The 511,316-nt window shown below is 39.8% G+C and overlaps 19 protein-coding genes across 30 annotated transcripts; 7 read left to right on the top strand and 12 right to left on the bottom strand.

Annotated features, from left to right (window-relative positions):
- Positions 1–1,685: 1,685 nt before the first annotated feature.
- LOC135462023 (NGFI-A-binding protein 1-like) lies at positions 1,686–29,181 on the bottom strand. Of its 5 annotated transcripts, none has more exons than XM_064739356.1 (11): positions 28,987–29,181; positions 14,910–15,026; positions 12,825–12,962; positions 12,389–12,606; positions 11,681–11,893; positions 10,425–10,544; positions 10,004–10,149; positions 8,884–8,998; positions 8,085–8,296; positions 5,771–5,826; positions 1,686–5,464 (listed from the first exon to the last, which is right to left on the bottom strand). In XM_064739356.1, exons 2-11 carry the CDS (start codon positions 15,007–15,009, stop codon positions 4,641–4,643), a joined length of 2,142 nt encoding a protein of 713 aa, XP_064595426.1. In that variant the 5' UTR covers positions 15,010–15,026; positions 28,987–29,181; the 3' UTR covers positions 1,686–4,640. The 5 variants fall into 5 exon arrangements, with proteins under 5 accessions (XP_064595426.1, XP_064595425.1, XP_064595423.1 ...); XM_064739355.1 differs by lacking the exon at positions 28,987–29,181 and adding an exon at positions 28,040–28,935; XM_064739353.1 differs by lacking the exon at positions 28,987–29,181 and adding an exon at positions 20,471–20,738.
- An 18,256-nt stretch (positions 29,182–47,437) lies between these two features.
- On the bottom strand, positions 47,438–79,848 carry LOC135480244 (26S proteasome non-ATPase regulatory subunit 3-like). Its single transcript, XM_064760028.1, is given in 15 exon segments — positions 47,438–47,889; positions 60,778–60,828; positions 62,671–62,826; positions 71,942–72,001; positions 72,003–72,023; positions 72,025–72,126; positions 72,128–72,168; positions 72,813–72,926; positions 73,945–73,975; positions 73,978–74,044; positions 75,379–75,588; positions 76,407–76,543; positions 76,918–77,058; positions 77,818–78,014; positions 79,615–79,848. Coding segments are annotated over 15 exon segments (1,530 nt in total). The 5' UTR covers positions 79,739–79,848; the 3' UTR covers positions 47,438–47,811.
- A 6,164-nt stretch (positions 79,849–86,012) lies between these two features.
- On the bottom strand, positions 86,013–135,084 carry LOC135462019 (extended synaptotagmin-2-like). 2 transcript variants are annotated; one of them, XM_064739349.1, is made up of 21 exons: positions 134,664–135,084; positions 128,850–128,891; positions 119,236–119,373; positions 115,911–115,987; positions 115,477–115,543; positions 114,951–115,040; positions 114,600–114,655; positions 114,151–114,271; positions 113,527–113,629; positions 111,475–111,545; positions 111,170–111,255; positions 110,760–110,808; positions 110,228–110,317; positions 99,973–100,062; positions 94,617–94,778; positions 92,880–93,029; positions 91,665–91,939; positions 91,036–91,131; positions 90,188–90,322; positions 89,399–89,554; positions 86,013–88,694 (listed from the first exon to the last, which is right to left on the bottom strand). In XM_064739349.1, the coding sequence occupies exons 1-21, from the start codon at positions 134,946–134,948 to the stop codon at positions 88,643–88,645; spliced, it is 2,391 nt and encodes a 796-aa protein (XP_064595419.1). In that variant the 5' UTR covers positions 134,949–135,084; the 3' UTR covers positions 86,013–88,642. The 2 variants fall into 2 exon arrangements, with proteins under 2 accessions (XP_064595419.1, XP_064595420.1); XM_064739350.1 differs by having other exon boundaries at positions 99,973–100,053.
- A 283-nt stretch (positions 135,085–135,367) lies between these two features.
- LOC135462018 (cytoplasmic dynein 2 intermediate chain 1-like) lies at positions 135,368–159,105 on the top strand. Its single transcript, XM_064739348.1, has 27 exons — positions 135,368–135,508; positions 136,615–136,750; positions 137,539–137,630; positions 138,259–138,348; positions 139,007–139,834; positions 141,210–141,305; positions 141,572–141,628; positions 142,619–142,711; positions 143,367–143,606; positions 144,633–144,744; positions 147,049–147,152; positions 147,458–147,575; positions 147,799–147,875; positions 148,196–148,272; positions 149,632–149,707; positions 150,477–150,585; positions 151,520–151,592; positions 152,264–152,292; positions 152,712–152,776; positions 153,153–153,271; positions 153,623–153,710; positions 154,137–154,203; positions 154,460–154,518; positions 154,845–154,890; positions 156,478–156,655; positions 157,158–157,230; positions 157,498–159,105. The coding sequence occupies exons 1-27, from the start codon at positions 135,494–135,496 to the stop codon at positions 157,606–157,608; spliced, it is 3,228 nt and encodes a 1,075-aa protein (XP_064595418.1). The 5' UTR covers positions 135,368–135,493; the 3' UTR covers positions 157,609–159,105.
- A 28,473-nt stretch (positions 159,106–187,578) lies between these two features.
- LOC135461449 (2-(R)-hydroxypropyl-CoM dehydrogenase-like) lies at positions 187,579–199,037 on the bottom strand. Its single transcript, XM_064738557.1, has 9 exons — positions 198,958–199,037; positions 196,586–196,725; positions 196,209–196,301; positions 195,532–195,673; positions 194,881–194,921; positions 191,252–191,321; positions 190,810–190,846; positions 190,032–190,101; positions 187,579–188,133 (listed from the first exon to the last, which is right to left on the bottom strand). The coding sequence occupies exons 1-9, from the start codon at positions 198,995–198,997 to the stop codon at positions 187,975–187,977; spliced, it is 792 nt and encodes a 263-aa protein (XP_064594627.1). The 5' UTR covers positions 198,998–199,037; the 3' UTR covers positions 187,579–187,974.
- An 8,839-nt stretch (positions 199,038–207,876) lies between these two features.
- On the top strand, positions 207,877–214,142 carry LOC135465326 (uncharacterized). The gene is made up of 7 exons (XM_064742598.1): positions 207,877–208,053; positions 208,547–208,741; positions 209,267–209,534; positions 209,862–210,086; positions 210,449–210,571; positions 213,410–213,592; positions 214,087–214,142. Exons 1-7 carry the CDS (start codon positions 207,877–207,879, stop codon positions 214,140–214,142), a joined length of 1,227 nt encoding a protein of 408 aa, XP_064598668.1.
- Positions 214,143–216,293: 2,151 nt separating this feature from the next.
- LOC135465310 (uncharacterized) lies at positions 216,294–227,301 on the bottom strand. The gene is made up of 6 exons (XM_064742597.1): positions 227,235–227,301; positions 219,952–220,198; positions 218,826–219,055; positions 218,272–218,496; positions 217,732–217,854; positions 216,294–216,343 (listed from the first exon to the last, which is right to left on the bottom strand). Exons 1-6 carry the CDS (start codon positions 227,299–227,301, stop codon positions 216,294–216,296), a joined length of 942 nt encoding a protein of 313 aa, XP_064598667.1.
- A 3,808-nt stretch (positions 227,302–231,109) lies between these two features.
- LOC135480138 (2-(R)-hydroxypropyl-CoM dehydrogenase-like) lies at positions 231,110–241,345 on the top strand. The gene is made up of 9 exons (XM_064759901.1): positions 231,110–231,248; positions 233,447–233,586; positions 233,872–233,964; positions 234,507–234,648; positions 235,263–235,303; positions 237,630–237,699; positions 238,050–238,086; positions 238,807–238,876; positions 240,789–241,345. Exons 1-9 carry the CDS (start codon positions 231,116–231,118, stop codon positions 240,945–240,947), a joined length of 885 nt encoding a protein of 294 aa, XP_064615971.1. The 5' UTR covers positions 231,110–231,115; the 3' UTR covers positions 240,948–241,345.
- A 9,918-nt stretch (positions 241,346–251,263) lies between these two features.
- LOC135462012 (heat shock cognate 71 kDa protein) lies at positions 251,264–259,723 on the top strand. The gene is made up of 7 exons (XM_064739342.1): positions 251,264–251,405; positions 253,522–253,761; positions 254,626–254,831; positions 255,436–255,588; positions 255,784–256,339; positions 256,681–257,082; positions 258,187–259,723. The coding sequence occupies exons 2-7, from the start codon at positions 253,554–253,556 to the stop codon at positions 258,615–258,617; spliced, it is 1,956 nt and encodes a 651-aa protein (XP_064595412.1). The 5' UTR covers positions 251,264–251,405; positions 253,522–253,553; the 3' UTR covers positions 258,618–259,723.
- A 3,155-nt stretch (positions 259,724–262,878) lies between these two features.
- On the top strand, positions 262,879–269,111 carry LOC135462013 (heat shock cognate 71 kDa protein-like). Its single transcript, XM_064739343.1, has 7 exons — positions 262,879–263,036; positions 264,908–265,114; positions 265,404–265,609; positions 265,864–266,016; positions 266,327–266,882; positions 267,291–267,692; positions 268,215–269,111. Exons 2-7 carry the CDS (start codon positions 264,913–264,915, stop codon positions 268,649–268,651), a joined length of 1,956 nt encoding a protein of 651 aa, XP_064595413.1. The 5' UTR covers positions 262,879–263,036; positions 264,908–264,912; the 3' UTR covers positions 268,652–269,111.
- Positions 269,112–275,348: 6,237 nt separating this feature from the next.
- Positions 275,349–283,504, top strand: LOC135461662 (uncharacterized). 2 transcript variants are annotated; one of them, XM_064738855.1, is made up of 2 exons: positions 275,349–275,447; positions 281,770–283,504. In XM_064738855.1, exon 2 carries the CDS (start codon positions 281,866–281,868, stop codon positions 283,096–283,098), a length of 1,233 nt encoding a protein of 410 aa, XP_064594925.1. In that variant the 5' UTR covers positions 275,349–275,447; positions 281,770–281,865; the 3' UTR covers positions 283,099–283,504. The 2 variants fall into 2 exon arrangements, with proteins under 2 accessions (XP_064594925.1, XP_064594924.1); XM_064738854.1 differs by lacking the exon at positions 275,349–275,447 and adding an exon at positions 279,412–279,520.
- A 7,449-nt stretch (positions 283,505–290,953) lies between these two features.
- On the bottom strand, positions 290,954–358,063 carry LOC135462009 (unconventional myosin-Ia-like). Of its 5 annotated transcripts, none has more exons than XM_064739336.1 (32): positions 357,966–358,063; positions 343,598–343,779; positions 341,152–341,267; positions 325,436–325,530; positions 324,982–325,086; positions 324,483–324,529; positions 324,112–324,175; positions 323,323–323,336; positions 321,989–322,073; positions 320,888–320,994; positions 320,031–320,178; positions 319,000–319,118; positions 318,289–318,375; positions 317,823–317,888; positions 317,372–317,476; positions 316,730–316,792; positions 316,050–316,244; positions 312,887–313,001; positions 312,372–312,443; positions 309,794–309,849; positions 309,242–309,307; positions 308,930–308,997; positions 302,387–302,603; positions 301,280–301,429; positions 300,833–300,901; positions 300,384–300,545; positions 299,635–299,766; positions 298,132–298,238; positions 297,475–297,610; positions 296,496–296,648; positions 295,820–295,956; positions 290,954–295,246 (listed from the first exon to the last, which is right to left on the bottom strand). In XM_064739336.1, the coding sequence occupies exons 2-32, from the start codon at positions 343,730–343,732 to the stop codon at positions 295,039–295,041; spliced, it is 3,399 nt and encodes a 1,132-aa protein (XP_064595406.1). In that variant the 5' UTR covers positions 343,733–343,779; positions 357,966–358,063; the 3' UTR covers positions 290,954–295,038. The 5 variants fall into 5 exon arrangements, with proteins under 5 accessions (XP_064595406.1, XP_064595407.1, XP_064595408.1 ...); XM_064739337.1 differs by lacking the exon at positions 357,966–358,063 and adding an exon at positions 347,647–347,699; XM_064739338.1 differs by lacking the exons at positions 341,152–341,267; positions 343,598–343,779; positions 357,966–358,063 and adding an exon at positions 331,361–332,127.
- Positions 358,064–364,930: 6,867 nt separating this feature from the next.
- LOC135465293 (atrial natriuretic peptide receptor 2-like) lies at positions 364,931–382,286 on the bottom strand. The gene is made up of 16 exons (XM_064742596.1): positions 382,198–382,286; positions 381,571–381,689; positions 381,039–381,120; positions 378,692–378,800; positions 377,330–377,509; positions 375,397–375,573; positions 374,607–374,772; positions 373,199–373,348; positions 372,738–372,912; positions 372,297–372,437; positions 370,280–370,403; positions 368,754–368,822; positions 367,936–368,110; positions 366,749–366,847; positions 365,886–365,977; positions 364,931–365,038 (listed from the first exon to the last, which is right to left on the bottom strand). Exons 1-16 carry the CDS (start codon positions 382,284–382,286, stop codon positions 364,931–364,933), a joined length of 2,055 nt encoding a protein of 684 aa, XP_064598666.1.
- A 737-nt stretch (positions 382,287–383,023) lies between these two features.
- LOC135465277 (atrial natriuretic peptide receptor 3-like) lies at positions 383,024–406,381 on the bottom strand. Its single transcript, XM_064742595.1, has 6 exons — positions 406,180–406,381; positions 392,744–392,985; positions 385,857–385,965; positions 384,084–384,257; positions 383,320–383,420; positions 383,024–383,167 (listed from the first exon to the last, which is right to left on the bottom strand). The coding sequence occupies exons 1-6, from the start codon at positions 406,379–406,381 to the stop codon at positions 383,024–383,026; spliced, it is 972 nt and encodes a 323-aa protein (XP_064598665.1).
- A 4,893-nt stretch (positions 406,382–411,274) lies between these two features.
- LOC135466937 (uncharacterized) lies at positions 411,275–415,007 on the bottom strand. Its single transcript, XM_064744695.1, has 3 exons — positions 414,858–415,007; positions 413,347–413,499; positions 411,275–411,510 (listed from the first exon to the last, which is right to left on the bottom strand). The coding sequence occupies exons 1-3, from the start codon at positions 414,934–414,936 to the stop codon at positions 411,329–411,331; spliced, it is 414 nt and encodes a 137-aa protein (XP_064600765.1). The 5' UTR covers positions 414,937–415,007; the 3' UTR covers positions 411,275–411,328.
- A 7,415-nt stretch (positions 415,008–422,422) lies between these two features.
- On the bottom strand, positions 422,423–448,385 carry LOC135462006 (von Willebrand factor D and EGF domain-containing protein-like). The gene is made up of 17 exons (XM_064739334.1): positions 448,309–448,385; positions 447,887–448,096; positions 446,858–447,025; positions 445,226–445,479; positions 444,522–444,608; positions 441,358–441,699; positions 439,052–439,137; positions 438,476–438,539; positions 437,829–438,023; positions 434,810–435,036; positions 431,110–431,404; positions 430,469–430,618; positions 429,751–429,928; positions 428,640–428,818; positions 427,803–428,051; positions 424,256–424,311; positions 422,423–422,770 (listed from the first exon to the last, which is right to left on the bottom strand). Exons 1-17 carry the CDS (start codon positions 448,370–448,372, stop codon positions 422,608–422,610), a joined length of 2,967 nt encoding a protein of 988 aa, XP_064595404.1. The 5' UTR covers positions 448,373–448,385; the 3' UTR covers positions 422,423–422,607.
- A 10,836-nt stretch (positions 448,386–459,221) lies between these two features.
- LOC135481788 (uncharacterized) lies at positions 459,222–465,672 on the bottom strand. 2 transcript variants are annotated; one of them, XM_064761493.1, is made up of 7 exons: positions 464,791–465,672; positions 464,061–464,210; positions 463,407–463,587; positions 462,914–463,104; positions 461,609–461,863; positions 459,918–460,030; positions 459,222–459,489 (listed from the first exon to the last, which is right to left on the bottom strand). In XM_064761493.1, the coding sequence occupies exons 2-7, from the start codon at positions 464,133–464,135 to the stop codon at positions 459,384–459,386; spliced, it is 921 nt and encodes a 306-aa protein (XP_064617563.1). In that variant the 5' UTR covers positions 464,136–464,210; positions 464,791–465,672; the 3' UTR covers positions 459,222–459,383. The 2 variants fall into 2 exon arrangements, with proteins under 2 accessions (XP_064617563.1, XP_064617562.1); XM_064761492.1 differs by having other exon boundaries at positions 459,918–460,045; positions 464,791–465,669.
- Positions 464,457–477,664, bottom strand: LOC135465261 (von Willebrand factor D and EGF domain-containing protein-like). The gene is given in 14 exon segments (XM_064742594.1): positions 464,457–464,588; positions 464,791–465,088; positions 466,838–466,929; positions 466,931–467,062; positions 468,038–468,238; positions 469,048–469,111; positions 469,819–469,904; positions 470,570–470,845; positions 472,283–472,369; positions 474,050–474,303; positions 474,610–474,672; positions 475,792–475,959; positions 477,245–477,454; positions 477,575–477,664. Coding segments are annotated over 14 exon segments (2,127 nt in total). The 5' UTR covers positions 477,639–477,664.
- A 17,722-nt stretch (positions 477,665–495,386) lies between these two features.
- LOC135482132 (uncharacterized) lies at positions 495,387–502,784 on the top strand. Its single transcript, XM_064761978.1, has 4 exons — positions 495,387–495,440; positions 496,417–496,593; positions 498,217–498,337; positions 502,196–502,784. The coding sequence occupies exons 1-4, from the start codon at positions 495,438–495,440 to the stop codon at positions 502,468–502,470; spliced, it is 576 nt and encodes a 191-aa protein (XP_064618048.1). The 5' UTR covers positions 495,387–495,437; the 3' UTR covers positions 502,471–502,784.
- The last annotated feature ends 8,532 nt before the right edge of the window (positions 502,785–511,316 follow it).

The raw sequence follows: 511,316 nt of genomic DNA, 5'->3' as shown, positions 1-511,316 counted from the left end.
TAAAGTGTAAATATGCACCAGAAGTTCCCATCCCTGACGTCAGCCTTACTGGAATATGGCAAAAAAGGATAGGGACATACTCATAACCAGGGGAAGGAGGGATAAGTGCATACACTCTGGCAGTCTTTGATTGTTTTGACATCTTGTAGTACCACTGATAATCTTTATGTAATACGCCATCAGTGTAACACAGGAAGTGAAGACATTCTTGTGACTCAATATTTCAGCATTTTTATTACTGTCAAGAGGCTGTACAAAAATTTTTGGAAAACAAATCAGCACAAATCCAATAAAATTTTGCTATTATTTGGAATGGCCTAAAATAATTAGCTGTCAGAAAATATCAGGTTAGTCTGTGCTACATGTAGTTTTACGGATCAAAATTGGTGATAAAATTCTTATAATCTATAAAGCTGATCCCATTAGAACTTAATTTTTCAAATTTTAGAATCATTTCAACACTATAAATAGCACAGGTATGAGGCTGTTGTTTACTGAGATTCAATAATTTGGGCTGTTCTTGTTCAAGACAATTTGATTTGATTAGTGAGTACAGATTTTTTGCCAAAACTTTCTGATAAAGCTTCTTCAAATAAAATTGAGAAAATATTGAGTCATGGTGCCCTTGTTTTCCCAAGTTCCCTTACACTACTTTATGATAGCTTCAAGCTGTAGGGTTTTCTGCTCTATTATATTCAGTCAAATATATCCTTATTTATATAGATCATGTAGATATTGGAAATCTAGTTACCATGGTAACCACAAATAGGCCCTGTACATTTTATGTATTCACTAAAAGCGAATACACCATATATAAAAGAAAGGTGCTCTTCACTTTTTGAATGACATGATGCCAGCAATATGCATCTTTAATGTATGTAAATAATGTGTATGCCTATGGTCTGAACGTTTTGCGCTTAAATGTCAGCAGAAAATTGGAAATATGACCACTAGCATAAATAAAATGACCAATACTCATCCTGTGTGCAAACAAACCGTTTTGTTTGAAACAATGTCTTCACCTATGAATAGACAAATGAAGTAGTAGGTCATGAAATTTAAAGAACAGGGTTATTTAAAGATGCCTCTGCCCCTAGATGTATGCAATTGGCAGTCCAGTTACCATGGCAACTGACCACTTCAGTGACCTCATGGTTAGAGCGTCCACGTCGGGAGGCTTTGAGACCAACCCCAGGTCAGGTTATACCAGACTTAAAGACTTATTTGGTGCTCAACATTAAGAGGTTAGATCAAGCAAACATGACTGGTTTTCCCTGTCAGTATAATGTGACCGAGTGGGTTGTCATTCTGGTGTCTTCGGCACGATACTTCAGTGAAAGCAGCACTTTGGTGGTATTGAAGTACCCTGCCACAAGAAGACACAATATACGTACACACACGTAATGACTCCTCTTTGTCATAGGACTGAAAAATCGTTACGTACAACGTTAAACCATACATCTAAGCATACACATATGCCATGTCAACCATGGAACTGGACAAATGGCAGGCATAACTAAATACTGCTTAAGAATGTAATACACTATTTTCTTGGAAATAGTGCTTTCACCTTTGAATAGACCAATGAAATTGAAGGTTTTGCAGGAGTGGAATGCAAAAGAATTAAGTCTTTCATGTTAGAGACGTGCTGCGAAAAACAAACACAAAAGAACAAGGTAAATTGGTGACATTTTACTTTTTTCTTGTATTAAATAATGACAATGCACATTAAGTGAAATATGCAACATCCTTAACAAAGATCCCTTCATCAACGACAACATACGTATATATACTTAATACATATATATATTTATATATCCGAACTCTGCAGCCAGTGAATATAAATGCACAAGTACACAGTGAATGACCCCGCGCTGACTGGAAACTCTCTAGATTATCATCAAGTTAAAGCATGACACAGGCCTCCTGAACAGAAATGTACGACTAAGAGGTGTGCACCACCTGGTTATATAAAAATGACCTGACCTTTAATTAATACTTAACAATCTCCATGGACTTTTCATCTCTATATACATTGCACACTTGTACGCCCATATATACATGTACACATATATATCATATATTCCTGTGTTTCAATGTACAGGTATCTGGCAATGTTTACCCATGGAAGTGACCTGTTTAACGTTTCACCTGTAACACAAAACATAGGTCTGTAATTAACACAGCACACACTTGTGACAATTCACTTAACACACACCTGAACAGACAAACACCACAGGTATAAAGCTTAACTACTCTTTCCTGGCTTACATACAATGTACATCGGAATACAGTGACCCTGATTACATAGCCAGCAATATGAACTTACTGAATATAAGACATGAGACAACAGCCTGGGCAAGATAGCACATAGGCAAAAAACAAAATTAAAGAAACCAACAAGATGATTCAGAGTGTTCTTTACAACAGGTTATGCACGGGTGATCACAGAGGTAACAATTCGAGGTGCTAGAAGGCAAATAAGAAACCAGGATCTGGACAGCAAATGCTATTATAGCAACTCTAGCAACTTTGAGCTTCGTGGAATACACCTGCAGGCAATGCATGACTGATATTATGACAAGCCCTAACACTAACAGCTATGCTTCCAGACCTACTCTCCAGGTTTCCATGGCACTTCCATGGCAGTTACCTGCAAACCTTGTGACACAGTCTTAAGGGGGTTTCAACAACAAAACAGGTTGGATTTGGGTACCACTTTGATAATGCTTCTCAGATATGAGGCCTTCTCAGGCAGCATAGGTCAGATTCAGCTAACATTATTATAGTGCTACCCACAAAACTGACACTTCATGGCAACACATGTCAGGTTCTGGCAAGGTTATTATAGAACTGCCGTGTACAGTATCCCTTCAGGAACCATCCTGCTGATGTCTGACAAAATGTAACCCTGGCAGTGCCACTACAAAGACAAGATCTGGCATGATATCTTGCTAACACGAAAGAGTAGATGGCTTAGAAAAACGACACTGAAACTTTGAAGGCAAAAATATCACAAGTGATCTGGATCCAGCAAACATGACACATGGAATCTCAGGTAACTACATCATGAGCATGGACCAAATAAATAGAGCTGACAGACACTTTAAGTGCCTTCAGATGAGAGAGATCAAAGTCATGGCCATGCCTTTTTACACCCAATGTACAGAAATCAGTTTCCACAATACAGTGGCAATTGTGCGAAAAATCAGTGAGAAATAATAAGTGCCAAAAAAGTACAAAGAAAAATGAGACTTTAGATACATACATGTAGTCACATCTGAACAGCTGATCATATAATTACTTGAACACAACCTGCACTGCACCAAATATTCGTACATGGCGCAAAACTCACTTGTAAAACTGTATCGTCTTAACAAGGTATACATAACTATCAACCGATCAAGAACATGTCAAATGTGTTATCCTCGGACAGCTTTTGGTAGAATGACCATGTATTCTGATTACTTGTCCCATCTGTTTATCACACTACACAATTTGATGTTACAAAGTCTGACATGACCGAATATCCACCACAATGTACAAATTTGTTCCAAGTGCTCGAACTGTACACAAAAACATACAGACTTCCAGGACAGGATCGTACAGGTTGATTGTTGACAGATTACCCACCACAGCTGAACCACATTAACTCTTTAGGGTATGTGTACACATCAGGACTCTACCCACACACGACCTGATATTGATGCGGAGGTTTAACACTAATCACATAGTGGAAAACAGGCTCATGTCAAGTAAAGATATAAACATACTAGATCAGAATTTTGGTAATGTGCACAAAATAGCTACCCATTACATGGTTTAAATTGGAAGCTGAAGATGCAGACGCCTTCAAAGTATCAATAGAAAATAAGTTAAGTTTTTAATCATAAAATTGTACTTATAGCACACACAGTAACATGTAAAAGGAATGTATCAGGCTCTGTACTTCAACATCAACAGTGTAATCAGTCTTTATAACACAGATGAACAAAAATAAACTCTCATGAAATGACAGTTCTCAAAACCAATGATGAAGTTCACAGTTTGCCAGGATAAAAGTTCTGGAAAATTTGACATGCACACAATGAGAAATCATGAAACACAAACACACCTTTACAAATTTTGGTGATTGTGAGGAATGCTAGACATGGTTCTTTTAATTACCGTGCTAATAGGCACATGATTAAAGATGAGCATCTTGATGAAGTTGCAGATGATCCATGGTCTGTGATAAGCTATGATTTGTCTCTTTGATCTTTCACAAGAGTCCCATACCGAATAAAACATGACCCGATTAATAATTATGACTGATAAATGTTTCCTTTTGTTCAAATGGCGAGTAGCTTCGGATGGAGAGTTGAGAGGCTGGGGGGACTGTTTGACAATCACACCACCAAGCCATGATACCGGAAGCTCAGTTTGGGCAATCATGGGGGAAGAATCAATTCGTTACACGATTCTCAGTCCAAATTTGACAGGAGATTTGATCAACCCGCTGATCACTACACCAACCACACAAATGGCACTCTGGACACTCAAGCACTTATGTTGTTATTATCATCAATATTGTGAATGTGAGGAAAGTTTCCACAGCAGCACTACCGGTGCCTATGAAAGGCAAACACATTGACAGAAAATCACTGGGAGTATGTGACTTGAGTCTGTTTGAAGTCCTGCGGCCCACATGGGGATAGTCCATCAATGTTTCTGTATGTCAATGAGCTGTCACTGGAAATGAAGGACGACTGTCCTCGCGCAACATTTGAACAGGCTTTACTTGTACTGCCACTGGGCAGTGTGCTTGTCTCTCTATGGGCCAGGCCATTTGAGCCTGGCGGTAGTTTGTTTTCAGAGTGTCTGTCTGTCTGCTTGTTTGTCTGTTCATCACTCACAACCATTTCCAACACCTCAGCTTCTTCTTCCTCCTCCTCCTCAGATGCCTCCTCTTGAGGTGGAGGATCATCAGCACCATCATGGCTACTTGAAGAACTTACAGAGCTGGTCCCTTCCTTCTCCCCATTGACACTGCCGTTGCCTTGGCTCTCTAGTTTAGACACATCAGCCTTGGATGTCTCCTCAACCTCTGCATCTCTGTCCTTACTTCCACTACTCCCATTGGGCCAGGGTTTGTTAGCTGCCTCGACCCGTATGCCCAGCTGACTGTTTTCCATGCGCGCCCCCCGACTAGCATGTGCCCTGCTGGCTGGACTAACCTCCTCATCCTCATCCCCCACAGTGTGCTGCTTCAGACCGATGATTTCCTCTGCGAAGTCAGCCATACCATATTGCTGTGCGATACGCAATCCTTCATCAAACAGTGTCTCCTTCACCAGCTGTTTAGTTTTCTGAGCATTTCGCCTTGGCGTCAGAGTGTAAACCTCTGCTTTGGCACCATCAAAGTCGTCCCCATCATGTAAGCTGTTTTGAGGAGAGGATGCACCACTTGGGAGATTGGAGGAATCTGAAATACAAGACACCACCTTAAAACTACTCATGAACAGGTAAGAGTAAGCAGAATTTATTTACATATTTATTTGATAAGTGTTGAACACTTGTACGCCAGCAGGCTGGATTATGGATGGCACAGCTCATGGGCAATCACATATCATCATGTATCTAACACACCTTACTTAAAGCTATTCATAAAGTAGTTTTGATGTACTCATAAGAAATTAACAATCTCAATATGCATGTATATGAAGCCTCAATGAACCCACGGCTGACAAAACCACAGAGCCTCTGTGCCAAAGACTTTGATTGCACTTACCAGCATAATCATCATCGCCATAAATATTTCCTACAGCACCTTTTGAAATCATTTGTCTGAAATGGAAATGGAAAAACAACAAAATCAGAGATTTCAAAATTAAGCAAACAATTGTGTCAATTAACCTTATTCCATAAAATTCCTGGCACTTGCCAGGGTTACATTTTGTCAGACATCAGCAGGATGGTTCCTGAAGGGATACTGTACACGGCAGTTCTATAATAACCTTGCCAGAACCTGACATGTGTTGCCATGAAGTGTCAGTTTTGTGGGTAGCACTATAATAATGTTAGCTGAATTCCTCATGAATTTATGTATCAAAGGCAGACAAGTCTGCATGTCACTGCAAAGATAGAGCTTTGGAGAAAGTGACAGTCTGGTCACTTGTCACATCATTGTATTGGAACGACAAATTAATAAGACATAAATTAAGTAAAAATACAGTACTGAAGTTTTGTCACAAAAGGCTAGACATTCATCAAAAAATGCAACTGAAATATTGTTCTGTTCAGTTTTAATTTGACAACTTAAGGTTGATCAGTCCGCTCATCTACCATTTTATTTCAATACAGTACAAATCCAGAGTCATCAAGTACAACACACAGTGCAACTGAAGACTTGTCAAGTATACAACATAGCATACATGCATCAAGAGTTGTCAGCTGCAGCACATATCAAAAGTTGTCAACTACAGCACACATCAAGTGTTGTCAGCTACATCACACATTAAGAGTTGTCAGCTACAGCACACATCACCCATCAAGAGTTATCAGCTACAGCACACATCATACATCAAAAGCTGTCAACCACACAACATAGCACTTACATGTACATGTATCAAGAGTTCTTAGCTACAGCCCATATCACAAACCAAGAGCTGTTCAGCACAGCACACAGCACAAGCTCTCAACCACACAACAGAGCACTTACATGTACATGTATCAGGAATTCTTAGCTACAGCCCAGCACAGCACATATCACCAGCTGTCAACCATACAACATAGCACTTACATGTACATGTATCAAGAATTCTTAGCTACAGCCCATATCACAGACCAAGAGCTGCCCAGCACAGCACACATCACCAGCTGTCAACCACACAACATAGCACTTACATGTACATGTATCAAGAATTCTTAGCTACAGCCCATATCACAGGCCAAGAGCTGTCCACCACAGCACACATCATGAGCTGTCAACCACACAACACAGCACTTAAATGTACATGTATCAAGAATTCTTAGCTACAGCCCATAACACAGACCTACAGCTGTCCAGCACAGCACACATCACCAGCTGTCAACCACACAACATAGCACTTACATGTACATGTATCAGGAATTCTTAGCTACAGCCCATATCACACACCAAGAGCTGTCCCGCACAGCACACATCAAGAGCTGTCAACCACACAACATAGCACTTACATGTACATGTATCAAGAATTCTTAGCTACAGCCCACATCACAGACCAAGAGCTGTCCAGCACAGCACACATCAAGAGCTGTCAACCACACAACATAGCACTTACATGTACATGTATCAAGAATTCTTAGCTACAGCCCATATCACAGACCAAGAGCTGCCCAGCACAGCACACATCAAGAGCTGTCAACCACACAACATAGCACTTACATGTACATGCATCAAAAATTCTTAGCTACAGCCCATATCACACACCAAGAGCTTCCAGCATAGCACACACCACCAGTTCTTAGCTAAAGCACAAATCACACATCAGGAGTTGTCCAGTACAGAACACATTACATTGGAAGAAGACAATTACACACTGCACATATCAAGAGATATCTTGTGTATCATACAACATATATCAAAGACAAACAATACACTAAAATAAAATCAAATACATGTATATATCAGATAAAAGACCATTAAACACTGTCCAGGAAAATAGATCAATTTGTTTTTTTTTAGAATTTTTCCAACCGTGTAAAATGGTTTTTAAAACATCAGATTCTACAGTTGTCTGTAGTGACCAAAAGGGTTACAGTGATGTCACCGCCACATTTTTGTCTTGGACTAGTTCATTTCAAAATCCTTATTATGCATTCATAGATCTATACTTAACTGCATTTTGAAATCTAGCATTATCCATGAATGTGTGTTAATTGGCAAAAATCTGATGTGAGGTCTACGGTCCCAACATGGTTAGATATAAGAAACCAATTTTACTCGCTTGAAAAATTCTAAATAAATAAACTGAACTGTATTTATGGACTTTCATCTGATATATACTTCATGTCAGAGTTTTCTTTCTCTTTAATTGTCGTTAATGTGTGGGCGTGATACTTACATATATTTTTCATACTTCTGCTGTTTAACCACCAGATCATTCTGCTCACTTAACAACTGAACCTGTCTAGACATCAAAGTTTCTAACTGGGCCTGTACATTGTGCACTAAAGTATAATCCTGGGAATCTTTGGCTAACTGTATCCGTGACTTGAGATCTTCCTGTGCTGTGCTAATCTGGGCCAATTCCGAGTGTATCACAGTCATTCTTTCCTGAAAGCACACACAAAACAGCTATCAGTTCACAATCTATGACATCAAGTCATCATCAAACTGTCCATGAGTTGTAAAATGGAGCAAAGGTACTTCTCTTATCCTGGACACTATTATGATGCTTGATGCCTTAAGAAATTTAGAAAATACAAAGGGGGGAATAAAGTTTTTTCTCTGAATAATTACACCTTGCTAACATATACCCTTAATGGTGATTTTGAGATAATCACGTTTTTGGCATGATGTGAATTTAATAGCTGTGAAGTAGAAATCAACAAACTATGAGGTACTTCAAATCAGAGTGACAAGGAATAATTTTCAGTGTTTTTATGTGTATGCATAACAACAATAGCCAATGAATGAGAAGGCTGAGAAGAGGGAGAGGCTGGCTTGGAAATCTTAGTAAAAACAACTTATCCCCCCTCCAGACTTGAGATTGGACTACTCCAGCTCCAAATCCTAGCCTAGAGGGAAGTAGGTCCATCTGAATGCTGAATGTTAAATGAAATGTGATATTCTCATTTTCATTAAATTTTTGCCATACAAAAAAAAATGATAAATTTTGATAGTTAGATTGGCCAGCTCACCTCTCTGTGTATTTTGTCCAGTTCAGCTTTCACAGTTTTTTGGCTATTGTCATATAAGCGCAGGAATACTGGGTCCATTTTCATCTTCTTGATAGAAGGTGGCTCATTCGACCCCCTGGAAAAAATCGCACACTAGTTACTTGCGTTGACAAATTTACTATACTTTTTTTGTCCTTTTCCTTCCTGCTTGGAGAAACTGGCATTTCATGTCACTCTGATATCACAGATAGAAAAATACTCCCTTTCAATTAGTTTTTTACTGTCTCTTTTTTCAGTCCACAGCTATGATTCAAATCTATCATTTCCGAAGAATGCAATTTTTTTTCTTTAAACTCTTTTAGAACAATATTTCTGCTTTCTGCATAAAACTGAATTTCAAATTACAAGAGAAGAGAAAGAAACAACAGAATTCCATATTCTAGCCAAAATTGCCTTTCCTTTTAAAAACTCCACTATTAGATGTTGTTGAATAAAACCTCCTCCTCAGAAAACTTAATTTTCCATTCTGACAACTTGAGAGAAAAACCACAGCCTAAGATTGAGAATACACTTATGATTTTTGCCAAGTGTCTCACATGCGTGGTGCTACTTAATGATTCATGTAGTCCAGTTAAAATCCTGCATGAAAGTTCTTTCAGGCTTTATAAACACAAACACGCCATATTAATCTCTCCGATGTCAACCAAATTTAAGTGTACCAAACCATGCAATGTACATTGTACATTAGTAATTATCCTAATATTTTGAATAACATTAGACATCAAAACGAAATCAAATGAACCTTAAAAGAAAAAATAAACATGTCTTCTGAAAAATCAGAAGGCCAGAGAAGAGAGGCCAGAGTCATATGATTAACTGACCAACCTTTACCAGATATTAAACAAACTTCTTGGCCTAAAGAAGGAGCCAAAACAGTAGGAGCTGGATTCAAACATGTGACATGATTGTCACAGCGAGCCAGTGCATTATACAATCTAAGGCAGCAAGTCCCACTCCACTCATTTGAAATACACTGTATAATCGCTAAATCTCTAAATTTGTTATCTTTAATCTTTGAATTCATGGATTAACACACTTCATTAAACATTAACTATATGAGTGTTGTAGAAAACCAACTTACATATAAACTAACCTCGAATGGCCCTTGGAATACTGATAGCCACTATCTCGGACCACTTGACGAGCTAAGGGGAATAAATCTTCTCTTCTTGTTAATAAAGCTGGAATATGTTTGCAGAGTTGAGCAGAGGCTTCATTGACAGAAATCTGAGAAAAATCAGAAAAGGAAATTGCTTTAAAGTAAAGCTGCCAGCAAAACTCTCATCATCTAAAATGCTGTATACATCAACAATGCACAAATCTACTTGGGCTTGGTAGAAATCATCAGAAATTATTGTCATTAAAACCTAAATAGCAGTCTGAAAAACATGCAGAAACACTGTTTATCATTAATGGTAAAAAGTTAGCGCTGAATCCGAGGTTTGTTTTTTAACAGTTTATTCCGAACATGCAATGCCAACAGTGGGTAAAAAAGCTCTCACCTCATGTAATGACATTGGCTTGTCGTTTTTACGTTTGGAGTCGAAGCGCCCGTATATTGCAGCATATTTTCTTAGTTCATCCATTCTACACGGATCATCTTCAGTCATGTTCACCACTGCCTGTTGGTTGCCATGGCAACATAAAAAGAAATACGGGTAATTTAGTCATCCAACCTCTTTAATCATTTTTTCCCAATGGAATCAATATTTTTAGGAAAATCTTTCAACTGCTCATTTCATTTTTTCATTCCATATCATAACAACCAGCATTATGCAACTATGCTAGTTTATTACAAATGTAAAAATAACAAATCTTGAAGATCACCAACACACACCAGAGCCCCAGTAGAGTCATAGCTTTCCCACAGAAATTTACTTAACTCACTTGAGCAGAAAAGTAAAAAAATATTTAAAAAATAAAAACACTGCCAATCCCATTTTTTCTTTTTTGCAAGGCTTGAATCCGGACTAGTTTTTCTGCTGCCCAAAATTCCTACTTCTAACAAACAAATGCCTCCAGTTCGAATAAACTATAATTTTTTTTTCATAAAAATGTGATGTGAGTTACAAAAAAAATTTGACCTTAATTCTGACAAGCTACACATAACATTGGTCAATGCAAATAAAAATATTTGTGCCTGGGAACTGTGGGAGTGGGTTTGGTCACACCTGACTTGTCAGCTGACAAGCTTCAGACTGTATACATCAGTGCCTGAGATCCCCACACCCTGACCTATCCTTAGCTTCCACACACAGTCCCTTAATGCACTCCGCCGCCCCAGGCAGACTACAACAATGACCCAAATAGCCTTGCTCTATCCTACCCAGTTTTTTTTCATCCCTACCCTAACACTAGTACAATTAACACTAAGCCAAGGGAAAACTGTAGACACAAGGCATGATTCATACACACATAAACCCCAGCTGGCTTATCCAGTTAACAGGTACAGTAATGTCTCTGGTATAAACAAATGTTATATCTGTACATCATGGCATTTGCAATTCTTTCTTCTGGGGCAGTTAACAATTACCATATTAAGAAATCAATAACACAATGATTCAAAACAAAAACCCATTTTTATTCAATTACATGGACTTCTGTCTAATTTGGAGAACAGATGAAGACACAAAGTTAACATTATTGACAAGCCATTCACAGCGCAAATACATAAAATCCATGTAGATGTATGTTTTTAGCTATTTTTCAATGTACCTGTAAATGAAAAGCTGCTGAGAAGCTCCTAAGTTGAATTTACCTGAATTTCCCTGTTAATTGATTTTTTAAGATTGAGTCCTTTAGGTTCAAATGATGGCAGGTCTTTGGCAAGTCTTTCTGCAGCATCGGCAATGGCCTGTATCTGGCTCTCTACTAAGACAGGGGTGGGAACAGGCGAGGTGGACTGTTTAGGGGTGATGGGCATTCCATCCTGACTGGCCGACTGGTACAGCATTCCTATCATCGCCGTGTCCTGCAACACCAGACATTTACACGCAGCTATACAGGGGTGTGCTCACATGGCCTGCTGTACCAACATCAAACAAACACAGCACAACTCAAAACACTGCACATATCAAATAGTCAAACATTACCATAAACTACAATCACACATTATTCCTCAACAAGACATTTGATGAAAATTGAATAATTGTCTGAACATGTGATTTTGATTTCAGTGCATAAAGTTGTGACTTCTTCCAACAAAAGGTTACTGTGAACTTGCAGTGGAGATATACAAACTAAAACTGATAAAAAAAGTTCCATGTACTAGTATCTTCATAACATCACTATAAGTGTATACAAGACATAGGCAACTTTACACATGTATATTTGAAAAATGTACTCTCAGATCCATTATATACAACAGCAGTTTTAGTCTCATCCCACTAAACTGAAGTAACACAATACAAACACACATTTTTCACTCAAAGCAATCTCAAAAGCACAATACCTAACAGTTTCTTACGTCTTTTAGATCTGATTTTGGAGAGGCCCCAGAGGAGCCGTTGGAGTTGGTTGGGCTGACAGAAGCTGGGGGCATCTGTGGGGTCCAAGTGGGTGCGGTGACTACGGATGAGGAATGTACAGGGTAAGTTAAGGCTTGATCCCGAACTGTGGCACTAATACTTCCAGGGGCTGGGCTGCTGGATCCACCCATGGGGACCATAGGACCCTGAAACCCCGCTGAAACAAGCAATAAGGTAGATTAGTCCTTGATGTATCACTAATGAGGTTCTACAGTTCTACCGATTATGAAAGCAGTATTATGTATGTGTAAATAACTTTAGGGCATCATTTTAAGTGAAATTCAAACACTACATCTATAAAAGAAAACAGGAGATTTTCAGGTGAAAAATAAAATTAGTTGTTGGTGGGATTGTTTCCCTGATGAGAGGATTTACCTGGATTTGTCACCCATTCCTGGAGACTCTTCTGTAGGCGTCTGACATGTAAAGGTTTACTGGCCATCCCAACCAGTGCCATAATCTCCAGAAACTCCTCTTCCCCCGCCTCACACAGCTGCTGCACATCATCACCACCTGTACAGGTAGACATTACCCATTTCATATTATACCATCAGCATTGGATAAAACTTTATAACTGGTTTATCTATCTGGAGACCACATCTACTTAATTCCCAAATACAAAGGGTGCCAGCACATTTGTAGGATCTGAATCACACTTAACATGCTACACCATATGATACACAGTTACATGTACACATTCATCACCTGGGAACATTTTTAGACCAGCTGTGATTGAATTGTAAAAACTTATACACTTATAACTTATAAAACTTAAAAGCTTAAAATAAGAGAATAAAGTGAAGTGCTGTATGAAATTGAGAAGAAATTGTTTTTCATCTGTACTGCCCAAAATCTCAATTCTTGGTACCCACATACAAAAGCTGAATTACTTGGTCCTTACAGATTAACTCATGATTGATTATCAGTTGGTATATGTCAGAGGGGAATAACAGCTCTTAGCTAGACTCACAATGATGGATGTCAGTCTATTTAAAGGCATGAGTCACCCTAATCCCTGTCAACCCAGGTCACATGTATCTGCATGATGTAACAGACATATACCAAAATCTGTGGTACCCTGTCTGCCTACTCTGACACACCTACTTTATACATTTAGGCACAAATCACATTAAATACACATCTAGTGTCTAGTGACAATACCCACCCATAACATTACTACATGTAGTTCAGTGTTTTATCTTAAATAACACTAACTTTTGCCCCACCCACTAAGTACACATACCACCACAATTACACTAGGGTACACCCATTCTACAGTAATCGTGATCTGGACATTTTTTGCTAAATCTCTTCATTGCATGTACAATTACATGTAGTCAAACAAGATTAAAAATGCTTGATTTTCCTTCAGCCGAAGTCACGTTTTTACTTACTACACAGTACATAGTATATATAATTACTTATATATTGGATCAGAAATTACACATACATGTAGGCTGTTGTCACAATTACAATGCCTTATGCCTAATTGTTCACATAAATTACCCAGGCAACAATTGCTCATTAGCCACTGTTCACATTACAAGTACATACACAAGTATGAGGAATACATCAACATATATATATATATATATATATATATATCAATGGCATTGAAGATTTGTATTCATGCCACACCTGTATGTATAGATATATCAGTACCCGTTACATATGGATGTTCAATATGAGGCATGCAACATTACACATTTGTCATTGATGTATCTGCTGCCCAACCAGAAATAAGCTGTACACTTAGTAGGTCAAGCCCATCCCTCTATGTAACCACTCCTATGGGACTGGATCAGGGAAGCTGTGCCAAGCCGAGTGGCAGAGTGGTTAGTCCAGGGAATTTCAGGCGTCTGAAGGCTGACACCTGAAAGGTGGGAGGCTGACGACAATGGCCAGGTGAGTGGCTCTACCTGTGATCGCCCCTCTCCCAGGTAACACTTCCTTGTTACTGAGTCAATCCGTCACACAGGGATGTGGGTTCCATCCTCAGGATCCCGCTCGGTACCCCTGTCAGGCCAGAGCTCTGAGTGCCTGACCCCAGTTAACCCTCATTAACTTAGCCATAAATACATGTACATCAAACATGTAGTTATAAACCCTGAATCAACTGAACAATACTCCTTTTTTCATCAGCACATGAAAAAATGTAGTCACAGCTAAATGAAGTTACTAACTATATCAGAACTATAAGAAGACTAAATGCATGTATACTACCCTTCATAATATGATGTAGAGGGACTCAATAAGGAAGCACTTCTCCTTCATAGTTGATATCACAAATACTTGCAGGTATTTACAGATTGCTGATAATAACTGGAAGTGGAAACTTCTTAACTTTAATACACAGACGCAGTTCTGCAGCATATCTTGGTTGTAAAAGCATAACAGACTGAAACTTCTATTAAGGTAACTACATGAACATGAAAAATACAAGACAATAAGTTGTAATACCTTGTGCTATAAAGACATCGTAATACTGTAACAAATTAGCCCTCTGGAGAACTCGGTATAGCTGCCACTCTGATGTGTTTGACGGGTTGGTGGTCGTCATGGTAACTGGAGACGATTCTACAAAACATAAACGAAGAGAAGACTTTCAATATTTTCTCATTTAGGCTTTTTCTGGTATGAGAGAAAAAGTTAGAGGATAGAGTAAAGCAGTAGGAGGAGGATAGTTGTACGAGTAGATGGAGGGAGGCCTCACCTTGCCCCCTGGCCCCAGGCTTCATGTCGGCATGCTGGGGCTTGTTTGAGCAGACTGTGGCTGGGGGATCCTGACTATGGAAAACCTGCCAAATAATTTGTTCCTCCCATGAAGGCATGCCAATAAGAGAAAACTCACACTGGGGACACAGATCGGTCTTTACACTGGCTAAAGACAGGGCTCAAGTGTGCCGGGCAGTCTAGCCTAACAAACACAGCCCAGTGAGGGCTGGGGCAAACCAGGAATGTTGGGTACACAGTACACAATGTGACTGGATCTCAGTCCCTACCCCACAGGCCTGGCACTAACCCTCACCACCAAGCAACCAGCTATAGGCCAACAATCTACATGCAGTTTCCCTGCCTCCCCAGCTGTACAGTTCACTCACTCAGCCCTCAGTCACGACCCTGTTCCACACTATTAGCCCCCACCAATGAAACATCCAAAACATAAGTCCTCAAAACTGACACAAAAAAGTACTCAGAAGACTACTGTTTATATAGTTATTTTCATAAATTTTGAAGATCTTGAAAATTTTTTTCAAAAAACCATTCTGATGTTCGGTACAGATGCAATACCTAGGATATAAGTCAATCAAAGGCTCACGCCTTTCCTCTCCTACATGTAGGTATAAACTGTCTCAAAGCACAGGTCCAGAGATTGTGACCCAAATTTTTCTGAAAACTGCTGGGCATGATGCAACATTTTGCGATTGTGAAAGACTGCAAGCCTGTAATCAACTTTCAATCTTTTGATTTTTCATTTTAATAAATCTTTCTTTAAACAGCAAGGCTTATATAATGCGTATGTAATTATATGAACCATCAACATAAAAGAATGTCAGACAATTATGTCTGTGCTGACAGATAAGTATCTGATTTGCTTGAAAGACAGACATACATAATATAGTGATGATATGTTTTAATTTCTTCTCACCTACAGATATTTGGTGTCCCTACAAAACCGTCTGACAAGCAAGCATCTATAGAGTGTGTTTCTTTCATACAAGGAAACATCTGGATCAGCTACATATTTGTATTTCAACGAATACAATATGGAAACAATGAAGTATGTATCAAGTTTTACAGTTAACACAACACAAACTTAACATGAATCACACATGTAATTTAAAAAAGCAAGATGATCTTAAATGAAAAATTTTCCCACTGCCTTTCTAGTTCATAACATGTAAAAACTTCAAGCAAATTTTAAACTTGGTCAAAAAGAGTTCTCTGAAAAAAACACCACATACATCCTGCTCTAATGTGACACATGGCAAAAACTGAGAGGCTGACATTTGATTTAGATTTAGACATTTTGGGGGGATTATAAGGGGACTAAGCCTTGGCCAGGCCAGCTGGATGGGGCCTGGTCTTACAATGCCTGAAGAAAATATATTCCTGCCCTGTAGTACACCTCTAACCCTCAGATCATTGGGTGCATCTATTTGTTGTCACGACAACTAAATTAAACCAGAAAGAAAAAAAAAATGAACATCACTCGGTGTTAGCACAAATAATAAAGAGCTTGTTATCTAGGGTCCAACATGTTTTTCGGAGAAGGAAAAAAAAAACTAGCAAAGTATGTTAATTCTAACATCAACACAGAACAATAGATTATTGTTGGAGAATATCAAAAACAACTGATACAAACGTTCTATTCCCTGCAAAAACCTAGCGTTCTTTTTCATCATCTTGCTCACTGGCGAACTCAAAATTACAGTTCAGATATGCCCTCTGGTGGCTGGTAGAGTTTCATAGAATTAAAAATGTTACCATGCATATCAGTGATAGGATATTCCCAAAAAAGGAGGAATAAGAACTTGGTGACAAAGATGAGCTTTATATGAGCATAGGCCTATGTAATGTCATGATGATGTCACAGTCAGAAAAGATGGAGGCGCAAGAAAAGTGCCACAGGAGACATGGCATGCACCTATTGGAGGCTTCGAAAAGAAATGAGCAACAGTACAAACAGAGAATATCGAAAAGAAAAATAAAACAAGGCTGATTGTGGCAGAGAGAGAACGGGCGACTGGCATCATGATAATCCAGAGATGGGCAAACCCTCGCCCAGCTCTACTACCTGACCCAACAGACTGCACTTTACAACAATGACAAAAATGTCTGTGTGTACACAGGTTATGTGCTCTGGTATAAAGATGGGCCGACAACTTTACCTGTGGAACCCAAAACTATTTCATCTTTAAGAACGTCAACAATTTTCCATATATTCAAGTCCACATGAAGGGCAGGGGTCTAGTTGGCACAGAATGCAATGTATGTTATTCCATTTTCACCAAATTCTATTGCGTAATGTGTCAGAGATAGGTCTTCCTTACTCCCAATACTGACATCAATACATGTTACTACACAAAACACTGATGAGATATATCCTCTCAGTCTGGCTGAGGCATTAGATATGACTACAAATTGTGTCGCTTGTTCCAAGGCATTATTAAAAAACATCCAGGAAATCATATCACACAGTACACGGAAAGCTTGTTTCCACTGACAATGTGTATAAGTTTCTAACTAAACGCCAACTTAATTGTTTGCTATTTTTTTAAAGATTTTTTTCTCTATCGAGTCAATTAGAAGTGCATCTCATTAGATGCAGCAATCAGATTTAGCATCTCATGCTTTTTTTCAAGTCCCATGCGGCCATTTCCTTTCCACCAGTCCTGCTGAATGGAAACACTTGATATAGCATGACTTTTTAAAACAAATAACCATATGATGATCAATATATCTGCCAATAGTAGATATTCCCACATAACCTACATTTATTACATCCTGGATAGCTGGCTGGGCATGAAGAGCAGCTATCATTGGACGATCTAATCTCCTCTCATCTTACATAAATAAGTCTCTCAGGAGAAAAAAATAACACCTCTTCCAGAAATCTTCACATCCAACCATTGGAGAGTTTGTGGTGTTATACAATTACAACACAGACTATCATGTGAAAACATACATTCAACATCCCTGTCCTCCTAACAACACATTTGAGGGAGCTATAAAAAGAAAATTTGTTTTCATTCAAGAACAAAATATTGAAAAATTAACAATTCAGAAGCTATATTAAATATTCAACCAGGCATTACGAAAAAGCATGTCTTTTCCTTTCCCAGTCACTGTGTAGTTTTTATCAAAGGCAGTGATGCGGAGGGTGACGGGAGAGTTAATGAGGCTATACATGGAACCTCTGTCAAGGACACCTGCTGACTGCAACAACTGCAGTAAATCTCAGCAATAATAAAATAAGGAGTCTCCAAACAGATTGATAAGAAATGTCAGTTTAACACCTGAGACATATTAGCTGGTGTTTGGGAGAGTCAATATTATCTATAGGTATTGGCAACTCTTCAACAGGAGCACAATGTAAACAGGAGACCAGAAACTGCACAGCTAAGACCCTTGCCATCACATCATACAGCGTAAGCCGGCCAGTATCACTGAGAAGTCGACAACGGGCACCTCCATCAGACTTACACACTTCATACTTCAGGCACAGAGGAAGGGGACACAAAAGTGGCAACAGATAACAGTTTTGCACTCCAAAAATACTTGAACTCTAAACAACAATGTGAATGATGTCAGTGAATAGAAGAAAGATAAGCTTTTGAAGTGTTTATCATATTTCATCTTTACAACATTTGACGAGTCAAACATACAATTTTCATGATATTATATTTATTTGATTGTTTCTTACTGCCATCATGATATTATAGTATTTTCCCACAAAAGCTGATTGTCCTAATTATTAAAATCATAATGCTCTTCCCCTAACATTTCCAACTATGATAAAACTTAACTTATTATGTACATCATTATGTTTCTCCATAATGACTCCACTGTTAGTCTTACATTAAGCTCCTTTGCACTTTTTTTCCACTGAGACATATTATGGAGGTGGTTGCTCTGGCCACTCCCTTAAATTCTTACAACATGAAAGTCACTTTTTTTGGCGAGATATTGTTCAGTATCCCACTGAAATAAACAAACAATACACTCCTAATCAGTGTTCTGACATCTGACTCTCTATCATTACACTCTGGCACAGACAGTGCAGACACTTTCTCTTCCATCACTATGCTCAAACTCCCTGTACACCCGTACCATTGTGTTGTACAAATGATGTGTTTAATTTTATTCACTCTCAATCAAGCTCTGACAAGAACAAAGTTAACATTCTCAATCATGATCACTTTCCTTACCAAGTACATGTATATGGACTACAAATACATCTCTCTGGGAAGGTATGCACTCCCAACATACTCTATTATAAAGTAAGAGACAAATCAGGTGAGAACATTTATGAATGAATCTGCAATAAACAAAATGCAGCTACTACATGTATATGTCATGCTGACCAGAACTATCATGTGTATGCATACACCTGTTATCACAAACTCCTTACATGTAATTCCTTAAATACTCAAATACAGTTCGAATGTCCACGTAGATCATGGATATGCCCTATAACTGGGTGTTTTCTCACCTTGAGAACTTTAACAATACAGATAGTCATTCAGGAGTACACACTATTACGACGAGAACAAACAAAAATGCATGACATACCTGAATGAATGGACACTATGGCCCTATCCACGTCATTGCAATATGCATAACAGAATTGCCCCATTTAAGCACAAATGCCCATCTTAAAAATTGGTAAATGCAACTCCAAACTCATTGCCAGATGTAAATATTTCAGAAAGAATGAACGTACATGTATAATCACATGAAATTTACTGCATGTATTATTTATTTCTAAATGTATACTTCACCTTTTCTTTGTTTTTATTGTTTGTGATAAATTTATGTCTTTTTGACACACAAAATGCCTGTGTACACAATTTAAATAAAATATTAAATAAATAAATAAATGTAAATGTATATTTATTAACATATATTTTATAATGAACAGAACAAATATAATATGGTAGATCACTGTGAATCACGACTGAAGAAGATAAATGGGTTGCATGTATCTGAAACGTTCAAATTTGAACCAGTAAGCCTACTTTGCTGGCAGTACATAAAGTAACCATAGCACATCAGGTTTCAGAATTTGTTGTACTCTGACCCTCAATTTTATTGATATTTTTACATAGTAGATCCAAATGTACAGTGTCAATCCACCAACAGAAAAACTTTAACATGTACTATGTTTGCTCACAAGTGGGACGTTACAATGTAACAGTGACAAGCTTACTGTCCCTCAGGACATCAAAGTTTAGCTGGCTATCCTGGCCATAAGTGGAGGGGAATAGAGAGTGTGAGGGGGATGCTGTACCCCTTACCTGGGTCCGGGTATTTAAAGCATGTCCTGTTTTTCATACTGTCCCCAGCTGAGCGTCCCACCGTTGCCTCATCCCAAACCCATGGGGGCAGATAGAGCATGTAGGGGAGGATCTCCTGGCCAGCCTGTAGCATGGTGGAGCGCGGAGAGCCGCCTGCACGTCTTCCCAATCGATCCACTGTGCCTTCTATGTACTCCACAGAACGTGTGCCGGGTTTTAATGCCTAAACTACAGCTTTTCTCAACCAGAGGTTTTTTTTTTTTTTTGTTTTTTTTTTTTTTCTTACCAGCAGCGTTTCACCGAACAAGTCCCAGATTTATTAAAGCGGGGAGGCAAAAAAAGTAGCAATTTCTCTACATCAATATCAGGCAGCTTCTGTGGTAGCAAAGGCTACATCAGCATGTGGAGATGCTGCGCTAATACATGCATCTGGTGCTGCAGTCAACTGCACAGTTTTTCTAACTTCAACATTTTTTGTTTTCAGCTGAATTTCTCCCTTTTTTTCTCTGGTTGAGGAAATGTTAGTAGAGAGCTGATTGCCTGGAGTTATACAGTACTGGGTTCTTCCACCTCCACTGAATCAGCCAGGCAGAAATCTCTGTCAGCCTCCACCTCTCTCTCCCTACTCCTTGGACCTCGCCTCTTTACAGTTCCTTAGTCAGAGCTATCACAGTCACTTTTCACACTGACACAGGCACAGTAAACTCTGGTGCCCCTCCAATAAATTTACCTCTTAATAAATGAAAAACAAAACCGTTTTTGTTTGAGTCCATTGGTAGTATGCCTGGCAGCAGTATGACCTCTCTCCACTCAGCGTAAAGCTTTCTAGCCTAATAATGTGACTACTTTCAGCATTATCATAAAGTCAAATTTTTATCTGGTGATGGGAAAGTAAACTATTTCAGTTACCACAACAATGTGTGTCACTGATACCTGGGTTCAGATTTGATGTCTAAGGCAGTACTTAAAAAACACATTGGCCATTTACATCGTATATATGCATACATAAAGCCAAACTGTCTGTGGCAGTGTATGAATACCACAAATATAGACATCTCCTGACTAGCCTGGGGGCACAGGAGCACACAGCTGAAGTCTTCATCAAGCCACTTTGCTGGGTCCTATGACTTATTGCACAGGTGGGTGTGTGGAGGTGCTCGGAAACAAGCCGGCACTCTGATCACAACTCCACGGTACACACTCACTGTCTCTCCAGGCTATTTCCACATACTTACAACTTTTTTTGTATCCTCAGTTTTTTAACAAGTAAGACAATTCAAGCCACTTCAAATTAACCACACGCATTATCATTACAGCTCCACTGTAAAACAATGGCCACTATTATAATTCGTAGGTAATATATTGCCAGGTTACCAAATAAAAGATGGGATCACACTCAGTGAGAATAAAATGTGGCTTGCTGAAGTTGTTCACTTAGTGGAAGGTTCTAGGTAGTGTCAATCAGAAAAAAATGTATAATGAACAGTGGGCTTAAAAATCTGAAAAATGTTGCATGCAATTTTTAACAAAGACATCAAAATTTACTTCCCTAAAATTAAATGAAATAGCTTTATCATTTGTGGCAGTCTGAAAAGAATAACTAGCAAACTGTCTAATTGTTCTTCATGTACAAACAGACCTGAAGCAATTCAATTTGAAAAAACAAAGTGAAAATGTCAGGCAAGATATCTCTCTCCTCATATAGCAGTCAAAAACCTTTATATAATGCCTAAAGAAAGACTGTAAAGATTTCACAACCTAAAGTGACACTTTAACACAAAATCTTATTCGTGTCAACATTGTTACTAATAAAGTGTTGAGTATCAAGATGAATTTATGTACACAAGTGGATTAGTGTGGAATCACTTCAATGGGAACAAATTAATAATAAGTAAAAGAATGAAGGACCTAACCTGGACAGAAAGGGTGCCTGGCAACAAGCATGAAGTTGCCTCCCTTTATATTGGTAATTGTGAACTTACATTATTGTAGGCTTACATGTCTTGGTCTAACAGACTCAAGTACATAGAAATGTTTATTAACTACATCCACCATTCCCCTACACCCACCAGATCATGGGGACTAAAAATTCAAGCCAACCTTGTGAAATGAATAATCAATCGTTCCCTTAACTAAGACAAACTTCAGCATTAAATCCTTCAATAAACGACTTCTCAACTCATACATTAATAAGAAATGCTGATCCTATTCAACTGATAACCACTTACACAGAGCTGTTGTTACACATAAAAGCAACTGGTCAATGATGCAAGATAAATAGGAGGCTGGACTACAACTGAAACACAGTCCTCCCTTGCTTGGAAACCATAGCAACCCGTCCCTGGTGACCCAGGGGTAGGGAGAGTCCAGGAGCGGACACTGAAGCCCACAGCTGACCTCTGGGGGAGAAAGGCTTTGTCCGCCCTACACATTCCCTTCCCTATTAATAGACCAGTCCCCAGGAGCACAGCTAACAGAGCTTCCTTGATTCCCCCACCCCATGAAGATTATATAGCTGTAGGGCAAGCCTCACCCTCCCATTATCTGAGCTGGGGAGAACAATGATGTAGATAGGCTGCAACAGTTGTGCTTAGTACACCAGGGTACTTATACCAACAGTGAGTCCATAGATGTACCCACAGCCAGCACAAACCCGGAGGTGGGAGAGACCTGGGCTTGAAAACTGACAGTGTCTACCCTGGACAGAGCCCATCCCCTGGGAAATTGCCATTCTGCAGCCCCCACTCTCATGGGGTCTAATCAGTCTGCTTGACACTGAGCTAACCCCATCATTTCCTGAGCCTGTGCCAGGAAAACAGGTTCAAATTGGCTTTTCACAAGCACAGACCAGCCCTACCCACAGCTGTACTGAAGTGGCCCTAGTCTCTACATTGGCAAGGGACACTCACTGCACTGGCCAACTCCAGAGCAGTCAGTGGTGGTGGTGGTGGTGGCAGCACAAAAACATATTCAGTCCCATACATTTACCTTACCTAATGCTACATCAATGTAGTTGCTGAACTACATACATATATGCATGTAATCTGATTTAGAAGGACATGTGAAACACAAATCTGCCAGTCCTTTACTTATGATTAAAAAGAAAAAAGAAAGAAATAATAAAAACACAATATCATAACTCAACAAATCAATCTTATGTCATATACTTTGGCTAAAAACCTTAATCACTTTTACACAGTTTGCCTAGAAAGCCTGGTTTCGCATGTACTGGACTAGCTACATTTTTGGAACTTTCAGGTGGAAAAAAATCCTTACCTATCCACATGTGTTCTACAGCACATGACTAGTAGGAAGATAAAAATTGACAGAGCTTGTGGTGGTTGTAGACTTCAGGAGAGATAAAAGTTGACAGAGTTGGCAGTGGTTATACAGATAATCCTATTATCAAGCCTAATGTCAGGGTCTGCTGACAGAACCATGGCGTAGTCTGGAGGCTTTCTCCTAAACTATCATACAGCTCCACATTCAGATGCTCAACAATACTTCGAGGTTTTCTTCTTTTTTTTTGAAATGAAATTTTTTGTCAGCATGACAAATGGATAGATACATCAGTCATTGCAGCAAGTGTTCGTCACTGGTGTGACTCTCATCACATCCACCACATTGTAGCGGGATAATACGGGTCTCTTTGACAACCTGGATTTCCTGAACTAATGCTGTTAACAAGGTTGACCTGTCCCTGTATTACCCACCCATAGGGGGGCAGTTAGATCCCACACCACAAACCTGACTGACAACTAGGGATAAACACCACATCATGTAACACATGTTCTACATCCATGTGCAGCCATTTTCACGAAAAAGTACAGAATTCAAGATTCATGTTCAACAGGAATGAACCTAAATGTACACTTAGTGGGTTTATTTGAAAATGTCTTCAACAATGACATCAATAATTTTAAATATATTAATAACTGTATAATATGAATTAATTATCCATATAACAGCTAGCTACATGTAGGAATGAAATCCCTCCTGCCTTGGAACTATTGACCCAAAATTCTAGTTTGATGCATTCCAATTAACAGCATTTTATATAAAGGGGCCAGCGTGCAATTAAACTGGATGTCAAAGCCTGCCACTCAGTAATAGGGGACAGGGATGAGGCAAAAGGCGATGGCAGGTTAAGGGGTTAATAAAGAAGTGGGGAGTAACAAAGGAAAAGCGCTATGGGCAGAAGCCACACATGGGCACCTACATCATAGGACACAGGATGGAGAGGGTGGTGGCTAGCAAAATTATCAAATATGCTAGATAGATCAAGATCAACATGGGGAGTGAGGGAGAAAAAAGGTGAAAGCCAAGAGTGATATGGTTATAGGAAATTGCTGGTTAAGACAACAGTGGCCAATCTGAGGAGATGACTAGTAAGAGAGTGGGATAAACTCATCCAACAGTGATTAATTGTGTATTTGTTTTCTTGAACTCATCAATACATTGGCAGTGTTAACTGTTCAAGACAGGCGAGACCCTTAAGCACAGTTATTAACACTGATGGTGGTCAGGTATGAACAATTCAGAGGGTGCAGAGACCCAGTTTGAGGTGGGTGAGTGGACAGTGTGTTCCATTCCCCAGTGTCACAGAAAGACAAACATGTGATCTCTGTCCCTGGATGCTATGACAGCTCCCCTCGCCTCCTCACTCTCCCTGCACATTATCCCACGCTGCAGCCTGAAAAACCTGACAGGATGTGACAGCATCAACGGCTGGGAAAACAAACAGCAAAGCCTTGCAGAGAAATTATGTTTATGTATCTAACCACTGTCCCCACTCTATGTTTGCCCAAATGATAGCCATTTTAATTCCAAGCAAAATATGGTCTCAAAATTTCGAAGCATACATGTACATGTACCTGCACATCTCTTTTTAACCACACGTACAAGCTTTTTAAGTTGGCATTTAGTGAAAACTACTATTTAGTAAGATACTACCTGACATGAGCATTTATATGACGTATAAAATACAAATACAAAAGGACATATGTGCTATGTACACCACAGTATCTTTTGCCAATCTGACCGGCCCACAGTGTTCAGCTCAACAGCCAATCAAAATACTTTTGAGCTCCAAGAAAGAACAATATGGATGAAGACTGAAATATTACCAGCTCAAGCTGTGCTTAGTTTTACAAAAAAAAATGTAATCTAAATCTGCCAGGAATAAAACAACCACACAAACAATACTATAAATAATGACATATGATTTGGAAATGATCGAACATTACTAGTCTATAATACAGAATGCCACAAAGGTGACCAGCTGTAGAAAGCCAAATATGTGTTAAAGGAGAAGCAATGACACTATAGGCTGAAAACAATGACACTTTAGGCTGAAAAGAGCACATTTTTTTCTATCTTGTAGTGCCTGTTGCATAAGTTTGTGATTTTTCCTCGCCACACACATAAAGGCAAAGCTGGCATAAATCGCTGAGTCCATTGCGTCCTTCATCTTTAACACCCCGTAATTTATGCTGGGGGTGTGTTGCTTCTCAGCCAATGAGAGTGGTTAGAACTGCCGGCTTGTTTGTGTAAACTCGGAACCTATGTTCAACATTCCAGTATCCCGATTGTCAAGCGGAAAACGAACTGTACTGTTTTGTACTGTTCGCTACCTTCTGGGAAGAAGAGTTCTACCAGAAATGTAAGAACTGCACTTCAGCAGTTTCTGACGGCAATTCTCCTCCTAGCACAGAAGACTTCAGGACTAGTTCTTAGGGAAAATGCTGCCACCAACAGCCGATTTTGGCGCTGACTTTTCTTTACAATATATCAACTTGAGGTACATATCAGAATTGTTTCTATGGCATGCACCTGCAAGGAAATGCATACTCTTTTCAATGGTATTTGTTTGATATTGAAATTTTCTTCTCCTTTAAGAAAATTTTAGCCAAGAAGTCTACAGTTTATATGGAAATCAAAGCATTCTGATGGGACATCTGACATTTTAGTCTTGACAATAAATGTACTATTTTCCTAACAAAGCCATAAATTCATGAAGGCCCATATCGGCCCCTGAACACAAACTGATCACATGAACCTATAAATCCCTTCAAAAGATAAAGTAGCTCTGGGATATCAAAAGCTACCAACACTGCTGTATCTTTGGACTACTTAGTTGTAAGACTGCCACACTCGTTCTTTATATCTTAGAATCTCGGGCCTCCGTGACTCAGTTGGTAAGCGGCTCAGTGGTTAGCACGCTAGAGCAGCGTAATGACCCAGGAGCCTCTCACCAATGTGGTTCAAGCCCACCTCATGCTGGCTTCCTCTCCGTCCATACATGGGAAGGTCTGTCGGCAACCTGCGGATGGTCATGGGTTTCCCCCGGGCTCTGTCCGGTTTCCTCCCACCATAATGCTAGCCGCCGTCAAACAAGTGAAATATTTCTGAGTAAGGAGTAAAACACCAATCAAGTAAATAAACTAATATATTTTAGAGTCAGCAATTCACACCTGCGTAATGCTATTCGTAACGTTCCAGGTGATACATCACATATAACATTTCATTACATTTTGAATAATGAGTTTTGCACAGTTTGATTGATGTTCAACGTTATACTCAAGAACTTTTCATTTGCATGACTGCGACCAGTTATAGGTTTTTTTTTTTTTTTTTTTTTTTGATTGGTGTTTTACGCCGTACTCAAGAATATTTCACTTATACGACGGCAGCCAGCATTATGGTGGGTGGAAACCGGGCAGAGCCCGGCGGAAACCCACGACCATCCGCAGGTTGCTGGCAGACCTTCCCACGTACGGCCGTAGAGGAAGCCAGCATGAGCTGGTCTTGAACTCACAGCGACCGCATTGGTGAGAGGCTTCTGGGTCACTATGCTGCGCTAGCGCGCTAACCGACTGAGCCACGGAGGCCCCCCAGTTATAGGAGTGAAGGAGAAAAAAAAAAGGACCCTCAGTATACCAGTGTCCTTCAACAGGTCCATGTCAATCATCCTGGACTAAATATTATGGTTTGTAAATTTGGCCCCTGATGCATTAGTTTCTAAATGGGCTTTCACCTCACACAAGCTTGTATTCCATGGTACATATTGTTTATCTGTGAAAGATGTTTTTCAAATCTGAACTCTGTTAAGCCTTATGGGCGTAGTAAATGACTTTTCCATATTGTCATTTAAAATTCTATAAACAATCAACAGTACTGCCTTTCCTCCCAATCCTTGATATAGTGCTGGAGTTCTTCAACTGATAAACTGATAGATAGAGAGCTACAGAGTAAGAGCGAGGGAAATGGGGCGGGTCCCAGGACAGTCCCCTATAAATCAAAAACAAGGCAATATGGCAAAAGATGGGTTGAGTATGGGGTACCGGTAACATGTTGCTTAACAATTGCCCGAATTTCGTCTCTTTAGCTAAGGTGTGTGCGTAGCTTTCACTGCGTAGCTCGCCCTCCAACAGATATATTTACCACTGTATCTAATAACCCCTCCATAACAATCGAATATATCCAGATTCCATGTTCAATATTACAAAAAAAAAACATATATTCGGTGATACGTTGCAAAATCATAGACTAATGTTGTGAATACTCAACATTTGCAGTGCAGAATGCGTGCCTAGCTGTCATCAGTGGCGGAGGGCGGAACGATTGTAATTCCCACTTCAACAACGGCGGCAGCATCGTCAAAACTGACGTTCCCGCACATGCCATGCATTTTGAGTAAGTTGTCATCGTGGAAACAAAACATACGTTACATTTAAAAGCTAAATCAAAATTATATATCTCAAACTCATCATAAACCACAACATAAGCGCTCGGTGTCTCTTTCTGTGGATTGTCGTCTGCTAGCCTGGAAAGTGTTTGGGCAGCGCCACCTGGTGGAGAGACTCAGAACTACTGACAAATCTGACAATGTGTCCATCGCGAGGCGCCGTAATGTCCGCGTTCGAAGATCACAAATTACTCAACTTTCGCGTAGAAAATCAATTTGTGAAGACACAACATGTGCGACAAACATTAGCCATTGTCTGTGTATTGACAAATGTTTCTGACAGTATCCAGAAATCGCCAAACATCTTCTGAAGGGAGTCGGTGCTCGCCAGGATCGCCCGTTGACAGTGACAGTACGGTACCGTTATTGCTAGACATGAACAGTTATACTGCACACAGCTTGGCCACATGTAATACAGTTGGGTGGCTGTCACACCCCAAGCCTGGGGCAGGGACAGGCCGAGTCCAACAACCTTGGGGAAATGAAACATGTGCGGCTAATATCGCTAGAGATGACCGTTTAGATTTGGTGTATGTTCATGTCAGCTGCGGTCGAGCCAGCGCAGGGTTGCAGGCTAAAGCCAGGCAGCCCCGACATTGTGTTAACCCTGGCTGGTCGCCGCGATAGGGACGTGTTGAATTCACGGCGACCTGCTCATCGCTCTGACCCACGGGCCCAAACCCTCACCCTATCTCCCCAACTAACTCGGCATACTGACCCCATACATAAGTCACAATAGAACAAATACGGTGAGAATATGTCCACTTACCGGTGTTTCCCGACCGATCTGCCTCTAGATTCGGCTCTCTGGGCCAGCGTCTTGTGAGCGTGGGAGAGGCAGAAAATCCCGTCCCTGCTCGGATCTGCGCGATGGGTGGGGGTTGAGGCGAATAGCCATATAAGGTTTGCTGATTACGGACGTCACAGCTGCCTGCCCCAGACCTGATTGGTGAGCGGCCCCACGTGAATGCTGTTTGTCGTGGGTAGGCACCGTATGGTAGATGACGTACTTCCCCTGGAGGGCGTGGGGATGTGTTCGTGCCTCCACTACATAAATACGGGACGGTGTGGGCACGTAGTTGAGGGGTGGGAGCCTGCTCATACCAGTCCGTCTATACCACTAGCTCAGTTTACCACATCCTTACTGGTACTTCCCCACCCCCCGTCAACCTCACTCCGCGACACTTCATCCTGCTCAGGTGTATACTATTGAGAGCGGCTAATACATGTATCGGTACGTCTGTACATGGATATATATACGTATATAGCCACTTAACAGGTGTGACATTGATCCCATCCCCGGCGCACTTTCCCCTTATTAAACTCTCTTACATACTTTCAAGACCTTATTTTGTTCTTCCCGTCCCTCATAGCAGAATGTCAACGAGGACGTACATATACATTAGTACTCTTATCTGTAAAGTGTCGTACGCGTTTGTCGGTGGTTATAGCCTACGAATATCCGTGTGGAATTTTCTGTTTGATATATAATTTCTTCACATCATCACTTATGCAACAAGTAGTTGTTTTATCGTATCGCCGTTTGCTCATCTGTATAACGCTGTGTGTATTTTGCCATTAGAGGCTGGTGCAGGAGTCCACGGACTCGGGATGCTGGCATTGGACGTGGTCCAGAAGGGGGCAGGGGTGGGGGCACTTGAATCGGGCAGCGCTCACTGCAGGATTTCCCCCCTTGCTCAGGAAACTTCACACTGGTGATTCGCTAGCTATTGATTTTTTAGTCAAGCCTCTTTGACGTTTAAATGAGAAGTGTTTATGTTATAGGTCCGCGGCGGCCTACTTGATACATTCCGTAATTTGAAGACATATAGGCCTACATCTATTTCAGTCTGTGGGTGAGGTTATGCGGACGAGCGGATGACTGGAGACGGCTATCATGGGGATCTAGCAGAAACTGAGGAAGCCACCGGAAAGCGCGAAAAAAATTAAGACTTCATAAGTGTATATATAGGAAGCGGAAAAAATCATATTGGAGACAGGTTTTTTAAAGGGCAAAAAGGCGAAAAGGAAAGCTAGCGAAGCTTGGGCCTTTTTAAGTATTGCCCATTAACCTTGTGTAACACATATAGGTTATTAAGGGTGGGGTATGTGAATAAAAGAGGAAGAAAAAAGATCACCTCCCCGCATGTAGGCTAACACACACATAGGTACTTACATCTACTGACATATGCATGGGCTGAATTATTCATGCTTTATTTTTGCTCACCCCAAATACATTTCTCCAGTGTGGGTGAGAGCGCGGGGGTTAGGGAATGGCGTGTGTATGTTGGAGAGAAGAGGCCCTCATATCGCGCAGGTGCAGTTGTGGGTAGGGGTTGTGAAGGAAGAAGGGTCTTTGGGATATATAGGATGGTTGTAATCATGAGTGAGGGTAGGGGAAAACGAGGGAGAAGAAATAGATGTATATGTGTGAATAGGGGTGCACAAAATATACATACACCATTTGCATCGTACAGCTGCTCTTATGTGCAACGAGATGCACAAAGTGCCATTACATGAATTACGTCGATCACCACCTATTCCATACATATATATGTATGTTTATGAACATGTATACTAATGAGTCACGTACAGGTTAACTGTAGGCATGCCTGCATATCCCACATTGTCATTCAAGACAACGGACACTATGAGTATATGTGTCGATCAATGAAGAATACTCTGTTTAGTCACTGATACACGGACAATAAATGAACGCGGTTTTCTAACGGCTAAAAAATCAGTTCTAAGCGAGTTTGTGGAATGCGCTATATAGTTGTAAAGGGTAAGCAATAACTGCATAGCAAGAATCGACGGCCTATACTGCGCTGTGTTGAGAGGCTATCTTTAAACAGAGTCCGAGTGAAGAAGTCACAATAGCAGCATTTCTACTTGTTTTTTTCCTTCCCTCTTTCAACTCCATTAGTTAGACGGGATGTGATTCACTTTCCGCCATTCGGTGAATTATTAAAGGAGGTTGCGTAAGAATTAGGTAGAAAAAGAACCTTTAACATAAATACGAATTAAGATAACCGGATACATTTGCCAACTTTTTACAACCTTTCATAAAATATGCAAAACGACACGGAAAGGAAGACAAAAAATGAATAAATTTAAGCCATCATATTTGCCCCATAATTGCATTGTTGAAGCTGGACTTTTTAGCCGAGATGCACTTCGGCAATTGCTGATGTAATGGATGCCGCTCGGGTGAAAGAAATTTGATATGGTGCAAACGTTGCACAGCGGTCACTTAAAAAATGCTGCAGGTCAGAAAATAACTCTAAATGTGAGCAAAACAGGCTCGCTTTATTGCCTCGCACTTTCTTCGTATGAGCTAAGAGCTGCTAGAGGCTCTGCATGCAATGTGCGAGCGAAATTTTAGATTTGGCCAACGTTAGCGTGGCAAGAAAAGGCTGCAATAACAGGATGTGTCAATGGGGAATTGATATGAGAGATCGTTCAACTTGTCCCACTATCAGCCGCTATGACCCGCCACTTACACAAGTCAGTTTATAATAATAACTTGTTAATAGTTCTCTTGTCTTTCATTATTAATAAACGATTGACGAATTGATCGATTGTTAACTTCCCTTGTTGGAGAGAAACCCTCTTTTTTTTTGTATTCTCCTGCAGATTACAGCCGCGTGTTTACTGATGAAGAATCGACTGCCTCCATCTTGTGTACCGCATTCGCTCGGTGTTCAGCATATTACTATTTCGTGTTTACCAATGGCGGGTGGTCTCCAAGCAAATCTTGCAGAACTTTTTGCACATTACCGCTTTCCCATCCTGCATGGCTAGGTTGATCGCACCCGCGTGTTTGCTGATGACTGTTGGCCTATACATGTAAATTCTGCAGAGTACCGCGCTCCCCATTCTCTATTTGTTGATTACACCCGCGTGTTTTCTGATGATTTATGACCTACATGTAAATTCTGCAGAGTATACCGTGTTCCCCATCATCTGTTATTTGCACTTACTTGTTCACTGGTGATTGTTGGCCTCCGTGCCAATTCTGCAGAGTACCGCGTTCCCTATTATCAAGCCGTTATTTGCACCCGCGTGTTTACTGATAAAGCTTAACTTTCGTGCGAATTGTGCCAGTACACTGCGTTTCCACTTCATTTGAACGGCATTTCACAGACTGTAACATGTGAATCCTATTAAGTTCCGGGTTCGAACAGCGTTTTGCAGATTTAAACTCGCGTCTTAACTGATGATGGGTGTCCCATCCAGATTCTTCTGATGTGTGTCAAGTTTTCACCAGCTTGTTTCTGCAAATTGTAACCCAAATTGTTTACCAATGATAGGTGGTCTCCATGCAAACTCTCCTGCTAATCGGAATCACAGATAATTCTTGAACACCACATTCCTATCATCTGTTTGCATGCACGCTTATACATATGACTGTCACATAGTGCTACGAATAAGTGTCCCCATCGGATGCCGACACCGAATAACTCGTCTCCTACAGTTGCTTGATGATCGCCGCGTATATATTGTAATGATGATTGTGATGACACCAACCTACCGCGCCATTCTTCAGTGAGACAAGATCGGCTATAAAAATTCCAGAATTGGAATGGTACTCCTACAAAATACATCAAAGCTGACCTGAATAATGTTGACATCTTGGCGTCAAAACTGTAATATATGTTCCTGGTCAGTAATCACAAGGCCAATTTCTAAAACAACGTTCTAAGAAGGTCATCAAAGAGAAGCAGTCAACAGTTTCCATTAATGGCAAAGAAACGTAAATTGTGTTCTTTTGGCGGATAAATTTAATCAGTATTTACTTATTTATTTGATTGATGTTTGTATACGCCGTGCCGTACTAAAGAATATTTCACTTATACGACGGCGGCCAGCATTATGTTGGGAGGAAACCGGGCAGAGCCGGGGGAAACCCACGACCATCCGCAGGTTGCTGGGAGACCTCCCACACACGGCTGGAGAGGAAGCCAGAATGAGGTGGACTTCACAACGATCGCAATTGGTAAGAGGATGTTGGGTCTTTGCGCCGCGCCGATCGGCCACGGAAGGCCCCTAAATTTAATCAGTATTCAGATCGCATATTAGGTTAGTATATACGCTGATGTTATTCAGATTACGGATCTCTCCTGGGCTTTGATTGCAACTATTCATTTGCCAACTGCTCCAATATATATACTACTCGACCCTTTCCGAAGGATGAGCCAAATTAGACCTATTTAGGAATCAGAGAAAACAAATGCTACTTACAATGTGGTTTGAGTTCGTCAGTCGTAAACCAATGATACATATAGCTATGTCCAGTTCATCATATAAACTATATAAATATAGTTGAACAATGTATGAAGGCTTCACTGAACTATAGGAACATAAACGGGTTAAGTTTTGTCGGTATTAGCAGTTCTCGTTTATTAGATGCCGCCATTAGCACAGGAATTGAAATGACACAATTGTGACACACAATTCCACAATCTTTCAACATTTGTTTAACATGCATTTGAAGTATCCCGTTACATACTATATAGACATACATCTAGACTCTGTACGCTGAATGACGTGACATTCCACCCTTGCAGCTGAATTACGTGTATATATTTTAAATACCTAGCAGGCGTGACAAACCTGTACAATTTGTATATGTGATTACATTGCCGAGGCCGATCTGACCACGTGCTATAAATGTTTCAAGACAGACAATGTTATATCTGTACTAACGTTCTCGTGCAAGCACCTGTATTGTACAGCCTTGAAAATGTCGCATTTGAATGCCACATAGCCTGCATAGGCCGAATTGTCTTCAGTGAAACAGTGGGGTCCAAGTCCTCGAGCAGAAAGAATCGCCCGAAGGCAAGCCTGGTTTCCCCCATCAGTAAACCATAGTGATGGAGTCCATAGGTCACTGAACTGATAGCTAGTCTATGATATGACCTAATCACCCGCATGTGTCTAAAATAAATGCTAAATTACACACATCCCTCACACAGGTAACAAAAATTAGCCACTCAACCTCCTGACCAAGCCTCCAAACTTCCTCACCCTCCACACCGCCTCCCCAACCACCTTCCCACACCATCTTCCCACGAACCCTTCCCACGAACCACCACACCACCTCCCCAACCACCTTCCACACCATCTCCCGAAGAACCCTCCACACCACTTCCACAACCACCACACCCATTCCTAACCAACCCTCCACACCACTTCCACAACCACCACACCCATTCCCAACCAACCCTCCACACCACTTCCACAACCACCACACCCATTCCTAACCAACCCTCCACACCACTTCCACAACCACCACACCCATTCCTAACCAACCCTCCACACCACTTCCACAACCACCACACCCATTCCCAACCAACCCTCCACACCACTTCCACAGCCACCACATCCCCCACTAGCTTGTGTGTCGTACTTAGCGAATGTTGTATTAGATTTACGTGCGCCGTGCTCATTCAAGTGTAAACAGCCAATTTATATCTCGAGTATGGAAAATTAAACACATATAAATGGTCCGATCATCTGAATATGCATAAGGTCATGTTGCATACAAAGTCGTGCGGTAAATGGTACAGATGGCTGCATGTAGTCCTGTTATCTTCCTCATACATGTTAAAGTAATAGCGAAGTTCATGTAGCTGTATGCCCGATGCAAACTACAAGTATTCAGTTCCCGCGAAGCGATGAATGAAAACCTTCAGGGTCCATAATCAAATATACTTGTCAAATAGCACAGTATTGTAATCATATGTTTTTGTGTGAGGCTTTACTATTTTAGGCATATTATGTTTATGTCGTATGTCATACTACAGGGACAACCTGACAAGCAGACAAACGAACATAACCCGTAGACGTAATTAACATATCTCCCTCTGCATGAAATGAAGTGGAAAATCCCGCATATCAGTCGCTGAAACACTTGCTTCCACTGACTGTGACAATAGCGGAGGCATGAACTGTACAAGAAGGTGGCTATGAGCATTCTTTTGTCATGGAGATGAACATGTTGCCCACTTTCTTAAGATATTTAAAAAGTTAAAAAGTATCAGCTTGATTATCAAGACAGAAATACATGTATTACATGTATTTAACCCGGAGAAGCCGATACAGGATATTTTGGCGTTTGTCACGCGGGTGGAAATTTATCACACTTTTATCATGGGTAGCTAACGTGCCAATTTGCTTCAGAAAAAAATGTCCACTCTACACTTTTGTCATGTGGAAAAATGTTCACTTTTTTGCCATATAGAAAACTGGTAATTCTTGAAATATTGAAAAAATGCTCAATCTTGTTCACTCTTTGACAGAGAAATATGTTCTTTTTTCTATAGGCCTACAGGTATATAGAGAAACTTCTCTGCTGTTTTTTCCATGAGGAAATGTTCGCTCTTTTGCCATATTGAAAAATGCTTACTCTTGCATAGAGAAAACTGTTCAGTCTATTGTCACTTGCGGAGAACAACATCTTGCAGTATCTTGCAATGCATAGAGACAAACGTCCCCACTTTTACAATATACATGTTTCTTCTTTTGCCATATAGACAGGGAAACGTTCATACTGTTGCCACGGGAACGAAAAGGTTCATAGGTTGCAGTGAAGATGAAAATATTCATTACCTTTACAACACAAAAAATATGTTCACCCTTTAGAAAAATTCAGAAAATATCCATTCATTTCACAGGCAGAAGGAAATTTTCACCCTATTGCAGCTAAGTTTACAACGGAGGAGTAAATTATAACTCGATTCGCGGAAAAAATATGCCCAGCTGATAAGTGTATAATTGTGATGACAACATGCAGACACTAAACTAGCGAAGTTTTAGAGAGTTCTTCATATGATTACTATTTATTTCTTTTTACCTTTTTTAATGGAGAAATGCATGTTATCCACATGCACATATTTATTCAGGAGTATATTTACGCTTCCCCGCAATTAAGATGAGAACTGCGGCGTTAAAGCATCACCTTTTCCATATGACGGGAGTTAGTAATCTATCGGTGTGCGTTATTTGTTGACAAGGCCCCACTCTTAACAATACAAGCCAGTGCACGTGCGCTGAATCGCCCCATGCCAGGCATGTCCGCGTACACATGACAGACGCGTTATGTCGTGTAACGTAACGTACATATGCTACGTATATAAATGTATACGTACATGTTTACATTGGGTGTATATGAGATATTGTCCGCCACTGGTGCTAAAAACTGTACTTTATTTCAAACCAGTGCTGTCACACAAACGTATATATCATCATAAATGTAGACTCTTTCAGAATACCCTGTGTGTAATCTCAGTATCAGATTAAATTGGACACGAAAAATATTCAGGTATAGTTATGTAATGCTGTAAATCAGACGTTACATCAACAGGATCGGGCGAGGAGTAAATCTTATGCATGAGGCTGAACGGGAGGAACGTACAGCGTCCAACAAGTACCTGTCGAAAGTTTCCCACGGGCTTCACTTATACGTCTACCCCTTTATTACATACCTTCACCTATAGGACAGAGGGGTCACGCTCATTTATGCTGTGGCTTTGACAGTCTCTCACGAAATTGAACAGTTTGGGATTTATACTATTAGACATACATGCATAAATTATTCATCAAGATTGGTTATAATTGCACACGTTTTTTGCCAGAACATCTGAAACTAGCCTTGTGTTAAGGCAGGATTAGTTCACCCGGCTTTGATCTACACTTAAGACCTGTTTTCGAAAAATCGTTTTTATATCTTGGTCTAAAATATCTCCCCACGAGTGGACCTAAAAAGGCTCTTAAATTCCCTGTGGGGAAATGTACCGCGTCGTCGTATCTCCTCACTCCTTTTGTCTCTTTTGTTTAAAATCTTTAAATTACCTTGTCTCTCTGCTAGAAATTGATATTTTTTGTTGGCGTTTAACTCATGTCAGACGGTAATTGATATATCAACCGGTACAGTACAACTGCGCCAGCGGACTTTTTTGCCTCGCCTCGGCACGACTCCACAGTTAACTGGACTGCCGTGATTCAACCTGTCCCTTCATATACAGGCCTGCTATAAAGACGGAAAAAACAAAGCATTTTTAAAATTCTTTTTCTTGTGATAAATTCAAACAATTTAAGAGATGAGGGAAACTAGTTTCTGTGCGCCTTATTCCAAACTTTGAAAAATAGCCGTGTCTTATTATTATAGTAAAACTACATGATAAAAAACCCCATGAAACCACCACATCTAACAATCAGGTCGGGCAAAATAAATTATATCGCTGTACATCCACTATCAGACGGAGAGTAATCTTAAGCTGAACAAAGCTGTGTATGAAACCAGCAACTGAATATGACCGGGGTGTAAATAATATTTTTGACACAGGCCTGTATCCCACCACAAAACGTTAGAATCTTCGGTGTGTGTCTGAGCTCACCATACTGGGTCTAATACCATGGCACGAGAGAACCACTGTTGTGCCCGGGCTCACCATGATGGGCCTAGTATAATTACACAGGAAACCTTTTGACTGAGTTTAGCATGATTGGTCTACTATATCATGGCAGATGAGAACCTTTGTTTTTGTTGGAGTTTACCCTGACAGGCCTAACATCATGACACGGGAGAGCTTTTGTTTTGTCGGAGTTTACTCTGATAGGCCTAACATCATGACACGGGAGAACTTTTGTTTTGTCGGAGTTTACTCTGATAGGCCTAACATCATGACACGGGAGAACCTTTGTTTTGTCGGACTTTACTCTGATAGGCCTAGCATCATGACACGGGAGAACCTTTGTTTGTCGGAGTTTACCCTGATAGGCCTAGCATCATGACACGGGAGAACCTTTGTTTGTCGGAGTTTACCCTGATAGGCCTAACATCATAACACGGGAGAACCTTTGTTTTTCGGAGTTTACCCTGATAGGCCTAACATCATAACACGGGAGAACCTTTGTTTTGTCGGAGTTTACTCTGATAGGCCTAACATCATGACACGGGAGAACCTTTGTTTTGTCGGAGTTTACCCTGATTGACTTAACAACATGACAAGGGAGAACCTGTTGTTGCGTCTGAGCTCACCATGGTACATGTACCATTATGAAGAACATTCGTTTGCCTGAGTTGGGATATCATGGGGCGATTAAGAGTAACCTTATGCTTGAGCTTGTAATGATGGGGCTGTTACCATGACACAGCTAGGAGAACCTTTGTTGTACCCACGCTTGCCATGAATTGGCCTAATATCATGCCACAGGAGAAGATTCTATAATCTGACCATGCCACATTTGAGGCCACGTTGATACCGCATAACACATTACAGCAGCATTCTTGTGACATTCATTGTGTCAAACCAAACCTGAAACAAACCAATCCAATACCTTATGCCGAAAACCCCAAACAAACCTCCTCCAAATACCTTCCACATATACCCAAAACAAGAATTCTTCAAATACCTCTCACTTAAAAACCCAAACTTCCTCCAAATACCTCCCACATAACCTCCCAACTTAAATATTAGATCATTCAATTTCAAAGCCTGTTGCCCATACAACCGCATAACTGTTTCTCAATCAAATCTCCACCCAAATCCACAGCTACTTGTAAGTCTTCACCCACAACTCTATCGACAAGTCATTGCAGAAATCCATAGCCACACACAGTATAAATGTATCATGTATCACGGCGTAATTATGATACCATTTGACGATCAATAGTCACAGTCTATTTGTAGGTGTACATAATCATCTCACAAAATCACCCAACAAGTGAACTTTTGTCTTTGAGTGAACCTATCAATTAATCGATTTTCCATTGTATTTATTTATTTACTTACTTACATTCAGTTTAATTTTTTATTTTATTTGTATGTTTTGTTTATTTGATGGGTGCATGTATTACAAGTATCGTAGGGCAATGTGTATGTGGACTCTCTAATTGATGGGTGGAGCAAACCAGATGACAACCAGTAAGATCTCAGGGGAAACCGTAATATACCTCGAAGTATTGACAAACTTGAGGAAATAAAGGCGTGCATGTAGTGCACAACGAGATAGCCGGCGTTGGTTTAGTCAGCTTACTGTCAGTCGTTTGTGGCTTGTCCAGACAGTAAAGTACTTTGGATAAATAAAGACATCAAGTTTCAATTTACGACAAATAGTTAGCAAAGCACCTCTGAGACGAATTCCTGTGAGCCGCATAAATTTTGATAGTACCAGTGAAGTTCCGCTACGGACATACATAAAAAGCCAGCGTTGTCCATGAAAACAGTGTCGTAGCACTAATTGATGAGCTTATGGAATTGAGCCTAGTATAATAGACTGATTTCCTAGAATCTCCTATGTCACGATATTAAACCCTGGGCTTTTAATACGTCAATCCTACTACATACCATCGTAGTTTAATCAGTTGACAAATAAGTAACTTCTAGCCGTCTTTTTCACGCCCACATGCCAAGATCCTAGTGGGTGTCTAAGTTTCTACTTTGAGCATTTTTCGAGAATAAAACCCTGACTGAGGCACATTCACAAGATGTCGGGTTTCACTGATTGCGTGTGACCATCACACTTTCGTCGCTGTCCGGGCTTTGCTCAGTGTCTTTTATATCGCTTACTCACAAGAATCTGTCTACAACAAAAAAAACAAGGATTAGAATCTTTCATGGGTAACATCTGATATATCCTACCGGTACATGGGACCTTTATTAGTAACGTTCTGGATAGGCCTACTTGATGAACGACTTCGACACTCACGCATGGTTCCATCGAGAAAACTGTCCCCTTACTTTCCCCAGGCACACACACCCCTCCTCGAAATAATTATACATAATATCAGTAGTGGTTATAATTTTTTCAACAATACACTAAATTCCAATAAAAATGCTACAGACTTTTATGTTTGACTGTGAACAGCTGTGTATGGTGCTCTGTCTAAATCTAGGTGTCGTTTCAGACATTCGTATACCAGTCGTCAACAATAATGGCAGTTCCGCGTCAGTAATCACAAGACCAACTTACACAACATTCAACACAAACCACCAAAGAACCAAGAAATCATATGAACAAAACAATCAACAGTTTATAGTGAAAAGACGCAAGAGATATTCTAAGGGCGTAAGTTTAATCACTATCCAGGTCTCGTACCATGATATGTGTCTAACCTAAGTTTTGATATAGCTCATACATGTATATAAAACGTGGCGATTTAGACTAAAGTTGCCTAAGTTGCCTGGTTATAACTGCAAATGTTAAGGCACACTGACAGTCTGGAAGGTGTCTGTGATATCCAGCCCCTTAAACCTCGCACAAAGCCCTATTGTGTATGAGTGCAGTTACCTACCTTTTTTCCCTTTGTTTCATCAGAATTACGATATAGTCAGGGCTTCAACGTCACGTGATCATATATGTGCTGCTGTGAATAATATTCAAAAATCGGCATAGATCGAGACACGAAGCTTAAAAAAGTATGATATACTTTTCCTGGATTGTACGCAATCACATTCACGTACTACTACTTAACCAGAATTTTTTCTGCAGACAGAAGATAAAGCGTTCACACAACTACAGGTATATTAAACCTGTCATTCTGCTTTACAGGTTGGAGTGCCTACCGTTATTTCATTAAACAATGCGGATGTTTGCACGTAGAATGTACATGGTAACAACCCATTTTTCAAAGACATATAGAAACCTGTATTGCATAGTTAATCATAAAATGGTATACTAGTGCAAAACCTCCGTCATCAATACCCTTATGCACCTGAATTGACCCCTTTTAATCCGGACGAAAAAGGATAAGTTATAATTAAGGAATTGTGCCACAATTTAGAATTGCTTGCTATTTCGTCTGGATTCGCATGTTGAAGTCTGAACGCTGCTAATACTGTCTGATAGTCTGGCCTCCACTATTCCCACAAAGATTTCCTTCCACAAAGACAGAAACTTTGTTTCTGCGGTCGCCTGACAACCTCTTATATAGCTTCTGATTCCCACAACTCATCTGCCCTTAATATTCTTAACAAAATGTACTGGAGTTTGCTATGTTAAATTCCCATGGTATAGACGGGCTGGACACTAAGCGTATATATACTACAGGCGGGTTTTATATATTTAGTCTTTTTATGAATGTCCAGTTCTGGAAAAGTTTCTATTGTAGGTCTTGACATGACTGATTTGTTTTACACAGACCTTCTAATGATTATATTTAAGCATATTTATAATTGTCTGAACAGCAATAATGCTTTGTACAAATTTTTTCCTGCTCAACCTGTGATGCATTAAGATTCTTCGAGCCTGGGAGTCACTTTTGGCAAAATCCAAAACTTGAATCGTCTATATAAAACTAAATATTTCAAACTCAGTGCTCAAACTTGGATAAAATGTACTACTATAGTGTAGAATCAGCTGTCGAAATTATATATATTTGATGCTTATATTTAAGAGTTTAATTTTGGTTACAGTTTTAGACTGAAGCCCGAAATCGCTTTGTGATCCGGACCCAGATGTTTCCTTGATTTTCTTATACAATATACATGGGTTACTGTTGAATGTATTTGTTCTAACTGTGTGACAGAGTACGATGTAAACATTTCTTATCGTGATGTGTTGCACTTATTCAAAAGTCTACATGTTGAAACCACGTTCCATTGGGGTATGCTCTCGTTAAAAGAAAAGACCTCTAAAAATCGAAGTGGGCATCACTGAGGAGACCACTTAAAATTATGCATAAATATACTTGCACTTATTTATTTGTTTTTCGATATTTGTGAGAAGATTTTAAGGCGCTCAAACATTTGACTACTAATGTGAAGTTTACAATCAGAAGTTAAGAACACTGACGTCACAGCAAGTTTATTCAACTCTTTATTGAGTTTATTGAGTGATTACTGAAATAATGTTCCCAAAAATTATTTCCTTCCGGTGAATATCATGAAAAAAGGTGATGTGACGTCAGAATTCCTAGATGTCGTCAGTATGGCTCATAAAGTCCACCATAGTTTTCAAATATTTGAATGTCTTTCAACACTCAAAACAATCTGAAAAAATAAATGAAAGTATTTTTACGCATAGTTTTTAGTTGTCTTTATGGTGAACTTTACTTCATATGTTAGCCTTCTTTTACTTTAAGAAATTGTAAAATCTGATGTACAGGAATCCCTGCCTGGACTTTCATTTCTTAACAATCTGTAAATAAATTCCATAATTTAGAGCCCCATTACATGTGAACGACTTCTGTCTGTAGGTCTCATCGTACACCACATACTAAAACAAAACAACCGTCAGTAAATCTGGATCAACACCAACATATAAAATGGTGCATGAAAAAGTGGCTGTTTAAATTGAATGTTCACAAAACCCTATACCTGCTAAGTTTACAAATAGAATGGTACAAAGCTAACATCAAGATTGATCAAAATAAACTATTAAACTATTTGGACAACTTAGAAAATAAATAAACACCGTAAACTATACACAATGGAAAGGAAAAAACACTATGATGGAATGGGTGTCCATCTATTTCTGATCCCTCTTTGATACTTTCGTTGAAGAAACGCAGTACGTTTTGTGATATCACAGTGAACTGGCCAAAAACATTTGGTGAGTCTTTCATCATCTCCTTATAATAGATGAGGGAACGATCTTGATAAAACATCCACAACATAGAGTCAATATCTACTGTATGTGTTATGAGTATAATATGTTTAATTATTTATTTATTTGATTGGTGTTTTACGTCGTTCTCAAGAATATATCACTTAAACGACAGCGGCCAGCATTATGGTGGAAGGAAACCTTCCAGAGCCCTGGGGAAACCAACTGCTGATGGCAGACCCAGAATGAGCTGGATTTGAACTCACAGCGACCGCATATTGGGAAGCTTCTGGGTCATCGCGCTGGCACGCTAAGCCCACGGAGGCACAAAGAAACCTTACAAAAACAGCGCGTAGAGATGAATTCGTCGAACACAGGACTGTGTATCGTATGCATGTATCGAGTGTTCTTATGGGATTGCGGCGTAATGAGACTCCTTGCATAACAAATATGTATCCTATACTTTATCCCAAACACTGTGAGATAATGGGATATGTGCCTTTTGCACTTGCACCAATAATACCAGAATCAGATCTATCTCTATAAAGGTAGAGGCTAAGTCTTATAGTCTGTGCTTTTGAAAAGAAAAACCTCGGAATACGTCGGAAGATTTGTAGGCCTGCAACAAACCTGTTGTAATTGTGGATCAGAAATAGTTGTCAAACTTTAAAGTACATGTACGTTAAATGAAAACAGAATCGTCGTGAAATAAATAATATTTTTTCATTAGGATCAGGCTTAATGGGAACTGATTTTATTAAAAAGGAAATATAATGTTTTTGGTTATTATTTGTATTTTTCTAATCACATGGTTAAGTGTCAAAAGACTGGTCCACAGTCGATTAAACATGCCTTACCTATAACGCATCAATAGCTTGATGTTCGTCTTTCACAGTTATATGCACCATATGCATTTCTTAAAAGTTATTTTGAAAGTAGACATGAGCAAATAAATGACTGACTTGCACCGAGGCCGCATGCACCAAGGCACATGCACCAAGGCACATGCACCAACTACATTTCCAACGTGGACGGACCAATGAATGGCCTGCCGTTTTCAATCACGACTCGTGCACGGCCTAGTTGAAACATTAATTATTTTCTCTTAAACAAAAACATATGATCTGCATGTACTTATTGACCATCAATAAATCATTAACTAATGAGCTTTATAAACTTACGATTATGGTAATAAAATTCCAAACATTCTCCGGAATATCATCGGTTAAATGTAGCCAAGTGCAAGCGATCTTTCTTCTGTTTAGTGTGTCGAAGCGAAAAGGTCTGAAGGTCGATGTCGCCGAGGACTGATGTCGTGAAGAAGTCTTTGCCACATAAACATGTATAGATAAAGACAAATGACCATTCCTTGTTTAATATATTTTTATCTGTCTATATTATGTATAGTTATACTCTGTATATTGTAAATTATACCACAACCTGTTCTCATTTGTCTGTGCATGTTTTATTTGTTTGTTTGGCATTTAAAGCCGCGTTAAAACTTTCCGCAGGGTTACGCTACTGGACAATTTTCTAGACATTAAACTGACCACGAGCCGGCAAGAACTTGATTCGAACACTGCCAAGTATACACCTTTCAAATTATATAATGTCGTGCCGTACAGGGCGAGTTATAGCCTAACTGATTCATTTATTTATTTATTTTATTTGATTCCTGTTTTACGCCGTTCTCAAGAATATTTCACTCCTAACTGATTCAAACTTGAATGTCATTTTGACACTATATTAAATATACATGTAGTAGTACAAGTAAGATTCTAATATTTAATTAAAGGCAATAATTTCATCTACTCTTGGTAAAGACAGAAAAACAACCAATGTGGCTTTTCCCCCGAAATCACAGGTATATAAAGCTTTTTAAATTTTGTAAGCAGGATAATTTACAGGCGGAATTTTCGACTCTGGTGCTCGATTTCATACCTATGTGCAGTGCCACTTAACTGAGAACTATAGAGGGCTGTATACGCGTCGCTTTGAATACATGGCTAACCGTTGGGTAGATTAACTGTTGCAATCAAAGCGCAACCGTGATAAATAATTTTGGTTAACATCCAGGCATATAAACTATGATGATAAACGATTTAGAAACTGATTAATCTTATGTACCTAGAAAATTCCTTTCGTCTTTCCAACATACGCCATTTATTCAAAACTGTTAACTGTTTCTGTATTACTCTTTCTTGAAGGCTTTTATAAATTCTTGTTGACAATTGATTTGAAATTGGTGTTACGATAATGACCTTAAACACCCATTATAATTGCCGATTGGTATACACGTTATGTGCGTGTACGTCTTTACGTGAGTGTTGATCACTGGAGAATTTTTCACTTCAGTATTCGATGGAGTCTGTCAGATTCATTGGTGGAAGAAGCTGCAGTTGCAGTGCCGAGGGTAAATCAGCTGCCTGTGGCAAGATAAGCGGTATATACTAATATCTATTATGGCGCCTAGATTGATGCTGTTTTCATTCGGAAAAGTGTACACTTAGGGTTCTTCTTAAAAATTTGAACAGATTTCATCGTTTCTACCATTGATCGAGATGTTACCAGTAGAGTCGGACTTTCGCGCTGTCCTTGCAAATTCCAAAAGGTCCATATCTAACCCCGTTTCACCACGGTTCAGTGGTAACACTGTCATCAGCATTCATTAAGTCTACACGCTTGCAAGCCAGATTGATAAGAGAGATACAACCGATGTGTGAATGTCGGAACCGAAGCTAAGACATGGATAAACTACGACTGATTTGTGAATGTCTGGATCGAAGCTAAGGCATGGGCAGGCTACACCTGCTGCGTGAATGTCTGAACCACAGCTACGACATGAGTAGACTAAAACTGATGACAGAGAATGTTTGGACGAAAACAAAGGCTGGTGTGAGACCGTGAGGACTCCAGTAGATGTATGACTGCCAAGACTCTACTAGATCACGAAACGACATCAAAATATCAGCACACATGCTTAGATTACGAACGTGGATGTGTGAATGTCCGAACCGAAGCTAAGACATGGGCAGACTACGACTGATTTGTGAATGTCTGAGCCGAATCTAAGACATGGGCAGACTGTGATTGGTGCGTGAATGTCTGAACCGAGGCAACGATCACGACCGATGTGCCAGTGCGGAAGACAAGATTTAGGTTGATGGTGATTGGCGTACGAATGTCTGTGCAGGTTAGCAGATAACTACCAGTGAGGTAGGAATGTCCGCATGGAGGACGAGATGTCTGCCATCCAAGAGAAGTTCCCCTCACAATCCAGGTCGACATGCTTGGAAATTGTATACGTAAACAAAATAAAATTCAAGTTCATAACAAGTTCAGTTTTTTAAAAATGTTTTAATGGAATGCCTGCCCACTGGCTCCAGTCAAATCGCTGAAACTGGGCAGGTACTCTGTGTGTAAAAACATGCCATCTGGGGGGGATTCCCACATAAAATCAGCGTTTATTCACCGAAAACCAGTATGGCCATCTAAGGAAAGCTTGTGGCAATGTTGACTCCTGGAAATCTGTATAACATCTGTAACTGCACATTACTGTTGTTAACATGAAAACTGTGAATGTGTGTCATTTGTGACAGTTTAATCCATGATCAAACTAGACTACCTACAGATTCTTACCTAGTGAAGTACCACAGCTTAAGCCACACAATTTGCCAATGACAAGAAACTTCAAAACAAAAAGGAAAGAGGTGGATGTCAAACTTTTCAGTACAGCACCTACATCCCTGCCGACTGTATTTCGGTACACATTAAATTGCATTCACAGGGAGCATTAGATACTGGGATGAACACCGGAATCAAAATATGGAAGAATTCTGTTTGATTTTTACAAACTGTTTATTTTCAGTTAGCAGAATACAATAACCCATCTTTTTTTTTTCTTCAAATGTTGTCAATATTGTACATAAGAAATATGAAATTTTCAGAAACTTCAAGATTTCACTTACAGGCAGCCTCAATGATAACGATAGTGCATCAGCAGGTAATTATACAGAAATACCTCTGGGAGAATACAATTTCCTCTCATCTAAGTACAACACTGAAGAAGTGCCTTAACATGCAGTAAACCCTTTTTTATTGTGATTCACGTCAATACAAATATTTACATGTTGCCTGAAACATCACTTTGAATGCAGTTAATGCTGCAAAAGAACCAATGCCCACGGATACTGATACTCATTCACACCTCATTTTTCCACACAGGGTTTACTGACATGAGGCATCTGAAGCTCCTGTACTGTATTTAACCAAGTCCACAAAGTGAATAGTGACCCATGTACTTTGTAGGCTGAGCTGGGAACATCCAGAGAGCTTTCAAAAATGCATTGTATTGCAGCCTTTTTGAAAATATTGTTAAGCAGGTTACAGGTTATAAGACTCAACATGGACTCTACATGTCCATCTTTTACAAGATATTGTTTTATTCTAACAAGTTTTTTAACAAAAAATTAGACTTACACAAGCACTTACGAAAATAAATATAAAACAAAACATACTGAAAATAACCAACTGCTTTATTTCTGTCAACTTTGAACTGAAGATGGATAATTTTTTAATATATATATATGTACACAAAACAAAGCAATGACAAAATCTCTGACCATTTTATGTGCATATAACATATATATATATATATATATATATATATATATATATATGTACATGAAGTCAAAGAAGGGAAAGTCAACAATGAAAAACACAGCATGGACATCAACGAACTATAATACCTGCAGTTGATGATGCTCTCTGAGGCTAGCGGTAGGCCAGGTCAAGACTGGTTAAAATGCGGCCAATACAGAAGATACGCTTGTAAAACTGGCGTGGGCAGAGTCCCAGTCCTGACAGACTGGGGCTGAAGGAAGGCGCAGACTGGATCGATAGACCAGTGGTGTGTCCATGGTCAACCGATCAATATTTGAGTGTGGTGGTCACTGGTGCAGAGGGAGGTCAGCTGGTGGGCACCTCACACAACACCCCCCACCCCCGGGGAGTCCAGCCCGCCTGTGTCCCTGCTACAGCTTTACGGGAAGCCGTCAAAGTCCTCATCAGCAATTTCTTTGGCACTCTCAAGCTCCTGCTGCTCGCGCTCTCGTCTATCCTGTAAAATACAAAAGACAACAAGACCTTTATTGATGAGTTGGCAATGTAAGCAGGCTAATGCCTCCTGTCAAACACACTGTTTACCGGGCCTGTGACTGGAGAAGCAGAGAGTACACAGACCCTGTGTTTTTAACACCAAGCCTGGTTACCTATCATTTCACACATGTTTGCAGATACAATGGAGGAGATCCACATAGGGCTGGCTGCTCACTCGCCCCATACTGTCTGCTTCCCCAGCAAATCCAAGCCAACTTTGATGTCCGCTTGCCTTCAGCCCCCTGGCTACCTCCTGGGGATTCTCTGGGCAAAATCAGAGACAGGATTACTCAGTGCAAATAGCTCCAATAGTTCTGCTTTTGTTCTACAGCCTAAGTCTCTCAGGAAAGATTGTCTAAATCCCAGCAGGTCTTATACCAGAGACAATGCCCATCAACAACCACAAACCCTTTATCACTGGACAAGTAACTGAAGACAAACCAATGAAGCCAAATTTCAACCTCAAGAGACTGACTGCAACTGATGCATAATTGAACGTGAATCAGACGGCGCAATGGTTGCAGGTTTTTCAGTAATACATACAAACTACCTCTGTCCTTTAAAGCACTGTAAAATACCACACCCACAGACAAAGAAGTACTTTCAACAATTTGACACCATGATTTCCACAATCAACAACTCCAAAAAAGACATTAAAGTCATCCTGTTGCAGTAGGCTCTCAAATGGCTTTACAAAGTTAGCGTAAAAAAGTGTACAATATGATCATCGTTGACCTAAACATTTATGTAAGTGCTTTAGATATTTCATTATCAAGTCTGGTGGACAGACACAAGCACAGACAAACGCAACAGGCACAGACAAACGCAACAACAATCACTCTGTTTAAAGAGTAACTAGTTCTGTAATCTGTATCCATTTACATAGATATGTGTGACCTAAATGTTCATCACATATACACATCATACGGCTCTTACAACAATACATTTAACATGAATTTACCCAATATACAAAACATGGAAACACATCTTGGCACTCATTAACTTCAGGATAAATAGATTAACTACAAATTATTATTCAAAAATTTTCTAATTTAATATAAGATACATGCCTTTGTACATTCAAAGTTGTTGATTTTGCTTCAATTTGATTTAAAGGTATGACAAACACTAAGAGACAAAAGTACATACATGTATTATGACTGACAATGCCAGTCAACCCTTCAGTTTTTGTGGGTAAAAAAAAGTACCCTTTAGTTTAAACAGTAATGGAAAACAAGTACATCACTAACTGCAAAATACTGTTCTAGCAGAGCCTAGATGCGGAATATAGCATCAAAATTACAGGGTCATAAAATCTTATACATAAGCCGATGCATTGTCATAAGTGGGGTGTAGTGTGGGAGTAGGCTCCTTCACCGGTGGACTGAGGTACTACCCATACAATCCTGTAAGCTCATTATAATGGGTGGGGCAGACTAACAGGAAAGGCTGTCTGTGAAGGCAGACACAGGCTCAGTGTGACTGGCTAGGCCAGGGTGGGGCTCAGCTGCCTTGTGGCGTCCCCAGTCCCAATCTTTGTCACATGGCTGAGTCAGTGACACGCCCACTCTCACCGTTGTTGTCAGGTCATGGATATATGCATTCAGACTGGTATACAGTTAGTTCCCAGCATTTGCGAGTCCACACCTACATGTACTATACCACTAACCTTGTTTGTCAATATAGATTTTTTAGCGAGCACAACCTGAAATACAGAAGCCTACCTAGCAGAGTGCAACAATGTCAGCCAATTATCAGTTGTCAATGATGACAACACAGAAATAAAAACACTACAGCAAAAAACGAAAGTCTATACAGTGTTGTGATATTCACACAAGCTAGCAGCCTCAGTGAAATTCTAAAAGGGTGGGTTGGATGGAGTGTGGGGGGTGGGGGTGGTGGTGTGAATTTATGTGAAGAGTAACTAAATCTGATCATCTGGGGTGGCCTTGGAGTTTCCACATAAATTTCCAATATGTTGTTTCAGTGACCACTGCTTCAGCAAGTTTCTGATCCAGTGCCCACTTTCACTGACCTTTCCTCATCAATCATGCCGTCTTAAAAGTTATGGTGCTTTAACTTACAAAGTCATTTATAAAAATGTTGTGAGAAATCAAAGTCACCTGTACAAAGTTTTATGAATGTATCCCCAGGTCCTGAAGCTTGCTTTCCCTATATATCTGATACACCGAGTCAAAACTGTAGACAATCCCTTTATTCAATAAATGCTTTTCAATCTTTGTTCAGGGATGCCTTCCCTAACCGTCCCTCAACTTCATTCTGCTATCTGATAATCCAAGCCTTTTGAGCACAAACAAAACTCTTCATAATCCAGACAGAAAAAAGTAGATCACGATATCCAACAAATAATCTTACCAAGCCTGGTTTTCCACACTATCACTAATAAATAGACATCATGGCTACATGCATACTGCTCTTTAGACAGGCCATCACTGAAAAATCAACTGCTTTCAGCTTGTGTCCTATTCAGTCATCAAAAGAGTTTCAAATACATCAAGAATCAACTTAACTTCGCACAAGAAACTATGGGGTTGTATCATTTCAGAATGATGGAGCATTTTGTCACTGGAGATCATCATGGTATATTTATATATACCTGTACATGTAGCTCAGGTTTACAGTTCTTCCCACATTACCATCTTAATTACATCATTATCATGTTGAGAAACAGAAAAACAAAAAAAAAAACCTAAATATTTTCAGCCACCTGACTAGGTACAAACGTACTAAAACTGGGAAGCCATGAAAGAATGCCATACATACACTCAGTAAAGGGCATTTGAGTGAGTGAGTGAGTGCTTGGGGTTTAACGTCGTACTCAACAATTTTTCAGTCATATGACGACGAAGGAATCATTAGGGTGCATGCACGTGTAATGTGCCTCCTTGTTGCAGGACGGATTTCCACCGCTCTTTTATTTAGTGCTGCATCACTGAGACGACTTACCGAAGGCAAGTAAGCCGCCCCGCCCGAGCCATTATACTGATACGGGTCAACCAGTCATTGCACTATCCCCTTCATGCTGAACGCCAAGCGAGGAAGTTACAACTTCCTCTTTTAAAGTCTTAGGTGTGACTCGACCAAGGATTGATCCTGGATCTACCGGTCCCGAAGCGGACGCTCTACCAACTGTGCTATCCGGGCCGGTATAAAGGGCATTTGAGTACGGCTTGTCATCACCTTGTCAACTGAGTTACTGTGATAAGTTCTTAATATGTTTATCAGTTTTGATCATCACACATGCGCTAGACTTTCTTCAGCAAGTTCGAGCAAAGAAACATTTAGAGTGACAACCAGTATATTCAGGCATCAGCATATAAAGTGTACATATACGTCTTGATATAAATGTAGTTACCCAGATATTAAGAAGTTGCAAAATAAAATGTGTAACCTGCTTGACTACTCAAATTTTGCATCTATTGAACAATTTCATTTTCGACCCTGGATTTGCATGTGTGCAAAAGCAACGTGCCATCATACACAGTGATCAGTACAAATCCGAAGTTATCTGCAGTCACCAGGTTAGATATGTACATGATGCCTATCGCCCACCCACCATCCCTCCCCCACTCACTCATAACTATTCTCAGCATAACTATTCTCAGCATATCACGACAGGTAAGATGTACTATCTCAAGTAAACTTCAAATGCTCAGACTAATCAAGGCATGAGTTTCCTGCCTCAGTGTTCTGGAACAACGCTCCATCTGATGCCCACATGCCTTCACAGCAGCCTTATACAAAAATAAAACAAAAACAGAACAATTTTATATTCAAAACACATACTCTTACAAAGTTGATGTCCACCTTAAGAATTTGTGAAAACTAACAATAGGCAGTTGACAAACAAACAACAAAATACCCTGCAACCAATCAATGGCCTGAGGCTGTCTGCTGCAGAAGTTTGATATCATCCTGCACCAGAGTGCTGTACATGTAATTTCACTGTAATCCCCAGTACAGACCATACCTCGTATTATGTAACATACAGGAAACATGAAGATTACACTCTTCCTTCAATGATACAGACTTACCATGGACATATCACATATATATACAAGGACTGACAGACAGGTGGGTGGACAACTCATAACACAATGTCATCAACAAAATCACTTGGGAGAGGTGACAAAGACCTATTTGATCCACATAAACCGAATAAACCCTCTAAGAAAGTTGATAGGGAGTAGTTTTCGCGGATTTACACACCAAGCTCTAAGGAGGAGAAGGATATCATATAATTAGTTATCAGTAATCTTAGAAAAAACAACCCTCGACTTAATGTGGTGGACTGGCCAAGCCAAAATAAAGGTATGCGACACTCAATCTTTCTGACATGACCACTCACTATTATTAAAACAGTACCTCAGTTAGTACATCAAATTAAAATGAACAGCTACAATTTCAGCTTTCATTTTCTCAAAATGTGTATTAAAGGAGAACATTTTAAAGACATAGAAATAGCAAATAAATGGCATTTTCACTAGCCTATTCAAAGGCAGCCAGTTTTGAAGTGAGATGGGCTTAGCTGTCACTATTTCATGTCGCATGAGGGTGGGGGATGTGGTCAAGGTCTGTCTGAAGCTGGCTCTCAGCTGGGTCCGTGTGCAGTAGGGAGGTGTGGGTTGGCCACCGCTGCCTGCTGATTGGCTGGGGCCAGTGGCCAGCTGAGGATTGCTTGTTGCCAGGCAGTGACAAGAGGACTAGTCTCCAGTGTAGTGCCCCACATCTCAGCATTACTAACAGCCTGCCCGGGGAGGGGTTTTTCTACCATAAAATCTCCGGGCTGCGGCACAAGTATTGATCCAAACACAGCCAGATTCCGTACCCAAACCCTATTATACAACCCAGTGCATGCCAACACAACCATGGGCTGTACAAAGTGTAGCCACAGGAAATCACAGGGATACCATACACAGGCTGAGCAGGGTGAAAAAAAACAAATAGGACAGTCAAGCTGCTGCAGGAATTAAACATGGCGTCAACAACTGTAATAATATCATCATACACAAACAAACAAAATAGAAACTTTCAGCCCGCATTAAAGACAGAAATAGAATGAAAATGAACAAAAACTGAAACCATTTATGGATTCGCCACATGAACAAAAGCTTTGGTTGTATCAGAAAACACTAAGGTTTATAAATAATGTATGGGCAAAATGTTATTGATGACAAAATGTACAATTATAACATGCTCCAGTCAAACCTAGTGCAATCCTGTTGGTCCTTCATGAAGACAGTAGGAGATGTGAACAGAACTTGCATCTCATTAACAATTAACCCCACTTCTCCCATCCCATAAAAAAACTGATTATCAATATTTACATTTCAAAACAGTAAGCCCTCCTTATATAATGTATAATGGGCAGTATAAAAACAAGGCTTGACCACTCCTCCTCACATGTGAGCTAGGTCAGTGACTAAGTGAGTCATTTTGTTGTATACACGTAACATTACAGTGGAGCCAAAGGTATCTGTACCTGTACCAATCCACGATGGATGTCACCACCTGGGGATTCAGACCTCACATAAGATATACCAGACCAGAGAGCATGGTGCTGCTCTACTGGCACTACTCATGTCACAGTGAATAACAAAAATGGACCACTCAACTTTCTACCAACTTCACAGTTGTCCGGAAAAACATTCACATCACAATGAGGATACCTTTTACATGCTAGGAAACATGCAGAATTAACACTTTACTTGTTCTGACTATCTCAATTACTTGAAAGTTCAGATTCTAATAAGCCACGTCAAATGAATCATTCACTTGGACTAAAATAACACCCATTGTAATACTGGTAATGCTATTCATTTTCCTTATCAATTTTTTTTTTTTTTTTTTTCATATTAAGTGAATAATGCAGGTCTTGTATTGATTAATTTTCATCATCAATAATAAGATGTACAATAACAGATTAATATACAGTGTGACTTATGTGCGACATTTCCTTCCCACAGCTGTGTGAATGACATCTTTGATGGGCTCTGATTAAATCTGGGGGGTTAAGCCAGTTCCCCTCGGTTACCTCTGAACTGCCATGCTAGGGTCACGACTGACTGCCTGTACATGTACCGGTGATAATGAGATGCATCATTAATAAGAAGGGTCTCCCCACTGCCCTTTCTGTCACACTTCCTCTTCAATGACCAACACAAGACCTGACAACACTAACAACTGTCCAGTGTCATACCCAATAACACAACCAATATACCAAATAACACCTTAAGGTTTGGTACATGCAAGGAACTAAATCTGAGTCTCTTCGCAAGCTATTCAGAAACGAAGAATTTAGGACTAATAACATGTACGTCTATATGGATTGAAATACATCACAATTACTTAACTAAAACAATGGCCTAGTGTCCCTCCTTGTATGCAACATCCCAATGTAAGTATGGAGACTGACAGCCATCCCCCCATCTATTAAACTCCCTGTATGACATGTTGAACATGTATATGCAAACTCATTCACTTATCACACACAGGTAACAATAGAAACAGCGTCTAAAAAGGGGTTTACTAATTATGTTGGGCAGCAGGGAAAATAGATGCAGTGAGCTTGAGAGCTACACCTGTTTAATGATAATATCTAGATTTCCTAAGACTAAGGTAACAACATGTGTAAGTTCGACCATTTTCTGATGAATTTTCCTTTTATGCAGAAATGGTTGAACTGAAGTGTTCTAGCAGGTTAGCTATAATATAGGCCTACATCTCCATGTATATTTACATTTCACTTTCACCTGGGCACAATTTCACAAGATTTACCATTTTTTTGTAACTCAACTTCACTTAAAGAGCTTACATACCAATGACATTGAAACTTCTGTAACACAATGGACTTGCTAATATGTGACTAAAGACTGAAGGGCGGCCATTCAACGTTTACATCAGGATTTGTGAGTGATGAAAGTTAAGAACGACATCCTCCCTAATCTTGGCCAAGCCCTTAACAACAGTTTCTCGCCTAAGAAGGAAACTGGGGGGGAAGAGATATGGTTGTTGACATAGTAACAACAATATAGAGACAGTTCCCCGGAAGAGACCTAGTTATTTAGTTCCACTTTCAGGTCATAAGGCAGGCTAAACTATATTACTCTGTGTTAAATGAGATGTAGTATTTTATTATTCTATGCTTCCAAAAGGAACAATTCAAATGAGACTCCTACATCACAGGAGCACCCCTCTCCATACACCATACTGGAGCACTCCTTCCATACATCGCAGGAGCACCTTGCTCAATACACTGCATGAGCAACCTCCATACATCACAGGAGCACCCTTCTCCATACATCGCAGCAGCACCCTTCTCCATACATCGCAGGAGCACCCCTCCCCATACATCACAGGAGCACCCTTCTCCATACATCGCAGGAGCACCCCTCTCCATACATCGCAGGAGCACCCTTCTCCATACATCGCAGGAGCACCCCTCCTCATACATCACAGGAGCACCCTTCTCCATACATCGCAAGAGCACCCCTCTCCATACATTGCAGGAGCACCCCTCTCCATACATCACAGGAGCACCCCTCTCCATACATCGCAGCAGCACCCTCTCCATTCACTACAGGAGCAAACATCTCCATACATCAGAGCATCCTTCTCCATACATCACAGGAGCATCCTTCTCCATACATCACAGGAGCAAACATCTCCACACATCGCAGGAGCAAACATCTCCATACATCGCAGGAGCACCCTCTCTACACATCGCAGGAGCATCCCTCTCCATACATCACAGGTGCACCCTTCTCCATACATTGCATGAGCACTCCTCTCCATACATTGCAGGAGCACCCTTCTCCATACATCGCAGGAGCACCCTTCTCCATACATCGCAGGAGCACCCTTCTCCATACATCGCAGGAACATCCCTCTCCACACATCGCAAGAGCACCCCTCTCCATACATCAGAGGAACACCCCTCTCAGAACATCGCAGGGACACCCCTCCCCATACATCAGAGGAACATCCTTCTCCATACATCCCAGGAACACCTCTCACCATTCATCACAGAAGCACCCCGTCATACATCGCAGCAGCACCCCTCTCCACACATCACAGGAGCACCTCTCACTATGCATAGCAGCATACCTATCCAATCGCATGTGAACGCATGTGATAGCAGTCCAAAAGATATGAAATTAGAATTGCATTAGTCCTTGAACAGTAAAAACTCTGTTCCTCAAAGATCCTCAAAAATTAACAAATTTAACTAATTCAGTAAACAGTCTAATAACTATGTCTAGACAGATGGTAGAGTTGGCATAAGCCACAAATCCTACAACCATGAGAAAAAATATTACACAAAAGTAATGGACAACTTTACAAATATTTCGCCAGATATGTGTTCATTAAACAAAAAATAAAAATAAAAAACAAAAAACATTTACATCAGAGCAGAAAATTCATCAAGAGCTACAACAAATAAGACAATATTAAAACTGAAATTACAATTACATATTTGATAATTCATGATTTTCACAAACCCTTAGGCCATGGAGTACAATTTGAAGGACTGTTTATCAACTTAATAATTATATGGCCTCTGGTCAAGTCTAAAGGCTCTACTGTCCATTGAAGAGATTACTTCGTGGTACTACTGCCGAAAACCTTATAAAACCAAATCCATGAAAACCATTATATTAAAGCTTTGGGAAAAATCCTTTGTCCAGTGTTACTGCCTGTCACTTAATAAACTGCAGAAAAACAAAACGTTCTATAGATGGACCGACTAAAGTGTTGAGATAAATTTCATAAAATTCATGATGTGGATTGCTTTATAACTGTTTCAAATTTTTGGATCATTTTATCACCATAAATAGTACAGGTGCTACGACTCTGATAGTTTCTGAAAGGCATGAATTTCAGCTATTCTTATTACAATTGATCTGATTAGCAAAATATATCTTTCAGCAAAAAAAGTCTGGTATAGAACCTTTAGCATTCTTAATAGCCATTTTGACCTTTTATGACATCCCATATATGCATAGGATCTTGAAAAGACGACCTATTTAGGGCTGCATCCTTATATATACTTTACCAAAGCTTTGAAAATCATGTGTTAAACCATTAACCGCGTAACATAAATCTCTCAGTCCAATCTCTTTGTAAACATGTGTTTGTGTTACACGAAATTTTGAAAAGGAGCTACTCAAAGAGTTCAATAAATAACACCAGAAGAACGATACTATACACTAATAGCTAACTTTAATTAGTTTCTCATATTCAACTATAGAAGTTTGGCAGTTTCCTGAAACAAAGTCCTTTGATGGATGTTTGTGGCAGTGGGTGCATAGAGTGAAGAATGAAGGCCTGTTCACTGTCACCTATTACTATAGTAATAATATGCTTTGCTAGAACAAGATTCAGTAAGTTGAGTCACCATGGAGGATCCAAGACAATGGTACGTATAGGCTGTCACAGAATTTTCTTAACAACAGCAGTAACAGTATTGCATATCGGTTTCAGGATGTAGAAAACAGCACTGGTAACAACTTACAGTAATACTAAGACTGCGTTTACATTTTCACAGAAACATTTGAGTATGGTTATAGTGGCCAGGGCGATCCTGCACTGATTGAGATCATTTAATAAGGTCTGTGTGAGGGAGAGTCCTGTGCAGAGCAACACAGCTGGAGGTGAACTGGTACACCGCCAGGCCACGTAATCAATGCATGCTGTGTCAGGCTAAGGACAAAAATACATCAGCAGTCAGCTCCACTCACTTTTTACCCCTCACTTGTTGATTCCAACAGTGGTACTTTAATAGTTCGGATAAAACTATGACTAATGGATAAAGCCAACCCAGCCATTTTTTGTCAGTCCTGACAAAGGAGGTTTGTTTAAGAGAAATACCTGGTAAATAGTTTAGTCAAATGCCCTCAATTTCCATCTAAAAAAATTCCAGACAACACACAAAGATGACTCTATTGTGATGCTGGAAAATAAACATTTAAAACGCACATACGCAGAATACGTGATGCTGCGTGACTTTAATTAATGTTCACTGGAGAGTTCCCGATAAAAAACTCAGACAAAAAACCTGTGTGGATTACTCGGCTCTTGTCTTCTGGAGTGGCGTGACAGGTTTTTTTCACAGTGAATGATCACAGTTTTACACTGTTCTTCATCCTTTAATTCAACATGGAGATGAAAAAAAGAGCACAGAACAGTGGGACAGCGGCCCTCTTACAGCACTTTCTTCAACTTTGATCCATTTGACTAAGACACTGGGATCATAATAAACTTCAGACTCACCAGGAAGCAACTTCCCTGGAATGCACAGGCTTTTCTTCTAAAACATTGGGGGCTGCATCTTTGTATTTGTTAAAGATTTTATGATTATTTCACTACGTAAGCCTGGTTATTGCATATAAGACAGCACGAGGGACAGGTGTCAGAATTCCATACACACTGTACATATATAGGGTGGGAGCACTAAAAAGTACACCCTGGAGTCATGATCATGCCTCCATATACACTGTATATGTACATGTATAGTGTGACAGGACTGAAGAGTACACAGAGACAGGTGTTAGGACTCCATACACACTGCACATATACTGTAGGACAGTCCTGAAGGGTACACACTAGATTTAGGTGCCATGCCTCCATACACATCGTGCATGTATAGTGTGACAGTCCTGAAGGGTACACAGTAGATTTAGGTGCCATGCCTCCATACACACTGTACATGTATAGTGTGACAGAACTGAAGAGTACACACTAGAGACAGGTGTCAGGGCTCCATACACACTGCACATATACTGCAGGACAGTCCTGAAGGGTACACACTAGATTTAGGTGCCATGCCTCCATACACATCGTGCATGTATAGTGTGACAGTCCTGAAGGGTACACAATAGATTTAGGTGCCATGCCTCCATACACACTGTACATGTATAGTGTGACAGGACTGAAGAGTACACACTAGACCCAGGTGTCAGGGCTCCATACACACTGCACATATACTGTAGGACAGTCCTGAAGGGTACACACTAGATTTAGGTGCCATGCCTCCATACACATCGTGCATGTATAGTGTGACAGTCCTGAAGGGTACATAGTAGATTTAGGTGCCATGCCTCCATACACACTGTACATGTATAGTGTGACAGAACTGAAGAGTACACACTAGAGACAGGTGTCAGGGCTCCATACACACTGCACATATACTGCAGGACAGTCCTGAAGGGTACACACTAGATTTAGGTGCCATGCCTCCATACACATCGTGCATGTATAGTGTGACAGTCCTGAAGGGTACATAGTAGATTTAGGTGCCATGCCTCCATACACACTGTACATGTATAGTGTGACAGGACTGAAGAGTACACACTAGACCCAGGTGTCAGGGCTCCATACACACTGTACATGTAAAGGTTCGGAGCACTAAAGAGTACACCCAGAAGTCACATATACACTGTGACAGGACTGAAGAGTACACACCAGACAGGTGTCAGGATTCCACACACACACTGCACATATATTGCATAACACCCTAAAGTGTCACCCCAAGTGTCACCCCTTCATACACACTGTACATGTATAGTGTGACAGGACTGAAGAGTACCCACTAGAGACAGATGTCAGGACTCCAAACACACTGTAATGTAAAGGTTCAGAGCACTAAAGAGTACATCCAGAAGTCACATTCACACCTTCATATATACTGTATGTGTACATGTATAGTGTGACAGGACTGAAAAGTACCCACTAGAGACAGATGTCAGGACTCCAAACACACTGTAATGTAAAGGTTCAGAGCACTAAAGAGTACATCCAGAAGTCACATTCACACCTTCATATATACTGTATGTGTACATGTATAGTGTGACAGGACTGAAGAGTACACACTAGAGACAGATGTCAGGACTCCATACACACTGTACATGTAAAGGTTCGGAGCACTAAAGAGTACATCCAGAAGTCACATTCACACCTTCATATATACTGTATGTGTACATGTATAGTGTGACAGGACTGAAGAGTACACACTAGAGACAGATGTCAGGACTCCATACACACTGTACATGTAAAGGTTCGGAGCACTAAAGAGTACATCCAGAAGTCACATTCACACCTTCATATATACTGTATGTGTACATGTATAGTGTGACAGGACTGAAAAGTACACACTAGAGACAGGTGTCATAGACTACTTATATTTAATGTGACCTATGATTGGCTCAGCCAAAATTGCGTGACCAATGAAATGTTTAGCTTCATAATCCCAAATAAATGTTCACACCTCTGAGGAGTTTGTGGATGCACATGGTTTGAAAAATGACTTGGAAACAGAATGTCCACTGTAATTTAATGATTAATATTTTAATTAACACTATTACCACCTTAAAATCAATCAAAGAATATTATTAAAACCAATACACATATATGACAATTCTTTCCAGAGGGTGACGTCCTCCAAATTTCAGAAAAGTTGGCAAAACGAATGCACAACATAAGATTAGACAAACTATGTAAGCTTAAGGTGATCAATCGTGGGGATTGATTAATCCCCTTGACCTCTGTAGGGGTGATCAGAATTTCGATCTCCTGCTGAAGTGTACACACAAGAGACAGGTGCCGTGCCTCCATATACACTGTACATGTATGGTGTGACAGGACTGAAGAGTACACACTAGAGACAGGTGTCAGGACTCCACACACACTCCACATATATTGTATGACACCATCAAGTCAAGTGTCACACCTCCATATACAGCCACACATACTGGAACATGTACAATTTGACATTTCTTGAAGAAGCCATTAAACAATGTACGTTAGACCACTGAAATGGTTATGTATTTACCTCTGCTGATTCCAGATCCTTGTTGTACGACTTTGGTGGGAACCTCATGGCCTGCAGAGACAAAAACAAACCATGTACATTCATAATTTATGACAATCGAGATAAGCCGTCTTATTGATCGAATAACAATTTTAAAGACACTGCCACCCATTATTTGTCTTGATGTCAGATATTGAAGAGGAGCTAAGGGACACTTTTGCACAATTTCGTAGAAGGAGATTTTTTTTTCAAATACACTTCTGTCTTTCACATGTTCATTCTTAGATCCAACTACGGATGGTTGCCAAATCTCTCTTCTTTGAGCCAGAGCTTCCTTATCTTGGTCCAACTTGACTTACTATTACTTAATATGTCAGCAGGGCCATATCTAGAAGATAAATTGAAGGTTCTTATCTCAGACTTTAAAAGTGACCACGCATAAAAAAAAATGTTATAAAATGCAAATCAAAATGATGCTTTCTGAGAGATACATTGTACATGACAGAAATTTGTATGAAGACTGAACTTTCTTTATTGGCAAACTGTCTCGTTTTTGTTCAATTTACTAGCAAAAACTACATCTTTAGGTGTACAGAAATTCTAGTAAGTGTGAATCTGTGAGGTCGCTACAGTAGAGCAACAATAAGAGGGTAAATTTCTAACTGAACAAGGGAACAATTTTCTATGCTCATTTACTATACTCTATACTCATATATACAGTTACTTTATCATATGGACAGGGAAAAACAGGTAAAAAAAAAATAAAATAAATAACACGCACACATACACATGGCAGAGGAAATGTGTTTTTCACCTTTTTAATCATACATTTATCCAAGAGTTTTTATATCTGCCTTACTGAATTATTCTTTCTGAATTACATGAAGTTGCCTAACGGCTTCCTATGTAAAGAGGACAAAATAAGATCAGTCAAGCGGCACTGGGGGTAAGAGGTGTCGTCCCAATCCATTAATGACACCTAACTGAATGCTCTTGCTGCAAGTTTTCACCAGATTCACTAACGGTACAGTAGATGTATATCACCACAGCTTCTTTTACTTATTTGACTGGTATCGCCCAATGTGTATATGATTTTTTCACCTTTACCGCAGCAACAAGTTCTTAGGGTTAAGGAAACCACCAAGTCTTTGCGAAATAACTGATACACTTTTCTAAACATGGATACATGTCATTCATTCAATATTACCTGAATGTCCTTACAATGTCTAATGATAAGGATCATATCCACTTCGTCACACTGATGAACATGTTGAAAATTAGGGTTTTTTTGTGAATATGAAAAAGGCTAATTGCTCTTGAAAGTTCAAATTCTGGTACCCAAAGTAGACATTCTTCCAGTCTTCAGAAAAACAACTTGAGATCAGTGCTACTCTTCATGCGTCACTTTATCTCCAAGGACCTAAAATCACTAAGTTGCACATTTTGTCTGATTTTTAGAGTTGTTTAATTTTTTAAAAAGTATTTAAAGATTAGATAGGAAGATATCCTACTGGAAAATATGAGTTTATAAACTAGTATTTGATATTAGCCAGTAAAAACGCTTTCTTTCGGGTTAAATATAGGCCATTTACTGTACACGCAAACAGGAAAATAGTAACGTACAGGAAACAAGCACACAGAATACATGTAAATGATCTTCCCTAGAGAAAGACGCAGATCCAATCTTGGGGTACAATGTTTACATGTACTTTGTACACTAGGAAGGGAGACAACCATGGGTCATAATCCCATATCAGAGGGTGAAGGAGAATTGACACGCAGTTAGTCCAATGAGGAATGGGGAGAGGTGATAATAACTTGGAAGAGCAAAAGGTATAAGTCACTGTTATTTGGATGTGCAAGGGGAGATGCTATTGTTAGTTTGATGAACTAAAGGAAGATGTGCAGACTTACCTTGACAGAGTGATTGTGGATATCCAGACAGAAGCTAATTCTCTGATGGAATGCAGCCATTGGTTCCTTTGTGCAGTATATGTCTATGGTTTCTTTTGATTTGACATAGCCCTTCTCATGGTCAATAACTGCCTCTATCACCCCATCTCTGATAGCCTAAAAATGCAAGTGATAGGGTTCAATGGACTAGCAACTAGGTAAATAATGATCACTTGGGATATACAGGTTATTCAAAAAAATATTTTGTCTTCATAAGCACTTGAACAGTTGATTAGTATGACACTGACATCACTGCTTTACTAAAACTCCATAATGTGAATTTAATAACAGTATTAACATTAACAAGGCATTCAGAGAACACCGCCAGTGTGCCTGATCAAGCTATTTGTAAAACTGCACAATGTTCAAGTCAGGTGATGTGTTCAATTACTGACATCTAAACCATAATTAAAGCTCTTATCCAACAGCATTGCCGGGGTCCACGCTACTAGTTTTTTTTACCACTTTTGGTAGCCTGGTGTCTATACAGTTCATGACACTGGAAAAAAAAAAACACAAAAAAAAAAAAAAATGGAAAGGAATGTACTGGATTTGAACCCTAGACTGCCAGGCATCATTTATAATTGGAGAAGTACTGAAGTACTAGCATAGAGATTAGGCAGCTTTGAGCTTCAGTTGCTGGACCATGACAAAAGACAGAAAGAATACATTGTTGCAGAGCTGACCCCATTCCGCAGTAAACTGCAGTCAATTGTTCCATACAGTCTAGCATAAAGCACCCATGTTATTTACATAGGACGGTTTTGTCAAATTTTTAGCTTAAAGCTCCCATGTTATCTACAAATGACCGTTTTGTCAAATTTTTAGTTGTCATAACATAAAAAACACAAAGTACAAAAATAATTCTTGCAGAATTGTAATCATGATGTCAAGGAGCACCAGATAGTGTGTTTGTTTCATGATTTTAGGCAGTTTTAAAAATTGACCTACTTTTAAGCCAATTTCATTGGTCAGTTTTGGCCTTATCTGGATAGCAAACTAAAAGTTTTTTACAATATGAGTTGGGCGATCCACTTAAAAACTGTGAGCAAAACGTTCATCTCAATAAGTTTAGCCGTTATGGAGAAGAAGATTTTTTAGTTTATCAATAAAACTCAAAATGACCCCTAAATCACGTGACTGCTAAAACAGCACGATCATCAAAAGTTGCTTCATATGTTCCTTATGAAGACTTCAAAGTTTGGTTTTTCTACCTTTTATAGTATTCGAGATATTGCAATTTTACGTGTTGAATAAGAATAATAATAATAATCCGAACGATTTAAAGGTGCCCCGCTAGGAACTAGCATGGACCCCTAATTAAATAGAATGACATTGTCATAAACTGATATTATTCTCCAATTAGATAGTGCTAAGATTTTACCATTAACTTATTATACTGTCACAAATATGCCAGTTTATCACAAAGATTGCAGAGCAATGACTTCATATGAATTATAAACGGTTGCCGTGGTAAAAGACATTAAAGGAGTTCGTGCACAAACTTGCCACAGTGGTTTTTGATGCGCAAATTGCGAACTGCGTTTTGCAATCCATGTACTATGGGTGGCAATTTCAACCCTGAGAATGGCTGAGCTAATGTTGAAATATAAAATGCCCTGGGTGGAGTTTGAGCACCATCTTGTTGGAGTTGTCTTTGATATGCAAATCGTTACACACAATTGGCTATCCACATACTATGAGTGCCCAATGCACTCATATGATTGGCTGAACAAATACTCAACTCACTATGCTCACTAACAGTTACTATGTGGATGGTTCGTGTTCTGTGACGGTCAAGGAAGGCACATACATCAGCCAGTATTGTAAGCTATTAATACTAATGCAGATGTGGAATACTTTCTACAGACAATGTGTATGCCAGAGAAAGTCCAAGAATTAGGTAAACTTTGACATCCATAAATCTGGTAATGTAACTAAACAGACAAGCTTCTCTAGCATGTCTAGACAGACATCTGGTCTAGGGAGACATCTCCCTTCTTGACTGCCTACAAGTTGATAAGCCTGTGCATAGAAAGGGAAGCCCTATATGAAAGTCTTCTTTATGACAAGAAATAGGTAAATTTGGCAATGTCCATAAATGTCCAAAAAAACAAAACAAAACAGAAAAGTCACAGGAACCCTGTGTACAAGAAGTTGTAGCCCTGCATCTAAGAAATATTGTACAGTATAGTAATTTATCAAATACCTGTCTATAGCATCAGGTACAAACCATATGACACAAGGTTTTGTATCAGATGATGACAGCAGAACTCTTTCTGGGACTACTTTGAACTTCCTCACCTTGCTCATGAATGAAAACGTGGTAACATTGTTTAAAACTATGGTTTTTCATCAGGCATCAGAGAATAGAAAATTTCAGACTATTCTCGAATAAGTTTTAATCTGTCCCCATATCTACATTCACTTTCTGTTGCATAATTTAACATTCACTGTTAACTATGCTTGTTTGCAGGTTTAAAAGTGAAGTGATCAAGCACTTTGGCACCATTGTTGAACTTGTAAGTTTGTCATTTCATCCTGGTTCATTTCGTTGAATAAGCAGGTATATGATGAATTGATCATCACAACTGTATGTGTCCGCGAAGTTGTATCAACATTTCCTTGTGTGAGGTCGCCATTTGGGCTTGGCTGATATGCCAGCCTGACCTCAGACAACTCCATGTCGATACATCATCGCAGATAATGCAGTCATGATAATTTCTATGTATCATTCAAGATATACATTTACTCATATCATCTATTAAGACCAATAACTGCAGAATTTGTTCTTGATTAACTGTTCATTACAGGATCAACTATAAATCATTATTAAGAACAGTGAGTACAGTTTAACCCATCTGTGAAAGGAAAGATGAGGAAATAACATGATCCTACTCATCACACAGAGTGACAAAATAAAGCTAGGGTGGAAAGGGAACAAATTCCTAAAAGTACACATTACCCTGGAAGGTTACAGCAATAAAACTTAATCAGAAGTGCCAACTGCCACCTTGTTCAGTTGATGTTCACCCACAGCTGACGCATCACATTAATAAAAAAAACCCCACAAAAACCACTACACCAGGGCAAGACTTCCCGTTCACGTAAGGGACAAAACATTGAAATTGGCAAAAAATTACAAGCAATCTCAGAGAAGGAAAAAAAAAGATATAAGTCCTTGTGTGTAGTCATACTTGGGTAAACAAAAATAACACTCTTTCCCTGCACTGAAAGAAAAGTTAATGAGCCCGGCATAAACATGCTTTTTTTAGACACAAAATTATGTGTGAAAGCACTTTTCTCTCTTAAATTACATTTTGAAATTTCTATAGAATAAAGTTTAATGGGTGTGATAAAGACATTTAGACTCAATGTTCATATAAATAAAAAACATTCACCAGCAGATTTACTGGGACTGATATCTCATTTGTTTCTCTTCCTCCAGCCTTCTCTTTGTGTGGCAATGGCAAATTTGACACTGTGCCAAATAACTACACCTTTACTGTTAATAGCATTTGGCATGGCTAGATGCCTAGCTTGGTGTGGTGATGACCTGGGTCCATCCCACCCCTCCCTCTTGCCCTGCCTGTTGACAGTCAGGAGTAACACCAGATACACCACATGTCCTCTGTAATTCACTTACTCATACAAAGGCTTCATGAAATGTTCAACTCTGAAGTAATGAATATCATCATCCATCATGCACCTTACAGCAAGCTGGCGTATATAGCTTTGAAAATTATATCTCTCTCTGGATGTGCTAAACAAATTGACAATTTTGCACATATGGAGCTGAAAGTTTAATTAAACATGTAACTTCATTTTAGTAAACCGGAAGTTAGCAGGCAACGTTTTGTGTGATCAATTTTGTTGATGATTAAGGTTAATAGCGGAAATGTGTAATGCACAGTTAAAAGCATGAATACAAGGCCGATGCTACAAGCTTTTAATATTTGTGCTGACATCCAAGGTTACTATATTTCAAGAGTGCCACTGGGGGGGGGGGGGGGGGGGGGGGGCACTTTCTTCATACAAAGGTCATCTTTCAACAGGTTAACAACAAAACACAGGAGGTGCTCTGGCTTATTAGCGTTAAGACCACGAATCATTTCACCTTTAAATTTTACAGGTCCAGCAGTCTTTCATATGACTAAATAAATACACATGTGACTTATATTAAGTCTTTAGCCTTGCACTGTGATGGTCAAGTGGTTTGTCTCAACCAAGTGGTTAACTTCATAATAACCTCATTTTTACCATACATAAATTACCCTATTTGAACAGTGGGTCATGTTAACTACATATTATCTAACGGGCATTGTGCCAGCCTGGGCAGTAAAAGCACTGTGACATACCCATATTTGCAAACAAGATGTCACACCAAAGCTTCTGCACCATATGTATGTGTCTGGAAATTCCAGCAATCTGCCATATATATTGTAGTACCTAACTAATAGTAATATACATGTAACTATAAAAATCAAGAGGAGACATGTCTGTAAAAAAACAAGTGATTCTGGGACCAAATGTCTGGTATAAGAAAATCATTATCACTGAAATTTATTTAAGTTTGAGCTCAATATCATAAACAAAAAAAAACAAAACGTACCAGCGTTTGTTCACATATCGCTTTTTCTTGTGTTTATTACATCACAAACTTCATGTTTACATGGTGTGAACTCAGACGAACGTTCATCATTAATTACACCTCTGCCTATGTGTGTAACCATCTATGAAGGAAGCATTCACACCAGGCAATGTTAGCTTAGGTATTAGGGTTCCAGTTTTACAGAACAAAGTTAAGGGTGGCCACAAATAACAGGACCATATCCGACAAGTGTTCATGACTTACTCCATGCAAAATAATATAACCTGTAAGACCACTACTGCACCATTAACTGTACATAGCGTAAATGTACATGTAACATATGATGAATATCCATTTTATTTATTTGATTGGTGTTTTATGCCGTGCTCAAGAATATTTCACTTAAACGGCGGCTGCAACATATGATGAATGGGTCATAATACTAACAGTATAACAGGCATGATGCCTAGATATCCTATATGGCAACACATTATCTTGTATGACTAAGATATATTTCCAGACTAAGAACCCTCCTCCTAAACCAGCTACACCGAGTTTAAATCGATTAACTCCATTTTTTCAACTGTCTCGATGATATGCCTGAAATCTACTATGCGTGTGTCCCCCTTTCTGCCGCAGAATTTTTTTTAAAATCATAGCTGAATTTGGTGCTCAGAGAGGAAAGGAAGATATGATTTTACTGAACCTCACTTGATTACTCAAGTAATAATAATAAAATTGCCAAAAGTTTTTAACCAATTATATGAAAAGTAAATAAATGTTACGTAGATATATACAGGTAACTGAAATTTTTCAGTCTTTCTTACTCAAGAAGCCTAGAATGTGAGAAAAACTAAAGCAATCTGATAGGACACGAAATAAGCTGTTTGTGAGTGTAATGAAATTTCACACTGGCTTAAAATTACAACAAAACAACGTAAAAAATGGCACCATATTGATCACTCATCATCACATGTATGATGCTGTTGTCCAGTCCTTTAAATCAATACAGTTAACCCACTAAAGGGGAACAACTTTGCAATACTTATCCAGCAAGTGAACATTGTCTGGCGTAGAGAAACGATACTTTTCATGTTGTATGACCTCACTGATGTGACAAAATCAAAAAACGTCTGCCACTGTTCAGCGCAGAATTAATTATTACCTGAAACACGTAACTACCAAAGCCAGTCATTCATTCTCTTATCTGTCCGCACGATATGGCTGAAATCCATGTACTACCAAGTGGTACTCAGCCAGTCATTCATTCTCTTATCTGTCCGCACGATATGGCTGAAATCCATGTACTACCAAGTGGTACTCAGCAAGTCATTCATTCTCTTAGCTGTCCGGACGATATGGCTGAAATCCATGTACTACCAAGTGGTACTCAGTGAGTCGTTCTCCTAGCTGTCATCATGATATGTCTGAAATCCATGTACTCATGTACTACCAAGTGGTACTTAGCCAGTCGTTCTCTTAGCTGTCACCATGATATGGATGAAATCCATGTACTCATGTACTACCAAGTGGCACTCGGCCAGTCCTTCTCTTAGCTGTCACCATGATATGTCTGAAATCCATGTACTCATGTACTACCAAGTGGCACTCGGCCAGTCCTTCTCTTAGCAGTCACCATAATATGTCTGAAATCGATGTACTCATGTACTACCAAGTGGCACTCGGCCAGTCCTTCTCTTAGCTGTAACCATGATATGGCTGAAATCCATGTACTCGTACTACCAAGTGGTACTTAGCCAGTCGTTCTCTTAGCTGTAACCATGATATGGCTGAAATCCATGTACTCATGTACTACCAAGTGGTACTCGGCCAGTCCTTCTCTTAGCTGTCACCATGATATGGCTGAAATCCATGTACTCATTTACTACCAAGTGGCACTCGGCCAGTCGTTCTCTTAGCTGTCACCATGATATGGATGAAATCCATGTACTCATGTACTACCAAGTGGCACTCGGCCAGTCCTTCTCTTAGCTGTAACCATGATATGGCTGAAATCCATGTACTCATGTACTACCAAGTGGTACTCGGCCAGTCGTTCTCTTAGCTGTCACCATGATATGGCTGAAATCCATGTACTCATGTACTACCAAGTGGCACTCGGCCAGTCGTTCTCTTAGCTGTCACCATGATATGGATGAAATCCATGTACTCATGTACTACCAAGTGGCACTCGGCCAGTCCTTCTCTTAGCTGTAACCATGATATGGCTGAAATCCATGTACTCATGTACTACCAAGTGGCACTCGGCCAGTCCTTCTCTTAGCTGTCCCCATGGTATGGCTGAAATCCATGTACTCATGTACTACCGTGTAGCACTCGGCCAGTCCTTCTCTTAGCTGTAACCATGATATGGCTGAAATCCATGTACTCATGTACTACCAAGTGGCACTCGGCCAGTCGTTCTCTTAGCTGTCACCATGATATGGATGAAATCCATGTACTCATGTACTACCAAGTGGCACTCGGCCAGTCCTTCTCTTAGCTGTAACCATGATATGGATGAAATCCATGTACTCATGTACTACCAAGTGGTACTTAGCCAGTCGTTCTCTTAGCTGTCACCATGATATGGCTGAAATCCATGTACTCATGTACTACCAAGTGGTACTCAGCCAGTCATTTTTTTCAACTGTCACAGTGTAACTGAAATCCTATATACTGCCAAGTGGTATCCAACCACAGTCATTCATTCTCTTAACTGCAGTTGAAATATGTTGAGAGGATGGGGCAGCCAAAGGAATTTTATACATTACCACAGCATGAGCCACTAACAAATACAAGGGGAGATAACTTTAGCAGCAAATGTCTAAAATATTCATAAAAAAAGTATTTCAAGTACATGTTACCATAAAACAAAAAATCTTGCTGCACATGTTGAACCAAGGACTTAGAAACCTTTCTGAACTCTATCATACAAAAGAAATCTTACCCCAAAATTCATCCAACTAAACAAGATGTACAATTTAAGCAGCTGTTTTGGCTAAAATTTGTGACAGTCTACATTATATTCTATATATTTCTATACTCTATTTATTGAAGATATCCAAATGATTGGTGTGCCATTACCATTGCAACACTTAAATTTCTTGTGTGTATATATGTAAATGGTAGTGGGGAACGCCTCAGGTACGAAGACAAATTGTATAGGTTTAGAATTGATTACTTGATTATGGACACTGTTACTGGTTACAGGGCAAAATTTCTCCACACTGAACTGTTGGTCAATATATGATTAATTGCACTGTGTACTTAGTTTTGACATGTATCTGTTTTAATGGCTGACCAGGGGGGTTATTTGTGGTCACCATAATTTTCACACCTGGTTCAATATATCGCCTCCAATCTTCCTTAAAATATCGTCGCGTAGCTGATGTTGTTGTTGGATTAGCTTCTTTGATCCACAAGTTAATTGCTTGGTAAACCCATATTTAAGTAGGCCGGTCGTTTTGAGCAATTAACATTTTCTGTGTCACTGCGAACGACTACCATATTCCTATAGGCGCACTACTGTCCCAGTGAACTTCACGTCATGATATGCGCCTTGTGTCTCTTTGCTCAATGAAAAGCCACGGGAACAGGTGAATTTATTTTCGTAACAAGGAAAGTCCCGTACAGGAAGTCTGGTATGTTTTATGGAAATGCGATTTTTCCACGAAGCAACATTTTGAAGTAATTTGATGTTTTCTTACAAATAAAACGCAATGTTATGAATCCACCCGGATGCAAGTTCGGGAAACTGATCAAGGTAGGAAAATTTCAAGTATGTGCAAATTTTCATCGCCAAATATTCAACCGAATACTTTGTCATTATCTGCCTATGTAACAAATAACTTCTGTAGATTATTGGCAATCTGCTCTTGACATTTCATAGCTTTTTTTAAATGAGAAGTTTGTTACACACAGAAAAGACAACACCGTACAAATAATATATATGCATTGATAAAGTTTTGTACAAGAAGTTTAAAATGACCTTAATTTTTTGGGATGTTCCAAGGAAAAATATCCCAGTTCAAAATGAGCTAAAAAATGCACATCAGGAAAACTGTAATCGCTCAGGCACAAGTTATTCTACAGAATGTTTTAAAATAATGCAGAGGTGGTTGATAATATTGAACAATTAGGTACGCCCAGTCTTCAGTAAAAATTTAACAGAGTTATGGGACTCCCATTATTTATTATATGTTCAAGAAATATGCAGGATCTTTACAGACTTTTTTTTCTCTGACATTACTATCATACCGAAGTTGTTTAGTACGAAGAACAACTCCTAACACACCATTATACTTCAAACCTGCCAATTCCTCATAGTATTATGACCATATACATTGCTTGAATCATACTGTTAAATATAAAATGTTAATTTACTAATTTGATTGGTTTTTACATTACGCTTAAGAATATTTTGTTCAAATAATCTAACAATTAAACTAAAAAAAAGTGACAGTATTTAGGACTTTTAAGTGAATAATGAAGTCCAGTGGGTTTACATGTTATTTACATTCCAACCCAGTGAAATTCCAAAGCATTCCAAATGCTATTATTATTTGGGTAATAGCGAGCCTAGATACAGATCCACAGTTGTTAGTGACAGTGTGTAATGAGATGAGGAAATTTTCTTACCTTGGCTACAATGTACTCTGCATCTTCAGGGCTATCCAGCATAAGTTTCTGGGCAATGTCCTGAGAGGGATATCCGTGAGTATTGACAGGCTGATCATTCTCACGCCAGTCTTGATCACATTATGTCGCAAACGGATAATCAGCGTGTATGTGTTTTCTGATTGGAATTTACTTCCAAACTTCCTCTAATACCTCGTTGAATTTTGCTAGATTGCCTGTCCTCACAGCTGAAAACAAGAAATATTTATTTATTCATTTATTTGATTTGTGCTTTACGCTGTACTCAAAAATATTTCACTTATATGATATCGGCCAGTATTAGGGTGGATGGAAACCAGGCAGAGCCCGAGAGAAACCCACGACCATCTGCAGGTGGCTGGCAGATCTTCCCACGAACAATCTGAGGAAACCAGCATGACCTGTGCTCACAGTGGCAATATTGGTGAGGGGCTCCTCACGTACTGCACCAAACTGGCATGCTAACCACAATGTTTAGTTTCTGTGGAAAAAACAGTTTAAAGGAAATAAATATTATGGCCGTTTCATAACCCGAACATGCAACTTAATTTCAAAGGCCAATCAGCTGAGGTAAGATCCCTGCTTTTCACTGCTAATTCCAGCCAGGAACCTCTTTCTCATTCACATCAAGCCTGTAGTCAAAATAATATGCACTATGCTCTTCAAGCTCTACATGTAAGTGTTAAAACCCACTGGTTCTGAAATCTGCAAGATGAACAACCGAACACTTCCTCCAGGAATTCATCAACTCCCCACAGCCCTGGACGTTAACAGCCAACTAATAACTGGTGAAAATCAAAAACTTTTGCTCCACATTTCACTAATCGTTAAGGAACAAATCAAACAAACTCACCTTGCGTTAGTAAAAAGTATGGAGCTAATGTCTTCTTCAGCGATGGCTCTCTGAACACAGCCCGATCTGGTATATCCCCCAGTAACAACTCCACTGTTATTGCCAGCTTCTGACCTTGAAAAAAGGGCATAATCTTGGTCCAGAAAACGTGTCATTAACTGAACAAATCTGTACACAGCTTACCTCATGATAATGTCATCAGAGAGATAATGCCTCTTTCAGATAAAACATTTTGTTTTTCCTTACTAAAATATTATCCAACCAGGTTACATCAGGTTTAGCTCGTGATGCATATGGTTCAACCCCCCACATAGGCAGTACTTCAGCAATATTATGTCAAGAACATGATGAACAACTTTCAACATCAGAATGAATATTTGAAAAATCAGAATAGATAGTGAACAGACGCTATTAAAACCAACTGCAATTAACAAAAATCAGTTAAAATCCGAAACCACATCAAATATGACCTAAAATTTCATCCACATTTAAATTTTGTGCATTTAAATTCATAAAATATTATTTTTTGGTGCTGAAACAATTTTTCAGTATTCATTTATTTATTTCGTTGGTTTTTTACGCTGTACTCAAGAATATTTCACTTATACGACGGAGGCCAGCATTATGGTGGGAGGAAACTGGGCAGAGCTAGGGGAAATCCACGACCAGTTGCTGGCAGACCTTCCCACTTACAGCCAGAGAGGAAGCTAGCATGAGCTGGACTGACAAGTGACCGCATTGGTGAGAGGCTTCTGGGGTCATTACGTTGTCCTAACGTGCTAAGCAACTGAGCCAGGGAGGCACCTAAATTTTCCGTATATCACACCCATGCTCCAAGCAAAACACCCATCTAAAATAAATATATCTCTCAGAATAAGGAAAAATGGCCAATTTAGGGTCATTTTGGGTAGTTCTTATGCAATAACTATAAAGCTTTGAGATATCTTTTAAATATTTAACTACGACATCACCTGCAACGCTGTCAAATAATTGGTGTAGCAATGTCAAATGTCACACAGAACACACCAGGACTAAATAGGTTGCCTTGTTAATAAATAATTGTAAAAACCAACCGCCTGTGCACTAAAGGGAGACAACTTTTGCCTGGTGCTCACCAAATGTGCTGGACTACTTACTGTTTGTTTAAATCCGACTGCAGGCATGTTTGTGGAGCTTTTCGAATGGCCTGTACCAAATGTTTATGAGCCTCTGAGTACTCCAGCTGAGCTGCCCTTTATCCTGCCTAAAATGAACATCAGAGCACATCTTTACTCAATGCACAATGAACCAGAACTTGAAAGCTGCCACCCAAAAAATGAACTCCATATATCATTATGCAGGGCTTCCTCTGGGTCAGTATTTTTTTTAATCAGTCACTTTAGCCACTCATCAGATTTTGTAGTAAATACTATTTTTCTTTAGCCATACTTCCTTAGCGGCCATGACTCTTGTATATCTCCTTCTGTAATTCGTTTTTATCTGCCTTGGTGTAGCTGCTAGAATCAGTTTGGTCTCTTCGAGCTATATCTGGAGTTTATCAAACGTTACCTTTAGAACAATTTGCCCTCAAAATAATGGGCAAATGCTTGGCAGCATGTTTTTGTTTTTTGATTAAAAAAAATCAATCCTTTTTTCAACCTATCTGTAGGATCTAGTAAAATGTAATTTCCTCCATCAGAAAAAATTTGTTATGAAATTAATTTGTACATTCAGTTTATTTAAATGCAACATTTATGATCAGTACATTGGAGTAACACGGTCTTACAAGAGAAAACCAGAGGGCGTACACATTTATGTAACGGCACATATTCTGAAAGATTTAATTTACTCCGGATCCAAAAAAAAAAAAAAAAAGGTTATTAAGTGGTAAAGCTTAAATTTTTCATGGGAGATAACTTCATTTACAGGTGTAACTCTACCTTGATTTAATTCCCTTGATAATTTATTTTTTTAATTTACAATTGGCAATGAAAGGCATCCCCCAAAATGCCATGATTCTCATTCCTTATTTAACAAAAATGATTTCAGGCGTTATTTAATGTAAGTCAACTTGCAACAATGCTGAACCCCCTTTGTAGATTTCTGTCAAGTAATCGCCATACAACTGCGTCGTTGCTGTTTTGCAGTGATGAGGCTGTTTGAAATGAAAGTGGACTATTTTCATAAGAAAAATTGCGAAAATTTGCTAAAAAACCCAGAAAACTCTCAAGGCAGATTTTGTAAAATGTTTGTATTTTTTTTTAAGTAAATAAATTTGTCGCCAAAAACACTCACATTTTTTTCAAATTTTATCGCCACTTTTTATGCGACAATGGCGAGTGCCAGCGGAAGCCCTGATTATGGGAGAATTATCCGTGAGCTCCCAATATACGGACTTGGTGGTCAGCAGGCAATATTTAAGATCAGGACAAACTAAGATTTTCAAGGAGTTTTCAGGAGCATTTGTGTTTTTTAAGGGCTTTCAATTACTTGAAAATGAAATTGTATTTTTCAAAGCAGTTTCAAAGAGTTTCAAGGACTGTGTGCACCCTGTGTTTATACAAGTGTAAATGAATAAGGTACAAACTGAATAACTTCACACTTGCCTAGATAATATAAAAATCTTGCCCACTCATTATTAGTGGCTGTTTCTGGAAACGTTGACTTTGACACCAGCTTGTCTGCCTGTTCAAACAGGTTAAAACTGAGATAGTTCCTCAACAGGAGGTTCAACAGAACAGCCTGGCCTTCGTAGTCTGACCTCAGGGAGGCAGTGCGTAGACGTGCATGGAAGAAACTGTAAAGCAAAAACAAGACATTCAGGAACCTGCTAAAACCAGAAAGAAGAAATCCAAGTAATCTAGAAGAAGCACACTCACGGTTGATATGTATGAAAATGCAAATTGTTTGGAAAAAGACACATATTTGAAAGACTTGAGAATCATAATCCTTTCAACCACAGAAAGGCACCTCAGAGACAGCCCGTTATAATGATAAAAATGTCATTGTTTTTCTTGTTTCAAGCACAGCTACTTTGTATGAGTATGTTTAACGGGACATATTGCTGAACAAATGTGCAGAATTTTTGAGTTGGTTCAGCTAAATACAAAAATGAGTTGTATCTGACTCCTAAGTAAATGTATTTCCCCAAAACATTGAAATGAAAGTGAATTAGAAGCCTAGTATAACAAATATGATCTTCTTTTCTATAGATGTATGTAATGTAATGCAAAAATATTTGTAATTCCCAATAATCTGTACGGCATAACTGAATTTACAATGTAGGCTGCATAATGCCATGCAATACAACACATGTAAGATAAAAATGTACGAATATGGATTGAAACAGGTGTTGTTTTAAATTCAATACAATTTTAATATCAACGTTTGCAATAAACTGTAAAACATATGGTCGCATCATGGTATGGCAAGTGAAAATAAGTGTGGGCCAGCTGTTTTCATTGTCAGCTTGCCCTGAGAGCAAGGACCCTAAAAAGTTAAGTCAGATAACTGCTTACATCACCATGTATAAATTTCTACAGAAGGCTACTGGGATGTATAGGTCATAAAATCCAATGAAAAATTAAAGTCACATAACAGAATTTAAGTACTTACGTGCGCACTTTGTCAAGTTGATTTGTCAACTCATACACCCGTGAATGATAAAAATAGCATCTGGCTGCCAGCATATCTAGAGTTCTCCTGTTCTGGGGCACTACTTTGGACATTAATGAATCTGAACATTTCAATGCCTGTAAAGAAATAGAATAGAAATAAAGTAAACCCACACTGCATATACACTTGTTACAACCCCAGCTAGAAATCTAAGGGGCAGGGGTGCAAAAGAACACTCCCTAAAAAGGAACATGGCGACAATTTCCATGGTTTATCTTTTAACATTCTGTCAGACATCAGAAAGGACAGGTTTCATATTTTAATGGTAGGGTTCAGCATCCTTCTGAAAATCTAGCTTAGGGGCATACTTCTCAACAGAAACTAACAGAAAAGCATAACAAGAAAAAACACATAATTTCTCCGAAGGAGAGAAAAAAACATACCTATCCAAATTGGGACAATCATACAGAAGGATTACTTTCAAAGAAGATTACCTTATAGTTGACCTTACCTCTTTATATCGTTTAGTGTCAATCAGGTGTATAAGTATCAGGAGATGCAGGTAAATCTCCAGCTCAGGTAACAAGGAATCTTTAGCGGTCTTCCCTGATCGTGGTCTGAAGGCACTACCAATACCATTTGTTTCCATTGGCTGAAATTCAGATCAAGACAATCTTTGTAGGCATACTGTATATTTGATACATCTATGACAAAACAGACTTGACTTTAGCTTGGCATTCAACAAATCAAGGTTGGTCAAGGTAAGATGACATTCTTTCTCTTCTGTGGCTGAGATATTCTAATCACACATAGGTACATTTTTTTAGGGATCAGGTCTTCAGTGTTCATGTCATCTTTAATGACACTGCAACTATTATTTTCAACAAGTAGTGATTGCTTTTGCTTAAAAAACAGCCAATTCTTGCCCTTATTACCATTATGGCTGGCTAAAACACGTGTCTAACTCTTTATGCATGTATGTATGCATGCTTTGGGTTTAACATTGTACTTAACAATTTTTCAGTCCTTTGAGGAGGAGTAATCATTAGGTGTATGTACATATACTGTGTCTTCTAGTAGCAGGGCAAGTACATGACGCCTAAGTGCTACTGCGACTGAAGCATCATGCTGTAGACACCAGGCATGACACCCACCCAGTCACATCATACCGACACTTTCCTTGCTTAGTGCTAAGTGCCAAGCGAGGGAGAAACAAGTACCATTTTTTAAGTCTTTGGTATGACTCGACCTGGGTTTGATACCAGGTCTCCTAACTTCAAGGCAACAATTAGAGCACCAAGGCGGTTTAACTGTTTAACCTAATATAAACAGAAAAATGGATACATTACTCCCACTAGCAAGTAACCGTGTATGTCATAAGACTCATTACTGATGGCAACACAAGTGGTACCTCTGGTAAGAATGCTGAGAGCTCCTCCCTCTGAGGGGTTTGAACCTGCGAACTCATGTAACCATAGAGAAGTTTTCGTAGCACTGTATGATTAAGACGCCGTCTGACAGGAACCAAACCCCGTACTACACGGGACATGAAACGTGGCTCTTTTGTGGACACAGACTTTTCTAAATGCTTAACCTGCTCCTTGATATCTGAAAGCAGAATAAAACATTTTTCCATTAAATCTGCGATATAAGTACTTGTTTAATCAGTACAAATATATACAGCTTCGATGTTAGAATGTAAACACAGCTATCTGGTGACCTTTTACCATTTAGTAGACACATGTTTCATAAACTTGAACGCTCTTTTTTAAGCACCAACAGAGTCAATTAATGCACCTTATGGCATGCTAGCTGGCTCAACAGTGGAGACCTGTTTTATCATATCAAGTGACACTGTGGACTTGCATATAAAACTTAACCTGTTCCTTTTACATCATGGACAAAGATTTGGAAAACTGTTTGACATCAGAATAACACTTCACCATGAGAGATCAGTATCTGCTAAGTATACAAAATATAAATTGATGTCCATAAAACCAACAACTGACACATGAATCCATCCCATAACTTTAGAGGTTGTGCTACTAGACACATTCAATGTAATATTTTATATTTCATATTTGACAGAAGTTGTACAGCAGAGGTTGCTGCCTATTGTTTGTTGCTGACCTACTGCTCAACGATCATTAAGAAATTATTACGCCGAGGCTAGCTGAAAGTGCTTCAACGATGACTGAATGAATGTATCTACCATCATCGAAAATGTCACCTGCTAAAATTCAGCTCTGACATCGCACTGCTGCCATGACTCATTAAGAACGAAACATGTGCCACTCACCGACCTAATCAGGTCACTGGCCTGAAATAGATGTGTACAATAATGCTTTTGCCATTGATGCATTGAACCATGAAACATGACAGAATTTGATTTGTGCAAGTGACAAGGTGGTAGTGAGTGGTCTATTAAGGTTAGTGAGTGAAAGATATTTTCTTCCTTTTGAGTTGCAACAGTGATCTGTGAAAAATATTATCACTTCCCGAGTGATTCCCCTTGACAACAGAGCACAGTTGTTGTGAAGGCTGCGCTAAACTGAAAAGTGCTGCAGTCAACTTCCAGCACTGGGTGACATTTGCAACAATGGTACACATTAGCTCAGTAACCACTGAAGCAGTGGCTGCTACACATACCATAATGGGTTGATCAACTCAACATTTAAACGTGAGAACTGGAGTTCCGCGTGAGGTGGGGGGGGGGGTGTCAAGCATATGCCGGAAGTTGGATTAGAACCCTGGCGCTACACGGTCTTCGCGCAGGAGCGTTGGGCGAACGAAGCATTCTCTAACCCAAACTTCCCGAATGTGTGTGAGCACCCCTATGTTGAACTGCCATGAACTCATGTCTCTGACAGGCCCTACAGTTTGCTGAATCAATCAAACGCTAGTGTACCTTTGTCCAAGCTACTACGAAACACCAGCGTTTGGGACTTCTGTTTAATTCACTGAAACAATATTCATTGTAATTACTATAAATTAGAGCAATGACAACCAATATATTTAGGTTGGACAGGACACGTATGCAGCCTCCAACAGTGGGCACATCACTTCGGCTGCGTTTCTCTCTACTAACTTGTGTAATGAAGATTTCCTTGAAAAACCTTTATCAAAATTGTATACCGTTGTCTTAATCTTGTCTAACGCACCTCAATGAAGCATAATTCAACCAAGTTACAACAACATTTTAACACACCTTCTATTGTTAACAAATCGGGATCTTTTTTCACTTCTTCGTTATTTGTTGACGCTTCGCCTGGACTTGACGCATCCTTCATCTCAACATCAGTACTTTCTTCTTTCACCATCTTCGCAACCATTCACAGAAATTCTCATGAAATATCTGAAATCAACGATTTCTCGTTTCTAAATAAGCATAACAACGGTATTATTTAACAAAAGTACGCGGCATGACCAGCAAAATGTGTACCAGTATGGACGCCGGAAGTGCAATACTGCGGGGAAAATATTTTGTGAAAATATCGTTTGAAAATGTACTTGGTAAAATATTTTATTTCATATAAATTAAATGACGCTATTACGAGCTGAAATTTGTTAGATGGAATTTCGCAAATACAACAGAATTTGATATTTAGCTCTTTTGTCGCACTGGCGGGACGAATCAAAGCCTTATTCAAGGGAGGCAACTCTGTGATACCTTGTGACAATCAGCTTGGCCCATGATGAAGGGTAAGACGAGTGTATCATTGTAACATGAGACAAACCCCAACGACGCGAGTCTTTACCCCTTACTAATTGTGAACATTAGTTATGTATTTCATGTGTATAAAAGCATTTCTTATATTTAAATCCTTTTTCTTTTTGATAAATGTAATAACAGATAAACGCATTTCTACCGGTTCCGTTTTTAATGATCGACTTATAATAGGCCTAAGCAGAACTGACAAAAGAACATTTTAAACCAGAAATATTTCTTTTCTGGAAGGAAGTTTGTTTTAAGTTTAAAAAGGAAACATTTACAAGTTAAGATTTTCACCTTTTAAACACATCGTAATTATGCAGTGTGTGTGGACTGAACAAATCGAATGCCGTGTCAAGTGGCATGTACAGTCTGGCGTTGAAAGCTAACAATAGAGATTAATACGTTAGAGGTGACAATATTTACGCTATACTTTCTGAAAACACAGCCTGATTCAGCACAGCTCAATAGATGAACAGTAGTCATCTGAAGCACAGAGCGTTAATGATAGTGTGGAGTGTCATATTTTTTTGTATTAACGCTTGTCCAGAACTAAGAATCAAAATTTAAATATTTTCATTGTTAAAAATTTAGCCCCCCCCCCAAATGTTCTTGGTTTAATATTTATACAAATCTTGTATAATATTAATTGTTGTAATTGTATAATTATTGAACCGTATTGATGTTTTATCTCATTTTTTGAATATAAAATATTTTTGTCCAAATAGGCTATTCCAATTACCATCACAGGCATTTTCAGATTTTTATCCTAATTTTGTCCGAAATTTTATATACGCCTCTTAACTTGGGATCACAATAGTATAGTTTTAAATCATTTTTATCCCACGATTTATTTTTGTGGATTGAAGGATTGAAGGATTTGGATAGCCTATAATAAGAAAATTTTCACATGTAAAATACACATAGTTGTGGGCTCATGTCCTCAACTGAAATAAGTTACTTAACCTCATTAGTACCACGTGTGCGCGCTCCTTGTGACATAACTATACTGAAAAGCGGTGCAGACATTTAAAATTCAGATAAAACCATTTGTGAGAACCGTATTAAATAATGGTAGCCGTTGCTAGCTTATACTGGTAACGTTAGTCTGTGTAACTTACATCTGACATTTTAGAAAAATAGGTTTTATCTACTGTATAAGCAGCCATCTATATCTCCACTCTATAGATGATCACTTGCAAATGTACCTGTATAGTATCTATATTCCAGTAAGCCTGTCAGTGTTACTGACTGAAATTAATAGGCCTAAACCTAAGTGAAATAATTATAAAATTAGGCTAATGCCCCAAATACATGTATAGCGAATTTTGCTGTTAATCCTGTCTTTAGAGAAAATAAAAACTGAAATATATATTGCCATGTAAAAAAAATTCTTGTGCGACATATGTACACATCGATTTGAAATAACAATCATTGTACGAACGTTTATAGCCCTATAAAATAACACAGGCCTATAGCGTATCACCGGCACTGCATGCCTATTTATATGCCAGCATGCAGTGTGTCAAAGGATTTGAAGTATACAGGCTTACATACGGAAGGTTCAAATATAGGAGACAAATATGACTCATATATGATCAATAACTCACTGATGAGAATGGCAACGTGCAGTCACAGTACATATACATGTATATATTGTCCCCAAAATATCGTAAGACGTTTATACGCGACCGTCTTGTTTTGATACATCCCCATCGAAAACGAACATCGTCTCTAAATATGAACGCGAAATATTCAAAGTATAATTTAATTTACCACCAAAAGAGACTTACATGTACACTCATGACCAAATGCAACAGGTGTACGATGCATGCCATTATTGTATTGTCTGTGATTTAAGATGATGGGTCGATATGGGGTTGGGAGATCAATAGACGTGTGTGAGAATTAGCTTCCTGTGCAACTTTTGTGTGTGGACAGAATTTATGAAGGTTCGGTTGTTCATATAGAACTTTAAATGATTCTCCCCCATTATCTTTGGAAATGCAGAACAGAAGACATATATACCCTGCAATTTTGGCAACAAAACTGACCAGTGCAAACCCAACAGATTTTTTTCAGTCATGATACAATGGCCCATATCCCTTTCACAAATATATTAGCATCGTACATATACGGAACCGCGGAAAGGTCATGTCTTTCATCTTTCTAGCCGTCGAAAAAAAAATGTATGAATGAACGAGAAACGAAGTAGCATATTTCGATTACTTGTAAGGCTTCCTTCGGGTTTTGCCTTTTTTTTCTCTCTCAAAAATCAGGCCGCCGCCCTGACAATGAAATAAAAAAAATCTAGCTGGTTGTCATCTGAAGATATCTTTCCTAAGGCCGTATATATACGCAATTACCAGGTCGGCCTGCCAATATACACAGGGTAAAGCGCGCTTAATTTAACTGGTGCAGCATTTATTATAGCTGATAGAATTTGTATCTATGGTGCTAGGCCCTTACCTGCAGAGTGTTCACCTAAACACATGTATATCTGCACTTAGCTCTCATATAAATCGGCGCAAGACTTCTGTTTGTTCAGCATGACGATCGGCGTTGGTTGCAGAGTGATCCACGTATAAGTATATATAGGAGATTGATGTGGACAATGTAACACTTAATTGTTCCAGTTTCCAAAGATGGATGCACCCAAACCGCGACAAAGAGTTTAACATGAGTTTTAATTTTAACGTGTCAGGGTTTGGATTCGTAGAATTTTCAGAATTGAGTGAATTTATTTTGTTTTGTTTTTTTTTAAGCACGCATAAATCGTTTGAAAATCAATCTATTCTCTTTTTCACCAAAAGAAAGTTAGCTATGGTATCTTTACTGGCTTTGAGACAAGTTATGTGATTATGGCCCATGGGACTCCAGCGGTTTGCCACTGGTGCCGTTTATATAAGCATACAGGCTGCATATACAAGCAATCAACTTCACAAGCCTTTTCGTAACATCAAAGTTTCAATTCCAACACCAGTGCCAAACCTTTAATATTATACAATGTTATATTAAAATATATGTATACCGGCGCATTGGTCAAGTTCAGGTTGTCCTCTCAGAGAATTTTTTATAAACACCATTCTTATTGGTATTTAACTGGCCTTCAAAATTCTCTGTCCCGTCAGCAGAGTTAGCTATCTGGCAGCGACGGTCTATTCTCTTCTGTATTTTTAGCTATCTGGCAGCGACGGTCCATTCTCTTCTGTATTGTTAGCTATCTGGCAGTGACGGTCCATTCTCTTCTGTAGTGTTAGCTATCTGGTAGCGACGGTCCATTCTCTTCTGATAGGACACTCAGGTTGGAGTCAGCCAGTAACACATGGTGATACAAAGATGTCGGCTGATTTAAAAAAAGCCTTGTTGTCTCAGGGGTCAGTTGATCAAAGGTGAACCTGGACCCAGTTGTTCGAAAGTGTATTAGCTAACAGTGGTATTAAGTCACTTTTTATATTTAAATTTTAGCCAAGTTGAACAACCAATGCAGTTGTCTAAAGTCAAAATATAACAGCATGTATATGGCCTACAGGTCATGTAGGTCATATTTAGTATATACCGCTAAGCAATTATTTTTGGGCTAAGTGCTAAACTGATGACTCGACTTAAAGTTACATTTTGTATTAAGAAGAATTTTGAACGACCGGGCCCAGGACTTAAGTTCACTCTAATATAATTTAAGTCCTGACTAAAGTGATACAGGCTTGTTTTATATTAGAGTGAGACTGGTATCAAGATTTTAGGCTGGGAGCCGAGTTTTTCAAAAGTGTACATTAAAAGTTAAGCCAGGCTTAATTCTTAGTACCAGTCCTGGCCTAATACAAACCTAAATGGACTTCAGCCCAAACTATAGTTAGTACTGGACTTCACTGCTAATACACTTTTGAACAACTGGGTTTAAGCTTCATGTTTAAATACACAAATGAATTTACTGGTCTCGTCGGACAAATCTTTTCAGACAACATCGCCTTGAATACCCGCTCTGCCATTAGTAAGTGGTACTGGTACATCACAGCTGTCAGTGACATCAATTTTTTTCTGACTGCACAGATTAGTTGACTTTCAATCATCTAAAATATTTGGTTTAACTTTTATTATTTATTTCTTTCCTTGGTTGGTGTTTAATACCAATTATAATTTGGTTTAAGTCTTACTGTAACAATATTGCACTGGGTTTACAACTATTGCTACAGATATCTGACAGGCATCTGGTTCCTTGGCCAGGGTAGAGGAAATGGGGAACTCTAAAATCTCATTTCAGCCTGTAACAAAGCAGTCCAAAACTATGAACTTTTGTTCTTTCCTTTATTACCTCACAATTATTTGTGTACGTGTGCTCATACTGTGTGCTACCAATAGGTAGCACACAAACACTGCAGCGTCATACAAGAAAATGATGTGTTCTACTGCGACTGGACTCAGTTGTGTCGCCTGTCCTGGAGAGAACTCAGTATGTATGCTGTATTGGTTTAACGGTAATTTCCTATGACCTTCAAGTAAGATCACGTAAATGGTTAAACAAGCGCTGTGGACCATCAAGACCCCCATAACTCAGGAAACACAGAAATTTCTGGTCCAATGCTGGGAATTAAGGCTGATACACAGAAGTCTACACCAATTTCTGGTTATTTGGGGTAGTTTTTGGCCCTCTTTTCACTTGCTATGGGAGTCTGGAGCGCTACCAAGTACATATGTGCACTTAAAATCTATGTTACATAAATATTCCAAACCAAACGTTCTTTCTAGCATAACAGGATGAGTTTTTATTAATATCTTGAGAAGACAGATCATAAATGGCTGAGAATATCGAGTGAACATATTTAGCACCCTAAATAAACAGAGGCAGGCAATACATTATATGAAAGACTTCAGAGTATTTTAATCTTCACAACTAACATGGTCTGACTGTACGATTCTACATGGTATATCCTCTTAACTACCTTCTAACAACAAGTATATCCTCAGTGTGGTTGCTTGTGCCAGCTGACCTGACATACAAGACAACAATACAAGCCTGGTTGCTTCTACCAGTTGACCACACATTCCGCAAGACCATGCATGGCCTTAGTGTGGTTGCATGTACTAGCTGACCAAGACTTCAACAAAACCATACATGTTCTTTGTGAGGTTGAAGATCTGTGAAGTACGAGTAACAGTCTAGGAAAATGTGAGCATTAAATAGTTCACAGTGAAAGAAAAAAATACATTAACAAAGATAAGTAACTGCTGTTAAAGAACGTAATAGGTTCATAGAAACAAAGGCTCAAAATGAAAACAAAACAACAAAGAATGATAACCGCAGTTCACAGAACAACGACGTACAAGGAGTGTGCCCCAGTGATCTTGGCGTGATGATTCATAAGGAGTGTGCCCCAATGGCAATCACATCTGGGCATGACCACTCACAAGGAGTGTGCCCCAGTGACAGTCACACCTGGGCTAGACGACTTACGAGGAGTGAGCCCCAGTGACAGTCACACGTGGGCCTGACGACTCACAAGGAGTGAGCCCCAGTGACAGTCACACCTGGGCCTGACGACTCACAAGGAGTGAGCCCCAGTGACAGTCACACATGGGCCTGACGACTCACAAGGAGTGAGCCCCAGTGACAGTCACACGTGGGCCTGACGACTCACAAGGAGCGAGCCCCAGTGACAGTCACACCTGGGCCTGACGACTCACAAGGAATAAGCCCCAATGACAGTCACATCTGGGCATGACGATTCACAAGGAGTGTGCCCCAGTGACAGTCACACCTGGGCCTGACGACTCACAAGGAGTGAGCCCAAGTGACAGTCACCCCTGGGCTTGACGATTAGTAAGCCCCAGTGACAGTCACACCTGGGCCTGACGACTCACAAGGAATAAGCCCCAATGACAGTCACATCTGGGCATGACGATTCACAAGGAGTGTGCCCCAGTGACAGTCACACCTGGGCCTGACGACTCACAAGGAGTGAGCCCCAGTGACAGTCACACCTGGGCCTGACGACACACAAGGAATAAGCCCCAGTGACAGTCACACCTGGGCCTGACGACTCACAAGGAGTGAGCCCCAGTGACAGTCACCCCTGGGCTTGACGATTAGTAAGCCCCAGTGACAGTCACACCTGGGCCTGACGACTCACAAGGAATAAGCCCCAGTGACAGTCACACCTGGGCTTGACAATTCACAAGGAGTGTGCCCCATTGACAGTCACACCTGGGCCAGTCACACCTAAGCCTGACGACACACAAGGAGTGTGCGCCAGTGAAAGCCACACCTGGGCCTGACGACTCACAAGGAGTAAGCCCCAGTGACAGTCACACCTGGGCTTGACGATTCACAAGGAGTGAGCCCCAGTGACAGTCACACCTGGGCTTGATAACTCACAAGGAGTGTGCCCCAGTGACAGTCACACCTGGGCTTGACTTGTAATATCTATCTATCTTTGCTGTGTAATAATGCATATGCAAAAAAAACTCATTTACTCTACAATGATCACTACGCTCAACAAACCAAACCTTTGTTTCTTTTTTTTTTGTTTTTTGTAAGTAATGCACAAAGGAACACTGATATATCTGAAGTTAGAAAATTGTCCCCAGCAACACACAACCAACAGCTAATCACATTGCAGATTGCCAATGGGCAAAGTAAAAATAAAAAACTTAGCTGTGTATATATTTATAAAAAAGAAGATATGCTTAATGAGGATTATGCATCAGTAATATGTACAGGAGTTGTTTTTTATCACAAGTATCATGATAACACCTTGAATAACATCTAAATAGTTTAAAAAATAGCTCGAAAGTTCTCCAAAGACGCTTTATGCCGAAAAATAAAGCTAACTCACACAGCATGTGCACATAAAATCTGCCTTGAAACCACAGTGTATATGATTCCTAAATACAAATGTATTCATTCCTAAATACAAATGTATTCATTCCTAAATACAAATGTATTCAGACCTAAATACAAATGTATTCATTCCTAAATACAACAAACATTTTGCATCTAAAATATTAAGTATCTCACATTTACAGGTTAACGTAAAACATTAGCAATGTTAAAACCAGCACCTTTGATTTCAGTGATATGCATAAGAAATACAAATGAATTGTGTTCAACATGAATAGCAACATGCTGAATGTCATCACGAAATGAAGGCAGAAAGGAGAGGATGAAATGGCAGTTACTGACGCAACGTCCATGTACCAGTCAAGCTCCTAGAAAGCTTAGAACATCTTGTAGCTGTGTAAAGTTAACTAAGCAAAAGGGCGAGTTGACGAGTAATAATAAATACATATTATAACAGAAACGTGGGGAAACGGCTAAAATACACGAATGCGTATACTTGTTACTGAAATCATGCTTACACAGCTTTGTGTAAATGAATCCTGAATAGCTCATAACGAAAGCTTGTGCGACCACAGCACAAGAATTCATAACACAGGCAATGAGAAAATGAAACTGTTTGCACATACTGAAATTCAGCTACATTTGCAATGGAAGTACATGGAAAGAGGTTGAGTTAAACTGACTTTCACATATACATTGAGAAAGCCTTGTTCATGGTGAAGACTTTGATCATGTTCATGGTGCATAACCACGGTGTATACCAGTTGTGTACATGAGACAGAGAGTATAGCCTGCTGATGTCATGAGCACTAGTCACTAATACCCTCCTTATTAAATCAACAGGTCATCACAAACTGCAATTGTGTGCTACTGAGTCAGATCACCTGGTCGCAAAAATCTGCACTATTGCTATAGTCTGAGTACACTGACCAGGGAGTTGAGAGATATTTGGATATGCCACAATCACCGCTGCTCGACCTTAAGTCGGAAAACTGCCATTTTTTAAAGTGTTGGTAAACACATTATAGCATGAATGAACACTCCACCGACTGCAATGGTAATCCGATCAAGTATCATTTCTCAGGAGAAAGCATCCAGGCTATGTTTTAACGCTGTTGCCAAGACAGTTGCCCTACGATTAAATGGGTGAACACATTCTGGGGACATGGCCATGAACAGACTTTTGTACTTATTTGCCATGAATGTGACATATCTCAAACACTTTTCAACCTACTCATCACGCACTACTACACTCCAGAGAAAGATTAATTGGACACCGCCTTTAATATTAAATGAATTGGCTGCCAAAAGTGGCACTCTCATCACTTCCATGAAGACACAGAGAAAACTGTGTCTCTTCTGGTAACACATAAAGGACCAACCTAATCTCAAAACTTCTTTTGCATTCCACTGAAAAGCAGTCTATCAACTATAAAACAAAACTACTAACAATAACATATACTTTTGTAAAAACATCTCCAGAAATAAACAATCCGATTTATCTACAATGTCACATCTAATATGGTACATTTTCTATGCATTAGAGAACTACATATTTCTGTTAGCAAACATCAACAAGCTTAGATATGTTAACTAATCTCATAATATTCACAAGTAGCTGCTTGACATGGTGACGACATTGGTCAGCAGACACATGTTCCAAACTCTTTAACTTAGTGAACACAACTACACCTCACTCTCTCCAGTCTTGTCACCATCTTCGGGCAGCAAATCAAACCTGAAACAATCAAGGCAATAAAAGTCCAATGAAATATCACCTACCACACTTATTTTTAGATGATTGTCAAGCCAGAAAACCAATCAAGTCCTTAGGGTCCCCAAATTTACATACACCAAATTAAAAATTCTTTATCTACAATGTCATATCTCATATGGTACATTTTCTACGTACTAGAGAATTCTATACTTCTGTTAGCGAACACTGACAGGCCTAAAATATGTTAATCAATCTCATAATTTTAACAAGTAGCTACATGTTCTTCAAACGTATCTCATTTTTATCTTAAACGTAATAACATGAGTGTAAATGTAATAACATAATTTGGTACTGACTATTGAAATTTGTCATGTGTTAGGCCAATTATCATGTCAGAATAAGACACTGGAAACTGGGGTGCTGGACGGTAAACCACCAAACTAAGGCAAGTATACATACAGACAAACTATTCCACGTGTGACACATGTGATAGTAAGAACTCTAAATAACCTAAACTTTCGCTCACAAAAGTGCATTTTTAGAGGCAAATAAATGTTACAAAATATTATTTATGGTGCTTAAACTTACAATTTTCCAGTAAAATATCATCCTGTTTTTCAAGCAAACCTCAAAACACATTTCTAAAATGAGTTCTCAGAATCAGGAAAAATGGACAAGTTACAAAAATCCACTTCCTGTACAGAAATTAAGAGAATTACACAAACCATTCTGTTGATGCTTTGGAGGTGTCGAACTCAGCCAAGTTCACGTACACCTGGCCCATCATAGTGCGGCTCGTGGAAAACAACGATTTGTGGTTCTTCACAGCGATGTCCATGGAGCGGTTAGGTAAGTCCCCAGGGTTCACGTCAAACTCAAATCTGCAGGTGATAAATGACACGCATGATGTACACATTGGAAGTCAATATCTAGAATAATGTATTTATGCATTTGCTTGATTGGTGTTTCATACCACACTTCTAGAAAAATGTATTTATGCATTTGCTTGATTGGTGTTTCATACCACACTTCTAGAATAATGTATTTATGCATTTGCTTGATTGGTGTTTCATACCACACTTCTAGAATAATGTATTTATGCATTTGCTTGATTGGTGTTTCATACCACACTTCTAGAATAATGCAGTGCGCTTTCACAGCAAAGGCCATGTTATTCTGCTGCATCACTTTAGATGGTATCACACTGCTGCATATATTCTCTTTATATGGCCATTATATTTTGGCCAAATATCTCTTTGAATGGCAATGATATTGAAAGAGTCAGACAAGATGGCTATATTACAGTATGGAATCTCTCTCGTAACCAATAGATTTAGATGGTTACACTTTGGCACAGAATGGTTTTATCTTAAACACAAAAAAATGGGGTTTAAAACAATGTCTTTCTAACAGGATCTCTGAAGATGTTCCTAGTGGTAGTCTGTGGGCCCAGTCTTGCTGACTTGGACGGTAATTAGAGACGTCTGAATACACTGTACAACATTTTGACTTACGTCTCATCAAAGACTGGATTAAGGTTGTTCTTAATCACTTGGGTCTTCCTTTTGTTGTGGCTGGATTTCTCGGGTAACAGGTAGATACGGACATAAGGGTCTGACAGGTGGTCACTGTCACAAGCTATGAGGCTCCTGAAACATTGAGGTGAGGAGGGTGTCAGTGTTGGGATACACAGATGGAAACACAAAGCTGGCCTTGAAAAGTATTTATCTAAAATAATGTGAAAATAAAAAGATGAAATGTTTTCAATCCAAAAGGACTTTCTCTCTTTCACATAAACTGAAACCAAACAAAACCCATATGACAAGCTAACCCTAAGAATATCTTGTCTTTTAACACATGAATGTATAAACTGTGGCTAACAACAGATCATAGCCAAGATTATTCATACTAAGTCTTGTGTATTTTTTTTAGGAAGCACATCTTGGTCCTCAATGCAAATATTCACTCTAACCACCACAGCGAGCTGAATGTCAATGTCTAGATGTAACCCAAATCCTGTCCACCAGTCTAGAAATGAACCACATATAGGTGTTAATGGCTTACCTCATGAAGAGAAAATTTCATTTAAGTATGACTTAAAACCTTTTAAATGTTAGGTCATTAATGGGCCATTTTGCGAGCTGCTGTTCTAGCACAGCTCACTAAACCAGCTGCTGTTCTAGTACAGCCCGCCAAACGAGCTGCTGTTCCAGCACAGCCCGCCAAACGAGCTGCTGTTCCAGCACAGCCCCCCAAACGAGCTGCTGTTCCAGCACAGCCCGCCAAACGAACTGCTGTTCCAGCACATCCACCAAACTTTAATTCCTGAGCCTGATACACGTAGATGTATTCATGTACTTACAGACACTTGTGAATGACCACAATGAGCTTCTGTCGGGGAGAGCTGTAGCGAATGGTAATCTGGATCTTTCCTAGTCCATACTCGCCTTCTGTTAACCTAGGGACAGGAAGCAACAACAACCAAATTACAATGTCCTCAGTGAGTACAGTGCAACAGACAGACATGATTTGCATGTATCTTTATATCTGACAGATGTTTAATGCTAACCTCAGGAATTTTTTTGTTCCATACAATGGTGCTCAGTTTTATAGGTGGAGTAAACCACCGATCTTTGGCAAGTTTTCTTTTTTTGGCAAGAAAATGAATTTTCGTTTCTGTTACCTACAGATATGTACACATTACTATCTGAAAACAAGTGTTAAACAAGACCACACAAAAAAGAATCAACAAAAACTCTGTTCAAGGCCATGTTTGAAAACGCAGGGTTTAAAGGCAGGCTTGTTACATGATTTTCCTAAATTATGTCTCCTAATGTTATCCTGAAGACAGACCTACAATGAGCAATTAGGAGTCCTACATGCGTTGCAGGGAAATACTGTTTAAATGAGAAAGTTTAAATTACGGTTTGAAAAAAAAAATTGGTCCCATGTAAAGTGAATGGTCACCAGTAAATGTCAAGTATGACATACCCTGAAGCTGCTGGTGACCTCTTCCTGAGGTCAGAGTCTGGGCTGCTCATCGCTCCTTGGGATGCTGCTGCTGGGATAGTCTCCTCAACCACAGCGGGTACATCTGCAGGCACAAGCCCGTCTTTTGGAGCATCCACGCTGGTGCCAGGGGTTTTGGACGAGGATCCCGCCCCTGCTGCCGCTCTCTCAGCTTGTGTCTGTGCGGTTGCTTCAGGCAAGGTCATCAGGTCCTCAGTCTCATCTAGCATCTCGGAGCTGACCTCAGAGCTCAGCACCTGGTAACCAATAGACAGACCTCAACTTAGCTAAATCTCTCTCAGAACATTTTCACTTCACTCTGATGAAATGTACATTGTCTGTCACGAAGGTAGACAAGTGTCAGTACTGATTGGGTATTAAAATGGCCTGAAATATCACCCCTAAAAGTGCATTTTTAAATATTACTTTTGGTACTGAAACTTACACAAGCTAGCTAATCGACTGGTTTATACACAAACCAGTTAATTGACTAGTTCATACACAAGCTAGTTATCTGGCTGGTTTTATACACAAGTTAGTTAATTGATTAGTTTATACACAGGGTAGATATTTGACTGGTTTATGCACAGGGTAGTTATCTGACTGGTTTATACACAGGGTAGTTATTTGACTGGTTCATTCACAAGTTATCTAATTGACTGGTTTATACACAAGCTAGTTAAGTGACTGGTTTATACACACAAGCCAGTTATCTGACTGGTTTATACACAAGCTAGTTAATTGACTGGTTTATACACAAGCTAGTTATCTGACTGGTTTATACACAAGCTAGTTATTTGACTGGTTTATACACAGGCTAGTTATTTGACTGGTTTATACACAGGCTAGTTAATTGACTGGTTTATACACAAGCTAGTTACCTGACTGGTTTATACACAGGCTAGTTATCTGACTGGTTTATACACAGGATACTTAATTGACTAGTTTATACATAAGTAATTGATTGACTGGTTTATGCACAAGCTAATTGATTGACTGGTTTATGCACAAGCTAATTGATTGACTGCTTTATGCACAAGCTAGCTAATTAACTGGTTTATACACAAGCTAGCTACATGTATTTGACTGGTTTATACACAAGTGAGTTAACTGACTGGTTCAAACACAAGACAGTTAATCGACTGGTTTATACACAAGCTAGTTAATAGACTGGTTTATCTGACAGACAGCACTCACCCGTAGACAAAGACGAAGTGCAATCTGACTGGTGGAGCCTGACTCTCGCAGATTAAACCTCTGATCCAAGGTCATGTCTGTGGCTGTCAGCAAGGATTTGATAGGGACGCTTAGTTTACCCAGGTTACAGTTTGACTTCTTATCCATCACCTGTCAATATAGCAAATGGTACATCTGATATGAGAACTGGAACTGTCAATGGACATGGATGTGGGGCTAGGGCAGGAACAAAATGATACATCTGATATCAGAACTGAAACTGTTAATGGAAATAATGGTGGGGCTAGAGTAGGAACAAAATGGTACATCTGATATGAGAACTGGAACTGTCAATGGAAATAATTGTGGGGCTAGGGTAGGAACAAAATGGTACATCTGATATGAGAACTGGAACTGTCAATGGACATGGATGTGGTGCTAGGGCAGGAACAAAATGGTACATCTGATATGAGAACTGAAACTGTTAATGAAAATAATTGTGGGGCTAGAGTAGGAACAAAATGGTACATCTGATATCAGAACTGGAACTGTCAATGGAAATGAATGTGGGGCTAGAGTAGGAACAAAATGGTACATCTGATATGAAAACTAGAACTGTCAATGGAAATGGATGTGGGGCTAGAGTAGGAACAAAATGGTACATCTGATATGAGAAATAAAACTGTCAATGGAAATGAATGTGGGGCTAGAGTAGGAACAAAATGGTAAATCTGATATGAAAACTAGAACTGTCAATGGAAATAATTGTGGGGCTAGAGTAGGAACAAAATGGTACATCTGATATGAGAACTGGAACTGTCAATGGACATGGATGTGCGGCTAGGGTAGGAACAAAATGGTACATCTGATATGAGAACTGGAACTGTCAATGGAAATAATTGTGGGGCTAGGGTAGGAACAAAATGGTACATCTGATATGAGAACTGGAACTGTCAATGGAAATGAATGTGGGGCTAGAGTAGGAACAAAATGGTAAATCTGATATGAAAACTAGAACTGTCAATGGGAATGGATGTGGGGCTAGGGTAGGAACAAAATGGTACATCTGATATGGGAACTAGAACTCTCATTGGAAATGGATGTGGGGCTAGGGCAGTAACAAAATGGTACATCTGATATGAAAACTAGAACTGCTAATGGAAATGGATGTGAGGCTAGGGTAGGAACAAAACGGTACATCTGATATGGGAACTAGAACTGTCATTGGAAATGGATGTGGGGCTAGGGTAGGAACAAAAATGGTACATCTGATATGAGAACAGGAACTGTCAACGGAAATGGATGTAAGAGACAGTTAACTAAGACAGTTGACTAAGACACTTAACTAAGACAGTGCACCATGAAAATGTTTAAAATATCTATTATACAAGTTTTATGTCAATTAAATACACAAAGTCGTCTTGTGGATACAGCTTGGAACAGAGCAAAGGGGTATGAGAAACAAAAAAATATACAGACAGATTTTGTGAAACATCAGGAAAAGAGCATTTACTGTCAACAACAAAAGTGGTGAGGGACTGGTTTCCACATAGAATTTAAAGAAGTCAGTTGTACGTTGGCTCTGTCGGACGGCACCAATTTTGTGAAACACGAAAATCCATGAGTGTCTCAGCTTTCTGATCATGTTAGTATGTTTCATATGTTTTTATTTTTAAATCTTCTTCCTCCATTGAAAAAAGATTTATTCTGCCCGTAAAACAACCATTAAAGCTGGTGTGGCCTAAAAGTACCACTCACAGTGATGTCCAGATCCTGGAAGTTAGGGTTGTGGACAAAGAATCTGAAGTTCTCCTCCCAGCGAGGTTCGTTTGTGTTCTGCTTGACGGTGCTCTCCTGTTTGATCTGTCCCAGGTTTATCTGGACAAATGGACACGGCTCAGCCAGAGACTTCTTCAGGCGCTACAACGAGGACAATACGAGAATAAGAACAGACCAAACATGACATCATAGAGGACAGAGGTCACAGAGGCAAAGTCTGGATAATCAGTATCACTAGCCAATATGCCAACAATAGGCTGGCCTCAATATACATTATATTATATGTAGCTTATATTATTCATGGGTCGTAAATGGCAAGGTCTGCCAGCAGCCTGCAGGTGGTCGTGGGTTTCCCCCAGGTTCTGTCCAGTTTTGTCAAACCATAAAGCTTGCTGCTGTTGTTTATGTGAAATATTCCACAGTGCGGTGTAAAACACCAATCCAAAAATAACTAAATGTATTATACACAATGCACTGCTAATATGGTGTAAAATGTAAAATCATTCACTCAAATCAGGGATTATGTGTTCCTTTTTGAAGTTTTCAGGACTTTTTGAATTTATTTTTCGCTGGATGCGCTGAGGCATCTATATTGTCACTGTTTAGGGTTATTTAGTAATACTCTATTAAATGCCCTGAAGTTCAGCTCATGCTGGCTTCCTCTCAGGCTGTACGTGGGAAGGTCTGTCAGCAACCTGTGGATGGTCCTGGGTTTACCCTTGGCTCTGCCCAGTTTCCTCCCACCATAATGCTGGCCACCTTCATATAAGTGAAATATTCTTGAGTAATGAGTAAAATACCAATCAAATAAATAAATAAATAAATAAATTAAAAGCCCTGAACAATATTGGGTTGTTGGTCCTAATGGTTCAGATTGGAGAATGACAGTATTCAGCTCTAATTACAACAAAAACATTTCACACAGAAAAGATAAAATCCGAACAGCCTTTAACACACGTCACCAAGTTGGGATGGGCCGCATTCATCTCAGAATATCAAATTAGCACACAATTTTATCAGTTAACAACCAACGGCCTTAGAAACATTCCACATGTTTAAATGCTTGAGAATAGCTTTACAAAAGAATTCATACATTTTTACACAAAACACTGATATCGTATACTATTAATGGCACAGGCTGTACGATGTTATAAAACAATACTTCTGTATCTTACAACATATAAATATCATATATAAAACTCGGATTTTAAATAACATTAGAGGGATACATTGTATTAGGAAGAGAAATATCAGGAGATGCTTAGATATGAAGCAAGTCACCATTTGTTAGTGTGAATATAACACATTTCAATTCTTTGTGTGTCACACTTCAAGCCTTTGTTTGAATACAACAAGTGAATGCAACATTTTTGTTGAATACAACCTGTCATTTGAATGCACCATTTTGCTTGAATACAGTGCTTATCAACCCTCAACAGCACACTTTACAGTGCAAATGAATCAGGCGATGTCAGTGCACAGTATTTCACCTAATTTATTTCACTGAATGTGTTTTCATTAATAACAATGAAAACTGATCTGAACACAAACATTCTGCTAAAAATAATAAAGAGAATTCTGAAATGCCATGAGAACTAGTGGCTAATTAACTATGCTCGTAAATTATGCATACTTCTACATATATAAAATCATATTTACTCCAGAATACATCCTAAGCTAAGCTACTGGTACATAGTAATTGTACATGTATAATATTTTATACAAGTATGGGAAGGAATTAAACTCCGGCAAAGTTTGCAATAGGGCTACAATTTTAATAAACCTGAAGCAAGAAAACCTTCCGTCAAGAAAAATAATGTCTCTGGACGAGAAGGAATCCTTACCCAAGACGTACATATCAATACATCAGAATTACCCTACCGGCACCTACTGAGAATGTTCTTACATGTATATGCACCTTGTTAAGTTTTCATCATCATAATCATCCACAGAGAAACTGAACCAGCTTCTTAAGTCCCTAAAAGCGGCAACACAACAGCCACAAACATTTATATCAGAAAAGTACAAAACACACTTCAGCACACCAAAAAGGAGAATTTTCATTAACACCTACATGTACATATAGGCAGGTGTAAACGGTAAGAAAAATCAATGACTTTCTTGGAGAGATTATTTGAAGATGTTACCATATAAGATTATCAAGAGAATCACAACACTGTGAACAGTACAGATATTAATTACCATAAAGATGTACACAGTTGTTCAAAAAATTTCATCATCTGAGACTACAAACTATAATAGATGGTTAGTCAGTCAGTCAGTCGACAGAGGTGTAAATGCTATAAACCCACTACAACAACACACATCAACTGACACACCACATACCAACATGCCCTTTGTACCACCTGTAAACTGTCCACAGCAACTTCATAAATATTCACGAACATGTAAACACCATGGTGTTAAAAACATGCAAACTCCATTCCTTCCAACACAAATGTTAATAAAACAATACATTTCTAATCACTGAATTGGAAGCATTACACTCATTCCATTATATATACAAATATGTACATGCAATATAACTAGTTTGTTGATTATTTACTTCATTGTGACATAAATATGCTTTCTGCATTTTTTTAATACCAAAATCAACAAATTCTGTATCCCTAGGTACTTTTAATGCTGTTGTTGAGGAATGAAGTATGAGATATATCTATGGTGTTGTCTCTAAGATGTATGTGGGCCTGACTGATGTTACTGAGGAGTGAAGTATGAGATATCTATGGTGTTACTCTGGTGTTTTCTCTACAATAAATGTGGGCCTGACTGATGTTACTGAGGAGTGAAGTATGAGATATCTATGGTGTTACTCTGGTGTTTTCTCTACAATAAATGTGAAGCTGACTGATGTTACTGGGGAGTGAAGTATGAGATATCTATGGTGTTACTCTGGTGTTTTCTCTATAATAAATGTGAACCTGACTGATGTTACTGAGGAGTGAAGTATGAGATATCTATGGTGTTACTCTGGTGTTTTCTCTACAATAAATGTGGACCTGACTGATGTCACTGAGGAGTGAAGTATGAGATATCTATGGTGTTACTCTGGTGTTGTCTCTTAGATAAATGTGGACCTGACTGATGTTACTGAGGAGCGAAGTATGAGATATCTATGGTGTTACTCTGGTGTTTTCTCTATAATAAATGTGAACCTGACTGATGTTACTGAGGAGTGAAGTATGAGATATCTATGGTGTTACTCTGGTGTTTTCTCTACAATAAATGTGGACCTGACTGATGTCACTGAGGAGTGAAGTATGAGATATCTATGGTGTTACTCTGGTGTTGTCTCTTAGATAAATGTGGACCTGACTGATGTTACTGAGGAGTGAAGTATGAGATATCTATGGTGTTACTCTGGTGTTGTCTCTTAGATAAATGTGGACCTGACTGATGTCCCTGAGGAGTGAAGTATGAGATATCTATGGTGTTACTCTGGTGTTGTCTCTTAGATAAATGTGGACCTGACTGATGTTACTGAGGAGTGAAGTATGAGACATCTATGGTGTTACTCTGGTGTTGTCTCTTAGATAAATGTGGACCTGACTGATGTTACTGAGGAGTGAAGTACGAGATATCTATGGTGTTACTCTGGTGTTGTTTCTTAGATAAATGTGAACCTGACTGATGTTACTGAGGAGTGAAGTATGAGATATCTATGGTGTTACTCTGGTGTTGTCTCTATGAAAAATGTGGACCTGACTGATGTTACTGAGGAGTGAAGTATGAGATATCTATGGTGTTACTCTGGTGTTGTCTCTATGATAAATGTGGACCTGACTGATGTTACTGAGGAGTGAAGTATGAGATATCTATGGTGTTGTCTCTATGAAAAATGTGGACCTGACTGATGTTACTGAGGAGTGAAGTATGAGATATCTATGGTGTTGTGGTAAACTCATACTGAACAATCATCCTGTGACCTCCACATGGGCTGCTTGTTACTTATTTTATGTACATGTAGCATTATAAGGTACCCCTGATAAATAGTGTTATAGCGGATCCTGCACCAAGTATGGGCATAGATGGACAGAAATTATTGTGGACGGCGTTTCATGGCAACAAAGCTAATAGATAGTTACAGTTTGAGAACCCTCACCATGGCAGTTAAAGACAGATGAAAAGTTATAAATGACCTAAAGACAATGACTATTATAGAAAGACCAATGCTGCATTGTATCAGCAACACTGATAGGTGGTGTCAAAATGAGCCTTTAGCCTGGGTAGAGTCATACTGGGGCCCCTTAACAATGCAATAACACTCTAATGGAGAAATTACAATGGACACTTCACTAAATTACCAGTAACACTGATTAGCAGTGTTATAACAGACCCCTCAAATAAAGACCCCTACAACGATTACATATGACCCTTCTGCAGGACAGTAACACTGATGTGTATAATTATAACAGACCCCTCAAAAAGGATACCATGATTACATGTGACCCTTGTCCAAGACAGTAACACTGATGTGTATAATTATAACAGACCCCTCAAAAAGGCAACAACGATTACATGTGACCCTTGTTCAAGACAGTAACACTGATGTGTATGGTTATAACAGACCCCTCAAAAAGGCAACAACGATTACATGTTACCCTTGTCAAAGACAGTAACACTGATGTGTAGAGTTTAAACAGACCCCTCAAAAAGGCAACAATGATTACATTTGACGCTTCTCCAAGACAGTAACACTGATGTGTGGAGTTATAATAGACCCCTCAAAAGGGCAACAATGATTACATTCGACGCTTTTCCAAGACAGTAACACTGATGTGTATAGTTATAACAGACCCCTCAAAAAGGCAACAATGATTACATTCGACGCTTCTCCAAGACAGTAACACTGATGTGTAGAGTTATAACAGACCCCTCAAAAGGGCAACAACGATTACATGTGACCCTTCTCCAAGACAGTAACACTGATGTGTGGAGTTATAATAGACCCCCGTAAATCATGTTAATGCCTAATAGGGACTCTTCCACAAGGCAGTAGCTCTGATGGGTAATGGACAAAATATGCAAATATTATAATGAACCTTCACCGACAGAGTGTAAAATTTATGGTTAGAGCCGTAATGAAACTATACATAAGGCAACATTGCTTACAACAGAAAACAAAATGAATGACTATAGTTTAATATCACTTTGAAACCTTTACCATGGCAATAACACTGATGGACTGAAGTTACAACGGACCCCTCATCAAGACAGTAACACCGTGAACAGAGTAGAGATATAATGAGCTTGCGTTATATCAGTAACACACAAAATAAATGACAATGACAAAATAAAAGTGAAAGTAACTCACTGGGAGATCCCTGGCCGAGTCCAGGTTGACAAACAGCATGCAGGAAGACAATGTCTCATCATCTCTCTCTTCTTCCAGTTGCTGAATTATCTATAACAAAGTCAACAAAAACAAGCTACAGCTCATTGTCATCTTCACGAAGGGTCAAAATAACATATTTTCTCCACTTTAACTGTTGTGGTAAACACTGACTTTAAAGTAACACAGTCCCCTGTGGAGTTTGGGAATAGATGAAAAAAAGGAGAGTCAACATTTAATATACAAACTTATATTTTTGGAGTTATTCACACTTAATGCACTCAAGCCCCCTCCTTCAAAATACCACACACTAACTTATATATACTATACTGAGTAGTCAAGTTTCTGAACAGAACCTCTGGAACTTTTTTGAATACAGTAGTATGCACAACCACAAACTGATTGCATTCTATCCACAGTGTGAGTTAAAATACTGGCACGTCAGTTACCAAGCACGACTACAAAATATCTATTAGTCAGTGGTATAAATCAAAAAACGCTGAGTTAGGCTGCATATAAATCAGAAAACACTGAGTTAGGCTGCATATAAGCAAAGTCAAAGCAGTTGCTCTCACTGAATAATATCCTCATAAAGTCATACTATTTGATACATGTTTGTTATGAACATGGGGAGGCATTTGTACATGTAATATTTGGGGAAAATTTGGGGAAAAAACCTGGGTGATCACAATTGGAGAAACTTTAATGAAAACCCCCATGACAGAAGGAGAAGGGTACTAGGGAGCTCTGATTTGCAAGTGCTGTTTACCTCACCTTACCTTTCAAACAGTAAAAGAGATTTATTTGATTTGATTGGCATTTTACGCCGTACTCAAGAATATTTCACTTATATGACGGCGGCCAGCATTATGGTGGGTGGAAACCGGGCACAGCCCCGGGGAAACCCACAGCCATCTGCAGGTTGTTGGCAGACCTTCCTACGTACGACCGGAGAGGAAGCCAGCATGAGCTGGACATGAACTCTCAGCGACCGCATTGGTGAGAGACTCCTGGGTCATTACGCTGCGCTAGCGCGCTAACCAACTGAGCCACGGAGGCCCCCAGTAAAAGAGAGGTTACATATTCATAATGTGCATATCTTGGGTAATCAATCCCCAAACGGGGCGTTCAGTTTGTGGCCACAAACTAGGAATAAGACCCTTGGGAGTGGGGACCTAATATCAACCCCCTGGAGCAGGGACCTTATATCAACCCCTGGAGCTGGGACCTAATATCAACCCCTGGAGCAGGGACCTAATATCAACCCCTGGAGCAGGGACTTAACATCAACCCCTAGAGCAGGGACCTAACATCAACCCCTGGAGCATGGTTAGATTATGCCTTGTACGACATCAATGTAATCTCTGTCAACACAGATCACTAGAATATCAATGTGAAATGACACAATTATAGATACACATGTAGCTTGCTGCCAAGATGCTCCTACACCAGTGATGCTGTGTGGGAGGTAAACCTTTGCTGACAAACAAAATACGATCAAACTTTCCTGCTCTCGTTCAACAGAAGTACTGGGGAGCCTGAAGTGTTCATTGACTCAAAACTGCTCTATCCCAAATGTGTATGAATAAAAAATATAAATGTGTTTGAGAATTTTACTTGTTTACACCTTTAATATCATCTGGGATTAAGAGACTTATACCAAACCAATATAAATCAACCAACTGATGGTCAACTTTAAAAAATATACACCAAACCAATATAAATCAACCGTCAGAAGATCATTTGACCATAAGAAGGACTTCTCAAAACCCAAAGCCAAGTAAAGCAAAATGAAATGAAAATGTAATTCTTCAGACTTCTCTCTGCACATTACATCATTTTGTGACAATCATCTATGCCATTGTTCCCTGCTATAGTTTTTTTGGTGTTGGTACATTGGCTGACAACTCTGAACCAGAATACCCTCACGTAAAGAGGATGTAAAAAACGTATTTCTGAATTACCTCATATTTTATGGGAAATAGGTTACCATGGGATTTGTGTTCATGCAATCACAATGTAAAATAACACCGATGGGAAAGTCAGTAAGAATATGTAGTTGTACACAGACATATGTACAATGTATGTCTCTAATCTACACCAATTAAGTTTATATGGTCATAAATTTATTTCTATAGGGCATGGCATTTTTGATGGGTGTGCATTATATTAATTGTACATTTTGTAACAATTTTATATACATGTGCAAATTAAGATACACTATTTTTATGCACATGTGTATTACAATATACTGTAAAAGCACTCTGTTTTTACACCCAAAAAAAACCCTCAAACATTCCTGAAACTGAACGTACATAAAGTCTTCATGGTCTTACTTACTAACCTCAAAGATATTCCACAAAAGAAAGAAGGTGATGATAAAGTGTGTAATAACACCATTTAATTTGCCCAGAAGTTGCAGAGAAATATAATTCTGTCTTCATTGTATGTTCCTGGACATATGCAAACAGCTATATAAATCAATAAATATAATGGACACTTGTCTGACCCTCTGATTTCACACATATAGTGCTTATTCCATCAAACAGTGTGTGGTCATTTCTTTCCTGGGTACAGGCTTAGGGTAGAGCAGGCAGTAAAGGTCCAGGTTAGAACCAGGGTGGGGTCAATAAGCAAACTATTCAGGAAGAAGAACTCACAAAGACACACAAACTTCACTTACCCAAGGTTTATGTAGTGTACAAACCATAGAGGAAAAACAGAAGACTAATTAACATAATATCAAACATAAAACATGCAACTTTAGCTACTCATTACAACATCTTCTATTAATAATGTCTGAAAAAAAAAACATACAGATATCTTGGTTTTGTCAAAAAAACGGTCAAAAAGATGTTAACAGAAGCATTGTTATCACATGATGAGAGGAAACAGACACATTGTAAGGCTGCAAAGTTTGGTCAGCATTGTCAAAGCTTTAAGAAGGATTTTCAACACTGATATCCCAAGAAATAGTCAATCCAATTTTTCAATTATTTGTTTAATATTTTACATATGAAAAGAAAACAGGGATCAGACTATTCACGTATGCAAAAGCAATGTGGACATTTTGTGGCGGTGTGGGTGGAGGTCGCCAAAGCACGAGCTACACTGCTGAGCTCAGCTAGTGCCTGGGATATGCTGTTACTGCTACTGTCACATCCTGGAGTATTCCATACTCAAAACCTACATGTAATGAATCTAACTGCTGTTCTTCAAATGAAGCACTGGCTATCAGTGGAAGTTCATGGGCCAAATCAAGTACAGGAAGTTATTCTAATGTTGTACGGGGGCAGTTGTTCTCTGATATCAAATACAGGGAGCTGTTCTGATGTTGTACAGAGGAAGTTATTCTGATGTTGTACAGGGGAAGTTGTTCTGATGGCGTACAGGGGAAGTTATTCTGATGTTGTTCAGGAGAACTTGTTCTGATGGTGTACAGGGGAAGTTATTCTGATGGTGTACAGGGGAAGTTATTCTGATGGTGTACAGGGGAAGTTATTCTAATGTTGTTCAGGAGAAGTTGTTCTGATGGTGTACAGGGAAATTATTCTGATGGTGTACAGAAGTTGTTCTGATGTTGTACAGAGGAAGCTGTTCTGATGTTGTACAGGGGAAGTTATTCTGATGTTGTACAGAGGAAGCTGTTCTGATGTTGTACAGGGGAAGTTGTTCTGATGGCGTACAGGGGAAATTATTCTGATGGTGTACAGGAGAAGTTGTTCTGATGTTGTACAGAGGAAGCTGTTCTGGTGTTGTACAGGGGAAGTTGTTCTGATGGTGTACAGGAGAAGTTGTTCTGATGTTGTACAGGGGAAGTTGTTCTGATGTTGTACAGAGGAAGCTGTTCTGATGTTGTACAGGGGAAGTTGTTCTGATGTTGTACAGAGGAAGCTGTTCTGATGTTGTACAGGGGAAGTTGTTCTGATGTTGTACAGGGGAAGTTATTCTGATGTTGTACAGGAGATGCTATTCTGATGTTACACAGGGAAGTTATTTTAATGTTGCTAAGGGAAGATATTCTAATGCTGAAGTTATTTGGATGTTGTACACAGGAAGTCATTCTGGTGTTGTGTAGGTGAAGCTTTTTGGATGTTGTTCTGATGGTGTACAGGCGCTGTTATTCTAACATTTTTCAGAAGTTGTTCTGATGGTGTACAGGGGAAGTTATTCTAATGTTGTTCAGGAGAAATTGTTCTGATGGTGTACAGGGGAAGTTGTTCTAATGGTGTACAGGGGAAGTTGTTCTGATGGTGCACAGGGGAAGTTATTCTGATGGTGTACAGGGGAAGTTATTCTGATGTTGTTCAGGAGAACTTGTTCTGATGGTGTACAGGAGAAGTTATTCTGATGGTGTACAGGGGAAGTTATTCTGATGTTGTTCAGGAGAACTTGTTCTGATGGTGTACAGGAGAAGTTATTCTGATGGTGTACAGGGGAAGTTGTTCTGATGGCGAACAGGGGAAGTTATTCTAATGTTGTTCAGGAGAACTTGTTCTGATGGTGTACAGGGGAAGTTATTCTGATGGTGTACAGGGGAAGTTATTCTGATGGTGTACAGGGGAAGTTATTCTAATGTTGTTCAGGAGAAGTTGTTCTGATGGTGTACAGGGGAAATTATTCTGATGGTGTACAGGAGAAGTTGTTCTGATGGTGTACAGGGGAAATTATTCTGATGTTGTACAGGGGAAGTTGTTCTTATGGTGTACAGGGGAAGTTATTCTAATGTTGTTCAGGAGAAGTTGTTCTGATGGTGTACAGGGGAAATTATTCTGATGTTGTACAGGGGAAGTTGTTCTGATGGTGTACAGGGGAAATTATTCTGATGTTGTACAGGGGAAGTTGTTCTTATGGTGTACAGGGGAAGTTATTCTAATGTTGTTCAGGAGAAGTTGTTCTGATGGTGTACAGGGGAAATTATTCTAATGTTGTACAGGGGAAGTTGTTCTGATGGCGTACAGGAGAAGTTATTCTGATGGCGTACAGGGGAAGTTATTCTGATGGTGTACAGGGGAAGTTATTCTAATGTTGTTCAGGAGAAGTTGTTCTGATGGTGTACAGGGGAAATTATTCTGATGGTGTACAGGAGAAGTTGTTCTGATGTTGTACAGAGGAAGCTGTTCTGACGTTGTACAGAGGAAGTTGTTCTGATGTTGTACAGAGGAAGCTGTTCTGATGTTGTACAGGGGAAGTTGTTCTAATGTTGTACAGGAGATGCTATTCTGATGTTACACAGGGAAGTTATTTTAATGTTGCTAAGGGAAGATATTCTAATGCTGAAGTTATTTGGATGTTGTACACAGGAAGTCATTCTGGTGTTGTGTAGGTGAAGCTTTTTGGATGTTGTTCTGATGGTGTACAGGCGCTGTTATTCTAACATTTTTCAGAAGTTGTTCTGATGGTGTACAGGGGAAGTTATTCTAATGTTGTTCAGGAGAAATTGTTCTGATGGTGTACAGGGGAAGTTGTTCTGATGGTGTACAGGGGAAGTTGTTCTGATGGTGCACAGGAGAAGTTATTCTGATGGTGTACAGGGGAAGTTATTCTGATGTTGTTCAGAAGGAGTTGTTCTGATGGTGTACAGGGGAAGTTATTCTGATGGTGTACAGGGGAAGTTATTCTGATGTTGTTCAGAAGGAGTTGTTCTGATGGTGCACAGGGGAAGTTATTCTAATGTTGTTCAGGAGAAATTGTTCTGATGGTGTACAGGGGAAATTATTCTGATGGTGTACAGGGGAAGTTATTCTGATGTTGTTCAGAAGGAGTTGTTCTGATGGTGTACAGGGGAAATTATTCTGATGGTGTACAGGGGAAGTTATTCTGATGTTGTTCAGAAGGAGTTGTTCTGATGGTGTACAGGGGAAATTATTCTGATGGTGTACAGGGGAAGTTATTCTGATGTTGTTCAGAAGGAGTTGTTCTGATGGTGCACAGGGGAAGTTATTCTAATGTTGTTCAGGAGAAATTGTTCTGATGGTGTACAGGGGAAGTTATTCTGATGGTGTACAGGGGAAATTATTCTGATGGTGTACAGAGGAAGTTATTCTGATGTTGTTCAGGGGAAGTTATTCTGATGTTGTTCAGAAGGAGTTGTTCTGATGGTGTACAGGGGAAGTTATTCTGATGGTGTACAGGGGAAGTTGTTTTGATGGTGCACAGGGGAAGTTATTCTGATGGTGTACAGGGGAAGTTATTCTGATGTTGTTCAGAAGGAGTTGTTCTGATGGTGTACAGGGGAAGATATTCTGATGTTGTTCAGGAGAACTTGTTCTGATGGTGTACAGGAGAAGTTATTCTGATGGTGTACAGGGGAAGTTATTCTGATGGTGTACAGAGGAAGTTATTCTGATGTTGTTCAGGAGGAGTTGTTCTGATGGCGTACAGGGGAAGTTATTCTAATGTTGTTCAGGAGGAGTTGTTCTTATGGTGTACAGGGGAAGTTGTTCTGATGTTGTTCAGGAGAACTTGTTCTGATGGTGTACAGGAGAAGTTATTCTGATGGTGCACAGGGGAAGTTATTCTAATGTTGTTCAGGAGAACTTGTTCTGATGGTGTACAGGGGAAATTATTCTGATGGTGTACACGGGAAGTTATTCTGATGTTGTTCAGAAGGAGTTGTTCTGATGGTGTACAGGGGAAATTATTCTAATGTTGTACAGGGGAAGTTGTTCTGATGTTGTACAGGGGAAGATATTCTGATGTTGTTCAGGAGAAATTGTTCTGATGGTGTACAGGAGAAGTTATTCTGATGGTGTACAGGGGAAGTTATTCTGATGTTGTTCAGGAGGAGTTGTTCTGATGGCGTACAGGGGAAGTTATTCTAATGTTGTTCAGGAGGAGTTGTTCTTATGGTGTACAGGGGAAGTTGTTCTGATGTTGTTCAGGAGAACTTGTTCTGATGGTGTACAGGAGAAGTTATTCTGATGGTGTACAGGGGAAGTTATTCTGATGTTGTTCAGGAGAACTTGTTCTGATGGTGTATAGGAGAAGTTATTCTGATGGTGTACAGGGGAAGTTATTCTGATGTTGTTCAGGAGAAATTGTTCTGATGGTGTATAGGAGAAGTTATTTTGATGGTGTACAGAGGAAGTTATTCTGATGTTGTTCAGGAGGAGTTGTTCTGATGGCGAACAGGGGAAGTTATTCTAATGTTGTTCAGGAGAACTTGTTCTGATGGTGTACAGGGGAAATTATTCTGATGGTGTACAGGGGAAGTTATTCTAATGTTGTACAGGGGAAGTTGTTCTGATGGCGTACAGGAGAAGTTATTCTGATGGCGTACAGGGGAAGTTATTCTGATGGTGTACAGGGGAAGTTATTCTAATGTTGTTCAGGAGAAGTTGTTCTGATGGTGTACAGGGGAAATTATTCTGATGGTGTACAGGAGAAGTTGTTCTGATGTTGTACAGAGGAAGCTGTTCTGACGTTGTACAGAGGAAGTTGTTCTGATGTTGTACAGAGGAAGCTGTTCTGATGTTGTACAGGGGAAGTTGTTCTGATGTTGTACAGGAGATGCTATTCTGATGTTACACAGGGAAGTTATTTTAATGTTGCTAAGGGAAGATATTCTAATGCTGAAGTTATTTGGATGTTGTACACAGGAAGTCATTCTGGTGTTGTGTAGGTGAAACTTTTTGGATGTTGTTCTGATGGTGTACAGGCGCTGTTATTCTAACATTTTTCAGAAGTTGTTCTGATGGTGTACAGGGGAAGTTATTCTAATGTTGTTCAGGAGAAATTGTTCTGATGGTGTACAGGGGAAGTTGTTCTGATGGTGTACAGGGGAAGTTGTTCTGATGGTGCACAGGAGAAGTTATTCTGATGGTGTACAGGGGAAGTTATTCTGATGTTGTTCAGAAGGAGTTGTTCTGATGGTGTACAGGGGAAGTTATTCTGATGGTGTACAGGGGAAGTTATTCTGATGTTGTTCAGAAGGAGTTGTTCTGATGGTGCACAGGGGAAGTTATTCTAATGTTGTTCAGGAGAAATTGTTCTGATGGTGTACAGGGGAAATTATTCTGATGGTGTACAGGGGAAGTTATTCTGATGTTGTTCAGAAGGAGTTGTTCTGATGGTGTACAGGGGAAATTATTCTGATGGTGTACAGGGGAAGTTATTCTGATGTTGTTCAGAAGGAGTTGTTCTGATGGTGTACAGGGGAAATTATTCTGATGGTGTACAGGGGAAGTTATTCTGATGTTGTTCAGAAGGAGTTGTTCTGATGGTGCACAGGGGAAGTTATTCTAATGTTGTTCAGGAGAAATTGTTCTGATGGTGTACAGGGGAAGTTATTCTGATGGTGTACAGGGGAAATTATTCTGATGGTGTACAGAGGAAGTTATTCTGATGTTGTTCAGGGGAAGTTATTCTGATGTTGTTCAGAAGGAGTTGTTCTGATGGTGTACAGGGGAAGTTATTCTGATGGTGTACAGGGGAAGTTGTTTTGATGGTGCACAGGGGAAGTTATTCTGATGGTGTACAGGGGAAGTTATTCTGATGTTGTTCAGAAGGAGTTGTTCTGATGGTGTACAGGGGAAGATATTCTGATGTTGTTCAGGAGAACTTGTTCTGATGGTGTACAGGAGAAGTTATTCTGATGGTGTACAGGGGAAGTTATTCTGATGGTGTACAGAGGAAGTTATTCTGATGTTGTTCAGGAGGAGTTGTTCTGATGGCGTACAGGGGAAGTTATTCTAATGTTGTTCAGGAGGAGTTGTTCTTATGGTGTACAGGGGAAGTTGTTCTGATGTTGTTCAGGAGAACTTGTTCTGATGGTGTACAGGAGAAGTTATTCTGATGGTGCACAGGGGAAGTTATTCTAATGTTGTTCAGGAGAACTTGTTCTGATGGTGTACAGGGGAAATTATTCTGATGGTGTACAGGGGAAGTTATTCTGATGTTGTTCAGAAGGAGTTGTTCTGATGGTGTACAGGGGAAATTATTCTAATGTTGTACAGGGGAAGTTGTTCTGATGTTGTACAGGGGAAGATATTCTGATGTTGTTCAGGAGAAATTGTTCTGATGGTGTACAGGAGAAGTTATTCTGATGGTGTACAGGGGAAGTTATTCTGATGTTGTTCAGGAGGAGTTGTTCTGATGGCGTACAGGGGAAGTTATTCTAATGTTGTTCAGGAGGAGTTGTTCTTATGGTGTACAGGGGAAGTTGTTCTGATGTTGTTCAGGAGAACTTGTTCTGATGGTGTACAGGAGAAGTTATTCTGATGGTGTACAGGGGAAGTTATTCTGATGTTGTTCAGGAGAACTTGTTCTGATGGTGTATAGGAGAAGTTATTCTGATGGTGTACAGGGGAAGTTATTCTGATGTTGTTCAGGAGAAATTGTTCTGATGGTGTATAGGAGAAGTTATTTTGATGGTGTACAGAGGAAGTTATTCTGATGTTGTTCAGGAGGAGTTGTTCTGATGGCGAACAGGGGAAGTTATTCTAATGTTGTTCAGGAGAACTTGTTCTGATGGTGTACAGGGGAAATTATTCTGATGGTGTACAGGGGAAGTTATTCTGATGTTGTTCAGAAGGAGTTGTTCTGATGGTGTACAGGGGAAGATATTCTGATGTTGTTCAGGAGAACTTTTTCTGATGGTGTACAGGGGAAGGTATTCTAATGTACAAGAGAAATTATTCCATTGTTGTATGGGGAAAACCACTTCTAATGCTGTACGGCAGAAGATATTTTAATGTTGTATGAGGTAGGTTATTTTAATGTTGTACGAGGGAAGCCATTCTAATGCTGTATGAAGATATTCCGATGTTGTACAGGGGAAGCCATTCTAATGCTGTATGGAGGAAGATATTCCGATGTTGTACAGGGGAAGCCATTCTAATGCTGTATGGGGTATACTATTCTAATGTTCAGTTGTACACAGCTCACGTCTCCAGACCATGAATCTCTGAGCAACAAGACAACACCAATATACAATCCGGATGAATGATACCATTATAGAGCTAATGATGCTACAGATCTAAGAGAAGAGAGAAAGCTAGGTTTTAAGGTGTAAGGTAAATCACAGGGGCCCTATTGAGTTAAATACATCTAATGAATACTCATTTATAATATACAACTATTATCATTATTATTTTAAATAAATAATTGCATGTAATTTTATTGTAGCATGTTTATACATATATTTTAGATCCTTAAGCTCATAAAGCATGAATACTCAAACCTATTTTATTCTACACATATATATATTTGTACACTATGATGACCAGTTACCCACCCTGTCAAGTGCTAACGGATCCTTCACCAGATGGAGCCACTGTAGCTTCAAATGCACCAGACCTTTCTTCACATCTTCTAAAGGAAGCCACTGAATAAATTACACAAAGGTCAATTATTTCTGCAAGATTAATAAGTGTTTACCAATTTAACTGTTTTACTGTCTGATGACTACTTTTTAATACTACATTCAAAATCATTTCAATGACAAAACAATGGTTAGGCATATATATTGAGAAGAAAGACTGTCTCTGTCCAAAGGAAAACAACTGCATTGTATTTTGCAGTAGGAATACTTCCTGTCAACACCGTTAGATGAGAAATGAGAAAGAGTGAACTGCAAACTCACAATTACAATTGCTACACAAAACCCAAAACATTTATGCCAATGTTAAAATTTCTTCAAAAACATATCAATAAAAACCATTTATATATTTTAAAACTTCCAAACTAAAGCAGGTACACATATCTTTGATGAACTACATGTATGTAGAGAATATTATTCATAGTACTAAACTGTATGTATGACTTACAGAGTCCACAAGCTTCTTCTCTGCCACAGGAGTGATGTCCAGGCTTACACTGAAAACCACAAAACACAGGTGTTATCTACACAGCAGATTACCAAATCTTTTACACACAAGAGTATATAACTTTAAGCGGTCAATGAAAGAACGACAATGTGTGAAACTAATTTATCATTTAAATGTTCAAAACATAGGGATGTCTGTTTTAGAATTTTTTACTATTTATATATTAATGCTTAAAACCATATTTGGATGACTTAGAATAGCGCAATTTCTACATAAACCATTCAGATGGCTGACTCAAAACTCACCTGTCTAGTATCCTCCCACCATAATGCTCACAGAAATGTAATATTCTTGAGTATGGCATAATCAAATCAAATAAATGAATAAATAAATAAATAAATCAAACTCACCCGCCCAGGTAATCATCCTTGTTACCTGGATCTTCATCTCTCAGCTCAACTTCCAGGAACTGACCATTCTTCTCATCAACAATCGCCTGAAAGAACACACACTCCTCAATCAGGTCAATTATTTATCTAAATACAACTGTTTTAATCAGTACACAAATAAACAGAGCCAGAAAAGATTCTGACAATGTCTTTGTTACCTAACACACAATACTTTCCTGAAGATACAGTCTGGAATAGAGCACATAGGTGTGATGAACCTGTGAACAGATGGACATGGAAATGAAGGACGGATACCCACAACATACCTCAAAGACTTGATTCCATTCTGGCTGAACTGTGTTGTTGATAACTTTAGTCTTAAAGCTTTGAGCACCAACTGTATAGCAGCAAGAAAATACAAAAATAAACATTACACAGAGCATCAATATGCGTTTGGGATATATTTATTTATTTGACTAATACGACCATGACTAGTGCTTTACAATTTTTTCACCTTTATGGATGGAGGAAACCATTTGAGCAACTTTGGCATGTAAATAAATCCCCATTGTTACTAAAGCCCCTGGAACTGTTACAGCGGGGGCATTTACAAATTCCCTACCCAATGTTGGAATCGAAACCACAACTGAGCATTTCGGATATCAGATGAAAGACTTACGCGTGAGATAGTAGTAAGGTATCTCATGATTTGTTGTGTGAGACAGTAGTAAGGTATCTCATGATTCTGGGTGTGAGATAGTAGTAAGGTATCTCATGATTTGGTGTGTGAGACAGTAGTAAGTATCTCATGATTTGGTGTGTGAGACAGTAGTAAGGTATCTCATGATTTGGTGTGTGAGACAGTAGTAAGGTATCTCATGATTTGTTGTGTGAGACAGTAGTAAGGTATCTCATGATTTGGTGTGTGAGATAGTAGTGAGGTATCTCATGATTTGGTGTGTGAGACAGTAGTAAGTATCTCATGATTTGTTGTGTGAGACAGTAGTAAGGTATCTCATGATTTGTTGTGTGAGACAGTAGTAAGGTATCTCATGATTCTGGGTGTGAGATAGTAGTGAGGTATCTCATGATTTGGTGTGTGAGACAGTAGTAAGGTATCTCATGATTTGTTGTGTGAGACAGTAGTATGGTATCTCATGATTTGTTGTGTGAGACAGTAGTGAGGTATCTCATGATTTGGTGTGTGAGACAGTAGTAAGGTATCTCATGATTTGGTGTGTGAGACAGTAGTAAGGTATCTCATGATTTGGTGTGTGAGACAGTAGTAAGGTATCTCATGATTTGTTGTGTGAGACAGTAGTAAGGTATCTCATGATTTGGTGTGTGAGACAGTAGTAAGGTATCTCATGATTTGGTGTGTGAGACAGTAGTAAGGTATCTCATGATTTGTTGTGTGAGACAGTAGTAAGGTATCTCATGATTCTGGGTGTGAGACAGTAGTGAGGTATCTCATGATTTGTTGTGTGAGACAGTAGTAAGGTATCTCATGATTTGGTGTGTGAGACAGTAGTAAGGTATCTCATGATTTGGTGTGTGATACAGTAGTAAGGTATCCCATGATTCTGGGTGTGAGATAGTAGTGAGGTATCTCATGATTTGGTGTGTGAGACAGTAGTAAGGTATCTCATGATTTGGTGTGTGAGACAGTAGTAAGGTATCTCATGAGTTGTTGTGTGAGACAGTAGTGAGGTATCTCATGATTTGGTGTGTGAGACAGTAGTGAGGTATCTCATGATTTGGTGTGTGGGACAGTAGTGAGGTATCTCATGATTTGGTGTGTGAGACAGTAGTAAGGTATCTCATGATTCTGGGTGTGAGACAGTAGTAAGGTATCTCATGATTTGGTGTGTGAGACAGTAGTAAGGTATCCCATGATTCTGGGTGTGAGATAGTAGTGAGGTATCTCATGATTTGGTGTGTGAGACAGTAGTAAGGTATCGCATGATTTGTTGTGTGAGACAGTAGTAAGGTATCTCATGAGTTGTTGTGTGAGACAGTAGTGAGGTATCTCATGATTTGGTGTGTGAGACAGTAGTGAGGTATCTCATGATTTGGTGTGTGAGACAGTAGTGAGGTATCTCATGATTTGGTGTGTGAGACAGTAGTAAGGTATCTCATGATTTGTTGTGTGAGACAGTAGTAAGGTATCTCATGATTTGTTGTGTGAGACAGTAGTAAGGTATCTCATGAGTTGTTGTCTGAGACAGTAGTAAGGTATCTCATGATTTGGCCCATGAATTACCCATAGGAGCATTGTGACAGCTGATACAGTGGTACATAACGGACATGGATTCAATGATGTAATTAGTGGTGACATTGGTAAAGATACTTCTGTGTTTGACAGCATGCACAAATACCTCGGATGACAGCATAAGGGTCTGACTTGCCACCTGATCCCATAAGGCCGATGTCTGCTTTCTTCAGGTCCTTGGCACCCAAGGCATAAATTCTCATTACACCCTGTTGAAAAACAACAGATTACATACTGAGATCTTTACCTATAATTTGATCAGAATTTTTTCAGAATATCCAGAGTAATAATCTAAACAGTTGAACACAAATATACGTGTGTACATGTGCGCCTAATACAACCTTGGGTAACTCTAACACCTCCATCTGAAAATGTACATGTTGTCAGAATCTTCATGTTGATAGTGCCTATGAGGGATATAAGTTCTCGGGAGTTCCGCGTGAGGGCGCTCGTGAAATTACCGGAAGTTAGGGCTAGAAAACACTCCATTCGCCCAACGCTCATGCATGAAGGCCAGGGTCCTAATCCCAACTTCCACTATATGCGCAAGCGCCCTCATGTGAATTTCCAAGAACTCGTATCTCTCATAGATCCTATAGCTTTTCAAACAAACCTCTTGTCACACAGAATACTTTGATATGACAGACACATCATGATGACAAGAACAGCATTGGATGGAGAAGATCAAGAGAATGTAAACATTAACGTAGAGCCGGGTGGTTTGTCTTACATGTGGGAGAGGGTAGCGCAGTTTGGAGAGGTCAATGTTCTGTGCCAGGGCCACCGGGATTCGATTGGGCAGCACCATCATGGCTGCCACATTCTCGGACACAATTGTGTGTAATAAGTCACTGAAACAATTGAGATGAGACTTCAGATCACAAACATAGTATTAAAACATAAAAAGAAAATCACGCGCATGCAGAATATCATCTCCAGTAAAATATCATGGAAAGATTCTATATTTACCAGAACATGCTGTCAAAGGCACTGTAAATAAAACTGAATGGAAATGTCTTCTTTATGTCCTACATTTATATCAAGTTTGGATTTTTCTGACAAATGGTCACACTTAGGAGGCTCTTCACAAGGCTAAATTACAGCCTTTACTTGATCTGTCTGCTTACAAAGTAGATCTTCTGCCATCTTCGACAGACATAAAAGCACATTTCTACTCACTTCAAGCCTGGGATGTCAAAAGCATTTGCCAAACTCGTGAGATTGAAGTCAATGACCTGAAAACAGAAGATATAAAGGTGATGACAATGCGATTGGTAATCACCATATAGGGCGGTAGTCACGTTCAGGCGGCACATTGTGTCAATGTATAATGCTGCAGTTAATACAGTAGACCATGAAAATTGTAAATTGATTTCAAAATGTTTAGGCTTATTCAACACTTTCTCCAGGTTGATAAACACTTTTAATAGAATATAATCATAAATGCAGATGATATGAACACGACAGGACAGCTTTATTTTCGAGTTAGGGAGCATTTGATGTTGTGCTCTGAAGGACCAGGTAACTTACAGGGTTATTGAGGAAGAAGACTGTAACTCCACCCATCAGAGGCATCACACCAATCAGAGGCTTCATCACCACACGCATTGTCCCCCGCAACTGTCAACGCAAGGAATTCTATGTCACATAGCTGTATATCATGCTGGCAATCAACTGTTGACTCATACATTGGGTCATCTATAAAACTACATCATCAGCTATTTTCACAACACAAACTACACATACATATATACATACGTGTACCACATACTGCAACAACATGTGCCTGAGGAACTGTAAGTTTTTTTTTTATTGTCAGGCACACTGATATTTATTCATTTGCTGGGCGTTTTACACAGTATTCAACAATATTTCACTTATATGATGGCAGTTAGCATTATTGTGCGAGGAAATTGGGCAAAGTCCGGACGAAACCCATGACCATCTGCAGGTTGCTTTGTATGTAACAACTAGGAATACACCATATAAGTGTAGTCTGAACAAGAGTTTGAAACAGTTTTGCTAAATGTGTATAAAAAGAAATTTTCAGACAAACCGAAAGATCTTTCAATCCGGCACTTATGCCTTTTACATTAACAGAGAAATCGGCATCGCTGCTGTACCTGGAACCAACAAGAAAAAAAAAATACATGTACTGTTATGCAAATTCAAATTGCCAAAGCTGTATAACATATGTTTTGTATATATCTTTGTTCAAACCATAAATTACAGACAGTATTAGGCTTTATGCTAAAATTTCTAAGTATGTCAAATTTAACAGATTAAATCGTTTTCTTTTAATCCTTAATCTCCAAATAAATGTACAAAGCATTCCATTCCTAAAACTTCTCATACTGCATAATTAGCCTTTTCTTTTCTGAAAGTCTTCGTTCAACTACAGGTACCCTTTCTTCCACCATGCATCCTTTATTCCTTACACCTTCCCATAATTCACCTTGTTTTTTCATGACCCTCACTTTAATCACTTACACTATCTCTAAGTCCATAACGATTTCATCTCGACGGACATTTCCTGTGTAAACTTTTACACCTCCAATACGAGGTGGCTGAAAAATAATACAAAAAGTTATTAAAGCATACAGATTTGAAGTCTGGATAAAAATTAGTGTTCATTTATCTATGGTCTACATAAGGAAGCTACCTGTGGACTGAATCAACACATTATTTGTTCTGGTACGGTAATCTGAGATTAAAACCCTCTCAGAAAGCTGGATACATGCCCTCCATGTAATATAATAAGGTGCCTGGCCATGCTACTGTCTATGTTTGCTACTGTCAATGCTTGCTCCGTTCAGATGTTGTACCCTTGACCAAGGAGGTTGTGCATTCTAATACAGCTCTTGGCTGTTGGTTTAGCTGCAGGCTTTCATCAAATGGTTTTTAAGGTACCACAGAAGAATAGATACATGACTATAATGACCTGATAATTAATTGTGACATCAATCAAATGAAAAAAAAAAAAAACATATAAATAAATGGATATGCACAACTATGAAACAATACATTCTGCACATACATGTATCACATGTGCAAAGACATTTCTGAAGGATTTATTGATGCTGCTGTAAATGAGCAAGCCCTCAAAGAAAGATAAATTCACCAGGCTCAACACAAGAATGCTCTCCGCCTGACAATGTACTGACCTCCTCAAGCAATGTTGGAAGATTTACAACCTTGAACTATTGCCTTCAGAGGGAGTGGTTCTGGAGCAAGAGAGCTCAGTGTCTACTTGAGCATAAACATATATTTGTTGTGCTGGGTCACTTTACAGCCTAATATGGCAGAAAAGATTTCCTCCCTTAGGTCAGGACTTTTTAACACCATCCACCCACTCACTTTTTATTTTATTCCAACTCTTGAAGATTTATGGCCTATTATACAAGAACATGTTCTGGGCTGACAAATACAAATGTAATGTGAGTATAAATGTCTGTTTGCTATATCGGGGTCGCTTTACAGCCGAGAAATGTTCCTTAGAATGTACCTTCAGCTGAATATACATGCAAGTACATCTTTGTGACAGTGTTTGATTTGCTTAACATCATAATCATGAACCAGCACATTGTTTATGCCAAAGTTATGTCAAAGCCACATTGTTTATGGAGATACTGGTGCCTCCGTACAATATTTCACCTAAACTTTCATCTCTGGTATTTAAAGATGTGCTTTCAGAAGCGACTAAAGGCGTTAAAATGTTACTTTTGACATCTGACTTCTTTTCATAAGAAATCAATCAAACTTTCCAATTGGCCCTATATGCTGAATAAGTCAATCAGAATACATTTACCTGAAAAACGCTAAAATTTGGGTGAAATACAGTATACAGTTATCAGGATTCAGGGGATTCATTGATTTCAATGCCAGCGAAATACAGTACACAGTTACCAGGATTCAGGGGATTCATTGATTTCAACATCAGTGAAATACAGTATACAGTTACCAGGATTCAGGGGATTCCTTGTTTTCAATGTCAATAAAATACAGTATACAGTTATCAGGATTCAGTGGATTCCTTGTTTTCAACGTCAGCAAAATACAGTATACAGTTGTCAGGATTCAGGGGATTCCTTGTTTTCAACGTCAGCAAAATACAGTATACAGTTATCAGGATTCAAGGGATTCCTTGTTTTCAACATCAGTGAAATACAGTATACAGTTGTCAGGATTCAGGGGATTCCTTGTTTTCAACGTCAGCAAAATACAGTATACAGTTATCAGGATTCAGGGGATTCCTTGTTTTCAACGTCAGCAAAATACAGTATACAGTTATCAGGATTCAGGAGATTCCTTGTTTTCAACGTCAGCAAAATACAGTATACAGTTATCAGGATTCAAGGGATTCCTTGTTTTCAACATCAGTGAAATACAGTATACAGTTACCAGGATTCAGGGGATTCCTTGTTTTCAACATCAGTGAAATACAGTATACAGTTACCAGGATTCAGGGGATTCCTTGTTTTCCATGTCATTGAAATACAGTATACAGTTACCAGGATTCAGGGGATTCCTTGTTTTCCATGTCAGTGAAATACAGTATACAGTTATCAGGATTCAGGGGATTCCTTGTTTTTGATGTCAGGGAAATACACATCTGCTTACAGAGCCTCATAGGTACCAGGCTACCTGGTCCACATGATTATGTACTGTAAGTCATCAGTCTTCTCAACCACTAAAGCACTTCTTCAGTGGAATTTATGAATACAATTATTATAAAATTAACGCTAAAAATGATTTGTTTGTGTCATTAAAGATGCAAGCATCATAAAACTGTGCAATTTATTCCTCTCCACCCTGCAGTTCTCTCAGAATGTTTCAGTACAACAGTTGCAGAGGCGGTTGACAAGGTTGAACAGTTACGCTAACCCTCCTATAAGTTGCTGGACACATAAACTGTAGTAATCTAATCATGCATTCATGAACACTACACCATGAATACTAAAACAGCTGTCAGTTGTTATTTCTTCCGAAAGGCATATATTTATACACCTGTTTTATCATAAAAAAAGTGTTTTCCAGTAATACAGACATGCGTGGATAAAACCATGAATATGGAGCGAGTCACGCATACATAAACTTGTGTTTACAATCTGGTGCAAGCTCACCTGAACTGAATGCCCACACCACGCTCGTTATTAAGCACAGTGGTGAGGATGATGGATAGCAACTTTTGCCCCAGGCTAACACTGCTTGCCACTCACTGATTCAGTGACATTCTTCATGCAACAGTCAGGCAATGACATGATACAGAGATAATCTGCGTTCTTTATACAGACTATGGATTAACTCACGCAACTGTCTAACGAGCATGCTCCTGTATAATTACATGTAACCTCAGACATATCTGTATACTGACTCAGCAGCATTTATAGACAATGCAACCGTAATGCATGTAAAACTAAATGTCTTAAACATGTAAATGTTCTTTGTAAATGTACCATTATATATAAACCATAATCTTTCCCTAAGGCCACTACACAAATATTAAACATATACCACAAATTTAAAGAATACCACTGTATGTGCCAAAAACAGCATAGTGAAAAAACTGAAGTTCAGTCAGTAGTACAGCTATATGTACAAACAGTCCTATGGAAGTTAAGTGATTTGGTAAACAGCCTTATAGTGGGTGAGTGGGAATGCAGACACCTAAGCAATAGCCTGAAAACAAAGATACCAGCAAACCCATGTGTCTGCAGCTTCTGTACCAGGGATGAAGGAGAAAAAGACTTTACTATCAACTAATCACATGAATTCAAAAATTACATGTACATGTAATTCTATCAGTCTGACTTACAATGTCTCCCAAATCCATCTTTACAAATTTGAAGGACTGGAGTGAGCCTGGTAGACTCTTCTTGATGGATGGCTCCAGGCTAGTCTTGATGTAGTCAACCACATAGTCCCCTACATATGGCCACATCTGGTCTATGATCTGTAACACACAACATGATGATCTGTAAAACACAGCACACTGATCTGTAACACATATTACACAATGACCTCGAACAACAGCACACTGATCTGTAACACACAACATCATGATCTTTAAAACACAGCACACTGATCTGTAACACATATTACACAATGACCTCTAACAACAGCACACTGATCTGTAACACACATCACATTGATATGTAACATACAACATGATGATCTGTAACACACATCACACAATGACCTCTAACACACAGCACAAAGATCTGTAGCACACAGCACACTGATATGTACACAGAGCACAGATATGTAACAGAGCACACTGATATGTAACACAGAGCACACTGATGTGTAACACAGACCACAATGTGTAACATGCAGCACACTGACATGTAACATGCGGCACACTGATATGGAACACACAGCACACTGAAATGTAACACACTGATATGTAACTCACAGCACACTGATATGTAACACACAGCACACTGATAGGTAACACAGCACAAAGATCTGTAGCACACAGCACACTGATACGTACACAGAGCACAGATATGTAACAGAGCACATTGATGTGTAACACAGACCACAATGATGTGTAAGATGCAGCACACTGACATGTAACATGCAGCACACTGATATGGAACACATAGCACACTGATATGTAACACACTGATATGTAACACACTGAAATGTAACACACAGCACACTGATAGGTAACACACAGCACACTGATATGTAACACACAGCACACTGATATGTAACACACAGCACACTGATAGGTAACACAAAGCACACCAAACTGATTTAAAATAGCACATCCATTACACACTGCCCTCATCCGTTTACATTTTTTTCGTTCAGTTTGTTGTGCTTTTGTTAAAATATACAATATTTTTTGTCAGCGCAAATGGACACTAGTAACTACAGATGACAAGACAGGTAATGTGGTCCATGTCTGTAGTATTCAGCATATACGGGTATTTACCAGTCAACCACACACTGTGGGAGTTAAACACAGCACACTGAGGTTACATGTCTATGATGTATTGTTACAGAACCATGCACTATGCACAAGGCATTTCCACCACCCACTATTGTCATGGTAGGGTAGGGTAACATGACCTAAATGAAGACCGAGACAGTCTGTCATGATTAATGTAGGTGTTTGACCTAGCTGGGCTGAGGTAACCTGGGCTGTGGGTAGCATATGGATCGTACATGTTGAAGAGTTCATTCTGACAATAAGTCTCTAGTTGTTAGGTACCACAGGTATAAGATTGCACACATGTTATCTGACACTCTTTACAAATATGAAGGTTATCTTATAAATTACATGCCTTTACAAATTACAGCGCTGCATGTTCATGTAGATTGTAATTTGACAATCACTTAAACACATCACCACAGGATCAGCTATGGTGCTGGGGTCGTCCTGACAACAACCCTTCAGATCTCTGACACCACCTAGGTGCTCACATATGGCATTAAGCTATCCTCACAATACAATGGCTAAATTAATCAATGTATCAATAAATACTGCTTTATGTGGCCATAATTTGAACACATTATCCTGCAAACAAGCTCACATGTACCTGCATGTCTATAACGGTACATGTACATCAGGAACGCATTGCCAGTTGACTACTTTGAAATTTGCTGAAATCATCTCACACTAGTGATAGAGGTAGGTATTTCCTGAAATGTGGGAGTTGTCAGAGTGAATGAGCAGCAGAGGGAAGTGATCATGTAGGGTGGGGTCTGGCAGTGTAACATGACACTAGTGGGTAGAGTTGGCCATACTATTAGGGAGATGCTAGCACAAAGCCGGCATCTTGTCATGCCAGTCAGGCACACATGATCACAGGGAGATGTTAGCACAAAGCCGGCATTTTGACATGCCAGTCAGGCACACATGATCATAGGGAGATGTTAGCACAAAGCTGGCATCTTGACATGCCAGTCAGGCACACATGATCATAGGGAGATGTTAGCATAAAGCTGGCATTTTGTCATGCCAGCCAGGCACACATGACACAGGGAGATGTTAGCATAAAGACGGCATATTGACATGCCAGTCAGGCACACATGATCACAGGGAGATGTTAGCACAAAGCTGGCATCTTGACATGCCAGCCAGGCACAAATGATCACAGGGAGATGTTAGCACAAAGCTGGCATCTTGACATGTCAGTCTGGCACACATGATCACAGGGAGATGTTAGCACAAAGCCGGCATCTTGACATGCCAGTCTGGCGCACATGATCACAGGGAGATGTTAGCACAAAGCTGGCATTTTGTCATTCCAGCCAGGCACACATGATCACAGGGAGATGTTAGCATAAAGCCGGCATCTTGTCATGCCAGTCAGGCACACATGATCACAAGGAGATGTTAGCATAAAGCTGGCATTTTGTCATGCCAGTCAGGCACACATGATCATAGGGAGATGTTAGCACAAAGCCGGCATCTTGACATGCCAGTCAGGCACATATGATCACAGGGAGATGTTAGCACAAAGCTGGCATTTTGACATGCCAGTCTGGCACACATGATCACAGGGAGATGTTAGCACAAAGCCGGCATTTTGTCATGCCAGCCAGGCACACATGATCACAGGGAGATGTTAGCATAAAGCCGGCATCTTGTCATGCCAGTCAGGCACACATGATCACAAGGAGATGTTAGCACCAAGCCGGCATCTTGTCATGCCAGTCAGGCACACATGATCATAGGGAGATGTTAGCACAAAGCTGGCATCTTGTCATGCCAGTCAGGCACACATGATCACAAGGAGATGTTAGCACCAAGCCGGCATTTTGACATGCCAGCCAGGCACACATGATCACAGGGAGATGTTAGCACAAAGCCGGCATTTTGACATGCCAGTCTGGCACACATGATCACAGGGAGATGTTAGCACAAAGCTGGCATCTTGACATGCCAGTCTGGCACACATGATCACAGGGAGATGTTAGCACAAAGCTGGCATCTTGACATGCCAGTCAGGCACACGTGATCACAGGGAGATGTTAGCACAAAGCTGGCATCTTGTCATGGAAGTCAGGCACACATGATCACAGGTACTTAATAATGGTCGCAGAGCAGCAAGGGGCTGAAGAAATACACAGATACATTTGCATATATGAAGCACACAGTTGCAGCTGCTACTTGATTGACACTATGGGAAATTGGCGAATATTTTATATGACATTCAATACTTTTCTACAGTCTGGCAAATGTATATGAATATATTTTATCCAGAGCAAAAGTTTGCTTTTGTTAGCAAACATGTCATATTCCTGATCGAAAAGAACAAATTTGTTTTGATGAGCATTTGCCAACCATTCATGTACTTCAAAGTGCCGGAAGTGTAATGCAAGAGAATTTGGCTACAATATTATGGGCTATAATTTTTGGGCTACAGTGTAACTTTGGCTTGGGCTATAAAATACTAGATACGGCTGCAACTAGGGCTGAAAAAAAGCAAAAGTCAGCTGCAAACATGCAAACCTACAAACACAGGTCTGGTTAAGGATTTGTTGCATTGGTGCCTCAGAAAAGTACATGTACATTAAAACACTGTCCTATTTCCATTAAAGTCAAGCAATAACTGAACATGCACATGGTAAAAAATGCTCTGTTTGCCACACGGCTAATGAATCCTACTGTCAAGTATATTATAGTCCCTGGAGATACATGTAGGAGTGTGTCTGTAATTTTACAGGGTCTCTGGATCTGGTTTCAGTGTGGATTGCTGCGGTTCCACCAAGCACCTGGTGCATAACTCCAAATGTAGGGCAAATAGATGGCAGCATCAGTCTCAACTGACAACATCAAACTTGAGTGACAAACAAAACCTTTTCCATGATGATATCTCTGGAATTCTGACAACAATTTGTCAATCAATACTGATATCATCTGATGGAGAAGCATTCAAATGTTTGTTTGTCATTGGAGGTAGTTTGTTGGAGGTTTAACGTCAAATCAAATCAGTGTTTGCAAGTTGTCCATGTAACCGAGGAGACTCAATGCTAGCATTTATAACCGTGTCTCACTGAAATGTCATGCTGCACATGACACATCGATGCCCTACTCAGTCATTTATACATCAAGACTAACGAATGTGGTGTATTCCTCTAATACTGGGCATAGCATGAAATGAGGTGATACCAATGTTACTGATTCTATAATCAGGTGTGTCTCAACTTGAGTCTTTACACCAGATACACCATATTCAAGGCACCAATGTTACCGATTCTATAATCAGGTGTGCCTCAACTTGAGAGTGTACACCAGATACACCATATTCAAGGCACCAATGTTACTGATTCTATGATCAGGTGTGTCTCAACTTGAGAGTGTACACCAGATACACCATATTCAAGGCACCAATGTTACTGATTCTATAATCAGGTGTGTCTCAACTTGAGAGTGTACACCAGATACACCATATTCAAGGCACCAATGTTACCGTATTCTATGATCAGGTGTGTCTCAACTTGAGAGTGTACACCAGATACACCATATTCAAGGCACGAATGTTACCGTATTCTATAATCAGGTGTGTCTCAACTTGAGACTTTACACCAGATACACCATATTCAAGGCACCAATGTTACTGATTCTATAATCAGGTGTGTCTCAACTTGAGAGTGTACACCAGATACACCATATTCAAGGCACAAATGTTACCGTATTCTATAATCAGGTGTGTCTCAACTTGAGACTTTACACCAGATACACCATATTCAAGGCACAAATGTTACCGATTCTATAATCAGGTGTGCCTCAACTTGAGAGTGTACACCAGATACACCATATTCAAGGCACAAATGTTACCGTATTCTATAATCAGGTGTGTCTCAACTTGAGTCTTTACACCCGATACACCATATTCAAGGCACAAATGTTACCGATTCTATAATCAGGTGTGCCTCAACTTGAGAGTGTACACCAGATACACCATATTCAAGGCACCAATGTTACTGATTCTATGATCAGGTGTGTCTCAACTTGAGAGTGTACACCAGATACACCATATTCAAGGCACCAATGTTACCGATTCTATAATCAGGTGTGTCTCAACTTGAGAGTGTACACCAGATACACCATATTCAAGGCACCAATGTTACCGTATTCTATAATCAGGTGCGTCTCAACTTGAGAGTGTACACCAGATACACCATATTCAAGGCACAAATGTTACCGTATTCTATAATCAGGTGTGTCTCAACTTGAGACTTTACACCAGATACACCATATTCAAGGCACAAATGTTACCGTATTCTATAATCAGGTGTGTCTCAACTTGAGAGTGTACACCAGATACACCATATTCAAGGCACCAATGTTACCGTATTCTATAATCAGGTGTGTCTCAACTTGAGTCTTTACACCAGATACACCATATTCAAGGCACAAATGTTACCGTATTCTATAATCAGGTGTGTCTCAACTTGCGACTTTACACCAGATACACCATATTCAAGGCACCAATGTTACTGATTCTATGATCAGGTGTGTCTCAACTTGAGAGTGTACACCAGATACACCACATTCAAGGCACAAATGTTACCGTATTCTATGATCAGGTGTGTCTCAACTTGAGAGTGTACACCAGATACACCATATTCAAGGCACCAATGTTACCGTATTCTATAATCAGGTGTGTCTCAACTTGAGAGTGTACACCAGATACACCATATTCAAGGCACAAATGTTACCGTATTCTATAATCAGGTGTGTCTCAACTTGAGACTTTACACCAGATACACCATATTCAAGGCACAAATGTTACCGTATTCTATGATCAGGTGTGTCTCAACTTGAGACTTTACACCAGATACACCATATTCAAGGCACCAATGTTACTGATTCTATGATCAGGTGTGTCTCAACTTGAGAGTGTACACCAGATACACCACATTCAAGGCACAAATGTTACCGTATTCTATGATCAGGTGTGTCTCAACTTGAGAGTGTACACCAGATACACCATATTCAAGGCACAAATGTTACCGATTCTATAATCAGGTGTGTCTCAACTTGAGAGTGTACACCAGATACACCATATTCAAGGCACAAATGTTACCGTATTCTATAATCAGGTGCATCTCAACTTGAGAGTGTACACCAGATACACCACATTCAAGGCACAAATGTTACCGTATTCTATGATCAGGTGTGTCTCAACTTGAGACTTTACACCAGATACACCATATTCAAGGCACAAATGTTACTGATTCTATGATCAGGTGTGTCTCAACTTGAGAGTGTACACCAGATACACCACATTCAAGGCACCAATGTTACCGTATTCTATGATCAGGTGTGTCTCAACTTGAGACTTTACACCAGATACACCATATTCAAGGCACCAATGTTACTGATTCTATAATCAGGTGCGTCTCAACTTGAGAGTGTACACCAGATACACCATATTCAAGGCACAAATGTTACCGATTCTATAATCAGGTGTGTCTCAACTTGAGAGTGTACACCAGATACACCATATTCAAGGCACAAATGTTACCGTATTCTATAATCAGGTGCGTCTCAACTTGAGAGTGTACACCAGATACACCACATTCAAGGCACCAATGTTACCGTATTCTATAATCAGGTGTGTCTCAACTTGAGACTTTACACCAGATACACTATATTCAAGGCACAAATGTTACCGATTTTAAAATCAGGTGTGTCTCAACTTGAGAGTGTACACCAGATACACCACATTCAAGGCACAAATGTTACTGATTCTATAATCAGGTGTGTCTCAACTTGAGAGTGTACACCAGATACACCACATTCAAGGCACCAATGTTACCGTATTCTATAATCAGGTGCGTCTCAACTTGAGACTTTACACCAGATACACCATATTCAAGGCACAAATGTTACCGATTTTAAAATCAGGTGTGTCTCAACTTGAGAGTGTACACCAGATACACCACATTCAAGGCACAAATGTTACCGTATTCTATGATCAGGTGTGTCTCAACTTGAGAGTGTACACCAGATACACCATATTCAAGGCACAAATGTTACCGTATTCTATAATCAGGTGCGTCTCAACTTGAGAGTGTACACCAGATACACCATATTCAAGGCACAAATGTTACCGTATTCTATGATCAGGTGTGTCTCAACTTGAGACTTTACACCAGATACACCATATTCAAGGCACAAATGTTACCGTATTCTATGATCAGGTGCGTCTCAACTTGAGAGTGTACACCAGATACACCATATTCAAGGCACAAATGTTACCGATTCTATAATCAGGTGTGTCTCAACTTGAGAGTGTACACCAGATACACCACATTCAAGGCACAAATGTTACCGTATTCTATAATCAGGTGTGTCTCAACTTGAGACTTTACACCAGATACACCATATTCAAGGCACCAATGTTACTGATTCTATAATCAGGTGCATCTCAACTTGAGAGTGTACACCAGATACACCATATTCAAGGCACAAATGTTACCGATTCTATAATCAGGTGTGTCTCAACTTGAGAGTGTACACCAGATACACCATATTCAAGGCACAAATGTTACCGTATTCTATAATCAGGTGTGTCTCAACTTGAGAGTGTACACCAGATACACCACATTCAAGGCACCAATGTTACCGTATTCTATAATCAGGTGTGTCTCAACTTGAGACTTTACACCAGATACACTATATTCAAGGCACAAATGTTACCGATTTTAAAATCAGGTGTGTCTCAACTTGAGAGTGTACACCAGATACACCACATTCAAGGCACAAATGTTACTGATTCTATAATCAGGTGTGTCTCAACTTGAGAGTGTACACCAGATACACCACATTCAAGGCACAAATGTTACTGTATTCTATAATCAGGTGCGTCTCAACTTGAGACTTTACACCAGATACACCATATTCAAGGCACAAATGTTACCGATTTTAAAATCAGGTGTGTCTCAACTTGAGACTTTACACCAGATACACCACATTCAAGGGACAAATGTTACCGTATTCTATAATCAGGTGTGTCTCAACTTGAGAGTGTACACCAGATACACCACATTCAAGGCACAAATGTTACCATATTCTATAATCAGGTGTGTCTCAACTTGAGACTTTACACCAGATACACCACATTCAAGGCACAAATGTTACTGATTCTATAATCAGGTGTCTCTCAACTTGAGACTTTACCCCAGATACACCATATTCAAGGCACCAATGTTACTGATTCTATAATCAGGTGCATCTCAACTTGAGAGTGTACACCAGATACACCATATTCAAGGCACAAATGTTACTGATTCTATGATCAGGTGTCTCTCAACTTGAGAGTGTACACCAGATACACCATATTCAAGGCACAAATGTTACCGATTTTAAAACCAGGTGTGTCTCAACTTGAGACTTTACACCAGATACACCATATTCAAGGCACAAATGTTACCGATTTTAAAATCAGGTGTGTCTCAACTTGAGACTTTACCCCAGATACACCACATTCAAGGCACAAATGTTACTGATTCTATAATCAGGTGTCTCTCAACTTGAGACTTTACCCCAGATACACCACATTCAAGGCACAAATGTTACTGATTCTATAATCAGGTGTGTCCCAACATGAGAGTGTACACCAGATACACCACATTCAAGGCACCACGCTCCTTTCACTGTGCCACCCAGACGTTCTTAATCAGCATGGACTTGTACATTATTTATTTATTTTATTTATTTGATTGCCGTTTTATGCCATACTCAAGAATATTTCATATATACGAGGGCGGCCAGCGTTATGGTGGGAGGAAACCTGGCAGAGCCTGGAGGAAACCCACGACCATCTGCAGGTTGTTGGCAAACCTTCCCACATATGACCGGAGAGGAAGCCAGCATGAGCTGGATTTGAGCTCACAGCGACTGCATTGGTTTCAAAACAAGTGGGTGGTTGATAACTAAATGGGTGGTGGGGTGATGACTGAGAGGGTTGAACCCAGGGCCTGACGGGTACAGGTGGGTGGGTGGTTAAATGGATTGATGATTGACAGAGTTGAACCTAGGGCTCCTACGATTGAGCAGTACACTCTAACCAGTCAGCCACCTCAATGTTTTCGGACATGGGTGTACAGGTGAGATGATGAGTGGGTGGCTGGTGACAAGGAAACTGAAGATTCTGATGTCATGCAAGTTGATTCAGTCAGCATTAGTCCATAGCTGTGCGCTCGAGTTACAGGCAGAATTAACATCTGAATAAAACTGATGACATGCTGGTGCTTTTGATTTTCTCAAGTACGAGATTTTACATACTTTGAACTGCATTATTTTGGCTATGCAGCATCACAAATATAAAAAAGCAAACTTTAGGGTTGGATGCTTCATTGATGGATATAAACACTTTTTTTGAACACTTACATGTACATGTACAAAAATATATCCTGCAGCAGGTGAAGCGTGATCACCTTATTTCCCCAGATACTCACCTTGTTCATCCACTCTGCTCTCTCAACATCCGGAAAGATAACCTGGAAAGATAAAAGTTAAATATGGTCAATATTCCCAAGTGCCAGTGACAAAATTTCATCCATGTGAGCCAGAGATGGATTCCAATATGGATCCTCAGCTCAGGGTATACAATAAGAGCACACTTTAGCACTTTACCAGTAAGAACCATCCCACGGATTCAACATGTGTTCTTAAATAACAGTGTCTGTCCTTTTACAAAGGTAGCATTTCTAAAATCCAACTGGGCTGGATGTGTGGTCACAATGTTGTATTAAAATACTAGATTTTTCTTATGGCTATATAAGAATAAAGTTGATTTTTTTGTGCTTTTGGAGCACTGATATCATACTTGTGTTTTGTGTCATATGTTAAATAATAAACATTTATAATAATCCCTCTTGCCCTTGTCATCAACAAGGCATTTATAGAAACACGCAAAGAAATGCCCATAGCTGCATTTATTTACTTATCTGACTATTATTTTACACTATGCACAGGAGTATTACATAAAAAATTGTCAGGTGAAAACTTTGCCAGAATGGAGAACACTGCGATTGAAAATGTTACGTACAATGTATGATCTGGACAGAACTCGCTAAACAGATACTTCATGGCGTGCCATTTACTTGGCTCATCCATTTTGCTCAGATGACCTATTAACCTACTGGTGCAAATACATTTCTACACAACAGAATATACATGTACATGTGTATTTATAGATGGATGGAGGTAACCCTGCAGGATGTAGCAGTAGATTGGTCACAAACAGGTGTAAAAACCATGCACATGCAGTTAACAGCATTCCACAATATGTTTGCCTTCTCCTGCAGTTCACCGGTTCACTCAGTTGAGTAGATTCACCAAGCTTAAAATGGATATAGTTTTGTGTGACTGATGCACTATCAAACATTACAGCCTCATCATCCATCCCAGGGTAGACATTCACATAACTTTAAGATAAATCAATTTTTCGTAACTTTTCTTGTAAATAATGTCACCTTATGGCACTAGAAACTAGTTGTTTTCCATGAAAAAAGTTACAAGAAATACGACCTAACAAATTTGTGAAAGAGGCCCCTCACTGTTCTTTAAACAAAAATAATATTGGACAAAACTTACTGAGGTTTGACTCAAGTCAAAGTTTTAAATTTGTGCGTACTGGAAATCTGACTAAATATGACTAAATATTGTTAAACACCAAAAATGTTTGTCTCTTGAAGTGGATGTATTATTTTGTACCAGCACAAGTAGCCTGTATGTTACACATGGATATCACAGATGGCGGCTCATGTGAAGGCTAATAATGTTTAGCACACGTCTAGAGGAACCCATACGATTCTAAGTATCTTTCTCACACTAAATGTGTGACTGACATTTATTATTCTTTAAAAAGATATTTAGATGTTATTTTTCATACACAAATGCTTTCAGTTGGTAAACACATTGTTATTATTCTATGCATGTATTTCATGTACAGTACATGTGTATTATGTGGATATAATGGGGGTGTTCCTATGCTCTACATTTTGCACAGTGCAAATACAAACACTGTAGGTTTGAGGCATATGTTCACAGACAGTGGATTATATACATGTATATATATACAGATCAGAATAATACAGGTTTCATGTGTCCAGTCAAGTGGCTAAAACTTCTGACGAAACAGGAAAACTCCATTAGAGAATGAAACAGCTTGCACCCCAGTCTGAAAATACTGCACCATCCAATGTGCAGAAGGCCCATAACCTGCTGCAGGCCCATGTCCTGCTGGAGGCCCAACCATCCGATTTCAATCAATGTTTATACAATATACACTTTATATGTCCAGTGCTCGCTCTTCAGTGAAAACATGAATGCATGTGGCATGCAGAGAATATTGATTTCTTGCTTGATTTGTTTACACACGGATAAGTAGGAATGTCTGATATACATATTTTTTTTTGCTCTTTTCCACGACACCAAATCGTTGTGCAAAAAGTACACATATTAGTGAATTCTGACCATTAAAAGCAATATGTGATATTATTAACAACAGCTGGTGACATATTAAATTTGCGACATATGTACATGTATTATTAAAATCTGAAGCAATATTAAAATGTCCCAGGGGTTGAGTTGAAATCTTCCAAAAAGCAGGTCTTCTCACAATTTAAGTTTCAAATGTTATTCTCTTCGTTGCCTGCAGATATTTACTTGTGTTGCCTCTTGTGGTTTTATGCTACTGAGCCCAAAGTTTGAAGAAATTTTTTTTTTATTTATTTATTTATTTTTTTTGGAGAAAGCTGTTTACTCTTAGTAAACTTGACTTCAGGGGCTCTAACTGGCTCATTTGGCTAAAGTGTTAGCTCACTGCAAATGTCAGGCCTTTTACCAATGAGGTTGTGGAATACAATGTCACCCATAACTTCATATTACTTCTGGCATTCTGGTTTCTTCCACACATAAGACTGATCTCCAATGTGAAAAAAGTGAGTACTACCCCAATTCAATTCAAAAAACGAAAATTAACTCATCATAGATAAGGTACATGTGGACAAGTAATTTAATTTCTTTTTTGACTCTTTTAGATTAAAAAAAACACTTGCTGGAGGTTCATGATTGGAGACAATGATGCAGATTTTTGGAGAAAAAATTATCGAAATTTAAACTAATTCCTTAACATACCTTAGCATATATGAGGGAGGTTTTTCAAGTCATAGCTCCAAATTCTAAGTGGTTTTTGAGGTATGGCCCTTTAGAAACGCCATGCACTGTTCATTTTCAACAGGCACAAAACTATTGTTTGTTCGGAAGCATTTATAGATGACTGTAATTTCCTATTCAAGGAAAATCCATCTACTGGGGTTTTCCTACTCAGAAAAGGAATATATTCAATACTATTGAAATAATAGCCCTTAAACATCACACTTTGATTAATGCTTTTTATAAAATTTCGTATTTTCAGTGAGCTGCTATAGGTCAGGTGAAATGTATAGAAGATCTGTATTACCTGGTTAATATTATTTAGTTACATGGTCATTTGCACAAGAAAGCTTGACCACTTCAGAGCTTTATCTTCGATGTGCTTGGTGTCTGAATTACATGTATGCTCCAGGACAAACGACTCTACAATTTAACAGCTCACCACGCTGACAGTTTGACAGCTCTTTGAATTTTTTTCTCACATCAAGATACACCTCTTAGCCACATATGGAATAATATTTAAGAGTTGTTCTCAACTCCTTCTATTGAAATTAGTTTTTTGAAAAGCTAACCACCAGACATATGTTTTATGATCATTTCTGTATATTATAAACTGAAAATGTACCTATACATTTTAAAATTTAACACTTGACAGCAACAATGTTATTACAATATGAGTAAGTTCATTAATTACAGTATTAAAGTGCTCAGTACACATGCTGTACTGATTCATTGCTTGGGTTCCCATAACAGTTTCAGCCGATGGTACCTGTAAGATTAACATGCAGAAAGTTTCATCAAACACTATCTCACATTGTACGCTGTCTTAAGCATACATGTAGCTTGACTTTGTGATGTGAGTGGTGCAGTGACTGTGTTGTTGAATAATTAGGTTAAAACCAGGATGTTTTTGTATATTTCATGAAACTATCACAGAATCAAACACTACCTTGGCCAGACAGTAGATATCACATGTTGGGTTCCAAAGGAATATGTCATTTCTTCAAAAGTACACACATTATACACAGCATTATTACAATTCGCTACATTCGCTAAAATGCAACAGTGAAGTAAACTGTCAAAATTATTCTATTAAACTAGCTGTCTTGCTTTCAGGAAACAAATAAAAAACATTAATGGATCAAAGTACTTTTTACAATCAAAAGTGACAAATACATTTGTGTACATGTGTTTTACAGCTCACATTTCAGTGCTCTTAGAAAGTTATTTATAACACATCAATTCCTGGAGCAAAACAGAACCTTTCAGTCAACCACTTTTCTCAGATTATTTGTAGGATGGCTCACTACTGTATATATTTAGGAAGAAAATCTGGTAATCTAGCATTCTCTCCTACTCATTCTCAGACAGTGGGTACTGCCTTGCATCATTATCTGTTACAGCTGGAACACTAGCTAATTACTCAGATGACAAGTTTCACTGGAGCTCAACATTAATCTTTACTCATTGACACTGAAATGGTTGCATGAGATCAAACAAATTTTGTGTCTCAACAGCACAGTTCTGCACCATTTATAACATCACACATGCATGTACATGCATCTGTCATGCTTGTAATCCGCACAAACTAAGCTGAAGCTGTGTCTGCTGAAACTCTCCGTATTTCAGTCTTACCATCAGTGCAAAATGTAATCAATACTTCTTGGAAACAGTTGTAAAGTATAGTTGGTAGATATGGTTCAATTGGCTCTTGCTGCTCTTAAACTTCTGTGTAAATAATGTTTACCTTGAAGTCTAGCATGGGTTACAGGTAACTATAAAGGGTACTGACATTATAATAACATTGTTGCTGTCTTGTGGTAAAATTTCATATATACATATACATGTTCAATATATACTGTACAGAAATGATCATAAAACATATGTCAGATGGTGGGTTTTTCAAAATTTAATTTCAGTAGGACAATCATTGAATTTTCTTCCATAGTTGGCGAAGAGGTGTATCTTGATGTGAGAAAAATTTTAAAGAGCTGTCTTAACTGTCAACATGCTGAGCTGTTAAGATAAAGAAGGGGTAAACTGTAGAGTCGCTTGTCCTGGAGCATAGTTCAGACACCAAGTACATCAAAGATAAAGCTCTGAAGTGGTCAAGCTTTCTTGTGCAAATGACCATGTACATGCATCTAAATAATGTTAACCATTTAATAAAGATCTTCTATATATTTCACCTGACCTATAGCAGCTCACTGAAAATACGAAATTTAATAGAAGCCTTAATCAAAGTGTGATGTTTAAGGGCTATTATCTCAATAGTACTGAATACATTCCTTTTCTGAGGTCATATTCTGAAAGCCTGGGTAGGTGGATTTCCAGACACCTAGTCCCCTTGAATAGGAAATTACAGTCATCTATAAATGTTTCCAGAGCAAACAAGTGTTTTCAACCTGTTGAAAATGAACAGTGCATGGTGTTTTTGAAGGGCTGTATCTCAAAAACCACTTAGAAATTGGAGCTTTAACTTGGAAAGCCTTCCTCATAGATGCTAAGGTATGTGTAAGAATTGTTTCAAAATAATTTAAGGCAGTCACTGCAAAAAAAAAATTGGGGGGGGGGGGGTAATTTGACACAAAATGACCCAATTTAGAATTTTAGGCCTTTCTCACCCAAAGCAAATTAACCCAAGGTATTTTACTCCATTTGGGTGTACAGTCAGTTTTCAGAAGTCAAAATGCTGAAGGAATGTTTGCACTATTCAAGTTTCAACACTGACATTGGTACTTTGATACATAATTCATATTCAAAGTTTGCAAATAACTGAGGGCAAACTGTTGTTTTGTTTTCATTTACTGAATATACTTTGCACTGATCCAAAAAATGTTAAACACATGGGTTTCCATTCAATGAAAGTAAGTGTGGAACTTCAACTAAAATGATTTATAATGCAGCACCAAAACAACGACAAGCAATTACTGCCTAATAACCAGCACAAAAATGGTTTGTTTCTCTTTTTTATACAAATTACACGTTGTGATAATATTAAAATATATATAATTAAATATTTTAAACTCACATTACGGAACCAATACACGTTTGGAGTGGGTGTGGCACCTTTTTTAGGATAATTACAGCGAGTAATGATAACGCCTTACCCATGATGGTAGATCATCCATCCTTGCTAAAATAGCAGCTCTCTCATCTTTTGCGGTTTCTTGTGCCACTTGCACTCTCATTTCCTTGTGCCTCAGGTATTTCACTTTCCACACATAGACAACAAGGCCGAGTAGCAGCCAGCTTACGCTGAAGTTAAAATATCCGACTAGCCATATCAACAAGACCAGCCCTGCATACTTGAAGTACTGTTGGATCAACTTCACTACCAGGGTTTCGTCTTGAACAGTTTTGCGACGAGGCGAAGACTGCTTTTCGTTCCCCATCTCCAAATCGTATCAGTCTCTAGCACAGAGACAGACAAGCATTGATCAGTGAAATTGACTTTGACGCAGGTGTAGTTTGTAAACAGTTTCTTCTGGAGTTTCAACCCCTGCTACCCTCTCCGTCAGACCGGCTTGATTACTGTGGACCAGGTCGTTGTCACACCCTTTGCGTGAATAGTAGGGGTGTCCTAAATAGCACAGCTTAGCAGAAAGCGATATCATAAGTAAGTGGACCACTTCTGACACAGATTAATATATTTTTGAGTTCAAATTTGGATAGGTTGATCTTGCGCCTCTCTTCAGTATTTTCTGGCTTATTTTCAGGAAAATAAGTTTGTTTATCCCCACTCATTTGGGCGAGTCCATTATGTGAATGTCGTAAAAAGCTAACTGTCCGCTTTACGGACATACCTGACAAGCTTGAAAATGGCGGCGTTGGAGATGTAAATAATCTGAAGAAAATACATGTAACTGGGGACATTGGACTAAGTGGTGACACACTGACAATGCAAGGTTAAGTGTGACAATTCGGGTTACATACAAAGATGCCATCAGAAAAGGTTTGCGGTCATATTTTATCACTTTCTTCCTAACGTTTGGTTTGTGTCCAGGAGAGCGCACATATGCAGGGTGAAGTACATGATGGTGATGTGGTCAGTCCGAGACTTCTCACACGTTAGTTTTGGCAAAATTTTGTTCGGCAAAGGATGGCCCCAAACCAGCGTCAGCGTGCTTCATTTAAAAACCTGATGCAGTTGCTGTTGCAGTGTGTCACGGAGTTTGAGACAGAAACTGGTAATTACCCAGATCTAGTACATCTCCATGGCCCGAAATTTGCAAACACATGTTCCTTATCTTTTCGTCTGTCAGTGTATCACATGCACGCCAATCGGCTATTTCCTAGGCTGCGTGGACCTGAGATTCCGTGATGGTGGTCTGAGTGAAAGGGTGTGCTCGATATATTTGACAAGGGCAGGTAACTGCATTGGGTTTTTAAACGCGCTATGACGTTGGTTTGGGGCCATCCTTGGCCGAACCCAATTTTGCCAAACCAAAGAGTCAGAGCAATCTCAAACTAAAGTACAGGCAGCTGGTTAGCCCCAAAAGACATGATCCCATCTCGTTTTTTTAACATTGGTCAAGCATCATTGGAGTATCAATGCTAACGGTGTTAATTTTGCACTCAACGAAGGCTCATGCCAATGGTGTTTTTTATCGAATAGGTCTTGTTCATACCTACGCACTGCCACCATACCTCCCTATTCGCTTTAGAATAGATTTATTACAGCCATGATGGCTTCCACTGCATACACTTATTAGCCACTGCCACCATCTTGGGCAGCTACGCACATGTCATGCTTCATCATGGAGCATTGTAATGCACTGATCTGGTCCAGTGTGCCATAGCGACAACCTTATTCCACAAAGTGACATCACCATGATGTCATTGTAGCATTGACACTTTTTAGGTTAAAGTTTTGTCAAATGGTAACTGAATTAAATAGTTTGTGCTGCTTGAACATGAAACCTGATGGTCTCTAATTAATACATGTGTAACTGTAAGCTTTATACAATGGTACGTATACATGCATGGCATGCAAGCCTACAAATTGTGTTACATTCAGCTATTTTCAGGTATTTGTGATACATTTTGTTCTGATTATAGACAAGATCGAAGGAGGACACATGGAGACCAGAAGAATTAGAGAAGTCCTTAAAAGAGATCCGGGGTGAACGGGGCGACAAGAGGGATGGCAGAGAACACAAAAAAGACAAGGCTAATGCAGATGATAAAGGGAAAGGTAGACGAGAAAAGTTGCATGGCCACAAAGGTCAAAATAGTAGCACATCTGTATAATAATTAATTAGCCTTGTCTAATGTGTTGATTATCGTGTGTTGATATTCAAATTAAACTATACAAAAAAAATCCTTTTCTGGTTACCACCTTAAATAGTAGTGGAATGAGGACAACTGTATGTGCATTTTCACTGAGCTTTAAAAGGTGGCAAAATCACTTGTATGTCAGAATATACATGCAGACAGGGTCATGAGTGAAAGAAACCGATGCAGCACAGGGAATGCCCCACTGCATGTACCTGGTAACTGGCAAATTTCCAGCCACAGTCAGTGGAACCTGCATTTGAACATGGGCAGTTGCCCAGTACAAGCCACTTTCATTTGAAGGGAAGAGGTTACATTGTAAATCTACGAGGAAGGCTTACTAATTTGTACACAAGAACATCTCATAGTTTTCTACTGGCCTCTACGAGTCGTGTTAAAGCAGGGACAACCACGCTGATCGTTTCTAAAAGGTTTATGATTTGTTCCATCTGAAAGTTGAATTTTATTTGGGTTTTATGGACAGACTCTGTCACATGCTATTGTTTGAACTTCTTGTTAATCTTTTATCATTGTTAACAACGCACTATTGAATATCCCCATGGGTAACTTTGACTCTGTGCTTAGTGTAAATTCTATAGTTAGACTATTACTTTGCTAAAAAATCTTACCTTTGTGGATGTGGGATAAATTTGGATGTTAATCATGACAGTATTCATTCCCAGCATTGGTTGTTGTCTATAATTTCAGATCGTAAGGAAAGGCATAGTAAAGACAAGGAAGATGACAGGAAGTCCCGGCATAAAAATGACAGTAGCCGATCACGTCACTCCAGGGATGAAGTGAGTTTTATTCGTAGCATAGTTAACTGAATGCAAAGCGTTCCAACTTTTACAAAATTGTTCTTTACAGGGTTCCCCTGTTTTGGAAGATTTCATGGTGAAAGAAATTCATTAATGGTTCTTTCATTTCATTCGTTCAGTTTTGCTGTAAAATGTCCTGTACTTTAATTATGTATCTTTTGTTGGTTTCAGAACACATAACTATAAAAATAATGTAACGTGTACAAAATAATGGAAAAATTTCACACAGTCATCACCAAATGTTCACTATGGGTAATTACAGTATTCACAAGTTGAGAATCTATTTAAGTTGTAGAATACTGGAAATGAAATGTTTTTTGGAGCATTTTTCATTAGCTTGATAGAAAGTTTTTATCTTTACTTTTCCATTGTTACCATCAAAATAAATTTAGAGTTTTAATTGTGTGTAGATCCCATTGTCATGGTGATTGCATTTATGTGGTCTGGGATAAAGGGAAGTCACTCCTACTGACCATTGCCTTCTGATCAGACTTTGAGTGATCAAAATTATTTTGCAGTAAAGAAAGACATATTTTCAGAATATAAAAGTATGCATGCAATTATGTTATTGTCAGTATAAGTGCTTCCCGATCTGTCTGATTTAAAGGACAAATATGATGCCAAGAAAGAGGACCGCTATAATAGAGATGAGGAAAGAGAAGAGAGGCATCGGCGTAAGAGGGAAGAAAGGAAATCAGTGAGTTATAAATATACATTCCATTTGAATAGGTGATTTACTTGCCCATTCTTTGTGTATATTGAAAATGGAGGATATTTTCTCGATTCCAAGATGCCTAAAATAATGACCTCATTTTTAGGTTTCCTATGCTTGGCTATGATTTTCTTTGGTAGAGTTTTGAGATAAGAGCAGAGAATACATGTATTACACATTGCTGTAATTTGTATGCACATGCATTTGTATATGAACATACATAGGGTATTTCCGGAGTGCTTGTGAGATGACTGTAGTGGAATATAGACGATATGTTGTCTGCTAGTATAATTGGTGTGATTGTGTACTCAGCTCTAGATGTGTACTCCTCGACACAAAAATAAAGCAGGAGGTATGCCCTCTTTTGGTACTGATACTGATTCTTAATGTTCACATGAATTTCAGGTTTACCAGTATTTTTATTAATGAAGAAATAAAGGCATCTACAAATGACCTAAAGTTAACAGTTTAAACTACAGTAGCTTTCTTTCCTTATCCCGAGATCAATTCTCGTGATGAAAATTGGGCTAGAGAATTAAAAACCAGTGTAAACAGTTAAAATCTATGTGGAGATGCTTTTATTTCTACTTTATTATCGGTGATCCTACATAGGATCTAAAGCAGATATATTTGTTGTTTACAGAGAGAAGTAGAGGACCAAATAAACAGCAAGGATAATAAACATAATGGTAGGAATGATGAGCGTGACCACCGAAACAGAGATCGGGATAAGAGACATCGTGGGGATGATGACAGAAAACATGACAGGGATGGGGAGAGAAAGTCCCACCATGAACGAGAAAGGGAAGACAGCGAGCGGCGAAGAAAAGATGCATCTGAGGACAGAGGAAAGTCGACCAAAGATGAAGAACGACGGAAATCTAAAAAAAATGATGACAGGTATGATGATGAGAGAAGACACAAAAAGGATGATGAAAGAAGGCGTCATAAAGATGACGATGAGAGAAGACACAAGGAAGATGGTAGGAGAGAGCACAAAGATGAAGAAGACCGAAAAAGACATAAAGGTGATGACAAAAGAAGACACAGAGATGATGATGATAGAAAAAGACATAAAGATGATGATGACAGAAGAAGACATAAAGGTGATGATGACAGAAGAAAACACAAGGATGATGATGACAGAAGAAGACACAGAGATGATGATGACAGAAGGAGACACAGAGATGATAAGGACAGAAGAAGACACAGAGATGATGATGACAGAATAAGACACAGAGATGATGATGGCAGCAGAAGGCATAAAGGTGATGATGACAGAAGAAGACACAGAGATGAAGGTGAGAGAAGAAGACACAAAGATGATGATGACAGAAGAAGATACAGAGATGATGACAAAAGACATAAAGATGACGACAATAGAAGGCATCACAAAAATGATGATAGAAGATGGCACAGAGATGAAGATGATAAAAGACTCCACAGAGATGATGATTCCAGGGAAGATGAGGTATGTTTCATTAGCTTGCTCTTTTTATTTGAAATCCTTGGATGTCATGCGTTTTGCAATAAACTTGATGAAAATGTATACTTTTGAATTATTGAGTCTAAAGGGAGATAACTCTTGTTGATTGGCTTGATGCAATGAACAAGAACAAAACCTCCAGCTCGATGGATACACAAGTAAATCTTGAGGGACAAAGTACCATTATATTTTCAATGTAATCTCCTCTGTATATTGCAGCACATTTGGTAGTAGGATGAGTTTGACTGCACTAGGTTTTAACAAATGAACATATTTTAGACAAAAAAGATATCTTATTGATGAATAAAATAATTGTTAGGGAGTGTGTGAGGCTGATTGTGTTTGTGAAACGATAAGTTGATATTGTGGCTGTGTTTCCTGGTTGTTGGCCTGAAGTGGAATAATTAGCCTTATATTCACCAAGTATCAAGTGATTCATCTAGAGAAACTCCCGGGTGCATTCCATATATCTTTAAGTGAATCAAGGACATACATCACCCCTTTACAGTACTAATGACACCAGACTTCAGAGTAGTCTCAGAGTATCATGTCAGCTTGCTGATTGCTTTATGTTACCACTCTCCTGACTTCCAAAACATTGGGATATCACAGAATTGCTCCACCAGATATTAAATGGGTTACCAAGATAGATGTTAAGTTGACATTATATGTTAAGGATGGAGGAAACATTAAAATTATGTAGACTTATTTAAACTTGTGTAAAAAGTTATTTTGTAAATGTTGTCTTCAATATTTTCTTTAGATTTTCTTTCAAAAGAATTTTTGTATTATGGTTATTTGGGTCCACCTTTTGGTGTTTTATCTTTGAATAATAATGATCCAATAGGAGATTTGTTTATTAAATGTATTTGTGCTCGAATTTGTGTGTATAAACAGAATTTTAATCATGTTTATATTTTTATTGTATTCATAAATATTACCATAATTCACATTAGACGTATGTGTTTGGATGTAGATGTAAGATTTACATTCAGATAAATTTATTAGACATGCATCACTTACTTCTTTAGAATGTTATCATGCAAAGACAACTTATATACCACCTTATAAGTTGGAAAGACCATACAGTGTATTTACAAGCAATTTTTCATGCCCTCTCATGTGAAATCTTTTCATCATTTCTATGTTTCTTTTTCAGTATTCTATATATTTGGTGAATCACAGATCTTAAATCAATCTCCCCTATTGATTGTTGCCAATTTTATATGGTGGATGGATAAACATGGCTGTTAGGTGAATATCACTTATGGGTCATGATTCCAGTGATATCTGGGAAATTCTGCAAACGTTAATGTCACATCTTCATCTACTGTGTTTCTGTTACTATCTGCTTCTACAGGTTTCCTCAAGGGATGGGGAGAAAGATATCCGGGAGCCTGCAAACTTAGCTCCTGCAGCTGAAGATGTGGGTGATGATTACGAGGATGACTTTGAGGTAAACTGTTATGTATTGAAGGTGTAGGCTAGTATAGCATAGTATAATATAGCTTGATATTTGGAGTGCCTGTCCGTGGATCTGGTAATACATTCCTATTGATTAATGGCATAAAGAAAATTACAGTGAACAATTTGGGTTGTTTGTTATCCCAGGCACACCTGCTATAATAGACACATTGACTATGGAAACTGGTTTCACTAGCAAGGTTGTGAAGTTTTGTGTTACAGAAACAAAGCTGAATGATTGTCCTTGTTATAATGCAGGACTATGATGAGGATTTTGAGGATGATGATGAGGACAGTGACAGTAACAGTGGCAAGGTAAGGACTTCATTGTGCCTGTCTTCACCAAACACTTGTCTGTAAAGCTCCTCTGCATACAAATTTATCTCTCTGTACACTTAGCCAGGGTAGATTGTCTCTTTAAACTTACATTTACAATGTTTATGAACTTGTTTTAGTAGTTATGTCATAGTACTGCTTTACAGTTATTTTTACAGTAAGGCAGTATTATGCTGTTTGCACTACAGAGTTCATCTATTTCACATGGATATCCAGGAGTTTTATTTACTTAGTTCTTGTGTTTATATTATTTAATGCTGAAGGAGGTTACTATACAGGAGTCTGCTCATCCTACCAACACTTCAGTTCATGTAGCTTCTCTCGGACGGAACTGGCACCCAAATGCTGCAGTAATCACATTTTTTATCCATCTGTCCAGTTTTAGTAATATGGATTGCAGTGCTGGGTTCACATCTGAGTGCCACATGTGTGATGTCTATTCAATCTCACTGTGATGTTCTAATAACCCTTCACCTCATCATAACTCTAACATCTCCTTTTGTTTGAAGTCTGTACTAAGTGTTTTTGTGAGCTGTGTTTTTTTAACTGATACTAAGTTATGTTAACATTGATACCGCATCCACATGTAGACCCTGGAGATTGATTTATTGATTTCTTTAATTGGTGTTCTTTAATTAATTACACCATAGTCCAGAATACACCCCAGCATTATGGTGGTTGGAAACTACCAGGGAAATCTTTCACTGTTAACTTGGTTTGTACATGTACATGTTATAAATTGTTATATTTTATCATTTGACTTAACAGGTTTAATAGTGTTTGTAAACTAGTTTAAGCACAGTTTATTCCCATATAGTAAGAACAGATTACTTTTTTTTTGTGTACATGCATAACTAATGGTTTAGCTTGCATTTCATAAGAAGACACGACATTTATCTGGGTACATTGTCAATACAATTCATGTTGCCAAGTGTTCTGAAATTTCTCTGCTGTGTTTTTGTTCCGCAGCCTCAGAATGAAGTTGATGAAGTGTTGAAGGCGCTGGATGCGGAGAATGACAGGCTCATGGCCGAATCACGTAGAAGTTATGCATCTGACTCGGTCTGTTCTTTTTCATTTACTGACTTCAAAAAAAATGTTCAGGAAATTAGTTTTTAATTCATATTTACTTGTAGAAATTTCATTATAATTATAACCCCAATCACATTGTAATTATCAGTCTTTCCATCTGTCTGTCACTTTGTCGATATATTTTTATGTGTCCTAGCTTACACTTTTGGCCCCGGAGTCGTAGACTTAAGCCAAAATTTCAAATTACTTAAGATTGGTATTTCTTATGGAACAAGGTCAAAATATTGCTTGACCTTGTAAATTCTGGGTAAGTTGTTATGTATCAAATTTCAGCTGAAAATAACAGAAAGGAACACACTATGTTTAATGATTGAAATTTTGACAGAAATGTAAGATTGTTTTGTGAACCCAGGCATGGGCATCATCTCCCCTTGGGCTGGAAGGAGTTATACCTGGCTCTAAAGCCTTACTTGGGATTAATGGTAGTTGAAAATAATTACACCAGCAAATCTTTGCTTTAACACAGTATCTTATTTGTGAGTGTGACAGATTGATCTTCAGAGATTAAGATCACTTGTTGGAGTAGGCTTTTGTTCCTTTATTGTTTCCATATTGTGGGATGTTAAATACAAACCTGTTTTTGCTCTCAGTAGATGAGTTCACTCCCTTGTATTTGTCACCACAGACAGAACCTTCGGATGACAGGTCCCATCACAAGATTCCTCAGCAGAGAACATTCATTAACTTTGTGTCTGCCAAACAACGAACACTCAGTGACAAGACCAGCAACAAGACACGTGTCAGAGGGCGTGACCTTTTACAAATGATTGACCTGGATGTGGCTTCATATGATATGTTTGACCTGCCCCCTGTGAAGGAATATGACCTGTACATCCGTAACTTTGGCCGCTCTGACACAAGACAGGTACATGTATGTCTGTCTCATGCTAAATCAATACCTGTGGGTGCTCTGACACAAGACAGGTATGTCTATCTCATAATACATCTGTAACTTTGTCCACACTGAAACAAAACAGGTATGTCTATCTCACACTACATCTATACCTTTGGTTGCCCTGACACAAGACAGGTATGTCTATCTCACACTACATCTATACCTTTGGTCGCCCTGACACAAGGCGGGTATGTCTGCCTCACAGCACGTCCGTAACTTTGTCCACACTGAAACAAAACAGGTATGTCTATCTCACACTATATCTATACCTTTGGTCACCCTGACACAAGACAGGTATGTCTATCTCACACTATATCTATACCTTTGGTCACCCTGACACAAGACAGGTATGTGTGTCTCACAGCACATCCGTAACTTTGTCCACCCTGAAACAAAAAAGGTATGTCTGTCTCACACTACATCTGTACCTTTGGTCGCCCTGATACAAGACAGGTATGTCTGTCTCACAGCACAACCGTAACTTTGTCCACCCTGAAACAAAACAGGTATGTCTATCTCACACTACATCTATACCTTTGGTCACCCTGACACAAGACAGGTATGTGTGTCTCACAGCACAACTATAACTTTGTCCACCCTGAAACAAAACAGGTATGTCTATCTCACACTACATCTATACCTTTGGTCGCCCTAACACAAGACAGGTATGTCTGTCTCACAGCACAACCGTAACTTTGGCCACCTTGACACAATACAGGTATGTCTGTCTCATAGCACATCCATAACTTTGGCCACCTTGACACAAGACAGGTATGTCTATCTCACACTACATCTATACCTTTGGTTGCCCTGACACAAGACAGGTATGTCTATCTCACACTATATCTATACCTTTGGTCGCCCTGACACAATACAGGTATGTCTGTCTTACAGCACAACCGTAACTTTGTCCACCCTGAAACAAAACAGGCATGGCAGGCCTGACACGAGGTTAGCATTGAGTGAACTAACTGTGCACTTTTCTGGTTTGTGAAGGTGTATGTCCAGACAAATGAGGATAACATTGAGCGTGAAATCCAGACAGAGGAGCTAGAATCCATGGACAAATGGTCGCAGCACCCATCAGATGACGCTGTTGTGTGTGGGCGTGAGTATAGCTTTACTGATAGAACTTTCCTCAAGTTACAAGTGATGCTTGTCTCTTGTGGTGTACATATGTGTCAGATGTATATAGTGTACATGATCTCGCCTTATTAGAGTGTATTCTGATCTCTCCAGAGGGGCATCGCAGAGCCCTAGCTAGCGTTTTATCAAATGGCACTCCGCCATGCCTCTCGGAACGTCCGCCATCCCTCTGTGAATCCGCAGTACCTAGCGCCATGTCTAAAAATGTCCTTTGTAAATTTATGCACTATAATTCCATCGGCATATGATCTCGTACATACGTGTACTTATTTTTCGTTTCCAATTCCCGAGAGTTTCTTCCAAATCGAAACCTGTTAGTTAAGACATTTCGCGTGCCTGAGGCATGGTTTCCGAAGTGCCAGAAATCGGCTGGCTGTGTGAATGTGTGTGAAAATGCTTAAATTTTGTGACCTTGCTGAGCTATTGCTTACTGGACACAGATCCCCATTACATCTTCCGTTTTTCGGGATTGTAATTCTGGTGCATTTTAGGGTGTAAAGTCTTTTTTTTGCTGCTAGCCTGCCATTTTTGGTGTACAGGTGCATGCTTGGTATCAAAATGATGGAAATTGTCTAAGCTTTGGGCAGGTATGAGTTTTATTGATGAAAGTTTGAAATTCTGGGTGAGAGGACACAAGGAGACAGGTGGTGATGAGGCTGTGAGTGACGTCCCCTTGGCGTTGCTAGGCACCCCTCCCCGGCTTCCGGCATGGAAAGGTCCAGATTTTGAAGGTCAACCTATGTCAAGATTTTTATGGCTTCTTTCTCACAGGCTGGGCCAGGTATGCACCAAAGCTTATTGGCCTCGGAATGTTTGGGACTGAGCTACAGCGCTAAACGTTAACATTGTCGCTTATGGAAAATTAATGGGGGTCTTTGGCCTACTAAATCGTAAATTACGCGTGTAGTGCCTTGAATGGCGATTCACTGAGTTGACACAGTAACATACTGAGTTCAGCTTGGTGGTCTAGGAAGCGTCAGTCCATCCTAGAACAGTGTTTTGAAGGTAGGATGATTTCCCAACGTAAAATTTCAGTTTAACCTCCAAAGGCGATATTTTAGCCTTTTAATTGGCTCTGAAAACAGGCGTTTTCAGGTTAAAGTTTGTCAAATATGCCGTTGTGCTGACTTTTACTGCAGCTTACTATTGAGTCCCAGTTTACCGTTAAACGTTACACGATTTTGATGTAGGAAATTATTTTCAGTACAGCCACAGTGCATGACCCCTGATAAACTGTTTGCTTTCTGTTAGGGAAATTTTTGCTGCTTTAGAGGGATGGCGAACCCGATTTACTGTAAAAAGTAATTGATCCTGTTTCCCTTCAACTAAAGAAAGTTGAAAACAAAAGTTAGTTAAAATAAATCTTGGAAGGCTGGAATGATAATATATGAAAGATTTTGTTGTCACAGCAACTACTGAAATGGTGGGCTTCCAAAATCAGTTTCAATTAACATTTTATTATCCTGTAAGATATTTGTTTGACTGACTGACTGACTGACTAATTGTTGTTTTATGCCATACTCGTGATTATTTCACTTATATGACGGTGGGTCAGTATTGTCAGCTGGGTGGAGGTAACCCCTGGAAGAAACCGGGGTAAGCCACCAATCATTGGCAAGTCACTGACAACTTCCCCACTTGTCTTACAGTAGCCCCGTTTGTACAATTCTACAAGTGACGTCGTCCACCCCCCGCCACCAAATTCCATGAAATTAACCACTAAACTGCCTGTGGTGGAATGAGAAAATTCCCTGCCATGGTGACCCTGGTCGAACCCAGGTCGCTGACATGGAAGTCCGGCACCACGGCCCACGGGAGCAGTTATGGTCAGATGTCATATCTATCGAATCGGGTACAGCAGCAAGCCTTGTGATCAAGGATCCTGTTTGACTATGAGGATTTCAAAGCTTACTGAAATACAACATTTTAGGCCATTTCATTTATCCTCATGTTAGATATAAAATTACGCTTTGACGCAACGAAAGCATTTCAGGCAATGTAAGTTTTCCGGCGGACGTGACCCCAACGGCCGGCTCATTTGGCTGAGACACTCTTCACCCATGCCTTCACCAATCCTAGCTAGGGGTCTGCATGGTTGTGAGCGTGAGCTCTATGCGATCTCTTAGTATGCATCTGTGACTGCATAGATATACAGACCAATTCTCTGTTGTGCCAGGCTGTAGCTTATCCAAAGCGCTGTCAGAAGTCAGAAGCCTAGAATTTTTCCTGTATTTTTGTGTACTGTGATGTATTGTGATGTTGCCAGGAGGAGACGGCCATCTTGATGAGGAAGAGGAAACCATCAGTATACATAAAGTTGTGTCAGCAGACCTGGGTAAACTTAGCCGCTTTATCAACAAAGCTGGACAGGTAAGCTTCATCCTCGTTTGATGATTAAGAGGTGAACCATGTAACCATTTTCAGCCGTTGGTTTCCTTATACTTTACATTTAGTTTGTTACTTTTTGTTGTATTGAGAATGGCGTTTTGGCCTTATGTATGTGCATGTAGCTTTTTGGTAGGCAGTAATGTGAAAGGTCAAGATCGGCTGACTGCCCATGGAGGGGACCGGACGGCGTTTTTTTGAATACCAGGTTGTAATTTGCTATATTTTCTGAGATGTGAGTTTTTAGCATGTGTTGAGTTATGCCCCTGTGTGTGTTTGTGTGTGTCAAGGTCATCTCAATTCTGCTGGAGGAGGAGAAGTGTGGGGAGGAGGGTGAGGCCACTAACCAGTCTAACATCCAGGCCAGTGAAGGCTACTCACTCCTAGGCACACCTGCCTTCCTACAAGGTAAACTACCTGTCCTGGAATTATGAAGGACATGTCTTAGCACAGTTAACGTGGGTTGCTTACCTTAGTGTTGAATCACTCATTATGCAGCATTTACTTGACGGCAGATATAAAATTGTTGTTCTCCTGTCTCTTAATCAATAAAAACTAGTTGTGTGTCCTAATTGCTTTTTTCTTCACTATCACGTACACATGTATTTACTTTTTCATTTAAATTTTGTAGGTCGTTACGTACAAAAAATGTACTTTTCTCCCAGCCAATCAAATCTTCTGTTGACTTTATACAGTCCTAGCCAACAGGTATGTATTGTTAATGAAAAAAAAATGCAGTGTATTCATTCAAATGCGTCCATATTTAACATTTCAATAAATTTTAATATCAGCATGCTGTGGTTTTCTGGTACTTCTCTTCTATGGTTCAGAATTTACCAGATACATATTTCCACCATAGCAAAGCTTACTTAATGGTTATAATGATTTCATTGTGAACAATATCATATACTCAATGTAAGTAAGGGTTATACGCACTGTGGCATTGCAGTGAAATTATTGGGAAACCTTTACTGGGAAAAGACTGATTCAAGGGTGTATATCATCCAAACTTTGTTTTTGTATTGCAGTTGACGGAGAACCCTTTGCTGGATCAGATGGGCGTTCTGTGTGTGTGGAACACCACTGAGCCGTCGGTACCTCAGAAGTAAGTATTGTGAAACCTGTGAAACTGAACCATGTGCGGAAATGTCATCCTTGTTCCCGCATATTGTATGATTGAACACCATCATGTCATGAAAAAATTATATAGTAGACAGATACTGGGGGTCAGCCATTTTAAAGCATTGCTTTTGGAATTAACATTTGGCTTTATCAGCTGGATTGGTAGCGGCAGCAGGAAGACAGCGAAGTGGACAGTGGACACTGGTTGGAATAGCATTGCTTGTACAGAAGAGGATGAATTAACTCAGCGGCTGTTCAGAGTTCTCAGATTTCAGTATATCAAGGTTGGATTGTATGTACTTTAAATGGACGGAAAAGTGGACCGCATGCAGTGACTAATGTTGACAGGATTCCAGTATGTCTAGGCACAGGTTTTCACAAATTTCTCTGTATTTCCTAATTCTTAACCTTTTCAACTGCCTGTGCAACAAATATTTTGAAATTTTCTGAGAGAATAGTGGAATGTAGAGAAATTTGCAAATTGCACAATTTTATGAAGCTTGTATCTTTAATGACACAAACAAATCATTTTTAGCATCATTTTCATAATAATTGTAAGGATAAATTACACAGATTGAAGATTTACAGTATATCACAAAAGGCGTGTTTGTTTCCAACAGAACTCATGAGGCTTTTTACTCCATAGAAATGGGGATACTGATTGGCAAAGTATAATAGTCAAGTCACATGTGTACCTGCAGCTTTTTATATACCGCTCCGATCTCCAGGGATTCATATGTGATACCAGTTGTCTGGTATTATTGATATTTCAATTCCACACTTCATTATGAAACAAAAACATTCTTTTTGGGGGTACTGCCAACTGTTATTGGAAAGCTCTGCCTGTGTTTTTTAACTCAAGGAATGTCTGTTAATAAGATGATTTACTTCTTTTAATGGGTCAGCCTTGAGATATACTATTTCTGTTCTGTTTCACAGTGCATTGTATCATTTTGTCAAATGGCACATTTTACTTGGCTCTCATTGATTCATCTACCTTATAGAGCCACTTTCTGTGTTTTTTTAAGTTTGATTAATTTCCTATCAGAAGAATTTAATTGTAAGCATCGGAAGTATTATTTTGTTTATTTGACTGGTGTTTCACGCCATACTCAAGAATATTTCACTAATACAAAATTATGGTGGAAGGAAACCGTGGGAGAAGCCAGGAGGAAACCCACGATCATCCACAGGTTGCTGGAAGATAAGTATCATTTTAACACGTTCATGTTCTTCTGACATACTTTTTGAAATACAGTAGCTGTAAACCATTTCTGGGGCAGTAGACAAATACTGGTGTAGAATTTTGTGGACATGTGATGTTCTGATTGTGTGTTTGCAGGATTCTGGTCTGTGATTCCATGGTGGGCTCCTGCTGTTTTAGTCCATCTCACTCAGCTCTGGTGTTTGCTGGTATGGTAAGTCTGGTATCCCGCAAATCCCAGAGACTAGACACTCAGTAACAAACTATGGAAATGGTCAGCATGATGTATGTATGTATGATGAGGACTGATAATGCACTAATCTTGTCAGGTTCCCCCAGCTGCTGCCTTGGATCTGTTTGGACTGTCAGAATATGTTACATGATGATAATTCAGTATTCTCTCAAGATGATGGTGGAGGCCATATAGATTTTGAAAACCATAATTTGTATCAGTGTTAAAGAGCTACTCCACTGTCAAGACCTGCATGTCTTAAAGTAGGGTTAAATGATAAGGATCGAGATCTGAATTGCTTTCCTAAATTGTAAAAAAAATACATTGTATTAAAACCTCTGTTGTATGAAGGTTAATGTGGAATTAAATGTGGATCACTCATTGCTGACACAGTAATGATGTCATACTTCCAAGCGCACATGAAGCCATTCCAGCATAACTGCCTTTATACTCAACGTCACATCTGCCTGATTCATCTTCAGAAACTGTTAAAGATTTTGTTGTTGAGGACTCGCTTATAGGGGAGTTATTCATCATATATCTTGTTGAACTGTGGTGTTAGCTCTGTTCAATAGTGTATCTGTGATATGATTTTAATATTTCTACCTGGTTTCTCTTGGTATTGAAGAGGCACGTTCAAAATAAAACGACACACACTTTTTCTTGCTTTTTTCTTGCTTTGTGCACAATTTTAGGAAGTGGTGTTCAGAAGCTGTGGTTTGTTCATATAGCTGCTTTATTCCATTGCCAGGTGGATGGATCTCTGGCGTTGTGGGATCTAAGAGAAGCAGCCTCATTACATCAGTGTGTGAGGTCTGGGGACGCAGACATCTGCCTCAGACACCCCACCTACAACACAGGTATGTGTTTGACCCTAACCTTACCTTACATGTGTGAGGTCTGGGGACACAGACATCTGCCTCAGACACCCCACCTACAACACATGTATGTGTCTGACTCTAACCTCTGTACTTTGTGAGAGGTCTGGGTATACAGATATTTGCCTCAGACAGCCCACCTACAACACAGTTACTTATCTGACCCTAACATTACAGTTCATTTGTGATGTGTGGGGGTACAGACATCCGACCTATAACACAGGTACTTATCTGACACTAACCTTACAGTACATGTGTAATGTGTGGGGATACAGACATCCCACCTACAACACAGGTACATATCTGACCCTAGCTGTACAATATGTGAGGTTTGGGGATACAGACATCTGGCTCAGACATCCCACCTACAACACAGATACATACCTGACCCTAACCTTACAGTGTGTGAGGCGTGGGGACACAGACATCTGGCTAACATTCCACAATATGAACCATATGTTTCATTACACTGTAAACAAAAAATAAGAGTTTATGTGCTCATTTGTTAAGTTGCTGAAGTTCTACACTGATAGCAGAAGTAGCCATTGTCATAGCCAGTTGTTTACAGACAGGCAGATGTCAGAGAGCACACAAAGGGAGATAACTGGAGTAGAATAAAAGTAGTTGATAATGCCATATCGTTGGCTATTGCCTTGTGAAGGTGGGGTATTACTGTGTGAGTGTGACATGGCTATGCTTGAGCACATTATCCTTTATATCTCGTGTTTTGTGGAATATCATGTGATTATGTATTGACCAATGGAAACCAAGAATATCTCAGTGATGTATAAAAATAGCTTGAGTATGTTTGATAGAGAACCTTTTCCCCATGCGATGGTTGCCGTGGGTGTTATTGTGTCAGGTGTTATATACCGGTGTGTGTACTGACCTTGCTCTTTATCTCTGCCTTCTCCAGCGGGTGTCCTAGGTGATGACAATCATCAGAGCTCTGTTGTCACAGTAACCCCCACAATACCTGCTGTATGTAGGTAAGTGCATAATAAAAAGTTTTATACAAGACTAACGTAGAGGTTTAATGGCTACTAAAGCTTATGGAGGCACCTGTCTGAGTTGTCTAGATATCCTGGAACGGTATAACAGTATACAGCTTCATTGTGCATCTGACTGACGTAATGTTCATGGTAGCATACAGTGAAGAGAGATACTCGTCATAGGGTTATAGGGACACAGGGCTACAACAGCTTTGTGAGATGTGCCCTGTTGCCCTTTACTGATGATGTTTCCAGCCATATCTGGCTTGTTTGAGGCTTTGTATCAGAGAATCCTTCAGATACTTGAAAACGTTTTATGCTTTCTAGGCTCCCTATTGTTAACTTCAGTCGTGAAGATCTCATCACTGTTGTGACATTTGAAATATTCTTAAACACAACATAGAACAACAGTAAAGCAGTAAAAAATATACCTAAACATACCTATCATTCAGTCCTTAGTAGAGAAAATTCTGGAACAGCAGCTTTACACAGTTTTGTTTTTACTTTAAGCTTATATTTTTTGTTTTATAGGCCTTTTGTTTAGGTTCGTTTACAGTTTATAGATATAGTTATACATTAAGAATATTTTGATTTTTGTGGGTTTTTCAAAGGGTGGTAAGTATGTTATAACTTGTACCTGACTAAAATGTCTTTTTTCGTTTTTGCAGTTCTAAAAGCCTTACATCCATATCAGACGGTATGAAACTTTTGTTTTTCCATTCTGATTTGTTCCTGCATCATAACTATGAAACGGAATTGAAGTAACATATATACGTGTGGTATTTAGTTCTTGTAACCTAGGTGTACAGAAAAGGTTTGGTCTTCTGTAACAATAAGTGTACTTCTGTGATAGTAGTGCTGCATTCAAGCGTGTTACTTCTGTGCCTGACAGCAGTGGGTGTGCACATGAGTGTTGTGGTGAGGCGTTATGGTTTAATCCAAGCTGTCAGAAAAAGTTGGCGGGTCAGGTTTTTGTTCTCTTTTGTACATGACCATACACTAAAGACTCGAGCCCTGATAATCAAACGTCTTCAGTTTGTGAAGTTCAGTTCCATCTATAATTTTAATCCAAATCTATTTCAGTTGTTCAGCTTTAATACTGTCATTGCATTGTAGATTCTGGCTCTGGAGCGTCCTTTCAGATTGTCTCAGTGGATGAATCAGCCACAGTTAATTTATGGGTAGGTATGAAATTTACATTCAACATCCATAGGTTAATGCTGTTTGTTTTGTAGTACATCATGTTGACTTGATTGTCTTCAACAAAATCCTGTTATTAGCAAGGACATTTTACATAAACTGGCGTACTATCAGATGCATTATCTTTTTAGGTCTGCATCGCCAGTTGAATGAAATTGTACTATGTTGTAACTTCCATTGACAACGAATTAAGGTCTGCACTTTAAATGCAGTTGTGAATTTTTCTAATTAATAGATGAAGAAAGAAATAGATGAATAAATAAATAATCTAGTTATATCAGATGTCAGAGATCTACTTCTCAGCACCTGTGCAGGATTGGAGGTGCTACAAATGTATGTGTATTTTTACCTGTTCAGGTTGTGGCAGAGATTCCAACCCCTGACCCAGCTGGTTCCCCCTCTGATCTGGGCCTCTTACCAGGAGGCAGGGTGAAACTTCTGAAGAGCTCCTCTTTTGTACTAGACAATCCGGCCAGGTATGGGGTTAAGTGTTTTAAGATAGAGTTACGACTTACGGTCAATGGCCAGGGCTCTCACAGGTGTTATTGGAGCCTTGATAACTTTACTCTCAGAGGAAAGTGCTAGTGACCTAAAAGAGCCTAAAATAAGCTGTTTTAGTTGAATACCTTACTGACTTGCTTTGTAGGCCAACGGACAGGAATTGAGGTATTGTTCTTTTAGACTTGCCACTGATGTCTATAATGAAGGGTTAATGTCTTCTAATGTACTCTCCTCATCATGAACTTCAGCTGATATATGATTCATGTACGTAATATCCGATGTTTATGAAATGAAAACATTATTGCTGTACTATCTACTACCCCTAGGGATCTACGCCTGCGGAGTGCCCTGAAGGTCACCTGTCTTCGGCTGAACCCGGCAGACCCTAACCAGTTTGTGGTTGGCACAGATGCTGTGAGTCTCATCTTGTTTGTCATGCTTCTGCAGTATGGACAAAACTTTGTGTTTATGGAGATTATGGTGTCCACCTGTCCACCTATGTCTCAGTGATTTAAGAGTATCTCCAGTATTTGACTGATTACAATATCGCATGTGTTAACATTGATATTTATTTCCACATCTATGTCAGGAGAGGCAGAACTTTCTAACATGTTCTTGTCTTTGTAATTGATTTATTTATTTGATTGGTGTTTTACGCTGTACTCAAGAATATTTCACTTATGCAACGGCGGCCAGCATTATGATGGGAGGAACCAGGCAGAGCCCCGGGGGAAACCCACGACCATCCATAAGTTGCTGACAGACCTTGTATGTGTCACTTTTATATGTGCCTCTGTGTGTTTTATTATGTGCTGATGTCTTATTATACTTTTATGGCAGGGTTTCCTTGTTCATGGGGTCAGATTTGGATCTAAGCCAATCCCTCGCTCCTACCTAGGCTTGTCAGGTATATATGTAGACATGTATACAGTCAGTCTTTGCTGTTGTTTATACCTGTATTTTATATTCTCTTATACATTAAAACTGCATCGAAGTGCTGGATTTGATATTTTGTAACTGTACATTTATTTGTTTCCCTTGAAGTATTGAACTTAGTGGTCTCAAAGTTGTGTCACCTGTTGTATCACTTATTATACCCACCGTGTTCTGACATATACACACCTCCTGAGTGATATAACTAATACATGCACTTGGCATTCCAGATGCTCCAGTGAATATCACTTGTGTGGACTTTTCTCCATTTGGCAAACCTTGTTTTCTTGTAAGTAGCATTTTTTTTGTTCAACCTGACCCAAGTTGACTTTCATATGTATACATGTAGGTGTTATCACTTATAAAAGAACTGAACTCAAACTTTAAAAAAAGCAGGTTCAAAATTGTATGTGTTTTATGTTAAGAAATCTGGGTGTAAAAGTTTAATTATTCCCGTGTTGACAGATACGAAGTGTTTTGCATGACTTGCGTTACTTGACTATGCCTCAGTCTCTGTGATAAGAAAGCTGTTATATCGTAGCATGGGTCACTAGGCAGACTTTAGTCCAAAAGCTACATCTATAAGCCTGTATTTATTGTTGTTGTGTGTTTCAGGCTGGTTGTGCTGATGGTACGGTCAGACTCTATCATACCAACTCAAGTAAGTGCTCAGCATCTTCCATTTCTCTTTCTCAGACCTGGTTGAACTGTGTATCTGCATAACACACTGAACAATTTACATATTCATTGTTGTCAAGCTCCACAATCGTGCTAAGGTCAGCTTAGAAGTCTAACATTACAAAAATACTGTGACCACACATGCTCAAGGATGTGCAGAGCTGTAGCAAAATACAAGGCTAAAATACATTTTCATTTTTACATGTGTTTGGGACAGATTTTTAAATGTCATAGCAGTCATATTATTTATATTCGTTTAATTTAATTATTTGATTGTGTATTCAAAACATTTTTGCTTACAACATGACATTCAGTTTTAAAGATGGAGGAAACCAGAGTGCCTGTAATGAAAGGCCAGCCTTTGGCAAGTCCTACATATGACGGACAGATATGCGCACACTATTGGCGAAAGACAAGTTATGTTCAACAAATGTTGTCGTGTACAAACTGCTACTTGAGCATTGTCAACCTTTTCGTTTCACAAAGATCTCATTATTATTTCATTTTAGTGTCACCAAGACCTCATGAACAGTGAGAGTAGATTTTATGACCGTAATTTGTAATCTGCTTGGGGAATTGTCAATAGCCAGAGGTAGGGACAAGTCATGGACTCCCAGTTCATGGGCTTGTCTTTTTATCACTCCATGTCAGTTTAAAGTGACATGGTTGCCCAAAATTCGGATTTTTAAACAAATTTTTTAAGTTTTAAAGCTCGATCATAACTACTCACATTAAAATAAAAAAAATTCATTGAGTATGTAGCTGGTACAAGGCCGGAGAAGTCCTGCTGTTATTTGAATTCAACACAAAGAGCACAGGCCATTTGGCCTCATTAATATGTAAATGGCAGGACCTGAAGCATATGCTTAGCGTTTGGAAGGTTCTGGTCAAAACAAACATGTCAAGTGAGGTACGTGTGGGTGACAGAAACTGACAGTGTGATCATGCTATCTTTCCTACTCGGTCAGTATTGCTCCATCTAAGTATTATACTGTAGATACACATATTGTACCACAACTGGCATGGCATAAAGAGTTGTGCACATGCTCCATTTTTGCTTAATTCACAGCACCTCATCTAAATATTGTGGCAGACTTTTTGGTTTTCAATTTTTTAATTATTTTTAAAGATTTACTTAACAAACAATGTTGTGGGTGGGATTAACAAAAGGTTTGTAACTTTTACTTCTTGAGAAATATACCCGACGCAAATAACATAACATTAATATAATAACGCAAAAATAGGTAATATTCGGGTCACTGCGTGGCTTCAATCCCAGCAATTTTCAAGGAGGTCTTGAGATATTCCTGTCTCCTCTGTTTACATTTATGTATATATTTATGTATTTGATTGGTATTTTATACTGTATTGAAGAATATTTCACTTATACGCAGTGAGCCAGCATTATGGTGGGAGGAAACCGAACAGAGCCAGGAGGAAACCCACGACCATGGTAAACCTTCCCTCGTATACTATCCTGAGTGCAGCATTAAATGCCAGTCAGTACATCAATCAGTCAAACGTTTTGTTGTCATAGCATCTAACTTTATGATGTGTGCTGGTGTTTCAGAAAAGGCCCTGATCACCTGGCCACCACAGGATGACGGCGTTGGTGTGGTCAGTGTCCAGTGGTCTCGCAGCAGGCCTGCAGTGTTCTACATCCTCTATAATAACTCCACACTGACCGTGTATGACCTGGTGGAGACTGACTCTGTCCCAGCATCTGTTGACCAGATACAGCCAGGAAGGTAAACGCTGATCCCATGATTCTCACCTGTATACCTGAAACTATTGCCCTGTCCGCTTCTGTGCAGCTGTAACATGTTGTCAGCCCGGTGGGATAATATACTCTGTCTGTGACAGTTATTACTGCTGCCTCTTCTGCTGTTGCGTCTTTATCAATGCTTTTTATCATCACTGATTGAGACAAGGAATTACGATTCTTATAATATAATTAGTTTAAGCTCCATTATTGTTGTTGTTGAGGCTGTTTTTGCTGTACCCACGGTGAGTTACCGTACACTGTACGTGGGTTCAGATGACAAAACATTCTATGACATGTATTGCCACTTGTTACAGTACATAGTCACATTATCTCTTACCCTGGAAGACTGTATTGCATTCACATGGTTACTAGTCTAATGTAATTAGGATATTCTTGATTTGTAACGTTAACGTATGCTTTGCTGAATAGTGTAAAAATGTGGAGTTGTGCCTTAACTTTGTCTTGTATCATTGTTTCCCTCACAGAGCTGTAGGTCTGTCCTTGTCTCCAGACACCTATTCCAGGGGGAGCGGTGAGCCAGGTAGACACCCGCAACTGGTGAGTATCCAGCATTCCTTCCATGGCTACTCTGGGAACATTCACAGCCCGTGTACAGAACTGTGGCTTACCATGTGTAAAGGAGCTGATATAAGTTATCATCCATAAGAAACTGTAACTGATTTTAATAACCTTGTGGTGTTGTGTGGCTTATTGTGATTACCTCAAGCTCTTATATCTTGCGTGTGATTCTTCACATTCTTGTCTTTATGTGATAAAATTAAGCTTTTATATCTTGTGTGTGATTCTTCAAATTCTTGTTTGTAGGTGATTACCCTTGAATCCGGGAAAACAGAGATTCATTCTATCACTAAGGTGTTCGTGGAACAGCAGCCTTTTGAAGAGGACTTTCTGACCAGTTACCTGGACAGGTTCTAAGTTTTGACAACAGAGTCTGTTCACACCTGGGCAGTGCTTGAGATGTAACTCACTTCAGCCTTAACTCAACTTAAGATGGTTGTATGTAGACCCAGTGTAGTCCCAGATGGCCGTGACAACTGGCCACATTGTTATTTTGCATACATAAGTGCTTATAACCCGACACACTGGTTAGGTTGAGTTGGGTTTTAAGCTTTTTTGTATGCCTAGCTTAAGTATAAGTTTTTTCGACAACACTTTCTGGAAACATTCTATGTTACAAGGACAAAGTATGTGTTGATATCTGGACAGATTTTGAGTTACCAGGAAACATACTGAGTTACAAGGACAAAGTATGGGTTAATATCTGGACAGATTCTGAGTTAGATGGAAACATATTGAGTTACAAGGACAAAGTATGGGTTCATAGCTGGACAGATTCCGAGTTTAGCTGGAAACATACTGAGTTACAAGGATAGAGTATGGGTTAATATCTGGACAGATTCTTACTTACTATGTAACATAAAATACTTTACTTCATTTGCTCAGTATCTGGATTAAACATGCTGACTTTATAGCCAGGTCTGTTAGGATAATACCTGTGGATAAAGTAGATACGTAGATGAATGAAGGTGATACATGTAGCTGCATACCTTGTGAACATGTGGAGTAATCCAGGACTAGGTGATGTAGACAGTGTGTGTTGATCTTGTCTTTCACCGTGTCACAGTCTCTATTATAGGTTATTCATGTAGTCCAGGGATTATTTTATTGTGCATTGATTCATGTTCTGTTCAGAAATGGTGAAGGTGTCTTCATGGCTGTTTATTGTTTTTCCCAAAGTAGTCTTTTTATGAATATCATTCTGTGTTCAATCACTTCTTCTTATCACTATAATTCCTTGAAAGGTGTGTGTTTATGGTGTCTTTAAGAGCACAGCACTTCTGTTCATCAAAGGTAAGTGTATACAAAAACTTGACCTTCTGTGGAATTGGTGGATTATATTTTTTGGTAGGTCACTAGTGGCATGAACTTCTATGTAAACCTCAGTTACATGTTGTGCTATATTTTGTATACATGAATATTTATCTATCCTATTTTATTAGTTGGAATTGGCTATTGGCTTGTTCATGTTTCTGTACCTTCAGATGTTCACGTTGCACCCTTTTCTTCTGGCCAATGATTTGTACCTGTTGATCTATAGACCAGTCCAGTTATTGCTCATTTTTCAGGAGCACTTTACTGATGATATCCGTCCATACTCATTGTGCTGAACATGCAGAATCTCCCATAATAATGAGGACTCAGATCTGGGGTTCTGGTGATGTTAGCACAAATTACCAAGCCTTTGTGATATGCGGGGGAAACATGTACAAAATAACAAAGTGTACTGTATATTTATGTACAAAATATTTGTTCAAGTGAAAATACAAAAATATGTTGTTAGTTTATAGTGTAAACAGGTATTCCCTCCACTTTGAAATTTAAGTTATTAAAGTCAGTAATTCTTGTATGCATGATTCCAGGCTTGTCTGTTGACTGATTTGTGTGATACTTTCTTGATGACGTATGACCTTTTTGACCCCTGTATGAAGTAACAATGATCCTATAAACTGTGTGTAGCTCCACGTGTTCTGAGAATCATTTTATAGGGAAGCTATGAATTGTTTTCAGGAGTAAGTGTGAAATTGGTTCGCAAGCCCCAACAAAGTAAATGTGCTCTGGCCTGCCTATTCCAGACAGCATGTGCATATACTTTGACTATGACGTGTCTACAGGTATAACGGCAAACCTAGATGTATTTACCCCTCATTCAACATTTATTTGTTATTAGGCTTTGTATTCCTAACTAAGAACATTACTTTTGTCCGAAAGTGGTCAGGATTAGCCTATCGGTGGAAGAAAGCTGGCAAAAGTGCGGAGAAAATGACCACCAGGTTCCCAGTAACCTGTACACAAACCCCCCGACTTGAAGCCATGCAATAAGTCGTATATTTTGATGTCAAAGAATCCATGAGATGCTGCTGATGTCATAATCCGAGCGTCGGTGTTGGTGTTGGTGTCGACTAACAGTGAAAGCAATGTTAAGTTAACTGTTAGGAGTGGGATCTCAAAAAGTCTTAAGCTTAAAGTTTGCATACACGTGAAGCACAGTTACACGTGAGGGGGATGTTCCATATTGTTTATGGTGTTTATTGGACAATTACGGTCAATTACAAAATTAATGACTTAGTGTCTTGTGTATAATAGAATCAATGTTATGGTAAAAGTTATTTATGTAATTATTTGAGGGTTCTTGCCTTCCAATCCCAATGACACACGAGATGCACGTGGGTTCAAACCCTGTCATGGATGGGGAGTTTGTACATTCCGCCACTCTCACTAGGGTATTTGTGACAATAAGCGGTGGACCACGCCCATGAGTCGTTTGCACAGTCCAGCAGTCGTTATCACTTGTCCTCCATCAGTATGATGTGCATACCTGAACATCACGCTTTTGAAAGCGCGTCAGTATTAAACTTGCCAAAAGTCGATGGTTTACCCTGCCCATCCCGGTTTCCTCCACTCATTAGACAGGCCGCAATTTTACAAGTGAAAAGCCTTCAGTATGCATGGTGTTGTACAGGTCAGTATTCACGTATATATACGTGAGCATATGCCGGGTCCGGCTTCGCTTTCCAATCTTGTCATATCAAATACTCTACAAATGATGATTACTATAGTGCTTCTGTAATCTCCAAATCAGGCCAATGTCTGACATTACGCCGTATGTAATAGCATATACCACCGGTGATGGGTTTTATTCAGCAAATCTCAAAACATAAATATGAAAACATATCCACATATATCGGTGTAAATGGTTCAAAGTTCTACTCCATTAGGTTACATATACAGCAGAAATGGCCATACACTGGACCGCACGATGTACATAGGGGGCCTACCTGTGTCTACTTCTTACCATTAGGGCCTATGGTAAGAACCTCCGGTTGATATTAATCCAGGTATGCACAGCCAATCGACCCTCCTTACATTTTGCGCTACCTTACTGGCACGTTTTGTGGAAGTCACCAGATATGACCCACTTCCCACCCACAGCATACAGGCCACTATAGCACCGGTATCACTGGTCTAGGTGCTGTCCATAAAATGTCCGAATGACAAGGAAAGTTCTGTACTCCAGGCACGTCACATATATGATAAACTTACTGTCTTGCGAGTAAATGGCTATAATTTATTTATTTATTTGAATGTCTTAAATTATCTGACGGCAGTCAGATTTATGGGTTGGGAGCAAGAGTGCCCCGTGTAAACCCAAGGACTGCTCTTCACCTGTTACCTGACAAATCTCTTCATTAAGCCATGCATGACGGAGTTTGGGAGTGTTACATAACATATACAGGTATGTGCTGCTTTTTTGTCACCTCCAAATTCCAACATACATATATTTATAATACATGTAGCACATATATAATGTTATCAACAAACAAAACAACGAATATTTTGTATCTCTTCATGTTTTATTTGGATGTTTCGTCACCTATACATACAATATATTGCGTACAGAAATGAAAGGTATGATGGATAAAAGAAGACTATAAATTGTGTAAAAATCAAACCATGTGTACATGGAAGATATGTCCTGTACTAGCGCTCCCAATTCGAAAAGTTATTCCCCTTCTGCACTGAACTCTTTCTGTTCTGCTAGAACAAGATGACGTTAAAATTTACACACAAATGCGCGATGGTCTCCGATTAACTTTATGGCGTGGATACCGAATGACTGTTACATAGCCGAAAACATGCAGCAAGAAACTTGGCAACATAGTCCCGTTCGACAAAGCAACAGGCGAAGTGAATTGTAGCTACCACGAGGGCATATATTAAAAACATATGTTGCAGTATCGAGTACAATCAATTTAGCCACATTGTTAGCTACATTGTGGAACAGAGCCCAGGGTATTATGGACAACATTTAATAATTAAGAATTAATTTTGCAATCTTTACATACTTACCAATAACTGTACCCTAACTTTGTGCTCCTGGACGTCAATACACCAACTGCATGGACGCGAGGACGTTGGGGTCACGTGACACGATGCTTTGTGACTCGTTCGGTAAAGAGAGCAACTCCATGACAGTTCTTTATAACTGACTGTCGACGGATGCTCCCTTTATCGTGAAGTCAGGTCAGAATTTCACAGTTGCTGTCCTCATACAGAAAACAACCTTGTATCTTAGGTTCTGATGGGGTTGTTAACATTCTGGTTTGAAGTCTTTCACTGCTGGACAAGTACTTGCATGGGTATACTTGCACTATCTGCAGAGCCATCCAAGAATTCCTGAAAGCAGACAAAACAGTGATCGAAGGTAAAGAATCCACAGAGCGATACTCATCGGATAACATATATGGTCGTCAAAAACTTCGTATATATCCATTTTTTCGCATTTTTAGCGAAACCGTACAAAGACGGAGCTATGCAGGAGACAAATTATTCATTAAGAACTGTGGGCTCGACGGAGAGTATGAAGCCGTGAAATCACATGAACTGATTCACAGTCAGATTGTTCCGTGGATAGGGTGTTCCATGGGAACTTTAGATTACCAAAGATTGACTCGTATACACCTATATCTGCAGTCTGTGTGGGTAGATTTGTATGCGAAGATTCATTTTGGGAATATGTATAGACAAGATGCACAGAGTGTGGACACCATAGGTGCAGACAACATACAGGTGCGAACAACATAGGTACGGTCACCTCTGGTAACTGAGTATTTCATGGTGAGAATATTAGATTGTTCTTTCAGGAAAATAGGTGCATTGTAGTGGCTCACGCGTGTGAACGCGTCGTGTCTGCCATGAAACATGATGCCGAAAAGACGCCTAGCTGATGATCTGTTTACCATTGATCGAGTTCAATATAAATATATATTTTGTCACTTAACAATGCGCAATTTCCCAGGGTACAAAACTTCTACCAGCAAGGGAACACATACAGGCATCGTTTAGCAATTCAAACTTAACTAAAGCGGTTTGAGCCGGGTGATTTCCGGGCTGACAAGTGAAGGGCTAAAGCCAACATGTTTACGAGCCACCCCTTCTCCATGACAGACAACGCCGGTGTTAAGTTTCTTTCTTCATACATAATGTATTAAAAATTCTACTTTCGGGGCCTGTGATTTACAGTGCAACCACATAACAGCCATGATATAAACATGTGGCATATCTAGGCCATGTGAGATTGCATAAAACTACACCATATCTTCGTTAATGAAGCGCTCAGTCTCCTCGTATTGTAGGTATACACAATGAAGGGATGGTGTTGAAATCGTAAGACAAGGCAGTGTATAAAATAGAAGAAAGGAGAATGTTAGGAGGGGAAAGGAAGGCTAGAGTAAGTGTACAGCATTAAACACAAACATTTACCGACTTTATCATATGAAGACAAAATCGGACAAGCACAAAAGCTCGTCCGTTGTTTGGACAAGGATCCATTGCAGTTATCATTGTATGTCTTCACATTTCAATGACAATGGTAGGCCCATATGTTGAGTGACTTGCTGATCTGACTGAAGTCAGGTGTATGTAGGGCTCACTTCAACTTAAACTTAAGTTCACTATAATTTACTAGAGGTACACTGGAATTCCCTGTCAAATTTACTTATATTACTCTTGAACACATACCTGAATACATCAAAGGCATGAGTAACCGTGGGTAAAACCGATTAGGTTTATATGTATAGACACTTGTACACAGACATGACGGTATAAACTGTCGGATTATTTGAACAAAATAGAAAACAACGTGAACAATTCATTCACCAAAACAATAATTAATTCCACCTTCATACTTGAAGATACTGTTAGCTTTTTGTGAGAAAATGTTGCATTAAATCCAGGGAGATTAGAACACGTGATCCCTCTAGGTGTCCAATCAGAATACATCTAGTTGTCCAACGGAAGAAAACCATGAGTCCATGAGTGTCCAAAACCATGCATATTTCCCGCAAAGGTACAAGATAATGGACATTCAGTCGAGTGCGCCCAAGTCTCTCATCAGACGGGAAATTTCAAACGGAAAAAGACAAAACCATATTCCCCTCAGAGGTACCAATACACTTTCTTTGCTCGGCGTTTGAGTTGTATGACTATAGCTGGTTGGTTGCATAGACTTACCTTTGTCTTGTTTGCAAAGTGTATGATCCGGATCATACAGTTCCGAGGGTACAATGACGTTGAGGGGGTCCGAGGCTGATGAAGGGACGGGACTGTACAATATAGTACAGACCAGGGTACACTGTAACGCATCCAGGCTGCAGTTGTCCTCTTCAATTGTTGTCAAGCTAAACCCGTGCCCTTCTCTTCACCCGGTCCTTTATTGGGGATTCGGGTTAGCCAAGGGTACAAAGGTGGTTCCTGTTACCCTGGGACTTATTCGAGGCGGGAGAGAAGGCGTGACTACACACTGAAATATAAACCCGATGGCGAGATGTAAATTAAACTGCTTGTACCCACCATGGTTAATTAATATTCAAAAAGGGTCCCGTGAAAGTGAATGTAAAGATTTCTGGTCACAACTTCACATATAAAACGGGAGAATCTAACCACACTTTACGATTTCCTCACGACTGCTGGCGAACTTTAGTCGGTGACAAGCATTCTAGAAAGTTAACGACTTAAGACAGGAGTTTGGTGGTCATGCGTACCTGTGCAGATGTAAGATTTGTCGTATCAGAGCTCGACGGATAAGACATTCGCACCCGCGATCTTACGCCGTCTTGAATTAAGTTTTAGAACACACATACATTAACTTTAACTTCTTCAACCTCGTGTTGTTCGGAGCCAATTATAGCGGGTTAGCCCCACGTCTAATTAATGCTAATTCACGGGCAAATGAGAATCGGTGTCGCTTACAAACTTGATTAGCAGTGTGTATCAGCTTACCTAGGCAGGGATGGTCCCAGCACTGGGTTTGCTGTGTGTGTACATAGGTGTGTGCTATACAACATATGATATAAGAGATTTCTATCCAAACACATAGACATATACTCCTTTATACCCCTTACATCTACACGTATGTGGATATTAATTGAAAATATGTTTCACGTCTTCAGCGGAAATCCGTGTATGTGACATTTTAATTTTATGTGTTTTTTGCTGTATTATTGGGTTTTATATGCATAAAAAACACCTTTACACTAAAAATTCAAAAATTGTCTAGAGCATTGCGCCCTACATCAGATAACCTTAAATAAACTTATTACAGAAGCTTTAAAACTTTGTTCAGCGTTATTTTTATGCTGGCAGTTTCGCGTTGGAATGTCGTGAAAAAGGCAGAAGTCTTTTTCTGAACAAGAGAAAAAAGCTTGGTTTGAAAAACATTCCCTTCCTCGAAGCCAGAAGTGTGAAATTTTATGGTGGGCATATCTGTTGTTTCCAGCTTTTACGCAGGGGTTGGAGGCGCGAAGATGGCAAGTGCCTGCGAAGCGACTTCACCGGTCATGTGCATATGTAAGCTGTCAGGTCGAGCTAGCCGGGCCTGTTGAGAGAACGTGCCCTTGTGTCTGTGTATTCGGACCTTCACCGACCCCACACTTCCCCGGCTATCACCCACGGGCAACTCAAACACCTGTATAACTTTTCACACTCCAGCCTCGTGAACCATTACATGTCATCTCCACTAAAGCTAGAGAGTCAGTTACTGTTTTCCTATTTACAGCCACCTTCATATACAGTGTCGTTTTCATTAAAGTTCTCGAGGCCACAAACCTAAAGGACCAACAATAATTTTCTGGTGAATAACGAATAAAGCATTTACATGTGAATGGCTTAACAATAACATATTGCCATAATACAAGAATATTACGGAAAGAGTAGTATCAAATTGTGTCATCTTGTCACGTGCCAAACGGAAAATTAACCAAGACGATGTGGAACAGAGGTCTCTTTGTTAATTTTATATCCAAGCAAGAGAAAAGCTGTTCTGTTGTGTATTATAACAATTTGCCTTAATATGTTCACGATGGAAAATTTGTCTCATACTGGAAAGTACACCTAATTCTGGTTTCATAAAACCTTGGCCACAGCAACCACAATTATAGCATGTTACAATTTGCTCCAGCAAGATAACTGTTTCAGTTACCATCTCAAAAACAAACTGTTAAAAATGCAAAATACTTGGTGAATAATTGTTCATAAAATGTTTCTAATGTTCTTTAATGTTCTATTGTTTATCAGGAAGGATCAAGCCGTATAGATAAGCGTATTCTGATTGAAAGTGTTACTGTATACCCACGTACAACCTCCTCAGCATCAACCGTGAGCCATTGGAAGGAACCTCAGCTATATACAATAATATCCCCAAGTGAACACTGTTTGCGAGTTCAAATGATTTAAGCTAACTCCCTCACGGAGAAATCCGCTAAAAAAACTACTTAACAGCGGTGTTAGCACTGTGGAAAATCTCATAAAAAGAACATGGCATAAACCTGAACTCAAGAGGAAGTCGTAAATTGTACCAGACTGTGTTTTATGATATAGGAAAGTGTCGATTGTTATATACAGCACTCACTGAACCGACGGCACACAATTTAAAAACGATGGCAAAAGGCATTGTGTAGGTAATTTGATATCAAAGACAATTTCAACTTTACTTTTTCAATTTCACCACAATAATACGACACTGTTATCAACATATACCATCAGGACCATATTAATTAACGCTAAAATGAGGACATTCATTATTCACGGTTTCACATTTCTGACATGGTTATAATAACGTGTATGTATGCGGTACGAGGGCACCTTGCTTTCGCATACGCAACTCCGAGATCCTAGACACCAAGACAGAATACCCATCGCTGTATTAGATAGGAGGACATAAACTGTACAATCTAAGCAGTGAGCGCCCACATCAACGGGAAGGTGTCTGATGCATGGCAGTGTAAGTTTTAACGTTGAGTACCGTATGACTTTCGCTAGTATATATCTGGTTGGTTTTGATTCACGAGTTCCAGTCTGAACTGATCTGGGTGGATACATGTTTAAACACTGCGGACTATTTGAATGAATGATTATGGCTTAATGCCACATCGGCAATATTTCAGCCGTATCGTGGCGACCGGACTATTTGAAATGTGTAAAATGAGGCTATACACAATAAGTGGAGTATATCTGATACCGCACACATCTACCACAAGTAAACGTAACTATGAGGGTTGGCACTACCAAAGTGGGACGTATTGCAAGAGTTTAGTTCACCTGTATAGCAATCCGTTTTTGTATTTATTTATTATTATACATGTCTGCAAAAGAATTGTGCATATGTCCAGTTTTTTCCAGAACATATGTAAACTAAACGATTATTGTACCTATGTGGAAAGGTTTTGCACATAAGTGGAAATAAAAATTTATTTTACTTCTATACAAAAGATTTCTTTCTATGTATAAATGCATTGCAATTATGTACAAATACACCAAAACTTATTATTCCTTTGCACATATGTATTATAACGGAAAAATACCGAAACGGCTTGTCGTACACCTTTACTAAGACTGGTTTTTGGGTTTCGATGGCCGACAGTCAAGTGATTGTCAATCCACACAGGACCAGCCTCAGTTTGATCAGTGTGAGGAGTTTGTCACCCTGACAGGTATACCACAACCAGAATAGACGCGAACTTACTATATGCTGAATGTTTGATGTCTATTCACCTCTAGTCAGCTATCTGTACTTGTAATAAAATATGACTCTTTATTTTTAAAGTACCCATTTTAAACCGTACAGCATATAAAAAGGAACGCCTCTGTGAACAATAAACCAAGCATAAAGCATAGGTTAATCTAGAACAGGCAAATACAGGCTCTCAGCTGGGAGATCAGTCAGCAGGCCTGGGAACAGTCGAAATGAGTAGACAGTACCAACTTCAGATCATAGACTGTAACTATTTAAGTTCAAAGAGCAGGATTCTTTAAAAATGTACAGTTTCTTTCCAAATAAATAAAATAACATAAACAAATAAATAAATATAAAAAATATATAAATATGAAAGAGACTGAGAAAAAAAGATTTCTCTATCCAAATCAATGATAGTCATATGACGAATCCTTTCTACACGGTATGCATATCGAAAAATCTATGTGTGAAAATTATAGTACAAGTAATATAACAGAAAACATGGTTTAATGTGAAGTATACATGAAAACCTCAAGTGGCTTAATTGTCACAATATATACTACCCCTTAGTGGGATTAACACTGACAATGGACAGCGAGTTTTCCTGCTTTAACCTGCACGTAAGTCTTAACGCCACAGTTCTACAGTTGCACATGGTCAATATTCTTGACACTGCCATTTTCAGCATTGTTATACGAGTCATTTTAACAGATAACGACGGTTATGACTCTAGGTGGAAAATTGCACAAGGATTCGAACCCCATACCTAAACAGTTTACACCCAAACTTGCAGTAACGCGGTTAATCCATGAGGGCAGTGACAGCATCCAGCGTTCTATTGCTGGCTCAGTGACAGTTGACATGTGCCAGCGATATAGCTTTCATTCCAATGTTTACTGTTTAACGTGATTTTTTTCTCGAAATTGTTGAAACGCTGAACGCCATCACGTCCAGGGTTAAAAAGGCGCGAAAAGCAAGCAGAAGGAAAAGAGTGGAGTGCTTACCTTCTCTGGGATGATGGCAGGTTGAGTTGTGTACAAGACAACATGGCAATGCGCGCACGGCCTCGACTAGGCGCCGGGACCAGGGAACGCCATCCACGGTGCCCCCGAAAGGGGTACCTGGGTTCGAGGGCTTGGATCCGGACGCTGCTATGTACCCACGTCTTCTCCGACAACCCGTCTTCTACCTGGGCCTTAAATAGCAGATAGATCAGTAGTGGACTTGACCGTTCACGGACTCGAAACCGAGAGGTTCGGGTCTGAATTAATATTTCCCTGAAAATTAATTCTCGGAGTAAGACAATATGCAAACGCAGAGCCCGGAAAAGCACGTGTGAAAGTATCACTGACGCTTATCTGCTGCCAGGTTATGTAATTCTGGCTGGGTGCGTCACGGTGATCAGCTGGGTGATGAGGCGCTGCAGGCAGTCAGTATAAACTGTGGTACCTGTCCAGGTATGGCGTTCAGGGCGGAGCGGCGCCCAGCACACCTGATATCCGCCACGTCACGGTTGTTCTGGGAAACTTATACATATTCACACGCAAGACACTGACCCCTTAAGATATTCTGGGGACTTCTGAGCGTCCCTAACACAGCCTGGTTTCTTGACACCCATGTTAAGAGGCTTCGATTCCCAGGTGTAAAGAAAGAGGCTAATCCTGCTAGTTTTGTTAAGTTGGAAGTAACTAGTATTCAGCGGGAAAGTCACACATTTATATCATATCAACGCCTCTCCACCACAACAGAGCTTAATAGTGATGTGGTTTAATATATTCCATTACATGTAAGTAAGTCACAAAATGTCTCGAGATAATTTTCATCCTGAAAACGTAGGGAATTTGGAAAAACACATTAAATTTATTGTGTAACTTGTAGTTATAAAATATGGAAACCAAGCATCTAGAATGGCTTCGGACCAGTTTCAGACAAAACAGTAAGAACGCATTCCCGAGGACTATCTGTGTTTTAACTAAAATGCGGAAACCTGACAACTACTTTGGACTAGTTTCGTACAGAATAGTAAGAACGTATCCGCGAGGAAAGATTCCCGGAATGTGAAGCACTAAAAGTTGCTATTGTTTGTGGTAACTAAGGCTATAAAAGGTAAAAACCCCTGAGCTGAATCACGGGATCAAAGCGAGTAAATTATTATTCTTCTTTACGTAGGTCAATGTGGATGGGCTATACTGCCTTGCCCTGTAAGATAATCTTTGTTTGGATCATGAAGATATTATGTTTTTTGACTGGAGCTACATCATTATTTGTATCACAGCTCTTGACAATGCTTTAGACAATATACCAACCACGGATTGTACTTGCCTTCTGGCTGCTACACGTTTATACTAGTCAGCACGCGTGGTCTTCATGGTAAGGACTATATACTTCAGGCCTTGCGCAGGTCAAGGAGTAAAACCAGGAAACAGGAATTCTCTTGTCCTTTTAACAGATTCTAAGCAAATACATAGGAAATATGATTTATATGGCCAACACCAATGACGAAGACTACATAACTTTTCTCGGCGCTACTTCATTGCATGCGTGTAATTCTTGAAAATCACATAAATGTAATACCACAACATGAAGGCTAGATGTCTGTTCTCGGTGCTACATCTTTGTTAGCGTTACTTTGTAATTCTTGAAACTCACAAAAAACACATGTTTTGCTACATATCTTTCTGGCTGCTACAGGTTTATACTATTTATCTTGCGTGTTCTTCCTATCAAACAAATGTTGTTTAAGACAGTTTGAATGGTGATTTCTGGGTCTGCATTCACATTAACAGACGTCTGTAATCGTAACAACATCCTTATTGTCCCGTGTTAATGACAGCGTCATGCCTGCGCATGTGACTGCGTATAAAATCAGGAAATAGAATACACCATTCTCTCCTCTTCATGATAACGTTGAGGAACTGATCCTATACAGAGATACTTTGGAAATATGATATAAACAGCTATCTTTGGGCCCTGTGACATAAAACTGGAAACACATATAGTTTGAGCCCAAGAAGCCAAACAACAATTATCGTGAAAATGTTCAGTTTGACTCAAAAGTTGCTTTGTGGAATCGATGCCACGCCTATTTATTATCTAGAACCCAAAGTGGGCTATATGACCTAATTGTCTAGTGTTCATGCAAAGTTCCGGCAAAGTGGATTTTTCAGATCAAAACAAGATACAGCTAATGCCATATATTCATCGGAACTTCCATGGCGTGTGAAGGTATGGCTTCAGTACGAGATAGGTACGAGGTATAGCCTTAATGCATCAGAACTTCCATGATATATTATAGCTAGGTGAGGTAATACCTAAAAAAAAGCTTCTTAAAAACTGTTAAAGCGTGTGCCGGTATTCGATAAAATATGTGGCAAACTGGGTAAATAATGCGTGTGTTGCTTAAAACATGTGTTACACTTGAAAGATAATGAGCGTAATCATTATGGTAATATGTAATAAAGTGCATAATATTTTGTATTCCTTATAATATGTGTGACAAAACTGTGTACATAATGGATGTACTCATTGTAATATGTGATAAACTGGGTATCATATATATTCCCCATGTGTAATATATGATTAAGCATGGATTGATCTACTCTGTATAATGCGTGCAGGATGCTGAGCACTGTTACAAGCATGTTTCCTTTATAGTAAAATGCGATGTAATACAAGTATTTGTTGTCATCCGTGATGAACTGCGTGCATACTATATATACATGTTTTTTATGAAAATTCTAACGCCAAACAAACCGGGTCGCTAGGGTTAAAAGTTTAAAATTTGATATACATACTCCTCCTCCCCACCCCCACCCCCTTCGGTTTGATATACACCTCTCCCGTGAGGATATATACATGTCCCTCCCCTCAGTTGTGATACATACCTCGCAATACCTCTGCTTATTCTAGTGACATGTTTAACGCATAGAGACTATCTTGGAATCCTTTTTCCATGTCGACGTCGAAAAAGGAGGGAGATGCTGTGCGTGTTAGAGCCAGTCTGCGCGTGTGATCGTAACCCTATCCCCTGGGAAAGAATGCTGAGTGGAAATCTAAGCCGCTATTATCAGCACCTCGGCCAACTCTGTCAATTACCATACTTAAGGTCTCGTGACTAACTCTCTCTTGATGGAGAATATATTTTCTCTTTGTTAGATGATTTGACAACAGGGACAGCGCTTCACGTAACTTGATCCCAGCATATGGGAGTGCACAAGCCCAGTGTATCTAACCGCAAACGCACGGAGATGGGGTACAGGACGAGGGCAGGGAGCGTCCAGTTAGCAACATCCTCTAAACCGTGGTATTCTGTGTTCCCTGGTCAATACAGTGACATAACGCCGTGGGATCAGGGTGTCTATGAAACGGCTTGTTCTGGAGGAAATGGATTACGACACAAATCGTCCAGTAACAAATGAAATCCTCATGCAGGGTAACAGTGTTCAAGTGTTGCAAAGATTTGTGGTATCCAAATGCCAATAACGTTGTCACAATCCCGCGAAAGCAATAAGTAAATGGTCTCACAAAAAGGACAGAAGGAAAAATACTGAGACATATTGTATATTTTACCTTTGCACATTAGATCTGAGATTTGATTCATTCTTACCAGCCTTTAGATTTCATCAATCCAAATTTGTACTCTTTCATTCAGTAACCTGGAAGTCGGTCTTTTCGAGTGTCCTCAACAAGTAAAAACTGTGCGCTACAAAAACATGTTCCCTTGTAAGCTGAAGTAATTCTGACATCAAACCACCTAGTTATACATACATAATGAAACCATAATGTTACATTTTAAGCAAATATACCTGTCATGTCGTCAGCAAACCAAACTTCGTTAACCACTATTTTTCGATGGTAGTCGGTCGCAGTCGGCATCGACCGGAAAAAGACAAACTCGTGGAACGTTTGGAATAAACCCCAAAACTACACCATTAAATAGGGTACTCGACAACTTGTTTGGAAATTTTAAAATTGATTTATATTTTTAATAATGAACAGAAGGAACTATAAGTAGCTACTGTGAAAAAGAATGATCCTAATTCTTCATGAGAAGATCCACAAGTAGCTACTGTGAAAAAGGATGATCCTAATTCTTCATGAGAAGATCCACAAGTAGCTACTGTGAAAAAGAATGATCCTAATTCTTCATGAGAAGATCCACAAGTAGCTACTGTGAAAAAGAATGATCCTAATTCTTCACGAGAAGATCCACAAGTAGATACTGTGAAAAGGATGATCCTAATTCTTCATGGGAAGATCCACAAGTAGCTACTGTGAAAAAGGATGATCCTAATTCTTCATGAGAAGATCCACAAGTAGCTACTGTGAAAAAGGATGATCCTAATTCTTCACGGGAAGATCCACAAGTAGATACTGTGAAAAAGGATGATCCTAATTCTTCACGGGAAGATCCACAAGTAGCTACTGTGAAAAAGGATGATCCTAATTCTTCATGAGAAGATCCACAAGTAGCTACTGTGAAAAAGGATGATCCTAATTCTTCATGAGAAGATCCACAAGTAGCTACTGTGAAAAAGGATGATCCTAATTCTTCACGGGAAGATCCACAAGTAGCTACTGTGAAAAAGGATGATCCTAATTCTTCATGAGAAGATCCACAAGTAGCTACTGTGAAAAAGGATGATCCTAATTCTTCACGGGAAGATCCACAAGTAGCTACTGTGAAAAAGGGTGATCCTAATTCTTCACGGGAAGATCCACAAGTAGCTACTGTGAAAAAGGATGATCCTAATTCTTCATGAGAAGATCCACTCTAACAACGTTTTATGCATGATTCGAAAATGGCGGTTTGCGAAATTCGGATGCTGTCCGAGTGGATACGTCGGACAATTTGTGTTAGTTGTGACGTTATGGTCCTCATCATTCCTGCATAGTGAGGTGATATGAATTCACGGGAAACCTTTTTCGTTGCGCACAGCTTTGGCACATACTGGGCAGTGCAAGCGACAGGAACGAGTTCCAGGTTAGTGAATATAACCATTCCGAGCGGTTAACGTGAAAGTTAAGCTGGGAACATGGCCAACTGATCTCAGAGCTAGTCTGCAAGACATTTTAGAACACCACGCAGACCTAATAGCGTTAATTCCACCATACGATTTCATTTGATTTGATTTGAGTGGCAGTTAACGCCGTGCTCAAGAATTTTCAATGATATGACGGCGGCCATGTTGATGGATGGAGAAAACTACCGACCTTCACTGGCCGGGATACCTGTGACAAAACCCCGCAGTCTAAATAGCAAATAGCAAAATCCACAAGTGTGCATGTCACGTCCTTGCTAAAGCCTTTGTATTAAGGCATTTGCGATAATCTGTAAGTTTCTCAGGTAAAGTCAAGGTCCGAACTAATCTTAAACTTGTTATCTAAGGCTGTATGTTACCATGCAGTATCCTCCGTCAATTAAGTCTTTCTTTTAAGCTGCTGTCTCACACCAAAATGTCTCATATCTAAGTATGTGTTCAAATACGATACTACTTAATGGAATATTCACACAACTAAACTGACTTAACGGTCTCTGCATTAATATAACCTTTTCTTATGATTAGATTGGATTGTGATTGCAATAAAAACAAGCAGACTTCCTTAAAACTTGTAACTTTTTTGTTTGTAATGATTTCTTCAGGTGTCACCATACTTTACCCATCATAATCACCAGTAGGCTTATGCATTGTCCATTGTCATCGTATGTTAGACATAGCCAGACGGAGGGGAGACAACCCAGTAGGGTAAGAAATTGTTTAAATTTATATCCAATTAACCAGTCTCAGTGGTCATTCGTACAAGCCAGTAGGGACTCGCACTGCATGGCTAAGTTGTGACTTATAAGACGTTTTTAGCCAGATATAACTTGCATGATCTTGCCCACAATTTAACACACAATATAAAATTAAATTAAATTATTGGACACTTCATTTCTATTTATGGTTATTTGTCTCTGTGAAAACAGGAAGTTTAGAGCTGAGCATGTGGCAGCATTCCACAAATTTGAGTAACGCAGTTGGGAGCCTTCTAGTGATGCGAATATAGTGCAATTCGAACAGAAGTTGAGAATATAAGAAGGAATGTAACAGTCTTATCGACAATTCTTGATGAAATTCTGATCAGGTCTGAAAACTAAAAATGAAAAACCGCATCAGATAGAAATTTTGTCACAGACAAATTTTGTTCAAGAAACCAGGTGGCTCTTCAGGACAGACTTGACTGAGAACTACGCGATTATCCAAGACACAGGTGGCTTCATATGTATTGATTACACGATGGCTTGGTTGGTTGAATGAAATTACTGCCGATTTCATTCCAAAAGGAGATCGATACACATGCAGTGAAAATGGCACAAAAGGATACATGAAGTAAGATTGTACAAAAGGTCCAAGTACATGCGGGTAAAATTAGAATCTATGGGTCAAAACAGACATTCGTATACCAACTGTTAACCGAGCCGGACGTTCCAGGTCAATAATGGCAACGCCAGTTCACAAGGCAACGGTTAACACAAACCACCAAATAACTAAGAAAGTATATAATGCACGACAATATGGCGGAATCATGCAAAGGAAAAAAAAGAAAAGAGTTCGTCAACAGTTTTCAATAAAGTTGGAAAGGCGCAAGGTATGTTCTGGGCGACTGAGTGAAATCAGTATTCAAGTCGTGTACCATGCTAGAATATCACCTGTCGACAACAAAGTATGTATCTCAGTTGCGCTTTGATTTCAACTGTTCATACATCCCACACAACGATCTACATTCGACACGATGAATATGTGGACCCTTAGACACAATCATAGAAAGTTTAGTTTGCGTGACGAAACTTTGAACTACATGGTCAGAAGGTCACACTGGAATTTGAGATATGGAAAGTACAAGACCTGATAATGTCCGTTCACGTGGTCTGTAACCACCTATACCTGTAAAATCTGAGCGGATTTATAGCAGCAGCAGGCGATCTGTCCGGTCAAGTTTTAGTGAAAACAGAGCAGTAAATAAGTCATGCATGAAGGTTCAATTTTGATGCTATTTATACCCTGAATGAAACAGGACTTATAATAAGTAAGAAGATTTTGTGATAAACCTGTTTTGTGTTAAAAAGACCACTTCTTTCTCATGAATTAGGTCACTTGTTTTGGAGAAGCAGATCACTGTCCTGGTGCTGTAACCCAGTTTCTTTCACCCAGTTTATTTCACTCTTATAACCAAGCGCCGTCTTTCCGACAGACATACCGGTTTTCAGCTACCTTAGATTATTAACAGTCATACAAACCATTGTGTATTTTTGAAATTAGTTTTCAGCCGACTTCCTCTCCGGCCGTATGCGGCCGTAAGTTCATGGGTTTCCCCGGGCTCTGCCCGGTTTCCCCCTACCAATAATGCTGGCCGTCGCATATGTGAAATATAACTGAGTACGGCGCATAAAATAAGAATCAAATAAATAAAACAATAAATTCGTTTTCAGCACTCTACATGGGCATTCTTACCCATTTTAAATACATATATAAGGATAATAATTTTGTCCCCCCAAAACCTTAATATTTAAACGGAATAACAAACTTTAAACCACTCGATTCTTATAGCGCTATTGTTGAGCTTTAAGTGATATAGGCGTTTAAGCATTAAGGGAATATATGTTTAAAACCTTTCCCATTTCCAGTATATTTGACAATTAAATGTTTTAAAATAGACTCCAGCTTTATTCCATGTGATATCGCATTTTAATATGATTTCATACAAATTCGACCCAAATTATTTCTTCAAAGTGCATCCTGTATGACATTATTCATAAACAAAAAGGCAAATTTATACAAGGAATAATAAGAACACCAGGTACATATCAATGATAGGTTATATAACTCGATAATAGGTTAACGACCAACATTGACCAATGAGAACACGTGACATTGCCGTTTTGTGCTGTCAACGTACATTATCATGTATATATACACACAATGCATGCGTCATTCGTCTCAGGTTAAGCATGCTGAAAAATCTTAAATGAATTACTGAAATACTAATATATGTTTATAATTTAATTTATACAAAGCATTAAACCTGTATGATAATATTTGTTTAGATATGATCATGAATGTACAAATGTTTTCCTCGGGGCTCCTGAAATCTAAAAAAAAAAATTTCTATTGATCCTTCATGCCTCTTGACATAGAAATGTATCTGATCAAAACAGAGTTTTGTCAACTTAGTATAGAGCGGAGTCAGTGTTACCATTGTCATGGACAAGTACGAACAATAAATCGACATAAGAATGAAAACATCTAAAAAAGGAAAGACGCCTTTAAAATCAGATAAGAAAACAATTATAGTTAAAATTTGCAAAACATAGAAATAATATTTTCGGAGACATAACGGTAAATGATAATCATCACTGATTGATAAATATTCAAGTTAATAAGTAAGGTAAAAAGATTGAGGCCCCCGTGCTACGAAGAATATCTATGTCATTTATTAAGTTATCAGACTTGAGTTGATCGTGACTCAGTGGCTTTCTCTATATAACCTGTATTTAATTTTCAAAAGCTTTGTATTTTGAACTGCCCCCCCGGACAAGAGATATAAATAAGGTCAATCGGAAATGGAACAAGTCAAGCGTCAAAACTGACTGAAGAAACTTATCCTTACAACATCAAAACGGTATGTATGCGTAGTTCATGAGGCCGAAAGACATCCATGAGGGTAGATAAATTCTACAACAAAATGTTGTTGTTGTTGGTGGTGGTGGCGGTATAGATTGACGCTTACAGCATTCAAAGTGCTCCAGAAGTTATAGTGATAGGTGCCGCGGCGTCTGGACTGGCCGCTTACATAGGCTACAGCCAGTAAACAAATCATGAAGTCAAAGGAAATTTTCGTTTATAAAATAAATTTAGCGAAGAAACACACTTTTTATATGACAATAGATACTTCTTGGAGAAAAAAATCATTTTTAATTGCATTTTTTTCGCTTTGAAATTCAGCTGAGCATTGCATGTAGCCTATTTAATAGCAAAACAATGAGCCCCAGGACAGGATGTACTAGTATAATTAAGGCTAAACAGACTGAAAAGAAATATTTATACAACGCTGAAAAAAAATTGAAAAGATATTTAAATGTCCTCCTAGTCCTTGCATCCTAAAGCCAGTAACCAGAGAATGTGCGCTTCTTCTACAAGAAAATGTTGTCGTTCTTCTTGCTAGCATCGATTGGCGCTTACAGCGTTCAGAGTTCTCCGGAAATTATTGTGATAGGTGCAGTGGCGTCTGGACTGGCTACTGCCAGAGCACTGACCGACGCTGGACAGTACAAAGTGACCGTCTTAGAAGCCAGACCCAATCGTTACGGGGGAAGAATATGGACAAATACTGAAAGTTTTCAAATAACAACAGGTAAGTCATTATACATTTACAAGGCAAATTCACACAATCTCAGTACAGAACAGGTTCCAGTTTAACAAAGCGGCGTACGACATTTTTTTATCGTACATTTGTCGTACGATATTTTGTACGTCACTATTAACGTACCATTGTACTATATGTGCGATTATCGTACATGTGCGACATCTTTGTGAAACTGGGCCGAGGACTTAAATATACGTCACAGTTTATCATTTACACAAAAACACGCACAAACACTGTAATAGTAAGACACTGGAAATGAAAGAGAAAAATATTCTATACAAAATATACTTAAAAGATTTCAAAGGGCGCAGAAGTACTGTGTCGTCGTTAATCAGAAGTTAGTGCCGACGCTGTAGTACTAGAGCATGTTTCTGCAGACCATATGTAGGTTGTTGTCAACATGTCTAATACTGACTACAAAGATGAGAGGAAGAGAAATTTAAAACATGTTTTGCGGGAAACAGATCGTTTGCACCGTGGAAATTAATTATGATAAAATAATAAGTGTTTCGTAATTTATATTGTACATCCCATTTAATGTAATTTTGTAAGATTCTAATTTTTAGTGCGGTTATTTCTCATCGAGACAACCAAACCAACGATGTCTTTCTTTCGGCCAATAGTAGACATAAACATGACTGGATAAATGGTCAGGATAACCAAAACATTGACTTGAACTGCTACTTACAGTTACTGATAAAATGTTTACCGGAGCTCGGAATCAAAACACTACAATAAACACTGCATCCATTGATCCCTCTCTTTGAAACAAACACTTTTGGAATAGAAATGCAGAATGGAAACAGTCTTCCTCTTGCATGTGTGCATGAGGCATCGTCGACTGAGGTGCTAGCTGATTTCCATGGGTAGCAAATGTTTTATCATTAACAACATTTTCAATGTCTCCACCAACCATTGGCTCTGTGGTCACAAGTTAACTAGCAAAAAGGACACCCAAAGCTAGTAAACAAGCTATATAACATCATTACGTGCGGTGATTAAAATAGATGGTTTTAATACTTCCTTGCCCTCCGATGTTCTACTGATCGCACCACAATAGCCATCCAAACTTCTCTGCTACCAACTGACAAAAAATGACGACACTGCCCCGCCGGCTGAGCTGACTACATGGCCTTATTGGCTCAATCTTCAATTTGGTTGGCCAGTAGATGTGATTTAAGTATATGGAAACTTAAGGGCGATATAACTACAAAAGGGCGATAACCCTGAAGAGTAAGATCTTAAGTTGTAGTCGTAGCAACAGGGTAAATGTTACCGGTTAAAACCAATGTTGCTAATAATTACATTGTTGACTCTGCCATAGTTTCAACTCACTTCATTTACATGCACGTCGTCAGATGTAATATTTCAACCCTGTCACCTGTACCACCTGTCTTTTACATTCTACACTGTACATCTATATATAGATACAGAATATACATCTGCGAGACCCGAACGCTCCGGGCCTGATAATCCTCGTCCCCTGAGACAACTCAAATCCCTGATAAAAGGCGAAAGTGGACTTTTTCGCTGCTTTTGCTTATTGTGCATCCACCTCCATTTCCGGAAAAAATACAAAATTGAAAACTAGAATAAACTTTGAAGCCAGTCATACAAAATGATATTACCCTAAAAACAACAACAAAAAGCGAAAAACCCGCAGGAGCAGAAGAAATTATATCCAAAATGGCATGGGATTACATCCGTTATCCGGGGAGCTGTAAGGAGTATGATCCAAACTTCCACATCATCCGATACGGAAGCATGAATTGTGGTGTCAAAGCGTGCCAAAGGGAGCTTACCGATGTAGCACTTTTCTGGGTTTTTTTCAGGTCTGGGAATTGATATGGGAGCTAGTTTCATTCATGACCCAAACGACAACAACGCTGTTGTCAAACTGCATAATGAATTAAACCTGCCGATGATTGACGCGAATTATTCTGGATGGCTTGTACTTGATTCTAAAATGATTCTATACCTTAAAGCGACACAAAGGTAGAGGCAGCGTCTGATAGCGTGAACAAGGTACGAGTTAAGCTTCATGCATAGCCTATATGTGCTGCGAAACGTGGAGCACACAACTGATTTCTAATGTCAAAAACAAACGCGCGGTTTTGATCGAATGGTTTGAAATCGACGGGAACAGAGCATATATATATATATATATATTGAATTGTCTGAATGAAGAATAACCATAACCATACAATCAAGTATATATTTTATGTTTACATATGTATAGATTTGTATACATTAATAATGTCAGACAGACCGTACAAAATAATTATTATAAAGGAACAGTAAATTTTCCTCTTTGAAAGCCTTCATTAAAATGGCACAAGATCCATTAAAAGTGTTGTTTTTGTATGAAAACTTTTTGAGTCGGAATCAGATCTGAATATCTGTATGAAACCTTCGACTGATACTTTCAAAGCTGTTCTCATCTAATTCATTGCTTGTATATAGGCTTTCAAAGCTGTGGGGAATCTCTCATCAAACTTGGAAAAAGACATATCCGTATACTCCGCTTTGAGACAAGTCAATCAGTATCAGCTGATTGAGGATCCTCTCTCACAAACATTTCTGGCTGAGCATGAGTTCTTCTTCGGAGATACCGTAGATAAACTGAGCACAAAATATCTGTATGATGGATACTTTGAGACTGATACTTCACCGGGTTCTGACAAAATACCAGTGCTTGGATACACCAAGATGTTAGATATGTAAGTTGTAAACAACATCAACTAACTTTATTAGTTACGTTCTTAGAAAATTACAAGCAAAGTTTAACTGTGTACAAAATATATGTATGCTGATTTCATATGCTTAGTATTTCACCTGAGTAATAATCCTCGTTACAGTGAAGGTTTAAGCAAAACTTAGGTGGGAGGCTACGGTGATCCGTATTTATTTATTTGTTTCATTGATTAGTGCTTTACGCCGTACTCAAGGATATTTCACCTATACGACGATGGTCAGCATTATAGTGGGAAGAAACCTAGCAGAGCCCCGGGGAAACTCATGATCATCTGCAGGCTGCTACCGAACCGTCCCACGTACGGCAGTGATCCGGCAGGCAGAGAGCCTGGACCACTCGGCCACCAGTAACATGGTCGTTAATTGGTATTACATTTTAAGTTACATTCATTGTATTTTCTCTTGGAACATGTAAGTGTATGATTTTATGTTAACGACACGTTTGTATTGAAAGTATGTGAATGAAGGATTCAGAAACCTAAAGTTAGCCATTATTTTTCAATTTTAATTTTCCCATCTCAAATATTAATAAAGGAGAAGCACTGGATGTACATTTCTTCTTGAGAATGTAGTAGTATTTGGGTCGTTTTCTTCTAGTCTATTTGATTAAGATTTGGATTCAAGTCCCATATCAGTGCATAGAGGTCTAACTGATGTAAACATTGAAAAAGCAGGAAATAACTTCAAACAATGAAGTGAATCACCCAACCAAATTGCTGTTTAAAGAAAATTTTATCTTGATATTCTGTAAAAATCAAGGGAATTCGTATGCTGATTTTTTAAAGCTATGTGACATGTAAGAGATTAAATATGCATGATAAAATGCTTCTTCCTGTCTCCATTTCCCGTGTAACACAATAACACAATAGGTTGAAGGATTCATTTTAATTTAGCAGTTTGTTGGAGTTTTTCCCAGTGAAAAGATTCAAAATTATTTGCAACTGTTCCAGAATATAAAGATTATGTTTAAACCAAATGTAACTAACAACAGCAAAATAAAACCAAATACAATGTGACAAAGTCCACCAGGTGTGCGAATGATATTGCCGTGTTCATACGGGCCAAGCACAGATCTAATGACTCCAGGTTTAGTCCTTGGCTAAAAGGAAGTTGCTGCTTTCTCGCCCACCATTATGGGGAAATAACAATGACTGCATGGTCACCCCGGTATAATGGACTGGGTGTCTTCAGCAATTCCTCACGTTAAGGAAGCACCTAACAAAAGATAGGTGCAGTATATACAAATGACTCCTCGTTGTGACTGAAATATTGTTGATGTTAAACCAAAAGCATCACAGCATCCAGTAGCCTTAAAACCGTGATGATGTCTATCCATTTAAATTACCATTGTGTTTTTTTTTAGCTCTGCATTCCCTCAGTCCATGTTTGTAGTTAAAGCACAATAATGTTTCTTCTCCCATGAATATACCTTATTTCTAATGATAGTCTAACGATGGAACTTAACATAAAGAGATATTCTCACTTTTTTGTTGCACACTGTACAAACACCACTGATATGAATCAATATTCCAGAGTAAGTATATCTGCTAATATAGCATAATACTTGACAGTCAAAATTTTGAACTTTGATCTTGTACAGGATCCAGCTAAAAATATGTCAAATCTAATTACACTAGACATTTTCAGCTCTTCATTTTAGTGGCTTAACATCTATTAGAATGTGTCTCCGGGCATCTGGGTGGGCGGGGCCTCCGGGGCCTAGGCGGCCCCTGGACTCTTGCCTAAAGTTGGCTGTGATGGTCGATCACCCCCTCTCCGTACTCCCCCCCCCCCCACCCTCCACCACCACCACCAGGTCACGACAGCTTCCGAAGCTTATGCGGTAACTTACGGAAAATCATGAGTCGTTAAGGAACAGTCGCAAAATCAACATCTGGGCGCAAAGCCAGTTGCGGAATGGAACTCTCTGTATCGACCAACACGAAGTGTTAGGAGAGTTACATGGAATAACTGCTTCTAATGTGTCGGATCGACGCTAAGCCACATTTACTGCATTTTCGCACGCGCAACAAAACCCTAAACCCTAAGCGTAAATCGATGTCAACCGAGCGTTCAACCATCTCTTTCCGATAGTCGTGCACACAAGTCATGTGATCGATGTGGGAGCAAAATAAAAAATAATAAGGTCGTTAAAGGGAGAAGGCAATCATTATAGTATCACAAGCCGTCTAGTCGTCCATTTGGCTGGTTCACTGCCCCTGTCGTCAGATGAGGCTAATCGCTTCAGCCTCGTTCGTTCTCGTTACCAAAACGTTGATAGAACACAGTGAATGGAGCGTTTGAAAATGTGTTTATTTTGTGCATTTGTGCGGTTGTCATGAATCGTTTTTGGTTCGGCGAGACTCAGAACAGGTTAGTTGATTATGGGGACCAATCAGCTGGCATCGATTTACGCTAGGGAAGATTTAATGCTCGTTTGAAGACGCGGTAAATGTGGCTTACCGTGGATCCAATAGATTGGTGGATACAAATAGATACGTTGCGCAACTAGGCGGAAAGGAAGTGATATCTTGTCACGGCTTCAAGAACAAGTTAAAAGTGTATTGTTCCAGTTCAAAATAGAAAAGCTGAATAAGGGGCAAGAAGAAATATTTTGAAAAGGGATTGTATAGCTGTGCCACCGACTGGATATGGGAAATTCCTATACTAACAAATGTGGACACCAATAACAACGTTTCCCATGGCGAGTTCACCATGTTACCGAGCCAAGCTATTTCCGCTGCAGGAAAATGTAGAATTCCCCTTTTTCCCGACAGACGTCGACTGCGGCGAAAACGAGTTCTTTAGAACGCCTCATATTGATTGGTCGCTGTTGACGACAGTTTGTTGTTAGCAAACCGATATAGGCCTACATACGTTGTGATTTTCATCAGATTGCATACTGGTTTAGCATGTTCACGTCGGCTCTGTTAATGCAAAGAATATGCTCCAATGAGGCTACATGCTTCACATCATGTCAACCCCATCCCAGGAACTACACTCTCCGAGCACCTGTAATGTCACAGAACAGTAATGCTTCTGACAGGAGACTTTTCAAGCGATTGCGCTCTCCCATTGCGGTCTTAAAGTTTCAATGCACCCCCACTGCCTAGAGAATATCGCAGCCAATGAAATAGCGCAAGTTGAGCAATGACAGTATTCAGTACTTGACGCTATGTTGTTAGAATAGAGGAGGTGGAACTGGACTACTGCTGTAATTCTTCAACCTTTGAATAATTGCAAGATGTTTATTCAAGCATATTCCGAAGTCATTATCCTGTGTAGACTGATAAAATTATACTTTTTTTTTAAGCCATGAAAATGGTCAGTCCAACCAATGTAGTTTTGTCTCCAGAATCAATTTGTAAATGTGCATAAATTGTTCTGAAAGCTGATCTTTCATATGTGAAAACGTTGAAGAATTAGGGTATCCTAACTGGCATCCCGGCAAATGGCCTAGTCGTTAGAGCATCCGCCTCGAAGTCAGGAGACCTGGGATCAAACCCAGGTCAGGTCAAACCAAAAACTGATACTTGTTGCTGCCATTGCTTGGCGATCAGGACGAGTTAGAGCAAGGAAACGGGATTGTTATGTTGGATGCATGTGTCAGTATAATGTGACTGGGTTTTGTGTCACGTCTGGTTTCTCCGGCATGATACTTCAGTGGCCGCACCCTACCACAAAACGACATAGTATATGCACTCAGGATGACCCCTGGTCGTCAGATGACTGAAAAATTATTGAGTATGTACAACTTGAAACCTCAAGCTTATGCATATATATTCTATCTTGATTTCAAAACTTTTCTGCTATGGGCCTACATGTGTTATAAAGTGAACCGTTTGAATGGAATTATCATGAACAAAGTCAAACTTAGAATAAAACGCTAACGTAAATTGAAAAGAGGACGTTTTTCACTGGCTATACGTGTGACTATATATTTGCCAACTTTTACACTGTCGTCGCTGCTCTTGTTTTGTTCTCTATGCCGTTGTCTTTTGTGTTGAATCTTTATAATAGCATGTTTGTTAAAATCTGCCAAGAGTGAGACAGCATTAACGGGATGCACGCGCGCATGGCCGTACTGGCCTATACACATGTATTTCGAAATATATTACGTGCAACTTTGGTTTAACCAAGTTTTCACAGTACTTAGGCCTACTGCTGACACGTGCATGTACATGTATATGTATAGATAGGCCTATGCGTCCCAGCAAATTTATGTTGGACGGTGCTGAAGTTTGTAAGATATTAGCCTTTGATTTGCCAACAAATGAACGTACGTGTATATAGTGTTCCATATGTGCCAGTGCATGCGTGACATGAAGAAAGACCTTTGTTTCAAATAATACTTTGAAAAGTAAATGTGTGACTCCAACACAATCTTGCTAAATTAATGTGAAGTACACGTTTGTTACAAAATAATAAAACACAAATTTGTGTTGAAGTAAAATGAGGTAATTTACGTAATACAACAATACCTATTCTATTCTGCAACAAGCATTGTGTATAACATCCAACACATCTTGTGTTATAATTCAGCGTAAGATAGAGTTGTGCAAATATGACAACACTTTTGTTGGAAAGAACTCATGTTTGTTTTCATACAAGTGTTTTTTGTGTGCATGCATTTACTTTATCCAAAGTATGTATACAGCATGATTCAAATAAACAGTTTTATTGATGAATTTTGATGGAAGTATAGTCCCGCGCGAGGATAGGCCCGCCATGCCGTGATGAGGCTAAGTCTAAACCCGCCTACTTGCGTTGCATAGTCTCCAAAGGTCATGCTTGTCTAGTGGTGGCAATGATGTAAAGGACCATAGAGAGCGGCAAATGCGCTGCACTGAGAGAAAAGTTTGGTTGAGCTGTCCTACATATCTAAGTCAAACAATTACGCTCATTCGCCTCAGAAAACTGAGTCAATACGTCATCTGGCTATGTTGTTAAATCAATTGGTTAGTCGAAAAACTCATAAGAGCATTTCATGGCTGAGCTGATCTGATCATATGACTCAGATTTTGTGTTGAATTAGCTCAATTGTATAACCCAGATTTGTTTTAGTCAGTTCACCCAAACTTTGCTCTCAGTATGAAGGAGTATGACACTGTACAGGTGGATTAATATGTGATCACTGGTCGTGGGTCTTACAGGTAATAACAATGAAGCGCTCGGGGCGTCGTTCCCAGTGGCAGTTTTACGTTTTTTAAATTTACTTGTTAGATTGGTGTTTTACGAAGTTCTCAAGAATATTTCACTTATACGACGGCGGCCAGCATTATGGTGGGAAGAAACCGGGCAGAGCCCGGGGAAAACCCACGACCATCCGCAGTTTGCTGGAAGACCTTCCCACATAAGCCAGCATGCGACGTTCTTTGAGGGTGGTCCTCAAAGAACGTATAAATGTAAAAGAACGTGCCTACCATCAATACAGGGCCCACAGGCCTGTGGTATGCAAATCTGCACGTAACATAGTTCTTCATTTATAACTTGCAAAGGTCTGTGCATGATGCATGTGAACCCTACACCTATAAAATTGCATGACTGCCTTCGTATAAGCGAAACACATAATAAAATGTAGGTACAGATATCAGCTCTCCAAACACGTTACGTCGGGATTGCGTTGAGATCCCCAGGCAGCACCTTTATTTTCACAGCAAAATCTTCCAATACATAACACATATGTTATATTAGCATTTTAACTTGCATTTAGAAATATAAAATTTCGAATGTAATTCTGCGTATTTTAGGGTGTAAAGTCTTTTTTTTTGCTGCCAGCCTGCCGTTTTTGGTGTACAGGTGCATGCTTGGTATCAAATGCCGGAAATTGTCTAAGCTTTGGGCAGGTATGAGTTTTACAGATGAAAGTTTGAAATTCTGGGCTTGAGGACATATGGAGATAGGTGGAGATGAGGCTGCGAGTGACGTCCCCTTGGCGTTGCTAGGCACCCCTCCAGCTGCCGGCATAGAAAGGGGCCAGATTTTGACGGTCAACCTTCGTCAAGATTTTAATAGCTTCTTTCTCACAGGCTGGGTCAGGTATGCACCAAAGCTTATTAGCCACCGAATATTTGGGCTGAGCCACAGCGCTAAACGTTAACATTGTCGCTTATGGAAAATTAATGGGGGTCTGAGGCCTGCTACAAATGCATGGCTACCCGCTGTCATACTCCATACTGCGCATGTGCCGTTTACATCACTGCCTCCACTAGTGAAAGTTGGCCTTTGGAGCCCATGCGACACGCGTCTCGGCTTTTATCTGAGGCCACTGACGTCCTCACGTGAACCTATAATCAGCATTTACCAATAAAATTGTTTCAGATGTCCGTTTGAATCATGTTGTGCATACATTAGATAGAGAGAATGCATGAGTATCAAATCTAAGTAGAAATAAAAGTAGATTGTGACATACACCTTTTGTGTTTTTCTGACTTCACGTCATGCCCTGTGACTTGGCGTTCAAGGTTTTACAAAATTTGCTTGTGCACTCTCTATACAGCACATGTGCCGCTCTCTACGTTCGCTTTACATCACTGCCACCACTGGCAAATTTTGTATAGAACTCATGAACGCCAGGGTCACTTGGATCACGGTGATGAAACAGGAATTGATGTCAACAAAAAATCCTCTTTCTCAACCTTTGTTTCAATTAATACTTCATCGGCGTACGTGGTCTTCGTCTGAAGTACTCGTTATCTCCTCGGGCGAAGAGTTTAGGCCAGTGACAAGTGATTTCCCCTTATAATTCTCTTAATTGACATTTTCCGGAAAATATAGGCCAAGGAGGTTTAGTTCAGAGCCAAATGCAACTCATTTTTTATTTAGCTGAACCGGCTCAAAAATTTAGAATTTCTTTCATCGGTATGCCTCTCTAAAACACAAGCATTTAAAACTCGATGACGGCTTTCAAGGCGCAAAACAGATGTCTGTATGTATTTGTTATACACATGTACTATAGGGATGTACCAGCATGGCATCGCCCGGGTGCCGGGCATGAGAGCGCAGCGGAGTCACTTATCGAATGAATGAACCCCACGTCGGCAATATTATTACGATATCGAGCTATGTCCAATTAAGATGACCCGGACAAGTTTCATCTCAGATTGCATATGTCCGCTTAACACGGTGATATATAGGAAGGAATGAAACATGGAATGTGAGCTGATCTTCAACATTACGTTTATTTCCTTTCTTTTAATGCAAAAATAGAGTAACTGTCCAAAATCTAACCATGTAAGATTTAGATATTTCATCTTGTATATTGCTTGTTTCTAATTAAGAGTGATTACGTAGGGCCTATAGCTGGAACACAAGAATATAAAATGTATAAACAGTTTGTCTTTTGCGTATTTATACATAACATGAGGGTCACTTCACTCCGAAGGAGTGGTTGGTGTCATCGTTTGGTCTAAAGTTCAGAGAAAAACGTACAGATGTTTTACTGAAAGTGAAAGCTATTATTTTACGCGTACGATAAAAAGAACTGCTAACGGCTATAATTCTCGTTTAAACACTCAGCCATGGCACATACATGGCTTTTATATCTCCATGATTTACTTTGAAACATGAAGCTGCCATCCTCCGTCAACGACGAGAGTTTCTCCAGTGATGAAGGAGGCCTCGTCCGAGAGCAGAAAGGCCACGGCCTTGGCCACGTCCCCAACTTGGCCTACTCGACTCACAATTTGTGCGTCCATCAACTTCTGGGCATGCTGGAAGGAAAATGAGTACAGACCTCGTGCATTATTATATCTGATGCGAACTTGTCAGATTTGATGTACATAGCCTATATGTGTTGATTGTGTATGTGTGTCATTACAGCTAGGATAAGTGTGTTGGAGAGGGGATAGCCCAAAAGCTTGGATCTTAAGATGCTCTCTATTCAGCAATAACTAAGGACCGTTGGCCATCCTTAATCGGGATGACTTTTACCCCAGGTTATCATATTCTATCTCTGTATACGTGGGTAAACTGTTGGCAAAGTTAGGAGCATATACCATAGATAATACCCGTAAGGCCACTTAATACATCACACTCGTCAAGTTCGCAAGTTAAGACTTTTAAGTACGTGTAATTTGAAACCACTGACAATGACCTTTTTGTATCGGATAATTCCCTAAATAATGTCAGTCAGACTCACAGGATGAAAAGGAGAGGCGATCTGTATGCACAATAGAATTGAACCATTGATCTCTAACAATGGGCTTTCGAGTAAAGTAGAAATGGTGGGAAGACGATGTGGAAACCCGTCATCAGTCTTCTCTGGCCCAACTGACAGGGATTTTTGAAACACTGTGCCTGACTGGTGAGAGTGGGATAAAAGCTCATGCTGTCCTAGCCTAATGAACCAGACGTTGTATGCTAACGACATTAGACGATAATGCAATTTTATAAGGTGGAGATGAGCATACACTATATATACGCAGTGTGGGCATGATAAACATACGCAGTGTGTGAGCCATCCACATTTAGAAGTACACGGAACCGTTATTATGTGTATGTATTTTGCATCCGGGGTCACTTGTATTTGAGGATTCCTAATGTAGGGACCTTCTAAATTTCATGTACACGTCATTATAACAGAGAGAGCAAAATGACGTTGCCGCTTTTAACATGGCATCTAATCGTGGGTCGATAAAACTACCTGTGGAATATTGTAATTTTCGTAACATTTGACACCTAACCCCACCCAACAACATGCATTTATTGAATTTTCTGTATTCTGTATACCCTCCCACATGCATGATAAGTTGGCGGTAAAGCCACGACGTTGTTAAAGTCCTGACTCACTTCCCGAGACCTCATATTAACATGAAATATTAAAGGAGAAGAAAATTTAAATATTAATCAAATACCACAGAAAAGAGTATGCATTTCCTCGCAGGTGCATGCCATAAAAATTTCTACTATGTTCCTCAAGATGATAAATTATAAATAAAATCAGCGCCAAAATCCGCTGTGGACGACTCTACTTTGCCTAAGAACTAGTCCTGATGTCTTCTGTGTTAGGAGAAGAATTGCCGTCGGAAACCGCCGAAGCGTAGTTCGTACATTTCCGGTAGAACTCTTCTTCTCAGAAGGTAGCGAACAGTACAGTTCGTTTTCCGTTTGACGATCGGGAAACCGGAATGTTGGACGTTGGTTCCCAGTTTACACGAACAAGCCGGCAGTTTTAACGACTCTAATTGGCTGAGAGGCAACAGGTCCTCAGCATAAATTGCAGGGTGTTAAAGATGGAGGACGCGATGGACTCGGCGATTTATGCCAGCTTTGCCATTTCAGGCTTTACGTTTATGGCGAGGAAAAATCGCAAAATTATGCAACAGACACCACCAGGTATAAAAAATGTGCTCTTTTCAGCCTATAGTGTCATGTTTTTAAGTTTTCTTCTCTTTTAAAGTTAATGGACAAACTAAATAACTAAATATCAATGTAAAATAATGACATTATTGACCAAATCTAATTCTGAACTATATAGTTGTCACCTTTGCAGTGAATCGTGAGCAAAAAAAAAAAAAAGAAACACGTGGGGCGGCTTTAGGCACTTGAATGCTAAGGTACAGGGCAAACTACTTTGAAACTCTTTGTGCAGTGCCCTTTAAATAATTACCGCTGCTAGTTCTTCTTCCGAAGACAAAGGCATCCCCGTTTGGTGAGCGGGCGTTTGGATGTACCCGGGCCTAATGGAAGAGGAACAAAGTGTATGGAGTTATTTCAGTTGAATATTACTCGTTATGTACATTTAAGAAAGGCTGCCACTATTCATACATATAACCTCCTCAAACGTATATATACAGATATAAATCATCGCTGTGAATCACTACCATTGATAATGCTAATGAGGCGTGCATCGGAATAATGCTTGGGAGCGCACAGTGATTAATCCATCGAATCCCAACACTGACACTTCACCCTGCAGCATGCAATTCAACGTACCGTTATTGACTGACTGATTTAGTTATTTGATTGATGTTTTATGCCGTACTCAAGAATATTTTGCTTATACGAAGGCAGCCAGCATTATGGTGCGAGGAAGCCCGGCACAGCCCGGGGGAAACCCACGGCCATCCACAAGTTACTGGCAAGGATTCCCACTACCGAGATTGAATTTATTTAACACCTGTATGCGTATGAATTTTGCTCTTAAAGGAGGAAACCGTTCAGCTCAGGGCGACTGTGCAAACTGCCACTTGTCATCAGTGTCCCACAAGCAGTGCAGAGTGGGGCGAATCCCATTCATAGACCGACCTTGAACTCGCACCTCGTGTGTCTTTATGACTGAACACAAAACGATGTAGGCCTACTCTTTCAATGTGCGTAATACCCTTTCAACGCGACGTAAAAAACCAGCACAGTTTATACAGTTAGTATATAGTAATATTACTTACATTATTCCGCAAACTCGAACTCCTTTTACTCCATAAGCTGAAAAACGCAATGTTTAGTGACAAGACGTTGTATCTCACGACAACTGTTTTGTTTACATATGAAGGATGAATAAATGAACGAATAAATGAATGAACTGCGTTTAATGCCACATTGTCTGTATATTTCGACCATATCGTGGCGTTAGAACCATGAAACAGTTTTATTTTAAATATCACCAGCACTGAAACCGGTGACTATAATGCCACAATAAACATATTTGTGGCTTAACCCTCGTCGAGAATTTGTTGTGGACCTATATCCTTTTTACTCTAGGTGAAGGCCAAGCTTGTCCCTATATAGATCTGAGTTCATGTTCTTTTCGCCTCTTCCACATCAAGCAGGAGCAGCTCAAATGGAAAAGACATTTGCATAAAATGTCGACTGTATACATGCATGTCTTACCACAGGCCAAGTGTTTGGTGAAGAAATTCATCGCTGCCTTAGTCATGGGATACACAAGCAAGGGAAAAGCCTGTTTGTGGAAACAAATTATGTCCTATAGTGATGATTACCGCAAATTACGTACACAAAAAACAAGTTAACACCGTGCAGATGTTAATACTCAATCTTTACTACATATGCTCTGTACTCACAGGCCGCAGAGTGTGTTCATCATAAAGCTACACTGTGTGTTCATCAAAAAGCTACACAGTGTGTTCATCAATAAGCTGCACGGCGCGTTAATGCTGTACCGCGTGTTTGTGTACAACCTGCATCGAGTGTACATGTACATGGTACACTGTGTGTGCATGTACAAACTACACTGTGTGTACATGTACAAGCTACACTCCGTGTACATGTCCAAGCTACACTGTGTGTACATGTGCAAGCTACATTGTGTGTTTATGTACGAGCTGCACTGAGTGTTTATGTACAAGATACATTGTGTGTTTATGTACGAGCTGCACTGAGTGTTTATGTACAAGCTACATTGTGTGTTTATGTACAAGCTACATTGTGTGTTTATGTACGAGCTGCACTGAGTGTTTATGTACAAGCTACATTGTGTGTTTATGTACAAGCTACATTGTGTGTTTATGTACAAGCTACATTGTGTGTTTATGTACAAGTTACAATGTGTGTACATGTACAAGCTACACTGTTTGTTAATGTACAAACTACATTGTGTGTTTATGTACAAGATACATTCTGTATTCATATACAATCTACACCACATGTTTATGTACAAGCTACATTGTGTGTTCATATACAAGCTGCACTGTGTATTAATGTATAAACTACACTGTGTGTTTATGTACGAGCTACATTATGCCATTATGTACAAGCTACACCACATGTTTATGTACAAGCTACATTGTGTGTTGATGTACAAGCTGCACTGTGTGTTAATGTATCAACTACACTGTGTGTTTATGTACGAGCTACATTATGTCATTATGTACAAGCTACACCACATGTTTATGTACAAGCTACACCACATGTTTATGTACAAGCTACACTGTGTGTTGATGTACAAGCTGCACTGTGTGTTAATGTATAAACTACACTGTGTGTTTATGTACAAGCTACATTATGTCATTATGTACAAGCTACACCACATGTTTATGTACAAGCTACACTGTGTGTACATGCACAAGAAACACTGCATGTTTATGTACAAGCTACACTGTGTGTACATGTACAAGCTACACTGTGTGTACATGTACAAGCTACACTGTGTGTACATGTACAAGCTACACTGCATGTTTATGTACAAGCTACACGGTGTGTACATGTGCAAGCCACATTTTGTGTTTATGTACTAGCTACACTCTGTGTTTATGTACAAGCTACACTCTGTGTTTATGTACAAGCTACTCTGTGTGGTTATGTACAAGCTACATTGTGTGTTTATTTACAAACTGCACTGTGTGTTTATGTACAAGCTACACGTTGTTTTCTTGAACAAGCTGTGCTGTGCGTTTATGTAGATGTTACACTGCGTGTTTACGTGAACTGTGTGTTCATGTCCAAGCTGCAATGTGTGTATATGTAAAAGCTACACTGTGTATTTATATATGGTAGTGTAAAGTCAGTCGACACACTGTATTTATATTACAAAGTTGTAAAGTGTGTTTACAAGCCACACGGTGTTGTCCTGTACATGCTACACAGCACTGTGTTCATGTACAAGTTCTATAGTGTGTTTACAAGCCACACAGTGTTGTCCTGTACATGCTACACAGCACTGTGTTCATTTACAAGATTTACAGTGTGTTTAAAAGCCACACAGTGTTGTTCTGTACATGCTACACAGCACTGTGTTCATGTACAAGTTCTATAGTGTGTTTACAAGCCACACAGTGTTGTCCTGTACACGCTACACAGCACTGTGTTCATTTACAAGATGTACAGTGTGTTTAAAAGCCACACAGTGTTGTCCTGTACACGCTACACAGCACTGTGTTCATGTACAAGATGCACAATGTGTTTACAAGCCACACAGTGTTGTCCTGTACATGCTACATAGCACTGTGTTCATTTACAAGATGCACAGTGTGCTTACAAGCCACACAGTGTTGTCTTGTATACGCTACACAGCACTGTGTTCATGTACAAGTTCTATAGTGTGTTTACAACCCACACAGTGTTTTCCTGGACAGGCTACACAGCACTGTGTTCATTTACAATTTCTATAGTGTGTTTAAAAGCCACACAGTGTTGTCCTGTACACGCTACACAGCACTGTGTTCATGTACAAGATGCACAATGTGTTTACAAGCCACACAGTGTTGTCCTGTACACGCTACACAGCACTGCGTTCATTTACAAGATGCACAGTGTGTTTACAAGACACACAGTGTTGTCCTGTACACGCTACACAGCACTGTGTTCATGTACAAGTTCTGTAGTGTGTTTACAAGACACACAGTGTTGTCTTGTACAGGCTACAAAGCATTGTTTTCATGTACAAGTTCTATAGTGTGTTTAAAAGCCACACAGTGTTGTCCTGTACACACTACACAGCACTGTGTTCATGTACAAGTTCTATAGTGTGTTTACAAGCCACACAGTGTTGTCCTGTACACACTACACAGCACTGTGTTCATTTACAAAATGTACAGTGTGTTTAAAAGCCACACAGTGTTGACCTGTACACGCTACACAGCACTGTGTTCATGTACAAGATGCACAATGTGTTTACAAGCCACACAGTGTTGTCCTGTACACGATACACAGCACTGCGTTCATGTAACAGTTGTATAGTGTGTTTACAAGCCACACAGTGTTGTCCTGTACACCCTACACAGCTCGCGTATTGGCTTAAATGACTTATGCTTAAAACTATTGTTGGCGTATTGGTTTATCTGACTGGTAAGCACCTAAGCAGACCTACACTCCAACAGTTCAAGCAGATGTACCTCCAAACAATCCAAGCAGAGTTACTTCTGGCCAACAGAGCAGACCTACTTCTTAACAACCCAACAGACAAGGAAATAATCACAGCAGATATACTTTCAAACAATCCAAGCTCAACAATTTCAGCAGATGAACATTTTAACATTCTCAAATTGTCTTCTCAACAACCCCAGTGGCCGGTCCCACGAAGTTATTTTGGACTGTAATCAAAATCAATACAATGGCCCAAAAGCTGAAAAACAACAGTTTTGTCTTGACTGAAATCAGATTTCAAATTATTCTGCAATTTAAAGCAAACCATTTGGAATCGGTCCAAGTAGATCTAGTTCCAAATATATACGTATATCGACCATTGTTACTGCGCAATGTTCCCTGTTAACATCCATGAAGGGTTCCACGGTGACTTTACCCTCACGGTTCCAGGTTGACCTACTTCGCCAAGCGCCCCCATCTAAATGTAATTCCTGCTTTCTAAGCTCACATCTTAACTTGATATCAATGGGTGTAATAACCTGAACTCAAGGGACATGTGAGCCGGAGTGGTGCAGATTAAATTGTGAACTTTTTAGGTATTTCGGCATCCAATAAGAACCCCTCTGCTGCCGTTTAAAACATGTCTTTCAATTTCAAGTAGCTAATACAATTTTACTAACATTACTACGTCTACTCACTGGTACTTCCGTAATTGCACTGGATATGTTAATCACTGTTCCTGTATCAGAAAAATACAAGTATTAACCAAACAACCAGAAAACCATCGCTTTGCAGAAAATGCTTATACACAATATACATTTTACTCTGATGCCACGAGAGTTAAAAAGGCGTGAAACATGATCGGTATAGGATAATTTGCTCCGTCCCCACCCAGAAGAGTTGTACTCTATTTTGGGTGTGTTTGTACCAGCTTCAATGTAAGCCTAAGCACATGCGGCCGGAAAAAAGAACAATATTATGGTTATGACATGTACGGATAACACACCCCTCCACAAGTTCACAATAACCACGATCCAGATCACTTAATGCGGTGACAGACTTTGAGGCCTATATATTTGCCGTGATTAAAGCTTTCATTGTACAATTATACTCGACTACGGTTCTAGGCGTCAAAAAAAAACATTTGTATACCAGCCGTAAACTATAATCTTGTCAATAATCTCAAGACAACTTTCCATAACAACATTCAACACAAATCGTCAAAGATCTAAGAAGGCAAGTAAAGAAAGAAATTAGGACGGAGTGAAGGTGACCCATGCATGCATGGGGAAGCTGATAGCTAAACCACTCAGAATGATATATTTTAAAATTGTCCAAATACAACACACCTTTAGTTTTCTCCAAGTGTGGCATGCATGCTTTGGTCAGGAGGACTGGACCCCGGATGTTTACGCTGAACACCTGGTCAAATGACTCGGCGGTCACAGTTTGTAAACTGTCAGGCACTTTCCCAAACCCTGCATTATTGATCTGAAAATATACAACCGGAAATATCCTTTCCATTTCAGAGTTCAACTCTAAGTTAAAAGCCACCTATGTATAACTCATTCAAGTCCGATAACTATGTCAGCCATGTTTCTTCTATGGGTCAACATTTTGGAACCGCTTATAGAAATAGAATGCCCTATAAATATGACATATTTATAGTTAGATTAATCAGAAATATAATGCTAGATACATCTTTATTTACATTGCTGGCACACGTGCATCTCTGCGGTTAGCTGCATGGCTCGAAATGCCGATTAGGGATATTGCAAGCTGGTATGACAAAGAAACATGGAAAATGCTAGGCCTAATATTTGAACGATTAACCCATCATAGGAAGTGTGAAGCGACAAGACCTTTATTACTCCTTGGTACATGGGAAAAACAACTCGCCCATTAGAGCATGGATCACTGACTTCAAAAAATACAAAGGTGAGGAAACACATCATAAAGGAAATGAAACTATTCCCCTCGTACTATAAAAGCCACTTAGGTATAACTAAGAAGACTTGCAAATTACCAGTGCGTTAATCCTTCCAAACTTCTCCAGGGTAGCAGAGACGATCCTGTCGGGGGACTGGGGGTCGGCCAAGTCCCCGATGATCTGTAAAACCTGTCGGTCATAGAATCACTTACGTTACATGTGCGTATGTTATATATTCCAGTCAACGCAACTCTCAATAAACAAATAAGACTCCAGAGTACACTTGCCTAATGTACTTGTTCCGAGAAATGCGACATTGCGAAAAGGTTCATATATTTTTCATATTTTTGAAAAAAGAAATAAGCGTTGATTTCCCACTAATCAATTGTACTTAATTTCGTACGGAAAAAAGCGACTTTCGAAACATTTTATATTCTGTAACTATCGATAATTGCCCATTTCCCTTGACTTACATCTTCGGAGTCTGCTCCGTTCTCTTGACACAGTCTACTGGTGCTGTCTAACCTCTCTTTATTCCGACCACATATAGCCACAGCGTAACCCCGTTTGCTCAGTTCACAGGCGATCTCCTGTCCGATTCCACTACTCCCGCCTAAAGCCAGACAAGAGAGACAACTCTCATAAGGAAGGGATCAAAGACAGTGTAATATACCCATGAGAATTACCTTCCCATATTTTATGCTGACGCTAATCCAGAGAACCGAGAACACGGGTCGGGTATCCATGACGAGGACATAGATTCTTAAGGGAGACCGTTTTAAACGACCGCATGTCTCGCGTGTGAGTATTGCTACCTATATACAGATGGAAAAATATATTATATATTATGTCTTAACTGTGTCATGTAAATTAGAACAGAGTCACAGGTAATGAACAGTCACAGGTAATGAACAGTCACAGGTAATGAACAGAGCCATAGGTAATGTAAAAGCCAGCGATAATCATTGTTTTTTAAAACAGTTTAAATAGTCACTTTAAATACTCCATATACTGTAAACAGTCCAATACTGTAACTACTTCGACCGAGTTACACGTTAGTCTTAACTGGGTTGTCCAATAAAATCATGTACGGACACTCTGATTGGTCAGAAGTGCTGCTTCGTTTTAGTTACTTTTTTGGTCGAAACGTGCTACGTGTGTTTTAACTGAACCGTCTGTTATTTTTATGTGTGACTCACATTTACGTGATATTGTTGAAATGCAAACCTTCTCCATTTAGAACAACAGAAGAACCTCTTCTTATCACCGGAACCCAATGGAAGCTGGGGAACCTTGAATATTCCCTGTCCCAGAATGAGACTGAACCATGTTTGAAGTAATTGCCAGTTTAGAAACAAAAATACTTTTGAAATATAAATTAACGGGCTTTGAAATAAGGTTCACTTTTGAAATAGAAATTGAGCACTTTTGATATAATCCTGCTTACTACTTCTAAAATAAAACTTTATTCGAAAGTGGAACTTATTTCAAAATTGGTCAGTTTTGTATTCAGAGGTGTTCTTTTTTTAGAACTGACATTTTATTTCAGGAATGGTTCTTACAAACCCCTATCCTCCTATCCACCAGAGACCAGAACAACTGATTTGTTTTGTTCAATATAACCTGAAGTCTTTAATCCTAAACACCCTTCCACCATATACAGGCACTATACACACTACCACCCTCTTCGTGCACACTTCCGCACTATACACACTACCACCCTTTTCGTGCACACTTCCACACTATACACACTTCCCCGATACACTCGTTTCCACATTCACTCTTCCATGCTATACACGCTTCAACAATACACATGTACGCTTCCACATTATACACATTTCCACCCTATACATGCATGCAGTCTCCACAAAATACAAGCTTCCATACTATACACGCATACTTACACAACAAAATATATAAACCCTTCCACCCTATACTTGCACGCTTCCACTCTATGTATGCTTCCACCCTACACATCAACGCTTGCACACCATGCACGCTTCGACCTTACACATTCACACTTCCACACTATATACATACTTCCACCCTACACTTGAACACTTGCACGCTATTCACAATTCCACCTAATACATGAGTCCATAAAATACACACTTCCACCCTATATATGCATGCAGCAAGCTTCCACCCTATACATGCATGCAGCAAGCTTCCACCCTATACATGCATGCAGCAAGCTTCCACCCTATACATGCATGCAGCAAGCTTCCACCCTATACATGCATGCAGCAAGCTTCCACCCTATACATGCATGCAGCAAGCTTCCACCCTATACATGCATGCAGCATTTAAAAATGCCTGTATAGCGCGATTTCTTATTCTGCTGTGGACATCCACGGTGTAGTTTTCAAGCTATAGGCACTTATATTGGTGAAGCAAATGCCCTCTCTAATGGTCTCTGAAAAATCATCAGTGCCGAGTACTGTGGGTAAAAAGTAACACATATACATGTTCAAATAAAAATGGCTATTTGACCACACTAGAAGACATGTCACATATTGTCTATAAAACACCAATGTTTTGTAGGAAACGTTAGAATAAGTTATTGAAAGTACCCCAAGGATGCCAGCCCGTGTTTTAACAAAAACGTACGCCTGTATAGTCCCACCATATACATGAAAAACGTTTTGCATAAGACGTCTGCGTTCGTATAAAAACTGCAAGTCATTCGCCCAGTATTGCGTAGGTTTTTATAAATACATGTCATGCGTCGTTAATATTTGCAGTGTAGTCGGTATGTACTGGTTAATATCGAAACACTAAAGAGTAGAACTGAAAATGCGACAGGTTAGCAGTTGGTTTTGCTTTTTAATGTCGGTAATCTTACCTGTAATTATGGCAACACGTTTGTGAGATTTTGCGGCCATGTCTGTGGTCCAGTTCTTGGGGATGTCTCGTGAAGGTAGGCCTAAGTGTGCCGTGAGTCTGTTAGTAACATGGGCCCTGATAGGCGTAATCCTGTATATTACATTCGGTGAAACAGCGCAAGCGCTTGCAGTTGACCTATATGAACGCTGTTATACACCCGGTACTCTGGCTTAACTGCACAGGTTATGGCAAATTGTGTACACACGCTACATATGTTCTTACTAATAACGTCCCCTGAAGTAAAGGACACCTAATTATTATTATTATTTTTTAAAATATTTTTTAGAAATATCAACAAACGTTAAAAATGAGACTTCTTGTTTGATCGGAATATATATGCGTATCATACTGATCTTCTTGTTTGAACAATAAACATTTTGTGCCAAATGTACAGATTCTGGAGAAGAAAGAAAAACAAAATAGGTCTACTCGCATTCCACATGCATCAGTGCTGGCTTGGCATGAATCGCCCAGAGCTAAGCTTCGGTGGGTGTGTTGACAGCACGTGATTTTTCCCGACAGTTGGTGGATTGGAACGCTGTTCACTTTTAGTTATATGTGGTTCATTGGAGTGTGCATTGTGCAATGATGTGTTGCATGTAGTGAGGTTGTGGTTGAATATGATGTGACTTTTAACATTCAGTGAATATGTATGGTGCTGTGGAGGAAACCCTCGACCATCGGCAGATTGCCTAGATATGAGGCCATCATCTGGACCTCAACTCACGGAGACCACATTGGTGTGAGGCTTCTGTGTCATTGTCCAGCGCTGGCGTGCTACCACCCGGACCACTGAGGCCTCCTCTTTGTGATTTGATGTATGCTGTTCAGGTTACTTTCAGTATGGTCCGATATATTTAATTGGTGTGTGGTTTATTTATCTGAGATTTCTGCACGTAGGGTAAAATTATGAGGGGCATCGTTTTGTTTTAGTGTGGTGGAGTAATGTGTTTGACGCATGCGCATTTTGTGGTTAAGTGCTCATTTCAAAGATATCATAATGTTTTACTTGTAGGACGGGCAGTTGGGTGGGAGAAAGCACACAGGTCGTCGAGGAAAGATCTCGCTTTGTCACTCAGGTACTTGGCGGCGGAAGCTGGATTCGAACATGCGACCTCACTGATCAAGTAGGTTAGTCTATGTGGCCGCATGGAAACATAACCATCTAATCATATTCAATGGGTTGTCATAATCCTGTGAACCATGCTTGAGAAGGTTCATGCAGCTGGATAGATTGGATGTTATGACAAAGGGAGCTAACTGCATGATGTAGCACTTTTCGGCTTTCCAGGCCCACGAATTGACATGGGCGCCAGTTTCATCCATGGCCCAGACGTTAACAACCCTGTTGTGAAACTGCACCACCAGTTCAACCTGCCCATAGCTGACACGGACTATACGGGGTGGCTTGCCGTCAGAGAAAATGATTCTGTACCTTTACTGGTACATTCTGACAGGTTAGCAGTTGGTTTTGCTTTTTAATGTCGGTAATCTTACCTGTAATTATGGCAACACGTTTGTGAGATTTTGCGGCCATGTCTGTGGTCCAGTTCTTGTGGATATCTCGTGAAGGTAGGCCTAAGTGTGCCCTGAGCCTGTTAGTGACATGGGCCCTGATAGGCTTAATCCTGTATATTACATTCGGTGAAACAGCGCAAGCGCTTGCAGTTGACCTATATGAACGCTGTTATACACCCGGTACTCTGGCTTAACTGCACAGGTTATGGCAAATTGTGTACACACGCTACATATGTTCTTACCAATAACGTCCCCTGAAGTAAAAAAAAAAAAGGACACCTAATTATTATTATTTTTTTTTTAAATATTTTTTAGAAATATCAACAAACGTTAAAAATGAGACTTCTTGTTTGATCGGAATATATATGCGTATCATACTGATCTTCTTGTTTGAACAATAAACATTTTGTGCCAAATGTACAGATTCTGGAGAAGAAAGAAAAACAAAATAGGTCTACTCGCATTCCACATGCATCAGTGCTGGCTTGGCATGAATCGCCCAGAGCTAAGCTTCGGTGGGTGTGTTGACAGCACGTGATTTTTCCCGACAGTTGGTGGATTGGAACGCTGTTCACTTTTAGTTATATGTGGTTCATTGGAGTGTGCATTGTGCAATGATGTGTTGCATGTAGTGAGGTTGTGGTTGAATATGATGTGACTTTTAACATTCAGTGAATATGTATGGTGCTGTGGAGGAAACCCTCGACCATCGGCAGATTGCCTAGATATGAGGCCATCATCTGGACCTCAACTCACGGAGACCACATTGGTGTGAGGCTTCTGTGTCATTGTCCAGCGCTGGCGTGCTACCACCCGGACCACTGAGGCCTCCTCTTTGTGATTTGATGTATGCTGTTCAGGTTACTTTCAGTATGGTCCGATATATTTAATTGGTGTGTGGTCTATTTATCTGAGATTACTACACGTAGGGTAAAATTATGAGGGGCATCGTTTTGTTTTAGTGTGGTGGAGTAATGTGTTTGACGCATGCGCATTTTGTGGTTAAGTGCTCATTTCAAAGATATAATAATGTTTTACTTGTAGGACGGGCAGTTGGGTGGGAGAAAGCACACAGGTCGTCGAGGAAAGATCTCGCTTTGTCACTCAGGTACTTGGCGGCGGAAGCTGGATTCGAACATGCGACCTCACTGATCAAGTAGGGTAACGGGAACTTCCCGCAGAAGCGACTGACTAGCCCCATGTACCCCATTTATACACAACGCAGAATAAATGTAACGATTATCCAAGTTTTCTTTTAGTTCTCTCCACTGGTTGATTTATTACATGACTGAAAGGTTGATTAGTTCGTTGATTGGGCGATTGAGTGATTGAGGGATTGCTGATTGGTCTCTGGAAGAATGATGTACCTGGATGTAAACAGAGAATATCCAATGACTCTATTAGTTTTTAAAATGTCACATACCCGAATGGACTAGCTGACCCGAAACCATTGTTCTTTGGACACCATTGTTGCATTTTATGTTGATAAACCAGAAAACAATTGTATCAGGTTTTATACAACCAGTGAAAACAAAACTTTCCTAAGATAGCGGAGTACTATTTTGACCATGTGGACAATCGTTGCAAAAACGATGTTAACTATTTCCATAATGTATTAACCAATAACATTCCGGTTTATAAATAAACGAGGGCTATTTTTATGCAAAACAGCAGACTACGATTTTCCATTGCGAATCATGTAATTCCTTTCATAGCAAACGGTAGCCAAGCCATGTAAAAATCCTTGGGGAAACCCACGACCATCCGCAGGTTGCTGCACGACCTTCCCATGCACGACAGCCTAGTATAAGCGGAGTCTATGCTACATGCAATTACCATGGAAATGTGCTCAGAGAAAAGCAGTTTCGGTGGCATACCGGTAGTGTAACTTATAAAATAATCAATGCGCTAAGCTGTGATAAAACATTTGGACTCCTAATGGGATGTCTACGCATATTACCTGATTAAGGCTGATATTTTCTTATTCCAGTACTCTCCCAAAGCGCAAATTTTCATTGAATTATCAGCATTTTTTAAGTGTTAAAAAGATACAACAATGATAATTGTTGTTACTTTGATGATAGTACTAGCTTTGTGTAATGTTAAGACCTGTAATTATTGTTTGTATGTATGTATGTATGTATGTATGTATGTATGTATTTGTACGTCGTACTTAGCAATGTTTCAGTCATATGACGACGAGCAGCCGTTAGGTTTGTGGACAAATACGGTGTCTTCGTGTGGCAGGGCGAGTTCATGCCGCCAAAGGGCTGCCGCCATTGAAGTATCATGCCGAAGACACCAGAAATGACACCCCACCCAGTAACAATGTACTGACACGGGGACGACCAGTCCTGTCTTCTTGCTCTAACCACTCACTACTGAACCTCAAGCGAGGAAGCAACAGGAACATTTTTAGTCTTTGGTATGAACCGACCAGGGTTTGATGCAGGGTCTCAAATATTAGAGGTGAACGCTCTAATCATTAGTCCGCTGAAGTGGTGTAGTTATTGTTCGTAAAGTTGTAACAAAATGTCACATATCATATCTTTTAGCATTTATAATGCGGAACACAACACCTAAAGGCGTGAATTTGACATAGTATTAGATTATAACATTTTCTATAATCATTTTGCAAAGTGTTAAATTTTTAACACTTAAAAGTGTTAACCTAAGATTAAAATGCTTTCCCTCCTTCACCAATGCCACAATGTGGGATTCAGTATTGTTATTTTTAGTATTTCAGTTTTAAGAGAGTAAATACAGTCTGACAGCACAATGTCATTTTAACTCCTGCAGCATATGTTTTCGTCCAAAATTTATTTTTTCGCTTAAAATTTCTCTATCATCGAGGATTTCTCTTTCGTCCAAGATTTTTCTTTCGTCCAAGTTTTTTTCTCCCAGATTTACAATTTTATCTTTATAAGATTCACGCGTTGATTTCACGTGACCACCGAGGTAATCAGATACAGCCATTAAGCAAATCTTGAAGTCAAAAGAAATCTTCGTTTATAAAATAAATCTATCGTAAAAACACACTTTTTATGACAAAAGATATTTCTCGGAGAAAAAATGCATTTGTAATTGCATTTTTTTTCGCTTTGAAATTTCAGCAGATCCTTGTGTGTTTCCAAAATTTAATAACAAAACAATGTGAGCCCCAGGACAGGATGTACTAGTATAATTAAGGCTAAACAGACTGAAAAGACATATTTATTCAACCTTTAGGCCCCTATTCAAAAAAAATTAAAAAGATATTTAAATGTCCTCCTAGTCCATGCATCCTAAAGCCAGTAACCAGAGAATGTGCGCTTCTGGAATTCTACAAGAAAATTCTGTCGTTCTTGCTAGTATCGATTTGCGCTTACAGCGTTCAGAGTTCTCCGGAAATTATTGTGATAGGTGCAGTGGCGTCTGGACTGACCGCTGCCAGAGCACTGACCGACGCTGGACAGTACAAAGTGACCGTCTTAGAAGCCAGACCCAATCGTTACGGGGGAAGAATATGGACAAATACTGAAAGTTTTCAAAGTGCATCCGGAATGTCATTATACATTTACAAAGAGGCAAATTTGGAAAACGAGTAATATAAATACAAATCACAAATATATATCAGTTAAGGCAGTGGACGAAATGAAAATGTCCCATACAAAATGTATCTAAATTCTAAAGGTTGATGTAGTACGGCTTAGAAGTGCTGTGAGTTATTAAAAAAGATAATTTCTAAACCCTAACACTAGTACTTACAAATACACTGATTAATACGGAATAGTTTGACGTACATATTGTTGTACGTGTCCACCACAACCCCCAACCCTGTGCGCGCACACAGACCCAAAGACAAGCACAGTGTCTTTGATTCTGTGTTTCAGTTTTATTTTTTGTTGAATCATCTTCAGGAATGAAAGAGGTATCCAACATTAATGATAAATGTATGTACATGTATATTTACTTGTGGGTTTACGTCGTGTAATTTACGACTTTTCAGTCATATGACGACCACATTAGTGATACATTTAAAAGCCTCTCTCTCGCACTTTCTATATATATATATATATATATATATATATATATATATATATATATATATATATATATATATATATATATATATATATATATATATATACCGTTCCCTTGATAAGAACAAGACTGCAGTCGGAATACAAACATGTAGAAAGTTGAAAAGGCTAACTTGTTTGTTTTTTATTCTATCATTTCTCCTCACTAGTAGGGAATGTTGCCAACGTGTCACATTTGGGAGGCGCGTCCTCTTAATATTTGGGTAGAGTTTATGACACAATTTCCAAATTGTCTAAATCATTCTCTGTGCCTTTAAAGACCATTTGAACATATTTTCCGCTTCAGAAAAACAAATTTTGTTGTCCAGTTTGTTCTCTTCTGTTCTTATACGTCATATTGAGGGTGCATTGTGGGTCTGCCTATCCTTTCCCTAACTATCACCAGTTAAGTGATAAAGTTATAGGGTTTGTTCACTTTTGTTTCTTGTCAACATAGCAGAAGCGTAATGGAAACGAGTCGCATCGCCTTAAAATTTATGTTATGGTCGTTTTGTGATATATCGATTTTTGTGTGAAGACTGTATTTGTAAGGCTGCCTTACTATCAATTAGGAGGATCCTGTAACTAACCATAAGAGGCATATTTTCAGGTTCCAGAACACTGAACATTTGTGACGAACAGACCATGACGAATATGATGTTTTCCGGCATTTTATGTACATACATGTATGTTAGGCTAAAGTCTAAAGCATCACAAAGGCTGCTCAGATAATTATAACTAGTTCCGATGATGGGAATTACCTTAAAGCTACAACAATTATTATACAGAACATCGCAAGTATTATTTGATGATTCAAGCCGTTCATGTTGTCATTAGGCTGTACATACTTTACATACAACGAAAATTCAGATGTGCTGTTTTGAGGATTCCTGATAGTTGGACGGTCATTACTTTTACCTGAGTGTATACATGAAAAAGACTTGCTGTGTGTGTCATCTTGAGAAGCAGTGTATATGGATAAATAGAGAATTGCATTCAGGAATGAAAATAGGGGTAGGCAGTGCTTGCTACAGAATTTGTTTACAATTATTTTCAATCTTTTTCTGTACGTTACACGTGCTTGTTGTACATTACAATCACTTGGAATTTAACCCAAATGTTTACAGGAGAAATCTAGAATTGAAAATGGATTCCTCTGAGTCCATAACTTTGTGTGCTAATCCGCCAGACAAAACAACTCACTCAAGAATGTAGGGCGCCGTTATAGCCAAACCTATGGCGTGAAGCTTTCACTACATGAATCCTCTCACACATGTTTCAATGCTGTGTACAAAGTTTACAAACAAGTGTTTTTTTCTTCGAGTCCAGAATAACGAAATACCTTTACTTGTCATGACCTTGCGCGTTTAAAAATTTAGACAATTTGGAAATTGTGTCATAAACTCTACCCAAATATTAAGAGGACGAAGAAGTCTAAACTACAGAGACTGGTAAACAGCATGTCATAGGATCACATTTCATTGTTCTACAGCGTAATCCAGTTTTTGCTGGTATGAAAATTGCATATTTTCCCCACGGTTAGCCAATCCATGTTCCTAGCTATCATTTGAAATGATGGAGAAACCTTGAAGCTGTGTCAATCGAAGCTGTCGCTCATCATGAAAATGTAGGCAAATTTGGATATATGAACATGACAATTATGGCTGGCTGGTTAGGGATATGGTTGGATACATGACATCTGATGTCCCACCCTCACCCCTTCTTGTGACGGCGGTATTTTTCATATCATTTCAAGTGAAGCCAATAGTGACGTCATGACGCCACAGAATGAATGAACATATGTGTTCACAGACTGCTTACAGCGCACTATGCCGCTCTCTATGCACGCTTTACATCACTGCCACCAATGGACAAGCTTGACATTTGGAGCCGGTGTGACGCACATGGGCGTGTTTAGGCTTAGCCTCACCACTGATGTCCATGCGTGGCAATATTTAATCAATAAAATTGGTTCCCGTATCACTTAGAATCATGTTGTGTATACTTTAGATGAAGAGAATCCATGTGTATAAAGTATTAATAGAAACAACGGTTAAAACAGAGTTTTTGTATATCCTGTCATCACTTTCTGCCTCATCATTGCAACCCCCGTGATCTCGGCATGGTTCAAGATTTCTCTACAAAAACATGTGCTCTGAGTGTGTTTTGTTTCATATATATGTTTTTCAGGGGGGGACAAGACTGTCTCCGAGCCCCCAGTTACCCTAACAGAAGAAAGATCCAGTATTTCCTGACCACATCACACATGCTTGAACCCTGGAGATACTCCATAATTCATGCAGTCAAACTGACGCATTTCTACAGAGGACATCTTCACACTCTCTGAATGCGGGCTTAGATTAACCATACAGCGCCAAAAGGGTGTTCCCCGTCACGTGTGACACGTTTTTAACACTCCCTACTACTCTCCTCAATAGAAAAATTCTACGTTTATACCTATATATACATATATGCACACTGGACATGGTATGAGGTTAACATGCTAGACGTTTTTCATCAGTGGAGCTCTATACAAACAATGGTAGCTCTTAACCCATAGTTAGAACCGCTCTTAAGAGAAGCTCTAATAGAAATACGGAAAGAAAGTCATGGATGAAAAGCCTCTAGTTTTCATCTAAAATTAATAGAAATGTATTAATTACTTAATATTAACGTTTGTTTTTACACTAAAAACGTAATCGGTTAAATTTATCAGAAAGTCTGCCAGAACGTATTCTGCTATTGCAGCAGATTATTCTGTTAAATATGACACACATATTCTATTAATTAAACATAAAGATTCTCTCGGGTCCTCCGTGGCTCAATTGGTTTGCGCGCTATGGCAGCTTAATGACCCAGGAGCCTCTCGCCAATGCGTTCGCTGTGAGTTCAAGGCCAGCTAATGCTGGCTTCCTGGTTCCTCCCACCATTATGCTGGCCACCGTCGTATACGTGAAATATTCTTGAGTACGGCGTAAAATACCAATCAAATAAATAAATAAAGATTCTATCAGAATACTATCTTGAATGTGGTAGGCTATTGTATTATAATAACAGTATAGATTCTAGCACCTAGCAGACAGCAGACTTTCTGTTATAATTAACAGGTGAATTTTTACGTGTAGGTTAGTCTATGTGGCTGCATGGAAACATAACCATCTAATCATATTCAATGGGTTGTCATAATCCTGTGAACCATGCTTGAGAAGGTTCGTGCAGCTGGATAGATTGGATGTTATGACAAAGGGAGCTAACTGCATGATGTAGCACTTTTCGGCTTTCCAGGCCCACGAATTGACATGGGCGCCAGTTTCATCCATGGCCCAGACGTTAACAACCCTGTTGTGAAACTGAACCACCAGTTCAACCTGCCCATAGCTGACACGGACTATACGGGGTGGCTTGCCGTCAGAGAAAATGATTCTGTACCTTACAATGAAACCAGTGTAGAGGCAGCTGCTGTTAAAATGAACACGGTACTAGCCTTAAGCTCAAGTTATACAACAGGAATTTGTCGTTCAAATAAGTGTGTGATTTTGATCGAACTGTTCGAATGAGTGGACCATATAAAGTGTGAATGAAGCTTTTACAAAAAACATGCATCAAATATACAGCTTTTTTTTTAATACACACTAAAAGTATGTGTTTCGTTCATGAACACATTTCTGATACACTTTATAAACGCGTGTTTAATCGTAAAGACTGTGTTAAGACGTCATACGTCGGAAAGTTCGGTAGTACCCTGCCAAAGGTCGATAGTTTTCCCCGGACACATCGGTTTCCTCCATGTATCTACAACAATGACCTCCATAATGTAAGCGAAATAATCTTGAGTATGGCAAAATCAATTATGGTATAAAAGCCTTAATTATAATAGAGTTTGAATTAGATTTGCATATCCATGTAAGCTTTGACTTTTATGAACATATTTTCATAGCTTTTCATAACGAATATATTGTTTGTATATAGGCTTTCAAAGCTGTGGAGCATCTCTCATCAGACTTGGAAAAAGACATATCCGTACACTCGGCTTTGAGACAAGTCAATCAGTATCAGCTGATTGAGGATCCTCTCTCACAAACATTTCTGGCTGAGCATGAGTTCTTCTTCGGAGATACCGTAGATACCCTGAGCACAAAATATCTGTATGACGGATACTTGGAGGTAGATATTGCACCGACTTCGGACAAAATACCTGCACGCGGATACACCAAGATGTTGGACAGGTAAGTTGTAAATAGCTTCAATCACATGTAGCTTTATGACGGTTACGTTCCTAGAAAACTGCACACACAGTTCATTAAAACTAATTGTATTTTCATTTTTGTTAACACATAGTGTGTTATGCATGAACGTAATAACACTAACGCGCGACATCACAAGGCTGTGACAATGTAGACCCGGTATCTCTATATATTCAAGATTTATGTCCTTCCTACTATACAGTTTTGGTTTCTGGTATTATCAAGGAAAATCTCGTTGGCAATGATGATATCAGAACAGTACAATAAAACCAGTGGGGACATAGGCTTCCACGCCTAAATATCATGCTTTCTCACGGTAATTGGTAAACTTGGACAAAAAGTCTGGCAAAGGGTTTTAATCTTTAGCGACAAAAACATCAGATATTTGGTATCAGGTCGCCAGTTACAGTAAAGTATAAACGCTTGTCATTTTAACTATCACCAGAGCTTACTCGGAAATCGTCGTGCCATTTCCGTGTTGAAGGATCGTCCAGAACTCTCCGACGGAAGCTCCTCTACATATCCTCCTGGACCAGGAAGTCACGGTGTGGATGTTCAAGAAGACAAGCGCGTGGTCATCAAATGTAGGAACGGCCAGAATTACGAGGCGGATGCTGTTATCGTGACGTTACCACTGGGGGTTTTGAAAACGAATGACGTCAAATTCACGCCAGGTTTATCCACCAAAAAGAAGGGGGCAATAAAGAGAGTTGGTAAGGCTGTGTGTGTGTTATGGAAAAGAATTATGGATCCTGTCTGGATGAAAATTGTTTCTTGGTGTTAGCATTGGTGATACTTAAAACTGCTTGAAAGTTGCTTCTTTAATAAGTGAACATAAAGCCTTATTCTGTAGTCCTCTCACGAAATATGCAGGTCTAAAAACAGAACTATTTTTGAGTTTTGTCTTTTAATCATGTAGTAGAGGGTTTTATCTCTTGTCAGTTAATCGTTTAATTAGCATTAGTGTACTCTGGGCTATATATGCGTGCGTATGGTGAGTTCGTGCATATTAATTTAAATACTTTCCTATTCATTATCAGGATTTGGCACTGTAAATAAGCTTGTGTTAGAGTTCAATCAACAGTTTTGGCCGAATGACACACATCACATAACTGTGGCGAAGCGAGATAATGCTGAGCGAGGGAAGTTTTCCATTTTGTCGAGTTTCCAACCAATTGTGCACAAGCCCGTGATAGTGACTTATGCTGTCAGCCAGATTGGAGAAGAGAGCGAGACGCTGAGTGATGCCGAGCTTAAAGACATAGGTAAATCCACTAACGTATTGAAAATGAATTTCATTTATAACCTGCAAATGTAACACAGAATTGAAGAAAACAGTTCATTACAAATGAATTTGTCACTACAAATCAAGTGATAACATTTTCGTCCGATGCTCGCGTGTTACAACGTGTGAAATAGATATAGACCTAATATACATAATGCGAAACTGCAATTGTAATGTAATGTGATGTAAGTTCAGTGTCTTAATGGTTAACGTAGTTCTTATTACGTCTTACTATGCTACGCCTTCAGCCTTCCCGTCTTTAAAAAGCTATTGGCTTCCTAAGATACTTTTTTCAAAAGTTTCATGGAATCTGGTAAAAATGTTCTGTTAATTTACTTGCAGCTCTGAGTCGTCTGCGCACGGCTTTTGGTACGTCCATAGACAATGCAACAATTGTCAATCTATCTCGAACGAACTGGAAGAATGACCGGTTTTCCAGAGGCTCGTATTCATTCCCAGCTTTAGGTAATGTTTCGCGTTGTTTAATCCGAAACACTGAAAACACTCACTGTTTTATGCGACGCAAAGACGACTGTGGGTCTTCACCACATATGAAGTGGTTTTCGCTCATCCTCACAAATGATCCATGAACATATCTCATTTAAAGTCTGCAGGTTAGATACTTCTCACACATCCCCCTGGACATAAAGCGAGAACAGATGTTCTGGTGTCCAGACAGATCTGTCATTATAATGTCATTATAATGTAGCTGTGTAGGGTCTCATGACTGGTACTAGACTAGAGTGACTAGAGTGTCTGCATGGCACTCCAGTGAGGCAGCACTATAAATATGTCGATTGACTTGGCCTCGGTAAAAGAGACACCGTACCTGGGCAATGGAAATAGGCCTAGTGCTTAAAGCGGTGTTAAAACCTTAACAGCCAAAACTTAGCGTTCTTGCCTAGTGTTTATAATCACCATGAGTACGTTACTAAAGCGTGATGCTTGCATACCACCACATATACTACAACACGCACCTGGTCCTTAGGGGCCATCGCAGAAAATAAAACCCATGGGGTGTTTACGCCAAACACACTAGAGCGCACGTGTGATAGCTAGATGCCACCACACACACTATAGCGCACGTGTGATGGCGAGATTTACGTATAATGGCTAGATACCATCAAATACACTATAGCACACACGTGATGTATATATGTCACCACACACATTAAAGCGCACGTGTGATGGTTATAGATGCCGCCACACACTACAGCGCACGTGTGATGGATATAGATGCTACCACACACACAGCGCGCGTGTGATGCTTATAGATGCCACCACACACACCATAGCGCACGTGTGATGCTTATAGATGCCACCACACACACCATAGCGCACGTGTGATGCTTATAGATGCCACCACCCACGCTATAGCGCACGTGTGATGGTTATAGATGCCACCACGCATACTGTAGCGCACGTGTGATGCTTATAGATACCACGCATACTATAGCGCACGTGTGATGGTTACAGATGCAACCACGCATACTCTAGCGCACGTGTGATGGTTATAGATGCCACTACATATACTATAGCGCACGTGTAATGGTTATAGATGCCACCGCACACACATAGCGCACGTGTGATGGTTATAAATGCCACCACGCATAATATAGCGCACGTGTGATGCTTATAGATACCACGCATACTATAGCGCACGTGTGATGGTTATAGATGCCACTACATATACTATAGCGCACGTGTGATGCTTATAGATGCCACTACATGTACTATAACGCACGTGTAATGGTTATAGATGCCAACACACACACTATAGCGCACGTGTGATGCTTATACATACCGCCACACATTATAGCGCACGTGTGATGCTTATAGATGCCAGCATGCATTCTATAGCGCACGTAAGGTGTTTATAGGTGCCACCACGCATACTATAGCGCAGGTGTGATGGTTAGAGATGCCACCGCGCATACTATAGCGTACGTGTGATGCTTACAGATGCACCACACACACTATTGCGCACGTGTGATGCTTATAGATGCCACCACGCACACCATAGCGCACGTGTGATGTTTATAGATGCACCAGGCATACTACTGCGCACGTGTGATGCTTATAGATGCCACCACTCACACTATAGCGCACGTGTGATGCCATCTATATAATGGTTATAAATGCCACCACACACACTACAGCGCACGTGTGATGGCTATAGATGCCACCACACACACCATAGCGCACGTGTGATGCTTATAGATGCCACTACACACACTATAGCGCACGTGTGATGCTTATAGATGCCACCACACACACTATAGCGCACGTGTGATGCTTATAGATGCCACCACACACATTATAGCACACGTGTGATGCTTATAGATGCCACCACGCACACTATAGCGCACGTGTGATGGTTATAGATGCCACCACACACACTATAGCACAAGTGTGATGCTTATAGATGCCACAACACACACACAGCGCACGTGTGATGCTTATAAATGCCACCGCAGACTGAAGCATAATTTATTCACACAGTGTCCAGGTCACTGTAAAGTCTTGTTTCTCTCACGAATGTCTCCAAGATCCCTCAAAACGGCGTCCTCAGTCAGGCTGGTGGTTACACTCTGGTAGTTACACTCTGGTGAGGAGTGCGGTGTTTCACTATGACAGCAACTACCGCATCGGTGTGCGACGAATGCTGCTGTGAGTTCGCAATGAGGAAATGAGAAAGTCAATCCATGGGTTGATTACTGCTACTTTATTTGAACTGTTACTCGTTGTGTAGGTACACTGTTTGAGCAAATTCGTACGCTCCGCAAAACCATACATCAATCCAGTTCAAAAAGCTCCTTATACGTGAAACTAAAAACAAAGAACGATATTATATTTAGCGCACAATCGTATATCTGAATTTACGTCATTAAAGTCACAAAAAGTGGACAAACTGTGACATCTCCTGTCAGTTATCGATAGCTTCAACTCCTACGCAGATTCACACTCATTGTACTCTTAGGTAACATAAAATAAACAAGTTTACATCGTAAAAACATTATCTGAGCTAATCCTGAGAAATACATACCACCATGGATCCTCAAAATCTCGCAACAACGCAAGTTCTGAGCTGCTGTGACAACCGACAGACACTTGATGTCGTTTTCATGGCACCTACGTCACAGAACGAGGAAGTCGCAAAGGGGCGACAACTCCCTATCTGTATTGACTACAGTAACACACAGTATCACGATAAAATTTCCGCAAATTGGCACTACCCTATGTATGTGAAGGTACAGGCCAACATTCGCAAGCTATCATGGTCGGTTTATGTGTTGTTATCAGGAATAAAGGCGGGAGACTGGGAAGCTCTCGGAGAGGCTGAACCACCGCTGTTCTTTGCTGGTGAACACACGCAAGCCAAGCAATATGGAACCGTCTTGTCTGCCATAGAGACCGGAAGGAGAGCGGCAGCAGCAGTGGAAACTTACTTAAAATCAGACATTGCCGCGTCAGTGAACGTGTCATGTATTTTTGTAATTCTGTATTCTCTACTGTTTCCGTCGTGGTTTGTGTATTGCAGAGCCTTCTGTACGCGCTTTCACTGTATTCTTTCTGGAATAAAATCGATGTTCCGTGCTTCTGTTGGAGATTATGCGTGTTATTTCAGAGAATTTGTTAAGAGATACTTTTTACTTTGTAGACTTATTTATTTAGCTGGAAATTTGTGTTTTTCGCACCAAAGCAAGTTCAAAAATTAAGCCTCAAATCAGCGAGACTGTGTTGTCTTGTTTCTCTGTTTTCTTACAAGCGCGTGTAAGCAGCAGCGCGTAGTAATTTAAGGAAGTAATTTCAGTCAATCGTCATCACACAAAGCAAAATACACAGGATAAAAATACGCCACACAAAAGAGTTCATATTCAGAACTACCTTAGCTGGAACAAGTTTGGGTGATGTTTGAGAATATCATCTATATAATTAAAACAGAGTTTAATGTAATATCATTCTTTGCTTCGAAACAGACATTCTTATACCTGCCGTCAACCAAGATGGACGTTTCGGGCTGGGACTGATATAATATAATGTTAAATTAGTCTTAGTTACGGGTCAATAATCGAAAGGTTAATTTCCTAAACGACGTTTAAGACAAACTACCACAGAACTATAGAAGCATATAAAGGGCAAATATAGGACGGAATCATCCAACGAGAAGCAGTCAACAGTTTTCGATGGTATAGGAAAGACGCAAGGTATATTCTAGGTGACTAAGTGAAATTAGTATGCAAGCTGTGTACCATGCTAGAATATAAGTTGTCGATAACAAAATATGTATCTCAGTTGCTCCTTGATTGCAACTGTTTATATTCCCAAAGTGGCGATCTAATTCAACACGATGAAGATACGACCCTATCCCAGTAATAGACATTTATTACGAAGTTAAGCCGGTAAACAGGTGCCCCCTTTTTCAATGTCATTGAACGATATGATGCTGGGTGAAGTAAATAGCGCTCTTTCATTGGAAGAATACTCTATGTGATTTGTATAGATTTACATTAACATATTTAAACTTAATATATTACTTGACATTATATGAAGAAATATTTGTATATAAAAGAATTTCTTGTGTGATTCAGAAAGGACGGAATCATACAAAGAGAAGCAGTCATCAGTTTTCGATGATATAGGAAAGATGCAAGGTATGTTCTAGGCGAATGAGTGAAATCGGTATTCAAACCGTGTACAATCCTAGAATGTAAGTTGTAGATAATAAAATATGTATCTCAGTTGTGGTTTGATTGTAACTGTTCATATATTCAAAGTGGCGAGGCAATTTGAAACGATGAATATAATGCCCCTAGTACCGGGCTAGTAATAGAAATTTATTACCAAGCTAAACTGATGTTAGCTGAAGTAAATAGTGTTGAGTTTTCACTGGAAGAATACTTTATATAATCTGTATAGAACTTATTAACCGCATAACTTGACATTTTTGGAAGAAATACACAAAAAACAAGTACTTGTGTGGTTCCTATTAACTGCTGCACCGAAGTGGAGCGATTTTCTATCTAGTTGCAAGGGTCCTTTAACGTTGTGGTTTAAAGCCTGTGTCCAACGACGCCGCCAAAAATCTACAGACAAAGGGACAACACTCTGTGTATTCCGCAATTGTGAGGAATCGTTTAAAAACTCCCTGGATCCAGATCCTCATAACACCTAAATGTAATGGATTGGTGGATGTCTCAAAAACCAAATAGCGCATAGAGTTTGATCAGAATCAGTGGTGTTGTGGACCCTGATAATATAATAGGTCCAGATAACTGACAAATCGCGTCTTTGGGCATTTGAATTTTGTAGGAGTAGTACTCAGACATTTTGCCAAACACTCCTGGCTGTAAGTGGTGACGAGATGAAGTCATAATATTATCTTGTTGCAAACAAAAATTCCCAAAATTTTTCTCTTTGTGCTTCTTATACCCGAGAATAATGCTTTCACCAAAGCTTTCCTTACCTGTAAACTCTCCTTTAAAGTACTAATTTTTACCTAAGGCGCTCGCTCTAAGTAGCCTTGCAGAATTTTACAGATGTGGCCACTGGGGCGGTCTAGAATGTTCGTTGAAGACCACTTGTCTTCCACCAATATGCTGGGTATACTGTGTATATCTGTTTGTCACACATGGAAAAGTTTGTTCGTAACTTGCCAAGGCCAACGATTTACCATGGGCGCCCTGGTCTCCTCCACCAATAAGACTGGCTTCCATCTCATAATTAGTGGAAAAGTTGTCCAGTAGGAAGTTAAACGACAAACGAAACATAATGACATTTTTTGTACGAGCCTTACCACACTGCCAGACAGCGTCGAATCGGGGGCACTTACATCTTTGGGGTCTGCCACGCCCTGTTGACACTGCTTACTGGTGTCCTCTTTAACCCCGAGGCTCACAGGTGATCTCATGTCCGATTCGGCTACTTTCCACTGCATATTTACACATATGCGAGATTTATTCTTTAAAATATTGATGCATTTTTCCTATTCTGTTTTTATACTTATAATAAAAAAACTTTAATGTGGTATAGTCACCTAAACAAAACGTTACCTGAATTTTCGAAGTACATATATACCCATTGCATTTTTGTACAGGGATATGTTAAGAAGTTTTAAACACCAACCAAAATCACCTGTGGTTACATAAACAGGTAGTTTTACATAACTTTTTAAAAAGTGCAGACGTCACAGCATGGGGAATGGTGTACACTGGCGTGTGCTAGTCTCTGTAACAACTGTAACAACAACAAAAAAAACTTTTCAGTGAATCTGGATAGATATCAAAACCAATTATAAAAACATTATCAGGGGAATAGCCTGTTGGTCAGGACAAATCCCTCTAAAGCTTTCAACACCTTATCCATGTGTGTATCTGGACATAACAAACCCTGTACAATGAACTCTCTCAGTAAAAGAATAGAAACTGTGCAGCACTGTACTTGATACATGCTGGTAAAAATAAATGATAGTTTCGTCTCCTTGTTTCGACATTTACATAACTATGATGCATTGAACTGTACTTGATTCATTTTCTCTCATCATTTCACCATAACATATTGCTGGAATTGATAATCTTCCCTCATCTTTCTAAACTTTAAATGCTGATTTAAAGATGTAAGCGTGGTTTTCAAGTATGCACATCATTTATAAATTCTTACAAGTCATTACTGTAAAAATAACATAGAGATTCTAGAAAGAATACACTTAATGCGCAAACAAAAGGCGCTTTTGAATGCAAAACAAATAGATTTATAAATGCTGCAGGATACATTGAAAGATGTGAAACAGTGGAGAATTTAGAACTGTATAACTATAGGACACCTTCGCTGGAGCAGCATTGTCTGATTTTAAGTAAGTTTCCACTTCTCTTTCCGGTCTATATGGCAGACAGTGCGGTTCCATATTGCGTGTGCTCACCAGCAAAGAACAGCGGGGGTTCAGCCTCTCCGAGAGCTTCCCAGTCTCCCGCCTTTATTAACACATAAATACAGATACGATATATGATAATTTATTCCCCAAACTATGCATGGTAACTTAACATATGCGGTAATTCCTGTCGTGTTACTGTGGTTTCTATATCGTTGATTGCCAGTTCCCACGGACAGGACCACACACCTACCGATAGCTCTTAACCATCAGTGGTATTAACTTTTTCTGAGGTAACTCCTAGCCACCAAGCACGTGTTATAGTGTCTCAGCGTGGCACATAAATATCACGCGTATATTATAGTGTCTTTGGGTGGCACCTAAATATCACGCGTATGTCATAGTGTCTTTGGGTGGCACCTAGCCATTGCCGGTGTGTCCTAGTGGTGTCTAACCATTTGTAAATGATGAGAACAAAGACTCAAGCAAGCTAGTATTGATTGCTTTAGCTTTTAGCGCCGCTTTCAACACCAACATATGTGTAGTGTTACCTCACTGGAACCTTATGCAGTAGACGCCATCCATGACACCGTGCGCAACCACACAGTATACGGACAGTCGGATCCTGCTGATGTGTCATGGATCATTGTGTCGAGCGAAAAATACTTAATATGTGGTGAGAACGTTGTCTATGCGTGTCATAAAACAGAAAGCGTTTTCAGTGGTGACACCGCACCTGGTACAGCAGAATTCTTACCTAAAGCTGGGAATGAATACGACCCTCTGGAGAACCGGTCACTCTTCCATTTCGTGCCAGAAATATTCACAACAGTTACATTGTCTAGGGCCGTGCCAAATGATGTGTTTGGGCGACTTAGAGCTGAAAATAAACAACACTTATATTTGAAATTAGAGTGTGTGAAACTGCATATCATATAGCTTAGGAAAATAAAGCATTTTGGGAGATGGGATGCAGACGGGGTAATGCATAATCCCATTGTCTGATTCAGGCCATGACAATTAAAATGTGTTAACCATTAAAACAGTATACTAACATACTTAAACATTTAAAAGAATTCTTAAAATTTCAATCAAAAGCAACTTCATGCTTTTAATATTGCACATATGCATTTTACAAACACTAATATTTATAAGCGAATCTTACCATGCCTCGGACAAAAAAATTAATATTTGATTTTCAAGAACAAATCAATTTGTAATAGTGGATTTTTGCAATTCTGTGTTAAATTTGGACGTGATAAATGTACTTCATTGGTTAATACGTTAGTAGATTTACCTATGTCTTTAAGCTCGGCATCACTTAGCGTCTCGCTCTGTTTTCCAATCTGGCTGACAGCATAAGTCACTATTACAGGCTTTTTCACAATGGCCTGGAAACTCGTCAGAATGGAAAACTTGCCTTGATCAGCACTATCTCGCATCGCCACAGTTATCTGCTGTGTTTTGTTGGGCCAGACTCGTTGGTTAAATTCTACCACAAGCTTGTTTACCGTGCCAATTCCTAAAAAAACCCCACAAAAACACCACCTCTGTACAGAATATATTACGTAAATGAACCTGTAAAATATTTCATCCCTAGACGTAATTTATGTGTAAAAGGAATTGAATGACGGTATTTAAAACCATTAAAGACATAATTTCAAGACACGACAGTTGCTTACTTTTAATTATGCACATTTTGCGTGAGTGATACAGAATTGGACGTCTTAATAATGACGCAATGTTACAATTTTGAACCATCTTGTAACACCATGGATCAAATTTTCATCCAAACAGATCATTATAGGATATATAATCACAGTTCTATATGTACTTCACACACAGATTTACCAACTCTCTTTATTGCCCCCTTCATTTTCGGGGATAAACCTGGCGTGAATTTGACGTCATTCGCTTTCAAAACCCCCAGTGGTAACGTCACGATAACAGCACCCGCCTGGTAAGTCTGACCATTCCTACATTTGATGACCACGCGCTTGTCTTCTTGAACATCCACACCCGTGACTTCCTGGTCCAGGAGGATATGTAGTGAAGCTTCCGTCGGAGAGTTCTGTACGATCCTTCAACACGGAAATGGCACGACGACTTCAGCATTGTTGTGTGTATTAATAGAGTAATACCTGGTCGGAGTGAAAATGTCCTCATACAAAGTGCATGAAAGTTTTCGTTAAAGCACTGTCTCAAGCGTTCTCTCAGTATTTTAGCAGTCATCACACTCGTTATATACGTGCTCGGGGAAACAAGATATATGAATGTAGGCAAGATGTGAAGTGTCCGCTGTGCTGTAACTTTCCATTGTACTCGTATTCCCGGCGCCCATCTTTGCCAGCAAAGATTTCTTGGAAAATACAAGAAACCAAAACTGTGGTAGGAAGGGTATAGATCTAACACATGAGGGGCCGAGGATTACATTGCCATACTTCAAAGATAGGCATACTTATTGCTTAGGTTATTACGTTTATGACAATTTACCGTAAGCAAAAATCACCAATATTGTTATGAGAGCATCAAAAGCGCCGCCATTGCTTTACCTCGGGAACGCAGCTGAACCCTGTTTTGCATTATGGGTACAGTTAGCGCGACATCATGTATGTTTCTGGTTGGTAAACATGGCATATCCCATGGTCTCGTAGGAATTCCTGATTACACGCTGATTCATTGAGTCCCCAAGCTCGTCAAGAGCAAATGGCTGCGACCGTTTTGTTCTGTTTCCACCCCTCTTCCTGAATAAGTAAGGCTATGGTAAGTGTTGTCATTTCCTTTCATCATATGAAAGTGTCAAGTGCTTCTCACGTACCTAAGTTTTGCTTAACCTTCACTGTAACGAGGATTATTACTCAGGTGAAATACTAAGCATATGAAATCAGCATACATATATTTTGTACACAGTTAAACTTTGCTTGTAATTTTCTAAGAACGTAACTAATAAAGTTAGTTGATGTTGTTTACAACTTACATATCTAACATCTTAGTGTATCCAAGCACTGGTATTTTGTCAGAAGCCGGTGAAGTATCAATCTCAAAGTATCCATCATACAGATATTTTGTGCTCAGGGTATCTGCGGTATCTCCGAAGAAGAACTCGTGCTCAGCCAGAAATGTTTGTGAGAGAGGATCCTCAATCAGCTGATACTGATTGACTTGTCTCAAAGCCGAGTGTACGGATATGTCTTTTTCCAAGTCTGATGAGAGATGCTCCACAGCTATATATACAAACAATATATTCGTTATGAAAAGCTATGAAAATATGTTCATAAAAGTCAAAGCTTACATGGACATGCAAATCTAATTCAAATTTTATTATAATTAAGGCTTTATACCATAATTGATTTTGCCATACTCAAGATTATTTCGCTTACATTATGGAGGTCATTGTTGCAGATACATGGAGGAAACCGATGTGTCCGGGGAAAACTATCGACCTTTGGCAGGGTACTACCGAACTTTCCGACGTATGACGTCTTAACACAGTCTTTTACGATTAAACACGCGTTTATAAAGTGTATCTTTATTCTGTGTCTAAAAATAGTTGAATCCACCTGGAACGTATATAAGCCGTGTTTTCTGTGCAGAGTGGAGGTATTTTGCTGCATCCACTGGGAGCCAGGAGAGTGTACTGTGTTCGCGTTCGCTACCTAGCGAAGTACCTGACTGGGACAACTTGTGACTTATGTGAATTGTGTGTTTATCCCATGGTCCTTATGTTGGATTTCATTGAATACGTTCCTTGGGATGCAAAGGTGAACTGGAAACTTTTAAAGGCCGGTAATACTAATGTGTATGTATTTTTTTATGTTGTTGTTGTTGAACTGTCTGTAAAACTGTACGTCTCATTTTATATATAAAGCATTGTTTACATTGTAATACTGAGTCACTGAGTCTGTTTTCTGTTGCTGTTTTCAATACCGTAACACGGGGAACAGCCTTTTGGCCCTGTATGGTTAATCTAAGCCCGCATTCAGAGGGTGTGAAGATGTCCTCTGTAGAAACGAGTCAGTTTGACTTCATGAATTATGGAGTATCTCCAGGGTTCAAGTATGTGTGATGTGGTCAGGAAATACTGGATCTTTCTTCTGTTAGGGTAACTGGGGGGCTGGGAGACGGTCTCGTCCCCCCTGAAAAACATATATATGAAACAAAACACATTCAGAGCACATGTTTCGCTCTCTGCATTCACTTCGCATCACTGCCACCACTAGCAAATTTTGAAGGGAAATCTTGAACCATGATGAGGCAGAAAGTGATGACAGGATATACAAAAACTCTGTTTTAACCGTTGTTTCTATTAATACTTTATACACATGGATTCTCTTTATCTAACATGCTTCTAAGTGATACGGGAACCAATTTTATTGATTAAATATTGCCACGCATGAGCATCAGTGGTGAGGCTAAGCTTAAACACGCCCATGTGCGTCACACCAGCTCCAAATGTCAAGCTTGTCCATTGGTGGCAGTGATGTAAAGCGTGCATAGAGAGCGGCATAGTGCGCTGTAAGCAGTCTGTGAACACATATGTTCATTCATTCTGTGGCGTCATGACGTCACTATTGGCTTCACTTGAAATGATATGAAAAATACCGCCGTCACAAGAAGGGGTGAGGGTGGGACATCAGATGTCATGTATCCAACCATATCCCTAACCAGCCAGCCATAATGGTCATGTTCATATATCCAAATTTGCCGACATTTTCATGATGAGTGACAGCTTCGATTGACACAGCTATAAGGTTTCTCCATCATTTCAAGTGATAGCTAGGAACATGGATTGGCTAAACGTGGGGAAAATATGCAATTTTCATACCAGCAAAAACTGGATTACGCTGTAGAACAATGAAATGTGATCCTATGACATGCTGTTTACCAGTCATGCTGTTTACCAGAAGTTTAGACTTCTTCGTCCTCTTAATATTTGGGTAGAGTTTATGACACAATTTCCAAATTGTCTAAATTTTTAAACGCGCAAGGTCATGACAAGTAAAGGTATTTCGTTATTCTGGACTCGAAGAAAAAAAACACTTGTTTGTAAACTTTGTACACAGCATTGAAACATGTGTGAGAGGATTCATGTAGTGAAAGCTTCACGCCATAGGTTTGGCTATAACGGCGCCCTACATTCTTGAGTGAGTTGATTTGTCTGGCGGATTAGCACACAAAGTTATGGACTCAGAGGAATCCATTTTCAATTCTAGATTTCTCCTGTAAACATTTAGGTTAAATGCCAAGTGATTGTAATGTACAATAAGCACGTGTAACGTACAGAAAAAGATTGAAAATAATTGTAAACAAATTCTGTAGCAATCACTGCCTACCCCTATTTTCATTCCTGAATGCAATTCTCTATTTATCCATATACACTGCTTCTCAAGATGACACACACAGCAAGTCTTTTTCATGTATACACTCAAGTAAAAGTAATGACCGCCCAACTATCAGGAATCCTCAAAACAGCACATCTGAATAATTGCACACTAATTTTTCGTTGTATGTAAAGTATGTACAGCCTAATGACAACATGAACGGTTTGAACCATCAAATAATAATGGGATAATTGTTGTAGCTTTAAGGTAATTCCCATCATCGGAACTAGTTATAATTATCTGAGCAGCCTTTGTGATGCTTTAGACTTTAGCCTAACATACATGTATGTACATGAAATGCCGGAAAAATCATATTCGTCATGGTCTGTTCGTCACAAATGTTCAGTGTTCTGGAACCTGAAAATATGCCTCTTATGGCAGTAAATCACAAACAATGCCCACGGGATTGGTGTTAATCATTAAAAGTTACAGGATCCTCCTAATTGATAGTAAGGCAGCCCTACAAATACAGTGTTCACATAAAAATCGATATATCACAAAACGACCATAACATAAATTTTAAGCGATGCGACTCGTTTCCATTACGCTTCTGCTATGTTGACAAGAAACAAAAGTGAACAAACCATATAACTTCATCACTTAACTGGTGAGAGTTAGGGAAAGCATAGGCAAACCCACAATGCACCCTCAATATGACGTATAAGAACAGAAGAGAACAAACTGGACAACAAATTTGTTTTTCTGAAGCGGAAAATATGTTCAAATGGTCTTTAAAAGCACAGAGAATGATTTAGACAATTTGGAAATTGTGTCATAAACTCTACCCAAATATTAAGAGGACGCGCCTCCCAAATGTGACAAGTGAGGAGAAATGATAGAATAAAAAACAATCAAGTTAGCCTTTTCAACTTTCTGCATGTTTGTATTCCGACTGCAGTCTTGTTCTTATCAAGGGAACGGTATATATATATATATATATATATATATATATATATATATATATATATATATATATATATATATATATATATATATATATATAGAAAGGGCGAGAGAGAGACTTTAAATGTATCACTAATGTGGTCGTCATATGACTGAAAAGTCGTAAATTACACGACGTAAACCCACAAGTAAATATACATGTACATACATTTATCATTAATGTTGGATACCTCTTTCATTCCTGAAGATGATTCAACAAAAAATAAAACTGAAACACAGAATCAAAACACTGTGCTTGTCTTTGGGTGTATGTGTGTGCGCGCGCACAGGGTTGGGGGTTGTGGTGGACACGTACTACAATATGTACGTCAAACTATTCCGTATTAATCCGTGTATTTGTAAGTACTTAGTGTTAGGGTTAGAAATTATCTTTTTTAATAACTCACAGCACTTCTATGCCCTACTAAATCAACCTTTAGAATTTAGATACATTTTGTATGGGACATTTTCATTTCGTCCACTGCCTTAACTGATATATAATTTGTGATTTGTATTTATATTACTCGTTTTCCAAATTTGCCTCTTTGTAAATGTATAATGACATTCCGGATGCACTTTGAAAACTTTCAGTATTTGTCCATATTCTTCCCCCGTAACGATTGGGTCTGGCTTCTAAGACAGTCACTGTGTACTGTCCAGCGCCCGTCAGTGCTCTGGCAGCGGCCAGTCCAGACGCCCCTGCACCTGTCACAATAATTTCCGGAGAACTCTGCACGCTGTAAGAGCAAATCGATACTAGCAAGAAGAACGAAAAAATTTTCTTGTAGAATTCAAGAAGCGCACATTCCCTGGTTACTGCTTTAGGATGCATGGACTAGGAGGACATTTAATCTTTTTAATTTTTTTTTTCAAGGTTGAATAAATAGGTCTTTTCAGTCTGTTTAACCTTAATTATACGAGTACATCCTGTCCTGGGGCTCACATTGTTTTGTTATTAAATTTTGGAAACACACAAGGATCTGCTGAAATTTCACAGCGAAAAAAAAATGCAATTACAAATGAATTTTTTCTCCGAGAAATATCTTTTGTCATAAAAAGTGTGTTTTTATGCTAGATTTACTTTATTCAACGCGTGAATCTTATAAAGATAAAATTATAAATCTGGGAGAAAAAAAATTTGGACGAAAGAGAAATCTCGATGATAGAGAAATTTTAGGCGAAAAAATAAATTTTGGACGAAAACATATGCTGCAGGAGTTAAAATAACATTGTGCTGTCAGATTGTATGTACTCTCTTAAAACTGAAATACTAAAAATAACAATACTGAATCCCACATTGTGGCATTGGTGAGGGAGGGAAAGCATTTTAATCTTAGGTTAACACTTTCAAGTGTTAAAAATTTAACACTTTGCAAAATGATTATAGAAAATGTTATAATCTAATACTATGTCAAATTCACGCCTTTAGGTGTTGTGTTCCGCATTATAAATGCTAAAAGATATGATATGTGACATTTGTTACAACTTTACGAACAATAACTACACCACTTCAGCGGACTAATGATTAGAGCGTTCTCCTCTAATTTGTGAGACCCGGCATCAAACCCGGGTCGCTTCATACCAAAGACTAAAATGTTCCTGTTGCTTCCTCGCTTGGGGTTCAGTAGTGAGTGGTTAGAGCAAGAAGACAGGACTGGTCGTCCCGGTGTGAGTACATTGTTACAGGGTGGAGTGTCATTTCTGGTGTCTTCGGCATTATACTTCAATGGCGGCAGCACTTTGGCGGCATGAACTCGCCCTGCCACACGAAGACACCGTATTTGTCCACACACCTAACGGCTGCTCGTCGTCATATGACTGAAACATTGCTAAGTACGACGTACAAGAACATTCATACATACATACATACATACAAACAATAATTACAGGTCTTAACATTACACAAAGTTAGTACTATCATCAAAGTAACAGCTATTATCATTGTTGTATCTTTTTCACACTTAAAAAATGCTGATAATTCAATGAAAATTTGCGCTTTGGGAGAGTAATGGAATAAGAAAATATCAGCCTTAATCAGGTAATATGCGTAGACATCCCATTAGGAGTCCAAATGTTTTTATCACAGCTTAGCGCACTGATTATTTTATAAGTTACACTACCGGTATGCCACCGAAACTGCTTTTCTCTGAGCACATTTCCATGGTAATTGCATGTAGCATAGATTCCGCTTATACTAGGCTGTCGTGCATGGGAAGGTCGTGCAGCAACCTGTGGATGGTCGTGGGTTTCCCCAGGGATTTTTACATGACTTGGCTACCGTTTGCTATGAAAGGAATTACATGATCCGCAATGGAAAATCGTAGTCTGCTGTTTTGCATAAAAATAGACCTCGTTTATTTATAAACCGGAATGTTATTGGTTAATGCATTATGTAAATAGTTAACATCGTTTTTGCAACGATTGTCCACATGGTCAAAATAGTACTCCGCTATCTTAGGAAAGTTTTGTTTTCACTGGTTGTATCAAACCTGATACAATTGTTTTCTGGTTTATCAACATAAAATGCAACAATGATGTCCAAAGAACAATGGTTTCGGATCAGCTAGTCCATTCGGGTATGTGACATTTTAAAAACTAATAGAACAGTCATTGGATATTCTCTGTTTACATCCAGGTACATCATTCTTCCAGAGAACAGTCAGCAGCCACTCAATCACTCAGTCGCCCAATCAACGAACTAATCAACCTTTCAGTCATGTAATAAATCAACCAGTGGAGAGAACTAAAAGAAAACTTGGATAATCGTTACATTTATTCTGCGTTGCATATAAATGGGGTAAATGGGGCTAGTAAGTCGCTTCTGCGGGAAGTTCCCGTTACCCTACTTGATCAGTGAGGTCGCATGTTCGAATCCAGCTTCCGCCGCCAAGTACCTGAGTGACAAAGCGAGATCTTTCCTCGAGGATCTGTGTGCTTTCTCCCACCCAATTGCCCGTCCTACAAGTAAAACATTATGATATCTTTGAAATGAGCACTTAACCACAAAATGCGCATGCGTCAAACACATTACTCCACCACACTAAAACAAAACGATGCCCCTCATAATTTTACCCTACGTGTAGTAGTCTCAGATAAATAAACCCCACACCAATTAACTATATCGGACCATACTGAAAGTAACTTGAACAGCATACATCAAATCACAAAGAGGAGGCCTCAGTGGTCCGGGTGGTAGCACGCCAGCGCTGGACAACGACACAGAAGCCTCACACCAATGTGGTCTCCGTGAGTTGAGGTCCAGATGATGGCCTCATATCTAGGCAATCTGCCGATGGTCGAGGGTTTCCTCCACAGCACCATACATATTCACTGAATGTTAAATGTCACATCATATTTAACCACAACCTCACTACATGCAACACATCATTGCACAATGCACACTCCAATGAACCACATATAACAAAAAGTGAACAGCGTTCCAATCCACCAACTGTTGGGAAAGATCACGTGCTGTTAACACACCCACCGAAGCTTAGCTCTGGGCGATTCATACAAAGCCAGCATTGACGCATGTTGAATGCGAGTAGACCTATTTTGTTTTTCTTTCTTCTCCAGAATCTGTACATTTGGCACAAAATGTTTATTGTTCAAACAAGAAGATCAGTATGATACGCATATATATTCCGATCAAACAAGAAGTCTCATTTTCGACGTTTGTTGATATTTCTAAAAAATATTAAAAAAAAAAAAAAATAATTAGGTGTCCTTTACTTCAGGGGACGTTATTAGTAAGAACATATGTAGCGTGTGTACACAATTTGCCATAACCTGTGCATTTAAGCCAGAGTACCGGGTGTATAACAGCGTGCATATAGGTCAACTGCAAGCGCCTGCGCTGTTTCACCCAATGTAATATACATGATTAAGACTATCAGGGCCCCTGTTACTAACAGACTCAGGGCACACTTAGGCCTACCATCACGAGACATCCCCAAGAACTGGACCACAGACATGGCCGCAAAATCTCGCAAACGTGTTGTCATAATTACAGGTAAGATTACCGACATTAAAAAGCACAACCAACTGCTAACCTGTCGCATTTTCTGTTCTACTCATTAGTGTTTCGATATTGACCAGTACATACCGACTACACTGCAAATATTAACGACGCATGACGTATTTATAAAAACCTACGCAATACTGGACAAATGACTTGCAGTTTTTATACGAACGCAGACGTCTTATGCATAAACGTGTTACATGTATATGGCGGGACTATACAGACATAGGTTTTTGTTAAAACACGGGCTGGCATCCTTGGGGTACTTTCAGTAACTTATTCCAACGTTTCCTACAAAACTATGGTGTTTTATAGACAATATGTGACATGTCTTCTAGTGTGGTCAAATAGCCATTTTTATTTGAACATGTATATATGTTACTTTTTACCCACAGTACTCGGCGCTGATGATTTTTCAGAGACCATTAGAGAGGGCATTTGCTTCACCAATATAAGTGCCTATAGCTTGAAAACTGCACCGTGGATGTCCACAGCAGAATAAGAAATCGCGCTATACAGGCATTTTTAAATGCTGCATGCATGTATAGGGTGGAAGCTTGCTGCATGCATGTATAGGGTGGAAGCTTGTTGCATGCATGTATAGGGTGGAAGCTTGCTGCATACATATATAGGGTGGAAGTGTGTATTTTATGGACTCATGTATAAGGTGGAATTGTGAATAGCGTGGAAGTGTGCAAGTGTAGGGTGGAAGTATGTATATAGTGTGGAAGTGTGAATGTGTAAGGTCGAAGCGTGCATGGTGTGCAAGCGTTGATGTGTAGGGTGAAAGCATACATAGAGTGGAAGCGTGCAAGTATAGGGTGGAAGGGTTTATATATTGTGTTGTGTAAGTATGCGTGTATAGTATGGAAGCTATTTTGTGAAGACTGCATGCATGTATAGGGTGGAAATGTGTATAATGTGGAAGCGTACATGTGTATTGTTGAAGCGTGTATAGTATGGAAGAGTGAATGTGGAAACGAGTGTATCGGGGAAGTGTGTATAGTGTGGAAGTGTGCACGAAAATGGTGGTAGTGTGTATAGTGCGGAAGTGTGCATGAAGAGGGTGGTAGTGTGTATAGTGCGGAAGTGTGCACGAAGAGGGTGGTAGTGTGTATAGTGCCTGTATATGATGGAAGGGTGTTTAGGATTAAAGACTTCAGGTTATATTGAACAAAACAAATCAGTTGTTCTGGTCTCTGGTGGATAGGAGGATAGGGGTTTGTAAGAACCATTCCTGAAATAAAATGTCAGTTCTAAAAAAAGAACACCTCTGAATACAAAACTGACCAATTTTGAAATAAGTTCCACTTTCGAATAAAGTTTTATTTTAGAAGTAGTAAGCAGGATTATATCAAAAGTGCTCAATTTCTATTTCAAAAGTGAACCTTATTTCAAAGCCCGTTAATTTATATTTCAAAAAGTATTTTTGTTTCTAAACTGGCAATTACTTCAAACATAGTTCAGTCTCATTCTGGGACAGGGAATATTCAAGGTTCCCCAGCTTCCATTGGGTTCCGGTGATAAGAAGAGGTTCTTCTGTTGTTCTAAATGGAGAATTTAATTTGTTGGAGAAGGTTTGCATTTCAACAATATCACGTAAATGTGAGTCACACATAAAAATAATAGACGGTTCAGTTAAAACACACGTAGCACGTTTCGACCAAAAAAGTAACAAAACGAAGCAGCACTTCTGACCATCAAAGTGTCCGTGCATGATTTTATTGGACAACCCAGTTAAGACTAACGAGTAGTATAGGGAATAGGGGTTCTGGCGCACCCCCCCTTGGGGCCTCCCCATAACAAATAGAGGCTCCCCCCACTTTCCCTGCTTCCCATCCCCCCCCCCCCCCCTTAGGCGCCTCCCCAGCCAAGGCATTATACACGCTTATTTACAAGTCTAGCCTACACACACACACACACTGATATGAGACGACCTAATTGGCATTTAATAGATAAGGCGTATGGTCTATATATGGGCCGGCTGTGTTGCACAACAGGGTGATTCAGCTGATTTTCTCCCCGGGATAGGGCGTAAACTACGGGTTTTATGAAAAATAAATGTGACAGGCTTTTTCAGCGTGTCTTGTTTGATAAGAGCCAGTATTTTTTTAGGAGGATTGGAGATATTTTGTTTATGCGGAAAAGTCCTTCCAATTTAGGCCCATGTTTCGTGGGTCGTGGGATATAGCTCAGTCGGCTGACAGGTGGGAAAGGCGCTGTGTGTAAGGGGTGTATTCATATACTACATTTATAAGGGGATGTTTGCTAGCTCAAATCCGGATTTGGTCTCCTGTATATGTAGTATATGAATACATTAGCTGCATATGGCGCCGGGCTCTATGCACTTCTAAGGAATCTCTGCAACTTTCGACAGTTTCGGAGGCAGAGAGACCTTACCAAGGGGTGTTGTAAATGGCCCAAAGGTAGTGGGATGTGTCAGCGCCAATTAACCCCCCTAACGGCGGCTCGCTAGCGCAAAAAATCCGGAGCCCGCCGTTAGGGTGGTGGTTAATTGGTAACAGGTTGAGCTATAAACCAGGCCTTTTTGTTTTTTTGGACCATGGGTTCGAGCCCCACACTGGGCAGATTTTTTTTTACCCCCGGGCACCAGGCTAGCCAGACACCCGTCCACCCGTCCAACTGGACGGGCAATCCAGCCAAAAGGGGTATTTTTGACGGGCAAAATCCTGAATCAACATATTTTTTTTAAGGCTAGTCCCAGCCCACAGACCAGTACACTGTTTCAAAGTGTATTAACATTATATGTATGTATACTAGATTGTGAATATTTTTCTAACATGTAAGTTTTCAAAGTGTATTCATATATGTATTCAGATGACAGAAATGATGTTTGACATGCACTACTGTGTCACTGTGCCAAAAGTTAATTTCTCGACATAGATATGTGACTGATAGTACATGTATTTGACTTGTTTCTTGTTTTGTTTTGTTTTTTTTGTATTTTACAAAGTTTATTTCTACCTACTGTGACTTAGCTGCTTAAATCGTATGGTGATTGGTGACACTACTCTTTTTAGTGAATGACAGTCACAGATTCAGTGGTGATAATTTTGCCTGTTCTCAGTCTCAGTTGTAAGAGCTATGTATACTGTATTCTGATTTGGTTCCGTTGCATTTTAATGTGAAGTAGTGTAACTGTGAGTGACATGCACCTGCTGCGCCAAATTACCATGCATTTTGATTGTTTTCCTTTTATATGTATTTTTGTGTATTTTATTGTTCACAGTTTATTTATTTCTACCTCCTGATTCACAGCATTCACACTTGAACTGTCAGAACTGCTGAGCCAAATTGCCGTTGTTTTCCTTGCATCTGTATTGAATTGTGTATTTTACAGTTCAATTTGTTTTTCTACCTCCCGTTTCACACTTGGTTGTCCAAAGCATAACAGATTGTAACCTTACATACTTTAATATAAAATTTATGTACTCTTTTTAGTGATTCGCACTCAGTGTCTCCAGAATCTGTACATTTGGCACAAAATGTTTATTGTTCAAACAAGAAGATCAGTATGATACGCATATATATTCCGATCAAACAAGAAGTCTCATTTTTGACGTTTGTTGATATTTCTAAAAAATATTTAAAAAAAAATAATAATAATAATAATTAGGTGTCCTTTACTTTAGGGGACGTTATTAGTAAGAACATATGTAGGACGTGTGTACACAATTTGCCATAACCTGTGCATTTAAGCCAGACTACCGGGTGTATAACAGCGTGCATATAGGTCAACTGCAAGCGCCTGCGCTGTTTCACCCAATGTAATATACATGATTAAGACTATCAGGGCCCCTGTTACTAACAGACTCAGGGCACACTTAGGCCTACCATCACGAGACATCCCCAAGAACTGGACCACAGACATGGCCGCAAAATCTCGCAAACGTGTTGTCATAATTACAGGTAAAATTACCGACATTAAAAAGCACAACCAGCTGCTAGCCTGTCGCATTTTCTGTTCTACTCATTAGTGTTTCGATATTGACCAGTACATACCGACTACACTGCAAATATAACGACGCATGACGTATTTATAAAAACCTACGCAATACTGGACAACTGACTTGCAGTTTTTATACGAACGCAGACGTCTTATGCATAAACGTGTTACATGTATATGGCGGGACTATACAGGCATAGGTTTTTGTTAAAACACGGGCTGGCATCCTTGGGGTACTTTCAGTAACTTATTCCAACGTTTCCTACAAAACTATGGTGTTTTATAGACAACATGTGACATGTCTTCTAGTGTGGTCAAATAGCCATTTTTATTTGAACATGTATATATGTTACTTTTTACCCACAGTACTCGGCGCTGATGATTTTTCAGAGACCATTAGAGAGGGCATTTGCTTCACCAATATAAGTGCCTATAGCTTGAAAACTGCACCGTGGATGTCCACAGCAGAATAAGAAATCGCGCTATACAGGCATTTTTAAATGCTGCATGCATGTATAGGGTGGAAGCTTGCTGCATGCATGTATAGGGTGGAAGCTTGCTGCATGCATGTATAGGGTGGAAGCTTGCTGCATACATATATAGGGTGGAAGTGTGTATTTTATGGACTCATGTATAAGGTGGAATTGTGAATAGCGTGGAAGTGTGCAAGTGTAGGGTGGAAGTATGTATATAGTGTGGAAGTGTGAATGTGTAAGGTCGAAGTGTGCATGGTGTGCAAGCGTTGATGTGTAGGGTGAAAGCATACATAGAGTGGAAGCGTGCAAGTATAGGGTGGAAGGGTTTATATATTGTGTTGTGTAAGTATGCGTGTATAGTATGGAAGCTATTTTGTGAAGACTGCATGCATGTATAGGGTGGAAATGTGTATAATGTGGAAGCGTACATGTGTATTGTTGAAGCGTGTATAGTATGGAAGAGTGAATGTGGAAACGAGTGTATCGGGGAAGTGTGTATAGTGTGGAAGTGTGCACGAAAATGGTGGTAGTGTGTATAGTGCGGAAGTGTGCATGAAGAGGGTGGTAGTGTGTATAGTGCGGAAGTGTGCACGAAGAGGGTGGTAGTGTGTATAGTGCCTGTATATGATGGAAGGGTGTTTAGGATTAAAGACTTCAGGTTATATTGAACAAAACAAATCAGTTGTTCTGGTCTCTGGTGGATAGGAGGATAGGGGTTTGTAAGAACCATTCCTGAAATAAAATGTCAGTTCTAAAAAAAGAACACCTCTGAATACAAAACTGACCAATTTTGAAATAAGTTCCACTTTCGAATAAAGTTTTATTTTAGAAGTAGTAAGCAGGATTATATCAAAAGTGCTCAATTTCTATTTCAAAAGTGAACCTTATTTCAAAGCCCGTTAATTTATATTTCAAAAGTATTTTTGTTTCTAAACTGGCAATTACTTCAAACATGGTTCAGTCTCATTCTGGGACAGGGAATATTCAAGGTTCCCCAGCTTCCATTGGGTTCCGGTGATAAGAAGAGGTTCTTCTGTTGTTCTAAATGGAGAATTTAATTTGCTGGAGAAGGTTTGCATTTCAACAATATCACGTAAATGTGAGTCACACATAAAAATAATAGACGGTTCAGTTAAAACACACGTAGCACGTTTCGACCAAAAAAGTAACAAAACGAAGCAGCACTTCTGACCAATCAGAGTGTCCGTGCATGATTTTATTGGACAACCCAGTTAAGACTAACGTGTAACTCGGTCGAAGTAGTTGCAGTATTGGACTATTTAAAGTATATGGAGTATTTAAAGTTACTATTTAAATTGTTTTAAAAAAACAATGCTTATCGCTGGCTTTCACATTACCTATGACTCTGTTCATTACCTATGGCTCTGTTCATTACCTGTGACTGTTCATTACCTGTGACTCTGTTCTAATTTACATAACACAGTTAAGACATAATATATAATATTTTTCCATCTGTATATAGGTAGCAATACTCACACGCGAGACATGCGGTCGTTTAAAACGGTCTCCCTTAAGAATCTATGTCATCGTCATAGATACCCGACCCGTGTTCTCGGTTCTCTGGATTAGCGTCAGCATCAAATGTGTGAAGGTAATTCTCATGGGTATATTACACTGTCTTTGATCCCTTCCTTATGAGAGTTGTCTCTCTTGTCTGGCTTTAGGCGGGAGTAGCGGAATTGGACAGGAGATCGCCTGTGAACTGAGCAAACGGGGTTACGCTGTGGCTATATGTGGTCGGAATAAAGAGAGGTTAGACAGCACCAGTAGAATGTGTCAAGAGAACGGAGCAGACTCCGAAGATGTAAGTCAAGGGAAATGGGCAATTATCGATAGTTACAGAATATAAAATGTTTCGAAAGTCGCTTTTTTCCGTACGAAATTAAGCACAATTGATTAGTGGGAAATCAACGCTTATTTCTTTTTTCAAAAATTTGAAAAATATATGAACCTTTTCGCAATGTCGCATTTCTCGGAACAAGTACATTAGGCAAGTGTACTCTGGAGTACTCATTTGTTTATTGAGAGTTGCGTCGACTGGAATATATAACATACGCACATGTAACGTAAGTGATTCTATGACCGACAGGTTTTACAGATCATCGGGGACTTGGCCGACCCCCAGTCCCCTGACAGGATCGTCTCTGCTACCCTGGAGAAGTTTGGAGGGATTAACGCACTGGTAATTTGCAAGTCTTCTTCGTAATATGTTGTACCTAAGTGGCTTTTATAGTACGAGGGGAATAGTTTCATTTCCTTTATGACGTGTTTCCTCACCTTTGTATTTTTTGAGGTCAGTGATCCATGCTCTAATGGGCGAGTTGTTTTTTCCATGTACCAAGGAGTAATAAAGGTCTTGTCGCTTCACACTTCCTATGATGGGTTAATCGTTCAAATATTAGGCCTAGCATTTTCCATGTTTCTTTGTCATACCAGCTTGCAATATCCCTAATCGGCATTTCGAGCCATGCAGCTAACCGCAGAGATGCACGTGTGCCAGCAATGTAAATAAAGATGTATCTAGCATTATATTTCTGATTAATCTAACTATAAATATGTCATATTTATAGGGCATTCTATTTCTATAAGCGGTTCCAAAATGTTGACCCATAGAAGAAACATGGCTGACATAGTTATCGGACTTGAATGAGTTATACATAGGTGGCTTTTAATTTAGAGTTTAACTCTGAAATGGAAAGGATATTTCCGGTTATATATTTTCAGATCAATAATGCAGGGTTTCTGAAAATGCCTGACAGTTTACAAACTGTGACCGCCGAGTCATTTGACCAGGTGTTCAGCGTAAACATCCGGGGCCCAGTCCTCCTGACCAAAGCATGCATGCCACACTTGGAGAAAACTAAAGGTGTGTTGTACTTGGACAATTCTAAAATGTATCATTCTGAGTTGTTTAGCTATCAGCTTCCCCATGCATGCATGGGTCACCTTCACTCCGTCCTAATTTCTTTCTTTACTTGCCTTCTTAGATCTTTGACGATTTTTGTTGAATGTTGTTATGGAAAGTTGTCTTGAGATTATTGACAAGATTATAGTTTACGGCTGGTATGCGAATGTTTTTTTTTTCGACGCCTAGAACCGTAGTCGAGTATAATTGTACAATGAAAGCTTTAATCACGGCAAATATGTAGGCCTCAAAGTCTGTCACCGCATTAAGTGATCTGGATGGTGGTTATTGTGAACTTGTGGAGGTGTTATCCGTACATGTCATAACCACAATATTATTCTTTTTTCCGGCCGCATGTGCTTAGGCTTACAATGAAGCTGGTACAAACACACCCAAAATAGAGTACAACTCTTCTGGGTGGGGACGGAGCAAATTATCCTATATCGATCATGTTTCACGCCATTTTAACTCTCGTGGCATTCAAATCAGAGTAAAATGTATATTGTGTGTAAGCATTTTCTGCAAAGCGATGGTTTTCTGGTTGTTTGGTTAATACTTGTATTTTTCTGATACAGGAACAGTGATTAACATATCCAGTGCAGTTACGGAAGTACCAGTGAGTAGATGTAGTAATGTTAGTAAAATTGTATTAGCTACTTGAAATTGAAAGACATATTTTAAACGGCAGCAGAGGGGTTCTTATTGGATGGTGAAATACCTAAAAAGTTCACAATTTAATCTGCAACACTCCGGCTCACATGTCCCTTGAGTTCAGGTTATTACACCCATTGATATCAAGTTAAGATGTGAGCTTAGAAAGCAGGAATTACATTTAGATGGGGGCGTTTGGCGAAGTAGGTCAGCCTGGAACCGTGAGGGGAAAGTCACCGTGGAACCCTTCATGGATGTTAACAGGGAACGTTGCGCAGTAACAATGATCGATATACGTATATATTTGGAACTTGATCTACTTGGACCGATTCCAAATGGTTTGCTTTAAATTGCAGAATAATTTGAAATCTGATTTAAATGCTAATTTGTGGGTGTTGATGTGTTGAAATTGTGTACAACAAGGAAGTGTTCAGTCAAGACAAAACTGTTGTTTTTCAGCTTTTGGGCCATTATATTGAATTTGATTACAGTCCAAAATAACTTCATGGGATCGGCCACTGGGGTTGTTGAGAAGACAATTTGAGAATGTTAAAATGTTCGTCTGCTGAAATTGTTGAGCTTGGATTGTTTGAAAGTATATCTGCTGTGATTATTTCCTTGTCTGTTGGGTTGTTAAGAAGTAGGTCTGCTCTGTTGGCCAGAAAGTAACTCTGCTTGGATTGTTTGGAGGTACATCTGCTTGAACTGTTGGAATGTAGGTCTGCTTAGGTGCTTACCAGTCAGATAAACCAATACGCCAACAATAGTTTTAAGCATAAGTCATTTAAACCAATACGCGAGCTGTGTAGCGTGTACAGGACAACACTGTGTGGTTTGTAAACACATTGTGCATCTTGTACATGAACACAGTGCTGTGTATCGTGTACAGGACAACACTGTGTGGCTTGTAAACACACTATAGAACTTGTACGTATACACACACTGCAGCTTGGACATGAACACACAGTTCACGTAAACACGCAGTGTAACATCTACAGAAACGCACAGCACAGCTTGTTCAAGAACACACTGTGTAGCTTGTACATAAACACACAGTGTAGTTTGTAAATAAACACACAATGTAGCTTGTACATAAACACACAGTGTAGCTTGTACATAAACACAGAGTGTAGCTTGTACATAAACACACAGTGTAGCTTGTAGATAAACATGCAGTGTAGCTTGTACATAAACCCACAGTGTAGCTCGTACATGAACACAGTGCAGCTTGTACATAAACCCACAGTGCAGCTTGCACATAAACATGAGGTGTAGATTGTATATGAACACAGAATGTAGCTTGTACATAAACACACAATGTAGTTTGTACATTAACAAACAGAGTAGCTTGTACATGTACACACAGTGTAACTTGTACATAAGCTCACAGTGCAGCTCGTACATGTACACACAATGTAGATTGTACATAAACACAAAGTGCAGCTTGTACATCAATACCCAGTGGAGCTTGTACATAAACACACAGTGTAGCTTGTACATGTACACATAGTGTAGCTTGTACGTAAACACACAGTGTAGCGTGTACATTTACACACAGTGTAGCTTGTACATAAACACATAGTGTAGCTTGTACAATTACCCACAATGTAGCTTGTACATAAACACGCAGTGTACCCTGTACATGTACACTCGATGCAGGTTGTACATAAACACGCGGTGTAACTTGTACATAAACACACAGTACAGTATTAACACGCCGTGCAGCTTATTGATGAGCACACTGTGTAGCTTTTTGATGAACACACAGTGTAGCTTTATGATGAACACACAGTGTAGCTTTTTGATGAACACACAGTGTAGCTTTATGATGAACACACTGTGCGGTCTGTGATTACAGAGCATATGTAGTGAAGATTGAGTACTAACATCTGCATGGTGTTAACTTGTTTTTTGTGTACATATGGGAACTGTAATCAACATACCCAGTGTGGTCTTCAGTAGTACAGCTGATATACTTATAATGAGTTCCTATTTACTCTGCCTACCTATTTGATATAGGTAACCGCCCATCACACATCAGACGCATAAAAAGGCGAGATAAAAGTATTGTGAAGCATATTAACTGATTGTGGGGTGCTTTCATTACCATGCCATCAAAAGCACACATGATGATTTGGAATCAAAGAAAAAAAAATGGTTATACTGTGGATACTGTACATACGCTTTCTCTCTCCTATATAGAAGATACGGTAAAAGAACTATGGAGAAGCAGTGTTGGACGTAATTTGCGGTAATCATCACTATAGGACATAATTTGTTTCCACACACAGGCTTTTCCCTTGCTTGTGTATCCCATGGCTAAGGCAGCGATGAATTTCTTCACCAAACACTTGGCCTGTGGTAAGACATGCATGTATACAGTCGACATTTTATGCAAATATCTTTTCCATTTGAGCTGCTCCTGCTTGATGTGGAAGAGGCAAAAAGAACATGAACTCAGATCTATATAGGGACAAGCTTGGCCTTCACCTAGAGTAAAAAGGATATAGGTCCACAACAAATTCAGTGCTGGTGATATTTAAAATACAACTGTTTCATGGTTCTAACGCCACGATATGGTCGAAATATACAGACAATGTAGCATTAAACGCAATTCATTCATTTATTCGTTCATTTATTCATCCTTCATATATAAACAAAACAGTTGACGTGAGATACAACGTCTTGTCACTAAACATTGCGTTTTTCAGCTTATGGAGTAAAAGGAGTTCGAGTTTGCGGAATAATGTAAGTAATATTACTATATACTAACTGTATAAACTGTGCTGGTTTTTTACGTCGCGTTGAAAGGGTATTACGCACATTGAAAGAGTGCATCGTTTTGTGTTCAGTCATAAAGACACACGAGGCGCGGGTTCAAGATCGGTCTGTGAATGGGATTCCCCCCACTCTGCACTGCTTGAGGGACATTGATGACAAGTGGCAGTTTGCACAGTCGCCCTGAGCTGAACGGTTTCTTCCTTTAAGAGCAAAATTCATACGCATACAGGTATTAAAGAATAATTAGTTAAATAAATAAATTCAATCTCGGTAGTGGGAATCCTTGCCAGTAACCTGTGGATGGCCATGGGTTTCCCCCGGGCTGTGCCGGGCTTCCTCCTACCATAATGCTGGCTGCCTTCGTATAAGCAAAATATTCTTGAGTACGGCATAAAACATCAATCAAATAACTAAATCAGTCAGTCAATAACGGTACGTTGAATTGCATGCTGCAGGGTGAAGTGTCAGTGTTGGGATTCGATGGATTAATCACTGTGCGCTCCCAAGCATTATTCCGATCCACGCCTCATTAGCATTATCAATGGTAGTAATTCACAGCGATGATTTATATCTGTATATATACGTTTGAGGAGGTTATATGTATGAATAGTGGCAGCCTCTCTTAAATGTACATAACGAGTAATGTTCAACTGAAATAACTCATACACTTTGTTCCTCTTCCATTAGGCCCGGGTACATCCAAACACCCGCTCACCAAAAGTATATGCCTTCGTCTTCGGAAGAAGAACTAGCAGCGGTAATTATTTAAAGTGCACTGCACAAAGAGTTTCAAAGTAGTTTGTCCTATACCTTAGCATTCAAGTGCCTAACGCCGCTCCACGTGTTTCTTTTTTTTTTTTTTTGCTCACGATTCACTGCAAAGGTGACAACTATATAGTTCAGAATTAGATTTGGTCAATAATGTCATTATTTTACATTGATATTTAGTTATTTGGTTTGTCCATTAACTTTAAAGGAGAAGAAAACTTAAAAACATGACACTATAGGCTGAAAAGAGCACATTTTTTTAATACCTGGTGGTGTCTGTTGCATAATTTTGCGATTTTTCCTCGCCATAAACGTAAAGCCTGAAAATGGCAAAGCTGACATAAATCGCCGAGTCCATCGCGTCCTCCATCTTTAACACCCTGTAATTTATGCTGAGGACGTGTTGCCTCTCAGCCAATTAGAGTCATTAAAACTGCCGGCTTGTTCGTGTAAACTGGGAGCCTACGTCCAACATTCCGGTTTCCCGATCATCAAACGGAAAACGAACTGTACTGTTCGCTACCTTCTGGGAAGAAGAGTTCTACCGGAAATGTACGAACTGCGCTTCGGCGGTTTCCGACGGCAATTCTCCTAACACAGAAGACATCATCAGTTCTTAGGCAAAGTAGAGTCGCCCACAGCGGATTTTGGCGCTGATTTTATTTATAATTTATCATCTTGAGGAACATATTAGAATTTTTTATGGCATGCACCTGCGAGGAAATGCATACTCTTTTCTGTGGTATTTGAGTAATATTTAAATTTTATTCTCCTTTAATATTCCATGTTAATATGAGGTCTCGGGAAGTGAGTCAGGTCTTTAACAACGTCGTGGCTTTACCGCCAACTTATCATGCATGTGGGAGGGTATATAGAATAGAGAAAATTCATTAAATGCATGTTGTTGGGTGGGGTTAGGTGTCAAATGTTACAAAAATTACAATATTCCACAGGTAGTGTTATCGACCCACGATTAGATGCCCATGTTAAAAGCGGCAACGTCATTTTGCTTTCTCTGTTATAATGACGTGTACATGAAATTTGGAAGGTCCCTACATTAGGAATCCTCAAATACAAGTGGCCCCGGATGCAAAATACATACACATAATAACGGTTCCGTGTAATTCTAAATATGGATGGCTCACACACTGCGTATGTTCATCATGTCCACACTGCGTATATATAGTGCATGCTCATCTCCACCTTATAAAATTGCATTATCGTCTAATGTCGTTAGCATACAACGTCTGGTTCATTAGGCTAGGACAGCATGAGCTTTTATCCCACTCTCACCAATCAGGCACAGTGTTTCAAAAATCCCTGTCAGTTGGGTCAGAGAAGACTGATGACCGGTTTCCACATCGTCTTCCCACCATTTCTACTTTACTCGAAAGCTCATTGTTAGAGAGCAATGGTTCAATTCTACTGTGCATACAGATCGTCTCTCCTTTTCATCCTGTGAGTCTGACTGACAATATTTAGGGAATTATCCGATACAAAAAGGTCATTGTCAGTGATTTCAAATTACACATACTTAAAAGTCTTAACTTGCGAACTTGACGAGTGTGATGTATTAAGTGGCCTTACGGGTATTATCTATGGTATATGCTCCTAACTTTGCCAACAGTTTACCCACGTATACAGAGATAGAATATGATAACCTGGGGTAAAAGTCATCCCGATTAAGGATGGCCAATAGTGTCCTATAGTGATGTCCTTAGGTATTGCCGAATAGAGAGCATCTTAAGATCCAAGCTTTTGGGCTATCCCCTCTCCAACACACTTATCCTAGCTGTAATGACACATATACGCAATCAACACATATAGGCTATGTGCATCAAAGCTGACAAGTTCGCATCAGATATAAAAATTCACAAGGTCTGTACTCATTTTCCTTCCAGCATGCCCAGAAGTTGGTGGACGCACAAATTGTGAGTCGAGTAGGCCAAGTTGGGGACGTGGCCAAGGCCGTGGCCTTTCTGCTCTCGGACGAGGCCTCCTTCATCACTGGAGAAACTCTCGTCGTTGACGGAGGATGGCAGCTTCATGTTTCAAAGTAAATCATGGAGATATAAAAGCCATGTATGTGCCATGGCTGGGTGTTTAAACGAGAATTATAGCCGTTAGCAGTTCTTTTTATCGTACGCGTAAAATAATAGCTTTCACCTTCAGTAAAACATCTGTACGTTTTTCTCTGAACTTTAGACCAAACGATGACACCAACCACTCCTTCGGAGTGAAGTGACCCTCATGTTATGTATAAATACGCAAAAGACAAACTGTTTATACATTTTATATTCTTGTGTTCCAGCTATAGGCCCTACGTATACACTCTTAATTAGAAACAAGCAATATACAAGATGAAATATCTAAATCTTACATGGTTAGATTTTGGACAGTTACTCTAGTTTTGCATTAAAAGAAAGGAAATAAACGTAATGTTGAAGATCAGCTCACATCCCATGTTTCATTCCTGCCTATATATCACCGTGTTAAGCGGACATATGCAATCTGAGATGAAACTTGTCCGGGTCATCTTAATTGGACATCGCTCGATATCGTAATAATATTGCCGACGTGGGGTTCATTCATTCGACAAGTGACTCCGCTTCGCTCTTATGCCTGGCCCCCGGGCGATGCCATGCTGGTACATCGCTATAGTACATGTGTATAACAAATACATACAGACATCTGTTTTGCGCCTTGAAAGCCGTCATCGAGTTTTAAATGCTTGTGTTTTAGAGAGGCATACTGATGAAAGAAATTCTAAATTTTTGAGTCGGTTCAGCTAAATAAAAAATGAGTTGCATTTGGCTCTGAACTAAACCTCCTCGGACCATATTTTCCGGAAAATGTCAATTAAGAGAATTATAAGGGGAAATCACTTGTCACTGGTCTAAACTCTTCGCCCGAGGAGATAACGAGTACTTCAGACGAAGACCACGTACGCCGATGAAGTATTAATTGAAACAAAGGTTGAGAAAGAGGATTTTTTGTCTGACATCAATTCCTGTCTCATCACCGTGATCCAAGTGACCCTGGCGTTCATGATTTCTATACAAAATTTGCTGGTGGCAGTGATGTAAAGCGAACGTAGAGAGCGGCACATGTGCTGTATAGAGAGTGCACAAGCAAATTTTGTAAAACCTTGAACGCCAAGGTCACAGGGCATGACGTGAAGTCAGAAAACACAAAAGGTGTATGTCACAATCTACTTTTATTTCTACTTAGATTTGATACTCATGCATTCTCTCTATCTAATGTATGCACAACATGATTCAAATGGACATCTGAAACAATTTTATTGGTAAATGCTGACTATAGGTTCACGTGAGGACGTCAGTGGCCTCAGAAAAAAGCCGAGACGCGTGTCGCATGGGCTCCAAAGGCCAACTTTCACTAGTGGAGGCAGTGAAATCTGACAAGTTCGCATCAGATATAACATGCAGCACATGCGCAGTATGGAGTATGACAGCGGGTAGCCATGTATTTGTAGCACGCCTCAGACCCCCATTAATTTTCCATAAGCGACAATGTTAACGTTTAGCGCTGTAGCTCAGCCCCAAACATTCGGTGGCCAATAAGCTTTGGTGCATACCTGACCCAGCCTGTGGGAAAGAAGCTATTAAAATCTTGACAAAGGTTGACCGTCAAAATCTGGACCTTTCTATGCCGGCAGCTGGGAGGGGTGCCTAGCAACGCCAAGGGGACGTCACTCGCAGCCTCATCTCCACCTATCTCCATGTGTCCTCAAGCCCAGAATTTCAAACTTTCATCTGTAAAACTCATACCTGCCCAAAGCTTAGACAATTTCCGGCATTTGATACCAAGCATGCACCTGTACACCAAAAACGGCAGGCTGGCAGCAAAAAAAAAAAAAAGACTTTACACCCTAAAATACACAGAATTACATTCGAAATTTTATATTTCTAAATGCAAGTTAAAATGCTAATATAACATATGTGTTATGTATTGGAAGATTTTGCTGTGAAAATAAAGGTGCTGCCTGGGGATCTCGACGCAATCCCGACGTAACGTGTTTGGAGAGCTGATATCTGTACCTACATTTTACTATGTGTTTCGCTTATACGAAGGCAGTCATACAATTTTATAGGTGCAGGGTTCACATGCATCATGCACAGACCTTTACAAGTTATAAATGAAGAACTATGTTACGTGCAGATTTGCATACCACAGGCCTGTGGGCCCGGTATTGATGGTAGGCACGTTCTTTTACGTTTATACGTTCTTTGAGGACCACCCTCAAAGAACGTCTCATGCTGGCTTACGTGGGAAGGTCTTCCAGCAAACTGCGGATGGTCGTGGGTTTTCCCCGGGCTCTGCCCGGTTTCTTCCCACCATAATGCTGGCCGCCGTCGTATAAGTGAAATATTCTTGAGAACTTCGTAAAACACCAATCTAACAAGTAATTTAAAAAACGTAAAACAGCCACTGGGAACGGCGCCCCGAGCGTTTCATTGTTATTACCTGTAAGACCCACGACCAATGAGAACAGATTAATCCACCTGTACAGTGTCATACTCCTTCATATTGAGAGCAAAGTTTGGGGTGAACTGACTAAAACAAATCTGGGTTATACAATTGAGCTAATTCAACACAAAATCTGAGTCATATGATCAGATCAGCTCAGCCATGAAATGCTCTTATGAGTTTTTCGACTAACCAAGTGATTCAACAACATAGCCAGATGACCTATTGACTCAGTTTTCTGAGGTGAATGAGCGTAATTGTTTGACTCAGATATGTAGGACAGCTCAACAAAACTTTTCTCTCAGTGCAGTGCATTTGCCGCTCTCTATGGTCCTTTACATCATTGTCACCATTAGACAAGCATGACCTTTGGAGACTATGCAACGCAAGTAGGTGGGTCTAGACTTAGTCTCATCATGGCATGGCGGGCCTATCCTCGCGCGGGACTATGCTTCCATCAAAATTCATCAATAAAACTGTTTATTTGAATCATGCTGTATACATACTTTGGATAAAGTAAATGCATGCACACAAAAAACAATTGTATTGTATGAAAACAAACATGAGTTCTTTCCAACAAAAGTGTTGTCATATTTGCACAACTCTATCTTACGCTGAATTATAACACAAGAAGTGAACACAAGATGTGTTGGATGTTATACACAATGCTTGTTGTAGAATAGAATAGGTATTGTTGTATTACGTAAATTACCTCATTTTACTTCAACACAAATTTGTGGTTTTATTATTTTGTAACAAACGTTGTACTTCACATTAATTTAACAAGTTTTTGTTGGAATCACACATTTACTTTTTAAAGTATTATTTGAAACAAAGGGTCTTTCTTCATGTCACGCATGCACTGGCACATATGGAACACTATATACATGTACGTTCATTTGTTGGCAAATCAAAGGCTAATATCTTACGAACTTCAGCACCATAGATCCAACATATCTATACCTATCTATACATATACATGTACATGCACGTGTCAGCAGTAGGCCTAAAGTACTGTGAAACCTTGGTTAAACCAAGTTGCACGTAATATATTTCGAAATACATGTGTAATAGGCCAGTACGGCCATGCGCGCGTGCATCCCGTTAATGCTGTCTCACTCTTGGCAGATTTTAACAAACATGCTATTATAAAGATTCAACACAAAAGACAACGGCATAGAGAACACAACAAGAGCAGCGACGACAGTGTAATAGTTGGCAAATATATAGTCATACGTATAGCCAGTGAAAAACGTCCTCTTTTCAATTTACGTTAGCGTTTTATTCTAAGTTTGACTTTGTTCATGATAATTCCATTCAAACGGTTCACTTTATAACACATGTAGGCCCATAGCAGAAAAGTTTTGAAATCAAGATAGAATATATAGGCCTATGCATAAGCTTGAGGTTTCAAGTTGTACATACTCAATAATTTTTCAGTCATCTGACGACCAGGGGTCATCCTGAGTGTATATACTATGTCGTATTGTGGTAGGGTGAGGCCATGCGGCCACTGAAGTATCATGCCGGAGAAACCAGACGTGACACAAAACCCAGTCACATGATACTGACACATGCATCCAACATAACAATCCCGTTTCCTTGCTCTAACTCGTCCTGATAGCCAAGCAATGGCAGCAACAAGTATCAGTTTTTGGTTTGACCCGGCCTGGGTTTGATCCCAGGTCTCCTGACTTGGAGGCGGATGCTCTAACGACTAGGCCATTTGCCGAGATGCCAGTTAGGATATCCTAATCCTTCAACGTTTTCACATATGAAAGATCAGCTTTCAGAACAATTTATGCACACTTACAAATTGATTCTGGAGACAAAACTACATTGGTTGGACTGGCCATTTTCATGGCTTAAAAAAAGTATAATTTTATCAATCTACACAGGATAATGACTTCGGAATATGCTTGAATAAACATCCTCCAATTATTCAAAGGTTGAAGAATTACAGCAGTGGTCCAGTTCCACCTCCTCTGTTCTAACAACATAGCGTCAAGTACTGAATACTGTCATTGCTCAACTTGGCGCTATTTCATTGGCTGCGATATTCTCTATGCAGTGGCGGTGCATTGAAACTTTACGACCGCAATGGGAGAGCGCAATCGCTTGAAAAGTCTCCTGTCAGAAGCATTACTGTTCTGTGACATTACAGGTGCTCGGAGAGTTCCTGGGATGGGGTTGACATGATGTGAAGCATGTAGCCTCATTGGAGCATATTCCTTGCATTAACAGAGCCGACGTGAGCATGCTAAACCAGTATGCAATCTGATGAAAATCACAACGTATGTAGGCCTATATCCGTTCGCTAACAACAAACTGACGTCAACAGCGACCAATCAATATGAGGCGTTCTAAAGAGCTCATTTTCGCCGCAGTCGACGTCTGTCGGGAAAAAGGGGAATTCTACATTTTCCTGCAGCGGAAATAGCTTGGCTCGGTAACATGGTGAACTCGCCATGGGAAACGTTATTATTGATGTCAACATTTGGTAGTATAGGAATTTCCCATATCCAGTCGGTGGCACAGCTATACAATCCCTTTTCAAAATATTTCTTCTTGCCCCTTATTCAGCTTTTCTATTTTGAACTGCAACAATACACTTTTAACTTGTTCTTGAAGCCGTGACAAGATATCACTTCCTTTCCGCCTAGTTGCGCAACGTATCTATTTGTATCCACCAATCTATTGGATCCACGGTAAGCCACATTTACCGCGTCTTCAAACGAGCATTAAATCTTCCCTAGCGTAAATCGATGCCAACTGATTGGTCCCCATAATCAACTAACCTGTTCTGAGTCTCGCCGAACCAAAAACGATTCATGACAACCGCACAAATGCACAAAATAAACACATTTTCAAACGCTCCATTCACTGTGTCCGTAAGCCGTCTATCACCGTTTTGGTAATGAGAACGAACGAGGCTGAAGCGATTAGCGTCATCTGACGACAGGGGCAATGAACCAGCCAAATGGACGACTAGACGGCTTGTGATACTATAATGACTGCCATCTCCCTTTAACGACCATATTAATTTGTTTTTTTTGCTCTCACATCGATCACATGACTTGTGTGCACGACTATCGGAAAGAGATGGTTGACCGCTCGGTTGACATCGATTTACGCTTAGGGTTTAGGGTTTTGTTGCGCGTGCGAAAATGCAGTAAATGCGGCTTAGCGTCGATCCGACACATTAGAAGCAGTTATTCCATGTAACTCTCCTAACACTTCGTGTTGGTCGATACAGAGAGTTCCATTCCGCAACTGGCTTAGCGCCCAGATGTTGATTTTGCGACTGTTCCTTAACAACTCTTGATTTTCCGTAAGTTACCGCATAAGCGTCGGAAGCTGTCGTGACCTGGTAGTGGGGGGGGGGGGGGGGGGTGGTAGGAAGAGGGGGTGATCGACTATCACAGCCAACTTTAGGCAAGAGTCCAGGGGCCGCCTAGGCCCCGGAGGCCCCGCCCACCCAGATGCCCGGAGACACATTCTGATCGATGTTAAGCCACTAAAATGAAGAGCTGAAAATATCTAGTGTAATTAGATTTGACATATATTTTAGCACGACCATCCGCAGGTTGCTGGAAGACCTTCCCACGTACGGCCGGAGAGGAAGCCAGCATAAGCTGGTCTTGAACTCACAGCGACCGCATTGGTGAGAGGCTTCTGGGTCACTACGCTGCGCTAGCTCGCTAACCGACTGAGCCACGGAGGCCCCTCAGGATTTCAACAACGGTTTCAATAGTTGTTACATTCTTAAGACGGTGTAAGGCGCCCGGGCCTTCTCGCTCTTGCCGAACTAGTTCTGGTAACATATTCAACTGGCGTTTGAGGCGGCTTCCATCTAGGTCTTTGGCTTACAATTTGAGAATTTTCTCGTTGACATCCAAATACCATACTCCATCCCAATTTGTGGCCTTAAGAAGAAGATCCTGTACAACTTTCAAAACGTTCAAGGAGGATTGGTCAAACCGCCTTGAAATTTCCTGCGTTACCAAGTCCAGTATGTCAAAAAAGATTTTACGAAAGTACTCTTTTGGAGAGGAAAATTTATGTGGATCATTTGAGCAACTATTCCCCCAGTCTTGATCCCATACTCGTCATGCGTGGTGGAATTTATTTCCTCCATGGTTTCCAAAAGAGCTTCATAGTTGTCCACGACTGACTGTATTGCGCCTGTGCGGACCGTCCACCTTGTAGGACAGGCTGGATGCAAATCTGGAGATGCAGGGGATATTTCGCTTTGTATCTTCCGGAACAAAGCGTCTCGTTTTGGCTTCTTGCAGACAAAGGTTCAAGCAATGGGAGAAGCAGTGTACATGGAGAGCAGACGGTTCTTTCTTCCTGATTTGTACAGCCACACCTCGAAGGCGTCCCATTATATTTGATGCGCCGTCATAACCCTGACCTCTACATTGGTTAAGTGGAAAAGAGCAGCGAAGGAAAACATCTTTAATGCATTTGGTTAAAGTATCTGAATCTGTTTTATCAACATTCACTATCCTATGAGGTCTTCATGGATTTCGAAATCGGTGTCCACCCAGCGGATTGTCGATGTCCCTTGTCTCATCAGCGATAATGCCATAAAAGCCAGCTTCACGGATCTTGGTGAGTATCAGTCCAGTGTAACCGTCTATCTTGTGTGTCATGTGTAACATCATAGATGGCGCCTCCTGTATCATGAGATCTTTACATATTAACGGGAAAGACGTAATCGTCCGTTACTTTTGAATCACAATCTGATCGGTTAGGGTCTGTAACGCTCGTCATTTTCAAACTGTATCTAATACCGCTTAACCTGTGGCTAGGGGCCGTAAAGGTAGCCATGCTAATTACATCAGCATGATGCCTTTGTGAACAGTTGCAATTAAAGCGCGACTGAGATACTTGTTTAATTGTTATTTGATATGGAACTCGTTCACGGACTACGAATTTGAACTTTGATATGGAATTCATGCCTGGAATATTCATTGTCTGCCCGGCATCATTGAAAACTGATGACCGCTTCTCTCTTGTGTGTTACCGGCTTTATTTCTTATTTGTATAATTTCTTATATACCTTTGTCTTTGGGAGTTAGTGTTAAACGTTGTTTTGGAAATGGATCTTGCGATTGTCGACTTGGAACGCCCTTTACCGACTACAAATGGTATATGAATGTCGGACTTGACGCTTATATATATATCAACAAAATTTGCACCATAAAAAAAATACACTCGTTCACACAATCAGGTGAAAGGTACTTGCTTTTTTCAACCCAATTTTTCAGTGAATCTCTTCTGATCTCAATAAAAGAAGTTGTTTAAGATTGGATTCCCTATCGCCGTGTCCGCGGATAGCGCTTCCCTCAGCAACATTCGCAAACTTGACAGCTGCTTCAGAAACATTTCTGTGTTAAGAGCTTAAAATTTTGATAATTAGTCCAAAAGTTGTGACTGGATCGGTCTATTTTCATGGGATTTTAATTTATACACTGCTTCCTGATGCCCTTTACTCTGTTCATGTTGCTGAAATCTCTGTCTAGCTTTTATCCAGTTTTGGAACCCATCATTTGTAAATGCACTCTCCAAATTTTTACTCAGGGTCAGTTCCTTGTTTAGGTCGCATTTTCGGCAATAAAAACAAAACACACTCTTCTTGGTCAGACAGAGGGAGAGCCACTGGAAGTCGTTGTACCAATCTTTGTTAAATTTTTTTGGTGCACCGTTTTGCTCCCAACCCTTTGTCTTGTCGATTGGAGTGTCTCGTCGCCTGCTGGTTAATGTGGAGAATCTCTGCTTAAACAACAGTCTGCAGTGCAATGAAGCGTGTCACTTGTAGGCTACTTGTCCCACTGGAAGTAGAAGGAAATTTGGTTGCTTATACTCACTTTTGGGGATGCCTTCCTTTCCATAAATTTATGCACGCTTAAGAAAATGTATTTAACCTATACCTTTGAAACAGATTAACAGCTGTAATTGTACACAAGTAATGTCACATATATTCGGAGAATGCAGGTTTTCTCGGTTTGGGGTTCATGAATTAAAACGCATTTAACTCGCTACATAATATCAAGCGTTTTCCCATGTACTTAATTGCATGTGTAAAACACTATAGTGTACGTATTTTCCCTTTTTCATTAATGTATTTATGGACTTGGCGCTGAAATAAAATTATTTTATTATATCTTGCTCACCTTTTCACGATAGACTGGTCCTCTGTAATGCCTTGAACAACTACGTCAGAGCTTGTTTCATAGCATAGGTCAAGATGTCACTATGCAAAAAAAGGGACTGTGTTAACGTATGTGTTCATAGTTCCATTTGTATCAGAGTGAGTCAGTGAGTGCTTAGGGTTTAACGCCGTACTTAACAATTTTTCATTCGTATGACGACGAGTGCCTTCTTGTTGCAAGACGGATTTCGACCACTCTTTTATCTGGTGTTGCTTCATCGAAACGAATAACCGAAGGCAAGTAAGGCTCCACATCCGAGCCATTATACTGATGCGCGTCGACCAGTCGTTGCACTATCCTCTTAATGCAGAGCGCCAAGTGAAGAAGCTGCAACCCTCTCTTTTAGAGTCTTAGGTGTGACCCAACCCAGGATTCACCCTTGATCTCTTGCCTTCGCTTTATGAGCTATACCGCGCCTGTCATTTGTGTCAGATACACGTACTTTGATTTTGTAAGCAAGCGTTTATATGTGTATACATACATGTATGTATAATTATATTGATATAGATGTAGATATATATTTGACGAATCTGCAGGCTGGAACCTCCATGGTAGGGCTATATATAGGTCCACCGTGTTTTGAAATGAAATCTATTTCACTCTCTCGGTTGGATACGAGAATAAGTTTGTTGATTTATTTTGTTAAGGCTAATAGTCCTTGAGTTATGAACAGTAACTGGCCATGGGCCTAATTTGCAAGTACATACCTGTAGGCCTACGAGGCTTCTTAAAAAAAATGAGCAATATTTAATTTGTCATTTTACCAAACACGTAAAATACGAACTTGTTTCAGCAAATATATGACATTTTTCTGTCTCTAAATTTTATGTTTGAACTGCAAAGACATAAAAGCTGAGAGTTTGGCTGCAGTTTAGCGTCAAATATTGACTGACAGGTCTATAGGCCTATACGGGCCTACACTAGCTGGAAATCTTTCTTGGCTATAATTTGGTGAAGCAGGAAAAAATAAACCATATCAAAACTCCTTTTTTGAAATTTGATATAAAATATCATAATAATGTCTGGGTAAATTAAAAGCTTGAGTTCTGAGAGAGCTATATCAAGTGGCCCTAGGCCTTAGCCGTAATATAGCGTACATATAGTAAAGTACGACTATCTTTTAATTTGTCGTGCGAAAAAGACATCCACACATTTATTTACAATGTATTTGATTGGTATTTTACGCCCCACTCAAGAATACTTCACTTAGTGTTATGTGCTGCTAGTGTTATGGTGGGAGGGCACGCTAACTACCTCGGCCACGGAGGTCTCTCAATCACTCTATTAAAATCTAAGCATGTAGACATATATGTAGCCTGTCTCCTGGTATGAAGATGTGTTTTAGAGTCGGAGAGCCTGTCGAACAAAGCTTTGAGAAAATGCACCATACCGTAACATGTAGGTCTACGTCCTGACTTGAACTTTAGGTCTATTTAAAACCACCAACATGCATAGCTCCGTAAAGAGCTACCTGACAGAAAATATTGTCGATATGTAACCTTTGACCTTGTTTGTGAGCACGCATGGCACATGTTTATTCTAGAAATTTTGCCCGCCGCTATTAACGCGCAATATGCTACTACGAGCGGTTGCTATGGTGCAGCTCGTGACATATATTTAGCTCCAGCCAGACAGCTCCAGAACGTTCGCTGTGATGTCACTTCCTTTTATCTTTCCCGCCGTTGTATATAAGCAGTTACGTATTAGAGGACGTTACAAGTGATATCGTACATCAGCGTTTAACGTTTGAACATTCTGCTCTCAAAGTGCGACCCTTTCGTAACGCGAGAAAGCATATTCTACTCGGTAAGTTTACTTGCCTTGTTAGATTTTGTTGTGGATTTTCAACATTGACGCACTGGTGCACTGATGGGTAGAAATGTTCTCCAAATTCGAGTTTCAGTTTGGACGCTACGTGATTAGTCCTGCCAATGCTCGTTGCTGTCATTCGCATCCATCACGTTGAAAGAAACTTAAAAATGATGGAAATGATAAATAATGATCGAACAAATGCGTTATGGAATTTTTTTTTTAAAGTCTTGAATGCGGAATGAGTCTTGTACTTTCCAGTACCATGGCATTATCAAGGTCAAGTACATTACTACATGTACCTTGATTTTACGAAGTACGAAGTTTTTTCTGTTTATTCATCATTTTTATTTTTTCATCAGCCAAGTGCAGTTAAAACAAAATATTTTTCAGTAGCCTAAAACCTTACAAAGTGAAAGATTAGTATAAATGAACGGACTGACTCGATTGTTAGCAAAGCCAGTGTAACAAATGTTTGATGAGTTAAATATAAAGAACTCAGTCCAACATCCACACTCTGAACTGTGTGACAACGCAAGGAATGCAATTCGTGCCTTTCTTGATTAGCACTCCCAATCATGGGAAATGATTGGTCAGGTGTCAAGTCTCTGTTGGGTGTACTGGTTGGTGTGAACTGCATGAGGCTTGAACAGTGATAGTCTGCACTGAAAAGAAAGCCCAGCATTACTATCCGTATTGATGTTAAAAAAAAATAAAATGTTTGATATGGACATTAAACCTGAAGAACAAAAACAAAAACTATCTTTGATAGTTCCCTGGTCTGGCACTCGGCACAATTCCCTAATACATGGATACATTTCATGAACTATCACGAACGTAAAGTATGGCCAGGATTCCTGTTGCCTGTACTGGGTAACCTTAAAAAACTAATGAAATGTTTTGGAAATAATTCTATATGCTCACAATGCTTATGCTTGGCATTTCTGCATGGTCATCCAAACTGACAATCAAGTTAAAGGATGCACAGGTGCATGTCTTGCTCTGTTTTTGGACTTGAACAGTTTCTTTCCAGAGTGATTCATAATGAATTGAACTTTATCATGATCACTTACAGATCAGGTTTGAGGTGCATCCAAATTAACAAAATGATGATTGTTTTTAATCTGTTTGACTGATATTGTAGTGGGTCAAATCTATAGTGGGCAATGTATTGTTTTTCAATTTGTAATACTTCTGCAGTACTTCAGAACACTGAGTTGTTTCTGTGTGCATTCAGCTCTCTGATTTGAATCAGTCAGTTTTTCTGAGTCATTGTTTCATTCTTGAGTATGGTGTTCAATAACAACCAAATTAAGAAAAACAAATAACTCATTGATTCATTATTGTCAAATAATTGTTGACAGTGTTCAGGGTCAGATACAGAAGGATTTTCATGCTGGTTACTGGCGCCCAAATTAAGAAATATCCCCAAACGCCCAAATAAACTTACCAAAAGAGCCCAAATACGAAGAACAATTCAAATTTAAATTTGGCAAATACGAGAAAATTTAACGAGCAGTCTTTCGTTTCAACTCTGTTTTTGTGGCCTTTGTTTGTCGTATATTTGCGCCGTGGACTACTGCGCAACCTTTTATCTTATTCACAGTTTTTGTTTACTTCTGTCTTGTGGATTTTGTGTTTATAATACATTGTACGTGTGTACAAGCTTGTAACTCTGGAGGCACTTAGTAACAGTGTAGCCTCATTTTGGCCAAAACACCAAAATGCCTCTGGTAGACTGAAAACAAGTGGCCGATCGCACAGTATACAGAGTTCTAGCTCTGTCCACTGTGTGATACGTACTTCCGATTTGATTTCATCTATCAGTGGAGAAATAGGACAATTTCTTACTGTCCTGAAAAATAAAAGAGCATTGAGACCTGGATAAACAAGTTCGGAAAACACGTATACTGTGTCATTCAAAATTTTACGCTCGTTTTTTTTGCCACACCAGGGCGTTGCCCTCGGACCACCAGGGCTGGCAGCCTCGAAAGAGTGCCCAAATTAGAAGGCTGTATCTGACCATGGTGTTAACAAATCCTACGTATGCAGTGCATGGACCTCTAGCTACAAAAAGTCACAGCGCTGGATGTTTCTATTCTTACTGTTTCAGATTTATAGTCTTCACCATACGGACTTAAAAAAATGGCAAAAACAAACCAGGGAATTGGAATCGATTTGGGTACAACATACTCCTGTGTGGGCATTTTTCAACATGGAAAAGTTGAAATCATTGCAAATGACCAAGGCAATAGGACCACGCCAAGTTATGTTGCCTTTACAGACACTGAACGACTCGTTGGGGATGCTGCCAAGAACCAGGTTGCATTAAACCCAGAAAATACAGTGTTCGGTAAGTAAATTAGAATGGTCACTGCAAAGTTGTTCATGACAGTTTTGAACACAGTTGAATTGAGCAGAGCAGTTGTGCTGTACTTAAAAGTCCATGCATATAAATCCCAATGAAGGGCATTGTATTATCAAGTTATGTTCAGTTAAGGAGTTAAAAACAAAAATTATTGTAATCTTAAGTGGTATTGTCCTTGAGCCCTGCATCTAATTTGTGTGGTACATATATTAACTAAATGTCAGCAGTTATGTCTACAGCCTATGGACTGCATATGTAAAAGCTGAATCAAGTGGTACCATACATTAATGTGGCAAGTTCATTTCATAAAATGACACCAGTATCATATCACTCAAGATGTGACAGCTTTGAGGAGTGAAATACATGCATTTAATTCTGCACAAGGCTTTTCTTATAAAGTGAGAAATACTAATTTCATCACCATTGACATGTATGTGTGAACTAGAGTTTGTTTTGGTTTATTGGACAGTATTATAATTATTTATGTGATCATGTTTGATGCTGTACTCAAGAATATTTCACTTATACCATGGCATGATGCATCCAGCATTATGGTGCGAGGAAACTCATCACCATCCACCGGATAATGCCAGACCTTCCCACGCTGGAGAGGAAGCCAGCATGAGCTGGACTTGAACTCACAACAACTGCATTGGTGAGAGGCTCCCTGGCCATTGTGCTGCACTGGCTTGCCAAACCCTTGGCCATGGAGGTCCCGGATAGTATTATACACATGGCTGATTAACAAAAAAAGAAAATTGGGAAGGTTTTGAAAAAAAAAAAAAAATTAAGATTAAAGTATTCTGGAATAATGTTATGAATGAAGCATTTTTTTAATCTCATACGCAGATGCCAAACGTTTGATTGGTCGGAAATGGGATGATCCTTCGGTGCAGTCAGACATGAAACACTGGCCTTTCCATGTAATACAAGAAGGAGGGAAACCGAAAATTAAAGTTCAGTTTCAAGGAGAAGAGAAGAGGTTTTTTCCTGAGGAGATATCTTCTATGGTTCTTATGAAGATGAAGTCAACAGCAGAAGCTTATTTAGGAAAGGTATCAAATATAGAGTCAGGTTCAGTTGTGAAAAATTATTGGGGATGAATTAGATACTGACAGTATATCTTTCATGGCAGGGTGCCCAAAATAAAGTGCCTGCCCAAGACTTCCAAAAAAAAAAAAAACTGTGAAAAGTTGCTGTAAGAGAAGAGGTTTCATCAGTCATTGATTATGTACCTTCAGTTGTATACTTAGTTACCAGTTACTTTTTTCACCAAAAATGTTTCATGCATGTACTGTTTTATTGAAAAAGCATGTTGATCTTCATCAGGCTCATGTTGAATAAATTGTGAGCACCCATCTTGACAGCAGTGTGCATTTGTTTGTTGCATAATTGTCTTACTCTATTTACGCAGCAGTGTGGGGTGCTCCCAGTCTCCATAATGTGGAGGCTTGCGGTTTTAAAATCTACTAGATGTTAGCAAAACAAATGTGCCATTAGAATTCTCTCCCTTTGTTCAGGCCTGTCACCACAAGATATACTGCTCTGGAAAAGGAAATAATTGTTGTTATTTTACAGTGCTTGTATTAAAAGTCTGTCAGTGTCAACAATTTTAATCAAAAATGTTAAAAACGTTTTTCTCTGATCTTATTTTAACAGACAGTGACAAATGCAGTCGTTACAGTACCAGCCTACTTCAATGACTCTCAGCGCCAAGCAACAAAGGATGCGGGAACTATTTCAGGCCTCAATGTTCTGAGGATTATAAATGAGCCAACTGCTGCTGCAATAGCCTATGGGCTGGATAAGAAGGTATGTTTGAATTTTAAGTGATGTGATACATTGAAAAGTGTTCAAAATTTATACAACATAGGATCATATGTTATTTAGTTCACCACAGAGCAGTTATGTGAGTTTGACATAAATTGTTGTCTCTGTTTAGCATACGTGAACATGTACATGTCATTATGTAAGTACATAAAACATGTTGAATTTTTTATGTTACAGGTTGGGGCTGAAAGGAATGTGCTGATCTTTGACCTGGGAGGAGGAACCTTCGATGTGTCCATTCTCACCATTGAGGATGGTATCTTTGAAGTCAAATCTACCGCTGGAGACACCCATTTGGGAGGAGAGGACTTTGACAACAGAATGGTGAATCACTTCATTCAGGAATTCAAAAGGAAGTTTAAAAAGGACATTTCTGGCAACAAGCGTGCGGTTCGGCGGTTAAGAACGGCCTGTGAGAGAGCAAAGAGAACCTTGTCATCAAGCTCACAAGCAAATATTGAAATTGATTCCCTATTTGAAGGTGAAGATTTCTACACTAGCATCACAAGAGCTCGTTTTGAGGAGCTGAATTCAGATCTTTTCCGTGGTACGCTGGAGCCAGTGGAAAAGGCCTTGAGGGATGCCAAGCTGGACAAGGGACAAGTCCATGAGATTGTGCTTGTTGGGGGATCAACTCGTATTCCAAAAATCCAGAAGTTGCTCCAGGATTTCTTCAATGGGAAAGAACTAAATAAAAGCATCAACCCTGATGAGGCTGTAGCATATGGTGCAGGTTAGTAAGGCACTTTAAGAACTAAACTTATATTGTCTCTCCAAAGCTGTGTTGATGTGCAAATCGTTTTATTGGTGAGTCCAATAAAAATAGGATAACCTCTACCTCACAAAGTCTGTACCTGTTGATTAGAATCGATTTACAGATGATATATTTTGATTCGTTTAATCCTGCAAGTCTCTGACAAATCAGATGTTGTGATAGTAGGTTAACCTAAGTGAATTTAGTGTTGCAGCCTTTCCAGGCAAGTAAATATAGCTTAATGTGGCAAGTGCCCATGTTGTCTGGCCATCCAACTATGACAAGCCAGTTTAGCCAGAATTGTATGTTTTGTGATGCAGCTGTCCAAGCGGCCATCTTGACCGGTGATAAATCTGAAGAGGTACAGGACCTGTTGTTGTTGGATGTGGCGCCCCTTTCTCTAGGTATTGAGACTGCAGGTGGTGTGATGACAGCTTTGATAAAGAGGAACACAACCATTCCTACAAAACAGACCCAGACCTTCACCACATACTCAGACAACCAACCAGGCGTGCTGATCCAGGTGTATGAGGGTGAGAGAGCGATGACCAAAGACAACAACCTCCTGGGCAAGTTTGAGTTGACTGGAATTCCCCCTGCCCCACGAGGGGTGCCTCAGATCGAGGTGACCTTTGACATCGATGCTAACGGGATCCTCAATGTGTCAGCTGTGGACAAGAGCACAGGCAAAGAAAACAAGATCACCATCACTAATGACAAAGGTAAATCATGATACTTGCACAATACAGTGCTGTGAAATGGTTAATCGTATCTTCTCATTTTCTGATAGCAATTTGAATAACTGATACAGTCCCTAACCTATTTTAAAATGTGGTCTGTTCAGTGCACAATGTTTGAGACAGCACATATCTGGGTACTTCAGTAGCTTGCGACAGTGGTGGTAGCAGTACTGGGTGAAAGATGGATTGGGAGGGAAATGAACAAGTGTGAGTGAGTGCCTGGGGTTTAACGTTGTACTCAACAATTTTTCAGTCATATGACGACGAAGGAATCCTTAGGGTGCATGTACGTGTAATGTGCGTCCTTGTTGCAGGACGGATTTCCACCGCTCTTTTATTTAGTGCTGCTTCACTGAGACGACTTACGGAAGGCAAGTAAGCCGCCCCGCCCGAGCCATTATACTGATACGGGCCACCCAGTCGTTGCTCTATCCCCTTCATGCTGAACGCCAAGCGAGGAAGTTACAACTTCCTCTTTTAAAGTCTTAGGTGTGGATCTACCAGTCCCGAAGCGGACGCTCTACCATCTGTGCTACCCGGGCCGGTTGAAATGAACAATGAAAAATTACAGCTCTGCAGTAGCTACGTGGGACACAGAATTAGTGTTCACCGGCTTTGGGACATCTTGTTCCAAGTTCAGAGGTCACTAGATTCACCTACTAAACTATCTCCCAAATGTGACATGTTATAATAACCTTAGAGTCCATTCTCTGGAAGAATATTTAAAAAAACTAATGAATAAAGTTAAAAAAAAAAAATAAATAAATAAACCAATCTACCTACCCATAAGTTAGCTTACCATAAACAGTTGTGTTAATATTGGAAGAAGTCACTGAAGAAAATAATTCACAAAGAACAAAATTCTATATCACATCAGCCTACCAGTTAATGGAATATAATTCCAGTCCTTTTTAAAGGTACTTTGATAGTGAAAATCGCTAACCATGTCAGCACTATTTCAAACGTGTCTCCGGGTGTAAATTTACAGTTTTGGGGTTCACAAAGGTGTTCGAGCATTTTCTTCTATGTGAGAGCTTTTGGTTTACTGACACACTAAATGTTGGTCATATTTGCTTATTTCCTCAGGTCGACTAAGTAAAGATGACATTGAGCGCATGGTGAATGAAGCAGAGAAATATAAGCAGGCTGATGAGGAGCAGCGTGACAGAATCCAGGCAAAGAATGCTCTGGAGAGTTATGCCTTCAACATGAAGAGCACAATGGAGGATGACAAACTGAAAGACAAGATATCAGCAGAGGACAAGAAGCTTGTTGTGGACAAGTGTACAGAGGTGATCAGCTGGCTGGATGCCAACCAGCTTGCTGAGAAGGATGAGATTGAGCATCAACAGAAAGAGCTGGAGAAAGTGTGCAACCCAATAGTCACAAAGCTGTACCAGGCTGGTGGTGCCCCAGGGGGGATGCCAGGAGGGATGCCAGGGGGTATGCCTGGAGGTGCTCCAGGCGGAGAGGCTGGAGGGCAGCAAGGGGGTCCAACAATCGAGGAGGTGGACTAAACTGCGAGAGAATCATTAAATGGTACAAGGACACTACAACCCCTGAATCTAGCGCTCAACTATTCATTGACACTGTAGACGTAGGTGTTCTCTTCGTCAAGTGAATACTTGTATGCAATATCTGGTCAAAAATCCAAATCTGTTGGACACCATGACAGGGTTGTCAGTTTCAGCTAAACTCAGCCCTGTCTTTGGTTGTCTGATTTTTTTTCTATAAAGCTTGTGAAGTTTAGCTTTGACTGTGAGATCTTGTGTGGTCAAGTGCCACAGGTGCTGTATCTGACTTAGTTTACGCAGTAATGTATTACATGTGTGGCAGCGTAACACATCATATACATGCCCCTTTCATTTTCTGTGTACGTGATGTGCTAACAGATTTTCCTTCAGACCCTATTATATCGAAGAAAGTTGAGTATATTTATAAATATTGGTTTTATTTGAAATGATACATGTAGATCTGTGTGTTTTTATTTTTCCTGAGGAAAGGGCAAAGCCTTTTCCAGATACTAGACTTTGCCTTGAAATCATACTCCTTTGGCAATAACATGATCCAGTTACTTGTAGTCTTCTGAATTCTTGATAACAATAGTTTTACCAACCCACCACAAAGATAAGTAAATCTGATAGAACAGCGGTACGCTCTGCCAACAGTACCAGCTATGCATGATTATTCATGATCACATCAATTGTTCTTTATATAACTGGTATTGCTATGTGAGTAGGTTGAGGGCATCGAGTGACGTTACATCAGTTACAAGATTTGCTTCCCTTTGCAGGTGCTGGTGAGCTGAAAAAATCAGGAATATTTCCTCCATTTGCTAATTCATAAGTTTATTAACTTGAAGTTTTTATTTTTTTTATGTATATTATGTGCGTGTACAGCTATTCTGTGCAGTATTTCATGATGTTGAAGTTGAGTATTATTTAGGCAGACTGCCTGTAGACTCCTTTGTTCAGTTTGCAGTAATTATCTCCGTCAAATCTTCTAGAACTATAGACTATTACAGTACAGAAGCTTTAGTTGGATAAAATTGTAAGTAGTTCTTAAAGATTGTCATTTTTCAAGCAATTACTGTTTATCTATTAAAGGTGAAATCCTAAAATTATTTGACTCTGATGAAGACTTCTCCTTTTCGCAAGTGTTCATTTGTTCCACATTGAAGTAGCAGATGTAGTAGTAGTAATCTTGCTTCTGTATTTAAAACGACGGAAAAGTGCACGGAATGAGATCGGAGTGACATGTGGAATACAATATAGCTGTGGTAAATGGGCCTCTCCATTTCAGAACTTAAAATAGATGATGATGTTGCTTTGGTTTTAATGCTGTAATTAATTTTATTAATTTGCTTGGTGTTTTACCTCGTAGTCACTCAGGAATATTTCATTTATACTACGGTGGCCAAATTATGGTGGGATCAAACCAGGCAGGGGGGACACATGACAATTTTGCTGGCAGACCTTCCTACTTCTTGCCAGAGAGGAATAGCTGGACTTGAACTCACAGCGACTGCATTAGTGGCAGGCTCCTAGGTCATTGCGCCATACCGGTGTGGTAACCCACTCGGCCATGGAGAAACCCGAACACTATTAGACAATTTTTCACTCACATCCTGCTGGTCAGATCTATGGATGGAAAAAAATGAAAGAGCAAAAATGTACCTCTGCCTAACTGTTCAACCTACAGTGAAAGCAGCAAGGGCTGGATTCAAACATGGGACCTTAATCATTGGTTAAGGATCTGAGGTACTAACTTCAACCAGCAGCAAGGGCCCAGACTTGGATGTAGGATATTCACTTATTTGATTGTTACCTAACACCTTACTCGAAAATTTACGTGAAGGCGACCATTTTTTCGTGCGTGGTGGAAATAGGAGTGCTGTCAGTAATCCAATGACCTGTGGTGAGTTTGGGGTGATTATAGCATGCAGCATACTTGTGGAAGGCAAGTGGTGTCGAGTGAAGTTTATGCAGCATACTTGTGGAAGGCAAGTGGTCTCCAGTTAAGTTCATGCACCAGCACGAGGGGCACCATTGATCACCACGTCTTCAGATCATGCCGAAAAACAAGCCGTGGAAACTAGGGGTGCATTTGAGTTGCTGTTATTGTGTTGAGCCCACATGAGAAGTGGGAAGTGCCAAAGCGTAAAAATTTTTGGCTTCTGAAACCTTGTTCTTGTGCGGGATTGACAGGAGAGGAGCGCAGAGGGTGCTTTATTTCAATATAGTTCTTAACGGATGAAAATCTCACTACAAACAGTGATCTTTAATTCTGGCACCTGAGACCTCGTTCTTGTATAGGATGAACACAAGAACAGTGATTTGATTATTCCCAGATAATCCACACTCTGAGATTATTACATACCTCTTACATACCTCACTTATATCCCTGGGAACACAGGCATATTTGCTTCTGTACAATACAGTTACACTAACATACCAGCTGTTGTGAATTATGTATTGTGTGGCGTCTTCATACCCGTACGTTGATTAACTTCTGTTGGACGCACGAGTTGTAACGATAGGATATGCCGGCCTTAAATATGCACACCTGATATCTAAGGGTTATCGCGTTACCCATAACAACCACGGCCTATGTGCATATCAGTCACTTGTTCTGACATGTTCAGGTCCAGTCCAATTCTGGACTGCCATGAGAAAGATGCAGTTTGCAGTGTGTGAAAATTTTAAAAGTACACGTAGGCCTATGTTAAAAATCTGCTAGTAACAATTCGCTTGGCATACCTGGGTGAAACTTGGAGCATTTTCGGCACAGACCTTATTTTTCGTCAGTACAAAAGTGACACATACCTTGTTCGCCACTGGGCGAAGTTTTGATTCCGACACAGGCCTATCAAAAATTTCAGTTTCACAGTCAACTAAGCGGCAAGGAACAGTTTTGTTTTCAGCGTGTTACAACTATGTTCGCAGGCAATTAAACTTAGTTTACAGGGCATCAAAGTTAAATAACGAACAAGACACGCAGTTAATAACCGGAGCTTAACTCCACAGCATAATCAAGTGACTACGGTAAATGGCGTTCGTGCGTTGTTATAAATATAGCACAGTCACTACAAACCTGGAAACTTGTTTAGATCACGTGGATCTATAATAAGCTACTTAACTGCCAGTAGTCTATTTCCGATCAGTCGAGTAGTTTGTGCTTCTGGAATGTTCCTGCGTTGCGTACTCTGTATGCGTGACGACAAAGCGATTTGACAAGTCTAACGTGTCCTAAATATGATCATGCGTCACTAGCAGCGACCATGTTGTGTATAAATGTTTGAGACCCGGTGAAGGCTATACATGTAAGTGCGCGCAGTACTAAACACAAAATATTTGACTTCACATAATCTTACCGACAGACATGCAACTGCATGATGAAGAAGGGGTGGTGGGGGGGGGGGGGGGGTGTTGATTGGTAATGGCTTTTTCCGCCCCAAAGGGACGATGCACTCCAGAATGACGATGGACAAACTGAACACATACTTATATCAGTCCAGAATATTCAAAATGTACATCACAACGCTGGCTGGGCCGTTATCTAATCGATTATAAGGGAACAATCAACAACCATGCTGCAGTACGTGGGGAAGCCATCTTGAATTCCAAATGGCAGCCTCAATCCGATTCAGCCATGGCAGATTTATTTTCCAACTTGTCAATTTTCAACTCACTCTTGTAGTCGCATTTACCCACAGGTGCAAACTGGCCCACAAGACCGACGTAGCTATCTGTATCACGTTTGGACATTTTCAGCGTATCGGCTAGTCGATCCATTTCGCTGTACTGTAGGTGTACGTGTTCATGACATAAAGTATGCTAGTTTAACACGGTGTCTGACGACCAGTACTGTAACAATGGCACCGTGTCTGACGACTCCTTTTTACTCTCCTTTCTACTATATAGAGAAAATAAATTCTATGTTGTGTATGGTATGATAAGAAGAATTGTTAACATAATCTCTTCAAGTTTCTTTCACGCATTCAGCGGTGTGCAGATGTGTTTTGGGTCATAACGCAAACTGATGACTATGTACCTGGTACACTTCCTGGCCCACAAGACCGACGTAGCTATAATACCATTCATAAGACTATTCTAGATTTGTGCTTTGTCCCTCCCTCCGCACCTCCCCACCAGGTCTAGTGGAAATTTTTTCCGATCCTGGCCTGCCTGGCTATTTGCTTAAACAAGCATTCTGACCGCAGATGCGTTACATGTTTTGATTGGCTGCATGATTCACGTGGGTTTATGACATCGTTTTTCATTGGCTACTTTGTGTCGATTCTGGAACTTTCTACCGACGTCACTGAGCGGAACAGCGTTGGGTTGCCGGCATGCTCGTCATTCATCAGAAAAGGTTGGAGTGACTTGCAGAACGAAAAGCGAGACGGAATCTGTAATAGCATTTCTCTCGTACAGGTAATTACGGTCGTTCAGCATCTGGAAAATAATTTCGTGTTTAAGATGTGGGTAACTTTACTAACTGTTATTTGAAGTAAAATTTCAGGTTAAGCTTCTAATTTCGCTGATAAAAGCCTCTTCAGAAAATTTTACTTTGTTCTTTGACGCACGTGCTTCTGGCCGCCATGGTTGGTTTCCGGTATTAGCTAGGAATCTCACTCGTGAAGTCCTATATCTGCTCATAAACCATTTTCAGTTTGTGTTGTGATTTTGGAATTTCCTTTTTCCACGAATGAGGAATGATTTCTAGTCACAATTAAGTTTTCTTATCTATATCCGTCGATGATGGCCTGCCTCTGGTCGTTCGGTCAGCTACCATCTACAGGGGTTGGGCGGATTGTAATTGATAGTTAACAAAGCGCACTGCACTCCAGCGCATGCTTTGATCAAAGCTCCATTCTACCATATAGAATCCGGCCTTATTTCGCTTCCATATTTTTGAGTACGGCGTACAAAAACAATCAAATATTTCGCTTCCCTCACGAAAAAAGACCGGAATGTTCAGAAAATCGACTTTCTTTAGGTTTCTTAGCTAGCAGTTACAGTGTATAGAATTCAGTAAATTTTACTGCTTGTATTGAGTGAGGGAGACTTTAATCTTAGGTTGCTGTTACGTGATAGTGAATCAGCACTTCACAGGTAACATCGGAAACTGGGCTCATTGGCTAACAAAAGCATCAGCCTCGTATTTTACGTCTGCCATGAACTGGAAAAAAAACCATTTGCCTGTGTATTAAGAGTGGCCACAGGCAGGTAAAGTTCATTATGATCATATCATTGAAAGTTAATATAATTAACTTTAATATAATGGTTAATACAATTAACTTTTTATGTGAAGTTTCTAATACATTGTGCCGGCATTAGAAGTAAAAAGATCCATTCAAAAAAAAAAAAAAATTTGCTGAGCAGTCTGGACTTGTGGTTTTGCATTCACTAGTGGTAGGTTGTCAACCACAGCGTCGTGTAAACTACCAGGCATTTGCCGTCTTTCTCACACTTTACTGTTCTGTTGTCTTGTATGCTATAATTTCAGGTTATCGGCTGTACTGCTCTGAATATCATCCAGTGTTCATGCCCCAATAGGGCCTACGAGAGATAGGTTTCTGGGAGTTCCGTGTGGGGGCGCGCTCATACACCAGAAGTTGAGGTTAGATCCCTGGTGGTACACGGCCTTCACGCATGAGCATTAGGCGAATGGAGCGTTTTCTAACCCCATCTTCCGGGGTATGTGCGAGCGCCCCACGCAGATCTCCTGAGAACTTGTATCTCTCATAGGCCCTATAGCAGGAATTTTAAACTTGAGGGTGATGGCACGTGGTAAAGTGACAATTCATTTAAGCAGTTTATCACAATGAACATCTGGGGAGTTCCTTGACTAACAATAGGGTCATCTTGCCTTTACAACTGCCCTCTGATTTGTTTCACCTCATCTGCTTCCCACTGCCACTTACGAGTGTGCCTGGATATATTACAAAAGAGCAGTAGTCAGACTGGAATCCATTGAAGTCCTTTTTCTGGTTTCTATAGCAAGTTTTTCACGAGTTATTATGGTTGCATGGTTTGTAGTTTACAACTAGGAAGTTTCAGTCCTTGCTCCTGCTTGATGTTAGAAGCAGAAATGTTCTAATATTTCTTTATGGTGAATGGTTATAATTTTCCAGTTACCATAGCAGCAGTTTTAAGTGATTTATCCAACAGTTCGCCATGATATGGCGGAAATATTGCCAAGGTGATATTAAGCCATAATCATTCATTCTATCCAACAGTGGCCAACCATGTGGCTGTTTGCATGATTTCAGCTTTATGCTAAATATTATTTTTCATTTCAGGAATCATGGCCAAGGTAGCAATAGGAATTGATCTCGGGACCACCTACTCCTGTGTGGGTGTCTTCCAGCATGGCAAAGTAGAAATCATTGCCAATGATCAAGGAAACCGAACAACGCCAAGTTATGTGGCATTCACAGATACTGAGCGTTTAATTGGAGATGCTGCCAAAAACCAGGTGGCTATGAATCCAGAGAATACCATTTTTGGTAAGCCTATGTGCTTTACATAAATTTTCCTCTGGTTTGGAATGGGCTATTTTTAACATTGTAGAAAGCTGTAAATAGTGAGCTTCATTTGGGTACACGATGAAAATATTGTATCTTTTGTCCCACAAACCCATCAGAAAATTTTGCCAGATACCTTAGGTACAAAATTTTTTGATGACATGTTTTGTTACCCCACTAATGACACAGATAGCTGATCTGCATGGTATAAATGAGTTAAGATTGTTTTGCTCTTTCAGAGATGTGCCTCATGGTGTGTTTACTGTTTCAGATGCTAAACGACTGATTGGGAGGAAGTTTAACGACACCGCTGTACAGTCGGACATGAAACACTGGCCATTCCATGTAGTTAATGATGGCGGCAGACCCAAAATAGAAGTTCAGTACAAAAACGAGAAGAAATCCTTCTACCCTGAAGAAATCTCTTCAATGGTGTTGACAAAAATGAAGGAAGTAGCAGAGGGGTATCTAGGAAAAGTACGTAAACTACCAAAGGCTAGCTTGTATAAATACGCATGTCTTATTCTTCAGATGCAACGAAGTACACATGCAGAAGATCAACATTTCAAGGCAGCTTTGTTGTGTAAATGAAATCTGTAAGACGGATTAAGTATTTCAGTTAGTTCTTGAATGCCTAATTTGCGTTACAGTAGTAGTCCAATGTAACGTGCAAGGCAGTGGTTCAAAGTTCCAGAACAAAATATCCACATGTTTCATGTACCTGATTTCAGAAAGTCAGCGATGCAGTTGTAACTGTGCCAGCCTATTTCAACGATTCTCAAAGACAGGCCACTAAGGATGCTGGAACCATTTCAGGGCTCAATGTACTACGTATCATCAACGAACCAACAGCTGCTGCTATAGCGTACGGTTTAGATAAAAAGGTATTTTATTTTGATCTCGGTTTTCATTGTATCTAGGTATCATTTGTATACATGTATAACCTGTGTACAAACCAATGAAGGCAGTTAATGTTTAGTTTTAAGCGAACTACCACAATCACCTTACATCAGATCAGGCAGATTTTAACCTACAAATAAAGATTTTGAAGTATTTCATTTACTGCATTGGCTATCGACAAGGTTTATATTTTCATGGCATGTTTGTGAAATGATACGCCCTTGTATGGTACTGAATATTGAGATTGTCATGACATGTTAAGTAGTTGATCATGGTCCTTTTCTTGTTTTGCAGACAGTAGAAGAGAAGAATGTGTTAATCTTTGACTTGGGAGGGGGAACCTTTGATGTGTCCATTCTCACCATTGAGGATGGTATCTTTGAAGTCAAATCTACCGCTGGAGACACCCATTTGGGAGGAGAGGACTTTGACAACAGAATGGTGAATCACTTCATTCAGGAATTCAAAAGGAAATTTAAGAATGACATTTCTGGCAACAAGCGTGCGGTTCGGCGGTTGAGAACAGCCTGTGAGAGAGCAAAGAGAACCTTGTCATCAAGCTCACAAGCAAACATTGAAATTGATTCGCTGTACCAAGGTGAAGATTTCTACACAACGATCACAAGAGCTCGTTTTGAGGAGCTGAATTCGGATCTTTTCCGTGGTACGCTGGAGCCAGTGGAAAAGGCCTTGAGGGATGCCAAGCTGGACAAGGGACATATCAATGAGATTGTGCTTGTTGGGGGATCAACTCGTATTCCAAAAATCCAGAAGTTGCTCCAGGATTTCTTCAATGGGAAAGAACTAAATAAAAGCATCAACCCAGATGAGGCTGTAGCATACGGTGCAGGTAATAATTCAGTCCAGTCTGTTAAGTTCCTTGGTTAAAAAAAATATGATCTGTCTTGATAGAAAGCAATTTTCTGGCAGCATGAAGTGGACATGATGAAAGCTATTCCTTATCATTTGCGGTTTCTTCCAGAAAACCTCTTGGTTTGAAGATGGTTTAGCTAGACCTTCCTTGGAAGTCTGATCCACAAACTATTGCTTGCTGCAAGATTGCCCGATTCCTATATTACATGCAGTGGTTATTTTCCCAGAACAGGATAAATTGGGACTTGATGTTCAAGTCTGAGAAAGAATCAATGTTGCTGGCTGCTTTTCCTGAGTACAGCTTACAATGGATAGAAAGGTAGGTTAAAAGAAAAATGAAATGTAACCTTGTTATTTTGTTTAACCTCGTTTTATATTGTTTTAGCTGTCCAGGCGGCCATCTTGACCGGTGACAAGTCTGAGGAGGTTCAGGACCTCCTGCTGCTGGATGTTGCCCCACTGTCCATGGGTATTGAGACTGCAGGCGGTGTGATGACAGCTTTGATAAAGAGGAACACAACCATTCCTACAAAACAGACCCAGACCTTCACCACATACTCAGACAACCAACCAGGCGTGCTGATCCAGGTGTACGAGGGTGAGAGAGCGATGACCAAAGACAACAACCTCCTGGGCAAATTTGAGTTGACTGGAATTCCCCCTGCCCCACGAGGGGTGCCTCAGATTGAGGTGACCTTTGACATCGATGCTAATGGGATCCTCAATGTGTCGGCAGTGGACAAGAGCACAGGAAAAGAAAACAAAATAACCATCACTAATGACAAAGGTAAACTTGGGTTGTGGGTTACAGTTCAGAGGCAAATATTTCTGTCCTTACCTTGACAGTGTCAGAACATTCTCTGCCCTGCGTGATTAAAGGTGACTGTTCTTTAATTCTGATTCTTTACTGCAAGACAATTTACCAACCAAATTGGAGTTCTGAGTTTCGCCTATTAAACTTGTAATTTATGACGTGTTTTAAGTTGCTTGATAAATATATGGGCCCAGACTATGAACACCTGTAGCACTGCAGTTGGCATTCATGCTGCGGTCACTTCCATAGTGATCTAGCTAGGGATTCATTAAGAATCTTGCAATTGTACCTTTAGCCTGAAGTGATATATACTGGTGGACATGATGAAACCTATTCCTTATCATTTGCGGTTTCTTCCAGAAAGCTTCTTGGCTTGAAGATGGCTTAGCTAGACCTTCCTTGGAAGTCTGATCCACCATTTTGTCAAGTCCATGGCATGTTTATTCATCTTGTGTGAAATTGGAATAAATTTTGATGTGGCGGTTTGTGTTGCAGGTCGTCTTACAAAGGATGACATTGAGCGAATGGTGCAAGAGGCAGAGAAGTACAAGGCTGCTGATGAGGATCAGAAGAACCGTATCCAGGCCAAGAACGCCCTGGAGAGCTACGCGTTCAACATGAAGAGTACGATGGAGGATGACAAAGTGAAGGAGAAGGTGTCTGAAGAAGACAGGAACACAGTGGTTGAGAAGTGCAAGGAAGTCATCAGCTGGCTGGATGCTAACCAGCTCGCTGAGAAGGACGAGTTTGAGCATCAGCAAAAGGAGCTGGAGAAGATTTGTAACCCGATTGTGACCAAGTTGTATCAGTCTGGTGGTGCCCCAGGGGCAGGAGCTGGAGGCATGCCCAACTTTGGAGCTGGCGGCCCAACCCCAGGGGCTGGTGACACTGGATCATCCGGAGGTGGCCCAACAATTGAGGAAGTTGATTAAAGACAGTGGACACTAGAACACGCACGATTGATCCCAAATCTGAAATCTTGCAGGAAAATAAGCGAGAAACCAACCCTTGTACATTTTAGCAATCCCATGAATTTATGTAAAATAAACAAACAAACCTCAATCTATTCCAAACGAGCCCTTGTGGCCATAGTCCATGTAATACCCATTGCTTTGGAGTGACGACCTTTGAGTTTGTGATAGCTTCTGACGATGCACCTCCAATTTTACAGTAGCTACGTGTAGGATAAACCTTGGAAAAGTCAAGCATCTTCAATTGATGCAATATAGACTAAACTTGACCAGTATAATAGATCAATGACCAACGCATTAAAATACACCAGTTCAAGATACTTATTTTTCCAGTGTTATTTTAAATCTTCAGTTCAAGTTTGACTGCAGATGTGCCATAATTATGCTAGGGAGTGCTCTGTTGGGGTTTTTTTTTTTTTTTTTACACAGCATTGGGGTGCATGGTTTTTCATGTATAATTGACAGGTAATGGGTAATGGATTTCAACTTAAAATTACTCTAGAATGTTAGAGATAATGTTTTCTACGATTTAATGAGCACATGGCTGGAGGGCATCATCAAAACCTAGCACTTTCTACAAGGGTACCATAATTTATCTACAAGGATTTGTTTGACATGCTCTTTCATTTGTCCACCCGGTCATCAATATTTATTACACTAAACAGATGTAATTTATTTCAAAAACCTGTGAATGTTCTTAACTCATTTGTCAAGTCTAGTTTTTGAGACTGCAATATTAAAAGATGTGCAGTTCCAGTTGTCTTGTTGGTTTATCATTTAAATCGGATTTTAGGCAAGGTGTGGGAATTTGTAGATTTCCCTTCTTGCTGCTGATGCAGCGTTCATGAAGAAATAAGCCTTCAAATGCAGTTGGCAGTAGGTCTCTCAGACATCTGGTTGTACACCGATATGGTGTCCATACCTGTAAGAGTGGTAACGTACAGTAACTTACCAAAGGTCAGTAGATCATGCCAGGCACTCTGGTTTCCTCTAACGATGAAAATGGTCAACATATATAAAAAATGTTTAACAAGGGCATTACACAATTGAGTTAATTCAGGGATATGGGTGTGTAGTTTGGAGATATTTATTGTATGTAAAGTGCTTTTAGCCACAGGACGACAAGGAGGAAAAAAAATCCAGGTTTTAGATTTGGATGTTAAGCCTGGGAATACAAGGACATTGTGAAAGAAATATGCCTGTGGTTATTTAAGGTGCTTGCCTGTTAATCACCAGGACAGGCCCGGGTTCAAACTTGGCTTTGAACTGGAAATGTAGGATTCCCCTGGTCTGTGTTGGTCAGGCCTACGTCAAACTGTGTATGGCTGTTTCTGCAGGTTTCAGCTCCCTTGTTTGCTCCACCTATAAAACTGAGGGCCATCCTGCAAGTGACACGTAGACCAGCACTATTTCTAAAATGTGGAAAAGGCTACCGATCTTTCACCCGAGTTACTTCCCTTCAAACGTACGTAACTAGTACTTTTAATGTCATTTGTTCAGATGCAAATGCAAGGCGACTTTATAGTTGGATTTTAAGTGCTGGTTATGTTGGCGTCTCCATCCGGTTACTGCAAAAGCTACGTTAAGGTAAATGTTTAGGATCGGATCATTAAAAGATACATGGAAAACTTAAAGCTACCACTCTTAATATCATTCTAACGTGTGCTTAGCAAAGTTGTGAATTTCGTAATTACTGGGAAATCCCGCTCTTCTGACTGCTCTGCATGGATGCAAAATGTCAGCTCTATACATATCGCAAACTTTCTATATGGATAATTTTTTTGCGTTGTGTAATGTAAGTCTTAACTTGTGCATTTCTCTTAATAAAGCTAAATGCATGCATTCCTTTCTGTGTAAGATACCCACCTTGTGAATTAAGCGCTTCAAACTACACCTTCAACCTAAATAATAAATTTGTCCGCTGGATTGACTGGAAAAGTAAACATTTTTAGCTCGCCTGTACAAAGTACAGGCATAGCTTATATCATACCTTGAGTGTGTCGCGTCCTATAGCTGGGAAGGCAATGTTAAAAAAAATGTCAGGGGTTGTATCAAACAAAGTACTGCCAGTATTCAGATCAAAGTTTGCACACATACAGAGCACAGTAATATGAGGACATTCTGTCACTGATACGGTGTGTACATACTAAACGCCGTAAACTACTGAATTTCTGACTAAGTGTACTATGTATTAGAATTTACTTTAAACAAAATGTTGCGGGTGTCATCTCAAAAAGTTCTGCATGTTTTGAGAATGGGGCGTGCACACACGTAGAACACAATAACACGAGGTGGATATTCCATTGTTGATACGGTGTGTTCATATTAAATACTGTACATTACCATATTCCTAACTTGGTGTATTGTGTATTAGAACTAAACAAAATGTGTGGGGTGGTATCTCAAAAAGTACAGCGTGTATTGACCTTAAGTTTTACATTCATGTGAAGCACAGTGACTAAAGGGGGATGTTCCATTGCTGATGCCCTGTGTGCATATTAATTACCCTAAATTTGTCCAAATTCATGATTTCAGTAGTTTTACATTATGTGTCTGTTACAGGCGAGCAATCTGAGTTTTAACCCCATTCACCCTTTTGATTGTAAAACTGCTGCTAGACACCCATACCTGGAACACTCTTTCTATTCTATAACCCTCTTCCAAAAGTTTAATGTGGGTAATAACGTACTTCAATATGAAAAATCTTGACTCTAGCAACACTTTCATACCCACACTAAGTGTCACTGGAAGATCCCAGCCTAGTTATTCTGAAAAGCATGTAGCCAACGTCACATACACCAGGCAAAATCAATGCTTCTATACCAGAGGGGTACCAGCCTATATAGGGGACTGATTTCAGTTTGAACGAGTATCAGATTGATAACAAATGCAGCTGCAGGAAATTGCGTGTCACGAAAATTTGTAGGTACCCGTCCGTTGACATCACAATAGCTTTCACCAAGGATGGAATGAAAAATATATATATTGTTGTCAACACCTGGTGTGTGGTATATATAACCATTGATTTTTGTTCACAAAAACATTGTTATAAATAGAATGGTCCATTCCATTTATGTTCACAGGAATCTAGCTTGAGATTTATAATCTTTGGTTGATTTCCTTATATGTAATACCAAAGCAGTCAATGTTATAAAATTTGTAATTTACAGTCATCAAACATCTGCACTGGCCATCAATGATGGAAAATTTCCCTCCTATTATTGTGCTTTACATGCTCTGATAACACAAGCAGTACAATCCTTTGAACATTTCCCTCAATGTGTGACATAAGGAGTAAGCTATGCCTGTACTTTGTCCAGGCAACTTATGATGATGAAAAAACGATTTCTTCTGCCATTTACACAAATTTATCACAAGATTTTACCCCATAAACTGCAAGAAATACACAACGTATTATATCCCAATATGCACAATAATAACACTAGAAGACAAAACCAGTTTTGTAAACAAGCTATAATTCATATCGTGACAGATTCAATATCACCATTTCATGCAATCATGTATAGCACTCATTCCGAAGAACCTAAGATCCCGTTAGAAGAATTTACCACTGACATGTCTGTCACCATTTCATCAACATGATTCAGTCAGCATCACATACATGTAGGTATAAGGTATTCAACATAGAAAAGTAGTGGTCACTGCACACAACGCATCTTTTATCTTCTAGTACTGCAGAAATATATTTCTGCATATTGAACGCACGAAAATGAAACAAATTTAACCACACATAGTAATTACGCACTTTGAGACTCAGAATGTTCCAATGTCAGTTATGCACATATCCACATTCAACCACTAAAACTGTCACATGTCCAGGTTATGGTACTTCAAGTACCCTTGAGGCTAATCCGCCCCAAACTTGGCCATTCGTATCACATTTTCTACTGGTTGGAGGCACTGGCAGTCGTTCCAGGCTACGCTGCCTTCTTGCTATCTGGGACCGTGTCAAAGCCCTCTAAGAACTTCTCCTGTCGAACAGCATACATAGAATAGAAATCTGAAGTCAGTTAAGACAAATTCATTGGACAACTAACACCACTAATGCATACCATAAAAAAGGAACAAAAGGTTTCAAACATTAATACTGGAATACTGGCACAAAGAATGTTATATTAAATCATACAAAGATACCCATTACCTTCTATTTATTTATTTTCTTTGACTGTTTTTTTTACGCCAGACTGAGAAAATATTTCACTTACATGACAGTGGCCAGCATTATGGTGGGTGGAAACCAGGCAGTGCCCGGGGGAAACCCACGACCATCCGCACGTTGCTGCCAGACCTTCCCACATATGGCCAGAAAGGAAGCAAGCATGAGCTGGACTTGAACTCACAGCGACCGCATTGGTGATTACCTCCTACTCATACACTGATCGACGTTAAACCCCAAGCACTCACTCACTCACTCACCCACTTATACTGATGGCAGGAAAGGTATAGAAAAGTGAGAACGGACAAAACAGAACCGGTCCAAGTTCAACAGCCAAATCGTCCAATGAATTTTGTTTCCTCCTACTCTGGAACCCAGTGTGATAGCCCTTACAACAGCGTCAGACAAATATTTGTGACTTTATGCTCAGCCTTTCATTATTTCATTTTCCGTTAGACAAAGTGTGGTATTATGTTGATTGAAAGTAGTCTTCTTGATTTTCAAGTGTATCACATAACGTTTCTCCTTAATATTATTCATTAAATTATGTCATATATGTACATTTGATGTTGATCTAGCACATGGGCTTGAAAACAATGTCCTGCATTATTTGGTTTCTCTTTGGATGCCAGGAAAGCAATGGGAGGTAAGCATGATTAGCACAAGTCTTGTGTGTCAATATGCAGTATGACACAAAACTTCACTGAAAAAATTGGTTTTATTCAGCATTATGGCTAGGCCCTTCCTTTTAGTTTGTAATGTTCCAACAATGATTGATGGTGGAACAGCTACATATGGGTAGTTACCCGTCCAAGTTTGTTAGTTTTCACACTGTGCCTCTGCCAGTCAGCATATCGATATAAAGTCCATGTGCAACCAAATCAACATTTCATGAGTCTCACAAGTTCATGCATGGTCAAACAAGGCCAGATGGCAGATATCACCAACCAACAAGGCTAAGGGCATGATGGACCACTCCATTCCATTTTAATCAAGACCGGGATAGGGATCTAGGAAATTTTATACATCCTTCTTCACCTTTATCAAATCGAAGAGAAATGCATTTTTTTCTTTTCTTTTATGATAGTGCAGAGCTGAGTATTATCCCAATATTCAACTCCTCATGTGGTTTTGTACATATAGTTCAAGCCTGGAAATAATTTCTAGTGCAGGACATGATGGGCAAATTTTCCAGCCAGTGCTATTTACATGAGAATTTTGTCCTTGGACTCAGTGTGCTATCTTAAAATTCTGACATTCACTGTAACACAGAATCCATTGTTGCCCTTCAAGAAACACGGTGATGAAACACTGATGGAACTAATCAACTTGCTGCCCTGTGATCCCATTGACTGCCAGAACTTCTGCGGTATCATGTTCCTTATCGTCCACCACCGTTTTGAAGTGTCACGTGACACACTTCTGGGTTTGAAATGTAACTGAGTTTTGGCATTGAAATCCCCCAGATATTAATTGTTTTTCTATTGCCATCTGCAAGCGCAACATAAATCTTAATTCAATCCAGACAAGGCATGAAAAGGAAAGTATTTTTAGTGCAGGCAAGTTTGGGTGCCGTCATTAAGATTGGTTAAATCAAGTTGGAGTTCAGAAATCTGTGGTGCGAGGCATGGATGGACTCAATGCTATGATGCATGTCACAAAATTAAAATAACACACTAGATGGACGGGCCGGAATTTGATAGCTGAGGTTGCATCACGTTGCATAAAGTGACATGAATTCATTGAAAAACCAGACTTTCACATTGAGCATCTGAGAAGGGCTTCATTGATAAACAGAATGACAGACCTAGTCTTTACAACGGCTAAATTTGAGCACTGAACACTAGGTTCACACTTTCGTTAGTGAATAAGCGCCTTAAAATCAAAATCTCCCCAAAAGTTGGTCCCTGTCATTACAGGCCTACTGTTTGCTACTCATTTCCTGCAGTGGTGTTGAAACATTATAAAGTGCTCAGTTTCTGATACTCAAAGGATACATATCCCCAACACGCCCGCGCCTATTAATAACCCAGTCACCGAGTTTTTCTTGCGAAGTACTTTTAGGTCTCGTGCTCTGTCAAGGTTCATCTTTTCTAATTTCCGAACGAAGTGCTTATCCGTTTCGTTCAGATCATCAAATACTTTGGACATATCAACTCGCTTCATCTGGTTATCCGCCATGCTGAATAACACAAAGATAGCTATACACTTGATAAACAAAACACATTGTTATTTTATTCGAATACACAGTTCTTCTTATATGTTTAGTTATTTATAAAGCATGTGGGTGAAAAAAACATAGAAAATATTGAAAAAGAGAATAGTTTGAATTTTATGTGTACATTACTTCTCACAATAACTTGCGCGTCGTTTATCACTTGTATTAGCCTGTCAATGTTTTTACCAGGCTCTCGTCTGTCACGTGGGTGCCAAAGCTGACAAAGATAAGTGAGATGGAGATGTCATTGTGAATGAGCATACTATTTTTAGAAAACCTTAAAATTTTTAAATATTCGAGTGATATGACGATTGAAACCTGAAAGAGACGCTCACAAACTTTCTTGGTAAGCCTAAGAAAAGGTACGTGTGGCACACACTTACGCGTGAACTGACGACCGGCTTTTGTTCATCTTCAAGTTCAGGCTGTTGAGCTGTTAAACTCAACATTACAATTTTGATGTATTGGCCTACGTTCCATTCCAGCTTAAATCAGCCTAATACGAATTAATAATCATGTTGTAGCTCTGCTGTGAAAAATGTGTCACTTCATTTATTATGCTGTGCAATTTATGGCTGTCCACCAAGGTATTTTCACTATGTATTTAAACCAAATTATATAATGACATGTTGATGCTGTAGGTGCCTTGTAGCTCTGCTGTAAAAAATGTGTCACTTCATTTATTATGCTGTGCAGTTTATGGCTATCCACCAAGGTATTTTCATTATGTATTGAAACCAAATTATATAATGGCATGTTGATGCTGTAAGTGCCTATGGACAAAGGCACAGGCATATATGCATGCACATTGGAATGTGTTTATTTGATTGTTCTTTATGACAGTCCTTAAGAATGTTTCACTGTTATAATCACAGCTAGTGTTCAATGTGTGGATATGTATCTGTTTTGTTGTAATATGTTAATTGTTGGGACCTCCGTGGCTCAGTTTGTTAGCACACTAGAGCAGCTTAATGACCCAGGAGCCTCTCACCAATGCGGTCGCTGTGAGTTTGCTGTATGTGGGAAGGTCTGTCAGCAACCAGTGGATGGTCATGGGTTGCCTCCGGGCTCTGCCCAGTTTCCTCCCACCTTAATGCTGTCCCCTGTCGTATAGGTGAAGTATTCTTGAGTCACCATTCAGATAAATAAATAAATAACTATATTAAATATTAAATAACTATATTAATTTTTCAATTAATATAGTTATTTATTTATTTATAAATTTACGTACAATTGAAGACACTTGATCACTGTGGTTGTGATCATTCACCACCATGACCACTTCTAACCCGAGCAGCAGATCACAGCACAATGTGGTTAGGATTTGTAAACCATCACAGGATCAGATTGAAATACAGTATAGTTAACAAATGTTATCACCTACTGTGCAACAGATGAGGTACATTTTGTGGTTATGGAAGGCAGGGTAAGCTTTGTTGAAAACCAAAAAATTATCACTTACATACCTTTGTGATTTAAGATTTGTAATATTTGTGTTCTGACAATGATGATATGTGATGAATTGATAAGCTTAGGAGAGGCATGTTGATTTACATTTGTGGATTAGGTAATATCATTACTGTAAACCTTCAACCTTTTCAACCACCAAAGCATTTTTTTTATGGAATTTATGCATACAGTTATTATGAAAATGACCCTAAAAATGATTTCAAGCGTCATAAAACTGTGCAAACTATTCCTCTACACTCCATAGTTCTTTCAGAATTGTTTCAAAATATTGGTTGCAGAGGCAGTTGAAAAGTGTGAAAAATTAAAGTAATACATATATGTCAGCATTTCAGGAATCTTGCAAGTTCACACAGGTTGAGACGAGACAGGGTGAGGGCTCTTGCGAACTAACGTGGCTGAAAGGTGTGATTTTACAGCTACTGATAATGGCACTGTTGGTTGGCCGACATATCCGGCTATGCGAGATATCTGTTCAGTCTAGCAAGTACCATAAAATCTCGCCTTTTAGCTGCGTTAGTTTGCGAAAACCCCAACCCTGTCTCATCCATATCTGATTTTTTTGTTTCATCACTTTGTTAGTCATGTGTGGCAATCTCTAGCATTGCCTTTTTTGTGTGTCTGCCAGTAATCTCAGCCCAAAACTTGCCTGCCTTTGTAGTAGAAAAAAAATTCAGGATGGGATTAGTGCTGAACCTAGTTGATATAATTAAGTACAAGTATATACAGTACTTTGTATATTGTCGATTAATGTTTTAATCACCTTAAAGGTTTGAAGGTACTTTTTTTTCTTGTCACACACACACTTGACTGTGTAGACTGTGTGACTGTGGTATTGTATGTGGATGTGCATGCACATGAATAAAGGTGCCACTGTTTGCTAATACCTCAAAATCATCACTATGTGAAGTCTTCACTGCCTGGGAGATTAATTGTTTTATGATATTCCAGCTGTCTCTGATTTTTTTTCGTAGGGAACACATGCTGCTTATAAGACTTCTTATTTATTGAAGCTAATTGACCTTTTCTGTGACACTGGTTGTAAGGAAAAGTTGCCCCTATGTCTGTGTTTATCTGCTTTAGGGAGCAGATGTACATGTACATGCTGACAACAGGAAGTCTAACCTTCGTCACACAATCTCATGACAAAGTAATCCACATCTGATGTCAGGTCCAGCAGAACCTGCAGGGTGTCCTGTGTAATTCTGTGACAAAAAAGCTCTGGTAAACACAACCTCCTGGGCTGTTCCTGGGCTGTTCCTACGCACACCCGAGTTGTTTGTCTGGATGTACAATGGGAGTTGTTTATGTCATCAAACTTTTCAAGGCCCTGTGTGCCTAAATGGCCTTAACAAATGTGAACACGATTGACAAGATGTACATAATTACAATGTAGATGCCAGTGGCATGTATAGGCCCATGCCATCCTCACTCAGGGTGTTAACATTGGTTTTCCAACAGATTATGAAGACTGCGATTAGATGCTGATGAAATTTGCACAGAAATCATAGGTTCATGAGAGGCATTGGATTTGTGCGGAAACTTGTTCACTGGTATGTTTTTTTTTAAACATATTTTCAAGTGACATAACTAAGGACAGTTAATCCGTAAGCTACATGATGTTGTGACAAGTGATTACATGTATCACCTGTATGACATGTATCTGTGAACTTGTCATTCATGTGACTGCCATAGTCAGCGCGTAAGTAACATAAGGACTAGATAATATGTGCACTACATACATGTGTAATTAAGTTCACATGTGAATATTTAATTATGTAATAGACAGACATTGGGAGATATTTTTCATCTTTGTGAGCATTTGGTATGACATTACCAAGATGTGTACATGTAAATCTAAATGATTGATACATGTACTTCTATGTTCATCACATGTCGTAATCAGCATGCAAGGTTTCCTAATCACACATGTACTTCTGTGTTCATGACATGTCGTAATCAGCATGCAAGGTTTCCTAATCACGCATGTACTTCTGTGTTCATCACATGTCGTAATCAGCATGCAAGGTTTCCTAATCACACATGTACTTCTGTGTTCATCACATGTCGTAATCAGCATGCAAGGTTCCTAATCACACATGTACTTCCATGTTCACCATATGTAGTAATCGGCATGCAAGGTTTCCTAATCACGCATGTACTTCCATGTTCATCACATGTCGTAATCAGCATGCAAGGTTTCCTTATCACACATGTACTTCCATGTTCATCACGTCGTAATCAGCATGCAAGGTTTCCTAATCACACATGTACTTCTATGTTCATCACATGTCGTAATCAGCATGCAAGGTTTCCTAATCACACATGTACTTCTGTGTTCATCAAATGCAGTAATCAGTATGCAAGGTTTCCTAATGATTGGTTCATGTACCTTTATGTTCATCATATGCAGTAATCAGCATACAAGGTTTTCTAATCTCACATATGCTTCCATGTTCATCATATATCGTAATCAGCACGCAAGGTTTCCTAATGATTGATTTATGTACCTTTATGTTCATCATATGCAGTTATCAGCATGCAAGGTTTCCTAATCACACATGTACTTCCATGTTCACCATATGTAGTAATCGGCATGCAAGGTTTCCTAATCATGCATTTACTTTGATGTTCATCATATGTCGTAATCAGCATGGAAGGTTTTCTGATCACACATGTGCTTCCATGTTCATCATATGTCGTAATCAGCATGCAAGGTTTCCTAAACACACGTACTTCCATGTTCATCACATGTCGTAATCAGCATGCAAGGTTTCCTAATCACACATGTACTTCCATGTTCACCACATGCAGTAATCAGCATGCAAGGTTTCCTAATCATACATGTACGTGTAATCACACATTTTATGGCCATATTTGCTGCACTGCCAGACGTAATCTTTTAATCCTTATTTCATGTACCATCTCTTGTAATGGCTGAAACAGAAATATCAGTGTACATGAAAATGTGAGTATAAAATTAAATAACATTTGTAAAAAGATACATGTTCGTTAAAGCTAAATTTTCAATATTTTTACTCCTTCACGTCCAGTATGTGAAGAATTACCCTAAATGAGATAAATTAAGGCTACAAAAGTGCATTTTTAGAGGCAAATAAATGTCTCAAAATATTCGTTTTGGTGCTGAAACCTACAATTTTCCAGTAGGATATGATCCCATGTTCCAAGCAAACCTCAAGACACCTATCTGAAATCAGTGGATCTCTGAGAATCAGGGAAAATGGGCAAGTTAGTCATGGATAAAATTTATGGTCATTTAGGATATATTGTGTAATACAAACCTATAATGGCCAAATTCTAATGACTGGTTTCCTAATTAACACATCTATGGCCTTTGATCTTGTACATGCATGCATGAGGACTATGGTAAAGGTATGCAGGCTTACTAACCCCACAGATGTAGAAAGTAGATGATGATGTAATTGCCATCTGTGAGTGTATGATACAGCAGCAGGGACACTGGCAGTCGTTCTATGACTGAGTGCTGTGTTGCAGTTCATCTCATTTGTACAAGGAAATTGAATGGCAGCTGATTAACAGGGCCTTGTCTCATAGTTCATGAGAGAAGACACCAGAAAGCATTGTTTATGGCTAAAAGGGGTTATTGTTCTATACAGACAGTAAAACGAGGCAAACATGCCTGATGGAGGTGATATCCTGTTACTCTTTGACTTGATACATTTTAATTATACATATGTCGTGATCAAGTCTCCCTTCACACTGTTGATTTGTCATGGTTTAACTCACTACAATATGCTCTGAGGCTTTGTAGTGATATATACCTGTTTAATCTAAAGGCAAGTACATGTTTATTTATTTGACTGGTGTTTTACGCCGTACTCAAGAATATTTCACTTATATGACAGCGGCTAGCATTTTGGTTGGAGGGAGCTGCACAGAACCCGGGGGAAACCCACGACCGTCCACAGGTTGCTAGAAGACCTTCGCACGTATGGCCCTACAAGAAGAAAGCATGAACTGGACTTGAACTCACAGCGACCGCATCAGTGGGAGGCTCCTGGGTCATTGCGCTGGGCTGGCGAGCTAACGCCCTTGGCCACCGAGGCTGCCTCAAGTACATGTAGGCCTACATGAAGATATATTGGTTGTCACATGGAGAATATGTGTAATCATATTGTGTGGGCACTTCTCCAAATGGCCTTACTGTACCCTCTGTGTGGTGTTATAATGGGGTCAGCTGTCTTTATGTCCCTTTATATGTGTGATAATCTTGAAGATGATGAAAATGGTTCTTTGTCTTGTAAATGGATGTGTATTTGTGGCTTATTGATGTTTATGCTCGTTTTGGAAGAATGGAGATGGTTCTTAAAATGCTAGATGTATATTACTACTGTTGTCGTACTTAACATCAAACCATCTCTAAGTGAGCAATAATCTGAGATTACTCTGACAGTGTTTTTTCATTTTTGGCCAAGGATGGCCCCAAACGAACGTCAGAGTGCACTCTTGGTTTTTCTGAGTTTTGGGACATCTGATCTGCTGTTTTTAGCTAGTATACAGGAACACAGTTACTCTGTTCTCATGTGGTTATTCCATCTGATTAACAACACGAACATGTGTTACTATTCTGAAAAAACTGCCCTTTTAACATCTGTCATAAAAATTGTTGTTAGTTTTATTTTAGGAGGAACATGTGCTTATTTAGACACCAAACCACTTGGTGATTGTTCAGTAAATAGATCTTGCCCCCAGCAAGAATAAGCAAGCACAGAGTGTCTAATAACAAAGTGTTAACTAGTGAGACTTCACCTGAACTGACCATAATGACCACTGAGGCAGAAACATGATTGTTCTTCTGGTCAGTTGGCCTAGATGTCAGCCTAGTGTGGTCAGGGATAGTAGTCTTGGACATATTCCAAGATGTCAGATGTATGGAGGGACATGCTCCTTTGTAAGGCATTGCTGGCTCCTGTTATTTCTTAGTTAAAAGGGTTGTGTTAGAAGTTAGTTCACTGGGTCAGATTAAAGCTATTGTTGTATCATTGGTGACAGTGTAGTTTCCATGTAGACTTAAATAAACCCTCATATGTACTTTTTACATGTACCCACAGCCTTAAGTGACCCAAAAACACACAGTATGTCAAGGCACATGTAGCTCTTCAGGATATGAATGCTTGTTATAATCGTACAGGAACAGAAGAATTAAACCACCTGATATATTGCTTATTGTTACAGATGGGGGCAAAGCTTACCTGGAAGGTGCGCTGACAGATGTAGTTTAGAACCAGATGATTTGTGGGCAGACAGAGGCTGTGGCGATCTGACTAGAGGATGGGCAACGCGAAGAGCTCGGGAGAGTTTGGGGCGGACGTGTCTCGTCATGATGTAACCATGAAGGTGCTGGCTGCACAAAAGGGGGAGAGGGTTTTCTCCTGCTCCTACAACAAGTGGGTGAGTAAAGGCAAGTACACATCGGGGTTTGGAGACTTCACAGACTACACAACGTGTCGCGAGGCTCATCGTCGCCAGGGTGTCCTGGTCAAGCCAGATTGTTCCGAGGGCAGGTACTTCATTCACAACTTCAAAAACGCTACCCAGGTAATTGTGTTGGACAGACAGTCATGGTGGTCAGCCATGATCTCTCTGCCCAGGGTGAGTGTACCCATGAACACCACGCCTAGCTGGCTGTATTCAGACCTTAGAGCAGCGCTCTATAGCAAGCAGGACGGCACTATTATAGGTTTCCATGATGGCTTAGCAATTCTTCAAGTCATTTTTGACAGAAACCTTCAAACCCCAATATTTTACATTCTTGACCTTGAGGCCAGGAAGTGTGTGGGTCATTTTAAGATCGATTATATCCGACGGCAGTGGTTTGAGTGTTACATATCCCCTGGCAAGCGGCGCATCCTACTGCGCCCAGACCACCTGACACGCATTCTGCAGGCTGGGAGCAGCTACGAGCCTGACATGGTCACGTTAGACCCTGGGCTGGACATCAATGTTCAGGACGTGGACCCTCAGTTTAGGAGGAGAGCTTTGACCTTTAACCCCAATTTGGGAGATGATGATGTCATCTTTGCTAATGGTCGTGTCATTCAGTTCTATTCCCTGGAATCTAAGGAGGTTTGGAAGAATGAAGGCCCATATGAACTGCCAGCGAGTATGCAGCAGATTCGCAGCAGTCGCAGTGGCGATTACCTAGCTGCACGGTGTGTCAGTCCAGTTCACAGTAAGGAATACGACATCAATGTTGTGGTTATTTTTGATTTTGTGAAGCTCAACCTGTTACTGAAGATCGACGCCAAGGGTAGTTACTGGCCTGTGTCAGAGGTGATTAACCTGCAGGTGTTCCCCAAATTCTCGGCAGGTGAGTCCTCTGTGGCTATTATGAAGAACAGGACAGCCAAGCGGAAGGTGTACGTGTACAAGCTGCCCGTGGTGGAGATGAAACTGAAGAATCTGTGTCGCCGTGTGATACTGCAGCTGGTCTCCTTCAAGGAGTGTGAGCGTCTGCCGCTCCCGGAGCAAATCATCAAGTTTCTTCAGTGGAAGAGAGAATAGAAGCTCCTAAGTGTCCAGTTCACATAGCATGTACCTGATGAGCTCGGTTGTTCATTGTATGAGTGTTTATTCTTAATGAGCTGTAGTCAATAGCTTTAGTGTATATATTTTTTAAATGCAAAATTTTATGTGATATTTTTTTTAGTGCTGTTCGCTTTTATTTTCTAATATGTGCTTACGGTCAGCTTCTGGCATTTACATGTGATATCTTACATCACTGGATTTAGGGCCAGTTAATCATGTATTACTCTACCTGTTTGTCATTAATTAAATTATTTAATTGATGTTATGTGCAGTGTTAATTAGTCCAGTTTAGGTGATAATTTTTGTTTCTGTACTGTTTATTGTGTGTCCAGTGTTAAGTGAATGGTGGCATTCTGTGAGCTGGTTTTCTCTCTCTCATTGTACTTAAAGGAATACTGTCATTATCTTATAATCATCGGTATTTATTTAATAATTACCTCATAATCCCTCATTATAACGAACCTGGATGTTTGTTTACCCCTGGACTCGCTTCCCACGGCGATAGTCGGCTCTCACGCTAGGGAGCCGTCAGCCAGAGTGGAGTTAATGAGGTGCCCGTCACGTGATCCCAGTGACGTCACCGTAAGAACGGGCCCATACTGAACAACACTGTTTCACATACCACATACGATCTTAGGCGCGAAAATACCAAAATAAAATAATTTCAGACTGTGAAACGGACATACTAGAAATTCCAATGTGTATACCACCTATAGACCCGTACATGTATGATCCTATACGAACGGATTCAGCGCGTGGAACCCATGAATTCAGCCCAGTAAACCGTTCCCCTCACTCATCCGACAGCGAGTCTGACCACGTCGACAGCTGTCAGAAACCAGAAGATTTTCGGACCGACAATTTGACCTGGTGACTACATTTTATCTCAGTTAATTCCTTGCTATTTTCCGATTTGCTGGCACTATATGGCCTTATGCTGGCCGCCGTGGCAGAAATGAAATATTCTTGAGTACGGCTTCAACAGCCTATCAAATAAATTGGTCGCAGGTATCCTGGCATTTTCAAAATATCACGGGAGTTAATACAGACCTTTAAATCACAGCATTTTAAGTGCAAAACTAGGTTTTGTTGAAGTTCCCAAACAGAAAACGATAAGCATACTGTAATTTCTGGTTACTAGGCCTATAAGCCGTAGCTCTCAAATTATGGCCCGGTGTTTGTCACTTTTCTTTCCCTTCCTGTGTTATTTATCACTTTGTCCCTGCCGGTGCCTCAAGCAGGTTAGTGCCCTAATATCCTCGGCTTTGAGGTAATGCCTTGATTCAGAGGTCTGTGTTAACCCACATGTCAAATATTACGATTAAATCATAAGATTCAGTCTTTTGAGATTCACGTAAACTTGGTCTAAATGTCCGAATATGTAAGTAAAAATTTATCGAGGTGCATATTTGTACAACAGCAAATATGTTACGCCGACAGCTGAAGCTTTGAATCCGCTTCTCATCGTATCAAGGAATCTGTACCAACTTATGTATGATCTTCTCTGAATATCAAATCTGTTTATTTTCAGGTGTGATTGTGAGAACTGTGATATTATGCCAACTAACGTAGAATGCCTTTGCTGTCAGGAAGTGCCAATGACTGACGAAGAGCAGCTAGATATAAATTGCATCACAGAACACGAAGGCTTTATTGTTGTTGTTGTTGTTGTTTCGGTACTTCAGACAAAGGACTCGATATCTCAATTGACAGGGGAATGTCCGGTACAGCACCTGTTGTTAGCCGTGCTACTGCATTTTCATAGCCCAGGCTCGCCAACTTCTCTGGGTCTCGATCAAACATGCATTTGGAGAAATGCTTCCTGCACAGTTTGTGGTGGTACTTGAGATCGAAGTCCCTCTTGCAATAATGAAGCCAGACTTTCCTCGTGGTCGCATCTTTTGGAAAGGCAAAGAAAGAAATTCCACCTCCCTTGACAAGCTGACTGTTGCATCCGTAAGCTGCACAGATCACAGGCATAACTACCTTTCAAAAATTTCTCAAACAACAGCAAATTTGGGTCGAAATAAATGCCTTTTGGTCGCGTGTTTATAGCCTTCTATTATAGAACTTCTGCACGCATGGAGCCAGAGTCTTCTTACCGTGACGTCACGGGCTCAGCAGCCTCGCTTTGAAATTCACAATATGCATATTCAGCCGAGCGGTATTCGTCGCCGGTTGCATCAGAACGACTACAAGCAGGCCGTTTGTGGTTACAGGGGCCCAAATACTATCAATATGATCTTTTTAAACAGTTTGGAGGCACAAATAATTTATTTTCTTGACAGTATTCCTTTAATATTAAAAAGTAAGGAGACAGGAGGCAATAATATTATTATGAATTTGTGAATTATGGTGTACAGGTAAATAGAGAAAATAAATTAAATACTATCTAGAATGAACAACAGAACTTGTCATGTGAAAACATGCAAATTACATGCACTTCACAGACTGTTTGTCCCATAAATCATGAGGAAATGGTACATGATGTCCAGGGAAAGTGTACATGGACAGGTGTATGTTGCTGTAGAAACCAATATCCTTCCTAGACAATTTTGTCTGCAGATCTACATGTATTTGGTATCTGTCAGATTATGTTACCCTAATTCTTCTAATATTTGGGATAGATATTAGTAGTGTTGAAAGTGGAATCCAGCCTTGTGGAAAAGTAAAGATATGAGTATGTTGTTCATTAGATGGTCTAACCATGTGAGAAAAAAAGAAACTCAATATTCCTCCTACAATTACATATATATTGGCTAAAATGAACAGTCCAGGTGCCCCAAAATTTAGAAGAAATAGGATAGTGTTCAATTTGTTAAAATCCAATATCCTACTGCTGGGACAAGGTTATTTGCTCATCATGTGAGAGCTAGTCAAGTTAGTTGCAGAATCTAAATGTTAAGGTTTTGATCATGATCATCTGATGTCAGTGTAACTTATTCACTGTGCACTGTGTCAGACCACGACAACTTCAGGCCAAGTCCCACTATGATGAAACTGAATCTTTTGTCTGTGATTAACAGCAAAAGCAGTTGGCTCCAGCATTGAAAGTAGCTACAATTGATGTATTGTCTCTGTCTGTCTGGTGGCCAGCCATGTTCTGTCAATACTTGACATTGTTTCGCGAATATACATGTGCATGTTCAGTGTAGCTTAACCTTCTTCGTTGTCATTACACATTTATGATGTATGTAGAATTTGATCACAGTGTTTGAATGTGGATGGCAGGTGGCTGTGGTATCTGGGCTGTAGCAGAGGTGGTTCATGAGTGTACAGGTCTAGTCATAACAGCTCATTGAAGATGAAATTATGTGTACATGTACCTGACAATCATGTGTATGATTAAGCGTTTTACAGGAAGATGGGATTATTTGGATTTTGTAGTGTACAAGTATTGATCTAAAATTTTTAAACATTCCATGATCGTATATCTCATGTGTCTGATAATCTATGAGTTTGGTTTACAGTGTATATTTTCACGCTTTTTGTATTAACATATATATTTCTGTGGAACTGCAGGTGTTTACAGTGCTCTAGGTAAGAGCCGTATCACTGTAATTTACACCTCCTGAAATGCCTAATGCGCATGTAAGTGTAAAAAATAGGTGACCATATACTATGCCTAGAAAAACTCACATACATGTAAGCATTAGTGTCTAAAAGTACACGTACACCTTATTTAATTTTGTATTGATAAGTCCCAATCAGGTACATGCCACATATGGGAGAAAACTCTGAATGGGTAAAATGTACAAAAGGTGACCACACTTACTAGCAATGCAGTCATGCAGAAAATTTAATCTCTTTCACATAAATAATCCAAATTAGCATCTATGTGTTCAAAACCCTGACAGTAACTCATTTGTGCGAAACACAACTCTATGAAGATTTATTTTAGTATGTTGAACTTATACAATTTCAAAATGTTACAAGTTCCATGGTCCAGATTGGCGCTGTGTCTGTCATAAGGAGTGCAAGCAAGCTTAAGGCTGACCTCTATACAGTCAGCAGTCGAGCAGTACTGCAGCTGGTTGGGAATTGATGAGTAAAACTTGCATTTCGTCAAATCAAACATTGACGAATTGATGAAGAGATGATTTTAACCAGGGAAATTTTTTTTTTAGATATTGTTCATTTTTCTATTTAAGAAGTTAGATGTACATGCAATTACCATAGAGCATGCTTGTGAGTTTGTGTTGTTCAATTGACAAAGTGACATTACCTATCCTGTTCTCGTGTCTGCATGGTTCCAATACTCAGTGCAATTACATATGTGGTGTTTTGAACTAGAAAATACACTCTGTATGCTGGAAATCTGACACTTTTCAGGAAGTGAACACTGTGTGTGATAAAAAGAAAGTGGGAGCTCAAGAAAACTGTGTGCCACTAATGTGAGATAAAATAATTTGTGTGACAGACTAAAGAAGGTTATGTGCTATGTCCTTGACAAGTGTGAACACTTGCTATTTTAAACATGCTGATCTTCATGTAGCTGACACAATGGAGTCAGTAGAAACATACAGTGTCAATTCTGTATGTACATGTATCTAGGGAAACTTGCTGTGTAAGCTCAGGTCCAGCTTGGCCACACCGAATTATATTTTTGTTTTACGAGCAGTCTTTTCAATATTGCAAGAGGGTACAAAAGTAAAAATAAAACTGGCAAATCATCTAATTTATGGGACATGTGAATTGTCCCACTATTTTTTTCCTCTTAAAGCCACGTTTACTTGATCAGAAAACCTTTAAAAAAAAAAACACAAAAAAAAAACAGAAGAAAAAACCACACACACAGGAACATAATAAAAATGTCTGTCAGACAAAATAAAAAGGTGGATTTTCAGTTTACTTTTATCCTAGTTTGAATTTTTTAGTGTTTGCTCACCTGTAAAAAAAACAGAATAAAATTGGTGTCCCATAGTTTTGTATATGATGAGATGCATGAACTCAGGGTCTGCTTATGATGAGGTGCATGAACTCAGTCTGTATATGATGAGGTGCATGAACTCAATCTGTATATGTTGAGGTGCATGAGCTCAGTCTGTATATGATGAGGTGCATGAACTCAGTCTGTATATGATGAGGTGCATGAACTGTACATGGTGAGGTGCATGGGCTCAATCTGTACATGATGAGGTGCATAAACTTCGTCTGTACATGATGAGGTGCATGAACTCAGTCTGTATATGATGAGATGCATGAGCTCAGTCTATATGTTGAAGGGTTGGGGAAGTGGATGAAATGCCCTGCACGAACAGGGAAGTTTCGTATTCTTCCGTGGTGATTGTTGAGACAATAAGTGGAGATCAGCTGCGCTCATGAGTCCCATTTCATTGTAAGGTCCTTCCCCCATATAGCGTACATGTCCGTGAATCAGAAGTTCATCAGGATCTGGCCATTCATTGGTGGTTTATGCTGGTCACTGCAGTTCCTTCCACTTGATAATTGACAGCCACTGTACACCACAAGTGGAAAATTTGTCAGTATGACACCAAACAACGATGTAAATGTAATAATGGCCAAATGGTGGTGTTATGATGTAAATTCTTCGACTCATTCCTTGCTATTTATTGTCACAATGGGTCATACCTGTATTTTTATTAGCAGAGATCATAGTAATAAAACTGTATACTACTACCACTGTCAGAACAGCAGTCCAGTTGTGTTCTAATTCCAATATTTCTCAACAGTGTGTAAGTTTAATGTGCCATTTGTACAATCATATCTATTGAGGAGAACGTTTTCAGCAAGAGCAAAGATTATTATCTAGAAATGTGCTTAACCCTGCTCTACAGTCTGCTGTTTCTCCCATCTGAATATTTGACCCTCTCGTACTGTGTGCTGTTTCTCACATGTGAATATTTTATCCTCTCCTACTGCGTGATTTTTCTCCCATCTGCATATCTGAACCACTTGTGTGCTGTTTCTCCTATCTAAATATTTGATCCTCTCCTACTGTGTACAGTCTCTCCCATCTGCATGTCAGACCCTCTTTTATTGTGTGCTGTTTCTTACGTGAATATTTGACCCTCTCCTACCGTGTGATTTCTTCCGTCGGCATATCTGACCCTCTTCTGTGTGCTGTTTCTCCCATCTAAATATTTGACCCTCTCCTACTGTGTGCTGTTTCTTCTTTCTAAATATTTGATCCTCTCCTGCTGTGTGATGTTTCTTCTATGTAAATATTTGACCCTCTCCTGTGTGATGTTTCTCCCGTGTGAATATTTGACCCTCTCCTACTGTGTGCTGTTTCTCACATGTGAATATTTGACCATCTCCTACTGTGTGATGTTTCTCTTATGTAAATGTTTGACCCTCTCCTAATGTGTGATGTTTCTCCCGTGTGAATATTTGACCCTCTCCTACTGTGTGATGTTTCTCCTATGTAAATATTTTACCGTCTCCTACTGTGTGATGTTTCTCAGGTGTGAATATTTGACCCTCTCCTACTGTGTGCTGTGTCTCTCATCTGAACATTCAAACCTATCATACTGACCCTCAGCAACTGTATGCTGTTTCTCTCATCTGCACGTCTGACCGTCTCCTGTTGATTGCCATTCTCCCATCTCCTTGATGTGATTGTCTTTCAGTTGCAGTGACAAACAAGGTACAGGTTTAGAAAATGGAATTTGTAATCCCTCGTACTCGCTCCTTTGTCGGGCTTTGGAGACACCACCACCAATAAAGTGTGCTTGTCTGTGCATCACGTGTGGAAATGTTTATCAGGAACAGGCGGTGGTTTATGCCTGGCACTCTGGTTTCTTCCACCCATATCATTGAATGCCAAGTGAACAATTTTTGAGCACGGCATTACACCACAATCAGATCAAATGTTGTACAAGCAGTGATAGTAAACCGAGATCAATCTTAGGGATTAGCCTCTACAGTGCAGTCAGAGAACATATACACTTACAGTCCTTATGCAGAGGCCCATAGCCCTCTGTCTACTACCTCTGCAGAAAGAGCTCACAAATTTGATACAGATGACTAATTAACACACAACTGTACTAGTATTCCAGGATGACCAATGGAAACAACTATATCATCACAAGTCATAACGTGTTGTTCTTGTGAAGTTACTGTGACTGAATGAAACAGAAGGTGCATTAATAAATCATGTTCCTGCTATGGGTGTCTCTCAGCAGTTTTATAGTCAGTAAGGTGGACGAGGTTATTAGTTGAGGTAGAATGGACAAATTTACCAAATTCTCCCAATGCACTAAATTTGTTGACATATACCAGGTCTGAAGTATGAAGACTGTTTAGGGCTCACTTGTCATGCTTGTGGGTGATCTGTCATGCCATGTTTTGCCGAAGTACTTTTCATTTGTTGGAAATGCTGATGGAGTCTCTGGTAGACCCTATGTCCATGTAAATGACATGAAAGCACACCTTCACTTTGACTAATGAAAATTTATACTCATTTGCTAAGGTATTTTGCGTGTAGAGAGCCTTTTATTGGCTATGTATATGCTACGTTACTTGTACCAGAAAACCTGGTGCCTTTCTAAATAGGGTAGAATCGATAGAATCAAACACTGTCGTGAAGACAGTGTTGTACTTTGGATAATACTTGTACGCTTCAAGAAATGGCATATGATAGGTAAGGAAAGTAACTGCAGAAAATCATTTTGACAATCTGAATATTTCGACTTTAAGTAATCTTGAGGACATTTTGCTTGATTCTGATTGTTTCATTTTAAGGCCTCATGTGCCTCTAAAACTGTATTTTTACATAGCAAGCTTTTGGTGAACTAGAGTATTCTTGAGTATAGCATATAACATTGATCAAATAAACGAAACAGATCAGACACAAAGTTATACTGATACCATATCTTTATTTCTTTGTATAAATCGAATGATTGTGACCAAGACAAAGGCAGAAACATGGTAAAGAGTCTGTAGTAAACATGCCCCAAAGTCTTCTCTTGCCCTACATGTATATGCTACCAGTCATCATATTTACAATACCTTACGTATAACACTGATGGTTTGCCATTTTATGTTAAATATGTTATCCAATGAAATGTGACCAACATGTGTACATGTATACTTTTAAAGATCTTATTGAAAAACAAGACAAAAAGAATAAAACCCTGAATATTTGTGTAAAACCAGAACTTTCATTTCAACAATTGTAGCTCTCTGACCACTAACTGCTTCAATCCCTGACCATCGTTACTGTACTGTTACCTGCACAGGTGAGACGTGAACATGCCAAAGATAGGTACATCTACTTGATGATCAGAATTAACTACATCAGTCAAAGCAGATTGTGTCCTGAGGAAATGACCATCACCTCATTATTACTACATGTACCGCCTGCAGTATGTACACACACAGTAGAAACATGCGCTCAGTTTATAGAAAGGAATGCTAACTATGAATCTACCTGGAGGTTAAAAAAGACAATACAACAATAGCACCGTGTACAACCATCCACACTTTACAGGAATAATTAACTCTGATCTGGGTTTCCACATGCCATACACACTGTACATGTACACACGTACCTGTAGCTTTATGTACACAAACACATATGAGCCCTAGAAAATATATTAACTGTGTACATGTATATATAGCAACTTTGTAATAATTGTCATTAAAGTAATACTACATTTTGTATTATGATATCAAAATCTACATCAAAATCTAATATGTATACAATTAAATAATGACTTATATAGTTAATTCAACTTATCTGGGCTAGGATTGCAGAGAGTAACTTATCCTTACATCAAAAACAATGATCTACAAAGCTACATTTACATTATACAGCTGGATTCATGGGAGACAACTTATTTGTAATAAAGTATTCACATCAGAGGTACGACTTCATTAGCGGCAAGGGCCAGGTTTCTTGATGCGTACTAAGCGAAGTAAGCCCTTAACAACGTCGGCTGATATATGAAGTGCACACAGCCAAGGGCAACATAACACTAAGTACGCTTCATGAAGCTGGGACCTGTTCACTTTGTGACTTGCATCAAAGGTACAATTTTATATTCCGCAGAGGTTAAAAAACTTTATACGCTAACTCACATCAGAAGTACAGTTTTATATTAAACAGAGAATTACCTATTAAAAGTCTATTACTATACACATGTATACACTCTATAACTCAGGTACAAATACATTTGTGGTTGTTCAACCGTTTCTGCTGAGGGCACCTTGTACAAATTACAGTTATACCAGTGTAAGAGTTACAACCAGAGGAGTATAGGATAACTTTAACTGCGAGTAACTAACATCAAAGACATAGTAGGATCAGCAGGGGTCTTATGAACTTATGGCTGACATCGGATGAAATGCCGGATCAGCAGTGAGACCACCATGACATCAGTAACTTATTAGGGAGTAATGTACTTCACCTAAAACTATGAAGTTTAGCTTTTCTCACATGACACATTTTGCTTGATTGTGCTCCATTCACTCACTATACAGAACCACTTAAACATTTTTTTTTTTTGTGAAGTCTGATTAATTTCTCATCTGAAAAACTTGAGTGTTGGCATCAAAAGTATTATCTTAAGGCCTTTATGTGCTTCTGAGTTTTGAAAATGCATTTTTCCATGCTAAACTTAAGGTAGAATACAGGACACAATTATTAATTAATGAAGATATTTTAGCATGACATCATGACAAGTACATCCTGATAGAAGGATCAACGTTATAACAAGCAATTATGAACAGAACAACCTCAAATATTATTTGATATCCCTAAAGACTTGTATCTACATCTTCTTATAAATAATAATGATTATGATTAATGTCTTCAGTTTTCCATGTGTATCATGAACTCTGTTGCTGAAGTATTAGAACACCTGTGTATATTACACCATTATATCAAAAGGCAGGCACGTGAACAATTTCTTACCTCCAGACAGTGAAATGTGCACATATATGAACCTTTGTCTACAAGTACTACCTTAGTACTCAATACTGTACATGTAAAAAAAAAATCTAATTCACAAAAAAGTTAAAATGCAATAAATACTTACATACAAAGACTTATATGTAATTTCCAAATATTAAAAGAAAACTAAACAGAAGGCTGATCAAAAATGTGGTAATGTCTGAAAGCTGTATTGTGAGTTACCTATTATATGTTAATTATGAAAATCATGATAATTGTCAGAAAGGAATGGGAATAAAATTTACCCAGTTAAAGGATGTAACAGGATATCACCTTGGTGTCAAAAATGTTAAGTGTGCAAACAATGTTATCACTATACTCATGACAGTGTTCATGAAAACACTGTTCATGAAAACACTGTTCACCACTGGTTAGTGTCAACTGGGCAAACAAGGTTGGAAACCACTAACTGAAATGTACTTATACACTCTGGGGGGCCTCCGTGGCTCAGTTGGTTAGCACGCTAGTGCAGTGTAATGACCCAGGAGCCTCTCACCAATGTGGTCGCTGTGAGTTCAAGTTCAGCTCATGCTGGCTTAATCTCCGACTGTACATGGAAAGGTTTGCCAGTGAACCTGCGGATGGTTGTGAGTCTCCCCAGCCCGGGTTTCCTCCCACCATAATGCTGGCCGCTGTTATATACATGTATGTGAAGTATTCTTGAGTACATTGTAAAAGACCAATCAAATAAATAAATAAATAAATATACACTCTGGTGTTCAAGACCATTCATATATGGTGTTTATGGTCAAGGCCATTCAAACATGGTGTTTTTGGCCACCAAAACCATTCAAACAATGGTGTATATGGCCATCAACACCATTCACATAGTGTTTGTGTCCACCGAAACCATTCAAACGGTGTTTATGGCCAATCAAGGCCATTCAAGATCATTCAAACAATGGTGTTTATGGAAATCGAGACTATTCACACATATGGCCATCAATACCATCAACACATACTGTCAGCCCATCCAGACCAGTCACACATGGTGTTTGAGAAATACATGTATAATGCTGTGAATCGTCATCGAACATATTATGCTGTTCACCTTACACACAATTTTTACCACTGACATACCATGACGTTGTGGTGCTCACCACATACTGAAATGTTTAACAGCCATGGAGTTTTCAGCAGAGATATCATGATGTTGACTCTTAGCCCTTTGCTGATTACCATATAAAAATGCTGTTTTTACCATGCATTTGTGATTATTAATAACAATGCAAATATCATGGTGTTCAACAGAGGCTTTAAAATGATCACAAAATGGTGTATATAATACCAGAGAAATAAATATTTAACACATTTTAGTCATCAGGGCCTAATTGCAATGACTGAATAAGACATGTACATTCACATCGGCATGTAAAAACAACAGAAACAAGAACATAAGACATGTATGGTGTAAAAACACTCACCAAAATGGAAAACACTAACAAATGAAATGTATTACTTAATTTAACAAACTGAAGAAAGGCTCAGACCTCATAGTGAGACTATTCCCCACCAACTCACTCTTTGTGTTCACATATTATGTATATAGCAATACACCTCCACTGAGAAAGACGTGCACATTATTCCTTCACATGGACACTAAAGATCTCCCTCTCTGTTAAGTTGGAATTTGGATATCGTGCAAGTTGGCCATGTTCAATTCAACTGAATGCTACATGCTGTCTCCTGTCCATATATAGATGGACGTTTTTCCTCTTCGGCTGGTTGTTGACACATGTATGTGTTTAATGTTTGCTGTGCTTTCTTGGATGTATATCTAATTTCTGTCCATGTTCACTTGGATGTTACCTGGACATGCTGTTTGCTGTCTGTGTTCAGGATGATGCTACCTGGACATGCTGTTTTCTGTCCATGTTCAGTTGGGTGCTACCTGGACATGCTATTTGCTGTCCCTGTACAGTTGGATGCTACCTGGGCATGTTGCAGTCTGTCCATGCTCAGTTGGGCTAACTGGACATGCTGTTTGCTGTCCATATTCAGTTGACCGCTACCTGGGCATGCTGTTTGCTGTCCCCATTCAGAGTGTCTGTGGATATACTTGTCTGGGCACTTCTTGGCTGTACAAGAACCTCAAAATGGCTGCCTTTACGCTGTATTCGGACCGCTCCTGGAGACAGTTCTGGAGTGATAGGAGTTTGCTTGAAGGTCACCTCAAGGTTAGAACCTTTAAACTCTGCACAAAACCTGTAAAAAAACCACACCAATGTAGAGCAATAGATCACCACTAAATACCAACACGTAAGTCAGGTGAGTCTAAGTGCCCTCTCTTCATTAGTCTACATAATTAATTTACACAGAATTAAATTGTAATTTTGTAATTTCCCGTCCATTATTCACCTGAGGAGAAGGAAAATCTTACAGTAGAATACATGTAGATTTGCCTGGCTCTTAGGTAAATGATTCACCAGTAGAATACATGTAGATTTGCCTGGCTCTTAGGGAAATGATTCACCAAAAGAACACAAGTAGATTTGCCTGGCTCTTTGGGAAATGATTCATCAGTAGAATACACGTAGATTTGCCTGGCTCTTAGGGAAATGATTCACCAGTAGAATACACGTAGATTTGCCTGGCTCTTAGGGAAATGATTCACCAGTAGAATACACGTAGATTTGCCTGGCTCTTTGGGAAATGATTCACCAAAAGAATACATGTAGATTTGCCTGACTCTTTGGGAAATGATTCACCAGTAGAATACATGTAGATTTCCTTTGGTCTTAAAGAAATGATTTCCTTTTCTTATTTTCCAGAACTTACTGGGTTGCTATGATCACATCTGGAGGCTTTTCACTTATGTTTTTGATCAGCAAGTATGCCTTTGACACGATTTCAATCACATGGTCACTGCTAAAGATGAAGTCTCCCTTCTTACTGAGGATATCACCATTGTCCTGCTGCAAAACAATACCACAGAGCCAACATTAATGCCTGAACTGGTACCAGGTTATGGCTGAATTGATTCTCTCTACTGATTATGTACTATGATGTTTAAACTATTTAAATGTTTAAGATACGTTAAATCAAGAGCTTAACAATTTAAGGATAGAAACAATAAAATTTTGAAACAAGTTTTACAAAGTGCAAGTACAGATAGGGAAGACAAGATATCCAAGCAACAGCTGAATGAATTTAAGATATGGCAAACAATGTATCCTAGCAGTCCAGTAACTCAACATATGCATAACAAATTATCAAAACTATAGCCATACATTGCATTTAAATATACATGTAGAGAGGCCATTTGCTGATATTATGTTATTTAATGCTTTATGTTATACCAACTACTGTGTCTTGTCACTGAGATTGTTTTATGTTATATGTATGTGATAGGTGTATATCACTGAGATTGTTTGATGTGAGATATAAGTGATAGGTGTATATCACTGAGATTGTGAGACAATTAACAGTCGCAATTAAATACGTCAACGCTTACCTTCTTAAGATGGAAGAAGACAAGTTTGTCTAGGAATGGGCTTAGCGAGATGGATCTGATTTGCGAGACTGGAATGCGGTACTTGACTGACATGGTTCTGTGGTCTATGATGAGGATGGCTTGTGTGCTTATCACAAACAGCTGCTGGACCATCTGAGGGAGAAACCATAACCAGATCAGTGGTAATAAACACAACCACATTAGTGGTAATAAACATAACCACATCAGTGGTAATGAGCACAACCACATCTGTGGTAATAAACACATATCACATCAGTGGTAATAAATACAGCAATATAAGCAGAAAAAACACAATCACATCAGTCGTAAAACACAGTTCTAAACATAGCAGTGGTAAAAAACATAGCTACACATGCATATACCCTACACGACCATAAAATTCGTCCATGACTGACTTTTGATTTTAGAAATGTTTTTTTGAGGTTTGTTTGGAACAGGGGGTGATGTTCTCCTAGAAAATTGTTTCAGCACCAAAAATAATGTTTTGTGACATTTATTTGCCTCTAAAAATGCACTTTTGTGGACTATATTTTATGGCACTAAGGGTTAAAAAAAAACAGCCCCAGCAAAGTTTAAAAAGTCACAAAAATGGAAGCAAAGGAAAATCACAGCATTATCACTGGTAAAGAAAACACAAATCCGCAACAGATGCAAAGTCCCCATACAGCATTCAAAGTCGCCTGGACCTAATAAAAAAAAAATACTCATATTACTGGACCACAACATAAGTGGTAAGGATGGTCTTGGATTTCCTCCACCATATTGTTGGTGACCATCCTATAAGTGAAATATTCTTCAGTACAGCGTAAAACACCAACTGAATAATTGTCAACAGCACGTACATCAAAAGTGTACATCAAAGGATACAATGAAAAGAACTGGCCATGCTGTCTTGTCTGCAGACATTTTTTGCAACATCTTCTTTAATTACATGAACAAAAACAAAATGGTATCATACCTTTCCATTGGCCCTGTTAATTTTCATCACAATATCAGCAAATACCATGTACTTGTCATGGGTCTGTTCACACAACTTTTTCCATTTCAAGTTTTGTTGCAGATTTAGATAGTCTCCCTTGAATGGGTGAGGTACACTGAAAAAGATGCAATGCATATAAAAAAAGAATGGACTCAGAAGTTATTCAAAGATAAATGAAGGTACGATTTACCACTTAAGGCAGAAATATGAACTTAGAGATATAGTTACTATAAACAAGGTATAAGCTGCACTGTCATTTCAACAAGGCCTTACAGGCTCATCTAGGTTTAGGCAAGGCAACGTTGAATCTTAAGTGAACTAAAGCAGCTCAAAACTGTGATTTTACAGCAGTTACTAGATTCCTTACACATCTGGCCCAGTCTGATCTGTTGGCTAAATGACAACCTTAGCAACTGCCATAAAATCACATCTTCAGTTCGTGTTGGTTTTTGACAGCCCTCACTTTGTCCAGCCCAGACAAGACTCATGAAATACCGATTTGGCTTATTAACAAATTACCAGAACGGAAAAACAATGACAATCTGTTATTTCCTTTTCACTTCACCTTTGCACTATTCCCTCCGCCCCCCCCCCCCCCCCCCCTTAAAGATTTAAATAAAGTGGTGGGGTACATACCTCCTTCTGTATGTTGCTTTACGCCCCTTGAAGAGGTCACTGGCAGCCACTTTCTCTTGCATTGACCACTGCTCTGATTGGTTGAATTTCTGACGGTAATTGCGGCACTGTAATAAAAAACATTTCTATGGTCATTGACAATTAATACTTTCAACTTTAGTGCATGGGGGCAATTCCAAAGAGCAATGTCTGACTTAAGTCAAAATTTGAATCACAATTTTATGACTTATTTTTTTGAAACAAATGTGTCAAAATTTAAAACTTAACATGACCAAAAATGAAGCATTTGTGAGGAGATTGTTAATTTTGGCATCATTCAAAAATGGCCTAGTGGAATCGGTTCCAGATGTGAGGTCACATGCACTGATCCTTATCCACAAATACACAAAGTCCACATATAAGCTTTCTTATCAGTCACCATATTAACATGGATGTATCAACCACCATCTTTTGACAAAGCTTTCTTGCTTTCCATTTTCACTCATGGAGCACCTGTTCAACTCTAAACTTATTCACCTATTACATAGCTTTTAACATTTATATTCATGTATTACAATACCTACCTTTCAAGACTGTAAAATCAAATGTTACCTTGAGTAAGGTATCATCCTCTTACCTCTGAATGTACGGAATATGTACCTCTACTTATGGAACACCACTTTACCCTCAACTTACGGAAGACCCTGCTTATCCTACACTTGTGGATCACCCAGCTTACACAACACTTGTGGAACACCCTGCTTACACATCACTTGTGGGACACCCTGCTTACACATCACTTGTGGGACACCCTGCTTACACATCACTTGTGGAACACCCTGCTTACACAACACTTGTGGAACATCCTGCTTACCTTCCACTCGTGGAACACCCTCCTTACCCTCCACTCGTGGAACACTCTGCTTACACATCACTTGTGGAACACCCTGCTTATACAACACTTGTGGAACACCCTGCTTACACAACACTTGTGGAACACCCTGTTTACCCTCCACTCGTCGAACACTCTGCTTACACATCACTTGTGGAACACCCTGCTTAAAACCACTCGCGGAACACCCTCCTTACCAACCACTCATGGAACACCCTGCTTACCCTCCACTCATGGAACACCCTGCTTACCCTCCATTCGTGGAACATCCTGCTTACCCTCCATACGTGGAACACCCAGCTTACAATCCACTCATGGAACACTGCTTACTCCTCACTGGTGGAACACTCTGCTTATCCTCCACTTGAGGAAAACCTCCTCTTAAGGAACACCCTGCTTACCCGCCACTCGTGGAACACCCTGCTTACCCTCCACTTGTGGAACACCCTCCTTACAATCCACTCATGGAACACTGCTTACACAACACTGGTGGAACATTCTGCTTACCCTCCACTTGAGGAAAACCCCCACTTGTGAAAAATCCTGCTTACCTGCCACTTGTGGAACACCCTGCTTACCCTCTACTTGTGGAACACCCTGTTTACGATCCACTCATGGAACACCCTGCTTACCCTCCACTTGTGGAATATCTGCCTCAATTCCTCAGACGCCTCCTTGTAAAGCCAGGAGCACTTTGGCCAGTCTTTAAAACTGGGGGACTCCGAGGGCAGGTTGTCACGCAACCGTAGCAAAAACCTTTTCCTCTGAAAATAAAACAGGTCATTTCTGCCATTATCATCAGGGAATACATCAATATATATTGAATTTCCGACCCAGAAATTAGTGGCTCCTTGAAACCAATGAAAATACTGGCTCAAGTAAGACTTGAACTCCAATCCTACTGCTTTACCAACTGAACAAAAGGTCATTTATGTTCCTGGCTTTTAAACCCAACTCTTGATTACTGCCATTTTGGTTTTCTATACCCTTTGGTATCACCTTCAAACATGTATCTGGCTTATTGTCTTTTCTAATTAGTTCAGACTATGCCTGGGCTAACATTTTCTAGGAGGACTGGGATGAAAGCCTCTACACAACTCTTCACAAACACACAGTTCAATAACAAACAATGAGGATGTAAAAGTGTAGGCCATTTTTGGTGATGAATGATAACCAAACTTTCTTCAATTTGAATGTTGGAAACTTACAAGCAGTTAACACATAATACTACCAAAGTGCATTAAAACCGTCGGTTGTCACAAAGAAACCAAAAACAATATATATTGCACATGCTTGCAGCAAAAAAATAAAAAAATCTGTGTAAAATAAATACAATCCACTAGATCAAATTTAAATGCAATAACAGAATTATCTCCCTTACCAATGCTATTCTCAGATATCTGATGATTTTGGGAGCAGCATTTTTCCTGAACAGTTTCCGGTAGTTTTTCCTGACTCGCCAGCCTCGAGCATATTTCTGTATGACAATGGCTGCCAGATAGATGCGCCTTTCTTCTCTAAGCTGAGCCAGCAGCTTTCTTGCCTGTCCATAAATCAAATCTTACACAATTATATACATACAATTTGGTAATAGGAATTTACAGTCTACTCTTACAAGAAACAACATACATCAATTTCTTCATAGATAATATTTGTTTATTTATTGGGGTATTACACAGTAACTAAGAATTTTTCACTTATATAGTGAGTGTCATGTTTCTGGACTCTCAAATATATCACTCTTCAGGGAAAATAAGAATAATTTGTAAGCATGAAGATACTTAAACTAATCTGACCCTTGAAATATGTACGTCCACTTTACAAACCTACCTTCATCCCTCTCGCATAAGACTCTATTATCAGGGCCGACTTCTTCTTCTTCAGAAAACATTTCCGTGCCTGGAAAAAGGAAAGAAAAGCACTGTTTGTGAAATGACTCCTAAAACTTAAATAAGTGGTAATACCAGCATTAGGATTGTTACGAGGAATGACTGTCTATCTAACAAGAGTCAACCACAGACAAATTACCACACTACTACATTTATAAGTGCCTAAAATTGTTTCTCATCTGCATACAGGTGGTCGAGTTAACGACAATGTCTCCGGTTTATACAGACCCATTTTCATTACAAGCTGTTAAAAGTTCAAACTCCTAGGGTTTTCATTTCATTCAACACTAAAATCATTTAAGCTGCGTTTCAACGGTCTGATTTGTTGCACTGACTTGTCACACCATTAAAAAGTTCACACTGTGCAAACTGATGAGCCATGTCTTACCCAGAAACATCTGAAACGACTGGCAATGACGATCTGACTAATCTTCATCTTCTTATAGAGCTTCTGTTGTCTGTAGCCCTTCCACGTCTTCTGGATGTCCACGGCTAGGCCATGCATGCGTTCTCTCCTGCGTTCCTCAAGGTCAAACAGCTGCAGAGATTTAACAGCACAAAAAATTTATGGCACCTTTAATCAACAAATACATGTATACAAATCAGATAAGTATAGTACCGACAAAAATATTTCATTTATTTATTTGATTGGTGTTTTTTACGCCGTATTCAAGAATATTTCACTTATACGATGGCGGCCAGCATTATGGTGGAAGAAAACTGGGCAGAGCCCGGGGGAAACCCACGGTCATCTGCAGGTTGGTGACAGACCTTCCCATTTATGGCTGGAGAGGAAGCCAGCATGAGCTGGACTTGGTGAGAGGCTCCTGGGTCATTATGCTGCGCACCATTTAAGTTCAAGCCGAAACAAGATAAATTGCCCACTCACCATAAAAAGTCCCAAATAAATATCAAAGCACTGTATGAAGCCCTCTTTTGAATTTGTTTCGCTACTAAATATTTCATTTCAAAGTTAAAAATTTTATCTTCAAGAAATTCCTTCTACTATTAGCCAAGGCCTTGATGGAAATCTGGAAAAATACTAACTGCAGGTGATGTTAAGATGATGCATTTCCTGTATGTGGATGGTGGGAGGGATGGATCTTTGCAATTAAGTATCTGATTGAAAGATGTATGAAAACACCACCACTACCACACTGTTACATGTCGTCTACAAATTACCTCCAATCAAACACCCACAATTAGGTATTACATTTAAGTAATGTTTAGACACCGATCATCTGAGCAACCATTATTAAATGTTTACAAACATTTCTCTGTGCTTCCTTACAGGACAGTATTCTCTCAGTGATTGGCTGACGTGAGCCATAGCAATGGTAGTTAGTCTGTCTAGTGAAATAACTAGGCACAATAAAATACAAACAATCCTTTGGGAAAATGAGGCAACAAGTTAAGGAATTGATGTCAATATTAAATGGAGTGCCTTCATTCAATTCAGACCCCAAACTAAGTGGATGCTCTCCACAGCACTCACGGTTCTGGGATTCCTGATGAAGATCTTTGTTTCCCCGAAGGCCATTTCCTCCTTGGAGATGTTCAGAGCAGACAGAATGACCTTGACCCCATCGACTGGCTCGCCCTTCCACTGCGGCCAGGTCTGTGGAGCCAGCATTTTGTAGCGGTATAGAAACTGACTGTACAATTGACGGAAGGCATACCCAGCACGCCTGACACGCACATTTTCCATCAAACTGAAACACACAACAATTCAAATAACAACCAGTGACCAATAACTAGGATTGAGACACAGTTCCTTGGAGAATGTATATGTTGCTGGTATAGGTACATGTATGATTCCCAGGGGTCAATTTTTTAAAGACCTCAGTATTTTGTAACTTAGACCCGAATGACATACTAAGGCACAATCCCTAGATGATCGTCTACTTTAAACTGAGGTACCGGTACTGTGGTAAATCCTGACCATGTACTTGTAACTGCCATACTGAGGTACTATCCCTAGATGAGCTGACATACTGAGGTATTATCCCTCGGTGAGCTAACATACTGAGGTACTATCCCTAGGTGAGCTGACATACTGAGGTATTATCCCTCGGTGAGCTGACATACTGAGGTATTATCCCTAGCTGAGTTGACATACTGAGGTACTATCCCCAGCTGAGCTCACATACTGAGGTACTATTCCTAGTTAAGTGAGCTGACATACTGAGGTACTATCCCCAACTGAACTGACTTACTGAGGTACTATCCCCAGCTGAGCTCACATACTGAGGTACTATCCCCAGCTAGGTGAGCCGACATACTGAGGAACTATCCCTAGCTGAGCTGACACACTGAGGTACTATCCCTAGCTGAGCTGACACACTGAGGTACTATCCCTAGCTAGGTGAGCCGACATACTGAGGTACTATCCCTAGCTGAGCTGACATACTGAGGTATTATCCCTTGGTCAGCTGACATACTGAGGTATTATCCCTAGCTGAGTTGACATACTGAGATACTATCCCCAGCTAGGTGAGCTGACATACTGAGGAACTATCCCTAGCTAGGTGAGCTGACATACTGAGGTACTATCCCTAGCTGAGCTGACACACTGAGGTACTATCCCTACCTAGATGTGCTGACATACTGAGGTACTATCCCTAGCTGAGCTGACATACTGAGGAACTATCCCTAGCTAGGTGAGCTGACATACTGAGGTACTATCCCTACCTAGGTGAGCTGACATACTGAGGTACTATCCCCAGCTAGGTGAGCCAACATACTGAGGTATTATCCCTAGCTGAGTTGACATACTGAGGAACTATCCCTAGCTAGGTGAGCTGACATACTGAGGAACTATCCCCAGCTAGGTGAGCCGACATACTGAGGAACTATCCCTCGGTGAGCTGACATACTGAGGTACTATCCCTAGCTAGGTGAGCCGACATACTGAGGAACTATCCCTCGGTGAGCTGACATACTGAGGAACTTTCCCTAGCTAGGTGAGCTGACATACTGAGGTACTATTCCTAGCTAGGTGAGCTGACATACTGAGGAACTATCCCTAGCTAGGTGAGCTGACATACTGAGGTACTATCCATAGCTGAGCTGACATACTGAGGTATTATCCCTCGGTGAGCTGACATACTGAGGTATTATCCCTCGGTGAGCTGACATACTGAGGTATTATACCCAGCTAGGTGAGCCGACATACTGAGGTACTATCCCTAGCTAGGTGAGCCGACATAGTGATGTATTATCCCTAGGTGAGCAGACATACTGAGGTACTATCCCTAGCTAGGTGAGCCGACATACTGAGGAACTATCCCTAGCTAGGTGAGCTGACATACTGAGGAACTATCCCTCGGTGAGCTGACATACTGAGGTACTATCCCCAGCTAGGTGAGCTGACATACTGAAGAACTATCCCTCGGTGAGCTGACATACTGAGGAACTATCCCCAGCTAGGTGAGCCGACATACTGAGGAACTATCCCTCGGTGAGCTGACATACTGAGGAACTATCCCTAGCTAGGTGAGCTGACATACTGAGGTACTATCCCTAGCTAGGTGAGCTGACATACTGAGGAACTATCCCTAGCTAGGTGAGCTGACATACTGAGGTACTATCCCTAGCTAGGTGAGCTGACATACTGAGGAACTATCCCTAGCTCAGTCAGCTGACATACTGAGGTACTATCCCTAGCTGAGCTGACATACTGAGGAACTATCCCCAGCTAGGTGAGCTGACATACTGAGGAACTATCCCTAGCTAGGTGAGCTGAGATACTGAGGTACTATCCCTACCTAGGTGAGCTGACATACTGAGGAACTATGCCTAGCTAGGTGAGCTGACATACTGAGGTACTATCCCTACCTAGGTGAGCTGACATACTGAGGTACTATCCCTAGCTGAGCTGACATACTGAGGTATTATCCCTAGCTAGGTGAGCTGATGTACTGAGGTACAATCCCTGGGTGACCATGTAAAATATACCACTGATTAACTTGACAAAAAATATCTCAAGAGATATACATGTATATGTGCTATAACACATGATATCATACAGCTTGATGATGCATGATCCTTGGGAATAGTTAGAACTGAGGTAATTACCATACCCCAAGAAACTACAACTCAACGAAATAGTTGGTAGAATACAACAAGTCCAAGATATCAAATTCCACAGCCAAAATTCCTAGTAATGTCATGTATTTGGTTGATGTTCATTGACAGACTTCATATAGCTAAATGTACATAAGGCAAATGTAATTATAAGGCCCACTTCATTGAGTGCAAATTTCCCAGGCACAATTCCTGGGAAACGTCCTCTATAATACACTGTATATGGCTGATATGTAATCCCCATGGAACTTCACACATGTACATGGTTCAGAAAATCTCACAGGTACTAGGGGAATGAGGTACAACCCCTTGAAGACCAACTGTGCATGAAGCTGATGTACTTTCATGTAGCCCTAAACATGGCCCCACCTGGCAGTCCTGCGGAAAGCTTTCTTCACATCTAGTTCTAATGGCAATGGCGATATGTTCTCCTGTTCTAATGACAATGGCGATATGTTCTCCTGTTCTGATGGCAATGGTAATATGTTCTCCTGTTCTAATGACAATGGTGATATGTTCTCCAAAGATTTAGTTCTGGAGCACTCTGTTAATACTGCATTCTCCATGGTGCTGGTTGTTCTGACAAATGCTCTTACACTCTGAGCACAAACAGCCTGGCTGAAGTCTAACACTAACTTCTCGTTGGACATCACAAGGGTCTTAGTGAAACAAGTATTATGTCACAGTGTTCAATGAATATTACACAGATTAAACGTTGTATCCACTGTGGAACAATCACTTGGGACTGAACACAGAAATGGGACTGTCCGTCTTGTGGAGCCGCTGCACACAGGTAATATTACATCACCAAACTTGTGGCTGTAGACAATAACACACCAATACTGGAGGGAGGAACAAATGTCACTACTGCAGGGACATATAATGGGTACAACACTTCAGAACGACCCCAGGGCACTGCACACCATATCAGCACATAATCTCCCTAACGCAAACTAGAGATACATCTATTACAAGGCTGATCCTGCACCCAGTGCGTGCTCCATAGATGTAATTAGACAAGGGTTGCAAAATGTCAGTCGAGTCATTACTACTGACAGCCACAGATGATCAGAATGCGCCAAGCAGAAATTCTCTCCCCCTGGCATAACGAATGTCACAGCACTGTCACCAGAACACATCAGGATTCACTAGACTGTTCCAATGCCAGAGAATGGTCAATTAATCAACAAGTAGCCATGTGTCATCCCTGGTGTTCACAGAGGCTCTTCTACACTCCTTAGTTGGGGTGTGTCGATCTTGATGAGTTAGACCATGATTACACAGAGCCTTACAGTTTTTTTGATGATTTATGTCATAACTTTTTAAAGAATATATCCCTCACTACTACAACTTTACACACAACAGTAACCCTATACATTTAAGGACATGGTTAAATGCTGTTCAAGGCAGGCAGCCTGGCCTCCTGCAAGGACAAGTATCCCAGACATAAACCACAACCTTCCCTCTCCCCACCTAGACTTTCTTTGGGACCCGAAGCCACAGGAGCTATTGAGGCAGGTATGGACAGAGCCATACTCAGGCCTTTTTCTTTACCTGCCCAATGGCTCACACCTAATCCCAGTTAATCACAGGTACAGCCAGGTAGTTTCAGGTAAGCTATTACCCCTGGCTGTGAGGGGTGGAAATGGATAACTGATAAGCCTATTGAACTTTCTGTCCTTATTGCAATTACACAGGACTTTGACTGTCCACCCACAGAGGGTTATGCCTTCATAGAGAATTGCTCTTTTAAGACAGCATGCTGATGGCCAGAACTGCCACTGTGCTCTCCGCCTACTGTGTGACCAACTGGACACTACTACAGCCTATGTCAGATCTACTTTTCTAGAGGCACATTGCATGTACAACTGATCCTCAGAGATAACACCTAATATATTACCATAAGCTTCAGGGTGTGTTCTAGGACCTAGGTCTGCAGGAACAGCCAGTCTATGTTATTTCGGCACATTATCACTGAATATTTGCCTTCATCTTCTATATCAGAGTGTAACCTGTTCAGTTTATTAACAATTACAGATTTATTTATAAATCTCAACATCTCAATCTCAACAAAACATTCTCCTCAAGAATTTTTCATTTGAATATACATATACATGTAGGATGGCTGTCAGTTTCATGGGTGGAGGAAACCCGAGTGGCACTAAACTGTGCCCACATGTGACATGCACACCATACTGGTGGAACAGAAGGGGTCTTCAACAAAGGTTAGACTTCATGATAGACCATATTAACATGTCAACCAAGTTTTGTCTTCTAAGAACCACCATCTATCATCTGATAGACATGGAATTTGTAGCTTTCAAACTTACTCCAGGCATACACATTTTTACTAGTCATTGTTTAAAGTACTTCAGTATAATACTGAAAGAATTACACCTGTATGTATACAGTGTATGGTCATGTATAGTTGCCCTTGTATGTTTGCTAGCCAAGCTCTTTGCTAATTAAAGAAACGCATTTACATTTCACTGACACTCTCACTCAGTGTTCCAAAAAGGACAGCACCTCAATGAGTTCTGGAAACCAGGGTACTTCACTGGGTTGTTAACACCACAGCATTTTCAGCTGTGCTAGCAATACTGATTACCATTTGCATGTTTTGTGAACATAATTTTAGTTTTGGGAAATTATTTTCTGATAACTTATTATCGGATATATTTGTTTTCCCTTTTTATTCAATACTGTGTCTGGACCGGGACATCTGCACTGTCCCTCACCAAACCGAAACTTATGGAAGTTCAGTCTGTTCTTATTAACGCATGTGCTTCCTATTCAAATGAAATAACCAACGAAACGCATTCGATCTGAGTGCGTTTACATGTATATGCTGTGTACTGAGTTACTCCCTTTACACCTGCGACACCACGAGTAGTCCTCCAGCTGGAAAACTTAATGTTGTCTTAGAGCGGCAAACTATTTTGATTGAATATGACAGGCTGGGGCTATGAGTATTAGCTTCACATTTTATTATTTATTCATCTGACTGGTGTTTCGCGCTGCACTGAAGAAACTTTCATTTGTATGACGACAACCAGCATTATGGTGGGGGAAATCTATGGCCATCTGCAGCCATACCTCTGCAGAGGAAGCCAGTCTGAGCTCAAGGAACTCTCAGAGACAGCACTGGTGAAAGATGGAGTTGTGATTTTTTTTTTATTGATTCACTGCTTTGCTTTGAGTTTTCATGTTGTGAATGTTGTTATAACTACATAATTGTCAACATGGCTAAAAAAACTTCTAACCAGGTTAGCCACATTGGCGTAAGTGAAAAAAAGTCTAGTGCTAGCACTGTATTTCCCCTCACTGTGTTGTAAAGATCACACCACCTCACTGGGTTTCGGAATCCCCCAAAACACCACCTCATTAAGTCAATAAAAGGGCAGCACCTCATTGGTCTCCCCAACAAAATACTGCAGCACATGGAATCCCCAAAAGGGCAGCACCTGGCAGGGTTCCAAAAAACCAGATCACCACAATGGGTTCCGCAAACCATAGCATTTGACTGGGTCCGAAAAACAGAACACTTCACTCAGTGATCTGAAAACCAAATAATCTCAGACAGGGTTTTGATAACCAAAGCAAACTCACTGAGTACTAATAACTGCAGCACCTCAATGGTTTCCCGAAACAAAACAAAAAACACAGCATCTCACTGGTTTCTAAAAAAACACATCGCCCTAATGAGTTTCGAAAACAAGAGCATTTCACTGGGTTCCAAAAAAACACAACATCTCTCAGGGTTCTTAAAATCACATCTCAGTAAGAATTTTGAGAACCTTCACTCAGTTATGCACCTCTGTACAAGGGCAGCACCTCACCAGGTTCCTAAAACACAGCTCAGTTTTGGCCAACAAACCACAGCCTTAATCAGAATGTATTGCAAACAATGTCTTGATGCAAGTAAAGTTTTATTTCCACTAAGAGAACTTACCCTAAATAGCGGACCTGATGCTTGACCAAATGAACATCAAAAACCCCAGCGACTTTTCCATCATTGGGCTGAAAACAAATGAGAAATGACACTTTTGTGCAAAACTGTTACACAGTATAGAATTAAAGTGGACAAATCTTGATGTGGGATGGATAAATGTGGGCACATATGCAATACAGACTTCTGTGTCCAGTCATTTATTGACAGAGTAGAATTAAATAATACAAATGTACAGAGTTGATGCAAATAGGATAATACCATGAAAACAGGGGAGTTAATTCTGTTCCTTAAGTTGGACAAGAGTTTTCTCACCTTGATACAGCGGATGTAGTTAGGGTTTTTGGACTGAAGGTTTTTCATCAACTCAGCCACAGACAACTGTGGATTAAAAAAACGGGGTGATTTGCTAAATCAGTAATGATCAAACATGGGGTGATTTTCTGAACGTAAAGCCAAACAAATAGCTGATTCACTGATTTTTGATAACCAAATTGAAACATAGAGTGATAGTCAGTATCAAGCAAGAAAAGGGTAAATTTGCTAAAATCCATAGTTATAAACAGCAGACTTAAGGTTAGTTGATGAATCAGAAACTACAAAACAGAGACCTGTCAGAAGAACAGCCCAGTGACTTCTTACTTCTGTAGTTTACATTTAAGTTGTCTGACCATTCCAATCCCTTGCTGATAATTCATATACTTAAATTAAGGTAAATTCACAGGGAATCGATGTTAACTCTTTACCACAAAGGTTGCCTGTCTAATATGTCCCCCTACAAAATGTAACATTTCATTCTCTACCCTCAAGTCAGTTTATTCTATGTGTAAAAATGAACACATTGCTGTCAGACGGCCTTGTGCTGACCTTGAACTGAGATCCAGCTGTGGCAGGTCGCTTCCTGTTTTTCTTCTCCGGGTTACCTGCCAAGAAAGTTCATGTGTTGTAACACATCTTCTAAATCAACATACAAGTAATGTTACAAACTTGATTCTCAATGCATGTTTGTGTTTTTGTTTGTGAACACACATCTACCCGTAGTCTCCACCCACAAACTGCTATGTGTACAGGCATGGACACATACACTGCTGTATGTACAAGTGTACAGGTTTGAGCACAGGTCTCCCTGAATCTCCAACCACATATAGTTATGAGTACAACTGTATAGATGTGAACACAGATCTACCCAAATGCCACCCAAACACTGCCGTGTTTACAAGTGTACAGATGTGAACACAGACCTAGCCAAGTCTCCACCCACATACTGCTGTGTGTACAAGTGCACAGGTGTGAACACAGATCTACCCAAATCTCCAACCACACAGTTATGTGTACAAGTGTATAGATGTGAACACAGATCTACCCAAATTCCACCCAAACACTGCCGTGTTTACAAGTGTACAGATGTGAACACAGACCTAGCCAAGTCTCCACCCACATACTGCTGTGTGTACAAGTGTACAGGTTTGAGCACAGGTCTGCCTGAATCTCCAACCACACATAGTTATGTGTACAAGTGTATAGATATGAACACAGATCTACATGTACCCAAGTCTCCACCCAAACACTGCTGTGCGTACAAGTGTACAGACGTGAACACAGATCTACCCAAGCCTCCACCAATGTAATACTGTGTGTGCAGATGGGGACACGCAACTGCCCGAGTCTCCACACACACACACGGCTATGTGTACAAATGTACATGTGTGAGCACAGATCTACCCAAGTCTCCACACACACACTGCTGTGTGTACAAGTGTACACATGTGAACACAGATCTACTCAAATCTCCACTCACACACTGCTGTGTGTACAAGTGTACACATGTAAACACAGATCTATCAAAGTCTCCACCCACACACTGCTTTGTGTACAAGTGTACAGGTGTGAACAAAGATCTACCCAAATTCCACCCACACACTGCTTTGTGTACAAGTGTACACATGTGAACACAGATCTACTCAAATCTCCACCCACACACTGCTATGTGTACAAGTGTACACATGTGAACACAGATCTACCAAAGTCTCCACACACACACTGCTTTGTGTACAAGTGTACATATGTGAACACAGATCTACCCAAATTCCACCCACACACTGCTGTGTGTACAAGTGTACAGGTGTGAACACAGATCTACCCAAGTCTCCACTCACATACTGCTGTGTGTACAAGTGCACAGGTGTGAACACAGATCTACCCAAATCTCCACCCACATATTGCTGTGTGTACATGTGCATAAGTGTGGACACAGATCTACCCAAGTCTCCACCCACATATTGTTGTGTGTACAAGTGTACAGGTGTGAACACAGATCTACCCAAATCTCCATCCACATACTGCTATGTGTACACGTGCATAAGTGTGGACACAGATCTACCCAAGTCTCCACCCACATATTGCTGTGCGTACAAGTGTACAGGTGTGAACACAGATCTACCCAAATCTCCACCCACATACTGCTGTGTGTACACGTGCATAAGTGTGGACACAGGTCTACCCATGTCTCCACCCACATATGGCTGAAAACATGTGAGGACAGGTGTTTCAAACCAGTGATAAGCAAGTGAAAAATCAGGTGAAACATGTGATGTACGAGAAATCTCTAAACACATATAACTGTGTGGTCACAGTTCTTTTTGAGAAGCCAACTCTTTTATTTAACTGAAATGAAAAAAAATCAACCAACAAATTTTTATTCCAATATAGTGAACTTTGTAATTTTAAGCATTCAGTCATACATATAAATAATCTAATAAAAAGATTATAAAGAAAAATGCAATGAGTAAAAATTCAAAGGACTTACATGTAAGCTGTAGGTTAAACTGACTGCACTGCGCTAACTAATCACCTGAAGTAATTTAAATAGTATCAATATGGAAGAAATCAGATTGCCTCAAAATATTGTTCAGAACCAATCAAAACATTAGATTGCAAAATGCCTATTATTCACCTCAAAATTTTGTTAGTATCATCCTTAACTTAAAGTCTGAAGAAGGTTGCATGCAAATGAAAGTCCAGAACAATCCACAAATCAATCATATTGCGGTAGGTCAATCAGTCATTCACTGAATTCGATGAGGATAACTCAATCTACATACTCTGGTCATAAGGCTAAGGATAAATTTTAAAGACTCAGCACCCTGAGGAAAGAAATTGTCTACAAGCAGGGCTAGTGGTTGCAGAATGCCATTTATGGCTAACAAAAGATTTCTCAAAGTACAGCATGTTCATGTGACAAGTGGCATGCTGGAAATGACTGCACACTTGGTCAAACAAAATGCCACATTCAATCTGTAAAGCAGAAGATACAGCAAATAGAAAACACACAGCGGGCATTATGAACTCCAAAACTCTCAGACTCTGCAAATGTGAAATTGGGGGCTGAATTAAACGAGGCAGAGAGCTGCTGCAGGCGCAAGGCTGAGTAGTGGATGAGACCTACCCTCATTGTCAGGGAGCATGGGTAGGGGAGACCACTGCTGATATGTGTACCCTCGGACCTCCTCTGGGGAGGCTGGCCACAGAAAGAGAAGAGATTGTGAGAATGAGAGAAGAGAGAAAGAAAGAGAAAGAGAGACAGAGAGAGAGAGGAAAGGCCATCATTAAAAATATGTTCCTTGTTCATAACAAGACCCTCCAAATCAGGCCCTACTCTAAAGTTCTTGATATTGATAGAAGTTCTACTTATAAAACATTGTACAGTCAGTGCAAATGAATATAAGGAATTTTCTCCTAACATTTAGTTCCAATTTATCAGGCAATGCTTCCTGCGATTTGGGCTGTATTAAGCTAGCCTATAATTTGGGCACCCTTAGAAGGTATCAAAATGTCCTTGTATTTGGTCCTGGTGGAATTCAAGAATACTTGATGTATATGAGAGCGGCCATCTGCAGGTTCCTATTCTGTGTAAAGTTAGTTCAATGCACTCTTTCACATTGAGCAAGATTGTAGGCCTACCTTCTGGGAATAACTTTTTGAGCAAAGGATGACCACAACTGTACATGGCTCTGGACAGGTCCCGGAACAGCAGATCATTGTTCTTCTCCACAAACCCAGTCACATGATATGTCACCTGAAATCAAATACAAGCTGATAGTAAGGTGTGTCAGGTGGCGGCATCAGGTGTAAGAAGGACTGCATAAATGCCTTGTAATACAGTTACACGGTAAAACTGTTCCCAGATCAGCTTCCAAATTAACCATACTGAAGCGATACATTCCCAAACCTGGAACCCAGTCCTACCACTTGCACTATCATCAAAGTGTCAAAGCTGTAGGAAAAAAAAGAGGTTTTCTAATTCTAAATTCAAATCACTATATGGAAGTAATAATTTATTTATTTATTTGATTGGTGTTTTATGCCATACTCAAGAATATTTCACTTATACAATGGCGGCCAGCATTATGGTGGGTGGAAACCGGGCAGAGCCCAGGTGAAACGCAGTAATAACAACCATAATGTCGTAATTACTGCAACAGGAACATAACCGATGCATTCAAATAGCATTCTCAGTTTGCAAACCACCATATTTGAATCCCGTGACTCCGTTGTTTAAATGGACTTACATTGTGGGGTTGTACAAAGGCAAACGAAACGAAGATCCCAGCAAATTATAGGAGATTCCAGGCGTATGGAGACAGGTTCTAAACGCCTTTTTGACTAGTTAAATTATGCACAAATGTACTAGGCCTTTAACTTGAAAAATGTTGAAAATTTGTGACCTGAGGTGGAGCTCATCTAAATGGGAAGCACTTGGGCCAAAATCACAAGAAGGGAATTCCTATCCAGCAGTATGACAAAAATCTAGGCAAAGTCGATATTCCAATGTTCTTTGCGATAGAAAACATGTTGGTATGACTTCATAAAACATTAGCTTAGTAAAATATTACTGCGATGTTGAAAATATGCCGCAAAAAGGTTTTTGACACCAATGACACATCGCCACACTAACTAAACAATGACAAGTGATCCTAGATGGAACGCGCAACCCCACAAATACAGACGACCGTATGCCCTGGGCTCTATTAAGAACTACGTTGAGAAGATGAAATTGTGCATGAACTGTGCTTGATGCCTTCAAGAACTGTGATTAATAAAATTGGAAGATAGAGTAAGGTGGACTTGGGAAAGGAGGTGGGCTTCTGAAATATCATGACTGGCTTTAAGGGTAACAAAAACTGGACTGGCATATGATCTCACAACTTTCTCCATGTAGTGAACAGCCAGCTCACTGGTCATTACTAGCAGCAACTGATTTAATTGACTGCATGTGAAGTGACTTTTTTTTTGATTGGTGTTTTACACCGTACTCAAGAATATTTCACTTATATGACGGTGGCCAGCTTTATGGTGGGTGGAAACCGGGCAGAGCCCGGGGGAAATCCACGACCATCCGCAGGTTGCTGGCAGACCTTCCCACTTACGGCCGGAGAGGAAGCCAGCATGAACTGGACTTGAACTCACAGCGACCGCATTGGTGAGAGGATCCTGGGTCATTACGCTGCACTAGCGCGCTAACCGACTGAGCCACGGAGGCCCCGAAGTGACTTTGAGGCCCCGCAATCTGAATATGCAGAATGCCCTAGATCAACCCATGAGTTACATTTTTAATTATAATGAAGGACTGGATGCATGCAGACCTGTAATCTGAATTGTGCAGAATGCACTCAATCAAAAGAATGGGTTTCAATTAGACTCCCAAACATGTTGTCAATCGCCCTTATGACGGTTTCTTGTTGGTTTGAATCCAAATGTTCGAACGAGTTCATCTGTTTTCAGACAATGCCAATTGGGGGTGAACAATGTCAAAAATAGCAGTTAGTAAAGTTTGGTTTGCTGGTGACGGAGTTCCAGGTTAGTGAGTGGAGGGGTGATCTGTATTTCTGAAAGTTAAGCTGGGAAGAATGAAACAGATTTCAGATCAAAGCAATCAGGCATGATAATTAATACAGGTGTATATCATAGCCCAAGATTCCGGTTAACAATTAATACAGGTGTGTATCAAAGCCCACGAATCAGGTGTGATAATCAATACAGGTGTGTATCAAAGCCCAGGAATCCGGTTGACAATTAAAACAGGTGTGTATCAAAGCCCAGGAATCAAGTCCAGGAATCAGGTGTGATAATTAATACAGGTATGTATCAAGCCCAGGAATCCAGTAGACAATTAATACAGGTGTGTATCAAATCCCAGGAATCAGGCTGACAATTAATACAGGTGTGTCTCAAAGCCCAGGAATCAGCTTGACAATTAATACAGGTGTGTATCAAAGCCCAAGAATCAGGTGTGATAATTAACACAGGTATGTAACAGGAATCAGGTATGATAATTCATACAGGTATGTATAACAAAGCTCTGGAATCACGTGTTGCAATTCATACAGGTGTGTATCAAAGCCTAGAAATCAGGAGAGATAGTACAAAGGTGTATCTATCCCATGAAACAGGTGTCAAAGCCTGAGGTTATCAAATCTCAGGAATCAAGTGTGATAGTTAATACAGGTGTGTATCAAAGCCCAAAAATCGGGCTGATAATTAATACAGATGTGTATCAAAGCCCATAAATCAGGTTGATAACTAATAGAAGGTGGGTGTGTATCAAATCCGATCAAAAAAGGTGTGGTATTACAGGTATGTATCAAAGTCCAGGAGTCACGTGTGATAATGCAGGTAGGTATCAAACCCCATGAAAATAGGTCTGATAATACAGGTGGGTATCAAAGCCCAGGAATCAGGTGTGATAAAACAGGTGGGTATCAAACCCCATGAAAACAGGTGTGATAATACAGGTGGGTATCAAACCTCATGAAAACAGGTGTGATAAAACATGTGGGTATCAAAGCCCAGGAATCAGGTGTGATAAAACAGGTGGGTATCAAACCCCATGAAAACGGGTGTGATAAAACAGGTGGGTATCAAAGCCCAGGAATCAGGTGTGATAATACAGGTGGGTATCAAACCCCATGAAAACAGGTGTGATAATACAGGTGGGTATCAATGCCCAGGAATCAGGTGTGATAATACAGGTTCGTGTCAAAACACAACTTTTAATATATGTTACAAAGCAGCTTCTAGCTGAAATGTTAAGTCTGATTTAACAGAATCTAATGGTTTTACATACATTCCCAGCATAGTGCCTCAGTCTGAAGGCATCATGTGGCAGGCTACGATCAGACTGATTCTTCCTGCAGCCACGGCTTTCAAAGTGAAGATGATTACAGCAGGTCTGATTCAGCTTGTTCAGGAATGTCGAGTCGGTGACTTTACCGGGGCGAAGGCATTCCTCATCCAACATGGCTAGGATACCAACATTATTCTGATTTAAAAACAAAAGGGTAAGGTGAGACATTTGTCAAAAGATGATACATTCTACTGAAGAAACCTATATATATAAATTTTGTAAAATAAGATATGAGGTTTTGTTAAATGGTATATATAATATTCAGGAGAAAGAAAACATAACCTGTTTAAACATAATCTTAATTTCACAACAGAAGTATTTCACAACAGAAGTATTTCATAACAAAAAACAAGATGGCACTGGTCACAGGTAAGAACTATCCTCTTGATTTATTTTTTTTTTTTGCCTAAGTTAGTTATATATTAAATGATTTAATTTAATGACTTAATTAAAGTTCAAAGACAGTTGATTTCAACCACAATAAAATCATCACCTGTGATACGTGCGAGTAATCATACTTGTAAAATAACCTAGAATGAGTTTAAATGCTACACTGAGCTCATTTAGTATGAGATATTGTTATGATGCTGTTAACATATATGTATAACACACAGGCTTACCTTTTCTATCAAGTCACATATCACAGCATTGTTAAAATATTCCACATGGATCCACTCAATACCCTGGATAAGGAAGGAAAATCAGACCATTACAAAAACCCTTAAAAAAATCCAGATTAACACAGAATGCAGATGTCTAAAACATTTCCTGTGGAACTGATTGTCATGATAATAAAGTTCAGTTCATAGGAAAAATGCACACACAAATTTCATGCAGTAGGTTTGTAGACATACCCAGGAGGGGGGAAAACTCATACAATTATAATATTGCTGCAAAGGCATTAAACTTAAGTATGCTTAATTTTACATCTTATGGAATATGTGTGCAAATTTTCCCATAACTGGCGAAGTACTTTTGAAGAAGTTGCACAGACAAACTGATGTCTGAGGATAGACAGACAGTGATTCTAGTGTACACACCAATCCCACCTCCAATACTTCACAATCAGAAAGGCCAGAAAACCATGGTGAAAGGAGTTTTCACGCAGGGAGTCTCTCTTATCCACCTATACTCTCTCTTGTTTAAGTTCCTTCTCTAATCCTTGGCCTTCCCATCTGTCTCCTTCCTATTTGTACCCCTAATCCTCCAATATCCCCTTTCAATCCCCTCTCTCCCCTACTCTTTCAAAATTCTACCCTCACCTCTTTCACATATTCCTCTTGCTCTTCTTTTAAGGTCAGTTCTATAAACAGCTGCTGAAGGTTCTCATTGCAATAGTTGATTATAAACTGTTCAAATCCATTCCTCTGGAGAAAACATGAACAAAACAGAACATTGAATGAGGGGAAATCTACACTATTTACTATTCTTCTCAATCATTGCTTTCTGATGAATGTCTGCTGAAACCACCCAAGTCTGTTCTCATATTTACAAGTGTGTTAATCTCACTTTTAAAATGGCAACAAACTGTGTTTTGCAAAGGAATTTGGATCATGACTTTGTCTCAGTAGGTAGTGCATGTATACAACTTCCACTGGAAAATATTCACCTTACATTAACATACAGATATAGAGATACATATCATTCCCTAGAGGTAATGAAGTGTTTCACCACCAGATTATGCTGGTCAGAATTAGCTAAACCAGTCCTCACCTCAAACACTTCAAACCCATATATATCTAATACTCCCATCACTTTTGTTTGGACTCTTCCTTTAACCTGGAAATACATGTACAGACATATATGTACACAATGACTTGAGCAGCAGAAGAAATCCCAGCATCTGATCCCCTACAAACTAGACAGTGCCCACATGTATTATTACCCAATACTGTCAGTTGTAGCCAGTATTATTTTTAAGTTTGTGTTTCAATGCAAAGATAATTTTGCAATGAAATAAGCAGTCCTTTAACCCCCCATTCCCTCCCAAACAAAGATATTTTTCACTTCTTTTCCTAATCTTGGCTCATAACAAATAAAAAGAGCAACATGTGAGTCAACATGCCACTGAAGGCAAATGTGTCCAACAAGGGGTGCACAAAGTTCATATCAAGACATGGAAGATTGTCAAATGTGAATACCTATAATTTCTGTTCATGTCTCTCTGAGATGAGCTTACCTTGATACTGTCGTTAATTCTGGAAACCAGCCAGGAGAACAAGCGACTATAAATAGCTTTACATAAGGCATCTCGAGCATAGGTGGCCTGAAACAAGGGACATAACTCACCTTCAGTTACTACTTTCCCCCAACAGAGTCATTTAGTAACATAAATGACACCCACAATGAAAAAAAGAAGTTATGGCCCAAGGTGATAAAAGTAATGCACCCCCCCCCCTCCCCAACACACACACACATAATATGCACAGCGATTTTAGATCAGTATGAAAATTTATAAAAAACTAGAATTCTCTGTTACTACAATACTGAAGCACTCTGTCTTATTCACAGCACTCTGTCTTATGCACAGAACTCTACATATATTACACCAGTCAGGGACATGAACATTCAACCTTAAAACCAGATGATTCAAATCCAGTCTATTAAGGACAGATTTTCTTGATAAAAATAGTTGACGTCACATACAGGCTGAACAAATACGTGGGACACCATGTTAACCTACTAATATCACTACTGATTTTTTACGATTGGTCAAATGTGTGTTCTTGACTGATAGCTCGGAAATGTCTCTTCACACTGCAGATATAACCAGATATATAAACTTATGTGCACATGTAACTTTGATTAGCAATGTTTTCTAAAGTCCTTTCAGATCAACCATATTATTCACATTTCAGTATGAGCTAAGGGCTAGCTACAGAACACATACGTCAGCAGTATTGAGGGCCACAGTGACCCTGTCCCCTCGCGTTTCCACAGACTTCTGGGTAAGGGCAGCAGTCATTAGGTCCACAGGGTAGTCCACCAGCTCACACACATCCTCCATCTCTGTGACAGAAACAGTCTCTGTTTGTATGTTAGTCCTTGTACATTCATAACACATGTACATCCACGTACTATGATAGTGATTCTTCACGACCAAAAACGTAACAGAACAACTTTAAAAGTGGCAATGTCAAATTTTATATGTCAATAAAGCTTCGGCTTGAAGATGCGAATCTGATATAAACAACATCTACATTTACAGCAGGAAATGAAATCAATCATATACATAGCCTAACAGTTTAAAGGAGAAGAAAAATTTTAAAAATGGCACTATAGGCTGAAAAGAGCACATTTTTTTCTATCTGGTGGTGCCTGCTGCATAATTTTGCGATTTCTCCTCGCCATACATGTAAAGCCTGAAAACGGCAAAAGTGGCATAAATTGCTTAGTCCATCTTTAACACCCTGTAATTTATGCTGGGGGTGTGTTGCCTATCAGCCAATGAGAGTCGTTAAAACTGCTGGCACGTTCGTGTAAACTTGGAACCTATGTCCAAGATTCCGGTTTCCCCATCGTCAAGCAGAAATCACCGAAGTAACGGGAAGTACCGGCGGTTGGCAGGTCACGTACATTTTCTGCCGTAAATGTACAAACTGCACTTCAACAGTTTCTGACAGAAATTCTCCTCCTAACACAGAAGACTTCAGGACTAGTTCTTAGGCAAAATGGAGATGCCTACAGCGGATTTTAGTGCTGAATTTATTTATAATTTATCAACTTCAGGTACATATTAGAATTTTTTTATGGCATGCACATGTGAGGAAATGCATTCTCTTTTCAATGGTATTTGTTTGAAATTTAAAGCTTATTCTCTTTTAATCCCATGTCCAGTCTTGGGTTTGCATACAAAAGTGAAGACAAACTTGATTATAATGCAGTCTTGGAGCTTCAAAACTAGATGCTTCCATTTCTCACCATATTTGCTGTTTATTTCACAACCATCAGTGCCATCCAGGTTACCGCGGTGAATAAATTCCAGATTGCCCAGTTTTAATATCGTGGCAATCAGCTCAAATGTGGAGAAGATTTCTTCATCCTGGAAACCAATGATCTGCATTCCTTTCTGCAAATAAAAAAATCACAAACACATGGCTGAATGGTTTGTTTGTTTGCGGTTGTATATTCTTCAACTTCAATATTAATCCTGTGGCATAGCCCTGCTAAATTCTACATGTATGTCCTTGTAGGAGTTCCGTCCAAGTACCAACATTTACATGTATGCACAATTTTTAGCAGTGTCCCACCTAGTCACAAATTACTGGCACCAACCTAAGATATGTATACAAGCTTCTATCCTGTAAATGACCTCAAAGCCGATTGCCAGTCATGCACAGTGTAGGTGTTTTCTAACCACAGTATTGTCCCACAAACAAATGCACATGCAAGACCTCCCTCATGGGTCTCCTCCAGGAGCCGTTTGTGCAATAACTCACATGAAATGGGGCTAACTAGCTCTTCCGGAGGTATATATATATATATACACTTGGCCTAACCCTAATGCCAAGCATATCAGTAAAGATATATAAAGATTACTGTCATACAGGAAGTACAATGTACATGCATGGTACAAATATGACCTGACTCTGGACGAAATGGATGTATTCTGCTTACTAGGTTTACAAGAAGTGGAAAATCTGAGAAAAATCTCTCCCACAACTTTATAATTCTAGGAACCATACAGTGTATATTCTGGTCAAAGATTAGAAATCACACTAGCACGTGACATGGCAATTGTGGTTTTGTAAAACTATCTAGACACAAGCATGACTTACTGTTGTAATTCTGTAGTTTTCCTTGTCATTCATACTATCCACTTGGGAGCAGCCACTGCGAAGTAGATACTCGTAGTTGTCATGGTTACGAGACAGCTTTAATGCTTCTGTAAAACACAAATTGGTAGCAGATACATTCCTCAACACCAAAATTCATTACAATAGAAATTGTTACTATTTTTATTCACTTACACCTGGAATAGCATATTTCCACCCAAAGACAGCTGATTAACTCTATTGTCACATAAGGTTGGAGGGTCACTAAAATCCTTGTTATTTCATTTCTACATTAAAATACAGTGTGATGCTCGGCCACTAAATACAGATTTATTGGCAATATTTTAGGAATAAACTGACTTATTGTCTACTCCTGTTAGCAGCTGATTTATTCTGTACATTCTTGGAACAAGGACTTCCTGAGTGTGTCAATGTCTGCTCCTGTTAGCAGCTGATTTATTCTGTACATTCTAGGAGTGAGGGCCTACTGAGTGTCAATGTCTCTTACTGCTAACAGCGGATTCATTCTGTACATGTACATTGTAGGAGTAAGAACTTACAGAGTGAGTCAATGTTTGCTCCTGCTAACAGCTGATTTATGCTGTACATTCTAGGACTAAGCATTTACTAAGTGTGTCAAAGACTCTTCCTGCTAACAGCTGATTTATTCCGTGTATTCTAGAAGTAAGAACTTACTGAGTGTGTCAATGTCTGTTCCTGCTAACAGCTGATTCATTCTGTATATTCTAGGGATAAGAACTTACTGAGTGTGTCAATGTTTGCTCCTGCTAACAGCGGATTCATTCTGTATATTCTAGGGATAAGAACTTACTGAGTGTGTCAATGTTTGCTCCTGCTAACAGCTGATTCATTCTGTATATTCTAGGGATAAGAACTTACTGAGTGTGTCAATGTCTGCTCCTGCTAACAGCTGATTTATTCTGTGTATTCTAGAAGTAAGAACTTACTGAGTGTGTCAATGTCTGCTCCTGCTAACAGCTGATTTATTCCGTGTATTCTAGAAGTAAGAACTTACTGAGTGTGTCAATGTCTGCTCCTGCAAACAGCGGATTCATTCTGTATATTCTAGGGATAAGAACTTACTGAGTGTGTCAATGTCTGCTCCTGCTAACAGCTGGTAGAACACGTGGAAATTCCTCTCTCCATTCATCTGCACAGCAACTCTTGACTGGTGACAGAAACAAAACACTGCCTCAATAAGAGCCTTGTAATTGTTGCATGGGAACACAGCAATTCAATGTGAACAAAACCTTGTCATTTGACTAAAATTTGATATTTTAGACATTACAAAGGCTACAACCAGAAACCCTGACGACAATAGCTAAGCTTAATGTGTAAAATGTAACAAACATTGATTTTGTATCTAATGCCATCAGATATACATGTCTGTGTCACAGACAGCTGCAATGTGTAGCCAGTTGGTAGACGTTTAAGTTTTACAGTACAAAAACACCCTACTTAAACCTCACCGCCATGTTTCATGGGTAAACTTCCCTTCTAAATACATGTACGTACAATGCCAAGCACACACAAGCAGGTTATTTATTACAAAATCTAACTTTGGCAGCCATGACGATCAACATGTACTTCTACTAAAATACACACTCAAAGCGAAATGCAGCACAAAATCAGTCATCATTTCCATTTTTATTACCTTTTCTTACTTTGCTCTACTTCCGTGACCTTTTCAAAAGATTGACCACTTTGCACAGTCAGATTTTGTGTATGACAAATTTTGTGTGCAGGACATCATGATCAAGATGATGTCAAGCAAGTGTGAAAAGATCAAGAGAATAGGCTAAATAAACAAGAGACACCTTTATGATCATGCTGTTCCCATTTAACCAAATCAGTTCATCGGTACTTAAATGTCACATATATAACATACTGTTGATACACTATTGTTTAAATAAAGCACCAAGCATTTCTATATGAAAAGATGTTGCCCAATATATGTGTTGCACAATGACAAATATAACTGAACTGTCACACTAATATACTGTTAAAAAAAAAAAACATAGGGGCTATTCTTGATATTTTTTTTGGGAAAATGTTTAGGACTTACACGTATGGCAATTAATAAATATTTTGAAGACATACAAACTTTGTTTCTAACAAGTCCATACACTTGACAATGATGGCCTCCGCCAGACTGCGAAGACTTGAATGCGCTCTTATTTTTCCATCACAACTAGGAGGATCAATGGTGATAATCTGCTAAAGACTATGGTTGACAGTGTTAATCTGCTTACTGCAGCTTAGTCTGAGACAGGATGAAATGAAAAGTTTCTTAAGGATAAACATTCCCTGTTTTACCTATCATATGTGTTAGTATCAGTACAGGTAGACATGTTAAGGTTAATACCACCAGGTTAACAACATTCCACACCAGCACTGTCTACAACAAAGCACCTTACCTTCTCCAGTAGATCTGAACAGAACAGAGCAATGGGCACAGGTTAACACAGTGGTACTGGGTACACACATGCTGTGGTAGCCCATTTCAGGGTGTTTATGCAAGTTCTTGGATAACATTAAACCCCAAGCCTACATTCAACTTCATGGTAAAAGGGGGATAACTCTTCACAGCTGACAGGTGTGGGAACTGAAGAGCTACATCCCTTGGGTGGAAATTAGTGAGTTACATGTGTATGACCTAAAACATTGTGTATGTGTAAATGATGGATACAGTTAGTGTTTGGGGATACAGTGGTTGTTTGTGAACCAAACTTCATAAAATGCACCTTTGAAGGAACAAAAGTGTTAGAAAGGGTTTGTGTTGATATCAAGCTTGGGTGAAATAATAGGCTGCCCACTACACTAAGTAGAAGTTCTAAAGGAGCTGTAATACCAAGTAACGCTCAGTACAATAATCTCCCCTTGTTCGGTACAATGTTTTTACACACAAAAGGATGTCCAATATTCCTCTGTGGAGTTTCCTTGCAACAAATAGCTAACAACAAGCAGATGTGTGATAATAGCTGTCATTACATGCAGAGATGGTGAACAAAAGCAGTAAAAGAGAAATATGATTGTCACCTGAAATTGCAAATACGCATGTTACACATGTATTAAATGCTGTACACAAAGAACATTGGTGTGTGTGGGGACAAGGACAATTGAAATCTGCTACTGGTATGGCAAGGAAAGTGTTATAAAGGACATAAAGATTTGCTAAGATTCAGACAACTGAATGTAACACTTACAGTTAGTGATGACACCCCCCACAGGGTCTCCTCTGAAGTCAAACTCTATGTCCATGTATTTTCCCTGTTTAGGACAAAACAACCCAGAACGTGTTATATAACCATATATATATTTACCTACAGTATCCCTGTCCCTCAGCTAATGTAATATCACAAAAGGCTGTGTCATAAATAACAGTCAATTAGTCAACATTTTGACTCATGTACACTCTTCACTGGCACTAGAGCGGATTTCAGGATAAAATATTTTCCTTTTACATGGATCCCTGAATTCCAAAATCGATAATTTTCAAGCTAACATCTCAACCATTATGAGATTATCACAGTGGCACACCTATCATTTAATACGGCTGAAGAGGAACAGAACTTACAAATCTGGAAGAGTTGTCATTGCGGTGAGTTTTTGCATTCCCAAATGCTGAAAAAACAAAACAATTAGAAAATTATATTGAATGTACAATCAAGAGTCTATCTACACTTTTTGTATAACCACATAGAAAAGTAGCATTTTAATGATGATTAAAGATTAACCTAGTCTACATATCATACATGTATAATCAGTAGGCTGAAGCCTATCAGGAAGGAAAAGACTCAGTGTCATTATGGAGGACAATGGTGTCAACTGAAAAGGTCCCAAAGTTAACAGTAACAATCCGAAGAAAGGTGTACAAGGATGGGAGGAAGGCACATATTTCAACAGCCCTACAAATGGATGGAAAACTACAAGGCATGGCTTCCACCCGAATCCCCTATGTTCAAAATGGTATCATTACTGCCAAGCAGCATTCATTTTCTAAGGCCAATCATTGTTATCAATAACACAATTGTAACTAACAGAACCACCATCTACCAATGTGACCTTAAACTGACCTTCAAGGACAGGGTTGGACTGGAGCAGCTGTTCCTTGACCCGGTCAATCTCCTGGCCCTTCCCCGACACCTCTGAGATGTACTGCATAATCAGCTTACTCGCCTCTGTTGATAAAACCACATCACTCGTCATATTGCCCATATACACAACATCCTGATACAATCACCATTTGGAGTGAAGATCAAAGCTGGACAGAGGGTTCCAGTGGCATGGTCCTAGCTTGCCACTAACACACTGTCAGCAGACTACTAACATTACATTACCATTCCACAAGCCTATACAACTGCTGATGGTGTGAAACTGATGCAGTGGTCTGTGAATAAGGTGACATCATCAGATATACTGTACTTCTCAGGTTACTTAATTATGTAACCTGCACAGTTGATGTCAGCCCAAAGTTATCCACTTGCCACATCCATAAAACTTCAGAAAAGTCTAACCTTTCCAACTCACCTGTCTTTCCAGAACCACTCTCTCCTGATATGATTATACACTGATCAAGGTTCTTGTCGCGTAGGGATCGGTAAGCATCATCAGCAATGGAATATCTTAGAAAGAGGACAAGAGAACAGAGCTATATTAACACTTACAAAACAAATGATCTATTTACAATGTGATTTCACTCACTTTGAGCCTTTAAGTTGACTGAATACACAGCACTGCTCCATACCTGAGCATACCATACTGCTCCATACATGAGCATACCATACTGCTCCATACCTGAGCATGATAATTGAGGGAATCCTCAGCAGTTAATTCCATATGATGGGAATGAACATTCTTGTGAGCAACACTTTATTTCTGTTTTACATGCAATTTTCATCAAGACCAGTTAGTAGACTAGTAGGCCAAAATAAAGAGGGAATCCCCAAAAGCAGCTGTCATCAACAACCCAATCTCCATGCATGTTAATTGAGTATTTTTTGGTGGAGTAAAAAAGATTTTTTGGGTTGTTGGAATGAAGCTGCGTTTAAGTATGACAGAGTACATCACTGTGCTGATTTCTTCATGGCTCATGCGACATTCACAGACAAGGAAGAGTCCGTGTACAAGATGGCACATTCCAAACTGAAATCACTCAATGATTCTCCCCCTTGTCAATACAGATTTTTTGATAAATAACACGAGATTGTGAGATAATGAATTCACAGATCTCTGGATAATATCCCCAAGTAAAATGTAAACTTTACACAAGGACGAAGTAGGAGCATCTGTTTGAACATTTCCTTACAAAACTTGCCACAATAGGACTAAAATAAAGCCAATGTGGCACTTAACTAACCTTTATCCTCTTGAAAAGGATATCATTACACCAAGATCACATCCATGAAGTCAACACACAGACAAGCTTTAACAATCTCTTAGTCAGAAGATTAACAAAAACAAAGACTGATAATTTTGTGAATAGACATTAGAAATGGTGGATTTCTCAATTTCAATTCTTGCTTTCTCTAAACTACATGTACAAGAGAAACATGTAAAAGTGAAGAATACATATGCAGTACTTTCAAAATTTCTTGGAGTGAGCTGAATGAACTGTATGAACTACACAAAGAAGTGTTTCTCATGAGAACTGGAAGACACAAAGAAAGATTCACTAGAATATTGACAGACATGTGGCATGTGTAAAGATCATATCAACCCTTCTTAATATCTCATTCCTCAAGAAATTACCTTAATGGAAGACACTCCTGGGTTTTTAACCAGCTTTACCTCTTATAACATTCAGGTCATAATTTCTAAAATTGATTTTCTGAGGAACTCCTGTATTAAACTATTTGATTTTGTCAATCTTTGGTTAGAGCTGAATTATGCAGATCATAATGCTGATCTGAAGTGCCTGGTGATTCTATCGGCCAAAAAAAGGCAACTACCACAGCTAAACACAGCAAAGAAAGCCATGAGCGGAATAAAATATTTAAGAAAAGCCATGACTAGCTTGGGTCTGGGGAATACTTTCAGGTCTGCCAAAGCTTCTTCCCACAAAAATACCAAGGAGTCTTTATCAGCTAAGCCATTAAAAGCTGCAGTGAATGGCCTGTACAGCTGTATGTGGGATTATCCCCAGGGTTAAGTCTCTAGAAATCTGAAGCTACTAGGCTCAACTAGCGTACGCCCAATGAGGAGAATGAGCGCAACATTTTCAAAAGATGTATATATTTTCAGAAGGAACATTCTAATGTTGTTAAATATTGGTACTGTCCTACACCGAACCCAATGTGAATCTACATAAATAAGTACTGTGTGACAAAAATGTGATCACTGTGTTTCATGTTTAAATTTTTTCATAGGACACATTTTTCTTGATTCTGAATGATTTATCCAACTTAAAGTGTCACATTCATGTAGGAGTTCTTTTCGTGAAGTTTGATTAATTTCAGAAAAACTGACATTCTGGCATTAAAAGTATGTGTATCAGTTTAAGGCCTACATGTATTTTAAGGCTTCTGAATATGCACATTTACAGACCAAACTTCAGGTAAGATACAGTACTAATGGCTTAAATTTTTCTTTCAAGTTTTACCGGCCTGGATAGCACAGTTGGTAGAGCGTCCGCTTCAGGACCGGTAGATCCAGGATCAATCCTTGATCGAGTCACACCTAAGACTTTAAAAGAGGAAGTTGTAACTTCCTCGCTTGGCGTTCGGCATGAAGGGGATAGTGCAACGACTGGTTGACCCGTATCAGTATAATGGCTCGGGCGGGGCATCTTACTTGCCTTCGGTAAGTCGTCTCAGTGATGCAGCACTAAATAAAAGAGCGGTGGAAATCCGTCCTGCAACAAGGAGGCACATTTCACGTACATGCACCCTAAGGATTCCTTCGTCGTCATATGACTGGAAAATTGTTGAGTACGACGTTAAACCCCAAGCACTCGCTCACTCACTCTTTCAAGTTTTGCAGATATGGCCTCAATTTACATACAACCCCTTCCAGTCCATGCAATGTTGAACACATGCAATGTTAAGGACATCCAATGTTGAGCACATGCAATGTTAAGGACATCCAATGTTGAGCACATGCAATGTTAAGGACATCCAATGTTGAGCACATGCAATGTTAAGGACATCCAATGTTGAGCACATGCAAGACCATGCCAATGAAAACAAGCAAAACCTAAAAAGCTGCATTCGTCAAAATTCGTGAAAGTACTGTATTTCATCTAAAGTTTAGCACTTGTCAAGTGGCACACTTTACTTGATTCTAACCAAGTCACCTACCTTATAAATTACAAGTTTTTTGTAAAGTTTAATTAATTTCTCATCAGATACACTTCAAAAGTGTCATTTTAAGGCCATTATGTGCTTCTGAAAGTGCACCGTTACATGCTAAACTAAAAACACTGCCCTGTTATCTAAAATGAGATTAACAGGCAGTATACAGTCCAAATACTTGATCAATAATCATATATCCACGTCCAATCATTTTCTCTGCCATAAACATCGTCTGACATTCCGAGCGAAAAGAAATCATGTACTGTAGATACAAGATTAATATCTGACAGACATGGTAACACAATCTGCAGTTCACACTGAAGATGACATAAGAGGTAAATACATATATCAGATCATATCAGTCTGAAGTAGACAGTGATGTTATCCAATTTTTCCTGCTTTTGAGCCATATGATGAGGTGAAGAACATACGACTTAAGCATCTTTCCAAGAGAACAAACATGAAAGTCGCGAAAGTTAAATTACTAGAAAGCTATGATCTGCAGCCTTTTGCGATTGGATTTAATAATAAAAAATAACAGAAAGAATAAATTCGGAGTTCATGGGCAAAAGATCGAGACAGGAATGCCTGGTGGTAGAGTAAATTACTCACCATCAGTTACCAGAATGACTGACCAGATAAAAATGTTAATACTGTTTAACGGGTTCACAAATTTCGATGCTCAAAGTGGTTATTGGTATCAAGAATTCTGTTGATACTTCGCTACGATATTCCACTACATTTAAGGAAAATGAGCAAGTTTTATGTAATACAGATATGATTCAGACTTCCTTTTTTATATGCTATCAAACAAATAAGGCAGAATTAAAATGTAATCTCTGCATCCCGTCTCAGTATTTGTATCTATGAATAAAATGAGTGCTGTTAAATATGCCAGATTATCCACTGGTTGCCATGGTGTACAGACAGAAATGTTATTAAGATTGATACAGCCCTCTAATGTCCATTAAGCTGTGTCCTTCTAGTTGATAAAACTCCTCTGAAAGCAGTTTTACTCTCTCCCTTAATGACTGTAATAAACAACATCAATTCCCCGACTAAAACACCACAGCCTGGCTAGTCTCATCACTGTGGATCAGGCAGTCTGCTGAAGAATGGAGAAGGGTTGGGCAAGCTAAAACACAAAATAAAACCCCCCAGTTCTCATGCAGCTACAGATTGCATGGAGGTCAGGTGTGGAATTTGCTAAAGTGAAGTATTAAGGGTTGGGTGGTTGCTGATGTGTACATGGGTGAGAAACCTAGGAAAACTGAGAGGAAGACACAGCTTACAATTTGTATTTATAGATTCAGAGGACATGAAGGATAAGGAAGGCAAATGAGAGAGAGATGCAGACAAACTATTTGAGGGGGATATAGATGACCTGTGAAGAATGAACTTGGACGGTAACCGAATCAACAAGCTATTAAATGGTGAGCGCCGCTCAGCTGGCAGTCTGCTCCATCCAGTACCACAATGTCTCCACAGACTTAAGTGTCAAATTGAAACGCCATTGATTTTTGGTATGTCAATTGATTGGAGCAAGTCTGATCCTTGGAGGTCATCAGAAGAAAATTGTAATAGGTTTTGTCCAGCTAGGGTGTGCCGGCTGTGTCAGTTAAGGAAAACATTAGCCACTGTTAGCCCCTGGATTCTCAAAGGACTCTTGCTCCAGTGCTCATCCAAATTATAGTGGAATTATTTCAGGTGGCCCTGGGGATGGGGGAAGATGGAATGAGGAGGACATGGGGAAATACACAAACCATGTGGACATCTGTAACATAGTGGCTTCCAGGCATACCCTGTTAGCTCTATAATGTACAACTGATACATCAAGAGGACCTCCTTACAACCAAACTTTCATCTTATGCTACATGATCAACTGATCAAAGACAGGATCATTGGGACCACTTCCTTACACCCACACCTTCATCCAATGCTACACGATCAGCTGATGCATGCACACATATACACATACCTAATCAAAGACAGGATGAAGGGCACCTACATGTACATGTACTTAAACCTACACCTTTTAATGCTACATTATCTGCTGACACATAAATACATCAGTTCTAAGACAGGATCAGAGGAATCTCAATCAACCAAACATGTACATTCACCTAATACTACAAGATCAGCTGACGCATAAGCATGATGAAAGACTGGATCAGGGCACTCCAACAATACCTTTACCTGTGGATACATGGTCAGCATGCAGACAGAAGATCAGGAGCACCTTACACTCTTAACATCAGGTAGTGCTACATGATCAGCTGATGTTTCAACACACCTGATCAAAGACAGGATCAGGAGCACCTACTTACACCCAGGCTTTCATCTAATGCTACATCATCAGCTGACACATGAACACTTCCAATCAAAGACAGGATCAGTGGCACCTCCTTACACCAAGACCCTCATCTAATATGCTATATGATTAGCCATGCATGAACACACCTGATCAAAGAGGATGAAGAGCAGTTCTTTACACCCAGAACTTCATCTAAATTACATGATCAGCTGATAAATGAACACACCTAGACAAAGACAGGATCAAAATCACCTTCTTACACGCTTAAACTTTCATCTAATGTGACAAGATCAGCTGACACATGAACACACCCAAACACATGTGCTTGCAGCCATAACTTCTAATGTTACATCATCAGCTGATACATGAATTCAACTGATCAAAGACAGAGATGAGAGCACGTACATATACCCATGCTTTCATCTAATCATGATAATCATGACTACACCTAATCACAGACAGGACTGAGCGTACCTTACATCCGTACCTTCATCTCTGCTACATGATCAGATGATGTTTCAACACACCCGATCAAAGACAGGATCAGGGGCACGTACTTACACCCAGACCTTCATCTATGATCAGCCGATACATGAGCACACCTGATCAGACAGAATCAAAGGAATCTCCTTTCACCTACACATGTACATTCACCTAATGCTACATGATCAGCTGACACATAAGCAAGATCAAAGACTGGTCCTGATCAAAGAAAAGATCAGGACCACCTCCTTAAACCCAGAACTATATGTATTTGCAGTTATAACTTCATCTAATGTTACACGATCAGCTGATATATGAACACAACTGATCAAAGACAGGAATGAGAGCACCTACTTATACCCATACCTTCATCTATACTACAGGATCAGTTGATACATGAGCACACCTGATCGAAGACAAGATTGAGAGCACCTCCTTCCACCCAGAACTTCACCTGATGCTACATGATCAGTTGATACATCAACACACTCGATCAAAGACAGGGGCAACAGCACCTCCTTTCATTCATTCCTTCATTTGATGCTACATGATCAGCTGATACATGAACACACCACATCAGAAGCACCTAGACACATCTCATTCTACTAGCCAGTGAGCACAGATGAACGAGGATTAGGGCATATGATCTGGTATGTTATGTTATTTGTCTTTTATGTAACTGCTGGCATTAGAATGGCATGTTTTATCAGACAGAGACACCCACCTACCCCTTCGTCTTCCACAGTCTGGACTATGGTAGTTTAACCCACAGATCAGGGCAGTAAGAGCCTGACTGTATCAGAAAGGTGTGAATGAAAGCGTCTTCCTGGCCTACATGTTTCCCCACAAGCCTGAGGACAACATTCTGCCTTGTTCTGTAATTGCTTCCTGTTGCTGTCATTGGCAGGGCGCCAGTGGATAACGTTATCTTCATCTAGAGATGTTCTCCCATGGCCAGTATTTCGCTCTTTTACGTAGCACAAGTATTAGCAGCCTCCTACAGCATTTCTAGGGCTATATACCTCCACCCAGGACTCCATCCACAACACAGCATCAACAGATTCATGGATGAAGACATATTTCAACACTAACTGTACATGTATGTCAATTTGATATACATGTAGGTACTGTATGCCTACATAAATCCCCACCTTGACCTTGCTGATCTGCATGATCGGCAAATGCCAATAACAGAAACACTGTACACAGCCAACTAGGGAAAAGGTAGAAATGGGCACACCTGAAAATCTGCACTCTCATAATGTGTTACTGAATACAAGGATCAAAGGTAAAAAGTAGAAGGAAATTCAAGGAGACTCATATATATTGGATTAACCAAAAGATGGCTTACATGTCTGACAGTGTAATGTCCATATCTGTGCATGCAGTTAGTCTGGCAGCACAGACTCACAAATCATCATTATCTACAAATTTTATCTACATGTAGGTGAATGCCACATGTAACTGTATATTTATTTATCTGATTGGTGTTTTACACCGTATTCAAGAATACTTCACTTATATGACAGCGGCCAATATTTGGTGGGAGGAAACCGGGCAGAGCCCGGGGGAAACCCAGGACCATTCGCAGGTTGCTGGCTGACCTTCCCACGTACAGCCGCAAAGGAAGCCAGCATGTAACTGTACAGTAGCCGGACATATATATATCTGTAAAATCAGCTGGATCCATGCCCATGATATTAGCTGGATCCATGCCCGTGACATTAGCTGGATTCATGCCCGTGATATTAGCTGGATTCATGCCCGTGATATTAGCTGGATCCATGTCCATGATATTAGCTGGATCCATGTGTGATATTACCAGGAGGCGTATATCGTTATGTCATATTAGTTGGTGATATGTGTGACATCAGCTGAAGATATATGTGATATTAGTATGAGGTACATGTGATATCATGTTGAGATATGTGACATCAGCTAGAGATCAATATCTGTGACACTAAATGGAGAAACACACATATACATACCTGTGCTGCTGAATCTAGATCAAGTCCTCAAACTCATATATAATCATCAGGGAGTTTCAGGAAAAGACAATTAAATGTAAAAGCTGAAGAGATCAATGAATGCGTGCCACATGTACATGTACATGTAATATATATCCTCAATCTTTTTAACCACTGAAGCACTTTTTTCAAAGGAATTTATGTATACCTTCATTATGAACATGAAGCTAAAAATGATTAATTTGTGTCATTAAAGTTGCAAGCTTCATAAAACTGTGCAAATTGTTTCTCTACACCCCATAGTTCTCTCAGAATGTTTCAAAATATTGGTTTGCTGAGGCGCTGAAAAATTAAAGTAGATCAAGATTCCCTGCCTGTCAACATGCTTGATCATTCAGTACATATGATCACACAGGATGATATAAACTGTCAAAGCAAGACATATCTGTGACATTGGCTAGAGATATCTGTGACAATATCTAGTGATATTAGCTTAACATATGAGTGACATCGCCTAGAGAAATGTGTGACATTAGCCAGAGATATCTGTGACATTAGCTGGAGATGTGTGACATTGGCCAAGAGATACATATATCTGTGACATTAGCTAGAGGTATGTGTGACATTAGCTAGAGGTATGTGTGACATTAGATAGAGGTATCTCTGACATTAGCTAGAGTTCTCTGGGACATAAGCGAGAGATATGTTATTATTAGCAAAGAAAAATCTGTTTCCAGATGAGTTAGATGATTGAGGACCAAATGTTGATCAGAATTTGGCAGAGATGACTTTAATATCAGGAGTCCACAAACTGTCCCTGCAAATAAAAAGCAGCTATGAACAGCCAGAATCTGTGAGCACAAGCTCATGTAGATCATGGAGACTCAATACACACAATGGAATTTGCTGTGACCTTCCAGAAAGAAGTGGAAGACATTTTAGTGATATACATTTGCCTCTGTTCCGACCACATGATCCCTGAGAAGTGGTAAAAACAATAGCCTTATGTAAGCTGACTAAACACACAATGGGCCAGATGGAGGTAGCTAGCTATTGAAGGTATTCACTGGTGGAATGTGCAAGATCTCTAAGATGTCCTCTCCCCCTTACCAATCTCTAATGTGGGAACTCCCCACCACCATACCCACAACTGTCTGCCACATCACTCACAGCTGGTCAAAGTCAGCCCCTAAAATGTCACTCCAAGACACCTTAGTGGGAAATTACAACTTCCAGCCTTGGTTTATAAACTTAGTACTTAGTGGTTTGGGGAAGTTACATGCTACTTATTGGTGTACATGTACTAGTATCCTGTCAATATATAAACAATTAAAATATACAGTTGTGTGTGTGTTTGTTTGTTTGTTCAATGATTAGAGTTTAAAATTAAGGTCATAACACAGAATACTTAAAATTGTAGCATATGATATACCATAGGTTCAGGTTAATGATATGGGGGAAGTGACTGAATTGGTCAGAATGGAGGGATTAAAATGTTTTAAGTTGAATGGATCATTCATCCTGGACAAGAAAGGACCACTCATCTCTGTGCTAAACAGATCACTCATCTCAAGGACATGCTGACCACTGCCTTCTGGCCAAAATGACCACTTCCCTTGAACAAAGGGTGACCAGTCCTCACCTGGATGATTATAGATAAGTTTGCTCATTCTGGATCATTTACCTAAGTGTTAGCACAGTGATAAGTAGTTTATAGGCTGACCCCTCGATCCCCTTCAACACAGAGGAACAACCAACTTGTACATGTAAGACCCAATCAGAGCACATATCAGGGTAACATGAAAAAAAAAAGTTACAGGACAATACACCACAATCTGGCATGAATTTACATACATGTACCACGAATACATGTACCTACTACACCAGCAGAGCCCTACTCACTAACCCACAGCACATGTGGTGTCTATTAGCCTAACCCACCTGGAGAACAAGGCTATACATGCTGTATACAGTTAATGAGACAATATTTTGTCATGTATGCCAGAGAAATGGGAGCTGGGGCAGCCTCTCCAGCCTGAGGTCAGGGAATGCTCCTGACAGATGGGGATGGGGAGGATAGATCTGTTCTAATCACAAGGCTGGTCCTGTTAGAGAGTTAACACTTTAGGTCAGGAGAGGTCAAGCAACATCAGGAGGTTATCTGTCAAGCCTTACCCATCATACCCCATTACACTTTCCTAACCATCAAGACTTCCAGATGTCAGCTAGTCCATTGAGCATGAAGCTAAATACTGGCACATGTCAAACCCATCTGATACTAGGAGGATGGGGCTGTCAAGCTATTGCTCTACATCTGTGACATGGCAGACAGTAACTAAGGCTGGTGAGGATCTTCATGTACATGTGTAGACAGACACCAGATACATGGGTGTATAAGGGGAAAGAATGATGCAATGCTGAAGAAACACCACAGCCCATCTTCAAACCTCAGAATGGATCCACACATTCCCACAGAAACATTTGCTCACATCTCATGTCAAGAGCAGATCCATACATTCCTGCAAAACTTTTGAGCAAATCTCAGGTCAGTATACATCAGTATATATTTCATTCTTTAAGATCTCTGATTATGGGGCCAAAATCAAGATAGAGTCAAAAATGCATGTTCTGGACATTTCAAAATGCTCTACCTTGTTTTACTTGAAAAGGTGATCAACTGGTCCTCCATCTTCTCGGTAGACGGCGCGCAAAAATTTCTTCCAGGAACTGATTGAGTCCCGAATCTCCTTAAGAGTAATTTTTTTCCAGCAGGTCATGCGTGCTTTTAGTTCATCCTCAGTGAATTTTTCTGTGCGACCCTCATAAACCTTCTCGCTCAGAGAATTCCACACAGAGTAGTCCATGGGATTGCAGTCGGGGCTCTGCGGTGGCCACTCGTCCTTAGTTATGAATGAAGGAGACACTACCTCAAGATGCTGCTGTGATGCACAGCTGGCATGAGATGGGTACATTTTGGGTACAACCGGCGAAAATCAGGGATGAGGCCCCGATCAAGAAGTTTCATGTAATTTTCGGAATTCACCTTAGTCTTTTCGGTATCAATAAACGGTATGCGGGTTTTCCTAAGCCAACAAACTCAGTAGAAACCATCAGCTTCTTTGTAAACCAACTTGATTCATGGTACAGCCTCTTAACATGAATGTCCCGCTTTCGTCTGTCATAAATGCGATCATTCTGTCTATTGCTTGCAATCTCAAATGAAAAGTCTTTTTCATCCGTGAAGCCAATTTTCTTCACCTTCTCCGTCGAAAACTTATCATCAAGGTTTCTGCAGCACGTTTTTCTTTTCTCTCGAAACGTTTCATCCCTTCCTGAAGTTCGTATTCGCTTATATGATTTTAATCCCAGTTCTCTTGTCATATTTCTCACAAAAGTCCGAGATACTCCAAGGTTCCTTGCGATCTGTCTCTAAGATTAGTGCGTGCCAGGATTGTCTACCTGGGAACAAAGTGCCTCTACCACATACTGAAGATTTTCTTTCGAGCAAACAGATTTTGGTCGTCCACTGCCTGACTTCCTTTCTAGAGAACCTATCCTTTCTAACTTCTGATCACATTGTTAACAGAACTTTTATTCCAGTTTTTCACCGGGAATTCTTTCATAATTTTTGCCCCTCTCCAACCCTTTTCAGTGAAACATGTAGCGATCAATTCCTTGTCCACCGCAGAAAACACCATCTGGATTCAGCAAAACTTGTGCCTATCTGGAAGAAGGGTTCCTCTGACACTAGAGCCAAACAATTTTTCCAGACAACACTTGATTGACGTGAGCATGCGCTCTACTCATGACATCTGACAGGTGATGCAATGTGGGTCACTGCAATGTGTGTTTTTGAGCCTATGTTTTCATTTTAACCCTTATACAGACTACTCAAGCCATGACCTTGAAAATTGGTCAGTATATCCACAAAATCATGCCATCTGAATGTCTAAAGTTTGAAAAGGTTTGAACAAAGAATAAAGGAGCAATGCAGCATCAAAGTACGACCCATTTTTTGTATGGCCACCCGATACATCCATCCATCCATCCCTTCCCCACCCCCACCATGGGAACATTTGGGCACATCTCATGTCAGAGCAGATCCATACATCCCACATTAACATTTGGGCACATCTCATGTCAGTATACATCCACCCACCCCCACCATGGCAATATTTGGGCACATCTTATGTCAGTATACATCCACCCATCCCCTCCATGGCAATATTTGGGCACGTCTCATGTCAGTATACATCCACCCATCCCCTCCATGGCAATATTTGGGCACATCTCATGTCAGTATACATCCACCCATCCCCTCCATGGCAATATTTGGGCATATCTCATGTTAGTATACATCCACCCATCCCCACCATGGCAACATTTGGGCACATCTCATGTCAGAGCAGATCCATACATCCCACATTAACACTTGGTCACATCTCATGTTAGTATTCATCCACCCATCCCATTCATGGCAATATTTGGGCACATCTCATGCCAGTATACATACCACCCACCCACCCCGCCAACATTTGGTCCCATCTCAGGTCAGTGCAGATTCATACATTCCTGCAGAAACAGTTAGGTACATTTCCTGTCAGAATGGATGCTCGCATCTCCATGGAAACATTTGGGCACATATCAAGTCAGAATGGATCCAGACATTCCCATTTGGACACATTTCAGAATAGACCCACTGATTCCTGGGGAAGCATTTGGGAACATCTCATGTCAGTATACATCCATACTTTCCTGCAGAAACATTTAGACATGTCTCCTGTCAGAATGGATCCAGACATTTCCACAGAAACATCTGGGTGCATCTTGTGTCAGATCCACACATTCTTGCAGAAACATTTTGACACATTAAATGTCAGAATGGATCAACATAGTTCATCACACCTGCGGATGGTCGTTGGTTTCCCCGGGGCTTTGTCTGGTTTCTCCCGCCATAATGCTGGCCGCCCTCGAATAAGTGAAATATTCTTAATTACAGCGTAAAACATCAAATGCACAACTAAATAACAACATAGTCCTGCAGTATCATTTGGGCACATCTCATTTCAGAATGGATGAACATATTCACACAGGCAACATGGGTATAGTGCACATCTCATGCCTATAGGTGTTAACTCCTAACATTCATATATGTTTTTCATTCCGCATGCATGAGATTAATGAACAATATCTACAATCTTAAAAGTAAGCATACACGCATCGGACGAAAGGATCACAAAAATGTTTAAAACAGATGGTCACAAAAAATGTTTAAAACAGATAACTTTTTATACAGAAAAAAGCATCATGTACATGTGGGTATGTGCGCACATGTAAAAGAATCAGAGCAGGATCAAGGTTTGGATTGGTTCCAACAGGGTAACAAATTTAGTTCCAAAAGACTTTACATACATTTTTAATACATAACATTTAAATAAACAGTTTATTATTGCAGTAATAAAAATCATTAACATAAGGTTCAACAACTACATAAAGCTGTGCTACACGTAATTTGAAGTATGATGCTCAAAGTGTATTTTCAGAAGACAATGGAGATGTAGCTTCTGAACTCCATCTTGTGTTGTTTTTTGGTTTTTTTTTTGCTGTCCTTGTATCAATTATTCAAACGCTAATGATCACAGCTGATAAATTCTTAAGTGACAAGCAGACGGCTACCTCAAGGGGGTCCAGTGTCTCACACAGGCTTCAACGTTGCCACTCACTCATTCAAGCAGGCATACAAATGTACATAACTAGTTTATGACAGAGTTATCATACATAGGTTGTCAGAACACAGTGGTTTCCATGAACACAGTGTTACTTGAGGGGGGGGGGGGGGGCACAGTGTCATTTGGAACAGAGTCACAGTGTCATTGCTGAAAGAGCCACAGAGCTATAGGAACATAGTCACAGTGTCATTTGAAACAGTCACAGTGTCACTGAGAACAGAGCTACAGTGTCATTGGGAACAAAGCTATGGTGTTTTTTTTTACAGAGCCACAGTGTCTTTGTGAACAGAGGTACAGTGTCATTATGAATAGGGCCAAAGTGTCATTGGGAACACGACCACAGTATCATTGGGAAAAGGCCATGGTGTCATTGGGAACAGTCTAGAGCCCCAGTGTCAGTGAACAGTCACAGTGTCACAACCATGCTGCTATTATGGAACACAGCTACCATGTCACAAGAGAACACAGCATTTGCCCAACTTTTCTTGGGGAACATGGGTCTCTGGTGGAAAGACAGAATCACTGATTCAGTATTGTCTGGAAACAGAACCCCAACATCAACGATGTCACCCTTTCTGTAATTCTTCAGTCACTGACGACAACTGGCGCAGTTTCATTGAGGAGACAGCCATAGTGTTGTGACAAAGCAACAGCATAACACCCATGTGGAAAGTCAGCAAACTTTCAGCAAATATCAATGTTAATGATGATGGAAATTAAGGAGATACAGTGGTTTTTCATTCTGTCATTCTAATTCGCAGATGTATCTTGACAAAAGCAACTGGGAAGAATCAAATTAACCTGAGATTCACTGTTTGACAATCATTGCATCAGGCACGAAACAAGTTACACCTCAGGGAAATAAAGCTGTTACTTCAAATGTGTTATCCCCTGTGGATCAGGGGAAGGCTTAATGACAAGATAAACAGTCTAATCAGAGGTACATATAAACATAGGCATGCAACCCAGTGCTGACAACTGTTGAGGCAGCTGGCCATCCAATGATTAATTGAATCCTCAATACTTATTCCCAGGAGAGCAATACATCTTTTCACCACAGTATATTGCTCATTTTAATTACGCTATTTAGCCAGAATGCAAGAGATCAACTAACCCATATGCCCCCATGGGTTTACGACAACTATAAATCAAACTGTAATGTCACAAATGTCAACAAATGCACACAATGAATTCAGGCATCACACTGTATGCTGAGCACAAACATAGCCGTCCAGTATGTCAAATACCAAATCAATGCCTGGACAAATTTGAATAGTTTTGTAATGCAAAGCACACAGGTGCAAATGTATGTCTGTGGTAATTCAAGCAGGAGAAATTTATAGCTCCAAGGAGTCAATCAGGAATCCTAAGTTCAATACTAGGTAACAGAAAATTACAAATCATAAGCATCATATTATGGATATGGAGTTCAAACATGTACATTTCAGTTCAGTTCTAAACTTACTTAATTGTTTAGTTTTGACACACTGCTTTTTTAACACTGTTTTATTTATTCTAAGATCATCAGTTCCATACATTTAAAGTAATATATATATATATATATATATATATATATATATATATATATATGTTTGAGTTTTTGCACAAAAATAAAATTGAGCATGCATCCAATAAAATAATGTGTATGGCTATTGGTGGGAGTCCCAGAATAGTGTGTAAGGTTGAACCTTGTGGAGTGTGTACATATATAGGAAATCGAGCATGCCATGATTAGAAGTATTAATCCAGGGTACATATATATATATATATATATATATATATACAGTCAAACCTGTTTTATGCGGCCAGTGAAGGGACATGTAAAAATTGGCCGCATATGACAGTTGGCCACATAAAACAGGTTTTGAAGACCAAGCCAAATCACAACTGAATTAAGTTTCAGGAAATGCACACATGTAGGCCTACATAATAATCTTATACATAATTGTTACAGCACTAATCTGTTCTCCTGCATAAATTTCACAGAAATATAACAACTGTAGTAAAATAATAACTCAATAATTTCAAGTTTTGTGGGGTAGACCTATAGACTTCACACATTTAACAGGCGATTACAGAAAAAGTTTCAGGTGAGGGCAAGCATGACAGAAGAACTTTCTTCCCATCATTGTCAAGCCCTAGAAAGCCATGTGCTAGTTCGGCCTACATAGGTATACTATTCTAACAAAGTTTTGGACTTGGGGGAAGGGGTGTGGGGAAGACTCGACTGGGGAGGGCATAGGGGCACGAAGGTTGGCACTAATCTAGCCCAAAGAAACCATGCCCACACTGCAGCGACATGGTTCACCAGGCTTGTGACACTGCATTATATATATGTATATTATTATACATATTACATGTATATCAATATATACAAGTACACATATTTTAAAAACCAAGTCTGTACATTCATGTAAACAGAACTTTACAGCACACGTGTACATGTGTAGAAGATACTTACATGTGGGGAGGTAACTCATACATATTGCGGCTGCGGTATTCTGAGATGACTGCAGGTGTGTAGAGGGGCAGCTTGGTGTAGGGGTTCACAGATACCACAACACTCCCGATGTATGTCTACAGGTAGAAAACAACACAGCTGAGTCATTACACATGGCATAACATAGGTGTTTGTATCTGTATGTCGAAATATAAATTTGTATCTCATAAGATACATAAGTTAACTGATATCTGATTGGTGTTTAATATTGTACCCAATTTATTTTCAACAGCGGTGGCTATGGTTTATGGAATTTGAACACCGCAGTGCCTGTTCTTTGCCAAGTGCCTGCCATCAAGCCAGAGCTGGACTGAAGCTAGCTGTTGCCTATGTGAAAAAAGACATTGCAGGTAAATGAACCAGTGCACAGATTTGTCTGGAATGGTGTGCTCTCAATTTGCAGCCAGTCACACTGCCCATGCATGTTCACAGATCAGTTTGATCTCATTACCCATCCGTCTGTTTCCAGGTGTTATTCCTGCTTTGACCTCAGGTAATACCAGACTGTAGTCTTACCAGCTGACATTGCACCTTACCAGCACATTATTACAGATCTGTCATCTACATGTACATCTGTAACGACCGGCTTGTCTGATAGGTGGTACTTAACTTAACCAATGAGACAAAGCTGGCAATCCAAGACTAGTGAATATAATATATACTAAATGTGACCAATTCCCCTACTGCTGAATACACCTGGGGCCGCTGCCATAGAACACTCATAAGCACACCTACATGAACATATAACTACCATGGCAACCAGCAGTGATGACATAATGTTACCATGGAAGTTAAGTGCACTAACAGTACACTACAAGCACTTTGTGAAAGAGGACTAAGGGCCAAAAGAGGCCATATCCTCTGATATACTGAATACCACATTTAATTCCAAACAGGCTGACACACCAGCTAGATGGAGGAACTTAGACAGTCATATTAAGTGTTGTGTAAACCTTGGCCTAAATAATGACTTTCACCATAGATTAATGCTACAATAGGCCTACTTCAGGTGTTCATTAAGTCCTGTGATGCCCCAGTATCATAGACATAGTCGTTTCTTACCAGCTTTCTTTGTAAAGTGCAACTTAAAAAGTCCTGATATATCAGAGGTCGTAAATGTAAAATATTCTTGAGAATTATGCCAAACCTTAATCACTTACATAAATACACAGAAGCAACAAAAAATCACAGACAGCGAACACAAAAAGTCAACTAAACGTTTTCACGCACAATGCGCACACAATGCAGGCACTGTGTGCGTATTATTGCTGGTCCAACATTCTCTGTGGCTGAACACAAAGGTGCTGTACATTTCAAATGAGCAACATGAAAAATATACACCCTTTAAACATTTAAGTCAATTGACAGACATATATAGCTTCTACACATTAATATTTACTGAAGTTAAGATGAGCGGAAAATTTAAATACAAAAGGAGAAATCATTTTTTCTTTTTCTCGTGCATTTCAAGACATAACCGCAGTGGATTTATTTAAATTTATCTATAACAACAAAAAAAGATGTGGAGAAAGTATATCACTTATGCCCATTTCCCTGAAGAGCTTATTTGTGAGGCAGAACTATATTTTCTTGCGTATATATACACACATATATATGTGGAAAAAAACAATGTCTGGTTTACTCGAACCATAATGCTGGCTGCCATTGTTTCAGTGGAGGTTTCTGGAGTACTATAAAAACTTGATCAATACATGCTTACCAACTTACTTCATAAGGTTCAACTGCTACAAGTAAATACATATAACTGCTACAGTATAGGAGAATGTCTTCATTACTTGGAGAAACTGTGAACTAAGAAGATTATCTCCCTTCTCTGACCTCTCTCGTCCCTAGAGGTGACAAAGGAGATGGGTGAGAGTTGCCCAGCACCATGCTGCGTCGAATTATGCAAAGTGGATTAATATGCACTAGATACAATGTCGACCGGAAATCATGATGGTATTCACAACAGACGGTCGAAGTTTCGGTTTACTCAATGAAAGTAACAGGGGTAGTAAATGAAGATCAAAGCGGACCAAGAGGCATGGTCACTATTGACAAGATGTTGGTTCTTCGAGGTGTCGATGTTGGCAAGTTTTATTCAGTAAGTGCAGACAAACGAAGTATTTCACTTCAACTCAAAAATACTGCCTTTCCAAATAATCACCATTTTACCTGTGCGCACAGCGTGAAAATTGTGCCAACATTGTGCCCGCATTCATCCACATTGTGCGATCACTGTGCGCACGCAGAGTTTAGTTGACCAGCTTTTTTGATGTACTGTACTTACAAATATAAAAGATTTAGACGTAAAACGAAAAAGATGTAAAAACAAAAGGTAGATTTGGTTCGGGACAACTGTACACTGGATGATGGCTAGCAATGAGCAGACAGGCAAATAACTCACATAGATCTGGTCATGTTTGAACCTCTCCTTCAGGTTCTCCAGGAAAACTGTCTCTGTCAGCGGCTCCAGGAGAACGGCATCACTCACGCCTACATTGTTCTCAAAGATGGCTAGCGTGCCCTTGTGGAGTGCCATCTTAGAATGGTCCAGTCTCAGTGCTGGTCAAACGGCCATCAAGGGATCTATAACAGAACAGGTAAAACACAGGTGAGAATGGCTTGTTTCATCTTGAGAATTTCTGTAATAAGTACAATATTTCATGTTCCAGCCTGAAAGGTAAGACGCACTGTGTGCTTTTCTGAGTTTAAGGAAAAACATGGCCCGGGTTATGATACAGTGATGCCATCCTTAATAGTAAAAGAAACATGATATCCTTACAATATAATTATGTTTAGGACAGTAAATTTATGTTCAAAGAGTTTATCTTTCATTGCATTTGAATCAAACATACAAACTGATTTATACTGTACAAGCCACCAAATTAAAATCCTTATTGCTCTGTACCTGTTGCTCTGGTTATTTAATATGCTGTACATGTACAATTGGCTAATTACTGTAGACTAATTAATGCTGTGCAGCAGGTTTCCTTGAGCCAACTCGAGCCTACAAAATGCACTCACTGTCCACAAAAATCAACTTGTAATGTTCCACACAGACATGCTGTCCTTTCAGACTGTCAATTCTTTGTAAAGGAAGATACAAAAAGATGATTTGTACAGCTGGTGATAATGAGAAAAGCCCAAACACATGTTAACAGTTAGACCTAGAATATGCCGGCTGTTGAATGAGACGATCAACATACCCCTCTGCCTGTGTTTGCTGTTCAGAAGAAGGTATGTAATACATATCAGTCTTACCAAATCTTACCAGCTGGTCTACTCTTATCAGGGTAGACTGAAGTTACCAGTCTGGGTTACATGTAATTGTTCTGTTTCCTTGTCAACTGAATTATCTGCCAGGAGATAAGACTTTGTCACTGTGTGGGTGACATCTGGTGACTAGAGCTAAACATGTGAATCAATCTTAATACCACGTGTATAAATATGCACATATGAACATGTATGAATGCCAATTACATGCAGAAAAATTACATGTACATGTACTTCATTGACATTAAAGCTAAAGCGCTGGTCTTTGTTTTATACATTTATTATGTATTATACATGTGAATTGTCAGGACTTCCTTCTCTGGTAAAAGTAATATTTCACTCAGATATTACTTTTGGTATTAAATTTTGACATTCGCACCCAAACGCCATGACGTCAACTACCAACATTTTGTTTTATGATGTTACAAACCGAGCTCAGCGTAATGACATCATAATAGAAATTTAGTTCACTTTAAATGTTCCTACCTGTACGTCATGCCACATGACACAACATCGAACAAGACATTCTGTACACTGCCATGCTATATTGACCAGTCTGTAGAGGTCTATAGCTATAAAGAACATTGCTTAAAGTAATTAACCCACAAGACAGGTTATCATTTCCACCTTTATGTGAAACATATTATTTATGGCATTCAACCGTCATCGTGCCATTTCCTGTACGTATCTAATTATGACTAATTATAGTCATTTACACGCTGATGAACATGATTTTGAAGATCATCAGGTCCTCACACACCGTACACATTATAAATCTAACGAAAGAATTGAGATCTTTTTGCTTGTTAAACAATAAATGTATATTATTACAAGGTGCAGGCTAATTTGTCTGTGGATCTGTGTCTTTTCTTACGTTATCTTTAGCTTCAGTTATCACCTGGACAAAGCTTGTTGAGGCTATAAAACAGCATGAGGTAATCTACCTGTCCCAGTTATAAACCCTACCATACAAACCCTGTCAGGTGATACAGGTATCTCACTAAGAGATCAACTATGTGTACCTGTGAAAAAAAAGATCAACTTTTTACCAGTCATCCCTCAAACTATTAGAGTGTGACCATTACAATATTCCTATTAGCTAAATCAGCTGTCACAGCTCACCTATGATTACAAATTACCTATACCAGCATAACCCACTGACCCCATCATTGCTAATTGTATTATAAATATGGAACATTGTACTTATACAACCAATAAATATGCAAAACTCACTGAACTACGTGAACATGAAACATGTACAATTATTAGGCTATACAAGCATATTCACATGTCAGGTTTTTTTAGGCCACAAGCTTTCATATAAGCCTTCCCTGTGGCTTCAGGTATTCATGGAGAGGTAAATGTGTGAGCTAGTATATTGATCAGATTATTACAAAATTTCATTCATTTTCCTACACTGTGCAACAATATGGGGAAAAACAATGTCTACATATACAATAAAAGAGCAGAATCTTCTGCATGAAAGTGCCACAACAAAGTATAAAATGTATAACTTTAATTGTCAACTGAACATAACCTTAATCTGCAGATCCATCTTCTACCTGGTATTTTTGCAGACTTCAATCCCAATAAAAGTACATGTGGATATATATGTACCCATAACTGATCCAACCTACAATGGAATGACCACAACTCAGTCAGGCAAAAAGCATGGTTGGCTCATGCTGTATCAACTACAATGTCACACTTCATAAACCTCATTTGCATTTCGACTGTATATATACACAATATCTACATACATGTACACATGCATCTCCATTACATGCAATAAGGGTTGGGTGAACATATTATGACAATGGATATCATAGTATAACATTACCAGAGTAGATGAGCACAACATTCCACTCTGGAGCTGGAGAGAATTCAGTTTCGCCTTAACTATTTGTCTCCACTTGTCTAACACATCTAGATCAACACTACACCAGATGTATGTGATAGTGGTCAATGATGATGACAGTGAACACAAGGTAATAAAAAAATTCTAATACTTAAAAAACAAAAAACAAACAAGTTTTTGTGTTTTACGTTTTGAGCTCCAGGTTGACCTAAAAGTGAAAATTCCGTTGGTTATCTACAATGGCCTGCTTTCCTCCACTCAAAAACCTGACCACCATTAGCATGGACAAAACCAGACCTTTCAGCAAGTTACTGACAAATTTTCCAACTAATGATGCACAAATATGTACATCGTGTTTGGGGGAAACAAGTGGTCCTAATACTGGGTAAACGACCAATTGACAGTTGTCGATCCACCAAGGCCCCAAGAGCTATGACAGCTGGGGATTCAACAAATTCCCTGACCAGTGCCAGGTTTGAACCTGCACCTTCTGTATCATACATGTAGCAATTAAAAGACAAGTACCTTAATCACTTGGCCAAGTATCAACTGACCATTATGATGACATTCTTGAAGTATTATCAATGAATGAGACAGATTCAGCTAAATCAAGATAATGTTTATGACCTTTCTCCACTTACCTGATTACCTGATATGCAATCTATATGTGAACATACATGTACCTAGATACATAACCTTTCCCTATTATTTCATTATCATATACCTGGCCATTACCCAACTGATACAAAGGCATCCTATATTTTTCTGCATATGGATCCTCTGAAAACAGGGGACTACTTTCAATGTTTACATTCAAAGTGCCCTCTACCAAGAAAGCCCAGAAATGACATCAGCATTTGGTGTGTGACGTGACAACAGCATTAAATTGTGAAAAAAAAACACATTTAATGATCTTTGTATTAGCACACAAAGAAACAGCATGCATGTTCCCTACTGCCAAGGGGAAATTATGTAATTTTAAAGACCAAAACTACCCAAACTTTGATCGCGGTTCCCAAATTAACTTGTACGCTGCAAAGGGTTCTTCAACATGTAATGCGCATGTACTGCTACATAAAGAGTTCAAGAACTAATGGTTCAACTAACACATCTTCTTGTTTATAATGTTTATTCGGTCTCTCTGACACCTTCTTTTTCCTCTCCTCATCAAGGAGAGTTCTCACTTACATGTAAAGAACCATATAATTATTCTCCTTTAAACACACATTGGTTATAATTACTAATAGAATATATCACAATGCATCAAGCATGGTTAACACCACAACGTCACAGTAATTCATTAAAGCTCAAAGATGACTGACCTTCTTGGAGAAAATCCTTAACTTTGTTCCCCAAAGCAATCTAAGCAGAAGGTTGCTCAGATAAATATTCCCATGATGATCAGTCCTATACAGTCGGTGATCTGATCTCCTTTCACTCAGGGTCAATGAAATTTGACAAAGGAATGCGAAACTTTCAATAAATGCAGACTTTACTTCACTGCTGTAGAGCCAAACTTTCAGTTCAGTCATCATCATGTACTTTAGCTGTTCATTTCAAGTGATTAGCCTAACCCACAATCTCTCTCATGTGACAACACAGCGTGAGGTGGTATTTATTTATTTATTTGATTGGTGTTTTACGCCGTACTCAAGAATATTTCACTTATACAACGGCGGCCAGCATTATGGTGGGAGGGAAACCGGGCAGGACCCGGCGGAAACCCCACGACCATCTGCAGGTTGCTGACAGGACCTTCCCACTTACGGCCAGAGAGGAAGCCAGCATGAGCTGGACTTAAACCTCACAGCAACCGCATTGGTGAGAGGCTTCTGGGTCATTACGCTGCGCTAGCGTGCTAACCGACTGAGCCAAGGCGGCCCCAGCGTGAGGTGATTCCCATGGCATAGGCATTTGAGCTCGTAATAGTCTAAGCTTGTGAATGTTCACGATATAGATCCATTTTAAATTGTTTGCAATTGAAACCAATGAAATAGAGATTAAAGAACATAATGGTATTTCAGCTCAAAAAAATTGTGCTCATTGATAGATGAGCATTTTCTTGGCACAGGGTCTATACCTGTAGCAAATTGGTCTACTGATTGATGAAAAACTGTGTGGGTTTTGACCATTTATTATGCAAAAATAAACATATACGATAAACAGATTATCAGGTTCCGAGATGTTGTATCCGCGCTCATTGTCTGAGATTGGCGTATCACATCAGCCTCACAACTCTAGTTGATATATCATTGCAGATCACACACGGTTATATTAATCTCTGTCTATCATCATCAGGTTGTCCTGAAAAAAAAAAAATGTCACTGTTGGGAGAGTGGAATAAGAATTTATCAGCTGATGTCTCGTTTTTCAGTTCTTACTAAGAACTGTTTGGATCGCTCTCTGGGAGAGCTCCTGTATGCTTACATAAATGCACCCAGAGACACAAGGTAATAAATCTATTAAGTGTATGATAAGTAGGAACCTTACAGTTAAGAGATCACTGAGACAGTCTGAGAGCCCAAGATATTACGATGATGACCCTGGGGCATGAGAAAACACATAATTCACAATTATATATGGCTGCTAGCTGTAAGTTCATTGGTACTTCATGTCTGGGTCCTTCATACATTCTCTGCCATCATTATGATAAAGGTCACATCCCCAGAGAAATGTTCTAGATACAACTGTACACTGGTCTTCTCTTAAATCAGCACTCCAGTGTTTTGCTCCACATACTCCGTTCCCTGCCAACCGTCAAAGGCATAACCAATAATAAATCACCTCATTTTCCTCCAGTTGCTGATGAGCAAAATGCTGTGCACCTCTTCACCCTAATGCCAGTGATCCTTGGAGTGTCAAATCCCGAGAGGGGTGACCAAGACCAGGTGAGAGCCACAATTACTTTCACAGATTACTGATGACCCAAGAGAGAACCAGGGCATGCAAACCTGTATGGTAACTTGAGAAGATCTCTTAAAAAAAATAGTGACTGCTGTTAAATGTCTTCATGTAGATGGTGAAAAAATCAATACACCAACGGATCAGCAGATGACTCTAAACACATAGTATTCTTCTTTGTGCATACATAGACACATGCCTTCACAATGGCAATCTGGCATACACATGCTAGCTTTCCACACACTTGTTCAAAGTTAATGAATTTACCATATTGTGGAAAGTGCCATTTATATTTCCACTGCATCCCTAATACAACAAACCATAAACTTCTATCAAAAGATAACACCAAGAGTTTACCCAATCCAACAGGGTTTCTTACTATGTCCTTGCGCTCTTTCATCATATCGATTTGATCCTGAAGTACATGTAGTCTACTTACTGGTGACTCTACAAGTTGGATTGTAGCGCTATATATAGTGACTAACAGATTAATATCTGCAATAAAAATAAGAAATCAGATCTGCTTTAGGGATATGGGCATGCATGTACTAATTAATACGCTTGTTTAATTACGTAAATTACAATCAACAATATTAATTACTAAAAGCTACCCAATAATGTCAGATGGAACTTAACCAAATTAAACACAGTAAAATTTTAATGCCAACTTTAAAGCAGTTATTATTAACTTATATCAATAATAATATATACATGCAAACATGCAGGTAAGCGATACCGTTATCAGCTGTGAACAAACTATATGTACTACAGTCAAATTAAACTCAGTCAATAGCATATATTTACATGTATGAATTATATGTATCTTCAAAAGTTTAGGAAGCCCCCAAAGAATACTCTTTTACTACATGTACACGTATGCTTCCTCAGACTCAGTATATGATGCAGCTCCCATCAGTCACTGAGCAATATTTGATGGGCTTGGCCTGTTGATGCATACTGACGGCTTGTGTTTTACCCACTGCTTGCAGAGTAACAGAGTAAATCAATAGCGAGATGAATGCAGTTCTACTTAGAGATATAATACACTCCCTTTATGCCACAATACATTAAACTACCCATACCACTGAAGCTGTTCTCTAGAGGGGCTAGAGCAGCACACTTGACTGAATATCCCTAAATTCTGCAGTCAAAGATGGCTTAATACCCTAACATCCGTAGTCTCATCCACACAATACTGTAACTGTCTGCCAGCCTAGTAAGCTTAGTCTTAAGTGTGGACAGCAGCAGACTGACGGTGGGGTAGAACAGAGACTGGGGAATCATGGACAACATAGTAATACTGAGCTGATCAAACCAGGATAATGTAATTTCTGGGTAGAGAGTGGTACTATACAGACTCATGCAGCAGAGCATCTCCTATGTCTATTAGCTTCATGTTTATCCATCATATTGGCAAGCTAGATGACAAGGTGTCAACTGGCTGTCGATGAAGTCTATAGCTCACATGGCATTTAACAATTTTGTTCCTGGCACACAGCCTTCTGGCACAGCCCTGCGGCTCTGCCTCCACATGTTGTCCAGATGATGCAGAAGACAAGCGGTAATTCTAGATAGCAATCTCACATCATATTGCACCCTTTAAGTGCGCAAACTTACAGTCAGCCTGCATCCAGAATTCAGAGCCCTGAGTGCCTTTAAATATTGGTGCACTAAGATGATGGACAACAACAACTGCAATCCCAACCAAGTTACCAGAACACTGTCAGAGCAACCTCCACAAAATCCAACTTCTATCATCACAAATACAAGCACCTAGAGTCCACTAGTTATCACCTTTTTATCAAGCAAAACTAGAGATTTATGTAACACTTCATACAGGTTCATAACAAGTGAACTGCCAGACTAAACAAAAAAAGAGATACCATGTTACCATGAACAGAATGATTAGCCTGTGAACCCCTGACATTTCTTCCAGACATTATGGAAACCAATGCCTTGGGTGCTCCTGAATGATGGCACTGAGTTCAGACAGTACATGGTGCAAACTCCTGAATTCATAATGATCACACAAGGAATGAACACAAATCACACTTTCGGCCTTAATGAAGGCAAAAGACATTAAATCATAAATCTTCCTTCTGCATTAATACTGTCTATGGGAATGTATCTATATGTACAGAGCATGTGGGTCATCTCTCAGATATATCTTGATCATTGCATACAACACATGTCTACACAAGAATGTTGGAGATATAGGTGTGTTAGATTAGGACAAATGTGTATGTGCCAGGGATGTGTAAAGCAGGAGGAATGCTTAATTTGGTGTTTGGTGTTTTGATCAGGAGAAATACGTGGGTGACAGTCTGCAAAGTCACATAAATTAGGGTTTGAGATCAAGAGAATTTTGGTGTGTGACATGAAACATCCATGGATGTGTGAGACATGGAGAAACAATTTATCTGTGTGCGAGAGCAAGAAAAACATTTGTGGGTCTGTGAGATCAGGAGAAACATTTGTGGGGTCTGTGGAAGCAGAAGAAACATTTGTGGGTCTGTGGGAGCAGAAGAAGCATCCATGGGTGTGCAAGATGTGGGAGAAACTGGGTGTAGGTCTATGTTAAGATATGTTGTATAAGGCTTACACAGCTTTATTAGCCTGAGTTATAAGCTTGCCAGGCACTGTAACTGTCCATGCTCCCTCTCCACTGGCCTACCTGACTTGCTCAGTCAGTGGTGTATAGAGCTGGTATGCCACCAGCCTCACTCATACAGAGAAACATGCCCTCCAGGTAGCCCAAGCCCAGCAGGATGTACTCCAAACAATGTGGCTTACATTGTTTCAGGTTTCTTTACCCCCTCTGAGATTCTTCTTCCTGCTGAATTCCTCCTTCCTGGAGCTCAATGACTGCCAGGTGCTAGGTGGATACAGTGCTGTCATTACCCACCTGTTCCCCTTGTCTGTCTGTCTGTCTGTCAGTCTGTCAGTCTGTTGGTCTGTTTGTCAGCCAATCCATCAAATCACACTCTAGGCAACATATCTATGGTGATGAAAGCAATGCTAAGTGGGAAACAAGATAACGTCTCAACCAATGTGGCTTTTTCTTTCCTGTGTGAAAAGTGGTTGGGGTAACTGTTTTACCACGAGGTTGAATGAATTAAAAGTATCGCTTTTCATCTGACTGATAACAAATGTAACAGGGATGCCTGGGGTGTTCCAGCTCACCTTTGTACATGTGAAACCATTCAAATTATCAAGAACTGATGGACCGAACTGTACACTGACACCTTTTCTTCCAATGTAGTCAAAAAATTTTGCACTATTATTTTTGATAAGAGGTAGGACATAATGTCTGTACTATATAGCTATGGACTATATGTAGACATGTATAAAGGCAAATCATTAGAGAAGCTAATGAACACACTGCTAACAGCTACCGACATGCTTTATACTACACTTAATTGTGCCAATTAATTAAATTCAGCATGGGAATGAGCTCTTAAGCAAACCAATGGCTTCATGTTTGGCCATGATAAAATGCTCAACAGCTGACATGTAGTTAACATAATAATACATCAAACATATTCCTTAGCATTACAATATAATCAGAGAAAAAAGGTGAATCCCTTTGTCAATACATACACAAACCTGTCGAAGTGTCAATTACTAAGCCATTTTACCTGACAATGTGACAAAGTCAATTACATGAAGAATACAAGGAAATAAGCTGCAGGGTGATGACGATTAATACATCAATCCACACACCGACCTGTACATGTACATGTAGAAGGAAGAACTTGCAGTAACTTTAGAACTGCAGTCCTCATTACCAAAAACTTCACACCATTAACATCATTATCACCCCTGTAGGCTTTATTACTACATGGATTTATTACTTGCCTATATACATGCATAACCTAAACCCACCAGTTGCTTTCATAAAATATTACGTTCTTCCAGAAATTACGTCATCGCCAATTACTTAAGTTCCTCTGTGAGGTATGTACTTAAAAAAATTTTACAATTACAATACAGAACAGAGATGCCAGCTATTCTAAACTGTGTCGAACTTCAGTGATGGAAATCCATTATTTGCAACTTTAGAGCCTTGATGTTCAACAGCTTTTTTTAAGCCCCTGGGTTATTAGGTAGGTGTGATTATGTAGGCTGGAGGGCTGTTTTGCGTGCCCAGTGAGAGCTTTTATGTGGTTCTTCCAAACCCAACCCTCACTCGCTTTAAGCAAACTCTTTTTTCACCATGTCTAATGCCCTTAATACTTTTAAAGGTTAAACTTTAGCTTGAAAGAGTCGTTTGTTTAAATCCTATTCATTCTATGGCACTCCATATAGAGGAGGGTCTGAGGCAGAAACTCAGCCCTCTAAAAGCAGCTTGTTGTAAATATTGATCAACTTCATACAAGAGAGACCTGCAGACAGACGCAAAAAACAGTGAAATACTGCACCTGCAAACCTACATGTATGATACTGCATATATACTGTGAATGATACTAACATCTTAAAAGTTTTGATGTCTTGTTAATAATAAAAAAAAACTTATGAAAAGTTTTAGACTTGGTTAAAACATCTCACTGATATATTAACATTAAATGAGATATATATATACTATATATATATATATATATATATATATATATATATATACAGTAGATACAAACAGATACATGTATGCACAGTTTTCCCTTGCTTATAAATCTAGAATGTGATTCATACAAAAACATTACAGATGGCCACAGAGATAAACTTTGAATATACATTTACATGTAATCATAATTTTTGCATAGTACAATTACATCAATTTACATGCAAATTTATTAATATATTTATACACCTTAAAGTATGTTACAATTCAGAAAAGTTTAAGTATGTTAAAATTTTACATATATTATTATTATAAATACATACATAATGTGCAAATGCTACACATGCATGTATTTGTAAGTCATGCATACTGCATGTACTTTAATTGACTAACGACAAAATTAAATTTACATACATGTACTTATACATGTATGCATGAATGAACAAAGGTCACCTCTAAAAAAAGGGAGTGTACATTCATGTTTAAGTGAAAATGCAAAAGCACACTCATATGTATCAGAATGCAAGTCTAAAGGTAAAGCACTTTTTTTTAATCCAACCTATCCGTTGTTTTCTTCCGCAATTTTGGGCAAAGGCAGCAAAACGCCAGCAGATACATGTATACATGACTGGCAAAAATAATCACCACATTTACTCCAGTATCAGGAAGTGCCTGTGTACAAGGAAATGTGATCATACATTTAGTTACAATGTATAAGGAAGAAGACCAAGTCACATTAAATTAGCCAACAAAAAAATGGGCTTTATGGCTGACTGTCCATATCTTATTTTTCCATTTTAATTTTTGTATAAAAATCATTAAAACAAAGAAAAGTAAAAACTAACCCCCTATAATGCTGAAAAAGATGTTTAGCATGCATGTATTTTAATACAGCCATGCTTCAAAGGTTACAGATGATCTGATAAGGACCAGTGGTGTATCAAATACTGAGGTTATTACTTTGTTGCAAAATTAAACTTTAGCTACTGGGTACTCTTGGTCAACAGATCAGACGCTGTCAAGATGAACTAAATAGTAAAGGCAGGTAGCCAAAATTGGATGCATGCCATGTGTATAATAATCAAATAATAAAATGTTTATATGTTCATCTAGCTGTTAATCACACATACACAAAATCTGGTTTAGCTCCGTGTTTAATTAAAAGTGCAAATTTACACAATTTACCTGAATGTGAAGTGTCTCGGTGTAATTTGTGAATAATTCCCTAAACCAATGTTACATGCATATGTATTAACATATCTCATGTATATTGAAAACATTTGTTTGTACCATGCATGGAATGTCTTTACCCAGGATGAAGATGATGGAACAGGTAAACACAAAAAATACATGTAAGTGTTCAGAGTCACCGTACAGTATGTAGATGAGATCATACTGAATTACTTATACAATGTGTAATTTGTCGATTGCTGTGAACATTGATTTCTTTGAATTGTTTGTGCAAAACATGTACCACGTTCATACATGCTCAGCAAGAAACCCGATCAAGCATTAAAGTCTTAATGTGTTCAATCCCTGTGACTTTTTTGAACTCAGGGTCGGAACTTTTTAACTGTACAGCTCAACTATTAATAGCCAAAGTCTAAATCTAGAGGCAGCTCACTAAGAACCAAGTCTGTATATTCTGACTTTAATACTAGATCTGAAATATCAGCTGCCACATGCATTCCTTGCACTCAGCTGATGCAGTGTCCACTCTTTTACTGGAATGTTTCAAAGATTTTAGCATTGTGTACTATAGATCAAAACAGTCTTTTCAATTAACACAAAAATGAATGAAGATCTGATTTCACTCAAGAATTTCAAAGTAAGTAAGAAAATATAGGATACGAAATATCATGTATGTGAAACCCACACCAACCCCTCCCCACCCAGAATGTCAATGTCTGTCTGCCAAAATCCATATTCCAATAGACTATATGCTACTTTTCTCTCAAGTTCCTTATTATATAGCACACTAAGTATTAATCAACTGCAGGATATATTTAATGACCTTTAGCACATGTTTGGCTACTGTCCATCTATTTATGTTCCTCTAACATGTCAATACTGCCTGCAAAGATCTACGAAATACACCTATGCATGTACATGTACAGTATGTATGTGTGCCTATGCTAACAAATACATGTGCATGTTATGGTAAATAACCTAAAATTTCACCCCAAAATTGCATTTGTAAAGATAAATGAATATCATAAAATATTACTTTTGGTGTTTGAAACTTGCATTTTTCCAGTAGGATATCTTCTTACCTTTCAAACAAACCCCACAGCACATTTCAATGGAACTCTCAGAATCATTTACGGTAAAATATATATTAATACCTCATTATTAAAATCAACAGTTAGGCTGTTAAAATCAATACCTGCCCCTTTACCTGATCGTGGTTCTGTAATTTTAATACAAAAATATACCTGCAATTTGTTGTATAACAGAGCCACACAGCTCATACTGCAAGCTACAGATACATGTAACTCACACTATAAATGTTGAAGTGCAATCTCAACATATCTCATCAATTTGCATCCAATGATTTTCTGTCACTCCTTTTGGATCTCACATGATTGTATACATATAATCCACAGTGCTTAGGATCATATATACAACATTAAATGTTGAAACTTTCATGGCAATACTTCATAAGTTAATACCGCCATTAAAAGGAAGAGGAGGTGTGGAAATCTTGGTCCATCTTGGGCCATGTCACAGGAGAGGAATACAAAATGAATGGGCTTGGATCAATCACTGCCAGACTTGGGATATAAAATAATGAGCCAACCTGTAAATAATACATAAATACACGCTCTTCATCCCAGCCAGATATCTTCCTTAATGGAGAAAAAGCAGATAAAGCTTTCCCATCTTATAAAAACACTGATGATAGGTGTCTGCTTCTGTGGGATGTTGAACCAACACTAAGGACTAGAAGGATTTTCCAAAAATGTTGTGAGACTTGGTCTGTGTCATCAATTACTGCATAGCAGTAAAACTCCTCATTAATTTCAGATGCAGTGTCAGATGTATACCTATTCAGCTCATGTACTCTGTAGAAATGCAATCTGATCCTTCTGCTCAAGTTATCCTTGTGGTGAAGTGTTAATGATGTAGTGCATTACAGGTGAGAATTTCGTCATCAGAGTGCTCAGTTTGTGCATACACTCCCATTCATATAGCTTACACAACTTGGAGCACCTAAATGTACAGGACAGAACCCCATGGTCACTATGACACTACTTCCTTTCGTATGTCAGCCTGATAAAAAATATAAACAAATATGTTCCATTTATCTTCTTTACATATAGGCAAATTAGTCAAATTTTTAGTGGATATAGGAGGATTAAAAAAATGAAAAAATTGCACTAACACTGTACACCAGCAGTGTATATGTAAGATGGAAAATATAATTACAATGTGATAACTAGGCTAAACAAAATACCATGTAGGTATTCCAGATGTTGTGTGTGAATTACACAACTGACAATCAGCAGCCTAACTTACTGCGGTGAATGGTCTGCCCTGCCTACAACCATAAAAAGTGACATAGGCAAAAATAGTAGGCAATTATGTAATTATTATCAGAATCCAAACAAACAATCAATAAACAAGGGGAAACTTTGGCCACAATATACTTCCTGAGAATAGTGCCTACTGTAAATGTCCCTTCTTCTCCAAAATACTAGTCGTAGCGTGCAAAATACTATACGTAAACAGTTATCGTCATAAACTTAAAAATGTCAAAGCCAATCAGAAAATGCTCGACCACTTGGTCCGTGAGTCATGGCATCACTTATTGTTTCCCCATCAGAATGTAGAGAGGAGCTACTCAGCTATCCTACTCACAGAAAATGGTTCGCACGACATCTGTCTCCTCAGCCATTCACTAGCTATGCAAGACGACAATGGATCCGGTAACCCAAGGCTTTTATCAAACACAAGGAATTCCTAGCACTGGTCATTTTCGGTCAAGACGGCTAGGCCAATATACTAGATGTTCTATTCACGCGAGCTATCCTGGTACCCCCAATTGAATAGCCCGTGGCTATAGGCGAAGCACGTGTGCTCTCAGACAGTCAGCATCGATACGATAAACGGATTGTTTATAAACCAAAACAAACCACCCACACAAAACGTACTCAGCATAACACTAAGCTAGATACTTACACGTCAAGTGGACCATGACAGTAATTGACAGCTTGTCCGCGCAGTGGTACACACAAAGAATCCGCTTGCAGCACGTACAAATCCCCGGCTGCTGTCTGCATGCAGCTCAGCCCCGCACCAGCTTCGGAAGCTCCCCACGCGCTGCTGTCAGACGAACTGTGTGCAGACGGCTTCGCGTCGCGTGCAACGCGCATGCGTTCCGCGATCTCTTTGTGCCCTCAGAAAGACTCGATTCCGGTAAATGACTCCAGTATAGATACAGCAATGCGTACAGCCTACTGTAGGCTACCTCAAGACTTGGAAAAAGAAAGCGCACAAACAATAAAAACACTTTCAAATTGCTCAGAATTGTCAGATGATTTGTGGTTATTATTTGTTAAATTAAGCCTATATTAAGATATAGCAACTTCGCATTAAATTACAAATTACCACATTGCATGTAAGCCAACACACATAGGCCAGACAAAGCCCTAATTCATAGGCCTACATGTATTTTAGGTGGCTATGATATAGGCCTATAGCCTACATGTATAGTAGACATCTGTCACGCTGCCGCTGTCACACCTTTATCCCCCTACCAACCACTAATTATGTCACATTTCTTCGCGTGTCTTTATATTTGTATTTATTTAATTGTTTGATTAGTATGGTTGTAATGATGTAATGTGATAGGCCTACATATGCCTATATTCAAGAACAGTTTCATTGTTCAGTATGTGGCACCGATAATGGCTGTTTACGGGTGCACGGAGCGAAAAGGATTGACTGCCACTTACCGCGCATGCCGGAATTAGGTATGTGTTTAGTCATGTTTACCTTTCAGTTAAATATAGTGTTAATAAATTGTCTTCTTTATTTTTGAATTGCATGACATTGCTTTCTACAATTTAACCGTAAACTTATACTAATGTATTTATTTATTTGATTTGATTTGTGTTTTGCGCCCGTACTTATTTCACTTATACAACGGCGGCCAGCATTATTGTGGAAGGATATAATATAATAAGCTATAGTCTATTTCTTTTAGAGAGTCGCCTATATTCAGCTGTCTGTAAAATCAGTCATACTCGCTACAAACATTGCCTTTAGTCAGTGATATGTAACAACATAAGCTCTACACATTGATATGTTCACATGGTTACCAGGAAAATGAAGTTAGAACACTTTTGCTAATTTATAAAGCTGAAAGCCATAAGCTCGGTTTCGACGGCAAGAACCCACTGCCTCAAGGGACGTCATAAATATTCCATAATTTTATTATAATAAAACAATGTAGTCTTTTCGCTATGAGTGTAGTGTAGGCTGTGTTACTGCGTGGCGTTTGTTATTACCTCATGTTGGCGCACTTATTGTAAAAAAAATTACTCTCCACGCCAGTTCCCCAGCTTACTACTTGTTTTTGAATAATCATGTATGACGTCACCCAAGGCAATGAATTCTTGACGTCGAAACTGAGCTTATGGTGTTTAACATTATGAATTGGAAAAAAGTGTTTTAATTTGATTTTCTTTGAAGAATATGGACTTTCAGCATATCCATGTGTACAGCTTGTATTGTTACGTATGAATGACTAAAGGCAATCTTGGTAGCGAATATGACTGAATTCACAAACAATTGAATATAGGCGACTATCTAAAAGAAATAGACTATAAGTATGTACAGTTAGTACAAAAACACGAGCGAGTCTTAACTGACGTATGTCTTCAGGCAGATTATATAATACAATTGAGTAGAGTATGGAAGAATCTTGATGATGTCCTTTATACCGTGTATTATGTATACGCGAGGTGTAATATATTAGTACATTGTATTATAGTATTATATGGCAAACTGATCGGACAAATTAGGGTGATTAAGCTATGATCAAAATTGTAATGAAGTGATACACATAAGCTATAGAAATGTATGTATTTAAAACCCTGCCTAAAATAACTTAGCTGACCTTAATCAAATAAGTTGAGTGTGACAAAGGATTTCGTTTGCTTCTTATATGCATTGTGAATTGGTTGTATAACGTGACATTTTCAGATCAAGACGACAAGAGGGTATACAGGTACTTCACCCAGGTTTCCGATTTTAGTATCTAATCGTCCTTTAATGAAGACCTTAAAACATCTCAGGACAACACATCAGTTTTATTGCACATTTCATGACTTTTTCAAATTATGATATAATGCATGTTCTTTCTTTCATTTGCATAAATTATCGCGGGATACAAATTTAACGTCTACTTGTCCGCCTGTCTGTTCGATGCCATACTTTGGTTCCTATGCAATATAACCTCCTCCGAATGTTGCCCGATTTTGATTACATTTTATTTGCAGATTGACTTTGTGTAACCTTGGATCAAGTTTGAAAAACCTGTCTAATCTGTGCAATAAGCTTAACTGCACATTGAATTCCGTGATTCTCATTGGTCGTTGGTTTACATTAACTCCATACTGCTCCACACACACACTCAAAGTCACTCAGAAAGAGATCATATTTTTACTCTAAAGTATAAGATTTGATTTCGATTACATCACAGAGTTAACCAACAAGAGAGTCATTGATTCACCCCACAAGGGTCATGAGGAGAAAGCCCGTTGACTGTAGTGTTGATATACTTCGTGCTCTTTTATTTACCCTCGTGGATTATGACGCCGTGCTCCTTTAAAAACTGCAGTGACTTGGGGATATTCAATGGCCGAGTAGTAAGCGTGTTCGCAGAGAAGAATAGCCAAGATACTTCACAGAAACGATGTAAGTTCAAGTCCAGCTCACACTGGCTTCCTATCTGGTTGTGTGTCGTATAAGGTCTGCCAGAAACCTGCAGTTGGGTGTTTCCCGGGCTCCGCCCGGTTTCCTTCCACCATAAAGCTGACCGTCGTCGTATAAGTGAAATAATCTTGACTAAGGCGCAAAGCACCAAATAAATAAATAAATAAATAAATAACTAAATAAATAATATATCCTATTGTGCATTATGATTTAGTGCATGTGTGTGTTAAGATAGAACGCCTCCAAGTCGCGGCTTCTAAAAACAATACAAGCTTACAAGAGTGTTCTCCCCTGATGTGTTCTGTTGAAGAACCTTCTCCGCTGGAGATTTGATTTTGTGTACAAAGCGGACAAATCTGAGAGAGCCTAAACAGACAACCGCACATCGTCAAATACCTGAAAAAGGCCCTGTTGTAAAGCAGTACCCGAGCCTACTGTAGCTGTATTCGAACGCGCTACCTCATCAGTGAAAGGCTACAGTCGTCTTCCGAAACGACCGCGCACTGCATGTATGGCTCGATCAAGAAAACCAAATGGAGCATTCAGTTTGAAGCTTTCCCAACAGTTACTGAGATGTGTATTTTCATTTGATAAACTTCACACTTCATTTTATTAAAATATTTCAGTTGTTTTCCTTGGAATATTTATCTTTCACAAACTGGACGATAATTTTTTCACTATTTCACGCAAATTTAATGGTTTAATACAAAACAGTTATGAAGTTTTTATTATTCCTTCAAAACATCTGAAATATCTTTCCTTAACCTCATTATAGACGCAATATCTTAGGCATATGCGTAGAATATTTTCATGATAGTCATGTGTGCAGTCTTCATCTGTGACTGAAGAAATGAATCATGATTGTCAGACTGAGATGTGGAAGTTTTATCTCCAAAAATGTATAGGAGCCCAGCTAAAAGCATTTACAAGTTTACCTAAAATACACTATCGTACAATTTGTCAACATCAGTAAAATGAAGAGAACAAGAACAGTCTCAAATTAAATGTGAACGGTTTATTGATATCAAGAGAAAATATCAGCAACCTGGATTTATTGATATATTGATACGCATGTTTTACCCTTGCACCATTTTTGACGCCATACAGGCCTGTGTAGATATTAAGCAGTCAGCTCATGACGATAACATCAGATCTTTCAAATCAAAGCCCTTAAATACATTCAAATGTCTATATGAATTATGTTCTGTAGTTCATAAGGGTTTACCAGCAGACTGCGGATGGGTTTCGTGGGTTTCCCCCGGGCTCTGCCCGGTTTCCTCCCGCCATGATACTGGCCGCCGTCGTATAAGTGAAATATTGTTGAGTACGGCGTAAAACACCAATGAAATAAATAAATAAATAAATAAATAAATGAATAAATATAGTTCATAAGCTGAATGGCGACATTTCTGTCTAAAGTGCAGTATTAATGCAGGCATTTATTGACAATAATGTTTGGCTCAGAGGAATACCGCTCCGGATGACACAGTCAACTCCAGATGCCTCTGTAAGGTTTGGTGGTTTAGCCCATACACTGTGTAACAACAAAGCGAATGAATAAGACAGTTGTCTCAAACCTATATGGTGGATACAATTTCTGACAGATGAAAACTTCGAAATTTCATGGTGATGATTGATTGAAGGGCTGCTTCTCTAAACCAAAATGTTCAAAAGCCACGTTTTTCAACAGTGTCACAGAGAGACTTAAACCATCTTTGGGGGGCTCAGCCATGGCAATATGGGCATAACAGCATAGCCTGTACCGTTTGAACAGTAGGAATGTTATCATTTATACCTCAATACAGTTAAAGGAGAAGGAAATTTAAATATCAATAAAATATTATTGAAAAGAGTATGCATTTCCTCGCATGCCATACAAAAAATTCTGATATGTACCTCAAGTTAATAAATTATAAATAAAGTCAGCGCCAAAATCCGCTGTGGGCGACTCCATTTTGCGTAAGAACTAGTCCTGAAGTCTTGTGTGTTAGGAGGAGAATTGCTGTCGGAAACCGCCGAAGTGCAGTTCGTACATTTCCGGTAGAACTCTTTCAACAGGACACAGACCCCCATTACAACTTCCGTTTTTCGGTATGGCGATTGTAGTTATGTGTAGCAACACACCACCAGCATAAATTACAGGGTGTTTAAGATGGAGGACGCGATGGAGAGCGATTTATGCCAGCTTTGCCGTTTTCAGGCTTTATGTGTGTGGCGAGGAGAAATCGCAAAATTATGCAGCAGGCACCACCAGATAAAAAAAATGTGCTCTTTTCAGCCTATATGATGTCATTTTTAAATTTTTTCTTCTCCTGTAAAGTCACCTAAGTGAGACAACCAATTAGGCCTATACTTTATGTCACTTTAACCAACCTTTTGGGTCTATTCATTCTTCTAAACTAAACAAGCATTTCAACAAATATTGGGTTTGGTTTAAGTGAAATGCTGAATAGGCGAGGTCACTGACAAGAGGATGGTATAGTTCATCAGATAGGGACAGAAATGTTACAGTTTAAGTGACATAAGTAAAACAACCAATTAGGCCTATACTTCATGGTACCTCAACCATCCTATATTGTACGACTATCCAGTTTTTCTAAACTAAACAAGCATAAATAACAAATATTTATTTCGGTTTACATCAAATGCCGCATAAGTGAGCTCCCTGATAAGAGAACTGTTAAATATATATTAGTAAATTGTGCTGAGTTTGTGAACTGGCATCTTTGCTGTATAAATACTAGTGTTTAATAGATTTGAAATCTGGAATGGCTGGTGGTATCAGATATTTAGGTGTGAAACAAGTACCTGTGTAAATTTGCATGGGTGCACATGTGTCAGTGAACCTTGTATACAGACATAAACATTATTTATCACTGGGGTGTTCATTTGCTAATATATAGCAAGAAATCAGAGCATAAATACCGCACGTTCTTGTGAACATTGCTGTTATTCTGATCGCTAGAATATCAAAACAAAGATCACATCCATCACAAACAATGATAGGTAGCCCATACAGTCCTGGCCCCGGGATCACCAAGCGATCTTAGACTTAAGTCAAAATTTTAATCATTGAATTTGGTATGCTCCTTTGCAATATATTAGCTGAAATTTGTTGTGCAATAACATACCTAGAATTTACGTTGTCAAACAATATTTTGACCTTGTTACATTAGAAATAACAATTTTAAAGTGATTTGAAAATTTTACTTAAATTTATGATCTCTTCATGATTCCGGGGCAAGGTCTCTCTTATATCGGTGACATCGTTCATAAGCATGACATTGTTCACAGACCTGACATAGTTGTCGGCCTTAATTGTTAAATGTTAAGTGTCCAATATGTATGTTGTCATCATTATGTAGTGAAATTGACATCATAATTGATCGTAGCATCATTGGTGGCATCCCTTATGATGGTTAAATCTCCCATGCTCGTGACATCATTATGCAATAAACGTTACGTCGTGTTGACCTTGGCATTGTTAGTGGCTTCACATGTGATGGCTACATCCTCCGTGTGTGTGACATCATCAGTGCATGGTTAAACGTGACATCATTGACCACAGTATTGTTGATGGCATTACCTATGATGGTCGGCTCTGTGCTTGTTACGTTATGAAGAGATCGTGACATCAAATTAGAGGATGACATAATTTTTGACATTTGCATTGTTGGTGGCTTCACCTGTGACGGGTACATCGCCCATGCGTGGGACATCATCAGTGGTAAAGGTGACATCATAACGGAGCATGACATCACTATGCAGTGAACGCGACATTATAATTGGGTGTGCTTAACTGACCAATAGGCATTACTGAATCCTTCATCTGTGATGGTTACATCGCCTATGCGTGTGTCGTCATCAGTGAACTAGAAATCATCAGTGAGACTGACATTGTTCTTGTCGATTACATGGTCATCACGGCTACATCAGCCGTAAGAATGTTTTTTTCTGTCTTGTGAATGTTATGGATGTCTTTATTGACCGGTAGGCCTTTATATACCTGTGACCCACCTAGTCTTAGTAATATTGCTTGACACATATCGTTGTTGTGTGTACATCCGAATACAAACCAAATTTTTCTGGTACCCAAAAATAAACTCTCTGCTACCTGTAGTTACCAGACCATCCTCACCCACTTACTCCCGCGGGCGAAGGGCTGAGCATAGTTAAATAATGATTCTGTTTTCATGATGGACGTGTCATTTGAAGTGGTGCTCTTCTAGACTGGCCGCTTTGGCGAGGTCTGGTAATGGTTTGTGGAAGCCTTCTTTACCATGTAGGAAGTACGTCTGGATCACACCTTTACCCTACAATCAGCAAACCAGTAATGGTCTTAGTTTTTTTTTCATAAACGATTGTATCGTTTTGAAATTGTTTGCCTTATGCGAGCAATGTTTAGTGGCATTTCTGTGGAAATTCATCATAATGAAATGTATACACTGAAAAAATAAATCTGTTAATTTTAACAGAAATTCTGTTGTCGGTGTGATACTAGAATGTATTCAGCGACTAGTATTGCAGCAGATTGTTCTGTTAAATTTGTTGTATTAATTCAACATAAAGATAATATTTTTTATTATTAAAGAATGGGGCAAACTATGTTGTTCGCCGAGTAAAATATTTCTCATTCATCCAAATTTGGTGCTTTTATTTGGAAAGGACCTCCCGACGTCAGAAAATATTTCTCCCTGTTAAAAATACCTAAATACCTTGTTCTAGATATTTTTCAGATTTTCATTTTCGAGATTTTTTTTTCAACTTAAGAACAATGTTGCTCTTATTCTCTCTAAATTTATATACAATTGTTTCTCTTTTCCCCGCATAAATATTTTGGATGTAAATGTCCAGTGAATTTCGTTACTTTAAAGACTGCATGAAACCATTTCAAAAGGCACTGATGGAGAGAAATTTAAGTGTGGTTGAGTGGTTGTCTTGTATGGATACGATATATTTACAGGTATACAGAAGAAGCGTGTTATGGTACCTAGACATCAACATACATGTAAGCATAACACATGGAATATTTATTTCTGAATAGGCTATTTCGATGTTTAACGGAAATGTTAGTGGTTGATCTATATATTTTATCCTCTTATGTGTGACTATTTACTAGCTATAGCTTACTAGCTTCACTTACTATTATTAGTGCCTCACCTTCATGGCAATATCACCCCTGGCGGTAAGATGAAAGCTTCCGAGCTGCACTAACAGTTCCTGACACTCTGGGCTGACGTGAATTCTCAGGGCTGGCAAAGAAAAGCATTATATCACACTGGTAATGGTAATGCGTCAGGTCTAATGTCAAAGCGTCACACTACAATGGTAATGGTAATGTGTCAGACCTGATGGCAAAGCAATACACCACAATGGTATTGGTAATGTGCCAGGCATGATGGCAAAACCTTACATCACACTGGTAATGGTAATGTGTCAGTCTGACGGCAAACCGTTAAACCACAATGGTAATGGTAATGTGTCAGGCCTGATGGCAAACCGTTACATCGCAATGGTAATGGTAATGTGTCAGGTCTGATGGCAAATCGATCTTGTTGCAACACTGTCCCTTGGTATGTAATTCCATGAGACATTACGAAATCTGACAGCCTTGATTAATTTGAGAACTTAAAGCTATAATATTACGTAGGCCACACACATCCGTCTTACAGTCTTCATCCCAGATAAGTTTACATAGGCCACACGCCTCCATCTTACAGTCTTTAGCCCAGATAAGCTTACGTAGGCCACACTCATCCGTCTTACAGTCTTTAGCCCAGATAAGCTTACGTAGGCCACACTCATCTGTCTTACAGTCTTTAGCCCAGATAAGCTTACGTAGGCCACACGCATCTGTCTTACAGTCTTTAGCCCAAATAAGCTTACGTAGGCCACACGCACCTGTCTTACAATCTTTAGCCCAAATAAGCTTACGTAGGCCACACGCACCTGTCTTACAGTCTTTAGCCCAGATAAGCTTACGTAGGCCACTCGCATACAGACTTTAGCCCAGATAACCTTACCCAAGCCCGATGACTCCATCCGTGAGGCGTAGTTCACCGTGTCACCAAACAAGCAGTACCGTGGCATTTTTAAACCCACAACGCCTGCTACAGCGGGTCCTGTGGAGATAGTATTGGTGAGAAATTAGACGTCATTTTCCATTCGCATATATTGTGCCATTTTCATGGACTAAATTCCAAAAGGCGTTTTCCAGTAACCTGAGGTGCTCGTTCATTGAAAAACGTACAGTATTGGGCGATATGAGAATACAAGGGCTCTCCATAGTGGTTACAGAGTCATGATTTAATACACAGCACGACCGTCACAACGGATGTAAACGCACGATAGGCCTACAACATCATGGGAGTTAACTGCTGCTACAGCGCACAGAAATGGTTACAACGAAGTGCATTCATCACCACAGTTACAACACACAGTGTGTACAGGAGCTTACGGGTATTACAACACACAGTATAGGAACTTACCACTGTCACAACACACGGTATATAGGAGCTTTCCGCTGTTACAAAACACACTGTATACAGGAGCTTACGGATATTACAACACGCAGCGCAGGAAATTACCACTGTCACAACACACGGGATATAGGAGCTTTCCGCTGTTACAAAACACAGTGTACAAGGTATACAGGAGCTTAAGGATATTACAACATACAGTACAGGAACTTACCACTGTCACAACACACGGTATATAGGAGCTTTCCGCTGTTACAAAACACACTGTATACAGGAGCTTACGGATATTACAACACGCAGCGCAGGAAATTACCACTGTCACAACACACGGGATATAGGAGCTTTCCGCTGTTACAAAACACAGTGTACAAGGTATACAGGAGCTTAAGGATATTACAACACACAGTGTAGGAACTTACCACTGTCACAACACGCGGTATACAGGAGCCTCCCGCTGTTACAAAACAGTGTATACACGAGCTTACGTATAATACAACATACAGTACAGGAACCTACTGCTGTCACAACACACGGCATAAAGGAGCTTTCCGCTGTTAAAAAACACATGTATACAGGAGCTTACGGAAATTACAACACGCAGTTGTAGGAACTTACCGCTGTCACAACACGCGGTATATAGGAGCTTTCCGGTGTTACAAAACACAGTGTATACAGGAGCTAACGGATATTACAACTCACTGTTACAACACAATGTATATATAGCCTCTAACCGCTGTGAACCCCGATCCGGAGCTGTAACTGTTTTTCAGGCCTATGTCGTATTCTGAAATTAACCACCGAGCTGAGGAGATCCAGTGCCATGGTAGCGATCTCTCCGGCATGTCTGATGCCGTTCCTGACAGGCAGGCCGCTGACCACCATGTACGCGTCCCCTATCGTTTCCACCTGTAACCAACACAGTGTACAAAATTTACACTAATGTTGTAGAATGGTGTATCCTAGAGCGCAGAAGCAGAACACTATTAGCATTTTCACTTAAAGAATACATGAAAAAGTATTTTAAAACAAAGAGTATGGTTTTCAGGAATATGAGGAAAAGTGCCCCCTCCCCCCTCCAAAAACAGTGAGAAAAAATTTGTTTTGTGGCATATTTCTTAATAACCTCTATATTTTATGCATGTTTCCATAAATGGTCGGAAATATTCAGAAGTGACGTCATCGCTGAACATACTGGGAAGACGTGACCAGCTTATCGCCTGTAATTCGGGCTCTACCCGCAACAAAGTTGTTGTCCTCAACACTGTAGGCTACTTAATTTCATGTCTGACCGTATAAGCCTTAGGAAAATTGCAGTTTGAAGCTGTTTTTACGCCCTAAAAAGAAAGCTGATAAAATTGTTTTGAAATTTGATATGTTATGCCACATTACATGCTGTGTACATATAAATATGTTTTAAGTCTTCTTTAACATAACTGTAAATCTATGCACTTCGTATAATCATCGTCTGCATGAGTGGCCTATACTCCATAATGTATCTTTAAAAGGCACATAAAAGTTCCTTTCATTTGGTACTTAGGGCAATACAAACCTTGTAAACGTCATACGTGTCTATTACTGTATCAAAACACGTGTACAAGTCGTTGAGAAAATCTACCACCTACAAAACAATAGCAAAAAGTCATAAAAATGGTGCGTCGCATTTGCAGGCATAGATAATAATCTACCTGTTTATTTAACCTATATCTTTGCAACCTCCATGTATTCTTACAACGCTGACAACTGCCCTGAAAGTTCCCTTATTTGGTCAACGGTTTGTTTTTTTGTGTTTTGTAGCGTGCTCTGTATCTAACTGCGAGCTCTGTATCTAATTGCGAGTTTCATATCTAACTAAGGTCTGAGTCTCATCCCAAGACCTGTATCTAACAGCGAATCGTGTGCTAAAGTTTTATATACATATCTGCAAGTTTTGTATACATATCTGCAAGTTTTGAATACGTTTATTTATTTATTATTTGATTGGTGTTTTACGCCGTACTCAAGAATATTTCACTCATATACGACGGCGGCCAGCATTATGGTGGGTGGAAACCGGGGAGAGCCCGGGCTAAACCCACAACCATCCGCAGGTTGCAGTCATACCTTCCCACGTACGGCCGGAGAGGAAGCCAGCATGAGCCGGACTTGAACTCACAGCGACCGCATTGGTGAGAGGCTCCTGGGTCATTACGCTACGCTAGCGCGCTAACCAACTGAGCCACGGAGGCCCGTTTGGAATACGTATCTGCAAGTTTTGTATATATACATGTATATGTGAACTCTGTATCTAGCTGCGAGTCCTGCACCCAACTACAACCTGCAACAGAATTGTATAAACTCTGTATCTAGCTGCGAGTCCCGCGCCCAGCTAAAACCTGCAACAGAACTCTATGAGCCCTGTATCTACGATCTTTTCATCAATAATGGGATCTGTCTTTAACTGACAACAATGTATCTAACTGCAAGTCTTGTGTCTAACTGCAAGTTCTGATTATAAATACCAGATTTTGTATTTTATTTTGCGCGATGTTGTCTGCAAGTTTTGTATATTTCTGCGAGTTCCATACCTAATTGCATGGTCTATATCTCATTTCGAAATCTGTATTTATCTGTATGTTCTGTATCTAAGTGTGAACTCATATCCAACTGCGAGGTGAGAGGACGACTCCACAAAGCCATGTCTGAATTAAGTCAAAATTTGAAATACGATCTTAAAGCTTATTATTCGGTTTTAGAAATTAATACCGTGTCTACTTGATCAATGTTATCTTTAGATAAATGTGTCCAAATTTCAACTTTCAGTACAAAAAACGGAGCATTCTGAAGAGGTTTTATATAACTGTGACCTCTGAATGGTATCCTTCGCAGGTCTTGCGTCTAAATGCCTGCTCTCTATTTAATTTTGAGCTCTACATCTAAATGTGAGCACGGCGTCTATAACTGCGAGATCTGTATCTAAATATCGGCTCTACAGGCTAATTGGGAACCCTATGATTAGGCCCATATTTATGGACACGCTTATTGCTGCATGTGGATCTCTGGCCTTTAGTTCCAGTTTGGTCTCGTCCATTTTCTCACCTCAAGGGGTGTGCTGTCATGGGCTAAGGCAGTAAATCCGACAATATCACTGAAGAAGATGGTGACACATTCAAACGTCTCAGGAGGCACATGTTTGCCCAGCTTTAAGTCTGCTGTAATTTTTCTGAAATAAAACAACAGAATTATTATATTATATTAAAGCAATGTGTGGTCAATACTGTACCTTTCCCATCTTTGCACCTGGCTGTTTGTTATGTTTTCCAGCATAGGCACATAGTTTGGCGGGATCACGTTTGCAGTGACCGGACAGGATCGTATGTGAAAAAATTCTTGAGCATAGCGTTAAAGCACAATGCAATAAAAATAATAATAACAAAAATAATAATAGTAAATAAATAAATAAATAAATAAAATAAAATAAAAATAAACTTTGTTGTGAATATTTTTGCCAAAAAGCTATCACAAGCTATATCACCGAGACAGTCGTATGGCTATAATGTCCAGTTCGTGAGCAGGGGATCCCCGACCGGTCGGTGTCTAATGATGGTCAATCAACAAATTTAAATTTCTCGTTCGACAATATCTCGTTCGCAGTGTACTGGTCAGTTGGGCACTACTGTACCGTACTGTGACTGGGTGTAGAGTCTTCTGGCATATTCGACAAGACCCTCCAATGAATCTATCAATACTCAGATTGGGACAATGCCCACAGAAAGTGTTCGTATAATGCTTATGAATTCATACAACATATTCTGTTGATTGCCTAGAATTCACTGTCGTTCTGCGAAAGCTTTACACAGCCGACTGAGTGATTTGACAGTGTGGCTTGCGACACTGTAAGTGAGTATTTGAAGCCAATTTAGACTATACCATAAGATAGTAGATGCTTCAAATCATTGTACTGGTATATTACGTATTACGGTGATTTTCAACATAATTAAATCTTACAAAATTACAATACGACTATTGCACAACTAGATTCATGCTCAATAAATCTAAAAACCACTGAGGCTGATCTAGTCATTCGACTGTCGCTGGATTTTAGGCTTCAGTTTAGTAAGGGTGGCTTCTAAGATGACAGCAATGCAAAAGACAACGGAGCAAAATTTAAATTCTTCAGCTGTACTAATTTCAGAGAAAAAAATTATACACATGTGTCATAAGATTTTTAATTAATTTTAAGCGTTTTCCGGCGAGATGCCGTCTTCTCATTCCAATAAAGCTTCGGCATCACTTATGAATTTTGCACGGACTCTGATATTTGTCATTTAGAAACTGCTGACTAAACGCCAAACGACAAACAATGTATTTGAGGAGCCGAGACGGTATATACATGTATGCTCCTATCTATCATAATTTGTGATACCGTCGTTGAATATTACACGGCTTGTAAATCAACTGATTCTACGTCTGTGGTGGTTGGTAAATGATACAGGCCTGTCCTATAACACTGTGTGAAATGGCCCTTCGGCTACACGTAACTAAATCGTTGTAAACGATCTCAAAATGATGTCTTATGCTGTAGTTTTGTGTTATCATATGCCACTTCATGGACTGAATGGGTAAAGGCTACGTCACAGCTTAGGCCCCGCAATCTGATAGCAGCGTGTTTGATTGGATAAAATTGTCAAGAAGGCGGCCTCCCACTCACACCAGCCATTTGTGCGTTATTGTCATTTTGTTTTATATGTTATTCGGTGAAGTCTCATTAAAATAAATGTGTGATAATGTATGAGTATCCTGCTTTCGACTGAAATATGTTATAGCCAGGTACTGTCTTGCCCTTTAATATCCAAACCCAAATGCCGATTTCTGGTTTAAACATGATCTCACCACAATATATAACTGATGGAATGAAGGTTGTTGAGGCATATTCACTTACTTCGTTATTCAATCAGATTTGCTTCAGGAGACTTCTGTACACGGCAAACTCCCATCAGGCAGTCAATCAGCTGTGAACACTTTTCATATGCTGGATGAAGTATAAACTGTACTACCAGATACTGATTTCTGACCCGTCGAGCTATTTCATCACTGAGCTGTAATAAGGACTTACTTTGGCAGCATTCTACACAGGAGTTCTTCTGTCTTTTTCTGCTCCTCGGCTAGCTGTGTGGTTCTCTCTTCCACTAGTTCCTCCAAATGGTCCGCGTACTTCTCCATCATGTGTACCATTTGGTCAACAAGGTTGATCTTACTGTTCACAGAACACAAGAAAATATGTACATGTGAAAATTATGCCGGTCTTCTTTGATGTCTTCAAGTAGCAGTCTTCAACACTGAAAGGGAAATAGCTCTCAGCAAAATGACGTAACAGCGATATAATAAAGGGTCTTTCTCTACGGGTTATGTGATAGACACGACCTAAAACCATCCACGTTAATTAGTTTTGGTCATACAGCCTGCAAATCTCCATATCTTCCTCAGTTACAAAACTGGGATTACCTGAGACATGTAATTGGGATTAGACCACTATTGGACATTAAGGAATACGTACTGCCCATTGTTCAATTTCTTCAGTGTATCTCGGATGGTCACAAAATTTGGACGGAAAGCGGGGATTTCCTCCCAGCAGATTCTCATGAGATCAAGGACACTCTCTTCGGCGGCTGTGGACGGCACTGTGGGCCGGAACCAAGGGTGCTCCGCCTTCTTAACCCTTTCTATAATTTCTGAAATACAATAATATTTTCTCTTTACATGTTGATGGTGTTGACATTTAGACATATCCTCACCTGTGCTTCTGCAGGATACTTGAGCACAAAAACATTACAATTTCTTTCTAAGCATTTGTCGGTTTAGTAAAAATCTTGCTTGCCATGAAACTTCGTAACTTTTTCGACGTGTGCCTTATGAAGTATAATGCAGGTTCCCTCCATGTTATATCCGCATACAGTACCATGCGCCACTCTCTACATAAGATGTATGGGATTTTCCTTAGCATACATATCAGCGAACCTTGTGGGTCTGCGGACGAGTTGGCGTATGGACCAGTTCTCATGACGATCTCCTGCATTATTATGGAGAAAGAATACACGTCCCCCTTCTTCGTTCCTTTGTCACAGATAGCACGATCCCTGAGAAGCTCCGGGGCTGTCCACAACAGTTCTACGGAAGCAAGCAAAAGCCACGTTCCAAGTGGTTACTACTTGGGTAATAATGTTCCACAACAGTTCTGTGGAAGTATTCAACATATGTTTACTATAGTTACTACTTGGGTAATGTTATGCTACAACTGTTCTGCAGGAATAACCAAACACACGTTCACAGTGGCATCTGAACAGATCCTAGGAAATACAGTCTAAAACTGTCGTCCAGAGATATCAATGTCCATCCTTTGAATGAAAAGGCAACACGAGACGAACTGTATATAGGCATCGATAAAGTGATGTTGCATTACCGAATTATGTCAGTTACAAGTAGCAAAATCATGCACAATGAGACAATCGAAAGCCCCGCCATGTTAGCATTTTCGTCCAATCAAGTGCAAGATATCACTATACCACGAGGACGTCTCTGTTTCTGCTTACGTCACCGAAACCCTGTTACACCTTTTTAAAAAAAAATGCCTTTGACGCTTTAGGTCTCTTTTACCCCTCTTGCAAAATAAGATTATGTTATTTGTTGTCTTCTCTTTTCAATAATAATGACTAAACCTTAAGAGTGTTAGAGGGGCTGGTGGTGCCTACAATAAGAGCGTCTCCGTGTAGGTAATAAAAGGAATGACTTTCCGTTAAAAAGACACTTCTCTACGGATGAAGGGTGGAAACCGACTTGTGGAAAGTAAATACGCAAAAGACATTCACCAAATTGTTTCTTTTTTATTTTGAAACCAAAGAAAATAAACAAATTAATTTAACTTTCTAGTGATGCAGTTAGTCCCTTGTTTAGTTAATAAGCCAGATTAGACATCCAGACTAAACCTCGTCTATAATACAGGGTCCAACTAGACCACATACCACACAGTTTTAAGCGTTTTAAGTTTCTCTCATATACTCCCTTACAGAAATCACAGACACTCTTACCTACTTGACCATTTCCATAAAGGCATCAATTAGAAAAACAGTTTCTGGGTATCATCATAGTTATTCATTTATTTATTTATTTAGTCATTTATTTGATTGGTGTTTCACGCCGTACTCGAGCAATTATGGCGGCAAGCATTATGGTGGGAAGAAACCGGGCAGAGCCCGAGGGAAAACCACGACGATCCGCTGGTTGCTGCGGACCTTCCCACGCCCGAACTCACAGCCACCGTATTGGTGGGAGTCATTGTACCGTGCCGGCTCGCTATCCACCTCGGCCAAGGATAGTTAGATGACAAACTTCGAATGTTTTCAAAATTAGAAAACGAGGGCCAACTTACGATAAAACTCTGCGTGTTTTCCATTGTTAGGGGGCTTTTCGCCTTCTCTAAAGTTAGGCATGGCAAAATCTCCAATCTTACAGGTCCAATGACTGTCGATGAAAACGTTAGAGGATTTGAGCCGCCCATGACATTCGACGGGTGAGTCATGAATGAAAGCCATTCCCTGAAAAGCAAAACAAAGCAAAACAAACTGTTCTATTATTTATCTATCTGGTTGATGTTCTACGCTTTACTCAAGAATATTTCAGTTATACAACAGCGGCCTGCATTATGGTGCAGAGCGGGAAAACATGAGCTGAATTTGAACTCATAGCGACCGCATTGGTGGGAGTTATTGCGCCGCGCTGGCTTGCTAATCACCTCGGCCACGGAGGCCATCATTTAATGGCACTAATGCCACAATTCTTAGGCACAAATTCGACGGCAGACTATTAGGCGAATTATTACAAGTTCTTTAGAAAGCCATCTCTGCTTCCGGTACTGAAGACTTTTTGCAAGTTAGTTTTACTGTCTATCTGCTAATGAATTGCAGATGGCACAACAAAAGTATGTAATGAACAGAGTATGTGAAGTTTCACGATATCCAAAAGCTGTCTCAGGCATAAATACATCAACAGAGAAGATGTTTCCTGGAAAGAACAAACGTGTATGACTTAATGTTGTGGAGATGAGTAGATCCTTCCTCACATTCTTGTGGTATGTTTTTATTTAAGTGATTCCTACTCTTACGGGTTTAGTTCTTTGCTTGGACAAAACGAAAAATGTTAAGCAGTGCGGAAAACATTACGTGTGCGATGTCTGCGGCGAAGGCTATTTTGAAGATCCAGTCAAGTTTTATTCGCTCATTTTCCAGCACATCGGAGAGACTGCCTCTCCCACAGTAGTGAGACACAATAACGATCTTCTGAGGCTCTATGCAAGCCCCTACCAACTGATTCACGTTGAAGTGACGTAAACTTCGAATCTGTCAAGAAAATAGAGCGACAAGAACGAATAGTTACACATCTGTTGAAACCAGTTTTGGGCTTATTGGACAACTTCATTCCATATTATTTTTTTAAAATTATGGCTGTGACAATGTATATTGATTTGTTTATTTATTTCTTTATTTGATTGTTGTTTTCCACTGTACTCAAGAATATTTCACTTATGCGAAGGCGGCCAGCATTATGGTGGAAGGAAAACGGACAGAGCCCGGGAGAAATCCACGACCATCCCCATTTTGCTGCAAGACCTTTCCTTGTACGGCAGGAGAGGAAGCCAGCATGGGCTGGGCTTGATATCCCACTGACCGCATTTGTGAGAGGTTCATGGCTCAGTGTATAGTAGAATCAGCTGTGTGTCCGACAAAGCTTTGGTGACTTCATTCATCCGTCCGTTCTTCAGTTAGCCCGTCCGTCCTTCCATGTGTCGGTGTGTTAACAAAGTCTGTCAGTCATTTTGTCAATGTGAACCTCAGAGTGCCAGTTATAAGTCATGTCGTCCATTCGGACGTCACGATGAGGTCATGTCAGTTATAAGTTATGTCGTTCATCCGGACGTCACTATGGAGTCCTGTCAGTTAATTAGCCTGCTCATATTCGGACGTCAGTATGTGACTACGTCAGTCCATCCTTACGCAAGCTGACTTACCACGTCAGCTATGAGTCTGCAGGTCAATTCGTTAGCCAGTACGCCAATGTGATCTTCTCCCTTATAAATCGTGTCGTCCATCCGTGAGCCAGTGCGGCTATGTGATCACGTCAGCTATAAATCATCTCGTCCTTCCGTGAGCCAGTAGGCTGATGTGATCACGTCAATTATAAATCATCTCATCCTTCCGTAACCAAGTAGACCAATGTGATCACGTCAGTTACAAGTCACTTTGTTCATCTGTAAACCATGCGCCGATGTGATTACGTCAATTATAAGTCAGCTCGTTCATGCGTAAGCCAGTAGGCCAATGTGATCTCGTAAGTTATAAATCACCTAGTCCATCCGTAAGCCGGTAGGCCAATGTGATGACGTCAGTTATAAATCACCTAATACATCAGTAAGCCAGTACGCCTATGTGATCACGCCAATTACAAATCACCTGGTCCATCCGTAAGCCAGTAGACCTATGTTATCACGTTAGTTATAAGTCGCCCGTCCATCCGTAAGCCGGTAGGCCAATGTGATCACGCCAATTATACATCATCTAGTACATCCGTAAGCCGGTAGGTTTATGTGAGCACGTCATTTTATCAGTTAACTTGTCCATCAGTGCATCAGTATGTGAACCCGTCATTTAATCAGTAATCTCGTCCACCCGTCAACATGTTAGCACGTCAGTTATGAGTCAGCTCGTTCATTCGTACGTCAGTATGCTAGCACGTCAGTTATGAATCAGATCGTCCATCCATATGTCAGTATGTTAGCACGTTAGTTATGAGTCAACTCGTTTATCCGTACGTCAGTATGTTAGCACGTCAGTTATGAGACAGCTCGTTCATCCGTACGTCAGTATGTTAGCACGTTAGTTATGAGTCAGCTCGTTCATCCGTACGTGTATGTTAGCACGTCAGTTATGAGACAGCTCGTTCATCCGTACGTCAGTATGTTAGCACGTCAGACATGAGTCAGCTCGTTCATCCGTACGTCAGTATGTATGCTCGTCAGTTATGAGTCAGATCGTCCATCCGTATGCCGTTATGTGAGCATACTGATGACATGTTGACATTACATGGTGTAAAACTTACAGCGTTAATCTCCTGGATAAGTGCGTCAGTGACGGCAACGTAGAGCTTGTGTATGGGTTTGATGGCTACCATGGACCCCCGGAACATGGATACTGAGGTAAACAGCTGGTTCTGGAAGGATATATCGGAACCCTCTGTTCCCATGGAGACCATCGACTTCCCCGTGGAGTCTATGGTTGACTAAAAGACAGGTGACAGTTAAAACAACAGTGAAACCTCAGAGAACACATCGGTAAATGCCCTGATTAGAGTTTTAGAATGTATTAAAACAGAAGTGAATTAAAACTGAAACCAACGTAAACGTTGACGGTGTGCCATCAGCGAATAAATACCAAAACCTATGCATACATGAGAGATTAAGGTTACACGCGCAAAATCAGACAAAATTCTGATACATTTCAATAAGGTGGAAAATAGTATCGCGGAAATGTTAGTGTATCAACAGCCTAAAATGGATGTGTGGCAGAACTACCCAATCAGTGCAATACTACCCAATCAGTGCAGTACTACCCAATAAGAGAAGTACTACCCAATCTGTACAGTACTACCCAATCAGTGCAGTGTTACCCAATCTGCACATTACTACCCAATCAGTGCAGTGCAACCCAATCAGTGCAGTGTTAAGCAAAGCAGCCACGTCGTTACATTACGTGTCAAACTGGGAGCAAGTCCGCAGAGTCGAGTCGCGCCCTAAGATGCCGAGCTTAAAGCTAGGTGTATCCGAGCGCAGTTTATTACGCGATTCAACTGCGTACTGAGTTCAACTAGCCGCGATAACAGATGAGTCGCACCGTTATTTCGCATACACGAGAGCTTGCGACTCAAAGCAACGATCGAGTTGAATTGGATATGGTGGTAACCTCGTCTAGTCGCAGTAAGGCTGCTTGATGACATGACAGCGGCAAACTCCCCGTGGATCTGGTATAGACACACTAAAAACAAGTGCTTCGTTTATAAACACATTTCTGTTACGCCCAAGCCTGTTTTTTTCTGTTTACATTGTCAACACTTTTACATGTTTGTCAGATGATAGCGGCAGTACTACCTATTACACTTGCACAAAATAATGTTTACAGCACAGTTGGTGTTTATTGAAAATATCCACAACAATAATGTAAACATTTCACACGTTCACACATCTCATTAACTACTAAACACGGACTTTATGGATACGCGCCAGAGCATGATTATGAAGTGTAACGAAACTGTGTTTATAAACGAATCGCTAGGTTTTAGTATGTAGGCCTACTTGACCAAGATGGCAGACGTCATTTTCTGTAAGGTCTTGCACCTGTCTAGGAGGGCTAATTTTTCAGAAACGAACGCATGTGAAGTGTACAGTGGTCAGATAAGGGAGTTTACCTTGCTGATGCGGCTCCCGAAGTTAATAGGTTTTCTGGCACCCATCTTGAGTTCTTCGCTGGAAATTCGCCATGTCATGCTCTGCATCTGCTGCTGCTGTCGTCTGCTTCTGGTAACAACACATGACCAAATCTTTAGCAATAAACCCTATTCTACTGCCACGGAAATCTCGTGAGAGCCACGGAATTTTGCGGTTAGGGCTCAGTAACAGATATCAATATCTATTCCTTACAGCGCATGCGCCACTCCCTGGGTTCGCTTTACATCACTGCCACCACTAGCAAGTTTTGTACAGAAATAACTGGGGTTATAGTGGTGAGGCAGGAAGTGATGTCAGGAGGCACAAAATCTGTTTGGATCTTTGTTTCTAATAATACCTTATACACATGCATTCTCTCCATCTAAAGCTTGCACAACATGATTCTAATCAACACTTGAAACAATTTTATTGCTGAATGCTGATTCAGTAGATTCACGCGAGGATACGAGTGATGCGGCTAAACCTGAACAAGCCCGCATGCGTCACACAGGTTTTAAAGACCAAGTTTGTCTAGTAGTTGCAGTGTCCAGTAAAGCGAGGGTAGATGGTGGCACATGCTTTGTAAGGAGTATGGCATATCACTTTACACTATATGAGATTAGTGACGTTCCAAGTTCATCCAAATTGCCCAGGAATTATCCTGAAAGAATGCGGCCCTGACCTTTCTACCTGCCTACAGTGCAATCACGACAACAAAAGATGGTGAAACATAAATGAGAGGTATGTTCAAACGAACGTTGATGGATTTCCCGTTAAAGCATTCAACACACGCAAGTAACATCAAAGAGCCTGTATAAGTTTGATTAATTATAAATTTATTCAGATAGATTGCAGATTTTTTTACGAGATAATCGTGATCGACCATCACTAAACAGACGGCCATTATGTTCTATTCACGTTGTAGAGTGTGAGCAACATGCACAAAATTTCTAACACAATTCCGCTTTTACTGGACTGTAAAATATTTACACCATATCTGTATCTCAGCTATACATGCAGCTGGTAGCGGAAAAAGCCAATTTTCATAGTTTGAATGTTAACTTTATTATGACGCAATCTAGTTAAAATGCAAAATAACGCGAAATAGTATGCGATTAGAAGAGAACAAGATTAAATGGTAGCCTTTATTGTCTGACAAGTTGTTTGAGCTTAAACTTTACTCTATTATAGCACCTAAAACCTCCCTAGCTCGGATAATAAAGCGACATCTCAATACAATTATCAGGCCATCGACTGGTGAAGTTGCGTGCTCTAATCCTTGCTTGTTCTGCGGGTTAAGGAGGTGAAGTTTGTCAGGTCTCTAGCGAAGATTGGTTGTTTACTCTAGGCACTCCGATTTCATTCATTCATGAACCTGACTAACGTTCTATAAGTGAAACATTCTTGAGTATGGCGTTACACATCAATCAAATATATAAAACGAATGGATATATTCCATAACAGGGCCTTCGCTGGCCGAGTGGTAAAGGCTGTCTCAGTTCAGTGCTTGAGCACTAGGTGATATATTCGTTTCCAGCTCTTCCTGTTTCGGCTGTTTCCTGTACAAAGCTTAGGTGTGTATTATTTCTAAGTGTTGAGGCTTTCCCTGCTCTGATGGCCGTCATTTAAGCGAAACCATCTTGAGAACAGCGTAAAACAATAATCAAATAAGTAAGTATAAATAAATCAATAAATGCGACATAATTTTCAGTTCTCAGTAATGCAGCGACAACAGTGTGATAGTTAGCCACACGTAACCGACCTCTTGTCAGTTCACCTAAGTTAGGGTTTATTTTAACTGTACATGTATACATGTAAATGCTTAATTAGCAAATTACACGCCCCCTAGCGCCAAAGCTTAAGCAGAGTTAGGTAAAAACAAAATTGCATTGATGTTAGTTGGAATTTATGTGACGTCACTGATCTAGAATTACTCAAAATAATGTGTTGTCATGACATTTAATATACAATCACATTTCACACTGCAAAATACACTTTATTATTCATCAGGGTGACTCAGTATATTCGCAAACTAGATGGCCATTCTAAACGCATGCGTCGCCGTAACAACGAATGTAGCATCCGATGTAATTAAGGATGTAATTCTTTGAGTCAATGCCAGTAACAAAAGTGCATTTACATTAATGTAACAGCACAGAATTTTTTTCTGGCAATTACTTCAATTATTGTCTGATCAAATTACTGTCAGTAACGACTGACGTTAGCGTTGATTTTAAATATCATAAAATGCCAATAGCCAATGTGGACATAAACACATTAAGCTTTACGGAGACTTGCTCTTTTTAACACAGCGAAATTAAGACTTACTTGATCAGGTAGGCAATAGACGCTGATATGAATATGGCTACAAAGATGGCGGCAAAGGTGACTCCAATTGCAATGGAAATAGCTGCGAATAAATAACAGTTGTGTGACATGCATCACAGAAATCAGACAACTAAGTGAAGGTATTAGCAAACTAATCGTTATAAATATGGAAATCAATATGCTCGCACAAATGACCCTCAATTACTTATCACATTACATCAGTGCATATTCAGCTTAATACGAAAATAAGGACAAGATTTTCTGATATCGAAAAGCCAAAATGTGAGTCAAAGCTGTGTAATGCATTTTTTACTCCATAAATGAAACTTCGTCGTTTTGTTATTTGATGTTTATGGGTTATAACAGGAGAATGGGTAAATGCACGCATCAGATCTCAAACAAAAATGGAAGGAAAAGACATCTATTGGGTACATGTGCACTCTGCGCGTTAACTGCACAGGAACAATTGTATCGGCCTGGATGCATGGTTTGGTATTTTGTGCATGAGACGCTGTCTCAGAGGCTGACTTACTGTTGTTTGCCTGACATTTTTCGTCCTTCCAGCCACATTCCGGCAGCCCCGCCGGCACCTTGGTGTCGCCACCAGGCCACACTATAGTTACACCGTCAGTAAATACCACCTGGTCCGAACTACAAGACGGCAAGAGAAAAAAGCTTATGGTATACAAAGCCGTGCCAGATTATCCGGAAATTATGGCGATCAGAAAACAAAAATCTATTTCAATGAACGGACAAATCAATAGGAAAAAATTAAAATGAATTAGACTCACCTTTAGAAAGTGTATCTAAAGACGTTTACTTATTGTTGAATGGAATTTAATTCTAGTCGAGTTTCTGTCGTGAGATTTACTGACAATTTCTTGCTAAGTGTATTAGGTAACGCGCAATAAGAGATGTCTAGAACTACTCATGTGACGAACGAACAAAAGAACGTGACGTCATCGGAGCCAAACATCATCAATATTATATGTAAATAACACTTTGCCTATTTAAATATTTAAATGCGTTCAATTCTGTTCAAGATTTTATTGGTTTGTCGGATGATGATAACCTCTTTTGTTGCCTTTTCCTTAAAAGAAGCAAGAGATGGGTAGTCCCGTCTTTTATATCAGTATATATCAACGAAAGTTGACTTTACCTGGAGTTGTAGTAGCCAACCGTGACTTGTTGTCCTCGACGAATGTTTTTGATAACAAAATCCATGTCTCTGTCACCATTATCGTCCATTCTGACTGGACCACTGGCACCTTCGTTCCGACCGCGATTGCCAAGAGACAAAAGGCACAACGAAACCCAATCACACACATACACACGTACCACCACACACGCACCCACACACACACACACACAATGAATTAAAGATCACGTAAATTGTGAGAAGAAGAATTGGTTTAGTTACTGCACTCATTGTAAGTTAATTTTCTTGTCGCACTCGATATTGGTGAAGGAGATAATGTGTAAATATTGAATGAATTACACAATTGAACGTACATACCAATATAACCGAAAATCGTTTTCAAGAAATGAAACTATACAGATTATATGCATTGAGGAACATTTTTTTGACACTTTGATCATCCAATATCACGGAGCCAAACGTTCTCAAAGTTTTAAATTGGAAGGTCTTAAATCCCGCATTTGGAATTTCAAGTCCCTAAAAAAATTTTTGCCGAGAAAAGTGGCGCAAAAGCACATTCTCAGACTTGCTTCTGCTTCCATAAGGTATACCCAAGCTACTTCACCTTTTTTCTGAGAAAAATTAACCTTCAAAATTTTCTGTAAATACATGACTTCTTCAGGAAATCAAATGTTTGCATGTCCTAGATTTAGTTAATTCAACAAATCCACTTACGTTAATATATGTCGCAGAACGTGGTGTGGCATTCAGCAGTAGGTGGGTAACGCTAAACAGTGTTACGGAACGTAAATGGGAAAACATGATCCTGTTGAGTACAACAGTGATTTTACTCACCAAGGAAAACTCTGGGATAAATTCGGTTAAAAATTTCCTGACGATCTTCAAGTTCAAAACCATCTTCTATTGCCTCTTGTACTGCAAGTCCGTAGGCGTAGAAAGAGTCGAATATCAAACGTGGCGTGAAATACATCTACAAATGTAACACAATACCCTGATGCAGGTTATGAACAATGGCTCACATGCTATAATACCATTCCTAAGTTGTATATACATGTAGAACAAAACTTTATAAAATTTTCGTGAATAAAACCGAATGTACCAATCCATAAAAATGATCCGTACGTTGCTTTGAGCACCGCTCATCAAGGCGTTCGACAGGTTTTGATAGAAGAGTAAATACTCCGTGTGGTTGTAGTCGTCCTCAAATGTTATGTCCAGGAGTCCTATAAACACAGAAATACAAGTACAAACATTGTACAAGTGCAAGATCAGACATGGCTGTGAAAGGTCAGCTACCTTCAGAGGGATGCGGTTTTCCTAAAAAACAATTCATAACTTTTTGATGTATATTTGTGTACACGGGGGCTTCGTGAGCGCAATGACCCATGAACCTCCCACCAATGCAGTTGTTGTGAGTTCAAATCCAGATCATGCTGACTTCCTCTCCGGTCGTAAGTGGAAAGGACTGACTGCAACCTGCGGATTGTCGTGGGTTTCCCCTGGGCTCTGTCCGTTTTCCACCCACCATAATGCTGACCACCGTCATATACGTGAAATATTCTTCAGTACGGCGCAAAACACCAATCACATTAATAAATAAATATATCTGTATATAAGTAAAGCAGATAGCACGGAAATAAGAAGTGTGACCAGCACGGAATGAATCACCGAACCTAAAACAAACCCTAAATTATGGCATCAACCAGTTGCGTAGAAAGCAAAGTCGACCCTATACCAACACATTAGTGGCCCTGGGCAAAGACACATTACAAAACGGAGCTAGTTAGATTTCCGATTCAAAAAAAAAAAAAAAAAAGATTGTACCATGCGAAGATACATAATTTGCCGAAGAAAGATATGCATATCGTCAGCGTGAGTGGTCTCACCTTCCATAGCTATGTCCAGAGCTGATCTCCTCGCACGGTCGCTCTGTCCTGCCAGCAACAGTTCTCTGCTCATCAAAACCGTCATAAACACAAAATCCCCATTCAACATACCGAGTTCATCTGCCAGTAGCAATGTATCCCCTATGTCTTCATTGTTGCCGAAGAGGACGAACACTGCAAACAACAAAACATCAAATATCATGACAGACTTCAAAAAACGATTTTAGTGTCAGGATAATGCTGGTCCACGTTATCACACATGGGATGTTAACTACAATGTCAGGATAATGTTGGTCCACGTTATCACGAATGGGATGTTAACTACCATGTCAGGATAATGCTGGTCCACGTTATCACACATGGGATGTTAACTACAATGTCAGGATAATGCTGGTCCACGTTATCACACATGGGATGTTAACTACAATGTCAGGATAATGTTGGTCCACGTTATCACACATGGGATGTTAACTACAATGTCAGGATAATGCTGGTCCACGTTATCACACATGGGATGTTAACTACAATGTCAGGATAATGCTGGTCCACGTTATCACACATGGGATGTTAACTACAATGTCAGGATAATGCTGGTCCACGTTATCACACATGGGATGTTAACTACAATGTCAGGATAATGCTGGTCCACGTTATCACACATGGGATGTTAACTACAATGTCAGGATAATGCTGGTCCACGTTATCACACATGGGATGTTAACTACAATGTCAGGATAATGCTGGTCCACGTTATCACACATGGGATGTTAACTACAATGTCAGGATAATGCTGGTCCACGTTATCACGAATGGGATGTTAACTACAATTAACAAATAGCTCACGATTGCTCTAAAAACCTTGATTTATGGGCAAAGTTTACAAATCAATCTTTATACATCACCATTAGGGATTTTGTCTGGCTATCAATCTGTCCGTCCGTATTCGTTTCCGGGCTGTATCTCCAATTGTTTTTCCAATGTTTTTTGGTGGATACATACATACACAGATGACGATGTGTCGCAACTCACATTTGTCCATTTGCTCTGTTGTCATGGTAACCAAATTGCCACTTCCTAATGTATTCTATATCAATATATATGATTTCGTATCCCGGTTATAACTCCAACAGTTTTTCACATAGACTTTTAATTTTGCTGGATACACTTATACACAGATTAAGATGTGTCGCGACTCATATTATCCATTTCCGTGGTTGTCATGGCAACCAGATAGCCATTTTCCTTACATATACTATACAAATAGAAATAACTTCTTGTCCAGGTTACAGCTCCAACTATTTTCCGCATGAGGTTTTCATTTTTGGTGGAAACATTTGTTCACTTGCGTGGTTGCCATGGTAACCACATACACATCGTCGACACCCACGAATATTCCCCTCAGGGGTTATACTCGCCACAACGTTGGTGGTATTTTTTTTATACATTTCAAACCAGTGCATTTGTTGAGGCGCATTTTGTGTTCACCTGATCTCTTGTTAACTGAGGTCGGATATGAAAAATTCAGCTTACCACTTAATTACAGTGGTAAGAATTTTTTTTCTTTACTTCCGAGCTACAGTATATTGAACATTTTCAGTTCTAAATCACAGTCTGAATCTTGGTTTTGTGGAATATGCTCAAGATTCTTAAGCAAACGAGGAGTTTCAATATGACTCTGAGGTATTAGGTTTACTCCGATAAACCTGTCCAAGTTTAAGGCCAACCAATAAGACACGTCCAAACGTCACGCAGAAGTGATGTACCGGATCTCACCTCTAGAGTTTGACGCCAGTTTCCTGAGGAAATGAATGGCCAGATTCCCGTGTTCGTGGAAAGATCCACTGAAGGCTGCAGCTGTGAAATTGTCTTCCTCCAGTTTAGCCTGATGTAAATTGAGGAAGGTGAAAATAAAAACGCTAATATCGAATGTGTTGATTAAAGGTTACAATGTATTTCACGAGCTGTTTCACTACAAAAACATCCGTAGATATGAATGAATGAATGGATGAGTGATTATGGCTTAACGCCACATCGGCAATATTTCAGCTATATGGTGGCGAGAACAAGGTGAAAACATAAGACGGTTAAGGTTTTCGATATGACAATATGAACATCAAAAATAAAACAAAAAGTACAGACATGTTTAAAATCAGATAAGAAAAAACCAAAACAGTTAAAACTCGAAAACCAGCATATTTAAAAAATAGTATATCTGGACAGCTATATGTATATAATTGTCCATCTATAAATATTTCGGACAATTAAAATTTATATTTTATGATATAGGCCAATGGCCTTCAAATATTTTATGATAACATCGTCAGCGATGCTGTCAAATAAATCATATATAGATTTGACTGTGTAAAATCTTTGCCGAACATGAGTAAAGTCTACACAGTCAACCAGGATATGGTTGATGCTGTATTGAGCATCACATCCAACACACTCAGGAGCACTGCTCCCATCCAAGACAAAATTGTGTGTCAGATGAGAATGCCCAATACGACACCTCGTTAAAACTACTCGATCTCTGCGAGACATTTGACAAGTATAGGCATTGTAGCCAATGACAGGATAAATGGCATGCAGTTTATTGTGGATCTGCAAGACCCATTCACCCTGTCAAAGGCGATGAATATATTTAAGAATATTAGACTTCACGTCAGTATAAGGGATTTTTTAACCCGAGATACAGGTTTATACAGGGTCGCTTTTGCTTCCCTGTCCACGACTGTGTTTCCATGAATACCAATATGACTTGGTATCCAACAGAATATAATATCTTTACCTCTTTTAATTAGTTTTCGGTGTTTGGCTATTATCTCAAGTATCAATGGATTTTTAAATTTATTATTCTGAATCGCCAAAAGACAAGACAGCGAGTCGCTGCATATCACTGCCCTCCGGGCATGCCCAGAAGAAACATATGATAAGGCCAGGAGTATAGCCCTGGCCTCTGCAGAAAAGATAGAAGATGAAGGTGGTAGACGAAGAGAAGTGACCCGCTGCTCTAAGACAGCCTCAGCCGCAACCCTGTCCCCATCCTTTGACCCTTCAGTATATATAAATTCATAATCCATATAATCAGCCTTGATTTCAGCAAAACTTGAATTATAAGAGGATTTGTATTTGATTTATTATATTTACGTAGATCAAATATTAGTTTAGGTTGTGGAAGAAGCCATGGAGGAGACTCCGGAAAAGACACCGGAGCTATATCCTCCAGTTTGATGTTAGCATCCACAATATGGTCCCGTATACGAAGAGCAAACGAAGGGATCTTGTTAGGACATTTAGTATATTTGTCTACATATAATGGATTGAAAACACAGTCGTAGGCAGGGTTTGTTGGATGTGCTTTAAGTTTTGTAGCATATTGAAGGCTCAGTTTTATACGACGGTTGTATAAAGAAGGCTCATTTGCCTCCACGTATAAACTTTCTACTGGCGAGGTTCTAAAAGCACCAAGGGTGAGCCTCAAACCTTGGTGATGGACAGGATCCAACATTTTAATGTACGACTTCCTAGCGGAACCGTAAATGATGGATCCATAGTCTAAGTTAGACCTCACCAGAGAACGATATAAATTAAGTAAAACTGATCGGTCAGCACCCCAATCGGTGCTAGACACGACCTTAATTATATCGAGAGACTTTGTACATTTAGCTTTAAGCATTTTGATATGAGGTATAAAAGATAGCTTACTATCAAATATTATACCTAAAAATTTTGTTTCTCCAACAATTTTAATCTGTTCACCAAAAAAACTGAGCTCAGGGTCAAGATGAAGTTTCCGTTTATTACAAAAATGCATACCGACGGTTTTAGACGTTGAAAATCTAAAACCGTTTTCAGTTGTCCATTTCTCAATCTTATTAAGACAAAGCTGCAACTGACGTTCGATATTATTCATCTTCTTAGCTCGGTAGCATATAAGGAAATCATCCACGTACAAAGAACCCTCTGTGCCTGATGTTAATGTTTTGGCTAGGCTATTTATTTTTATGCTAAACAGAGTTGGTGATAGAATGCTGCCCCGGGGTACACCCATTTCCTGTTCATAAGAGACAGAAAGAGTGGACCCAACCCGTACCTTAAACTGACGATCAGATAAAAATTGAGATATAAATATAGGTAATCGACCTTTAAGTCCCATATCCGCGAGGTCTTTTAAAATACCATACTTCCATGTGGTGTCGTAGGTCTTTTCAAGGTCAAAAAATATGGACACCACATGTTCATTATTAACAAAACCATCACGAATAAAGGTTTCAAATCGAACAAGGGGATCCATGGTAGATCTACCTTGCCGAAAACCACATTGAATATTAGATAAAAGCATGTTGGATTCAAGAAACCAAAGAAGCCTATCGTTGATCATCCGTTCCATAGTCTTACAGACACAGCTGGTAAGAGATATGGGACGGTAATTATTTGGATCAGTATGATCCTTACCCGGTTTGGGAACCGAGATAATACACACCTCCCTCCATGACGGTGGAAAATTACCAGTTATCCAAATATCATTAAGTAAGGCCAAGAGAGTCTCCAGTGGCTCAGCTGGTAAATGATTCAGAAACTTATAATATACGTTGTCAGGACCACAAGCAGTATCGTGGGCCTTTCTTAATGCAGTTTTAAGTTCCTCGATATTAAAAGGACGATTATAATCTTCTAAATTCTTAGAAGAAAAGGGCAATTTAATTTTCTCCCTCTAGTTTTTAATGTTTTGAAATTCTGAAGTATAATTCTCTGGAGAAGATTTCTTGGAAATTGTCTCAGCTATTTTATTTGCTATACCAGATGGAGAAGTTCATATATTACCTCCATCTTTCAAATGCTGGACTTTGGCTTTATTATTTTTGCCCTTAAGTTTCTGAACCATGTTCCAGACCTTACGCATAGGTGTTTTTGACGTAATGCCCAAAACAAAGTTCCGCCAACAAGATCGTCTCTTGGACTTGAGTAATCGACGAGCCTTAGCTCTAAAATTACGAACCTGGTCTAAATTATTATCAGTCGGACAATGATTAAATCTGCGTTCAGCCTTTTTACGGTCCTTTATGGCTTTACGACAGTCATTGTCGTACGAGGGTTTACTTTTTGATGTGGGATTTGTTGAGGTCTTAGGTATAGTTTTATCGGCAGCTCATAATACAAGCTCGTTAAATTTTAACATAGGATCATTTGCTGCTTTGAGAGTCTCTGAAGAGATATCAGCCTCACAGAACATCTCAAATGCGATCCAGTCTGCTTTATCGAATTTCCACCTAGCTACACGTTCTAAAGAATTAGAAGTGATATGTTCTAGGATTATAGGAAAATGGTCACTACCACAAAGATCGTCATGCACCTTCCAAGAAAAATCAAGGAGAAGTGATGGATCTGTGATAGTGAGATCGATAGTAGAATAAGCGCCATTTACCTATGTAAATAGGTATTAGAACCATCACTGAAATAACATCAGTTCATCTTTCGATTAAAAATCTTCCAAAGTTTTGCCTTTACCGTTTATATTATTACTGCCCCATAAGGGGTTATGGGCATTAAAATCCCCCATAATTATAAAAGGGGATGGAAGTTGTTCTTTCAAGTTATGTAATTGGGAGATTGACAAAGAAGAATGAGGAGGAATATAGATCGAACATAAAGTAACTGTTTCCGACAAAGAAACACGGACGGCCACAGTCTGAAACTCAGTAACGAGATCAACAGGACAGTGAATTATATTATTATTTACGAAAATAGGGGAGCCGCCACAAGCTCGCTCTTCTTCACCAGAATAATTGCTATAAAGTGTATAATTTTTAAGAGATAATTTATCTTTGTCAGATGTCTTCAGGTGAGTTTCCTGAAGACACAGGGCAACTGGATTTAAAGATTGAACTAGCTGTGTTATTTCAATAAGATTTACCTTAAGACCTCGACAATTCCACTGTATAATTTTGTCTAAAGAAGACATCATGGAGGTAGGCGTATAGGGGATTCATGTTTGGACCGAGGACGACCCTTTTTGGGAGATCTACTAGGAGACCTCCCAGGTGCAGATGACGTATCCATCGCGTCTGCACATGATGTTAAGGATCAACGTCCTCCAACGATCCAAACTTATTAAAAGTTTGGATAGGGTTTCTAGTGGCCTTAGAGCGACGCACAAGGGGGCCACTAGGTTTATCCCTTTTATGATTTTTCTCACATTTATTTTTGTCGCCCGTTGTTTCCTGTGAAGAATCAATGGGTTTACAAGATTTGGATTTATTATCATATGATGTGCTGTCAGACAAAGAAAGTGCTGGATAATCAGGTAAAGTATCGGGTATTTTAGAAAGGTTTATATCAGTTTGTGACGATGAACTGGCTGTGTTATTTAAGGGTTTTATGACCAGTTTCTGTGGGTGTTCTTTGCCAATAGGCCAAGTAAAAGTTGTTTGGACCCCCACAGAAACTGTGGTTTTCCTTACAACATTTGCATATGTAGAGGTAGTGAGGACATTCGTGGCAGAGACCAGACGCTTAGCTTCTTGATACGATATATTATTTTTACATTTTAAGGTTATAATTTCCTTTTCTTTTTTGAAGAGAGGGTAGTCCTTGGGAGAAGTCATGTGGGCTCCACTACAATTCACACATTTTACTGTTTTTGTGCAGTCGAAGCCCTCATGACCTGCTCCCGCAGATCTAAAGCAGACCAGTGTGTTGCGGCATTGACTCCTGCCATGGCCAAACCTCTGACAGGAGAAACACCGGGTGGGGTTAGGTATAAATAACTCCACCCTTACACTTTATGGTCCAATACATATAAATTTTAGATGCTGGAAGGGATGTTTTATTGAATGTTAACATGTAAGTGTTCGTTTTTACCAGATTTCCTTCTCTTCTAATTAGGATGCGCGTTTTACCTTACTTACTCCTTGGTGTTTTAGTTCTTCAGTTATTTGTTGTTCAGTCATTTCGGTAACGTCCTGGTCTCTGTCACGAATTATACCATGACAGCAGTTCAATGTATTATGAGGAGAAACAGAAACAGGCTGCTCTCCTATATTTTGAATTTTTAGTAAATTTAGATATTGTTGTTTTCTGGAGCATTCAGAATGTTTCCAGATTTCATTTTCTTAACTTGTTTTAACGTTCCAGCATAACTTTCTATTGTTTTTTTTCAATACAAATGGATTGATTTTCATTTTTCCGTGATTTTCATTTTTATTAGATATTACTAAGAAGGCAGGAAAATAATTATTTCCTTCTTCAATATCTAAGGGAACATCATTTTTTCCTTTTTTTAGCAGCCACCGCCTTCTACACTGACCCCGAACAGGAGTATTTGGAGAAAACCCAACTTGACATCACAGTATGTGAAAGAATAACAAACAGGATCAAGAGTAGGGCTTGACGTGACCAGCCGATTGATCGGACCGGGTTCATCCGAACTCCCGTCTCTCTCCAAGTAAGGGCCAAAGTGGCGTGTTGGGCGTGAGGATCCCGCAAGACCAACACACCCTCAGCCACCAGGATCCCGTCCTCGGAGATTACGGGTCGAAACCCACGGCAAACAGGTAGCTCCCCGGTTGCCTCTCACACAACCGAGAAGATGTGAGCCTATTATATTCACCGGGCTCACACAGGAGAGCTCTAGGTTAGTCGTCTTTTACGACAAGCTTGCCTAGAGGGCTGAGGTCCTATTCTTATCACCCCGGAAACCCCACGGGGGGCCGTAGATATGTATATTAGGGTTGTAGCCACTGTCATTGAATCCCATCCGCTCAGGAGCTGGTAAATCCCTCCCAAATTTCGACTCCGTAACTAACCATTCCTTGTTTTTCTTCAAGAATCTCTGTTCAATTACTCATGGGAAATTACAGATCTGCTAAGTCATACCATCGATGTATTAGCAGCCTTTAAACCTCTCGTTGTCAGTTAAGTACCATTTCAAAGTATTTTAAAGTCGACCAAGTGCATAGACTACATAGAGCGTAGAGTCAATGTGTTCTGTAGAATAAAATTAACAATAAATTAAAGCTTACAAAGCCATAAAATAGCACCTTTTGAATCGTAATTTTCTGCTGCTCTATAAACTATCAACCATTTTTCCAATTACCCAACCAAAAAAGAATCTGTTTGTACTGTCTCTAAGCTACATGTACTCACTAGTTATCGATTCTGTGCTTTGAAAACAAGATTAAATTTAGGCATCTTTTTCCTGTGTCACTTGCTGGAGAGTAATGCAAGACAATAACACCAAAGGGTGGGGGGTGGAGGGTGGGGGTGTTGGGGTGGGGGGTGGGGGTGGGGGGGGGGTTGCCCTGAACATTACAGCATAGGTGTGGTGTCTCTTTGTGACTTAGCTTCGCCGCATTACGGCACGATCGAGCCATACGTGTCTGTCCGGAAGCAATGGTGATTATCGATTCAACAGAAACAATCAACGCTCTACATATTTCTAACTGATAACATCCCATGCCCTTGAGTAAACAATTCAGAAGATCAGTATTATCGCTTGGACAATTACTATTTGAGTATATGTAGGCCTATTGCCTTATGTTAGACCTCATGTAGGCCTGTTTGCCATACCGCGTTGCCACCAGGTGAGAATGTGGTAAAACTAACTTAATTTCTAAGTTTCTAAAACTTTAGAATATTTAAGAGATATAAAAATGTCTTACCTTTAAGAGTTTAGCCACATTCGTCCGAGGAGCGATACATGTGACATGATCCCATCCAAAATGTGTTACAACTGCCCTCACAAAGCGATAAATCCCATCTAACTTTGTGATGGTTCGCGAGAAGAAAGCGTACTTCTGTTTGTCGGAGAGGTTGTCCGACATACAGCTGAAGCTAATCATTGGCAGTTTCCAGTCAGAAGATAAGCGAGCGACGTTTTCACAGTCCGCGTCACATTGTGGCCCTTAAAAAAAAAGAAAAAATGCATCAACCACGTTCATTCTCAATGTAGGCCAACAATGGACAGTAAATTGCAGTCATCGAATGTAACTAATGCTTTTGTGACTAGCCCACAGACCCACAAACCGAGCTATCCAGTCAGAGTTAACAGCCCAGTTATTTGCAGTCAAAGATTCTCACAAATACACGCAACCTTCTTAACTATCGTACGATGTACCATTTGAGATGACTAAGTTTTAAGTAAGCCAATTGCAACCGTCGCTGCACTGTAGTAAGCACTGTAGGAAATCATATCGTTTACATATAACCTGAAATCTCAATCTGACTGAAGATATGTTCAATAATGGTGGTTTCGGAATCACACGTTTTGCTCTTTTTAAATACTAAGGTGTTCAAAGGTTTCTAGGTATGATACAAACCAACCGAACTAGTTTCTACCCGGCTGTCATCTTAGATCTTTATTTAACAACCGACAGCTCAGAGGCACAACCCTCTATCAAAATTTACCCGGATTGTCTGTGCAAATGTAAAGTCATCCCTACAGGCCGAATATATTTCCCTTCACCGGTCATCATACATCCGAAAACTTCGCCAGTGAGACGTTAAACAACAATCAAGTAAACAATCTGGCCATGAGTCCACTGCAAGTGGGGGCATAAACTATTAAGACTTCCCCGCAGGTGGTGGTAATTCAATGAGCTGTAAACAACACCACCCAATGCCCCTGCTAAAAGTTCCCGCAGGTGGCTGTTGGAACACAGGCCATTATCACGGGCAAATCTTTGTACAGACAGCGCTACTTTCACAACCTCTCGTGATGCACTGGTAGTGGTACCTCACAAACTATTTAAGCAATACGGACGATTGCCGCTCACATTTCCTGGCCTTACCTCACTGCAGGTGGCGGCACGAACCTTGAGAAATATGGGCGAGTGCCGCTGGCATTACCTCATGGTAGGTTGTGGTACTTTCACAACCTGGTAAACAACACGGGTGAGTGCCGCTGGCATTACCTCATGGTAGGTTGTGGTACTTCCACAACTTGCTAAACAACACGGGCCAGTGCAGCTGGCATTACCTCACGGTAGGTTGTGGTACTTCCACAACTTGCTAAACAACACGGGCGAGTGCCGCTGGCATTAACTCACGGCAGGTTGTGGTACTTCCACAACTTGCTAAACAACACGGGCCAGTGCCGCTGGCATTACCTCACGGTAGGTTGTGGTACTTCCACAACTTGCTAAACAACACGGGCCAGTGCCGCGGTTACAGCTTTACGGGCTGTTGAAGACTCGCTCCATCACATTTGTACCGGTATTGACTGTCTTGTGTGTTTTGAGTGGAGCAGGATTATCAAACCCGAATGTAAATAAAGCATTTATGCTCTGGTTACTATAAGGAGGGGCTTCAGACTTTACCGCTGCTTGTTGGTTTGATTTAAAACACTTGAAATACCTGGTACGTGGTACAGGTAGGGATTGGGATTTGTGGTAACATTTCAGCGCGTAGAAGGTTAAAAATTATTATTTACACACGTATCAGGAAATTTACTGAACAAAGTCTCTCGTCTAAAATAGACATGAAAATTTAGTTCAAGCAACGTGTTACAATACTTGCTACAGTGCCATACCTGCTAGATTTTTTGTTGGAGCATAACTCTATATATCTTGTAGAAACACAAAGAAAGGAGAAGTTGGTTTGTTTTTTGAAATCCGCGCATTTAGACCATTTCACAATGCCTGAATAGGGGCAGTTTAAAACATCTGTATCATTGATCATGTTGTATCAGGTAATGGCATTTAACAAATGAGATGTGTGACGAAAACTTTTGATGTTCAAACCTAGAACACAACAAGGTTTGTAAATCACACCTAAATAGCACTAATGATACATTAGTATGATTAATCTAGGCGTCATATCAGACGTTCTGATACCAATCGTGGGGCCTATGTGGCCGAGGTAGTTAGCCCGCCAGCGAGGCGCAATGATCCAGGAGCCTCTCACCAATGCGGTCGCTCTGAGTTCAAGTCCAGCTCATGTTGGTTCCCTCTCCGGCCGTACGTGAGGGGGTCTGCAGCAACGCGCGGAAGATCGTGGGTATTCCCCGGGCTCTGCCCGATCTCCCTCTACCATAATGATGGCTGCAATCGTATAAGTGAAATATTCTTGAGTACGGCGTAAAACATCAGTAAAATAACGTTCCAGGCCAATAATTGCAAGACTAATTTCCAAAACAACGTTCAAAAGACACATCCATCAAAGAGCTAAGAAAGTATGTAGAGTACAAAAATGAGAACGAAATTGCTTGAAATTCCGGAAAACTGTTTGTCAACAGCCTATACAGGTATTCCGTTGAAAACAATTTCTAACTATACCTGTTCTCGTATGAATTCGACTATATGCACAAGTTATTAAAGACTAATCTGTATCAAGTTTGATCTTCCTCATTCACTAGACGGTACACTCATGACCTCCTAGCGTTAAAGGCAAAGAAAACACTAAAATGAGGTATGTGTCAGATGAAAGACCATTCAAAACTGCCCAGGGAAGTAGCTGGATTTGTTCTTTTGAAATTGTTTAACCTAGTAAAATTCATTTGAATATTTTATTCTGTTGTGGCCTGCAATGACTACAGTTGGATCAGTGACGTCACATAACGTTTTTGCTACTTAACACACATTAGACTGCTACATTTCATCATTCAAAATGCATATACGTATAGATCTATTAATGCATTCACTGATTTGACCTTGAACGAATTCTTTCAGACAAAAAAGTGTAGATGACTTAATTGATACCTTGTGGGTCACAAAAGACCACCGTAGAATCTGATCTTTTGACACAGTTTTACTCGGTCAGAAAAAAAATCCAACCATTTTCCTGGACAGTTTTTAATGGTCTTTCATGTGATGTATGCTTTAGCCTCCAGTGGTCGTTGCCTTTAAGAAATGCGCATAAAAAGATATATGCAGGCCTGTGCTAGATTCAAAGGGAACTTCAGAGTCTTCAGATCGTACATCTTATCTTGACTTGCATTTATACGAAGACCACTACAGTTTCCACTTATGCTGACTGCCACCTTGATTGTAACTGTTCGTATATATAACGTGGTAGACAATACGTATACACGGTTAATACATGCATGGTTTGTTCGAATTTCCTTAGATATTACTGGTGAGATATCCAAGCAACTCACTAAACAACGAGATACGTGACCCTTGTATGTATAGTGGATACATAAGTTATACATATCTAAAAGGTACAGATTTCCCGGGTTCTGTTCAGTTTCCTCCCACCATAAGTGAGATATTCCATATTAAATATTAAAAAAAACAAAAAAAACAAAACAACAACAAAAAACAAAAACAAACAAACTAAAACAACACAAATTTAATTCACAGAACTTTTAGATCATTGGCTGTTGTGCATTAACATAGGATGAAGAATGTAAAATGTGCTGCATGTATATTTTAATGTTTGTCAAACTATATCATATTGCACTATAGAATGAGAGAGTTCGCTTTTGTTGATGACTCCCTTGTCCTGGGCGCTGATCTGTACATTATGTACATGCGCTATTCGGATATCAAGCCATCCATCACAGTTGTCAATACATTTATGAGTGAAACAATCTTTGAAAATAGCCATACTGTTAACGCTATCTGATTTGCGGGCCGATCGAAGCGTGTATTGCCACGACAGACTCATTAACGTCGAGCGATAAGCAGGCAATCGCAGAACCTAACCCCTTTGTTCCCCAGATTCAGGTACAACAACAACTATCCGTATAGGCCTACCCAAGTATAGATTGGACTGACCAGCTCAGAAAATGTGAAAGAAGCCAATTTCCAAGCAACGCTCGACACCAATCCTCAAGAAAAAGAACAATGTTTCGTCATGATCGGCAACACCCTTTTGATGCCATGGCCACAGGTCACATTATGGCCATGTTACGTGTAATCCGCAGGTCACATAATGGCCATGTTACGTGTAATCCACAGGTCACATTATGGTCATGTTACGTGTAATCCACAGGCCACATTATGGTCATGTTACGTGTAATCCAGCACATCTGGACTATAATCTCGGAATAACAACACGGCAGTTGATCCCAGTATGAGGTTTTATGCCAAATGAAGTCATGCACGGAATTGCACAAGTATATTACAAAGGCAAGGTCCCAGTAATAAATAATATTATTTATTTATTATTTTTGGATTTATTTGATTGGTGTTTTACGTCGTACATACTCAAGAGTATTTCACTTATACGACGGCGATGATCACTATGGTGGGGAAAAGCGGAACATTAAAAGGGTTGCAATCTTCCCATTTACATGATGTAGAACTGTAGATGACGCCTATATAACCATCTTCTACTTCCATAAGCTGCCATACAGTTCAGACGCATTTCGATTCTTTAAATCTTTCTGAGGAATGGTACAGTTTATCAATAGTGATGAAATCCTCTATGAATACGCCTACTTCTTAATAGTTTTTTGGGGATATCGGCTTCAAGTTCCTACAGCAGAGATTTTATATCGTTTTACCAACGTTTGCGTGGCTTTGAATGTTTTTATCTGAATCCGGTATAATTTATTTATTTACTTGATTGGTGTTTTACGCAGTAGTCAAGGGTATTTCTCTTATACGACCACGGCCAGCACTATGGTGTGAGGAAACGAATCCGACAGAAAAAGACAAAGACAGAAGGCTTTGTCAAATGGTTCCGGAATACACGGATACTGCTATCATGTCGACGCCACAGCCTGTTTAACACTGATAGACCATTAACTTACTGCATCAGTGTAGAACAGGCTGTGGTATAGTCGTTATATGACGCTGTCCTCGAGTAACACATTTGCCTAATCGTGTATGTATGTATACTTGGGGCTTAAAGCCTTGTTTAACATTATTTCCGTCAGACTGCGGCGGTGTTTCCTTGCGACAGGTTATATCAGTGCCACTTTTGCGCTGCATGGAAAGCCCCAACTGGCACTTTTTGTGCTTTTATACTAGCCAGAGTTCTTCACGTTTTTGCAAATCATTTTCTTTGGAAAAGAAAAAAAGAATTGTCAATAATTTTTATACGTTAAAGAGACTTGTATACAAATACAAAATCAAAAGACCACTTATATCAACAAGACTAAAGTATATAGTAAATCTAAAATCTACATATTTAATTAAGTACCTGTCTCAAGTAATTTGAATTTCATTTAAACATTGCAAAGTTAGAAAAAGCTAATTTCATGATTAGCGACATTCCACGAATAAACGCACCTTTTCCCAGTTTATTTGCGAGGTTACTTGGTTTGGGAAAATGCAACATTTCATCCTCATAAGTCACAATATACCATTAGGCGTAATGGATGATCAGACGCTCGACATTGGCTCCTGGGGCATAGTTTTTTTTGTGTGTTTCTGACATTCCCCGGAGATCTCAGCCAGATTACTATAAAATTTTGCGAGTAGTGGCAGTGAAGTTAAGCTAACGTAGAGAGCAACATGTATGCTGTAAGGAGTGTGTCTCACTTCCAGTTCCACTTCCAGGAGAGCTATGGGTTCCGCAATCAAACATCTACTGCATCACGTGATTAGTTAATCGTGCACTATTCAGAATTCAATAATCACTCTAGTCACTTATTAAATCGCAAAGAGTTTCCACTATGCTTTAACTTCTCTTAGGGGCCTCCGTGACTCCGCGCTAGCACAGTGTAATGACCCAGGAGTCTCTCACCAATGCGGTCTCTGTGAGTTCGTCCAGCTCATGCTGGCTTCCTCTCTGCCCGTAAGTGGGAAGGTCTGTGTGCAACCTGCGGATGGTCATGGGTTTACCCCGGGCTCTGCCCGGTTTCCTCCCACTATAATGCTGGCCGCCATCGTATAAGTGAAATATTCTTGAGTACGGCATAAAACACCAATCAAATAAATAAATAAATAAATAATAACTTATAACTTATAAATAATAACTCTGATATCTGTCCACCTCCATGAGCCATGAAGTCTTCTTATACGGTACTGTTTGTAGAGCTTAGAGACAGGTTAATCATTTAATAGTTCAACAAAAGCTTGTCATCGACCTGTACATCGTAAACGTTGTCAACACCAGCCATGTTGTCGTGGTACATGAAACTGTAGTGATATTTGACTGGACAAAAAAGTTTTGGCTCAGCATTTCCTGAGAATCAGGACAAAAAGCACAGATTTAGAGCACGAGAAGCGATCAATATCAAACACGTTGCATATTTCCCTGACCGCCTCTTGAGGGAAAAATCCCAGTAAAATTACTGCACTAAAACAGTCAAACGGAATTCACGGTAAATAACAGTGGGAATATTACCGCACTGACACAGTCAAACAGTATTCCCGGTAAACAACGGTGGGAATATTACTGCGCTGACACGGTCAAACAGACGTCCGGGCAAATAACAGTAAGAATATTACTATAATTCCGCATCAGTAACTGCATGTGTAACAGTTACACACAGACAAGCAGAAATCCGTGTAAGCTATCGTGTTACTATAATTCCGCACCAATAACAGTATAACATAATTTTATTTATTTATTTATTTGATTAGTGTTTTACGCCGTACTCAAGAATATTTCACTTATACGATGGCGGCCAGCATTATGGTGGGTGGAAACCGGGCACAGCCCGGGGGAAACCCACGACCATCCGCAGGCTGCTGCGAGACCTTCCCACGTACAGCCGGAGAGAAAGCCAGCATGAACTGGACTTGAACTCACACCGACCGCATTGGTGAGAGACTCCTGGGTCATTACACTGCGCTAGCGCGCTAACCGACTGAGCCACGGAGGCCCCTGTATAACATAATAGTTACACACAGACAAGCAGAAATCCGTGTAAGCTATCGTGATACTATAATTCCTCACCAATAATAGTATAACATAATAGTTACACACAGACAAGCAGAAATCCGTGCAAGCTATCGTGATACTATAAGTCAGCACCAATAACAGTATAACATAATAGTTACACACAGACAAGCAGAAATCCGTGTAAGCTATCGTGATACCATGATTCTGCACCAATAACAGTATAACAAAATAGTTACACACAGACAAGCAGAAATCCGTGTAAGCTATCGTGATACTATAAGTCAGTACCAATAACAGCATAACATAATAGTTACACACAGACAAGCAGAAATCCGTGTAAGCTATCGTGATACTATAATTCCGCGCCAATAACAGCATAACATAATAGTTACACATAGACAAGCAAAAATCCGTGTAAGCTATCGTGATACTATAAGTCAGCACCAATAACAGTATAACATAATAGTTACACACAGACAAGCAGAAATCCGTGCAAGCTATCGTGATACTATAAGTCAGCACCAATAACAGCATAACATAATAGTTACACACAGACAAGCAGAAATCCGTGTAAGCTATCGTGATACTATAAGTCAGCACCAATAACAGCATAACATAATAGTTACACACAGACAAGCAGAAATCCGTGTAAGCTATCGTGATACTATAAGTCAGCACCAATAACAGCATAACATAATAGTTACACACAGACAAGCAGAAATCCGTGCAAGCTATCGTGATACTATAAGTCAGCACCAATAACAGTAGAACATAACAGTTACACACAGACAAGCAAAAATCCGTGTAAGCTATCGTGATACTATAAGTCAGCACCAATAACAGTATAACATAACAGTTACACACAGACAAGCAGAAATCCGTGCAAGCTATCGTGATACTATAAGTCAGCACCAATAACAGCATAACATAATAGTTACACACAGACAAGCAGAAATCCGTGTAAGCTATCGTGATACCATAAGTCAGCACCAATAACAGTATAACATAACAGTTACACACAGACAAGCAGAAATCCGTGTAAGCTATCGTGATACTATAAGTCAGCACCAATAACAGTATAACATAGTAGTTACACACAGACAAGCAGAAATCCGTGTAAGCTATCGTGATACTATAAGTCAGCACCAATAACAGCATAACATAATAGTTACACACAGACAAGCAGAAATCCGTGTAAGCTATCGTGATACCATAAGTCAGCACCAATAACAGCATAACATAATAGTTACACACAGACATGCCATAAATCCGTGCAAGCTATCGTGATACTATAAGTCAGCACCAATAACAGTATAACATAACAGTTACACACAGACAAGCAGAAATCCGTGTAAGCTATCGTGATACTATAATTCCGCGCCAATAACAGTATAACATAACAGTTACACACAGACAAGCAGAAATCCGTGCAAGCTATCGTGATACTATAAGTCAGCACCAATAACAGCATAACATAATAGTTACACATAGACAAGCAAAAATCCGTGTAAGCTATCGTGATACTATAAGTCAGCACCAATAACAGCATAACATAACAGTTACACACAGACAAGCAGAAATCCGTGTAAGCTATCGTGATACTATAAGTCAGCACCAATAACAGCATAACATAATAGTTACACATAGACAAGCAAAAATCCGTGCAAGCTATCGTGATACTATAAGTCAGCACCAATAACAGCATAACATAATAGTTACACACAGACAAGCAGAAATCCGTGTAAGCTATCGTGATACTATAAGTCAGCACCAATAACAGTATAACATAATAGTTACACACAGACAAGCAGAAATCCGTGCAAGCTATCGTGATGCTATGTCAGCATCAATAACAGTATAGCATAATAGTTACACATAGACAAGCAAACATCCGTGTAAGCTATCGTGATACTATAATTCCGCGCCAATAACAGTATAACATAATAGTTACACACAGACAAGCAGAAGTCCGTACAAACAATTTTGACGGTCAGTTTGTGATAATTACAGACATACAAACAGAAAATCGTGTTGACAAGAATGACATATCACTACAGGCATGCTGTAATCTGTGTAAATAACAGTGACATTCTAAGTGGATTAAATCGCGTTGAAGAACAGACTGGCTCATGGCAACTCATTAGTATGTGTATACATCAGAAGTGGAAATCAACATACAACAGCTGTACTCATCACGCACAAGTGAGAGGCACAGAGATTACCCAGATCTGACCTTGTGAAATAGCCAAGCGTAATGCCCTTCATACGAACAATCTTGATAACTGATTGGACACGTTGGCAGATCAAGGTATAACCATATCTGTGCCAAAATACTGTAACTGGGTGTCATGTATGGTGTCAGTGTTCTGGGTCTGGGTTTCATTTCTGGTGTCAGTAGACTGTGTGTCATGTCTTTCACATTATAACCGATCGCTATATTCACAAACCTGGAACTCTGCCCTGTCGCCTGAAAAATAGGTTTAATTTACTGAAAAACGGGAAGTAATTTTGAATTCATATCTCTGAATAATAAGTACCATACCGCCAGAAATACCACAAATGCAACCGAGGGCATCCAGTCGTGGATTATCTGAACTCACCAAACCGCCATTTTCAGACCACGTGATCACGTTGCTAAGGCGGCTATTTCTAAAATTAAAATCACGCTCTTTTATCACAATAGTTGTTTATTGTTGCCTCTGCTCATGGTTAAAAGATTATTTAAAGTTAAGACTCCCAGAAACGTTGTCTGTCGCCCTTTAACTGTGTATATTTACTTGGTATTAATCCACACGCTCAGCGTGTATCTTTCTCTCGATTATGCCGACTGCGGCCTACTCGATTCATAAATAGCGATTACCGGTTGTCCAGCCGGTTGTCGATGCTGCAGTCACATCTGTGTTAATTATGACGCGATAGTCTTTATTATTCACGGCATCAAATAAACATAGTTTATATTCCCCGTATGTTAGCTATGAGGCAGCTAATGCAGTTTGTCAGGAAATAGCTTTATGACGTTGTGCATGATCACCCCGTACTTGCACATTTGTAAGGGAACTTGCTGCTGCAGTTTTACTGTTAGACTTCAGATACATCCGGGGATAGTCTCACAGCTCTAAGTACGCCTTACACGTTAAGGCACATGAAAATGACACTTACTACATCTCTAAAAGGTCACTCATTCCGAAACCATGAACTCATCAATTCGCGTGGTCTCAAGTATTACGAGTATTGTTTACTCAAGACGTACTCAAGATTTTATTGCGGTTTATGGGTCGAAGAAAGCGAGCCTCTCGAGTAAACCACCGTCCCTGACCAGGTACCGAACAAACCTCTTGACTTAACTGAATGAGTTAAGCTGAATGATTCAGCGAGTGGCCATATAAAATTTGGGCAATGTGAAAATATCAAAATAAACATAGTACATGCTTTTCAGCGGGTGTTTTCAGGTTAATTGCACAGTTAGCCCCCGAAGCAAAACCGTTATCAGAAATTACTTTCTTGTACTGAAAATCAATAACACATATTCAGCTATGTGAGCATGTAGCCGGGACAAGCTAAAAGAAAATGAAGCACCTGTCAATCTTCAAAGGGCAATGGAACGAGCCAAGTGACAAATGATTCACTTTCAGTATTAAATAGTCACGGGTGTTCAGACACAAACACCAAGATCTAAAATACTGTTATGTTTCAGTGTCGGTTGCTGATGATGGTGGATTCCCCCGCGTATTTTCCTCACATCATAATGTTACCCACTGTCGTATAAGTGAAAGGTTTTCAGTCATATGACGACGAGGAGTCATAAGGTGCGTGTAGATATACTGACGTGCGTGTAGGTATACCATTTTCTTGTGGCAACGCCACTGAAGTATCATGCCGAAGACACCAGACATGACACCCCACCCAGTCACATTATATACTGACACTGGGCCAACCACTCCTGGTTCCTTGCTCTAACCTATCAGAGATGAGAGCCAAGCCAGGCAGCAAAAAGTCTTTGATTTCACTTGACCCGGGTTTGATCCAAGATCTCCCGACATCGAGGCGGACGCTCTCACCATTAGGGCACCAAAGCGGCAAAACTTAAGAGTATGAGTATAGAATAAATACCTATATTAGAAGGGCATTAACAAGGAACAAGCCAACTATAAGCATAACGATTGGTGTGGGCAATTAATGAGCTATATTTTTACCTACCCAGAGATATACTGCACTGAAATTTACGATAGGCTAAACATTGGGATATTGTACTGTCAGAATACACGATAATTTGTGGCTACTAACATGAAGACGTCCCATATTAACCTGTATCCCTCGTGAAGGCTGCAGCGACCTAACTATACTGTTTTCCAATCGTCGTGTTGTGTAATATGGTGTGCCTAGGAAATGATATCGTTTTATCGAAAATCAGTTTAGCTCATTGAGTTGATTTTGGGGCTGCTTTCCAGGAACTCTGTCGATGAGAACCATTCCTGCGTTAAACAAGGCCGTTCCGGACATGCTGTGAAATCAATACAGTCACGTTTGATTTCCCGGAAAAGTGCGATGTGTATCAAAATCAGACAGCACTTTTGGTACGTTAGAAGCCTGCTACACCGCCAAAAGAAATCATTTCATGAACGAGGAGAGTTGATTTAGTATTGAAAGATTCATTTCCGATGGATATATACAAAGTACTGTATAAAACAGCTATGTTTATTGATGTTTAATGAAAAACTGCAATTACATCAAATGTCAGACATATAAAATACCATCTGCACCCCAGTAATAAGATTGTATTATTATACTATACATATTTAGAGCTTAATGAAAATGTCTTGACACACTACTAAGAATTAAATCCAGGTCCACTCTTGTAACTGAACATTGCACAGAAGTAGGTATAGTTGTGACTTGGCAATATGTTGATAAATTTAAGAGAGAAAAAGAAAAGAATCCTGATATAGGAGTGGTAGTGTTGCCAATGCTGCCTTTTAACAAGTACCGGGCTTACTTACATGTCCTATGCTCGCTGCCATCTGTAAGGTACATGTAGGTGTAACATACAAGTGATTAGGGTGGCTCACCCGACCTAAGCATCAGGCTGGTCAGATACTGCGAGATAAACTGGATCCCATATCTAAGTAGGTGTAACATACAAGTCAATAGGGTGTCTCACCCGACCTAAGCATCAGGCTGGTCAGATACTGCCAGATAAACTGGATCCCATATCTAAGGTAGGTGTAACATACAAGTCAATAGGGTGGCTTACCCAACCAAAGCATCAGGCTGGTCAGATACTGCCAGATAAACTGGATCCCATTTCTAAGGTAGGTGTAACATACAAGTCAATAGGGTGGCTCACCCGACCTAAGCATCAGGCTGGTCAGATACTGCCAGATAAACTGGATCCCATTTCTAAGTAGGTGTAACATACAAGTCAATAGGGTGTCTCACCCGACCTAAGCATCAGGCTGGTCAGATACTGCCAGATAAACTGGATTCCATTTCTAAGTAGGTGTAACATACAAGTCAATAGGGTGTCTCACCCGACCTAAGCATCAGGCTGGTCAGATACTGCCAGATAAACTGGATCCCATTTCTAAGTAGGTGTAACATACAAGTCAATAGGGTGTCTCACCCGACCTAAGCATCAGGCTGGTCAGATACTGCGAGATAAACTGGATCCCATATCTAAGGTAGGTGTAACATACAAGTCAATAGGGTGGCTTACCCGACCAAAGCATCAGGCTGGTCAGATACTGCCAGATAAACTGGATCCCATTTCTAAGGTAGGTGTAACATACAAGTCAATAGGGTGGCTTACCCAACCAAAGCATCAGGCTGGTCAGATACTGCCAGATAAACTGGCTCCCATATCTAAGGTAGGTGTAACATACAAGGGAATGTGGTGGCTTACCAGAAGGGACATCTGATTATTCTTCTCAGATGTGACTTGGCACCTTATCCATACGGCCTTTGCCTTTCAGTTTCCTGTTGTTATTTATTCTTTATTTTTGAGCCTACTTAGTTCATTTGTCGATAGTACCAACTCAATACGAAACGTCTTAATAACGTGTGAATTCCAAGCATGCATAAATTATTAGAGCAGCGGCAATAGAAATAACGGGAATGAAGTATAAGGAATTGAAGAAAAGGGAAAACAAAGACCAAAAATGATTCACAGATGTAGTTATAGAGAAAAAGACGACTTGAAAATAGAGATAGACAGGAAATAAAGAAAAGAGAACATAGAGGACAACATGAGATATAGGACAGCTAAAACAGGATAATGCTATAATAATGAGATAATGAAGAATGGTGTGGACGAGAGTTTAGTCACTGCACACAATACAACAAACACGTAAATTTTCTTTACCTATTACGGCGTCCAAACTTTCTCTGGTGTTGTTGTTAAGGGTTGCCAATTTCACCAGTTGATACAGTCCATCAACATTTGAACAGTCTGATCGGCCGGTGACAACCTTGAACCGGTACCCACGGGACTGCAAACTGAAAAAGCTTGGATCCTTGTTAAGATGTTCCACGGCCATGTCTGCCGCGGCCATTAGAGGCGACATCTCAGGAATCTTTGTGGAAGAGGAATAGATAAATCCAATATGGATTGTTTGGTTACCGGAGACCCGTGGTACAAAGTTAAAGAGCATCACCAACACGGCCAGCGACGGAACACTCGCCATCCATCGTTCCTGCTCCGATACAAGAATTGATTTTGAATCCATTGTGTTCATAGTTGCTCACAGACAGACATTTCTTCGATATAATCAGGAACTCTCGTTTCGACTGCCTGCCTCAGTGTTTCATCATTGAACTGTTGTAGCAGGTAAGTCGGTTCCATTCCACAACATAACTAAAATAAAACACTTCACCTGTGAATCCCGGTTGGGGGTCGTAAGTTACGTCCGCAAGTGAGAGGTAGGGGGCGTCAGAGCCGTTTAAACGTCTGCCTCATATCGATCGTTTCTGGATGGGCTGAACAGAGTCAGGAAGGCGATCATAGACAAGACCCGTCCTCGGGCCATCAATATTATCTAGCTGCTGTCTAATGACAAATATTGCTGGAAACTAAAACTGACGGTAATCACAACATTATGAATTCTCTTTCCACGGAAAGGCATGTCTTTCCGTAATGCAGTGATTCGAGAAAAACAAAATATATGGCGTTACATATACGATGTATCTAATAACAAAAGCTTACACCATATTTGACATTATCGATGTACTTAAAGAAGGTTGGCTTAATACAAGGAAATACGCTAATCCTCAAACAAACTTCACAGAGTAAGGCTATACATATCCAGTAATTAGAATCAAATTCTCTATATACTGCTTATATACTCCGTTCGCACGTGTGAGGGTCTCCCAGCAACTTGCGGATGATCGTGGGTTCCCCTGGGCTATACCCGATTTTCTTCCACCGTAATGTTGGCCACCGTCGCACAAGTGAAATATCCTGAGCACGGCGTAAAACATTACCTGATAAATAAATGAACTATTAGCTGCTCGAAATGGCGGAAGACGTTGCTGAGGCCCTGGTACATAAGATTCAGATGAGTTCAAGGACACAAACAAGTTTACACTAATCAAGGATGTATCCTAGAGCTGACAGCCATGTTCAATCAAGAGCCTTGCTGGAACTGTCCATACATCAATATGATCTCAGTTCAAGGACACAAACAAGTTTACACTAATCAAGGATGTATCCTAGAGCTGACAGCCATGTTCAATCAAGAGCCTTGCTGGAACTGTCCATACATCAATATGATCTCAGTTCAAGGACACAAACAAGTTTACACTAATCAAGGATGTATCCTAGAGCTGACAGCCATGTTCAATCAAGAGCCTTGCTGGAACTGTCAATACATCAATATGATCTTTCAGCCAATCTTGCTGACTACGATTTCTACCCGGGGGGGGGGGGGGGGCGCATCCCTAGATTTGGCTCCACTTCATCTACCGTGGTGATAAAGCAAATAAATGCTCGTCGAGATATTCAAAGACAGAGTGTTGGGAAGTCAGACCCCGAGGGTGACTAGATTAAGTGATTATAGTCTAGGTATGACGGGCAATACTCTCAAGAGCCTACCCCCTTTATGATTGTTACCATGGGTGTGTTAACCACTACAATTAACAGCTACTTGTATTGATACAGCAATGAAATATTCAAAGCCATTTTGCGTTTCTATGGTAACGTATAGCATAATCCTGGATCAGAATGTGCCAGAGACGTTTAATTCATGGCGTCTTCGCTTGGTAATAGCAAATACATTATAATTAGATAAAAAGACTACTCCTTTCTACCCACAGATTACACAGTTAATTGCATGGCATATGATTTACATTATCGACTACAGCATATCAAACTGAACACGTATTGTCTCTTAAGCAACGTCAGACGAGTTTAATACTAGTCTCACTTATAGTTCCTTGAGAATGGTATGCTGGTGATAATTGTTTATGAAACGATATCTATGCATATCAGTATGTCTTGGGGCTTATCCTAGGTTTGACGTTGAATGAAATGAATGTTTTATGGTTTTGAGTCATGGCTAATGACTTTTATGGACTCTACAGTTCAACTGGTCGCTTTCTGGAGAACTCACTTACGGTTGCTCTGTATCTTACTCATTAATAGAAACGGCTATTCAGGAATGAAGGAAGAGGAATGCATTGTATAAAGATTAGCTCTGTTATCAGATGAGAACGTGTTCGTAATACCGGTAATATAACCCTAACTTCCAATTCCAGGATAGCATTTGATTACCAACATTAATAGTAAATTGTTGACGCTACAGGCTGGCTTGAATGAGACTCGAACTCACAACAGGCATAACAGATCAAGCACAGTATGTTTGTTGGAGTTCAGTTACAAGCAAAGACTAAATTCGAACACTGGGTCCCGCAGGTGAACAAGCAAGGTCTAGATTCGAACACTTGGTCACCACAGCCGAAACAGCAAGGGGTAGATTCGAACACGCAGCCCCGCAGCAGAACAAGCGAGGACTAGATTCGGACATTCGGACCCTCCACGGAAGGCAGACAAGATGCGAACACTGGGCTCCACAGCCGAACAGGCGAGGGTTGGATTCGATTACTCGGCCACTTTGATCAATAGTTCATTGACTTTGTATACAGGGATGATGTAATCACAGCAGAGCCATGACAACTGCAATAAAATATGATCTTTCATAATAAAAGGGAATAATTATTACAGCTCGCAAAGGTATAAATGAATGAATGACTTTGCTCCATATCGGTGGGGGCCCGATATTATATAAACTTGTAAAGCTAAACTCAGTGTATGTAATTCGGTGATCTACATGTATTGCAAATCTGTAGCAGGTACTTAACTTTATTAGCACTGTACATTTCTACTCCATTAATCTTTGTAAAGGCTTAACAGTACTATTCTCAATGGGTAAATGGAGCAAATCATTTTGTACATATATAGAAATTTTAAACAGAAAAGATGACAACAGCCAGTATCAAACGAAAAAGAGGAACACATCTGAAGAAAAGCTATATATCAGTTAAAATAACATGTTTGATATATTCATTCCAATAGTCGATTGAAACTGTATGTTATGGTATAGGCCATTGAGTTTTAATAATGAACCCCAGCAATATTACTTGTGTATTGTATTCACAACATTATTTGTGTATTGTGTATTTTACTATGCTGTGCGCGCCGGCCTACAGGTGAAATATTCTTGAATACGGTGTAAAATACAGATCAAATAAATAAACTATGCTGCACGGGTAAGCCTGGGATGACATTTTATGTCAGCATAACACTCTCTGTACAATGCAGTCTTAATCGGTCCATGTATTGCTAAAATCTATAACTAACTGCTCGCTATATATGCATATATAGTTGTCCAGTGAACTAGTCACTAGAGGTACATTGAATGCTCCCTGCTTGGCGCAGTTTAGGTATCCGGAGCATGTCTGTTCAGTGTGTTACCGGTGTTGTTTTTCTTAAGTTTATACTAGATTATTAGCGTCAGACAAAGTCGAAATATTTTTGGTCACATTTATTGTTTTTTTCAACTACGCACTGAACCCGCTGATCCAGTCCATTATCGATAGGGGTGTTGAATCTGTGTAGGCTGAAAATAGTCCTGTTCTGAATTGTATACGGAATTTTGTGCAAATGTAGCATGTCTAATATAGAATGTTTTAATTCGATTTCAGAATCTGGTCATTTACAGTTTTAAGCCATTTGAGATATTAAATGTGAAAACTCTGAAATGTTCCATTATGGGGTTAGGGTTTTAAGGTTTTGTGTCTTTACATTTGGTTTATTAAAATGTGTCTAGTTTGTTTATGTGGCCAGAGCTTAAATTATAGTTATCAAAAGAGAAAAGTCTTGTTCTTAAATGTGTTGATTTGGGACGGGTTTGGTTGATGGTATTTTATGAACAATATTATACTTATACGTGTGAATGCATTTCCATTTTCTTAAACTTAAATCACTCAGAAAAGTTTACGTGATGCATTCAGATTCACTGATCATTTCAGTGCGTGATTACTGGACGGCGTAAAACACCAATCAAATAAATAAATAAATAAATAAATAACGTGATTACTGGACTTACGGATTTGTTCGTAGTTTTATTGTGTGTTATATTTATATCCGAAAAGCGCAAAAGCTGTTCAATCAAAGTGCCTATAGTTGTATTTTAAAGTGAACATGAGATTTAGCAACTATCTAGTCCTATTGTGATATTTATCATACTTAAAAATAATTGTTTATTGATTCATGATATTTAATTTAATGTGATGCAAATTTGTGTACATTGTTAGTGACTGGTTATACCAACTCTTAAGGTTTTGCTTCTGTATATTTTGAGAACGCCGTGTTTATCTTGTGTTGTCTGTCGCTCGAATCATTCCAGTCAGCGACACTGTCAGCTAATTGGAATCACACAGCCAAATGTGCAGATCCTTTGCTGCATATCCACATAGTCTATGCTCAGTCAACTTTAGAGTATACTTGATTTCGTACCTGGCTCCTCAGGAGGAATGCCACATCTAGGCTATAACATTATTCATGACTCCTGACCAGTAAGATGGGAGTGCAAGGCTCCTGACCAATGAAATGGAAGCCCATGGCTCCTGACCAATGAAATGGGAGCCCATGGCTCCTGACTAACAGAATGAGTTCTTGGCTCCTGACCAATGAAATGAGAGCCCATGGCTCCTGCCCAATGGAACGGGAGCCCATGGTTCCTGACCAATGGAATGGGAGCCCATGGTTCCTAACTAATAGCATGAGAGTTCATGGCCCCTGGCCAATGAGATCCCATGTTCTGTCTTATTCGTCATGATTGGCGTTTGTTGTCTTCGTAGCCTGTTAGGTACATAACATGTGATGATGCAGATATATCTTCAAACCACTACGTGAATATTCATCGAATCAAATCAACTCACACAACATCACATACCGATATGTAATTCTAATGAAGACATCGTGAGTTTATTCAAACTTTGAGAACAGAGCTGATTTATGAATGGTCGAAATCCATATAGTACTCCCGGCCTTCATCGAAACACTTGGCGTGGAACAGCGTGGCGGCATCCATTAGCCATGGGCTTGTACCCCTCTGACAAATACACCAGTCCCCACTGTCATTGTAAAATTCTTCCCCTGCTTGCAGTAACCATCTACCGGAGAGTGTGGGACAGCCTGTGCGAGGGAAGAGACAAGGGGAGACAATACGCTTTTATCTTTTTCACCCATACAATAAAGTAAAACCTGCAGGTACATTTTTTGTACTTTCCTTTTACCGTTCCCTTGGCAATAACTTTAGTAGAACATGACAGTGAGCTGTGTAAAACACTTATAGATTTCGGCCAATTGACAAATAAGATAATGTTCATAGCGTCAAGAGTGGCTGTCTATTCGAACAGTTTCCTTGTTAAACTTTTCACACCTGTCATAAAGTGTGGATGGGATACATGCCCGTTTGTTCTCGTATAGTGGATTCATAAGTCATAAGGAAAATGTAAGCAATCGTTTACGGAAGGGTGCACGTTTGTGCCCGCCACTCTTAAATCTGTGTTCAGCATTGATTCTCTATAATGTAATGTCATTCTGGACAGCATCTGGAAAAAAAGTCCAAGAGCTCCGTAAATCCAGGATGACAAATGACTATTAGTTGCCTGTAGCTCCCTTTAGAGATCAGTCCTTCCATACACGGAGTTTAACAAAGCTCAATTAAATGTGTTTTTGTAAATTTGTTACACATAAATTCATACATTTTTAAAAATCTCTTTCATGTGCTGATTTCTGTGTAAATGTTAACTGACTGATGCCCTTTCACAGTCTGTATATCTAAGTTTTCATAAATACACTGCCACTGCGTGCCACAAGATAAACCATGTTTTATAAATATCCCTATGTAACTGTTAATAACTGTATGGCTCTTATCGCCCTCTTGTACATTATTATTCAGAGAGATATGGTCACAGAAAAGGTTGGCGTTAGCAAACCGGAAACTGTGTTGGTTAGTTACATTCGTATGTATGCAAGCCTTTTGTAGCTTGCACTTGATCGGTATTCCCAATTTTGAATCTGTGCGATACAAAAGAAAGAAAGTTTAAATGACATTTCAATTTTTGACTTGAAGTGAAATGTGACGACAGAGAGTACCATATCCTCATTGGCAGTACTGACCATAAACCCAACCTTAGAATTCAAACACAGAAGTGCATAAACTCTCTTAAAAGTCTAATAAATGAAATCTAATAAGATAACAAACGAAGCACATTTTTCAGTTGTCCATCTGTAAAAAATTACTGTAGCTTTCTTTCAGTTTAGATCAAAACTGGCTTTGTAGAACTGGTACCCGTTACATATAGCTTCTAAAGTAAGAACACGAGAAAACGAATGCGTTCTTGGTATACTTTCTCAACCCGTATACCTGGACTTTTGTTACTGTTCTTACAAACCTGACAGGGAGTCTTGCATAGAGCAAACTTTACTTGTGGCAAACCGACCTAAAACAACTCGGTTATATATTCCGAATACTCTTATGTAAAAAGGCTTAATCCAGTGTCTAAGGGAATTGTAATTGCAAATAAAATCGCATGATAAGTTTAGTTTAGCTTCCCCATCTGAGATAATTGGCGCATGTTATTGGCACATATTTCAAAAACTGAATGTCTAATCTTTTGTCACTTTTGCCCACCTCGCTAGCACAATATGAGATGAGATTATCCCTTTTATGTCGTACGACGAATGTAAATCATACGTATAGTCTGCAGAACTACATTACTCCGCCTTAATTCGCTCCAATATTTGGTGTAAGCCACTTTCAAATATACGAGCTGAGGAGGAACGTAAGACTACGTAGTGTGCAATCCACTTTCATACAAGTGTAAAAAAAAAAAAAACAAACAAACAAAAAAAAAACAAAACAAAAAAAAAAAAAACAAACAAACCCACAACCCACAGGTTTTCAGCCTCAATCATTCTCAACCTATGTATACGTCTGTGCCAAGAGACACAGAGGTTGCTCACCATTATACTGACAATGGCTGATGGCATCAGACGGGTTCCGTCCATTCCAGAAGAAGAGCAGACTCTCCGGGTAGATGCACTCGCACAGTTTATATACTTCCACCCATTTCTCTTGTAGTGCGTGCCTCCTTGAGAACGCGTCCACACAGTAAGCTACAAGACACAACCCAAAAGCAGTATTATCATGCTTGAGAGACCTTTGTTTACAGGAAAGATTTGGAGGAGATTAAACGACATTCAAGGCTTAAAATCAGCCCAGCCACAGTTTCGTATTTTAATTCTTGCTTCATTTCTGCAAAATGGCCAAGTCTGGCTTTGGTATGTTTTGCAATTCATACATAAATGAATTCATTGTACATCTACAAAGAAAGCCTGTTAAAGAGTTTTATTTTGGAGTACAGTCTTCAATTTTAAATTGGAGAGCAAAACAAAACATTGACCCCACAACAATATCTTCTAGATTGCTAATACATCTTAAGCACCTTAAGCCAAAGCCATGAGAGGTAACTGAACCCTAAAGCTCGTCTCTTAACATCGTTCCCAAGGATTATGAATAAATGAATGAATGAATGAATGAATGAATGAATGGTTCAACTATAACGTCAAACTTTTCAGTCATTTGACACCGAGAAGCCATTAGGTGTGCCAATGTTTATAAGGTGAAAAACCAATATTCATAGCAGCAAATGACTGTCACTCAAACAAGAGGTCAACGACCGCTCCATACAATAGAAACTAATCATGAATCAGAATTGGGATCCTTGCAAAAACTGAAAATCTAGAACAAATTTGGGCAGAGTAAAGTACAACGCATAACAATTCCCAATATAAATGAAATATATATTGCATATTTAAGTAGACAGTTATAAATACAAAAGTATACGTATGGGAAAACACGTTTTACGTAGTTGTATTTGTTAAACAACGGTGTAAAAAATTGAGAATTTTTACTTTCTGCCTCATTTTAAATTTATCTACAGACAACAAAACCTTTTAACATGAACCTAAACAAATCTGGTTGCAAAGAAATGCTATGTACAGACCACAGTGCCAAGTTTATCTTTAAATTGTACGTCCCCTTCACATGATGCTAGGAGCAACTGTAATCACACTATGTTGATAAAAATAAACCACTGGAGGCAGGACTAGATGCATCGCAGTTGCAATAATATACGAAGCAGTAGACTTGCTGACATTGAAAATTAGCAGCAGTAGGAATAGCAACAGTTCGTGTTACTGTAGTACAAATAATTTTAGCAGTACTACTGGTAATTGCAGTAGCAACAGTTACAGTTACTGTTCTACGTGTAGTTCTAGTAGTACTATCGGTAATTGTGGTAGTGACAGTAGCTCTAGCAGGAGTAAAATATTTATAAGGAGCAATGGATCTCTTACGTTTGGTTTACAGAATAATAGATATCACAACAATACAGATCATTCCGAGAACTGGATTCTAATTTTTACAAAGTTTACCCTTGTCAATACTGACACAAAACAGATGACAGACGTACCTCTTGCGCCTCCCTTACGAAATGCAGCGCAGTTGCCAGCGAACAGCATCAAAGCCCAAACAAATAACGATGCATGCATTGTTGTGATCCTCGTCCTGGTGTCAATGAGATGGCTTGCCGGTTCCTCAAACTAGGCTTTTATACTCCCCGATCTGCCGGCAAGCTGCGAGCAAAATGTACCCAGAAAGGTCACAATTCGCTTAAACGCTAGCTTGTAGAAGATCTGTCATGATATGCTATAGCAATTACCTTAACTAGCTTTCATTTGTTTATCTGATTAGTGTTTTTACGCCGTATACAAGGACATTTCACTTATACAACAGTGACCATCATTATGGTGGGAGGAAATCAACAGAGCAGAGCCCGGGCAAACCAACAGCTGCCCGCATGGAAATCGGCCCCAGTGCAAGAAATTGTGCACCTCAAGAAGTGAAACAGACTATAGCAGTGAATGACAGCTGTTAACACCTACGTAAAGCAGAATTAACGTGTGATTTCGGTACATTTGCAGCTCGACTTTATCACCAACCTAAACCCACAGTGTCATAGCGATGGGCTGCATCTATAAGGCGTTGTTCATGGCTATCACAATATCAGTCCTCACAAGCAACACTCACAAGGAAGTTTAAAACTTCAGCACCATTACCTGTATGTCACATGTGCGACAGTTCGTCAGTAACTTTCCAAAGGTTGATGGTTTATCCTACGCTCAAAATATCAGCAGTCTATCTCAACATACTTTAATCCCGATCTGGTATAAAGTGTAATATGACGATAGTGTGCAGACATTATAAGCGCAGGAGTCTCCGACTTCGGGGCGGACGCAATGATGATGGAAAGACGAAAGGAATGTTCTGGTGGTGGGGAGGAGGGGGGGGCGCATGAATTAAATCAGCATCCAAACTGCCTAACATGCTTGATATAAATTATCGATAATGAAAATGTATATATCAGTTGCTATTTAATTGCAACTGTCCATATATATATAACTTGGCGATGTAACTCAACACGATGGATTTACAGCCCGTAGCCCTGATATTGTAGTTAAGCACAAAATCGTACTCAGGAATGCTGTACAACATTAACCACACAGATACACATTTACAAATATGAAGAAAGGCGCGGAAAGTTTAGATGCAAGTCATCGTATTTATTTGATTAGGCACTTGACAACGACCGATCTGGATTCATTGTATTCCATCGAAGTAAGGATTATGTTTACGACTGATATAGCAGTTAGGTACAAAATCGCATTGAGGAAAGCTACAGGCCTCTACAACAGTAAACCTCAGAGGCAATGATTTCTAGACACACAGGAAAGCGGGGAAATGCTCTGATGCAAGCCATCGTATTTATTTGATTACGCACGTGACAAAGACTGGTCTAGTTTGTTTTCCATCGAAAGTAAGAATTATATATTGGAGATGGAGAAGTATCGGTATTAAGCCTACAACTTAATATTTCACTGATGCGGTGTATCGGATGATTTGCACTAGCGTTGGATAGTTTCTCGGTTCCAGTTCGGGTACCTTAGTGAAGCCAACTGGATCGGCACGGGAACAGTAGCCATCAAACCTCCTGTGACCTTCAAGAGGCAGCACGAAAAATCTTACGACATCGCCATTCCTGAAAAGACATACGACTCGTTACAACAAACATATGTAGACTAAGCGCTGACTAGTTACAAGAAAGAATGTATTGTTTACTCAATTTTATTGAATAGATTGGTGTTTTACACCGTGTTCAGGAATAATCCACGTGCTTACAGGGTAGTTTGATATATCTGTGCAGGAAACATAGCAAAGACCACAATTCCACACTTACCCAATGACTCCCCTGACAAACTACCCCACAAACTAGCCCCAGGTGGCTATTTCAACTCCTCTCTTTACATTGGGCTAGCAGAATATCGTAGCCAATGGTAAACAGTCTAGACATTATCTAATTTTAGATCCCAATGTTTCTCGAACCTTTTAGCGCTTTTTTACAAAGGGTCAGGTGTTAAACCATGATGTAGCATATACATAATGATCAATGAGAATTATCTCCCCTGAACTGCATTAACAATAGAGTTGGGAGTTAACGACATTTTGGCAGCAGGCCAGTTTTAACCATGTTGTGACGGAAAGATGCTAGAATAAGGAAACAGTCGTGGCTTTTCATATGTGAATGATATAGTTGTCTGCGACTGTTTTGTGTTTCGTGTTGTCCAGTTTATCTGAACAGGAGTCGTGATAAATGGTCTAGGCTATGTAAAGAGATATTCACTGCTTATCCTCCAGGGTGGTTGATACCTTCAGAACACACTGATGAAATTAGGATCATGTGTACAGCGATGCGTGTTGCCAAAGAAAACTACACGATTCCTTCTTCTTATATACAGAACAGGCATTCACCTTTTCTGCCTCATAGGATCTTAGCACTTTCATATAACCCTGTAGCCTGGAATGTAGAATCGAGGTACTTAAGCTTCTCCAAATGTCAGATATCTACAAATTTGTATCGGACCTTAAACGTTTGCTGTGATATAAAGCTCTTGTCTGAGCAGTTGATTATTTTTCAAGAATTTACACTTGGGGGTTAGTGGTTCGAGAGGTGAAGGATGATGACTTGTACCACCTGAGTACCCCTTCGTTTGGTGTAAGGTATAGCGGGTTTCGAACCCACGAACACAAGGCTCTAAACATTCCAGTATCCCACTGTTTTATCCGGGAAGATCATACGACCTTCTCCTTTTAGACGACTTTAAATGTTTGTTGTAACGTCAATCCTTTGATTAACCGATCGCTTCTTTTTGAGGAATAGACCGGTATTCGGAAATATAAGCCGTTACCATACTTCATAATGCACAAGTCTTTGCAAGGGGCAATTAGTCATCAGGCACTTCGACGGAAACTCACACAGAACCGGAGTGAGTGCAGATTGACAACAAAAACAGTATTGTATTCTTGGCTGTCACAGTACGAAAGAAATAAAACCTATTTTCTCATTACTTAAGACAGTAGGCCTATGCCAGCTGTTGTTGTTTCAGTTAATTGCTTTGTTATCTGGATTTGTTATCTACCAATTCTGGAACGTGTTATGTTATAAACGGCCTTTGTAGAATTATGGTCAATAAAAAAAACCCGCTGACGTTCAGATGTGTTATACTTTGTTGCGTGCCCGAGGTCACTCATATTATTAAGAAATACACCGAGGAAGGGATTTGCTCCATTACATAATCTTACACATCCAGTGTATGGTTATGTAGTAACCTATATAGAGTTCACCCAACTGTACTCCCATTGGCTAAAAGCTCTAATGCAGTTGCACTAAAATTTCATGTAACACCGTCACGAATGATCAATCATGATGCGCATGACGTTCAACTATGCAAGTAAATGCGGCACGACAGAGCATTCATTGACGCTAATTTAATGTAACGTTTTTTCATATTTGTTTGAAATGAAATCGCGCGGTTCTTTAAAAAGAATCGATAGTTGTTACTTTAGTACTAACACGTTTCAGTAGATATATTTTCGATACATATCTTCGTTTGCACTCAAGTAAATCTGAAAATATTTAGAAAATATCATATTTTAGACCATTTATTGACATAAGGAATAAGTATTGATTTGACACTGCTGTTGCCAGAAAATTCCAAAATATTGGTCTAGGTATATAAAAAGCTTGTTTTGTGCCTTTGTGTCGTTTGGTGGACAATTGATAACGGTCTACATTTCTAGCGTATGAGATTGTTTTACAGGACAATCAGACAGAATTAACAAGTTAACAAGTTAACTACTGTTGTTTTGTTACGTATATTTTATGTTCTCTGAGGGTCTTTAATGGCTTGGCTGTTGTGCTGTTCAAAAGTGGTTCAATCGTGAGAATTATGTACAGACTGGCATATTTTCTGATAAATGTCAAATTTTGATATTAGTCGCCGTGTAAACTAATTTAAGTATGTATTTATACGCTTCACATTTGGATACCCTTACTCTGACTTTCATTTGTCGTAGGGACCGGTCTAAACTGATAATTTTGAATTTTCGTAGACTGCTTGGCGACATAAAAATTGTCAATTTATATAGCCCGCAATAAAGACTTATTCCATTTTGGTGTGGCGTTACATGCTTCATTAACATTTTCTTGGCTCCGTCACCTTTTGTTTCTCTATCAGACTGGATTTGAGACTTTCAAAAGCCTACAACGACAGATTTGTATGGGTGGAAATATTTCTACGGCCGAGGAAATATTTTTCTGTGAAATCTTAATTCTTTTGAATAAAATTTAATAAGTGAAAAAAAAAAGATGGGGTTTGTAAGAAAAAATTTTCATTGTAAAAATGAAAGTTTGTTTTGTTTTCAGTATAAAAGAATATTTTCTCTGAAATATTATGAGAAAAAAAGAGGAACTTGCGAGTCACCGTAGGCCTATATATCAAAACACCTTCGTCGTCAATATTTCAGCCATATCGTGGCGACATCCGAATTTTAGGCTGAAATAAGTCGTTCTAATTTACTAACAAAATTTAAAGTTAGGGATTTTGTGAATGAAATGACAGAAGAAGGAAATCATACACTTGAAAATAACACTTTGGTGACCTAATGGTTATAACTTCGGCCTTGAAGCCCGGAGACCTGGGATCAAACTCTGATTGGGTCATGCACCAAACTGGTAGTTGTTGTAGCTTTGCTTGGTGCTCAGCACTGACAGGTTAGAGTAAGGAAACATGATCGGTTGGTCTGGTGTCTTACCTCCTAACTTACGCCTTTTCAAGATAAACTGTCACCCAGTTGACTGGTGTGATTTTTGTGATGTAGATGAGTCCGAAGTACATTTTGTTTTAAGATGTCCCAGATATAATGTAATCAGAACTCAAATTATTGCAAAGCTATCACATTATGGTATTCTTCAGCACACATTACAGGCAGTTCTAGGTCCTCCACGAAACAGAGTTAAAGTTTTCAATGAAGTGGCGAAGTTCCTTTTTAATTCAAGGCGATTTTGAGTCGCCCCAACCCTCATCCCGATTATTTGAGTGCTGTCTCTAGTAACGTAGTATAGATTTACTCTTACTGTTAAGTGTGGCGTGCATCATCCCTTTTCAGGTAATTTCACTCATTCTCGCTACGAGTTTGAAACAGTCTTATACTCAACTCAAACAAAGGCCCACAACTTTTGCCATCGTGCTCTGGAGGAAGGCTATGAAACTCCCGAGGACTCCGTGGCCTAGTGGCTAGATTGATGGCCTATCACACTGACCTGTCCACGACCCTCTTGTTAATGCGACCTTTGTGAGTTCAAGCCCAGCCCATGCTCTGTCAACAACTTGATGGTCGTGGGTTTGCTCGCACCATAATGCTTTCCGCAGTTGTATAAGTGAAATATTCTGGAGTACTCTTAAAATAAATAGGGGCCTCCATGGCTCAGTTGGTTAGCGCGCTAGCGCAGCGTAATGGCCCAGTAGCCTCTCACCAATGTGGTCGCTGTGAGTTCAAGTCCAGCTCATGCTGGCTTCCTCTCCGGCCGCTTGTGGGAAAGTCTGCCAGCAACCTGCGGATGGTCGTGAGTTTCTCCCGGGCTCTGCCCGGTTTCCACCCACCATAATGCTGGCCGCCGTCGTATAAGTGAAATATTCTTGAGTAGAGTGTAAAATACCAATCAAATAAATAAAGAAATCTTAAAATAAATACACCCATAAATATAAAAGGTTTTGAAGCTCATCCTGTATTTGACTAAAACGGATGCTCAGATCTCTCGGAATCTTTTATATAGCTCATGCTGTACTTCCATCGACCCAAGACTCAGATCTCATGAGGCTGTGCTCAGGAGAGATATGTATATACAGTGTCTGAAGTTATAAAACATGTAACATGTAAGAGTTCGGACAATGTTGTGTACAATACTGAGTTCTTTATATACGATTGTGTACTCTTAAGTTTCAAAATAGAATGGCTTCTAGCGGGTTGTTGTTTTCGGCGCAATTGCGATTCAGGTTCAAGCTGGACTGACCATTGTTCTCCAAAAGTACCGGTTTGCCCCCAAATTGTCGTCGCAATGGTAGGAATGGACGAAAGATCACACATGCTGCTTTAGCCAGAAATACCACATTACCATCCACTACCTTCATCAGTGAAATATATTGCCATACATTTTCCTCTTCAATTTAACATTTAATTTGTATTTACCCATTCGTGCTGAGAAAAAATTCATCAGTGGAAAATTCATTTTATGGAAAATGTGCTAATAACGTTAATTTGGATACAACACTGCGATTTAAGGTCATTTTTTTCATAAATAGAATGAATTTCACAATGGCAATGTTTTAGCCATGTATAAAGCGGTGGTCATAAATAAACACTGAAAGTCATAAATGTGCAATTTGTGGAATATACATGGCTTCAGGATGATATAGCATCGTGACTGCAAGCCTCTTACCACCAATACAGAGTGCACATGAATGAAATTCGTCGTCTAACTTGCCGTCTAACTCCGGTTTCCCCCACCCATAAAACTGACCATAATTGGTATAACTAAAACAAATATTGAGTATGAACAAAAATAATATGTGGATACGGTTAAGCTTTGAGTTAGAGCAAGTTCCGGACATGTCAGAGTCTGAAAGGGAGTCCAATGTTGCAGTTTAGCACAAAGTCTCCGGTCTGCCTGTTATCAATCATACATACTTGTGCCAATGTTAAAATAAGTGATAAATCTAAAACAATGACATCGTTTAGATCTTTCAGAGTGCATCTGGGTTATAGGCTCCTCCATAGTCAAAAGAGCTCTCACTGCAGCAGTCACAAGACCTGGTGGCCCTGATTTGGGATTGTCAAGAATAGGGTACACATTGTGGTGGCAGGGATACAGTGGGATGAGTTTGCTGCAGGTCAGAAACAAAATAGGGTTGTTGAAACATATCGGCCCCCAGCCGACTGTGATTGTATTACATTGTGGTGGGAATGACATAGGCAAAGCAACTATACGAAAGATTGGCTATGTTTTCTTTATTTGATTACATCATGAATGAGTTCCCGAATGTGAAAATAATCTGGTCACAAATATTACCGAGATTAGAATGGCGATATTCGGGCAACAACGCTGCTATGAATCAAGCCAGGAAAACTCCTCCACCGGAGGTCTAGTCATGAAGAATAGGGGGTTGATTCTCTCTCATAGAGATATAGAGAACAATCCGACTGCATTTCTTGACTCTGATGGAGTACATTTGTCACCAGTTGGAAATCATACATTTCTGAACACGTTGCAGGGTGGGCTAGAGTTTTTCAAAATGACCGGAGGTTCAATTTACTCGTCTTATTAGTTGTTGGCATTGTTCACGGCTGCTGTTTGTGCTGAGCTCCTAGCCTACACTATGTGTGGCGGTGTGCTTTGGTTTACTTCTTCTAAACCGTCGCACATTTGGCGATAGGAGCGGCACAAACCCAACTAACAAAATTTTCATGCATATTAAATGAATCTGACCTCTGCATCGCCCAGGGTCAAGACTGATTATGATAAGAACTTTGATTCTGTTGATGATGTGAATACAACTTCAAGGCGCAGTGGCAGCGATCTATAAACACAAGGGCACGTTCTGATGTAAAACATCATGTTTATTTGATTAGACACTTGACATAAACAGGTTTAAATGTACAATGTTTGTCTTCCATGGAAAATAAGGATTGTAGGTAAGGCTAAAGGAAAGTGGCGATTATATCTGCATTTTGGAGAATCACAACTTGATATCAAAATGGTCCACAGGTTAATATTTTACCGATGACAAGGGGGAATGGGCGATTTGGACATCAGTTGGATATGTACTTGGCTCCAGTTCTTTCAGGCTATTGACGAGGGAACAGAAGCCTTCATACCTCGTCAAATCTCCTCCAGGAGGCAGCTGGAAAAATCTTACAGACTCGCCATTCCTGTAAAGACATATTTTACAACAAACATGTAGAGACGAAGCGCTGGCAAGTTACAGTAAGTAAAGTTACAGTAAGTATTGTTCACTTGTTTGTTGTTGTTTTTTTTTTTTAATTTTATTGGCGTTTCACATCGTGTTCAGGGATAATTCACGTGTATACACACGGTCACACGTATCAGCGGAGGAAACCAAGTCAACTCCACACTTCAACGCTTATTCGACAAACGTCCTGACGTGAAGGCTTCCGTCGAACATGCGGGGGCTGGGTTCGAACACGCCACTCTACTTGTGAAAGCCTAGTAGTGTCAACTGAGGCAAGGAAGATAGGTCAGCTGACTGGCATTGTTCAGTATTTTGTTCAAGTTGCTCTTACGTATACCTGGAAGATTTATCTCCCCTACAAATGTGCTCCATTACCTGTGTTACAGGGTGTATTTCTGTGACAACTCGTGCTCCATTACCTGTGTTACAGGGTGTATTTCTGTGACAACTCGTCACTTGTGTATCTCGAGTAATCCGTTTTCAGTTTATTTCTTTTATTGAGAATTTCTCTGACCAATTATAGGTATCGATTTTTATGTTGCCTTGGAGATGACATACAGGTACCAAAGGAAAGCCTGCAAACTCCGTTGGCTGGCGTGTTATCAAAGTGTCAGGAATATTCTTTACAGGAACTCTAAGTGCATCTAGACCAGTATTCAACCCACACAAAATATAATTTCACTTCACAGTCACCATTTAAAGGATTCACTACGTGGAAGCCGAAACGAGTTTCTGCTTATTTTAAAGGAAGCGTGTTTCTTGATTATATGTATACCTACCGTTGAGTACAGTTTACACATATAAATACATAAACCCTTCGTATTATTAGCTATTGGTAAAATCTTCAAAAATACTTTGTGAGACCCAGTGCGCACCATGCAAGCATTGTGCACACGCGCGTAGTAATACACATATTAATAATGTGGCTTTACGTGCTTTCAGTGTGACATGTAAAATGTGTGTCCGGGATGTAGCTCCGAATTCACTTATATAAAGCAAGTCATTTGTAGATGTTACCGAATGTAATCGACGTTTGGCCGATCTGTAGCAATGTCGTACACTGTAATATAGTGTATACTTTATATAGCTAGGTAATTCTTTTACTGATAACATGCTCTTTCTTTCCTTTCTGCAGACCATTACAGATCGTATGGACATTAAATTTGTTCACTGTTATTAGAGAGTTAACTTAATGCAATTCCTACCTTTAATGTGAAGAGGCATTCTAGAGAAACATACACTAATGAAACTGTTACAGATGACTTAGTCATTTCAAGTTAAGAATCCTTGCCCTTGTTTACCGGAAATTATCCAAGTTTCAAAACGATGACAAGGCGATCCCCTGTGTACACTAGATCATTAAATCTTATCTGCAAGACAGTCAAATTTCGTATTTTCATCAACGCAATTGCACGAAAGCTAGGATCTATTATGAAAGACCTACCTGCAGAGAAGGAGCCTCACGGAGTTTGGTAAATGAAGCAGGAAGGCTTCCTGGTCCTGAAGTTAGATAATAGCAGTCATCAGGTGAATAGAGCAAAAAACAAAAACAAAAAAAAAGCGACAACAAAAGTCACAACTTGATTTCAAGGGACTTATTTATTTATTTGGCAAAAACCCACGACCACCCGTAGGTTGTTGCCAGGCCAGCATGAGCTAGATTTGAACATTTGAACTCTGCAGGCCCTCGATTTCAAGCTATATCACCACCAATAGACCGATATTCTGACGAGAATCTGGCGAGAATAAATCTGGCCAGTTTAAGACGAGGTAGAAGCGAAAGCTTGTCGTTCAACTAATCTGTTAAGCATTTCAGCATTGTAGATTAACACACATCCTAACTAAAAATAGTTAGTTTTAGGCTAAAGGCCATTCGCCGGAACTGCCTGACTCAAGCCACACCGGAACTAGCTGCAGATGCATTCGACCAATCCACACCACTGGTAAAATTTCGTTGGTTTTGCGAAATACTCCTTTTTACACCACATCTCTAAGACTTGGTTGAAATTATGAGCTCACAGCTCTTTCCTCATGAGAACATAACAGCACTAAGCTACACGTATCAACGCGAACATCGTGTCAGTTAATAATGATGATTAGTCTATACCTGGTTTCAGTTGGGTACAGGTTGTGTGTCTGATATCTGTCTGGCTTCAGGTGGGTACAGGTTGTGTGTCTGATATCTATCTGTTCTCTTCAGGTGGGTACAGGTTGTGTGTCTGATATCTGTCTGGCTTCAGGTGGGTACAGGTTGTGTGTCTGATATCTATCTGTTCTCTTCAGGTGGGTACAGGTTGTGTGTCTGATATCTGTCTGGCTTCAGGTGGGTACAGGTTGTGTGTCTGATATCTATCTGTTCTCTTCAGGTGGGTACAGGTTGTGTGTCTGATATCTGTCTGGCTTTAGGTGGGTACAGGTTGTGTGTCTGATATCTGTCTGGCTTTGGATGGGTACAGGTTGTGTGTCTGATATCTGTCTGGCTTCAGGTGGGTATAGGTTGTGTGTCTGATATCTGATTGGCTTTAGGTGGGTATAGGTTGTATGTCTGATATCTGTTTGGCTTCAGGTGGGTACAGGTTGTGTGTCTGATGTCTGCATGGTTTCGAGTGTGGTACTGGTTGTGTGTCTGATATCTGTCTGGCTTCAAGTGAGGTACTGGATGTGTGTCTGATATCTGCCTGGCTTCGAATGAGGTACTGGTTGTGTGTCTGATATCTGCCTGGCTTCGAGTGGGGAACTGGTTGTGTGTTTGATATCTGTCTGGCTTTGGATGGGTACTGGTTGTGTGTCTGATATCTGTCTGGCTTTGGATGGGTACTGGTTGTGTGTCTGATATCTGCCTGGCTTTAGATGGTTACTGGTTGTGTGTCTGATATATGTATGGCATTAAGTGGGTAGTGGTTGTCTTCCTGATATCTGCCTGGCTTCGAGTGTGGTACTGGTTGTGTGTCTGATGTCCGCATGGTTTCGAGTGGGGTAGTAGTTATCTAATGTCAGATATCTGCCTAGTTTAGAGTGGGAGTGTGTCTGATATCTGCCTGGCTTCAGGTGGGTACTGGTTGTGTTTCTGATATCTGCCTAGCTTCGAGTGTGGTACTGGCTGTGTGTCTGATATCTGCCTGGCTTCGAGTGGGTACTGGCAGTATGTCTGATATCTGCCTGGCTTAGAGTGGGTACTGGTTGTGTTTCTGATATCTGTCTGACTTCGAAAGGGCACTGGTTGTGTGTTCGATATCTGCCTGACTTCCACTGGTTATGTACTTCATATCCATATGGCTTCGGGTGGATACTGATCGTGTTTTGGACATCTGGTATGTAGTTAGTCCATGCCAGCTACGTGTATGATAAATGCATAACACCACAACAATAACGAGAATGCGATAGTTGGCAAATGGTCTCTCGTATCTGTAGAAATATGCTCTCGTCAATACACCCCACGCAGGATTTTATTCTAAATGTTCATGTCAGTTGTGCGTATCTATTTCATGTTCAAATCCTGCAGCGAAAACATATAAATTGTGTGCACATATCTACCAAGAAAACATACAAATAGTGTGCACATATCTACCAAGAAAACATACAAATAGTGTGCACATATCTACCAAGAAAACATACAAATAGTGTGCACATATCTACCAAGGAAACTTACAAATTGTGTGCACATATCTACCAAGAAAACATACAATAGTGTGCACATATCTACCAAGAAAACATACAAATAGTGTGCACATATCTACCAAGAAAACTTACAAATTGTGTGCACATATCTACGAAGAAAACATACAAATTATGTGCACATATCTGCCAAGGAAACATACAAATAGTGTGCACATATCTACCAAGAAAACATACAAATAGTGTGCACATATCTACCAAGAAAACTTACAAATTGTGTGCACATATCTACGAAGAAAACATACAAATTATGTGCACATATCTGCCAAGGAAACATACAAATAGTGTGCACATATCTACCAAGAAAACATACAAATTGTGTGCACATATCCACCAAGAAAACATATAAATTGTGTGCACATATCCACCAAGAAAACATACAAATTGTGTACACATATCCACCAAGAAAACATACAAATTGTGTGCACATATCCACCAAGAAAACATATAAATTGTGTGCACATATCCACCAAGAAAACATATAAATTGTGTGCACATATCCACCAAGAAAACATATAAATTGCGTGCACATATCCACCAAGAAAACATAGAAATTGTGTGCACATATCCACCAAGAAAACATATAAATTGTGTGCACATATCCACCAAGAAAACATACAAATTGTGTGCACATATCCACCAAGAAAACATACAAATTGTGTGCACATATCTACCAAGAAAACATATAAATTGTGTGCACATATCCACCAAGAAAACATACAAATTGTGTGCACATATCCACCAAGAAAACATACAAATTGTGTGCACATATCCACCAAGAAAACATATAAATTGTGTGCACATATCCACCAAGAAAACATATAAATTGTGTGCACATATCCACCAAGAAAACATATAAATTGCGTGCACATATCCACCAAGAAAACATAGAAATTGTGTGCACATATCCACCAAGAAAACATATAAATTGTGTGCACATATCCACCAAGAAAACATACAAATTGTGTGCACATATCCACCAAGAAAACATATAAATTGTGTGCACATATCTACCAAGAAAAGCCTAGATGTTGCTTGTTTTGGGTTTTGCTTTCAACCTTTGCCCAACATCGAGTGCACATACTTAATTTAATACTCAAACATATATATCTCACCGTCGCCAAGTGAAAGTTGGTTGGGTATCTGATATCAGCCATGCAAAGAGTGCATATTACTTGTACGCATAACAACACCTAACACTATCAACGAGTAGACCATGATTGCTGAGAAATACTCATTGCAGTGCTGATATACAACTGGCCTACATATTCACCCAACGACGATTTCAAAATAATGATAAAAGCAAAGATAAATACCTGCACATTCCTACAAGAGAAGTTCAAACCGTTTATGTTACAGGCGAAATCATCCGAGTGGAAAGGAAGGAAGAGTTTCGGCTGGCTGAACACACGGTTGTTGTTGCTCACAGAGATGTGATACACTCTAGGTTCGTCCGTGTCGTTTGTGATAAGGCCAAGTGGCGTGGGACACACGACTTCACCAGAGTGGCGGAAGACTGCTTTTGAATAGTAAGGTGTGCTCTCTCTCACTGCTAAGTCGTATTCCTGGAGAAAGAGCACAATTTATTTCCTTCATTGATTTGATTGATTGGAATTTAACGCGCGTACACGCAAGAATATTTAATCCATGATCGGTTTTATGGGTGGAGAAAACAGAAATGACTGAAGTAAACCACCGCTCTACGCTAGGTATCTTATAAGCGCCTTGATTTAAAGCGAAAGTCGAAACACAAGGCGAATGCTGGATTCGAACAAGCGACCCAATTGGTCAAGGGCTTATCAGTCGCTGCGACGCTGTGCTTTAAGCGTCTGACGTAGCAAAGCCCTATTTCAGAATACAATAATCACTGTTTTATATCATTATTTCTCTGAATAAACCAGAATAAAATACCAAGCTTTCTTTCTACTGCCGATTTTCCTATTTCGACAAAATGGAAGAGAACACATTTTGTGCTTCTTATGGTTATCAAGGAGAATAAAAGAGGTTGGTCAGCTGTCTTTCTTTGTTGTTTAATGTAACGATCCAAACAACAAAGAAAGACACGAAAGACAATAATCTTCAACCACTCGGCCACGCTTCACTCCTATACTCCATGAAGATGAGGATGAATTTTCTACATCGTTCATACTTACAAACTTGCAAGTTAGGTTGTCGGAAGCTGCAAATTTCGATCCGTACACTACAGTACGGTCGCACTTCCGGGTCTTGAAATCACATAGTCCCCCTTTCGGCAAGCCCAGAACTTCGGGTGGTGTGTTGATATCAATGGAGCAGTCGTCCCCAATCCAGCCCGCTTCACACTGGCATTCACCTGAGGAGGCACTGACCATGTTACAGCAACATTTGACGTCATGTGATATACATTAGCTTCTCCAGGGTGAAGCACTATCATTGGAAACACCGTTTGGGGACATATTTTGAATTAGTAACTTGTTATCATGGAAGATAACTCTAAAAGTGTACCTAAAGAAATTCAGCTTTATTCAGCTGGTCCAGCTAAATACTTGGCTTACTCTCCGGCCCTATGTGGGAAGGTCGGGGAGCAACCTGCGGATGGTTGTGGGTTTCCCCCGAGCTCTGCACGGTTTCCTCTCATCATGATGCTGGCCACCGTTGTATAAGTGAAACATTCTTTAGTACGGCGTAAAACACCGATCAAATAAATAAATAAATAAATAACTTTTCTGAAAAATGTCAATCAAGAGAATTATAGGGTGGGAAACGGGGCAGCACAGAGATTCTCACAATGTAACGTTTGTTCGTGGATCCCACACGCAAACGATATGGACACGTGTTTTCTTTTCTGGTAAACCAAATACGACCTTACTTTCTACCGATCAAGCGCTGTGATATATTCGTAATTCACAGCGATGTGTACGCCACGTGTGAAGATGAATGTTAATCTGCATAATTACGCCGTATTATACAAGGGGAGGTAACCTTGTCAAAAACTTCAGCTGTGTTTCAAGATATAGTGACTTGAGTGAGTAGATAGGTATAAAAGAAACCTCGGATAAAACTGAACGTTCGTTCGTCCCACTCAAGGTCAGATATTTGTCAGTAGACATCTGGCAAAACAATTTTTTGTGCCGTCGGCCGTATGTCTCTTCCAGTATGAATTCCCGCTTTCCAGTGAATAGCGGATGTGAAGAGTTTCTGTGCACAACATTATTTTAAATAAGATGTTCAGACAGAATTCAGGCTGTCAGGTTTATCCCTTGAAAAGAGGAATAGTTACCTTACCCATAACACAATTTCCGTTGAAAGAACATTCGTTTGGACAACTAGTCCCCATCACTTGATCAAGCACAGACGGTGAGTTGTCCCGAATCCAGAGCGTTGTATTCCTTCGCACCTCAGACCTACAGTTGTGTTTAAACGATTCTAAGGCGGCTAGGGTCCATTCTGTTGTGCCAGAGAGCTGAAGATGACAAAACATTGATGGAGATACTAAGCCACTAACATGGAAAAGCTTTTATTTCTATACCGCAACAAGCTATGAACGTGTGACTAATAAAAATTGTTCCGAACTTAAAGCGCATTTGACTGGCCTGAAATTCTAACTTCTCAAATAATGTTCATTCGCGGGATTTCAAAACATTAGTTGGATAATCTTTTTGAAGACAGTCAAAAAAATCGCTTGTGTTATTTTGTTTAAAGACTGAAAGAATCTCCCCCTATGGGAGTTATGAGAATTTTTGAAGAGAGCCTTGAAGAATCTTCCCTATATGAGAGTTTTTGAAGACAACCTAGAGGAATTTTCACTATACGAGAGTTTTGAAGACAGCCTAGAAGAATCTTCATTATTTGAGAGTTTTGCAGACAGCCTAGAAGAATCTTTATTGTTCACCACATATGAGTTTCTGGATATGGCATGCCGTACTCTTTGGCTGACACGTTAACATATATTGCATACTATCCGTTTTATTCATATCATTTTCATTGTGTGCGTCCAACTTACCAGCACGTCGATAGTGCAAAAGTGGATGTCAAGATCCATTTCCAAGTTACTGACTTTTGAACAAGGTTGAAACGCAGGGGACCGTTGAAAAAAGCGTACACAATGCTGTCTAGCTTTCTGCTCATTCCATCCATTGATCCATTTAGGTACCTGCCGATTGACAAACCCCAACAGATATAATCATTACGTAAACAATGTGACCCACCCTCTTCTGCAACACATAAATCATGGGATATATGTATATATTTGTATGGAACAGTTCTTCCAAAAGGGAAGGCGTAGAAATCACGTAGAGGTCAGAGGTCACTTTGAATCAAAGTCAATCCCCGCCAGATATAGGTCATTCAGTCAGTCAGAGAGAGCTTGATTTGCACTCAGGGCCACTGCATTGGTGAGAGGGTCCTGGGCAATTGCGCTGCACTAGCACGCTAACCACTAGGCCACGGAGACCTCTCTCCCCTCCCTCTCCAAACTGTTGACATCTTATTATATTTAATTCACGACGCAATGGACTGCTTTTGATTACAATGGCCACAGATGGGTCTACATTGGTGTAATTTGTCTCTGTAAATGATTACCGTGTATGAATGGACGCGATTACGTCACAGTATCCAGTAATGAAGTCCAGTCTACATTCTTACCGTAAATTCGGTGTCCGTGTACAACGGGAAAACGGGTCTAACATCGTCGTCATTCAAACCATCGCTGTTTTCTACTTGTCTCTTTCTCCGCCGGGCCGACGACGGTGGAATCTGAGTACAGTATTCGTCCGTCACCACGGGGTCCAGGATGCCGCACTGCTGAGGGGACACCCTGCTACAGTTCACTTCCTGTGATATCTGTGACATTTGGGTCGTGCAATGACATTCACCCACCTGGGCTGGGTCAAGGTCGATATCAGGATAGCCATAATACGACTCCTTTGTGGTTTTAATTCTGAAAATCGGAGAATAAGCGGAGAATAAAGATCAACACTGCTAAAGACTGACAGCTCCCACATTTTCTTTCAGAGTGCGTTGCATGGTGGCGGTTTTACGCTTTCGTCGTTTTTTTTATCGACGGCTATCAAGTTAGTAGGTGCATGGAGGAAAACAGGTAAAACCCATAAAAACCATCATGTACTCGACCAACGTCAGCGATCAGCAGATCAAAACCATCATGTAAACGACCAACGTCAGCGATCAGCAGATCAAAACCATCATTTACTCGACCAACGTCAGCGATCAGCAGATCAAAACCATCATGTACCCGACCAACGTCAGCGATCAACAGATCAAGACCATTTTGTGCTGAAGTCCAAAACTCCTGTATACCGTGGAGTGATACCTGACATTGTTTAAAACTAAAATCTTCAAAGAAAGTACAGCTTACGAAACTGTACGATAGGAAAAGAGTTAAACACAATTAAAGCCATTCACCCAGCGTATATTATGGACTTCTTAGACTCACATATTGAGAAAACAAGCAGAAACAGCGGGCAGATTATCCACAAAATAATGTGTCTTTTCAAAGAACGTTGTGAAAATGGTGGACCAATCCAGTTGGCCAAGGGTTTGTATCTCATTGCCTACTTATACAAAATCGGACATACTGCATCTTGTTCATTTTGAAATTCAGAAATATCGTTTTTTTAGGACACTTTACCATCTCCTGTGGTGTTTTCCATCAGTTAGTGGGCTGTTAGGGGGTTGTATGGAAAAGGCTTCAATAATAGCTGCCATACAGTCAACATGTACCAAATAAATGGATCTGATAAATCAGATCCAATCAAAGTCGTACTAACCGTGCAAATCATGGTCAAATCAAGTTGGAATTATTTCAGTGTCTCTTCTTATTTATTGACCACATATAATACTTTGGCTAAAAGGTAGTCTCAGTCATTGCTGTGCCGAATCCCTTTGTTCATTATTCCAAATAAAGCAGTCGCACAGTTACTACACAGTTACCGGGCAGTTGTGCAGCAGACACACAGTTACTACACAGTTACCGGGCAGTGGTGCAGCAGTGGCACGCTTACCACACAGTTATCGGGCAGTTGTGGTGCAGCAGTCGCACAGTTATCATACAGTTACCAGACAGATCTGGTGCAGCAGTAGCACAGTTACTACACAGTTACCGGGCAGTCGCACAGTTACTAAACAGTTACTGAGCAGTTGTGGTGCAACAGTAGCACAGTTACTACACAGTTACCGGGCAGTCGCACAGTTACTACACAGTTACCAGGCAGTTGTGGTGCAACAGTAGCACAGTTACTACACAGTAACCGGGCAGTCGCACAGTTACTACACAGTTACTGAGCAGTTGTGGTGCAACAGTAGCACAGTTACTACACAGTTACTGAGCAGTTGTGGTTCAGCAGTAGCACAGTTACTACACAGTAACCGGGCAGTCGCACAGTTACTAAACAGTTACCAGGCAGCTGTGGTGCAACAGTAGCACAGTTACTATACAGCAACCGGGCAGTCGCACAGTTACTACACAATTACCAGGCAATTGTGGTGCAACAGTAGCACAGTTACTACACAGTTACCGGGCAGTCGCACAGTTACTACACAGTTACTGAGCAGTTGTGGTTCAGCAGTAGCACAGTTACTACACAGTAACCGGGCAGTCGCACAGTTACTAAACAGTTACCAGGCAGTTGTGGTGCAACAGTAGCACAGTTACTACACAGTTACCGGGCAGTCGCACAGTTACTACACAGTTAAAAGGCAGTTGTGGTGCAACAGTAGCACAGTTACTACACAGTAACCGGGCAGTCGCACAGTTACTAAACAGTTACCAGGCAGTTATGTTCAGCAGTAGCACAGTTACTAGACAGTAACCGGGCAGTAGCACAGTTACTACAAAGTTACTGAGCAGTTGTGGTGCAACAGTAGCACAGTTACTACACAGTAACCGGGCAGTCGTACAGTTACTAAACAGTTACCAGGCAGTTGTGGTGCAACAGTAGCACAGTTACTACACAGTAACCGGGCAGTCGCACAGTTACTACACAGTTACCAGGCAGTTATGTTCAGCAGTAGCACATTTACTACACAGTAATCGGGCAGTCGCACAGTTACTACACAGTTACTGAGCAGTTGTGGTTCAGCAGTAGCACAGTTACTACACAGTAACCGGGCAGTCGCACAGTTACTACAAAGTTACTGAACAGTTGTGGTGCAACAGTAGCACAGTTACTACACAGTAACCGGGCAGTCGCACAGTTACTACACAGTTACTGAGCAGTTGTGGCGCAACAGTAGCACAGTTACTACACAGTAACCGGGCAGTCGCACAGTTACTAAACAGTTACCAGGCAGCTGTGGTGCAACAGTAGCACAGTTACTACACAGCAACCGGGCAGTCGCACAGTTACTACACAGTTACCAGGCAATTGTGGTGCAACAGTAGCACAGTTACTACACAGTAACCGGGCAGTCGCACAGTTACTAAACAGTTACTGAGCAGTTGTGGTTCAGCAGTAGCACAGTTACTACACAGTAACCGGGCAGTCGCACAGTTACTAAACAGTTACCAGGCAGTTGTGGTGCAACAGTAGCACAGTTACTACACAGTTACCGGGCAGTCGCACAGTTACTAAACAGTTACTGAGCAGTTGTGGTTCAGCAGTAGCACAGTTACTACAAAGTTACCGGGCAGTCGCACAGTTACTACACAGTTACTGAGCAGTTATGGTGCAACAGTAGCACAGTTACTACACAGCAACCGGGCAGTCGCACAGTTACTACACAGTTACCGGGCAGTCACACAGTTACTACACAGTTACCAGGCAGTTGTGGTGCAACAGTAGCACAGTTACTACACAGTTACCGGGCAGTCGCACAGTTACTAAACAGTTACTGAGCAGTTGTGTTTCAGCAGTAGCACAGTTACTACACAGTTACAGGGCAGTCGCACAGTTACTACACAGTTACCAGGCAGTTGTGGTGCAACAGTAGCACAGTTACTACACAGTAACCGGACAGTCGCACAGTTACTACACAGTTACTGAGCAGTTGTGGTTCAGCAGTAGCACAGTTACTACACAGTTGCCGTACAGGCAAATGAAATGATTTATGACCATTCTGTTTTTAGTATTTAAGCTTTCCAAGACAAGTGAAACCCAATACGCATCAAACTGCTTTCGAAATATAGATTTGAAGCAAATCTTCACAAAACTTCGAAACGTGAAAATGCAATAAATTGAAATAAAGTAAATTTGCAAGAAAAGTTCTCGAAAGATGCAGACATATTTACGAAGTTAAGCAAAAGTGATGAGAGATGACTAATCAATGTACAGACAAAATGAATAGGTATTGGTGGAAAATTTAAAACATAATATTAGAATAACTTTACCTCCACGTCGACCCGTAGTTATTTACAACACAAAAATGGCTACGGTTAAATAAAAAAAAGTCACAGTCATTGCTGTGCCGGATCCCATTCGGGTCTATGTACTCGTCCTCCGCATTCCCGTTGAAGTTCCCGCACAGCCCTGTCACCTGTCCTACGTCAGCTGGGGAGGGGATGATCTTGATGTAACCGTTCCTGATCTCAACTGCCAGACCAGTAGGCAGTTCTACCTGTAGAATGTAACCAACAGCAGTGTATGGGGAATCAAACAGTCACCGACTAAACACTATGGACTCAAATGTCAAATGTGAGATATTTTATGCTATTTTAGGCCAACAAGAAAGGCAATGAACAGATATCGACTCTCAGACTGCTCTTTGATTATCAATCTGTAACTCTAATCATTAGATACATGTATAGTGGCTGTCAGACCTCTCTTTAATAGGCCAACTAGAGCAGCAATAAACAATGACCGTAAGTTTGGGGAATGCTTTATGACAGGCCAACTAGAGCAGCAATGAACAATGACGGTGATTTTGGGGAATGCTTTATGACAGGCCAACTAGAGCAGCAATGGACAATGATGGTGATTTTGGGGATTGCCCTATGACAGGCCAACTACAACGGCGATGACTAGATATAATATGGTTAAAGACGTAGTGCACGGAGAGTAAAATCAGGGCTGTGACGGCATTGTGATGTCAAGCTGTCAAACGGTCACTCGTAACCGATGCGCTCTGATAGGTCAACTAGACCGACAATGACCAGGTATCGTGACTGTCAGACTGCTGTCTGATAGGCCAGCTAGACCGGCAATGACCAAATATCGTGACTGTCAGACTGCTCTCTCAGAGGTAAACTTGACCGGCAATGACCAAATATCGTGACTGTCAGACTGCTGTCTGATAGGCCAGCATGCTCTCTGATAGGCCAACTAGATCGGTAATGACCAGATGTCGTAATCGCCAGTCTGCTCTCTGATAGGCCAGCTAGACTGGCAATGACCAGATATCGTAAACTGTCAGACTGCTGTCTGATAGGCCAGCTAGACCGGCAATGACCAGACATTGTAAACTGTCAGACTGCTGTCTGATAGGCCAGCTAGACCGGCAATGACCAGATATCATAATCACCAGCCTGCTCTCTGATAGGCCAACTAGACAGACAATGACCAGATATCGTGACTGTCAGACTGCTCTCTCATTGACCAACCAGATCGACAATGACCAGATATCGTAATCGCGGGCAGGCTCTCTAATGGGCTACACAGAACAGCATTAAAAGATGTAGTTACTGATAGGCTGCTATCTGATAGGCCAGCTAAACCGGCAATGACCAGATATCGTGACTGTCAGACTGCTCTCTGATAGACTAACTAGTTCGGCAATGACCAGATATCGTAATCACCAGCCTCCTCTGTGATAGGCCAACTAGAACAGCATTAACAGATATAGTTACTGTTAGCGTGCATTATGATAGGACAAGTGGAACCTAAATCGAGGACCATTAACTAAAAACATACGTACATTTTATATTGTATCAGATTTGGACTCATTATAGGTGCTAACGTTCACATGTCCACATGTCCACATGTAAATCACAAACACCCTTCTTATGACCATATATGTGTATTTTAACTTAAATTAAAAATAATATAATCATGAGAAAAAGAAAACGGATCTTAGTGGTCGGCACAGCATTTTGAGTAATTCTAATCCAGACGCTTGACCAGATTGACGTTAAGGGTCAAGTACATATCACCGCCGTTGCCTCCGTGGTAGCCTATGATTGGCTGGTTGGCAGATTTGTCTTGAACAAGAGATTTTTCTTTCCCAAACAGATCAACTATTTATGATCATAAAGTCAGCCACTAAATCTGAATTAACTAATAAAATAGTATTGCAGAAATGTTCTAAAAATATTTTAAAAAATCTACGCCGCTTATCAACAAAATAAATAGCAAATGATTGTCAGTGCCTATCCACTCATTTGGTGACGCCATTTTGCCATGTTACAGCTATCTAGAGTGACCTCACAAAACCTAGGAGCTCTCCCGTACTATCGGTATCAAGCAATGTGACAATGAGAAAATAAAAACAAATACAACTGATACCCATTCAAAGAGTATAATTCTGTTCCGTTTTCAAAGGGCAGGTGTTTCTTTTAGTTTGGCGCTCGGTCAAGGCGATGTTCGTGGACACAAGAGCCGTGTTTCAGTGGTGTTGCTCGTCCTCATCTTCGAATTTTTTTCTGTAATAATTGTGTCCTATATCTTTTTTCTCTATGTATATATAGTGTCAGCTTTTATGCTTACTTCAAGGTTTTTTGGAATCGCTCACTGACATGGCCATAAAGCGTACAGCTATCAGTATCATACACCCGTGACCTAACATGATTATATCAGATTACATCTGTCCTAAAATAAATCTGTAGCGCATTAACAAAGTAAGAAATGCAAAATTTCATTCAACCCAAATGGGCGGTTTGTTTTAAGGTGTGTTTAGATTATATTGCTGTATCGCCCTACGGGATATAGAAAATCTCTCATTTTCGAAATTATTTCCTACCTTCTGAGGGACAAACTGCCGCAGGTACATATCGAGGGGTTGTCATGATTGCATTGTCTGTCAAGTCTGTCATTGCCTACTTATCCGTCACATGTGTGAAACCAAGAATGAATTCCTTAACTGCGAAAACGAGACACACTGTCCTTATAGAGGTTGTATCATGACACAGTAAGGCTTCTGACAAAAGAATTCGCAAGCCAATGAAACAGCGGCAAGTTGTACAATGAAGGTAGTCAGCACTCGACCCTATGTTGTTAGACGAGGGGGGGTAAGGGTCCAGGTACTAGACTGGAGTAATTCCAGACCATTGAACAGTCGAACATACTGCTATTTACAGTTAGAATGACAGTTTGAATGAGGCCTTACTAGATGCCGTATTTCAGCGATTACGCGTGACCATTTGCCAACTGTCGTCCCTGCTCTGGTTTTGCTCTCTTCGCTGCAGTCTGTCATACCTTGTATTTCGTGCCGTTATTCGATGTGGTGACTCTCATCTGATTCCTGTTGCAGCCGTACACCCGCACTCGGGTTGTCTGATAAGCCAGGTTATCTTTACAGGTAGAAAACACAAAAATCTGCTCGCCTGATCTAACAGCGGCACCACAAATACAATATGGGATTGTCCCACAAAGCTGGAAATATCCACGCACCTGAAATAAACATCATTATGTGGTGTTATCAAGTCATGATCGTATGTATGCTTCTTATATGGGTAAATAATTCATTCAAAATTTATATAATAACATAAACCAACGGATGGTTGTGGGTGCCTTGATGGACAAGACTGGCATATGTCTCTATCAGAAATAACATCGTCAAAAAATTAGTTTTATCAGTCAGAAATTTCATCATGCATCTTCTTTCCAAATCAAACACAACAAAATTCACAAAAAAGTAACGTCCCTCTGTTACATCTTTTTTTTTACCGCATTCTGGTGTTTCGTTAACAACAGATTTTCAGTCATAGTTCCTTTATTTTAAGAGTTCGCCATATCCAAGACGGTTGGGAGCAAGACAGAGTCATTGTCTTTGGCTTCAATAATTGTACATCCACATTCTATATAAATGCGCAATAATAATGTTGTAAATGAAACATACTTACCTCTATAGGTAAGGTCTTGTGGCGGTACAACACAAACTCGCCGGGCATTTGTACGTCAAATCGTCTGTGTAACAAATTAATACCTTTTGTGGAATTGAGAATTGGTCTACAAATTGCTTTCGAGGCAGAGAACGCATTTTTGAACTTAAATATAATGCCACAGGAACGTAACAACTGACAAGCGACATACATTAATGCAAAATGTTGACCTTCCAGATTTTCCTTACCTCCATTGTTGAGAGATATCCAAAGAAAATGAGCTCAAAATATCTTTCTCAAACAACTTTACTCCCCATATGTTCTACGAAACTGCATTAAATGTGACCAATGTGAGTAAGTGGTTTATTCGCTCCAAGACAGGTGGCCAAGACAAGGTTGAAATATTGCTGTCCTTAAGCCATACTTAAGTCATTCATTCTGCAAAATACGAACAGTTTGGGGCGATTTTGAATATTTTGAATGGGTTCCTACCTAATGCACTTTCCATGCATTCCTTTATAGTTCAGAAAGTATCTCAGAGCGCGCAGCCATTGTCGTAAAATGTCAAAATTAACGTGATTAGGAGGTCAAGATTACCTTCCATCAAACGATCTAAAATGGGGGTCGTTTTGTAATGTACAATATGATCCTGGGGTCAGAGCATCTTCATCGATGATGTTTATCTGAAAACAATTACAAGAAATAACATATGACAAGGTAATAAAACTAACAGCAATATAATGATTACAAATGATGATTATAATATAAACACCGCATAGACCTAATATGCCTAAGAAATAATACTAGTGTATATTTCTGCTAAGTGTTTTCGATCACTGCCTATCGCTCTTGGGTGAACAATAACGTTGCCTAATGCTTTTGCTCAATGGATTTTAAATTATAATAGTAGATATTCTCAGATACAGTCTTTCATGGTCTTTTTTGACGCTCTTTTATTTTGTTTTATTTTCTTTGATATTATTGGTACATCCGAACTTGTGCACATGATCAAGATATTCCATGAGCTGTCATCTTTTGCCAAATAAGCCCCTCCTCCGAATAGATATAGAATACCACCATCTGTGCTCGATTATAAAATGTGTCTTTCCTAATCGTTAATACTACAGGGTGCAAATTACTGCCAAATTCACACAAGTTTTGACTTGCAATATGTTTTTCGTATTAAATTCACACGCCGTCTTGAAAATTGTTTGGATTATTTTTCATCGCTAACTTCAAACTCCAATAAATCACCAAACTGCTAAATGTAGAAAAACCAAGCTCATCAGAACAACACTAAAATCTTGGCAAAGATTTTGCTGCTGTGCGATTGTTGATGGATCACGTGCTGTGCTGCATATTTTGCGTTTAATAGACAACCTTGAAAAAATTAGTATGGGTTTCCGTATGCAAATTCGGCTTCTGCAGCCATCCTTAATAGGTCACATTACTCATTTTTCACTGTTTTTCATTTTCTCGTTAATTTTATCCTGTGATAATGCATATTTGATTTTATTTAAAGGAGAAGAAAACTTTAAAACATGACACTATAGGCTGAAAGGAGCACATTTTTGGTGGTGCCTGCTGCATAATTTTGCGATTTTCCCCTGCCATACACGTAATGCCTGAAAACGGCGAATCCACCGCGTCCTCCATCTTTAACACCCTGTAATTTATACTGGGGGGTTGTTGCCCCTCAGCCAATGAGAGCCGTTAAAACTGCCGGCTTGTTCGCGTAAACTCGGAACGTACGTCCAACATTCCGGTTTCCTGATCGTCAAGCGGAAAACGAACTGTATTGTTCACTACCTTCACCTACCTACTACCGGAAATGTACGAACTGCACTTCGGCGGTTTCCGGCGGCAATTCTTCTCCTAACACACAAGACTTCAGGACTAGTTTCTAGGCAAAATGGAGTCGCCCACAGCGGATTTTGGCGCTGACTTTATTTATAATTTATCAACTTGAGGTACATATTATAATTTTTTTATGGCATGCGCCTGCGAGGAACTCTCTTCCATGATATTTGATTGATATTTAAATTGTCTTCCCCTTTACTGTAATTTTGTAGGCTGAATCCAAATATGTCATTACTTTTACCGGGATTTTAAGATATTGAAAGGAGTGGGGAAAAAATGAAAACAGCCAAGTTTGTTCTTTTAAAAAACTCAATGGCCGAAGGCCGTTTTAAATGTAAATTACCATTCCAAAGTGATGGTTGGATAGCTATGTAGGCCTATGTAAAATTTTCACTTTATTATTTTCACTATAGACGCCAGAATAACAGGATCTGCACCAAACTGTAGCCCGTGATCTTGACTTTCATATGTATGTCAGCGGATTTGAGTTACGGCCAATATTTCTTGTATAGTAAAAGTATGGTGAAATTTTACCCTCTCCCTTTCACCTGACATAGGAGTGGAGCAGGCAAAGACGAAGGAAAGCTGCAACAATGCATTCTTCCCGTCGGCTTTTAGACTATCAGTTGTACACTACAATAGCGCCGGCATTTGTAAACAGCAGATTCTTTCTGTTCACTGCTTTTCAGTACGGAGCCCAATACATATACTATCTAGCAGTCTCAGGCTCAAACTCAGATTCTCCTTTTTCATTCTTACCACGCATTTGTTTTTCTGTTAGGGTACCAGAAATGGTAACACGCTAACAGCGTGAGCCCCCGCTAACAGCTTTGATATGAAATTTGAATTACGACAGCCTTGTATTAATTTAACACGTCCTATTCTTCACCAATTTCAACACCTAATGTCCACATGTGTGCGTTAAAATTGTTAATTAAACCAAAATCAGCTTTGTGGGTCGATCACAGATGTTAAGCACACGCATTTGTGATGTCATAACTGAAGACATTGGCAAAGAACAACTCCCTACTGGGCTTACTCACAACGACTGGTTGGGGCTTGACGTCAGCCCACACGTGGTTGGGCGCACTGAAGGCTGGGGGTGTTGAGGTCAGGAACAGTTGGCTTATGCGACTACCGAACATGCCGTCGAACTTCGCTGTCACCGTCAGTTCGTGAATGGCCATCCAGTTCTTTGCTGACAACTCAAATCCACAGTTCGCTTTTTCTGTTGTCTTGCACCCATCATTTACATCTGTTCTCAGGTCAATGAAGCGAACAGTACACTTCCCTGCCAGAAATATCTGGCAGGGAACAGGCACGGTGGATTGGAGCTGAACAATGACAGATTCTCCCTCCTTCAGATCAACGGCTGGATTTAAAACCTGGAAAAAATAAAGACTCGTATTGATTCATTTAAGAAATAATGTTCGCGTCAGGGTAGTCTAACGGTAGCGAAGCCTAAGACCTAAAATATAAATTCTTCCACATCGATTTGATGTAAAACTACCGTTAGACTACCCTGACGTGAACATTATTTCTATTCTATTACCTTGGTAGCAGAAAAATGTTTTCGTAATTATAACAAAAACGACATTGCGGTATACATTAACAGCTAAAAACGCCTCCACTTTCACTTTTCCTGGACGAAACCATGATGTTTTTACAAAGGGTGTTAAAATGCGATGCTACATATTACGGACGTGCTTCACGACTAGGATTTGTTTCTCGAAAACAATTCCGACTATAGAATAGAGCACTACAAAATAAAACATCTGCAGGGTTGCTTTCATATTGCCCTGCTTTCAGCTAAGACGCTGTGATCAGGGTAGGCTTCGGTGAGACAGGCATGGTGTCAAACAGCGACCACACTGACAGTGAGCCGGGGAGGTCGCTCTTTGCTGGCAGCGAGAGTTCGGGCAGGTCAAAAGTTTTACCAAACTGTCTGACATACCTAAAGGAGCTGGAAACCTCTGGCATCAGCAAAACGACAACGAGAGTTGGGAATTTAACTGTTTAAACGTGATTAAAGTTTGAATTACGTACGAATAATAAATAATTGAAACACACAAAATTAGGTTAACAATAGTTCGATACTGAATTTTACTTGGTTTGCTTATGTAAATGCTTTGCGGTGGTGTTGTATTTTGTATCAAATTCATAAACACTGGGTAACGAATGTTGAAATAATGGAACACTTCAGTTCACATTTTCAATTCAATGTTAATTTCTCAACATATGTTGATAAATAACAAAACAATAACATCATCATAGATATGTGTTTATGCTTATTATAAGTAAGCAAATAAATATATTATAATTTATATGTTCCAGGTGTCATGAGGATAAATATGATTTGCGTTTATAGTATTGTGAAATACAATACATGGCTATCACAATTTAAATTTGTAATGACGCTGTCCGTACAAAGTTATATATACATTAAACCAGTCACGTGCACATGTTTCACTCAGTGCGCGTACCAGAATTGTTACGTAAAATATACGCGTTACACCCATGCATAAAGGTCACATGATATGCCAAATTTGAAGATCTGGGTCAACGGCAATATATTGGCGGCAGTCAGACAACAGCCTTTGCTGAGAGAAAACATGAGTAAACGGACTGAACATTTTGAAAAAAAGGTTTAAGACGGATGAACATCCAACAAGGATTGGGAGTTGAAAAGGACGATCTGCAGCCAGTCCAGTATCCCAAAGATGTGAAGTTGATGTGAACTGTGCTGTTATTTATTGTTGCATTGTTGAACAACCCTCCAAAACATTGAGGCGTGACTGAAAACTGGGATTTTGCCGTTTGGATGGCATTGCTACTGTTACGTGTTATAGTCGACATCACCGGGCATTTGCAGTGGGAGTGGCGTGACTGACATGGGAGTATTTTCAACGGCTTTTTCACTTTCATCATTTTCTGATAACACACTTGAAGCATGCAGGATATTTCTGATTTCACGGCGTTTTGAAACGGACGGTTTGGTGACATAACTCCGTACACTAGATTCATTGCGGTTTTCCCGTCACAGACATGACGTCCATCACAGAAGCCCCCGCATCAGCAAGAACTGTGACTGTCGTAGCCCAGACGCAGTGATTCGTGTTCCGGCGGTTAAGTTTTGCATCACGGGAAATATCAGACATCATGGATCCGATCGTTTTGTGACCCATTGCTTGATTGCCATACCATTGTTTGTGGTCAACTGGGTCGTTTAGGAGAGGCCGCTGAAAGAAAGGCTCGCAGGAACAATTATCAGGTTTTTATATAAAAAAAAAAACAAACAATTTTCGTGAAACCCTTATTATCTCTTATTGTGTAGCATTCAAACGTTGGACTTTAAATTATCTGTAACCTGATACTTTTCTCCTTTAAAATAAACGTTCGCTCCGACAGAAAAAATCGTCATTTTGTTTCTCTGTTTATATTTGTCGTCTGCTTTATTCAATGTAAACAACAGCTTCTATCCACCCATAGAACTACAACAGACCCGTCCAGAAGTCAAACGCTTCTGTCTCGTCATGTGGGGTATCTAACAACCAAGATAATATGCAGTTGGCACAGAGCCAAGCAATGCGTTGTATGTAATAAAAAGGAATCGAAGGGTAATACAATGCCAAATTTTGCATCCCTGTAATAAGCCAGACTGCTGTTTTGGGGGCATCGTGATGCAGGCCCAGAACGGGCCATACATGGGACAAACACAAGCCGATTGCGATTTATCCCAATGCCATAAAGCACAGGATTTGGTGGAGTTCTCGCGTATAGGCGTAATTTTTTCGACTTGAAATTGCGCTCAAACCCAAGAATAATTTGAGTGGTAGCAAATATTTATTTGAAACGCACGAAATATGCCGAATTGTGTATGACTGCGAGCCGACGGTTAGTATGGTTTAACAGGATACAGAGAAACTGAGTTACATACTGTTATTATACTGTTACATTATTTGTCCCCGTGACGAGCGTTACTGAAGTTCACCTTCAGTCCGGCGAATTTAAGAACTAATGGCCGTAGTCTTCCGGACTGGACACTCCTTTGGCTGTAACTGACTTGATTGTGACTTTGTCGCGTTAGCCTATCAGTGAAGCTTACCTTAAGCCCGAGAAGAACTCTTGAGTGTTATGTTCCGGACTTCTTGGGTTGTGGATGGATGACTTTGTGACCTCGTCACGTTAGCGTGCTAGGTAAGCTTACCTTCAGTCCGGCGAAGAACTGTTGGCTGTGGTGTTCTGGACTGGGGTCTTCATTGGCCGAGTAGCGGACTCTCACGGAACACTGGACCTGTGGTGGACATTGAATATAGTTTGGTGTTACACGAGTCAGGGAGTTCAAGCACTAATTAACCATACAACCTTACAAGAACAACTGCTTAGGATTCATTATATCGAGATTTTGCAGTGATATATTTAAAGCTGTAACAAACAGTGATCCGATTTTGTGAGGTTTCATAAAGTCTAACATCATAATTTTCGGAAAAGTTACCTTACCGTCCGAGTAACTATGACGTGTTTCCTGCCAATTTAATGCAGAACTGATATTTATTTTTTTTTTGATTGGTGTTTTACGGCTTACTCAAGAATATTTCACTTATAAAACGGGCGCCAGCATTATGATGGGAACCGGCAAAGACCGGGGAAAACGACCATCCCTAGGTTGCTGTATGACCTTTCCACGTATTGCCGGAGAGAAACTGTGATCGCACTGGCGAAAGGCTCCTGGATCACTGCGCCTCGCTAACACGATAGCCACCTCAGTAACCGAGCACCCCCTCCCCTCCCCAGAATTCAATTATACGAAATAAAACATTTGCCTTTTGATTAAATCAGTGAAAATATTCTTCCAAAATAGTAGTATTACTTCTTTATTGATTATGTATAGGGTCTATGTAGTCATCTTACGTTCATGCCAAGCTTGTAGCGGGTAGTCCACATCGGTTCCAGTAGCTGAGCGGCTAGAGGCAGATTAGCTCCGGACTTCCTGTTTATCTGGGCCACTTTAGCTCCGTTTATTCTCCAAACGATGTCGTAAAAATAATTTGGGTTAGGGGAGATAAATCTACACTCGAAGCGCAAGTCTTCAGACGCGGGGTTAACTGTGCTATTCCCCAGGATTGGGGCGACTTCCGGTTTAATTACGATGGTAGGGAAATTACCTGCAAAAGTGAACGCATTTGGTGTATGAAAGGGTGTAGTTCTCACGTGCTGGGCAGGAGGCGTTAACCTTCGGGTGATAACATGTTTAGTACTCTCCCAAATTACCTTATCTTTACATTATTTTATCTCTGCTAGCCTGTAAATATACAAGTGTCGTGTATTGAACAATGTATTGAGGTAGATTCAGTATGTGCACGTTGTGGTACCAGTGTATTGAGGTCATGCCAATGTGTATGCTTCGTGGTATCAGTGTTTTGATGAGTCGGAGTCTCGGGGCCGTGTCATCTTGTAGGTTAGGCCTCGCGATATGAGTGTGTTGAGGTCGTGTCAGCATGTAGGCTACACGTCCCACTGTCAGTCTGGTGGTGTCGTGTCAGCGTGTAGGTCAGACCTCGCGATATGAGTGTGTTGAGGTCGTGCCAGCGCGTAGGTTAGTCTTCGCGATATGAGTGTGCTGAGGTTGTGTCAGTGTGTAGGTTAGGCTTCGCGGTATCAGTGTGTTGAGGTCGTGTCAGCGTGTAGATTAGGCTTCGCGATATGAGTGCGTTGAGGTCGTGTCAGCGTGTACGTTAGGCTTTGCGATATGAATGTGTTGAGGTCGGGTCAGCGCGTAGGTTAGGCTTTGCGATATGAATGTGTTGAGGTCGTGTCAGCGTGTAGGTTAGGGTTCGCGATATGGGTGTGTTGAGCTTGTGTCAGTGTGTTGGTTAGGCTTCGGGATAAGGTGTCAGTGTGTTAAGGTCGTGTCAGCGTGTAAGTTATGCTTCGCGATATCAGTGTGTTGAGGTCGTGTCAGCGATATCATTATGAACTCACCTGAACATGGCGTAGTGCCAGTCTGTGAAGATGTCCCTTGTGGACATCGGGTCAGCAAATTTGTAACGTGGATAACGAAATTTATTATATATCACAGAGTGATTCTTGGTTTTCATTGGTCAAGACACGGTCACATGATATTCCGCAAAACATGATGTACAATGATAACGCGCTTAAACATGGCAACGTTACGCTCAGAGAGTAATATTTCACGTTAGAAAAAGTAACGTGAGACAGGAGGACAGACCTATTAATTACTCCCGTCAGTAAACTCTTATCCTATTCATTCCGTCAAATTAACAGATTTGATTGTATCAGCTGATGGACTATATGGTCACCGACTCACTGACTGATTAACTCCATTCAATCTACTCCTCATGACTATCATCTGGAACAAAAAACGAAGCATTTTTTTGGTTATCAACCCAACCCCGATCCATATCCACTTCCCATCTCCTTGTGATCTCTTTCCTTTCACTGTATTCAGTCGGTCAGTCTGTACCTACTCAGTGAATCTATTCGATCAACACTGTACATTTATTGTATCCATCAGTGACTTACTGAAGCAGTACGCAGTCGAACAGAATGGTGTGGGTTGTAATTCGTACACTCGATATTGACCACAGTTCTTCACTTTGACCGGGAGCTTCACCGCGCATGGGTTGTTTGACGATGCCACAATACACGCTATCGTTTCTGTCTGTTGGTTAAGAACACTCGGTACCGTTCCTGAAACACACCCCTTTGAAATAATTACCATGTTCTTTGCATCTAGCTGAAACTCATCCGAAGGACTCAGTGTTATATTGAATATGGTTGGACAGGAGGACAGCTAACCTTTTACTCTCATTCGAGCATACACAGAGAAACCACTATTATTTAGATAATGTTAATGCTTGGACAGGAAGATGAAGAACTAAACTGTTACTGTTATCCGTGTCTGTATACAAAGAGAAACCATGGCTAGAAATTGAACAGCAACGATTAAACAGGTAATAGCTAACCTTTACTTTCATACGTGTACATACACCAAAACAACTGTCATGCAAGAAACAGTGATGGTTGAATAGAGGAATAACAAACCTTTACTTTTACACGTGCGCACAGGGCCTACAGAGAAACCACTCACATACAGAGAACAGTGACGGTTGAACACAGAAATAACTAACCTTTACTTTTACACGTGCACACAGGGCCTACAGAGAAACCACTCACATACAGAGAACAGTGATGGTTGAACACGGAAATAACTAACCTTTACTTTTACACGTGCACACAGAGAAACCACCCACATACAGAAAACAGTGACGATTGAATAGAGGAATAAAAAATTTTTACTTTTACACGTGCACCCAGGGCCCACAGAGAAACCACCCACATACATGGAACACTGACGGTTGAATAGGAGAATAACAAACCTTTACTTTTACACGTGCATACAGGGCCTACAGAGAAACCACTCTCATACAGAGAATAGTGACGGTTGAATAGGGGAATAACTAATCTTTACTTTTACACGTGCACACAGGGCCTACAGTGAAACCGCTTACATATAGGGAACAGTGACGGCGGAAAAGGTAAATAACTAACCATTCATCCAGATGGGAAATCTTGTATTGCATGCGCCTAGTTTGGGGGCAGAGGTGGCCAGGTCTGCATCGTCGCTGCCCATCTTGAGCCGGTACCAGCCTGGCTTGAGGGAGATATCACAGAAGCCGTTTGTGATCTGATCCGGCCTCTGTTTGTGATCCAAACCTCGAGTGCTGTCGCTCAATAAGTCAGTATTGGTAACGCACGGATCTGTAAAATAACCAAAACAATATTACTTAATTCAGCTGTGTTCCAGGTTCAATGCAGTCAAAGACTTCGATTCGCCAAAGAACATATATATATATATATATATATATATATATATATATATATATATATATATATATATATATATATATATTAGAGGCATGGCTTGAAGCCATTTTAAACCCAAACACCTTCGTGACTGCTACAGTACACACCTTGAAGCCAGGCAGGAGTAAAGGTGAGGAAGGCAGCCAACACAGGGAGCAGTAACCTGATCATGATGTTGACAGTATGTGCAAGCACCAATGTCTGAAACTAGTTTGAGAACGGAATATATAACCAAACTGAAGTCACGTGAACCATTGGATCCGGCATTGTATGACTTCTTAGAATTAGATCAACTGTTCGCCAACAGGATATACAAACCAGTTGAACATAACATCCAGTCAGAAGCTTGCAAAGACAGATTGCAGGGGAATTAAGAGTGCAGGTAAACAGAAGGTGCAACTAAACAGAAGGTGCAGGTAAACTGAAGGTGCAAGTATACAGAATCAAGATAACAGATGTGCGTCATTCCAGAACAGACAAAGCAGGTTTATCAAATAACCTCATCACTAGTCACAATCCATAACACAATGAATCGCTGATAGTTCATTAGAGGTAGACTTGTGAAAAGCTGAGTACACTGTAACATTCAGATAAGATGTTTTCACGGATGTTTGATTGGTCAATCTTATTGATTTGCTCAACGTGCCTTTATGTAACCCGAATATACGGGTTTTCATTAAAAATGTTTCTAATAGCAACGATTCTGCAAGTCATGATTCGCCACTCTAGAATGTGCTTTTGCTTTAAATGCTCGATGAATTTGTCTCAGATGTTACTATAACTTTGATTACAAGTCGTGGAGATTGTTTCTTTTTGTGGTGGAAATCCATTCGACAATATTCTAAATAAACCAGTTCAGGATCCTAAATTTACAGACAGACGTTCTATGTATTGTTCAGATCTCAGTTTAGAACTGTTTGTTTAATTTCGTTTCTGAGTCATTTCTTATACATTCAAAAGGCATGTAGTCAGATAACAAACCTGTAGACCTGAGGCTGGAATGACAGCTTGACACTGTAAGAACAACTGAGCACAACAGAAGTTACTCCTCACCCTCACGTTTCCTAAGTTGCTGCTTTTCAATTTGCTTTGCCGACGAAACGATCAATATCTCAGTACTATAGTAATTAAATTTTCCAAGTTGATTAATCTTTGGTTTAACTTATAGACCTTTTTTATATTTCCACAGAATGAAGTCTGGATCGGGATTTCACTGCAGGTCTACATAATATTAAATGCCTATAAGTATGCTCAATCTGTGGTTCTATGTGGCTAGCTGAAGGGGAAACGCCTTGCGGCTTTAATGATCTGTAAACTGTATGTAACGAATTCCGCACTGTAGTTTGCTGGGTCCAGTTTTATAGATAATGTCGATAAAGACGAATACTCAGCCGATCAATGTTTCATTGATGGAGTTTGGTGTATTGGTAGACAGATTCTTCTGTAAATATATATTTACGTATGTACAAGTATTTCCTCGCACGTCTGAGCAGACTGGACATGTATCAAACACCCAGACCCTGACCACACTCACCTAAAGGCGGCTCATGCAGTCGTTTAAATTTCTTTTTTCTGTTAATTGGACAGATCTTACTTCGCGCTTGCTGACATAAACAACTCTTTCCCGCACGTTGCCTAGCGTTGTACAGTCGGCCTGAATACACACTGTTTAATGTTAAGGCCAAGCATAAATCTCACTTAAGTTGTGCAGCCTTTGCAACCTAGAGTCTACATCAGTATCCAATATACAAAAGTGAATTGTACTATGTCAAAAGACAATAGTCAACTTCCTAACTTGTAGCATGTATGTTTTTCACGGATTGTGTGTAATTTCATGTACACTGCAAATCCATTTGTGGTATCTATATCCAGTGTCACATCGTGTTTAATAGAAAATCAGCCCAAAAGAAAAGGAATCTCCACACCGCTCCGAAGACCTTAACTCACCAACGCCGCGCTCAGTTCCGTCAAAGTAACTCACATCGTTACAAGAATTATTACATCGTTTTGTACTATTCAACTAATTTCGCATATTGGCCGTCCAACACGCAGGAGGATCTACCAATAACATATGGCAAGATTGGAATTTACAGACAAAAAACCATTTTCGCACAAACTTGACTATAAAGGTCAAAATTTCACGATTTATCATGTTCTTGCGAACTTGCATAGCATTCCAATTAAAAGTTGTTACTCGCTCAACAACAACGAAAAAAAAAAAAACAAAAAAAAAAAATTAAAATCTATATGCCACTGTTACATGGTTTACACGTGAATTCTTCAATATTTTGTTGAGCTTTCGTACGACCATGCATCAACCTGGAGCAGTTTATAAGTTAATATTGCTGTTTGAAAACCACTTGTCCAATTTAAAATCTATAGGTTGTGGCTTCACAGGTCACCTGCCCTAGGGCCCGTCTCACACCCGAACCGCGTATTTTGACAGTATTCATCGCAGACTGTATCTTTTTTGATAAGTTCTTAAATTGATGTCTGCAAAAACAATTGCTCGATTTATAGTGTACCAGGCAAAGCTCTTTCTTTTCAAACGTGCACATTTAGCTTTCCTTTTTTTAAATTTTACACGGCTCATCCAGATACCATTTGTTTACCTACGTAAGTGATTTCTTTCCTGTAGTAGACCTACCAGCACTATACACTATAGCTTTTTTTTTCAAAATACCTGTTAGTATAGTAAATGTACGTTAAAACTAGTGCTGCACAAGACGCTTAACGCCTCAGAGGTATTCTTAATACACGCTAAAACAACTAACGCTAAACTTCCCTATTGACGTTACAGCGCATTAGCGTATATTTAATACCATTCGTTCTCACCATATTTTTGCCCCTAATTATACATTAGCTATTGTGCTGGAGAAGAGTTTGTACATAAGGGAATTTGTGTTCTTATCATAACGTAAAAAGGCTAGACGTTTCACTGGTTAAGCTGTTCTGCGTCGCATTGGTGGTATATGACATTCATCCCGGCCTAATTAATGCTTAATCATTACACAGCCTAATTAAAAACTGACTAGGCAGAACCCAGAACTTAATTTTAATGTGTTAGTCAATAAGGCTTCGCCAAAACTGTACCTATTATACATGTACCTATACACCTATGGTCTAAATTCCTTTCGCGTGCTGGTTATCACTCGGTCTTATCTCTACCCGGCATACGCTTTAATTATCTCCGCGTTCATAGTTCGACCATGAGAATAAATTGCTGGTGCTTCTCGAATAACTATAACATTTAACGGTTACAGGAAACATACTGAAACGATTTATAACCGTTCCGTATTCAATTCATATTATTCAAACAATTATTCTTCGTCCTTGAATGTATATTACCTTTATCAGCGACTTGTGTTATTTATGGACATGATGATGGAACATTTGTGAGAGTATTAATTGAACTTTCGTTCTTCGCCGACTACATAAAATCTTTTCTAATTATTATCTTCTAAACCATGGGGAGTTAATGAGAGTATTTCATCGTTTGAGTCAGGTTTACTTTACAACAGATTTGTAGATATCCGACGTCGAACAGTTTTTTAAATGCCAAAGACGCGCTAGGTTTGGGGCGTGACGTAGACAAAGGTCACTTATCACCGCTACCCCCACCGCTATATCGTAGGGTTGTACAAGTCGTCTCAGTCAGGTCACTGAGCTAGGAGACTTGTCTCGACTATAAATATACCACGGCGAGTGTTTACGTCACACCCCTTTCTCCGTTATCTAACACAGACACATCTGCATAATACGAGTTCCATCCGTCGGAAATAAATTCGCTCCGTCCGTTCCCAGCTAGGGTAAAAAATCAACAGCGCTTATATACTCCCCCAAGCCCCTATACGCTTTAAACATTTGACATGACGACCGCATATTTTGGGGATTTTGTTATTAGTTCATTTTTATTACTTTCCCGGAACGGACTATACGGGGCTACTGCAGGTGTTGACGCAGATCGCCCCATGAAATGTGTCGAAAGTACGTGGGAATGGCTCACTTGTTTTTTCCTTGAAAAGAAGCACACACAGGTTTCACGGGCCTACATCTCTTTCATCTTGCATCACGTGTGACAGAAATCTGTGTAGACATGCATCAAGTCTTTTCCTTTTACACAACAATGTAGACCTAATTGTGCATCGAAATCCTGTATTTTGAGAAGACGTCTGCAGGTGTGAATGAAAACTCAGCGCATAATCAATTTAGCATACAATGCTCGCTTTTCTGAATTAGCAAGCAATGTGCTTTTCTGTATCATCCAGTCCACGACTCTTATTATTTGCGGTAAGACCCTATACAAGAGCGTAAACATACATGTTCCACAAAGCATGTTTGCTTATGCTAAGTTTTAAATTTGTAACCTGCCATGTACATGGAAATTGGGTACTATCTGAAAGGCAAAAAGTTTACCTAACTGATCCAGGAATATTAGAGAAAAGGACACAATGACGTCGTCTATGAGGACTGATATTGGAAATGCTGATTTAAAGAAATTCCCCAGATATTTGACTTGTGCATATATTTTCTGGCATTTAACACTTTGCATCTAGTCTCAATTGCCAAGTGTTTTGGAAAAACACCGAGAACTTGAATGGTTTTCTGTTTGATTTTTGAAATTTACGTTTGATTTCGAAATTATTATGCAACATCCGTCACAGTTTGAATGTTTTTTTTAATTTCCTAAAACATATACCTACTCAAAAATGTCTCTCTTTATTTTCTTATGTCAACTTGAACAACTTACACTGTGGATTTTTTAGTCTAATTTTTGTTAAAAATAGCGAATTAGCGGGACAGGGGCTGCAGATTGTATGTATCATAATACATAGCCCCCCCCCTCACCCCCCCTCCTCAATCAGAATCACAGTAATTAAGTGCAAATACTGTATTCACTGAATTAGGGTGTGGCGTCATTATAGGAAACTATTGTTTCTTTCAATAGTTAGTGAAGCAATGGAAATGAACAAATTGAAAAATCTAAATGTAATGAGTTTCTGTTTAAAGACCTTCGCTTATTCTCCAATCTGTCACATATCATATTGTCTGTGCTCTTCTGCTCATTGGCATAAGGACCAAATCAGAATTTACTGTAAATATTGAGCATGAAGTATGCTATCTAAACATTTCATGACAAAAACACAGTGACGTTTTAATAGTTATCCTTTACCACACCATCAATGGTGGTCTTAGTTCCCAATTCCAAAAAACGTCGTGATTTGCTGTCTACATTCAGTAGTCGGAATTTAAATGCAAACGAGACAGTAAAGAAAATTTCTGAAAACAATTTTCAAGAAAGAAAACATGCGGTATCCTGTCAGGTTGAAAGATATATGGAGACACCCCCCCCCCCCCCCACTGATTATTGGAAGTCATGTTGCTTTACATGCACACTGAATTTCTCGGTTTGACGTAGCTGAACTAAACAGTTATGAACTGATGCGTTTTCCTCTGATAAATGTACAAAGTACCTGATAAATTTACAGCAGAGATACCTTGGTAAGCGTGGATATAAACAATTATCCAGGGATTTCTTTCTCATCCAGTGTAAAGTGACTGATATTCCTAATGTGGTACTCCAGCTCGCTAAACCCTTGGAAGTCGAACTGTATAGTCAATGACTAAAAACTTGACATCAACTTAGGTGTAACCATGCTAGCAATTCATTAGTTAGATGGACTCTGTCATTAGCTAGTATAATCTTTCTGAGAGCGTTGTGTTGAGCCCAATAAAGACAATTTTTAAGGATGGAAGAATAAGGACACTGTAAATAGTTGTGAGAAAACACTCAGGTGCATATATTTTGGCACAACAAACATTCACACACAGAGTAGGACAAACACAGTGACAGAAACTGCAATGATACGAGAGTTTAGTCAACCAACATCGACACGGCTAATACTCTACCTATATCTCTAATCATGTATAGCCAGGGTAAAGCCTGAAAACGGCAAAAATGGCATAAATCGTTGAGTCCATCGCATCCTCCATCTTTAACACCCTGTAATTTATGCTAGGGTGTGTTGCCTCTCAGCCAATGAGAGCCGTTAAAACTGCCGGCTTGTTCGCGTAAACTCGGAACGTACGTCCAACATTCCGGTTTCCTGATCGTCAAGCGGAAAACGAACTGTATTGTTCACTACCTTCACCTACCTACTACCGGAAATGTACGAACTGCACTTCGGCGGTTTCCGACGGCAATTCTCCTCCTAACACACAAGACTACAGGACTAGTTCTTTGGCAAAATGGAGTCGCCCACAGCGGATTTTGGCGCTGACTTTATTTATAACTTATGAACTTGACGTACATTTTATATTTTTTTATGGCATGCATCTGCGAGGAAATGCATACTCTTTATAATGGTATTTGTTTGATATTTAAATTTTCTTCTACCTTTAAGCATGGTATTAACTTTGATCTACACTAAAGTGCCATTAGCTTTGTATTAGGCCTAGTCTGGTATTACGATTGAAGCCTGGCTGAACTTTTAAAGCATTTTGGAACAAGTATTCACTCAACTAATCGTCAACCCTAAATTCTCTCCGGTCGTAAGTTGGAAGGTCTGCAGCAAACCTGCGGATGGTCGTGGGTTTCCCCCGGGCTGTGCCCGGTTTCCTCCCACCAAAATGCTGGCCGCCGTCGCATAAGTGAAATATTGTTGAGTACGGCGTAAAACACCAATCAAATAAATAAATCAAATCAACCTTAAATTTAAGGGTCAATCTTACAACAAATCACAAAGATCGGTGAAAACGTCAAAGTGAGCCTCTGTTGTGATTTGTTTATTCCTCCGTCAAATTGTTTTCTTTCTGTATACCCAAAGCGGGAGCTTTCTTTCTGTATACCCAAAGCGGGAGCTCTCTCTCTCTCTCTATATATATATAAATAAACGCAGAGAAACCGCATCTAGGTCTAATTTGAATGTCTATAACATACATGTATATGAGTAGAAGTGTGTTTCTCTTGATGTTTAAATTTCTTTAATGAAATTCTGACTTATCAGCTGGCCTGTTATGGGATAACGAGTGACAAAGGGGCACTACACACTATCCAAATACCAACTCACCTGCATGTTAAATAACTAAATTTGATGAAATTGTGATACTTCCTGTAAGGTGCCGGTACCTTTTTTAAACAACTGTCACTTATAGATTCAGTGTTACAATGCTGTCTAAATATAGACCGGGGTTTATTGCTTTTCATACACCTTCTACTGTTGCTGCACCCTCTCGTGGTCGCCTGATCCGGTAGCAGTCACAAAACACCCTACGTTAACAACTGACATTCAACGAATCACCAGTGATATCCTGGACTTAGCGCTCTCCCTTTCGGGTCACCACCCATGTTACACCGTTCTTGTCATTATTGCTATGCTCAATAAACAGGTGCATCTTTTGCAGTGAGAAACTTGTCAATCTTCTTCCCGCCGTCAACAAAGCTGTCCAAAAGGCTCCTCGTGTAATCAGTAAATATTTAACACACGCACTGTTTGTTTACTGCCGTTCTCACCTCCTTGTGTATCCAACCAGTGTCCCCCATTATACCAGAAGCTTGCTCGTGAAGATACCGAATTAAATAACTTTAAAGGATGATTCAGTGAAAGAGTTGGGCGTTTAAATATTTCGGTCAAATCAGAGTTTTTTCTATACTCTATTTCTTTTCACTTATCTGCTATATTTACCTGTCTGTAAAACCGGTCTTAACACCACAAGCTCTATTCATCCCTACGCTGGATGTTTATATTATTCCTAAAATACAGTTAGAATACTTTTTCTAATTTATAATATTAGATTCCATAAGCCAGTATTAATTTCCCATGTCTTGGGTGGCATCATAATTATTAACAAAAACAAAAAAGAAAACAAGCGGCATGCTCGACGTAGAGTATGGGCGTGGAGAGATATTTGTAAAGCGATTAAACCAAACTGCACACAGAAGCTAAGCCTATATAATACGTTGTCTCCGCGAATCGATTACACAGTATTTCTGTCACAGAATTACCTAACATCGAATTTCGAAGAACGCGAGATCATATAGTTACAAGAAGTAAATTAAATTTAATTTATCAAGGCTATATTATACTAAAACTTGAAAACAATTTTACTTATGACAGGGTCAGAAAAAGGGTTTAAGGTAAAGTCGATCACAATTTAGGTGCCACTACTGCCGCTCTTCTTCAAAATATTCTGAACTCCGTCCATAAGGCCTACCCAGCGTGACCTCGTTTTTTTTAATAATTATGACGCCATCCGCGGCAAAGGGTCCTTCGCCTCGGAAACAAGCTTAAAATCTATAAAAAAAATCACAATTGCGTTTTCTTCGCACTAATATAGATGTTCAACATATAAACATGTAGAGCTTGTCGTGTTACGTGTCACTGACTAAAGGCAATTTTGATAGTGAGTTTGAGTTTGTGTACAGATTTGATACTGGTCAATGTAAGCATGATAAACTATTATGCCCCGTGATATGTTTATGTACAGGTTTTTACTGATCAGTGTAAGTGTGATAAACTATTATGCCCCGTGATATGTGTCAATGTACAGGTTTTTACTGGTATATGTGTGATAAACTGTTATGATACGTGATATGTGTTTGTGTACAGGTTTGTTACTGGTCAGTGTATTTGTGTTAAACTGTTATGATACGTGATATGTGTTTGTGTACGGGTTGTTACTGGGCTGTGTATGTGTGATAAACTGTTACATATGCTTGTGTACATGTTTGTTACTGGTCAGTGTAAGTGTGATAAAACTTTTCTGCCCCGTAATATATGTTTGTGTATAGGTTTGATACGTGGCAGTGTTAGTTGATAAAACTGTTATGCCCCCGTAACGTATGTCTGTGTTTCGGTTTGTTATGAGTGTAAGTGTGATACAATTCTTCTGTCCCGTAATATGTGTTTGAGTATAGGTTTGTTACTTGCCAATGTAAGTCTGATTAAAACAAAATTATGACGAAATGTGCAGGTGAACAGGTTTATTGCTGTAATAGCCAAAGGTGAGGATTTATTACGCCATATATCTGATACAGGCGTCCCTTTAGCAGAGTGAAACGCTCTCCGACTACTGGTTTCGACCTTTATCTTCATTTAAGGGAGAGCTTATATTGGATATCGTGGATAACAGATAGACTATTCACTTAGTTTTTGACAAAGGGCTTAACAATCCCCTTCGGCTTGTTTTTAGAGTACTGGCTTTAGAGTACTAGAGTACGAAACGAATGAACACATATTGGTGTGATCTATTGTACCAGGCTCGGGGTTAGAACGGCCAAATGAATTCTAGCGCAGGAGGAGTGGCCTGTGTCTCTTATAAGGCTGCACATTAGGCAATTTACTATAGATGTAACATTTGGCATGACCATCAGTGGGAACAATTTGCATGTACATGTAATATGTGTGAGAATAAGACTTTTTTAACAAAGCCTAATGTAGGGCACCCCCGTTTTGAAAACCTCAAGGATACAACGTGACAAGTATGATGGATTGGGTGTAAGCACCATTTTGAGCAATACTAGACCAGTGATGTCTAAACTATCGCTAGTAAACCCCTTCACCCTACAATTTTGACCTATTTCTGCCGAAGTCAGCATGCGTTGTTTCTCTTAAGGCATTTACATAAACAGAATAAAACTCTAACTGTGGTAACTTGACAAGAGACCGATTTTCACTGATTACATGTGATCATTTGCCAACTACCGCACTGTCACCACTCCTCTGGTTTTACTCTCCATGCTATGGTGTAGTAAAACAGGATTTTTTTGGTGGACTAAGCACTCCCGAGTCCTGGCACCTTTGTATTGTCCCCTTGTGATTGTTCATCAGATCTGAGGATGACACATCATATTGAGTAATTCTTGATGAAAACCGTCACATAAGATGCAATTAATATCAGATGCTAGAAGCGTGCATAAGTTGTTACATGGTTAGAACGAAAATATTACTGAGGTCAGCTGAAAAAAGGTCGGATTTCACCAGTTTATACATGTGACCATTCCCCAACTCTCACTCTGTCATCGCTGACAATGTTGGATTTCACCAGTTTATACGTGTGACCATTCCCCAACTCTCACTCTGTCGTCGCTGACAAGGTTCGATTTCACCAGTTTATACGTGTGACCATTCCCCAACTCTCACCCTGTCGTCGCTGACAAGGTCAGATTTCACCAGTTTATACATGTGACCATTCCCCAACTCTCACTCTGTCATCGCTGACAAGGTCGGATTTCACCAGTTTATACGTGTGACCATTCCCCAACTCTCACTCTGTCATCGCTGACAAGGCTGGATTTCACCAGTTTATACGTGTGACCATTCCCCAACTCTCACTCTGTCGTCGCTGACAGGTTGGATTTCACCAGTTTATACATGTGACCATTCCCCAACTCTCACTCTGTCATCGCTGACAAGGTTGGATTTCACCAGTTTATACATGTGGCCATTCCCCAACTCTCACTCTGTCATCGCTGACAAGGTTGGATTTCACCGGTTTATACGTGTGACCATTTCCCAACTCTCACTCTGTCGTCGCTGACAAGGTTGGATTTCACCAGTTTATACATGTGACCATTCCCCAACTCTCACTCTGTCGTCGCTGACAAGGTTGGATGTTACCAGTTTATACATGTGACCATTTCCCAACTCTCACTCTGTCGTCGCTGACAAGGTTCGATTTCACCAGTTTATACGTGTGACCATTCCCCAACTCTCACTCTGTCGTTGCTGACAAGGTTGGATTTCACCAGTTTATACGTGTGACCATTCCCCAACTCTCACTCTGTTGTCACTGTTCTAATCGTGCTCTCCACACTGTGATTTTTTATATTTCCGTTTCTCAGGGCAGTGATAATGTTTTTGACTGCATATTTTTTATCTAAAGTAACCAGGATCAATCGTAGTGAGAACAATCTATCAAGGGAGATGACACTTTCGTCAGAGGACATAAAACAGTAGATAAAATCATCGGTCAAAACAAGTTAGATAATTCACTGAGAAGTAAAGAAGCAAACAATAAATAAGAATTCGAAAAAGCGACAAGATTTTAATAGCCTTTTGGATTATTAGACGTATCTGGAATAAATCATTTCCGAGTTTTCATTATGAATTTGATTTGTTGTTAGTTTCCATTCAAGCATAGCGATGTGGGTACACTCCCTTCTCATGCATTAAAGACTATGCTAGTACTTCCTAGTAATGGCCATCCAGCGCGCACGGGAACACCGCCAGCTCTTCCACTTCTGGCTCCAGCCTTTCCCAGGGTGTCTGGTCAATGTGTTTTTCTTTCTGAATGGGAAGTAAGGTACATTTTCACTCAGTTAGCATTAACTACCTACAGAAAAAAATGGAAGAAGGCATTTTGCAGACATCTGTTAAAAAGATCTATTGAAAACAGCACAATAAAGTGCGTTGATATTTGCAGGATGACAAAATCGTTTGAAACCAGACGGCCTTTTAGAACAAAATGAAAGAGGAGCTATAAACATTGAAACGACCTTCAGTGTTGTCAGAGAGTTAATACAAGGTCTAAAATTATGAAGTATGCAAGGTCCTGTGTTATGAAGTATTCCTACACAGAGAACGTTGCTGGTATATTGTTAGGAGATTTCAAGATGACCTGTAACTGACAAACAATAAGAAGAATATATACTCCTTCGGTGATGCATAGGTCAGAGGAGGAATAAGACACGGTCAGTTTGACCTATAGGCCTCACCCACACACTTTGGCCACCCACGCCGGATAGGGGATGCTATTCTTGCGTGGAACATTCGGCTTCTTGATCTTAGGCTTCTTGATCTTAGGCTTCTTGATCTTAGGCTTCTTGATCTTAGGCTTCTTGACCTGTGCAGAAAACAGCAATAATATATCCAACTCTACGTTCACACATTATTTTGACGGGTTTGTTTCTTTTCATGAACAGTTCTATTATTTCTGTTCAATAGCGACAGTAACTTTGATCTGACGCTTTAGAGAAATAAAGAAAACAAAAACGAAGCCCTATGCAAGGCTTAAGATTGTGGGGTCCATAAATGACATTTCAGTCAGTTATTTGATGCTACAGTAGCAATCATCAACCACCTTTTAAATAATTGTTCAAGCCACGCATACAATATTCTCAGAATGGTCCCTCGTTGCCTAATGTGCTAGCCGTTAGGAGCGTCACAGAACGCGATCGTTTTGAGTTCAAGCCCAGTCCGTGCTGCCTTCCTCTCTGGTCATAGTTGAAAAAGTCTGCCACTAACCGCTGAATTGTCATGGACCATTGAACACTGTCCACGAAAATAGTTTGATTCATTTTGTTTGTTACTGGTATAGGGTTGTTGCTGGTTAATGTATTTGTGATAAACAGTTATGCTCCGTGATATGCGTTAGTGTACAGGTTTGTTACTGGTCACTGTAAGTGTGATAAACTATTATGCCCCGTGATATGTGTTTGTGTACAGGTTTGTTAATGGTCAGTGTAAGTGTGATAAAATTCTTCTGTCCCGTAATATATGTTTGTGTACAGGTTTGATATTTGGCAGTGTAAGTTGATAAAACTGTTATGCCCCCGTAACATATGTTTGTGTTTCGGTTTGTTATGAGTGTAAGTGTGATAAAATTCTTCTGTCCCGTAATATATGTTTGTGTATGGGTTTGTTACTTGGCAGTGTAAGTTGATAAAACTGTTATGCCCCCGTAACATATGTTTGTGTTTCGGTTTGTTATGAGTGTAAGTGTGATAAAATTCTTCTGTCCCGTAATATGTGTTTGTGTACATGTTTGTTACTGGTCAGTGTAAGTGCCCCCGTAACATATGTTTGTGTTTCGGTTTGTTATGAGTGTAAGTGTGATAAAATTCTTCTGTCCCGTAATATATGTTTGTGTACAGGTTTGATACTTGGCAGTGTAAGTGTGATAAAACTGTTATGGCGCCGTAATGTATGTTTGTTACTTCTGTAATAAAAACAGTTTGATTTATTTTGTTTAGAATTTTTTCTGCTGATGTATTCTATTCTTGAATGATCTGTTGGGAACCAGAAGGCATCAGTGACGTCGCAGCCATATTTTGGATTGAAATAGTTCAAAGTCCATGTGGTAAATTCATTCACAGCTCTAATTATACATTATTTGAATGATGAAAGTTAGCAATCTATGTGTGTCAAGTGGCAAAAGGCTGATGTGACGTTACTGGTTGATATATATAGGCCCCCCCTATGGTCAGAAATGACCACCGAAGATGTTAGAAGATTCAAATGAAATTGCATAAGTCGAAAAATATTCTAAAAAATAAATCAGTTATTTTTAGTATTTATTAGTGTTTTATCTGACATATTCTTCATGCTAGTGTTTTCTTTTGCCTTTAAGATGCCGAGCAAACATCTGCATGATATATAACACAGAGAGATCACAACAAACACTCACCTTTCTACAACTTGCACAACCGTCGTGGATCACACAGTTGAAATCTTCGGAATTGAAAGGCAGGAATATTTGGGCTTCTCCGTACACGTTGTTGTTGTTGCTCACTGACACATAATAACCAAACGGAACGCCCTTCTGATTTGTGCCATCTGGAGCATCTCGTGGCAGCGAGCACACAATCTCACCGGAATGGCGGAAAGATGCCTTCGTGATGAACGTGTTGTCTTTCACCAAGATTGTCCTTCTGTTCTTAAACTGAAAAAAGTGTGATAAGGGTCCTTAAAGTAAAAGTAAGCAATCTTCGGGCCTACATATGTGATTTCTTTCAATGGCATTTGGAAGCTGGATTGGATAAAATAACTCATGTATGGATCATAACCTCTATCTATTCAGTGAGCGACGTTTGGGTATAGATACTAATACTGTTCGAAAGCAATAAATGATGCTTGTTAACAGATAGAATACTGAATAGATAGAAGTTGTGTCTCCATATATTTGTTATGCTTTACAAATGTGTTTAATAAGGAATATTATCTGGTGTAAATGGCATTTTTCAATAGCCACTGTTCATGCAACACGAGCCATTATTTTTCCTCCTCCATTTCTGTTAGAGAATTTTCACCCTCATCTCACGTAATAAAACTGCTGCTCCCTGAACTGAGGTCATAGTACTTTGTATCAATCTTTCAGTTATCAAAACAACATACACAGCTCTTATTTTGATTAAACGGGACAAAAATGCATGGTGTAGCTCCGACTTATAATGACTGTTTGGCAATGTGTTATCCAACCCACTCCATATGGTGTGGAACAGACCTATAATGACTGTTCGGCAGTGTGTTATTAGCCCCACTCTTCATGAAGCGGCCCCGACCTATAATGACTGCAGCAGTGTGTTATCCGCCCCACTCTTCATGGTATGGCCCCGACCTATAATGACTGTTCGGCAGTGTGTTATCCGCCCCACTCTTCATGAAGTGGCCCCGACCTATAATGACTGTGCGGCAGTGTGTTATCCGCCCCACTCTTCATGAAGTGGCCCCGACCTATAATGACTGTGCGGCAGTGTGTTATCCATCCCACTCTTCATGGTATGGCCCGACCTATAATGACTGTTCGGCAGTGTGTTATCCGCCCCACTCTTCATGAAATGGCCCCGACCTATAATGACTGTGCATCAGTGTGTTATATGACCCACTCTTCATGTTATGGCCCCGACCAATAATGACCGTTCGGCAGTGTGTTATCTACTATTCAGTTCTTGGGTAAATCTTATACAATGTCTTTTTTTCACGAAATACTTACCAAGACTTGTACAAATTTGCAGGTAAGGGTGTCAGAGCGAGCAAATTGTGTGCCGTACACCAGAGTGCGGTCGCACTTCCGGTTGCGCAAGTCACACAGACCCCTTCTTGGCAGACCCGTTACAGCTGGTGGTGTGTTGCGGTCAATATTACAGTCGTCCCCGATCCGGTCTGCTTCACACTGGCATTCACCTGATAGCACGACAAGAACGATATTCCTCAGTTCGAAACATGAAGATCTGCAAATGTAACTTTTAGCAATTTTGTGAGATCAGAAGTTGCCAGTTTTTGGCTTATCACACCATAATACGATGAAGCCCAGCACTTCCAAAGGCTAAAAGTATCTTCAAAATACAGTTTCGATTTAATAATTCATTAAGGTCTAAATTCTTGGAAGATCTGTGTATAAGGAAACGTACAAACCTTCATCACTGAAATAAAGTACACCTTATTATACTGGGCTGTTAAAAGTCTCTAAATGACAGGAATCTTACCCTGAACACAAGTGCCGTGGAAAGAACATTCGTTTGGACAATTGGCATGCATCACTTGGTGAAACACGGATAGCTGACCACCTTCTGCTCTCCATAAGGTTGTATTTCGGCGGACTTCGACTGCACATTGTAGCTTATACAGCTCAAGTGTAGCGATGGCCCATTCGGTAGTACCGAACAGCTGGAGAAAACAATACAAAGTGATATAAAATATAATCGGACTTGTTAATTGTGAAAAATAGAAATCATTATTACCATAATTTGCCTCCCTTCCTTTCAAAACATTCGACCTACAATAATTGAGACCATTTTGCTGATTAGTTCAGTCAGTGTGTAATAAATCAGCGAGAAAATAAAGGCAATTAAAGAACGAACTTCCCGTATAAAACGTCAAGTATTCAATGAGAGAGATCAATTATAAAATCAAACCTATTAAAATGGGCGGTTGAATTCCCGGCTCATAAACAAAGGCTTTCAGCCGTATTTGTCAGTGATATTCTCACTTCAGTTATGAGATGCAGATTTATTTATTTATTTATTTGATTGGTACTTCACGATTGGTATTCAAGAATATTTTACCAGATGTAGATTTATATCGGAATCTTCATACTTAAGGGATACTAGTACAATGCATCATACATGTAACTTTCATACCAGAATATCGGAGACGCAGAACTCCAAAAGGTTGTCCAGATCAAGGTTGTTGACCTTGGAGCAGGGAAGAAACATGGGCGATCTGCGGAAAAACTGAGAGCAGAAGTCCGTAGCTTTCTCCAGGTTCCAGCCATTGGTCCACTCGAGATTCTGTAAGTACCAGTGTTAGCATTCAAAGAAATTATGGATCTTGATATTAAAGAAATTAAGCTGGTATCACAATAGCCAAACATAGAGGTACGATACACCGAAGAGTAAGGTTATAAGCAAAATGAGGAAACGCATGCCAGAGACATGATATTTTCTTTCAGTTTTGGGGGATATTTTATATTTCTTAATAATCCATTTTTGTTATGCATATTTTTCGTCAGTGATCAGAAATATTCGGACATGGCGTCAATAATGACCATACTGGGACCGCGAGGACCACTTAGAGATCACAATTCGAGCTCTTCCTCCAACAAAGTTGTTTTGGCAGCTATCAAGGTTGATCTCACCACAACTACCAACTAATTTCAGAACTGACCGCTGAGGCATTAAGAAAACCGTAGTTTAATGTTATTTTAACCGCCCAAGACGAAGGTCGAGTTGCTCTTTTGTACTTTTATATGTTAGGCCACATCATATACTCCGTATTAAGACATAAAAAAGAGCGTTTCATGAATCCTTTAAGGCAGAAATGGGCACAGACGTACGGCGAATCACATACCCATACATGTTATATACTAACCGCAAATTCAGCATCTGGATACGTCGGCAGAATGTGCTTGATATCGTCAAAATTCAAACTCTCATCCAAATCAGTCTGTCTCCTTCTCTGTCCGGATGAGGGTTCAGACAGCTGTGTACAGTACTGGCTCGTCACCTCGGGGTCCAAGGAGTCACACTGTGGAGGGGGCACGTTAGTGCAGTCCACGTTTTGAGTTGGAAGACCCGGGACGGGTGATGTACAAGAACAGCGACCTACGGGATTCGTTCCCAGATTGAGGTCCGGGTAGTTATAAAATGACTCAATCTGGTCATCGATCCTGTGAAAACCAAGGTGTTAGAGAAGTGACTAACAAAGAACAGAACAGAAAGAAAAAAATGAACTGGAGCAAGGGGCGGAGAGGGTGGAATGGTGGAGAGGGTGGGGTGGGTGCAGTGGGTGGAGAGGGCTCAGTGGGTGCAGTGGTTGAGAGGGTGGAGAGGGTGTGGTGGGTGGAGTGGGTGTACTTTATAGTCCCGGTTACATTCCACTTAAAACTTTCAAAGTAATTTTTACTTTAATATGGGTGTATTAAAGTTGTATTCTCTATACTTTTGTTTTTTATGTTTTCGTGTTTTGTTGCATCCACTGTGAGATTCCCAAACGTCTAGCCACTTTCAGCATGGATTATGAGAGCATTCCTTCAACATGTACAAGTACATACGTACGCGGGGAGAGCTAAGCCGATACTGAATGATTCTAAACGTTGCAGCAGTCGTACACTTACTACACAATTATCGTGCAGCAGTCGTACACTTACTACACAATTATCGTGCAGCAGTCGTACACTTACTACACAATTATCGTGCAGCAGTCGTACACTTACTACACAATTATCGTGCAGCAGTCGTACACTTACTACACAATTATCGTGCAGCAGCCGCACAGTACCACACAGTTACCGTGCAGCAGCAGCACAGTGCCGCACAGCAACCATATAGTGCCGCAGAGGTTACCGTCCAGCAGCAGCACAGTGCCGCACCGTTACTGTACAGCAGCTGCATAGTGCCGCACAGTTATCGTCCAGTAGTCGCACAGTCATCGTACAGCAGCCGCATAGCGCTGCACATCAGCCACACAGTGCGAAGTTACCGTGCAGCAGCAGCACAGTACCGCACGGTTACCGTACGGCAGCAGCATAGTGCCGCATAGTTACAGCCGCATAGTGCCACACAGCAGCCACATAGTGCTGCACAGTGGCCGTGCAACAGCTTCACAGTAAACTGCCCCTGACAGAGGCATGCTGTAACGACTCGCCGGCATGAGATCGAACTAAACTGGAAGCCAACAGAAAAATCAGCTAGAGCATATGTTTCGGACTTATGACATACAGTGTAGGTAGCCTGTAGATACAAGGAAAGGGAAAAAAAAACAGGCAAACAAAGCAGCTTGTGAAAATGCAATTTCAGTCTCTCAGGTTTCTGAGACAAAAGAAACCTAATTCACATCAAGAGGGATCATACACATCAAGATGGATCATACACATCAAGAGGGATCATACACATCAAGATGGATCATACACATCAAGATGGATCATACACATCAAGATGGATCATACACATCAAGAGGGATCATACACATCAAGATGGATCATACACATCAAGATGGATCATACACATCAAGAGGGATCATACACATCAAGATGGGATCATACACATCAAGATGGGATCATACACATCAAGATGGATCATACACATCAAGATGGATCATACACATCAAGATGGATCATACACCATCAAGAGGGATCATACACATCAAGATGGATCATACACATCAAGAGGGATCATACACATCAAGATGGATCATACACATCAAGCTGTTTTGAAAAACAGCCCAGAACCAGGCTTTCACACAACTTTGAAACAAAACGAAATAAACTGAATTTAAATTGCAAGACTAAATATGCGAACATATTTACAAAGATTAGAAAAGCGGGGCCAAGAAATGACCAGTGAATGAACGTACAATATGAATAGTATGACATGATGGAAGATTGAGAACATAACGTTGAAATGGCTGTTTACTTTACCTCCAAGTCGACCCGTAGTTATTTACAACACACAAATTGCCACGGTTAAATAAAAAAAAGTCACAGTCATTGCTGTGCCGGATCCCATTCGGGTCCTATGTACTCGTCCTCCTTATCCCCGTTGAAGTTGCCACACAGCCCCATAACCTGTCCTACGTCAGCCGGGGAGGGATAGATGTAAATTCTGCTGCCGATAATCACTCTGGCGCCGTTTGGTAGATCAATCTGTGTGATACAGAGTTGATAATAGATAACAATAATCTCTGCATTCACAATGACCTACGACTGTTCAGTTCGGTGATGTGAATAGATTATATATCGTCAGTCACAATTTGTAGGCCTATCTGCCTTTGATGCCATACAAATGGCAGGTGTCAGTGTTATTTTAAAACAACTGGGACCAATTCCACAAAGCCGTTTCTGACTTACGTCTTAAACCTACTCACAGCGCTTAGTGTTTGGTTCTGGAAAATGAAAATTTGGCACATTTGTCATCCGATTATATTTATAAGGTGGCCAAAATCTTAATTGATAGAGCTTTAAAATGAGCTCCAAAGTCGTGTTTCAAAACCACTTTGCCAGTGAAAGGTGAAGGAACGTAATCATGGAATCTACTGCTATATTGAAAACAAAAAGTATGCAGCTGGTGCAACCAGGCCTTAGGTATCAGTTAACGACACCACACCACTGATGGTCAGTTTTCTGTTTAAGTCATTCAGGTTGAATTTTCTGTATTTTTCCACCAATATAGCCGACTTATGCATTTTCAGAAGATCTCACTTTCGTTTATCATGAGACTGACTTTCTTGTTTCACACAACAATTAATTTTTTTACTTTCGAATTACGAACTCTTAATAGTTAATGTATTGCGGAAATTTAACAATCATTGCGTATTCAATATCAAAGGTCGTTTGAAAAGATGCCATGGACGTCACAGAAGGATTGACGTCATTGTGGTTATCTTGATCCCCAGTTTCTGAAGGTTTACTAATGTTATCCGCCCACAAGGTTGCATATTCATGAGTCATTATCGTTGTGCAGCAAAATGCGAACAAACGCGGTTTCCTAACCTAAATTCAGCTCAAATACTTACGTTTTAAACCTATAATATACAAAGCTGTTTTATTAATACAAGATATATACAAGCCGCTAAGTGGACATTCTCCAATATGGTCTGTTAAAGCATTGTTGTAGCCTACCTGGAATTCGCGTCCATTGTGGAGTGACGTCACTCGCATCTGTTTCTGGTTACAGCCAAACACCCGGACGCGGGTAGTTTGGTACGCCACATTGTCACGACAGAATGAATAGACGAAGAGTTGTTTCCCCGAGCGTACAGCGCCACCACAAACACACCGGGCGGGGGAAGTGCCTCCACATGGCTGGAAAAATCCGCGTACCTGTTTAGAAACAAAAACAAAACCTCACTTTTGTCCTCTCCTGTATTCTTTGTAAACATTTATCTTACAATACTAAGTATACTCAGATATAAGCAGTACCGGTACCGTAATACAAAAGTAAAGAATGGATATTTTCACGTGTACAACGCTAATATGGCGCTAATCTGGCCCTGTTGTATGCACGCCTCTGACTACATGGATGGCTGACTGTGCCACGTGGAAAATTTCACTTCACCTTTACATGGGGAATCTGCTCTTATGTTTTGTTATACACGGATTCACTGAGTAATCCAAGTGTACATTTGTCAATGCAAGCATGGCTAAACCATGTTTGGACTAGTCCGGCCATTTAAATTTTTGAATCGAATAAATCGAACCAATGTCCGCCACTGTGTGATGATCTTTTGAGTTCAAACTTCCGCCAAGTTCCGGTACGTACTGGCTGTTCCAAAACTTGCCTTCAAAAATAAGGGTTTTCCAGTCATTGGATTTCGTTGTCAACATTTTATCCTTCAAAGAGCCAGCACGTTCGAGCACGAAACATGGCGGACATCATTTGCACTTCTCGATTCAAAATTCTAAACGGCGGGATTGTTGTTAAAAGAGGGTTTACTGGTACACATTTGACATCTTTTAAACGCGGATAACCTGTGAATTCAGTGTTAACTAAGTATTAGGATCAACTCAAACTATAAAGTTTTGTGAAATTTTCATGCTTAACGAGATATGGCCATGAGACGGACTATACATACTAAGTTAGTATTGCACGTCTCGATGGGTTACGTTAACAAGGCCTAACACCGTTTTACCTCCAAGGGTAATGTCTTGTGACGGTAAAGCACAAACTCGCCGGGAAGTTGAACATCGAAAAACCTGGGAAAAGTGAGAGGGATTTAATAAGCAAGGAAAATCTGATCTGGATTTATTACTTCATTAAGACTGTATATGTCCCTCACATGTGTAGATTAAACATGGGGAAATTCATCAGTAACTTGTCAAAGGCCTGGTTTCCATCACACTTTAAACTGACCGCCGTTATATAGGTCAGATATTCTCACACAATGGTGTTAAAACAACAAAAACTAAATATATAAATATACCCTAAGTTAGTAGGTTAGTTTCAGTAGCTTACCAGAGCTTCGTGATTCTTTCGTAGGTTACTTAGGCCTATGTCTGAGTTAGGTGTAATTTGTTTCACTTTGCTTCAAATCAATTTAAGCATCCTTTATAATAAATATTTCTTCTCTGACAAATTTAAAACTTTCTATTATTAATAGGGGACATCAAGTAAGAGACGTTACAAGCCACTCTTTTATGATGAATTATACACTGGTATTTAATATTCTTGATAACGACAGTCATTTAACTGATTAAACAATACAAGACTATTGATAATAAAATTATAATGAAAACATTCGTTTTTGCAGAAATATTTAGCATAAAAGATAATTTCATTTGGTGATATATACACAAATTCTTAGATTATATGCACACACCAGCTAAGAGTTAAACTAATGCGAAATGTAAAAAAAATGAAATATATAATATTTTGAATAATTTTATTGGTTAAACAAGCCTACCTTCTGTCAAATGATTTGAAATGGGGGTCACTGACTGCATAACACATAGAAGTAGCAAAATTAACATTCAGATCATGAATGTTCACCTGTAGAAAAAGAAACGATATATTTATTTGTATTATTCCGCTGTATCAAAATGAAGTAATTTACAGTTAGTTGTCAACAGCAGAGCACACTCTGTGATCTTTAATGAAAGGAGATGAAAAATATACGTGGTGTCATGACACACTCATGACATTACCTTTGACGGCAACAATGCATAATTCCACGTGTAATTTTACCTTGTTTAACTAAAGGAAAGCGTTTAAGGCAAATAGCAGATGAATTGATGAGTCAGTGAGTGATTGAGGTTTAATGTTGTACTTAACAATTTTTTAGTCATATGACGACGTAGAACCTTAGAGTGTGTGTAATGTGCTTCCTTGTTGCAGGGCGGGTATCCACCGCTCTTTTATCTAGTGCTGCTCACTGAGACGCCTTTCCGAAGGCAAGTATAGCCATTATACTGATACGGGTCAGCTGATAAGACCTGATACGAGCTGATATAAACTGATACGGCACTATCCCCTTCATGCTGAACAACTTACACTTTTAAGGTCTTAGGTGTGATTCGACCCAGGATTGACCCTGGATCTATCGCTCCCGAAGCGGACGCTCTAACAACTGTGCTATCGGGTCCGGTCAAAAACATCCATCAAATACATGTAATACAAAAGCAGACAAGGCATATACCTCAGTAAGAACGGCTTACGTTAACAACGGGGGGAGTGACGTCAGCCCACACGTTCAGAGGCCCACCCAGGACAGGGTTGATCGCCTTTAAGAAGATCTCTGCCAGCCGTCCACCGAACATGCCGTCGTACTCTGCCGTCACCTTCAGCTCGTGGATAGCGTTCCAGTCGTGGGATGAAACATCAAATCCACATTCGCCGGGAATGGTTCTTTTACAGACCCCATTTATCTCCTCATTTGAAAAGTCTTTAAAAGCTAGGACACAAGGGACTTTTTTTTCGGCAAGGGACAGGCACTGTGGCCTGGTACCGGATGGTGGCTGTCTCTCCCTCAGTCAACTCAACAGCAGGGTCGTCTAACACCTTGAGAAAACAAAAGGGTCAAAGTAAATAGAATATCGCTTTTAATACGACTCCATGCACAAATGTACTAACAATGGTAATTCTTCAGCTGGTAGACAATGCTAGAACCAAGTTCTTAGGTGGCCAGTGCATACCATATAGCTACTTGAAACAACATTCCACGAGTCAGTCAGACAAAGGGAAGCAAATCTTGCCACTCAGGGATCAACTCTGCCATCTACATACTTACTTGGATAACAATTCCAGTGATTTTAAATACTAACACGAGCCATCATGAATAATCATAACTTGTGTTATTTTCGAAGTATTTAGATAGAGGGTCATGTTGTTTGACAAGTGACAAGATTTGCTTCCCTTTGTAGGTGGCCCGGTGGGTCACATTAGGAGTGTTGTGACTGGACGGACTTGCAGCACCGCATTTGATATTGTCATCGGTGGCAATATTAGCCTTGTCGGTACAAGGATGCCTGACATTAGCAGCTGAATTTAAAAACAAATTCTTTCCCCAGCAATAACTGGACGTCTTGAACGTCTTGATCTCCAATCTCTGTTGTGGATGTCATTTACGTTGTTTGTGCTATGAACTTGCAATGTTTGGAAAAAGCCTATTTGACTTTAAGTATTGAAGGCGAATGATATATATATATTAAACAACAAATTTAATGTTAACACAAGCCTCTATGAAATATCTTTCTGGAAGATGGATATATTAACATTCTCATATATATATCCTAAATTAATTTAGGGGCCTCCGTGGCTCAGTCGGTTAGCGCGCTAGCCCAGTGTAGTGACCCAGAAGCCTCTCACCAATGCGGTCGCTGTGAGTTCAAAACCAGCTTATGCTGGCTTCCTCTCCGTAGGAAGGTCCCTAGAAACTTGCGGATGGTCGTGGGTTTCCATGGTGCTCTTTCCATAATGCTGGCTGCCGTCGTATAAGTGAAATATTCTTGAGTACGGCGTAAAACACCAATAAAAAAAATCAATTAATATACCTTTTCAATCCAATGATACGTAAAAATGACCTCTTGATATATATATAAGCATGGTTCTGTTATTTGAGAGGTTTGTTTAGCTTGTGTTGTAAGTACTGTGTTGTATTCGGGGTTATATGGGCATATACCGAATGATTTTTCTGGTATTCGGACCTAGTTCAGTTTGGATCGGTAAGTACTCTCTCCGGTATTTGAAACTTTGAAATAGTCTTGAGGATAATATAATTATAAGAAAACTATCTGTTGAACGATTTCGCAGGCATCTGACTTGTTTATATGTAGGAATGATAGTAGAGAATTATAGGCAGTGCTATTCCTATTCGCTGACAGATGTGGTAGGAGTGCTGGTACACGTAAAACAGCTGATGAATCGCTTACCCGTAGTCCAGCGAAGAATTCGTCACTGTGATGCTCCGGGCTGGGGACTCCGTTCTCTGAGGACCGAACCCTGACAGAACATTGGACCTGTTCAGAAGATTACTTTCAAGTCAATCAATTCGTCGGATTCCTTTTAATTCATAATTTAAAAGTTAACCAAGGCATATCATACTGATGTCGACCGATATTTGGCCTTTCAAGCAATACGAGTACATGTACAAAGCAAATCAGACAAGTCCCAGAAACCAGAGGTGTACCAGGAAAACCAGACAAGTACCAATAATAGGGGAGCTTTGAGTTCGAACTCTTTTAACGTTGAAGGTATAAAAAGTTCAACTGTATCATGTGACCTGTTAAAAGGATCTGGCAACTATTTTTGATCCCATTCACTATAACATGGGCGTCTGTAAAAAAGTGTCATGAAAAGTAATTTAGAGTACACGAATGAAAGAGAAAATTGAGAATCTGAACGTTTTGTTCAGAAAAGTTCCTAAAGGAAAGATTTGTCATTTGTGCCTCTGAAAAAGGGTGAGACAGGTGATGAGTAAATTAATTTCAACAAGGTTTTTCACCATTCACATGGCATAGTAAGACTGTTTTTACCATTGACGACAAAAGAGTTCCATCTCGAAACTCCCCTATTCCGATTTTTATATATCTCTATGTAAGTTTTTTCTTGCTCTAATCCATCGACCACCGCTGTTTGGGAAAAAAAAAACTAAAGGTGTACCGACTTATTCAGTAAAGTTATGTCCCTTTACGGCATATAGCGCGATGACATGTTCCTCTAATCATGCTTCGCCAATGCAATGTTGCTTAATACTTTGATGCATTATGTGCCAGATCACTCTAAAAGTTTCTACATTACCTGACTACATGTAGCTCGCATGTACATATGTTTTACCGGGAAGTGAAAAGGGTAGGCTCAGCTATACTGACTAACATGGCTGTTCAATGTATCATGACTCGAGTGTAGGCTTTAAAAACATTTCCTTGCGTTTCAGAAATATTGTTTCACTTTGTTATTTCACAGTGTTGCTGACTGTTTCTCTGGAACAAGAGGGACTGTGCCATTTTCTCCAGGCTCAGTTTATTATAGGATTTGTTGCAGGACCATACCTAGACGTAAATCTGCAATACGTCTCATTCTTCCAGGATTAGCTTTGACTTATGAGACTTATGTAGTTTTCCATTCACCAACATGGCATTTGACATCGTTCAGAAGGCGATAAACTCGTGGAACGTTGAGAATGAAACCATTTAAAGGGTGACTGACAACTTGTTTTAAAGTCTTAACTTTAATAGTTGCTTTAATAATGAAGAGAACAAACTATGAGCAACTACTGTGATAGAGAAGAACAAACGAGTTCACCCTAGCGACGGAATTTTGAAGCCTGGAAGTTGCGAATTGTGATGTTATGGTCTTCACGCATATCAAAATAATCAAAAAATGAAATAAATAAAAAAATAAATTTATTTATTTATTTGAATGGTGTCTTACGCCTTACACAAGAATATTTCACTTATACAACCGCGGTCAGCATTATAATGGGAAGAAATCGGGCAGAGCCGAGGGTAATCCACGACCATCTGCAAGTTGTTGGAGGCCTTCCCACGTATGACCAGAGAGGAAGCCAACATGAACTGGACTTGAACTCACAGCGACCGCATTGGTGGGAGGCTCCTGGGTCATTGCGCCGTGCTGGCGATGTTAATGTAAAATGTGTGAAATATGATCTTTATCGAATATATGTAGTTGCCTCTTACATTCATGCCAAGCTTGTACTCATGCTTCCACACCGTCTCAAGAAGCTGCCCCGACTCCGGCAGATCCGATCCCTTTTGCTTAGTAATCCGGATCACCTCATCGCCATTGATTCTCCACACCACATCATAGAAATAACCGGGGTCAAATACAGCAGTACTGCAGTTAAATCTCAGGTCTTCAAAATTCTCATCTTCTGTGCTCATTCCAAGGAGAGGAGTCACGACTGGTTTTATGGCGACGTTGGGAAAAGAGTCTGAAAAAAATGTTTTAATGTGTCTGTATGAAATCATGACTTGCACTTTTTGAAACGAATGCGTCATCACACAGCAGTCTTTGCCGTCTTTTCAGACGCGTGGAATAAAACCTCTAACATCTTTGGAGAAGGCTGTATTTCCTTCTCCATTTCACAGCGTAGCTTTACTGTTGGAACTATGGAGGGATGGAGGAAAATTTGCAGACAAATTCTTCATGTGACACACTAAATGCATGGCAAGGTATACATGTACACTGTACAAACGAATTTCGGGTCATCACATTCTAGAAAATAGGGGTGTGTTACCTGAGCATCCGGGTTCTGATCCAGTCTCCGAAGAGGTACCAGCAGGGCAAGGTGCGATCAAATCTGCAATACAGATGTCATGCATTTAAAACATACAGTGGTAGAAAGATATACCGCCTACAGCTATACACAGGTAATTCAAAATATATACCAAGTAATTCACTGTGTGCTTAATAACTTAGTCTTTACAAGTAATTCACTGTGTGCTTAATAACTTAAGTCTTTACAAGAAATTCAGTCCACAAAAGTCATATTAAGGCAAAGCAGTTAATGCGGTATTTCATGTAGGTTTTCATTTGAATTCTTTAGAATATAATCCAACTTCAATTTTACTTCAGAATTTTATCTGCACAGCTCAAAATGTTTCTAGAGAGGATGTATTTTGATGTATTTATTTCATATTTATTTATTTAATCGGTTTATTATGCACAGTCAGGAATATTTCAACTCTTTTAACAGCGGTGATTTATTTATTTATTTATTTGATTGGTGTTTTACGCCGCAATCAGGAATATTTCACTTATATTACTTATATAATATGCATTATGGTGGGAGAAAACCGGGCAGAGCCCGCTGGAAACCCAACACCATCCTCGGGTTGCTGACAGACCATGCCACCTGTGGCCGGAGAGGAAACCGGCATGGGCTGGCCTTGAACTCAAAGCGACCGCATTGGTGAGAGGCTCCTGGGTCATTACGCTGCGCTAGCGTGTTAACCAACAATAATTTATGTGGGAAAATGTCAGGGCCTCGCCGACAACAGGCCAAGCCACTGCTCATGACAAACAGTCGCTTGAAACCATTTTTACAGAAAAGTTATTTATGCTGCAAACGATTTAATCTAAACAGATTTGAATACTTATAGCAGATATTACAGATTTGAGGGCATATGAATTTGACAGGGACAGCAACAGTGCAGAGTTTATTCTAACTTTAACTTTAAATTAAAGGATAATGTCGGCTACATTTAGCCTTGTAACTATCTAAGAATATGAACTAATTTGGCCTAGGGTCACCAGTGCTCTGATATAACTTATTCTAATTGTTCCGTTATTATGCTGTTGTTTTTTCGAACAGTCAAACTGATTAGTGGACCGTCTTAAGAAGCGGTCACCCCCCACCCTCTCAGAAAATAAGCAGGAAAACTTGCATGAGCCATAGCATTTATAAAATCATCCTTACCAAAACAGTAAGCCGAAGCACAGAGGGTTGGGGGCAGTAAATGATAGACCCTGTAAGTGCCACAGTTGATGACTTTGGCTTGGAGTTCAATTGCACATGGCATGTCTTCTGTGGAGACTATACAGGCCGTCACTAGAGCCTCTTGGTTTAATGTGATTGGAAGTTCGTCTGAAACAATCAAAAGATATACAACTGGATAATAAGACACTTAACAAAGTACTTCAACATGGCCTGAAAAAATGAAACAACTGGTATAGCAACTCTTAGGGAAGCTTTTATGCAGGAATCTAAGAACCAGCTACGGTAAGGCAAAGAATCGGCTCCAGAGAGGTAGGATATGAAAGTGCAAATTTCAAAATCTCAGCACAATTCTGTAAATTTTGGAATCAGAAGTATAAGACTTGGTCGAAGCACTCATGAAAGTTATAATGCCATAAAAGAGATGGTTGCTCAGTAATAACCCTTCAAAAATGCACTCTCGATCAAAAACGCCTATGTTTCGTTCAAACGAGGTACTGTGTTTTTAATTTGTAGTATGAAGATCAACGTTAACCAGAAAAATATCTTGACTGAAATCTTCATGTGTGTATTTCTACGCGCTGGCAAAGTTAAGTTTTGGTTATCTCTTGTCTTCAAATGTAAAACATAAACTTTATAATGCGATCAGTTTTGTCATATTTGAGCAAGTTTGAAATCTGTATTTCTGCCATGATCTGTCAGGAATCCTCTACAGTACAGTGGCCTCACGCTGCGGAGAACAGGTCAGGGAAGAATTCGAATCTTTGTGGCTCTTTTTTTTCCTTGGAAACATACTTTTGTATGAGTAAAGATAAAGGTAATCATGCACTTAAGATGTGTTATCTTGGATAAGAATAGATAAGTTATGGTATTACGTAACATTTGGCAACTATAGCGACATCATAGGTGAATCCTGGTTGAGAGCACACGTGGTCCTCTAGCTATCATTAACACTAGCATGTTACGCGTAGCGAAGTATAAGGCTGAAAGTTACATTTTCTATATATTTATTTAACTATGTGCATAACTATGTGCTCAAAAGTTTTTCAGAAATTTACATTTGTCGTGTAGTGACATTCATAACTCTACACTGCCTAATGCAAGAAAAAAAATTCAGTGTGACCGGCCACACTTATTCGATTTTATGACACATACATTACTTCAGTGCGTGTTTAGAGTTTGATAAGCCACATGCTTGCCATGTAACAGGAAGTGCAGAGTAAAACAGAACTTAAAAAAGAAAGTAGTCTTAAGACTGTGTCAGCAGCTGTCACTCACACCTATAGTCAGTTTCACTACTTGAGGTGCACAGTTTCTTGTACTTGGACCGATTCCCTGCCTTACCATACCAGGTCCTTGTTCATAGCCATCAATCGTCAGACTAAAACATAGGAGTAAAAATAAATAAACCTTCAGAAAAATAAGATTAACCTACCGTTTATCCAGATAGGATAGAATGTATTACAGGCGCCCGGGGGAGGGGGAGATGTGGCAAGATCAGCATCTTCGTTGTCTACTTTGAGTCTGTACCACCCGGGAGTCAGGGATATGTCACAGAAAGACACTTGTAAATCAGTAGTGTTTTGAACATTACTGGAACTTCGTGTCTCTGGACCTGCCAAGATGGCGTTTGTTAGACATGGATCTGTAATTGGAAAAGATCACGTAACCAATGTAATATATTTATACATTAAATCTAATCGTTAATTTAAATCGTTTAAATTCCTGGTTTACTTTCGCGTAGTTACCTAAGGAATGCAATTACCTTGAAGGAGTGCTGGGACAAAACAGAGAAAGATGATCAAAGCGGCCAGCAGTAGCTTTGCCATGGTCTGTGATGACACGAACCACGGAACATCGAATGATGCATGGCCTGATGTACATGATTAAATTTAACAGAACTATCAAAATGAATCACGTGATGAAAATTCTAGTGTGTTACGTACCAATCACCTAGGGGATGACTGGATTGTGCACATAATCTGAATGACATTTGCTTTTTTTTTTATTCATGCAAACATTGTAGCCGACTTCCTTGTTCCAATCATATGACGCAAAATGAACGCGCGTTCAAAGTTCGATGAGATCAATTTCCATGACAACAGTCAAGACGGATCACCAAAAATAGTCATACACTAAATGAAAATTTGTGTGGTAAGATTTAAAACAAAAGTCACCTTCTTTCTTTAGCAATTAATGGAATTGATCTTATAGGCATATACCTTGTCCCCATCACACGGTACCAATTACGTGTATCGGATACCTCGCTAGTCCTTTAGATTTGACTGAACAATTTTATAAAGGGTCACCTGACAATGTCAATATTACTTTTAATTCCACATACAAATTTATACATACGCAACGTAAACTGCCAATGCGAAACATTCTCTCGTCGTAGCAACAAGTTATACTGATTCACTTAACACGGTTTTTCAGAATAAATATGTAATTAATCAAACGCTTGACACGTTTCTTTCTGACGTGACATTATCAGTAAACTGCCACATGGCATATTTCGTAATGTACCTGTTTCATATGTTAATAATTGACTTCTTTAAGTGCACAACATGCAAATGTGTGGCCATAAGGTCACACTAACCGGTAGGTGAAAAGACCGTGGAATGTTTACATGAACGTATAATGCCCCCGTAACCAAACTTTCACGCGAACATTATTCAAACCTGTTTATAGAATGAGTGATACTCTTATAAATATTTTATACACGTACATCTTTTAGAGAATCTGTCATTGGTGTTATTTGTAATTTCTATTTTTTCTCTGGGTTGAACCATTATTGGTCCTGATTTATGCATTGCCTATAGCATCGATGAGGAGATATGAGGGGCTAAAGACATACGTCACGGACAAGGATAATGTACTCTTCAACCACTGAAGTAAACAATGGGGATATGGTTCATTTATCACCTACTGTAGGTAAGGTGAGGGTTATACCTGTACCGGCACCATACTACATAAACGTTTATGTTCAAAATGACACAACATACACAGAACTGTAAGGAAAAATCAAGCTCATTATACTTTCATTACCGATTTCATTTTGTCATATCCCACTTCTTTGTTTCCAAGTAAATAAAACAAACGTGTTATATCGTTCTGAATGGATCAAATTCGTGCATATAAAATTTCGTGCAGTATGTTAAAATCAACTACACAGACTCTCTGTATGCTGTCATCAGTCAGTCGTACAGTGAGTATCACATGCATATATCGTGCATATACTCCTCTCCGGTCCTGTCAGGAACCTGCGGATGGTGGAGAATTTTCCCATGCGCGGTTTCCTCACCCAGCATCATGCTGGCCACCATCGTATAAGTGAAATATTCTTGTGTGTTGTGTAGCCTAAAACATCAAACAAATAGACAAATGAATATTTGGTTCATGCGCATGTCATGTAAATCAGTTGAAGGGCTCATTTACAGCTCACAGATTATGGTGAAATAACAACAGCTCTCATATTCCCGCTAACTCCAGACAGCCCGTTAGTAAAATATATTATACAGCACTTTCTGGTGTCTACGAAAATCAACCACTTGTCACACTACAAGTTAATATATATTGGGTCACTCATTAAGTCTTTGCTGTTATCAGTAGTTACAATTTCCTTACAAATCTTAGAATTGTTTCCATAAAGTGAAATATTAGATTTGTCTAACTTTTTGGGTAAATCATTCGTGTAAAGTATAAAAAAACATTTGGATCCAAAATCAACCCCTGGGGAACCACGAATAATGCAGACTTTCTGTGGGAATGGTAACAATTCTCTGTCAGATAAATATTAAGAGAGAACCAGCTTTTACGCTTTTGTAATAACAGATTGCGGCTGAATTTAAGGGAAAAACCCTTGGAAAAGTAAATTTAAATACTTCCAATTTCTACCGACCTTCTATCGGTACTGTTGAAATTTGTAGCTGTACTCAAGAATATTTTAGTGATAGGACGCTGGCCAGCATTATGATGAGAGGAAACCGGGCAGGGACCATGTAGCAGAAATCGAAAGTTGTTGACAGATCTTCCCACATACGACCGAAAAGGATGCCAGCATGACAGATTTAAAGAGAGATGGGAATAGCCCAATAGTTATGGATGTGCTAAATACTACTGACAAAGGGTAGGTCAATTCTTCTGCACAAATTTGGCCAGCGCCAAATGACTTGGGTTTACAAAGTATAGGAAAATTCAGTGGTAGATAAAATCTGGTAATTCAACCAAAAACCAGGATTTCTTGTCTGAATAAGCAAAATGAGAGAAACCCAGTCACGCAGTGGAAGTTGTCACTTCCCTAATCACGGAGAGATACCTGATTATGGTCGCAACGCAGCTGTAGCGGTCATATCCCTGATCACGGAGAGATACCTGATTATGGTCGCGACGCAGCTGTAGCGGTGATATCCCTGATCACAGAGAGATAGCTGATTAGCGTAGTCATACAGCTGTAGCGGTCATATCTTTGATCACGGAGAGATATCTGATTATGGTAGTCAGGCCGCGGTAGCGGTCACATCACTGATCAGGAAGAGATACCTTATTAGAGTTGTCACACAGAGGAAGTGGTCAAATTCCTGATAACTGAGAGATAGCTGATTAGGGTAGTCACACAGTTGTAAGCGGTCACATCTCTGATCACGGAGAAATATCTGATTAGGGTACTGGCCGCGGTAGCGATCACATCCCTGATCACGGAGAGATATTTGCTTAGGGTAGTCAGGCCGAGGTAGAGATCACATCCCTGATCACGGAGAGATATTTGCTTAGGGTAGTCAGGCCGAGGTAGCGATCACATCCCTGATCACGGAGAGATATTTGCTTAGGGTAGTCAGGCCGAGGTAGCAATCACATCCCTGATCACGGAGAGATATTTGCTTAGGGTAGTCAGGCCGTGGTATCGGTCACATCCTTGATCAGGAAGAGATACCTTGTTAGAGTTGTCACGCATTGGAAGTGTTCAAATCCCTGATCACGGAGAGATAAATGATTAAGTTAGTCACACAGCTGTAGCGGTCACATCCCCGATTACGGAGAGATATCTGATTAGGGTAGTCAGGCAGGGTTAGCACTCACATCCTTGGTCATAGAGAGATAGCTGATTAGCGTAGTCACACAGCTGTAGCGGTCACATCCCTGATCACGGAGAGATATCTGATTAGGGTAGTCAGGCCGCGGTAGCACTCACATAACTTAGCACAGAGAGATATCTGATTAAGGTAGGCTGTGGTAGCACTCACATCCCTAATCATAGAGAGATAGCTGATTAGGGTAGTCAGGTCGCGGTAGCGATCACATCCTCGACCACGGAAAGATAGCTGATTAGCGTACTCACACAGCTGTAACGGTCAGATCTTTGATCACGGAGAGATATCTGATTAGGGTAGTCGGGCCGCGACAGCGGTCATACCCCTGATCAGGAAGAGATACCTTATTAGAGGCACACCCTTGATCACGGAGAGATATCTGATTAGGGTAGTCAGGCCGCGGTAGCACTCACATAACTAATCACAGAGAGATATCTAATTAAGGTAGGCTGTGGTAGCACTCGCATCCCTAATCATAGAGAGATAGCTGATTAGGGTAGTCAGGTCGCGGTAGCGAACACATCCCTGGCCAAGGAAAGATAGCTGATTAGCGTAGTCACACAGCTGTAACGTTCAGATCTTTGATCACGGAGAGATATCTAATTAGGGTAGTCAGGCCGCGATAGCGGACACATCCCTGATCAGGAAGAGATACCTTATTAGAGTTGTCACGCATTGGAAGTGGTCGCATTTCTGATCACGGAGAGATGGCTGATTAGGGTAGTCACACAGCTGTAAGCGGTCATATCCCTGATCGCGGAGAGATATCTGATTAGGGTAGTCAGGCCGCGGTAGCACTCACATAACTTAGCACAGAGAGATATCTGATTAAGGTAGGCTGTGGTAGCACTCACATCCCTAATCATAGAGAGATAGCTGATTAGGGTAGTCAGGTCGCGGTAGCGATCACATCCTCGACCACGGAAAGATAGCTGATTAGCGTACTCACACAGCTGTAACGGTCAGATCTTTGATCACGGAGAGATATCTGATTAGGGTAGTCGGGCCGCGACAGCGGTCATACCCCTGATCAGGAAGAGATACCTTATTAGAGGCACACCCTTGATCACGGAGAGATATCTGATTAGGGTAGTCAGGCCGCGGTAGCACTCACATAACTAATCACAGAGAGATATCTAATTAAGGTAGGCTGTGGTAGCACTCGCATCCCTAATCATAGAGAGATAGCTGATTAGGGTAGTCAGGTCGCGGTAGCGAACACATCCCTGGCCAAGGAAAGATAGCTGATTAGCGTAGTCACACAGCTGTAACGTTCAGATCTTTGATCACGGAGAGATATCTAATTAGGGTAGTCAGGCCGCGATAGCGGACACATCCCTGATCAGGAAGAGATACCTTATTAGAGTTGTCACGCATTGGAAGTGGTCGCATTTCTGATCACGGAGAGATGGCTGATTAGGGTAGTCACACAGCTGTAAGCGGTCATATCCCTGATCGCGGAGAGATATCTGATTATGGTAGTCAGGCCGCGATAGCGGACACATCCCTGATCAGGAAGAGATACCTTATTAGAGTTGTCACGCATTGGAAGTGGTCGCATTTCTGATCACGGAGAGATGGCTGATTAGGGTAGTCACACAGCTGTAAGCGGTCATATCCCTGATCGCGGAGAGATATCTGAGTCGGGTAGTCACACAGCTGTAGCGGTCATATCTCTGATCACGGAGAGACAGCTGATTAGGATAGTCAGGCCGTGGTAGCGGTCATATCTCTGATCACAGAGAGATAGGCTAGTCACAAAGCTGTAGCGCTCACATCCCTGATCAGGAAGAGATACCTTATTACAGCTGTCACGCAGTTGAATTGGTCAAATTCCTGATCTCAGACAGATGGTTGATTAGGGTAGTCACACAGTTGTAGCGGTCATATCTCTGATTACGCAGAGATACCTGATTAGCCTAGTCTCTAGGATTAGCTGTAGCGGTCATATCTCTGTGTCATGATCACAGGGAGATATCTGATTAATGTAGTCAGGCCGCGGTAGCGGTCACATCCCTGATCAGGAAGAGATACCTTATTAAAGTTGTCACGCATTGGAAGTGGTCAAATTCATGATGACGGAGAGACACCTGATTAATGTAGTAACACAGTAGTAGCGGTCACATCCCTGATCACGGAGAGATTCCTGATAAGGGTGGTCACACAGCTGTAGCGGCCACATCTCTGATCACGGAGAGATACCTGATTAGCCTAGTCTCACAGCTGTAGCGGTCACATCTCTGATCACGGAGAGACATCTGATTAGGGTAGTCAGGCCGCGATAGCGGTCACATCCCTGATCACGGAGAGATATCTGATTAGGGTAGTCAGGCCGCGATAGCGGTCACATCCCTGATCAGTTAGAGATACCTTATTAGAGTTGTCACGCAACTGAATTGGTCAAATTCCTGATCACAGAGAGATACCTGATTAGGGTAGTCACACAGTTGTAGCGGTCACATCCCTGATCAGGAAGAGATACCTTATTAGAGTTGTAAGGCAGTGGAAGTGGTCAAGTTCGTATTCACGGAGAGATACCTGATTAGGGCAGTCACGGAATAGCAGGGGTCAAATCCCTGATCACGTTTTAAATAGTGAATACCACCAATTGATCTATATTTATTTGTGTGTTTTCCGAGAAGTATTCTCTTTTAGCACAAGAATATCCTTGTTCCTATATTTAAAGCCGCATTGAAACACAACATAAGACCTTAGAACTTTACAGCCTTATGATCAGTTGGAAGGGTTTGAAGACAAAACACCCAGCTGTAATGAACTGTAATTTATTCCGTAGCTTTGTGTAACTATAGTCTTGTAAACTGTGAGCCTTCGAGAAAGATGAGGTTATACGTCCGATTTACTCAGCGCTATAGGCGGTACACACGCCCAACATGCCTTTGGATAAGGATGTTTTCAGTTATTGTATACTGGCGACTACGCGTTGTCATCTTGATTTCAGATTATGTTTAACAACAAATACCGGAGACAGCTGGATAACTCAATAAACGACCTTTCGGAAAGTTTTTCCTTCTTATGCCCAGAGCTTAATTCGGCGGATTAAATTTATGAGGTACAAAATCTTTTATATAGCGTGCAGGAATACGATAACGGTATATGAGTGTGGAGTATTAAGTTCAGATCATGACACCCGGGTTAACACGCCTAAAACCTACGGTAGGCCTACATGTATATCATTTTCTTACATGCGTTTACGTCAGTCTTTTCACCTACCCTAGGGCAATATTTTAACGGCTCTGTGCAATGGGAAAACAACGATAACAAAAAAAGAAACCCCTAACTTTAAGTTAACAGATGTTTGTAACAGTGATCCATCAACTATATAGTGGTGTATCTTCCTAATGGAGTACAGCATACAAAAGATAGATTTCTATCTGATAAAGCAGCCGATATGTGTCAAAGTGAGTAAACGTGGTGATAAACTACTAATACAATCCTGTCTAATTACCATTTGTATTATTTCTAGTCTTAGTGGGTTGGCATTTTTAGAGAAAGCGTGCTGCAACGATATTACTTTAAATGCGGGTACCACTTAAGGAATTATTTTCGAATTATGACACTGAGAAATAAATTAAACACCAAGAGAGTAATATTGATAAGGGTTTCATTATGGTTTCATCCGGATATCTAATTAGATCAAAGTCGGTCAGAAAACGAAGACAGGATAATTTACACTTTCAAAAAGTGCCTTGCGGTGTATGCCGTAGTGAAATAGTCCCATTGGATGTACCCGTATACATGTACCTAGTACAGGCTATGAAGACTGTACTTTTACAGTCCAGCCTCCCACTACACGGCGGACTATCTCTCCACCACCGCTAGACAATTACACAAGGTAATCAGTAGAGTATACGGCACAAACAACATTAATTCTCCCCAAATTAGGACCAGCATCTTGCGAAAAAATGTCAGTATTATAATTCCGGGAATAAATCAGCATTAGCAACAGCCGAAGCGCATGATGTCCAGCCAATAATTGGTTAGGCACCTCCTGGCAGGGGCTCATAGTTTAGCCGCCGTATATAACAGATCAGTGTGAGATCTGCACCAGAGATCTGTCCGAAATCCTGACACTCACCGGGGACATTTTACGCCAGGGTCATCTATTCTTTACGCCGGTACAGGAAACATATAACGGTAAGTGAGATCTTATTTCTTGTCATAGGAAGGCTACCAAGTATGTGAATACCTTTGTGAACTATTCTTGTTTTTTTTTGTTTTTTTGGAATATAGCTTTAAAAGAATTTAAAAAAAAGTATGATGTAAGACTTAAAAAGTATTTACCAGGCATAGAAGTAAACCTAGAGGCAACTTCTGGATGAAGTTTCTGTGAAACACTGGTGTGTGTAACTGATATATGTGATTTCAAACTGACGATATAAAACGATGTGTCTTGAAATTCAGGCAAAACAGCGTATAAAGTCGAATATTTTAGTAAGACCGTTAGCATCATAATCTATCAAGTTCGAATAAAGTTAGGCCCCTTAAGAAAGGCCAGTTGACAGTTTTCAGCATCGTCGGAAAGATATGTGCGTAACGTAATCGTTACTATTGCAGTTATCGTCTACTTACCAATCAACATTGTATTACTTGCCACTTAGCATTGCCCTACATGTCCCTTAACATTGCAAGGCACAAGTTTCTTATTCAAAATTGTTAGCTGTAAAATAAATTTACACTGTAGAGCTTTCGTATAAATTCATCAATGATATATCAAAATTAAGTTTTTAATACTTGTTCGAGTTCCTGGAAAAGCTGAATTAGTTAGTAAAGAGCTGGATTTAAGCACTCAGTCGTACTGCCACGTGATCAAATTGAGGTCGACAAAAAATTCCTGAGCTACAAGGGAAGCGTGGGTTGCATTTTCATGGCGCAACAAATTGTTTCCTTAATGACGTAGGCAATAAAACCTCCGCATCAAGAGTGCCTATCCAATTTGAAAATTTACGCGCCATACTCAACTCATTTGCATGTTACCAGCAACACCTTAGACGTCCCTCAAGCCTCTGTACCTAACTCATCTGCATGTTACCAGCAACACCTGACACACCCCTCAAGCCACTGTGCCTAACTCACCTGGATGTTACCAACAACACATTACACACCCCATAATGCCTCTAACTCATGTGGATGTTACCAACAACACCTGACACACCCCTTAAGCCACTGCACCTAACTCTCTGGATGTTACCACTAACATCTTACACACCCCTCATGTCTCTGTACCCAGCTCATCTAGATTTTACCAACAACACCTTATTCACCTCTCATGCCTCTGTACCCATCTAACCTGGATGTTACCAACAACACCTTATACACCCCTCAAGCCTCTGTACCTAACTCACCTGGATGTTACCAATAACACCTTACACACCCCTCATGCCACTGTACCAAACTCACCTGGATGTTACCAACAACACCTTATTCACCTCTCATGCCTCTGTACCCATCTAACCTGGATGTTACCAACAACACATTACACACCCCTCATGCCACTGTACCTAACTCACCTGGATGTTACCAACAACACCTGACACACCCCTTAAGCCACTGCACCTAACTCTCTGGATGTTACCACTAACATCTTACACACCCCTCATGTCTCTGTACCCAGCTCATCTAGATTTTACCAACAACACCTTATTCACCTCTCATGCCTCTGTACCTAACCCACCTGGATGTTACCAACAACACCTTACACACCCCTCATGCCACTGTACCAAACTCACCTGGATGTTACCAACAACACCTTATTCACCTCTCATGCCTCTGTACCCATCTAACCTGGATGTTACCAACAACACATTACACACCCCTCATGCCACTGTACCTAACTCAACTGGATGTTACCAATAACACCTTACACACCCCTAATGCCTCTGTACCTAACTCACCTGGATGTTACCAACAACATCTTACACACCCCTCATGCCACTGTACCAAACTCACCTGGATGTTACCAACAACACCTTACACACCCCTCATGCCTCTGTAACTAACTCACCTGGGTGTTACCAACAACAACTTACACACCCCTCATGCCTCTGTACCTAACTCAATGCGGTCGCTGTGAGTTCAAGTCCAACTCATGCTGGCTTCCTCTCCGGCAGTAAGTGGGAAGGTCTGCCAGCAACCTGCGGATGGTCGTGGGTTTCCCCCGGGCTCTGCCCGGTTTCCACCCACCATAATGCTGGCCGCCGTCGTATAAGTGAAATATTCTTGAGTACGGTGTAAAACACCAATCAAAAAAAAAAATCTGTACCTAACTCACCTGGATGTTACCAACAACACATTACACACCCCTCATGCCACTGTACCAAACTCACCTGGATGTTACCAACAACACCTTATTCACCTCTCATGCCTCTGTACCCATCTAACCTGGATGTTACCAACAACACATTACACACCCCTCAAGCCTCTGTACCTAACTCACCTGGATGTTACCAACAACACCTTATACACCCCTCAAGCCACTGTACCTAACTCACCTGGATGTTACCAATAACACCTTACACACCCCTCAAGCCTCTGTACCTAACTCACCTGGATGTTACCAACAACACATTACACACCCCTCATGCCACTGTACCAAACTCACCTGGATGTTACAAACAACATCTTACACAACCCTCACGCCACTGTACCTAACTCACCTGGATGTTACCAATAACACCTTACACCCCTCATGCCACTGTACCAAACTCACCTGGATGTTACCAACAACACCTTACACACCCCTCATGCCTCTGTACCTAACTCACCTGGATATTACCAACAACACCTGACCCCCCCCCCCCCCTCAAGCATCTGTCCCTAATTCATCTGGATGTTACCAACAACACCTGACACACCCCTCAAGCCTCTGTACCTAACTCACCTGGATTTTACCAGTAACATCTTACACACGCACATACACATACACACACATACACAGATATATATGACAAAGATATAGACAGGTTCCTTAATTATAGTTGAGTGGCCGTCTAGAAGTGCTACTTGGTCTCTTCGACAACCGTAGTAATATAACATAGGCATGGAGCAGGGGATGTCTGTATAACCAAGCAGTCTTATATTATTGAACACGAACAACATTCCTTCTGCACTCTAGTAGATAATGGGCAGCTGTTTCGAAAGGCTCATCACAAATACTTTTAGAAGAGTCAACGATAAGATAAGTAAATCATCATTTAACGAGCTACATCCATTTCTAAGTCTACGCAAAATTATATTTGGCCAGCGCATGTCAACATAATACCACACCTATGGCACTATTTTTAATTCTTATTATATATATGGATTTCTAAAACTGGCTGTAGAAATCATCGAAAAGCTGTTAGTTGATCTGTTGATCTAATCTGATATGGATTACGCTGATATGCTGGTGGTGGTAGTTTGTTATCAAATACATTGCTAGTTGCACGATTAAGATAACGTTGAAAGAAAACCAGCCTATGCATATATCGCAGTTTACGCAGTTGTATGAAACCTGACTCTTCATAGAGTAGGTTAGAGGCAGCACTTTTAGTTAAGCCATTGATGACACGTAGTGCGTCCTTTTGGATGTTTTCTATGTTACTTACTTGGCCTTCATTAATATTGTCTCAAACTATGTCTGCATATTCCATAGATGGTCTTACAAAACATTTGTACATAATTTCTAGGCATTTTCTACTGAGACGATATTAAAGTGCTCTGAACATGGATAGTGTTTTAATGGCAACTTTCCCAAGATTGTCTATATAATAAGTCCATTTCCCAGTGTTAATAAAATAAAATCCTAAATGCTTGTGCGATGTAGCTGAGGTTGTATTTTCTCCTGTTGATAATTGCGATCGTTGCCTGCGTCTTGAAACAGTAAGTGCTACAGCCTTCGTTGCATTAAAGTCAACAAGCTAAGTTTTAGCCCCGAAATCAATTTTTTCAAGGTCGTCAGTTATGGAACTATCAATGTTTTGCTGTCTCAGTTGGTCGGCTATAACGTAAAGGCAGGTGTCATCAGCAAATGACTTGATGTTATTAGTAATTTCATTTGGAAGATCATTAATATAGACAAGGAACAATAAAGGAGCCAAGACAGAGCCTTGTGGAACACCAGCTTTTCCAAGTTCTAAGATTTTCTTGGGATCAGTTTAGAGCAACCCTTTGCTTTTGATCTTTTAAATTATCCTCAAACCAGTTGAGGATGCCACCTATTATTCCAAGTGACTTTAATTTAGCCAGTATGCCTTTGTGCCAAACTCGATCAAAAACCTTAAAGATTTAAAAAAAAAAAAAGGACCAACACTTCCTTGACATCACCCAGGGCTTTAACGATGTCAGTATGGAGGTTTACGAGTTGCACAGTTGTTGACTTTGATGGTAAAAAAACATACTGGTTCGGAGATATATCAGGACACAGGTGGCTGAATAGTGTCCGAAAGACAACGCGTTCAAAGTTTTTGCTGATGCAGCTAAGCAAAGAAAATGGCCTGTAATCTACCTAATTTTCCAGGAAGAGAGATATTTCCCTGAAGTTAAAGACATATTGAATAATTTCGTCAAAATTGAAAAAAATTCGTGTCGACAGACTCGCAAGTACCATTGTCTGTTAACGGAGGAGGAACTGGACTTACATTGGAGTTACTATTCTTCAAGTAAGATTTGCAGAGTTTCCACTAAAACTTGCAAAATTTCCAGATTCTATTTTCTCATTTAATTTATCTTCGTGAGATTTAATGGCATTTCTAATAAGTGAATTAATTGTAATTTGTAAGCAGTAATATGGTGTTCACATGTAGGTTTGCAAGATTTTTTGTGAAGTTTGTCTCTAAGTTTAATTTCTGTCTGAATTGCTGTTGACATCCATGGCTTGCTATTTGGATTTATTGTTACTCTACGATTTGGAATACTTATGTGAGCTGAGTCTAAAAGGCATTTGTTATCAATAGACACATTTCAACATTGTCAACTGAGATTATTTCTTCTCAGTTTACCTGGGACAAAAAGTTACGTTACCTGCTCCAATTTGCTGCATTATATTGCCAAATTAATATTTTTACATCTTTGGGATTGTAAATCTCAAATAGACAAAGACAAGACAGTGATCACTACAAAAGTTTGATACGGTCCCAGAATTTATTACCACTCCACACTTGCATATAATTGGATCTAGCTGCGTGTTAGAAACAGGCCTCGTGGGTTCATCTATTAACTGAGTCGTACCAAAGGTACTGATAATAGTCGACAAAAGTTTATTAGCTGGATTCAACAGATTTTCATTCAGGTCGCCTGTCAGTACTACGTTGTGATTATAGAAAGTGTCAATGACAAATTCCAGACTATCTTTTAACTCGTCCCACATCCCAACTTCTGGAGGTCTATAGATGACGCCAAGTATTGTGGATGGTTTGTCGAACAATTCTAACCAGATCATTTCCAAGTTTTTATTCTCCAAATGCCAGTGGCGACAAAAAGATATCCTTCCCGACACACAGACACATACTCCACCCTAAACGTGGTCACAATGACGCCGAAGAGGTTCGTGAAATCCAGGCACTAAAGAGAACTACTTTGGATATGAGAAGTGAAAAGAGAAAGAGAATCTTCCAGATCTTAGAAAGACACACCCGAAGAGACCAATTGCCGCACGGTGATGCATTTATTCATTACCCATTGTCAATACGTTCCAGCAAGTTATAAGTATGTGCGGGTAGTAGCGGATTGAAGACGGCCAAGTCTACACTAAAGAATATAATAAACAATATTTCATCATTGTTCAAACATATCAACAAACTGAAACAAGGAGTTTGACAAACTCCATAGATGGTATCAAATAAAAAACAAATTTTTAAATTTCTCTTAAATGTATTATTTACAAAAGTGCAATGGACATGTGTAGAGTATGTTTAGGTGTGAGGACAAAGACTGCAGACAAAGGTGTACTTGTGATAAAAATTTATGTATAATAAATACTTAAAGCAGTCAAGCTAAAATCTGTGTACGGGGACATCGTTATATTCTTCAAAATAAATAAATAAATAAGATACATAAGAAAGATTAACAAATAAATAGTAAATATATATGTTTTTCTGGTAAAGTAGTAAGGTTATAGTAAAGATAAACACGGAGAACTTTAGTTCAGCCAAATTATGTACATTTATATATAAGATACAGTGTGTGTTTGAGGACTGTTTAAAGAAAAAGTAGTTTTTGTATAAAATGATAGGTATCAGAATATTTTGCTTGTATAAACGTATATAGCACTGACAATGATACACTTCATTACTTCAGTTCTTATGATTTGCCATCACATGTCGGAGCACTGGGAAGAATCAAGCAAACATGGAAAGTTAGGCAGTAGAATTTTGAGAGCAGCGAATGCCAAGCAAAGTTCACACTGCACATATATAGGTCAAGTTGCAGTGATCAGTCCTGAACTCACATACATACACACTGATCAGAAAAGTATGTCATCTTCACAACAAATTTGCGTTTTTCCACATTTTCAGTTTTACGAATAAGAATATTGCCGTTATATGTCCACACATTGCGGATTTTGCCTAGCTTATTCTTGGCAAGTGCTGACTTGAATAGAGTATGGCGGGTCTTAGTCAGATCTTCGTTGACATATATTCCGGACAGAGAAGGTGTTTCTCTTAGCATTTTGCGTGCAGAAAGAATTTGTCTTCTTTGTCGATAAGTTGCAAAATTTTACAATGATTTGTTGTCGCTCTCTGCCAACAAAGTAAGAACGTGCAATGTCATTTTTGATTATCGAAACGTTTACTCCTTTGGCCAGCCTACATACAGCATCGTCTGTTGTTTCATTTTCCAGAGGTTTTAGGTCGGTAATTCTTACGCTTTCACGCTCTCTTTCTTACGCTATACTGTTCGGGACGGTCACCCTCTTTTTCAAGTTTGTTATTTCTGCCTGTGATTCACGTAATTGGAGTTTCAAAGAGGACACTTCCTGAGTAAGATTATCAACTTTCTTGAGAACAAGCATCTGGAAGTTCGTCCTGCTCATGTAACTTCTGTACAGCGGCTTTCAAATCTGATGAAAGACTAGCTATTTATTTATTTATTTGATTGGTGTTTTACGTCGTACTCAAGAATATTTCACTTATACGACGGCGGCCAGCATTATGGTGTGTGGAAACCGGGCTAGTTATTTTAAAGTCACTCGACAACGACAGCCAACGACAGCCCGTGTCATAGCTTCTTCTAGCCTTTGTTGAATACGATGTTCAATCAGCGCTTCCAGATTTGAAGTCATTTCGGGTGGATTAGGCTGAGATTGAGTCATGGTTTGAATCTTGGACAGCGAATTTAAACGTTTGAGGTTGAGGTTCTGCAAAGGTTTCGTGGACTTACGCTTCGTATGTGATCAGCTTGTAGACAGCGTGCACTCACTAGTTGTTAAAGTTTTCGTGCAGCTTGAGTACAGCTTTCCAGTCATTTACATGAGATCGAATGGGACTGCTTGACTTTTCCTCGCCGCCATTTTTTCAGTGTCATTTGTCCAGAAGAACTAACAAATTCCTCTGTTGTAGTTTAAAAATCGTCTCCAGTCGTTAGGATCAATTACTCTGCATTAAAAATACATTAGACACCTCAAGAGAGACGGGGCTGGCGACGCTTAGTCTACGGCATCCGCCATATTTGATGCACCTTATACACCCCTAATGCCTCTGTACTTAACTCATCTGGATGTTACCAGTTACACCGTACCTAATTCATCTGGATGTTATCAGTAACACCGTGCACCACGCACTTAAGCATCTGTACCTAACTCATCTGGATGTTACCAACAACATCTTACACACCCCTAATGCCTCTGTACCTAACTTATCTGGATATTACCAACAACACCGTACACACCCCTCAAGCCTCTGTACCTAATTCATCTGGATGTTACCAACAACACCTTACACACCCCCCATACCACTGTACCTAACTCATCTTAATATTACCCAACACGGCTCTCATGCCTCTGTACCTACCTTAGACACCCCTCATGCCTTTGTACTTACCTTACAAGCCCCTCATGACTCCGAACCTACTTTAGACACCCCTAAAGTCTCTGTACCTTACCCGCCCTTCATGCCTCTGTACCTACCTTAGATTCCCCTAAAACCTCTGTACCAAACGTTATTAGGATTTTCTACTCCAGAATAGCTTGTCTTTGTCTTTGCCATCATGTTGGTATATATCTCTAAGAAATATTACACCATTTGGTACATATTACCAATATATGTAACCAAAGCCGTCTGTCTGTGAGGTTCGGTTAAGGATCTGCGACGAGGTCGATGGTCATAACTGCCGCAGGGGATCGATGGTGAAATCTCCAGTGGGAGTCACTGGTCATATCTGCTGTAGGCGTTGATGGTGATAGCAGCGATATGTTTCGATGGTGACATCTGCTATAGGTGTCGATGATGATAGCTGCCATATGTGTCGATGGCGATATCTGCTGTAGGTGTCGTTGATGATATCTGCTATAGGGCGTTGATGGTGATATTCCCGTTGGGGGTCGATGGTGATGTCTCGGGTAGGGATCGATGATGATATCTGCGGTAAGCGTCGATGGTGATAACTTCAGGGTTGATGGTGATATCTACGGTAGGCGTCAGTGGTGACGTCTCCGGTTGGGGCGATGGTGAAAGCTGTGGTTTGTTTGAAGCATTAAACGTCTGTTAAGGTTTGTTAACAATGACTGTTGAACCGTATATGTCAAATTGAGTTTATCCGAAAGGCTAACAGCTTATCGGTACCGCTGTTTATCCATTTCAGTCTCTAAAGTGTATAAATACCGTCAAAGTAATATGATCTTCAAGGCGTCTTTCAGATTTTTCCCAACATGTGCACTACAGATTTTTCGGACTTGTTTTGACGTCTTTGTCGTTCTTGCTTCCATAATGGTATAAATTCAGAACTTAAGGCGGTCACGTTATTTCTACACACCCTCTGAATGGCTACTTTCACTCAACTTGACTCAACTTGTTGACAAAAAATACACATGCACATTTCCGATTCAACAATGTTGAATTGTGCTGAGTGTTGTTGAACGAAGTTGAAGTACCCGTCCAGACTACTCAAGACGGTTCAACTTCTTGCCTGAACTTTAAGTTGACTCTTGTTGAGTCAACAAAAGTTGAGTGATGTTGGATAGTCTGGACGGGGCTTAAGACACGTGTACAAAGCTGGGTCTAAATCATTTTGGACACTACGAATTATTATTTGCTTCATACTACATCACCGATAACGATAGCACAGTTGGTAGAGCGTCCGCTTCGGAAGGCGGTAGATCCAGGGTCAATCCTGGGTTGGGTCACACCTAAGGCCTTAACTCCAAAAAAATACTGTTCAACATCATTCAACTCACGTCAACAGTGTTGACCCATCTGATTTGTAGTGCGGACGGGACGTTCAACTTACCTCAACAGCATTCAACTTGCTGCTGAGTGAACAAGTTGATTGATGTTGGATAGCCTGACGGGGCTTAACGCTCAAGTGGGGGATAGTGTAACGACTGGTTGACACGTATCAGTAAAATGGGTCGGGCGGGTAAAGGCTTACTTGCTTTTTGGTAAGTTGTCTCAGTGAAGGAGCTCTATACAAATCCGTCCCGCTATAAGGAGGCACATTACATGCACTTTAAGGACTCATTCGTTGTCATACGAAATGGAAAATTGTTAAGTACGACGTTAAACCACAAGAACTCACTCACTCACTTATATACGTGCATGTACAAACGCATCAATTATGATCACATGTATGGAAATTTGTGTGGACGGATGACCAAATGTACATCTATAGCTTGCGAAGATTCCTGTGTCATTACGCCCCCTGATGTCCATGTACCATATCAGACTAGCGCTTATTGAAAAACGAGGTTTGACATTTCACTTTTTTTCAGTTGCGACGATATTGACTTCAAGATTGGAGGTTACGTCCATCAGGGTCGACCATTTCAAAGGTAGACTTTAGATGACTGTAATGTCTCGGTTTGGAGTTGGATCAGGTAGACCTAAGTAATATCACTGCAGAGATTTGATTTTCTATGACAACTTGCTTGTTGCTTTATTATGATGGGGCTTTACAAGCACTGCAACTACACGATGGTATGGCAAGAGTGTCTATAGTAGAGCACAGAATGACATTTCTACTATGTCAATCTCCCACAAACGCGGGCAGGCTAATACTTGGCGATTGCCCCTGATTTGGGTAATCGTTACCTCTGCTGGCTGCTTTGCTTAATTAGTTACTGATTCCAGACATTATTGCCGAGTGTCTAATTACAAAAACGGGTAATTAGCGAAAAGAGACGGTGGCCGCTTAGTTTGGCATAACCAGAGCTGTATATGTGCTGTTGTCACTGGCCCAGTATTTAATGATTTGGGATTGTCTGCACATTAGCAGTTGACACAGGTGATTAATATGGTGTGTAGGTGGATTTTTCATGCCGCAGTAGTAGTATAACTCACTCATACGGCAGACCGAAACAGAAAACATGGTGAAACCCTGTGGCTCCTCATGGTAACATGACAATTCTGTGTTCTCTTCTATAACGGAACAATAATTTCCAAGGGCGTATTCGAATCAAAAGTATTAGTGTCTCGAAAGGTTTAACGTAACAAAAGTGTTCGGAAAGTGGTGACGTATTTATTTATTATTTATTTATTTGACTGATGTTTTACGCCGTACTCAAGAATATTTCACTTATACGACGGCGTTCAGCATTGGAGGTGGAAACCGGGCAGACCCCGAGGGAAAGCCACGAGCATCCGCTGGTTGCTGAAAGACCTTCCCACGTACAGCCGGAGAGGAAGCCACCGCATTGGTGGGAGACTCCTGGGTCATTACGCTGCGCTAGCGCTCTAACCACCTGGGCCACGGAGGCCCCTCGGAAAGTGGTACGAAACAAAGGTGTTCCCAAGGGGTTACAAAACAAAAGTATAAATGTCAAAAATGGCTTAACAGAACTAAGATTGTCCTCAAAACGCGAAACGGACAAAACATTAATATCGCGAAAGGTTTAACGGAACAAAAGTTCTCATAACGGTAGCCGAAGAAAACGCATCAGCAACCCGAACGCTTTAACCGAAACTAAAGTGTCCCTAAGGGTAACGGAAGTAAAATATATAATAACGATTCAAGAACGGCAATATTTTAGCACAGCGATAATTGCTACATTAGATGACAACGTTATGTGGCTTCTTTCCCAACCTATGGTGTTTCGAATCCAAGCTGAGCCTTTTCTCCTGTCGTGAATGAATAATAGGTCACCAGCTTGCCCACTAAACGTGATCGCAAAGGCAGAAATGAGCAATAAACAATATGAAAACTAAATGTATTTGGGAAAATGAATATTATCATATTTTGTTCGATTATCTATCGTTTGTTAACAAAATCAGTCTATATGGAATTGATGTATTTTGACTATATATCTAAGTCTTTGTCTGATAACGTCCTCTCTGAATCCATTTTCACCTGAATGTCTTTTCTCTTCCAGATGGTCAATCACTGGTGGTGCTTGCTCTGTGTCTCAGCTCTTTTTGCCTCCGTCCTCGGAACAATACACTGGAAATGTCTGAAACCAAACGTACAGAAGTGCGAGAGTCAAAATGTTGCCAGGTTTAAATCTGCTCTAAAGGACAATAACTATCAAGCCATGTGCGAATCGGTTGAGGTAATTTCCAGATGATGATATATAAGAAAACCCCCATACTCTTTTAGTTTCCAGCAGCTGGAAACATATGTTTCATTGACAGAACCAGTGTATGATCGCCATGTACAGGTTGAATGAAAGTTAAATAATGGTAAATAGATTTCCAACGCGCAAAAATGACAAAGCCCATCTTCTGTGCATAATGTTAAGATCTGAAATCCGGTACGTGCCTGAAGCTTAAAAGTAAACCAGTGTTTACTCGTTAAACGCATTGTGATGTAAAAACTCGATTTGTATCGCATACATATGTGATTGCACAGAGCTCGGCAGTCCATCATCTTTTGCTGTGGGGGTGGCTCAACCGGGGCTGTTAAACACGTAGAGAATATTAAATTATTATTTTAATTAACTTATTCGAGGTTCAAGTCCACCATGCAGTTGAAATGATGTAAAATAAAAGTATAAAACATCATATGCGACATTGGTATGCCAAATGTGGACCATGAATGAGCGTTCCAAATTCATATCCACAGCCAACTAACAGTTCCCACGGGAATGTTTAAAAAAATAATTATGCAAATATTAAATAAAGCCTGTATGGAAAAGCATAAAAACTCTTGGACGGCAAGTCTTAAAGCACTGCGCAGGAAAACGCACTCGCAGGAATTTGGAGCGCTACTTCTGGTCCGAATGAATATATAACATTGGAAAGGACAATACTTTGTTCCTTTCAGAATCTGTCAGTATAACACACTGTTTGTGGTGCATCAAAACAGGTTGAAAAACATGCAGAATTTCAGTTTTAATGTTAAATTCTTTGATTTTTTTTTTTTTTTGATTGGTGTTTTACGCCGTACTCAAGAATATTTCACTTATACGACGGCGGCCAGCATTATGGTGGGTGGAAACCGGGCAGAGCCCGGGGGAAACCCACGACCATCCGCAGGTTGCTGGAAGACCTTCTCACGTACGGCCGCCAGCATGAGTTGGACTTGAACTCACAGCGACCGCATTGGTGAGAGACTCCTGGGTCATTACGCTGCGCTAGCGCTTTAACCGACTGAGCCACGGAGGCCCCTTAAATTCTTTGAAATGTCCAGGGCTATTTTCTATGGTTATTAAAATTTTGTTTTCGGTTCATCAAGGTTTGCTTTGTTTTGTACATTTCTGAAATATCGCTTTTACGTTAATTCGGTGATGTTGGAACGATTTTTTCTACTAGTCTCGGGTCATAAGATCCAGATGCTTGGTACCGGTATGATACTTCTTCTGACTGCTTACCACAAAGGCGCTTAAATGACTGTAAGAATTGGGTGGCAACAACTTGATGCGGCGAGGGCTGTATGAAAAAAACATCCGACTATCTTGACACAAATTTTTCCTTGGGTAGACATTAATCTTGAAGGTCACTTAACATCGCTGTGAATGACATTCGATTGTTATATAAGGAAGAACCCATCATACTTTGAAGATGATGTCACCTGTATGGTCACGCGGGCTTCCTGTAGACTGCTCAGAACTCGCTCTACTTATTAATTGCGACGACAATTTCCTATCGTGAAACAAGACGTTCATAAGCCGATACCGTTTATTTATATATTTATTTATTTAGTTAGTTATTTATTCTGTTTTATCATTTTCCAGGAACTAATTGATTGTGCCCAGATCGACTGCGGGGGAGAATCCTGGGATCCTACCGATGATTTCCTCACCAAGCTAAAGGAGTACTCTGAGGCCACAGGATTATGTGGGGACGAAGCCCAGAGTAAGTAACCAATCATCTGAGCAAATACGAGTTTATACATTTTACTCTGTAATCAATTATCCATGAGTCAGAAACGACCTGTACAAATATAAGCTTATAAATATTGCTCTGTTACCGACTCAGACTCATTTCTCATTGAGTCACAAATGAACAGGTCACATACAAACTTATGATATAATTAAGACGTACATCATTAAGAGTAAGACCAGAGCAGCGACGGGTAAGTGTTCGGGTAAATGTATAAATATTAGCAATTTACACGACCCCTAGCACCAGTGATATGCAGTGCTGTTTATTGCAATTTATTAGACGTCACTGGACTAGAATTACTCAAAATGCTGTGTTGTCATCACATTTAACATACAATCACATTAAAACATTACAAAGGGAAACTCATTCTGTATTCGGTCAGAATCTCTGGCACTCTGCGTCATGAATATGTCTATTCCCGCTTAACCCGGAATAGGGAAAGTATATTTATCGTGTGGAATTAGATCGTCACAGTGGGTATTTGAACAGTTGCGAAGGCCATCTGAAATACAGTTATCGACAACTTATATACTAGCATGGTACACGATTTGAATATTGATTTCACTCATTGGCCTAGAAGAAATCTAGCGCTTTTTCAACATCATTGAAAACTGTTGACTGATTCTCTTTGTATGATTCCGTCCTGATTTCATACTTTATATACTTTCTTAGTTCTTTGGTGGCTTGTGCTAGACGTCGGTTTGGGAAAGTGGTCTTGCGATTATTGTCCCGGAACGCCCATATTGGCTGAGAGCTGTTATACAAATGTCGGCCTCGGCGCATACATATGAAGCGATCTAGACCAAAACAAACTTTGTTGTGTACTCGACTCAGTCAAAAACCATGAGTCAAAAACGATCTAGTCCCGTACAGTCTTATAAAAGTTGTTTTGTACTCGACATGGACTCAAATCTCGTAAAAATCTGCTCAAACGAGATTTGTTGAGGATCTGAGGTTATAAAGTTATAAGCAGCAAACGACCTTGCTAGCTTAGCTTCCCGTACACACGTGGACTCTCAGCTGTTTGGTACAAGTTACAGTTATATATTGTCAGTGTTCAGTGCCAGTAATAGTCAAAACAGGGCCTAAAATTGTAACGAAATTTAACTCTTCAAGGCAATCACATAAGGGCACATAATCATAATACCTGCACTAAAGCATAAAATAAGGCGAAAATCAAATGGTTTCAATCCCATTCTGGGATTGCTACGATATGGCTGAAATATACCGGATGTGACGCTAAGCCATAATCATTCGTTAAGTCTTAAGCCCATTCCGGGAATGCTGTAATCTGCATAAAATAGTAAATACGATCAACGGTTTACGGTTGATATACGAATATATGTTTCGAAGCATAGATTGATAAATGCCTCAAAAAAACTATGCAGGGTAAATTTTCCCTTCTCATCCATAGGTAATAAGAATGGGACGGCCTGGATCATTCGGGTGTATAAGCACATAACACTGGGTTATTAACACGTTCTTCGGACATACGTATGTTAATATGTGAACGGATAAAATAACTGATACAAAATGGTAACCCATAACAATCGTTTTGCTTTTCGCTAAAAGACTTGCTTCAATTATAAAACGATTTTTCGAACTCTTAATTTGACAAGTGGTTGTTGGGGTTAAATGACCTATTTTGTCATTATTAATCCGTTACCGTTCCCTATATAATGACAGAAGGGATGGCCTATTTTGACATTATTAATCAATTACCGCTCCCTATATAACGACAGAAGGAATGGCCTATTTTGTCATTATTAATTAGTTACCGCTCCCTACATAATGACAGAACGAATGGCCTATTTCAGCTTGACCAATGGCCTTGCAGTTAGATTTGAGTCGTATCCCGAAGGAAACTTACAGTCAACAATCCCCTCTTCCGATGAATTTCATGATGTTGGAAATGTGTGATCAATAACACAATGACGACAGTTAATACCAGAGAACAGTTATTACAATAACTTAAGTTTTAGTACAACCTGAGGATGGTCTTGGGTTTCCTCGGTTTCCACCCATCACAATACCGGGAGCAGTCATTTACGGGAAATATTCTTAAGTACGGCATAAACCACCGATGAAATAAATAAATAATAAATCTTTAGTGTCCAAGGGCTTGAACATTAGCGGCCAGATATCCCACATGCCAAATTCCTAAGCTTTCATTGTTCGTCGGAGGTGTGGCTGGACTCATTGCGGTTACCATGGTGTCGATGTGGCTGTTTAAGAACTGGACTATACGCCACACTGTTTCATACCGTAAATCTTAAGAACAGTGACACTGGAGACCCTCTCAGCACACCATCTTCAAAACTGGGGTCACTTTCACAAACTGCGTATCTCAGTTTTTCGTACATTTTCTCCTAACTGACGTCGCCTTATCGCAGTATAACCCAGACAGTGTCTTTTACGAAAAAAGTTAAGAGAAATATGAGTTATGAAGTTTTGTGAAAGTGGCCCCTGAGTTATAACGTAAATTGAGCCAAAATATAACTTTGAAAAGAGCACATGTATGATAACCTCACATGGATTTTAAATGTTACTTTTACGGAAGCAATATTTACTTATTTAACTGTGTTATTTACAGTATTCCAGAATATTTCACTTACATACGACGCCCTCCAGTTTTATGCGCATATAATACCAGTGTCGTGAGTAAATCAGCTCTTAATAGCAAGTAAGCGATGGATGAGTTATCCCTCCTTGGTTATTAACAGCCGATCGATGGCAATAGGTATTAAATATGGAAATAAACATGATTTATACATATTTCTTTCAGACCAAGAATTTTGCGTCGCGTAGCTTCATAAGAAATGACTTTGATATTCAAATAACAGTATGCGAAAGAACCAAACGTGGTTTTGAAATTACTTTTTAAGAGGAAAGATAACATTAGTCCAAATGTGTATGTCCATCGATAAATTATTCAACATGAACTTCTAAAAGGATGTATAGCAGTTCAAAGTCAGTAAAATCGCGCATGTTGAGAAAATTGAAATGTTATCAGTTTTAACATATCAAGCGTGAGATATTTCTACAACCCGAAAACACACCTGTTTCCGCTGAAGTCGCGTGAGCACAGTTTTGCCTTTTTGGCCCCATGAGCGTTAGGTACAAATGGCACGACACTGCCTTTCTGGCTTCTTTATAATAAGCCGTATCCCATGGCTTAGTCCACATTAATAGTTAATTGATATAGTTATCAAGCACGTCAGAACAAAATGACTGGCCATTTACGTCGTTTTCTGCCCTCTAACAAAGGATATATTATTTGTTGTGTTTTCTTTCAATAACCTACCGGCTCCGATAGTTCCGCTAGTAGAATGTCCTCTTCCATGGGCGGTAGATCCAGGGTCAATCCTGCGTCGAGTCACATTTAAGACCTTAAAAGAGGAAGTGGTAACTTCCTCGCTTGGCGTTCAGCATGAAGGGGATAGTGCAACGACTGGTTTACCCGTAGCAGTATAATGGCTCGGGCGGGGCTGCTTACTTACTTTCGATAAGGCGTCTCAGTGAAGCAGCACCTAATAAAAGAGCGGTGGAAATCCGTCCTGTAACAAAGAGGCATATCACATACACCCTAAGGATTCCTTCGTCATCATATGACTGAAAAATTGTTGAGTACGGCATTAAACCTCAAGCACTCACTCACTCACTCCTCGCTAGACCCCAATTATGCCTGGATAATGTTTCGACTCCCCGAGTTGTCAATATACTGACTCCATTGTTATCTTACTGTCTTCGGCCTAATAGCAAACACGATGCAAGGCTGAGACTAGCCAGAACAATGCTGATGATGAGTTCATTCTGTTTACTTCACAGCCAACGCGTGTGCCGTTAACTTGAGCAAGACCTGTATGAAAACCATGGCGAAATTCATGGTGAGGATGGGCGATCCGTGCATATTTTACGGTATGTACGCCGGCTGCATCATCAAAGGCGGCAGCAAGTGCGGCGACGACACGACAACAGCCTACATGAGCGAGATGGACCGACAGATTCGCGAGAAAATGCCCACGGTATTCGGCTCCACCACTGTGGATATGTGTCCTCGATGGCCTCGCATGTACCAGATGTTTCTCCGTCAGCGGGGCTGAAGCGCCGGTCGATCACACCAGTTTTTTGAGTTCTACTCATAACATTGCTCCCATCAAGTCCCAAGTCACCTCACTCTGTTAACTGTATACCACTGGAGTCATCATTGGTGGAGTAGCGTGAATCACTCGTCTCGGGTAGAGACAAATTAATCCGTCAACCATCACCTCACTTCATGCAGCAACTTTCCATCATTTCTCCTGGACTGCGAGGCTTTGTTTAGCACCAGTCACGCCCAGCCGCTGCTCCGTCAAAACTGTGTAATATTAACCCAAATATAATCGAGCTGGCAATTAATCCAGTACTTAAAAACTAACTTCTAAAAGAGTTTTTGGAATTACTCCTTGTTCATCTAATTCACATAAACAATCTGGCAGTGTTTGGGAAAGAAAGAAAGAAAGAAACTCTCGAAAGTAACACCAGCTCACTAGGGTGTTAAGGCAACTTGCTACGGGGATTCCTTTCTTTGAAGGGGATCTCTAAACCTATGTGTAATGCACAATCGAGAGAGCCCTTAGTCTAGACTGTCAGTGTATCAGACAGCTGAGGTTTGATTAGTTGAAGTTGACGAGCTTATCCATAGTATTCCATTGAATGGGGATGGGATGGGAGACATACTCAACACAGTGTGCAGATGAAGTAATCTGCAATTGTAGTTAATTTAGGTATATACTTTAGTGCTTACCACCAAACAAATTCGTCAAACCATCACATTTGTTAAGTCAGCTCATGGCAGCAAACGGCTCTCGTAACTCGCTTCCATTTTGAGCCCAATAGTACATTTAAAAACTATGGTCCTGATAACGATCCTTTTCATACAGTGTTCAACTAAACAAGTTACGTATACGTGACAGAAAACTTTCCATATAAATCTACGAAAGCTAACCTAAACAAGCTACAGTTACAGGCTACATTTTAGCAAGCGGGCACACAAGCAAATCTGACCTAGAAACTGTTCAAAACGCTGCGTCTTTTAAAGGTTACACGAAATTAAAATCTTCCCGCAATCAAGTTACTGAACCTGGACAAACTGTAGGTCACTTACGTTAAAACTGGCTCTGTTTGTTTTGTTATGAAAATTTCACCACATTCTCAATGAAATGTCTTCTTATAATCCAGGCAATGTATTGGATATCTTGATCGATATATGGAAATTAAAAATCATTTGAACGATGAGCTAAAATCAGCCGAGGTATTGGTTTGGCCGCAGCGGATCAGCCAGAACCGGGTTCTCACACGGCCTTATGCACTTTATCACCTCTAATGACTAACATTTTCCACGCCGATTCAGTACGAATCCACACCATCTTCTGTGATGCTCGCAAGACTAGATCATTCTGTGATCTGCTTCGTTCTTCGCACTTACTGCTTTGCGAAATACAGATCTGTAGTCTTCCATTCACTAACCTGGAACTCGGTCTTTTCGAGAGTGCTGTTCTCCGCATCAAAGCTCTACGCTACGAAAACATGTTCCCTTTAATCCCACAACAATTCAGACTTCAAATCACCTAGTCACTAGTACTCATGAATAATAAAGACCACATCGTCACAATTAACTCAAATGTACCCGTCGCATCGAACGTAAGCTGAACTTCGCCTGAAGACTATTTTCGACACGAGTCGGCCACACTTAGCATCATCCATGAGAAGATGAACTAATGAACCTTTGGGCTGAAACCAAGTAGATGACATATTAATATGGCGACTGAAAACGCGTCCCGGGATCTTAACATTATTTATGGTTTTAATAATGTACATAAAGAATTAAATGCAGCTATTGTGAGGAAGACTATCTTATTTTGGGAAGAGCAGCCGAGTATGGCGATGCGCGAAGTTCGGGAGCTGTCCGAGTGAATGCACAGGTTATATCTGTGTGGATCGTAACGTTATGGTCTTTATTATCCCAGCAGAATGAAGTGATGTGAATGACAATTACTTTTGATATTCGTCTCGTACACCTTTGACAATTTGGGGACAGCGCAGGCGACAGGACCTAGTTCCACGTTTGTGAATGTCTGCGGGTAATCTTTCCAGAAGCGCATGTAGAAATCGTCCAGAATACTGACACTTCGTGGAGGCGCCACACTATCTGGGTTCGTCTAACTACATGTATAATCCTGGTGGTCGGAGTATCGCAGGCAGCGAAATTTGGCGCGAACGAAACCGTCGGTCGCGCAACGGTTACGTGCGGTTCAATTTGGCTAACCGGAAAATCGGTTAGGCCAACTGTCCAACGAGAATGTCCTTAGAGTCAGTGTGCATTAGGTAACTACAGATAAACTGGACTGAACAGCTTTCATAATCCCAACGCGGCCAGTATGGCAACGCGTCTAAAAATAGAAACATCGATTTCAGCCACAGCCAGCTGCCTGTGCTGGTCACATGGAAATGTAATCATTCATATATGTTTTACAGGCTTTGAGATAATACTCAAATTATTTATTTTGACTTATCTTTTCACGATCACGCAAGTAAATAAAACAAGGTTACCTTTTCATGTAGTTTAACTGCTACTCGAGCGCAAATTAGTCGAGTCTACCGTACAGATTGATGGAACCCTTACGGGACCTCACCGGCTGCGTTCTGATTTAGAGCACAGGCCTGTGACGCATAGGCCTGTGACGTCAAGGTCTCTCACGGCCCTGTAGCGAGTATATATATATATATATATATATATATATATATATATATATATATATATCACTGTGGTAAGACTCACACCACGTGCGTTGGAAACTGCGTTAATTATCAGTAATCAGGGATACCAAACTCGCTCCCCAATACCGTAATGACACTTACTGGAAGTACTTAATGTTGGACTGGGCATATTGCAAACATATAAGCCTGTATAACGGAATTTCACGTAAAAATGTGCCACAGGAGTTAAGTACCAACCAGGCAACACACAACGTTGAAACACCGTGTGAGTGTAAAATTTCTCTTTCTTTGTTCACCAACCTTACGGTATGAGCTGCTAGATACAGAAAAGAAAAACAAACATAACATTGAGCTGAATACTTTTATTAATGATCCAGAATGATGCCTGAAACATAAACCACGTAAACAATTAGCGTAACCGATCGGGTTGATAAACATACGTGGCGTAACCGAATGATCGGTTAGGCGAGGCGGAAAAGACGTAACCGATTTCTGGGTTTCGCCGACAGGCCAAATTTCGCTGCCTGTATCGGTGCAGTTGTATGAAACTACATGGCATGATGGTACTGCATGCCGTTATAAAACATCCTCAGAGATCTCGTCAGCTCTTAAGTTACCAGTGAATCTTGTCAATTCAACTCAGCGGATCAAGGGCAAATGAGCAATCACGAAGACTTAGGAATAAACCATATAATACCACATACGACTTACGAGCTAGTTCGATTACGGTACGACATAATGCAGAATTTAAACATCGCATGGTGGAGTTACCATACCAAGCCGTATGGATCTAAGTACAGATATCCTAAATTGCCCATGATTTTCATGTGCATGTAGACTGTCGAAAAAACGCAAATATGTATATTACAGGGACTTCAAGTCAGTAAGTTTGCTAAGGTATCTTGTGTAGCATTTATGTGAAAATTGGAACTTTCTGAGAAGAGGGATAATTTCAATTTCAAATTTTGTGAGTTATCTATACTTGGGTATCAATGTACCAAGTGGATGGTGTGAACATACCGAGTCTTCCAGAATTTGTTAGATACTGTGTGTTTTGTGGGGAAATAATCAACGTTACATGCAGTTACTGAAGGAACTAGTGCGTCATATTATACATTCAATCAAACCCCTTCATACTAAGTTTCTTAAATTTTACAATGAGCCCAGTTCTCTTCCAAGCAAATGTGAATGGAGTGTCAAAACTCACCGTGTTAGGTAAAACCGCCACGCAGGAAATGGACAGGTGCAGTCAACGCGCAACTCAGATGCATATTTTTGCTCAACCACAACTATACAAGCATCGCGCCAAACAAGAATTATCTTCAACATATGCACGACCGCTACACGATTTGGGTACTGACTAAATATATGCGCCTACAGAATAGTTCTTGCACTTCTCCGTCATCGTTTACGAATGCTAAATACTTCTCTTTGCATGAATCCATCCAAATGCGTTAATTTAACCATTTTCTTTCTTTTTTTGATGGATTGTGATAAACGTTCTTTTTGAAATTAGCTTTGCGATTATTGACCTGAACCTTCCATTATTTTTAAAGCGTGTTCCTCGCCCGATTCAGCACCGACCAATTTAGAATGTTGCCTGACTGCACGGAACGCCAAAGGACATTGACGCCATGCTAAATACACCAGACATGGCGGCATGTAAAATACCTTAGACATGATGCCCTACGCTAACAAAATACACTGATAGCGGGTCTGCCAGTACTTGCTCTTACTCAGAGCGCTGCAGATTCACCTTGATGTAAATAATGCATTTTGCGCAGTTTTCGGACTGCACAAACCCTAAGAAAAATGACGTACGACATTAGATTCACAACACAAAAGAATCATCTGGATAAAAAGTACATTTTATTTCAATCTCTCAAACATTATGGAATTGCACAAATGACCAAAAATGGCAACAATGAACGCAACTTTGTGGATGGCCATTATCCTATACAGTGATCAGGGAAGAGATGAGATGGCGATCTATCATGAAGACTTTGTGCAAATGAGATGAACACCATACAGACTGCTGTCAACTCAACTGACCTAACACAAATGGAACTGCACAATCTACACATGTAGAAAAAATGGTGCAGACAAAACTAGTCCTAGGCCTACATCTGTGCCGTGTGGGAATCGTCTTCAACGTAACAAGAATCAGGATAACGCATGGCTAAAACAAGAAAAGCTTGACTTGAGGCAAGTGACCAGCGAGCAAAAGCGTTCAGGTAAATACCAGCTAAAAACCAAACGTGCCAAGAAGTGCCAATGTGATAGACAAGGCAAGAGAGGTTATTTGGATGTTTGATTTTATGGGAGGTCGCACAAATACTACTAGCCTCTGTGACGGCAATGAGAGATGGTCAAGTATACAATGTTACCGGACACAGGTTTAGGCGGGATCATCATCCGCGCCCTAATCTGTGTGGTCTCACACGGAAAACGCTATCTTAATGGCTCATACCGCCAGAGCAAGAGTTAACTCTTCTAAATTCACTACAATCAATGGTCCCGGTTTTTACGCTTGAGAGCTGAGGCCTTGCTTTGAGACTACTACAAGTCGGCTCTATCGAAACATAATACGTCTAACAGCAATGAGTATATATGTATAAGTCTGTTAACACATAGGTAAGTAGGATACCATACTACTGTCGTCATAACCATATATTTAACATACAGCAATCCAGCACTGTCAACTTAACACTTTTGTAGCTGTTAAATAAATAAGACATCACATAACATGAACACACATACTGTACACTGTTTCTCCCACACGCATGCTATGGAAAGACATACGGACGTGCTCAACACAAAAAGTTTATTATGTCTAGGATCTATCAAGTTTATATATTAATGAAAGTGCTGGCTTGAAGACATCATGGATATAGTAGTACCGAATACTACACGTGCCACCAATCCTTGCACCATGTTTTACATTTACAACAGTTCCAGCAACAAAGTAACTTCTATTCTGGACATAAACAGTTTCGTTTCATGCAAAGAATGTTAAGTCAAGGAACAACGTGATTATATGTACGTCACCTTCTCAGTCCTTTTGTAAAAGCCTCTCTAAGCAACTCTACACTGGCATCAAAAAATGGCAGACATAAGAAATAAAATATGTGACAAACATGCCAGTTCATGGGTTACCTTCCGTAAAATGGAATATGTTGTAGAGGAATTCCAAATTATTCCTTCTTAAAAAAATACAATACCAAATCCATGGCCCTGTATAGGTGCAGTTTCACTTCAACTGAAATAAACAACCCTGAAAACCACTACAGGGCTGTGCAGGTAACGGGTTTATATTATATATAAAGGTGAGCTGACTGGAAATAGCAAAATCAACCAGTATGCAGTCCTGTTTCGAATGATCAGTAGGTCACTTTGCAAACATCGGGTCACAGTTCTTAATGATATAGAGCAGTCTGTCAGAAATCAGCCAGGTACCACGCAAGACAATGTAACTCTTCTCCATCCACACCTTATATCACAGCCAATCAGCAAACACCTTTCATACCCCACTGCATGTACACTGACAGCTAGAATCCAAGCCCTGGCAGTCCGTTCAACCTTCTAGGCATTGGCAACAGTGAAGCCACTGAACATTTACTTAATACAAGTACATGTACACATGTAGGAGCTGCATGCATAAGCTCAAAACTGTTCAGATTCTTACACCAAGTAAAGTCAAGGTCTACATGCACATGTACATACATCCGTAGGACTAGATTTTGATTTAGGCTTTTTATGATTCACTACGATGGAAGTCTTGACAAAATTTTAACCATCATGTTTTTCATTGGCGACACAGCACAGCTACATGTAGATTCAGTTTGAGGGACAAGAACCATGGTCTGAGTCAAAACAATCAACTTAGTTGCGGACTCTTAAAATAATACTGATTTCTTGGACAACCTGGTGTTCAGTTATAAATATATGTCTGGTTTAAACACCGGCCAGAAAATAATACATGCATTGTGATAGAGAAACAAAAAAAAAAAAAAAAAAAAGAAATGTAAAATGTGAAACACAGGAAACTAGAAAAATTATAGATGCCAGTCATTCAGTGATCATTGTCAATTTCATAATATTTTTTTTTTTGCTCCATGACATTCCCTGAAACATGTGAAATCGCGTTTATGGCCATGTCACTCAAAACATTTACACTTTTTTGTTTATTTTTCTGGACAATTGACAAGGTTTACAAGCAAATAAGATGAGCACAAAGAAGAAAGTTTACAGTACAAGCACAACCTTGGGAGTACCTCAATGCAGTAGCACGCAAATGGGGCAGCTGGACAGAGGTTATTGCTATAGATTAGAGACTGTTCTCAAGAGCAACACATGGGTGTACATTAGCAGACAGTGTTCTCAAGAGCAACACTGGTGTGTGCATTATCAGACAGTGTTCTCAAGAGCAACATAATCGCACATTACAAGACAGTGTTCTCAAGACCAAACATTATCGGAGAGTGTTTTCAACAGTAACACATGGGCATACATTACAAGACAGTGTTCTCAACAATCAGACATTATCAGCGAATGAGAAGGCACCAGAGTAGCTCAGGCACACACCATTTACAAAACATCACACATTCTGTGGGCAAATGGTTATATACAGAAATGCAGACATGTTCTACCGACCACCTTCAGCACAAGCATTTCCTAAGGAGTATCTATAATCGATACAGGTGAGCAAATGTATCTGGACTTCCACACGAATGCCTGGATTGTGTACACAAAATCAAATCATAAACATAAACTAGTGAGCAGCTGATGAGGTGTGTTAATCTCTCCATAACTCTGAGGGATCTTTATTAATAAATGCATCTCTTGACTTGCCTGAAATACTGCTATTGCAAACAAAAAGTAAAACAAGTATTCACATGATGATGAACAAAAAGCCAATGTTATAAATTCTGGGTATAAGATAATGGTAGTGCAGTATATACAGGAACATGAAAGGTGCTCGTCTTCATATGATACCGTCACATATATTAATGTATTCTGTATCTTCTTGACCATCCTTATAAGTGTCAAAAATTGTTTATATGAACATTCTCCCCTTCTGGAGAGGAGGCTCTGTTCCACTGTCTACAAATACAGTCTGTTCTTATTATCAGCACTTCCTGGAAAGATGTGATATGTCAATAAAGTTCAGAAATGACACTTCCTGGAAAGCTGTGATATGTCAATAAAGTTATGAAATGACACTTCCTGGAAAGCTGTCAACTGGCCTCACAACACACACTTTGTCTCTAATAAAGTTCAGCAATGCCGCTTCCTGGAAAGCTGTCAACTGGCCTCACAACACACACTTTGTCTCTAATAAAGTTCAGCAATGCCACTTCCTGGAAAGCTGTCAACTGGCCTCATAACACACATTTTGTCTCCAATGAAGTTCAGCAATGCTACTTCCTGAAAAGCTGTCAACTACTCTCAGTCTCCAGTACAGTTCAGAGTTGATATTTCCTTGAAAGCTGTCAAATACACACACTCTTTGTCCATAGAATAGTTAAGTGTGAATACTTCCTGGAAAGCCCTCAACTGGCTTCAAAACACACTCTTTGTCTTCAGTACAGTTCAGTGTTGATACTTTTTGGAAAGCTGTCAACTGGCTTCAAAACACACTCTTTGTTTCCAGTACAGTTCAGTGTTGATACATCTTGGAAAGCTGTCAACTGGCTTCATAACACGCTCTTTGTCTTCAGTACAGTTCAGTGATGATACTTCTTGGAAAGCTGTCAACTGGCTTCATAACACACTCTTTGTCTTCTGTACAGTTCAGGTTGATGCTTCTTGGAAAGCTGTCAACCGGCTTCATAACACACTCTTTGTTTCCAGTACTGTTCAGTGTTGATACTTCTTGGAAAGCTGTCAACTTGCTTCATAACACGCTCTTTGTTTCCAATGCAGTTCAGTATTTATATTCAGCCCTGAACTCTTTTGGGACAATAAGGCAAGGATTATCCCTTTCCCTAATTACCTACCTTCCCACCAGTTACAACAGGTTTATCTTTCCAAGTCTTTTCAACCTGGGTCTGCATTTAAACTTGTACAACATAAGTTTGTGAACAGTCTGATGAAGGTTTTGCTACCCTCTTCTAATTGTCATCACAAAGCTAATTTGACAACTCTATCAAGAGCACTGAGAATCTCATCACCTGGTCCTTGATTGGTA

This window comes from Liolophura sinensis, chromosome 1 (genome assembly GCF_032854445.1).
Source record: "Liolophura sinensis isolate JHLJ2023 chromosome 1, CUHK_Ljap_v2, whole genome shotgun sequence".
Taxonomy (NCBI): domain Eukaryota; kingdom Metazoa; phylum Mollusca; class Polyplacophora; order Chitonida; family Chitonidae; genus Liolophura; species Liolophura sinensis.
This window is presented reverse-complemented; position numbering and strand designations above follow the sequence as displayed.

What these genes read in the sequence shown, in the direction of transcription:
- LOC135462023 (XM_064739353.1), bottom strand. Translation starts at nt 20,603, where the DNA reads ATGCTACAGGCTGGCCAGGAGATCCTCCCCTACATGCTCTATCTGCCC. An exon ending in CTTTAAATACCCGGACCCAG is followed by an intron (nt 15,027 to 20,470) that starts GTAAGGGGTACA and finishes TATGTTTTGTAG; the next exon opens with AATCGTCTCCAGTTACCATG. An exon ending in CGATGTCTTTATAGCACAAG is followed by an intron (nt 12,963 to 14,909) that starts GTATTACAACTT and finishes CTACCTGTACAG; the next exon opens with GTGGTGATGATGTGCAGCAG.
- LOC135480138 (XM_064759901.1), top strand. Translation starts at nt 231,116, where the DNA reads ATGATTAAGACTATCAGGGCCCCTGTTACTAACAGACTCAGGGCACAC. An exon ending in GTTCGAGTTTGCGGAATAAT is followed by an intron (nt 238,087 to 238,806) that starts GTAAGTAATATT and finishes CTCTTCCATTAG; the next exon opens with GCCCGGGTACATCCAAACAC. An exon ending in CGGAAGAAGAACTAGCAGCG is followed by an intron (nt 238,877 to 240,788) that starts GTAATTATTTAA and finishes TTTTCCTTCCAG; the next exon opens with CATGCCCAGAAGTTGGTGGA.
- LOC135462013 (XM_064739343.1), top strand. Translation starts at nt 264,913, where the DNA reads ATGGCCAAGGTAGCAATAGGAATTGATCTCGGGACCACCTACTCCTGT. An exon ending in CGTACGGTTTAGATAAAAAG is followed by an intron (nt 266,017 to 266,326) that starts GTATTTTATTTT and finishes CTTGTTTTGCAG; the next exon opens with ACAGTAGAAGAGAAGAATGT. An exon ending in AACCATCACTAATGACAAAG is followed by an intron (nt 267,693 to 268,214) that starts GTAAACTTGGGT and finishes TTTGTGTTGCAG; the next exon opens with GTCGTCTTACAAAGGATGAC.
- LOC135461662 (XM_064738855.1), top strand. Translation starts at nt 281,866, where the DNA reads ATGGGCAACGCGAAGAGCTCGGGAGAGTTTGGGGCGGACGTGTCTCGT.
- LOC135462019 (XM_064739349.1), bottom strand. Translation starts at nt 134,948, where the DNA reads ATGGGGAACGAAAAGCAGTCTTCGCCTCGTCGCAAAACTGTTCAAGAC. An exon ending in GAGCAGAGTGGATGAACAAG is followed by an intron (nt 119,374 to 128,849) that starts GTGAGTATCTGG and finishes TGTGTGTTACAG; the next exon opens with ATCATAGACCAGATGTGGCC. An exon ending in GTTATGGACTTAGAGATAGT is followed by an intron (nt 115,544 to 115,910) that starts GTAAGTGATTAA and finishes TGTTGGTTCCAG; the next exon opens with GTACAGCAGCGATGCCGATT.
- LOC135465277 (XM_064742595.1), bottom strand. Translation starts at nt 406,381, where the DNA reads ATGTCGCCTCTAATGGCCGCGGCAGACATGGCCGTGGAACATCTTAAC. An exon ending in AAGTTTGGACGCCGTAATAG is followed by an intron (nt 392,986 to 406,179) that starts GTAAAGAAAATT and finishes TTTTTTTTTAAG; the next exon opens with GGCCACAATGTGACGCGGAC. An exon ending in TCTGGACATAGCTATGGAAG is followed by an intron (nt 383,421 to 384,083) that starts GTGAGACCACTC and finishes CTGTGTTTATAG; the next exon opens with GACTCCTGGACATAACATTT.
- LOC135461449 (XM_064738557.1), bottom strand. Translation starts at nt 198,997, where the DNA reads ATGGCCGCAAAATCTCACAAACGTGTTGCCATAATTACAG. An exon ending in ACACTTGGAGAAAACTAAAG is followed by an intron (nt 194,922 to 195,531) that starts GTGTGTTGTATT and finishes TTTCTGATACAG; the next exon opens with GAACAGTGATTAACATATCC. An exon ending in CGGAAGAAGAACTAGCAGCG is followed by an intron (nt 188,134 to 190,031) that starts GTAATTATTTAA and finishes TTTTCCTTCCAG; the next exon opens with CATGCCCAGAAGTTGATGGA.
- LOC135462018 (XM_064739348.1), top strand. An exon ending in TGACGCTGTTGTGTGTGGGC is followed by an intron (nt 144,745 to 147,048) that starts GTGAGTATAGCT and finishes TGATGTTGCCAG; the next exon opens with GAGGAGACGGCCATCTTGAT. An exon ending in TTGGCAAACCTTGTTTTCTT is followed by an intron (nt 154,519 to 154,844) that starts GTAAGTAGCATT and finishes TGTGTGTTTCAG; the next exon opens with GCTGGTTGTGCTGATGGTAC.
- LOC135481788 (XM_064761492.1), bottom strand. Translation starts at nt 464,135, where the DNA reads ATGTTTCTTCCCTGCTCCAAGGTCAACAACCTTGATCTGGACAACCTT. An exon ending in GCAAATTTGTACAAGTCTTG is followed by an intron (nt 461,864 to 462,913) that starts GTAAGTATTTCG and finishes CACTTTTTTCAG; the next exon opens with TTTAAGAACAGAAGGACAAT. An exon ending in TGGGTGGCCAAAGTGTGTGG is followed by an intron (nt 459,490 to 459,917) that starts GTGAGGCCTATA and finishes CTTCCCATTCAG; the next exon opens with AAAGAAAAACACATTGACCA.
- LOC135465326 (XM_064742598.1), top strand. Translation starts at nt 207,877, where the DNA reads ATGGGCGCCAGTTTCATCCATGGCCCAGACGTTAACAACCCTGTTGTG. An exon ending in TGTATGACGGATACTTGGAG is followed by an intron (nt 208,742 to 209,266) that starts GTAGATATTGCA and finishes AACTATCACCAG; the next exon opens with AGCTTACTCGGAAATCGTCG. An exon ending in TGCCGAGCTTAAAGACATAG is followed by an intron (nt 210,087 to 210,448) that starts GTAAATCCACTA and finishes ATTTACTTGCAG; the next exon opens with CTCTGAGTCGTCTGCGCACG.
- LOC135462006 (XM_064739334.1), bottom strand. Translation starts at nt 448,372, where the DNA reads ATGATCAGGTTACTGCTCCCTGTGTTGGCTGCCTTCCTCACCTTTACT. An exon ending in GCTACAAGCTTGGCATGAAC is followed by an intron (nt 444,609 to 445,225) that starts GTAAGATGACTA and finishes TGTCCACCACAG; the next exon opens with GTCCAGTGTTCCGTGAGAGT. An exon ending in TCTCTTGTAGGAATGTGCAG is followed by an intron (nt 424,312 to 427,802) that starts GTATTTATCTTT and finishes ATCTAACTTCAG; the next exon opens with GACCAGGAAGCCTTCCTGCT.
- LOC135465310 (XM_064742597.1), bottom strand. Translation starts at nt 227,301, where the DNA reads ATGACAACACGTTTGCGAGATTTTGCGGCCATGTCTGTGGTCCAGTTC. An exon ending in GGGGGCAATAAAGAGAGTTG is followed by an intron (nt 218,497 to 218,825) that starts GTAAATCTGTGT and finishes GGGTTTTTTTAG; the next exon opens with GAATTGGCACGGTAAACAAG. An exon ending in TGCCGAGCTTAAAGACATAG is followed by an intron (nt 217,855 to 218,271) that starts GTAAATCTACTA and finishes GTTTATTTTCAG; the next exon opens with CTCTAAGTCGCCCAAACACA.
- LOC135466937 (XM_064744695.1), bottom strand. Translation starts at nt 414,936, where the DNA reads ATGCATGCATCGTTATTTGTTTGGGCTTTGATGCTGTTCGCTGGCAAC. An exon ending in TCGTAAGGGAGGCGCAAGAG is followed by an intron (nt 413,500 to 414,857) that starts GTACGTCTGTCA and finishes TGTGTCTTGTAG; the next exon opens with CTTACTGTGTGGACGCGTTC. An exon ending in CAGCCATTGTCAGTATAATG is followed by an intron (nt 411,511 to 413,346) that starts GTGAGCAACCTC and finishes TCCCTCGCACAG; the next exon opens with GCTGTCCCACACTCTCCGGT.
- LOC135462012 (XM_064739342.1), top strand. Translation starts at nt 253,554, where the DNA reads ATGGCAAAAACAAACCAGGGAATTGGAATCGATTTGGGTACAACATAC. An exon ending in CAGAAGCTTATTTAGGAAAG is followed by an intron (nt 254,832 to 255,435) that starts GTATCAAATATA and finishes TTATTTTAACAG; the next exon opens with ACAGTGACAAATGCAGTCGT. An exon ending in CACCATCACTAATGACAAAG is followed by an intron (nt 257,083 to 258,186) that starts GTAAATCATGAT and finishes TTATTTCCTCAG; the next exon opens with GTCGACTAAGTAAAGATGAC.
- LOC135465293 (XM_064742596.1), bottom strand. Translation starts at nt 382,286, where the DNA reads ATGGACGATAATGGTGACAGAGACATGGATTTTGTTATCAAAAACATT. An exon ending in TTATCCAGGAGATTAACGCT is followed by an intron (nt 375,574 to 377,329) that starts GTAAGTTTTACA and finishes TTTTCTTGACAG; the next exon opens with ATTCGAAGTTTACGTCACTT. An exon ending in AAGAAATTGAACAATGGGCA is followed by an intron (nt 372,438 to 372,737) that starts GTACGTATTCCT and finishes TTCTGTGAACAG; the next exon opens with TAAGATCAACCTTGTTGACC.
- LOC135482132 (XM_064761978.1), top strand. An exon ending in CCATGTGCGAATCGGTTGAG is followed by an intron (nt 496,594 to 498,216) that starts GTAATTTCCAGA and finishes ATCATTTTCCAG; the next exon opens with GAACTAATTGATTGTGCCCA. An exon ending in ATGTGGGGACGAAGCCCAGA is followed by an intron (nt 498,338 to 502,195) that starts GTAAGTAACCAA and finishes TTTACTTCACAG; the next exon opens with CCAACGCGTGTGCCGTTAAC.
- LOC135462009 (XM_064739336.1), bottom strand. Translation starts at nt 343,732, where the DNA reads ATGGCACTCCACAAGGGCACGCTAGCCATCTTTGAGAACAATGTAGGC. An exon ending in TATGTGACTTGATAGAAAAG is followed by an intron (nt 316,245 to 316,729) that starts GTAAGCCTGTGT and finishes TTTTTAAATCAG; the next exon opens with AATAATGTTGGTATCCTAGC. An exon ending in GATATCTGAGAATAGCATTG is followed by an intron (nt 299,767 to 300,383) that starts GTAAGGGAGATA and finishes TTTTATTTTCAG; the next exon opens with AGGAAAAGGTTTTTGCTACG.